Source organism: Amblyomma mixtum, chromosome 2, assembly GCF_055824585.1.
Source record: "Amblyomma mixtum isolate Tamu chromosome 2, ASM5582458v1, whole genome shotgun sequence".
In the NCBI taxonomy this organism is placed as follows: Eukaryota; Metazoa; Arthropoda; class Arachnida; order Ixodida; family Ixodidae; genus Amblyomma; species Amblyomma mixtum.
Window position 1 is genome coordinate 154397928 of NC_143013.1, and position 523664 is coordinate 154921591.

The 523664-nt window shown below is 46.8% G+C and overlaps 5 protein-coding genes, 1 long non-coding RNA gene and 2 pseudogenes across 9 annotated transcripts; 3 read left to right on the top strand and 5 right to left on the bottom strand.

The window, feature by feature from the left end:
• The first annotated feature begins 50359 nt into the window (after positions 1-50359).
• LOC149361327 (uncharacterized) lies at positions 50360-53856 on the top strand. The gene is made up of 3 exons (XM_089569498.1): positions 50360-50537; positions 52344-52517; positions 53407-53856. Exons 1-3 carry the CDS (start codon positions 50477-50479, stop codon positions 53634-53636), a joined length of 465 nt encoding a protein of 154 aa, XP_089425624.1. The 5' UTR covers positions 50360-50476; the 3' UTR covers positions 53637-53856.
• Positions 53857-72397: 18541 nt separating this feature from the next.
• Positions 72398-376757, bottom strand: LOC149361328 (uncharacterized). Of its 4 annotated transcripts, XM_089572663.1 has the most exons (7): positions 376418-376755; positions 375424-375505; positions 374778-374852; positions 370397-370527; positions 364467-364575; positions 75701-75836; positions 72398-73694 (listed from the first exon to the last, which is right to left on the bottom strand). In XM_089572663.1, exons 1-7 carry the CDS (start codon positions 376431-376433, stop codon positions 73653-73655), a joined length of 591 nt encoding a protein of 196 aa, XP_089428789.1. In that variant the 5' UTR covers positions 376434-376755; the 3' UTR covers positions 72398-73652. The 4 variants fall into 4 exon arrangements, with proteins under 4 accessions (XP_089428789.1, XP_089428787.1, XP_089428788.1 ...); XM_089572661.1 differs by lacking the exon at positions 72398-73694 and having other exon boundaries at positions 75343-75836; positions 376418-376757; XM_089572662.1 differs by lacking the exon at positions 72398-73694 and having other exon boundaries at positions 75343-75836; positions 375424-375502; positions 376418-376756.
• LOC149361329 (uncharacterized) lies at positions 117045-119003 on the bottom strand. The gene has a single exon (XM_089569499.1). The coding sequence runs from the start codon at positions 118995-118997 to the stop codon at positions 117435-117437; it is 1563 nt and encodes a 520-aa protein (XP_089425625.1). The 5' UTR covers positions 118998-119003; the 3' UTR covers positions 117045-117434.
• On the top strand, positions 121379-135774 carry LOC149361330 (uncharacterized). The gene is made up of 7 exons (XM_089572660.1): positions 121379-121489; positions 122519-122727; positions 126154-126228; positions 129896-129946; positions 130358-130450; positions 133754-133995; positions 135041-135774. The coding sequence occupies exons 2-7, from the start codon at positions 122520-122522 to the stop codon at positions 135239-135241; spliced, it is 870 nt and encodes a 289-aa protein (XP_089428786.1). The 5' UTR covers positions 121379-121489; position 122519; the 3' UTR covers positions 135242-135774.
• Positions 141175-144828, bottom strand: LOC149361331 (uncharacterized; annotated as a pseudogene).
• LOC149361332 (uncharacterized) lies at positions 265058-265762 on the top strand. Its single transcript, XM_089569500.1, has one exon. The coding sequence runs from the start codon at positions 265159-265161 to the stop codon at positions 265708-265710; it is 552 nt and encodes a 183-aa protein (XP_089425626.1). The 5' UTR covers positions 265058-265158; the 3' UTR covers positions 265711-265762.
• Positions 376758-390920: 14163 nt separating the features above from the next.
• LOC149361333 (uncharacterized) lies at positions 390921-393669 on the bottom strand. Its single transcript, XR_016288949.1, has 2 exons — positions 393297-393669; positions 390921-391269 (listed from the first exon to the last, which is right to left on the bottom strand). It is a non-coding gene; the product is annotated as an uncharacterized LOC149361333 (long non-coding RNA).
• A 33914-nt stretch (positions 393670-427583) lies between these two features.
• LOC149361334 (uncharacterized) lies at positions 427584-468959 on the bottom strand (annotated as a pseudogene).
• Positions 468960-523664: the final 54705 nt, after the last annotated feature.

The following is a 523664-nucleotide window of genomic DNA, read 5'->3' on the forward strand; positions in this document are numbered from 1 at the left end:
GAGTTTCTATACACTTCCTACTGACCCCTTACCGACAATGTCTACCAACACCCTATTAACGGTCTTCCGACAATTGGCCACCGTTATCCAAAAGACTCAAGTACATAGAAAGTCTTTACACTTCTTATCAACCACATACCGACAATGTCTACCAACACCCTATCAACGGTCTTCCGACAATTGGCCACCGTTATTCAAAAGACTTAAGTACGAAGAAAGTATAATTCCTACATCAACTTTTGGAAAAGTGTGTGTTAACTATAGTGGCGACAAGTGACAAAGGACAGGGTCAATTGGAAAGACATGGGAGAGGCCTTTGCCCTGCAATGGGTGTAGTCAGGCTGATGATGATGATGATGTTCGCCTGTCCGGTTTGCCAATACCGAAAGCCACGGCCTCGCCTTCACACCTCACCCATGCTGCCACTCACCTGCACTGAAGACCCATTCGGCCGCGTTGGGGTCGATCTTTGCGGTACCCTTCCACCGACTCCTGACGGCCATCGTAATGTCATCGTCGCCATTGAACCACTCACCCGTCATAAAGAAACCGCGCAGTTGTTGTGCGCCTCCACGATTGATGTTGCCCCTTTCATCTTTCATCGCCTCATCCTTCGACATGGCGCACCCTAAGAACTTAGTGACCGTGGCCGTGTATTTTTTTCGGAAGTCGTCGAGGCAGTAATCAAGGAATGTCAACTTATTCAGCGCACTACTCTGCTTACCATCCCCAAACCAACGGCTTAGTTGAGCGTTTCAATCGTACTCTCAGAGACATGGTCGCTAAGTATGTTAACCGCTACCACTGTGATTCGCAGAAAATCCTTCCCTTCGAAATATACGCGTATAATACCGCGCTGCAAGCTGCCACTGGGTTCTAGCCCTTTGCTTTCCATACTGTCGGGACCCTATGTGCACAATTAACACCATCTTCCTGTATCGCCCTGACGCTTCAGAGTAAACGCCGCTTTCCCAGGCTGCTCAGTACGCCGAAGAGTGCCGCCAGCTTTCCGGTGAATTCACAACAGGAACACAGCAACGCCAGCAACTCAGCGCCCTCCTACCCTCAAGATTCGCTCGTCTAGCTCTGGGTCCCTTTCCCCCTTCCCGTCCTGTGCATCAAACTTTTATCTCGCTAAACAGTCCCTTCCACTTCATTGCACAAACTTCGCCGATCATTTACCGCTTCGAGCAGCTCGCCTGCTCATTGGATCGGTGTCGTCATGGGCGCGAAATTGTCCACGCCGAATGGATAAAGGAGGCAGCGAAAGAAAGGAAGAAAGAGGTGGCGCAATGGAGGTATCGAGGGATAATTTCGGCCACCTGGGGATCACTAACGAGCACTGACATTCGCACAGCACAGGGGCGCCTCTTGCGTGTCGCTTCCATCGAAACGCTTCGGACGCGATCGGATTCACACACGGCTCCGGTTCAGTACACGAACGCCTTAAGCACTGAGCCACCACGGACCTGCATCTCCCGTTAATCGAAACGCAGCCGCCTTGCCGTGATCTCGCGCTTTCTGCTGAACAGCCTAACGCCCTTGCCACTGAGTCACTGCTGCTGCTATTAACCTGGCGTTGCTGCACCGTGGGCAGTCAGGTGCAATTTCGGTTTTAGGGGGTTTATCGTCCAACATCGACGGGCTTTGATGTACCCCGAAGTGGATGGCTGCAAATAATTTGGACAACCTGGGGTTCTATGCACAGGTTTCGCAATCAACACTGGCCTCTAGTATTTCTCCTCCATTGAAACGCGACCGCCGCGCGCCTGATCGCGCCCGCGTCTTTTGGGTCACCAGCCGCGCACCATAAGCACTGAGCCACCGTTCCGGCGCGAAGTGCAAGAGGCGAGAACAGGTTAATTGGTGCAAGACTCGCTGCTCGCTGTTCCCAAATATTATGTACGGCTGAGCAAAAAAAAAATACCTGTGCAATCCATCCTGCGGCTGATTGTTCCGCTGGAAGAATTCATGCGTGCTGACCCATGTTCTGTTGCCATACACAAGGTTCAGTCTATCAGGAAACATTTATTCACGCGTACCGTCTTTGCTGTCGCGCAGCACAGCGAGCAACGGCATGTTTTCAGATGCATTATCAGGCCTATCATGTAGTGCTGCTGCGGAAATCTCGCTTTAATAAAGTTCATTATTATTATTATTAAGTAAAATAAATAGCTATTGCTGGTTACGTCGATTTGTCGTGCAAATATGTATTCAATGCAAATTGCAGCAGTTGCTGCACCGAGTAGTTCGCCCGTGAAAATGGAACCACTGTGATTTCTTATCGTCGTCGTTAAAGTTGGCACAGATTATGAGGGGAGCGTCCGGTGCCTATGTAATGAATTTGGTGATATTCGCGTAGTTTGTAAAAACTATGACGAACTTTTTATGGGCGTTTCGGCTGTGTTTGGCGAAATGTATATACGCGCTGTCACTTCGTCTCGCGCTCATTAGTCCCGAGATACCGGCTTTTCGGCCATCTCGCTAGGGTTACTGTATATGCTACTGTATATGCTATCAAAGGTAGCATAGTTGCGCATAGGTCCGCCATATTGCCTGTCAAGCAACCGAGGTCATGCGGCAAAGCCGCACTCGGTTTCTGCAGGCGACATCCCTTACAAAAAGTTTTAGTAACATTCTTTTGAAAGTCTTTCGACAATTGTTAATAGAACCTATCAACATTGAATAGAAAGTCTTTTAAACGCCTTTGACACATTGTACTAACAACCTATCAACCGTCTTCCGACAATTGGCCACCGATATCCAAAAGACTCAAGTACATAGAAAGTCTTTATACTTCCTATCATCCCCTTATCGAGTTTGTATACACTTCCTACTGACCCCTTACCGACAATGTCTACCAACACCCTATTAACGGTCTTCCGACAATTGGCCACCGTTATCCAAAAGACTCAAGTACATAGAAAGTCTTTATACTTCCTATCATCCCCTTATCGAGTTTGTATACACTTCCTACTGACCCCTTACCGACAATGTCTACCAACACCCTATTAACGGTCTTCCGACAATTGGCCACCGTTATCAAAAAGACTCAAGTACATAGAAAGTCTTTACACTTCTTATCAACCACATACCGACAATGTCTACCAACACCCTATTGACGGTCTTCCGACAATTGGCCACCGTTATCCAAAAGACTCAAGTACATGAAAGTCTTTACACTTCTTATCAACCACATACCGACAATGTCTACCAACACCCTATCAACGGTCTTCCGACAATTGGCCACCGTTATTCAAAAGACTCAAGTACGAAGAAAGTATAATTCCTACATCAACTTTTGGAAAAGTGTATGTTAACTACACAGTACAACACTTTTACCAACATAGTTTTATCACTTCAAAATCATTTTGTGAACACTATCCTGGAGTGCTTAAAGAATAATAGAAGCAAAATGCAAATTATTACATTTATTGTGCACAAGTGTACATACGCGCTACAACACATGCATGATGCATCAAAATATTTTATGGAGAACAATAGAGGAACAGAATATTGCCTTCGGCACGCTTCCCCTCAGTTCCCTCTGAGTAACAATGACTGACACACAGCAATTGAAAAACATAACAGGTTTTAATTCACGATGTTTCGGCTGGAGGACCAGCCTTTTTCGAGTACAGTATAGCATTCGAAACAAAAGCTGTGCGCTTCAAATGCTGTAGTACACTTGAAAACGACTGGCCCTCCAACCAAAACATCGTCAATTAAATCCCGTTAGGTTTTTCTTACATATATACGAGGTGTTTCAGGGAAGACTAAGTAATTTTCAAAAAACAGGTATTTTGAGATGAATGTATGGCTTTTTCAGCATAATATTACCAGTGTTGGCAGGCACCAGAAAACTTGTGAAGAGTCTTACGTAATAAGCTGGTGAGCTAATTTTTATTAATGAACGGCTTAAAGGAATCATACTCTTAGCGGTAAGAACACACACAACACCAAGACACACACACACAGGACACCCGCTAGACTTCAACTATCTTTACTGGACACTTGTACGACATAAATATGTATCACTGAGCACATGCAGGTGCCTCGTCATCGGCATCAGGTCTAACTACGCCCTCCCCTCTCCTCCAAGGCATACGGTTGCGCCGATAAACAATCCCTTTTTCTGCCAATGCCAGGGAGGGAGTGCTTACACACATGTCACCCGCCTCTTGAATACGAAAGGCCTGGGAGCCGAGAAAAAAGAAAGAAAAATTATCGAAGTCTTTCGTATTCAAGAGGCGGGTGACATGTGTAAGCACTTCCTCCCTGGTGTTGGCAGAAAAAGAGATTGTTTATCGGCGCAACCGTATGCCTTGCAGGAGAGGGCAGGGCGTAGTTAGACCTGTTCTGGATGACGAGGCACCTGCGTGTGCTCAGTGATACATATTTATGTTGTACAAGTGTCCAGTAAAGATAGTTGAAGTCTAGCGGGTGTCCTGTGTGTGTGTGTGTGTCTTGGTGTTGTGTGTGTTTCTTACTGCTAAGAATATGATTCCTTCACTATAAGAGTTAGGCGTCTAGTTGCCATTAGATTTGTAGCAGTTACATGCACTGGAGTGGTTTCTTTCCCTGTGTGCTTTCAAAAGCGCATGTATTTTTGCGCGATGCAGCCAAATTTTGTCGAGCCACAGCGGCGAAAGTAATCATGTTTTGTACATTCCAGAAACTGATATGGCTACTACGAACAACTGGCTAAAAGTCTCTAACTGCAACCAGTTGCAAACCTGTGTTAGTTAAAAAGTTAATTATCAGAAATTAGTTAACCAGCTTACTAAATACACCTCACCGGCTTTCTGGTGTCTGCTAACACTGGTAATATAATGCAGCAAAAGCCATATTTTTGAAAACTACTTATTCTTCCCTGAAACACCTGGTGCATATAAATACTGCTCACTTTCCTGTACAACACAGAAACGAAATAATTTCTTCTGTAACATGAAAGTTCCATGAGCCACATAACAAACCCGTGGAAAAAAACTGCATGCATACACACACATCTCTCCAAAACAGCTAAAAAATCCCACACAGTGAAACAATGCTTACACTGTCTTAAGACCAACATTAAAGGCTGCAAACACTAGCGAATTAAAAGTCAAACAAATGCCAAACATATGCTAAATGTCCCCATGGATGTAGATATTAAGCTATGAGCTGATTTTAATAAAAATGCATCAGCACAGAAATGCTTAAGCGACTTTGTTGGTGCACTATCCTGACACTTGTCCTCAATATCAGGTAGCCTGCTTGTTGTTCATCATCATCATCAGCCTGACTATGCCCACTGCAGGGCAAAGGCCTCTCCCATGCCTCTCCAATTAAACCTGTCGTTATTTGTCTGCATCACCAGTGGAAGAGGTAGCGTCCTAGTGATGAGACGTGTGCACGAACAGGTAGCCTCCTCCATGGCAGAATGCAGCAGCAAGAGAACTGCACAAGAAAACATTCAAAGTATACAGTTATAGTAACTTCTAATAGAATCAAACACGGAGCAGCAACAATCAGTTAAATGTGCACTAAAATGCAGCACTCCGAGTGAGTTTGATAAGGCTGCTGAGTAATAGCATAAGCAGCAGTCACAAGACTAGAACTAAATGTAATGCGTCCTTGAACAAGAAAAAGCTATAACATGCTGTTGTGTTCAATTCTGCCCCCACATTCGAAGACTGAATGATATTTACAGGAACTGACATTAACGTGTTACACCTAATTAGGCAGGCTCGAGACAAGGCGGTAGGTGACATGGCATAGGTTCTAGGAACAGTAGGGGAGAGTTATTAGTAGAGTTCGCAGATAGAAATAGTTTACGGATTATGAATACCTTCTTCCGCAAACGAGCAAACAGGAAGTGGACGTGGAAGAGCCCCAATGGTGAGACTAAACATGAAATAGACTTCATACTGTGTGCACACCCTGGCATCGTAGAGGATGTGGAGGTCCTCGGTAAGGTCCGTTGTAGCGACCACAGAATGGTAAGGTCTCGTGTTAGCTTAGATTTGAAGAGGGAACGGAGGAAACTGGTGAAGCGAAAGGCTATTAATGAGTTAGCATTAAGAGGGAAGGTAGAGGAATTCAGACTGTCGCTGCAAAACAGATTTTCCGCTTTAACTGAAGAAGACGACCGCAGTGTTGAAACAATGAATGATAATCTTACAGCTATCGTTACAGAGTGCGCCGCAGAAGTAGGTGGTAGGATGGTTCGACAGGATACCAGCAAGCTATCTCAGGAGACTAAAGATCTGATTAAGAAACGCCAAAGCATGAGGACTTCTAACTCCACAGACAGGATAGAACTAGCAGATCTATCGAAGTTAATAAATAAGCGCAAGGTAGCCGACATAAGAAAGTTTAACGTGGAGAAAATCGAGCATGCTCTAAGGAACGGAGGTAGCCTAAAATCAGTGAGGAGATAACTGGGCATAGGTAAAAACCAGATGTATGCGCTAAAAGACAAACAGGGCAATGCCATCAGCAATATGGATAAGATAGTTGAATTAGCCGAAGAATTCTACACAAATCTATACAGTAGCGAATGTAATCATCAAGTTACTGAGGGAGGCAGTCGAGCACAGCAATGGGACATCCTGCCAGTAACGAAGGAGGAAGTAAAGAAAGCCTTAGGAGCAATGCAAAGAGGGAAAGCAGCTGCTGAGGATCAGGTAACAGCAGATTTGTTGAAATACGGAGGAGAGATTGTGCTACAAAAACTAGCCACCCTGTATACGCAGTGCCTTGTGACCTCGAGAGTACCAGAAGCTTCGAAGAACGCTAACATTATCTTAATTCATAAGAAAGGAGACGTCAAAGACTTCAAGAATTACAGACCAATCAGCTTATTGTCCGTTGCCTACACGGTATTTACTAAGGTAATCGCTAATAGAGTCAGGACAACCTTGGACTTTAGTCAACCAAATGATCAGGCAGGCTTTCGTAAAGGATACTCGACAATAGACCACATTCACACTATCAATCAGGTGATAGAGAAATGCGCAGAATATAACCAACCCCTATATATAGCCTTCATTGATTACGAGAAAGCATTTGACTCAGTGGAAACCTCAGCTGTCATGCAGGCATTGCGGAATCAGGGTGTGGAAGAGTGTAATGCGAAAATATTGGAAGATATAACGATTGCACAGCTACTATAGTTCTCCATAAAGTCAGCAATAAAATTCCAATACGGAAAGGTGTCAGGCAGGGAGACATGATCTCGCCAATGCTCTTGAATGCCTGCTTACAGGAGGTATTCCGGGGACTGGAATGGGAACAGTTAGGGATAAGAGTTAATGGAGAATACCTGAGTAATTTGCGATTCGCTGATGACATTGCCTTGCTAAGCCACTCTGGACAACAACTGCAAAGCATGATCAACCAGTTAGAAAGGCAGAGCAGAACGGTGGGGCTAAGAATTAACATGCAGAAAACCAAAGTAATGTTCAACAGCCTAGCAAGGGAACAGCAGTTCGCAATTGGTAGCGAGGTGCTGGAAGTAGTAAGAGAATATGTCTACTTAGGACAGGTAGTGACCGCAGATCCGGATCATGAGAGGGAAATAACTAGAAGAATAAGAATGGGGTGGAGCGCGTATAGCAGATTCTCTCCGATCATGATTGGTAGCTTACCAATATCCCTGAAGAGAAAAGTATACAACAGCTGTATCCTACCGGTACTCACCTATGGGGCAGAAACGTGAAGGCTAACAAAGAGGGTTCAGCTTAAGTTAAGAACAACGCAGCGAGCTATGGAAAGGAAAATGATAGGTGTAACGTTAAGAGATCGGAAGAGGGCGGAGTGGGTGAGGGAAGAAACGCGGGTTAATGACATCTTAGTTGAAATCAAGAAGAAGAAATGGGCTTGGGCAAGGCATGTTATGCAAGGCAAGATAACCGCTGGTCCTTAAGGGTAACGGAGTGGATTCCAAGAGAAAGCAAACGCAGCAGGGGACGGCAGAAAGTTGGGTGGTCGGATGAGATTAAGAAGTTTGCGGGGATACAGTGGCGGCAAGTGACAAAGGGCAGGGTTAATTGGAGAGACATGGGAGAGGCCTTTGCTCTGCAGTGGGTGTAGTCAGGCTGATGATGATGATGACCAAATTAGGCTACCACGAAGAGATATTTAGCCATTCCAGTCATATGAAGATAACATGCAGGCCATAAAATATAAAAATTATTTTGTGTTTCTGATTTGTCTGCACAAAAATTCAGGCAGCTTTTGTTTTCAAATGTGATGCCACAAAGACATTGCAATATAATGCACATGTTGCTGTAGATAATATATCATTTGGAGCTATACCAGGTGTTAGGGGAAAATGTATGAACAAAGAGTACAAAGGTGAGCAAGTTCGTCAGGGCAAGAGTGGCACACTCTAAAGCAAATGAATCAAAATATTAAGGCACACACTGCGTCAGATACAATACTTGTAAGTAAAGCTGCATAGAACTACAAGCGATAAAAGCCTCAGAAACGTGCCCCTAAGGGAGCAGCTGGACTGGTAGTTTTTATTTGTCCCGCAGCAGATCCCTTTAGTGCTGAGGCCTGCTCATATCTGTTTAAGTTAAGAATACAAGGGATAACAAGCAAACAAGTGTCCAAAGAAGATAAAAATGTGCACTTAGGTTGTTCTTTAGGAAATTACCTGTCACTAATTGCAGCAATAAATACCTAGAGAAAGAAAATAAGTTATTTACACAGCTTATTACAAACCTTGATGGCACGGGAGAAAGGCAACATCAAATGCATCGGTTCAAGTAAAGCCAGGGGTCTTGTTAAGATCACAGCAATATTTGTTGACTTAGGCTCAGCTAGTGTAATGCAATGAGTAACTGAACGTCGGCATGAATAAAAAAAACAATGCACCAATACTCAATTCCAAATGCATTTCAACTGTACAGTGCAGTCAGTTGTGACAAAGGGAGTGTGAAAGAAAACCTCAGCAATGCTCATGACATCGAATAAGCACCTTTCTTCTGTACAGCTAAAATATAAGCTTTGCAGGGTTTCATGTAATGCAAGGATAACCTGGTAAGGTATCAATTATTGATGCTAGAAACAAATATGTTTCTAAAGCAGAGTGCTCCACTTGAACGCCAATATTCAATTATGCATTGCCCGTTAGGCCATGCCTATCACATCACTGGTTCACTTCAAACATGCCATACCTTGTAAGAGGTAGGTACTGCTGAAGTAAACCTATAAAATTTATTTGCTGCTTTTAGACTGCTGTATAAAGGTCATGAAGCAGATAATTGTTTTAATTTGGTCTATACAGTGGTCAAGATTTCCAAGCATGAGAGGCATGAGGGAAAAAACTATAGAAAGCATTTCACACTATAACACAATGCACTTGACTAGGGGAGTGCTTTCATGACACCCGCAATATCTTTTCCCTTTCTCTTGGTCCTCTTTTAAAAGAAAAAAAAAACGAAAGAGAGAGGGAGCCTGGACCAGAAGATTTTTGGCAGGCTAAAAAAGACAAGGAAAATATACCCACTTGTCTACCTATCCTTTTACAATCACAAAATGAACAAGGGAGGGGAAAACCTCAGTTTGCTAGAGCCAACGTTTCGACAAGGGGACTTGTCTTCGTCTGGCCCAGACGAAGACAAGTCCCCTTGTCGAAACGTTGGCTCTAGCAAACTGAGGTTTTCCCCTCCCTTGTTCATTTTGTGATCGCCAAGGACCATCTACCGCACCCTCTCTCTACCATATCCTTTTACAAGTGGCACATGCTTGATATCCAGTGTCAATGGCTGATAGGCTGAACCAGCAGGTCTTGATGTCATTTGCCTCTGGTTGAGGTAGCATTGGCTCGATGACAGATGAAAGCTGGTGCAAAAGTAGCGTGATGGTACCGGTGGAGCAGCTGTACAGGGCTTGACTGCGGGTGCATTTGAAGAAAGGCTGCATTAGAGCCATGCTTTCATAAACATCACAGAAGCCACATCCCATTAAAACCTCTAGCTGTTCAGTCCAATGTGTTCATGAGTGGAGGCTAATTATTAATTACCTATGCCTCCAATAGTTAGCAAAAAAATGGTTTACAAAGCTTGTCATACTTTTCTTAAAGCTATTATTCGCGAATCACGTTATACTTTTATCGCTTCAGACTGAAAATGGGGGAATGACATAAATGTAGTGAACGTAAAAAAATAAAATGACAACAAACCTTCTATTGTGCGATTACCTCAGCTGCACTGCAATGGAATGGTTCTGCTATTTTTAATCGTCGTTTTGTTGACCAGAACTATCAAGAAACACAGCACTTGATGTGACTGCGACGTAGAACGGGCAATGCTCCTTATCCAGTAAACACTAAGGCAGCAGAATCAAAAGACGCACGCCGCTACAAGCACTTTTCGTTCTTATGGTCTCCTTTTCACGCGCTGCTCCTGTTCAGTCGGAATAACGAATCAAGCAGCACCCCATAGTTCTCGGCGTGCAACCAAATTCTATCACATAACTCCTGCGCCGAGGAGCTGACGCAAAGAGCGTGAGGCGGCGGGTTAAAAGTTGCATAGTTGGCAAGCGAGCGTGTCAGAACACCTTCTCTCTGCAAACGATCGCGTGGTGCCCGCATTTTGCACCTCACTGCGAACAAGACGTGAAGACCAACCCAAATGCATTCGCAGCCCTCAATCATACCCCCGACACATCACAGAAGTCATTTTCCAGTTCTGTACTTACATTTGTCAACGTTCACGGCAAGCCGTTTCTTCTATCGGCCATCGGGCGCCGGCCGCTCTCGGCGTGGTTGCGTGCAGTACGTCAGAGCAGTTTTTGAGCACTGCATGCGCGTAAGAACGTCTTCCGCAGCACTGGAGCCATCTGTCACCTTCCGAGTTCAGTCACACTACCACAACACTAACGAGGCCGCACATTTAACACAAACAAACTGAAGAAACGCACCCACATCACAACCGTCGCACCCCGCCAACAAAGAGTCGTTTCAGCGTCCTAAACAAGATAGTGTAGCGCGCGGCCAACATGTAACTCGCAATCCGCCGCCAGCGAACGGAAAGGTGGCGCTAATGTCGCCTAACTTTACACGCGTTAAAAAAAGAATTGATAAAGCCCTTTTTGCCACAAACTTGTTGCATTAAACGACAAAATATTTTGTTTCAATTACAAAGTCAGCAAATTGGAATGACTGCGGTGAAAAAATGCGACTACTCACAACCATCTATTTCTGGCGGCGCTGCGAACGAAAGCTTGGAAAACCGGGCAGCTACAGGCAACGCATCTGTGGCCAGGAAAGCCGCAGCCGCTGCACGGCTGCACTGTCTGCCTAGTTCTAAGGCTATAACTCAGTTCCCCGTAACTGCGTCGCAGAATAAGGAATGATGATGATGTTGCCAAACGCTACTGGTTTCGGTTTTTATTTTCGCATATTGTGTGGCTTAGCGTACTCTACACAGCTTGGCTCATGCGATTTAGTGTACGTGTGTGTACCTAGGGAACACGAGCGTTCGCACGCCGCTCTAGCGTGACGCGCGAAACTTTCAAGGCTGCGCTGCAGCATCGCCTCTGTTTTGTGTGTGTTTATATCACGTCATTGGACACCTTGCACGCTCTTTGCTCGAGCGAGCCCCGCCGACAGTCGCGCTACTGTAGTCTTTTTGTGTGCTTCCTTGATTGCTTTTTGCCTCTGCCTTATGCGGTCCTCGGCTCGGCCTCACGTCGGCTGATGGCAGTAAGAAAAGGCGAAGAATGAACACATGCTTTCGCGCGTCTACTTCGTATGACTACGTTAAAACCCAACACTTTATTCCAGGATTCCTTAGTCATTGCATTACGGGAAGATAGAAAATACAGCTCTCACCACGTTTTCCCTCGCCACAGCTTCGTACCGTGTTTGCGTTGAAGGAGATGCAAGTGAAGATGCGGAAGAGGCACTGCGCCTGTGCTTTAGCGGTGCTCAAAGTGGGGGCTGCTCTCACCCTAGCTTTTTCCATACTGGAAGCTCCTCTGTGGCTCAGTACTACCGAAAAATGTAACAAGTCAAGAATGAGGGCTTATAGTGCTCCAATTGCCGTGCACCTTCCTCATGGAAAGCCCTTGTTACCGCAGTTGAGTACAGCGGGCCGCTGTTACCTGTTTAGTTTCTCTATACTTCTCTTTATAGTATCGGCCGCCTAACATGAATAAATATTAATATTGCCTCGCCTGAAATTTCGCATGTACAGTCGCTGAGGAACGAAGCAACTTGAGTTCTCGAAGCTGTAAGCCTGCACACGTTACACAGAATTTACTCAGAGCGCGAAGCGGTGCGGCCCTTTTCGCGCGGGGTTTTTCAGTCCCGTGCGATCAGCCATTGCTGGTCGCTCGAGGAGGAGGGTAGTGCGAGGGTTTAAATTGGGCGCTCCCACGTGGAGTGGCATAGTGTACCGGGCACTTTTGCATGGCGGGCAGTGTGCAGGGAAAGTGTGCTTGCGGTGCAGGTTCAGGAAGCTGGTGATATAATTTGGGTGCAATTTGGGCTAGCGAGAACGTGTCATTCAATGAGTGTGGAAACACATCGGTGCAATGCTAAACTTGAATTTTTTTGTAGCTCGCAACAATAATCCCTCTGAAACCTCAGAGCGAAACGCTCTTAATGCTAGTGTGTTTTAGCACCGTCGTACGGTACATCACTGTTCAACTGCACGTTAAAATATGACCTATCAAGAATTACAACAATAGCAACACCAACGTGTTTCGAATTGGCAGAGTTGTTGTACAGCTCTGCTGAAATTCTTTGTTAGTTCTGAAATGTTAAATCTGTTTAATGACTGCTTGAGTACAGAATTTAAGGACGAATACGCAGCAGAAAGCATTGTTTTCGTGTAGAATGAGCCATCAGCGAAACTGATTCGCTGTAACGAAGTCATCATTGCGCTTATGTAACACAATATGTCACTAGCTCCTATTTTTTCTTAAAGTTCTTTTAATTTCCTTGAAGTGCGAGGCAATAATACTTGAGTATTCTATGAATTCATTCACTTTGTACCAAAATTATTTCGTTTGCTGGTAACTTTTTTCGTAGACTTTATACAATCAAAAATTGTCACTAAATGTCTTCAATTCAAGGCACGTTTCTGAATTTCGGGATAAATTTTCTGTTATGAACTTTGCCCTTATCCCCGCACTCGAAAATGCGAAAGCAGTAAATCTAGTATTGAGAAAATTGAACTGAAATTTCTAAAAATCCACAGCGTGCTCGGCTATGGGAATGTGATTGCAAATTTTTGTTTCGTCTTCAAGGTTAGTTAAGTTGCCGGTTTGAAGTTGTCGGCTACAGTACTTGATTATTTTAGGCTTTTATTTGTTTATTCGCATCACCAAAATGCTTTCTCGGTTCGTAGTATATTTCTATTGACAGCAGTATATAAGCAGTAAGAAAATTGTATGAACTTTCTATCAACAAATGTTGATAAAATATGCCCTAAGAAAATGTGACTGCAAATGTTTGTTTCGTGTACAAGGTTGCTTTAGTTGGATTGACGTGTTAGGCTAGAGTACTTAATTAATTTAGGCATTTATTCTCATTATAAAACGTTCTGTCGGTGTCTAGTATGTTTCTACTGACAGCAGTACATAGAAAGCAGTAAGGAAATTGTATGAACTTCCTATCAACGAATGTTAATAGAATATGTTCGGCTAAGAGCATGTGAGTGTAATGTTTGTTTCGTGTTCAAGGTTGTTTTAATAGCTTTGAAGTGTTCGCCTACAGTACATGATTTGAGGCATCTATTCGCATGACCAAAAATGTTTTGTCACTTTCTAGAGTATTTCTGCTCACAGCAGTCCGTAAAGAACATAAAGTATTACAATGGAATATATCTTCTGTTTTAAAACGTTTTCCCATATCCTGATTACATTCCAAACGCATTTGCTGCGAATAATGTGTGTCGCTTTTCGATATAGTGAAATTGTTGACTAGCTGGAACAGATTCCACCATGCAATCAGGTAAGATGTCGTCACGATTATGCGAACAAGATAGTGTTAATCACCTCGAACACCATGCAGTTTGTTCATTTACTTCTCTCAACGTGTCAAACTGCACCCAGCTTTTCTAGTAACTTTCTATTGACAGGAGTAAATACAAAGAAGTAACAGTCTACCAACTTTGTATTGACAAAGGTACATAGAATGTAAAAATTATTTTCTAGTAACTTTCTATTGAGAGGAGTACATTCAAAGAAGTAACTTCTATCAACGTTGTATGAACAATTGTTGATAGAATGTAAAAGTTACTACAAGGTTACTAGAGTCAATAGAATGTTAATACAAATTCTAAAGAAAGTTGATATCCATTTTTGTACGGGATGACGCAGTCAGGAGGTTTAGCACCTCCTTTTGTCTTGCCTCGTGGGCAATACCTGTATGTTGCCCGAAGGAGAAATAAACAAACATGCCTAGCACATCACCGATCGACCGTGGGCGCTTTTCTGAGGATTGTCAAAGCTTTTTCACTTGATTATAAAAAAAATGGAACAAGTGACTGCGTAACCGAGTCTTAAAAAATAGTCAAGAAAAAACGCTACTCTTTCTAGTGCCGTGAGCTGCAGTAGCAGCCGATTCCTACAGTCGCTTTCCCCGAACTGTTCACCTGACAACTTAAGGGCAGACTCAGTATGCTAAGTACGCCGTACAAATGCAGCACTCATTCATCTTCGCAGTGACATTTAGTTGCCGTACCTGCGTTAAAAAACCTGTTCATAATTCCCATTATTGATTCCGAAACTCCTGCAAAAAGTTATTAGCCGGAACTAAAGAGCAGTATAAAATCCAGAATGCAGTTTACTCGAAACTGGATAAACGTTAGGATCTGTATAAACAATCAGTTGCCTAAACATGTTTTCCCTCGCTTAAAAATTGTTTGCCATTCAGGTTTTATGCGAACGGGAATAAATACACAACACAGAGCTCTATTTTAGCAACCACGTACAAGCGCAAAAAAAAACACGGACAGAGATGAGACTTGGACAACACGAACGATTTTAGCATTTAAGCAGCGTACGCAATAAAGAGCAGAGCCGCAACTCCAGCCTCTTTTCGGTAAAGAAACCTCAATGCAACTTCTAGCAAAAAAAAAAAAAACACAACGCGAGAGCTAAGCGCATGAACAGTACCAGACGTAAACAATGATTGGATAATGGATGCGCTTCGAGATTGGCCGGCTGTCAATGCAGTTCGCTGCCGCAGCGATGTCGGGTGCTACAAATTTGTCCCGAGCGTCGCTTTCTCCGCAGCACACAGTTGCTTGGACACCACGTGATGGCGTTCTGCCAATGGAGGCGCGAGTGGCGTTTTGAAAACAGACGCGCACCTCTCCTACCTTTGGTAGCATATACACTAATCCTACACATCGCAGAAAAAGGGCGCCATCTTGCGCCATCAACGCCTCTCTTGCTTGAAGAGCTCGGCACCGCGCGGCGGTGGCAATCCGCGCCGGGCGCACGCGCTACTCTCCCAACCTAATAGCCTTGTGCGTTGTGTCATTATTAACGCGAAAGCATATCTTGGCTACGTCGCCGGGGTCGTGTCGCCAAAGCGTGGCACCAAAACGAGTTCGCAGTGATTGCGACGTTATTAGAAGCGGTAGCATGAAACGAACAGTTGTGATTGATAGAGGACGAAGCGAGGATGACGAGCAGAAAAATAATGGCAATTGGCTGCATAAATATTTCTACAAGCCAATAATATAAAAAAAATGGCGAAAAGCGCTGACAGTGATATCGTCAGTGTAAGGGAAAACATACGTGTAGGGGAAAATAGTGGAAGAATAGTCACTGAAAATAAAAATTGAAACGGATTGAAATGTGTTTGATGAGTGATAATTAACAAGACGAAAAGATTGGTTGATTAGATGAATTAGTTAATTAAAACGGATTACACGGTGGAATAGGCTAGACGGCTATATAATAAGTGGGTGGGAAATCAACCGTAGAGGCAAATTTGAAAGCCCAGTATGTGTTTGAGATGAAAAGAGGGTATAATTAATGTAATAAAATTAGAAATTGGAAAAATTATGAAATAAAATCGAGCATCGTAAGTGATACACAACCAATGATTCGAAAATGAATCATTCAGTCGATCAGTGATCAATAAATGAATATTTAATGATAAGTTTCAGGTAACTACAGACTAAGGTAATTGTGCTGATTAATTCATTACAGTAATGAAAAACAACTAAAACAATTGGCTGTGGTTTAGCTCTGGTTAAACCTAGGCAGTACCGATAGCATTCGTCACCAGAGCTGGGCGCTGAGATTCATCATTAGAGGTTAAGCGAGCCTGTCTAGCGGCATCGCTTTCACAGCTTTTGGCCAACCGTTCACCACGCTCCTATTCTCTTCAGTCTCTTCAGCGTGCTGTCTCCTCTTCATTTCTACGGCGATCCCTGGCCTCCTTCAGGCTGGCCGACTTCTCACCGTCCATACTGCGGACTCAACGATGGCTGCGGTGAAGCGAGCTCTCCCCGTCTATATTCGCGGTAATCACAGCTGCGGAGCGCGGGGTGTGACGTCCCGCAGACGGCGCAGCAAGCGCACAACGGCAGGAGCGGTGGCCGTGCGGCGACCGCGACGGGCCGGCTTCCCGGAGTATCATCACCATCATCAAAACGTCTACTTCCACCAAAATTAAACCCCTTTAAGGACCCCCGGCACGCAGCCCTAAGGGAGCCCTACTCAGGAGACTCGGAAACCATGGTCTGGTGAAGATACATTGTCGTTACATGGCCCCAGCCGCCAGGCGGATATCTTGTTGCTGTTGAGCGGGGTCCTCACTCCGCAGCAAGGTCTCCCAGGCTTCTATCTCCTGTTTTTTGTTCGGCGTCCGGCCTGCCAGCACATTCCCATAATACGTGGTGGAGTGTGCCCCTCACCCCGCACGTTATGCGTTATTGGTCTTTCTCCTCTTTCGACATTGTTATGTAAACCTAGAAGAGGCGTATATGTTTTCCCCCTTGTAATCTACCCCACGCAATTGCGTCCACGTTTCCGAAGGAACAATCGGCGGCGGATAGACCGTACTGCTCAGCTTATAATGTTCCGTGATCTCGTATAACATCAAGCTAACTTTCATGTATATGCAATAGGGCTGCTCTTGTTTAATATCAAGCTCATTGTTTACTAGCCGGAGAATCGAGGCCCGTGGTGTGACGTCACACAGAGGGCGCGGCGAGCGCCCAACGGCAGAAGCGGTGACCGCGACGAGCCGAGTTGCTGGAAAATTGGCGGGCGTGGTCTGATGTCACTATGCGGCCACGGCTTAAAGTGCGGCGGTGGCGAAGAGGCGAAAATACGGCCTAGCGTAGCTATCGCTACAAAAGAAATAAGAACGTTAGAGCGAAATGTGAAAATAAGAGAGGCATCGTGAATCAACAAGAGGCAAGGAGAGGCAAAGAGAAAAATGCGGGTGGCCGCATGCGGGTAGCCGGAGTGATTAACGTTTTTTGTAGGTAGGAATCTGCACATACAGTACTGCTTCACATGGCTATATATGAACCAATACTTACAAAAATACACGTTATTTTTTTAAATGTATCTGAGCTTCAATAGGGCACCTAACAATGTCATGTAGCCTTCGTCAGTTGGTAGGCCTCTTCTAGTAACATTGGCATTGATGGACGAAGCCTTGGCGGAAAATGGAAACTTAAAATGCAGTCGCTAAATGCACTCCCGCATAATACGAATATGTTCGATTTGCAAGCTACCCCGGCTTAGTGGAAAACGAAAGCTGATTGGCATTAGTAGGGGAGAGGGCCGGTGCGGTAGGGCCATTTTTACATTTCAGAGGTGACTGCCGGTTCGGCGTTCAGTAGGCCTGTTATGGCGTCTATGTGCTCATGCGCATACTCTTCCGCCTTCCGCCTGCTGTCTTGCGCTCGACCGCGTTCCCGGCGCACATCGCGGACTCCAAGGCCAGCTTACTCGGTGAGAATAGTCAATCAATCAATCAATCAATCAATCAATCAATCAATCAATCAATCAGGTTTATTTTCACATCAAGGATGTGGGGAGCGGGGACAAAAAGCCTATAGAGGCTTGACGGAGGTCCCCGCCCCCTACAGCAACTACATTGTGCACAAAAACTCACAATCACACAACGGTACATTATATGTTATGCCTGTGACATATTTAAAACAAAAGCACATTGTATCGAAAATGAACACGTTGAGGGCATCAAAAAACACATAACCATCAAACATATCACGTAAAGAGGGAAGGCATAAAAGCAGGCTGAGTTAGTACACTAAAGAAAGAAACTATATGCTGTTACTCTTCACTAATGACAGTTTTTCACAAATTGTTTAAAATGGACGGGATATTGTAGGACAGCATTTGTCTGCCGTAGTTAGTTCGCGTTCGCGGTAAATACCAGTTGTCTCCGATGCGCGTATTGTAGTCTTGTTCCCATTGCATGTTCCTATTCAGTCTAAACTCTTTCGAGGGAGCGAACTGTCTCGCTGGCCAAGTGGTCGAAATCGCTATGGGAGGTGGTGGTGGTGCCCTCATATAAATTAAGACACTAAGTAGCCGCGATTAATCCAAGCCACTGCTGTACCCGACAATGTCGTTTCTGTGAATGCAGAAGTTCCACGTCTGTTGCCGAGTTATTGTCCTTCTTGCACCGGCGGTAGGTTACAGTCACTCCGAATAGGAGGCCTACAAATGGGACAGGGGATCACTGAAGGCCTATCTCTCCACCGCCCCGTCTGGAGCCGCCAGTCCGTACGCCTCCGTCAAGCGTCAGATCACCCTCTTCTGCTGGCGGCGAGCTACAATGAAGCTAGACGAGACGCGGACTCGACGCCGAAGAAACGCTGTCTTGTGTTTCGGCCTCCACGGCTTGGTTGAGGTACCCACCAAAGTGAGTTACTAAGACAGTTGCATCCTCCATTGAAACGCGATCAGGATTTGATTCGTGTCGTCAGGTTTAGCAGGGAAATGCCCGTGGAAACCATAAACGATGGCGACGGCGGCTGAAGAATGCACCAGCGAGATGCTTGAGCAAATGAAACGAATGGCTGTCATGCGTATAATATCGTAAAAGGCTTACGTGAGCTCAGTATTTCGCGAATGCGGATGGAGCGCGCGATGAAGGGCACTGGCAGTTATTTTGAAATTATCAATTAGCGGGCGCCTAGACACTCGTTGCCCTTGACTGCGACAGAACAAGGAGCCCGTCGAGACATTTTCCGGTGCTTGCCATTTGTTGACGTCACTTTTGAATGGGGGCTTCCGTTTGCGTGACGTCACTTCTGAGTGGGTAAGTTGAACTTCATGGCATGCTTGTCATAGCCACACATCACGTGGCATGTTCAGGGATCCATCACATCATAGTCACACACAACGTTGCCAGCTCGATGGCTCAGTGCATATTTATAGTGCTCGAGTGCTAGCCCAAAAGAGGGTGGCTTGATCCCTGCCGTGGCGGTCGCATCTTGATGGGGGTGAAAATTAATTAATTTATTTAAAACGCTACACACAACGGCATAAATGGCATTACACTGGGGAGAGGGTAGTATAATGAAAGGGGAAGAAAATTTAATGAACCGTAATGCAAACGAAAAAAAAATGCACAAGAAGAAACTCTGCTAAAACGAACCATAAAAATAGGCTGGAACAATTGCACCCAAAGCACGCGCAAGTGTGTCTGCCAATTACAGAACAGACCATGAACTCTAAAAATATTCATGTTTACAAAACTAGATTGCACAAACAATACAGTAGCAGCGAAAAAATGACGAAAACGCTCAGGCGGCGTATGAGTTTCGAGCGATAGCAATATCGAAGAGTTAGGCGTCATACCCATCTCCGCTATATGCGGTACAAATTTTTCGCTCCATTCCGATATATTTTAATGCCAACAAATAGAATGCAAGAAGACATCGTTTGACACCACTGCGAATGTCCTTCGTCAAATAGTTTGACCCTAATGGATATTTCAAGATTTAAGAAGTCTGAGGAACCAAAGGTCGTCTATGCAAATCCCTATATTACCTACGCTTTGATTTGATTAGTAATGTCATGCTCCGTAACGCGCTGAATTATTTCATAACCCTAAGAAGTCCAAACATTCTACGCCAGTTAGGTGGTTTATAATCTTGTACCAGCGCTACCGCCCCCTAGTCCCCTTTTAATTGGATTGGAATAAACTTTATTTGTGCCTGCAGTTGGACGCTCGCGCGCCCCGACGAGGGCCTACGTCGTCTACGAGGCTGCCGTTACTCGGCGCGGGTCTCCGCTCGCCGTTGCCGGCTCGCTGGATCCCTGCCTTTCGAGCGCCCCGAGGACCTGCTGGACGGCCCATAGCTGTTGGTCATGGTCGTTGCTCTTCGCGGCTGCCTCCAGCCGCGGCGGGATTGTTCCTGATCTTGCTTCCTTTGGATTTTTGATGGCCTTGTGCTTCACACTAACGCGACTTCGAGTAATGCAAGTATTAGAGCCAACGCTCTGAAAAGGAGTCCTTTCCACCGATGGTGGCGACAGCTTTTGGGTAACTGCTTCCAATCCAAAACTGTCCGGGGAAAAATTCCATGTTATGTCTGAGGCTTATACTTCATTTCACTATTTTGGTTGACATGGTCTCGTCGTAAAGAAACAATCAGGAGCAAGAAAGTACAGGCCCGTGTGCTGTGCGATTGTCACTGCACATTAATGAAATCCATGTGCTCTAAATTACCCGAGCTCTTCCACGTGATAACGGACGCCGCCAGACGCACCGACGAACGCTTACACTTTCCAAAATACATTTTTTTTCGGAAGCTGAGGTAATTCTTATCAAATTCACGTTGTAGACAGGAGCAACCTGCCTAGCTCACTTTTTACAGCGGACACTGACACCTTTCTCGAAGCTATTTAGCTTAATCTGGTAGTACGGCTGCCGCTCTCAGCGAATCTAAGTTCTAATCTTCCGTGAGAGAGAGAGAGAGAAAAACTTTATCATGGCAAGTGTGTTTAGACCCCCCTTGGGTCCCTGGACCACCGCACGGTCCCACTCTACGTCGTAACGTTCATGCGGTGTTTGTCCATGACGTCGGCACCCCGAAGCACCGTAGCAAGCTGCGATGGCGGGTCCGGAGACGAGAGCACGACCTCCCAGTCCTCCCAACTTGATAACGCGGGCTGTCCCTGCGGGGGAGGATCAGCAGGGCAGCCGAAAAGGATGTGGGAGAGTGTGGCGTGAGGGTCGCCGCACAGGGTGCATGCAGGGGAGGTGCCACAGTAGAGAGATAGCAGCTGAGGGGATGAGAGAGGGTGGGTCTGGAGGCGTCTCCAGAGGATCTGTTGGGAATGGGTAAGGGAGGGGTGTGGAGGAGGGTAAGTCCGACGGTCCAAGCGGGGCATTTGCATGAGCTCTGCAAAGGTGTGCGCCCGCTCTCTCGAGAAACCTGGACCGAGGCCGTCCTGAGCCCGGCAAATCAAACCTCGGGCCAATTTATCGGCAGCCTCGTTTCCTGGATTCCCAGAGTGAGCCGGCACCCACTGGAGCTCTACCCTGCGTGGTAAGTTTTTGGAGGGGGTGTTCAACAACTTCCAAGCAGGGGCGTGAATCCTGCCACTCGCGAAGTTGAACAGAGCCGTTTTGGAGTCGCTAAAGATGTAATTTGCATTGGAATGTACAAGGGCCAGGGCGATGGCGGTTTCCTCTGCCTCCTCAGACGTACAGCCCGAGGGAAGGCGGTGTGTGAGGGGCTGTGCTAGGGCTGGATTGTAACCAACCGCTACAGCTTCATGAGTTGTGCACGCGGCGTCTACCCAAATGGCGTCCTGGGCTTGTCCCTAATACTTGTGTAGGGCCGTAGCGCGAGCCATGCGGCGAGGGATGTGGTACTGGGGATGAATGTTCCGGGGAAGGGGTTTCACAACGAGGGGGGTATGAATGTGTCGAGGAATGGCTTTAAGGGATGTCTGATTAGCGGGAATGTTGATGCGAAGGGAAGCGAGGATATGCCTGCCAGTTGCGCTCGCAGCAAGTCTTAGATACTGTGTCTGAAGGTGCGCGTCTACTAGTTCCTGAATGGTGTTATGCATGCCTAATTCAAGGAGCTTAGCTGTGCTAGTGCTGCGGGGTAGGTTTAAGGCTGCCTTGGTTGCTAGACGAATCATGGCGTTCACTCGCTCTGTTTCTATGCGGTTCAGCTTAAGATATGGGGTGGCGTATAAAATGCGGCTATGTGTAAAAGCATGCACTACTTTCATGCTATCCGCTTCGTCTAAACCTTTGTGCAGGGAGGATACGCGGCGTAGAAGTTGCAACACGGATTGCGTGGAGGCCTTGAGTGTTTTAAGGGTATGATCATTGCGTCCGGAATCCTGCAAGAAAAGGCCAAGGATACGGAGGGTGGGGGTGACGGGGATAGGGGTTCCTTGTAAAGTGATTTGAATGGGCGAATTAGCTGCAGATTTCGGTCTTATGAGGAGAAGCGCGGATTTAGAGGGGGTAGCATTCGAGCCCAATAGATGACGCATGAGCGGAGATGGTGTCAGCTGCTAATTGAAGAGTTTCCTCAATTTCTCCATCAGATCCGTGAGTGGTCCATGCCGTAATATCATCAGCGTACAAGGTATGCCTTAGGTGTGGGATGAAAGCGAGTTTATGAGCTAGGGGGATGAGAGCAATATTAAATAGAAGGGGGGAGAGGACCGCGCCTTGGGGTGTTCCAAGCTCGCCGAGTGTATAAGGTGGTGTGCTCAGCTCAGCTATGTGCAGGGAGGCAGTGCGGCCCGAGAGAAAGGCGCGAACGTAGTTGTAGGTATTTGAGCCTACCTGTAGTGCCTGTAGTTCTCGCAAAATGGCATCGTGTCGAATCCTGTCAAATGCCTTTGTGAGGTCAACCGCCAGAATAGCTTTAGTGAGGTGGGGGATCGTGTCATCAAGCACGTCATGTGTAATTTGTAGTAGGGCATCCTGTGCTGATAGATGCGCACGAAAGCCCACCATGCTGTGCGGAAAAAGGTGGTTGTCTTCCATGTACGTGGTTAGTCGGGCAAGAATTATGTGTTCGAATGCCTTGCCGAGACAAGATGTCAGAGAAATTGGTCGGATATTCTCTATGTTGATGGGTTTGTGGGGTTTAGGAATAAATATGATTTTTCCATGCTTCCAGGTGGCAGGGAGTGTACCTGACTTCCAGCACTCGTTAAAGTGGGTGACTAGATGAGATATGGAGGCATCGTCAAGGTTTCGGATGGCAGCATTGGTAATTTGATCTTCTCCGGGTGCAGTATTGCGTAATTTCAAAAGGGCTGCCCGAAATTCCGCCTCTGTAATAGGGGCGTCAAGCTGGGGTTGAGGTGGACCCGTGTACTCGGGGTGCTTGCAAGGGTCACCTGGGGTGGTATATGTTGATTTCACCTGAGCGAGGAAGGCGTTCGTGTCCTGCCTGTGGTTATGAGTAAGGCGGCGAATGCTAAGGCGTGTCTGGGTTTTAGATTTCGTGGGGTCTAGCATATGGCGTAAGAGGTGCCAGGCACGGGTTGTGGAGAGATTGCCGCGGAGATTGTCACAAATCTGATTCCAGTTAGCTTTGCAAAGAGTGGTACTGTGGTGTTCTATTTGGGTCTGAAGCTGTGCCAGTTTGAGTTTGTTTCCTATTGTGTTTTTGAGTTTTCCATCTGTGTGTTATGCGTTCTTGAGCTTGAAGGAGGTGCGCGAGCTTACTGTCAATTACGGGGGTGTCTGGGGTAGTGTCTAGCGTTTGGGTATGTTGGCGAATGTCCTCCTGTAACTGGGTAGTCCAGGTGTCTAGGTCGAAGGGTACCTGTGTTGACTGTACATGTTCCTGGCGAAATTTTCGTAGCTGGTCCCAATTAGTTTGTCTAACGGTAAATTTGCGCTGAGGGCGGCGATAGCTTAGTGTTATGCGAATTAGGTGGTGGTCGCTGCCTAGTGTGGTTTGGGTTCTTTCCCACTGCAGGTGGGCCACATTTCTTCCAAGCGTGAGATCTGGGCTGCGTGAGATCTGGGCTGCAGGTGGGCCACATTTCTTCCAAGCGTGAGATCTGGAAGATCTGAGATCTTCCGTGAAGCATAATGCTTCTGGTTTGCGCCTGTACTGGAAGATAATCTGTCGTGTCTGTACCTTGACCAAATGCTGTTCTCTACAGGTGAGAAGAAATTCCCTCTCATCCATAGGCTTATGCGTTGTTGATACCTCTCGGCTAGGAAGAAAACAGAAGCTGTTTATAAACACACCAAATACGCTTTCTAAACAAAACATAACCAATCAATCTGCATTGATCTGAGCGTCGAGGGTGTGACACAGGCGCTGCATGAGCGGCGGTGCGCGAGTTGCAGCGTGATACTCCGGTCGCTGATTGTAGCTCACAGTCGATACGCACATATGGAGGACGATGTTAGGAAAAAGGTAATAAAAGAGCAAGGTCGGGCGCGCATTTACTCTCGCTATTACTTTGGTCTCATTGCTGTTCGCCGACAACCGTACTGTCATTTAAAAAGTTCGATCCGAACATTCACCTTGTACGATAGCGAAAATTTCCATTTTCCTGTTCATCAGAAATGTAATTTTAAGATTTCGCCTATTTGCTGCGTTGAACATTTATGTCAGCAGTCCAACAAGCTGATCACTAAAAGTGCATTCTTAAAAATACTAGCAGATTTTATTCTACAAAGACCATCTATCTTCAGACAATGGCAAAAGCTTGCATCGCTTGAGCCCTGCTGGTGTCAAAATCACACATGTCAAAAATGAGTTCAAGCGCAGCGCTTACGCATTCAAAAATATTTACGTGGGGACGTGAGCTTGGATAGGCATTTCACAAAACATTTAAAATTTGAGCGCAAACTACCAATGGCTAGTGAGATATAAGCCTACAAATTTGCTATACCTCTGCTTCTTCACCCCATGCCTACCATGCAGCTGCTTCCTATTCCTTAGACCGTAGAAGTGAATGGAAATGCGTAAACAGCGATGCCGATAGCAACAAAGATCCCGCAGGAGCTATTGTGTTAAAATTGATAGCATGTTCTTCCGTTACTAAGGCGCGAGTGGAATATTTGTGTTGTGGTGTCAATTGAAACCGTTAGGGTTGAAAGCGCTAGGATGAGTTCTATCGGATATGGACAGCTCCTTGCCAATGTTGAGAGCGGCAGGTGTGTGTGTGTGTGTGTGTGTGTGTGCGTGCGTGCGTGCGTGCGCGCGTGCGTGCGTGCGCGTGCGTTCGTTCGTTCGTTCGTTCGTGCGTGCGTGCGTGCGTGTGTGTGTGTGTGCGCGTGTGTGTGCGTGCGCGCGCGTGTGTGCGTGTGCGTGTGTGTGTGTGTGTGTGTGTGTGTGTGTGTGTGTGTGTGTGTGTGTGTGTGTGTGTGTGTGTGTGTGTGTGTGATGTCGGTTTCCGGTCGACCTGAAAGCAACCCAAACTCGGGAAGGCAAGGTAATAATCGCGGTGCGTCTCCACTCTCCAGATATGCAGCGAGCATGTGCTTGATGTTGCGGCTCACGCTTTGCGTGGGATGGGCCTGGGCCCTGTATGTGCTTCTGAAGCACGTAAACCAAGGCCACACAGGAGTCCACGAAGAGTACAGCAGTGAAGCAGGATGCATTGTCAGTTTACAATTGCCCGGGGTAGCCGAATTGTGTCAATACCTCTACCAGATTCCCTTGATTAGGCATGCAGTCAGCTCTCGTACAGGGAACAGTTCCTCTAATTTGCTTAAATTGACTAACAACAAGCAGAGATTGGTTTCCACTCGGAGTCCCAGGGTAAGATCTCATGACGTCGCAAGCCGCAATTATCCAAGGAACCTCAGCATTTATCGGCTAGAAGAGCCCGGGAGGGGGACCGCCACATGGCTTTATGCTTTGGCAAAACGACGCACGAGCGGGTTTGCGAATCGCATCCTGCTTCATGCCACGCCAGCGAGTGAGGCGGCACAAGTTAAATTAGTCTTAGAGCCACTAGCATTACAATGGCGGCCTGTGGGTTGTGCTGCGGCGTAACGACGACAACATAAAATAACGACAACACATGCGCACACTACCACACCCTACCGTGTGTGCATGTATTCTTTTTTGCGTTGTCATCGTTGCGCCATAGTATATTCAGGAACTTGCATGCCCAGCAATGTACGCGTCATCACATACGTCAGAAAGAAAGCCTGAGCTAGTAAGTATTGCTCGCAGCCTGGATTCGATACGGGAGCCTATGCTAATTATGTTAGCGATCGATATTCGATCGCTGCCTCAACGTCGGCCCATTATGGAAGTCTTTCGTAGACAGCATCCAAAAAATGTTCCTGCAGGCAACATGCTGAAATGCCTGCCACTGATTTGTTTTGTCATTGAGGAGTGTAAAGCGGTTAAAATCATCCTTCCTGTCACAGAAGCTCAGTTACAGGGTTTTCAAGTCGCGGCTTCAGAAATGGGAAGGTAATATCTGTGCTTCTGGATGGATGGACAGGCAGAAAAACGTATTTTGTGGCGAGTTATAGAACCCGCTGGGTCCCTGGCCCACTGCGTAGTCCCGCAGAGCTGCAGATTGGTCATGTCAGGACAGGACGTAGGCATACCTAGTCACCGCACCAAGCTGCGATGTCGGGTCTGCGGACGTGAGCAGGACCTCCCAGTCCTCTCAGTTCGAGATGGCGTGCTGTCCGTGCGGGGCAAGATCAGCAGGGTAGCTGAAAGAGATTTGGGAGATGTACTTACCATGAGGGTGACCACATAGGAAGCATGCAGGGCATGGGCGACAATTGTGGGCTAGCAGCTCACGGGATGACAGAGGGCGGGTCTGGTGGCGTCTTAAGAGGCTCTGTTGGGAGCGCATAAGAAATCCACCCTTTCTTATGCGGGGATATTCTTATGCGGGGTATTTGGCATACAGTGGGCGAAAGGTGCTTGTCTTCCATGCACGTCTTTAGCCGGGCAAGCATCATGTGCTGAAGGCCTTGCTTAGGCCGGTTGTATGAGAAATAGGGCGGATATTCTCTAGGGTGATAGGATTGTGGCGTTTTGGAATAAAGATGATATTTCAATGCTTCCAGAAGTCAGGAAGAGTACCTGCTTCCCAACATTCGTTGAAGCAGTGAATAGGTCTGATGTAAAATCGACAAGATTTCGGATGCCTGCATTGATAATCGGACCGTCTCCGGCTGCGGTGTACAGTAATTTTAATGGTGGGGGGTGGGGGGGGGGGGCTCGAAATTCAGTCTGTAATAAGGCCGTCAAGGTCGGCCTTTGGTCCGCCCCTGTAATCGTGGTGCTTAAAAGCGAGGCCGGGGGTGGAAGAGACATTCCATCTGCGCGAGAAAGGCGTCTGTGTCCTGTCGAAGCCTTCTGAGTCTGGGATTTGAACTACGAGAGTTCCAGCATGCACTGTAGTCGGTCTACACCGACGTATAACTAACAACGTTGATATTTTGCTTCTCCAATCTGACATTCAGCCCGTACTAACGTGGTGGAATACATGGCTCAGGTACTTAAATGTGGAAAAAACATCTCTGCTATCATTCCACTGACGTCATTCACAACTATCTTCAAGATATCTAATCGGGAATGGAGAAGATCTCTGCAGTATCAACTTACAAGTATTTAGGCATCCATTTGATACCTGATATAAATTGGTCTTTTATATCTCTCAGGTTACTAACGAAGGAAATCGCGTCCATGGTTATTTTCAACGAACCCTGCGACTAGTAGCCCCATCACTGAAATCCCTTGCTTATTTAACACTTATTCGCACATTTGGAACATGCATGCGCGATCTGGGACCCTCATCAAATAACCCTTCCACAACTCTCCAATCTGTACAGAATCGCTCAGCTCGTTTCATTTTCTCAGCCTATTGCTATCATGTAAGTGTAACTGAACTAAAACGGAATGTTCATTTCACCACCTTAGTGAACCGCTGAATAATTTCCAGAATGTGTCTGTTTCATAAGTTTTATTATCATCCATTTCTTAACTCCATTATCAGCCCCGCACATCGCATCTTCAGTCGTACAAACCACGGGTAGGCCGTCTGTCCTCCCCCGCCCGCACTTCTGCGCTTCTGTCATCATTTTTCGTTCATACAGCAAGGGACTGGAATGACCTGCCAATCGCCATCGTGGATCAGACGGACTCATCATCATTCAAATCGTCCATCGAAGAAATGGACCGCTGAGTATTTCACCCCCTCATGTGATACCCCTTCAATAGGGCCTTTGGGGTACAAATAAATAAAAAAAATAAAAAACAGGTGCCAAGTACGGGTTGTGGAGAGATTGCCGCGGAGGCCGTCACAAACCTGAGCCCAGTTAGCTTTCCTAATAGAGGCACTGCCGCATCCTATTTGAGATTGAATCTTGGCAAGTTTGAGCTTTATTTTCCTACTGTACTTCTGAGTTTCCATTTCTGCGTTATGTTATCTTGGAGTTGGGCGAGCTGACTGTCAATAACGGAACTGTGTGGGGCACAGTTTAGCGTTTCAGTATGCTGGCGAATGTCTTTCTTGAACTGATTCATCGAAGTGTCTAGGTAGAAGGGTGCCGATGTATGTAATTGAGCTCGTAGCAATTAGTGTGCTAAACGGTAAATTTGCGCTGAGGTGGGCGATTGTTTAGCGTTGTGCGAATTATATTGCCACCTAGTATCGCCAGGTGGCGCATACGACGTAGGGCGACGGCGACGAAGTAGGGCTCGCGCCGTGTGGAATCTGTCGCTTGTGCTGCCCCAGCTTGCCTGGCCTTCCCTTTCGTGCTATTAAAGCCCCCTTCGTCAGCAAGTACGCTACAGTCTGGTGGAGGTGCGGGCTACCCTTGAGCCCATGCAAGAAACCCCTCCACGCAGTCGTCGCGCCAGCCCTGTACCGCTTGAAACCCCGGTACATCGCTTCAGTCGGAGGATCCAGGGACGGCCTTCGGAGGTTGGACCATTAGAGAGCGGCGCCATGGCGACAGCCGCTCCTCCTCCTCTGCAAACCGCTGCTGCCACGCCATCCCACTACACCTTGCAGACTCCGCGGATTCCCAAGACATTCCGTGGGGAACTTTTTGAGGATGTGGAGGACTGGCTCCCTCACTTTGAACGCGTAGCTACGTTTAACCAATGGGACGACGCAGCCAAGCTCCGGAACGTTTACTTCAGCCTCGAGGATGGCGCTCGCACCTGGTTCGAAAACCGAGAGGACGTTTTAGTCTCGTGGCATGAGTTCCGTCGTCGGCTGCTGGAGGCCTACACAAGCGGTGATCGTCGCGAACGAGCTGAGCGTGCGCTACAATCCCGCATCCAGATGCCGAACGAAAGCGTCCAGATGTACGTCGAGGACATGACACGCCTATTTTGAAGAGCTGATCCGGCCATGCCCGAAGAAAAGAAACTCCGGCATTTGATGCATGGCGTCAAAGAACAGCTCTTCGCAGGCCTCGTGTGCAGCCCACCATCGACCGTTGCTGCATTCCTTGCCGAGGCCGCGACGAAGGAAAAGGTTCTTCAACAACGGTCTGCTACTTGCAACCGGCTCGTGCATGCTGCTGCAGTCACCGAATCGTTTGCCACCGCAGGGAGCCACCCTGACGATTTGCACGAACTGATTCGCACCATCGTGCGTGAAGAGGTCCTCAAGTTTTGCAGCGCTTCGCAGTCTGCACTTGGTTCGATTTCCTCTCTTGTTCGCGAGGAGGTGCAACAGGCGTTCAGGGGTCCTACCATCGAAACACCACCTCTGCCGGGAGACTACAGCCGCCCCACCTATGCCGAAGTTGCGAGACGCCCGGCTGCAGCTTCGCCACCGCCGATTCCAGTAACGCCTCCTGCACCGCTGTCCCCAGTTCCACCAGTCCCGTATTTCGACGATCGCCGAGTGTACCTGCGGAAGGCCGATGTCTGGCGCACACCTGACAACCGGCCACTCTGCTTTCACTGCGGAGAACCAGGCCATCTCTACCGCAATTGCTCTTATCGACGCCTCGGTCTGCAGGGCTTTCGAGCCGATTCGTCCAGACCCCGGTATGGCCACCGGCCTCCAGCCATTGAAGACTTCCTCGCGGAACAGCGACTATCAGCCCGTGCGCCGCATCAGCCGCGCTCATCTTCTCCGAGGCGCTCTTACCCGAACCCGCACAGCTCCTCGCGAGCAGCACAGGGTCGCTCGCCCAGCCCTTGCCGGGAAAACTGAGACCAGCGACCTTCGGGGGCGAGGTCGCTGGGAGTCGCTGCGCTGAAGACCTCCCGAAGCCGCCGCTACGCTCCGACCGTGAACAGATAGCACCGTCATCTGACCAAGACAGCTGCGTTTCCTGCGGTCGTGTGGGTCGTGTGGTCGTGTGGTCGTGTGGGCCACCGGTCGTGTGGGCCACCATGAAGCTTCGCCCTTATCTATACGGCCGCCCGTTCAAAGTGTTCACCGATCACCACTGCCTAAGCTGGCTGGCAAATTTGCGAGACCCATCTGGACGCCTGGCACGCTGGAGCTTACGGCTCTAGGAATTTGACATTACTATTGTCTACAAGTCCGGCCGCAGACACGAAGACGCCGACACACTGTCGCGTGCGCCAGTTGATCCTGCCGACGCAGCGCCGGATGACGACAGCGGCTTCCTTGATACTCTCACCGCCTCCGACCTACTGACTCGGCAGAGGGCGGACTCGGACCTTCGCCCTCTCATTGACGCCCTTGAAGGTAGTGATACGGCTATACCTCGCCACTTCTCTCGACGTCTTGGCTCCTTCTGTTTGCGGCAGGGTCTCTTGTACAAGAAGAACTCGAGAGGCAACGGTAGACCTTACCTTCTCGTCATTCCAGCCGACCTCCGATCTGACGTTCTTTTCGCCTGCCACGATGAGCCCACGTCTGGCCACTTGGGCTTTTCACGTACGCTCGCCAGAGTGCGGAACATGTACTACTGGCCTGGACCTTCTGCTGATGTCAAACGCTACGTTAAAAGCTGCCGAGAATGCCAGCGCCGGAAAACGCCACCACTTAAGCTGGTGGGTTTTCTCAAGCCCGTTACTGCCCCTCGCGCTCCGTTCGACCAGATCAGCATGGACCTATTCGGCCCTTTCCCTTTGTCGCAGGGCGGCAATAAGTGGATCATAGTTGCTACCGACTATTTGACTCGCTACGCCGAGACCAAGGCGATCCCTCGTGGCACAGCTTCAGAAGTCGCAGAGTTTTTCATGCACAACATCGTCCTGCGACGTGGCGCCCCTTCGCACGTGATTACAGACAGAGGGACGGCGTTTACAGCGCAGCTAATCGACCACATCTTTCGGCTGAGCTGCACAACGCACCGCAAAACCACGGCCTACCATCCGCAGAGCAATGGCTTGACCGAACGATTGAACAGGACCCTTGCGGACATGTTGTCCATGTACGTAGATGTCCAACACAAAACTTGGGATGAGGTCCTGCCGTATGTCAATTTTGCCTAGAACACCGCCCTGCAGGAAACTACGCGCTTCACCCCGTTTCGCCTTGTGTACGGACGCGAAGTTCACAGCATGCTTGATGCCATGCTCCCGTGCCCAGAGGATGACCAACTCGCCCCACACGCCCAACAGTTTGCCCAACGTGTTGAAGAAGCCCGTCAGCTGGCCCGCGTGCACATCGGGCAATAGCAGAGCGCGGATGCGCGCCGTTACAACCTTCGCCACCGACAGGTTGACTACAAACCCGGTGACCAAGTCTGGGTGTGGACTCCTGTTCGTCGCCAAGGCTTGTGTGAGAAACTGCTCTGCCGCTTTTTTGGCCCTTACAGAGTGGTACGGCGTGTGAGTGAGGCTAACTATGAAGTGGTTCCGGACGGTGCTGCGCAACCGCGACGCCGACAGCCCGACTCTGACATTGTGCACGTTGTGCGGCTTAAGCCGTACTATACACGTTAACGCAACCGTGCTGATGTTTTCGCGCGCTTCAGTTGCGACACTTTGCTCGTTTTTTTTTGTTTCACCCTTACGTCCACAGCGACAGCGCTTTTTTTTTTCTTTTTAAGGGGCGAGTAATGCCACCTAGCATCGCCAGGTGGCGCATACGACGTAGGGCGACGACGACGAAGTAGGGCTCGCGCTGTGTGGAATCTGTGGCTTTTGCTGCCCAAGCTTGCCTGGCCTTCCCTTTCGTGCTATTAAAGCCCCCTTCGTCAGCAAGTACGCTACAATATGGTGACCGCTGCCTTGTGTGGTGTTATTTCCACCACTAGCAAGCGTGAGGTCTGGGCTAGTATCGGCAGTAACACTGCTACCAATCCGCGTAGGCAGGCGAAAGTCATTAAAGACGGTGAGGTGGAGCACCAGGGTTTCATTCAATAAAACTGCCTCTGTGGTTGCATGGTGGGCCGATAAGTCCAGTCTACGTGAGCGCCATTAAAATCGATCTAATGAGTAGGGCGTTCGATCCGGCCAATTGCGTTTTGGATTTGAGGAGTGGATCGAGTGGGTTAATTCGCTGGCGTGGGAGAAGATCGCAGTTAAGGAGCATGGGGGATTTGCAGGGGTGGGCACTAAAATTTCAATAAATATGGTTGTGAGCGATAGGGCAGCTAACTGCGTGCTCCACGCACTGCAAAGGCTTACAAACGTATATGGCCACCCGAGGTAGATAAATTGTCTGAAGGGATAAAAGCGCATCCTCTCAGTTGCCTGTAAACATTGGGATCCTAAATACCGATGATGTCGGTGGGGATGATAACCGGCAATAATTATCAGGAGAAGATTGCGCTTACGCCGTACGCCCCTGCAATTGCATTTAATACTCTGTAAAGATTTATGGCCCGTCGGAGGAGTCTTGTTGTTGGGTGGTGAAGGTAAGGAGTGGTGTGGAGTGCGACTGGGCGAGGAGAGGCTGGTAAGAGTTAAGGAATAAGGAGAGCTAAACGCCCCTCTTACTTGGTCATGATGCTTGGGATGACACTATCCATTAGACTAGTAATGGTAGCTTCAATCATCTGGCACTGTGCAATGACGTGCGCTGTGAAGCGCTCTATGAGCCTGGCTTCCCAGTTTTCGGTGAACTCCTGAAGTTTGTGTTTAAGGTCGTCGAGCTGGACTGCGCTCTAATCAGGCCTGCGTATCTTTCGGGGGAGCTTCGGGGGTTGGGTAGGCTCAGTGGATCGGGTTGTGGATGAGGACATCCAGCAGAGATGGCAGTAGAAAGGGCTGTCCTGAGCTGCTTTATGTGTTCCCGCAGAACTTTCTCGTTCGGGTCTAGGGAGGTCCTAGTGTTTCTTCCGGAAGCCTTGGAGGCCCATGTTGATGTGGACGGGAGGGTTGAGCGGAGCGAAGGAAAGTCCGTCTTATTGGGGAGCATTGTCTTCTGGGATGATGGGCTGCGTGGTTTGGCGGAGGGATTTCTTGCCTTGCACGAGCGAGTGCCCATGAGGTGCCGGCCTCCACAGAGAATGCAGGTCTGGATGCAGGAGGGCACATCTTGCAGATCATGTTTGTCTCCTCACCGCGGAGAAATACCAGTCTTGGGGTGCGGGCACACGTAATACCTGTGGCCCGGCAGGCGGCATTTTTTGCACTCGTCTGGACTTCCCTTCTACAGAGTGCACCTGTAAGCTACTCTTGTAGCCTATGGTATGAGCACTTGTTCGTGCCCAAAAGTTTTCAGAACCGCATGAGCCCTACGCATTCTTTCGGGCTGCGGTGATATAGCGTACGGGTTGCGAGTCTGCAGGTTCCATAGCATCTGCTCCCGTTTTTCCTCCCAGTAGGCTTGCGAGATTACTCCGCGCAGCAGCCGGCGGCTGTGCAATGTACGCTGCCACAGTGTCTCTTGGAGAACCACTTCCTTTAAGCTGGACGAGGTGAAGGGCGATTGTCTCGTGCGGGGTAGCGACTGTTAAGGTGTTATTCACATGGGTGGATCCTGAGCTGAAAATCCCCTAGGTCATGTCCAGCGGTGCTGGTTTGTATGGCTTGCGTGAGTGGCTGCCACTTGGTAGCTTGCATAACGAGGCCTCCTCTTGGTCGGAAAACGACCCATATAGTGCCGTGAGGGACTTAAGCAATTTGTTTACTTCGCAGTGGAACTGCTGCATCACGAGCGGCTGAATGAATTAATGAATAAAACTTTTATTGATCCACCGACAAGGAACTCCCAGATCCCCTCCCGCAGACTCACAATTAGTGAAGCTGCTTCACATCTTCAGGCGCCAGACGGGTGACTTGCTGCTGGATGGCGCCGTCCTCGCTCCGCAGCAAAACTTCCCGGGCTTCTGAACTGTTTGTTTATGCCGGCGCCCGGGGAATTGCCGCATTGCCATATGATGTTATCGAGGGTGCCCCTTTTTGCGCAGTTCTTACTTTTTGCGTCGTTTGCATCCCCCGTCTGTGTCAAGTAGACCCATACCGGGCAAATGTTATTTACGGCTTGTATGCTCCTCCAGATACGCGAATCGTTGTTGGACACTCGCCGGACTCCAAGACATCGGATTCGGCGAGAAAACGTACTACTATACATGAAGTACTTCCTTTCAAACAGGGAAATAGTCATGATATTCAGAGATTTCGAATCCCCCACGACAAAACTAGCGAGCAAGGGCACCCCTAAGAGCTCTTTCCTATCCTCGTTTCTATTTGATTCAGCATTGAGTGCACTCCCCCTTTTCTGAATTTAATTCAAGTCTTATTGTTCAGCGGGGACGCGGGCGATATAAACTTCTGGATAAACAAAGGTAGCGACGCTGAGATGGAACTAAAGCTGCAAGCTGCCGCAGACACAGTAGCCAGGTACGCCGCAGGCGTAGGTCTATCATTATCATACCCCCCGCAAAAATCGGAATTTTTTTGTCTATAGCCCCGGGAAAAAGACGTAAACGTAAAAATCGATGTAGAAAGCAAGGCCGTCCCGACAGTGGATGAAATTAGAATTTAGGAATGTTCATTCACGGAAACAGACAAAACACAAACACCATTAGAAACTTAGAAAACTACACGGCGGAAGTAACGGGTAACAAGCGGGAAGCATAGAGCGGCAGTATCGGAAGTGGTAAATAGAGCCTAAGTTACAACGGCCTAAGTTGCAATGGCGCTCATTTAGCGTCGGTACCCGACCGCATAAAATTCTTAGCGATAGCTAAACAGCCGCATGAAATTTCGCAAAATGTACAATGTCAGAGGAAGCCATGCGCATCTTTAAAATGAACCTAATTAATAGAGAAATAATATGGACGCCTGCGCACGAAACTGTTCCCGGCAACGAGGCTGCGCACGGGCTCGCTAGGGATCTGTAGTACCGAGGGGTACTATAGCAACCCGAATAGAGAAGATTAAAAGATAGATAGCCACATGTAAGGAGTGTACTGAACACTATAATTCGCAGAGGACATTTCAACTCTCCGATCTGCCTCACGCGCAGCTGTTGTTGAGGCCTGTATGTCGGCTTCAAATCGGAGGGGCAGCGGACGTGGTATTCTTAGCTGCAACAGACGCTGCTTGCGGGAATACGGCCGCCGTTTCCGCGTTTGACTCCACCCTTGTACGCACGGAGTCCACTCACTTCGTTGAAGGTCTTCGCCCCTGGGCTTGCATCTCTATGGCTGTTGGGGGTAGGTGTACTGCCCTTGAGTAGATCAGCGTGGCGGTTAGGCTCGCCTTGTTGAGGCGAGGCTTAACTCAGCGGCGTGGCTGGCGGAGACGCTTCCACCGGAGAGTTTACGTAGATCACCGCGCCCTGTTCTTCCCGTGGTAAATGAAATAACGTTTAACCCAACTTCTATGAGAGGAAGGACGGTGGAATACATTTACCAAATTTCCTGCAACGAACATACTTAAAATTTCTCTTCAATAATATGTAAACATAACATACAGTAAAAGCGCACAATTTGTTTTTCATGAAATTAAATTCCATGTTTGGAATCACCTTCCGAAGATACTTGTTGCGTGAAGATTTGTTCCCCTTAATTGACGAAAAAAATCTACATCGAAAGCAGAACTGCGGCGCAGAAAAGAATAAAGGACGGAGTGAAAGAAGAAAGCATGAACGAGGTGCCGTTATTTTGTTGTTGTTAGTGGTTATTCATTAATAAAATTAAAAATGTAAGAAAGATTTTCCTAGCCGCAGCATCTTTCATCGAAACCTGAAGCACCTGGGCTGCGACTATGTATGGCGGGAATAAAAGAACAAGGAGAGGGAAAGAATGGGGAAGCGATAGTAAGAAAGGAATGGGGTTGTGCAACGATATACACTTTGTACAAATACAAGATTTGGGAATCCGCTGCGGAGGGATCCTGAATAGAGCACTGCACGGGCCTGAATCTGAGGCCCAAGTCCGGCCCGGGCCCGCCGCTTCAAGCCTGGGCCCGGCCCAGGCCCGCTAAGTTATAGCTCTAGCGGGCCCGGCCCAGCCCGTGAATCCCGGAGTGAAGCCCAGCCCGGGCCCGGCCCGGCTCGTTTCACAGTAACGCTTGAGGTATATTGCTCACTCTGAGCAAGAAGACTGCTACCAGACCGATAAGAAACTGGCCGACAAAGGTTCTGAAACCACAGTTTGGCTTGCAGAAAGTTGGTTCTCTTTAACCCAGAAGGAAGTGATTAAGGTGGCGGTTCCACTGCCGCCATCTTGCAAGTAGTTCATATTCTGCCACCAAGCTACGAAACTGATCCATCACTGAGAAAGTGTCTACCCGTCTTGCCCCCAGCGACCCGAGACTGGTTTTGGTTGAGATGTTGAGATATGTGTCCGGTCCTTTCTTGACCCGTGTTCGTGAAGGCTTTTCTTTTGCTGCTCCGCCTGCCTTCAGAGGATTACAAACGAGCCATGGCAAACCCGGCTGCTAGTCCCCGCCGTGTGTGGGGGGAGGTGTTGGCTGGGGTGGTTCCGCATGCTTATTTCTCTGCCTGTTCCTTGCCAAAGCCAAAGAGAGTGGGGCTTCCTTTATTCGGTCTATGGTTCCTGAAGGGTGAAAGGAAAAAGTTGGAGAGCCGGGGCAAAGAGGGTACCGTCTTTGTCCAAACGGCGTCAGAGGTGGGGTGATCTTTGTTCCGGATAAGGATGCCCGGCACGGGAAAAGAGGACCGTTTCCTACCCTCTCTTGTTTAGCCTTGGCTGAGTAGCCACAGAAAGCTGTACGGTCGATGTTACTACCTGGAGGGCCTCCTTTGAGGGAATGTGCCGTTTTGTTCTTGAGTTTTGCCCGACTACAGACTTTACTGTTTTCAGTGTCGTGACATATATTAGTGGGAGCAAAGAAAAAGAAGAATAATGCTGCCCAGCCCGCATCGCAAAAGGCACAACGTCGATAGAGTGAAAACTTGGAATAGTTAGTGATAATTGTCGACATAACTGCACAGCGCAAATTACTAAGTAAGCGAAAAGAGAAAGCGCACGCCAAAAATAAGGAAGGTGTCATATAAAGCAAATTATTTATGTTTATGTCCCATGTATATATCTCTAGCGTATTTTTTTTTCAATGAACCTTATAGTTGAAATCGGTGCCTTTCTTGTGTCCTTCCTTCTGCCCTCGTCTTTTGCGCGAGCAATCACTTCGTCACTGTTGATGCATAGTAATATTAGAAGTAGTCGGAACACTCCTAGTCTAGAGTGTAACCTGCAAACCCTAGCGCAGAAAAAATATTTTTTATCAAATGGTATTGCATCTATGAAAAGAAAACTATAACAAAGATAGCTATACAATTTAGTCAACGCTCAGTGGATGCCTGTCTAACCTTATAAACTATGATTGGTAAAGAAAAAAGGCAGAGAGAAGTGGGAAATCGTCAATTTCTGTTTACCCTTGAGATGAATCGACATTGCACAAGAGACGTGAAATTGCGATTGAGAGCGTTAGCACAGCAGGGTGTCGGAATGTGTTTACCTCAGAAGCAAATATTCGTCGTACATGCGGCGGCACCTTGCAACCAATTCCGATCAACTTAGACGGAACTTTCCCAAGGTTCACAAAAATGCAGTATACAGATGCATACCATTCACGAGGCGGACTCGAGACTTTTTTATAGGCATTGTACGAAGAAGTGGGGGGGGGGGGGGGCGAGGTGTGCAGGAACGCTTCCAAAAAAAGGGGGGTCGGCTACAAAGCGATAGTTCTGTAGGCACTTAGGGCGACCCCCTTCCCTTTCTCGTTTGGACCCTCAAATGCGTGCTCCTATTCATTTTAGACGTACGTCCTGCATCCAGTTTGCATCATTAGGTTGCTTATTCCCTCCAGAATTTTCCATCGCGTGCTGAAATGTATATCTTTCTTGCCTTGCGTCGATTTGCCTCGATTTGGTTGGATCAAAGATTGAAAAAGTGCGCCCGCGTATGTGTGTGTGCATGCGTGCGTGTCGACGCGCGCGTACCTGGAAACTGAAGGAACAGCTGCTATTTTCACACCGTCTATTGTCACGCAACTATAGCCTCGTTTACATGAACCCGACTTCGGCGGGTCGAGCCAGGAGATCGAGTTGAGCAAGGTCAGCCCAACTTGACTGCATGTTTACATGAACTCGATTTTAGCGAGTCACGACCGGTTCAACAGCAGCGGCAGCAAGCGTCGAGCGGCGCAGCGGGAAAGGGCAGTGGCAGTCTGGAAGATTTTGGCATGCACGGCTGCCTCGGAGGCGCTACGGCGCAAGCGAATAACAGGTTACATGAACCCAGTAACCGGTTTTCAGCTCAAATCCTCAACTCAACCCGTCTTGTAAACACCGCTTATAACGTGCTTGTAATCATTTTCCGAGAATTCATTTTCCTGCGGCGCTAGTCTACCCCGCCTGCAGGAGGGGCGCACAGCAAGGGGAGGGGGCGGTCCTTTGTGCCAGTTCCCGAAAAGGGGACTTCTCAGCACTATAGTCGGTTACAACTAAAGAACGAAGCGGCACACGCAACTCAGACGGAGCTCTCCAGCCAATCACGTCGATCTATGTGGCTGTGCATGCAGCCAAGCTTGCGAAAGAGAGCGAAGGAGTCGGCGCTTTGTCCCCGTGTCGCCGAGGGTGGAAGTCCTTTGTTCTAGATAAGGCTAAAAGAATAATAACGCAAAAACAAAGGAAAATCTTTTGCTGCCCCGGCATCCACCATCGTCTCTAGGAGCACCTGAGCTGGAGCAGGGGAAAAGACAGGGAGAAATGCGAAGGTGCTAGTAGGTGTGGCGCCCCCGTTTATTGTCTCAGCTGCACTGGGCACTAAAGGGGGAGGGGGGTGGGGGAGAGGGCTGGGGTGCTCACCTTTCGCATATGTCCGCGCGAGAGCGTCTTTTGCGCAAAAGCGCTGAATGTTACAGGTGGGGTCATATTCGGCAACAGACGGTCGTGGCGGCTTCAGTCTCCACCGGTGCTGTCGCGGCGCACCTGTGGTGACTGAACAGAAAACTGTTCGGTCGACGCGCTTGGCTGGGCGGTCTCCTTTGATGGGCATGTGCTGCTTCGTTCTTGAGTTGTAGCCGACTTATATACCACATGGATTCATTTCAGCGGTGGAACGTGGCGCCCTCTGAACCACGGCATTCGTTTGAAAGAAGTGCGAGTCTAGTTCAGGAAAACTACACCTGCTCCATGGTTAGTGTTGAAATAGTGCAGCTGCAGACGCCATGGAAGCAGGTGATGGTTTGCGGGTTGTGATAAACTGCGGAGACTCAAGTAACTTTCACTCGTCGACAAGCTAGAACGCTGCTCGAGTTCTCCAAAGAAACGGATCGAGGCTGGTTCATGGCAACATGTTATTGTGATGTGCTGTTAGCACATTTCTTCATGAGATACGAGATGTTGTTGGCTGCCGCTGATGTAGGCTGTAAACAGCTGGCTGCAATTCATTGGCATCGCAAACGCTAGCGACGACCAGGCCTGCACTCGACCATCCGTTTTGGAAGCACACAGTGCCAAACTGCGCTCAAAGTGCCGGAACTAGCGGTGCACACCCGCCGCACCGCCGCTGCCGCAGAATATTGCCGAACTGGTGCATTGAGTGCAGGCGTATCAAGCGCTCTCCAACTTCCCCTCCACAGCGCTAGCCGGAACAACGAACAACCGGCAGCACGAAGCGAAAGCCTGTCTCTTCCCTTTCCGGTCGGTTTAGCAATGCCAAAGCTGTCCTCGAAAAATAATACGACGCCCAGAATGTGTTTCGTAGCGTCAGGTGAAAAAAATTGGCAGTGGCTTAGCTCTGCTATGCCTGGATATACGCGCTCCGGATATAAGCGCTCCGGTGTTTCGGCCGCACGTTTCGCCTTGGCTGCTCGACGGCGAACTGCCAGGCGACAACCTCGGGATCGGAAGAATTTACATTTTCCAGTCTTCTGCGCCGTTTGGCAGCGGCTCGACTCTCCTTAGGTTACCAGAGCTTACATGTTGAGCGCGACCGTCATTTCTCCGCGCACCCTCCTCGCGCATGCGCAGTAGCGCGCGGCGCAACTGTCGTAAACACGAGCTCACGCGTCGGAGAGGAGCGCACGCCGGCGGCGCCGGCAGCGAGGAGCTCACACCGGCAGTAGCGAGGAGGCGACGCACCTGCAGACCTGCGCCTCTCGTGACGTCACGCGGTTCTCGCGCATGCGCATAACAGACGGCGCACACTCGCGCAAAACTCGGCTCTGACCCGCGTAGTGTTGCTTTTCTAGCATTACTCTACAAAACAATCCAGCAAAGCAATATGGCGGAAATCTGCTTGGAATTTCGACACACACTACGTAGGGAAAAATCGAGGAAAACATGCAAACATCGTAGAGATATCGTTCCCTCTCTTGAACACCTCCTGATTGTAAATGTTTAGCAGCGCCACACTCGTTATTTTTTTGAACTGTGATTATTTAGTACACGTGCATATGTGTAGATGGTGCTACTTACTACATTTATATACATTAAACGCATGTCGCTGCGTTATTGCTATTATTGTTTGTATTTTGTGGACTTTGTTGTTGGCAATTGTTACAAGTTGATTACAAGAATGAGGGACCGACATTTTAAGAGTATATTTGCCAGAAAAAAAGAAGCCGCGGAACGTTTCAAGAGCTTGTGCCCTTCATAAGGAGAACAAAAAGGTAGCTAAAATCAACTAGACATTGCGCATTCCCCAAAAGCCGTAGAGTAAAGGCGATGCTTAGCCGCGTAGAGCGAAGTATTAAGTTTCTTCACGCAAAATCTCAGAACTGCCACGTGCTGGTTACCTGAACAGTATTGCATTCCGTTTTAAACTATTTCGAAAAAACGCTAACTTTGATGAGGCAAAACTTTTAAACTAAACAAGGCAGAATAATGAAATTTTCAGAATGGAAGAGCGATTAGACGGTCTCAAGCTGTCCAAAAAGTCGGCCCAGTGCAATGGATATCCCAAAAGTTATTGCAGATTACATTGTTCTGTTTTCTATGCTTTTCAAACATGCGTGGCTAATAAACTACTCTATACACGTTCTTCTAAATGCTTAAATATGCTCTCTAGCATCAGATCTCAAAGTATCTCGAAAGACATTTCTCTAGGTGCAAGAGGTTTTTCAAAATTTTGCATTTCCTGAGACAAGGACTGCCAGTTTTCAACTTTGCGTTTTCTTTTACAGTTGAAACATATTTGCAGCTACCGTTAAACCAAATGAAACTTTTGAAAGCAGAGAAAACTAGCTTTTTGGAGATATGTGAACCATATTTATGAAGCGAACGAGCGAGGTACAGTCGACGTACAAATATCACCAAAAATGGTTCCCGCTCACCGTCGGAGTGGGACTGCCACCTTAAGAATAGTGCTCGCCAGGCCCGTCTTTTGAACAGTGATCTCGTGTAGGTGCGCAGAGATGAACTCGGAAGTTCCGAGAGCCAAATAAAAAGAGCTGCATACGCGCGTAATAGACTAATTTTCATTCCCCCACGATTTTTCCGCCCGGAAGTATAAACATAAAAGCTGCCTAGCAAGCAGTGGGATAACATTTTTTTAGTGAACGCGATCTCACCGGTTGAATTTTGCTGTTACTGGTGGAGCGGAAGATAACGCGCGACCACGTGATAACTTACAGGGCAAAACACTTGTGATGACAACGAGGCTGAAGAAGCGAGGAGGGATAGATGGGGTTATGAGATCAGATTTACAAACTCTCGCGAGCTTTTGCGGCTATTTCATTTACGAGACGTTCCGGACGGCTGTTCAAAAAGAAAACCAAACGCGCTTTAGTTTGTGAATTTCCTCACATGAGAAAAATATAGCTATAAAATAAAAGCTGTTTTGGGGGCTTAAGCACCCAAGGGGAGTCAGGCTGTGAGAGACACCGAAGTAGAGGGCTCCGGATCATTTCGACCACCTGGGTTTCCTCAACGAGCAATGATATTGCAAAGTACATGGGTGTCATGCTTGCCGCCGGAATAGAAATGCGGCCGCCGAGGCTAGCAGCAAACCCTGGTTCACCAACTCAGTAATCAAGCACCTTGACCACTAAGCCACAGAGGCGAGGAAATAAGGAAATAAATAAGTCAATGAGTAAAGCTTAGTTTTTTTTTTCTCAGCGCGTACTATACCCATTGTTCATCCGTGTCGCTGCTCCCATGCCACAGTTGTGTACTTCACTCTGGAAAAGTGAATGAATAGTCGGACAACAGCCCCTTCTGTACGGACCCAAGCCCGACTCGGGTTCGCAGCTTTAAGCCCGAGCCCGGCCCGGGCCCGCAACTTCAGGCCCGGGCCCGGCCCAGGCCCTTCAAAACAGGTCATGTCCCGTCCCGGGCTTTCGGGCCGGCCCAAGCCCGTGCAGTGCGCTAATCCTGAATGCTGTCGACTAGCTAGGGATCTCTTCACATGCACTGACATCGCTTTACACACGGGGGCTTGAGGAGGAAAGCTGATAGGGGTATCTGTTAAGCGTGGCCCGCATGGAGCGTTTTTCCGGGCGATTCGTCGGCGTCGACGGCACCGGAGCGTTTTTTTTGCCGCCGGAGAGGACGCCTTTGCCAAATCGTCGGGTTCTGTCGAAACAGATCAAAAAGTCGACGCCACGCCGACGCCGGGAGAGGGCAGCGACAGAGGGCCAATGAGAGCCGGAACGGGCGTCACGTGACTCTGGGCGGAGCCACGCCGGCCGAGAGAGACGCGCTTGCGAGCTCTCTCTGGCATTGTAGCTTGACCACCAAAACTGCGTCGTGCTTCCCGGAAAGCATAGTTATTATCCGGAAAGACGGGTGTTTGACACACCGAGGGTACCGAGTTCTAGTTCACTATAGTACCGAGGCTTGGGCTTCGGGTTTCTCGGCCGAAACGGCCGAGCAGCGTGTTGTCTCTCGGAGGAGTCGCTTTTAGCTGGCCGCGCCGTCCATCAGGGGCATGCGCAAACGGTAGCGCCATCTGGTGACAAGACGCCAAAGCACATAAACTCTGTGTTGAAGAATTTTTTTATCCGTAATTACTGATAACGACGATGGGTGCATTGCGAGCCTTTTTTCGTTCCAAGAAGAAAAACTGCTAATAGATGAAAATGTAGCAAGTGACTAAAAGCTAGACAACTGCTTCACCAGGTGTCGTTCTTGCGAGGTAAACACAGGTAGGCCTAAGAGCTTGAAAATCGCGAAATTATCTGAAAAACAAAGGCTAGTTATCGCTTATACCTCTACGCGTGGGCGAGCTGTGCGAAGTAAAAGCGAACCGCTACCATCTGAGCGAGCTATCACGTCGAAAAATCCAGCGGTGACATGTATTTATTCCCAAGTGTGCGAGCAGGGCGCAGCCATCTTGTCAACGTCGCCCGTAGCGAGCGCCGCTCGGCTGCTGACCATGCGGGAGTGAATTCGTCGACGCCGGCGCGGGCTTTGGGCGCGCGACGCGATTTCGCGGGTAAAAAACGCTCCATGCGGGCCAGGCTTTACAGCCGGTGTCGCCGCTTCGAGAACGCGGTTGTTGCGAAGCGCCTTTTTTCTCTTTCGTCTCATGTATTTCAACTCTCCACTACCTGAATGTGGCAGCGGTTGTGGCTGAGCACGCGCCAGTGGGAAGTCCCGTGCTATTTCCTAGTCCTCCTCCTTTCAGTCGCAACAACAAAACATGGCGGCCTTCTTCGTTTCGCCCTCATCGAAACGAGGCCAGCAGGGTACGAATTGCGGCAGCTGCAAAAATATCTGCCTACGAAATATGTTTCTTCTTTTACTCCCACCTTATGTCTCTTCCGTTAAGCCGCCGTTCGGGTGTCTAACGAGTTGTTTGAGAATTACTGCGCCATTTCCCTTTCTTACATTTTTCTCAATTTTACACTTGTCGGTTACCCTGTCCGCTATTAGGTAGGTACATGGGCGCAGGTATAACGAGAAAGAGATGACTTCTTCACAAAAACCAATACATTTTTCATAAATTTCTTCCGAAGCTAGCGCAAAGGTTCATCAACTTCCATCACTGACACTGGGTAGGTCTTCGAAAAACTGCCAGCTTTTGTCATGTTGGATTTGAAGATTTGCATAGAGAAACGGGGTATTTTTAAGGAAAATTAGTTTGTCAGCTGAAATTATCTTTGAGAGGCACTGGCTGTTCAACCTGCCTGCACTGCCTCGCGTGTTTTTCCGTAGCTAGCTTCCCAGTGATGTTACTCCACGCGTATGGGGAATGTTTGTCGGATTATTTCGTAAATGACTTTTACTATTCTATTTACAAAACGGCCTGAAGTTTGAAAATGTTTGTTGCGCAGCTTTCACTGACACATCATGGTTGGTATTCCGGAGGCTGCTAAAATCAATCTTCTATTAATTTATTTTAATATGGCAACTGTTAAAGCTTATACTGTTAACAAATTATTTTTTATTAAGCGAACAACATGCACCATTCACAATTCTCTGTATACTGTTAACGTGTTGTTAGACCTGGGTCAAGCATAATCATCGTTCGCACAGCATTTACCATTTGCACACCCATTTATATGCCGCAGCACTGGCAAATCCAATCTGTTTATCGCTCAGCGCCTTTACAGAGCAGTTTTTGCGTAGCTTACCAATAACAAGGGTTAATGCATTGTGTGTACTTTTATTTTAGAGCACAAATCTGGCTTATCTTTCATAGCTTCACTGGCAGCATGCACCGTTGACGCTGACTGGTAAATCTTCTATTTGCTGTCAACCTCATATATGCTATGCTATTTATCCATTTGGAGTGCGGTTTTCCAGGTGGTCGCAAATATTACGGTGCCATCCATTACAGTGTCTCTCATAGCCCTATGTCGATTTGGAACGCTCGAAGCCACCATACCGTTACACACTGTGCCGTTGCCATGCTAAGGCATTCCCAACATAGCACCGTACAAATCGAATCGAATTCCGGCCCTGGTAGGCGCGTTTAGATGAGGCGAAATGCAAGAACATACCTGTGGTACGCGAGAATCGAACCGAAGCATTACGTCCCTCACACATATTTTCGCGCGGATTCTTCGGCAGCTTCCAAAGGCGTTATTTAGTTGAAATGCTTAATAGGTTGCACTGTTCTATTCTTACAGAACAGCCTCAAGTCTGACAACCATACTGCAAGAAACCGGCACCTTTGGCAGAGCTCCTGGTGTGTATTCGTCAGTGGCGGCGGTGCGCTCATGTGCCGCACTACCGCATTGAGCGCGAAAGCAATACGTCTTTTAAGAGAGAAAAAAATGCAATTTCAAAAAAATGTAAGCCGTACATGTGTTGCTGAATTCTTTTTTTTTTTTGTTTAGAATTGCTGCTATATAACTTAAAACTAAACTGTGCTTACTGTAGTACATATATTGTACTTTTACAGGTATGGGGTCAGCAACTCGTCGCATCAGTCCACGGCCAGGATGAGCTACCAGAATTACAGCATGCTCAAGTTAGGTCATAATCTAATGCCACCTCTATATCTCGCGAGTGATAATGCACGTGGAGGGTTCCCTCCATCGCGACCATGTTAGTCCTTTTCTCGACAGGAAACGTAAGTAAACGCCCTGGACACGAAAAGCGCACTCTATGAAGCTGAGCTGTATGTACTAACTCATTTCTCTCCTGCGCGGGCGCTGCGCGGCTGCTGCATTGCGCCCCCCTCCCTCTCGATTGGCAACCGACAATACATTAACTTCAGAGGGCGCTTCCTCTAAAGTTAACTGTTAAGGATTATTAACTCGCAAAAGCTGATTTCAAGTTAAACAGAAGCTCCGCATCTTGCTGTGGCTCGAAATCTGATTTTACCGAGTTAAGTACCAAAGGCAGAACAGTTTTAGTTGTTAACTTGAAAGCGGGTCCCGCCGGCCCTCTTCAAGTTAAGAAAGACGACGGAGCGTAGACTAGACATACAATACCGGACGCAGCGTGTCGTACGTTTATGCTTTTGTTGGCGCAGTACTGTGTAGCCCAGGCGTGATAATCCATAGCACGCATGACAAAGCGGTTGCGCTATCTTCGCTTCTGGCGCAGAACAAGAAAAGCCAGAAGACAAAAATGGGACTGAAGATCCGACCGTCGCTGCCACAATACCCACCAAGGCCCTCAGTCCAGGTACCTGCACACCTGAATGGAATTTCACAGGTAATATTGCAGGGTGGCTCATGTACAGAGTTGTCTTAAACGACAAGCAATGAGGAGTAAAGGAAACTCTGCTCCGGCGGGCCCTTATCTCTGCAAACAACAGACAGGCGGACTAATAGACCAACCGAACATGCTAACAGCACCGCACGTAGATAGTAAACCAAAAAACCTGCTGGACACTTAAGCTTCGCCTTTAGGAGTGAAACACGACATCGTGTTGCAGCGCTTCCAGGGCGCCCTCAGAACACCAGCGCCCGTTCGGCGCGGCGCCTTGCCTCTTAGAAAAATAAAATTGCTTTTTTTAGGAAAGGAAATGACGCAGTAAGTCACTCATCTTAGTGGGCACCTGAACCGCGCATTATACAGTTCTTGTTCCGCAGCCCGGGATTATAGGTCTCCGCTTCCCTCAAATATAGGTCGCCGGTTCGAATCCCTGTCACGAGCTAGGCTCTAACTAGTACGTTTATGGGGCACGCAACGCGAAATCGTATGACACTATCGTGAACATTCCGCGGCAATTTTTACGCAGTTCCCGATGATTTCCGAAGCGCGGTCCGACTTCTACTACTACGTCGACGGCTTTCGAAAGAACAAACTCTATACTGTATGGCATAAAAAAAAACTAAAGGTACAGCTCATTTAAACCTAGTTATACCAAACGAAAGCAGATAATATCCGCGGGGTGTTCAGATGTCGTTTACTGACAACGTTGCAAAGTCTCCTGCGTAACGTTCCATGATAGCCCAGCTTCGCTCTGATGCCGCGAACTGCGTACGCGAGTGGTGGGCTCCTCTTGAAGTTGCGGACGAGCTCCCGACGAATAACGTGGTCTGACAGCGCGTGAGAGCATGCTCGGCGGCTCCAGCTTCGGCGACGGACAGAGCTCGGGTAGTGACGGCGGAACCACTGCTGCGAGTGACGTGGCTAGTAACATGGTCATGCCAGCGGACCTCCGGAGCGGCTGAAGGTCAAAGCGACGGAGTCGAATGCAGCAGGTCTCCTAGGATTAACGAAATCAAACTGCCCTGGTAAACCTGACACTGGTAGAATGTAAATGGTGAAAACACCGTAACGCCTTTTTGAAAGTTGTCGCCTGAGGATCGCAGATGCGCCCCTTACTCACGCCTTACACTCGTGAAATAAGTACAGACTTTTTGTGACCTATGTGGGGGCTTGCAGTAAACACTTCTTTTTTTCAGAAAGCTTGCAAAAATTACAAAAACAGCATCTTACTATATTTTAAGAAAAGCTCTACTCTTTTACCGCGCATTCAAACACAGCTTTCCTTTTATCAACCGTACCTTGCACATGATGCCCTCAGTTGCTTATGCGCCATAAAATAAAACACACATACGCACAGAAAAATACAGAAACGTGCTGCTCGAAACGGAAAAGGCAAAAGAAGCTTATAGGAACATCGAAATTTCAACTGTCTGCGAAAGTAGTCACTCTCGCAGAACACTCAAAGTCGTCGTCCACTTGCGCCGCATTGATGACAGTTTTCGCACAGCCGGGCGGCCGTGTGCAAGATACGGACACGTGTTTTTGAGTAGAGCTACCGGTACCAGGCTTGCCTGGACATTTTTCCGTAGTGTCTGGCCGGAGCGTAGTCGCAGGGTGCCAAAAAAAGCCACGAAATTTGATACGACTGTACGCGCAGTGACGAAGAATGTGGCCGGCTTCATTGCAGTAATAGCAGAGTAGGCGGGTTTTCAATGAGGGGGGTCCTCCATACCTATAATTCTCTTGGCGTAGATTCACAAAGCATTTCAGGGCTGATGGGCGGCTGATGCCCTCCTAGTGGCACAAAGTCTCCTGGGGTTGGTTTACCGGACACCTTTTGCAGGTACCGGGTTAGCGTAGGTCATGGGCTTGGGTTCTTGGGCAAGAGCCGTCATGCGAGAAGCCTGTCTGCTGTTATTGATGGATAGCATCCTTCAGTGTTATGACATGAGGCACCGCTGCTGTCGGCAGCAGACAGCAGTTATTAGTTGCGTTACTAGCAGATGTTGGCGGGTGGAATGCGGCGTACAAAGTTTGGAGGTTTCATGGGCTTCTCTGAAAATTCAGCGCCTTCTCTGTAGTGCTTGCTTCCCGGAGATGTCCGACGCTCGTCGGGGGATCACGCTGGAGTCTGGCAGAAAGTTGCTCTTTGACACTCTGCATCGGGCGTTTTCAAACACCCCATTCAGGGTCAGAACATGGCCCAAAATATTATGCGCGCTGCATACACCCCCCCCCCCCCCTGACGATTTTATGGTCGCGGAGGTAAAGGGACTACTTTCGATAATGTTCTGCTTTGAGAGGAATTTACAGAAGTCTTATTGATGAATGTTCTGCTGTATCTGCGTTCTCTGTTAATTCTGGGAAGGCTGATGTACGAGGGGGGCTTTATAATCGAAAACGGAAGTTAAGCAGAAATGTCACTTTATTTCGCTATCGCATGACAAGTGGCACTATATTTAATTTTAATTCTCACATCAGCCTGTTTTTCCGCCTTTCGAGTTTTCTCAAATGATCAGGAACTGCATCGAAAATCAAAACTGCTTTTATTTTTTTTAAGCGAATCTGTGGCCCTACACAGGTTCGCATGCATGGGTAGAAGTTTTGGCAAATGCCATTGGTTCGCAGTTGCTGACTTTGTCGTCGACTTTGTATATATTGTGTGAAACGTAGTGCAGATAGCCGAGATTTTTTATACAAGTGTTTTTTTGCGAGAATAAATGTCATTTACGGATCAAGTCCTCCGAGTCAAGTATGCACTCGTATTTTCGTGTAAATATTGCATTTAGCCGCACAACTAGCCCTTCGGCTTTATTAAAGATGAAAAATGACCAATATATTGTTTGCGCGCCGGCTCTTTCTTTTTTAACAACCGGCGTATACCCCCCAAGAAATATTTATGGCTACGCAATTGCCCTGCTTCTTTGCCTATGCTATTTCTGGATGGTCCCGATGAAACGGGCGCCCCATTTCTTCAACGTATGCTCCGACTCCTTCGTTCGGATCTTATTGTTACAGCTAGCGCTTTTCTTGAAGAACAGGCTCCTCAGCGCCATTCCTCAGAATGCCCGAGTCTCATGCCTCAACCTGAGTCCTCGGCCTCAGATTGAGTCCTCAGGAGCTCATTCTTAAATGTGTCTCATCTCGTCAGGAAGATTTCGCAGTTCTCGTAGTACCTACAAGCAACCCCATCAAGTGTAAAGAAAATGTTTTGAAGGCTCATAGCACCGTCCCAGTTGAATACGAAGACCTGCTACTGGCCCGTAGTTTTGCAACGAGCCATTAGCGTTCGGGGACGCTTGAGGATAAGCTGAGCTAACGCCTTTGGCGGGGTCATCACCGAGTGGAGCCTTTTCTTCCGGGTTCGAGTAGGGTCCGGGAGAACGCTGTGTTCAGGTTAAAGCTTTTGAAGATGGCGGCTGCTTAGGAGGCCGTCTTCTGTCTGAGCGGCTTCGGTGGCCATCCCGGTGCTCGCTCCTTGGGGACTGCTTCGGCTGCTTCGGCGCCTCCTATCGGGCGTGAGTGACAAGCGCATTTTTCGGAACTTCCACAAGATGTCACTTATTGGCGACGGCAGTCCAGCAGTGAAAAAGATAGCGAAAAAGGCTTCCAAGAGAATGAATGCTTCATTGGGCGGAGCTGTGTCAGGAGATAACTGAATAACTCGGCTGCGGCTGTATCAAAAAATGTGCGCCGTGGTCACTGAACAGCGAGAAAACTGAGGAGCCGTTTATATAAGGCAATAAATTTATGTAAATTAGCGAATTTTGTTTGAGCGCAGGGTCCTGTGGTGCGCCGGAGAACCGGACGTAGAGACAAGGATTATTCGTTATAAAGTAGTGTGTAAAAAAACTGTTGCCGGTTTCTATGGGATCTAACATTTAATAGAAGTCATTAGTGTACAAGATTTTCGTGAGGTTTTCACACTCACGCGATGTCATTACCGTAAGTGCACGGGGTAGTAGGTCGGATTAAAGTGCAGACAATGTCATGTGTTCACGCAGATATATCAACGTGGAAAGACCTAACTTGCAATCCAGAAAACAAGTGCGGAACGGGCACCTCACAGTCTCCCATACGAGTAGATAGCGGCGTGCGCCTACCTTGGGTATACAACATGACAATGAAAGTCAACCATCACGCGCGTTTGAAATTCAACCTGACCATCGACAAATTCCGTAAGTGCGCACTGGCAGTGTTTGTGTGCATTCCATATTAAAGTGGCTCCCAGGCAGTGAGCCTCTATTTTCTCCACTTCTTGGTGGCGATAATTGCGTTTTACGAGAAATGCGTCATTACCAGGAATTTGGGACTGCAGCAAGCTACTAATTACGCATAGCGGCTAATAGCGCTTCAATGCCAGCCAAAAATGTCATTCTTAAGTCTGAGAGAAGCCAACAGCCACAGAAACCAAGGGGCACAGGGGAGTTTTAATTTATTTATTTACTTTGTGGGGTTGATCAATTTAGAATATTACTGAATATGTTATCGCTTAAAGCTAATTGATTAGAAAAGCAGAAGAAAAAACAACCACATGCCGCCGGTGGGATCCAAACCCACGACCTCCGAATTACGCGTCCGGTGCTCTACCTCTGAGCTACGGCGACGGCTGTGAAACCTTCTGCTTTAGGGGGTATTTATGTTTACAAATAACCTAACATTGAGAGTGTTCATCAGCGCCACCCACGTTCGTAAGCGCGGCGGACGTAGAACGTCCTGAGTTACCGCTAGTGTGACGTAGAACGTCATCGAACGGCGAGGGTGGAAGCTGTGTGAGAACCCTCTTATGCTTCCTTTGGCATCAAGGCTGCCAGAACCGAGGCCCTCGCTAAGCAATTATGCAAACAAGGGTAAGAGAATGAGGGGCTCGTTATAAATATGAGAGAAGCCAACAGCCACAGAAACCAAGGGGCACAGGGGAGTTTTAATTTATTTATTTACTTTGTGGTGTTGATCAATTTAGAATATTACTGAATATGTTATCGCTTAAAGCTAATTGATTAGAAAAGCAGAAGAAAAAACAACCACATGCCGCCGGTGGGATCTGAACCCACGACCTCCGAATTACGCGTCCGGTGCTCTACCTCTGAGCTACGGCGACGGCTGTCAAACCTTCTGCTTTCGGGGGTATTTATGTTTACAAATAACCTAACATTGAGAGTGTTCATCAGCGCCACCCACGTTCGTATGCGCGGCGGACGTAGAACGTCCTGAGTTACCGCTAGTGTGACGTAGAACGTCATCGAACGGCGAGGGTGGAAGCTGTGTGAGAACCCTCTTATGCTTCCTTTGGCATCAAGGCTGCCAGAACCGAGGCCCTCGCTAAGCAATTATGCAAACAAGGGTAAGAGAATGAGGGGCTCGTTATAAATATGAGAGAAGCCAACAGCCACAGAAACCAAGGGGCACAGGGGAGTTTTAATTTATTTATTTACTTTGTGGTGTTGATCAATTTAGAATATTACTGAATATGTTATCGCTTAAAGCTAATTGATTAGAAAAGCAGAAGAAAAAACAACCACATGCCGCCGGTGGGATCCGAACCCACGACCTCCGAATTACGCGTTCGGTGCTCTACCTCTCAGCTACGGCGACGGCTGTCAAACCTTCTGCTTTCGGGGGTATTTATGTTTACAAATAACCTAACACGTCACACTAGCGGTAACTCAGGACGTTCTGCGTCCGCCGCGCTTACGAACGTGGGTGGCGCTGATGAACACTCTCAATGTTAGGTTAATTAGGGAATTTTGTTTGAGCGCAGGGTCCTGTGGTGCGCCGGAGAACCGGACGTAGAGACAAGGATTATTCGTTATAAAGTACTGTGTAAAAAAACTGTTGCCGGTTGCTATGGGATCTAACATTTAATAGAAGTCATTAGTGTACAAGATTTTCGTGAGGTTTTCACACTCACGCGATGTCATTACGGTAAGTGCACGGGGTAGTAGGTCGGATTAAAGTGCAGACAATGTCATGTGTTCACGCAGATATATCAACGTGGAAAGACCTAACTTGCAATCCAGAAAACAAGTGCGGAACGGGCACCTCACAGTCTCCCATACGAGTAGATAGCGGCGTGCGCCTACCTTGGGTATACAACATGACAATGAAAGTCAACTATCACGCGCGTTTGAAATTCAACCTGACCATCGACAAATTCCGTAAGTGCGCACTGGCAGTGTTTGTGTGCATTCCATATTAAAGTGGCTCCCTGGCAGTGAGCCTCTATTTTCTCCACTTCTTGGTGGCGATAATTGCGTTTTACGAGAAATGCGTCATTACCAGGAATTTGGGACTGCAGCAAGCTACTAATTACGCATAGCGGCTAATAGCGCTTCAATGCCAGCCAAAAATGTCATTCTTAAGTGTGGTGCGTCGGCGCACTATTTTCAAATGTTCACAGCCATCCGCCACGTGGTTGTTGACCACCAAAGAAACTAGAGGCGCTTGTCCAGAATTCCCGGTAGTGAGACCTCATTTATGGACACAGCGCTTTTAAATTTCTGCTGTGCTAAAATTTAGTCCTGTAGTTGTAGTGGACTGTGCCGTGGTGCACACAGCCGGAAATATGCTGTCTTTTGGCGCCAGCCTGTGTGAATGGAAGCGAATAAGTTGTAGCGGTACTCGAAGCGCTCTCAGATAAGCAAGCTGTGAGCAGGGCTTCTATTACAGATTCGGTTCGCCGTTTCTTGGGCGGCATATTTCTAATGCTTCCGTATATCTTCTGCGGCCCCAAATCTCCACAATTGGAGGTAACAACAATTCGCTAGTCGCGTTAGCAGCCACTTGTCTTGTTGCACTTGCACAGCTTTTGCACTCAGTCGCTGCTGCATGCGGCTGCTGAGACCGGACCAGGCGGGCTAATAGTGCAACCGCACGATCTAAGTTGACCTTCACATCCTTCATGCGTACCTGTCGGCTTAAGTAGTTGGGGTGCATTTTTTTTTACCGGCCATGCGAACAGCTTTTATTCCCCGCAAAATTTGTGCGCGAAAGTTTGCAGCTTCTTTCAGTAGCATTATTCCATCTTCTCTCGTCTCCGAATTGCAGTGCGAATGACAATTGAAGAACCCACAATGGCAACAATCCAAATCAACAAGATTGAATTCTACGATCCAAAGAAGTACTACCTAAAGGAAGTCCACTTCCGGTTTCAAGAAACAGTCAAGGATGAATGTGGGAGAAAGCACACTGTATATCCTGAGCACACAGTCGGCGGTGATCGTGTAGCCTTGGAGGTGCGTTTGGCTCGCCGGCTTTTGCTGAGGAACGGCAAGTAATCTCACGTGAAGCAGGAATCATTCCTTAACCAGGAATTTTGGACAGCGCCCAGCCCAATGATAATAGAACTGAACCAGTTTTGCAGCTTCCCATACTGGCCAGCGGCTTAAAGTGGCCCCTCTGGAGGTCACGAGGTTAGCGCTGCAAAAGTCTCGCTTCCCGTTGAGTGCTGTCGTCTGCTACTGGCATAGGAAAACGGAGGCACAAGAGGCGAAGTAACCATGCTCGCGTGCATTTTCTTTTATAATTTATAGTTTTTATTTAGCTGACCTTTATTCGATATTGATGCTAAGTCCATAAATCACCGGTATTGGCTCTCAACTCTGGCTGTGACCATAATGTCAGTTTTCATTGTTTATCAATCAGTGTCAAAACGTGTTGGCTGTATGAAACAGGTGCAGAAACAGTGGTCGTGCATCAGTGCTTAGACAAATTGTATTTCTAACTGCATGTATACCGTGAACATACTTAGATCAACCTTCAGACGAGCGTACAGAGGAGCTAATTGAGCCCTGTCTAGCGCTAAACGGTTTTTTGATTTCGCCCGGTAATGCACGCTAAAAGATGCATAGAGCTGGAGTTCGCGTACGTGGACCGTCTGCATGAAACAAGTGCCGCAGTGGTGATTTTAAAGCGTTTTAATGCGTACAGTGCTTTGTGAAATTGTGACAAAAGTGCACAGCTAATGCTTCTTTGTGGAACACGCACCGGATTAGCATTATGGAGAGAAAAACCTCATTAGTCTTTTAAGGATGCAAAAAAAAATTTTACGGATCAATAATAATTTGCCTAGGTTTCACTTAAGTAAACTTATCTTCAGAAATCTTAAGGTCATTACAATAACTAAAAGGTGTCATTACAAACTCCTACGCGAATATAAACTCAGCATCAAGGAAAATCAAAGGCTGTTTTTGGACATATCGATCTTAGAATAAATAGGCAACGCGGCCTATAATACGAGGACAACACACCGTTGGAAAGCGTTAAAATGCCGTACGAACTATGGGTTTCAGTCTTAGGAATAACCTGCCTCGATTACTAAATGAACATATTAAAGCAGGAACAGATACTTTATAACATAAATTTACGGAACCTGAAGGTGTTGTTTTATTAATTTGCATGGCCCTATACACACCACGCATTTCATAAACAAAACAATTTGTAGAGATATTTCTCCACTGTTTCATTATAACTGTCATTATTCCCCGACCGTTACATGATCTTGTCGCCATATCATTCATCAAAATGTCAAGTTATAATTCTGTTTGTTTCTGTATATGTCTGTACATTTTGTTCTCTACATTTGTTTCTGGACTGTGTTGCTTCGTTGCCGTCGATGCCAGGGGGACCAAGATTTTTTTCAAGCCGTAAAGGAACGGCTTTTCTTCTTGGCCCCTTTCCCAATGTGTACGTCATGTTGTGAAGAACAAATAAAATGAATGAAATAAAATGAATGCCCAATTCCGTCATAAGCTCTCAGGGTAACGAGGCAATGGCAGGAGTCTAATAATGGTAATATGTTTCCGAGATAACTTCGGTAATTTGTTTGACCTGTAGAGAAGTTGCGCCGAACCCGTAGACGTAAAAGAAGACGCAGAGTGTAGCCACCCGGCAGACTACGAGGCAACAACTACGAGCCTCGAAATCAGAACATCGGTGCTGCGTTTCTGACGGATACCAGTGCTTTAAATCCCGCCGTACACTTGGTGGAGGTCGCGGGTTCGATCTTCTCTGTCCACCCTGGCGCTCCGCAACCATCGGCTCCACTCCTCGATTACTGCCACCGGCAGCACCAGCTCCGGCCCCGCTTCTCCCCCCCCCCCCCCCTCGACAGCCTCAATGTCATCAGCCCGATCGTTCCTTGCCCGCCTCATCACTACCGGCTGCCTTTACCGCCGCCGTTCACAACGGCCTTTCGCCTAATCAACGCGCCCAGCTCCTCAACTTCCTGCACAGATTCCGCACTTATTTTAACGCCCAGCAACCATCGTTGGGTCGAACCTCAACAGTGGCTCATCGCATCTTCACTGGTGAGGATGCGCCATTACGCCAACATCCCTACAGATAGGTTAGTACAATGTGGTTCGTACCTCGGGATGGTCTCCGAAGTTCTTCTCTCCAGCAACGTGCGGAATAAGATGCAGCCGGTTACTGCCAGACAAGATAGACGATTTTATTTACAAAGCAGGTTATCAGGAGTCTCTCCTCTAGAAGCACACTGAAGCCACGTTTTATACATTTTCAATTCCCCAGGTACCTATCTGGGGAAACTTGGTTGTTCGAACATCGCCAATCACATTTCTTGACGAAACCCGCCCACAAAAGGGCGGAACATCACCCTCTCGCCGACCCTCCCACCGTGACAAAAAGGCGGGACATTCACACTCTCGCCGGTCCTCCCACGCACAGATGGTCGATTTGTGTATTTTGTTCACCCATCGTTCCGTGGAATTAGGAGTCCTTTGGCGGCAATTAAGGTGATATACACATCTCGCTGTCAAGTCGGCGCCGTTCGCACCGTGATGGACTCCCTTTCGTTGTCGGTCCGCTGTCGGTTTTGAGCGAACTTGAGAATCCAAACAGACGCGTTTCCGCCGACAGCCGATTTAGGGGCCTCCGTCCCCTGGTTGCGCCGCCACGCTTTCCCCCCGCCGCAGCCGCCGACAGAGGCTGCCGCAAAGGTTAGCCAGCAGTGTCTCTCGGCCGTGAAGGAGGGGGCGGCGGCCGTTTCTCGACCTCGAAGGAGAGGGTAAGGAGCCACCGGCGGGCGCACGTGTGCGCGACCAAAACAATTCCCAGAACGGGACACCGGAAGCAAACGCGTACACAAATACACACACACACTCAGCGTGCTGAAACCGGCCGTTATTCACGTAGCCCAGTCCCGCTGGCGCCACTTTCGTCGCTGCAGACGGCGCGTCGAGCCCAACACCTACCATGTCTCCGCCTCAGAGCGCCGCATTAATGATGAGCAAGTCAATGACATGCTCCGAAGAGGCGTGATTCAGCCTTCCAACAGCCAATGGGCTTCGCCGGTCGTCTTAGTTTAAAAAAAGACGGATATGTTTCGGTTCAGTGTCGATTACCAACGTTTGAATGCAATCACACTCAAAGCCGTCTACCCCCTGCCACGCATAGATGACTCGCTTGACTGTCTGCATGGCGCCGAATTTTTCTCCTCTCTCGATCTACGGTATGGCTGCTGTCTAGACCCCATGGCGGAGGGTGATCGGGCCAAGACAGCTTTCGTCACTCCGTATGGGTTCTACGAGTTCAACGTAATGCCGTTCGGCCTATATAACGCGCCCGCCACCTTTGAACGCATGGTGGACCCTATCGTTCGGGGTTTGAAGTGGCACACATATCTTTGCTACTTGGATGACATTGTGGTGTTTTCCTCCGACTTCGCTACCCACCTCACTCGCCTTGAGGCGGTCTTGAAGTGCCTGACTGACACCGGTCTGCAGCTCAATCTGAAGAAGTGCCACTTCGCCGCCCGCCCACTCACCATTTTAGGGCATTCCCTGTCAAAAATGGCATCCTTCCTGACCCAGCCAAACTGCGAGCTGTCGCTGCGTTCCCGAAACCGACTTCAATACTCTGCAGCTTTATTGGTTTGTGTTCTTACTTTCGGCGCTTCGTCCGAAACTTTGCGGCCGTCATTGCCCATTGACGCAACTTCTTGGTGGCCACACCGACCTTTCTGTCTGGTCGCCCTCTTGCGATAGTGCGTACATGAAACGGCGCACCATACTTACCTCGCCTCCCATTTTACGCCACTTTGACAAGGCTGCGCCTACCGAAGTTCACGCCGATGCCCGTCATGCCGGGCTCGGCGCTGTTCTGGCCCGACGCAAATCTCGCGCTGAACAATACGTCGTGGCGTACGCCAGTCGGACTCTAACCAAGACCGAGATCAATAATTCCGTCACCGAAAAGGAATGTTTGGCCATCGTCTGGGCACTTCAGGAATTTCGGCCGTACTTGTATGGACCACCATCCTCTGTGCTGGTTATCTTCACCGAAAGACCGCACCGGTCGTCTCGCCCGCTGGTCGCTTCGACTGCAAGAATATGATATCCGCGTCGTCTACCACACTGGGCGTAAGCACACTGATGCCGACGATTTATCCCGCTCTCCGGTGCCCCCCGACGTCCGGTTGCCGTCTACCTCCAGCTCCGTCTCGTCTTCCCTGTCCGTTGACGACATGCCTGCAGACCAACGCAAAAACCCCTGGCCGGCGTCACTCACCGCACTCCTCACCAACTCGTCGCCCTCGTCGGCCCCGCGTGCCCTTCGTCGTCAGGCGCAGCACCTCGCTCTTCGTGACGACGTCTTCAAACGCAATTACATGCCAGACGGCCGTAGGTGGCTGCTTGTCGTACCTCGCCATCTCCGTAGTGCTGTCTGCGCTTGTTACCACAACGACCTCCAGTGTGGCCATGCGGGTGTGTTGAATACTTATGAACGGTTGCGACAGCGCTTCTACTGGCGCGGCATGTATACCTTCGTCGTAAGGCATGTGCGCTCGTGTACCGATTGGCAGCATCGCTAGCCTCCTACCCCACATTCTCATGCTCCCCTCCAGTCTCTTTCTTGCCTAGACCGACCATTTGATCGTCTTGGCATCGATCTGTATGGGCTGCTGCCGCACACGCCAGCGGCGAATCGCTGGATAATCGTGGCCGTCGATCACCTCACTCGATACGCGGAAACTGCAGCACTTCCGGCCGCCACCTCAACTGATGTCGCCTCCTTTCTTCTTCGCCACTTCATTTTGAGGCATGGCGCCCCTCGTGAGCTTCTAAGCGATAGAGGCAAATCGTTCTGATCTGAAGTTGTTGCAGCGCTCCTCCATGAATGTCACCAGTTCACCCGACCACAACCGCGTACCACCCTCAAACCAATGGGCTCACCGAACGCTTCAAACGTACACTGGGCGATATGCTGTCCATGTACATCGCCTCCGATCACTCCAATTGGGACCGGATTGTGCCATTTCTTACCTATGCCTACAACACCGCTGTCCAAGCAACCAACGGATTCTCTCCATTCTTTCTCCTGTAGGGTCGCGAGCCTTCGCCTCCGCTAGACACCATTCTGCCCTACCGACCGGACATTTCGGAGTACACGTCGGTTTCCGAAGCTGCCTGGCACGCTGAAGAGTGCCGCCAGCTGGCCCGTTCCCTGACATCTGAATATCAGTGCCACAAGAAAGCCCGCGTCGACAATAGTCCCTCCGCCCATACCTTTCTTCCTGGTGATCGCGTCTGGCTGTGGGTCCCTTCGGCACCACAGGGCCTGTCCAGCAAGCTGGTTGCGAAATATCAGAGGGCCTAACGTGTCATCATACAGACTTCCAGTGCTAACTACCTCATTGAACCTTTAGCTCACTTCAGCGACCTTCGCAGCCGTGGCCGAGAGATCGTTCACGTCGACCGCTTGAAGCCATACTATGATCCCGCCATCATTTCGTCGCCCTGAGTTGCCAGGATGGCTCTTACCCTTTCCTGAAGGGGGGGGGGGGGGGATTGCAGTAAAGAAGTTGGGCCGAACCCGCAGACATAAAAGAAGACGAGAAGTGTAGCCGCCCTGCAGACTACGAGGCAGCAACTACGAGCTTCGAAACCAGAAATCGGTGCTGCGTTTCTGACGGCTACCAGTGCTTTAAATCCCGCCGTACAGAACAAGCAAATGGGCAGAACAAGCAATTGGTATTTCTCATCGACATTTCCATTCCCAAAATTAGTTAATGCCAGATATTGTATGTCTTGTAGGATGTGCGCGCCTTAGTGTAGCTTCACCTGCATATCTAGGACCCTTCCCACCTGGTACTTTTCCACGCACACATAGCAGCATTTTCGGCACAAGACAAAAGCTATGTTCATACCTTTCGTTCGGAAAAATGCATGAAATGAACAGTAATAATTTTTATTTATTCCGCATGGAAAACAATCCCAATATTGCACTCCATAATTTCGCTCTTCTCATCTTCAAAAGGTGGAAGAAAACTCTTTCTTGATGCTTAACCAGAAAAAAAATCAAAACAAGAGGCCGCCGTGACTAGCTCCCTGCTGTAGTATGTTCTCCACACTGCTCTTGCTGTAATAATTTTTTAACCGGCCCGTTTCTTTGGTGAGCGTCCGTCCCGAAATTAGTGATCTCACGAACTGAAAACTGCTTTGTCAACAATTATAAACGCCCAGTTTTCTCTTCTGTGCCAGGCCTCAGTAGTTTTTCATGGAAAACGACAGGTGTTGGGCGCGAAGCAGAGGACGAGTCATCAAGGAATGGAGGAGAAAAACTTTATTAAAGAGAAGGGGAGTTGTGTCAGCTTATGGGCAGGGTCCTCATTCCAGAGCTCCACTGGCTTGAGCTGCCCTGCGGACCTGTTGTATTAGGGTCCTTTTGTACTCCATACTACCGCTGGGCAGCAGCGGCTCCAACCGCTCAAAAGACGTGTTCTCCGTCTATAGAGTATTGGCTTGGCCTCACATCACCACAAATTGTGGAAGAATGTAGGGCGAGCCTGGTACCAGGGATGCGTGTAGGAGTATAATGTTGGGTGCATAAGATGCGCACAATGGACGCTTTGAAACGAGTTCTTCAATATCTCCTGCCAAGAGAGGGTATCTGGGTGTCTAATTTCCTGTCAGGTGGGAGGAAGTTTTTCCTTTAAAGAGGCTGAAACTCGGGGCGTCGTTCGTTGTACCTGGAAGGTAGATGAGTAAAAGCGGTCACGGTATGTGGCCCCGCTCGGTTGATGATGCCTCGAGCTAGAGCATGTGCCCTCTCGATTACCTCCAGTCCCTCATGCCCTGGGGATAATGTGATGTGGTGGTGCTTGGTGAGGGCTTTAGTGGGCATGACGCGGCTGACGTGCTTGCAAACTCGGCCTCTCAGGAAGTTTCGACACGCATGTTATGTCTGTTATTACATGAGCGCTTTGGCTTTGGGACTCGTAATGCCTAATGGCGGTGTTCTTCGCGGCGGCTGGTGTTTCGGCTCTTACTAAAGCAGTGAACAGTGTATAGAAGTGGTGGTCCACTGCCGCCACTGCGTGCTTGTCGCGGTGCAGGTATGCTGCGGCGTCCAAATATTCCACGTTCGGAGAATTGGCTCTGCGAAGCCGTAGGTAGAACACTGGCGCTCGTCGTGTGCCTGTGTGAACGTCTTTAAGCATGTTTAGATATCGGGGTAATAGCGATATATTTCCTGTGTTGTTTTACTGAGGTTTGAGCATCCAGTGCACGAGTGTCTGCAACTGTGCCTGCTGGGAGTATGATAGCTCGTCTAGCTTCGGTGGTCTGATGTCTTAGTATTTGAGATGCATGGAAGGCTTCTGTTCCGTAAAGATTCCCAGGGAGGTCGGACGCTCCGTCGAGGCGTTTTTTGAAAGGATAAAAGCCGTCTTCTATATCGCCCTTATGATTGAGTCAAGTTGCTCTTCCTGACCCTTTGGTAGCATGTGAAACTGGAGCCTGTATGTGACACGGCTGAGTACCAGTGCTTGCACCAGCCGCAGGGTGTCTTCTCCTCGGATTGTTTGGCGATGTTTGGTATCGCGGCTAATCATGTGAGCTGTTTGGTTTATGCGCTTTTGCGAGTCTGGTGGTGTGGATGTCACGAACGTGGTGTGGATGTCACGAATGACCAAGAATGCGGATTAGGTTAACTTCCCTGATGGCTTGAACCTCGATCGTTAGGCTGAGGGAACCTGGAGAGACGTATCTCGGGCCATGTACTCTTATGGCCTCTGGTTTCTCCGGGGCGCCGAGTAGGCTTCTTTGAGAGGAGAAGTCCTCGACGATCCAGGCTGCTGATGGTAAGGTGGCTTCTTTTTAACCCAGGAAGCCTTTACGGCCCATAGAGTTATATCATTCGGGTACATGGTAAAGCCAAAATTTATAAGTGCTTGTAGTGCACGCAATAGCCTGAGGTGTTGCTTTGTGTGGCACATCTTTGACATCGAAACGGGTTTGACCGATGCCCACTGTGGCCGTGAGGAACGCACGCATATATATTAACTATTCGTCGCAGTTGAGGTCATTTATGGCTTGGAAGGGTCGCCTTGCGGGATGTATTGTCGAAGGCGCCCTTTAAGTATAAGGCCAACGCGAGATGTTCTTGACATCTGGCGATGTTGGTAAGCATTTCGCGCAGGAGCTGGAAGGAGTGTTTGGCCTACAGCCATGGCCTGAACCCGACCATAGTAGGCGGGAAGAGATAATGTCCTGAATATAATTTTGGAGGGGGGTGTGAATGACCTGTTCATAGGATGTTACGAGAGACTGGCCGGAGGGAGTCAAGAGACAGTCGCTTGCCGGGCTTGGCAATGGTGATAACTTCATCTGGTCACTTCTTTTCCCAGAGGTCATCACGGAATAGACAGTGATGGCTTTGGTATGCGGATGACAATGATTACGAATAATAGCGTTTGTGATTTTATCCGCTCCAGTAGCGGTGTTTGGCTGCGATGCACGGGCTGCGGCTTGCACCCCAGATGTTTTTATTGGGGCATCAAGTATGGGTTTGTAAGACCGTTGTAGGTGGTAGAAGAAGTTGGTATTGGAGTGTCGCCAATATAACACGTCTACAGGGCTTCCGTGAGCTCCTTGTCGGACCCATAGAATTGTTGAGCTATTGTTTATAGGGAACGACTAGTGGCCGATCTTGCTGTGTAGGGTTGAGTCTGCAGAGGATGGGCCAGATTTGAGCAGTACTGAGGGCTGCTTTTAAAGCGCCTTCCACTTCTTTTCCTTTCCTTTCACTGAACTGTACCCAATTCTGTTGGGCCAGTTGGCTGGAATACTGGCTAGCTTCCTCTCTGATGAAGCCAATGCGCAGACGCAGTTGTTTATTGAATCTCAGCTGTTTCCAACATCTTTAGAGATTTTTTTCTTCTCCCACAACAGTATAAGAGATGTCGATCGACTTCCGTAGTGGCGGCTGTGCGGAAGCGTTATTATATCGTTTGTTTTGTGTGCACTCTATTATGTTCTTGATCCTTCTTTCGGGTGTGTGTGTATGGGGGGGGGAAGCATTTACGAAACGCTTCCCAATTAGTGATCTTCTTATCCCCCATGCTAAGTTTGAGCTTGGGAGAAGTCGAGATTGCTGCACTCAGAATGCAATGATCACTCCCAAGGGTCTCCCCGAGGTTAATTCATGTGGCTTTGGCAGCGTTCTTCGTAAAACATACATCAGGGGTGGTGTCTGTGCGTATGCTGCTACCGATTCTGGTAGGTGTTGTGAAGTCCCTAGCTAGCCTGAGGTCATCCCTGTCGGATGCTTCAAACAAGAATGTGCCTTTTGTGGTGTCCTTTTTTCCTATACCCTAAGGCCGTATGGGGGACGTTCAGGTAGCCCAACACTAAAAGCAGGTTTTTTTGCCTGCTATTCGAGCACATTCCTGGAGTACGTTTCCCAACTGTTCTTGTACCGCATGAATTGGGCTATATAGGTTTAATAGAAAAGTACTGCGTTTCCCTCGCTTTTGTGGAATGACTTCCGGCAATATGTGGTTAATCCCGGTAAGTGAGGTGGCGTGTGGCACTGAGGCTATAGATTTTGATACATACACAATGACGCATGGTGAATCCGGATTTAAAAGCCTGTAGAAGCCTCTTATCAGAGGCTTCTACAGGCTTCTAATCCGGATTCACCACGCAGGCAGGCAGGCAGATTGCGATTCTATTCCTTGAAGACTGATGATCGCGGGTGGAGTTGGGAAGGTCTGAATGAAGAATTGTAGCGAGGTTTCTTATTTATGGAAGGAGCCGTTGTCCACTGCCATATTTCCAATTGATTTGAGATGTCTGGAAAGGTATCAGTAGTTGCTGCCGTCGAGGCTCCATTCTGCATCACTGCCGTCATTTGTGTTGATGCGCGTGTATACCTTCGCTCTTGGGTTCATGCGTGGGCTGTGTACCAGGACACGCACGCTGCGTTGGAACTCGGTTACGGCTTGCCCTAGCTCTGTACTGGTTCGACAAAAGCATTTGTTGGGCGAGTTGGTGTTTTTGATGATCCATAGCTACAGCGCAAACGACAGGACAGAGATGAAGAAGGGACACCACACAGCGCTGACTCACAACTAAAGTTTATTGGATGCCAGAAGGTATAAATACCTCCCTGGCGGCCAGAAAGAATGCAGTCGACACTTACATGCGTGACTGACATAATAGTGTACCAGTCATATGCCGCCAAGCAAATCACATGCGCGAGAATACAATATAAGCAGTGACAGAATACAATATAATCAGTGAGCAAGCACTTGTCAATATTCGCAATCAAGGTATCTTCTTTCTTTTTCTGACAACGCGACAGATGAAGCACTGATGCATTCTTCCGAGAGCCTACCTATTAAGTGAGCTTCAATGATCTCCCTTGCTAACGAGTCACGGTTCTTTTCTAACACTGCACTTTCCTGATAGTTTGGCGCACAGACGTAGGTGTCATCGTCATCTTCATTGCCTTTGCAGTGCCTGCAATGTTTCGCCACGTGGCCAGAGATAGCGACACGGGAGACATTATACTCATGCTCTCTGAGTCTTTCGTTTAAACATCGGCCGGTTTGGCCGATGTTTAAACGTTGCTAATAGGCTGTTTAAATGTTGCTAATAGGCTGGAATTAACTAGGCTATCAAGTAAGATCGACAGCAGCTCAGGAAAGTGGTTGCAAATGTTTTTCACTGCGAAAACACATAAACTAGAGTGGCCGTTTCGTGTAATTGTCTCGGAAATTGGAACATGGCAGCAGCATGTAGCTAAGTTCCTGCAGAAAAAACTGAATCTTTTATCAATTGACGACCCTTTTAGAGTAAAAAGTTCGAAAGATGTTATCGCGTTCCTAGAAAGTAACTACAGTAAGAAGCTTTGTGGATTTTCCGTCGATGTAAAGGATCTTTATTACACCATTCCTCAAGCAGAAATTTTGTCTTCTGTTAACGATCTGATTGATGAATATGGTGCTGTTGCATTTCAGAATGAGAGCGGAATTTCCACTACTGGGTTCCTTGAATTGTTGTCACTGTATCTTGGCTCAACTTTTGCGGAATGAAATGGCGAAGTTTTTATTCAGAAAGAGGGGATCTGTATTGGTTCATGTCTAGCGCCTTTCCTTAGTGACGTGTTCCTAGCAGCACGAGACAGAAGCATGAAAGAGCGATTTGAAGGTTCCAGAGTTTGTAGCATTTTTAGATTTGTTGATGACTACCTTGTGTTTTTAGAGTGTGACAACCTCGGTTTCGAGCAGCAATTCCCTGACGTCCTTTCGGTGTTCTCAGAATGCCTCACACCATTGGTTTTAACACACGAAGTACCATTGAATGATTTCATTAGGTTTTTAGATCTTTCGCTTCATTTCAGTCCATCTCATGTTTGTTGGGCTTATGAACCCCGTGCTGTTAAGCCCATCTTGCCGTTTTCATCAGCTCACTCCAAGCTGGTGAAGAGAGCAATTGTACATACCGTTTTTAGCAACACAGTCAACAAATCCTGTGAACACAGGTTGAAGCATAGCTTCAGCAACCAAGTAGACCGCCTGGCAAAGGCAGGCTACCCGTCTGAATTATTAGTTTCCGTGGCAGGAAAACTACTGGAAAAGTTAAAATCAAAAGGAAATAGTAAATGTACGAAAGAGATGAAGAAAAGGAAGATTGTTGTGCTGCCATATCTTCACAAAGTGTCGCACAATCTGAAAAGAATCGGAAAACATGCAGGCGTTGATGTCGTCTTTTCGGCGCCCAAACGACTGTCCAGCCTGATTAAGAATGTCAATTCAGAGATTAAAGAATCGCGCAAGTGCCCGATAAAGCACGCAAAACAGTTCGTGCCTTGCCAGGAAGGGGTGATATATTCGCTGCCACTGTCTTGTGGTAAGCGATACATCGGCCAAACCGGCCGATGTTTAAACGAAAGACTCAGAGAGCATGAGTATAATGTCTCCCGTGTCGCTATCTCTGGCCACGTGGCGAAACATTGCAGGCACTGCAAAGGCAATGAAGATGACGATGACACCTACGTCTGTGCGCCAAACTATCAGGAAAGTGCAGTGTTAGAAAAGAACCGTGACTCGTTAGCAAGGGAGATCATTGAAGCTCACTTAATAGGTAGGCTCTCGGAAGAATGCATCAGTGCTTCATCTGTCGCGTTGTCAGAAAAAGAAAGAAGATACCTTGATTGCGAATATTGACAAGTGCTTGCTCACTGATTATATTGTATTCTGTCACTGCTTATATTGTATTCTCGCGCATGTGATTTGCTTGGCGGCATATGACTGGTACACTATTATGTCAGTCACGCATGTAAGTGTCGACTGCATTCTTTCTGGCCGCCAGGGAGGTATTTATACCTTCTGGCATCCAATAAACTTTAGTTGTGAGTCAGCGCTGTGTGGTGTCCCTTCTTCATCTCTGTCCTGTCGTTTGCGCTGTAGTTATGGATCATCTGTACTGGTCTACGTCTTAGCTTGCATCTGGTTGGCAAACTACTGCTACTGGGTGATGAGAGTTCGAATTGCAGCTTGTAAGCTTAGGAAACTAGGAAGTTCTGTAGAGGATGCCATTACTTGCGCAGTGGGTCTTCTCTAGTTTGCGCCCCTTTTGACAGTTGTGCTGTGTGAGTTGTGCTTCTACGCGGTGAAGGCGCCGATTTAGCTCACTGACTTGTTCTCTAAAGTGTGTGTTGTCCTATTGTTGGGAAGATTAGGAGCAGATGTTTGAAGGACGAGAGACGCTCAAAGCTCGCCATACCACCTGGTCGTTGGTGTTGGGTGGTGTCATTTTCGTGGTTATCTTGACGTTCTTCCCAGTAGATGTTGACGGAATGTAGGATCAGTCTTCTGCATGGCGTAGGTCAACCTTGGATCTCGAGTGGGAACGTAATCTCGGCCGCGAGCTCGATGAGGTTTTTGATTAGAGCTGAGCCACCTGAACCTTAGGTTGGATGCATTGTCGGCTCTGCAAAGATGTTCTGGTTTTGGCTGGTTTGCAAGTTGCACGTTTTATTGGATAGGACAGGATGCTTTTAGCGGTGTCGTGTGTCTGGCTTGAGGCGTTTTTGGCAATCCCAGCACCCTGTGTTGCGGGCCTCTCCGCAGGCTGCGTAGCGTGATTATCATGTAAGGAGTTCAGCTGCATCCCTCGTACCACAGAGTCGGCAGATCTTGATTTCTGGTGTTCGGCACATATATGACCAGTGTCCGATGCTCTCTGGCATACCTGGAAGAATTTATGGGCAGGTTTATAGGGTTTATCCCTCGTAGTATTAGACCCAACGGGGAGGAGTCGGCGAGCGCTAAGTGATGACCGCTGTCGTTGATCTACCGAGCATGCGGGCTTGCAGGACTTCCACCTCCTAGGCTGCGAACTCTGAGGTGGGACATGAGCTCGTCCGCAGGTGTGTTGGGTCGCACTACGGGTATGACTCCTCTCAATGCTCCGTCTGGTGCCGCCACGTATGTGTTGAGGTATTTCATGCATTCGAGCGTGATCTGGGAGATTTTCTTTAGTAGTACGGCTACCTCCTGGTGAGGGGTGCTAATTATAATGATGTTAAATCCGGGCCGAAGTCGAAGCAGGAATTTAGAAACTTCGTGCGCATGTAGACGTTTAGCGTTCACTTAAAGCTAGGGTCTTCCGGCGGCATCCGCAGCGCTGGTCCCTCCTCCTTCGAGCTTTGATCGTAAAGCTCCGGTGGAATGTCCTCTACTTCACATTCAATTGAGTCTTCAGTTTTGCGGCAGCAGTAGGCATTGCACAAAATCCGCTGGGGCCTGGCTAGCAAGCAGTGCAGTTTCTATATGGCAAGCAGACGTGACGCGGGGCTTGACGTGCACCGATGGAGTGGCGTTTGACTTGCCGCATTGGCGTCGCCTCTGTCTTCAAAGGCAGCTTTGCAAAATTAGGAGCACTCACGGCCAACGAAGTTCTCTCAGAGGTCCCGGCCTGCACTGAAGATTACGGGACCGCATAAGAGGCGATTCGGCAAAAGGGCAAAGGTTGACGGAGCCCATACAGAGCGTGCCTTCTCCGCTAGGCTTCTCAGGGTTCGTCCCCGAGTCATTAAGCACTGATATATTCTGATGCAAAATTAAATGTTTCCATACGAAGCTATATAAGCGGGCTTTCCCAGGGAACGTGTTTTGGGTAGCACTATCACAAAAATGCGGTAGTAGTACAGCATCAGGAGGTGCGAACAACCGTAAACGCAGCATGCCTTCGAACCCCTCTCGGAAGTTGCTAACTGAAATTGGCAGCTATGGCGTATGTATGGAGGTCTATTTTTCTTTTATTTTCAATAGGAAAGGCATAGCTCATTACAAACAGAATAACGTACTGTGTTTACATATGTCCCCCCCTCTTCAACTCCCAAGGTGAAAGATTTTCATATATTTTCGCGCAGTAGTGGTTTCGAGAGCAACTTAACGACTCCCGGTAAGTCAGCAATGACCGAATATCAAATGCTTTCCCACCAATAATCAATCTTCGCAACTCTTTTGTACTTCAGGGGCCTAGCCGCGGTACTCAGCTGATCTCGAAAGCTTAGCTACAGCACGATGTCCAGGCAAACAAAGCATGAGAGCCAGCACACCTTACAGCCACCCCTGTGGCTGCACTACCTCCTCTTAAATCGCATTTACACACACCCCTACTGCAGTCAAAATATTCGCAACGAAGAAAATATGTCATGCAAATGTTCGCAAGCGCTGGAAAAAAAATGTGCAACAGAAGTCAATGAAGGAAGAAAGTTTAACGTAAGCCTACTAGGATAAATGACTCTGCGCCAATTTATATTTGCAAAACGTCCAAAACAAAGCACATGAGTGTATTTCGCTCTTTCATCCTTCTAACCTTAAACTCTAGTTAAGGAGAAAGGAATTGTCTAACCAGAAAAAAAAAATAATAATCTTTGGCTTCGGCCGTCAGGAAAGCGATCACCTTCAAGTGTTTCGCGAGACAACGCAGACATAAAAGAGGGCACCACAGGACTTACGCGCACTTCTATTGATCTCAGGGCATTGTTATCGTGTCCCGCAACGTGACGAAGCAGATGTGACTTCCCTGCTTTGTTGCGAAGAACAGTTCATTCTACAGACTGCACATAAAGCACATATTCGAACAGCCTCTGCGCTTCACGTGCAGCAGACGGCGCATTGGGCCGGAAAAAGACTCGACTGCAGCGCCGTTATTTGGCGTGGTCGCCAGTGGGGCCACAGTTTTGGTGGAGCTGCGAAACTGGTTGCACTAACGGTGGTCCAGCCAGTCTGTTAAGAGTAGTGGCATGTAGCGCTTCCATGGCAGGCACTCGCTCAATCGCTCGTTTTGTCAATGCGCCGCTTTTTATGTTAAGAGCCATGCACCACGTGGTTGCAGCCAAGGAACTAGAAGCGCTTGTGCTCAGTTCATGCTAATGTTTAGGTCGACACGCTTTATGGCGGCTGGTCTTTGTGGCACTCTCTTGCCTCAGTGCAATCCACTGCAGAACCATCATGGCCTACATTTCGCCGAGGTTAGGGGAGTGAATCTCTTCGCAGTGAATCATTGCAGTTTTTGCGAGTCTGTCACGCTATAAATCTATGTATACCGAGCGGCGTCTGCAGCCGGAGAGTGCTTCTTGCAAACTTGTTTCTTTCTACACTCAGGTCCAATTAATACACGTCAAAAACTACAAGTTGGATATTTTCAGAAACGCTGCACAAGGAGGAGTCTGGGCATATTCCGTGCCATGTACAATCCGACGGGGCCAACTGGTCAGTGGCACCAGCTGTCCTGGCGAGCGCGTTCTACATAGCGCCGCAAATGCGCTAAGCTCGAAGGAAGACCCTTACAGCTTATTTTCGCTTTTTCTAGAGCGATCTAGAATGAAGACTTTATCGGTTAGGGGAACGGGGAATATGCCTACTGGCACCCTGTTATTTCCTGTCCCGCCAACCGGTTGTGTCCCCCTATTCTAAAGCTCTTAAAACACGTTTAAGCTGGAGCACATCTGATGGAGTTTGGAGTAGGGCGCATGAGGCCTGCGGAGAGTGGGCAGTGCGACAGGCGGGTCTGCAATAGGTAAATTGGTTCTTTGGGAAAGGAAATGACGCAGTGTCTGTGTCACATATGTCGGTGGACACCTCAAGCGCGCTGTAAAGAAGCCATAAAGGAACGTGTGAGAGAAGAAAGGGAAGAAGTGCCGTTGTGGAGGGCTTTGGAATAATTTAGACCTCCTGGGGATCTCTAACGTGCGCTGGCATCGCACAGCACACGGGCGCCTTTTGCGTTTCGTCTCCATCGAAACGCTGCCTGCGGGCTCGGGTTCTCAGACTCGGTAGACGAGCGCCCTAACCACTGAGCCATCGCAGCGGGTCGGGACTGATCTGCTCCTGTCAAATTGGATCTCGTATCTTGTAACGCTGCCTTTGAAATTGCCAACCGGAACGGGACAGCTGAGGGATGCTTACGACTGCTTTTCATACCTGCCTTTTGTTCATCCGTACTGCGTTCATAGAGGTGGAGGAAAACCTGCGTTTAACAGCGTTTTAAAATCAATCAGGACACACTTAAGCACTGTTGACATAAAACACCTTTGGGATAAGAGCACTCACTGCTACCTCAGCCAGTGATTGATACCGAATTTCCTAACTGTTATCTGTGCCTCAGCTGGGCAGTGTTTAAAAGCAGCATTTAGTAGCAGTGGGTCACTGACCGCGGTGTCTTGTAATACTCCACTGGGCAATTCCGGAAGTAAACAAAATTGGGTTTTTATTGCTTGACTAGATCGATCACTGCAGAGATGCCAAAATTATAGCGCTTGAAATTTCATTTTATTATTCTTGTTTAGGTACTATCTAATAATCTGCTGACTAATCACAGCTGAGAGCGAAAGCAGGTTTTTAATGTCTGACTATACAAACAAGGGAGAGATAAGGAAATTCTTTCGCTTAAAACTTGCATTATGCGGACCCGACGCATAAAGACAAAAGCATTTTTTAGCCGGAAACACTTTATGGACGCTATATTTGTACGTATATTGTAATATTTTAGTATGACAGTTACTACATCCGCAGACCACGACAATTTTTCATTTTTTCTTGGTATTAACGTTGTTGCTGTTGTCAAAAGCGTGCCCCATTAGTTTCAATGGGAGTTTTAAGAGCTCGATGCGATAGATGGAAACAGGGAAAATAAAGATTTCGGTACACAGCCCAAAGGACCATTACCTTAAAGATTTCCATACCAGTATTGTGCAATTACTCACTATTCAGTATTTTTTTTTTCATGAATCTTAGACATGTGCCTTCGTGCTTAAGCAGTAACAACGCTCTAATTATGTGGCCAGATGTTCACGGCAGAATTACCTGTGTCCGACTATAATTTGTAATGAAATTAATATTGCAAATTTGGTACCTTCCACAGGATCATGACGATGCAGGTCTTGAAAGTCTTCTTAAAGCCATCCTGGCGAGAATAGGACACGAGGAAGAACCGACCAAGGTAATGACAGCCGTTATTTCCACACGCGTGGTGTCGATATACCTTAAATGCACACATCTGCTCACAGTTGTACCGATGCTCTATTCTGCAGAGGGGCAAGCTCACAATCCTCCTCTAACTGCCACTGGTGGTCGATCCACATGGGTGCTTGGTAAAACACCGAACACTCTTGACGCACGAAAGCTGCTCCTACTTCTCGCCTTTCACTTCCCCATATCGCTTCCAATATTTGCTTCACGCCATAACTACTGTGCCCACTCCCTCCGCACAGCAGCTGCTGCTAGGCTTCTTTTATGCAATAAGTGTAACCGTGCAAGTCACCACTGCCACCGCAATTTTGCCCTTTGCTGACGCCTGCGACACCGCTAGAGAATGGAATATGAGATCGACAACCCTCGCTCTGAAGTCTCATTTTGCTCGTTTGTGTACAAACCGCATAACGAGGATTTTTAGCCTATAGGTTACATAAGCCTCTGTCCCGAATTTACTGCGTTTTCCCTCAATTGCCCTCGGCCCGTCGTCTAAATCTAATTGAAGCAGTAGAGCATAAGAAAAAAATCCAGAGGGGGCCTTTTAATGTGATTATTGTAGAGCAGCCACTAGCCTCTTAAGGGGGGACGCTGCGACTAAAATAATTTTCGATGCTTATACACCGACAGCTCAATCCAGGCCGATCAATAATTTTTATGCAGTTTTCAGAATAGCATATTATTTTCAGCCAGCTGGTAAAATTGCTAAGCAATTACAATTAACATTCTTGTAAAGTCAACCCGGTGACGTTGAACAATCAAAACAAACAAAATAGAGGTCATCATTGTATTCCTCAGTGTCAATATTTATGCTTTCATTCTAAAATGCTGCAAGGATGAGTGATCGCAGAAAATTTGAAAGCTGAGAAAATTAAACTTAATATATTTGCATACCACGTTTTACTCGACCAAAAGCAAGATCAAACCCGGCAATAAACGATGCAAGCAGAGATGTCCTTTGTGTTTGCATCGTTTATCGCCTTGTTTGATCTTCCTCTTTCTTCCTCTTGGTCCAAAAAAATTTGGCTGCTGACAAGGGAAGATGGCGGAATGCCCCATTCGCAGGGGCCACTAGTAGCGAGATTCGCTCAATTTTCGACGACCAGACATTGATGAAGTGCATATTTAGTAGTATTTTGCTACGAGTCGGGTGAGGACCCGATTATTGAAAAATTATTTTAAATACAGGACTACCACCTAATGACTTTTAAGTATTGAGCCCCTTCTCATTTCCTACCGTGGGGAAAATATATGTCAGTATTTGAGGTTTTTCTTTTAGTTTCCGGCTAGAAAACCACCACTTCAGGCCCCATTGCTGGGCACGCCATTGGTCCAGTAAGTCAGGCGCCCTCCGCCGAGTAAGTAGGAGGTATAAAACCTGTTAAAATGAGCGTACACTGCAAATGGGACATATAAGATCGCGATACAGCATGCCGTTGGGCTATTTGGTGCATCGTAAAACTGTAACAAGAGGGGAGTCATAGCGCATACAAAGACGCGTGGACAGGCGCTGGCCTTCAAACTGCGCTTTTTTGAAACCTACAGGGGCGGTGAAAAGAAATGCGAACACAGCAGCTTTTTAGCAACCAGCTTAAATCACGATAAATAGAAATAAAAGCGCAGCGCGTAGGCACCGCGTTTTTTGCGCTTCTTTCCATCGCGATATAACAATTACCGCGCGTAATATCGGACGTAAATGTATCCTCGACTACTCCCATGCCACGCGCATTGATGACGCCTTTCATCATTATTACTTACCGTCCATGTAAGCACGCTTCAAAGATTTCTTGCTCTTGAACAACTCCTCAGTTTGCCTTTTTTGAAGCTCCGGCAATAGACGAATGTCTTCGTATAAGTCTTTTCATCCTAGGGAGTTATCCTGCAAACGTGTAACGCAAATGGTTTTCTGTCCTATATACTTTCCCAAGTCAACGGACTGCGATAACTACACCAGCCTCGCACTCGACGAAGGCTTTCACATGTCTTATCTTATAGGCCCCTTTTTATGCCATTGTTTATAAAGTTAGACTTGTAATTCACAGTCGCTGTGTTTAAAGAACAAGGAACGTGCATGCCTGGAGGGTAAATGGTGATCAAAGGTGTCATCAACGCCCGTGTCTTGTGAGTAGTTGAGGATGCGCATGCGCCGTATGTTTAGTTCAAACAACAATTGTTCTAATAAATCACACTGGCAAGTAGAGTGCCCACCCGTCTCTTAACGTCTCGTTTTATTGCGTAGGTGTCTTGTACCCGCGGAGACATCCACTGCGTTAATTTAAACCTGTAACGTCAATATTCCATTCAAAACAGCCGCTCGAACCGGGACCGAATATGAACTAGTCGACGCGCTGCCCCAGATGCTTCTCGGAAATTCCATGAACGAGAGTCGGATGAAGCAGCATCCTAGCAAGTCCAGAAACGCAACTGAGGACGCATCTGAATCACCAGGCTTCCCGCGCATCAACGGCGCGCGCCTCCATGCCGCAGGTGGTCACTCTAAACTTTACGTCCCGCTGTGTTGACGAGCTCTTCGAAAACCGCCGGCCTGCGGAAAACAAAGTGGCAGATTGCACATTATTAGAGAACGGCGAGGGAACGTCTGAAAGTGGCGTTGGCGGTCAAACGACAGTCAATAAGCGCGGCATGAAGGAGGCAAGAGGGTGGAATCTTTCGTTCAGGAAATCTCGAAAAAAATGACCGTCTCGGGTTGGCGACATTAGTTTTCGACATACAGGCGAAATTTGGTGGTTGAGGAATGAGGAATTTTTGAAAAATTATCGTCGCCAGAAAACATTAGAAAACCTCCATTCTATATGCCTTCACATTTCATTACCAGCTGCCATAATGCAGTCTGCTTGGTCTCAGTGAAAGCGCTGTCCTCCGGAGAGAAACCACCCCATAAAAGCTACCTCTCGATTGGCTGGTTTGTGCAACGTGACAAATATGTAAATAAGCAAAATATAAGCAGCATCAGCGAAGATTCGACGTCGGCAATTCACAACATCGGACATCATTCACGATAGTTGGGGAAAGCAAAGCTGCCACTTGAAATCGAAAGGGTAGACGCGGGACACAAGGCTCGAGTCGGCATCCGGCGGTGGCTGCTACATAGTTGTTTTGATAGGCCAAACTTTGAGCGCAGCCGGCTCTGGTGGATTGATGAATATTCCCCAAAGCATCGGACGCTACGGACGCCGTAGGCGCCTTCTCAGCGGCGCCCAACTGCACGGGGAACAAGGAAAGCGATAAACGATGCCCCCTTTTCAGGGATACGGGCCAGTGTGACTCCCGCTAGGACCGTGTACTGTCGGTTTACAGTGCGCCTCTTACTGCGCCCTCCTCAGGACACGTCGGTGATCGGTTTCGACGTTCGCTTTCAGGCTCACCTACTTACAATCCAAGAACCACTGTGGCGACGAGGTGAATGTTTTCCGGCATCGCGTTACTTTATCTGCAACCATGCCTACCTTCGGATCAATTGAGCAAATCCACTGCGGAGGAGGAGCTTGGACGGAGTACTTGGAGCGTGTAAATCTCTTCTTCGATGCCGACCGCGTTCCAGAGGAGAGGAACAGGTCCGTGTTCTTGACCTGCTGCGGCCCAATACCTACTCCTTAAAATGGAGCCTGCTGACGCCTAAAACACCGCATTTCGCCGTGCTCTTGGGCCCCTACACTGCAAAGCCTTCCGTGGAGGCTTGCGGCTTCAAATTCAATAGTCGCTCTCGCCAACCGGAAGATACGTCAGCGACTAATTACATCACTTAAAAAGCTTTCAGCAAACTGAGTGGGTACGGCACCTTCTTTCCTGACATGCTTAGGGACAGACTCCTCTGCGCCTGTAATAACGTGCCAATGCAGCGGCACCGGCCTTAAGAATCAAACCTAACGTTCGAGTCGGAAGTCAAGCTCCTGTTTGCAATGAAAATGGCGAAATAACTTTAGCATACTGATGCAAGCTCGAGTATGGCCGAAGCGCACCCAGTTCACAGTGCCATGCCCAGCGCATATGAAACAGACGATAAGTTGCTATCGCTGTGGAGAGCTGCTCTATGCTGCTCAGGCAGGCCTCTTAGAATGAAGGTGGACACTGGGGCCAGTGTCAGTGCAATTGGGGAGGCCGCATTCCAACAGTGGCTTCCTGAGCTGTTAGTAGACCCCTGAGACGTGATTCTGAAGAGTTATTGCGGAAGAATGACACCCGGTAGGGTAAAGGTAACCGTTCCGGTCCAGGTCAAACGAAGAGGGGCAACCCTGCCTTTATTTTTAGCTTCGGACCAGTCTCCAACCTTTCTCGAACGAAAGTGGATCAGTGCGCTGCAGCTCGAACTCAATGACGTCAGATACATTGAATCACGAGCGTTAAGGAGTTGCTTACTTGCTAGAAAGAAGTATTTTCAGAGGGACTATGAACATTCAAAGGTGTGAAAGCCAAAATTGTCGTCAAGGAAGATCCAGTTCCTAATTTCTTCAAACCGCAAACAATTCCTTTCGCACTGCAAGACAAGGTAGCAGACAAGTTGCAAAGAATAGAACGATAAGGGGTACTTACACCAGTAAGAACATCCGACGGGGCAGCCGCAGTTCCTGTGCTGAAGTAAGACGGCCGCGTGCGCACATGTGGCGACTTCAAGGTCACTGTGGTGACGCAGTGCTCGAAAAATATCCCCTTGCCGCGATTCGAGAACCTACGGGAGAAATTTTGAGGTGGCCGAAAATTTGCGAGGCTGAAGACATTACCAGCAGGTAGAAATTAACACCATGCCACAGAGGCTACTGACCATCAACACGCCTCAAGGCCTCCTTCAGTACACCGGGTGGCCTATCGGAGTAGCTTCAGCGCCAGCCATATTCAAGAGAGAACTAAAACATTTGCTACAGGAGATGCGACACATCACCGTGTACTTTGATAACGTCTTGATAACGGGAATAGACTACGCAGAACACTTGAAGAACGTGGCCAGTGTGCAACAGCGTCTACAGCAAGCAGGCGTCAAGCTCCATTTAGATATACGTTCATTCTAGCAACTGTGGACCATGTCATAAACGAAGATGTCGTGAGGGCAACAGCAAGGAAGATAGAAGCTGTCCTGAATGTCACAAGTCCCAAAGATGTCAGGCATCTTCAACGCGTTTTCCACCTAAGCTTTCGACAGTTGTTCGGCCCTTGAATATGCTACTTACAAAAACTCTGTGGAAGTGGGTAAGTGTAGAGCACCTAGCTTTCAGAGAGTTAAGATGTACTGTCTTCTGCATCGGTACTACATCATTTCGATTCGTAAAAGCAAATCTTTCTCAACTGCAACACTTCGTCATCAGGAATAGAAGCTACTCTAGCGCACAGACAAAACACGGGAACATCCTATTGATTTCGCATTGAGGAGCCCAATTAAAGCAGGAAAAAATTAGTCAGCTATTAACAGAAGCCTTGCCTCAATTTTTTGATTCGTGAAAATCACCCAGGTGTGGAAAAAAAGACAGCAGTCGCACGGAGCCAGATCTGGTGGGAAGCGGTCAACATCAACATTGCACACAAAGTGCGATTTTTAAAATCTTTCGACCCCAGGGAATGGGACGGAAATCATGAATCCGTGGCCGTTTCCGAATAAACCATAGTCTAGACTGTTTGTCAACTTTGGTGGTTCATATCAGACTACTTTTTCAGCCTAGTCAATGCCTACTCTAAATGGGTAGAGATGCTTCCCTTTTATGCACCTTACGCGGACGACATGATTCGATGCCTCCGAAGCATATTTTGCGCACATCGCATACCAGACACCATTGTCTGCGACAACGGCACCGTATTCACCAGGTATAGGTACGCAGACTTCGTCAGCAAAAACGGCATCCGGCGAAACCGGATTCCGCCATTGCACCCAGCATCGAATGGAGCAGCGGAAAGCGTCATGCAGACAATTAAGAAGGCGGCGCCTGGGGATGTCCAAACATCGAGCGGATCCTGCTTTCCTGCAGAACGACGCCACACGCGTTCTCTGGGTCCCCTCCCGCTGAGCTCCTCATGGACTGGCAGCTGCAAGCGCCCACTCAAGGATTGCACCTCGGCCTAAGAACGTATGTGGGCTTTAAGCGATTGAAGCAAAATATGCGCTGCGATAGCAACGTACGCAAAAGATCTTTGCGTTAGTCCGGCAAGCATGTCTTTTTTCGAAACATCTGACCACGCCCAGATTGGAATGCCGGAACGGTTCGCCATCCCACAATATCTTCGTCGCTTCATTTATGAGGAACGCTGTGGACCACGTGCGGCTGCGAAATAGGCCCGCCGTTCTCTCAGACGAGGAGGAGCCTCTTGCTGCACCTGGCGCGACAGCGGACAGAGCTGCCGTCCCCGCCTCATTGTGCGGGCCTCTTTCACCCCCAGCTTCGCCGTCTTCCCGGATCCGAATACTGTTAGATACTCTGGACTATAGAAGGGTCAACATGGCACCGTTCGTGCCCACGTGCCGTGCAGCAGGCTTCATACGAAAGGCAGGGATTTGACGATTTCCCAGAGCAGCGGCTGCCTTCTCAGCGGCACCCAGTTACAGGGGGAAAGAGAAACAATACTAAACGTTCTCCCTTTTACAGGAAGAGGAGCCCTCCTCGGGGCACGTCGGTGACTCGTTTCATCGTTCGCTTTCAGGCTCGCCCACTTAAAATACCATAACAGCAGTCGTGCATAGAAATGCGTCATGGCGGTGAAATTTTACCCTCAGTCCAGTCGACGCTTAGTGGAAATCTCAGCGAAATTAATTGCTACCAATTTCTCGGCTGCAGCCGCCGCGGTGGCTCAGTGGCTATAGTGCTCGGCTGCTGGCCCGAAAGACGCTGGTTCGATCCCGGCTGCGGCGGTTGAATTTCTTTGGAGGAGAAATTCGAGGCCCGTGTACTGTGCGATGTCAGTGCACGTTAATGAACCCCAGGTGGTCCAAAATTTCCGGAGCCCTCCACTACGGCGTCTCTCATAGCCTTAGTCGCTTTGGGACGTTAAACCCCATAAACCAACCAACCAACCAATTTCTCGGCTGCTATGCTACAGATCATGACCCTTTAGTAGCGCCAAATACGAAGCAGCACGAACCCTGTTATTAGAGTTCCTTTGAAACATATACGAGTACATACTGGCTACACGGACTATCGCACCACCATATGAAAGAAAAATAGGCTGCTTGCCTAGTGGTTCTGAGGTAGCGTCTCTTTGCAAGCTTGGAATTCTTTTGCATAATGCTTGCGTGCTTGTTTGGTAGGGCTTGTTTTACAAAAAAACATTATGTGGAATCTGATCAGGTGAATTATTCCTGATATTTCAATCATAACTTAAGTGACAGTTTAGAGTTCAAGATCCTTAATGTTGAAATTTTTTTGAAAAACTGCATGCTTCTTTATTGTAATTAATCTCAACAGCAGCCTCAGCGGTTCTGTAGCCGCATTTCATAGCATCTCGAGAAGCTTCAACTATTTATTTTGCAGCAAGGAGCCTATTGTCATTTGCGTGAAATATTTAGAGAACATTTTCAAATCTTTGGCTGGAAAATTATATTCTAGATACAACTGCTTGGGGGGTTTGGGGTTGTACATTGTACCCAAGAAACGGCACGACAAAAATCCTTCATGCATTTCATTCTTGACTGAATTGAGAAATTTGGACCCTTTTTTTCTGCGTTGTGCCTAAATATGCTCAAAAACTAAATTTAATAATTTTTAAGTCAGCTTGGGTGCCTTGGTGTGGTGCAGGGCGTGTCTCTGGCCGGTTTTTTCGGTACGATGCGCCAGTCGACATGTACTCCTACAAGGGCTCTTTGACTTATCCACCGTGCAGCGAGGGTGTCACGTGGCTGTATAATACACAGTGGAATTTCAAGAAACTATGGTGAGTCGCTTGGATGTTACACCATTATGAACTTACGCCGAGGCTATCTCTGGAAGGGATCACTTTTCTCCTCGGCCGGAGGCGCCGGCCAGGTGTTAAACGTAAACCCAGGTAGCGATGCAACTGCTTTCAGTCCAAGGCCAGTCTTCGCAGTCTGTGCAGATTTCGCGCGCTGAAAATATAAGGCGTGCTGCAGAAAATGTTTAGCCAGTTTTTTCTTAGCACAGTCTAGCTACCACCGATTTCTTCGTTTGTTGTGAAGTGAGCATCCTTAAGCTTGCGCACGTTTTTTTTTTAAATGGAAACTAGCGGTTGTCGCAACGATTCTCTCAAAACAGTGACATTGATTACACAAAAATAGCTTCCTTTCTTCTCAATAGATTTGCAATCGGTGCCAATGTCTATTTTAGGTTTAGGTTCATCATGGCAGTCAAAGTGTGTTCACAAACTAAAAGTGAGCATCTCACGACCTGTTCTCAGTGCCTAATTACTTAAATTCGAGATCTTTAAGCTTTTATCGCAGTGTTCTACCACATATTTCTTCGTTTCATGTGAGGTGAGCATCTGCGCCTTGAAACTGCAGACCCGAACGATGCAGGTTCGATGCCGCCCGCCGCGGACGAATTTTGATGGAGGCGAAACACTAGAGACCCGTGTAATGTGCGCTCTCAGTGCACGATGAAGAACCTCAGGCGGTCGAAATTTCCGGAGCGATTCACTTCGGCATCTCTCATGGCCTGAGTTGCTTTGGAACGTTGAACCTAATAAACCGAACCAACCAAAACGGGGCTTTTATGCACACTTCCAAATGTAGCAAGATCAATTGAACCTTCCATCAACTAAATCAGTGTCAGGTGTATGAAAAGCATAGAAACTCATATGTGAGGAGTGCGGTGGGTATCGGGTTGTGCGGTCGTTTGAAATGGTATACGTCGTTCAAATATCTAGAGACGGCTGAAAGCATAAACTGTCACTGCAGACTAATACGTGCTCTCGCTTACCCGAACAATGAGATGAATATGGTAAAGAGAGATTCCTGAAATAGTGCGCTGTGACAGAGCAAGGAGAGCGCACAAACTGGTCGAGGCTTATGATAACGAAAATCCCTGGTGGATTAGCAGTGGTAACCTTGAAGGATTGTGCGAACCCAGGTTTTTGCAGATGGACAGCAGCGCCAGGTGCTCCAAAGCGCGATTCCTTTCCTATCATGACGCGCACAGATAGAAGTCAAGCCGAAGACTTGCAGTGCACAACACTAGTGTGATCGCCTGTTGCAATAGCTTAGTGCTCATGTGCAGTGGTCAGTGATGCTTATCTGCTCGCCCTGCCGCATGTTTGACGCAAAGTCACATCAATAGTTATTCGATACCTCCACGTTGCCCAAGGAGAACCTCATTCAATGTTATAAGGGTGATGGTTGGAGCTAGCAGGTCGTTCACATGAGGTTCCATGGCGCAAAATGACGGGAAAAGGCAGGACACAGTCGCTAAACTTCAACTAAACGCTGAACTTCCAATAAACGCTTTATTGGCGCTTAAAGGTTTTATAAAGGTTCAAAGCAAGGGCGTGAGGTAGGGGGGGGGGAGAGGGGGGAGGAAGCAGACATCTTAAAAACAAAAATAAACACATTCCAACCGAAGAAAACATAAAAACTAGCTAGCACGTTTTACAAGTAGCATTGTGCACTGCATACAAGAAATAAATGTCTTTTATTGATAGCGCTTAACCGCTTACTGCACGATTCATTTATTTTTCGCTTAAAAAGTTAGTGAGCTCCAGTAATGCGAAGGAACCGATAGCAACCTAAGTTGCAAGTAAAACTATCTTGTTGCTGCGTTTCATCAAAATATTTACGCACATCATGTTGATACGCCATGGAGTGAGGGGGGCTTTTGTGACAATATAACCCCACATTAAATCACAGAAAGCTTATTCATTCAAATAAAAGTATTTTTTTAGATACCCAGCCAATTAAGCCACTAAAATGCATGTGTAACAGTAGTGGTGCCTGTTTTGTTGAAACAACTGGAAGCCGGTGGGGTGTCTTGAGGCAGAATGCCATTGCTCATCCAAGTCAAACCTAATCGCGCGACTACTCAAGGGCGGCGTACAGCGCGCCTACCTAGTTCACTACGCAAATGGCAGGTTTTTCATCCCAAAAGTGGCTTCAAGCCCCAGTGACACCAATAAGGCCATATGGTTGGCTGCTTCGATGAACACTCTGATTTAGTTAAATAGCGCACCTCTCTACGATTCCTGTTCGCCATCACATCTGAATAGGCTCGCGTATATGGTTCGCTTCGTTTGAACGCGGAAATACTCCTCAGAAAATGTGTCACTGTCTAATCTTGTATCGGCTTTGTTGTTGCCGTGCAACAACTATGCCCGTTACATCACTCTTAAATCCAGTTTCTTTGGCATCCCTTTCAATGCTTCTCCGCATTTTATGGGCCCTTTTCCTGCTTTTCATATCTTGCACTTGAAGAAAACTACCACCATTATTCCTTGCTTTCTGTCCGTAAAGATCATTTCCCTCTTCGTCTCTCTTGACTCCCGCGCTTTTGCAGCCTGTACTAGCTGTAGACAGTCTTCTTCCTCACACCACGTGCCGGGAAGATATCAGGAGGAGTAATTAAGAAGGCCGCGTAATTTTCGCGAATACGAAAAAGCATGTAACATCGCTCGATTGTGGTAATTTATTTTTAGAGCTGAATTCATGGAACACCACATAGGTTCAATTATTCATAGCTGCATGCTGCATCAAATACAATCCGGAAGTAAACACCTCTCTTATGGGCAGTTTGACGGATTATCGTGACGACAAATAGCTAATTTATGAACAAATAAATTTTGGGGGATTTCTAGCGCAGTTTCGACGCTGCACTCAGGGCCAACGCAATTCCGCTAGCTCGACCAAAGCTGTGGCCGCGAAGAACCTCACCACCGAGGAATAGCCCGCAAGCAAAACCATTTATTGGGATTTCCCAATTCTGACGGCCTCACTCAGTCGCGCGCAAGCAGCAAGGGCGGCCCGAGAAGGAAGGGTGTTTGAGTGCTGCCGGGCACAGCAAAGTACGAGTATACAGGCGAAGCTGAAGCTGCTTTTCTGCTTTTGAGAGACCTTCACAAGGGCGGGAATAACGGCCATGTCCATATTGATGAAGTAAATGTCTTTGAATGAGTAAGCTGCTGTGAATTCGAGATCCTGAACGTCGGATTCAGAAGGGAATGTCCGGTTAGAAGGCGCGCCTCAAGGCCCATGCGAGCAGGACCCCAAACGATACACCGGTGAGCGGGGTCCCCGGTCTAGAGGCTGTTTTGGAGGAGGTGGTAGTCTAGTTACGGTACCCAGCCCTGCTCGACGCTGTGCCATGCAACAACAGCTTGCCCTAGAGGGTCTCACTTAATACGGCATGCGTGGTATGCTGATGCAGTTTTTTGTTTTCGACGTAAACAAGCCCAGGAAATCGCTCTTCTCGTTAGCTCAGCCGTCGCCACGTACCACGAGGCAGTGAACATTATTCAAAATAACCGCGAATTTCCGATTTTCACTACATCTGATCGATTTTGTTGTCCGTCTGAAATGGTTGGTGCGAGCGCAGAAAGCAAGATTTTTACCGAGGAGAAAGTGTCTGCAGTGATGAGTGTCTCGCCCGAGAGCTTGGGTTTCTCAGAGTAAAACATCCCTACTCAGTTACGCGGTGTTCGCTACTGGTGACAAATAGACGATGTTAGTTGATAAATGTCTAGGTGTTATACAGCTTATTACACCATAGTGATACTCTTGCACTGTGGTCACTACACAATGTAGAAATGATTAAGGGGCTTAACGTCCCAAAGCGGCTCCGGCTATGAGGGACGACGTAGTAGAGAGCTCCAGAAAATTTCGACCGCAAGGGGTTGCGGTCTTGCACTGAGATCGCACAATGGGTCTCCAGCAGTGCGACTGCCACGGCAAAAATTGAACCCGCGTCATTTGGGAACGCAGCCGAGTGGCATAACCACAGTCACCGCGGCGGCATATGTAAATAGGGAGCACCTCTGGAGCAATTTAGTGGTAATGCATGTGTGAAAACTACTTTTAAACCAACCTCAATAAAAAAAAATAATTAAGTGCTGCATTTTTTGTGTAAAATATACGGCAGCGGTTGAGTTAGCTTTAAAGCCGACTTTTCGGTACAAATAAATGCTTTATATATTGAGCGCAGTAGCAGTGAACGTAATTCTCACTAGAGGAAAACGATTATATAGGCACATGTGCATGAAGGTAAATAGGTAATTTTCGGAGGCAAAGGAGAAACTTAGCTTTAAGTTAAGCGCAAAGAATTAAATCACGGTTGGTGGTATGAACCGATACCACTGATCAGGGGCTTGCCTTAGCCCATATAAGGCCGTCTCGGCGTATTCGTAAACCCAGAACAGACGTCTAAGCTGAAAGGGTGGAGATCCAGAGATAATGAAGCACAGATCATAGGACTCCAAGAGGTCTGAACGCATGAGAATCATTTGTAATGGATTATCTGCAGAGCTTAATTTCGTGCCTAGAGGCAGATCTGTCGGGCGTAAACATAGGCCACTTCTGTTGGCAGAACATCATTAGGCGAAATCGCATAGGTCGTACAGGACGTGGGATGGGCATCATGTGATGCACTGGTAGGACACTCAGTGTACAATAGAGGTAATTGTCGATTTCATGCGTTTTAAGCATTTTCCATAACGCCTACGAATGTCTACTTCACAGTTTTCATGCAGCTCGTTCGAGTCTCATTTGCGCCCTTAAGCAAAGGACGCGCACACATCAGGTACCCGCTATCGACGCACAAGCGGAAGTCTATTGCAAAAGACTTACCTAGTGTATCTTTGTAATTGTGTGCCTTTTTATAGTGTTTGCCTCAAGTTACATGCGTTTTTTGCTTTCAGCTCGAGGCGGTGCTCAGCAATGTACCCAACAGCGGCTCGCGGCCAAAGGTTGAGGTATGGTCGGAACATAATCTCCGCACCTATTCGGTATACTAGTTTAAATCTACCTGAGAATAAAACCTCACAGACCTCATGCCAGTGTATCGAGGACACTTGCTGCTCGCCCCACGAGTCATACATCCGTTACGAAAATGCATGTTGACTTTATGTTGAAACTACAGCAACCCCCAACACACCCTGTTGTGTGTGTGTTGAAAACGTGGAGAGTTTTCGCTGATGCAGTGTTGACAGCTTGTTGAGCGCATGTTGAAAACTGGCACATGAGTTTCTCTTGAGTATGCGTTGAATTAACACAAAACAAAATAAAGAAATCCTTTTAATATATTCTCATTGCGCCAGATGGAGTGACTACCGATGCAATTTCCGGCGCTATATTCGCAGTTTTGCTGCCATTTCTCGTTAACGTGACACTGATCTCCCCAGTCGTGTAGTGCTCCACATATACGCACAAACATACGTGTGCATACACATAAAAACACATCCATCAGATAAACAGCATGGAACAGAATTTCACACTAGGCTCTAGCATGAAATAAAAGCTCATAACTTTTCAATCGTAAGCGCAATCTCGGTTCAACCCTTATATAGCCCTGCCCACCGGTGTCCGGATTTGCGCAGGTAGTGCCCTGACGATCAGCAAAGTTATGTGAATTATTACTATTAATATTTATTTTTATGTAGTAGAAGCAATCGAGTTCACATGCATTGATCTGTTAGTTGGAGGCCTTGATTCATTCGTAAACAATAGAAATGAACCACTAAAAAAGCTCTCTTTTTTATGAGCGCACATACGAATCTTTCGATGTGGGCATGCCAGATAGAGCACATTGCACTACAAGCGCTTTTTTCTATGCCAGAGAATGAGTGAGCGGTCCACGAGAATTTTAACAGGTGCTGCATCCGTTCTTGATATGTAAAATGTGATACAGCAGCCGAAGCGTTGTCCACAAATGTATACAGTAGCGAATGTAATCATCAAGTTACTGAGATGCAGTCGAGCACAGCAATGAGACATCCCGGCAGTAACGAAGGAGGAAATAAAGGAAGCCTTAGGAACAATGCTAAGGGCGAAAGCAGCTGGTGAGCTCCAGGTAACAGCAGATTTCTTGAAGTACGGAAGAGAGATTTTGTTAGAAAAACTGCCACCTTGTATACGCAATCAATACCTTGAACCAGAAGCTTGAAAGAACGCTAACATTATCTTAATTCATGTGAATGGAGACGTCAAGGACTTGAAAAATTAGATCGATCAGCTTACTGTCCGTTGCGTACAAAATGTTTACTAATGTAATCGCTAAGAGAGTCAGGACAGCCTTAGAAATCAGTCAACAAAATAATCAGGCAGGCTTTCGTAAAGGATACTTTAGAATAGACCACATTCATGCTATAAGTCAGATGACAAAGAAATGCGCAGAATATAACCAATCCCTATATACAGCCTTCATTCATTACGAGAAAGCATTTGACTCAGTGGAAACCTCAGCTGTCATGCAGGCATTGGGGAATCATGGTTTGGCACAGTGTTATGCGAAAATATTGGAAGATATTTATAACGATTGCACTGCTACTATAGTTCTCCATAAAATCAGTAGTAAAATTCCAATACAGAAAGGTGTCAGGCAGGGAGACACAATCTCGCCAATGCTGTTCACCGTTTGCTTACAGGAGCTATTCCGGGGTCTGAAATGGCAAGAGTTGGGGATAAGAGTTAATGAAGAATACCTGAGTAATTTGCGATTCACCGATGACATTGCCTTTCTAAGCCACTCAGCGTGATTCAACTCGAGGCACTGCTCAACTTCATGTAATACAACTGTGCATTAACACAGGACGAAAGGCTGGTGCTGTGGGCGCAGCTGGCAGCGGAGCTGAATGCTATAGGGCCGGCCACTCGGTCGCCGAAAGAATGGAAGTGTAATAAACAAAATTAATAGCATAATAGAGAAATTTGTATCTTTGCTCATTCATGGACCTCTGCTATAAACATAGAACAGGTGCTACCTAAAGCTGATCTTGGGACTTCAACACTACCCACAAAGCATGCAATCGCGCCAGAACGTATATGAATTCCGAAGCGACCAGTACAGGTAACAGCGAGCAGCGTGGTGCCTATGCACCACTCTGCAGCGCGATTCAACTTGACGCATTGGTCAATTTCTTGTAATAACACTGCGCGTTAACAAATGACGAACGGCAGGTGCTGGGGGGGCAGCTGGCAGCGAAGCTGAATGCTATAGGGCCGACCACTCGCTCGCCACAAGAATGGAAGGGTAATAATGAAAATTAATAACTTAAATTAGAAATTTGCAACTTTGCTCATTCTTGGACCTCTGCTATAACATAGAACAGGAGCTACCTAAAGCTGATCTAGGGACTTCAACATTACCCACAAAGCACTCAATCGCGCCAGCACTTATTTGAATTCCGAAGCGAGCAGTAGAGGCAACAGCAAGCAGCGTGGTGCCTATGCACCACGCTGCAGCGTGATTCAACTTGAGGCGCTGCTCAACTTCATGTAGCCGCCGCGGTGGCTCTGTGGCTATGGTGCTCGGCTGCTGGCCCGAAAGGCGCGGGTTCGATCCCGGCCGCGGCGGTTGAATTTCTTTGGAGGAGAAATTCGAGGCCCGTGTACTGTGCGATGTCAGTGCACGTTAAAGAACCCCAGGTGGTCGAAATTTCAGAAGCCCTCCACTACGACGTCTCTCATAGCCTCAGTCGCTTTGGGACATTGAACCGCATAAAACAGCCAACCAGCCAACTTCATGTAATACAACTGCGCATTAACACAGGACGAAAGACTGGTGCTGTGGGTGCAGCTGGCAGCGGAGCTGAATGCTTTAGGGCCGGCCGCTCGCTCGCTGCAAGAATGGAAATGTAATAAAGAAAATTAATATCTTAAAGGAGAAATTTGTATTTTTCCTCATTCATGGACCTCTGCTATAAACATAGAACAGTTGCTACCTAAAGCTGATCTAGGGACTTCAGCACTACCCACAAAGCACGCAATGGCGTCAGAACTGAAATGGATTCCGAAAGGAGCCGTACAGGCAATAGCGAACAGCGTGTTGCTTACGCACTGCTGTGCAGTGCGATTCAACCTGAGGCACTGCTTAGCTTCATGTAATACCACTGCGGATTAACACAGGACGAAAGGCTCTTGCTGAGGGTGCAGTTGGCAGTGGAGCTGAATGCCATAGGGCCGGCCACTCGCTCTCCACAAGAATGGAAGTGTAATAAAGAAAATCATTGACTTAAATAAGGAATTTCGGCCTTTGCTTATTGATGGACCTCTCCTAAGAACATAGAACTGGTGCCATCGGAAGCTGATCTAGGGACTTCAGCACTACCAAAAAAGCACGCAATCGCGCCAGAACTTATATGAATTCCGAAGCGAGCAGTACAGGCAACAGCGAGCAGCGTGGTGCTTATGCACCACTCTGCAGGGCGATTCAACTTCAGGAAGCGCTCAATTTCTTGAAATACCACTGCGGATTACCACCGGAAGAAAGGTGGGTGCTGTGGATTCAGCTGGCACCGGAGCTGAATGCCATAATGCCGGCCACTCGCTCGCCACAAGAATGGAAGTGTAATAAAGAAAATTATTTACTTAAATGAGGAATTCCTAACCTTTGCTCATTGATGGACCTCTCCTAAGAACATAGAACAGGCGCTACCAGAAGCTGATCTAGGGACTTCAGCACTATCCACAAAGCATGCAATGGTGCAGTAACTGAAATGGATTCCTAAGGGAGCAGTGCAGGCAATAGCGAGCAGCGTGTTGCTTATGCACTGCTCTGCATCGCGATTCATCTTGAGGCACTGGTCACTTTCATGTAATACCACTGCGCATTAACCCAGGACGAAAGGCGGCTGCTGTGAGTACAACTGGCAGCAGAGCTCAATCCCATAGTGCCGGCCATTCGCTCGCCACAAGAATGGAAGTGTAATAAAGAAAATTAATAACTTAAATGAGAAATTTGCACCTTACCTCATTCTTGGACCTCTGCTATGAACATAGAACAGGTGCACCTAAAGCTTTTCTATAGACTTCAGCACAACCCACAAAGCATGCAACGGCGCCATAACTAAAATGGATTTCGAAGAGAGCTGTAGAGGCAACAGCGAGCAGCGTGGTGCCTATGCACCACTCTGCAGCGCGATTCAACTGAGGCACTGCTCAACTTCATGTAAGACCACTGCGCATTAACACAGGACGAAAGCCGGGTGCTGTGGGTGCAGCTGGCAGTGGAGCTGAATGCCATAGGACCGGCCACTCGCTCGCCACAAGAATGGAAGTGTAATAAAGAAAATTACAGCATTCATGGACCTCTGCCATGAACATAGAACAGGAGCTACATAAACCTGATCTAGGGACTTCAGCAATACAAACAAAGCACGCAATCGCGCCAGAACTTATATGAATTCCGAAGCGAGCAGTACCGGCAACAGCGAGCAGCATGGTACCTATGGATCGCTCTACGCCGCGATTCAACTTGAGGCACTGCTCAACTTCATGTAACACCTCTGCGCATTAACACAGGACGAAAGGCGGGTGCTGAGGGTGCAGTTTGCAGTGGAGCTGAATGCAAGTGTAATAAAAAAAATTAACTAAACAAGAAACTTGTATCTTTGCTGACTCATAGATCCGTGCTATAAACATACAACAGGTGCTACCTAAAGCTTATCTAGGGGCTTCACCAAAAACCACAAAGCACGCAATCGCGCCAGATCTCATATGAATTCCGAAGCGAGCAGTACAGGCAACAGCGAGCAGCGTGGTGCCTATGCACCTGAAATGGATTCTGAAATGGAATTAAATGGATTCTGAAGGGAGCAGTACAGGCAATAGCGAGCAGCGTGTTGCTTATGCACTGCTATGCATCGCGATTCAACTTGAGGCACTGGTCAACTTCATGTAATTTCACTGCGCATTAACCCAGGACGAAAGGCGGCTGCTGTGAGTACAACTGGCAGCAGAGCTCAATCCCATGGTGCCGGCCACTCGCTCGGATTAAGAATGGAAGTGCAATAAAGAAAATGAATAACTTAAATGAGAAATTTGCACCTTAGCTCATTCATGGACCTCTGCAATGAACAGAGTAGGTGCTACCTAAAGCTGATCTAGGCACTTCAGCACTATCCACAAAGCATGCAATGGTGCCAGAACTGAAATGGATTCTTAAGGGGGCATTAGAGGCAACAGCGAGCAGCGGGTGCATACGCATCATTCTGCAGCGCGATTGAACTTTAGGCATTACTCAACTTCCTGTAATACCGCTGCGCATTAACTCAGGACGAAAGGCGGCTGCTGTGAGTACAGCTGGCAGCAGAGCTCAATGCCATAGGGCCACCCACTCGCCCGCTACAAGAATGGAAGTGTAATAAAGAAAATTAATAACTTAAATGAGAAATTTGCACCTTAGCTCATTCATGGACCTCTGCAATGAACATAGAGTAGGTGCTACCTAAAGCTGATCTAGGCACTTCAGCACTATCCACAAAGCATGCAATGGTGCCAGAATTTAAATGGATTCTTAAGGGGGCATTAGAGGCAACAGCGAGCAGCGGGTGCATACGCATCATTCTGCAGCGCGATTGAACTTTAGGCATTACTCAACTTCATGTAATACCGCTGCGCATTAACACAGGACGAAAGGCGGCTGCTGTGAGTACAGCTGGCAGCAGAGCTCAATGCCATAGGGCCACCCACTCGCTCGCCACAAGAATGGAAGTGCAATAAAGAAAATTAATAACTTAAATGAGAAATTTGCACCTTAGCTCATTCATGGACCTCTGCAATGAACATAGAGTAGGTGCTACCTAAAGCTGATCTAGGCACTTCAGCACTATCCACAAAACATGCAATGGTGCCAGAATTGAAATGGATTCTTAAGGGGGCATTAGAGGCAACAGCGAGCAGCGGGTGCATACGCATCATTCTGCAGCGCGATTGAACTTTAGGCATTACTCAACTTCATGTAATACCGCTGCGCATTAACAGAGGACGAAAGGCGGCTGCTGTGAGTACAGCTGGCACCCACTCGCTCGCCACAAGAATGGAAGTGTAATAAAGCAAATTAAACACTTAAATGAGAAATGCGCACCTTAGCTCAGTCATGGACGTCTGCTATGAACATAGAATAGGTGCTACCTAAAGCTGATCTAGGCACTTCAGCACTATCCACAAAGCATGCAATGGTGAAGCAACTGAAATGTATTCTTAAGGGGGCATTAGAGGCAACAGCGAGCAGCGGGTGCATACGCATCATTCTGCAGCGCGATTGAACTTTAGGCATTACTCAACTTCATGTAATACCGCTGCGCATTAACACAGGACGAAAGGCGGCTGCTGTGAGTACAGCTGGCAGCAGAGCTCAATGCCATAGGGCCACCCACTCGCTCGCCACAAGAATGGAAGTGTAATAAAGCAAATTAAACACTTAAATGAGAAATGCGCACCTTAGCTCAGTCATGGACGTCTGCTATGAACATAGAATAGGTGCTACCTAAAGCTGATCTAGGCACTTCAGCACTATCCACAAGGCTTGCAATGGTGCCAGAACTGAAACGTATTCTGAAGGGAGCAGTACAGGCAACACCGAGCAGCGGGTGTCTATGCACCATTCTGCAGAGCTATTCAATTTGAGGCATGTAATACCGCTGCGCATTATCACAGGACGAAAGGCGGCTGCTATGAGTACAGCTGGTAGCGGAGCTCAGTGCCATAGGGCCGGCCACTCGCTTCGCACCACAAGAATGGAAGTGTAATAAAGCAAATTAAAAACTTAAGTGAGAAATTTGCACCTTCGCTCAGTCATGGCCCTCTGGTATGAATATAGAATAGGCGCGACCTAAAGCTGATCTAAGGACTTCAGCACTACCCACAAAGCACGCAATTGCGCCAGAACTGACATGGATTCCGAAAGGAGCAGTAGAGACAACAACAAGCAGCATGGTGTCTAATCAACACTCTGCAGCGCGATTCAACTTGAGGAACTGCTCTGCTTCATGTAATACCACTGGGCATTAAAAGAGGACGAAAGGCAAGTTCTGTGTGTGCAGCTGGCAGCGGAGCTCAATGCCATAGCGCCGGCCACTTGCTCGCCACAAGAGTGGAAGTGTAATAAAGCGAATTATAAACAAAATAGAAATTTGCCGCTTAGCTTATTCATGGACCTCTGATATGAACATAAAACAGGCGCTATCTGAAGCTGATCTAGGGACTTGAGCACTACCCACAAATCATGCAATGATGCCCGCACTGAAATGGATTTTGAAGGGAGCAGTACCGGCAGTAGCGAGGAGCGCGGTGCTTATGCACCATTCTGCAGTGCGATGTAACTTGAAGCATTGGTCAATTTTTTTGTAATACCATTGCGAATTAACACAGGACGAAAGGCGGGTGCTCTGTGTGCAGCTGGAAGGTGAGCTGAATGCCACATGTCCGGCCACTCGCTCGCCACAAGAATGAAAGTTTAATAAACAAAATTAATACCTTAAAAGAAAAATTTGCACCTTGCTCATTCATGGAAATCTGATATGAACACAGAACCGGTGCTACCTAGAGCTGATCTAGGGACTTAAGCACTAACCACAAAGCACGCAATCGCGCCAGAACTTATATGAATTCCGAAGCGAGCAGTACAGGCAATAGCGAGCAACGTGGTGCCTATGCACCACTTTGCAGCGCGATTCAACTTGAGGCACTGCTCAACTTCTTGTAATACCATTCTCCATTAACACAGGACGAAAGGCGCTTGCTGTCGGTGCAGCTTGCTGCGGAGCTGATTGCCACAGGTCCGGCCACCCGTCGCCACAAAAATTGGAGTGTAATAAAGGAAATTAATAACTTAAAATAGAAATCTGCACCTTAGCTCATTCATGGAGCTCTGATATGAACATAGAACAGCGCTATCTGAAGCTTAACTAGGGACTTGAGCACTACCCACAAAGCATGCAATGGTGCCAGAACTGAAATGTATTCCGAAGGGAGCAGTACAGGCGGTAGCGAGCAGCGTGGTGCTTATGCACCGCCCTGCAGTGCGATGCAACTTGAGGCACTGGTCAATTTATTGTAACACCATTGCGCATTAACACAGGACGAAAGGCGGAGGCTTAGGATGCAGCTGGCAGCGGAGCTGAATGCCACAGTGCCGGCCACTCGCTCGCCACAAGAATGGAAGTGTAATAAAGAAAATTAATAACTTAAAAGCGAAATTTGCACCTTAGCTAATTCATGGACCTCTGATATGAACATAGAACAGGTGCTGCCTAAAGCTGATATAGGGACTTGAGCACTACCCACAAAGCATGGAATTTTGCCAGAACTGAAATTGATTCTGAAGGGATCAGTACAGGCAGTAGCGAGCAGCGTGGTGTCTATGCACCGTTCTGCAGCACGATTCAACTTGAGGCACTGCTCAACTTCATGTAATACCACTGCGCATTAACAAAGGACGAAAGGCGGGTGCAGTGGGTGCAGCTGGCAGCGGAGCTGAATGCCACAGGCCCGGCCACTTGCTCGCCGCAAGAATGGTGGTGTAATAAAGAAAATTAATAACTTAAATGAGAAATTGCTGCCTTTGTTCTTTCATGGACCTCTCCTAAGAACATAGAACAGGCTCTATCTAAAGCTGATCTAGGGACTTGAGCACTACCCACTAAGCATGCATTGGTGCCAGAACTGAAATGGATTCCGGAGGGAGCAGCAGTACAGGCAGTAGCGAGCTGCGCATGTGATTATGCACCGCCCTGCAGTGCGATGCAACTTGAGCACAGCTCAACTTGTTCTAATACCATTCCGCATTAACACAGGATGAAAGGCGGGTGCTGTCGGTCCAACTCGCAGCGGAGCTGAATGGATTAGGGCCGGCCACTCGCTCGCCACAAAAATGGAAGTGTAATAAAGAAAAAATGATAACTTAAAATAGAAATTTTCACCTTAGCTCATTCATGGAGCTCTGATATGAACACAGAACAGGCTAGTTTACTGCGCGGGCTCGGGCCAGCCCGAAAGCCCGGTCAGTGCCGGGACATGGTTTATTTTGCCGGGCCTGGCCGGGCCGTGGCCTGAAGTTGCGGGCCGGGCCCGTGGTCGGGCTTAAAGTTGCGGGCCGGAGACGGGCTTGGGTCTGTACAGAAACGGCTGGTGCCCGATTTTTTATTCTCTATTGCCGAGTGAAGTGCACAACTGCGGCATTGCAGCAGCCACACGGATAAGGTGAGTTATAGTCTGCACTTTGAAAAAAACTAACCTTTTTTCATCGCCTTATTTAATTCCTTATTTTCACGCCGCGGTGCAGTAAGAGTAAAATTCAACCGACCTTAATGAGGCCATTGCTCGTTCGTCATCCCAAAACATACCTATACACTACTAGAAATGCATTCGCGAAGAACATATCAGTATAGGACGCTTATAGACTTCAAACACATGCAGTGAAATACTCAAGCCTTTTAGCTTTTCGTTTCTGCTTAAAGGCGACCACTTCGGCTATGAGCTCAACCGGTGAAATCGCGTTCACTAAAAAAAATGTCATCCTACTGCTTGCCTGGCAGCTTTAATATTTATACTTCGCTGGCGGCAGAATATAACTGATTGCAATCGTGGGGGAACGCATTGTAGACTACTGCGCGTGTATGCAGCGCTTTTTATTTAGCTCTCGGAACTTCAGAGTTTATGTTTGCCCACCTACGCGAGATCACTGTTCAAAAGACGGGCCCGGCGAGCACTACTCCTCATCACTAACTTCTGGTTAAAAAGAAACAAGAAAGCAAAAGATAAACAAGCCGCCCACGCGCTCTCTAACCAGACATTCCCCTCCGAGCCCGACGATCAGGAACTAAAATTCCCTCCCGCTTACTCCTTCAAATACATTGCTTTACTTTATCAATCTGGCCACGGTCTTTATCCCCGCCCGTGTAAAGGTCTCTCTTTATCCCCTGCTCCTCCAACCCATTCTATCCCCCCTCACACCAACCTAACCCGGGAGGACTGGGAGGCGACCCTGCAAGGCTGTTCTGACCTGCAGGCCCAACGGGCCCTGGTCGCGCGAGTCCGGAGGGCGGCCGACGCCACTGGGGTCCCGAACTAGGGACCTCCTCGTAGTACTTGTGAGGGCTGGCCCCCTCTGCGTCAGCTCATACCTCACCTCCTGAAGTGTGTCTGTACATAAATGCTTTCCACCACCACCATCCACTATACGAACTCAGGTTTTGGAGTCCTTGCTAGGAATGCTTGATCCTGAGCTCAGGGCACCGCCATCCATCTGGCGGAAGAGGCAAAAACCAGTGAAGGACTGCCAGCCAGCCTCTAACCGCGCAACTCCCTGTCACCGAGACATGGGTACCGGGGACAGTATAACCGTCTGTTATTTATTTAATTATTTACTTACCTCTTTAGTTTTCTTGTTTATTATTTATTTATTTAATTATTTCTAAATTACACCCTCATGGCTATTACGGCATTACAGAGGAAAGCGGTTACAAAAAAAATGTAATCAACAAACAGGAGTTAATGAAACAGACACGGTACAAACATGACTTCTGCACATACATTACTAGCTATGGCGTTAAGGAAATAAAGAAAATAAATAAACTAAAACACGGTATAAAATGAATCCTAGTTAGACGATTGAATTATCTGATGGAAATAAACGTTGTTCAATCCAAAGTGGCGTTGTAGCAAGAAACACGAGAGTCTGCTAATAAAAATATCTACTAGCGATACTGGCAAAACAACCAATGTCTTTCAGACTGCGAGGCGAGCACACGGAGAACATGATACAGCGTCTCGGTGGATCGAATTGAATAACAAGTGGACTTAATGAATGCGCTGTGGCTTTTAACTTCGACAAGTGTCTGTGTACTCATGCGTATATTAATAATTTTGAATATGCCAATTACCAAACGGGACTGGATGGTGTATTTCCTATTGAATGTTGCAGAGAAGAAAGTAAAGGCGAATAGCTTGAGCTGCGGTACGACAGGCGCTGTTACTACCATGTTTTGCCGAGTTTGGGTTCATGGAGTTCGTTCTAAAGTAACTGAGGCCATAAGGAATGCCGTACTGGAGGGCTTCGGCCATTCCGGCGACCTGGGGTTCTTTAACATGCACTGACGTCGCACATAGGCTGTGGAATTCCTTTGGAGGATCACGAGACGAAATCTTTGAACACTGCGACGGGTACAAGCACGGAGCCAGTGATAAGACGGTGATTTCGTCCTTGCAGGCAGCAGCGTGGGTGCAACCCTTCGTGACCTCTACGGGCTTCACAAGAGCAGGTAGCGGCGACCGGACCTGCGTGCCTCAGGTTTTTTGCGGGCATCAACTAACTGGGCTGTCGTGGATCTCGTACCTCCCGAGGGCGTGTGCTGTTGTGGTCAGTGAATGCGATGCCAACGAAGATGCAGAGCACTACGGCCTCATTCAGTGTCTTTTCTCTTCTAGAAGAAACTTCCTTCCCTCACGGCACGGATGGGGCATCAACAAATGTGTCAGACAGTTGTTGTGCCTTTCCTTTCATCTAAAATAGCAATCACCGCACAGCACACGGGCAAAAGGCACCCGTGACTGTCTGACACATCTGTTGATGCATCATCCGTGCCGAGAGGGAAGGAAGTTTCTGCTAGAAGAGAGAACACACAGTTCTCAGGCGCGTTAAAGTTTCACACCAACTAGCCCACATGTCTGCTTTGCTAACTTCGTCCACGGACGCGTCATTCCCCCCCCCCCCCCTCCGTGGCCGATATTCAGAATGTGCACACTCAGTCTTGATTGGCGTATTGAGCTCTTGTGGGCTCCGGCTCACTCTGGCAATCCCGGAAATGAGGCCGCCGATAACATAACGCGATTACTTATTTCCCGTGCGAATGGCAACCCCAGCCGTGATTTCTCGAGGGAGCGGGCACACACGTTTTCAATACTGACTCAATAAGCACGCCTCACCCGTCGACTCTACCCCGCTCCGCACCCCCGCCTACCCGACTCCCAACAAATCCTCTGGAGGAGACACCATACCCGAGCTCTTCCTACCCCTCAGCTTCTATCCCAATTCCACCCTGTTGCCGTAGAGTGCGCTCTCTGCTGAGAATCGCACGCCAACCTGGACCCCATCCTCCTAGGCTGCCCTGCTGATCCTCCCACGCATGGACAGCCCGCCATAACAACATGGTAAACCATGGTAAAACATGGTAAACATGGTAAAACGTTAAACATGGTACCATACTGTCTAACTTGAACACCACTAACTGCGGGGCGAAGGTCGTCGCCTATGTCAGCGACTTCCTCTCTGCGCGTCAGGCGTTCCTCCGGATCGAGGACGAGGAATGCGGCCCGTACTCTCTGGGTACACGAGGCACACCACAGGGGGCGGTGTTATCACCGTTCCTTTTCAACATCGCCATTATTCACCTGCCCGGCCGACTGGCTCAGATAGAGGGCATAAAACACGCACTCTGCGCAGACGATATTACAATCTGGACCATCGAGGGGAGCATTGGGGAGATGGAGGACCCCCTTCAGCAGGCCGCCTCCATAGTCGATGCATATGCAGCTGACTGTGGTCTCCAATGTGTTCCCGCCAAATTAGAGCTTCTACACGTCAGGACAAACCACGGGGACAACACGTCTCTACACATATCTCTGCCGGGCAGTCCCATCAGAGAAGTGGCAGAGCTCCGGATCCTGGGTCTGTTCATCAATAACAAACTTAGGCCGGACTCTGCCATTGCAAAACTCAAGCGCATAGGTGAACAGGCAGGGCGCATGATCCGCCCCGTTTCCCACAAGCGGGATGGCCTGCGGGGCAGGGACGCCCTACTGCTCACTCAGGCCTTCGTGACCAGCCGGACCCCCTACGCCGTGCCGTACTTACACACCAGGAAACACCAAGACGAGCGGCTGGTTGCTACCTCCAACGCCAGACTGAAGGCGATGGGAGTGGTAAACTCCTACCAGGATTTGCGGGAGGCCCACATAGTGAACAATAATACGCGGCTATCGTATACGGTTCCTGGGCGCCGCCTGCTAAACCGCTTACACACCAACACTCATGCATACCAGAGGAGACGGAGAACATCCCGGTGCTGTGGCGCCACATGTTCCGTGTCGCTTCGCTCCCGCGTAACATGGACATGGTACGCTTGAGAGGTAATATGGATCTCCATAGGGCGTCTACTACGTGGACATCACAGGGCCGACGCCCGCGGAATTCTACACGGCTGCCGTAGTCCACCGGGGAATGAATGTCGATGGGCTATCTTTTGGAGCCCGAGATTCAACACTAGCGGAGGAAGTTGCAATAGCTCTCGCTGCCGCCTATCAAAAATCGAGAACGGTTACCACACAGCCTCGCCGTGCCTGTGAGCATCATCTTGCAGGGGAAATATCACCTCTTGCCTCCCAAACTATAAAACGCGCTCCCGCCGATCCAACTCGCAAAAAAGTGATCTGGGCACCTGGCCCCCAGGGTCTACACGGCAATCAGGCCGCTGATGCTGCCGCCCGAGTGCTCACACACCAGGCTCTTAATCCTAGCTCTCCTGGCTGAGAAGCTCATAAACCGCTTCTTCGCTTCCCCGAAATCCTAATCCACTATTGCGAGAGCCACCGCCTCTACCCGCCGCCTGCCAAGGGGCTGAGTAAGGCGAAGGAGCGAACTCTGGGGCGCCTGCAGACAGGAACTCTTCTCTGTCCTGGCATAGCAAAACACTTTGATCAGAACACAGATGGGCGCTGTCCACACTGTGGAGAGATCTGCGATATCTTTCATATGTTGTGGGCATCTACTATGAATCGTCGTCTTCCCCTTCCCCCACCTCAACCCGAGAGGCATGAGAGAATGCCCTCCTCAACTGCTCCACGGTGGAGTACCGAAGGGCTCTAGTAAAGCGTGCGCGAGACGGCATTTCGTCGTGCGGTGTGCCGGATTAAGGATACCGACCATGCAGCGGGGTTTGGTGACCCTCAAACTCTAACAAAATTCGTCGCCACCACCACCACCCGCTATCGGAACTTGAAGACCCTCCTTGCGTTGCAGGACCCGGACACGCAACTTAGCTGTGTGCAGCGGGGTGCCAGTGACATGGTCATACGGGGCCTGAACACATGCTCGTAATGTGAGGGCTGTTGGGTTGCCTGAGACATTGCACAGTCCAAACTCGCTTGCATAATAAAGTTTTCCGTCCGTCCGTCCGTCCGTCCGTCCGTCCGCCCATCCGTCCGTCCGTCCGTCCAGTCCAGTCCATCGATCGATCGCTCGATCAATCAATCAATCAATCAATCAATCAATCAATCAATCAATCAATCAATCAATCAATCAATCAATAATAATAATAATAATAATAATAATAATAATAATAATAATAATAATAATAATAATCTTTATTCAGCATAATCTGAACATACAAAGAAACGGAAGCGCCGAAGCCACAAGTGGGCTTGTGCGGCGACAACCGGCAGCCGCGGCAATCTTCGCGCTATATCAGAGCTCCATCAGAGGCAAAAGAAAATTAAAAGACGTAAACATAAAGAACACAAAAATTTTGGCACGGAAAGAATGAAAAAGCACTGATAAGATTTTAGTACATGTTAAAGATTCTCTAACGCTTGAACTGCAACACGCAGTTTTTTGCGGGTGGTTAAAGAAAATAAATCATCCGGTAATTCGTTAAAGATAGCTGGCACGTAATATTTTCTAGTTGCTTTGCCGTAGTGAGTGCGCACTCTCGGTTTATGATAGCGAGGAACATGTCTCAACGGTACCGGTTTCGTATTTATGTGTCTGTATGCGCTATTCCAAAAATATTTCAGTACTACAATTTGTTTAAAAAGGTTGTCAAAAGAAGGCAAACCGGCTGCGGTAAAGACACTGTTGGGCAGATTTTCCTGCGGCAAGTAGAGAACGCTTGTAGCAATGTTTTTCAAAATCCTATTAACACGACATTTGCATGTGAAAGAGCAGTTAAAAAAACAACACATACCGTATCTCAAGACACTATACCCCAGAGCCTGGGCGACTAATTTTCTCACAGAAAATGGCATCATAGTTCGCAACTTAAACAACAAGCATGCAACACTTCTGAGTTTCTTACAAATGTGAGTCATCTGAGTATTCCATGCCAAATCACTGTCTATGTATATACCAAGATACTTAACCGACGGGACGCTAATTATAGGTTGACAAGAACACGAAGAGCAGTATGAGGTGTGTAAATATATGGAACCTGCACTTGGTACATCTTTATGCGGGTTACGAAAACAGACAAGTCTGGATTTGGTGTTATTTATTAGTATTAAATTTGAGGCAAACCAATCACTAACTTTAATAGCGTCCTCCTGAAGGTTAGCCAGGGCATATGAAAAATCAGGGTTGCTTGAGACTAGAAAAGTGTCATCGGCGTAAAGGAATATGGTGGATGATTTCACATGGTCACATATGTCATTCACATATAAGTTAAACAACAAAGGAGATAAAATGGACCCTTGCGGGACACCACACAGCACTTTTACAGCGTCACTGCAGATAGGCCCAAACATGACTGCTTGAGATCGATTGTAAAGATAGTTTTCAATTAAAGACAAAAAAGGACCCCTAAATCCATACGAGTACAGTTTAGAACACAAAATTTGATGATTTACCGTGTTGAAAGCTTTTTTTACGTCCAAAAAAAGTGCGAATGCTACCTCATTGTTCTCCAGGCTTTGATGCAGCAAATCGGAGAGATTTTCCAGTAGCACCTGTGTTCCTGACCCGCTGACAAAACCGTACTGATTCCCACTCATTAGGTCATGTTTAGTAATAAAAGCATTCATTACAGAAAGTACATGTTTTTCCAATATCTGGGATACGCAGGAAAGAATAGATATAGGGCGGTAGTTTGCAATATCATTCTTTTTTCCACTTTTGCACAGAGGAACAACGCGAGCGCTCTTCAGTGATTCTGGCCATGTACCACTCTTAATTATGCCATTTAAGATAAGCAGCAAAACATTTTTCAGAGCTGTCATGTTTCTTATCAGATCACCTATGAAAATGTTGTCAAGTCCGGCAGATTTGTTACGTTTCAGACTAGACAAAATGCTGAAAAGATCAGATTCTGTCACAAGAGGAAGGAAAGCCGATGGCGATACGCTTTTTGTCATTTTCGTCAAGCTCACAGTTTGGACTGCGACCCGTTGCTCAGCCGAAAAAACGTTATTGAACTCATTCGCCAAAATATGCGACACAACACCGAAATTGTGCTCCACTGATTCTTGAATGGAAAAGCGTTGGTTACCACGTAACTGATTAATCAGAGACCAGGTGCTCCTGACATCGCGACGAGTGCTGCGAAACTGCTGTGCAAAACATTTTCTCTTTGATAAGCGAATAAGTGCAGTTACCTTGTTTCTGATGCAACGATATTCCGCTCGAAGTTTGTCATTTTTTGGTGCCCTGCGGCATCGAGACCAGATAGCTTCTTTTTCTTTGATGGCAGCCAGGATTTCAGCAGTCAGCCACTGACAGCCAATTTTACGTTTCTTCACAGTCAAAGTTTTTTTACACATTTCCTTTATTTCGCCTAATACCTTGACGAAACTGTCGTACGCGGTATCACTAGTGTTATGATGAATAAATGAATCCCAATCATATCCAGTAACATGATTATCGATCTTTTTTGGTCTAAAATGGTCACGACACACCTGGTGGAGTCGGTGTGTAGCGTAGAGACCGTTTTCGTAAGGCGACATGCAATGTAATAGTGATCTGCAAGTTTCTGTCTGATCACGGCTCCAGATACTGAGATGTCCGACGCACGGACGTTAGCATGGTCAAAGCAAGTAGTTGTGATGCGATTGTTAAGAAATTCTTCTCTGGTAGGATCGGCGAGCTGTGGTTCAATGCCAAATTCCGCGAGCATGGTTAAGTAATTTTCAGTGCCATAGCGATCGCCCTTCATCAAATCGATATTAATATCCCCTATCATGCACAGATTTTTCCCAACAAAATTGGTTTTGAATATTGTTCGTAATTCTTCAATAAATGCCGACGCATTTAGACTAGGAGGTCGATACATAACAAGAAAGTAAAAGGAAAAAGCGTGAGTGGATATTTCAAAGGGCATGACCTGCACTGTGCCGAAGGAAACACTAACCTCGGAGACCATCAGTGATTCTTTGAAGAATACCGCAATGCCACCACCCCTGCTGTTGCGTGTGAGGAAGTAGGCATGGTAACCGGGAAGCCTAAAGACATCGGTTAGAGTGCCGGTAATGTTAATTTCCGTTAATGCAAACACGTCCACAAAGTCACTGAGAGCACAGGCCGTAACCGCAAATTGATCCCAATATTTCCTGATGCTCCGGATATTAATGTGAAGGATGGTGCAAGAAGAACCTAACGCTGGCTGAAAGGTCTTAACAAAGGAGTCGAAATCTGGAAACGACATACTCTATTCAAGGAAGTACAAACCTTAAACCGCCGCCGCGGTGGCTAAGCGGTTATGGTGCTCGGCTGCTGACCCGAAAGACGCGGGTTCGATCCCGGCCGCGGCGGCTGGAATTTCTTTGGAGGAGAAATTCTAGAGGCCCGTGTACTGTGCGATGTCAGTGCACGTTAAAGAACCCCAGGTGGTCGAAATTTCCGGAGCCCTTCACTACGGCGTCTCTCATAGCCTCAGTCGCTTTGGGACGTTAAACCCCATAAACCAAACCAAACCAAACAAACCTTAAACCATCTTATCAACGTCACTTATTGACGTGATCTTTAGAGCAGTAGCACCCTCTGTCTTCCTCGCAAATATTTTCCCGTTTCGCACCCAGACAAACTTATATCCCTTTGCTTTGCCTTGAACCCTAGTCCTCCAAAAAAGTTCACTGTTCGCACGAGTCAGATTCTCACTGAAGAAAATGTCAAGAATAGTTTTATTTCCAGCCAACGCCCTGAGTCTACCCCTTGCCTGCAGCCATGTGTCCCGCAAGCCTGGCGACGTGAATCTTGCCAATACCACCGGTATCTTTCCCTGGCCTGCTGATAAGCAGTGAACAGAACTTACTTGCTCCGTCGTGTGGTCATTCAAATTAAGCTTTACAGCTAGGTCCGACAAGACTGCCTGCAAGTCCTCATCTGCCGTGACCGGTAATCCGCTTATTTCCAGGTTAGCTGTGCGAGTATACTGTTCAATCAATCAATCAATCAATCAATCAATCAATCAATCAATCAATCGTCCGTCCGTCCGTCCGTCCGCCCGCCCGCCCGCCCGCCGCGTCCGTCCGTCCGTCCGTCCATCCATCCTTCCACCCACCCACTTATCCATCCATCCACCCACCCACCCACCCACCCACCAACCCATCCATCCATCCATCCATCCATCCATCCGTCCATCCGTCCGTCCGTCCGTCCGTCCGTCCATCCGTCCGTCCGTCCATCCGTCCATCCGTCCCTCCGTCCCTCCATCCATCCATCCATCCATCCATCCATCCATCCATCCATCCATCCGTCCATCCGTCCATCCGTCCGTCCGTCCGTCCGTCCGTCCGTCCGTCCGTCCGTCCGTCCATCCGTCCGTCCGTCCATCCGTCCATCCGTCCCTCCGTCCCTCCATCCATCCATCCATCCATCCATCCGTCCATCCGTCCATCCGTCCGTCCGTCCGTCCGTCCGTCCGTCCGTCCGTCGGTCCGTCCGTACGTCCGTCCGTCCGTCCGTCCGTCCATCCATCCATCCATCCATCCATCCATCCATCCATCCATCCATCCATCCGTCCATCCGTCCATCCGTCCGTCCGTCCGTCCATCCGTCCGTCCGTCCATCCGTCCATCCGTCCCTCCGTCCCTCCATCCATCCATCCATCCATCCATCCATCCATCCATCCGTCCATCCGTCCATCCGTCCGTCCGTCCGTCCGTCCGTCCGTCCGTCCGTCCGTCCGTCCGTCCGTACGTCCGTCCGTCCGTCCGTCCGTCCACCCATCCATCCATCCATCCATCCATCCATCCATCCATCCATCCATCCATCCATCCATCCATCCATCCATCCATCCATCCATTACTGCAGCTCTTTTTCTCTTTCTTGTTTCGCTCCAAGTTTCCTCCATTCCCTTACAGCGTGTGTCTGGTGCATGTGAGACAGATACTGCGATATTTCCTTTCCCTAAAAAATTCGTATTGGAGACTTAAGTTGTATTAAGGGGTTTTAATGATATAATAAATAGAAGGAAGAGATTTTTGCTCTCCCCGGCATCTGCTATCTTTGCTGGAAGCACCTGAGCTGGGGCAGCGGAAATAAAGGATAGCAGGCAGGGTGTATAAGTGAAATGAAAGGAGTGAGAGGATAGAAGAAAGGGCAGGGGGAGAGGTACAATGTAATAAGTATTTAAATATTAAGATATGTACAGGTCGCGATAGCGTTATTTTATTAATCCCCATATATGCTGAATTGGCCATTTTCTGAACCTTATGCTTCTGATGCTATGTAGCAGTAAAATGTAGGCGCGCAGCGGCAAATCAGGTAAAAGGGCTGCCAGGCGCCTTGCTGAAACGCGCGTTCTCAAGTTTCACTCGTAGTTCTAGGCAACATCATCCTCGACAAACCCGATGCCGCGAACACTTGCACAGCTTCCGCGCCAAGCGAACTGGCAGCAAGCCGCAAGCTTCTTGGTGAACGCGCCGTGGTTGTGCGCAGCGTTGTTCCCCGCCCACGGCGTGATTCCTTCATTTATTTTATTTATTTATTTAGTAAGGAACCCACAGCGCCGTGGCATTACAGTGGGGGGGGGGGGGGCAATGTACAACAAAGAAGCACACATGACACCTCCGCTCGCAGGCAGAGTTACAAGCATAAAACTTTCACCATGTACATCTCACTTCAAAAGAACACATCACAATCACATCACATCATTAAAGAACGAAAGAACGCATCATTTGATGTCACACTCACAACATCGCTCGGTAGTCTGTTCCATTCTCTAATGGTTTTCGGAAAGAAAGGCCTTTGTAAACAATTCAGTTTTTGCCGCGAATTCGCGGACTTTAAAAACATGGTCAACACGGTTGGATCTATAAAAAGGCTCCTGCACATACCTTTCGCGTTCAACCCGAACAGTTGAATAATAAACAGCATGAAACAGCTTCAGACGCAACTTCTTTCGGCGCGTGTCAAGCAATTCCCAGTTGAGTGCATCCTTCGTACGCGATGCACTGTAACGAGCCCCACGTGTGCCAGACACGAAACGAGAGGCAATGTTCTGCACCCTCTCCAACTTATCTTTATCTCTAGCAGTAGGCGGGTCCCAGACAGTGCACGCGTAGTCCAGAACCGACCTGACATAAGTCTTGAATAAAATGTCACGACATGACAGTGGAAAAGTGCTTGCATTTCGGCGAAGAAATCCCAAGTTTCTGCATGCTTTAGCAGAGATATAATCGACGTGACGGCGCCAGCTCAAATCAGGAGTAAAATAAACGCCTAGATATTTAAATTCGAATACCTGTTCTAACATTGTGTTCCTAATAACATATGAATACACATCAGGGTTTTTCTTTCTTGTAAACTTCATATGGACAGTCTTGGACAAATTTAAATTCATATTCCATTTAACGCACCACTCTGAGATTCTGTTCAAATCTTCTTGGAACATTTCCGCATCTCGATCACTAGTGACAACACTATAAAGAACGCAGTCATCCGCAAATAACCGCATTTTAGATACTCTTCCGTCACCAATGTCATTCACGTAGAGCAGGAACAATAGTGGTCCTAACACGGAGCCCTGGGGAACACCAGACACAACCTGCACTCTTTGAGACTCGGCGCCATTCATAACCACAAACTGCTGCCGTAAACATAGGTAATCTTTTACCCATGATATCACTTGAGGGCTAATATTGTAAAAAGACATTTTTTGAATTAGTAAAGAATGCGTCACGGTATCAAAGGCCTTTTTAAAGTCCAAAAACACGCAGTCCACGCTAAGTCGCCTGTCCAGTGCCTCAGCCAAATCGTGCGCAAATTCAGTCAGCTGCGTAGTACACGATAGGCCCCTTCGAAAACCATGCTGACGAGGATTAAACAATGAATGTGCGTCCATATGTGCTGCTATACTGGTGAACAAAATATGTTCGAGTGTCTTGCACGCAACTGAAGTTAGAGATACCGGTCTATAATTTGATACAGTGTTGCGAGGGCCAGATTTGTAGATTGGCACAACACTTGCAATTTTCCAGTCATCTGGAAGGCAGGATTCTTCAAGCGATTTTTCAAAAATTATCTTTAAGTAGGGTGCAACCGACTCAGCACACAGTTTGTAGAATTTGTTTGGCAAGTCATCAGGACAACCAGCCTTAGCAATCTTCAGATTCTGCAACAGAGACTGTATACCGTTGATGCTGATCACAACATCATCCATAACACTCGCCACTGGCTGGAAACTCGGGGTATTCATATCAGCATGTTCGATTTCAGAGCTGAAAACAGAGCTGAAATATTCATTAAAGAACTCAGCTTTTTGTGCATCATCATCAAGAAAGGTGTCACCAGAAACAAGAGGTGGTATAGTTACAGAGTCTTTTCCATTTCTCTTTACATGTTTCCAAAATTCCTTTGGATTTTCTTTTAATTTCGTCTCCATTGAAATGCCAAACGAATTCTTTGCAGCTGCCACAGCAACTTTCATTCTTCCGGCAATTTCCTGAAGCTTGAACCAATTCTCACGCGTCGGATTTCCTCTAAATTTAACGTAAACACGTTGCCTTTTGCGCGTAATACTGCGTAGCTCCCGAGTAAACCATGGTTTGCTTTTTTTTTTGTAGTGAAGCCCGCACGGCTTCACTACACTAGAACGAGACCATTGTGAACCGCTGCCGTCGAGCACTATCTGTTGGGGCAGTGGCGTACATTACGAGGAGGAAGAGAAGGGATCGGCTTTAAGGCGAAAGCCGTTCCCAGGTAGCACATGACAGAGGGCCAATATTGGAATACTGTTGGCAAAGCATGGCCCTAAGTAGGCCCAGAGTTCCCAATGAGTTTCCAATATTGGTTGTGCCACTTCTTAGCACATCCAACAATGGCCCTGGTTGTCCGTCGCTTTACCAGTATTGGCTGAGCCATCATTAGATCCTGGCTATCATGGGCCAGGTTAGCCAGGATTTTCCCACTGTTTGCCATTGCTGGCTGTGCCATCATCGAAACCTGGCTATCATTGGCCATGTTAGCCAGTGTTGTTCCACTCTTTGCCAGAATTGGCTATGCCATTTCCGGGAGCTGGCTATATTGGCCTAGGATTGCCACCGCTTATCCAGTGTTCAAAGTATACTGGCAAACGTTGGTAAACATTGTGTCATCCATTAAAATGGGTTCAAAATTAATTTTATTGTCGAGTACCATATCGGCAGTTCATAATTTTCGAACGCGCTGAAACATTCTAGTTCAAAGATTTGGTTTTATCTATTATTATATTTTAACCGAACACTTTTGCAGTTTGTGAGCAAATTTGCTACCCATGATTCCGTTGGAAAAGCTGCACTCAGGTTGCGCATTGTGAGCAGCAATAATACGTTTAGGAGAATTGCGATCGAAGTCCTGTATTTCACTATAGCTACCCGTATATATATGCATTTGATCAGAATTAAGCTGTTGAAATATGTGACTTCTGGAAATACAGGTGTGGTTGTTTACGTGTATGCAACGCGCTGTGCGCTGCTGTTGACATTTGAACCTTAATCGAAGGACAGGTATAGGAGGTTCGATTCCCAGTGCGCCTTTTTTTTTAATAATTAAAGCCCGGCACTGTACCTTCGCGTAATCAAAAACTCACTTCTGACGCCAATCGTTCACACAACGAGTTGGTTAAACAACCAGTATTTTTCGATTGCACAGTCGGAGATAGAGGAATATAGTTACGAAAAAAAAAAGCTCTATCAAACCGAAGTCAGCAGATCGCGTCGCCCAGAGGAAGTTCTTGTGCACGAGGAACGTAATTACGTGTCGAGGACGTCGAGGCGTGAAGCGGCTGCTTTAGCCGTGGCAGCATATTCAGGAAAGCCGTGGCCTCCGCGGCTGTGTTTGCAAACGCGCAAGCCTCGATCATGCTAGCTGCGGCATCCGACTGCCATGGGCTTTCATTCGGTTCCTGAGCATCTCCGGCTTGGTAAACATTCCCATAATCTGTGTGTATATGTGCCTGTAAAACAGCTGCGCCGCGAGTATCCTGCATCGACCGCTGAAGCACACCAGCTCGCCCTTACCTGCAGCTGTATGTATACAGGCATCTCGCCTTGCAGTGCGCCCGCACGCAGCCCGCCCGTAGCCCGCTCAAAATGTTATTAGCCCTCCGATACCAAAAGACATATCGTTCTCTTCTTTAAAATTTTACTTCCGTCCGAGCCACGAGAAAAGGAATACATATAACCGAGCGACGAGGCAAGCGACACGGCAAAACACTCCCACGAAGGCGCCGTCGCTCGCCATTCTCGCGCATTCCCGCGAAATATTGTGCATGTACGGCTACGTGGAGTTCAGCCTCACTCAAGGTGTTCGATTTGGTTTGGTTTGTGGGGTTTAACGTCCCGAATCGGCTCAGGCTATGAGGGACGCCGTAGTGAAAGGCTGCAGAAATTTCGCTGCCGGTCGCTGCGCGCAGCGATGTTTTGCATTAACAAGCCTTCATTTCTTGTGCAAAGTAACTTGAAGGATATATAGAGCTCTGATCATCAGTGCTGGCGGGAAACTTTAACAACCTGCCGACCGAGCAGCGCTATATGAAAACATCTAATTCCACACATGGGACGCGTTTCTAGGAGAACACGGCAAGCACACGAAATACCATTTAGCGTAAAAGGCCATAATGACTACCCATCTCCTAAGCTGGTGTCATTCACTCTTGTTCATCACTGACAATGTCTGCCATGCATGACTCCTTGCTTAGGCTATTTCTGGCTGTTACTGAAAGCAGGTACCATTCATTTCATTGATCCATTTGAATTTAATGTAATTTGGAAAAGACAACTGTTTCACTAAGCATGCATGTTGCATATCTGTAATAAATAGCCAGAAGAGAATAAGCATATATGAATGTTTTAATTTGGAATGACAAGTTTCAAACACATGCCTGCAGCCCTTCAGTGCATCAGATAGCTTGCACTTACTCCATCTCACAGCTTGCAGTTGGGTGTTATGAACGTGATGTGATGGCTTCCAGGCCCAAGTGACCTTGCGAGCGCATGAGAATGACACATTCACTGGTAGAGTGGAAACCATCGCCTTGCATGCTGCAATAAGCCGCGATATAAGGTACAGGTGCGTTGAACGTGGCAATGGGCGTGCCACACGACACGTATTATACAAACATGCTGCTAATAAAATTGTGCTTAAAATTTCTACGTATGCCTCAAGTTTACTGCTTATACACTTGCACATCGCTGCACAGACACGCCTGGCTTCCTTAATTCACTCAGCCACCAACAGTATGCGCCGTCATGGAAAAATTTGCAGTATCTACAAAGCATTAAATGTCGCTGAGGGCAGTTGGGGTGACTCTACACTCACCTCTAATGTTGAGCGCATATATATACAGTGCTACGCCAAGTCAGCGGGAGTACACGCCAGATATATGCGATTCCACGGAATAGGATCATCTCAGACAGCGAACCACACATACTGTGCCAAAGGCTGAGGTGTACCATAGGAGGAATAGAGTGCGCTTTTTTTGGTCTTCGCATCCCAACACTCTTCAAGATGATGCACGTAATTGTTGTTCTCTTGCAGCTTCCTCGGATACATCATTAATGCACTATCAGCTGCCCTTGTGGCCTGTTTGCTAACCTGTGATTCAGTATTTTGATAGAAAGCACATTTTGTATCTGCAACCTGTCTTGGAGGGTGGCACAGTTTTTGTAACATCACCTAGGTAATCCAGGCATAGATGTTTGAGTTATATTGATAATGGATATTGATGGTCGTTTGAAACAATATTGAAACTGATACCTCATTACTATATTTGTCCATCCAACCACTGTTAAGAAACAAGTGCTTCATTTCTATTGTACCTTTGTGATCTTGAGGTTTTGTTAGACGTAAGCAAATGTACCTTCTCTCCTTGCCTAATTGCATGAGACATGTCGCATTTGAATATGAAAAATATAGTGTGATGTATCACCAGTGTGCCATAAGGGAGCTCTGAAAGGGGCTCTGATAAAGTTGCAGTATGCCTAGGCTGTTAAAGCATGCCACTTCGTGAATATTGTCCAGCAAGAATTTTTCTCAACGCACTTTGTAGAAGCCGAGTTATCTACAGTCAAAATTTTAATTTAAGTGTCTTCGTGCCTTTCCTTGTTCTCTCATCACTATATGCGTGCTGGAAGGTCGATGCACCTCCTCCGGCCTCACCTCCGGGGCCAGAGCTTCCAGACCTGCTGAAGCTACGCCGCTTATTGGCTGCACTCATGGTGGCTGCCTGTTGTCCGAAAGAATCTAACCAATAGCCACCTGTCAACATGTATACACAGGTGCGAGTGACGGAGGAGGCTGCGAGTATGAAAAAGTAGCTGGGAAGGGCTCGCCAACTTTCGAGCGTGTTTATGGGTTCTCGACTGTGTGCAGAAGTGTATTATTTGGCTCCAGTGTTCATGACAACAAAGTGCAGCAATTGAGAGAGTTGATGTGCTCTCCTCAGAAGGTATTTCAGAGCACCTTTAAGATTTCAACAGCACACTTCTGACGGGATTCAGAAGGCATCCAAGTATAGGTAGCATACGAGTCGCCTTGTGCAGCACCACAAAATTTATCGTGTATGGTCTTTTACAGCACGTACTTGACCCATTGCACAGCATTCTGTATTACAGGTGCACTATGGCTCACTGTGCAGAATAGCAACCTGTAAACTCGGCACGAAATGGTGAACTTTAAGACTGCATGCTTAACTGAGATGCGTACAAAATCACTAAAATACATTTTGCACATGCATTCCTAGCGAGTTCCTCAGTGAGGTAGTGGGATAATGGTGCACAGTTGCAACATATATTCAGATCAAAGCGTACCTTGCCACAAACTGTGGCCCAACAAATTTTGGCCATTTCAACCAATTGCATACAATGGAGAGGTTGCTTTGCCTGCAAGCTTCTCGAAAGCACGTATATTTTGGCATAATGTAGACAGAATTTGTTAATTAAGGAGCCTAACATTAATAGTTAAAAAGATAACTATATTAGTTAACCAGCCTGCTAGTTAGCACGTCTTACCTGCATTCTGATGTCCTACACCGCTGACGATGGTATGCCAAAATAGCACTCTTCTAACTCAAAAAGCCTATTTTAAAAATTGTGTAAAGTCTTAAGTGAAACACCCTATATGTTCATACCTAACTGACACGGCCAGGCTTGCTTGCATATGTGATTATCCAGATCAGAACAGCTGTTGCTGCTGGAGTGAAGCATAGCGAAGTGTGAAGGGTAACAAAACAACCTATTCAGCAGCATTTTTAATTTTTAACCCCTTTTTTCACTCTGCAATACATCATTTTAAGTGTCAGCAATAACCAAAGCCTGCATGTGAAAAATGTGATATGTTTAACAACCACTGACATTCACGAACAGTGCTGTTATAAGGCACCTCTTCCTACAGTCTAATTTACTGCTCAGTAATATATCATCATGAAATTGTGCCATAGAGACCTTGGTGCTGTGGCGCTATCTTGTAGAGGGGCCTAAATTTGGAGTATATGGCGTTTCTTCCGTGCACTAGTCTTTTCGCACTTCAGTATCCATTATGCAGCACCTAAATTTATTGACTGAATAGCCACGAACCTTTGATTTAATTTGTGTTGAATTTACTGCCTCATCAATGGCCAAGGGCAAATACTCTTACAGATCTACCTAGTTTAAGTGTGATATCACAGCAATAATGAAAATAGCACACAATGTTACATACACAGAACAGTAACTGATTTCTCTGCAACCACTGCAGGAGGATGAAAGAAGATTTGATGGAAATGCATTCACTCATTCGAGCTCCGAGAATTGAATCTTGCCTGGTCAGCTATATTGTAGCAGGACAATGTATCGATGAACAGGCTGACTGAACTAAACTTTCTTGGTTACCTTTAGTCTTACTATAAAATACTGTATTTATTCACATCATAAACGAACCCATTACTGTGTTCGTCAAAATATACATTTCTGCTAATAGACCATGCAAGAAATCATAGTGCTTAAATGTTCATTAACTTCTGAAGAACAAGTGCATGAATTGTGTGCCTAAATATAGTAAGCACAAATAAAACATCAACTATTGCCATGCACTAACAATCATCATCATCAGCCTGACTACACCCGCTGCAGGGAAAAAGCCTCTCCCGTGTCTCTCCAATTAACCCTGTCCTTTGTCAGTTGCCGCCACTGTATCCCCGCAAACTTCTTAATCTCATCCGCCCACCTAACCTACTGCCGTCCCCTATTACGTTTGTCTGTTATATAGTTTTCTCTTGAGAGATATTCTTAAATTGCCATTCATGATCTGAGAGAGCCTGTCATATATGCTTCATCCCATTCTTATTTTCCTAGTTATTTTTCTCTCATGATCCGGATCATTGGCCCCTACCTGCCTTAATTACCATTTTCAGCATCTCACTGCCAATTGTGAACTGTTGTTCCCTTGTGAGACATTTGAATATGACTTTGGTTTTCCGTATTTTGATTTTTAGCCCCACCATTCTGCTCTGCTTGTCTAACTCTGATCATGATTTGCAACTCGTGTCCTGAGTTACTTAGCAAGGCAATGTCATCAGCAAATCGTGGATTACTCTTATCCCCAACTCTCTCCATTTAAGGCCCCAAAATACCTCCTGTAAACAGGCGGTGAAGAGCATTGGTGAGATTGTGTCTCCTTGCCCGAGACCTTTTCTTATTGCAATTTTATTGCTGACTTTATGAAGGACTATGGTGGCTGTGCAATTGCTATATCTTCCAACATTTTCACATAACACTCTTCTACACCCTGATTCCGCAATGCCTGCATGACAGCAGAGGTTTCCACTGAGTCGAATGCTTTCTCGTAATCAATGAAGGCTATATATAGGGTTTGGTTATATTCTGCGCTCGTAATCAATGAAGACTATATATAGGGTTTGGTTAAATTCTGTGCATTTCTCTATCACCTGACTGATAGTGTGAATGTGATCTATTGTCGAGTATCCTTTACGAAAGCCTGCCTGATCATTTGGTTGACTGAAGTCTAAGGTTGTCCCGACTCTATTAGTGATTACCTTAATAAATACCTTGTAGGCAACGGACAGTAAGCTGATCGGTCTGTGATTCTTCAAGTCCTTGACGTCTCCTTTCTTATGAATTAAGATAATGTTAGCGTTCTTCCAAGCTTCCGGTACGCTCGAGGTCACAAGGCATTGCGTATACGGGGTGGCTAGTTTTTCTAGCACAATCTCTCCTCCGTCCTTCAACAAATCTGCTGTTACCTGATCCTCAACAGCTGCTTAAATTTCCCCCTTTGCATTGCTCCTAAGGCTTTCTTTACTTCCTCCTTCATTACTGGCGGGATGTCCCATTGCTGTGCTCAAATGCCTCTCTCAGTAATGTTCCGATTGCATTCGCTACTGTATAGATTTGTGTAAAACTGTTCAGCTACTTTAACTGTCTTATCCATATTTCTAATGACATTGCCCTCTTAGTCTTTTAGCGCATACATCTGGTTTTTACCTATACCTAGTTTTGTCTTCTCTGCTTTTAGGCTACCTCCATTCTTTAGAGCATGCTCGATTTTCTCCACGTTGAACTTCCTTATGTCGACTACCTTGCTTATTTATTAACTTCGATAGCTCTGCTAGTTGTCTGTGGAGTTAGATGTCCTCATACTTTGCCGTTTCTTAATCAGATCTTTAGTCTCCCGAGGTAGCTTTCTGGTATCCTGTCGAAGCATCCTACCACCTACTTCTGCAGCGCACTCCGTAACGATAGCTGTGAGACTACCGTTCATTGTTTCAACATTACGGTTGTCTTCTTCATTTAAAGCTGAAAGTCTGTTCTGCAGTGATATTCTGAATTCCTCTACCTTCCCTCTTAATGCTAACTCGTTAATAGCCTTCTGATTCACTAATTTCCTCCGTTCCCTCTTCCAATCAAAGCTAATATGAGACCTCACCATTCTGTGGTCGCTACAACGGACCTTTCCAAGGACCTCCACATCCTCTACGATGCCAGAGTGAGTGCACAGTATGAAGTCTATTTCATTTTTAGTCTCACCATCGGGGCTCTTCCACGTCCGCTTCCTGTTCTCTCGTGCGGAAGAAGGTATTCATGATCCGTAAAATGTTTCTATCTGCAAACTCTACTAATAGCTCTCCCCTGCTATTCCTAGAACCTATGCCATAGTCACCTACCGCCTGGTCTCCAGCCTGCTGTTCAAGACTGAAGCAATATACATCACTACGCCAGCTCCAAGACACATTTTGTCATATGCTTTGTCAGGGGGCATGCAAAATACGTGACTACGGGGCATGGTACGGGGCATGGTGACTACGGGGCATAACAACAGCTGAGTTATCAAGAAGTTTTCAAGTTATCACTCTTTCAGTAGGGGTCTTAAGTCATGAGGCTCTGGCCATGTGCCATGCTAGACTGACCAACCATTGCTGGCCAGTCACCATGTAGTCTGACAGCTGCTACAGAAAATTCAGTTTACAAGCTATAATCGAACCACTCGCTAGCCCTTACAGGCATATCAAGCGGGTTCCTCTATTCATTCAAAATCATGTAATATTTTCTTTCTAGAAAATGGGATGGCACAAGCACCTCTGCTTTGAAGCATAGTGTTCACAAAGTACCAGCACTTTCATATTTCTCGACTGAAAGCTGTCGTTGTACGTTGCAGTCAAACAGTTTTAATCAGGTAAATAGTCTGTTTTATGTCATAAGCAGGGACTTCAATAAACCGCACTATTTACAGGCCTCAATTTCTCTCAACAGCATTCAATGATTATGGCAAGGAGGCAACCAGCCCTGAAGGTATGATTTTCTTTCAGAAGCATTAAATGATTATGATTATGAGGCAATCAGTCCTGAAGCTGTGAAGTATGAGAGGTATGCAGTGAGTTCCGACTTTTATATCTTGCTTGATTAGGTGAATGATTTTAAAGATGTCATATTATAACGAGAGCCTGGAGCAAACACTTTTTCCAAAATTATACTCGCTCAAATAGTCCCTCCTCAAGCTTTGACGCACTTTGCTACCAGTGCATTAATGTCAGCATGTCACCATAGAAGAATGGGAGTGACCTTATACGAGACCAACAGCGCACAGAATTGTTGAAAGAGGTGCAGTGAGAAAAGCGCACACTTTGGATGTTGCCTCTTCTTAAGAAATAGCCATAGCCTAACGACATGAGGGCAGGGCTGCATGGCATACAAACAACTGCCCTTGCTCTACATCAGCAGTGACCTGCACACTGCTGGCAGAAATATATTTTTGCATGTGGGGAGTGCAGGGAACAGTGATGGGTTCCTCACGTAAAAGGACATTAGAAAATTACATCCCGAGGCTTTACTTATAGCACACTACTTCTATCTCATGTTCAAGCTCTACATTAGTCAGTTGTGACTTTTTGCAATAAAGTTCATTTACACATTGCTTTCAAGCAGTTATACCCCATACTAGTCTGCTTTCTGTAGTACACTACTGAGTTGAGATGATTTTCGAGAGGAGCACGTGGTTTTCAGAGGCGCAGCTGCAGCCCTGCCAGCAGATTTTGGGTGGCCCCGAAAAGGGCCGTTATCTTCAGAGATGAAAGCAACGCCAGGCAAGGTTTCTTCAAAGGCTTCAGGGCTGGAGATGTCGATGTAGAAAGGTACATACACACACATTTTGGTGCATGCACCTCAGAAAGGATGACTCCAAAGCTGTGTCATATATCTTCAGTGGCTTATGCCAGCACAACTGCTAGCTGTCTGAATGGTAGTGGTGTTGAGTAATTGGCGGAGTCGCAGCGGAGCACCAGACAGAGACGACCAGCGTGGCAGGCTTCTAGTTCCGGACTGCGCGTGCCGGGCGTGCGCTCCGAGCACGCGCTGTCGTTCTTTATTTTCTTTTGTCGCGGGAACGCCGATCTCAGCGCCTGCGCTTTATAGCGTCGCCGGGCGCTACAGGGCCCCCCGCCTAGACGGAACGTCGGAATGTACGTGCCGACGGGGCAGAGATGGAGTAGCCACGGCAGGCAAGCAGGCAGCTAGAGTAACAGTGTCCCCACGGGGTCGCTACAAGGTCCGGTAAGTTCAGGTCAGAGGCCGGGAAGAGCAGTCGGGTGGAGTGCGCCGGCTCAGGTGGACGAGCCTGGCTGCTGCGCAAGGGGCGAATGATGCAGGGTGCCGAGCTGACAACGGACATGGGAGCAGGGGAGGCCATGGTCGGGCCGTCACCGACTGTAGTGCTGCCCGCGGACACAAGTGTCGTCGGTGTGGGGACGTTGGAGCTGGTGTCGGTGGGAATCCGGCACGCCGAGTACGTCGGCACAAGCGCTGGAGTGGGCGAAACGGCTCCGTGGCCTGACAGCAGCTGTGTTTTGACCATCGACATAGCGGCGACAGCTGTGACGATGCCGGAGCAAGTTGCTGGGCTCAATGCCAGGTGTTTGGGCGAAGCGGGAGTGACAGTCCGGAGCGACTGGCCAGTGCTGATGCGCGTGTGGGCACGGTTGGCTGTAGGTGGCTGCCAGGAGGTTGTGGCAGTGACATGCCGTGGAGCTGAGACTGCTACATCAGACGGCTGGCTGACAGCAACAGGCACAGCTGGTGGTTGGACAGTTGCTGCACTACTCGGTGTGGGTAGCTCGACCATTCGGTGCCGAGGGTGGCTCAAGTCAGGCACCAAAGCAGACGCTTGCTGCAGCGGTGTCGAGCTGCCAGGGTCAGAATCCGAGAAGCAGTTGATCGTACTGAGGGCTTGGGGTGGGGCCTCTTGGGCAGGCGGTGTGGTCGCCAGGGTAGTGGGGCTGGTATGTGGCATATGCTGCGGTGGCGGCGGCACCCTCACAGCAGAGGTCTGCAGAGCTGTTGGCGGTAGTGACGAGGTAGATGGGGACGCCGGAAACCTTGGCACGGCTGCTGCCGCAGAGTCGTCTTTGGCTGCAGGAGGCTCTGGCGACAACGCCACTGAAGCGCAAAGAGGCAGAGCCAGAGACGCGGGTCGGATAGTAGTGGGAGCAGGACGCGAGGCGGAGCTCGTGCGGATCCCACCTGGTGTGGCGTCGAAAGAGACAGCCGGGCTGGAGACGCTGGACGGGAGTGGCGGCGATGCGGCGAGGGGCTGCTGAGGCGGGCCGGGTTCTGATGAAGGCTGCGTGGGCGCGAGCGAGGCCGGTGCAGGGCCAGAGGCTGGCGGCGGCGAAAACGGGTCCGCTGCGTCGTAGAGCGGCGGCGGAACGTAGTAGGCGCCGAAGTACGCCAAGACGGCCGCACGCAGCTCATTGTATGGCCGGCCGCCGAAAGCAGAGTAGGTGAGCCGACGCAGGAGTTCGGCCGGGAGGATGTCACAAAGGACTTCGTGTTTGAACGGCTGGATGGTGATGCCGTTCAGGTACATCGCAGCCTCCAGTTGGGCGAACCACCCGCCGACGCCTGCAGACCGGAACGCCGGGAGCGGCGGGTCGAAACTTGGGTGCTGCCAGTACGCCATGCTGGAACACCGCTGAGATAGAAGGCACGGTTCGCCGGGTCACCACTGTTGAGGTATTAGCGGGGTCGCAGCGGAGCACCAGACAGAGACGACCAGCGTGGCAGGCTTCTAGTTCCGGACTGCGCGTGCCGGGCGTGCGCTCCGAGCACGCGCTGTCGTTCTTTATTTTCTTTTGTCGCGGGAACGCCGATCTCAGCGCCTGCGCTTTATAGCGTCGCCGGGCGCTACAGTGGCATCCTGCTACTAAGCACAAAGCTACAAGTCACATGCAAGCTGTGCTGCATTTCGATAGATGCAAAATACAGAAGCAGTGTGGCTTTGGCATCCCTGTGCTGATCTCAATGACACAAGTTTGATCCTAACAGCAGCAGCCATAGTTCGATGGAGGTTAAATGCAAAAATGCTTGTGTGCCGTGCGATGTCAGTGCACATAAACCAAACCCAGGTAGTCAAGATGAATGATGCATACTTTGAGCTGTTCCCTTCATACGGAACATATTACTTATGGCAAAGGCTTGCCGCGGTGGCTCAGTGGTTACGGCGCTTGGCTGCTGACCCGAAAGACACGGGTTCGATCCTGGCCGCGGCGGTTGAATTTCTTTGGAGGCAAAATTCTAGAGGCCCGTGTGCTGTGCGATGTCAGTGCACGTTAAAGAACCCCAGGTGGTGGAAATTTCCAGAGCCATTCACTACGGCGTCCCTCATAGCCTGAGTTGCTTTGGGACGTTAAACCCCAATAAACCAAACCGAACTTATGACAAAGGTTCTGCCAATACCAATTCTGGCTTTCAGTGCAGGTGAAGCAGTGGCAAAATGACATGCCCTCGCTTATATCTCAACTTCAGGCATTGGACCTTCTCTTTGATGTCTGACAGGGGCCAGGTCATTATCTCATCGCCAAGAGCACGGCAGCGCCAAATGTTCAGCCTTGATGAGGGGAGTGGGGTCTTGTAAAAATCCTTGGCATTGGGCAAAATGCCAGCCTTGACAGTATTTTCATACACATCGATGATGACAACAGGGCGATCTTCTACAAGGTAGCACTCCCCTACCTTCACACTCCTCTCCATTTGCTGCGTGCTATGGTGTGGCAGCAGTCTTTTCTCTGACATTCTTCTGCTTAGCTGCGCTAGAGGCTTGCTGGACGTCCGTAGCAGCTTCTTCATTCTCCCAAGATGGCTTTCGAATGGGAAAGCACTGAAGCTGTCCAGAGGCCCATGGTCCAGGCATTGCTGTGGCAGATGAATAAGCGAATGAACGTTGTAGACAAGTTGCTTGGGTCCATACAGCTTGCCGAACTCCTGCACAAAATACATGAGCAAGTCCCGAGCAAACTCGTTCAGTGCTGCATGATGTTCTGGCGACACGAGTATGCGTACAGCCACATGAAAAATCACAAAGTGCTCGTACTGCTCTTTTGTTAAAATAGAATTCAGCACAACTGGCCCCAGGTAAAGGAGAAATGAACGAAATTCCGTTGCTTTCCATCTGTCCAGTTCTTCAGTTCCCCTCGGCTTCCGCTGAAAGAAGCTGGGGAAGTCTGTGGCTGCTTCTCGTAACCTGTTATTGAGCTCAGCCCTTTGAACTCTGCCCAGCCTTGCTGCGTGTCCTTTGCAGACCCAGTTTCTGAGAAGGCGCCGCATCACGCCCAGGCAGACGAGGTGCATGTATTCCGTTGGGAAACATGCCACCATGTCGATATTTAGAGATGTAAATGGCGAAACGCCAGTGTGGTGCCGCTCGTCTGCCTGGGAACGAAATGATTCATTTGTGCGCTGCGGTGCATGCAGCTCAGGAAACGTGAGCCTGCCTTCAAGGTAGCACCCTTTCTGACTGCAGCGTTCACATGCGTGATAGCCACTATGGCCAGTAATGGCTTTCACGAAGCTCCTAGCAGGGGCATCGCAGATTACAGCAGCGAGAGTAACATTCGCATGACTTCCTTTGATGACCAGTCCATGACAGGTCAGGTGGTCAACTTCCTTGAGGAATGGGGCCAGGTAGTCTGCAAGGCACGGCGGTTTCCCTGCACCACAGTATGCGCTGACCATGAAAGGTGCAGAAGCAGTAATGTTGGTAACACGGCACAAAATAGGCCACAGCGCAGTCTGGGTGCTTTTATGCAATGGCAATCCATCAATGTTCACATGAAGCTGGACATTTTGTGCCACAGGTCCATGCCCAACTGCCTGTGCAATTCCGTCCGCAAGGCCAAAATGCACAAAAGACCCATCGTGCTCCAGGTTGGCTTTTCTTTCGGTTTTCATCAAGGTCCTTGCGTCTTTGGGAAGGCCTGCGATCCCTTGCCGGCGGCAAAACTTGAGGACGTCATTAAGGCATGTGTGAGTCATATTATGCTTGCTTGCAATTAGGGCTAATTCTTGTGCTGGAGAAAGCTCTGCTTCCACAGGCATTTGAAAGAAAGCTTCACTTTGCTGGCTGCCCGCTGGGTTGACTGGGGATGCAGCATCAGCAGGCATTACTTCACTGCTATCGCTGTCATCTGACTCACTGTCATTTGAGTCACTCTCGCTAGAGTCGCTGCACTGGCTGTTCTGCGCTGAACGATCACCCTCATCTGCGCCGCCTTCTAAACGTGATGTGGGCAAGCGTCCTCCTTGAGAGTCTACTTCGTCGGCTAGTCCGCTGCCGCTGGCGCAAGCACCGTCGGCGCCGACTTGCATTTTCAGCCGCTTGCTTGCCCCTGATCCTGAGGGTGACGGGCCTGGAATGCCGCACAAGTCTTCTGAGGGGGCTTCTTCGCAACCTCGTCGCATCGGAGGGAGTGCAGGGGAAGGCTTGGCTGCGACTTCAGGGATGCCGAGTTCCTCCAAGACTTGTTGTTACTGCTTCCTCACGGTGCGGTACTTTTGCCACTTCGATGGCATCGCGAAGCTGAAATAAAGCTGCGCAGTTCCAAGCAGTCCCAAATGTCGAACAAACGATGACCACGAACGAGGACCGACCGCGTGCACGGACAAACGACAAAAGAGGAAAAGAGGAGAGCGCCAGCAATAGCCAAAGCAGCGAGGCAGCCAGCAGTAGCCAAAGCCAGCAGCGTCAGCGACGTTAGCAGCGTAGAGGAAGGTGGAATTCATCAATAAATGATTAATAAATGAATTCATGATCAAAACTCTGTAGAGGTTTTTTGACCGTGGGTGGAGTGCTTAAAAAAGACCCCATTTGATTCTGCCACCTCCTTTATGCTCTTCAGGCCAGTTATCTCTTGCTCTCTCGGTCTGCTGGACAGCACTTTCTCCCAATGTTCAAGTGCTCGGTTGTTACGGCGAAAATATGTTTTAGCAGCTCATATACGCCGGTATATGGTGACGCTGGACATAATCCCGTTGCATGCGCCGTTGGTACGTCCTGTCGTTCCGCGCTTCCTGTGCACCGAATAGCCAAGTGTGAACGTGGGGACGAATGTTGCAATAACCGTCAAAGGCTGCTGTCATGAATTAGGGCAACAGTCATGGCACTGGCAAAGGCGCGTCATCGTGCAGGCCTGCATGTTTTCGCGTCCTTTTGTATAGTGTACTTGCGATGTTAAAGAACCCCAGGTGGATGAAATTTCCGGGGCCCTTGACTACGGCGGCCCTCATAGCCTGAGTCGCTTTGGGATTTTAAACCCCCATAAACCATGAACCAAACCTTTTGTGTAGCAGTGGTAGGTTTATTTCTTGAGACGCCCATGCATGCAACACATAATGGACATTTATTCTGATATCTACTGCGGTGTATCTTGTGCAAGATTCTCCGAAACTCCGCTCGCTCCAAGGACACGTCTGTTCTGTTCAGTGTTCAGTCCTTCTGGGCTTCATTTGCGCGCGCCACCAGCGTGGACCACCACATGTGAACTTTTCTGCTCTACTCCCCCTCCCAATAGGTCACAGATCAAGGAATCGTGATAGCAATAAAAAGATTTAATCAATTTTCTTATGGTAGGTCACGGTGGAAGAAACAGTGTGGTAGGTGCCTCTTATTTACTTTTTAGCTTTTCTCGCTGTCCCTCCTGCGGGACTTTGGATGAAAGCGCTGTAAGTCCTCGGGCAGTGCCGTGCCCACCGTTTTTATCGTGAGCTACTACATATGCCTTATGGGCTCGGGGAATCTGCTGCAAGATTCGAACAACGACTTTCGATATTTGACTGCGTGTAGTTGCTGAGTCATTGCTGTTTCTTCAGCTTCCTTTGGAAGCCTCGTTCGAATTGACGCGCACGCTCTTACTCCTAGCTTATTGTCCACGATTACTCCTGTCATCGCGTCCCTGTCACCGTATTCCGCCGTACGTTATACATTTATTCGCATTTCATTTGGTGTCTCGTAACATTCAGTATACTCCGGGTGCATACTCCTCGGTACGGGGGAAATGCGGAAACTAAATATGCATCTGCTACCTTACTTCCAGTGACCTTTTTGTCCTATCATGACGATCTTTTTCAGAAGTGTACCCTCCAACGAGTTTTACTTGTGACCATACACCTGAGCCCACAGTGTACCTGAACCACCGTGGCGCTAAAACTTCTCATAAAGAACTTGCAAAACAAAAAATTAAAAATTTTTCTGTTTGTCGCCTGTGGCCGCTTCGTTGGGAGGGAAAAAATTGTAAGGCTTTTTACCTACGCATCAGTTTCAATACGCCAAAAATTGAGGGTAGTGGCGCTAGTCAACGGTACGCTTCAATGTGTTTTTTTTTTCAAAAAAGACCTCCATGACGCGTGTTCTTCCTCGATCTCAACGTGCTGTCCGCGCTCCACACGTGCGAGTTCGATTGTCCCGCACGTGTTTTTCAAGCGGAAGATCCCCATTTGAAATCATCGTGCGAGCCGTAAAGTCGATTCGCGTAAGTATACCTGCTGTTCTGTTACGTCGCCTGCTTTGGTTAGGTTAATGCCGTGATTGTGTTCTGTCGAATACCTGTGGTTAGTTGCTCAAAGTTTCACTGAGAAAATTCGCAAGAAAATTGCGCGGGATTGTTGAATAGGTCCTGACAGGGTCCCTATCGCTTCCCCGTGCAGATCAATTAATGAGAGGCGAATTAATAAGAAAAAGAGAAGGTGCTACGCGCTCAGCGCAGCCGTGCGCGCTGGAGCGATAACAGTGAATGCATGCCAAGCCCTTTCTACTGAACTGCTGTGAGCGTTTTCTAGAGACGGCCGAAAAATGCGATTTGTGCTTAATTTTCTCCACTAGCACCAAACGCGAATTTTTGCACGCGACTTGGTTGCCACGTGCAATGGCGTAGCTTGTCACGGTCGTATTTGCTCTCATTGGCGCTGAATTCTTGCTTCAGTTGTGTGATTTAGCGATCTAAAATGCGATTAGGCATGTTTTTTTCCCCTACCTCTTAACACGATTTCCTATACGCGACAGTAATTGCGTAAGATGTAGCGTAGCTTCTCTCTCTAGTATTTTCTTGATGTGTCGCCGAGTTCCTATGTTCAGTGCTGCATTAAGGCATAATTCCGCGGCAGTTCACGTTTCCTTGGCTAATTGATAGGCGAGCCTTGCCGCGGTGGCTCTGTGGTTAGGGCGCTCGACTGCTGAGCCGGAGAACGCGGATTCGATCCCGGCCGTGGCGGCCGCGCTTTGATGGAGGCGAACGCAATGCTCCCGTGTATTGTCCGATGCCAGTGCACGTGTAAGGCCCCTAGATATCGGAAATTACCGGCGCCCTCCATTACGGCGTCCCGCGCCGATGTCGCTTTGGGAACCTCGTGCACCGCCATTGATAGGCGAGTAGTTGGATGTGTTCAGCTACTGACATTGAAGCGTTGCATGCGCAATGTATGGAACGGCATGTCGAATTGCGAGTGTGTGTGAAATTTATGCTTCCCAGCCGTCCTTTTTGAACCCTGTCTTCTCTGTGCAGCATGCCTAAGCGCTTTGCTGTGGTGAGGTTTCCAGAGGAAAACAGTGTGGCAGCTGTCCCCCTGACGTGGCTGTCAGAAGACCACTGTTCATGCCAGTGGCCTGTCACAAGAGGAGTTGACGTCCTCCGCCTGGCAGAGGAGGAGGCTGACCCAGCCTCTGCTGACGGCGAGTGGCAACAGTTTCCTGTGTCTGTTGTCGCCAGGAGCCGTGAGTAATTGCATTATAGACATTATGCAATGAGGGCATAAATGATGAGTCTGCTGTTGTGGAAAGCTCACTGCCTGCCGAGAAGTTTCATTCCCAGCTGCTGCTTTGTCACATATCTGCGAAAGCAAGAGGGTGGATGCATTCTCACCCACTACATGTATAAAGTGTTGTCTTTACTTAATTTGCATTAACTCTACATGGGCAGTATGAATGTTGCATCTCGAAACCAGGGGATGGGAAGCCGCCACTTTTTGAGAACACTTGCTGCTCCCAAGGATCATAGTTTAAGGGTTTAAGACGGCGAGATCTGGTCTGTGGATATGTCTCTGGCTTTACCATGGCTGTTTGAGGTGTTTTGGGCTGCAGAGCAAGAATCCAAAGGTCTGCTGCTAAAGAGAAGGAATAGACATACGGCAAAAAGGCTAGTTTGCCTGCAGTTATCATGAACCAGTGCACAGGAATAAGGCTGTTGTGCATACAGGTCGTCAACAAAAATGCTTTGAAAAATGAATAATCGGAGGAAAGGATATTTTCTAGTTATACCTATGTTTACAACATTTACTGAGGCACTTAAGCCTCTTCTTCCTTCTGCTGTCGAGATTGTTTTGCACAGCAATGTACAGGCAAGATTTTCTCGATAGCTGTGTGCTCAACAGTGCAGTGAATGTTCACATGTCCACTCTCAAGGAGGGACATGCAGATTATAAACTCAAACCTCGACTGGGTACCCTGTTTGATGCCGGGTCATGGACAACTATGTAGGCTACTGCCTCGACATCTTCATATTTCCATTGCTGTAAACACTGACAGTATAGGTCAAATGTTTAGGGGAATACCCCAAGGTGGAGTAAATTTGTAATAAGGGAGTAATTACTCATTGGCATCCACCCAAGCGCAGCCATACGGCTACAAAGGAAAGCTATACAGTTTTCTCAGAAACTTCGTAGTTAAAGAAAAACTACTTTAAATACGAAGTTTCTGAGAAAGCTGTACAGCTTTCCTTTGTAGCTGTATGGCTGCGTGTGGGTGGATGCCAGTGAATAATTACTCCCTTATTACTGACAGTATAGCAAGTGGGATGCTGTTGCAGCGAGCACGCTCCATCCACAGAGCCTGGAACATTGCTTGAGCTGCACTATAGGTTCCAACGCAGTTCAGAGCAGCCCCAGGAAACATTCAGCTTGAGCTTTCATTTGTATAGTTTTGAAAGTTGCCAAAATTTTGCTGATCATATCCTCATTTATGCAGTTCTTTTTCTGAACACTACCTCACTTTTTGCAAGCCCCGTACAGCTGTCGTAAGCAGTGAAACCATAGCACAAAAGAAAACAAAGCAATCATTGTCTTACAGGAACAAAATGAGCATGAATGCAGTGAGTTTGAACGAATACAAAGTTTTACTTCAGTAGCAACATATGAAAAGGCTGTAAATTAACTCACTAAGAATGATGACACGCTTTGATGCAAGCTGCTTTGTTGCTATGCCATTCACCCATCTGCTGGTAAAGTAATTATACATAGTACAAGGACTTGTCATCTGCAAAGTGAAGTGATTTCTCGAGAAGACAAAGCAATTTAGCGATGCGAGTGCATCACATTCAGCGCAGCATTCTGGCAGATGCAGTTTGTAAGGATCGGTGCCATCACACATTTCAATTTGCAGTTGGAAACATAGTAGACTTGGTCTCGTGAGCTTTTCAAGCTACAAAGGACCAAGCACATGCACCTTTTATTTTGTCATACTGCTTAAAGTAAACTGAATTAAGACATCAAGCTGCATCACAGTGGTAAACAGCTATGCATCCAGACTAGGGCGTTCTCAAATATAGCAAGTGCTTGCTTTGCGAGCCTGAACTGTCAACATGTGCGAGTGATGTATAGGCCATTGCCAGTTCCTTCTTGGGTTTTTATTCTTCAAAAAGTGGTTGGAGTTGAGCGTAATAGATGAGCTGAATTCCAAAACAGTGTGTGGCAGATGCTTTGGGCTGGGCTGCACTGTGTTTCGTTTTCAAACAGTGATCAGTCCTTTTTTGGCATTTCATGTTAAGAGTTCCAATGAGGTCTGTTGAGGAAAAAAGTTAAATTTTTCAATCCGGTGTCCTTGTAAATAAGTGAAGTTCTTTGCTCCCGAATAAAAATCAGTTCTAAAATAGGAAACAAACTGGATAGAGTTGTCGCTTTGAGGAGTATTTGTGTAATACTTGAATGCAAAATGGGGAAAGCATGCGGACTACATATAATCTGCAGCGATGTTATTGTTCACCAGCCCAATCATGGATCTCTTTTAGAAAAGCAATGTTAGAAAAGTTGATCATAGATGTGCCGGATTCCTGTGGATAGTTTAACTCATCAATATGTAGTGCACTTTTTCTTTTTTTTGAACTTGAGGTTAGTCACAGGCATCATGCAGCAATAAGTTTCTCTTTCACGCTTTGGTTTAGGGCAAACTCAAAAGCCGTGTGTGTACCATGTGATTTCAGTGCACATTAACGGTGGTGGAAATTATTTCAGAGCCTTCCACTACGCTGTCTTTCACATCTTATGTGCAGCTTTGGGAACGACAATAAAGCCACACATAACTGTTCCTGGTAGCTCCTGGTTTGTGTATTGTAGCTGGAGCAAGCAATGATTGTTTTCGAAACTTTTACCAGCGCTGCAACTGGGGACAGGGAACAAGGAGAGACGGAAGGACGAGCGCTACTAACAACTGGCGCTACTAGCGCATCTCCTTCCATCTCTCCTTGTTCCCTGTCCCCAGTTGCAGCGCTGGTAAAAGTTTTAAATATGACCCAACCAGCTCAAATCTCTGTGAAACAATGATTACAAGAAATACTCTAAGCTTAGGGAGTGGTTTGGAATACGGGCAATTATCTTTCTTCGCTTCTTTCACCCCCTTTATCCCTTCCCTTACGCACGTCGGGTGTCCACTGAGATATGTGAGACAGTTACTGTGCAGTTTCCTTTCCTCAAAAACAATTTTCATTTTTGTTTTGTATGTGGCACTTCATTGCCCATGTGTGTGCGTGCGTGTGTGTGTGTGTACTCTCCCCAGGGCTGTACTGTTCTTTTAAATCACAAACATGCATTCCTCTCAGGCTTTGCACTGGATACCTGAAAGAGCATACCATCTGTGCCAGTGCATTAATGTCTAGAATTTTATAAAATGTTGTAATTTCTTGTTTTATCAGTGTTTGTGAGGCGCTTGGATGCTTTTTGACGTCCAAGTGTAGTCTGACTTTTGCTTGCACTCAGATGTGTCTTAATCAGGGGTTGACCTAGCAAGAGCCCACGCTTTTGCTTTTGTGTTCTGTACGAGTACTGCCTCATGTGAGTACTGCCTCATGTCTGTCGGTGTGTCACTGCCATGTCCTTTGATTTTGTGGAAAATGCCGCTTTCAGCATACCTGAGATTTTCCCTTTTTTTCAGGCACCTACTTGAACGCAGAGAGAAAAGTCAAGCGATACCAATACAACTCTGCAGTAGAGAGCTCTGCAGTTTCTGGTAATTGAAAAGATCTAAATTTATAAATAAATTAATGGAGGAAGAGTATCTCAGAGAAAAAGAATGACCATATTTACTCGCATAATAGGCGCACTTTTTTTTTTTTTTTCAGAAGGTCTGGCTCAAAGTTCAGGGTGCGCCTAACTCGGGGTAAAATTTCAGAAAATTTTTCGTCTCGCATTCTCGCACTTTAAAACTGAACGTACCATATAAACGCACACGTGTAAGGGCCTTACCATGGTCTCCCGAAGGAAAGATTAAATTAAAAAAAAAAGCTTTTTGTGGCTGTCGAAGGCACGGGTACAGCAACTAGAATTCTAGGCACTGTAGCACGGGATCTGTGGTAGCGTGTTAGTTTATTGTAATTGTAGCTTTCGTGTGCCACTGCAGAGCGGTGCGATTTTTCCACAATGGGCAAGCACCTTAATAGGTACACGGCTGGGAGTTTGCTCTCAAACACAGGAAGTGTGCAGCGGTCCTGAAATCGACGTGGCTGAGAAATGCAGCAGTTGCGACTGGGCGTGCCTAAATTTTCTTATGTGACTCCAAGTGCCGTGGTTTTCGTGGGCTGAAGTCGGGAAGGTTTCCAGCTGGAGATGAAGCTTTCCAAACAGACATTTAAAGTGAGCATCCCTGTAAACTGCGTGTGGCTGTTCCATGCGATGTCGTTGTACGTGCTGTGGGTCCGCAGCAGCTGCGACGGCAGTAGCTCCAGTGAGGACTAGTAGTCAGTCCAGCTGTTAAAATAAGCTCGGGTTGTGGAATGTGCACGAGTGTCTTCTTTTTTCTTCACCTGAGATGGGGGAGGCGGGAGGGCGTCGGCTTGCAGTCGTGTAAATACAGTATTGATCAAGTGCAAAGTTCTGGGTGCGCCTATTATGCGAGTAAATACGGTATTTATGAAGTCTCAGTTACGAGATCTTCATGGAACATGTGGTTCTGTGTGCCGATTCCAGTTATGCCATTTAATGCTATGTAAAAGAAGCCCTTGTGCATATGATTACTATGTTGCAAGTTTTTTGTCTGAAGCTTTTAAGATTATTTTACTGCTCCAAACTTGCTTAAATGGATGTCATTAATTTGTCGTGACAGCAAGGAATGTAATAAGGGCAAATTTATCACCTTGCTAATCGCATAACTTGTGGAAATGGAACCAAGAACTTCCTTTCTCATTTCTAAACTGACCACTTGAAAACCTTGACAGAAATTTTATGACAGCCAGCGTGACGTATTACTCGTATTGCATTGTTTACAAGGCAGTGGTATGCATTTTGTAAGTTGCCTGCAGTGAAGATTTCTTTAAAGCCAATGAGAACAACATTGCATTGCATATACTGTAAAAGCTTGTTAATTTGAACCTCAATGGACCAAGAACATAAATAGTTTAAATGTCTAATGACCTTGAAAAAACTTCAGAAGTTCTTCCATGACAATAAACTTGTTTTGTAAGACTGGGTGATGGGTTCCCAGCTTTTCAGATAACAGCTTGGCACTGACTAGTTTTTCATGTTTCCATTAATGATTTATTTTGGGCAAACTGTTGAGAGTGTTTAAGTAGAATTGCTCAAGATCACAAGGGCCTTCCTGGCATACTGTGCGGTTCAACACGGTGCGCTGCACTGCTGCTGTGTCAAACCCCTCACAAGTGGCACCGTCAGCGGTGAGAAGACTTCACTGCACAAACAGCAAATGGCACATGACAAGCGCACAGTTTCAGCTACTCTCGAAAGCTACTCTGCAGCATGGAATTCATCTTGCCATGCCAGTCATACCGGTTCGATATAATATAACAATTCCTTCCTGAATTAGTTCCACTTTTGACTTTCCCATCCTTTGCCATTCACTGGAGTGACACCATGCCCTAGACTTCAACAAATAATCAAGAGTGAATGAGGGGCGTGGCGTCTCTACAACCAAAGAGCAAATGGGGAAATTCAAAAATGGATTGGGATTGGTTTGGGAATCATTATATTATACCACCCCTGTATGTTGCCTTCAGTCAGGGGCCCGTTCAAATAAACCGGGGCAATACCCATAGCATCTGAATTAATCATCGGTATGGCGTCATAGACATACTGTATTTACTCAAATGTAACGCGACCACGATAGTAACACAGTGGTCGACTTTGTGTGCACAAAACAGGAAAAAAAGAGTGTGTGATAGTGATGTGAGAAACGAGGCTGAAGTTCGACAGAGATTTACTAGCAAGTATAAAAAAAAGAAATGGCTTTCCTGTGGCTCATTTTCATAGAAAATTAAGGACGTGCCTGTACAGGAGTTACTACCAGCGTTACCACGGGAAAGTTTTGCGTGCCCCTTTTGTCATGAGAGTAGTGAAAAAGATCAGATAAGACCAATATGATAATCAAGGATTCCCGCCATGCTGTCGCTATGTCAACTTCTTTTCAAAACTGAAACTTCTCGCAGTCTCAACCACGAGGGTGAGCCTTCCGAATGCCAGTGGTCGTCCTTGGCAGCATTTAAAAGAGCTATCATCCAACGCTTCGAGCCGCTGTAAAATTTCGTGAATTTGATGCTAGCGAAAAGTCTGTCAGGAACGGAGAAGAGCAGCGAGGGCACCTTTTCGGGCGCAACAGCAGCATTAAGCTTTCCGTGCTCCGGAATCTGATCACTAGCGTTAGCTTGTGACATCAGTGGTGCTGCAGGTGTTATAGTGTTCACTGAACTTTAAGAGAGTAAAACAATGGCCTTTACAACCTTGTGTGTTGTACTGTGTTTCCTGTGGAAGGTGCATGGAATTTGCGCTCAGTGTGCTAGGGAGCCATCTCTGGTGAATAGGTTCTCGCTGCTTTGCTGCTACTCTGATATGTGAGGTGCCGTGCCGCCGCCTCAGCTAAGTACTTGTGGCTCAGACTTTCTGTTGGTAAGCCAATGCGGTATTCTAACTTCATTCTTGTTCTTTTTTTTTTCGTTTCCTGAACTTTGGGACTAACTTGTCCTGCACCTTCAACAAACATTTGCATAAATTAGGCATAGTGTAAATTTTTCTTTTAATTATACTCGATTATAATGCAAGGGCGGACTTTGTATTTTCACTTCTGGTTAAAAAACTCGATACATTTCAGTAAATACGGTAAAGCACCTTTGGCCAGGACTAAGTAGTAAATAGGTTTTTGAGGAAAGGAAAAGGGTAGTATCTGCCTTATATATCTCACACCTGAACCGTGTGGTAAGGATAGGGAGGAAGGTAGGAGTGAAAGAACAGAGAGAGAAAGAGATGCCGTAGTGGAGGTCTCTGGAATAACTTCGACCATCTGGGGATTTTCGACATGCACCGACATCGCACAGCACACGGGCGCCTCTTGCATTTCAGCTCCATCAAAACGTGGCCGCTGCAGTCGGATTCGAACCTGGGTACTCCGGCTCGGTAGACCTTACCACTGAGCCACCGCGGCGGGTAGTCTAAGTTGGCAGTTTCAATTTTCCGGGTTTCTGAGTTCAGGGGGGTCGAAACAACGAGCTTTTACTGTATTACATAAGGAGGCAGGCTTATTTTTGCATGTAATCAAATGGCATTTTTGGAATCTGCAATAAACATATGTATTCCTTAAGATTTCATAAGTGAATTCATTCACAAATTTTGGTCGAGATCCTCTTTCTTGTAATGTGCAACGTGTATGCTTACCCGCCTTCTGTCTTCTTTAGGGGATGAATTGGCTGCCCGTTTGGAGCCTCCGGTTCAACTGCCATCGCCCCGTAAGCCATCACTAATTTTTGTGTTCAATTGTAGAGTTCAATTCTTTTCACACAGCCTTTTGGCACTCACTTTCTTGTCAGAAGTGTGCTCATGTATTATGTTGGCAAGTGTTGGAGAGAAGTGTGAATTTGAACTAAGGGAGGGAGGAAGGACTCCATGTGCTGACTGCTTTAGCAAGAGGTAGTTAAGCGCCTTCATCAAATTGCAGATGAGGACAAGTTTTCCATCTCAAAAACAGTGGTCAGTGTGCTGACGCTTTCCTCCCGTTTAAGTTTGCACTTATTCCTGGTCAGTTCTGCCAAAGGAAGCTTGGAAAGTTCACCTGCCATTTACCAGTAGCACTGTTGTTAATTGCAGTTTTTCACATTGTTTGCATTGCCACTAATGCTGCATTTCTTGTTTGCCTTCAGCCTCATTCTGCAATGCCCAAAGGGATAAGGAGGGAGAGGAGCACGGGGACATTGCAGAAGCTGAGGCCACCAGCCACCAGGCCGCCGCTGATCGTGAGGCTCTTAACTTTCATTACTCATATATCTGTGTCACCTTTTGGAGTACTAAAGCTTGATTTGCCAGGTTTCAAAATTTGTGCATTATGAATAGTTGCTGCTGGTGCAAACACTCGCTGCAGCATTTTTTTCCCTTTTTTTTGGACTTAGAGTTTGGAACACATAGAGCCGATCACACACAGTTCTGTACTGCAACGAGGGCGGGAGCTGGGAGGGGAACTGACAGCACTGGCATGCTTGGCTTTCCTACAGCATTCACAGTTGTGAGCAAAAGAGGAGAGACCACGCCAGTGATGATGACTGTGATTTTTCTACGTATAAGAGCGTGCCTGGAGGGAGTGTGGGCAGACAAACATATTTGGTCGGGTACCATATCCATATCTTGAAAACAGGTGCTGCACAGTGAGAAAGTGCTGGCACGTAGTTCTGTCTGTTTGCGTGGTCTCTCCACTTCGGTACTGGTGCAGACAGAAGTAAACGGAGCGTGCTGCACAAGAAAAAACTGTATTAGCACTGCCTCACTGAGCCAGACGAAAGCTTAAAATCGCCAGGTGCATGTGCACATCCCTAACCGGTGCGACCCTCCCATTGCTTTGCTTGCCTTGCTTTCGGCCGGTGTCAGTGTTGCACTATTAATAGTATGATCTGATGGTTGGGCCCTTTGTAGTGAGTGAGCATTTTGGAATGTGCAGACTGCTGCCTTGCTTTATCTGGGACAGCTGTAGGCATGTTTCTGCAGCAAATATCCAGTGTGTTTCGAAGTTTTGTTGCCGCTGGAACTCGACCGCGTGTCTCTGTCGACCAAATATGCTCGAAACACTCAACATGTCACCATAGTTTTCGGTTGGTTTGATATAGTTACCATTTATTTTCTGCCTTGTTTTTGCGTGGCGCCAATGCAGCCAGCAATGCATGCTCCCTGTACATCTCTCCTGCAGCACATTGCTCCTGCACTGGAGCGTGCTGTAGTTGCTGAGCTTAAAATAAGGTGAAACTCCTGCTCCTGGCGCCGGTTGTAGTGCATTCCAGCGTCGCCAGGATAGTGCTTGGTTGCAATATGTATACTGTAAAACAGACTGATGTCTGTATATAACCCATCGCAGTTAAGCTCTCTAGCTCGGACAGAGCAGCTACAACTGCTGGCTGGAATCTCTCGTGGTTCATTTCATGATTAGTGGGTGCACATGGGTACGTGGGCCAAATCGTGCTCGGGTGGCACACACCAGTGACGCACCCGAGCTTTGCTCCGCACATGAGAGCATGATATGCAGCCCACTGTCTCGGTGGCGTTAAGGTAAGGCGATAAGAGCAGGTTTCAGTGCAGGAGAGACAGGACGTATGCATTATTGCTGCTTCGGCACCCCGCAGGAGCAAGGCAAATCATCAGTGTGACTATAGTAAATGAATTCGAAACTGTGGCGGTAAATAGAGTGCTTCAAGTGTGTTTGGCGCAATTGAGTGCCCAAACAACAAAAATTCGAAACACGCAGGTTGTTTCCGGCACAAATATGCCTACAGCTGGCTCAGACAAAGCTTCTTAGTGGCAGCGTTGTCCTTGCTGGTTCTGCCATGTCAAGGCAGTGATCAGCGCGTTGTGAAATGCCTGCTCGCTACAAAGGGCGTGACAATCCCATCATAATCATCATTAGCGCAACACTGACGCTGGTCGAATGCGAGGCAAGCTAAGCAATCAGAGGGTCGCACTGGTTGAGGCGTGCATATATACACGTGGCAATTATTAGCACTTAGCATTAGCGTTAGATATCAGCACTTTGAGGGCACAACATATACAATGATCGCAGCATCACTGGCATAAACAGTGAAACCTAATTTAATTGGAAGTCATCAGGACTGCAAAAAATATTCTAATTAACCGGGTTTTCGAATTAACAGACCGCAGCAAAAAAAAAAATGGACGCAGACAAAAATTTTGTTGCAAGAATATGCTACCTTTGTGATTACATTATAATTACCTACGAAAGGTTGACTCTCCAGCTCGTAGCCCTTGCTGGCCCTCCCCCCAAAAAAGGTCATTGCACATCCTAGCCCTGCATGCTTTGTCCCACCGCTGCATTTTGTTTTGTAGTTTCCCACTGGATGGCATCGCGGCGCACGCGAAACTGAAAGCGACAAATGTGTAACTACGCAATTATAAGGACAGCAATCTGAAGCCACTGGAAATAACAAGCAGAAAAGCGGTGTTCCACACTCTCATGTGGCCTCTATGACAAGCAACAAACTAAACTACGATTCTGTAGTTTCATACTGCGGTGCGATGCACACCCTGGATATTAACGGTTGTAAATGTGTCCCTGTACTACCTACCCCTTGTCCAAGGAAGTGATCGCCAGCGCACATGAGCTGGGTAAACAGCGCACAATTTGAATTTTCGTCAGAGGAACTGATTAGCATGCGAATTAGCAGCTTTTTTTATGTAAGGAGCCCCATGCATCCTGCCGGTGAACAGGCACCAGCACGGGGTGAGTACTACCTGCTGCTCGTCCAAACAACCTTAGACACCATTAGATAGATTAACTCTGTGTGCAGGTCGATCCCGAATTTCAGAATGATCCTAATTTGAAGGTTGACCTAACCCTCCTATCATGGCACACTACTCAAAGAAACGGCGCAGGGTGGCATAGCGTGCGAGTCAACCTGTCGCGGGCACATCAGAATGGTCGCATTGTGAAGCACACACTGACGATGTTAGGTGCAGGAGGTGCTTTGATGCCAGCACCTCTTCTAGGTGCTGTCTTGACCACGACCAGGCTGGAGATGAGCAACAAGCATGCGCACCACTGCCTCTAGTTTGGCCATGTCTTGACGAAGCGTTGGGGAGCCTGTCACGTGGAAGCTGGTATTCTCGCCTGCGTTGCAGTATAACATGTCTTTTCCTCTGAAGGCGCATGCTTCAGCGGTCCACAAGTCGTAGCTGATTCGTTTTTTGCTGAGAGTACTGGGACTGGGGTGCTTTGCATATTGAGCATCGGCATTACTAATCGGCAATGCTTTGCAGCGCTGCCTCGCGGCTGGAAGTGGCTGTCACTTCATCAGTTTGTGGCAAAATCAGGATCGGACATCCTCGCATGGCATCTCAGATCATCAAATAACCGGGCTAGTGCATGCCGCTGCTTTGAATTATATGATCAAATTTGCAGTATAAATAATGGGATTGCAGAAATTCTTCAAATTATCCGTGATTTCGAACCAACAGAGTTCGAATTATTGAGGTTATCCTGTATGTGGATGTGTCACTGTCTGATGTGCAGAAGCCTCCTCTGACTTAAATGTTTGTTTCAGCGATCACTCTGCGGGTGTTGCACCTTCTCCTGGAGGTGCGCCAGCAGCTGCGTCACAATTCTCAGCAGAATGAGAAGATTTTGGAGAAGCTGGCGGCGCTGGAGGCAGCGAACGGGGCTCAGGCTCCCGCTTCAGCCCCTTCAGCCCCAAGTGTGGAGCTGCCCACCCTACCTGCCTATACCCTGGAAGAATTGGAGGTAGCGGAAGCAGCAGTTCGGGATTCGGGCGTGGCCGCTGCTGTGGTAATCTCCTGTTTGTTTAGTTTTTTGCAGTGATTGCAGTGACCAGTAACAAATGTATGTCGGTTTTGTGCTTGTTTTTCCTAGTTCTATTAACAAATAAGTCACCCGCCAAGATTAGTTGGATGCAGTGGTTAGTAATGATGCTTTTCTTATCCATAATCCCTACTTAATGTGGCATGTGAATATACATATTAACCTTTTCTGGTCAGGTATACGGTATTGTTCATGTTTATCGTGAAGGCTTCAAAACATTTTTTCGCCTCAACCGCTGGCTCGTTTGGGGTAAAACTGGGCACAGAGCTTGTGTGCTGTGGTAACTTTTGTCCCATAGCATGCTTTGCAATGATACTTACTTGAATCAGCCGCAAATAATGCAACTCTGTAATCGTTTGCACCGAGATCCACGAACTGAAAGCCGCCGCCAACGCCAGATTGCCACGAAGGGCGGCAGTGGTGCCGTCGAGGGACCTGCGCAGCTTGTGATGTTGATCTCGACACACTTTGTGTCGTGGCGCATTCCTCCGTAAACAACAGATGGCGCCACGAACACCATTTTGTCAAAAACCTAGGGTTGCCGGCTTTCAGTTCATCAGTTTCGAACCAAACGATTACGGGTTTGCATCATGTGCGGCTGAACCAGGCAAGTACTGTTGACAAACTTACTACGAGTCAAAAGTTACCTGCAATACCCAAGTTCAGTGCACATTTTCAGTATAAACGAGCCAGCGGTTGGGGCGAGAAAATTTTTTAAAGTCTTCGCAATAAAGGTGTGCAATACTGTTCTTTCCCCACTGACTGCTTCACGAGTCAGCGTTCGTTTAGGTCTTTAGCCTCTCGCAAAGAAAGGGAGTGGCATGTCATGATTTGGTTATAAACACTTACTTGGTTATGAAGCATTTTTTTTTTCAGCTTCGCTGGGGCTTCAGCGGAACTGCGTCTCCTTTCTGTTTTGTTTTCTGTTTGGTGCTGACAGGTAGCTACTACGGTTGAAGATACAGTGTTATGACCAAAAAGAGGTCGTGTCGCATTTCTTATATTTTTGTAGCAGAGGAACCTGGTCCGCTTGGGTGGACGGTCCTTGCGGGAGGTGGGGTCGAATATTATGACAAACATCATGGGTGTGAGGGTGCAGGAGCAGTTTAGCCTTCACGGACGGAAGGGAAAGAAGGCATTCATCAACATGACGCTGTGCAAGGTGGCGACAGGTATATTTCATTTTTATTTTCTATTCTTCTGCTGCCTGTAGACAGTACTACGTGCTGCCACATATTTCAAGAGTATGCAAATATTCCAGCAGTTTGAATAGTGAAATGAGCACCCTCCTATGTGTGGGATTATTCAAATGAATCAAATCTGTTTGTTCAAAATTGTTCATAATGTTAACTGCTGGAATGCTTTCAAATAATTGGCACAATGTTCAAATAAGACCTGCTGCATTTTTCTTCAGCTGTTTCAAAAACGGCGCCTACACCAATGCCATGAGCCATTCTGACGCAATTCATATGCATGGGACGAAGAGTTCAGTGCCACAGCATGGTCCATTTGTGTAGCAGTATACACAGGACTCGTACATGGCCTTGAAATCTGGACGGCACATAGGGGCTCAAGCAAGCTCGGAAAACCATGCTTTGATGGCAGATCTCTGAGGCTATGGCTCATATGTAGCAGGCACCCATGTTTTGTTCACAGGTGCAGCCTCTATTTTATTCTCATTAGTCAAAAATAGCCCGTACATATAACGTTATGCTTATAGATGTAATATGCTGACTTCATGTTACAGCCACTTACAGGAGATTAGGGTTGCATCTTTTATCTGCTGGGAGGTTAGCCTTTAGTATTGTAACACAGCACCGTCACTGATGCTATATTTGGCACGATTCTCATTTTGTACGAATATTAGAACAAGTAGTGAATATTAGTTTGATTCCTCTTCAGTTTGGTTTTTAGCTAAACTATTTGTATTTGATGTTGAGAAAATACTGTCGCATGCCCCTAAATGTTGTATTTAATGTAAACTTGTTTTACACAGGTGCGATTGCTGAGAAGCAGGGGGTTGACCAGGCTGAAGCACTGGGATTTATTCGAAGGTGGCTGCCGGGGTCAGTTGACCGAGGAGGCGGCAGGAAGAGGAGGTATGCCGAGGAGTTTAGGCAACCCCTCCAACCTGCCGTCTCGGCAGCCACCCAGCCCAGCGCTGGCTCTTCCCCCTGCTCGCTCGCCCTGCCCTGCACCCCACCCCAGGCCCTGCCCTGCACCCCACCCCAGGCCCTGCCTGGCACCCTACCCCAAATCGAGCATCCCACCCAAAGTCCTGCCTCCCACCAAGTCCTTGCCCCCACCCAAGCCCTGCCCCGCACACCAGTCCTGCCCCGCACACCAGTCCTGCCCCGCACCCTTGCCCTGCCACGTACCCCACCCCTGCCTCGCACCCAAGCACAGTACCCCACCACTAGCCCTGCCCAGCACCCCACCATGAACCCTGCACAGTACCCTACCGCAAGCCTGGCACCCCACTTCACCACGAGCCCGGCACTCCATCCAAAGTCCTGTCCCCTTCCGAACCCCTAGCCCTCCCTGCCTAGCGCACCTCACGTTTCAAAAAGATTTTCAAAAATAACAGCGCGAAAAACGGGGATGAAGGGTAGAAAAACACAGGGCAAGCACTGTCCTGATCAGTGCTTGTCCTATGTTTTTCTACCCCTCGTCCCCGTTTCTCGCGCTGCTATTTTTGAAATGTATCACCAACTCGCCCGCCTAGCTTTCGTGTTGAAAAAATAAAGATCTTATTTTGTGAATACTTTTGGTTGCCTCATTTCTTGCTTACCTTCCTGTGGGTTGGTAGGTGGAATTGTACCATATTTTCGAAAAGTAACCAGGGTGCATAGTTTGCATCACAGTTGTATAAGGGAATCCTTAATTCCCTAACGATGAGTTCTGGACGGTGAGGAGATCCTAGGGTTCTTACCCTACATATGTTTGTTAATCCATGCAAGAAGCCAGCCACGCAGCCTGGTTACTTTCGAAGACGATCGAAAATGCTGGTCAGTAGCCAGCGGCTGGGTTTGCATGCGCCAGCGTTCAAAAGCTGGATGCCATTATTCGAAAGCTGGAAACCATTATTCGAAAGCTGGATGCCATTATTCGAAAGCTGGATGCCGTTATTCGAAAGCTGGAAACCATTATTCGAAAGCTGGCTACCAATGTTTGAAAGCTGGCTACCAATGTTTGAAAGTTGGATACCAGTATGAGACCTTTGCTGGCCCATGCTGCAGAACGAACATTGGTCTTGCGTTGGCCGCTTGATTGGCTGAACGTTGGCCCAAAACTGGCATGAAAGTAGGGCCAATGTGTGATGTGGTAGCGCTCGGCCCAAATGCCAGTGTAGGACCGATGTTCGTGCCAATTTTTGCCAACAGTTGCCCGACGTTTGACCAATGTTGTTGTGCTGCCTGGGTTAATGCCTCATCATTGTCGAGAGAAGACTGACAGCACAAGCGTGTCAGTAGAGGCATCACGCTTTTGGACCGGTATCGAACGAGTTTTGCGAGACAGTTACTGAGTAATTTCATCAAATAAAATTTTCATTGTTTTTATTATGCCCCCTCTTTCTCTTTCCTCTTTATCTGCCACTTCCTTCCTTCCTATACCAACGGATGATGAGTGTCCAACGAGATATGTGAGACAGTTACTGCGTAATTTCCTTTCCTCAAATACAATTTTCATTTTCTTCATTACGGCCCTTCGTTCTCTTTCTTCCTTCGCTCCCACTTCCTCCCTTCCTGTACGGTGCGGTGCAGGTGTCCGCCGAAGTGACAGAGACTTACTGCGCCATTTCCTTTCCTCAAAAAAGGTGCGTTCAAAAGGCAAGGCATCGGGCAGAACGGGTGGGGGTGTTTCATGGACTAGCTGGCAGCGATGCAACACCCGGTCGCGTTCCACTCCTAAAGGTGAAGTTGAAGTGGCCATAATTAGCGGCTAATTTGTATGTGGTCTTTATGATGTAGGCCTAATTAGGCATTAATTAGTAATTTTTCATTACTTCGTACTTAGTCAATAATTCTGTGCCGTTATCCAGTGGTGACGTCACCAGTGCCGCAGAGGCAGTCAAAGTAATACGGAAAACGCTTTCGCCTCAAGTACTTTACACAGTCTAACTGTCCCCTGAAGTACCGCCTGATGGCGGTACGTGCGCTCGAAGCGCAGAGGAAAAGCAGCGGAAACGTGCTTTGCTACTCATTTAACTGCGACTTCTGTAATTTTTTATTTTATTTTATTTAGTACATACTGCAGACCCATTTCAGGGTCCAAGCAGGACAGGCATATATTCTTAAAACTCAAAAGATACAGAACACAATGAAAAGAAATATACATAAAAATGAGGAGACAAATTTTGCAAACTATTACGATGCCATAACGTGGTTCCAATCGGATATTGTCCGCGGAAAAAACGAATATTTAAAACAGTCAGTTTTCGCAAAATGCGGTGTCAATGAGTGAATGTGATGATGTCGGGTACAACGTGTGGTAAAGGGGATATGTACTGTGAAGGATCCAAAGCAAACTTATGGTTAAGTAAAGAATAAAGAAACTCAAGGCGATATTTTCCTCTTCGCGTTTCAAGTGTTTCAATATTGTTAGCCGCCATGAGGTTAGTGGGAGAGTTGGTGATTTTAAATTTGGAATAGATAAACCTAACAGCTTTTCTTTGAACCCTTTCAAATTTATATATGTTAAGTTTAGTGAATGGGTCCCAAACAACCGAAGCATACTCAAGCTTTGGCCTGATGTAAGCGTTATATGTTAGCAGTTTTACATGAGAAGGTGAATTTCTTAGTTTATGCCTCAGAAAACATAGCTTTTTAAATGCAGAGGAGCAAATTTTATCTATATGTGAGTTCCAGGAAAGACTGCTTGTGATTGTTACACCTAGATATTTGTAGCTATTAACCTGCTTTAGTGTTGATGATCCGAGTGTATACACGTGGTTAATTGGGTTCTTTTTATATGTTATTTGCATCGAAACTGTTTTTTCAGTGTTAAGAACCATGGAAAACTCACTGCACCAATCAAGTACATTTCGAAGACACTGGTCAAGTTCGTTTTGATCGTTAGTACATGTAATTTGACGGAAAACGACACAGTCATCAGCAAACAAGCGAATATGAGTTCCTGGAGTAATCACATTAACAATATCATTTATGTAGATCTGAAAAAGCAAAGGCCCCAAGACGCTTCCTTGGGGCACCCGAGAGGTGACTGGGAGACAACTGGAGCTGCACCCATCGACTGAAACAAATTGCACTCTATTCGTGAGGTAATCTTGCATCCACTATATTAAAATGTCCGGAGGATTAATGTTTTTTAGTTTTTGAATGAGTTTTCCCTGGTGAACTTTATCAAATGCTTTGCTGAAATCCATAAATATGGTGTCTATTTGAGCATTCATATCCAGTGTTTTAGCAAAAGTATGTACTATTGCAACCAATTGTGTTATTGTAGAATAGCGCTTTCTAAACTCATGCTGAAAGTCGCTTAATATGGAGTGTTCTTGAAGAAATTTGTTAATATGTTTAGCAATAATATGTTCGAGCATTTTACAGCATGCGGAAGTTAAAGAAATAGGACGGTAATTTTGTAGTAATGTGCAGTCACCATTTTTAAAGATGGGAATAACTCGAGCAGTCTTCCATTCAACCGGAAGTTTTGATGACAGCAGAGATTTTTTAAACAACACAAAAAGAAACTTCGCAATTATTTCGGCATAGCGTCTCAAAAATACATTTGGTAAATTATCGGGACAAGAAGAAGTTTTAGGTTTCAGTTCTAAAACCAAAGCAAATACACCAGGGAGGCTAACAAAGTCAACCTCCGGTACAGGAAAATATGACGCACTTTGTACAGTTTGTACACCTGCTTCAGAGAATACGCTGTGAAAAAAAGAATTAAAATGGCGTGCAATGTCAATCGGATCAGTCAAAGTATCTCCCTCCGCTGTTATTTTTGAGATATGTTTCTTGCTGTCACTTAGGAAGTTCCAAAATTTACTTGGGTCATTTTTAACAAAACTGGGTAACGTTGTGTTAAAGTACAAGTCTTTTGACTCACGAACCCCACGTTGAAGATTATTTTTAAGCGTTTCAATCTGACTTAACTGGCGGTTTTTTTTCTTAGATCTTTTTAGTTTTCGCTTCAGTTGAATAATCTTCCGCGTCATCCAAGGTGTGCGTTTGTGAATTTTTTTGCGTTTATTTGGAACGAAGGCATTTACACAATATTGACACATTTCGACGAATCGCTCCCACAGCTTGCAGACACCATCTTTATCATCGAAGCTCGATAAACAAGTTTCCATATGTTCAATCACTGCGGCATCATCAGCGCTAGAATAATCCTTGAAACAACGTACGTGACTGGCTTTTTTGTTGTGGTAAGGGGACTTAACTAAATCTATCGATACGCTTACGAGGTGATGGTCTGAAATGGCTGTTTCGACCGATACAGTATGCATAGAATATTGACGGCTAGCAAAAACTAGGTCTAGTATAGAGGAAGATGTACCTTGTACACGAGTAGGTTGATTTACAATTTGAGCTAAATCATGAGCAAGCATGACATCAAACAGAACGTCTGCACTGCTCCCAGATTTAGCACCGCCTTGTAAGCGGTCCCAGCACACATCTGGCAGATTGAAGTCACCTATTAACAGTATTTTCTTATTTTGGAAATGAGACAGGTGATGTTGTAGCTTAATAAGATAGTCGGGTGTGGCATCTGGTGGCCTGTAGCAAGCATACAGGATGAAAGAATGACCCCAGCAAGAAATTTTTATGCAAAGGCATTCAAGGTCATGAACATCATATACAAGGTCGCATTCTACAGAGTCTTTTAAGAGAATGGCTACGCCGCCACCCCTTGAGGTCCTGTCCTTGCGAACGACTTTATAATGAGGAGGAAATACCAGGTCATCTGCTAAGTCGTCATGTAACCAAGTTTCAGTCAGGACTGATATGTGTGGGTCGAACTCCAGCAGTTTAAGCTCAAGCGAGTCTTTCTTGTTTGCAACGCTGCGTGCGTTAATGTTAACTACTCTCAAGGTTTTTATACTAGATTGGCCCGTGTTACTATGGCAAGACAAGCTATCTGTCTTAGTGAAGAAATAAGCTGAGGTAAATGAACCACTCACTTCATTGGTGAGCGGTTTCGCAACTGCGTACAACTTCGCGTCACGGGCCGACTTGCGCCGATCCCGTCGTTTTTTTGAACCCTCACATTATCATTTTTTTCGCAGTCCCAAACGTAAGGAATATTATTGATGTATAACTTATCAAACCCAAGGAAACCCTTTCTTTTTTATCTCGGTTCGGCTTCGCGCTATCCCATAGTTTCTTTCTTAGTTCACGAACGTTCTTTGAAAAGTCTTCGCCAATTGAATAATCTTTTCCCTTTAGTTTCTTTCTGTTCTTGAGTATCACAGTTTTATGCCTACTGTCTGGAAGCTTTAGGATTACAGGACGTGGTTTGTCAATTGCCGGTTTACCTAACCTATGTACCCGCTCAATAGGGATAGGATCTAGCCATAAAATATCATGAAAAATGTCTTTGTTTACGGTTTCTTCAAGCGATTCATTTGTTTCCTCTTCAGTTTCTGGGATGCCATATATGATCAAATTTGACCTCCGACTATAATTTTCAAGCTGCTCAAGCCTTGCTTCAAGCCTTTCAATCGTTATACTCATACAACTAACCTGTTCTTGGCAGGACGTTACTCGGCTCTCAAGCCTGGACAGGGCATCTGATTTGTTCTCTATGTTAAGTAATCTGTTCTCTTTCATGTCTTTTATGTCAACTGCAATATCATTAAGTTGTTGTAAAATTCGGGTCATGTCAGGGCCTGGGTTCGATTCAATGTCACCGGCTAACAATAATAATTTCCTCAGACAGAATGTGAAAACCTGTAGCAAGCAACAAAGCCGAGGGCACGGCAGCACCAACAGGAATAGGTCATTAGAACGAAAACATTTTCCATACTTTTTGCTCACCTGCACAAGGAAGACAAACGGATTAGTGCTCCGCATTCTGTCGATGCTGCCATGCCCAGTGGTTGCAAAAGGAGCGTGAGTCCCATTTATAGCTTGAGTGCACTGTGATGCCCCCTGCAGTCTAGGTTCCTGGAAATCAGCACGTGTTGCCGAAGAATGATGACAGGGATGCCAAGATTCCAATGCTGGTGGGCGTATTTCTTGATCGTGTCTTGATGCGTTGAAAGATGGACATGCGAAGAGAGGTTCAGCACGCTGATGTCCGGACAGCCAACGTTGAAACATCCAAGAAGGCCACATAGCTGCACAAGGAAGACAAACGGATTAGTGCTCCACATTCTGTCGATGCTGCCATGCCCAGTGGTTGCAAAACGAGCGTGAGTCCCATTTATAGCTTGAGTGCACTGTGATGCCCCCTGCAGTCCAGGTTCCTGGCAATCAGCACGTGTTGCAGAAGAATGATGACAGGGATGCCAAGATTCCAATGCTGGTGGGCGTATTTCTTGATCGATGTCGTGATGCGTTGAAAGATGGACATGCGCAGAGAGGTTCAGCACGCTGATGTCCCGACAGCCAACGTTGAAACATCCAAGAAGGCCACATAGCTGCACAAGGAAGACAAACGGATTAGTGCTCCGCATTTTGTCGATGCTGCCATGCCCAGTGGTTGCAAAACGAGCGTGAGTCCCATTTATAGCTTGAGTGCACTGTGACGCCCCCTGCAGTCCGGGTTCCTGGCAATCAGCACGTGTTGCCGAAGAATGATGACAGGGATGCCAAGATTCCAATGCTAGTGGGAGTATTTCTTGATCCATGTCTTGATGCGTTGAAAGATGGACATGCGCAGAGAGGTTCAGCACGCTGATGTCCAGACAGCCAACGTTGCAGCATGCAAGAAGGCCACATAGCTGCACAAGGAATACAAAGGGAAAGTGCTCCGCATTCTGTCGATGCTGCCATGCCCAGTCTGTGCGGAGCACCAGCCTTAATGTGTCGGTGCCACCGTGTTTTTCCGATATCAGTGTAACGTCGAGGTAAGCCTGGACACCTGATATCCCTTGCAAAACATTGTCGATTTTTCGTTGAAAAATTGCAGGCGCGAAAGCTTTACCGAAAGGCAAGCGGTTGTAGCACAACAACCCCCGGTGCGTATTGATAGCGTAAAATTTCTTGGACTGGTCATCGAGAGGGATCTGATTATAGGCGTCACGCAGGTCTAGCGAGCTGAATTGCTCGCCGCCATTCAAAGACGCTAAAATGTCATCAATGACAGGTAGCGTGTATTCCTCCAGCTCACATGCAGGGTTTAGGGTTACTTTGAAATCTGCGCAGATGCGAACGGTGCCATCGTTTTTTAGTACTGGCACGACTGGTGTAACCCACTCTGCGTGTTTTACAGGAGACAACACTCCGATGGTTCCCAGCCTTTCAATCTCTTTGGATACCTTGTCGCGATAAGCAAATGGAAGAGAACGGGCCTTACAGAATTTTGGTATGGCTCCTTCTTTCAGTTTAAGATGCACTGGTGGTCCGTCAATCAGGCCCAATTCTGTGCTGAAGACGTCTTGTACGTCCGAGATCACAACGCCCACGGTTTACGCACAGTTATTCCCGAGGGGCGCCCTGAGCTTCGCCCCCAGCTTTGCCCCGATGTTGAGGACTGAGGACCCTGCGTTGCTGACTTTAGATATCAAGTCGCGTCCGCAGAGGCTTGGTCCTGGGAAACCGATAAAAATTATTGAGCCCTCGACGGCAGTCCCGTTGTAATAGACAGGCATATCCAACTGCACCAGAACTGACAAGGTCCCTAGGTAACAGGAAAGTATTAGGTTGCACGGTGACTATGGTGGCCACTTTTTCTTGTGCTGTTCAAAACGTTGCCTAGGCACAACACACACAGCTGAACCAGTATCGACAATCATCGGCATATTGCTGTCACACCACGTGAATCGGAATCGGAGGTTCCAACTGAGACTTCTGAGACGCAACCAAAGTCCAGCTGTGCATGCTGTCGGCTGCGTCATCTATGCTTCCTCTTTAACATTTAAAGCTTGGCTTGACCTGCTTTGAGCATGGATTTTCTGGCGTTCCTTGCTGACGTCGCTAAGGAATTTTTCGCAAGGTACCCGAACCTGCCGGAGCGGTAGCATCGAGCTTTCACCCAGCTACACGCCTTTCCATTGTGTTTCGTGCTTCCACACAGTCCACACTCTAATACCGGCTCCTCGCAGGTACGTGTCCGCGCGTTCCTCTTCATTACGGCCGTCAAGTCCGAAGAAATCGCGTTAGCGTCCTTTTCTGCTGCCTCAGAACTAAGCGCTATCGCTTCGGCTTCCTTCACGGTAAGGTCTGTTTTCGCCAGCAACTGCTTTTGCAGAGCACTAGACCTGACGCCGTATACTATCTTGTCGCGAAACGTTCTGTCGAGCACGCCTCCGAAGTTGCACCCATCCGCTATTTGGCGAACTTCAACAATGAATGTACGAACAGACACAACTTCCAGCTGACGCCGGTTGAAAAAGCGGAATCTCTCCGTTATTTCGTGGCGTTTTGGATCAAAATACGCACTTAGGACTTCAATTACATCTTCGTACTTCAGCGCATTAGGCTTCTTCGGTGCAACTGTCCCTGAAAGTACTTTTACTGCGCTTGTGCTCAGTGCAGATATGAGCAATGCCCTCTTCCTCATTGAATCTTCTATTCCATTTGCTTCGCAGTAGCCTTCAACTTTCGTCAGATAGGCTCTCCAGTTGTCACAGCGTTCGTCATACTCGGGAAGCTGGTGATGTGCCATGGCCGAGGTGGTTGTGTCCAGCGACTCAGCCTTGACCGACGTTTCAGGTTGGCACTCCTCGTGGGTTCGCTTTGCGCTCGTCGCCCAGCTCTTCTGGCTCGGAGACTAACCATCCGCTGCTGCGATTCAGGGAAATACTAACACATTATAGCGACAACCACCGCCTTTTTTCCGGCTCCTGCAAAAGGGCTGAGTAAGACGGAGGAGCGAACTTTAAGGCGCCTGCAGACAGGTACTCTACTCTGTCCTGCAATAATAAAACATTACGATCCTAACACGGATGGGCGATGCCCACACTGTGGGGAGACCTGTGATATCTTCCACATGGTGTGGGCATGTACTCAAAATCCCCACCTCCCCCCTTCCCCTACCTCTTCCAGAGAGGCACGGGAGACAGGCCTCCTCAACTGCTCCTCGCTTGAGTCCCAAAGGGCTCTGGTGAAACGGGCGAGAGACGGGGCCTCGTCATGCGGTGTCCCGGACTAGGGTCGCCGACCATGTAGCGGGGCCACTCTGTGGCTCCCAAACTCTTTTTCACAAAATAAAAGTTTTCACCACCACCACCCACTGTTACAAGGCTCGTACGCGCATTGCGCGTGCCGTGCTTCCATGGAGCACAAACGGACGCTGGGGATAGAAAGAGCGTTTATTCATGTTGTTGTTGTTGCCACTGAGAGAAGCATGAAATGGAAATTGCGCGGGCCTGCCTACTGGCTGGAACCGTGCCACCACCGCTGCCACATGCAGATAGAGGATAGCTAAAAGATCAGAGGAAAGAGAAAAAGGAAAGAAAAGACGCGCGTCGCAGCAACAACTGCGTCCGCCGGTGCGGACGCTGCTGAAAAAAACAGATAAGCGGCCGAAGCCGCGCTCGCCTAAGCGAGGCGTTTATTCATCCCGATCAGCCACCTTATATAGGTGACCGGGTGAGAGTAAGGAGAGGAAGAAGGGACGAGGGAAAGCGTGAGGAGCGTGCGCTTGGCGCTCGCCGTGGTGCAGACATGGCGTTCGTCGTAGTGAAGACATGGCCTTCGCCCTAGTGAAGACAGAGCGTTCACCCTAGTGACGGCATAGCGTTCACATCATAATTACTAATATACACCACAGTGCATGTCTCTAAAGCACCCTTCTAAGACAAGACCGTATTCTCGAGACGCACCTTCGTTCAATCGAAACCGTCGAGCTGGCGGGTCGGAGTGATTAGCGTGCTCGTCTCGCACAACCAAAGTGGTGATGTAAAACATTTATTTGTACTGTTTACAAAAACACTTTTTGCTTTGAGCGAGTTATAAGGGACTGGTCCACACACTCAGTAGGAGGGATCTCAAGTCTGTCACCGGCGTGGCCTACGCGGCGGCCTAGGCTCTTGTCACCAGGGCTCGTTGGTCCTGGGGAGTTCAGCAGCCGAGCAAGGGAGCCTCCCAGTACTGTCGGGTGACGTGGGGTGGGAAAGCAGGATTGGCAGGCCATGCCCACACCATGTGATATCGGTCCAAAAATACTTCCACACAGTGTGGACACTCGCCCGAAGTGGTCGAATTTTAATATTTAAGCACTGCCCGGCACAGTACCGTGTTGGTGTAGGGGCGAAGACGCCAACGCTCCTTCGCTTTCTTGAGGCCTTTAGAGGGGGGTGGGTATTGGCTGTGAGCGGTTTGATCCACCAGATAGATCTACCGAAAAGTAATAGCCAGATTGAAATAAGGGTTTGGATCAGGCAGTGGGAGACGCTGATGCCCCGTAGTTAAAGGGGCAGGGTAAGCCATAGTTTTCCCATGTAAGTTTGGGCATGTTTTGGTGCACCTTTCACAAGAACCAATTGAGGTAGCGCCTACCTGTTTATATCATATTAAGGCGGAAGCCTTTAATGGTTGGTTGGTTTATGGGGTTTAACGTCCCAAAACGACTAAGGCTATGAGAGACGCCGTAGTGGAGGGCTCCGGAAATTTCGACCACCTGGGGTTCTTTAACGTGCACTGACATCGCACAATACACGGACCTCTAGAATTTCTCCTCCAAAGAAATTCCAGCCGCCGCGGCCGGGATCGAACCCGCGTTTTTTGGGTCAGCAGCCGCGCACCATAACCACTGAGCCACAGCGGCGAAGCCTTTAATGTTTCATACTGTCGTTAGCAGACGCGTCGGCATTAGTGTCGACAGACGCGTCGGCAGGAGTGTCGACAGACACTTCGGCAGACGCGTCCGCAGCCGTGTCGACAGACGCGTCGGCAGCCGTGTCGACAAACGCGTCGGCAGGAGTGTCGAAAGACGCGTCGGCAGCCGTGTCGACAGCCGCGTCGGCCGATTCGTCTGCCTTTCGGTGTCACTGCTTAAAGGCTCAAACGGCCCATCTAGTGAATGCATGGGCTTCATAAATAAAATAAAAGGAGTAAAGTAAAAAAAGAAAATAAAAATAAAATCAAATCAAATCAAATCTTTATTTCCATCGGTGCTACAGATGGAGGGCCACGGAAAAAAAGCTGCCACTTGGCAACTTGACGAGTCCGCAGCCCCAAATATAAGGCAGCGTGTAGACAGCACCAGATAATGAAAAAACAATAAACAAATCAAGACACTTCATCAGTGCAGAACAAAGGAAAAAATCCTGAGCTAGGTAAAACAAACATCAGAATAGATAAAATCAGGTTAGTCAATCGGCAAAGATGTCTCTAAGTTTAAGAGTGGAACAACTAAATAAATCAAAATTCAGTGACTGATAGTAGCTTAACAGGGATGGCAAAGAATAACACAATCGCTCCATACCAGAATTCAAGCGTGGTACAGCAACCTTCCAGTTTTCTCCATGTCTAGTCTGATAACATTTCGCATTTCCTTCTAAATGTGCCAAGGCATCCAGGCTGTGAATATTTTTTTTCACTTCATATTTAAACCGAGCACTCAAACGGTAACGATATAGCTTGTGGGCTGTGATAACATGAGCACTGTGAAAAAATTCTGCAGTAGTTGCATTGTAGCCAGCATTGTACACGTGACGTAGATACCGTTTTTGCATATGGAATATTTTTTGTGTGTTAGAGAATGTAGTTGTGCCCCACACAAGCTGGCAGTAGTTGACGTGTGAACAGAAAAGAGAATTATAGACCAATATTTTTGTTTTAGTAGAAAGCATATATCGGAGACGACCAACTACACCGGTTATTAGAGCAAGTTTCACTAATACAAAATTCACATGAGATTCCCAGGACATATTGGCAGTGAATATCACACCAAGACATTTGAAATGGTCAACAATGTCAACAGGATGAGAGTTTAAAACAATATCAGCATGAGGAGGAACAGGTTTATTTTTCGGCCGGAAGACAACTGCTTTTGTTTTATTTTCGTTAATCTTCATGTAATTAGATGAGGACCATTGCTGCAGTTGGACTAAGGTGTCGTTACAATCAGTGATGAGTTTATCGATGTGATTACCAGAAAAAAATATGCTAGTATCATCTGCATATATGATAAATTTGGCGTTCCGGTTAATGTTAACAATGTCATTAATATACAGGTTAAATAGCAAGGGGCCCAATATGCTGCCCTGTGGGACACCACAAAGCAGTGGCAGGACTGGTGATCGCGAGTTGTTTATTTGGACTACTTGACATCGATGGGATAAATATGATTGTAATAACTGTAATCCACACCCTCGTATACCGTAAAAGTCCAACTTCTGCAGCAGAACATCATGGTTCACCAAATCGAATGCCTTGGAAAAATCGACAAATAGGCCGACTACTATTGCCTTGCTTTCAAACTGCGTTAAAATTTACTCTTTCTGGTGAAGCAGAGCTAATTCAGTAGACATATTCTTCCTAAACCCAAACTGGTGTTTTGTTATTAATTCGCAGTGGTCAGCAAAACTTACAAGCCTACAGTGAATTATTTTTTCAAGAGGCTTAGAAAATATAGGTAAGATAGACACCGGACGGTAATTGCCCAATTCATTTCGGCTTTCCTTTTTAAAAAGCATTACTACTTTTGCAGTTTGCATTTTCACCGGAAATGTCGATGTCGTCAGACATTTATTAAAGATATGCGTTAGAACTGGTGCTATGACATCTGCGACATACTTTACTGGTTTTATTTGAATTTCGTCGATATCCCTACTGGTGCTGTTTTTTAATTTTTTATTGTTGAAATTACTTCCTGTTCGTTCACTGGCTGTTGAAATATTGATTTTTCATTCCGCGTGCTGATATACCGACATGCATTTGAGGAACTGCGTGGAGTACTCATACTTGTAAGAAATTTATTGAAAGCATCAGCCAGTTCCTCCTCATGCAAAACTTTGCCATTAATTGTTAGTTTAGAAATGCAGCTACGTTGGTTATCGCGACGCAGTAGCGTGTTTAATTTGTCCCAAAGCAACTCACTCGGCACATTTTTGTCGTCCAAAAAACGCGAGAAGTACTCTTTACGTGCAGTGCGCAGCTTTTTCGTTAGCTGGTTCCGATACCTTTTAAAGACGGTCAAATCATCAGCGTTGCGGGTGTTTAAAAACTGTCTGTAGAGCTTATCTTTTGCTCTCATTTCTTGGTACAGTTCATGTGTAACCCATGGCTTTCGAATTTTTCTACTCTTTTTGCGTCGCTTAACAGGAAAATGAGCATTGTACAATCTTTTGAAGGTATCTAAAAAAACATTGTAGGCGTTGTTAGCATCATGTATATTCAGAACTTCGCGCCAGTCTATTTGCAGCAGCTCACTTCTAATAAGACAATAAATAAAAATAAAAACAAAATATAAGTAAGATGTGAAAATAAATGTAAGAAACAATAAAATTAAGAGGAAAAAAAGGCAATGATGTAAATATTGGAAACCAACACTGGAGACCTTGGTGGATTATGGTAATGGAAAATATGTTGGAATGACTGGGCATGTTGGAATGACTGGGCGTGTTGGAATGCCTGGGCACGTTGGAATAACTGGGCATGTTGGAATGACTGGGCATGTTGGAATGACTGGGCAGGTTGGAATGACTGGGCAGGTTGGAATGACTGGGCATGTTGGAATGACTGGGAGATGTTGGGGCAGGGGCCATGGGGCAACGTTATGACTGTCGCAATAAGACAGCAAATTTCAAAATAGATGAAGCTCCTACAGCCAGTTTTATTTTGTGTTCATGCTCCTCTTGCTCTTATTTAGCCACTTGTCAATGCAGCTGGGCCCCAAGAAACAGCCTTGTTGATGTACCACCAGTGCATGAGGGCTTGGGAAAACTGGGCGATGCACTCTGCAGAAAAGATTGAAATGAAAGAATTAGGATCGACAAGTTTTTATTGTTGCCAGTATTAGAGTGCTAAAAAAGTAAACTCTGTATTGTGGCCACAGGAATAAAGTGAGCCTAAATCAATATATCATATGCTCGTCATTAAGTACCATCATCAGCAGCATAACTAGCACCACTGCAAGACAAAGGCCTCTCCTATATCCCTAAACATAAGCCTGACGTGTGCCATAATGAGCAAAATAAAAAAGCCACCGTTTTTTGTCCTCTGATAAGGCTTTTAGTGGGGTATTAATAAGAGGGACAATATAAAGGTAACATCAGAAGGGTGACTGCAGTAGCACAGCTGAGATGTCGCAGACGATACACTACGAAAAGAGGCATACAATCCATTGATACATCAGTTGCAAAAAATAAAAACAGCAGCAAAGAAAAGGTAAAACAAACCAGTGTCAATGCTCCAAGCGATATCACTTATTTCCATAATTTTGAGGGACCACATGCAATGAAAATGTGGTGAGGTAGAGTCACAAGCGAAGGCCATTCTGTTCTCGATTTAATTATTACTAACTCTATGCAGCTGAATGCTTTTTCTGGTGTTTTATCTTGTTGTGTTAGTGACCATCTTCCTGTGTTTGCTTGCATTGAGAACGCTAGTACAATAGGAAGTAAGTCCACATCAATCACATACCAAGCTATTACAGAATCATCATTGAAATCCTTTAGGGATGCGCTCATGAAAGTATATTGGAGTAAGATAGCTGAACTTCATGATGCAAATGTTGCCTATAATACGTTTGTTGATTGCTTTAAACAGATATATCACGACTGCTTTCCTCTTGTAACACGTGTGAAAAGTCGCAGAATCCGCAAGCCATGGGTAACGCCAGAGCTTCGCGGAGAAATACAAATGAAAGACAAGCTGTACAGAAAATTTTTGAGCAGCCGGAAGGTTGAGGACCTTGCGGTATTTAAGAAATATAGGAACAAATTGACTAAAAAACTGCGGTCTGCACGAACAGCCTATCACGTGTCACTTCTAGATGTTAAGAATGCTCGAAATGGTGTACTATGGTCGAGATTAAATACACTTCTGCTGCGGGACAGTTCACGCACTGCATTAACACAATTAAATATTGATGGAAAGGAAGTTTCTGGCGTCGAACTGGCTAATGTATTCAATACTTTTTTAAGGAGCTTGGCTACCCGTGCTATAACACGTGCTGCCGGATCTGCCGCTTGCAAATATGTTCGAATTCAGAATGATGAAACAATTTTTCTGCACCCAGTCACGGTAGACGAAGTAGTGTCGGTGATAACAAATCTTAACAATAGCAGTAGCTGTGACATTGATGATATCCAAATACGGCCAGTCAAGCATGTAGTTGACATAATTGCTCCCATACTTGCTCACATCTTTAACATCTGTTTAGAAACTGCAGTTTTTACGGAAAAAATGCAATTAGCAAAAGTTGTTGTTCTTTACAAAAAAGGAGATCGCAACGCCCTCGCCAACTACAGACCAATCTCTATTTTGCCAGTGTTTTCGAAAGCATTTGAGAAAATGCTGCAGCTAAGAATGTCAAATTTCTTCCATAAATTTAACTTGCTAACACCATTTCAGTTTGGCTTCTGCAAAAGCAAATTCACTGAACTTGCATTACTCCAACAAAAGGAATATATAATAAAGCAACTTGAAAACAAATCTATTGTCATTGGTGTATTTGTGGACTTCTCAAAGGCTTTTGACCTGGTAAATCATAAAATCTTAGTAAATAAATTACATTACTGTGGTATCCGAGGAAAAGCGCTCTCATTGTTAAGTTCTTATTTGTCGTTTAGACAGCAAGTGGTGTACATAAATGGTATACATTCTGAACCGAAGCCGCTCTTCTACGGTGTCCCCCAAGGCAGTACGCTAGGGCCTCTACTCTTCAATATTTACCTAAACGATATTGTCAACATTAGCGATAATACAAAGTTTTTCATCTATGCAGACGATACGAGCGTATTTTTTTCGGGTGAAAATGTTCATGAACTTATCAAACAATGTAATGCCACAATGAAAGCTCTTGAGGTCTGGTCTGCAGTTAACCTGATGCAAATAAATGAGAGTAAGACCAAAGCTGTCATATTTAGGCCGAAAAATAAAGTTATCCCACTGCACGATAATATTATATTAAACTCGCGGGCTGTAGAAATTGTTGAGCAGTTTAAATGCCTTGGGGTCATATTTTCTGCCAGTATGTCATGGGATTATCATGTCAATTATATCTTGAAAAAAATAGCTCAAATCACTGGTGTTATAGGCCGTCTAAAATACATACTTCCTACAAAAACTAAGATGCTGGTATACAATTCAATATTCAACTCGCATTTAAACTATTGCCAGTTGGTGTGGGGCACTACAACATTCACTAACCTTGAACGTATTCATTTAATGCAAAAAAGATATCTCCGAAATGCATATAATTTACCGTTCCGACATCCCAGTGCAGCTTTCTTTTGTCATTCCAGAGTTATTAAAGCACATAATCTTTATAAATATCGCCTCAGTGTTACTTTTAAAACAGAAATCAAGAAGAATGTAACAAATCTTAAAAATTTTGCAGAACTAAGGAAAAAAGAATCAGTCTATCCAACAAGACGTGGCGAAGAATGGACAGTGCCAACACCTCGACTAAATCTTGGAAGGGAATGCCTTCAGTACACACTTCCATCTCTTCTAAATAGGTATATCTACATTAACCTCGATTTGTTTCCTTTTTCACGTCATGAACTAGATAATTTTTTTTGCATAACATTGTCTAAGTTTCATTATGTATACATATTGCTGTTTCGTGTATTCTCCGGTGCTTCCTTGATGTGCTTGTTTTTTAAAATTGTATAAACTCTTGTGTTGCCTCCCTGTCAATAATTAGGATTGTAGACTCGTCAAGCTGCCCAAGGGCAGCTTTTTTCTACGATTCCTCCATCTGCAGTGCTAGATGGGAAATAAACTTTGATTTGATTTATTCTTCAATGGGAACAGGAAAAATTTCTTGATTTAGTTGTGATGGCATCCTGGTCTGAAGCGGGGCAGCAACATTTAACATTAAGTTGTGGAAAAGTATTGTAGAGTATATGGAACACACCTAAACGAGCGATTTCCCCTTTTATGCAGTGATGTCTGGTGGTCAAATGAGATGACTGATTACACATATGCTGTACCAAGTGTCGCTGTTGGATTAAAGGGAGTTGGTGGCGTAGCATCACACAGTGTGGTGCAAAATTGAAAGAGCTAGGGCATACTTCAGTTTGGAATCAATAAAATTTTTATGCATAAACTGCGCAGCATGGCAAGAGCACACAGATCATGACATCTGATAAACCCGGGTGCCCTTGTGGTGCCAGCAGCATGTATCGTGACATGCTCCAAGTATGTGGGGCTGCATCTGGTTAAGGTTTCTCCATACCATTAACCCTAGAGGTGGGAAAGGAGGTCAATACGTTGTGACAAAACAATGCAGACAAGACAAGGACAACGAAGGAATAAATATGATGGCATGAGTGCTGACTATCGCCAATGTGTATTGGAAACCACGTCAAAATATATACACTGTGGCCTAAAAAAACAACGAACAAAGGGTACCTTGTGTCAACCACATTGCATGAGTGTAAAACAAAACAAAAACTGACAAAGAAGCATTTAAGAGCATGAACTCTTCCTTAGGAAGCGATAAAGAAGGTGTGCTAACACAGTAATTGCGGTTTTTTTTAAATTTCAGTGGCCTCGATTATCTCACGCACAAACTTTTCTGTGTCTGTCAGGCAAAATGCAGAACATGAATTCCGGTTCACAGCGTTTAGGATCTGGCAAACAATTGCAATTGCGACAGTGAATCATCAAAGTTCTCCCGCAAGCTTTGTTCACATCTTCGTGGTGGTCTTTTAAACCTCTCAGTGACACACTTGCCTGTTTTCCCAATGTAAACATAGCCGCATTTCAAGGCGTTCGAACACATTATGTCTTCTGTGCAGTGCACGAAGAGACTCTGATGGATAATCTCGGTTGACTACAGGTACTGAAACTTCATAGGGTTAGAAAAACAATATCGACGCCAACTCGACTGCCTATTTAACCGGTGCGACCAATTGTGGATGTAGGGAAAGGTACGTACAAACTTCCTTTTGGGAGTTACAGTCTCGACGGGGGCACAAAAGGAATGTTTCAACTTCTGCTTAAAGCAATCGGCTAAAGACACTGACAAAGGTTCTGAATATCCAGTAAAGGACAAACGGCATATGAGCTGGGCAAAACTGGATGTCATGGCAATCAAACAGGATTTCATTAAGGAATTTTTGAAGCAAAGGTTAGTGACACCTCTTGACCAGCTTAGACTGAACCGAAGAAAATAGTAAAAGTAGCTTGTTTTCCCTTGGCTCGTAAGCCCAACAAGTGTAACCACCCAAGATTGAGATCCAATAAATGTGATGACATATTATCCTCTATACTTTCAGTGGTGATTCAAAGTGGACTGAGGCTTTGACTGAACTCCTCTCTCACCTTAGACAATGCTTCGTCAGGATTGGAGATCCTGCAATAAGCCACGTAACAGCGGCGCTAATAGTTTTTTTTTTGCAAAAACAAGCTATTCTGAAATGTAATAAAGGTGGACTGAAGGTATGAGCTTAAAAGTGCGACAAAATTATTCACCAAAACGCCTGAGACGTTTGGAATGCCACTGCTCCATTTAGGTTAATGAATTCTTCAACACATTATTGATCCTGATTGAGGGATGGCATAATATAAATCCTTGATGTCAACATAGCACCCCATGAAACTGGTGCGAGAGTTATTGTGTAGAAACTGCGTTACTTTCTCTGCAGATCTTACACGAGAGGAGTCATCAATGCTCAGCAACTTAATTTTATGTCGCAAAGAGAAGGCGATTTGTTTCTGACAGGTTCCATTCTCTTAAACTACAACCCTCAAGGAGCAGTCACCTTTATGGGTCTTTGCGGTAAAGAAGATAGCTGGACAATTTTTCTTACTGAAGTTGATGGCATTAGCCTGATGGTTAAACTCTAGATTGTTAATGTTTCTTGGCACTGGACTTTGCTTTTAACAAATCAGATAGTAAGTGGCACTCAAATTCAGAATACACTGCATCTGTGGCCTTGGACTGAAAGGCGCCTTTCGATACGACCACAAAACCACCGTTTATCAGCAGTTGAAAGCAAGAGGGCCCACCCTCTTAAATACGACACAGTTCGGCCTGTGGGCAAGTTCCTAAAGAGGGTTCAAACCGTGACACTGCATCAAAACATCCCGAAACACACCTGTCACACTCAGGTCTGTGCGTGGAAAAGGCAACTCGTCAAACCATGGCAAGCATCTCCACAATAGTTCTCTCCGGAGGAACGGAAAATTTTGGTCCATAAGCACTTCAAGGACCAGACGAGGCAGCGACTCCAAGCTGAAGGTGTGCACCTTGTTGTCAAACTCTTGTGCCTGAAAACAAGCCAGGGAGTGGCTGGTTGACGGTGTCACGCACCGTTGACCAGGTGAAAGCCATCTGGAATGCCACTTTGCAGCCACTTTGCGCTCACTAGCCCGGAGCAGAGAAGCCAAGGCACGAGTGTCTGAAAACAAGGTGCACAATGTCGACACTGAGTTGCTGCCTCGTCTGCTGCTTGAAGCATATACGGGCCAAAATTTGCCATTGTTCCTTCGAAGAGGACTATTCTGGAGCTGTTTGCCATACTTTGACGTCTTGCCTTCCTGTGCCTGGACCTGAGCGTGACAGGTGTGTTTCAGGGGGCGTTGGTTGATGGGGTGTCGTGGTTTGAACCATGCCAGGAATTTGCCCGCAGGCTGAACTGTAACGGGTTTAAGACGGTGGGCCCTATCGCATTCAACTGCTGATAAAGAAGGTGGTTTTGTGGTCATGTCTAAAGGCGTCTTTCTGTCCAAGGCAACGGAGGCAGTTAATTCTGAGTTCAAGTGTCACACAACAGCTGACTTGTTAATAGCAATGTCCAGAGCCAAGAAACTATGTAATAATCTAAAGTTGAACCATCTGGCTAATGTATCAACTTCAGCAAGAAACTAGCAGAGGTGCCAATGAGAGGTCAAAAGACCACCGTTACGATGTGAACAAAGCTAGCAGGGGGAATCTTATGTTTCATTGTCGCGACTGCGATCGTTTGCCACATCCTTTATGCTGTGAGGCGTAATTTCTTGTGCTGCATTGTGCTAGACAGACACAGAAAAGTTTGTGCATGAGATGATCGAGGCCACTGAAATTGTAGAAAAAACGCAATCAATGTGTTAACACACCTTCTTTATCGCTCCCTAAGAAAGAGTTCATGCTCTTAAATGCTTCATATTCAACTTTCGTTTTGTTTTTGACAGATCCAAAGTGAATGTTACAAGGCGCCCTTTCTTCATTCTTTTTTTAGGCCACAGTGTATATATTTTGATGTGCTTTCCAATAAACCTTCTTGAAAGTCAGCACTCGCACCGTCGCATTCCTTCCTCATCTTTCTCTTCTTTGCGCTGTTTTGACACGATGAATTACAAACAAGACCATTCATCCGTCTTGCAAAAGTCAATACAGTCAGAGCAGCTGAGATAGTTGGGGCATCCTTCTCAATAATGCAGTCATAAAGACAAGGTTGGGACATAAAGACAAAGACTGTTATTGAATGGCTAATATTAATGTACTTTAGTAATGTGCTTGGTTTGGTTTATGGGGGTTTAACATCCCAAAGTGACTCAGGATGAGGGACGCCTTATGATTTTGCATATTGATATGCTGGGCTTCATAAGAGAAGAAGTACAATAGTTTTTTAAGGCCAGCCGTAGAACAGGAAGCAATGAATCTACACTAATATCAAAGAATGAAGGCTCAAGCATGAGAGTGTGCTAAAAGGTTATAATGACAAACATGAAAAGCTTTGGAGAAATTCAAGTCGATGACACTTGCCTAAAATAAAGAATCTAAATTTGGGTGAAAATCTGTTGTGAATTCAAAAAGTTGGATTGCACATTAGTAAAGAGAATGGGAGCCGTGATGACTGGTATAGAAATATTAGTTTGAATTATGGTGGCAAGTAATATGCGGACTCATTTCGTGCTCTAACAGTTCATGCAAAATGCACATCAATAAAATAGGAGAACAGTTTGGGGATCAGAACGGTTTCCAGCCTTAATTATTGACAGGTCAGCTTGAGGTTGTCAGGGATAGAACCAAGAGGTTTGGATTGGCTAACAATTATTGGTAAAATCTGTCTTCAGATATCCTCAGTAGTTTAAAGTATGTCAGAAGGCTTCTCACACAGCCCTCAGGTACTCGAAAGCTTGTGCTTATCAATGACTTTCGAGACATGATGAGAAGCAATGGTTAATGCAGTGAAATGGGTAACAAATAACTGATTTTTCTCAAGAAAGTGCCCATGGAATATGCTGTCAAACAAATTCTCAAGGATCCTTCAATTAAGCCCAAAATGACAGTTTATGGGTAGCCACTTTGTTATAACCATCACACAAAAAAGAGACACCAGAAGCCCTCCTTATTCACTGAAAACAAGAGAGAATTATGAGACATCATTCCGGCACACAAAATCACACGGATGAAGAGAGTAGACTCCATGGACACCATATTTCAACTGAGGTTTATTCCACAACACAGGCTTTTTATGTGCAAAGGGGTACTAGTGATCCCTGGGGCTGAAAAGTATTTCCGCCACCAGATAACAATTATTCAGGACGGCAAAAACCAAAACACAAAAAAACATAGGGGTAAAGGTATCTTGCCACTCACATTCAACACATCGGCACGCCTATGCATCACCTACCTGGCTGACCCAACAAACATATTTGCCTCCAGATAATCTATTTCTTTTTCTGGAGCGCTGCAGAAGGGCTGCTGACGTAATTCTCTTTTCAGCAGAGATACAAAAGGCTTAAAAAATTTCCCAGCCCTTTCAAGTGCTAAACTTGCACAAGGCATGTGTTTCTTTCAAAAACGCCTTGCATGCTCGCTTGTGCGAGCAAAGGCGAATGTGCTCAGCTAAATGACCTCTGCCACTTAATGAATCAGCTGTCCTGCAATGTTCAAGCAAGCGTTCATTGATGCAAGCCTCGTCTGTCTAATGTAATGTTTGCCACAGGCAAGGAGGATGCTGTACACCATGTCAACCTCATGTTTAACGAGGGGTTTGGTGTGCTTAGTTTTGTAGGCAGGCTTTTTCATAACGTCATTTATCAGGTGGCACATGCATCCCAGCTTTCCCATGCTGAAAATACGACATGTACATCGTGTTTTTCACTGGCCTTCTTGAGGCGGTGTGACACCTGATGGCAATAGGGCACAATGACAGGTCACTGTTGCGAATGTGCGTTGTCTTCCGGCTTGCACTGCCCAGCACACTTCATCTCTCGAACCTGGCTTTCTACCACTAAGGCTACAATTTCTCCTGTGAAAACTGCCTGCTCCAGTCTCCTTACTTGCGCATTGATGCTGTCACAGAGTCGTGACAGCGTCAATGCCGAAGTAAGGCGACTGGAGCAGGCAGGCAGAAAAAGAAATAGATTATCTCAACGCAAATGTGTGCTGGGTCAGCCAGGTAGGCAATGTTTAGTCACGCCAGTGCATTCAACTTGAGTGACAAGCTAACCTTACGCCTATGTTTTTGTTTTTGCAACCTTGAATAATTGTTACCTGGTCGAGGAAACACTTTTCAGCCACAGGGGTCACTAGTACCACTTTGCATGTAAAAAGCTCATGTTGTGGAATCAACCTCAGTTGAAGTATGGGGTCTATGGACTCTACACTCTTCGTTCATGTGTTTTTGTACACTGGAATGATGTGTCATAATTCTACCCAGAACCAATTAGCTCAGCTCTCCATGCTTAGCAAAAACAAGGCAGCAGTAATGAAACCAGTTCTCATGTGTGCACTTTTTCTTTTACATCTGTGACCTGCGATGAGTGGCATAAAAACACATATTTAAGTTAACACACATGCATCATAATGTTAATATTCGTAGTCAAATAGTATCACATAATGCAGCCAAAAACATGCAGACATTTCGCACTTCATGCATAGAATGCAACGGTTAAAAGACGAGCAATATTGAATGTAAAACTTCAAATGGCCTGCAACCGGCCCATTCTGACAGCCAACTAATATTACTCATATAAACATGTAAACATATCAGGCCAGAGCTATCCAAACTGCTCCAAGCAGTAGCATTAAGGAAAAGAGCAATGAAAGTAAGAGAACATTTCATGGCAACCACAAGAACAAAGCACAATGCAGTAACAACTTAGAACACAGCTTTTGACTTCATCTGGTGGCCACAAAATCCATGCCATTGACTCGGACTGGAAGACAGATGTGCCACCTGCGGATACCAATTTCCCATTATCACTATGACAGGAGTACAAAAACAAGCATGCGAACTCGGTCCAACAGTGAATATCACATGAATGTAAAAAGATCAGGAAAAATATACTTGCCCAAGTATACGCCTCAATACAAAGGAAAACTACCCTGTTTAAAATGCATCAGCTCCCCTAGCACTAGTAAAGGAATCTTGCTATGAGCAAAACAAATCTGCGTTCGAAAGCGTAGATAAACATCGTAATAACTGAGACAATTATTGCGTCACTTGTTTTCCTCAGAAACCAATTTTCAAACAGCAGAGTGATCGAAATGCAAGATCCTATACTCTGGGTAGCCAGAAACGCTGTCGGTATCATAAAAAAAAATCTTCACATACTCATTTAAAAATTAGATCCTGACGGCCGGAAATTAACTTTCGTTGGTAACTGCAACCTGAGACAGTGCTTTCTTTATAGTGGGGTTTGAATTCAGATGCGGAAAATGGGCACTGATCGTATTGGAGGGTTCCGGATTAATTTAGACCACCTAGAATTTCTTAACGTGAGCTGACATCGCACAGCACAGGGGCATTCTTTTTTTCATTTCACCTAAATCGAAATGCGGCTACTGCCATCAGGATCGACCCCACGACGTAAGGTTCAACAGTCTAGGGCCAAGCAAAAACCGCGGCGAATAAAAAGTGTTTCAATCCCCCTCAAAGTGCTAACGCTATCTTGAAAGACAATCATACATTTTACGCACAGCCAAAGTGCCGGTCCTTGAAACGTGCGCGGTGGTGTGAGCAAGCATGGGCAGAAACGCGTAGAACGAGGCATATACGAGGACAAATCTGTGCTCAACAAGAAACAAAACGCGCAAACATGCGCATACCAAAATCATGCAAAGCTAGCGCACGCACGGTCGCATCCCCTTTGCCAAAACAAGTACCGACAGCGACAATTCTTGGCAGAGCAACTCACCGCGGCGACAACAAAAGCGCCTTAAACGCTTTTTATAGCATTGAACACGAATACTGCAGCAGTACGACAGGTCACCGTTCCAGCATTACATGCTTCGGATAATGCACGAGTACTGCTTACCTTTTCAGATGATTGCGTAGTCGTGCAGAACGCTGTTTGCCTTCGTGTCACGGGCACTACACCAACCAGTGAGAGTTCAGCACGAGTGCTACGTAGCCGGCACTCTCTACCACGTAGTCACACAGAAGAAAATATTCCGGGCCTTATTTGGAACATTTCCACCGCGACACTGCCCGCGGGTCTTTGTGCCTGGACACCCATCCCGGACTACACAAAGAAGCGCACAGACTGAAAAGTTAGAGAGACCAGAAAAATGACACTTTGCCTCGAATAGGCTACGTCGACAGCACTGCGCGATTGTGCACCCTTGAGCAAGAAGAAACACACGCAAACCACAACACAGTTCACGACGGCTCACAATCCAAGTAGCGAATTGTAGCAAGCGCCGAAGCGCGATGCACGCGACGCAGCACCCGAACAGCCATGAGGGTTATACAGAAAAACAGCTACCGGCAGCCACCTGGCGGTGACAACCAGTTTCTGTTTCGGTTTCGTTTCGGTTTCGGTTTGAAAAGCTTGTATCCTACTTTTTGTTTTATTTTTGGTATTTTTATTGGGTATTCAGCCGTATCGGCATTCACAGAAATTGCAGCGATTGCGAGCAATTACCACTGGTAGAAACGCGCGAATTAACGACCTGTTGCTTGCGCTGCGGTTGAGAAATGCCTGAGTTCTCACGGCAGTATGGCTTGCTGCTTTGCTCATTCAGGAAATTACATGCCGATTTCTGTTTGTATGGGGAAGTTTTTTTTTATATTGATGGGAGATCAGCAAAGCTAACAAAATACCCAACGTAGCAGTCGTAGAGAGTAGGTTGTCGTAAAAACATGGTGACGCTGTTTGATCGGCAGCACGACGTGAGAGGCGGCAGCGTTGAAACGCGCGTCGAGAGAACAACCTCCATGGTATATGCTTTTTTGAGACTACAGTGAAGGTGTGCATTTTTTATAGTGGAGTTCTCTCATCCAACGTGAAAACCAAATCAATTCTTAGTATGCAATATGCTGTGTAATTTATATCCTCATATTGTGTTTATATATATATCTGCATTTCTATTTTGAAAAACAGTGTTGTACTGGTAATTGTGTACCAAGGTGCATGTATAAGAGTGCAGCCTTGTCAAAATATTCTGTGTATATATTTGTATTCGTAACCCTTCTACAAAGAAGCTGTGTGGCCAGCTATGTGGCTAACAATTTGTTAATTGAATTGGTATGGTTTGGTTTATGGGGTTTAACGTCCCAAAGCGACTAAGGCTATGAGAGACGCCGTAGTGAAGGGCTCCGGAAATTTCGACCACCTGGGGTTCTTTAACGTGCACTGACATCGCACAGTACACGGACCTCTAGAATTTCTCCTCCAAAGAAATTCTAGCCGCCGCGGCCGGGATCGAACCCGCGTCTTTCGGGTCAGCAGCCGAGCACCATAGCCACTGAGCCACCGCGGCGGCGTTAATTGAATTAGTATGTCTTGAAATGCACGCTCAATAAAATTTTCTGAATGAAATTGAGTGTTCGGATTCAGGCATGCAGGGCTCTGCAAACCTGCAATTTATTATTTTGTGAACAATGAAGTTAAACTTTTTCTCAAATATTTTGCTAATGATAATCTAAGCCCAAGTATATAAGTCGTTACTTTTTAAAAAAATTTTCTGAAACTGTCAAGTCAACAAATGCACGTGTAAAAAAGAGAAATTTGTCTTGCAGTTTTTATTCTAACAGCATAAAGTGCCAAGTGTACAGTCTTTGTCAAAAGTAACCAGGCTGCATGGTTTGCTTCTAGCTTGTATAGTGGAGCCCTTGTGTTATTCCTAAGGATCAAAACGTGTTGGAAGGTAATAAGACCCTCAGTCCTTACCTTTAGCTACCATTCCAGCTTTAGGGAAGCTGTGAGGGATCCACTGTACGAGCTAGAAGCAAACCATGCAGCCTGGTTACTTTTGACAAAGACTGTACGTTTGATGGATTTGACCCACTGAGATTGTTAGTGCATTGATGAGTTTCATTTTGTCAACCATATAGGCACATGCATGCAGTATCCGCTGCCCAGCATCGGCCATTCAAATACAGCCATGGTTTGTGCCATGCCAAACAAGTAGGTACAGTCGTGGGTAAAAAAGATTAGCGCACATGACGGAACACCATGCAGAGCGCCGGAATGACAACGCCTGGCACTGCGGGTGGCGGAGAGGCTGATAACGGGAGTGCCGGGCCGTTCCCATTCTACAGTATTAAGGGGGTCTGCCACGGACAGTAAAATTACTGCGGACTGCCACGGACAGCAAAACTGCTGACTAAAAGCAGCGCTATCATATATTGTTCCCGCGAGTTCCTTTTGACAAACCATCGCGGACATAAAAAAACAGTAATAAAAAGAAGCCATCTGTGCTCATGATAACCGAGCCAAAATAAATTCCGCAAGCACAGTCACGTAGGGTCGGCACTTCAACGCTCGGGCGGTGCACGCTTGATAAAGCTTACTTCCTGCCGTCCCCCCCCCCCCCCCTAGGCTGCAAACATGGAAACGGCCCGTTAGGCAGTTCTGCCTACCGCAGCGCCGCGTGGTGAGATATACGAATTCTGATCGCCAGTGATCTGTGCTAATATTTTTTGCTCGCGACTGTACACATCCATAGGCTCCCACCGTGGTTTCCACATAGTCCAGTGTTGCCTGCCAGGCCCACCGAGATAATCACGATGGATACCACCAAGCCCATCCCGTCCCATCGTGCTCACTGAAGTGTCCACCGTGGTTTCCATTCAGCCCAATATTGTTTACTGAAAGTGCCAGTGCAGCCACCACAATTTCCACTCAATCCAGGGTGACCCAAAGTCGCCATTAGTGCATCCAGCATCTCTCCCATTCGCTCCACCAGCACCCAGCTTGGAAACCAACACTTCCAATCAGCCCACCGTTTTCTCCAACATGGAAACCAACACTTCCATTCGGCCCACCGTTTTCTCCAACATGACTTTTGCTGGAATTTTCAACACGGGGAGCAAAAAAAATAAAAAAATACGAAAAATAAAAAGAAAATAATAACAAACAGTGGCCAGTAACGCTTTCGCCTTGCAGCACTTTAGAGAGCCAAAGTGCCCCTGAATTTTTTATCGCTGCTTTACGCACCTTAACTGAACGAAAACACAATTTTTTATGATATTTTTCTCTCGAGGACTACATTGACGTCTCTTTTGGTATTATTTCGGCCTATAAAATAAAAAAATTCGGTGTGGCTTACCTCTCTTCAAGCCTGGAGAGACACGATAGCTACGGCTGGCCGAGTGGAACTCGCTGAGTCGAATTGCGAACTCAGTCTTTCGCCACTGCGTTTCGCTGGGCATTCCTTCTTCATCTTCATCCCCGGACATGGATTCACAGTTAGGGCGTAATTTCTTGTCCTCAAATTATTTTATGCATAACGGCTCCTCTTTGTGTAACTTCTTTCACTCCCACTTCCTCCCTTCCTCTACAAACGGCTGACGGGTGGCCAATGAAATATGGGAGACATTTACTGCGTAATTTTCTTCCCTCCACTCCACTCCTACCACTCCGTAAGAATACACAGTCAGAGATTATTCGAATCGGTTGGGACGAAGGTCTGGAATACATTGCCAATAGAAGTAAAGCTTGCCAGAAATTTTAAACTTTCTCGAAGTTGCTTTTTATTTGCGCAATCAAGTAATAATGCGATTTCGCTACTTCCATTTAATGCTTGTATTTTGTTTATGCTTTGTATGTGTTTTGTTGAAATATCAGTTTGCATTTTCCTCATGCATTTGTACAAATGCTTTGTTTTCTATTTTTTGATATAAGACTGGACAACTGCCTTATTTTTGTTAACTGTTTTGCGTCGAAAAAATTATTCGCACATTTCCTATGAGGTTGCCCAAAACATGCTGTTTTGTATTGGACCGGATACAAGCCATGTAAGCTATCGTTCCACATAGTTTGTACAAAGTTTCCTTGAATGAGCAAATAAACAGTCTGATTGATTGATTGATTGATTGATTGATTGATTGATTGATTGATTGATTGATTGATTGTGCGGACCGGTGTGGACGGAACCCGTAAATGGTGTCTGCAAAGTCGTTGCGCGTTTCTGGTAGGTTGAGTCTTTCCCGGGCCATGGTCTCCATCAACTTCCTCACACAAGAAGTGAGAGATATGGGCCAGAGGTTCTCGGGGCTGAGAGCTTTGCCTGGTTTGGGTAGGACTGTGCCTAGAGACATCTTCCAGTCCACCCGGATCTGCATATTTCCCGTCTAGTTGGTATTGAATTTTCGAGCTGGCCCTCAAAGGCTGGTTCGGGGAGATTAGCGAGAGGTTTCAGCGTCACCTTGTCCCTGCCCGGGGCTTTCGCTCGGTGGAATTTGGCCAGGGCCGCTTTAAGGTCGTGAAGCTGGAACGTTCAATCCAGCTCTGCATTTTCAGAACCTGCATACGAGTGGCTCTGCCTCCGCTGAAGGTGTGATTTGCTGGTTGAAGATATTTTTGGGTTTCGGTGTGGGTCTGGGGCGGATCAATCTGGGGGATGAAAGGGTGCCACGTGCTCCGATTGGAGATTTGTAGAGCAGCGGTGTTGCACCGGTCTACCCAGTTCGAATCGGAAAGTATACTCTGCCGCTTGTTGGGTGAGTTCCGCGATGCTGATTTTCAGTTTACGATTAAGCTGCCGCCGGCGCCATCGGCGGACGAGGCTGTGCCGGGCCTCCCATAGGTGAAGGAGGTGGTTCTCCATCGGCGGGTTCTCCTCTGAGAGCTTTACGTGCTGTTCGGTATTTTCGAGTTGGCAGATGAGGTGCTGTGACCAGGTAGTGTAACCTTGATCTGTTATCGGGGTAGCCTTAGTGTAGTTGGATCTGAATTTGGTGCAGTCAGGAAGGGTTTCATTAGGGTGGGGTCTTGTAAAAGGTTTGGTGCGTATTGTGGTCGCAAGAATGCTGTGGTCGCTAATCACGATTTCCTCAGTGTTGTTACGTTACGCATATCGAATTTGGTAAAGGCGATATCTGGCGACGTGTCGCGTGCCACGGAGTTTCCAATGAGAGTGTGTTGTGCGGGGTCCGTGGGAAGAGTAAGGCCGAACGTTGACGCACGTTCCACCAGCTTGCGTCCACCAGATTGGTCACACATAGTAAGCTTAGGAGGTTTTGCAAATGGACTGATAATGGCAGCTACCCCAAGCATCGTTATTACGCGGGGATATCCTCTACTTGTGGCTCATGATTGAAGAAATCACTGGGTCGTTTGAAAAACATGCCCCATTTTGCATTCCGCGAAAATTTTTCACAGCCGCCACTTAACTCCAATGTGTTCAGTCATCGAACGTCACGGTCAAAGAAGACCAAATATTGGTACTTTAGACCTCATACGAGACTATTGTCAAGGCAAACTCATTATTCTTACTCAGCCACCGTGATAGGCGTGCGCACAAGGTTGTGGGCTGCGAGCCGTCCGTAATTGTCTTAGCCCCCAATCGTCAAGTAAATCTGCCCCATAAATTTACTCTGTCGGGCCTGTTCCGTCATTGTTTCAGTGCAGTGCTGTGGCCAAGCACGTTTTTAACGGCCGAAGACCAATAATGTCGCGTTCCAAGAACTGTTTACTTGCCGGGTCGTTTTGAGGCAATCCTTGCGGTTTTTTTTTTTGCGGTGACAGGAACCAAAAACAAATTTTTCGCATTTTCTGGGGTCTAGAGAGAAAGCAAATCACACTGCAAGTGCGATGCTACATGAATGCCTCAGTGACGCAGTGACTGCCTTTGCCTTCCTCTGCAGGCACTCACGTGGTTATCAAAGGAGATGAAAGCCTCAGGGTGCTTGCGAACGTTTCAGCAAGAGGACTTATTTCGTCTGGGTGAAAACAAGACCTCTTGGGTAAACGCTGGCAACCACCCTGAATTTTCCCCTCCCTTGTTCACATTTTGATTATAAAAAAACAAGGCGCTTATCCTCTCTATACCATACATTCCTGTGCCGATGTTGCAGAAAAAAAATAAAACCTACCGCCTAATAGCATATTCTATATTTTTCAGTTCCATCACATGGAAATAAATGTTTTATAATCATTCCTCATCTTTGCACTCTGTTTATGCCCTAGGGGCATAGGTGCAAGGAGGTTGGGGGGGGGGCGGCTGTGCGCTGAAACTTGGCTCATTCTCACGGAGAACCCTACGCACGCCTACGGACACTGTTCAAAAAGGTGTCTAGGCATCTTAGCTGACGCTAAAGAGGCACTCATCGTCTTAGCAGCAAGCGTGGGGGCTGTTGTGCTGGCGCCCATATTCCGCTGGCATCTCTGGAAACCAGACTATGCACCCGTCGTCGCGCAAAGCAAGCCCAGACTCTCATCGGACATGTCGCGGCTGGCAGCGTGAATCATCCCACCTCGCCGGCGCGGACTCTTCCTGCTCCTCCTCCTCCTGCTCACCGTCGGTTCCAACTCCTACGACGCTTCTCCGGCCGCCCTTTCCACTCTGCAAGCCTTTAATGGCCAGGCCCCACTCGACCATTCGTCCAATTTCAACGGTGGCCTGTGCTGTGACCTGATTGGAGGGTTTGAACGGCTGGCTGCCGCAACGGACACCGGCGGCTATAGAGACGGAGCCGCGCTGCGCCCGAGCAGCAGACGGTCAGCAGAAGAGCCATCACGCCGGTGCTACGCTCGCCGCCGGACGATGCCCTTCTTTGTGCTAGCCCGTGGTGCTCTTGGCCCTTGTATCTACCATGCCAAAGCGCTTGTACATGTTGTACATAAACTTCATTTCACACTTCAGCAGGACACATGGGCGCAATTAAAGACACGGACATGGAAGTAGACAGCGACGAGCGCTTCCCACAAGATCCCAGAACTTCCCACAACATCAAGAAAGTGGCCAAGAAGTAAGGAATAGAAGTAGTTTTTTCTGCTCCGCGAAAGCTGTCCGGCCTGTGTGCACGCATAAGAAGAAAAGAAGAACTGCAAGAGTGTGGCGTAAAACACCGTAAGCCCCACGTAACCTTCAAAAAAGGAGTTGTTTATGAGTTCCCGCTCACTTGCGGGAAGGTTTACGTTGGGCAAACAGGACGTTGCCTCAGCCAGCGCCTTCTGGAGCACAAGAACTCTTTAAAGAAAACAGGCACCCATCTCCTGTACCATTGCCAAGTATGGACCAGGAAGAATAAGGTCGCGTGTTATCGGACTGTAAAGTATTGTTGAGAAGCTACGATCAGATTGAGCGGGAACTGGTGTAAGCCTATTACATTAGAAAAAAAGGATATAACTACATCAGAGATTCATCTGTGATACTTCGCGACCTGAAATGGTTTTACTAGATTTCTGTATTCGCCTGCTTTTAGGTTTCATTTGGTGTTATCTGGTACTCACGTGCTTGTGATTCGCACAGTGGCGCTTAGGTAAAGCGAAGGTATATTAAGGGTCTACGTCGAATAATAAAAAAAAGCGCTCGTCCCTGTCTACTTCCATGTCCGTGTCTTTTGTTGCGCCCCTGTGTCCTCCTCAAAAGTTATGAACCAACACGCCCAAATACAAGTACTTCTGAGTCCTTTGACTCACCGTCGCCTCGACCGTTTCTTGGCTCGGAGTCCCACAACCAATGGCGGAGGAAGCGCTGGGATGCCCAAATCCCAACAGTGGTGGCAGCGGTGGGATCGACCGGCGTCAATTACCTCGTCGCGGTGAGTGCCTGATGTTTTCCCCTCAGTTCGCCAGACTGCTCTAGCACACGTGATTGTATTTGGGCTGTGTGTTGCACTGGTGAGAGCTTTGCTGTTTCGAGCCAAATCGGAGTGCTTTGAAACGAAAGCTGGTGCAGAGGGAGTAAACAAGGTGGTTTTGGAAAGAATTACTTGCGCTTGTCATGCTAGTAGCTCTATAGCAGTGAACCGCAAGGGAATTCAAAAAGGGCAAGCTGGAAGAGACTATTGTGCACGATGGAGAACCTTAAAGTGAAGGAACTCGTCGAAATTTGGGAAGAGCTAGGCCTTACCGTAGGCCGTGCGAAACGAAAGCATGCGATTCTCGAGATCGTACGGAAGGAGGGCGTAACGGCTGAAGAAGCCAATGAGACCTTGGCTGAGATCAATGAACGCCGTGAGAGCGAAGACGCAGAGCGAGAGCGACAAGACCGCCTTCAGCGGGAAGAGGCAGAGCGACAGGAACTCTGAGAGATTAGAAAAATAAAAGAGTTGGAGCTGCGGAAAAGCTCGCCGGCGCCAAGCGTAGCATCAATGACAGTGCAGGCTAACGGAAAAAGAATCCGAAACCAACTGCCGCCGTTCGTAATCGGCGATTACATGGCAAAGTATCTCGGAAAATTTGAGCATGTCTGCGAGAGGAATGTCATTAAGCGAGAACTGTGGGCACAGAATTTACTAGCTCTGCTTCCCGGGGAAGCATCTTACGTGATAATGCGTTTGTCGAAGGAGGCTTTCGAGGTCTAAGAAGAGATCAAAGAGGCCCTTTTGAGGAAATATAAGCTGTCACCTGACGCATTCCGGCAAATGTTCCGGTTCGCGAAAAAAGGCAGTGAGTCGCACATTGACTTTGCGTTTAAGCTGAAAGCCGACCTGAAGGGCGAGGAAGTTTATGACGATCGTGATAAGGCGGTAGAGTGCATTGCGCTAGAGCAATTCTACCGCTGTATCCAGGACAATGTAAGGCTCTGGCTGCAGGATAGGCTTACTGAGGTTCAGCTCAACTAGGCAGCGGAGCTGGCTGAGGAATACTACACTCGCCGAAACTAGCACAGCATGGCATTACGCATCAAAAAGGCGGAAACAAAGGATGCTTCTCTAAGGAAGCCTGATCGAAGGAAACCGTTCGCGCGTCGCGATTTTCGAAAAGATGCGTCTGCTTTAAAGGAGGCTGAGGGCGAAGAACAAAAGGTGTTAAGGAAATGTGACGATGCTCCTAGGCAGCGCGCTGATGCCGCACGTGCGTTTGTGTCACGGAGGCCTTTGACATGCTACCACTGTAAAAAGGGAGGGCATATCGCGGCAAACTGTAGACAAAAGACTGTTTTTGCAACGATTCGGGAGACTGACAAAAATATGTGGTTGTTGGAGCCATATATGCAGGAGATTAGTGTGAACGGTAAGAGGTGCAAAGCCCTTCGAGACTCGGCGGCAACTATGGACGTTGTCCACCCGTCTTTAGTTTCTTCGAATGACTTTACAGGAGAATGCGCGTGAATAAAGAAAGTTGCCGAGGAGCAATGTGCTTGCTTACCGATCGCTAAAGTGACCATTGAGGGTCCCTTTGGTCAGCTTAACACCGAGGTGGCCGTGTCTGGCGCCCTCCGTGAGCATTTCCCTTACCTCTTTTCGAACAGCTCAGAGCAGCTTCTGAGGGACAAAGGCAAATCGTTCTTTGCCGCTATGGCATGCATGGCCCTTACGCGATCTCAAGCGCGGAAGCTTTCGCAGAAACTTCATTTTGCACCGGAGAGTGAAACACCGCTTAGGGAAGCAGATGAGCATTGTAGCCTAGATACGGTGTCGGTAGAACCTCAAGTCGAGCACTCTCGGGGAAGCGGAGAACTAGGTGTTAACGAAACTGAAAACAGTTTCAAAACTAGTTGCAACGAGAAGGTAACAGTGGCTCGCTGAGCCATGCGGACTCCACATTGACCCCAGCTTCTTTCAGTTGGCACGAGCTAACTCAGGTTGAAAGAACGACTTCGGGAACAGCAGGAAGATAGCTCGAAAAAAGCTTTGCTGGATAGTGCTAAAGGAGGAACAAAGAAAAAGAATATTTCATTTCACAAGAAAGCCGGCTTGTGGTACCGAAATTACGCTCACTCCCGTGGTCGTAAGTACGAACAGCTTTTGATCCCACAAAAGTATCGCCGTCAGGTATTGAAAATGGCGCACGAAAATGCGTGGGCAGGGCACCTCGGCTTGAAAAAGGACAAATCTAGGCTCGCCCAAGAGTACTGCTGGCCTTCTTGCTGGAAGGACATTGAAGGCTTTGTGCGCTCTTGAGACACTTGCCAGACAGTAGCCAAGTCTACCGACAAGTGGCAGGCGCCTATGAAACTGGTGCCAATCCTAACTGAACCCTTCCGCCGGTTGGTAATTGACATTCTAGGGCCAGTGCCTGAGTCAAAGAACGGTTGTCGGTACACTCTGACTGCTCTGTGTTTCGCGACAAAATTTCCTGGAGCGATACCTCTGAAGGAGCTCAATTTTCCTCAGGTCGTGGACGCCCTTCTCTCAATTTTCGCTTGTGTGGGATTTCCTTCGGAAATTCAATGTTGCAATGGCAGTGTCCTTAGGAGCTGCCGAACCTCTACTTTTTTCGAAAGGTGCTGTATAAAGGTCATACACAGCTCGATCTATCACCCACAGTCCAACCCAGTAGAGCGAATGAACTCGGTGCTCAAAAGAATATTGCGAGCTCTTTGCTTTGAGCGCGAACGCCATTGGGAAGCCTGCGTGCCTGCAGCTATGTTCGCTTTACGATCCGCTCCCCATTAGAGAGGAGGCTTCAGCGCTGCGGAGCTTGTGTACGGCCGGAGCTTAAGAACACCGATGCGCATGGTGCGAGAGTCATGGGAAGGCGATGAAGAAGACCGAAACGTGGTCACGTGCGTCCTTAACCTACTTGAAAAGAACGGAAAAACGAAATATCTTGTCGAGAGACACATGAAGACAGCGCAAGAATTGTGAAAGAGTACTACGACAAGTCAGCAAAGAAGAGTACTTTCGAAGTGGGCAGCCAAGTAACGATACTGCGACCGTCTCAGAAAAATAAGCTTGAGGTCCAGTGGGAGGAGCCAGCCAACGTGGTATCGAAACTTTCTGATACCAACTACGGAGTTAAACTAGGCAGAAGGCCCAACAAAACCCATCATAGTAACCTGATGAAACCGCACACCAAGTGTCACGCTGTCGTAATTGTGATTTTGATTGGTTCGGACGAGAAAATTGCAGAAATCCTGACCTCTGCAGACATGAAGGAATGCGGTTCGGATGCACTGCTAGAACAGGTCAACCTAGAACCACGTCTAAGCGAAGCACAGAAGGAAGACTTGAGAACGATTGTTTCTGAGTTCGAAAAAGTGTATTCGGATCATCCCGGAAAGACGACGCTTACTCAGCACTATATCGAGTAAACGTGTGAAGAACCGATAAGTAGTCAGCCGTATCGCTGTTCGCCCGTACAGCAAGAAATCATTGCAGGTGAGATCAAGGGAATGTGCGACCTGGGAGTCATAGTACCGGGTGATAACGATTACACATCGACCTTGATACTAGTGCAAGTACCGGGAAAAGATCCCATACCGTGCATTGATTACCGGCGACTAAACGCGACAGCCCGGAATCAGACCTATTTATTTATTTATTTATTTATTTATTTGTGTACATACTGCAGACCATGGTTAGGTCCAAGCAGGACGGGCACTGTACAGAATGAGTAAATCAGAAAAATCACATGGCAAAAAAAGTGGCATGGCGAAAAAAAAAAGAAAAAGAAACATGCATACAATTACAAAGCATGGCTGATGTCAAATATGTCAGTGTTGGTCCGTGTGGGGCAGAGAGTTCCAGTCCGCTATTGTGCGCGGAAAAAAAAGAAAATTTGAACAGATTTGTGCGTGCGAAATATGGTGCTAACATGCTGGTGTGATAGTGGCGTGTGCTTCTTGCGGGCTGAAGGAAAAGATATAATGACGGGTCAAGTCCCAACTTACGGTTGAGCAAGAGGGAAAGAAAATCTAAACGAGTACCTTGTCGACGACACTCAAGGCGGGGATTACAATGAAATTGCATTATTTCGGAGGGTGAATCAGATGTGGAAAATTTAGAGAACACAAACCTAACTGCCTTCCTTTGTATTTTTTCAATCTTCTTTATGTTGGATGCCGTATGCGGATCCCAGACTACACACGCGTATTCGAGTTTTGGCCTCATCAAAGAGAGATAACTAAGAAGCTTTACATTGGGAGGGGAATTCCGAAGTTTATGTCTCAGGAAACATAGTTTTCTGAACGCAGATGAACAGATGTTGTTAATGAGGGCGTTCCATGACAGATCATGAGTGATTGTCACACCCAAGTACTTCACCGAAGTGACTTCCTTAAGCGGGGATGAACCAAGAATATGTGCATGTTTTATCGGATTTCTTTTACGAGTAATGCAGAGAGAAACAGTCTTCTCCGGATTTAAAGCCATTCCCCAACGACTGCACCAGTTCACTATATTAGTGAGGCTATTATTCAGGTCTATTTGATGACGAACACTGGAAATTTCGCGAAATAACAAACAGTCATCAGCATATAGTCTAATCTGAATATTGTTAATGTACAATATCGTTAATGTAGAGTAAAAACAGTAAAGGCCCCAGGACGCTTCCTTGGGGCACACCAGATGTGACAGGAGGAGAGCCGGATTGTTGTTCACCAAGAGCAACGTATTGTTTTCGGTTATTCAAATAATCACTTATCCAAGAAAGAAGAATACGCGGGAGGCGAATGGAATGTAGTTTTAATATTAGGCTGCTGTGGGGGACTATGTCAAACGCCTTGCTAAAATCTAGAAAGATTGCATCAATCTGACCATTAATATCTAATACTGAGGCAAAGGAATGAACTACGGATACTAGCTGCGTCACGGTAGAGTAACCTTTCCGGAAACCGTGTTGGTGATTTGTTAGCACCGAATTACACTCTAAAAATTCGTTAATGCGGGTGGCGATAACATGCTCCATCATCTTGCAGCAAGACGAAAGTAGTGATGTAGGACGGTAGTTTCTTAATACGAGCCGGTCACCTTGTTTAAAAATGGGCGCAATTCGGGCTGTCTTCCATTAACTTGGCACTTTCGCTGACAACAAAGAGGTGCGAAACATAATAACAAGAAACTTGGCAACAGATTCGGCATATTTACAGAGAAAAATGTCTGGAATATTGTCGGGGCCGGACGATGTTTTAGTTTTCAAATTTAGCAGCATTGAAAGCACACCTTCATAAGTAATAAAATTCGCTTCAGAGGGGTAGGCAGGTGCAGCATCAAGTGTGTATGGTTGTGACACCGTGAATACGCTGTGGAAGTATTCGTTGAAATGGTGAGCAATGGCCCTTTGATCATTTACCAACGTATCAGCAACTAATACTTCAGAACCCGGTTTCTTTGTGTCACTTATAGATCCCCAGAATTTGCTAGGGTCATTTTCTATGAAGTTTGGGAGAGATTTTTTGAAGTAGTAATCTTTTGATCTGCGTACTGCGCCCGCGAGTGCCTCTTTAAGCTCCGAGATCAGATCAGGTTGCACGTGTTTTTTTTCAGTCGTTTTATTTTGCGCTTCAGGTGAATAATGTCCCGATTCATCCAAGGCGTTTGCTTATGAACATTTTTGCGCTTTGTAGACACAAAATTATATAGACAATAATGGCAGATTTCCTTGAATTTGGTCCAAAGTGCGCATGCGTCCGTTCCATCAAAATCTATAAGGCACGTTTCCAAGTGGTGTATTATGAGGGCATCATCAGCGCGCGTGTAATCTTTGAATGTACCTACTTGTTGCTGTTTGCGTACGCTGCGCGCGTGAAAAGGTATAGCAATGCTCACAAGATGATGGTCAGAAAGCCCTTGCTCAACCGATACAGTACAGTCACTGAGAGCACGAGGTACAAAAGCCAAATCTAATATAGAATCACGACTGCGGGATTCACGAGTCGGCTGGCGTACAATCTGGACCAAGTCACGTGTGAACATAATATTATAGACAGAATTCACAGGTTTCTTAGAGCCGATACATTCAAGGCGGTCCCAGTCAACACCTGGAAGATTCAGATCGCCGATCAGCAGTATTTTATTCTTAGTGTATTTTTACATACCGATTTGTAATTTGACTAGGTAATCATCATTTACGTCGGGGGGCCTATAAAGCGCATAAAAAATGAAACCATGACACCAGCATGACAACTTCAGACACAGGCATTCAAGATCGGGGACGTCTTCGATTAAGGCGGATTCAATTCGGTTTTTGACAATAACAGCTACACCGCCTCCCCTTGAGGGCCGGTCCTTTCTGGATACCTTGTATAAGGGCGGAAAAACAGCGTCATCACCTATATTATTATGTAGCCAAGTTTCTGTTATGACGCATACGTGGGGATCGTATTCGAGCAGTAAAATTTCAAATTCGTCCGCCTTATTTACAAGGCTTCGGGCATTAACATTGATTATTCTCAGCTGTTTCCCGGGCTTTGAAAGCGCCCTACTGTCGTGAATGCGCTTATTTTGTGCAACCAAATAGGTAGGAGAGCGGGCCAGTATGCCATTTGAGCTCAGTGGGGACCGGTTTTCGACTGCGCCCGAAGGCGAGTCCTGGGGCGAAGCGGTTCTTCTTCGCCGTTTTTTTTTTGTGATGGTACCTTCTCGTTTTTATCATCATCCCAGATGTATGCCTGACCATTTATGAATAGCCTGGTGAAGGACAAATATACTTTATCACCTTTATCACGGTTCGGCTTGGAACTGTCCCAGAGCTTTTTTCTAATACCTCTGACTTTGTGTGAAAAATCTTCACCAAGAGAAAGCGAGCTGTTTTTAAGTTTGAAAGCGTTTTTCATAATTTCACCCTTGCGTCGCGAATCCAGAGGCTTAAAGATAACTGGCTTGACTTTGTTCGGTGCTGGCCTTCCTAAGCGGTGAATTCGCTCTATGTCAACGTGGCTGTGTCCGAGCGTTTTTGCAATAATCTTTTCATTAATAGCGCTTTCCAGTGATTCTCTAGTCTCATCTTCCTGTTCTGGGTGGCCGTAAACAATTAGGTTTGACCTCCTGCTACAATTTTCCAAGTCTTCAATCCTGTTCTCCAACACTACAACTAAGCGATTCAATGAAGCAAGCTGGTCATGGCAGGAGGCGACTTTAATTTCTAGCGCTGACAGGTCGTCTATTTTGTCTTCTATGTCGGTAAGTCTTTTTTCTTTTATGTCTTTTATATCTATTGCAATTTCTTTCAGTTGTTTCGCGATTTGGGACAGTTCGGGGCCCTGATTTAGTTCCACATCTCCGGCCAGTAACAGCAGTTCTTTGAGGAACAGAGCCACTTGGCAGCAGACACTTAGGCACGGCAGCACCAATAGGAAGGGGTCATTGGAACGAAAGCATTTTACGTAACATTTCCTCACCTGCGGAGTGAACACGAACGGGTTAGACACTTGCATCCTCATGGTGCCGCCGTGCCCAGTGGCTGTGCTGCTTGTCGGAGGGCAATATATAGAGGGACAGCTCGGGGGCGTTGTCCACGGGTCATGCGCACATCCCATGGATCGTGTAGCCACCAAGTGGAAAATTGGCGCTGTCAGGATTCTGTGAAAGGCAGCCGCATCAGCAACAGGCAGGCTTGCGGGACCGATGAAAGCGCTCAGAAGCACGCCGAGCCACATCTGCGGAGTGAACACGAACGGGTTAGACACTTGCATCCTCATGGTGCCGCTGTGCCCAGTGGCTGTGCTGCTTGTCGGAGGGCAATATATAGAGGGACAGCTCGGGGGCGTTGTCCACGGGGCATGCGCACATCCCACGGATCGTGTAGCCACCAAGTGGAAAATTGGCGCTGTCAGGATTCTGTGAAAGGCAGCCGCATCAGCAACAGGCGGGCTTGCGGGACCGATGAAAGCGCTCAGAAGCACGCCGAGCCACATCTGCGGAGTGAACACTAACGGGTTAGACACTTGCATCCTCATGGTGCCGCCGTGCCCAGTGGCTGTGCTGCTTGTCGGAGGGCAATATATAGAGGGACAGCTCGGGGGCGTTGTCCACGGGTCATGCGCACATCCCATGGATCGTGTAGCCACCAAGTGGAAAATTGGCGCTGTCAGGATTCTGTGAAAGGCAGCCGCATCAGCAACAGGCGGGCTTGCGGGACCGATGAAAGCGCTCAGAAGCACGCCGAGCCACATCTGCGGAGTGAACACGAACGGGTTAGACACTTGCATCCTCATGGTGCCGCCGTGCCCAGTATTCAATATTCAATACCAATAGTATTCAATACCAAACCGCGAAGAAAAGGTGAAGACAGTGTCAAAGTCGAATTACAAATCCATACTAGACCTCGTGCGAGGCCATTGGCAAGTCCCCCTTACAGAGCGCCCAGCCGCTACGCCGCGTTCGTTTCCCCATTTGGAACGTTCCGCCCAGTCATGTTGAGTTTCGAACTCAAAAATGCGCCTATTGCTTCTCCAATCTAATGGACCACGTGCTCCATGGTCTGTCCGAGTACGCGCTCCTGTATCTCTACGATGTCGCCATCTTTTCTAACACATGAGAAGAACATGTAGATGACTTACGAGTCGCGCTAAGCAGAGTGAAAGATGCCGGCCTCACAGTTAAACCTGCTAAATGCCCGCTATGTTGCGCCGAAGTGACTTACCTAGGGCATGTGGTGGGGCTTGGCCGGCGTAGACGGTCAGAAATCAAGGTAGCCGCTGTCGTAAACTACCCCCGACCAACCACTAAGGCCGAGATAAGGGCCTTTTTACTCTAAGCTGGACATTACCAGCATTATGTAAGATTACTCCACGCTTGCCAGTCCTCTCACAGACGCGCTTCGAAAGTCGGAACCCGTGAAGGTGATATGGGACCAAAAAAAAGAGAACGCGTTTGAAATGCTGAAACAAGCCTTGAGCAAGGAGCCAGTTCTAATGGACCCTGATTTTTCAAAAGGCTTCATAATTGAGTGTGATGCCAGTGATCGGGGCATGGGAGCTGTGTTATGCCAAGAGAATGAGGAGGGCAATGAAAGGGCAGTTTTGTACCTGAGCCGTAAGTTGACTTGCCATGAAGCGGCGTAAAGCACTTCTGAAAAAGAATGCGCCTGCCTGGTATGGGCCGTTCAGAAGCTCGTCTGCTACATCGCCGGTTCCAAGTTCGTAGTAGAAGCCGGACGACTGCCCACTAACTTGGTTAAATAATATGTCGTCTAAGAGCGGCCGCTTGCTGAGGTGGAATAGGTCGGCACACTCACTCATGAGTGCACTCATATCGCCTCTCTCACACTCACACTCACGTCTGTGTGTGTGAGCGAGTAGTCGAGAGTGTGAGTGGACGTGGGTGTGAGTGGACGTGAGTGTGAGTGCGAGTGAGTGGATATTATTGTGGGTGGCCATTAGTGTGAGTGCTAGTCAGTGGTCATGGGTGTGAGTGGACGTGACTGTGAGTTCGAGTCAGTGGATGCCAGCATAGGTGGCCATGAGTGTGAGTGTGAGTGAATGGATGAGGGTGTAAGTAGATTAGCGTGATTAGAGGTGAGTGGACATGAGTGGCAATAAGAGGACGTGAGTGGACATGAGTGGCAATGAGTGGCTGTGAGTAGACGTGACTGGCTGTTATTGGGTGTGAGTGGCGGGTGGACACGGCAGCGAAGTCGGTCGCGTATTTTCATGTTGTCGGCAGCTGAGGGAAGCAACACTTCACTACTGAGGGCGTTCGAGGCAGCATAAGGCATCATGCCGGTGTTTTTGGGCAACCGGAACAGAGGATTCCGCTGTCATGGGAGCGTCGATCTTACGTTTGCTTTTCTAGTTCACTGTTGCCACGGGCGCAGGCCCTTCGCGGAAGCAATGAGACGCTATGAGTTCTGTGAGATCCTTTACCGAATTTCGCGTTACCAGTCCTGAAAATATAGACAAATGTATCTTGTCACGCTCCCCGCACGGCTCGATTTTGTATAGACAAGAGTTGCAATGCTTACTGCTTAAACAACTACTGTCTGCTTCTCGGTTATAACTACCGTAAAATGGGATCTCGAGTGCTGCAGTGGACTCAGATTTTTTTCTGTTCCCAGGTCTGCGCATTGCAGAGCACTGCTCTGGCCATAATTTGTTGATTGGGCCAGACCCACACGAAAACCTGACCTACTTGGCCCAGCTCTTGAACTGCATCTCGACTCAAGCCCAGAAACGCTTTTCGGTAACGCCGTGCGCTTTTCGGTAACGCAAGAAAATTCCTGTTTTATCACGTACTTGAAGAAGCCCAGCGTCGCAAATCAAGCATGCGATTTTTATGTTTTGTACGCATACATCACTACCGCAAGATAGTATCTCGAGTGTGTAATGCCTTTGGCGCCCAAAGAGATATCCAAGCTAACATTGCGACAACTGGGGAGAGCTGGTATTTCATTTTTTGCGCTGTAGTAGAAATGCGCTGAGTATAACAAGAACAGCACGAGACAGGACTGGATGAGCGCATCGTCCAGTCCTGTCTCGTGCTGTTCTTTTTATACTCAGCGCATTTCTACTGCAGCTCAAAAAGAGATATCCAAAATAGCATTATTTTATGTTTTAATTTGCGCCAGAAATGATTGTTTCGTGCCGATAGTGATAGTGATGTTCACGGTGCTGTGAACTGTTTAACGATTCGAGGTTCGCGATAGAGGAAAACCAATTGAGTTTATTTTCTCTCTGCCCTGCCCACAACGGCAGAGAAGGGGTCCCCAGTAGCACAAGGTGGCGGGCCCTTGCGGGTCCGATATGGGCAATGAGGGCTGGTGGCTGCCCGCAATAAACCCACATGGGTGCCCCGTGGGTGCGGTGCTGGCTCAAAACGCTTCGGCTGCCCACTTCGTGCCTGAATGGGACCCTCGTCCGCTAAGCATGGGCTTAAACAGACTGGGCAGCCAATTTAGGTCCCACCGCGGATACACGCGGGCAAAAGTCCGGGCTCTATCATAGTGAAGTGTGGGCAGCCCCTTTTAGGGCTGCCCACGCAGCACCCTGACGGATCCGAGGTGGCTGGGTGTGGGCAAACATCCAGTATTCCCGCCTGCAGCCTACAAGGGTCCGGCGTAGGAAATACATGGGCTGCGCATGGGCACATCTGTCGTTCCCACATCTTCCCCACCTCTATCCTACATATCGGATATAGAAGGGCTAAGTGTGGGCTACGCATTGGCAAAACATGCAGTGTGTGCATGGATGACCCGGGCTACATGACGGTGAAGTGTGGGCAACCCCAATAGGGGCTGCCCACGCAGCGCCCTGACGGATCCAAGGTGGCTGGGTGTGGGCAAACACCCAGTATTCCCACCTGCAGCCTACAAGGGTCCTGCGTAGGAAATACATGGGCTGCGCATGGGCACATCTGTCGTTCCCACATCTTCCCCACCTCTATCCTACATATCGGATATAGAAGGGCTAAGTGTGGGCTACGCATTGGCAAAACATGCAGTGTGTGCATGGATGACCCGGGCTACATGACGGTGAAGTGTGGGCAACCCCAATAGGGGCTGCCCACGCAGTGCCCTGACGGATCCAAGGTGGCTGGGTGTGGGCAAACACCCAGTATTCCCACCTGCAGCCTACAAGGGTCCGGCGTAGGAAATACATGGGCTGCGCATGGGCACATCTGTCGCTCCCACATCTTCCCCACCTCTATCCTACATATCGGATATAGAAGGGCTAAGTGTGGGCTACGCATTGGCAAAACATGCAGTGTGCACATGTGCATGAAAGACCCGGGCTACATGACGGTGAAGTGCGGGCAACCCCAATTGGGGCTTCCCGTGCATCACCATTACAATGCTGTGGAAACAGCTAGTATATTTCTGCCTGCAGCCTTCATAAGTCCTGTGTAGATTACTCTGGACTAGGAACAACACATGCAATTTTAGCAATCATTGCCCGGGCGACACCTATCGAAATATATAGTCCCACGTACATTAATTTGCTGTATGCCGGAAGCGTTGACATTATCACATTTAGCCTGGCTGCGTATTCTGCGTCGCATGTAAAAGCTGCGTGGGTGCTAGTGGAGCATGGGCGCATGAAAGATAATGCAAGTCACGCAGTGGAGAAGTGCAGGCTCAGTATACGGGCTGCTCACTTGATCAGCATGTCAATAAAACCAAGACAGTTGTGGGCAAATAGCTAGCATTCCCATGTTCAATCTAAATAGATCTGATATAGAATGAGACTTGTAATTTAAGTTACGTGCACTCCAGAATGAAAAGGAAAGGTAGACGAATTCCGGCTGCCAGCAACAACTGTGCCGGTCCAATAGACCTCTTCCGGCCTGTCATCTGCGCACTGTGTGTCTGGCCCGATGAACAAAAGATGCCGCGCACCAACGGGGCTATATAAGGCTATAATCACAAGAAGAATGGCTCCAACACATAGCGATTGGCATTTCTAATTGGGAAAAGAAAGTGGTCAGGGGAGCGATCGTCCCAAGCAAAACCTGTTCAGAAATAAGCGAAAGTGGACGGTTTTACCCAGTGGGAACGCCCCTTTGATGTCACGTACCAGGGAGAGGTCTATTGCATTAGCTTTACGCAGGGCATGCAGAGTTCGCATTCCATCAAGCCTGCCGTTATCACAATGACTGCACATCAAATGAGCAAATAACAGATGAATAGATGAAGATAGCGTGCTACCTGTGGTGGCACAGAAAATCCCTATCATATCGGTTACCCTCCAAGCCGCTTGCAATGCCTCATGATAGGTGGCAGTTACTTTTAGCAGTTAAAACTTAGAAGATATCGGCCATAAGTGCATTAGGTAGGTCAAGGACATACTTAGTTGCATGGGTTGCAGCACTGTATTATGGTACTTGTACATGCCACATTCGCAAGCCGCAATCAATGGTTTTGAGAGCTAGCATAGATAGCTAGTATCTAAGGGTCTAACAAACTGCTTTTCATTTTCATTTCATTACCCTACCTAACCCTGCCTAAAACAATTTAGTCATGCTCACTTCACTGTAATGGAGTGTTTTTGAATCCGCCAAAAAGTTTGTCGTAAGTTTTGAAATGGGTTAAACCCACAAGGCAACAAAAAATTCTTCCTATTAAGAGACCACACCACAGAACTGAACATTGATATGAAACTAACTGCTTGAGGTGCTTAAAGAATGATGTTGGATGCAGGAACAATGACTACAAATGCATGAATATTGCAACCTCACAGTGGTGAAAGTTCGAGTAGTAATGAACCGAACTGGAGGTGTTGAAACGGCTCATTCCTGCTTGTCTGCTCTTTCACTTCAAGGCGTCCTTGTCTGTAGTTGAGTCAAGCCATGGAATTCATTAAATCTTTGGGAATAATGCTGCAGTTAAATACACTGTAAGCACTGGTTCCAAAAATTCAGCCTGGGAGATCTGCCTTTGTTATGCACACTACAGTCATCGGGCATATATGTGTTGGATAATAAGGCATTAATGGCAGCCATAGACAAGGACAGCAGGCAATTATATGGTGAGCTGGCCATACATTTTCAGGCTTCCAGTGAAACCATCAAAAGCATTCTAGCTCAGCAAGAGGGTACCCCACCCACAGTAGGATGCCAACAGGCAACAACGAGTGATAACTACACCTGTTAGCTGTAATTTTTCTGGCACTGCAGTTCATTGATTGTGGGCTCAATAGTGATGAAAAGTGCTTCCTGTATGAAATTCCGAAGCATGCCTGATAATGACTGTCACCTTGAGATCTCTGTGCTGCACACCTTGTTAAAGATTCTGCGTCAGTAAGGCGCTTCAAAGACATCTTCACGGCATGACGGTGGGGGGTCACCCACTGCGTCCGAGGGAAGGGGCATCAGCTCGCTCCAAGGTCACTTGGGAAGCTCCCCCGACTCCCCCGCCGGAAAGCGGAGTGCGTGTGTGTGGCAGTGGTTTGTGCTTCAGGGCCGACGGGCAGAGGGGACGATTGCTTTGTCGGTGACGGCGAAAGACAGACACTCAGCGACCCCGGAGAAGCGAGCCTCTCGTTTTCGACGCTCTCCAGCCAATGTTCTTTTTTTGGTGTAGTTGCAAATAAATTCTCGTTCGTTGTTGTTAAAGTATTTCAGTCTCCCGTAAGTCATTGGAAAACGAACACAGCTAGAGAATTCTACACTGTCTCAAGAGCTCCATTTCTTTGTCATTGCTTTATCTATGACTGCTGTTAAGGTGCAACGTATATTAGTCATGCCCAACGTTCCTACACACACTGAAAATGCTTATCCAGCTCAGGAGGCAGTTATTTTCATATCAGTGTTAATTTTTTTAATGTGACAGCAAAACATCACTTCTGTTTGCTTACCTTATATATTTCGTGACGTTTACGGGCGCACCATGACTGCATAGAAGCGCAGTAAGAAGTGCCCAAAGCACCAAATTACAAAGGTGCCTTCAGGACCTTCCCAACTACGCATTAGTCTTCGAGGCATACCTTCCAGTGTTAGCCATACTTTACGACACTCGATAAGGCATCTCCGACTCAAAGTGTATACTAAGAAAGCCATTACATGTTCATGTCAGCAAACCTTATTAACAAAGCCGCCCGAAAACACAATACGGCCACTATTATTGCTGTGAAGCATACAAGAGAACATAATAAGTAACATAAAAAATCTATACCCATAACTCACACCACTTCACCATACATTATAGCAGTTCGAGGTAGCAGATGCTGGCGGTTACTTGCATGCCTTGCACATTGCGCTTGAGAACATTTAACATATTACTTAGTTTATTGCAACACATTACATGTACTATCAAGATTACATAACATTAAAAGTTTGAATTGAAAGATAATGCAGTGCTGGCAAAAGCAAGTAACCAAGACCCCACCAGCCTTTCTGCCTTCATCTTTTTTTCCTTGGAACATGTGCTCATGAAGCAGCACATATAGCAAGGAATAGCACAACCCCCAATCTCAACATTAATTAGCAGATAAGCTTATTTGCACATTACTCATCATTAGGACGGTTCCATTCTGCACAGTCATTTTTTCACTCCATCTGCTCATTCGTAAATTACTCATCAAGAGGGTTGCATTTTGCAGTCATTTTTTTTCACTACATTGGTTCATGTGTACTTCATTTTTTTACCAGAATACCAAAGTACCCAATAAGCACTGTGAGCATGTGCAACTGGAGGATTTCAGTTTTTGGAGCCACCTGGTTGTATGTATCTTTCTACAATGCTTGATGTGTACTTTGGGAGCCTCCAGAAAGCGGCGGCTGAGGGAGAGCTGAAGAAGGAGCTTTTAGCATTGGTCATTCAAAAATCCTTGTTGACACAACAACAAAATGATAACAGCTGTTTCCCCCTTTCTTAACGGCTGCTGTCAGTACACAACGTACAGATTATACCTTGCTGCATACATTCCTGACAATGATTTCATTTAGAAATATCTCTCTTTGCTATGGGTAGCCTGGTTCATACCATCGAGATTATGAGTAGAGGGCTGCCAAACTGTATAACTCAGATTATGTTACGACATGCAGGTCATGAGAAGAAAGGAAAGTAAAGAAAGAAAATAGTTATTTCTGGGGTTAATGACCCAAAGCAACACATGGGCTGTGAGGGACGCGGCAGTGGAAGACTCCAGATCAATTTAGGCCATTTCAGGTTTCTTTAACGTGCCACACTGGGACTTAAACCCCACAATTTACAATTTATTTCCTTTTTTTGCCTTCCTTGTTGTCATGGTCTCCGTACCATAGCATACATTAAAAGAAAAGGCCACGTAAAGGTTGCAACAAAAGAAAAGACTTTGTTACCACTGGCTGAGACAAGACGTTGAACTACTGGATGCAATAAAAATAATGCATAATTTCACTCACTGAGCTACATAGCACAGACATATGAGATTGGGCATTAAAAATCAAACCATGGGTGCGAGCACAACAAATGACGGCTGGCGACTGTTCGGAAACCATTGCTTACAACCATCTTTTTTACTGAATGTATACTTTGAAGCAAAGTCACCTGAAGCAAAGGAATGTAGCAAGGGTGTAGGCTAGGTTATATGATCACTTTTCATGTTGTGCATAACTTTCTTTATTTCATTCATTCTTAAACGCATATTACACAAGAGGGGACTACAACTGGTGCAAATCCGTATTTAATATACGCAGGAACAGTGAGCACAGACACTACACACAATGAGATCTAAGAAAAAATTAACACACAAAAAGGCGTCACGAAGCAAGGCAAAAACACAGGAAAAAGTATATGCGGCAGTATACGCAGTTAAAAATCAATGAATGATTCATGGTAAGGCTAATTAAATATCCATGTTTCACAAATTACTTGCGATTGCTTCAAAAAACTATGTCATCTTGTAGGGTTTTTCAGAGGGTTATCACGACTGGGAAAAAAGAAAAGTGTGGCACTTGATGCTGGCTATGGGGTGGCTGTGGCTAAGGTGACGGGATATTCTTATCAGTGGTTCCAGCAGTGGATCTCTCGTAGTTGGCAGTAGAGGAGGCTGTGCAGCAGGCTGAGCCAAGAGATCATGTGACACAACTCTAGTGTGGGGATATTGATGAAGCGCTTAAGTGCAGAGATGCTGATTTCTCTCGAGTGTTCTGAAGTGATAAAACAGGCTGCATGATGTTGGATGGCCTCGAGTTCCGAAATGCAGTATTTGCTTGAAATGAAGACTACAAGATGATGCGAAATCAAGTATGGGAATTATGAACATTTGATAAGCCAGTTTTGCACTTTGGGAGGCACCGATTTGAGGCTTTACTGGAGATAGCCTAAGACTTTAGAGGCATTTGAACATATTGCTTGTTATGTGGGTTATCCAAGACAGAGATGTCTGATGTAACCCAAGATATTGGTACAGTGTGGGAGCAACCGGGACCGAATTAATGTCGTATAAATGCTGAATTACAGTGCGCTTACGGGGGAATGCCAACATTGTGACCAGTTGCTCGTTGAATCTGTGAGTGAATGTGTAACTGCACTATGCAAGCTGGCTTTGAGTTGTACATTGGGACATTGCAAGCAGCAGATGCAGCAACTAAAGGAAGGGCTGCGTCAACAACTATGGCTGCTACAACCATGATGTGGAACCTTATGCTCCAACTACATGTGATGCTGCACGACAGGTTCATGTCTGGCCTACGAAGAGAGAACTTCCCGCAGTGCCTCTTCATTGAGTGTAAGCTGATGCTCTCGAAGGTTTAGGGCTTCATTGCTCATGCAGAGAAGGCTGCATAGCAGCAGCAAGTGATGAGTACTGAGCATGTGGACATTAACAAAGCAATCATTCACCAACACAGGCATTGGACGTGACTGCAATGCTCAGACAAAGCAAAGACAACACTGTTGCTTGGCACTGTGGTGATGCCCACAGCCTCAAGACGGAACATACCATGCCTGCAAGAAGGTCACATTGAGAGTTCTTGTATTTGATTAAATTGGTAGGGTTTCAACATAGTTAAACAGAATAGACTTGCAAAAGCATATGTTCAGCCGATTGGCTGATGGTTTTGCTTAGCTGGATTGCTGGCACATCGGGCAACACTATTAGACTGAAGTTAAGCTCTGATTGAGGTCAACCTTATCTGATCAGTTCCCGCCGCCAATGGAAGTTGGTGAAGACAATGTTTTGCAATGCACAGCACAAGAGTACTCTGCAGTTTAACACGTGGCGTGCTCGGCTGCAGTGATAGCCTAGCTGATCTGTTCACACCGCCACGGGTTCGACTCCCAGTCGTGGATACAGATCTGATTTTTTTTTTACCTAACATGGCATCGCTGTTGCTAGGCAACGGCACAAGATCCAAAGATGACAAGATCCTCGGTCAGTGTTGATGAGCATACAAGTGCTTTCGCACTAATAAGAAAGTGGTCAAAAACAGCTACCTGTGCAACACCAACTTGGAGGCCTCTCGATCAGTGACTACACTTAGTCCTCGCACCAATGAGCATGTCTTACAGCCTCTTCTTGGCATGTTCGCCTTTTATGATAACAACGTGAAGAGAATGTATACAAAAGCAGCAAATTTACAAGAAATAGAGGTGGGAGGTGAAGAGGCAAAAGCTTTTCATGGGTTAAAACAGTTACTTTTGAAGCGTAGTGCTCGCAACACTACAGCGAGACCAAATGACTCCCGACTGCAACTAACACATCATTTTACAGTGTGGGTGCAGTGCTCCTGCAAGAGGACAACTCTGGCCGATAAGCATCTCTTGCTTATGCATTATAGCTTAGGCACAGCAGAGTGCAATTATGCTCGACTTGACCATTAAGGCCTGGCTATCATATTTGCAGCAGATTACTTCACAATTGCATTGAAAGATGCACACTTAGACACAAAAATCAGTGCCACAGATGTTCTCCCCAATTCTAGTGTAACTGTGCTCGAGTCTTTCAGCATATGATGATGATCTGATGCACCAAGTTTGAAAGAACCACCAGAATACAGATGTGTACAATAGGTTGCTCCTGTCAGATAGCAACGAGAAACCTCACATTCACAGAGATATACTAATGTTCGAATTACTTCCACAACCACTTCTGACCGAAGAGATTGTGGCTAGGCTTCTGCAAAAAAATGCAGCACATTCAAGGCCATATCTGACAACCAAAGAAGGTACAGCAGAGCAACCAAACGCAACAGCTTCAGTTCCTGCTGATGGAGAGTGACAGAACTTGCTATTTATTGAGGACACATCACTTGGAACTCGGGAGTAGAAATACTGAAAGCTGCATGAGATCAGGCTGCTTCACTGGTTCATGCAAGCTACCGTTGATTCTCTGCCAATTAAAGGAACACTGAGGAACAATTGAAGTTGGCTTGTATCGACAGAATAACAGCTCCTGATTATAAAAACGCCACTCATACTGACAACAAAGCTCTTGTAACATAGAAATGAGCAAGAACCAAAATACAGGCATCGCCGCCACAGGCCAAACTCGCAAGTACAAGCGTGATGACGTCATAGGACAAACCAGTGTTGCTAGAACCAATTATTCTAGCAACGCTAGGACACGAAAAGCCACGAATCAGTCAGGCGCAGCCAATGCATGCGTAAATCTCCTTGACGTCGCCAGATGGCGATACGTACTCGGCAGCTACGCGCGCGCCTGCAGCATCAGGACCAATCGCCGCCTGCTCACCGGCAGTAGGTGGGCTCCCAGTATTCCGTTAACGGTAACAATCTACACGGTATGCTAAAGGTGTCTGTTTGCGAGAACTTCGCTGACGACTTCTAGAATGGGATCCATTGTAACGCTGGCAAAGTGCCGGTGAAAACGCAAACAAAGTGACGGTAGCGACGGCCGCAATAGCCGATAGATGCCTTCAACGTGCGGCTAGCGGTAGCTTTCTTTTCAGCTGCTGCTAGGCCGCACTGCTGGCCGCCAGAAATCATGGAGTCTGCGTTACGTCATGTGCACGTCATGTTTCACGTCACTTAGCCCGGTGTCGTCATAACAGAATAACAAGTTTGAATCAGAGCGGCGGGAAAAGCTTTTTCAACTTCGAGTCCATATTTCTTAGAAATAAATGCATCTCTCGCTGCCGGCAAAGTGGCAACAAAGCCATGAAATGCCGAACTATCAGATTTTGCTTTTTAAAAAATATTAATAGAGCTCTCCTCTCCTCACTGTCCCTTTAAGACCTGTGCACGAAGCTATTTGGGGTAGCCAGGTACACTTAGGTACGAAGAAGTTTTGCAAATTATGCCAGAGCAAACAGAATTACGCAGAAAAGATTCAAATTTCATTTTAGACTCCGCCATGAGTCGGTCACGGAGCCATGAATTCCATGACATACACTACCAGTACACTAGTTTGCTAGGCTTGTGGAAAGGCATACAGTTGACGCCGATGGATGCTTTTACCAAGTGGCTGCAGGTTCAAAGAGTACTTCAATATGAGCAGCAGTCATTGATGTACTGCGCTCACTATTTACAACCTTGGAATCCTACACAAGGTGGCGTCATACAACAGGGTGGCATTTGTGTCAACTGAGGTAGAGACATCATTCCCGTAGCTTTGCGCCCAAGCCGCCCTCCTGCCAACAGACGAGCTGAACAGAATATAGGCGAGTTGAAGAAAGCTCTAGCATGAGAATAACATGAACCAACAAACATCACAGCGACATGATTCTCGAACTGGCAGCACAGAACAGTCTACCAAACAACAGGAACAAGTGTCAGCCTTGAAAAGGCTACTTTCTTCCATGAAATGCCTTAACACTGCGACCACACATTGCCTCCAATGGCATCACCTGCCGCGGTGGCTCAGTGGTAAGGCGCTCGTCTACCGAGCCGGAGTACCCGGGTTCGAACCCGACCGCGGTGGCCGCGTTTCGATGGAGGCGAAACGCAAGAGGCGCCCGTGTGTTGTGCGATGTCAGTGCACGTTAAAGATCCCCAGGTGGTCGAAATTATTCCGGAGACCTCCACTACGGCATCTCTTTCTTTCTTCTTTCACTCCTACCTTCCTCCCTTCCCTTACGACAACCGTGCCGCCGAGATATGTGAGACAGATACTGCGCCATTTCCTTTCCTCAAAAATCAATTTACCAATTTTATCACCGCTCACAGAAGAAAATCTATGAAAGAGCCACCAGCTAGATGCAAGTGGGAAGGCCAAGGCCCAACAGTTTCTTCCAAGGGCAAAGCACATGTCTGCAACCGTATGTAGCAAGGCCAGTGGGCCAAAATTCATGTTGGTTCAATGTGCTGAGAAGCTCGTGCAGCATTACTTGCATCACATAAGTGCCATCAGAGCTAAGCAGCAAGACAAAGGGCATCGTGAACCCTTGCATGTGATACTGAGCAAGGCAAGCTAATTGATGTGCAAACATGCCGCTGGCACATCACAGGAGCAAGGCATACCAGGGCTGCATGTACTGAAACCAATGAGATACCGAGCCCCTGTTTAAGAGAGGAGGGGAGTCATTTCCAAGATTATGAGAACGTTTTGCAACATTTTGTCTCCACTATCATCAGAGTAGGTCATCAGGAAGGTGCACGCAAGTAGCCATAGTCTTTGAACAGAACCATAAACGTGGGGTTTGCTGCCTCTACCATTTATGATGGAGAGTAATTACAACATTTAAAAATATACAACCATCATAGAGAGAAAATAAGACACTTAAAATTACACTTCTACCAATCATAATGAAGGAGCAAAAATACAACACTCGAAATGCATTCCTACTAACTACATTTCTGCTCGCTATGAAGAAGAGAATATTCATGCACATCTACCATGATATGCTTGTAGCTATCATGGAGAGGGAATAGTCCTCAAAAATAAGCTTTAACTAAGCATGGCAAGCTAACTCAAAAAGGATAACAATGATCCACTTCTACTCATTTTGATGAAAGAGGGGCAATACAACAAATCCAGACTTCCACAGAATTTTCACACATTTGGACTGAAAGCACTCCACAGGCCACATCCTCATATCAGGTGAAGCATTGTCTGCGCGGAAAATCTGTAACTTTTCAGACAAAAGTGGAAGAGAGAAGAAGCTCCTGGAATGAAGGTGCTCATGGCCAAAAATAAATTGTGGAGTCAGCTTTGTCACACTGATAATGTGGCCATTGCTTAATAAACAGCATGAGTCTTTCTCCACACCAGCTTTCAAAGAAGATACATCTGTTGGCAGCACTCTCAATGGCGATTCTCTGGGTGAATTACCCAACTCTGATAGCCTCCGGCTCACCTATTCGAGAGGCTTTCTGTTGCTGCGCAGCAATCTCTTAATTTGCCCCAAGCAGTTTTCGAATGGAAAGGCACTGGCATTGTCCAGTGGTCCATAAATCAGACAGTCATCAGCTATGTGGCACTTGATGTGTACATTGTACACCAGAAACTCTGGTCCATATATCATTCCAGATTGTCGTGCAAAATATTGCAGCAAGTCTGAAGCAAACCTGTTCATTTCTGTGCAGAGGTTGGCACTGAGAAGAATTTGAACAGCCACATGCAGACATAGAAAGTGCTTGTAACGGTCATCTGTTAGCAAATCCCTTAACAGCACAGGACCAGTGTAAAGGAGAAAGGACCGAAATTCCACTGCCTTCCACCGATCCAGTTCATCCAGGGTTCTAGGCTGGCGAGCAAATTCTGATGGCAGGCTAGTTTCCTCAAGTCTTGCACTCAGAATGCTACGCTGCTGTGTACTGAGGCGATAAGGTAGCGGTCCAGACACCCAAGTCTGTAGCAATTTCCGGGTGACTCCCAAACACACCGTATGCATGTAGTCCAACGGAAAGTGCTTGATCATGTCGACACGTAGTTGAAGCAGCGGACTTGTGGCATGGTGATGGCCTGCTTCAGCCTTTCTGCGGAAAGAGTCATCCGTGCGGCTTGCAAAAGCAGCACACACTGGAAATGTTTGTCTCTGCTCAATCCTTTCACCTTTCTGAGTGCAGCGATCGCATCCATAAAAGCCAGTATGTCCCTTTACGCACTTGACATAAGAGCGTGCCGGGGCATCGCATATTACAGCAGCGAGAGAAACACTGTGACGCACGCCCTTGATGACCATGCCAGAGGCCTCCAGGCTTTTCATTTCATCCAGAAATGGCCTCAAAAACTGTTCAACATTGGCTGGCTTCTTTTTCCCACAGTGAATGGTGACAACGAAGGGCCTACTGTCAACTGCATTAGCCACGGCGCAGAGCAGGACCCAGAAGCTCACTGAAGAACTTTTGAATATGGGTAGTCCATCGACGTTGATGTGGAGGTCCACGTTGGCGCCCGCAGGATCCCGAAGACCTTTTCCAACTCTTTCAGCCACTTGACATCCAAGGCCAAAATGCACACTGTTGTTCTGCACATTCACTTTCCGCTCGCTCTTCAGTAAAGTGCGAGCGTCACGAGGCACTGAATGACCTAGTCGGCGCAAAAGCAAGCACAGGTCGTTAATGGCCACATGTGAAAGACAGTGCTTTCGTGCTATGTCCTCTAGCTCTCGAGCCGCATCTATCACCGAGGGGATTGCTTCTGTACTGGTGGTCATCGAATGCCCCTCAAATGCTTGGTGGTCGCGGTCATCTGACTGATCCTCGGATAACGACGAACCCTCAGCAGCGTCCAAGCATTCTTCAGAAGTAGTGGATTCTGAGTCCTCAGAAGTAGTGGATTCTGAGTCCTCATAAAGATTGGGTGGCATATGTGGAGAGCTGAGCCGTCCTGTCGATGCCTCCAAGCATTCCCGAGGCCTCTTGCCTCTCTCTGCACTTTCAGCACTCATAACGCGGCCTTCGCGTGTCGTCGTTGGAGACCCATGACGTTCGTCCTCAACGGCGAAAGAAACTTCCCGGAAAAATTCGTCAACTTCACAGTTGAGCCGTCGATACTTTTGCCACTTACTGGTCATGGCGGGCAACTGAAGAGCGCATTAATTCACTTATGAAGGGCTATCGCTGATGGTTTTCAAGTTCCAAGCAGCCTGAAGAATTCTAGCGCACGTATGATTGCTGCACGTCGCGGCACGGAGGAAGGAAACACTCTGCTACACGGGCGTTTCGACTGCCTTCCAACCGAATGTCATTCGTCTCGACTGCCGAACTAACACTGCTTCACGACGTTTTTCAACGGCATTCGGTTCAGACGACATTCCAGTCGACGGAGCTACGCGGAGACATTCCAGATTTCGGAATGCCTTCGAAACGCGAAGCCAGCCCGAACCGACCAATAGCCGTCGCCGCTGCCGTCGCTTCGACCGCCCAAAGTCGCGCGACTGCTTTCGCTTCTGGGGCTGTTCATTTAGATACCCGCTGCTCTCTTTTTAAGGCGAAAGCCTTTAGTGCCTCATACTGTCGTTAGCAGACGCGTCGGCAGGAGTGTCGACAGACGCGTCGGCAGGAGTGTCGGCAGACGCGTCGGCAGGAGTGCCGGCAGGAGTGTCGACAGACGCGTCGGCAGATTCGTCCGCCTTTCGGTGTCACTGCTTAAAAGGCTCAAGGTTCCAGCATGAATAAAGGCGTATCTAGTGAATGCATGAGATTCGTAAATAAAATAAACGGAGTAAAGTCAAGGAAAGGAAAATAAAAATACGGAAATAAACAAAAATAAAAGCAAAATAAAAATAAGATGTGGAAATAAAAATAAAAAACAATAAAATTAAGAAAAGGAGCAGAAAAAAAAACAAAATATGAAAAACAAAAAGTAAATAAAAACAAACAGTGGCCAGGAAACGCTTTCGCCTTGCAGAATAGAGAGCCAATTGCCCCCTGAATTTTTTTCAACTGTTTGTTTAGCAAATAGCTCGTGTTCTGTCTAAGGGAGTGCTTGAAGATATTACACCAATGAACATTTACCGCGTCAACTTTAAATTTTCCCAGGAGTGCGCCGATGAGAACGACTGCAGTCATTGTTTACATCGCTGCGTACGAACAGCTAGTGCTCGTTTTCGTGACATAAAACGCAATCTACTCTTTAGTTCTATTAAAAAATCTGTTTTCTTTTTTACCTGTTGTACCCGTGCTTGTTTACGCAGTGCGACAATGTGTGGGAAGCGATGATGCGATCGCACGCCTGAGGCGGGTTGTTGACAGCCGGGTTGTTGACATCGCGTAGGATCGGCGCTTCTCTCTTCTTGTCCCGGCTACCTCCGACGTGGCCAGCATTTTATTTTAGACTACTTTCTCCAGAAGTATGTTTGGCGACCGTTCGCTTTAACTGAAAAGGCCTAACTAGTTATCCACAAGCTAGCGACGGCTACGACTGCTGCTGGCCGTAAAGCACGGCTCGGCACTCTTGGTCACACCGGCGTTTCCCGTTCATCATATGCGTGCCCTGCGATGTAAGCAATAGTTTAGTTCAGGTCACTGTTGCCAAAACTACACTCTGTGACCGTTTGTATTCGCTAAAGCTTGTGATTCGCTCTTCACAACCGCCGATTCAGCCCTGCGGACTCGCTAGGCCTAGTCGTCACGGAAGGGAAGGGAGTCGTCGTCGCCTGAAATTAATTTGGCAAGCGCTTATCGCTGGTGAGTTTTCAGATGTGCACATTTCAAATATATAGCCGTTCGTTTCGCTCATTTAGAAGCGCGAACATATTCACATCGTCGCCTCATCACCGTGCTTTCGCTCAGCCGCCGACAAGGCTGACCATCCGCCGAACGGGTTCGTCGGTGTCGTTGGCCTGAAAAACTTGTCCCATTAAATAATATTATAGTAAGCCAGATATTTCACTATTATCACATGCTGCTGTCGAGCGTGATATATAGCGTCGTTGTCGGACTAGTGTGACCGTCGCTTTCGATTCGAATTTGGAAAGTGTCGTGTAGCACCGCGGGAGTCCGTCGAGTCCGAATGTCATTCCAATCCTCGAATGTCATTCGACTCAGATGTTATTCGAACGTTCCCGTGTAGCCCAGGTGCGCAGTTGCGCGAAAGTCGGCGGAAATAGTTGTTGACCTTACAAAAGGTGGCTTTGACTTTCACCTCGACTAAACGCGCGAGAGTGTCCAACACCGGTACGTGGGCTTTAATTCAAGTGAGGCATTAAGTGAAAAGAAACAAAAAATTTGATTTAAAAAAATAAAAAATGATAGCTGAGGCGGCGGGAAGCAGCGGAGGCGCCACGTGTGAGCAAGCTCGTGGCGGCAAGCTTGAATCATGAACCACTTGAACTAGTTTTTAGCGCTGAAAAATGATTTTTAAAAGCGAAACATTTTCATTGTTTTCGTTCATCATCTGGAAATGCTGCAGTCAGTGCACAACAAAACAAGCACCGAGGTGCAAAAATGCTTCTTTGCTTCCTTGCGTCCGTCTGTTTGGTTGTGCCCATTTTTTCATCGAGTGGGGCGCAAATTTTAAGCCAGCTGGCGAATAAGTAAATATATATACTTTGAAGAGTGGATTTGGGGTTATGAACACTAATACACATTTTTGGTCCTGGAAAAAACCAGGGAGAAATAAAACACGTTAACACAGCACCAATCTAACTACCGCCGCCCATTTATACATTCAAGTTATAGATGTGTTGTTGTTTTTATTGACACAAAACTCGAGTTTGCTCCACTCTTATGCAATGCGCTCGGGTCTTTAAGGGAATAATAAATGAAATGAAATTCGTTGTTTACTTCGAGGCGGGGTAAAACGACCGCCTGGCCGTCGCCTCTCTTCTGTGTATGTGCACACCAAGCTATTCGTAGTCGAAAACTCTTTTTTCCCGCGGCCGGGCGAGTCCCGCTGGCAGTCTGGAGTCATTGTATCAATAAACAGTTGTCACTAATTTTCGCATCTGCCTTTCTCGGTGCTCAGCCGGCCCAACTCCCGCCTCATAGAGTACAGCTACAGTGCACTACAGTACAGCTAACTACTTCGCAAGCAACATCACCTCGCAAGCGACACGGCAGACAATGCACTATGCACCGCGGTGGATAGTTTGGTATTATGTCAATGCGGGCTCAACATAGCTAAAATTAACAGCACAGTGGTGCCACTTTGGTTTTTCCTTCCTTGGCTTCTGCGCAAATTCCAGCCATTTTTTCTCGCAATAGTGCATGCATGTTGGAGTTCGGCATCATTTTTTAGTAACGCCAGTCGGTGTACTTATTTTTTTTGTTTTGATCTGAGCGCGGGACCATATCTTTCGCTGTTCAGTTTAAAGTCAGTCCTATGAAACAGTTTTGCGCCAGCAGGCGAGCGAACAATAACGCCGCTGGCATAACTGAGATATCAATAATGAAAATGATTAAGCGATGCTTGCAGCGAAGCAAACACTGTGGGAAACACTGTGACACTGCTTCAAGCAGCTGTGCTTTCTCCCGGCCTATCATTGCTTATTCGTTTTTTTTTCGCATAATAGCTATAGCGGATGCCAGAAGAACTTGGGTCGACAAAGTTTTCAGTGGTTGCCGCTATATCGTGTGTGAGGTGGCACAAATAGTCAAAACATATATATCCCTCCCATGCGGAACCGCGCAGGGGTGCCCCGTCCTGCGACGGCAGAGTTCTCCGATCGCCTCAATCGTATATGTTGGAGGCTGAATTGAAACTGCACTCTCTAGTGTGTAAATCAGGTTTGAATGACGACAAAAAAAAACTGAAAGGCAAGGGCTATTAACATTTTATGGCTTAATGTTTCTATTCTCGTCAGCAGCCTCATCAACTTTGAACAGTATAAACACTATATGGACTCACGAAGCAAGATGACAAGCATAACGTACGGAGCTCAAGTCAATTTGCAGCAATACGGTGCTACGCGGGGGATCAATTAAACCTCAACAAAAATTTCAGGGAAAGCGTAAACATTGCATAGACGCACGCTTGCTCGCGAACATGGTATACCTCATTGCTTATAAGTTATAATTAGTTTCCCAATGTTCCGTTCCTGAGTATTGGGAACTGCAGAAATACATGTATTTATTTATATATGTGTCCTAGATGAAACCAGTGTGCGAGTCTTCATGATTGCATCATTAAGTCGGGGAGATAATTATCTTAGTTACAATTACCTAAGTTATCGTAATTACCCCAAAATTTATCCGATAGCCTAGCTTGTTTACGCACGTAATTGATTTTCCTGCTTGAGTCGCGGCAGTGACTGACAAATCTCCCACATGCCTGGGCTCACGGATGCAAAAGAAATGATTATGAGACAAGGATAAGCTTGGGAGCAGACCGGACGCACGTGCCTCATGATCAACGATCTCCGACGCAATCCCTGACATGCAAAGAAAACCGAATAAATCCGAAAATAGACATCTGAATTGGGATGTCCGTTGAGCTTACGAGGGATATATCCTAGCTTATTCAGATCAATTTTGAAATGCAGCCAGAGTAGTATAATACTTTGTCAGATGGCAGTAAGCAGACACATTTTGTGCCTTCATGGTCGCTGGAGTAGGCAGGGATATGAGGACTAGAGATAACTGCTGAGAGAGGAGTTCTATTAGGAGCTCGAATTAGATCGACGACCTCCAAAGTCTATTTTTCGCACTGTGCAGCACTCAAGTTCACTTCTGAAAAACCCACCCATATATACTGAAAGTTGTCAGAGCTAGCTGTTGCTATCGTAGGAGTATGTAGAGTCGTGCACACACTTTCGGGAGCGCTCGAACGGCGAGCTCTCTTTTGCATTTATTACAGTGGCCGGTGCCTGGCGTGCCTGGTACAGATTTTACAGACACGAGGAGTCAAACACAATCCATGGGAATGTGAATGCATGACAAGCAAGTTTAGAGCTCTAGGCCACTCGTAAATGACACAAATGTACTCGCCGGTGCACCGCTCAAGCGCCCTAGACAGATAATTGGACGACTGTACATGGCGTGATGTCTTCATTGGATTGTTTTGCACATCTGCTTGGCCCTCTCTTCGTATTCGGCACGTACGCAATGCCCTGCCTGTTGAGAACAAGCCTTCGGCCTTCTGTTCGCGTAAGCGGGCCTCGTTGAAGCTTTCCGCAGGAGACAGAGCCCTTCTACAAAAAATCTCTGCGGCCCCCCACGCAACCTTCACCGCGGTGAGGAGAACTCGCCCTGGAATAACTTAAGGCAGTGAGAGTCCGACATACGGCCAAACCACTTGACAGACACACGCATGACATTAGTGAAATAGTGAAACCAGCATGTAGCTTCTCCTTCACATAAAAAACCGAAAGGTGAAGAACACGAAAGGAATTACTGCGTTACTTCCTTTCCTCAACCCCCTCCCCCCCCCCCAAAAAAAAAATGGAAAAAAAAGAATGCCTTCGAAGAGTGGTGAAGAAAAATTCTATTCAGTTTACACTCATACACCTGTGTTTTGTGCGTATTGTTGCTCCTACTTGACAAAAAAAAAAGCCCGGCGTAAAAAAAAAAGGAGCTGTGGGGGGGTATGCTAGCCACTTTTTCTGCAGCAGTGGGTTGACCCGGTTGGGAAGCGCGCGCGCGCTTGACTGCGAGCGCCCTGTACAATTTTCCAACCAAAAACCCTCGTACGCAGACGGTAATCTCGCATTCCGACGGAAAAAAAAAAGAATGGCACCGACCAACAATTCATACATATTTTCTGATTTCAAACATTCTACTATTTTACTTAGCTTTTTCCTGCACTCATACCTCCTTGGCATTCACCACCGTACCTTGGCCAATCCCCCCGCGTGGGTATGTGCCATTTTCATATGGTGAAGAAGAAGAATAAGAAAAAAAGAAAGATGGAATGACGTTTCGGATCCCACACGGGAGCCTTGTTCACAATCTTCCACACTGGAGCCTTGTGATCAAGGCTCCCGTGTGGGAGCCGGAACGTCATTCCATCTTTCTTTTTTGGTCGGTGCCGTTCTTTTTTTTTCGTCATGTCCCATCCCGACCAGACGGGCTTCCGTCAAACTCTTTACTTCAAATCTTGCATTCTTCTTCGAAAAGGAAGAGGAGAGGCGTCCCTTTATAGCTGGTAATGTACGGCGGGGCTTCAGGTTCACGCAGATTTTGGTGCAGCCCCGCACACCTTTTCGAAGAGGGACACAGTGCAGGGCTGCTGACTCATCTCCCCTCGCGCTCAGCAGGGCAGGAAGCGGAAACGTGTCTGTGAACGAGGGTTTTTAGTTGGAAAATATCTTCCTGTAAGTCAGCTTTCCCGCACTTTGCAAGTTGTCCATTCCCGCATCGGCCACTCTACGTGCATCTCTACACGACGATGGAGCGCCACGGAAGAAATGGGTAAGTGTTCATTAAGAGCAGACCTCATGGTACCTTCTGGTTGCTTCCAGCACCTTATGCCTATCTTTCCTCTTTCATTGCAGTGGGAATCTCCATTTTTCCTATAAAACTGTTCATACCTTTAATGATGAATATTTTAGGTACTGTATGAACTAGTACAAAATTTCTGTGTAACTTATGCTATCTTTAATTGCTAATGACATTGACCCTCTTAACCTGTTAATGTACTTTTGATTTTTGCCCATGCCTGACTTCTTCCTTACTGCCTATGCACTTATTGCTAGCGTATTCCTCATGTGGTCTGTATATAAGTCGTATGTCTCATGCTTATTAATTTGGCAGTTCTGCTACTTCTATCACAACTTTGGGACTCGGGACTCAGTGCTGTGGTGTATCGTAATCACAGCCTTTGTTTTCTGGAAGGGTAGTAACGTTGATCCTGCCTGGGTACTTTACCTCCACTTGTCTTGCACACTGTCATTTTACATCAGCAAAGTGTTACACACAGGGTTCGTAGCTGTCCTTGAAACCCTTGAAAACCCTTGATTCCTAAAGTTCCATATTGAAGGCCCTGAAAACCCTTGAATCTTGTAAAGGTGCTGGAAAGTCCTTGATTTTGCGCTGGACTAGGCTTAGCGGATTCGAGTAAACGTCTGGCCACATCTGGGAAGTCCTAATCCAAGTCAATCCAATATCGCGTTAGCCAGCCACTGTAGTCAGAAACATGGAGGAAGGAAGAGAGAAAGATATTGCTGTAGTCGCGTGTATTGCTTGTGTCCGCTCTCTAGCCCAGACCATGCCCTGATTGTGCAGCACGCCGCTCAGCCTCCTGGCGACGTCACTTAGCTAAGTGTTCCTCTCGTTGCTCTGGCGTCTCCGCTGCGCGCTTGGCCCTTAGCCTGTTCGTTCTTCTCTGGTTAACCGCTAACTGCCAGGCTACCACTTCGGGATCCGGCGAATTCAAATTTTCCGCTCTTCTGCGCTGCTCAGCAGCGGCTTTGCTTTCCTTCTCCATGGCTGTAGCCTGGCTGTCGTTCCTCATCATCCTCTCGTCCTTCTTGTCGGCTCCGGCGCACCAGCTGCGCAGCTGTGTTGTCACTCGCTCCTCGCGCATGCGCAGCTTGGCTCATCCACGCTCACGCGAAACTGCTCATCCACGGCCAGTGTAGCTCACGCTACAAAAACTGTTGCGGACTTGTTGGCAGCTGCACGCAGTTGTGCCGTAAAAGCTGAGGCGGCTAATGACATCACATATATTGTTAAATCAAACAGTCTTAGAAAAACTGCAAAAGAAAAGATTCAGGAGGTTCAAGCAATTTATTGCGCAATCGCTGAAACGCTGAAAAAATCGCTGAAGTACATTCTTGTTAATCTTAACCAGTGTGCACTTCAAGGCAGTTTATGTGTTTATTAATGTGTGTTTCAAGGCAGTGTATGCCTGTTTTTTTCTTTTTCAATAGAATGAATGATTTTGTTCTTGAATTTATTTTCTGTCCAAGCAACTAAACATTGCTTTGGGTCCTTGAACTTGCTATGCCAGGGCCTTTAAGTCCTTGAAAACCCTTGAATTTTTTCCTATAAAACTGCTACGAACCCTGTAACGTATCATCTGTATGGTAAAGTCATTTTACTGGTTCGAAGTGAAATATCTTTTCTCGGGTGCAGTGAAAAGGAACATGAACTCGTCTTTTTGCCACGGGAACTCGATTTACACGTTCCGAGCATTCTTAGAAATTTCGACTTATTGCCCTGTGTAGCCAATTTCCTTGATTAAATCGGATTAACGTCCGTCTCCGGCCTTTTTTTTTTAATTCTCCCTGTACCATGGGCGGAGTCGACCAACGCGTGGAGTGCCTTTCAGCCAGCTCCGTGGAGGCTTTGCTTTCGCTTTATTCTGTTTTTTTAGGTTTCCGTGAATAAATAGTTTCATTCACAGATAATATATCCACAAAACAAGCCCGCAGAAATGAAAATACACGTGCACTATTTGCTGTCGCGTACTACTACATATTACTCCGCCGATGGCAGAGCAGCAAGCCTCCACGGAGCTGGCTGAAAGGCAGTCCACGCGTTGGTTGACTCCGCGCATCGTGCGGGGAGAATTAAAGAAATAAAGGCGGGAGCCGGACGTTAATACGATTTAATTAGGGAAATCGGCCACACAGGGCAATAAGTCGAAGTTTCTAAAAATGCTCGGAACGTGTAGATCGAGTTCCCGTGGCAGAAAAACGAGTTCAGATTCCTCTTCACTGCACCCTTAGCTCCTGTATTCTCCGCTGTGCCATTGACTCATATATTTGCGTATTTATTCTCGACTGCCTTTCCCAGCTCCTTTTTCAAACCCAGTGAAATTCTTTTTTATAGCTACCTAGGCAGTGTTTATTAATTACATATTTTAGGGTCTGCATGCTTTTAAATTTGTCTGCATTTTTCTTTTCAGAAAAAGCCGTAAGGAAAAATCGCCCTTCTGTGTAGTCGCTTTTACAGAACAGGAGGTTTCAGTGGCTGCGGTGCCCTCTAAATGGCTCTCAAAGTCCAAAGGTGCCTGCATGTCGCCACCGAAGGGCTTTGGCTCCTCCACAGTGAAGCAGCTGGCACGCAGGCTTGCTAAGCCAACCCCCGAGTGGAGGGTCTGCCCTTGCAGGGTATTGGTGTATGCAGGTAAGGAAAACACTGATAGTCACTACGTGTTATTGTTTTTAATTAATGTGACGGCTTTATACTTCACAATCAATTTCAAAAGAGCTACCTATCAGTTATAAATTCACTCTGTCTGCTTGAGATTAAAATTGTAAGCATAGGGTGAATGCATACTGAGGCATGTTGATTTGCCCATTCTAAACTTCATTGACAGGTTTTGCCATCTGATAAGGCCTGATGATTTGAGTTGTTTCGAATAAAGAAGCAGCGTGAACTTTGAATTGAGTGAAGATATGAACCTAATAACACTTAGAGTGTCTTCAGCGTCTTTGTTTGTATGCCTAACTCTTTCATTTCGGTCCTACTTATTAGATACATATGGGGATGCTCGCCGAAAAGCGGCGATTGCCGAACAGACTTCCCACCTCGAATCGTCCGAGGAAAGTGAAGACGAGGCACTAGAAGGTAAAGGTGGGAGAACAGTTCTGTTTGAATGCAGTCCCTTCTGTACAAGCCAGATAAGACATCTTGGTGATATTTCAGAATCATGCAATGCTTAACAGGCACTGCATTGCTGACACTGCATGAATTATGAGAAATCAGTCAAAAAATGAGCGAATGAGCAGTAGGTATTCACAGGTGACATGTGGCACAATACCATGCTCATTTTGGGGAACCCTGTTTTTTGGGGTACTGGCAATTTAGATGGGGTAGCGTAAAAAAGGGGGAGCACTGGCGAGAAGCCAGAAATGTTGACTGCCGATGGACAGTGGCGTAGAGTAATGGTGTTGTTGTAGAGCGGTGTGAAGTGTGACATGTAATGCTGAAATTGCTGTGTATTCTTCTTTCTGAGAAAGTTCACTGAAGACCTTCGTACGAAATCAAATTGTGCAGTTGGCTTTTTTGCATTGAGAAACCATTCTTCATGACCACGGCTTGCCTGTTTGCAAGCTGCAAACAACCTGTAAGATTTTCTACGTCTTAGTCATATCTCTAGTGGCAGCAGCGGTGTGGTGTCATCTGCTTGTCTGCTCAGTCATAGCACACCAGCGCCATTAATTCTATCACAGTGTCCCTGCCAACAGTCAGCTCTCCTGGCAGCATGCTGCCTACGTACAGCTGCTCCCGCTTTTTCTCACTGCCCTTGCTTCTAGCTCACTATATTGCCTCACCAGAAATTATATAGTTTGCTGCCCTTTTAAGCTTCAAAGGGTCAGAGACATCAAATGTTTTGTATGTATTTTCACTTTGAAACGATGCCAAAGGCATCGGTAAACAATTCACTACTTAAAAATTACTTGTGCTTGACAATTGATTCATAACCAGTTTTTTTTCATACAATTCGGGTTTTGATTTCAGCAGTTTAATGGCGATTCTGATGTCAGACAAGGATGAGGTTTTGTGATGCAAACAAAGACTGCAGTATCATAGCTCTTCGTTCACTTGCGGTCATTCTAGCTTCTGGTGCTAGCATAAGAGTTGGCGCAAAGTGGAAAAGCAGTGATTATATTGTGGTTTTTGTATGCCTTGTGTGACACCTACTCGTTATGAGCAACCACTGTTTGGCTACTAAGGCCACAACCTAAACTATGCAGAACAAATTGAACCATAATTTTTGCTGTGCACAGAACAATTCAACTTGGTGTTCCGTGTTTACGATGTGTTATATGTCATTCGAAAGCAAAGGTACATTATGAAACATTTTGTCAGCACGCAACAGTTTGCTAAGCTCGGCAGGTTCAAGGAATTGCACACTCACGGGTGATTCCTCGATGCGATATCTTAATAAAAACTGAATATTTACACTGGTAGCTGTTTGCTAAATTCCTTCCATCTCATCAAAATAGTGAAGTTTTGGCATTTTTGAAACTGAGCATACACCTTTCGTTGCTACAGTGTTCCAGAACTTGTCAGTTTTAGGAGGAACTTAATTTTGGAGCCATTCATTCCAGGCGAGCAGTGGTCTTTCAATGCACCAGCTTCTAACCGGACATTAAGGACAAATTTAAGTTTGCCTGCATCGATAGATTACTGTGTTCTAATGACAGAAACAACTTTCTATGAATTGAAGTTTCTATAAGTTAAAAAAAGGGGAAAAGAAATGAATGAAATACAGCTGATGCCAAAATGGGGCACCTCTGTAAAACTGCTGTATGCCAAAACAGTTGTTCATGCACTGAACGCTCAGGCTAGATCAAACTACTGTTCACTCCCAGACAATAATCACTAAGCTCTTTTTGCGATTGGTGTTATGAGTAGCTTGACAACTTATAAATCTAGTTTTCTTGCCTGCAAATGCTTTGTGGCCAGGTAAATATCAGCATATCAGGAATGAGCTACATAATCGATGTTTACTTAGCGCAAATTTTGAACAGGGTTGTCCTCAATGTCTCAGCAGCTACAGAATTTTTCCAGGCAAAACAGCTATCCTTATTCAAAAGACAGTTTACGTGCACTTATGCCATAGTGATCTCAATGATGTTGAACTCAAGTGCTGAATTCTTAATTTTTTGCATGAAAGTGAGGTACGCTTTAAACTTGAAACTTGGGAAAAAACCCACCTAGGCGCAAATGATTTCACGACACAAAAGGAGACGAGGAGACAACCGACAGGCGACTGTCCGTTGTCTCCTCGTCTCTTTTTGTGTCGTGAAATCATTTGCGCCTAGGAGGGTTTTTTCCCAAGTTTCAAGTTGAGCTACGCTGGTGCTGTAAATTAGTTTAGTATTTCTGTTATCAGGAAGAAGGGAAGTCAGCGAGACATTATAAGAGGAATTAAAAAAGTGCGCAAGAAGGACGGGACAAGAGAGAAGCGTATGGGACAAGCGCAGACCCCCTGCCATGTACCCGTGTGCGTCTTCTCTCTTGTCCCGTCCCTTTTGCGCAGTTTTTTTATTGCTCTTATAACGTTGTACCAACTAGCCCTTCACCGCACCCTTCTAGAAGTCAGGGAGCTAGAATATGGACAGGTGCAATCACTTCACCTGGATGTTTTGTAAAAGGGAACAGAAACCGGGTGATGTACACAGGGAAGAACCAAGCCAACAGAACAGGCACTCTGTGTCTGGTCTTTATAAAACTAAAAATGCTTTTCAGCATTAACCTGTGTTATATTCTGTGCGTGCAGAAATTGAATTACAAACATGAAACAAGCATGGGTGTGGCATATTAAGACAATTAATTTGAATTACTTTTTCAGTAATCAAACAAGAACTCAATTCGCAGACTCTGACATATAAATTTTGGCATGCATGGCAAACCTGTAATACGTTTGCCAGAGGTGTTTTGCACATAAGGTTGTATGTTGTGGTGTCAAAGGCCTTAGTCACTGAACAACTGAGATTTTAAGTCGACTGAGCAGTGCAATGCCCTTCCACTTATCTTCTGTTGCAGGTGTTGTGCTTGCAATGTCTACACATCCTACTGGTAAGCATACGGACTACCATCATCTCGACTCGGGTGAATGTGCCAGACTCATCTCATGCCCAAATAACAAAGTGCTGTAAATATTCAGTGCAGGACCAAAGTACCTTTTTCAAATTTGCCTTCACATCAGCTATAAGTGTGAAGTTATAACAAATCCAATATGAGGTCATCAGACAAACTCTGGCTGTCATAAGGCACTGAAGGAGCTCTGGCAAAATTTTTGCAAGGGAGATAGCACCCGTTGTCGCATTGCAACATTTTCTCGGAATTTTTTCTCCCCATGACAGTTTATGTTGCATGCGAAGTGGCTGAATGGTGTTCTATGCTGCAACCGAACATTCGCTTACTTGGGCCCCAGGTTCTCTATTTCGTGCACTTTTTCCCGTGCATCAGTTTGGAAATCCTCTGGGTATTTCCTGCATTGCTTTCTAATTTGTTCATTAACCCTTGCTGTTTACTGGAATTAATGAAGGCTAAAGGGCAGGAATTTGCCGTGTACCACCTTTTCTACATTTCGCTTTTGTTTCCGCCTCCCCACCTTGTATTCCACTTTGAGAGGTGACCCGTGAGAAAAGTTCGCCACCTTAATCACAGATGGATGCAGTGTTGGTTCAATGCATTTAGGGAAAACCCTCGGGCAGTACGCGGCGGTCGCATTTCGATGGAGGCCAAATGCAAGATCCACATGTACTGTGCGATGTCTGTGCATTAATTAACCCCAGGTGGTCGAAATGACCTGCAGCCCTCCACTACAATATTCCTTATATAGCCTGAGTCACTTTTGGATGTTGAAGCTCTTATACCGACCAACCAGGGTCGAATAGATTTTATTTTATTTTTCTGCAGGCAGCCAAGTGGCTGTATTGAGGTGGGTGGTAATCAGTAAAACTCCTCGTTTGAAGTATAGGCTAAACGAAATTTGTTGGGAACTGATTTTATGCTCTCTTTGGTCAGATTCTATTTCTTAATGGCAACAATAGAAACAAGCATGTGAGGGGTTCCTGTGCAGTTGATTGACTTAAGGACCCTTATCTGTGTACTTTACATGTTGTATTTATAATGTAACGAATCAATTTTGATTTCTAAAAAAAAGTGACTAGCACAAACTTTTACCTTACATGCATAAATTGGGCTATTGTCAGTTCAGCGTAACTACCATATATTTATGCTGCTAAATTCTTCAACTGGTCGGACAGTTTTTTTTTTTGTGGCCGCCGCGGTGGCTCAGTGGTTATGGCGCTTGGCTGCTGACCCGAAAGACGCTGGTTCTATCCCGGCTACGGCGGCCGAATTTCGATGGAGGCGAAATTCTAGAGGCCCGTCTGCTGTGCGATGTCAGTGCACGTTAAGGAACCCCAGGTGGTCGAAATTTCTGGAGCCTTTCACTACGGCGTCCTGAGTCGCTTTGAGATGGTTTAAACCAAACCAGTTTTGTTTTGTGTTTTTGAGACAAGGAAATGGCGCAGTAGCTCTCTCACATGCCTCGGTGGATACCTGAACTGCACCGTAAGGGAAGGTGTAAAGGAGGGGGTGAAAGAGGTGCTGTAGTGGAGGTCTCCAGAATAATTTCGACCACCCGCACATCTTCAACGTGCACTGACATTGCACAGCACATGGGTGCCTTTTGCGCTTAGCCTCCATCGAAATGAGGCTGCCACGACCAGGTTCGAACTTGGGAAACCTAGCTCAGTACAAGTCAACACACAAACTTCAGTGACTAAAAAAATAAAAAATAAAAACGCAGCACATGCAAAACAGTCCACCATACGAAATTGATAGCTTATGAGGTGGCCCCGAAAGGGCTGAGTGATGGCTAAATGTTGCTATGCGTTAGCATTTGCCAGGTATGCAAAATGGTAGTAAAACTTTCTCACGATGTTAGTGTGGTAGCATACAGTATCATTTCATAATAAACCGAGACGTCTCCAACGAAAACCACTTTAATCTAATTTAAACCTGTTGTTTCGAAGCCAGCTCTGCTCCTTCTTCATGAGTGACTGGGGGCGGTGGCTAGCGTTTTTAAGTATTCATGGAGGCGAGCAGGAGGCTGGAAGAACAAAAGCGTTGATGTCAAAGGTGCGTGGGTTGGCGGGGGGCGGGGGTGTGGCTAGGGGGGTGGGGGTGGAGGGTAGATGGGAGGACGCTGACACTAAGGGTTAAGGCTGTTAGTGACATTGCCGGCTGACCACACTATCAACTTCAACAAAACCAGCGTTCTCGGAACCGAAACAAATTTTCCAAAAAGGCTCTTTGCTCGAATCCTGGTAGTTTCAAAAACCCTGAACAACATCAAGTGCACAAAGGGAAACCTCCCCCAGTATACGTGCAGGGACTTCGCTCTGAAGCCGTAAGAAGAAAAGTCGTCACTGCACAGCTTGGCAGTATGAGTAACAGTCTTAACACCTGTGGCAGATGTCTCCCCCCTAGCCACCCCCTCCCCCGCCCCCCCCCCCCAGCACCTTTCGCATCACCGCTTTTCTTTTTTCGCCTTCTGTTCCCTTCCATGCATACCTAACGACGCTAGCCATCATCCCCAGTCACCCCTGAAGAAGGAGCCGAGCCGGTTTCGAAACGTTTGATTTTAAATTAAATGGAAAATTTTCTGGTTGGAGATGTGTCATTTATTATTAAAAGTTGTGTCAGCACCAACCAGGCAAGCAGATCTGTTTTCAGTACCATTGCAACTGTTTGTCACTATGGCACTCATGTTGCATTTCTTTGCATATTGCATTAGCAGCTTGCCACAGGGAAAGAGGACCTTCCCCACGTGACACTGTGGGCTACAATGCTGCTCTTGATTCGGCCGGCTCCAGCTCTTGGATGGACTCAAGTGGGCTGGTAGGTGAATGGAATGGTTAATGTACGCCTTAGAGCACCATGGGAGTATGGACTGTTGTTGGGCTTCTGTGCTGACTTGCAGCATTTCTTGAAATACAATGCAAATTCTATGCAAAGAAAGTATGTTTACTCAGAATCTTGAGAATCTGTTCCTAGAAAAGTATCAGTTGCATACGATCTGTATTGATGTTCCCGGAGCTTGCCAATATCATGCTCGGCTAGTGTGGAATGAGAAAACGTTCTGGTTTTGTACGTAATAAAAAAAAGGTAAAGCTTATTTCTAAATGCTTTGCACTGTGTCCGAGTAGGCCAGGCTGAAACTGGAATGAAGCCATGAATGCAAATGATGTGTACACTAATTAGAAAACATTTAAAATTCTTTGGCTCTTTAAAATCATGAAAGCACACCGGAGTGTGCAAGGATTACAAAGGAAACCTTGTTAGTCAGGCGTTGCTGCCTTTCCACAGCTGGGTTACATGTGGATGGAGAAATAATTTGAAATGGAGATATTACGCTAAAAAAATGACTACATTGAATATAATGGCGTGTGTGTGCCATGGGCTGAGTTGCCAGTCTTTGCTGGATGGCCTTCTAAAATTGCACAGCATTGTAAGGAAGCCAGCCACTGGAGAGCTAGTGTGCAAAAGCGGCAGAGGTACAGCAGTATATGGCAGATGCATCTGCTACCTGAAGTAGGAGGTAGAGCCTTGAAAATTCATTTCATGATGTCCTAGAAAAAATTTTATAACTGGCTGTGCCATGCATCCTTGGTAGGCTTCAAGATGCAGTATGTATGTATGTATGTATGTATGTATGTATGTATGTGTGTGTGTGTGTGTGTGTGTGTGTGTGTGTGTGTGTGTGTGTGCGTGTGTGTGCACATTGTACAGGGTGTTCCGTATTTATCCGTCTGGGTTGAATTCTCGTGCGCAAACAACAGCTCTGGTCCTGCTCAAGCACAGACCACAAGGTAGCTTATGGTAGTCTCCATTTTTTTATAAATAATTTAACATCGGGACTTGCATGGACTACCCGGAATCGGTGAAAAACTGGAGTCATCTTCGTGCTGAATTTTCATCAAGGCTAGTGGGATAGCCAATTTGAGAGGCTGTGCCATCTGGCGAACTGTGAGGCAACCAACATCGCTGCTTGGAGCTGGGGTAGGTCTCCAGATGGCGCAGCCTGTCAAAACTGCTGCTTCACTCGCTCAGACGAAAATTCTCTGTGCAGATGACTGCAGTTTTTCGCCGATTCTGGACAATTCAGGAAAGTTCCGATGTTTAAATTCTTATTGAAAAATGCACACTGTAAGCTACTGTGTGGCCTGTGCTTGATTTGAAATAGACTAGTGGTTTGCACAGGATAATTTTCTACAACCTGGAGAGATAAATAAGCAAAACCCTGTATATGTTACTTCTCAACATGCTACAGTGTCTCATATTTTCACACGTCCGTGCAGCTTCCCGCCACCATCCAGAGCATGCTTCAGATGCCCTTTGCACTCTGGATACTGAAGCTGAGATGGGAGCTTCTGGCTCTCTGTCTTCACTTCAAGCCTGTGTTGCCGGAGGTCAGTGCAGTAGATGGGGTAATGTTTTTATTATTTTTGAACGAATATTTGTGATTAATGGCCATAATTGCAGTGGACCCTCATTAATGTAACCTTGTTTAATTCGAAATGCTCATTTATTCAATTTGATGCTTTAATTATACCTGTCAAGATGAAATGTATAAAAAGCTTCTGATTTTGTAGAACTCTGCACAACTGGCTAAATGTGTTTCCTTGCCAAGATTCAACTGCATAAGGTTTTTTTTCTAACTTGGAGCCTTTCTTAAACTTACTTAGCAAAGCATGATTGTCTGTGCCCAGCAGGCCTCATGATTGCATGTCTTGATGAATGTTACAAATGGCATGAAAATAATCTGGGTTTGCTGTTGACATTCTTGTGTAGTGCGGGATAAGCGAATGAAGTGAATCCGCTTCTCATGGCATCTTACCACCATCACATGAAAAGTATTCCACTCTATGCGAATGAGCCAGTGGCACAGGGCAACTACTGTTGTTCACTGGCATGTTTCAGAACCCCTGTTTTAAGGGTATAACGTCGCAGCATTAATTGCTCCCGTCTGCAGCTCCCCTTTTGTGTACATGCTTTTTGCTGCTTGTTTAATCACTAATACAGAGTCACTAATTAAAGTGACTCTGTTATGTCACACATACTCAGCATATAGTTATAAGCTAGCACATTATGTGAAAGACTATGCGACATAGGTATAAAGCCCTGATTCAACCAAACTGTACAAATCTCTACGAACATGCCTATGTTGCCTAAAGGTAGCATGTCTGACTCGGGATCCAAGGTTCCCGGGTTCTGTTCTCATCTCAATGGGACTGCTCGAAATGGCAGCTCCTGCCAGCTCTGCATGCAGTGGTCTCTCGACATCTTGCAGCCTGCTGACCAATCAGTGCCCGGCCATATCATCTGCTAACTACCTGGCAGAGGCATGGTCATGATTTTTCGCTCGATGGCAACAATATCAGTCCCGGGTTGTCTGCTGAATGGAGGCCTTAATGCTGTCGCTCTAAAATGGGTAGTTTTTTTTAGTGGTGTACCTCACAAAAATGCGCGACTATGACTGATCTTTTGTTGTCAAGTCTAATAGTGTACTGCGTCGAAAGGTACTTGTAAGGCTTCACGGGGAGTTACCACTTTGCTCTTCACCCGGCTCATCGTCATGGTCCATTTGGTATTTCTCATGGGCCTGCTGCCCATCATTAATTAACCCCACAATGTTCTCGTTGTAAGCTCTAGGCTATACCCCTGTCAGGCACTGAAAATAAAGTGTACTTAGAAGAGTGTCACTTGGTAAAAGTAAACTCTAGCACAGGTGTAACATAAGTGCACTGGTCGAAGATCGAACTCTTATTCGAGTGTGTTTACAGAGCATACTTTGAAGGCTACATAGTTTTACTTGCTGTAACGCTGTTTTTTTTAAAATAAAATTTCTTCGTTATAGCCACAAGCGAAGCAACAGAACGAAGTAAAGAGATCAAATGCAACTCCGCTGTATGCCGCCTTCTTGTTTTTGTCGAAATTGTGGATTGTCTTGGCGGGTCTTGGTTTTTCTGCAATTTATATTTTGTTTCATTGTTTAAACTGTAAGCCTGTTTTAATTGCACCGTCATGCCAAACAATCAGTTTTTACAAGTCCTTTTTTCTTTTCATCGACCTCTTTAAAAAATTTAAAATTTTTTTACTGCAAGTAAAGTTTGCTTTCCCGTTCAGCCCCGCATAGCCTAAATCATCACTCCAGGTGCCAAAGGGCACCCTCCATAAGTGCACTTAACTTGCACGCTTGACAGGGGTGTTACAAATGCGTCATTAACTGAGATGTGCTGGTCAATGGTTGCACACCTGATGTTTTGCTAGCACATGCATTTGTGTCGAGTGGTCCTTGAAGCTGGGTCATTCCACTCCAGACGTCCCAAACGTTGTGCTTGACCATCTCTGCAGTTTCGGTGGAGGTGAAATGCTGGAGGCCCGTGTACTGTGCGATGTCAGTGCGTGCTAATTAATGAACTCCAGGTGGTCGAAATTATCCAGAGCCCTCCACTATGGCATACCTCATAGTCTGAGTTGCCTTGGGACGTTAAACCCTAATAAATCAATAAATCAACCAGAAATTTGAGTTTCTGGCATAATGCGAGGCAAGGTAATTTGCCTACTGTGAATGAACAGTTGGTTTATGGGGTTGTAACGTCCCAAAGTGACTCAGGCTATGAGGGATGCCATAGTGAAGGGCTACAGAAATTTCGACCACCTGGGGTTCTTTAATGTGCACTGACAGAGCACAGTACATGGGCCTCTAGAATTTCACCTCCATCGAAATTCGACTGCCACGGCCAGAATCGAACTCACATTTTTCTGGTCAGCAGCAGAGCGTCATAACCACTGAGCCACTGCGGCGGCCCTTGTGAATAAACAGAAGTGTTTAATAATTATCTATATTTCAGGTGCAGGCCAGGAAGGCATTTCACCCGAGCAGCAACGTGAGTAGACCAATTTATATTTCAATGACTGTTATTTATGGGTGACAAATTGTTTTTAACAGAGCTATAGTAACACAGCAGTGGCCTGTGTATACAGTCAGCCTTTTTTCTTTTAGTCATGGTCAGTGTATACGCAGTGCGCATCATTACTGTAGCTCTGAGAAGCCAAAAATTTTGCAAAGTTTTGTAAAGCCAAAGAACATGCTATAAATGACTAAGGGATGATATTCTGCTGACAAAAATGAAATTATTACAGTGACCAGTACTAGCTTTGAAACTAGTTTTTAAGTCCTAAGCTTGTTGTATTTAAGTTACAAAGATGCACTTTAGAAATTGTGGCCTCTAATGAAAGCCGTTGCTTAGTTACTTGTTTACTGACACCTTTGACTAGAGAATAAACTAATTTTTGCCACATGGCAGTGTAGTCCTAAGGTGGGACTGCTTTGCTGCTTATGATAACTGACTTCAAGATGAAATTTTCTGGAAGCACTGCTTTTTCCAGCACCAGCACCTCAATGCAAATGACCTCTCCTCACAAGGAGGGTAGTTTCAAGATTAGTTTGTCTTAACAATGGTTACTCCACTTCAAGGTCATCTGTATAAATGTAGTGCGGGTGGGCTGACAAAAGCAATAACCCCGTCATGTTTTTACACGTAAAATGAGAGCATCAAAAGCTCACTGAAAGCATTTAGTATTTGCTCTGCAGTTGGTGCTTCAGTGGTGGTGGTCATCAGGTGTAGCCTTCATGGAGTCCCTCATCAATGATATCTTTTGAGAGAAACTCATCTTCAGCATCATTCCGGTATCCCACATTTGTTGGAAGCACAACCTATGGACTCCTTGGGAATGCTGACCCAAGTGTCTGCTGTCCAGCAACAGTAACAACAGGCTTTCTCTACCTCATCCAGTCTATGCAGCAGCGTGTCAAATGGAACCTATACTTTCAGCACCTACAATTTCTTTCTATTTAAAAGGAGCCTAGTACTGCTTTTGCTATCCCGACACGGTGCTAGATGCGGTAGTCTTGTTTTAATAAGGTGGGCGTCGCGAGGTCAGCTTGATGAATTGGAATCTATCTTATCCAGACCATGTAGCAGTGCTTGACGGGGTACCTTTGCTTGTGGCAGCTGAAGTTATTTTTGTTTTAAAAGCAGCTTTGTACAGCTTTCATGATCCAGACATCATGCAAGATGCAATCTTGCTTCCAGTGACATGGTGAAAAGTCATCCAAATAGAAACGTCTAAACTTGGTAGAAGCTGCATATTGAAAGTACTGCTAGGTAATGATTCCTTTCATTGGAAGTCCGATGATGATAGCACTGAATAATAGGAAACTGGGACTACAATTTTGAGGTGAAAATCGCTTGGATCTGCATTTAATATGAGCTGGAAGTTTAACATGCTACAATGTGGAAAGAAGTCTCATATTGTATGCGGGCGTTTACTATAGCTGTCAGCCTCACTTGGGCACCGTGCTTGATTTCACTAATTTGACTAACAAGGCATTTAAAAACAGCTTATTGGTCATGCAGAATGCATCACATGTAGGAGCTAAGTGAATAGCTGTTCAAAAGAAAACAAAGATTCTATTGACAGCTTAGGCATTACAATGATGACGCCAAAAGGAGGCAAGAAGTAGCGGTCGCCACCTGAAAAGTTTTCTGCGCTACATAGCCAAGCACTTAGTTCAGACCCTGATGAGGAGGATGTTTCATGACAGTGCAACGTGTGTTGCACCGCTTAAATAGGGACCCTCTGCAGTTTATTTTATTTTTATGAAGAGCGATATGCCACAGAGGCCAGTCATGCGTGCAATAGGATTTTTTTTTCATTTCCATCATAATCTCATAACATATTTTGGTCAGTTGTTGGTCCCTTTAATAATTTGAAGGCAACTGAATTCCTGTTCTAAGTTTTGCAGAGTTTGAATTATGACCATTGCATTTGTTGATGGGAACAAAGGTTCTGTTTGAGTGAGCCAAAAATTTGTATTAAGAAAGGTTGAATTAGATGAGTTAAAATTAATGTCATCTGTATATGCACGTTTGTTATGTTTGCTCTGTCCAGCTATACTTTCAGATGCATTCATGCTTTCTTATTTAGGAAAGTGTTTTTTTTAGGCATTAATCAACGCATCGTAAAGTTGCTTCTAGAAATAAGATCGGATATCAAAGAACTGAAAGGCAACCATTCTGCGATACTAGAGGAGACGGCGGGAAGTGACGCAGTAATGGTTGCCTCCTCATTGGAAAGCCTTGCCGACATAGAAGAGGCTCTATCCGATAAAGATCACAGGGCTTTTCTGGCAAGAAAACCTTTGCTGTCTTGCCATCTTTTGTCTTCTCAAGTGATGTTAGAAATATATGGGAGCAATTCCTGAAGTAGTTCTAGTAAAATCTCGTTAGTTTGTAGGTCATTATTATGAACATTTTGATAATTTTAACTGTACTACTTGTTGCGGCTAAGCTCTATAGAAGCATATATGTAATAATAAAGCTTGTTAATTCGAACGTGAATCGATTCTGCCATGGTTAATTCTAACTATGCCCTGCCACGCCCCGATTGCCTGGTGGCTGGCTCAGGGCCGGAGAAATGTCCTCACGATATGGTGGCCTATTCAGTCATATCACGAGGCTACATTGCCACAAAAATGCAGAGAGAAGGTAAAACCGAGAAACTGTGTGACAAAATCAGTGCCATGACTGGCATGGCAGCCATGGGTGCCAGAGGGCAGGGACAGAGGGGGCACCAGCTGCCTGCTTTGTTCCGTGTCACATCTGAGCCTTATAACTAAAGCCTGGTTAATTCAACCTCCGTTAATTCATAAATCCGAAACATTTGAGCTGCTGGCACGGTCCTCGCCAACGGCCATGGTTCGTAAGCCCACCAATTTGGATGCTATGCGTCTCGCACCAATTAATTGGAACGGGCTCTTAAAGGCTAGATGCAGCCAGGTATTATCAGCACGGAAAGCAATCATCAAGGTAGCCCTCCCCGAATCTGAACTGCATGCTGCAGAGATGAGCATGCACATCTGACGTGCACGCAGCTGCAGGCATGACGAAAAAACGAATGGCCTCACCTCCGAGAATAGGCTGACCACTTAGTTTTGGTTTTGCTTTTATGAGCTTCATGCTACCCCGTGGCGACAGCGGCTATCGGACGTGCATCAGCCAGCTAACCAAGCTCAGCTCAGGGCTGTTTTGAATGCGCATTGGTGGCACTGCACGTTTCCTTCGCTTCCATCTACGTGGTTCTTTTATTCTTCCATACTGTGCACTCAAGTGGCATTTCATGCATTGTGCGGTGAAACCTGCTCCTACGAGACGCTGCCATGACGCACCGCTACGGCGGCATTGCACCGTGAAAGATTCCAGGGAGACCCTTACCAATCAGATGCTCTGCTTTGACACTGGTGGCAGTGCGCATAAAACAAAGCATTCATGGAAATGCGAAAAATAGTCATTTTTGTGTTGTTCTTATCCGAAATACATGGGACTGTTGCCCATTCTTTCACTATATATATTTACTGTGGTGCAAGTGGTTCTTGTCAGTGTTTCAGGTTATTATGGTAATTTGAATTTTTTTCCTGTCCCTTGAAGTTCAAATTAGTGACCTTTTGCAGTAATACACATTTTGTTGAAAGCTACATTAGAAGCTTTGAGATTAACTTTTTTTTTTTTTTAATTTTTTAGGTTAAGTAAAGCAGACTTGTTCTGCAGATCATATCTTAGTAGCATAAGCCGAATTGCGGTCTAGAAGAAACTCGGTGCTATGCTAAAAAATATGCTGTGAAAGCGCATTAGTTCGGACTAAAGGCCAGAAAGAAAAGACAAAAGCTAAGGAAACGATTTCTAAAGTTGTTCTACAAGGAGCTGAAACATCGTTGCCTGCTTTTGGCATAGAAAACTGCGCAGCAATGATTTTCCAGGGCTCTGTCAAGTGCTTCGTTGTGTGCAAGCATTTAGAAGCTTCCGAACAAAATTCTTCCACAGTGGAAAGGTTCTCAGTGGACTTTTTATTAGTGTGGCACAATACCGGTGGCAGCTTCGCATGCGAGGAGACCCCACTGCGCTAGCTATGAAGAGCAGCATGTAGTGCTTGCACGGATACGGCACACTAGGAGAATGACGAAACCATGCGGATGGAAGCGAGAGTAACATGCAGGTGATGATAGAGCTAAGTGCCTCAAAAAAAAAAGTAAACGAGTGACTTGCCATTCAGTGTTGAAACTGTGTGGATCACAGCTGTGGTTGCAGCAGGTGGACGTGTAGCTTAGAAATTCCAGGCAGAAACTGTGCGGCTGGATTGTCTGTTTTGGTGACAGAGTCTACAGTTGTCATCGCACCCGCATGTTAAAGTTGGGTGGTCAGCACGGCATCATGGTTCATGTTTAAAGGGGGCTATTCGGTCACTCACTTGTTGTGCTGGTCGTACTTTGACATGCGCACTGTTGGGAAGCCATTCAGATTAACCTGCGTGAGTGCTGTTGTTTGAATTCAACAGCTTTCGATGTCATAGGTTTATGTTGGCATTGTCTTGTGCCATGCGGGCATTCCGAATTATTCAAGTTTCTGAATAAATGGCAATTGAATTAATTACACCTCATTCTTTTCAGCAACAACATATTGAACTTGAAAAATTGTTATTCTCTTATTGGCATCATAAGCATAGCATAGTTGCCTGAGTTAATATTTGCCTTAGTATTGCATTTCCTTCAATTGCGCTTATGAACTACAGGCAACATAATGATTCCTTTTTATGAAATTTTGATGCGTAGGATTGAGCTGGGAAATTGCCTTTTGTTGCATTTGTCTTTCTGGAGTTGAAAGCTTCATTTTATACAAGTGCAGTTGAATGAGGATTTGCTGCAGTTCATATCTAGCGTACTACAAAACATTAGCGCAAGTATTAGCCTTGCTGTGGATAATGGCAGCTGACAATTATGCACTTACATCACTCATGTAGCTCCAGATTAGAACTCGTCCTCGTTCAAGGTGGCCTTAAAGTGATGGCGTCACTTTTTTCCCCTCATCTTATTGTTAGGGAAGCATATGCCATTGAGTCGTTCATGAAAGGAAGTTAATGTGATCTTGCAAAGACGGGTGTATATAAGAAGAGGGAATTCTGATATCGGCAAGCTGAGTCAAACCACTGCGATCATAGGTGTGTTTGAGTCATTTGTATACCCTGTTCTCCATGTTTCTGATTTTATCTAGCCTTCCAGATGGCTCCCCAAAGAGGCAGTTTTCTGAAAGATTCATAGTATAGTTTTCAGGGCATATTCGCTTTATGTAATCTGCATAATCCATTTCAGATAAAACAACTTGCACTAATTGGCGGTGACACCGCTGTCGAGGCCACCAAACTTATAATGAAGTTGGTGGTAAAAACCCCTGTGGCCCTGAGGTATACATTGGAGGGGCGGGGCGAGAAGCAGGCTTTCAAGACTCTACGGCTATACAGCGCAATTGTTGGTGAGTACATGTGAATCTTATGAGGATTATAGACATTTTGTGAACACACCATCTAACTGTAGGAAAAAGCTATTTTCAATCCATCATCTTGTGGGGTTTTCAGCACTTCTGCTATCAATTAAGTGTAGGCATCCAAATTTAATGGCTCATGGACCTTTTGGTTATGCTTCACTGTTTGCTGGATATTAATAGCGAAAGCAATTTGCTGATATTTCAAGCATTGCGCATTGAAGCATTGCATATGGTTATGAAGTATTTCCTGAAAGACGTGATTGTGATACTGTGCAACGTGATTTTTACCCTCCCCACCGAATATCAATTTGATATGTATGTTTATTTGTTCAGTTTTACAGCTGCTGTACAGCGCAGGGTCCCCACAGCCACTGTCAAAACCATAAACAACCGAGTGGCTGCATTTCTTCGGGGCGCAACAGACAGGGATTGCGGCCGAAGGGCTCGAATGAAGGAGGGCCATCTTTCATCCCTGTAACTGGGGCATAAGAACGCCCAAAATTGAGTTTGGAACTCTCCGGAATAATTTGGACCATCTGGGAATCTTTAACGTCCGTGCACTTTAAAGATCCCCAGGTGGTTCAAGTTATTCCGGAGACATCCACTACGGCAGCTCTTTCTTCCTTTTTTCTTTCACTTCCTCCTTCCTCCCTTCCCATAAGGTGCAGTTCGGGTGTCCACCCAGATATGTGCGACAGTTGCTCCGTCATTTCCTTTTTTCTAAACGAATTTTCAAAACACCTTGAAAAAACAATAAATCAATAAGAAGCATTCTTACCTGCATTGTTTATGGTTTATGGGGGTTCAACGTCCCAAAGCGACTCATGCTATGAGGGACGCCGGAGTGAATGAAGGGCTCTGGAAATTTCAACCACCTGGGGTTGCATTGTGATGTCAGATATGTGGAATGTATTTCCAGCAGTAACAGGCACACAAAAAGTACTGATCAAGTGAACAAAGCCTCTCTGAGTTGGCAAGCTAAGCCTAAAATGCCTAAATCGGCGGGCCCAAAGGCATACAGCTATGGGTTAATGTGGGTAACCCTTGTTGACTTCCCACTTGTGTCCCCTAAGAAGCCCACAGGGCTGTTTGGTAGACCCTGTGGAGACGGCGTAGGTGAACCATGCACAGGAAGCCGAAGTGGGCCCGAGGCGGGCTAGCCCAAGTGGGCCCGAGGCGGGCTAGCTCAAGTGGGCCCGAGGTGGGCTAGTCCAAGTGGTCCCGAGGCGGGCTAGCCCAAGTGGGCCCGAGGCGGGCTAGCCCAAGTGGGCCCGAGGCGGGCATGCCCAAGTGGGCCCAGGGCAGTCTAGCCCAAGAGGGCCCCATGTGGGCCTGACATGGGTTAGCCCATGTGGGCTCCCCCTGCACTGCCACCTTAGCCTCCCTGCAGGTCCCCTCTGAGTAGCCCATTACTGCCCCTGTGGGTCCCACAAGGGACCGACGAAAGCCCCCTTTACCGTTTTAGACCATAGGGGTCCCCTGCTGGTCCTATGTAGCAAGCCCACGGGGCTGCCCCTATGGGTCCCGCACGATGTCGAGTTGCAAATCCTGCAAATATCCCACGTCGGGCCCCCATGGGCAGCCCGTGCTGGGCCCACAGGGGCCCGCAATTCAGAGCCCCGTTTGTGCTACTGGGGGTGAGTCAAACTCGCTGCCTAGCGGGATAAGGGGCGCTGTACAGCACAGGATTCCGAGAACACGGGAAAGGTCAAACTCGCTGTGAGAAATTATACGTCACGTCGCATCCCACTGTGCCCGCTCTTGCGCCAAGGCGGATCCGCGTCGCATGGCTTTTGTCCCATGTCTATGGCGGGGCGCGTTGACAGCTTGAGGCGCGGTAGACGGGTTATTGCCATGCTAGCTCCAGGCATAAAGACAGTTTAGAAGTGACGGTAGTGAACAGATGGGCCTTGATGTGGCTTTCTTGGAACCCGGGTTAACCAGAGGTTGAAATAACCTGCACCGTGGGAAAGCGAGAATGTTTGTGAAGCTCGAGGGAGGAAGGGAGAATGCTCCGAAATCTTTATGTGGAAAGTATTGCACACTGTTTGTCGAGATTACCTATCTTCTTTTCAAAATCATTGGTTGGCTGTGTTGTCCTTTCCTAATTGTTGATTGGTGAGGTTTTCGTTTCCCCAATGATTTGTCGGGTGAATGCTTGTAGCGTTAACTGATTGGTTACTGTCCCCGTTGTAGGCGGGGACAGAGGGTTTAAAACCAGCGGTTTTGGCGGAACAGATGGCTGGTTTCGTCACGTAAAACTACGAGTCAGTGAAATGTAAATAAGTTTTCTCCTTGCTTGTATCTTTCTGTTTTTCATTAATTGTTAACAAAAACTTAACCTCCCCAGAAGGGTCCTCTAGTAATGTGTTTGAGCAACATCGAATCTGCAAGACGTCAAGAATCCTTCAATAATCATCACCAATGCAATTTCCCTCTAAAAGATTCAGAGGAAAACGTAACTGTGATTATACGTTGCGGCGATTTTCGGCAGTGGATAAGAGGTCGCAACCAAACTGGCTGCTCCATTTTGAGTGCAGTTCGAAGTTAATTATTATGTTCGGGAAAGGGTTAGAAAATAGAATGTTTTTGAGTATTGTCACCGTTTCGCTCAAGAAAAAACTACAAAAGAAAAGCAGTACAAGCAAATCAAAGCTAATATGAATCAAGCTAGGGCGACAATCTTCATTTCGCCTAAAATTATCGTGCAAGGGAGTGCTGCAGTTCAAACTGCCAATACCAGGAAAGCAGTGACGAAAAAAAACGTCCGACGGACGTCACAGCCAAAACTGTGACCAGAAAAAGACAGTAAACTGTTTGCGGCGGGCGGAAGGGGGGACAGGAGTTTTTCGTGAAAGGTCGAAGTGTGCCGCCGCGTTCGACACTGGACTGTGCTCGTAGAACAGGAAATAGCTGAAAATTAAGCCCCCCCACACTCTCCCCGAAGTCCAAAAAAAAACTTTTTTTTGCGTGGTCATGAAATGGCTCATGTAAGCGTCATGAAAGCGAAACTCCGTCGCCGGCAATTTGAGCGGCTGGCGGCTGCCCTACGGCAAGTCAACAAGCACATACAAGCTTCCGCTTCATGTGTGCAAGGCGTGGTTCTGATTTATGGAGCGTAATCTTTGGCACTAGGCAAGTGAAATCGAAATGAGCTTGTGAAATGTGATTTTGCTTATTTTTCGTGTTTTCAGTACAGTAAGTGCCTTAACTTCTGTATGCACGCACCGATTTCAGGAACCCAACCCGCACTGATATCTGCACAGCATGAGATATCCTCTGAACCGAATACTCAATTTCCTCTGAGAACTTCTGGGTAGAACTTTTCCAGAGTAAAGTCGTATCCTCTCAGAAGGGCATGCGCTACAACATGGCTCACAAATTAGTTTCATCCACATTCTTTCTCGAACGACATTGGAGAATAATCTGGGGCTATGCACTCTTAGAAAAAAGGGGCTAACAGGGGGCAAGTGGTTAGACTTTTTGGGGACTAGCTCACCTGCCACTGGCAATCTTCCTTTTCGGGACTAACGGCAAGTGTGTAACTGTTGGTCCCCTTGGACAGGGTGCAACAGTTAGTCCCCGGGAGCAGACATTTAATGAAAAAAATGCAAACGACGCGTGATTTCCAGCGTAATTAAGAGGGGGACATTTTCCGGGGGATAGTTTCCGGTAACGGTAAAGGAAACAGACATAAGCATACATGAAAACACCAGGATTCGAACTGACAACCTTCGGACTATGAGCCGAGCGCAAATACGACTACGCCACCACAGCGGACGGCGTACGGCAGAAAATAAAAACCTTATATGCGAAACACACGCATTGTCTGCCTGTACCGCTCAAACATATTGCTGTTTAGAGCACAGTACGGTGATTTTGGTGTCATATGATTCTTAAACAACCTGTGGTAAGCTTTAAAGCGCACGCACAACGGTCGAAATCGCGTTTTGGACAGAAAAAGTGGTGCTGAACTGTGTATACGCGTACATTATGGCCGGTACTTCACAGCCACAACAGTTGTTTTGTTTTGTTTTTGTTTCTTTTTTTTGCATATAAAGTGGTCTTATTTCTTGCAACTGTAAGCTGCACATTACAGCCTGTTGAAAACATAGAAGGCGATGGTTCACTTCGTTTTTTGTTACTGGCGGACGGCTGTGACAAGGAACTGACTGCTGCCAATCACCGATTCGATAAGTGTCGCCGATACTTACACAGCCTCACATAAGCTTGTAAATGACGGCAACGATGACTGATAATGGCAACTACCCCAAGCATTGTTATTACGCGTGGAAATCCTCTACGTGCGGCCTATCCTTAAAGAAATCACTGGATCGATTTAAAAACAGGCTCCATTTTCCACTCTGCGACAATTATTCACAGCCGCCACTTGACTCTAATGTGCTCATGCAGTCATCGAACGTCACGGTCAAAGAAGAACAAATATTCGTGCTTTAGACCTCATACGAGACTATTGTCAGGGCAAACTCATTATTGTTACTTAGACACCGTCATAGGCGTGCGCAAAAGGTTGTGGGCTGCGACCCGCCCGCAATTGTCTTAGACCCCGAATCGTCAAGTAAATCTGCCCCATAAATTTACTCTGTCGGGCCAGTTCCGTAATTGTTTCAGCGCAGTGGTGTGGCCAAGCAGGTTTCTAACGGCCAAATACCCATGATCTCGCGTTTCAAGAGCTGTTTACATGCCGGGTCGTTTTGAGGCAATCTTTGCAGGTTCCTTTTGCAGCGACAGTAACCAAAAACAAAGTTGTCACATTTTCTGGGGTCTAGAGAGTATGGAAATCACTCTGGAAGCGCGATGCTACATGAGTGACTCAGCGACCGAGTGATTGCCTTTGCCTTCATCTGCCGGCACTCAAGTGGTGAATAAGGCTGGGGAAAGCCTCAGGGCGCTTTCGAACGTTTCAGCAAGAGGACTGCCTTCGTCTGGGTGAAAACAAGACCTCTTGAGGAAACGCTGGCAAGCACCTTGAAGCTTTCCCCTCCCTTGATAACATTTTGTTTGTAAAAAAAAAACAGGCGCTTATCCTCTCTATACCATATATTCTTGTGCCGATGTTTCAGACTTAAATAAAAACTACCGCCGAATAATATTGCCACGTATAATTGCAGTGTCCGTTCGTTCGCGCAAGGCTGCAGAAAAGGGGTGTTATCATTTTTGTTCGCGACGCGATAAGCGACCGGACTAATCTCGATTGATCACAGCCATGAAGAGCTGCATCTACGTGTTTCCAGATTACTCTGGATGATCTCGACCTGTTATCTCGAAGTTTCCTTGCCAGCTTTAAATTTAACGATGCCGCGGGCAGCGGCCATTCGTAGTTCAACGACTGACGAGCACGTTTGTTGCTTACGCTGCCGCCGAGTGATTCAGTTCTTTTGCGGGCGCAAGTCAGCCCAAATAAAGAGCTTTGTTTCCAAGTCTTGTTGGTGTCCTGCTGACCGCTGGACTGCCGTCACTACAACGTGACATCTGAAGGAGGTGCTGGGTAGGCTCCCATGTTCCGGACACCCCCTACAAGTCGTGACGCCAGCCCTCTGAGTCATTTACCGCAGGACCTGAGTCCAGTCCACCGCGCAAGCCGACGTCTGCTAGGAGACGCACCTGAGTTCGGTATACTGCCGGACCCTACCCGGAAGCGAAAGCCGGTAGAAACGTCCACCATGAGCTTGTCCCAGACGACGACTCCAATCATTCTTCACCAGCCCCGGATACCACCAACCTTCGACGCTTCTCCTGGCGCCGATCACAAAGAATGGTTCCAACAGTTCGACCGTATGGCTGTTGTTCAACAACTGGGATGATGCTACGAAACGTAGGTACGTTTTCATCGCCTTGGAGGGACCAGCAAGAATCTGGTTTGAGAATGAGGAAGCTAGCCTCACGAACTGGGAAACCTTCAAGGAGCAGCTTCTGAAGATCTTCACGAACGCCGTGCGAAAGGAGAGAGCCCAGCAGCTGCTACTGTCTCGCATACAACATCCAAACGAGACCATTGGAATGTAAACTGAGGAGATGAAGCGTCTCTTCCGGCGTGCCGACTGGAGCACGAAGGAAGATGAAAAGGTTAAGCTGCTTATGCGAGGAGTCAAAGAGCAGCTCTTTGCGGACCTCGTACGGAACCCACCGAAAACCGTCACGGAATTCGTCGAAGAGGCATCCACGATGGAAAAAGCTCTTGATGCCAGAGCTCGGCACTATGACCGCCAGCAGCGTTTTTTGTCAGCGAGCTCCATGGACACCGCAAACAACGATAACCTGCGGGAGGTTAGTCGTGAAATTGTGCGAGAACTCGGACGATTGCTGCCAACAGGAACGCAGCCGCAGCTCACTTGGCTCACCGACGTCATCCGGGACGAGGTCCAACAGGCCTTGGGTGTGACACGTACGACCACGCAGCCTCTGGAGCCTCCAGCCATGACTTACGCCGCAGCTGTGCGCCGTCTTGCACCTCGACGACGGGACCCAAGCCCCTCTCGCCCCAACCCGCCCGTCCTACTTGCGTCGCACACAGCCGAGGAAATGCGACGAGTGGAGAACTCTCGACCAGCGCCGGCCACTATGCTTCCACTGTGGCGAAGTCGGTCACGTCCTCCGGCACTGCCCATACAGAAGAATGGGCATCGGAGGGTTCTCTTACGACGCTCCACGACCCCGACCCGGCCAGCGACCAGCCGAAATCGAGGATTTTTTGCGTCGGGAACGATGCTCATCGCCGAGCCGCCTATCACGTTCCCCGTCGCCATCTTCACCGCGCTTTGTATCTCCTAGCCGAGGCTACGAGATGCGTGGACGCTCCCGCAGCCCCCGAAGGTTAAACTGAATAAAGCAGCCTCTGGAGGTGAGGTTGCTTCTGAGCGCAAGATCAAAGATCCTCCATCGACGAAAACGCAAGACCATGCCTCAACTACAGCGACAACACCGGCGACGACGACGCGGCCAGGCTTGAACCTTATGCCACCGCACAGAGAATTAACGTCGGTGTACACCCACCGCAGTCTCACTACCCGACAAAGCCGAGATCGTACACCGAAGACAACGCGCAATACGAAAACACGAACAAGTGACATTGAAGTTATGATCGACGGTCACACGGTTATTGCCTTGGTGGACACCGGAGCTGACTACTCCGTCATGAGTGGGCCACTCGCTGTCCGACTCAGGAAAGTAACAACTTGGAATGGCCCGCGGATCCGCACCGCAGGTGGTAACCTGATTACGCCGTCAGGAAGCTGCACCGCGAGAGTTACTGTAAATGGGAGAACCTATGCTACAACCTTCCTGGTCCTACACCGTTGCTCGCGAGACGTGATTTTGGGAATGGACTTCTTGAATGAACATCGGGCGATCATCGACCTTCGATCTAAGTCGATCAAGCTTTCCACGGAGAAAGCCATACCTGCTGCGATGAGCGCAACTCATCACGTTGCCTTAAACGTCATCGACGAAGTATTGCGCGTGCCGCCCCGATCGAGTGTCCTCGCCTGCATAGGTACTGGAGACATCGAAACTGCCGAAGGCGTCATCGAGGGGAACACCCAGCTACTCCTGGATCGAGGACTGGCCCACCGCAAGGGGAGTCGCCCTAATCCTAAATGGCCAAGCCCAGGTGTTGCTAACCAACTTCGCCGAAGAATAGCGGCATCTAAACAAAGGTACGACGATCGCTTTCCTCGACGAACTGGCAGACATCAAAGATATATTTGCCCTACCCGACCAACCCGCAAAACCATCTGCCCAACGCCATCAACCACCGTTTGATATCAACCTAGCATTACCACGGAGCAGACAAGACGAAATACGCAGTCTTTTTCAAAAGTACAACGATTGCTTCTCATCAGCATCGGATGTGCGACAAACCCGGCTTGCCAAGCAGCGCATTGTAACAGACGAACACGCCCGACCACTGCGACAGAGCCCCTATCGGGTATCGCCGCTAGAGCGCCAAGCTATCCGCAAGCAAGTTGAGGAAATGCTTCGTCACGACGTCATCCAGCCATCGAGGACCCGCTGCGCAGCACCAGTCGTTCTAGTGAATAAGAAAGACGGCACCCTTCGCTTCTGCGTCGATTACCGCCGCCTGAACAGCATTGCGAAGAAGGCTGTCTACCCCCTCCTCCGCAACGACGATACATTGGACCGGCTGTGCAACGCTAAGTACTTCTCATCGATGGACCTAAAGAGCGTCTACTGGCAAATTGAAGTCGATGAAAGAGACCGCTAGAAGACTGCGTTCATCACGACTGACGGACTCTTCGAGTTCAAGGTGATTGCATTCGGCCTCTGCTCTGCCCCAGCGACGTTCCAGCGAGTAATGGATACGGTGCTCGCAGCCTTGAAGTGGCAAATTTGTGTAGTCTACTTAGATGACGTTGTTGTCTTCTCCTCAAGCTTTGAATACCATCTAAGAAGGCTCCAGACAGTGCCGGAAACAATCAATTCTTCAGGCCTGAGACTGAAACCAGAGAAGTGCCACTTGACCTGCGAGGAGCTGCTGTTCCTTGGTCACGTCGTAAGCAAGAATGGAGTTCGCCCCAACCCCAGAAGACGGCTGCGATCGCAGAGTTCCCACAGCCTAATGACAAGAAAGCTATACGCAGATTCCTTGGATTGTGCGCTTATTACCGGCGATTCGTGAATAACTTTTCGCGCATCGCTCAACCTTTGACCCAACTTACCAAGGCTGACGTGCCTTTTAAATCGAAAAGGCCGCAAGAGGAAGATTTCAAAGAGCTGAAGCGCCGCTTACAGTCCCCTCCTGTGCTCGGACAGTTTGATGAAAATGCCGAAACCGAAATTCATACAGATGCAAGCAGTGTGGGCTTAGGAGTGGTGCTCGTTCAGAAAAATGGTGGAGAGGAAAAAGTTATCGCGTACGCTAGCCGTTCACTGTCGAAAGCCGAACACAACCATTCGACGACCGAAAAAGAATGTCTCGCCACTATTTGGGATACGTCGAAATTTCGACTCTACCTGTACGGACGACCATTCAAGGTCGTGAGCGATCACCATGCTCTGTGCTGGCTAGCCAATTTGAAAGATCCCTCCGGCCGCCTTGCTCGTTGAAGCCTGCGTCTTCAAGAATTAGTCATAACTGTAGTCTACAAATCTGGCCGGAAGCATTCCGACGCAGACTGCTTGTGGCGAGCCCCCGTCGACGCAGGAAGCGAAGAAGACGACGACGACGCTTTCTTAGGACCGGTAAGCGCCAGCAGTTTCGCGCACCAGCAGCGCTTGGATCCTGAGTTGCAAATCATAGTTGATTACCTGGAAGGCAAGACCGCATCGTCTCTTCAAGTGTTCTAGCGCCAACCGTCATCCTTCGTCCTTCACACTAATGGCCTCCTGAAGAAGAACTTCGCGCCCAACAGGACAGTGCATCTTCTTGTCGTGCCCAAAAATCTCAGGCAAGGAATTATGCAGGCATGTCATGATGAGCCGACATCAGGACATCTCAGGATTTGTCGCACGTTGCACCGCATCCAGGAGAAGTACAAGTGGCCACGGCTAGCTACCGACGTTTCCCACTACGTGAAAACGTGCCATGAGTGTCAGGGACACAAAACGCCTCCGACTAGACCAGCCGGACTCCTGAACCCCATACCACCGCCAACTAAGCCCTTTCAGCAAATAGGGATGGACCTCCTCGGCCCCTTCCCAACTTCATCATCAGGTAACAAGTAGAGCATCGTGGCCACCGACTACATGACCCGCTACGCCGAAGCAAAAGCGTTGCCTTGTGGTACCGCAACAGAAGTCGCAAAATTTTTTGTCGAACAAATTCCACTGCTGCACGGCGACCCCGAAGTGCTCATCACAGACAGAGGAACGGCATTTACAGCGGAGCTGACGCAAGCCATTTCAAGATACAGCCAGACAAGCCATCGGAGGACACCTGCCTATCATCCGCAAACCAACGGACTCACGGAGCGTCTGAACAAGACCATCGCAGACATGCTCTCCATGTACATCGACCCCGAACACAAGACGTGGGACTCTATTCTGCCCTACGTGATCTTCAGCTATAATACTGCCCTCAAGGAGACAACCGGGTTTACTCCATTCCAGCTGGTATACGGCAGGAAGCCCACGACAACGCTCGAAGCAATGCTCCCGCACGTTTCCGACGAAGACAACCTAGACGTCGCCGCCTACCTTCATCGCGCCGAGGAAGCCCGAAGACTTGCGCGGCTTCGCATTCAAGACCAACAGCACACCGCCGCCCGACGCTACAATCTGCGCCGACGAGACACGCATTACAAGCCAGGTGATCGGGTTTGGATATGGACGCCAGTAGGCCGCCGTGGATTGAGCGAAAAGTTTCTGCGACGATACTTTGGCACGTACAGTGTTCTCCGTCGCATCGGTGACCTCGACTATGAAGTTATCCCCGACGGCACGACAGCATCTCAGCGACGCCGCACACGCCCGGAAGTCGTACATGTCGTGCGCCTGAAGCCATATTATGAACGATAAAGGACTCGAAGTTTGCATTCTCCATGTTTATTTTCTATTTTAAAGCATCGGGACGATGTTTCTTTGGGAGGGGTGTAATGCCACGTATCATTGGAGTGTCCATTCGTTCGCGCAAGGGCGCAGAAAACGGGTGTTATCATTTTTGTTCGCGACGCGAGAAGCGACCGGACTAATCTCGATTGATCACAGCCATGAAGAGCTGCATCTACGTGTTTCCAGATTACTCTAGATGATCTCGACCTGTTATCACGAAGTTTCCTTGGGGGCTTTAAATTGAACGATGCCGCGAGCAGCGGGCATTCGTAGTTCGACGACTGACGAGCACGTTTGTTGCTTACGCCGCCGCCGAGTGATTCAGTTCTTGTGCAGGCGCAAGTCAGGCCAAATAAAGAGCTTTCTTTCCAAGTTTTGTTGCTGTCCTATTGACCGCTGGACTGCCGTCACTAAAACGTGACAATATATTGTATATTTTGCAGTTCCATCACATGGAATTATTGTTTTATAATCATTCGTCATTTTTGCGCTCCGTTTTGGCCGTAGGCGTCTAGGTGAGAGGAGGTTGCGGGGGGGGGGGGGGCTCTGCGCTGATACTTGGCTCACTCTCATGGAGAACCCCGCGCACGCCCACAGACACCGTTCAAAAACGTGTCTAGGCATCTTAGCTGACGCTAAACAGGCACTCATAATCTTAGCAGCAAGCGTGGGGGCACACATGAGTAGCATTCGGTTCACAGAGTATGCGTGATGAGAGACCACTGTCTTAGAAATTGTGAAATTTGGCCAACTAGCCCGACAACGCCTGGGCAACTCACCACCACATCTTTGCGACTCAGGCCATGCTAGCGGAGCCACGAGGGCCGTCGCTCATCCGCGGAGGAAGTCGCAATAGCTCTCGCTGCCGCCGATCCAAAATCGAAAAAGGTTATCACAGACTCTCGCCGGGCCTGTGAACATTATCTTGCAGGCGAAATATCACCTCTTGCCTCGGAAATTTTAAGACGCGCTCTCGCCGATCCAACTCGCACAAAAGTGATCTGGGCTCCTGGCCACCAGGGTCTACGAGGCAATGAGGCCGCTGATGCGGCCGCCCGAGCGCTCACACACCGGGCTCCTCATCCTAGCTCTCCTGGCTCAGAAGCTCATAAACCGCTTCTGCGGTTCCGCGAAATCATAAATCATTTTTGCGACAGCCACCGTCTCTACCCGGCACCTGCCAAGGGGCTGAGTAAGGCGGAGGAGCGAACTCTGCGGCGCCTGCAGACAGCAACCCTTCTATGTCCTGCCATAGCAAAACACTTCGATCCGAACACAGATGGGCGCTGCCCACACTGTGGAGAGATATCCGATATCTTTCACATGGTGTGGGCATGTACTCAGAATCCTCACCTTCCCCCACCCCCACCCGAGAGGCGTGGGAGACTGCCCCTCTCAACTGCTCCACGCTGGAGTCCCAAAGGGCTCTGGTCAAGCGAGCGCGAGACGGGGCCTCGTCGTGCGGTGTCCCGGACTAAGGATACCGACCATGCAGCAGGATTTTTAGCCCTCAAGCTCTCTTTGAATAAAAGTTTTTCACCACCACCACCTCCGTTGTCAGCAAACAAGAAAAAAATGAGTGAACGTGAATAAGAGTGAGTGGACAAGAGGTTGAGCGAATGGTTGTGAACGCGAAAGGGACGCTGTGAGAGCGAGTGGCCATGAGTGTGAGTGAGTTGTTGTGAGTTTGCATGGACATGAGTGGGAGTCAGTGGTTGGGAATATGGTTGCGCATGAGTGTGGGTGGTTGTGAGTGTGAGTGGTAATGAGTGTGAGTGAGTGGTTGTGAGTGCGAGTGGTAATGAGTGCGATTGTGAGTGAGCGCTTGTGAGTGTGAGCGGACACGAGTGCGAGTGTGAGTGTCAGTGAGTGTGAGTGCGAGTGGACACAAGTGGGAGTGAGTGGTTGTGAGTGTGAGTTGACATAAGTACGAGTGTGAGTGAGTGGTTGTGAGTGCGAGTGGTCATGAGTGTGAGCGTGAATGAGCGGTTGTGAGTGCGAGTGGTCATGAGAGTGAGTACGAATGAGTGGTTTTGAGTGCGACTGTTCTTGAGTGTGAGTGTGAATGAGTGGTTCTAAGTGCGAGTGATCATGAGTATGAGGGTGAGTAAGTGGTTGTGAGTGTGAGTGGACATGAGAGTGAGTGTGAATGAGTGGATGTGAGTGCGAGAGGCCGTGAGTGTGAGTGTGATTGATTCACCTCTTATGGTGCCGAGCTATGAGTATGATACTCCAGCAGCACAATCTTGTCGTTCGTTATAAGAAAGGCAAGTTAAACGCGAACGCTGACGCACTAAGCCGTGCGCTCTGAGCAAGGCTACCTTCGACCTCCTCGTGATTTACATTTTGTCACTTCGGGAACGGTTGTCGAGTACGCTCGTAAATCGTGGCAAAATTGATGTCCCCATTTGCGGCCTCAGCCGAGTGTTTTCCTGCCCATGTGATCTCGAGGGGCCCAATTTACATTCATTTCATTCCATGTGTTGCATGCGTTTGACACTTTGTTCGAGTTCTGATTTTAAAAGTTCTGGTATCCCACATATGTCTCTTCTTGAAGAGGGAGCGAAAAGGGGACAGAACTATTGCTAGCGGAGTTTTTATGACCTTTAAGTCTCGTCTTTTGACGGGTGACGGAAGGCACTTGCTCGTGTTGGGTGTTGACTGTTGTCGGTCGTTTCTTGCCAACATGCAGGACAAGTAAGCTCTTCCGAAGGACCGAGCGAAGCTGGTCCAGTCACCTGGGCGACAAGGCGGCGGAGCAGTGATCCTGTCCTGACGAGCTAGGCCTGTTCACGGAAAGGAGCCTGGAGTTACCTCCGGCTGAACACCGGACGAGAACTTAGAGGAGCCTGGCGTATGAGCGCGCCCCGCAACCGAGCCACGCGGAAGTAGCTCGTCTTCGTGGCGCATTGTCTCGCGGCGGTGGTGGTGTTGTGCTGGCGCCTACATTCCGCTGGCCTCTCTGGAAACCAGCACCCTGCGCCCGTCGTCGCGCAAGGCAAGCCGAGACTCTCATCGGACTTTCGCGGCTTGCAGCGTGAATCATCCCGCCTCGCCGGCGCAGGCCCTTCCTCCTCCTCTTCCTCCTCACCGTCGCTTCGAACTCCTACGACGCTTCGCCGGCCGCCCTTTCAAGTCTGCAAGCCTTCAACGGCCAGGCCCCACTCGATAATTCGTCTAAATTTAACGGTGGCCAGTGCCGTGACCTGATTGGACTGTTTGAACGGCTGGCTGCCGCAACGGACACAGGCGGCTGTAAAAACAGAGCCGCGCTGCGCCCGAGCAGCTGACGGTCAGCAGAAGAGCCATCACGCCGAAGGTACGCTCGCCGCCGGTCGCCGCTCTTCATCTTTGTGCTAGCCCGTGGTGCTCTTGGCCCTTGTATCTGCCGTATAAAAGCCCTTGTACATATTGTACATAAACGTCCTTTGACTCACCGTCGCCTAGACTGTTTTTTGGCACGGAGTCCCAGACCCAACAGTGGTGGCAGCGGTGGGATGCCCAAATCCCAACAGGGCACACGTGCGTCGCATTCGGTCCATAGAATATGCGTGATGAGAGACCGCTGTCTTCGAAACTGAAAATTGGCCAAATAGCCTGACAAAGCCTGGGTTGCTAGACACCCCATCTTTGCGACTCAGGCTATGCTAGGGGAGCCACGTAGGCAGTCACTCATCCCCTCCGTTGTCAGCAAACAAGGAAAGAATGAGTGAAGGTAAATGAGAGTGAGTGGACAAGAGGGTGAGTGAATGGTAGTGGACGCGAGTGAGACGCTGCAAGAGCGAGTGGTCATGAGTGTGAGAGTGCGTGGACGTGAGTGCGAGTGAGTGGTTGTGAGCGCGAGTAGTAATGAGTGTAACTCAGTGATTGCGAGTGCGAGTGGTAATGGGTGCGATTGTGAGGGAGCGGTTGTGAGTGTGAGTGGACACGAGTGCGAGTGTGAGTCAGTGATTGTGAGTGTGAGTGGATACGAGTGCGAGTAGAAAGGGGGGTTGTGAGTGTGAGTTGACATGAGTGTGAGTCAGTGAGTGGTTGTGAAGGTGAGTGGTCATGTGCATGAGTGTGAATCAGTGGTTGTGAGTGCAAGTGATCTTGAGTATGCGTGTGAGTGAGTGGTTGTGAGTGTGAGTCGACATGAGTGTGAGTGTGAATGAGTGTTTGTGAGCGCGAGTGATCATGAGCATGAGTGTGAGTGAGTGGTTGTGAGTGTGAGTGGACATGAGTGTGAGTGTGAATGAGTGGTTGTGAGTGCAAGTGATCATGAGTATGAGTGTGAGTGAGTGGTTGTGAGTGTGAGTGGACATGAGTGTCAGTGTGAATGGGTGGTTGTGAGTGCGAGTGATTATGAGTATGAGTGTGAGTTAGTGGTTGCGAGTGTGAGTGGACAGGAGTGTGAATGAGTGAATGTGATTGCGACAGGCCGTGAGCGTGAGTGTGATTGAGGCACCTCTCATGGTGCCGAGGTATGGGTAGACCACAGGAAAACTCTTGGTGCGATACAAGAGGCGTGAGCTTAGGGACAATGCATTATCGAAACAAAACCTCTCACTTTCATGAACGTCCATAGTACATGTATGTTTTTCAAAGCAGTGCACGCAGTTGCGCTTTGTCGCTGACAGGTTACTTTTGCAGCGGCTAAACAATGGTGCCAGTTATGCTCCCCGCATGATATAACTCCACATTTTTCTTCAGTCTACACGCTGGGCTCAAAACAACAAGGTGAATAAGAGGCGATTGGTTTGGCTGAGGGGAGTGTCAAGGCTGCCACTTCTTGCCACAGCTAAAATTACTTCCGGAAGCAGAATTGTGTGGCCATTCACATGTATGACATGGCCACATTTTTCTGTGAACTCTGCTGCTCATATAGTCTACACCATGCATTTTCCCAATTGTGTATGCATACTTTATAAAGCTTTATCTAGCTGCAGATGTAATTGCACAGATAGACAGGCCGAGAATTTTGAACTCAGTTGAGGTGTTAATAAAGTGGTCCAAATCATAATCTTTCTTGCTGTAGCTATTTTAACCAGCAGTTTTCTTGTAACTTGCTCCACATTTATGGTAATATTTTGGGGCACCGGATTTACAGAAGTGGTCTGCGTGAATATGAGTGATATTTAAAATCTCTGCATGGGCCCTAACTGGAATTCACAAATTCTTAAAAAGTGCTTCTGGTGACCACTGGTGACACCTCACCACGCTTTTCGTACCCCCTTACAGTTGACGTCAGCTGGGATTTCTGTGTCCACCCTCACTGGGTGCTTTCAAGAAACACATGCCAGGTGAGGTGGGGCATGTCACAACCTGTTTTCTTTAGCTTTTCTTGCACACTGCGGTCCTCTGAGTTGAGGGGACCGGATCATCTTTTTTGATTGTCAATATCTTCGGTGGTAGTGAAGCTAGCCTAAACATTCTTGCTTTGCTGAGTGAACTGATGGAATAGCAATTGTGTGCATTTTATAGCTTTAGTAAATTGTTTTTCATGTTCCCTTTAACATGCTTTCACAGTTTATTTTCATTGTTTGGTAAGCTTATTGGAGCTGAAAATGCCCTTCGAATCTGTGGTGTGTAATAGAAGCTGCAGTCACTTGCCTTCTATTTATAGTCATCTATGATGCCACTTAGCAGGTGCAAGGTGGTCGATTTCAACGAGAAATCAGTGTAATGAATTGAGGCCCCTCTAGTGATTCTTTATCTCATTGTTTAGTTGTGTCCAGGTTTTTTATGTTGCCTTGATTACGAGGCGTGTAATATTGTATCTGTTTACTATATCTTTTACCTGATGTCCTGGCTCAGGTGCTTAGCTACTGATTCCAAGTGAGGGATCAAACACCATCCATAGTGGCTGCACTGCTCTGGAGGCTATATGGAAAGAAGCACGTGTGCTAAGCGATGTCGGTACATCTTAAATTAAGAACTCCAGGTGGCCAAAACTATTCTGGAGCCCTTCAGTACAGCATTGTTCTATGGCCATGTCATAGAATTTATTTTCTACTATTTTCTAAAATGATGGACATGATTTTTGTGTGCCTGGAAGTAATGTTAATTTTCTTTGTTCAGTTTTTCTGTGGGGATGCCGTTTGCGAAAAACTGCACGTTGATGCATCAGAGGTAGAAGGTTTTATTCGCGGGTGGCTGCCCGGTTCATGGGTTAAAGGGGGTGGAAGGAAGAGGCGCATTGCCAAAGACTTCTCCCCCCTCCAACCAAGCACGCCACTTGAGAGTGCGGGGACAGCCCCCTGCACTGTGCCCGCAAGTGTGCCTCCCAATCCCCTGGCCTCTTCCACTTCCCGAGAGCCCTCCCTCCCTACAGCCCCTGCCACCACTCACCCCACAGCCCCTGCCACCAGCCATCCCACAGTCAGTGCAACGACCCTTCCCGACGACTAACGATAAACTCTATTTGTACTTTTTTCGTAAAATAAATGTTCTCTTCATGAATACTTTGGTTGTCTAGTTTTATGGATATTTGCATGGTTGTTTACGAGTAAACAGTTGCGTTAATGTTGTCCACTTAAAATGAAAATTAACATAGGCTTTACTGGCGAGTAGTAAATAGAAAAGACTAGTGGCGTGCCAATCTGTAAGCCACTGATGTGAAACATTGTATGCGCTGTCATGAATGTATGTATGCGCTGACATGCGCTGTCATGTCTGTGCTTAATCTGCATTGACAGTGCCAAATGGTTGAACATATCTATCCCAGGCAGCACAAACCGTTGGCCCAATATTGGGAGTCTGTTGGCTATGTGTGGCCCTATACAGGGCCAATGTTGCCTTCATTGTCCCCATATTGGCACTGCCACAATGTTCCATTTCCATCTTTGGCCCTACTTGTCCGATGTTTTCCCCATATTGGCAATGCCGCTTAGTTACACCTCCAACGATGGCCCTACTTGTCCGATGGTTTCCCCATATTGGCAATGCCACTTGTTACACCTCCAACGATGGCCCTAAATGTCCGCCGTCGTCCCCATATTGGCAGTGCCGCCTCATTACACCCGCAACGATGGCCCTACTTGTCCGCTGTTTTCCCTGTATTGGCAGTGCCGCTCCACGACACACCAAAGGATGTCCCTGTGATTATCTGTGGTTATTTCTCTCAATCCGTTTTTTTGTCAATATTCGGACTTGTGTATTTTTTTATTTTTTATGACCAACAACAGCGCTAGCGTCGAACTCTGACGCGAAATTACAATAAAAAGCGCGATGTAATTGATCGCGCGAAAGTGAGCAGAGGTCATATTCATTCACGAAGGTATACGAATTTTGAAGAGCGGCGTCTTTTGTAATTATGGTAAGAAAAGAAAAAAAGAAAGAGAGAAAGAGGTGCCACAATCAAGAAAATGAAATTTCGATTCGAGGAATGGTATAACAACGCACTAATTAACGTACTGCCTCGCATATCTCTCTCATACCTCGCATACCACAGCCCCCGATTATAGGTTGTCGGTTCAAATTCGTGTCTCAAGATATAGGCTCAAATTAACTAATAAGTTTTTGCTGCACGAAACGCTGAATCGTATGACACAATCCGGAACATAATGCCTCACCCACAGGACGCTCACCCTAGAAAAAAACAAATAAATCGCTTTTTCCGCTACTACAATTTAACTAGGTCACAAATTATTGCGTGGCGCACTTGGAGAGAAGAAACGATCTGAGTAAAACGGGATTTTGGTTTTATCGCAAATAAACAGTTGACGTGAACAACTTGCTGCACATTTACTGCGTGAAGAAGCAGCAGACGGGAAAGAAAATGTAGATGTATGTTAAATTTAAAAAAAAATAAGCGAACAAACGGCTCTGCTTCCTGAAGCCGCGAAGCTAAGTTGGCTAGGTTTTTTTAATGTCGCAAATTGTTTTGTTATTCTGCTGTGATTTTCGGGTATTCTATAACGACGGCTCTAGCATACCTTTTTGCTTTAAATTGTCACGTTTATCAAATTAAAGATCGGAACTTTTTCCCGGTTACATTTCCACTAGTTTTTTTTTTGCCTTATCTTTGCGCGTATCCTTAATACCAATGAGCCATAACAGGTGCATTGCTGAGTAGCGCGCCGCGTCCTTTCGAGCTAGCGCAGACACGCACGGGTGGGCCGCATGACTATGGCTTAGACCGACCTGCCTACACTGGTGTGTATAAAATGTAGGGTATTCGTCGCTCTAGAAGCGAATCATGGGATTATATTGATGAATGGTGTTGCTTGGACGTATGTCATCCTACTTTGTCCGCCACAAGTATCATATATGAAACACTCAAAGAACACGCATTGTTCCCGCTAATTTTATTTATTGTTTTATATTTCCGGTATTTTCATAGTAACACATTTATCTCAGCTGCAACCAAAGAGGCACACGACCGCAGAGATTACGCTAATGTTTGGAGCCGTTTTGACGAAATTCATGCCCAATCTCCACGTTTCCACTTCCAACATCTCCGTATTGTCGTTTCCTTGCCGCTTTTCACGTGCTCAACTGCCTATGGCGCATCCTCCGGACATTCCGGAATTCTTTCACTCATTTCACCCCCCCCCCCCCTCTCCACCCCCTCTTTGAAGTCCCATACAGCCGCCTTTTGTCGGGCCGAGCCTCTTTGTTGGAAGAGCGCTGGCCCTCAACATGCTAGGAGTTATTTTTTCTTTGTGATTTTAGGTACACTGATCTTCTCTAACCTGTTTTCCCCTCGCGCCCAACTAAGCGCACCGCCGCTCATCCACCCTCCCTACATTTTCTTCTACCCCTTTTCCAGCTGCCGTTTCTCTTGCTGCAGCAAATTCTCCGAAAAATATAAAAAACCTGTCCCATCGTCGTCTCCTCCTTTCCGCAACACTCGCCCAACGAGTATCGCCTGTAGCTAGCAAGGCGGCGAAAAGCCACACAACCAGCGTGCCGACGAAGCATGCGCCCTCAAGCTGGCGCCGTTCGTTGCCGAGAATCCACACCCGATACGATTTGACAATTATGACGGAATTCAGTAGCCTGGCCTGCAAGATTCTATTCGTGAGTACCACCATACTTTTATATTGAAATGTGTTCTGAAATGAATATGGTTCTTGGCGTAATTGCCGCTTTGAATCAGCGCCGACCTTTTTTTTCTCCGGCAGGAAAAGAGAAAGTGACAAAGCACTGGCGCCAACTTCTGAATGCCAACTTTCAAAGCGAAATGTCTAGCGCAAAGGCATGCACAGAATGGTGAGAACTTTATTTTTCAGCTTTGATAAAATGGATTTACCGAACGTTGACTATCTCTTCAATCACCGTGGCGGAGTGTTGTGTGGTCCGACTCATGTTGCGTTCATTACGACATTGGTCGTCTATCGTTTGTGCAAGATGAGTACCAGAAGCGCTTATTCTTCCACTGCAGCAGTTTTCTGGCCGCGTGTAATATTCCCGTGCCGGGTGCCTTTGTCTTGGCCAGTTGCAGGCGTACGAGAAAAAGCGGAATTCCTGGTCCCAGCGAACTTTAACCATGTTGTCTCAGAATTAATCACCCATGGACTATCGGAAGAGTGATTTCGTGTGGTTTTCAAGTAAGATTTCCGTCTGCCCCATTACATGCATGCCAAGCGGCATCGATAATCTGCTTACTTTAAAAAAGTGTATTCGGTCTCCTGCGTTCAGCGCATTTCGCAAAACTGTGCAAGCCGTCTTTGCGTGGAATATTATATTTCATAGCGAAAAAAAAATTGCTCACAGCTGTTCAATGGAGAGGAGCTGCTACCACCTGTGCCATACTTTGCTGGAACAAAAAGGCAAACAACCAGCTCGCAATCGACATGTAATTTTGATAGGAAATATAAAAATAGATTGATTTGTATTAAACACTATATTTATCTCTTTTTGTGACTTTTAATATGCATTTGAGGGCGTGACACGGCAAATTGGGATAATAATTTAGCAATACGGTGGGAAAAAATTGTTAAATTCTGTTCAGCATTTTGCTATTAGTGTGGGAATTTATATTAAGAGTCATTTAGAAATTATACTTTCAACACATGTTGCGAGTACCTTCTCGCACACTGCGCGCCACTAAGATCAATTTGTTATTTTATTTCTTGTCTTTTTTCTGCGATGGTTGTACTTACACTCATGATCACATCATGCACCTCTTTGCAGCTGCGATGTACAGCCAGGTCATCGTGCAAGAGCTTGGCGAGGAATTTGTTTCAAGGCACTGCAAAAGTTCTCTTACAAGAGGAGTGCAACGATTAGTGCCGATATGACTCATCGATTCAGCGGCTCCGGCACAGTGCATTTCACGATGTACTGGCACCGTAGATGCAATAAATTTCGTTCTTTGAATCCGTTCTTTCTTTTTTGTATGTCTGCTGACTGCTTATATGTAAAATGTTACACATACAAGCTCCGGCTTGTGGAAAACAAGCGGTATATGTCTGTATTGTTGCTGGCCAGCAAGAGGTGTACAAAACTAGGTGGGACCCCCGATCGCATACAATTTCCCACTGGCCTTGCAATTGATATGCCACCTATAAAAGTTAGATCAAGGGTGGAAAAGTGGGCACAAGTCGGAGCGAACCTGGGGCTATTATTGATACTGGCGGAATCCTCTCCGGAGTTTCTTCGTGCTCCTTGCCTCAAATTTTTTAGAAGGGTGTCGCAGACAGCAGTCAACAATGAGCAGTGGAACCCAGCCGCCGAAAGCCGGCTCACCTGATTCTTCAAGCTAGCCTGCAACCGATGCGGGTACGACTTTTTCAAAGAAGATTCTAAGCAATGCGACGCTATTGCTCTTTTCGCCGTCTTTGAGTGCATAGAATCATAAGGCAAAAGATCATTTTTCGCGCGCGGGTAATAGCCCCAGCAAACATGTCTCTCAAGAAAGGTTAGCTTTAGATCTACAAATAGTAAGACGTTAGTGTCAGGAAGTTCATGGGTGAACGTGAGCCCAAGTCCATGTTTGTAAAAGCATTTAAAGCTTCACCTACTGTAAAGGGTAAGCGAAGGAAGTCTGCTTTTCTAAAAACACTGAAAAATCGTCCACGTACCTAAAAACCTTTAACCCCCCCCCCCCCCCATTAAAACTATGTCTAAAGACTGGTCAACTTTCGCTAAGAAAATATCGCAAAGGGTGGGGGCCACACAGGAACATATGCACACACCCTTGCGCTGCAAAAAAAGGCAGGTTGTCAAAACTTATAAAAGTGGAACTAAGATAAAACTGCAATAATGCGATAAAGTTGTGAACCGACAAACCTGAAGAATTTTGAAAAGACACGTCACCGTTTGCTTTTATGCATTCCTTTACTGCCGCCATTATCCAAAAGACTGAAGTACCACAAAAGTATAATTCCTACCATCAACTTCTTAATGTTTGGAAACATGTGTGTTAACTAGACTGTATGATACTTTAATCAGCATTGTTGTATCACTTCAAAATAATTTTGTGAACACTGTATCCTAAACTGCTTAAAGAACGATAGAAGCAAAATGCAAATTATTACATTCATTTATTGCACACAAGCATACCTCAGCGTTACAAGAGCGCACGACAAATCAAAATATTTTTTTCGAAGAACAATAGAGGAACAGAGTATTACCTTGGGCACAGAAGACCTTGCCCCCTCAGTTCCCTCTTTGTAGGAATGGTTGAACACAGAAATAAAAAAAACATAACAGGTATTAATTCATGACGATTCAGCTGGGAGACCAGCTTTTTTCTAGTACACTGCTGGATTCGAAACAAAAGCTGTGTGTTTCAAATGCTGTAGTACACTTGAAAACAGCTGTCCCTCGATCCAAAATATCGACAATGAAATTTCATTAGGTTTTTCTTATATATATTGCTGCGAATGTTTTTAATGTTTGTTCATTGATAAAAATGCTGAAACACCGCTTTATCGCTTTGTTTGTGACGCAAGACGCGCCTAGGTTTGTCTCCATTGATCGAATCCAGGCGAGCCGATTCTACGTTGTACCAGACTGTTCTACTAACTTTACAAGCTTTATCTCGAAAGTTCACTACCAGCTTTAAAAAGAGCATGGCCGAGAGCGGCCGGCATTCTGTTCGACGACCACCGAGCCCGCTTGTTGCTACGCCGCCACCGAGTGATTCAGTTCTTTGCGGGCGCAAGTCAACCAAAATAAGGAGATTCGTTTCGAAGCCATTCTCGCTGTTTTTCTGTTCGCCAGACTGCAGTCACCACTACATTACATCTGATGGAGGCGCTGACCTGCCACCCAGCTGTGCCCCTCACGACAGAACCTGGCGCACAGCCAACGCCCGTCGTGCTTCGCCAGATTAGTGAGCCACCGAATTTGTGAGCAGAACCACACGAAGATATAGAGAACTGGATAGACAAGTACGACCGTGTGGTAGCGCTGAACGCCTCGGACGACAGCGCTAAGCTGTGAAACGTTTATTTTGCATTGGACGGCCCTGCCAGAACGTGGGTTGAAAACCACAAATCTTCCCTCGCGACCTGGGCGACCTTCAAGAAGCAGCCACTGGATACGTTCACTAGCGTCGTAGGTAAGCAAAGAGCGGAGGTCCTCCTGCAGTCAAGAATTCAACGCTCAAACGAGACCGTGACTGCGTATGTCGAAGATACGAAACGCCTTTTCAGGCGCACCAGCCCTGATATAAATGAAGAAAAGAAGCTCCACTTTCTGATGCTTGGCGTGAAGGAGCAACTCGCCGGCCTGATCCGGGATCCTCCATCAACCATTGCCGAGTTTGTAGCTGAAGCTTGAACAATCGAAAATGCCCTTGATGCCCGGGCCCGTCACTACAACCGGCCACTTGAAGTGCCGACGGCAAGCTTTCATTGAAGATACCCAAGCAAGGGGAGATAACCTTCGAGATATAATACGCGAAATTGCTCGCGAAGAACTTCGCCGACTGTTGACGTCCCCAACAAAGCCGGAACAAGAGACTCAGGTGGCGTCACTCACGGACATTATCCGCGATGAAGTACTTCATGCACTTGGCTCCTCTTCACCGGCGACGCCAGAGGAAGCTACAGCCAGGACCTACGCTGCAGCACTACGCAGTCCTCCGACTCGACGACACTATTCAAGCCCACTTCGACGGGCACCAGCTCTACAATTGCGACGGCCCCTAGCTCCCGCAAGCACACATTACGAGTGGCGCAACAACTTTAGAAAATGCGACGAGCCGCGGACTCCCGTCAACCAGCCACTGTGTTTCTATTGTGGCCACGCCAGGGACATACTTCGCCACTGCCCGTACAAACGCATCGGCCTGCGAGGTTTCGCCACCGACGCCCCACGCCCGCTCTCCGGCGAGGGACCAAGGGACCAGTTTTTATTTCATCATGAACCAACTCGCCCAAACTAGAGTTTTACTTGACCAAGGGAAATTGACGACTACCTGCGTAGAGGGGAGTACCTGTCATCAGGCCGTCTTTCCCGCTCCCCGTCGCCGTCCACCGCACGTTTTGAATCACCGGGCCGCACCTACGCCACAGCTGTCCGAGGAAGGTCCCCTAGCCCTCGTAGGGGAAACTAAAAAAAACAACGTAGGGAGGTCAGGTTGCTTCCCGAAGAGACGATAAAGATCCTCAAGTGACCACGCCGTATGAAGGCACCGCACCCATTACGCCGACGCCACATACAACGACAACCTCGACCACGACGCGAACCACCTCCACAACTACGACGCCATCAAGAAAAGCTCCGAACACACGCCCGACCCACGATTCACATACCCGACGAAGCCGTGACCCGACGCTGAGGACAAACGTGCAACACACGAGCCAGCACATCCGACTTAGAAGTGGGTATTGACGGCCGGAAAGGCACCGCTCTAGTTGACACAGAAGCCGATTATTCGGTGATGAACGGACCATTAGCTGCGCAGCTGAGGAAAGTAGCGACCGCTTGGGACGGCCCGCAAATTCGCAACGCAGATGGCCACCTCATTACGCAATCAGGATGATGCACAGCGCGAGTGAATCTCAATGGATATACCTAACCCTTGACCTTCGTAGAGCAACAGCAATGTTCGAGCGAAGTGATCTTGGGCATGATCACCATCAGCCTGACTACACCCACTGCACGGCAAAGGCCTCTCCCATGTCTCTCCAATTAACCCTGTCCTTTGTCAGTTGCCGCCACTGTATCCCCGCAAACTTCTTAATCTCATCCGCCCACCTAACTTTCTGCCGTCCCCTGCTACGTTTGCTTTCTCTTGGAATCCGCTCCGTTACCCTTAAGAACCAGCGGTTATCTTGCCTTCGCATTACATGCCCAGCCCAAGCCCATTTCTTCCTCTTGATTTCAACTAAGATGTCATTAACCCACTCTTGTTCCCTCACCCACTCCGCCCTCTTCCGATCTCTTAACGTTACACCTTAACGAGTTAGCATTAAGAGGGAAGGTAGAGGAATTCAGAATGTCGCTGCAAAACAGATTTTCCGCTTTAACTGAAGAAGACGACCGTAGTGTTGAAAAATGAATGATAATCTTACAGCTATCTTTAGAGAGTGCGCCACAGAAGTAGGTGGTAGGATGGTTCGACAGGATACTAGCAAGCTATCTCAGGACACTAAAGATCTTCTTGGTGGGAACAGCCGAAATAATATAACGCAGAAACAGAAAGAAACACATAGAACGTAGACGAAGCTGACCTTGACTCTTCTTTTAGCTTCCTTCAGTTCTTTCTTCTCGACCTTGCGGAAATTTTTGTTGATGGCTTCTAATGCTCTTGTGTTGTAGCTGCCTGAATCGAGCACTACAAAGCTGCCCTCTTTATTTGAAAGACATAACTTAAAGTTATTCTCCTTAAGCTCCTTTACAGTCTTTTCAAAACTATGCTTACAATGTCCGCGTTCCTTTTAACGGGTCAAGACGTCAACACCTTCAGCCACAACCCGGCTAAAGTCCTCTTCATTCGCTCTTGTTGCGGCACGTCTGATAATGGCGAGCTTCTTTGCGGCGTGAAGTTTTGGGGGTAAGGCAAATTTTGGACCAAGTTCCAGTACTTCTTTTGAAGGACGTGAAAGCTGCACAGCTCCTATTGTAACTACTGGGTTCTTGCTTGTCGTAGCATGCTTCTTCCGGCCTTGCATACATATTTTCAAACTCGGTAGGAACCAAACATTCCACATGTGCTCCGTGCTAAACCTAGCGTTGGCCAAATGAAAACGATGAGATTTTTCGTCACAACACCTCACCTTGAGGAAGCTGGTGAATAAGCGGATCTGTCGCCACAACTCAGCTCTGATGATCTTCATAACTCTCCTTGCGTGTCCTTCGGAGGGCGAAAATTCTCCAAATAGTGGCCTCAAGTCTTCACAAAGTAAGTTCTTCTTGATGCAACGTGAATAGAAGCGGGCACGACATGTGAAGGAAGCGATGTGATGGCACAATTGTTGCGGATCCAAAAGATGCGGGTAACATAAAGAAAGGCTCAGACTGCTATTATACTTTTAGACTACTACTACAGAGCTAGAATACTACTACAGAGTGCTACTCTTTTAACTAAAGATCTGATTAAGAAACGCCAAAGCATGATGACGTCAAACTCCACAGACAGGACAGAACTAGCAGAGCTATCGAAGTTAATAAATAAGCGCAAGGTAGCCGACATAAGATAGTTTAACATGGAGAAAATCGAGCATGCTCTAAGGAACGGAGGTAGCCTAAAATCAGTGAGCAGAACACTGGGCATAGGTAAAAATCAGATGTATGCGCTAAAAGACAAACAGAGCAATGTCGTCAGCAATATGGATAAGATAGTTGAATTGGCCGAAGAGTTCTACACAAATCTATACAGTAATATACGGAATGTAATAAAGTTACTGAGGGAGGCAGTCGAGCAGAGCAATGGGACATCGTGCCAGTAACGAAGGAGGAAGTAACGAAAGCCTTAGGAGCAATGCAAAGAGGGAAAGTAGCTGGCGAGGATCAGGTAACAGCAGATTTGATGAAGGACGGAGGAGAAATTGCGCTACAAAAACTAGCCACCCTGTATACGCAATGCCTTGTGACCTCGAGAGTGCCAGAAGCTTGGAAGAACGCTAACATTATCTTAATTCATAAGAAAGGAGACGTGAAGGACTTGAAGAATTACAGACCAATCAGCTTAATCTCCGTTGCCTACAAGGTATTTACTAGGGTAATCGCTAATATAATCAGGACAACCTTGGACTTTAGTCAACCAAATGATCAGGCAGGCTTTTGTAAAGGACACTCGACAATAGATCACATTCACGCTATCAAGCAGGTGATAGAGAAATGCGCAGAATATAACCAACCCCATTATATAGCATTCATTGGTTACGAGAAAGCATTTGACTCAGTGCAAACCTCAGCTGTCATGCAGGCATTGCGGAATCAGGGTGTAGAAGAGTGTTATGTCAAAATATTGGAAGATATATATATAACGACTGCACAGCTACTATAGTTCTCCACAAAGTCACCAATAAAATTCCAATGCGGAAAGGTGTCAGGCAGGGAGACACGATCTCGCCAATGCTCTTCACTGCCTGCTTACAGGAGGTATTCCGGGGACTGGAATGGGAACAGTTGGGGATAAGAGTTAATGGAGAATACCTGAGTAATTTGCGATTTGCCGATGACTTCGTCTTGCTAAGCCACTGAGGACAAGAACTGCAAAGCATGATCAATCAGTTAGACAGGCAGAGCAGAACGGTGGGGCTAAGAATTAACATGCAGAAAACCAAAGTAATGTTCAATAGCCTAGCAAGGGAACAGCAGTTCGCAATTCGTAGCGAGGTGCTGGAAGTAGTAAGAGAATATGTCTACTTAGGGCAGGTAGTGACCGCAGATCCTGATCATGAGATGGAAATAACTAGAAGAATAAGAATGGGGTGGAGCGCGTATGGCAGGTTCTCCCAAATCATGAATTGTAGCTTACCAATATCCCTGAAGAGAAAAGTATACAACAGCTGTATCCTACCGGTACTCACCTATGGGGCAGAAACGTGGAGGCTAACAAAGAGGGTTCCCCTTAAGTTAAGAACAACGGCGCGAGCTATGGAAATGAAAATTATCTTGGGCATGGCTTTCCTTAATAAGCATCAGGCGATCATCGACCTGCGATCCAAGATGATCTCACTATCCACGGACGAGGCCACCCGTGGATAAGAACTCCGGAACATCACGTTGCTCTTAGTGTCCTGGAGGAACAAGTCAATGTCCCACTCCGCCCAAGCGTCATTATCACCGTAGGTGCCACGGAAGCGAATAACACTGAAGCCATTATCGAGGGGAACATGCAGTTGCGTCTCGACCGATAAATCGGCACCGCAAGAGGCATCGCAAATTCGCGGAAAGGACAAGCAGAAGTACTGCTGACAAACTTCAGCGAAGAATACAATCACGTTAAGAGAGGAACGACGATTGCATTCCTCGGCAAAATATCCGACGTACGAAACCTTCGCCCTCTCCGACCCATCCGCAGAAGATTCGCCTTACCAAGAGAACTCGCCCACTTTCGACATAAACCCAGCCCTGCCCAGAAAGAGACAAGACCAAATCCGCCATCTCAATCGGAGCTACAGCAAGTTCTTCTCGTAATCGACGAAGTTCCGACAAACGCCGATTGAAAAGCCTCGCATTATAACCGACCAGCATGCCCGACCACTCCGCCAAAGCCTCTACCGAGTGTCGGCGCGAAAACGACAAGCAATCCGGGACCAAGTGGAAGAAATGCTGCGCGACAACGTTATTCAGCTTTCAAAGATCCCCTGGGACGCACCTGTTGTTCTAGTGAGAAAGAAAGACGGTGCACTTCGATTCTGCGTTGAATACCGGCGCTTGAACAACATCACAGAGAAGGACGACTACCGCCTCCCCTGCATCGCCGACACACTGGACCGCCTCTGCAACGCCAAGTATTTCTCACTGACCGACCTCAAGTGATGCTACTGGTAAATTGAGGTCGATGAAAGAGATCGCAAGAAGACCGCATTCGTCACTTCAGATCGGCTCTTCTGATATCACATTGTCTCTGTTCCGCACCAGCGACATTTCAGCGACTAATGGATACAGTGTTGGCAGGCCTGATGTGGCAGATTTGTCTGGTATATTTAGATGACGTTGTTGTCTTCCCCTCGAACTTTGAGGAGCACCTAGAAAGGTTTCTAACAGTACTAGACGCAATCAAATCGTCCGGACTAAATTTGAAACCACAGAAGTACCACTTCGCCTATGAAGAGCTGCTGTTTCTCGGCGACATCGTTAGCAAGGAGAGAGTACTGCCAGACCCACAGAAAACATCTGCTATCGCAATGTTTCCGCCTCCGTCCGATAAGAAAGCTGTGTGCGTATTCCTGCATTAAGGCCAAACCAGCCACCGGAGGACACCTGCATACCATCCGCAGACCAACGGACTGACCGAGCGCCTGACAAAACCATCGCCGATATGCTCGCCATGTATGTCGGTGCCGAATATAAGACCCGCGACGTTTTCCTGCCTTACAACGTCTTTGCATACAACACCGCGTTGCAGGAGACCACACAGATGACGCCTTTTAGTCTCCTCCATGGCCGGGAGGCCACCACCACGCTACACGTCATGGTGGCCAATGTTGCCGAAAAAGATAACGTTGACGTCGCCGCCTACCTTCAACGCGCAGAAGAAGCCCGAAGATTTGCCAGATTTCGGATCGAGAACCAGCAGCGCCCCGACGCCGGACACTACAACCTACGAAGACGCAAAAAAGACTACAAGCCAGGAGTCCGCGTCTGGGTTTAGACGCGCATTCGCCGCCACGGATTGAGTGAAAAACTATTGCAACACTATTTCGGCCCGTACAAGGTTCTTCGTCGGCTAGGTGAACTGGACTATGAAGTCGTCCCTGAAGAAATGGCTGCGTCCCAGCGACGCCGCGTACGACGATAAGTTGTCCATGTCGTCCGGATAAAGCCTTATTATGTGCGCTAAAGGACGTTGTGTTTACACTCTTGGTGTTTGTTTTCGCGCATTCCGTTTTAGCTTTTTGTGGCCGCATTATGTACTAAACATCGGGTCGATGCCCCTTTGAGAGGGGAGTAAAGCCGCGAATGTTGGTAGTGTTTGTTCATTCTTCAAAGCTCCCGGAACACCGCTTGATCGCTTTGTTTGTGATGCAAGACACGCCTAGACTTATCTCGATTTATCGCATCCAGGCGAATACAATTCTACGTAGTGCCATACTATTCTAGTAACTTTCCAAGCTTTATCTCGAAAGTTCGCTATCAGCTTTAAAAAGAGCATGGCCGAGAGCGACCGGCATTCTGTTCGACGACGGCTGATCAGGCTTGTTTCTACGCCGCCGCCGAGTGATTCAATGTTTTGCGGGCGCAAGCCGGCTCAAATAAACAGTTTCGTTTGGAAACCATTCTTGTGGTTTTCCTGTTCGCCGGACTGAAGCCACCACCAAGTGGCAATATACATTTATACAAGGTGTTTCATGGAAGACTATGTAATTTTCGAAAAATAGCTTTTCGGGTCAAAATATGGGTTTTTCAGCATAGCGTTACCAGTGTTGGCGGGCACCAGAAAATTAGTCAATCGTCTTGAGTAGTACGCTGCTTAACTAAGTTTTATTAATAAACCTTTCAACTACGAGAGCTAGCCGTCTAGCTGCAATTAAGAGATTTGTAGCAGTTAGATGGATTGGGGGAGTCGCTTTGCCTGTATGCTTTCAAATACGCATGTATTTTCGCACGATGCCACCATATTTTCTTGAACGAAAGCGGTGAGGGTAATCGTGTTTTGTAAATACCAAAAATTGATATGGCTACTCCTAACGACCGGGTACAAATCTTAATTGCAACCAGTTTCTCAGCTGCGTTAGTTAAAAGTTAATTATAAGAAGTTAGTTAACCAGTTTACTAAATACAAGGCACCAGCTTTCTGGTATTTGCTAAAACTAGTAAAACTATGACGCAGAAATCTTATTTCTGAAAACTTCTTTGTCTTCCCAGAAACACCTGGTGTATATAAATACTAGTCCCTTCCCTGAAGAACACAGAAGTGAATTAATTGATTGTGTAACATGAAGGTTCAATGAGCCACGTAACAAACCTGTGGAAAACGCTATGCATGCATACACAGACGCCTCTCTAAAACGGCCAAAAAATCCCACAGATTGAAACAATGCTTACTCAATTTTAAGAACATTAAAAGATGAAACACTAGTGAATTAAAACTCGAACAGGATTCTAAAGGTATGTTAACAGTCCACATCGATGTAGGGATCAAGCTTTGAGCTGATTTTAGTAGACATGCATAAGCACAGGAATACTTAAGTGACCTTGCTGGTTTGGTATTTGGCGTGCCATCCTGACACTTGTCTCTGATATCAGGCAGCCTGCTTTATGTTACTTGTCTGCATCACCAGCAGGAAGAGGTAGCGTCCTATGGATAAGATATGTGCATCAACAGCACCAACAGGTAGCCACCTCCATGGCGGAATGCAGCGGCAAGAAAACTGCATAAGAAACGATTCCAGGTATACAGCTATAGTAACTTCTTTTAGAAAATAAAGAGGTAAATATGCTCTACAACGCAGCACCCTGATTCAGTTTGATAAGGTTGCCGAATAACAGCATAAGCAGCAGTCACAAGGCTAGAACCTAATATAACGCTTCTTTGAACAAGAAAAAGCTATAACATGCTCTTGTGTTCAATTCTGCTGCCATATTCGAAGGCCGACTGATATTTACATTAACTGACATTACCATGCTGTGTGAAATACGGCTACCAAGAGGAGATATTCATGTGAACGTAACATGCAGGCCATCAAATATGAAAATTATTTCCCGCGTTTTTTGACTGGTCTGTACAAAAATTCAGGCAGCTTTTGTTCTAAAAAGCAGTAGCAAAAACACACCGCAATATGACTTGAGCACGTTTCTTTCTCTTAAAGCAGCTAGGGGAAAGTAACTTAACTTCTCTTCCTGTTCATTTTATTTACCTGCATGTAGATAATATAGCACCATTTGGAGCTATATGAGCTGTTGGGGCAAAATGTGTGAACAAGACTATACAGGCGAGCAACTTTGTCGGGCAACCAGAGTTGCACTCTCTAAAGCAAATGAATCACCATATTAAGGCACACACTGCGTCAGAAACAATGCTTGCGAGTAAAGCCGCATAAATATACTAGCGATAAAAGCCTCAGCAACGTGCCCGTAAGGGAGCAGCTGAACACGTAGTTTTTTGTTCGTCCCGCAGCGCATCTCTCCAGCACTGAGGCCTGCCCATATTTATTTAAGTTAAGAATTCAAGGAACACAAGTAAACAAGTGTACCAATGAAGATAAAAGTGAGTACTCAGGTTATTCTTAAGGCAATTACCTGTCACCAACTGCAACATTAAATGCGCCGTGAAAGTAACTGAAGTGATTTGCACAGCATATTGCAAACCTTGATGGCTCGGCAGAGAGGCAAAATCAAATGCGTCGGTTCAAGTAAAGCAAGAAGTCTGGTTAAGGTCACGACAATATTTATTGACGTAGGCTCAGCTTGTGTAATGCAACCAGCAACTGAATGTCGGAATCAATAAAAACAGGAATGAATAAATGTTCGAATGGTTCCAAATGAATTTCAACTGTACAGTAAGTCAATTGCAAGTGACAAAGGGAGTGTAAAAGAAAAATTACCTCAGCAATGCTCATGACATATCGAATAAACGATTTTCTTCTGTAAAGCTTCAATAATAAGCTTTACAGGGATTCCTGTAATGCAAGGATAATCTGGTAAGATAGGAGTTATTGATGCTAGCCGCAAATGTGCTTTTAAGACAGAGTGCTCCACTTGAACGCTAATATTAAAATATGTATTGCCCATTCGGCTATGTCTGCCATAGAGTTATTACACCAATGGTTCACTTCGAACATGCCATACCTTGTAAGAGGCAGGTACTAGTGACGTAAACCAATAAAACTTAATTGCTGCTTTTATGCAACTATATTATTGTCAGGAAGCGCATATTCGTTTTATTTGATATATACTGCGGCCAAGGTTCCCAAGCATGAGATGCATAGGTGAAAAAACTAAAGAACTTTACACAATATAACAGAATGCACTTGACTAGAGCAGTGCTTTCATGACAGCCGCTACATATATTTCCTTTTTTCTGCTTCCACTCTTTCAAAAGATGAAAAATAAACAAATGAAAGATAGGGATCTTTGGACCACAATACTTTTGTGCCATCCTTTTACAGGTGGCATGCATGATATCCAGTATTAGTGGCTCATAGGCTGCACCAGCAGGTCTTGGTGCCATTTTCCTCAGGTAAAGGTAGCATTGGCTCGATGATGGATGAAAGCTGGTGCAATAGCACCGTGATGATACCACTGGAGCAGCTGTACAGAGCTTGACAGCGGGCGCATTTGAAAAAAAGGCTACATTAGAGCCATGCTTTCGTAAGCATCATCACAGAAGCCACATCCCATTACAACATAGAGCTGTTCAGCCCAATCTAATCGTAAATGGATGCTAATGATTAACTACCCATGGCTCGAACAGTTCGCTTAAAAATGGTTTACAAAGTCAGTCATACTTTCTTTAGGGCAATTATTCGCGAATTACGTTATACTTTTATCGCTTGAGACAAAAAATTGGGGAATGACTTAAGTGTACTGAATGCAATTCAAATAAAATGAGAACAAAACTTCCATTATGTGATTATCTCAGCTGCAATGCAATGGAATGGTTCTGCTATTTTTAATCGCCGTTTCGTTGACCACATGTACTAAGTACCACAGCACTTGATGTGAGTTTGGCGTAGAACGGGCAATTCTGCATATCCTGTGAGCACTGAGGCAGCAGAATCAAAAGACGCACGCCGCTACAAGCATTTTTCGTCCTAATGGTGTACTTTTCACGTGCTGCTCCTTTTCAGTCGGAATAACAAACCAAGACGCACCCCATAGTTCTCAGCGCGCAACGAAATTCTATCACATAACGATCACATATCACATTCTATCACATAAGCGAGCGCGTCAGAACACCTTCTGTATGCAAACGATCGCGTGGTGGTTGCATTTTGCAGCTCATTGCGCGTCACGGATCCCCCGAGAACACTCGGGCCGAAAGAATGGACCAGGTGACAGGTGTACCCACACACAGGCACATTTAATACACTCTACGCGACACAAACACCAGCTCACAAAACTAACAAAACTAACACAAAACCCAATGCACACGGCCCGGGAACATCCAGTCTACTATCGTTCGGCGTTCGTGTTCACTGTTCGGTGCTGATGAAGCGTTGCCTGGGCCCAGTCAGTGGGATCTAGGTAACCGGCGTCGAAGTGGCGTCCTGAGTATTCAGGCTGGTGTCGCTGGCGGCGTCGTTGGCGGCGTCGCACGAACCCCCGGCCCAGGAGCCCGTGGAGGCGATGCTGGCGATGTTGGCGTGGATGGCGCCTGGATGGCAACAGGGCTTGAGGCACCCCTGGCCGTAGGAGGTGGTTGCAACAGCCGTTGAATCCGCGGAACGGGCTCAGAAATGGCAGAAAGTCTACGGTGCGACGCCGTAGAACTCGAGATTACCGTGAAGTAGCCGGCGTTGCTCTCTTCGAGTTGAGGAGTTTTTTCGTTTCGAAACCTCCGTTTCTCTGTTCTCACCGCCCCTCCCCCTCCCCCTCGGACTGTTGTTGTGGCGACTGAGAGAAGGATAAAAAGGAAATTGCACGGGCTTGTCAACTGGCTCCAGCCGAACCGCCGCCGCTGCCACGTGCAGATAGAGGAGAGTTAAAAGATGAGAGGAAAAAGAAAAGACTTACGTCGCAGACACAAACGCGCCTGCCGAAGCGGACGCTGGCTGAAAAACAAAAAACAGATAAGCGGCCGTAGCCGCGCTTCGTGAACACCTCCCCTTTGGCTACACTATCCCTCGTTCTTTTATAACCTTGGCTTTGGTGTACGTCATCCTTATCGTACTGGCCATCATCTTCTCCCACCTCACCGAATACTTCTTTATCTTCTCTATTCTTGGGTTAATACAAGTCATGCTTATGGTCATCCTCGTAGCCTTTTCCAAACTTCTTTAGTTCCTACGTCTATTTCAAACTTTCTACTATAGGTAACACTGCTACCAAGACGTAAAGACCAAACATAAATTCATTGCCAGCCCTCATTCATCACTCCGACACATCGCAGAAGTCATTTTCCAGTTCTGCACTTACATTCGTTAGAAATCACGGCAAGCCGTTTTCGCTATCGGCATAGGGCGCCGACCTCTCCGGCGTGACTTTAGGTACAGTGTGTGCCAGCAGTTTTCGAGAACTTCATGCGCGCAAGAACGTCTTCCTTAGCGCAGGAGCCATCTGTCGCTTTCCGAATTCAGTCACGCAACCGCAACACTAACGGGGCCGTACACACAAGCAACCGTCGGAACTCGTTTACAATGAGCCGTTTCAGCGTGCTAAAAAAGGTAGTGTAGCGCGCGGCGAATATTATGCATGAGGCGCCCAATCCGCCACCATTGACAGGAAACGGGGCGCCAATGTCGCCTAACGTTAAATGGTCTAAAAAATAATTGGTAAAGCTCTTTTTGCCGTACAATTGCTGCATTAAAGGACGAAATGTTTTGTTTCAATTTCGTAGTCAGCAAGGCGACAATGACTTAGCTGAAAAGGTGCGACTACTCACAACCATCTGTTTCTGGCGGCGCTGCGAAAGAAAGCTTTGGAAAGCGGGCAGTTACAAGCCACGCAGCTGGGGTCATGCAGAGCGCCACGGCCGCTGCACCGTTCCACTTTCTACCGAGTTCGGAGGCTATAGCCAAGCTCCTCGTAACTGCGTCGCAGAATCAGAAATGATGATGACGTTGTCGAACGCTACGGTTTCGGTTGTTATTTTCGCACATTGTGTGGTTTTGTGTAATCTGCACAGCTTACCCCATGTCGCTTATTACACGTGCGTGTACCTTGGGAACGCGAGCGTTCGCACGCCGCAACAAAGTGACATGCGAAATTTGCAAGCCCGCGCTGCACCATCGCCTCTCTTTTCAGTGCATTTTAATCCAACCATTAGACACCTTGCACGCTCTTTGCGCGAGTGATTCCTGCTGGCAGTCTCGCTACCGTAGTATTTTGTGTGCTACATTGATGTTTGCCTCTGCCTTTCGCTGTCCTCCGCTCTGCCTCACGTCGACGTTTTCCCTCGCTACAGCTTCGTACCGTGTTTTGCGTGGAAGGGGATGCAACTGGAGATGCGGAAGAGGCACTGCGCTGGTGCTTTAGCGGTGCTCATAGCGGGGGTTGCTCACAACATAGCTTTGTCTATACTGGAACCTCCCCTGTTGCTCAGTTATAGTGAAAAATGTAACAACTGAAGAATGAGGGCTTAAAATGCTCTAATTGCCATGCAGCGCCCTCCTGCAAAACCTCCGTTATCCATGTTCAGTACAGAGGGCCGCTGTTACCAGTTATCTCTCTACTCGGCTTTGTAGAATCGGCCTCAGAAAATCAACTACACCCATCCGTAAGTTATAAGAAAACACTTTAACCAACCTCGATTCTATTACCCGCGTCCCTGCTCCACTCTTGTGCTTCATTCCCGATGTATATTCGTATTATGATGGCAGCGACCCCCCCCCCCCCAAATTAACAAAAATAAAAATTAATATTGCCTTCTACGGCCGCTCAGGAACGAAGCGACTTGAGTTTACGAAGCTGTAAGCCTGCACACGTTGCTCAGAATTACCTCAGAGCGCGAAGCGGTAGAGCCGTTTGCGGGCAGGGTTTTCAGTGCCGTGCGATCAGCCGTTCCTGGTCGCTAGGGGAGGAAGGTATCGAGGGAGTTTAAATTAGGCACTCCCACGTGGAGTGGCACCAAGCGGACTGGGCGTTTTCACATATCGGGAAGTGCGAAGGGTAGTGTGAGGGGAAGAGAGTGTGCTTGTGGGGTAGGTTCCAAAAGGAGTTCTCCTGAAGCTAGAGGTATATTTTGGGCGCCTTTTGAATGGGCGAGAACGTGTCATTAAATAGCGTATAAGCACATCGACGGGCTGCTCAACTTCAATTGTTTTTCCAGCTCGCAACAACAATCTCTGAAATCCCAGAGCGAAGCGCTATTAACACTGGAGAGTTTTTGTGCCCTCGTAGTCTAAATTAATGCAACTACGACTGCATGTTAAAATACGACCCATCAAGAATTGCATCAGTAGCAACACCGACGTCTTACCGAACTGGCAGAGCGGTTGTACAGCTATGCTAAAACTCTCTGTTAGTTTTGAAATGTTACATCTGTTTAATTACTGCCTCAGTATAGAATTTAAGGCCGAATACACGGCAGAAAGCACTGTGTTCGTGTAGAATGAGCCATCACGCAAAGTAATTTGCTATAGCGAACTCATCATGTTGCATAAGTAGCACAATATAACGCTAACTCCTAATTTTGCATAGAAAGTAATATTAATTTGCATGAAGTGCGAGGCAATAACACTTGATTATTTTATCAACTTAATCACTTTGTACCCAAATTATTTCATTTGCTGGGAACGTTTTTCGAACAATACTTCATGCACTAAAGTGCCACTAAATGTTTTCAATTCAAGGCACATTTCTGATTTCCCGAGTAAATGTTCTGTTATGAACTTTACCTTTTTTTTTCTCGCTCTCTAAAATACGAAAGCAGTAAGGCTGGCATTGACAAAAGTGAGCTGCAATTTCTGAAATACCACAATTTGTGCTCGGCTATGAGAATGTGATTGCTCATTTTAGTTTTGTCTTGAAGGTTCGCTTAGTTGCCGCATTGAAGTTGACGGCTACAGTACTTGATTTTTTGAGGCATTTATTCGCATGACCAAAAATGCTAATTTAGTTTCTAGTACATTTCTATTGACAACAGTATACAAAGTAGTACAAAATTGTAGGAACGTCCTGTCAACAAAGCTTAATAGAATATGTGCGACTCAGAAATTGTGACCGCTAATGTTTGTTTCGCGGGTCAAGGTTGCATTAGTTGCATTGACACAATAGGCTAGAGAACTTAATTATTTAGACTCTGATTTGCATGATAAAGCGTCCTGTAGGATTGTAGCATATTTTTACTGACAGGAGTACACAGAAAGCAGTAAGGAAATCGTATTACGTTCCTATCAGCAAATGTTAAAAGATTATACTCGGCTAAGAGAATTTGACTGCTAAAGTATGCTTACTGTTCAAGGTTGCTTAAATAGCTTTGAAGCGTTCGCCTACAGAGATTATTTTAGGCATTTATTCGCATTACCAAATGTTTCTGTGTTTCAGTGTATTTCTACTTACAACAGTAAATAAAGATATTAGGTACAGAAAGTACGTAATTTATTAAAATGGACTATATCTTCACTTTGAAACGTTTTCGCATAGACTAATTCCATTTCAAATGCATTTGATACAATTAATGCTGGTCGTTTTTAGATAGAACAAGTCGTTCACCATGAAAGTCTTTGCCTACGAATAAACTACAATGGACACTCATTTATATTATTTGCAGTATACCGTCCGCCCTCTGCGTCCATAGACTTCCTGAACAAAATGCATATCCACCTTATTAAATATTGCAAAAGTAAAAGTTGCATACTAATAGCCGGAGATTTCAACCTACCTGACATTGCTTGGCCCGACATATCATCGAATTCTCTCCATGAAAGTATCCTCTCAGATATCATGCTTGCTTGTGACCTTACCCAAGCGGTTAATATTCCAACCAGAGTGCAGGGAACATCATCATCTGTTTTAGACCTTATCTTTCATACCAGATCTCTCGATGATGTTAGTGTTGCAGTTGAAGACGGAATATCAGATCATAAGCTTGTAGTTTTCACATACAGAATACACGCATGGAATAACTCGTCTACTCGAAACAGGAGCACAGTTAAAGACTTTAGTGGGGCTAACGATGAGTCAGTTCTTGATTGCCTCGAAATGGCCTTAGAAAAATTCACGGGAAATGATGTCAATAATCTACGGAAGAAGTTAAAATCTGCTTGCCATTTCTGTATTCACCACTTCATTCCGTGCAAAACTAAGAATGTGCGTCGTAAAAACCCATGGATCAGCCGCGAAATAATTCATTTATTACGCAGAGTAAAAAGGCTCAGAAAGCACACGAAGAACAACCCTGCGCTTTTAAACTTAAGATCTTTACTTGCAGAAAAACTTCGCTCTAGTAAGCAGTTTTATTTTTCTTCCACATTACCGCAGTTCATCAAGAGCGATCCTGCCAAATTCTGGCGCCACCTTACCTCTGATACACGCAAATCCATCGATCACATCAAGACCGGCCAAAAAACCTTCCGCGACAAGCCTCAGATAGCCACAGAATTTAATCTTTTCTTTCAGTCAGTTTTTTCAGATTCCCGCCCCCGACCCTCTAGTTTTAACGGCACGAGCAGTGTCAGCCCAGAATATATATCCTGTGAGGGCATCTTCTCTATGCTCCTAAATCTGAATCCTAAATCATCGTGCGGCCCTGATGGTATTCCAAACGCCTTCTTGCGCCGTTGCGCTTAATCGCTTGCCCGGTGTCTTGTTGCCATTTTTCGTTTGTCTTTTTCTAATGCCGATGTTCCATCTGACTGGAGGCTCGCACGTGTCGTGCCTGTATTTAACAAAGGTGACCGCTCTCAGTTAACCAACTACCGACCGATATCTCTCATCAGCACTTCATGCAAACTCATTGAACATATCATTTCCAACTACATCACTGATTTCCTCGATAGTAAAAACATACTCTCTCCTTATCAGCACGGTTTCCGCAAAGGCCTGTCGACAACCACACAACTAGTTTCCACAATTCATTCGTTTTCCTCCGTTCTCGATAGTTCCAGTCATATTGACGTTATATTCAGCAAGGCATTCGATAAGGTTACTCATTCCGGTCTGTTATTCAAACTTGACGAGCTGGGTTTGCCACGAACTGTAGTTGACTGGGTATCGTCATATCTTGATAAGCGCCAGCAATTTGTTGATTTCGAAGGGCACCGTTCCGACGTCCTCTCTGTCAATTCTGGTGTCCCGCAGGGCAGCGTCCTAGGCCCTCTTCTTTTCTTAATTTATGTAAACGACTTAACCTCCGTCATACATGAAAGCGTCAGTATTAAATTATTTGCGGATGACTGCTTGCTCCTCAAGGCTGTTAAAAATAGCAATGATCAGGCTGTGCTTAACGAAACTCTTAATGCTGTTTTCTGTTGGTGTGATCGCTGGGATATGAAACTGAATCCTGATAAAACTGTTTTCATGCGTATCACAAGCAAAAAGCCTCCTCTTGCTCACCAGTACACTATCAAGTAGATTCCCATAACTCAAACTGACTGTTTTAAATATTTGGGTGTAACGATTACAGAACATTTAAGCTGGTCCGCTCAAGTTGACAATATCTGCCCCTCGGCGCGCCGCAAACTCGGCCAGTTAAGACACAGACTCAAATACAGCCCCACCCATGTAAAGCTTCTGGCCTACAACACACTGATCAAATCTAAACTGCAGTACGCATGCGAGGCTTGGGACCCTTTCACTAAAAAAGACATTCGCAAACTTGAACGGATTCAAAGATCAGCAGTTCGCTTCATATATAAACGGTACCGACGACATGACTCCCCATCTGAATTAATGACAATCAACAACATCAAACCCTTAGAGTACTGGAGAAAGCTAGCAAGAATTGAATTCCTCTTTAAACTCTACCATTCTCAGTTCCGTCTTGTCCTTTCATTGTTTGTGAAGCCTCCAACAACTAGAGTAACAAGGCATTGCCACCCGCATAAATTATCTCCTTTGTTTGCCCGCACCAATAACTTTAAATATTCTTTCTTTCCTCGAACTCTAGCAGAATGGAACAACCTACCCCCTAATGTGTTTGTATCCGAAAATGTGCTTTCCGCCATTGAACAAGTACTTGACCGGTAACTATTGTCTGTTGTTTGTTTCAATTTGTTTTATTTTCATGCTCCGTATCGCTTCTACTGAATTCTGCTGTTGGCGTCGTCTTCTGCTCGTCGGAGTTCTCTGTATGTTTATCCCATTCCTGCTTGGGCCTCAACGGCCTGCAGTGTTGTATAAATAAATAAAAATATTGCCACGTATCATGGTAGTGTCCGTTCGTTCGCGCAAGGCCGCAGGAAAGGGGTGTTGTCATTTTTGTTCGTGACGCGAGAAGCTACCGGACTAATCTCGATTGATCACAGCCATGAAGAGCTGCATCTACGTGTTTCCAGATAACTCTAGATCTCGACCTGTTATCTCGAAGTTTCCTTGCCGGCTTTAAAATGAACAATACCGCGAGCAGCGGGCATTCGTAGTTCGACGACTGACGAGCACGTTCGTTGCTTACGCCGCCGCCGAGTGATTCAGTTTTTTTGCGGGCGCTAGTCAGCCCAAATAAAGAGCTTCGTTTGCTAGTTTTTTTGCTGTCTTCCAGACTGCTGGATTGCCGTCACTACAGCGTGACATCTGGTGGAGGTGCGGGGTAGCCTTCCATGTACCGGACACCCCCAGCAAGTCGCGACGCCAGCCCTTTAGTCATTCACCGGACGACTTGACTCCTGTCCACCGCACAAGCCGCCATCTGCAAGGGGACGCTCCTGAGTTCGGGATTCTTTGCTTGCCAACCACGGACTTTTAACCCGTCGCCTTGCGCGTTTTGCGTCTACTCCTAGGCGAAGAAGTTATGTGATAGAGTTTCGTTGCACGCTGAGAACTATGGGGTGCGTCTTGGTTTGTTATTCTGACAGAAAAGGAGCAGCCCGTGAAAAGTAGACCATTAGGACGAAAAATGCTTGTAGCGGCGTGCGTCTTTTGATTCTGCTGCCTGAGTGCTCACTAGATATGAAGAATTGCCCGTTCTATGCCGAAGTCACATCAAGTGCTGTGGTACTTAGTACCTGTGGTCAACGAAACGGCGACTAAGTATAGCAGAACCATTCCATTGCAGTGCAGCTGAGATATTCACATAATGGAAGGTTTGTTCTCATTTTATTTGAATTGCATTCAGTACATTTATATCATTCCTAAATTTTTACTCTCAGGCGATATAAGTATAACGTGATTCGCCAATAATCGCCCTAAAGAAAGCATGACTGACTTTGTAAACCATTTTTTTGCGAACTATTCGAGCCATGGGTAGTTAATCATTAGCATCGACTTATGATTAGGTTCGGCTGAACAGCTATATGTTGCAATGGGATGTGGCTTCTGTGATGATGCTTACGAAAGCATGGCTGTAATGCAGTCTTTCTTCAAATGCGCCCGCAGTCAAGCTCTGTACAGCTGCTCCAGCGGTATCATCACGGTGCTATTGCACCAGCTTTCATCCATCATCGAGCAAACGCTACCTTAACCAGAGGAAAATGGCACCAAGACCTGCCGGTACAGCCTATGAGCCACTAACACTGGATATCATGCATGCCACCTGTAAAAGGATGGCACAAACGTCTTCTGGTGCAAAGATCTCTGTCTCTTTCATTTGTTTCTTTTTCACCTTTTGAAAGAGGAGCAGCAGAAAAAAGAAAAAATATATAGCGGCCGTCATGAAAGCACTGCTCTAGTAAAGTGCTTTCTGTTATATTGTGTAAGGCTTCTTAGTTTTTTCACTTGTGCATCTCATGCTTGGGAACCTGGGCCACAGTATATATTAAACAAAACTAATATGCATTGCCTCACATGCCGCCGGTGGGATCCGAACCCACGACCTCCGATTTACGCGTCCGGTGCTCTGCCGCTGAGCTACGGCGACGGCTGTCAAATCATCTGCTTTCGGGGGTATTTATGTTTACAAATAACCTAACCTTGAGAGTGTTCATCAGCGCCACCCACGTTCTTAAGCGGCGCACGTAGCACGTCCTGAGTTGCCGCTGATGTGATGTAGAACGTCATCGAACGGCGCGGGTAGAAGCTGTGTGAGAACCCTCCTATGCTTCCTGTGGCGTCAGGGCTGGCAGAACCAAGGCCCTCACTACGTTACAAGTATGAGAGAAGCCAACAGCCACAGAAACCAAGGGACACAGGAGATTTTTAATTTATTTATTGATTTTGTGCTTTTGTTCGATTTAGAATATTACTGAATATGTTGTCGCTTAAAGCTAATTGATTGGAAAAGCAGAACAAAAAACAACCACATGCCGCCGGTGGGATATGAGGGCCTCGGTTCTCGCAGCCTTGATGTCATAGGAAGCATAAGAGGGTTCTCACACAGCTTCCACCTTTCTCTGTTCGATGACGTTTTCCGTAACATCGGCGGTAACTCAGGACGTGCTACGTCCGCCGCTTAAGAACGTGGGTGGCGCTGATGAACACTCTCAAGTTTAGGTTATTTGTAAACATATATACCCCCGAAACTAGAAGATTTGACAGCCGTCGCCGTAGCTCAGATGTAATAAAGAAAAAAAAAGTCGCCGTAGCTCAGCGGTAGAGCACCGGACGCGTAATTCGGAGGTCGTGGGTTCGGATGCCACCGGTGGCATGTGGTTGTTTTTTATTCTGCTTTTCTAATCAATTAGCTTTAAGCGACAACATATTCAGTAATATTCTAAATCGAACAAAAGCATCAAATCAATAAATAAATTAAAAATCACCGGTGTTCCTTGATTTCTATCGCTGTTGGCTTCTCTCTTACAAGGTATGACATGTTTGAAGTGAACTATTGGTGTGATAACTCTATGGCAGACATAGCCGAATGGGCAATACATATTTGAATATTAGCGTTCAAGTGGAGAACTCCGTCTTAGAAGCACAGTTGTGGCTAGCATCAATAACTCCTATCTTATCAGATTTTTCTTGCATTACACGAAACCCTGTAAAACTTATTATTGAACTTTACAGAAGAAAATCGTTTGTTCGATATGCCATGAGCATTGCTGAGGTTATTTTTCTTTTACACTCCCTTGGTCACTTGCAACTGACTTACAGCATAGTTGAAATTCATTTGGAACCGTTCGAATATTTAAGCATTTTCGTTTGTATTCATTCCGACGTTCAGTTGCTGGTTGCATTACATTAGCTGAGCCTACGTCAAAAAATATTTTCGTGACCTTAACCAGACCCCTTGCTTTACTTCAACCGACGCATTTATTTATTTGTTTATTTAGAACATACTACATGCAGGCCTACAGTAGGCCCAAGCAGGAGGGGCGAATACATAATATATGCAAACAAGAACAGGTTTAGCAAAATTGAAGAATGTTAAATAGAAGTTGTAACACAAAATACAGCAATAAATACAAGGCTCAGATGCAAAATACAAAAAGTAAACGTAGAAATAAATGGCTCTCAGATTGAATGCTGTGAAGAAAACATTGAGTCAAAAGAATCAGCTCTGGTTAAAAGATCTGGCGGACACCTGTTCCACTCCTCAATGGTGCGTGGAAAAAATGAGTATTTCAAGGCGTTAATCCTAGCACTGTAAGGGGTTAATGATTGTGTATGATGATTTCGTGTTTGGCGCGTACTGTTAGGTTTAAGGAAGGGGTCGGCATTCATAGACAGTTTATGGTTTTTTAGTAAGAAAAGTAGTTTCAATCTTTGAATTTTCCGGTTTCCGGTTTCAGTTTCAGTCTTTGATTTTGCCTCTCTCCCGAGCCATCAAGGTTTGCAATAAGCTGTGGAAATCACTTCAGTTACTTCCACGGCGAATTTAATGTTGCAGTTGGTGACGGGTAATTGCCTTAAGAATAACCTGAGTACTCATTTTTATCTTCATTGGTACACTTGTTCACTTGTTTCCCTTGAATTCTTAACTTAAATAAATATGGGCAGGCGTCAGTACTGGAGAGATGCGCTGCGGGACAAATAAAAAACTACGTGTTCAGCTGCTCCCTTATGGGCACGTTGCTGAGGCTTTTATCGCTAGTAGATTTATGCGGCTTTACTTACAAGCATTGTTTCTCACGCAGTGTGTGCCTTAATATGGTGATTCATTTGCTTTAGAGAGTGCAACTCTGGTTGTCCGACAAACTTGCTCGCCTCTACAGTCTTAATTCAAACATTTTGCCCCAACAGCTCATATAGCTACAAATCGTGCTAGATTACCTAGAAGCAAGGAAATAAAATGAACAGGAAGAACAGTTAAGTTACTTTCGCCTAGCTGCTCTAAGAAAAAGAAACATGCTCAAGTCGTATTGCAGTGTGTTTATGCCACGGCTTTTGAGAACAACAGCTGCATGAATTTTTCTACAGACCAGTCAAAAAACGCGGGAAATAATTTTCATCTTTGATGGCCTGCATGTTACCTTCACATTACTGGAATGGCTAAATATCTCCTCTTGATATCCTAATTTCGCACAACATGGTAATTTCAGTTAATGTCAATATCATTCGGCCTTCGAATGTGCCTGCAGAATTGAACACAACAGCATGTTATAGCTTTTTCTTGTTCAAAGATGCGTTATACTAGGTTCTAGCCTTGTGACTGCTGCTTATGCTGGTATTCGGCAACCTTATCAAACTAAGTCAGAGTGATGCGTTGTAGAGCACATTTACCTGTTTATTTTCGAAAATAAGTTACTATAGCTGTATACCTGGAATCGTTTTCTGATGCTGTTCTCTTGCCGCTGCATACCGCCATGGAGGTGGCTACCTGTTGGTGCTGTTTATGCACACATTTCATCCATAGGACGCTACCTCTTCCTGATGGTGATGCAGACAAGTAACGTAAAGCAGGCTGCCTGATATCAGAGATAAGTCTCAGGATGGCACGCCAAATGTCACTTTCGTATTCCTGTGCTAATGCATGTTTACTAAAATCAGCTCAAAGCTTGATATCTACATCGATGTGGACTGTTAACATGCGTTTAGTACCCTGTTCGACTTTTATTTCACTAGTGTTGCAGCCTTTATTGTTCTTAAAATTGAGTAAGCATTGTTTCACTCTGCGGGATTTTTAGCCGTTTTAGAGAGGCGTGTGTTTACGCATGCATAGTGTTTTCCACAGGTTTGTTATGTGGCTCATTGAACCTTCATGTTACAGAATCAATTATTTCACTTCTGCTTTGTACAGGAAAGGGACCGGTATTTATATACACCAGGTGTTTTTGGGAACACAAAAAAGTTTTTAAAAATATGACTTCTGCGGCATAGTATTACCAGTGTTAGCAACTCAATTCCTATAATTAAATTTTAAGTAACGCAGCTGTGCAACTGGTTGCATTAAGATTCGTACCCAGTCGTTAGTAGTAGCCATATGAGTTTTTAGAATTTACAAAACATGGTTACCCTCACCTCTTCGGTTCAAGAAAATATGGCTGCATCGTGCCAAAATACATGCGCTTTTGAAAGCATACAGGCAAAGCAACTCCTGCAATGCATCTAACTGCTTCAAATCTCTTAATTGCAGCTAGACGCCTAACACTTATAGTTAAAAGGTTTATTAATAAAAATTAGTTAACCAGCTTACTACTCAAGACGAGAAGCTGAAATTGAGGACCTAAAAAGGGAACTAAAAAATGAAAAGGAAAAGAACGCCAAGTTGGAGCAAGTAACCAACGAATTGAGCGTGGCGTGTGCTGCTCTGGAAAAGCAGACAAAGGAGCTTGAGAGAAAGCTTAATCATGCGGAACAGTATTCACGAAGGTCGAACATTGAAATTAAAGGTGTCCTGAAGCAAGACGAGGAAAATGTTCTTAATCTTGTTACAAACCTTGGAGATGCTATTCATGAACCTATCACTGAGTCGGACGTAGCGTGTTGCCACCGAGTGCCCACTCGTGACCCTAATAATTCAAACATTCTTGTTCAATTTAAATCCCGTGTAAAAAGGGACGCAGTGCTGGAAAAGGCGAAAAAAGTACGTCTGACAAATGAGGACATCAGTGTAGATTGCTCTTTGCCAACTTCACCACCGATTTATGTCAATGAACACTTGACACCAGACAACAAAAGGCTTCTAGGCGCTGCGATTGCGAGAAAGAAGGAGGTCTCGTGGAAACATGTGTGGACGAGGAACGGCACTATTCTAGCCCGCCAAACTGACGATTCTTCGGTGGTTCACATTTACTCACAAGCAGACTTATCGAAGATGAATTAGGGACGCCGTAAAGCAGCACACGTGGAAATGGCTCTTCTAACATTGCCAATGGAGGAATCGCCACTTTTCACACCTTCACAGCTCAACGCATATTTTTCCCAAAACAAAGACAAATGCTGCCAAATCATACATTTGAATATGCAATCGGCCGTAAATAAAGCTGAACAACTAACATACTTTTTATGCAGCTTAACCTGTCCCTTCGATGTCATTCTATTGACAGAAACATGGTATCGCTCAGACGTTGACGTCATCCATCTTCCCGGGTACAGATCATTTTTTCTTAATCGTACTACGAAGCGGGGCGGAGGCGTAGCAATGTTGATCAAAGAAAACTATTCCTGTGACATTTTATCTGATCACTGCTTAAGTAACGATGACATAGAAATGCTGACAGTTAGGTGTGGCGGTCAAGCTTTTTGCGTTGTTTATCGTCCCCCACATGGCAATACAGCCAATTTTTTTGGCAGCTTCGAACACGAGTTATCTTTTCTTTCTGAAAACTTCTTGGCGTGCATCGGGGGCGATTTCAACATAGATATGAGCACAAGCAGTTCAGTGCAAGAGCGCATGTTAGTCACCATACAAACAGCTGGCTTCCAAAATGAAATCCGCGGACCTACACGTGTTACCTCACATTCTTCTTCTTCTTTGGATTTACTAATCACCAATCGCGAGGATGCGTCATTTGCCGGTCGTATTGCGATAGACATTAGCGACCATCTTCCTATCTTCGTCCGTCTTCAAAAAGAACCTTCCGCAAAGACAGCCTTGAAAGTCCGTCGACAGCTACTTTCCCAAAGCCGCCTTGACCATTTCAGGAACAGTATTTCACTTGTGAACTGGAATCCTGTTTTCCAGCACACAACACCCGATGAATCATACAGTGAGCTCCTTCAGCTCTTTCTCCCAATTTATAATGAGTGTTTCCCTATCGTTGAGATAAAACCTTCAAAAAAAGCACGAAAGCCATGGATGACTGCTCGCTTGGTATGACTGGTAAAAAAGAAACACAAGCTCTTCGCGACTTTCATAAAAAGTAGAGCCCCCGCAGTGTTAGCCACTTATAAGTCGCTAAGGAACCGCTTAAACAGCGAAATTAAATCATCTAGGACTGCCTACTATAATAACTTGTTTAATGCGCATCTCTCAGACCGCCCGAAAGAAAAGTGGAGACGCCTAAATATTCTGCTAAATCGAAATAACCAACATCAGGACCTCGCGAGCCTAGTTATGCATGGCAAGGAAATCGCTGGGCCGTCCCTTGCAAATGCCTTCAACCAATATTTCACTGAAGTTGGATGCAGTCAGTACAATCCAGGTATGTCTAGATTTTTGGGCAACAGGCTAAACGAATCGATGTTTCTTGAACCAACCGACGAAGCTGAGGTTTACTCGGTGTGCAAAAGTTTAAAGAACACGACAAGTCTTGACCCAAGTAATATTCAAAGTTTACCTGTAAAATACGTACTACCTTTGATCGTGCCATGCCTTACACATATTTACAATACCGCGCTTCGCACAGGACGTTTTCCTGCTGCCATGCAGGTGGCCAAAGTTGTGGTTATTTATAAAAAAGGTGATAAAAACGTTCTAGGAAATTACAGGCCAATATCTGTACTACCTTTTTTCTCGAAGGGGCTAGAGCGAATAATGCATCGACGTTACTACAATTTCCTACAGAAGCACTGTGTACTAGCCAACTGTCAGTATGGATTCACAAAGCATAGATCAACTGAGCATGCTCTGCTTGATCAAAAAGAATACATATTAAATAACTTCGAAGCTCAACACCTCACCTTAGGCGTCTTTGTAGACTTTAGCAAAGCATTCGATACACTGAATCACGAAACTCTGTTTAAAAAACTCGACCACTACGGTATACGTGGCCACGCTCTCTGTCTCATTCAATCGTATTTCAGTGCTCGTCGCCAGTATGTTGCTTTAAATCACTGCTCTTCGGACTTGTTAGCAATCACAAACGGCGTGCCCCAGCCTTCTGGGCAGCCTTCTGGGGCCGCTCCTATTCAACATATATATTAATGACGTATGCAACATCAGTAACTTAGTTAAATACATCATATATGCTGACGACACCAGTCTATTTTTGTCCTCACCTGACATCAAAGAACTAACTAGCACCGCAAATACAGTTTTGTCATCATTATCTGAGTGGTCATCTTTGAACTCATTAAAAATAAACAAGCTAAAAACTAAAGCTTTATTGTTCCATCCGAAGGGGCAGCATATAGGCAGTGTGCCACCACTCTATTTCGACAACGCCCCCATTGAGTACGTGGAAACCTTCACATTACTCGGAGTGGTATTTACTGCTACTATGTCGTGGGACGCTCATGTAAGCAAAGTGTGCCTATCCCTTTCCAGATATATTGGGATAATTTCGCGGAATAAACATATTTTACCCGCCAAAACTAAGTTGAATCTGTACTATGCGTTCTTTTATTCTTATGTATCGTATTGCTTCCTTTTATGGGGACAAACCACAGCATCTAACATCCAGAAGCTTCTAGTACTGCAAAAAAGAATACTTCGCGTAATTGCTAATGTACCGTATGATGCTCCGACACGTCCTATCTACCAGCAATACAGAATGATACCCGTAACAAGAATGTTCGATTACAGGTTTGCATCCTTCTATAAAAAAATAATAGCCGAAGACGACACATTTCTTTCTAGCATTGTGACACTTACACCACATCAGACACCGTATATGACACGACAGCGTATCATCTATTCATTACCACGATGCAGAACAAACTATGGTTTTTCCACACTAAAATACATTCTTCCCAAATACTTGAACACGCCCTTTTATGACATGTTGCTCAGCATGTCTGTCTCGGCTATTCGAAATGTGTTTGCAAGCTAGGTCCCACAGTATGCGTACCCATGTATAGAATTCTATTGCATTGAACCGTAAATGTTGTGTAAAACGTTTATTATGTTGTGCGGAATTACTACTTGTCCATTCAATTCAAAATGAAAACAAAGTTTCCTTTCATGCATGTATTTAAAAAAAAAAGTTTCTTTTTATGCACGTATTTAAAAAAAAAATGTTTCCTTTTATGCATATATTTACATGCCTTGTCTTTCCGTGTACCTTGCGTTGTTACCAGTGTATGAAGTAACCATCATAGTCGCTACCAAACTGCCTCTTTGTAGGGGTGGCGAGGCTTGTCAAGCGGTCGTAATGACTGCTTTTTTCTTGCCGCCCTCAGTTTTTGTAAAAAAAAGCTGAAATAAAGTGATTGATTGATAAAGTGATTGACTTGTTTTCTGGTGCCCGCCAACGCTGGTAACGCTATGCTGAAAAACCCACATTTTGAACTCAAAACCTATTTTTGAAAATTACGTAGTCTTCCATTAAACACCTGGTATATATTTATATTGTCACGTAGTGGGGACTTCAGTCCGGCGAACAAGAATACCACAAGAATGCCTTCCAAACGAAACTCTTTATTTGCGCCGGCTTGCGACCGCAAAACACTGAATCACTCGGCGACGGCGTAGAAACAAGCGTGATCAGCGGTCGTCGAACAAAATGCCGGTCGCTCTCGGCCATGCTCTTTTTAAAGCTGATAGCGAACTTCCCAGATAAAGCTTGGAAAGTTACTAGAATAGCCTGGCACTACGTAGAATTGTCTCCGCCTGGATGCGATCAGTCGAGATAAATCTAGGCATGTGTTGCACCACAAACAAAGCGATCAAGCGGTGTGCCGGCAGCTTTGAAGAATGAACAAACAAACACTACAAACATTCGCGGCATTACTCCCCTCTCAAAGGAGCATCGTCCCGATGTTTATTACATAATGCGGCCACAAAGAAACTAAAACGGAGTGCGCGAAAATAAACACCAAGGGTGTAAACAAAACGTGCTTTAGCGCACATAATAAGGCTTTACACGGACGACATGGACAACTTATGGTCGTACGCGGCGCCGCTGGGACGCCGTCATTTCGACAGGGGCGACTTCATAGTCCAGTTCATCTAGCCGACGAAGAACCTTGTACGGGCCGAAATAGTGGCGCAGTAGTTTTTCACTCAATCCGCGGCGGCGAATGGGCGTCTAAACCCAGACGCGGACTCCTGGCTTGTATTCCCCGTTGCGCCTTCGTAGGTTGTACCGTGCGGCGTCGGTGCGCTGCTCTTTCTAGATCCGAAATCTGGCAAATATTCGGGCTTCTTCTGCGCGTTGAAGGTAGGCGGTGACGTCGACGTTATCTGTTTCGGTAACATTGGGCACGGAACCATGACGTCTAGCGTGGTCGTGGCCTCCCTGCCATGGACGAGCCTAAAAGGCGTCATTTGGCTGGTCTCCTGCACCGCGGTGTTGTATGCGAAGACGATATGAGGCAGGATTACGTCGCGGGTCTTGTGTTCGGCATCGACATACATGGCGAGCGTATCGGGGATGGTTTTGTTCAGGTGCTCGGACATTGCGTTGGTCTGCGGATGGTATGCAGGTGTCCTCCGGTGGCTGGTTTGGCTGTAATGCAGGCTGGTTTGCGTCAGTTCCGCTGTGAATGCGGTTCCTCTGTCCGTGATGAGCATATCGGGGGCGCCGTGACGCAGAAGAATGCACTCCACGAAAAGTTTGGCGACTTCTGCTTGTGCTCCGTAAGGTAGACCTTTGCCTCGCGTAGCGGGTCAGCTAGTCAGTCGCTATAATGATCCACTTATTTCCGGATGTTGACTTCAGGAAAGGGCCAAGCAAGTTCCCGCCGATCTGCTGAAAGGGCATTGATGGGAGTTCAATGGGATTCAGAAATCCTGCTGGTCGGGTTGGAGGGGTCTTTGGTCGTTGACAATCTCGGCAGGTTTTCACATAATGTGTGACATCGGCAGACAGTTGGGGCAAGTATTATTATTTATTTTATTTATTTATTACATGCTGTTGGCCTCTCTTTGAGGCCGTAACAGGATTGGGTGCACATATGCATGAAAAAGTACACAATAAAAGAGTGCAGAGAAGGAACTTTTCACTCTCATAGAAAGAAACATGGTAAATGACACATGGTGACAATGTTAACCGTTTTGAAAGTGGTTTGCTACCTTCGACACGAATGCTTCAGGAGTGAGCTGGCTTACAATTTCAGATGGCAACATATTCCATTCACGAATTACATGCGGGAATCCTTGTTTTGAATGCGGCGGAGGGTGCGAGAAGACCAGAGATGTCCAGCTGTCCTCTCGTCGTGTGAAGCCTGAAGAACGTGCTGGCACAACAAGGAGGTAGGCTGTTTCGTTGGCTGCAAAGTCCTTCACGAGGACATCATTCTACAAACAGAAGGAAGACACTGCTCTCTTGAAAGAGGCCGGTGTTGAATGAACCTTGGCTTCCAAGTACTCGGTGAGGCATGTGAGGTCAAGGTCCGAGCGTTGCTGTTGTGCAAAAGAACTGGAGCTGACAAGTCCCAGGAAGGCATCCTCATCGTCGTCCGGCTGTGCTGCATTTACAGCGGCTCGTGACAGGCAGTCGGCGTGAGAGTGCTTGCGTCCGGACTTGTAAACGATGGTGAAGTCAAACTCCTCGAGGCCCAAGCTCCATCGACGAGGCGGCCGGAGGGTGACTTCAAACTTGCATGCCAGCACAGCGTGTGGTGATCGCTGACCACCTTGAATGGTCATCCGTACAGATAGGGGCGGAATTTCGACGTAGCCCAGATGATAACAAGGCACTCCTTCTCGGTTGTCGAATAATTAGCCTCGGCTTTGGACAGGGAACGGCTAGCGTATGCGATGACCTCTGCTCCGTCAGGTTTCTGAACGAGGACAGAGCCTATGCTCACAGTACTTGCGTCGTTATGAATTTCAGTCTCGGCGTTTTCATCGAAGTGCGCGGGGATCGGTGGGGACTGTAAACGATGCTGAAGTTCCTTGAAAGCATCCACTTGGGGCGCTTCCCATTGAAAGGGCACGTCTGCCTTTGGCAGTTTGGTCAATGGCTTGGCGATGGGCGAAAAGTGCTTCACAAATCGTGGGTAATATGTGCGCAGTTCGATGAATCTGCGCAGAGCTTTCTTATCGGCCGATGGCGGAAACATTACGATAGCAGCTGTTTTCTGCGGGTCTGGCAGTAATCTCTCCTTGCTAAAGATGTCGCCTAGAAACAGCAGCTCTTCATAGTCAAAGTGGCACTTCTGTGGTTTCAAATTTAGTCCGGACGGTTCGATTGCGTCTAGTACCGTTAGAAGCCTTTTTAGGTGCCCCTAAAACTTCGAGGCGAAGACAACAACGTCATCTAAATATACCAGACAAATCTGCCACATCAGGCGTGCCAACACTGCATCCATTATTCGCTTAAATGTCGCTGGTGCGGAACAGAGACCAAGTGATATCACCTTGAACTCGAAGAGCCGATCTGAAGTGGTGAATGCGGTCTTCTTGCGATCTCTTTCATCGACCTCAATTTACCAGTAGCCGCACTTGAGGTCGGTCAATGAGAAATACTTGGGCGTAGCAGAGGCGGTCCAGTGTGTCGCCGGTGCAGGGGAGGCGGTAGGCGTCCTTCTCTGCGATGTTGTTCAAGGGCCGGTATTCAACGCAAAATCGAAGTGCAGTCTTTCTTTCTCACCAGAACAACAGGTGCGTCCCAGGGGCTCTTTGAAGGTTGAATAACGATGTCGCGCAGCAATTCTTCCACTTGGTCCCGGATGGCTTGTCGTTTTCGCGCCGACACTCGTTAGGGGCTTTGGCGGAGTGGTCGGGCATGCTGGTCGGTTATAATGCGATGGTTGGGAATCGGCGTTTGTCGGACCTTCGGCGATGACGAGAAGCACTTGCTGTAGCTTGGAATGAGATTCCGGATTTGGTCTTGTCTGTTTCGGGGCTGGGCTGGCTTTATGTCGAAAGTGGGCGAGTTCTCTTGGTAAAGCGAAGCTTCTGCTGTGGATGGGTCGGAGAGGGTGAAGAAGTCTCGTACGTCGGATATTTCGTAGAGGAATGCGATCGTAGTTTCACTGTTAACGTGCCGGTATTCTTGGCTGAAGTTTGTGAGCAGTACTTCTGCTTGTCCTTTGCGCAAATTTGCGATGTCTCTTGCGGTGTCGATTCCTCGGTCGAGACGCAACTGCATGTTCCCCTCGATAATGGCTTCAGTGTTATTCGCTTCCGTGGCACCTACGGTGATAATGACGCTTAAGCGGGGTCGGACACTGACTTCTTCCTCCAGGACACTAAGCGCAACGTGATGTTCCGGAGTTCTCATCGACGGGATGGCCTCGTCCGTGGATAGTGAGATCATCTTGGACCGCAGGTCGATGATCGCCTGATGGTCATTAAGGAAAGCCGTGCCGAAGATCACTTCGCGGGAACATTGCCGTTGCACTACGAAGGTCACGGGTTAGGTATATCCCAAGCGGTCGCTACTTTCCTCAGCTGCGCAGCTAATGGTCCATTCATCACCGAATAATCGGCTCCTGTGTGGTCTAGAGTGGTGACTTTCCGGCCTTCAATAACCACTTCTAAGTCGGATGTGCTGGCTCATGTGTTGCACGTTTGTCCTCAGGGTCGGGTCACGGCTTCGTCAGGTATGTGAATCGCGGGTGGGGCAAGTGGTCGCAGCTTTTCTTGATGGCATCGTCGTTGTGAAGGTGGTTCGCGTCGTGTTCGAGGTTGTCGTTGTATGCGGCGTCGGCGTACTGGGTGCGGCGTCTTCACACCGCATGGTCACTGTAGGATCTTCAATGTTTCCTCGGCAAGCAACCTGACCTTCATACTGGTGAAAAGCGCAAAAAAGGCGGGACAACGACAAGACAAGCGCTGACTATAAGCTGAGTTTATTGAAGGACGGAAGGGTATATATACGAAAACATAACACAAAGAAGTAAAATGAAAGTGTGTAAGGGCCGTGAAAATCACCGACTCAGTTAATTGGCAGCGCTTGTCTTGTCGTTGTCCCGCCTTTTTTGCGCTGTTCGCCAGTATTTATGCATACCAACTCGCTCAGATCTCATCCTTACCAAACCTGACCTTCCTAGGTTGTTTTTTTAGTTCCCCTTACGGGGGCTAGGTGACCTTCCTCGGACAGACGTGGCGTAGGTGCGGCCCCGTGGTTCAAAACGAGCGGTGGACGGCGACGGGGAGCTGGAAAGACGGCTTGACGACACGTACTCCCCGCTGCGCAGCTGGTCGCCAATTTCCCGTGGTCACTCGCCGCAGAGTGGTCGTGGGGCGTCGGTGGCGAAACCTCGCAGGCCGAGGTGTCTGTACGGGCAGTGGCGAAGTATGTCCCCGGCGTGGCCACAATGGAAACACAGTGGGTGCTTGTCGGGAGTCCACGGCTCGTCGCATTTCCTAAAGTTGTTGCGTCACTCGTAATGTGAGCTTGCAGGAGATAGGGACAGTCGCTATTGTAGAGCTCGTGCCCGTCGAAGTGGGCTTGGGGGGTGTCGTCGAGCCGGAGGACTGCGTAGTGCTGCAGCGTAGGTCATGGCTGTAGCTTCCTCTGCTGTTACCGGTGAAGAGGAGCCAAGTGTATGATGTTGGGGATGGCAGCAGTCGGCGAAGTTGTTCGCGAGTAATTTCGTGTATTATATCTCGAAGGTTATCTCCCCTTGCATGGGTATCTTCTATGGGGGCTTGCCGGCAGCACTTGAAGTGGTCGGTTGTAGTGAAGGATCCGGGCATCAAGGGTATTTTTTATTGTTCAAGCTTCAGCTACAAGCTCGGCAATGGTTGATGGAGGATCCCGGATCAGGCCGGCGAATTGCTCCTTCACGCCACGCATCAGGAAGGGAGCTTCTTTTCTTCATTTATATCAGGGCTGGTGCGCCTGAAAACGCGTTTCGTGTCTTACACATACGCAGTCAGGGTCTCATTTGAGCACTGAGTTCTTGACTGCAGAAGGACCTCTGCTCTTTCCTTACCTACGACGCTAGTGAACGTATCCAGTGGCTGCGTCTTGAACGTCGCGCAGGTCGGGAAGGAAGATTCATGGTTTTCAACCCATGTTCTGGCAGGGCCGTCAAATGCAAAATGAACGTTTCAAAGCTTAGCTCTGTCCTCCGAGGCGTTCAGTGCTACCACACGGTCGTACATGTCTAGCCAGTCCTCTACATCTTCGTGTGGTTCTGCACAGAAAGTCGGTGGCTCACTGGTCTGGCGAAGCACGACGGGCTTTGGCTGTGCGCCAGGTTCTATCGTGAGGGGCATAGCTCGATGGCAGGTCAGCGCCTCCATCAGATGTAAAGTAGTTGTGTACTGCAGTCCGGCGAACAGAAAAACTGCGAGAATGGCTTCCAAACGAAACTCGTCATTTGGGCTCAATTGCGCCCGCAAAGAACTGAACCACTCGGAGGTGGCGTAGCAACAAGCGGGCTCGTTGGTCATCGAACAGAATGCCGGCAGCTCTCGGCCATGCTCTTTTTAAAGCTGATAGTGAACTTTCGAGATAAAGCTTGTAAAGTTAATAGAACAGTCTGGATCAACGTAGAATCTGCTCGCCTGGATTCGATCAATCGAGATAAACCTAGGCGTGTCTTGCATCGCGAACAAAGCGATAAAGCGGTGTGCAAGCATTTTTGAACAATAAACAAACAGTAAAAACATTCGCAGCAATATATATAAGAAAAACGTAATGACATTTAATTGACGATGGTTTGGATCGAGGGACAGCCGTTTTCAAGTGGACTACAGAATTTGAAGCATGCAGCTTTTGTTTCGAATGCAGTAGTGTACTAGAAAAAAGCTGGTCTTCCAGCCGAATCGTCATGAATTAATACCTGTTATGTTTTTTTTCGATTTCTCTGTGCCAACCATTCCTACCAAGAGGGAACTGAGGGGCTAGGCCTTCGGTGCCGAAGGTAATATTCTGTTGCTCTATTGTACTCCGAAAAAAATATTTTGATTTGTCGTGCACTCTTGTAACCCTGATGTATGCTTGTGTGCAATAAATGAATGTTATAATTTGCATTTTGCTACTATCCTTCTTTAAGCAGTTTAGGATACACTGCTCACAAAATGATTTTGAAGTGATGCAACAATGTTGATTAAAGTGTCATACAGTGTAATTAACACATGTTTCCAAACATTCAGAAGTTGATGGTCGGAATTATACTTTTTCGTCTTCAGACTTTTGGGTAATGGTGGTCAATAGTCGAAGACTGTTTGTAGGGTGCTGGTAGACATTGCTGGTATGTGGTTGATATGAAAGGTAACGACTTTCTATGTACTTGCGTCTTTTCAATAACGGTCGCCAATTGTCGGAAGACCGTTGATAGGGTGTTGGTACGTATTCTGTCTAAGTGGTCGATAGAAAGTATATAGGAACTGTCGACAAGGGGATCACAGAAAGTATAAAAACTTCGCCTGGTTAACCTCCCTGCCTTTCCGTCCTTTTCTCTCTCTCCACGTAGTTGACCCTTTTCGATTACGGTGGCCAATTGTTCAAGGAGGGTTGATCAGTTGTTACAGCAAAGTATAACGGCATTTTAAAGACTTTCTATTCAGTGTTGATGCGTTCTAGTAACATTCGCCTAAGGACTTTCTAATGAATCCTACTAAACATTTTTGTGCGGTGAGTTCATCCCAGTAGGCCATCAGAACCGATGAAGCAGCTTCGACGCAGGCGCTTTGGCGGCGAGCCAAAGTGCTGGCTCTGCTCGACGGGTGCAAGACACACAAACAGGATTCCACAGAAAGACCAACCTTAAAAGAGGTCATGCTAAACGAATGGGAGAAATTGCTAACTCACGCGTTCCGCGGTACTGAGATCACCGAAGGGCAAATCGAAAACAAATTGAAAAGATTGGAGACAAGTTTCAAGAAACGCAAGATCATAATAACGGGTCAGCCAACTGCGTCCAACATGCGCCTTTAAAGAGGAAGTTTCGGCGGTGATTCAGGAGCGCCGCACGATTAATGTATTGCGCAATTTTTTGCACGGCAGTGCATTGCATTTTTTCGAGAAAAAATGGTTCAGCTGAGGCGTGAATTCAGTACTAATGGATAATATTACAGCTGACCTGAATATTTTGGCACATGTTTGAAACAGGTATTCACGCAAATATATATATATATATATATATATATATATATATATATATATATATATGAGGGTTCTCACACAGCTTCCACCCTCACCGTTCGATGACGTTCTACGTCACATCAGCGGCATGCTACGTCCGCCACTTAAGAGCGTGGGTGGCGCTGGTGAACACTCCAGGTTAGGTTATTTGTAAACATAAATACCCCGAAAGCAGAAGGTTTCACAGCAGTCGCCGTAGCTCAGCGGTAGAGCACCGGACGCGTAATTCGGAGGTCGTGGGTTCGGATCCCACCGGCGGCATGTGGTTGTTTTTTCTTCTGCTTTTCTAATCAATTACCTTTAAGCCATAACATATTCAGTAATATTCTAAATCGAACAGCAGCCCAAAATAAATAAATAAATTAAAAAATCCCCGTGCCCTTTGGTTTCTGTGGCTGTTGGCTTCTCTCATATTTATAACGAGCCCCTCATTCCCCTTTCCTTGTCTGCTTAATTGCTTAACGAGAGCCTCGGTTCTGGCAGCCTTGATGCCTTAGGAAGCAAAAGAGTGTTCTCACACAGCTTTCACCCTCGCCGTTCGATTACATACTACGTCACATCAGCGGTAACTCAGGACGTGCTACGTCCGCCGCTTAAGAACGTGGGTGGCGCTAGTGAACACTCCAGGTTACGTTGTTTGTAAACATCAATACCCCCGAAAGCAGAAAGTTTGACAGCCGTCGCCGTAGCTCAGCGATAGAGCACCGCACGCGCAATTCGGAGGTTGTGGATTCGGATCTCACCGGCGGCATGTGGTTGTTTTTTCTTCTGCATTTCTAATCAATTCCCTTTAAGCGATAACATATTCAGTAATATTCTAAATCGAACAAGAGCACAAAATAAATAAATTAATTAAAAAATCCTCGCGCGCCCCTTGGTTTCTGTGGCTGATGGCTTCTCGCCCTCATATATATATATATATATATATATATATATATATATATATATGTAGAAGAAGGGGTCACAACCTTGCAATTATCTTAATTTAATACCGACAGTTTCGGACGGAGGACCGTCCTTCCTCAGGGTATACACCTTGTGTATACCCTGTGTATACCCTCATTCTTGTGTATATCCTTGTGTATACCCTTGTGTAGGGTATACACCTTGTGTATACCCTGTGTATACCCTCATTCTTGTGTATACCCTGAGGAAGGACGGTCCTCCGTCCGAAACTGTCGGTATTAAATTAAGATAATTGCAAGGTTGTGACCCCTTCTTCTACAAGTCTTCCTGGCCCATTGAACGACAAGACCTCCTGCAACTATATATATATATATATATATATATATATATATATATATATATATATATATATATAAAGCACTAAACGAGAAACGTATTTGGTTGCTAGACGTAAAATGCAAAATTGAGAAACGCTTCATTTAAGTAAACATTTATTGGGAGTCGACGTTTCGGACTAGGCCTGTCCTTTTTCAAGACTGAAGTTGCATGGTTCTTGCTTCACTTCTTAAAGGGTCTCCATCTGTACAGGTGTTCGACACATGAGTCAAAACAAGCAGACGATGCAGGAGGGAGAACGGCTAAAGGAAGTGAAAAAAAGAAAAAATTATCAAAAAATACACAAACGGAACAGGGAGGGGGGAGGATAAATCTCGTTCCCCGCCACCCACATATGCGGTCGCGGGGAGAAAAGATGAAAAAAAAGAGAAGAGGAAAAAAAGAAAAAAATTGGAGGGGAGAATGGACGGCGAACCGGAGTCCCAACTCAGCGGGCAGCTAGTAAAGTGTATGGAGACAGACAATGGCCGAAGCACAGCATAGATTTGAGATGCACTCAAATGTTGTCCACTTCAACGAGTAAACAAAATACAACGAAGCAAAATGGGCGGGGGGAGAACTTCTGCCATGTGCAACTTTTTTGCAGGAAGAGTCAAGGCGGCCAGAGTGGTATTTAACTAGACACACGTGGGGTGTAGATGCGCTCACATGTACACACCCGCAGAAGCAACAACAAAAATCAATGAAAAGGAAAGACCGGAAACGGAGGCGACTTTGGGGAAGAATTGGGGCCACTATGAATGGCGGGAGTGCTTAAGTTTCCTTGATTGCGCCACTATCGTCAAGATGGTCGAACGGGGGAAGGTAATAACGCGCTGTTCGATGAAGACGTCGGTGTAAGCGTATGGGGAAATACCTGCGCAGGAGAAGGAATGGCCGAGGCTTGTCAAGGCGGCACTCCAAGGTCAGTACTGGATTTGCAAGGGGCGTATTGAAGACAAAGCGCCCAGGTTTTCATTAATGCCTTGGGCAATTGTTTCAAACTTTTACAAAAAGTACGACTAGCGTTGCTCCCGTTTCCGGGTGTTCTTGAACCCACCCTGTAAGACTGTTTATTTAAGTGCTTCGAATGGGTGTTTTGTGTTCATTAATGTGTTTTGACAAGGGGAGGTTAGGTAGAGATAGGGCATGAGCGCGGTGGTTGTTACAACGAACTCATAGTGGGTTAACCGTCTGCCCAATGTACTCCATACTGCACACACCGCATTCTAGGAGGTAGATAATGTTGGAGGAGTCACAATTAAAGCCGCCATTGATTTTCTATTTAAAGCCTGAGACTGTGCTTATTGCACAGATTGTCGTTTGCATATGTTCGCAGACCTGGCATCTCCTTTTGGTGCAGGGTCGGCAACTCAACCCCATTTGGTTATGTGTTTTTGAGTGTACGAGAATGTTTTCTATGTTTTTCAGTCGTCTGTAGACTACATGGGGGGCAGTAGGGAACATTTTGGCGTGGCGCTCGCTTTGTTCGAGAATGTTGAATTCTTTCTTTAAGGATTTTGTTTACGTTGGGGGGGATTGCTTGTGAAGGTGAGTACCAAGTTTTCCCGGTGATCTGTTTCTTCACTGCGTCGACGTCCATCTAGTATTTCCTTTCTGTTGAGTTTAGATGCCCTTTGGATTGCATCGTCAACAATGGCGGGGGGATATCTTTGCTTGGTTAGGACTTCTCGCATGCGATTGGGATTCCTCACGAAGTCTTGATCTTATGAACAGATTCTTTTAAATCGACGTGCCTGAGAGTATGGGATATTTGTTTTGGAGTGACAAAGATGACAACTTTGAAAGTGTAAGTATTGTTGACGGACCGTCGGTTTTCTCTATAGGCTGGTGTTAAGTGAGCCTTCCTTTACCGTTATCTCGACATCTAGAAAGTTAATTGTTGTGTGGAAATACGTCTGAGTGAACGAAATGTTGGGGTGGACAAGGTTGAATTGTTCAATAAAGTGTAGGAGTTCTTCTGTGTCAATCAAAATTAAAAAAATGTCATCCAAGTTGCGTTTCTATAGGATAGGCTTGATGAGAGAATCTTGGGAAAATATAGATTCAATACCATGCATGAAGGTGTTGGCGTAGGTGGGGTCCATCTTTGTACCCACAGCTGTGCCATTAATTTGTAAGTAGTGTTGATCGTTGAATTCAAAGTTGTTGTATTCGAGTGCGATTTTCGCAAGTATTTCTAGAACAAGAGGGGCAGGGGACTTATCTTTTCTATCTTTCTTGTACGCTTCGGTCAGACATCTGATGCCATCGGAATGAGGACTGTTAGTGTAGAGTGAGATTACATCTAATATTGCCAGAAAGGCTCCATCCGGAAGTTTAAGGCCACCTATTTCGCGAAAGAAATGGTTTGTGTCTCGTATGTAGGATGGGTGTGTTGTTGTAATATGCCTGATTAATGCCTGAATATGCCTGATGAATATACCTGAACAAGAACTCCTACACTTTATTTAAAAAATTCAACCTTGTCCACCCCAACATATCGTTCACTCACGTGTACTTCCACACCACAATTAACTTTCTAGATGGCGAGATAACAGTAAAGGAAGGCTCACTTAACACCAGCCTATAGAGAAAACCGACGGCCCGTCAACAATACTTACACTTTCAAAGTTGTCATCCTCGTCACTCCAAAACAAGTATCTCATACTCTTAGGCACATCGATATAAAAGAATCTGTTCACAAGGTCAAGACTTCGTGAGGAATTCCAATCGCATACGAGAAGTCCTCACCAAGCAAAGATATCCCCCCGCCATTGTCGACGATGCAATTCAAAGGGCATCTGAACTCAACCAAGAGGAAATACTAGATGGACGTCGACGCAGTGAAGAAACAGATCACCGGGCAATCTTGGTACTCACCTTCACAAGCAATCCCCCAACGTAAACAAAATCCTTAAAAAACATTTCAACATTCTCTAACAAATCGAGCGCCTCGCCAAATTTTCACTACTCCCCCTCACGTAGTCTACAGACGACCGAAAAACATTCAAAACATTCTCGTACACTCAAAATCACATAACCACCTGGGGTTGGGTTCCCGACGCTGCGCCAATAGTAGATGCCAGGTCTGCAAACATATGTAAACAACAAGCTGTGCAAAAAGCACAGCCTGAGGCTTTAAATGGAACATCAATGGCGACTTTAATTGTGACTCCTCCAACGTTATCAACTTCCTAGAATGCGTTGTGTGCAGTATTCAGTACATTGGGCAGACGGTTAACCCTCCACGAATTCACTTTAATAACCACCGCGCTCATACCCTATCACTACCTATCCTCCCATTGTCAAAACACATTAATTACAAAAAACACCCATTTGAAGCATTTAAATTAAGTCTTACAGGGCGGGTTCAACAACACCCGGGACGGGAGCGACGCGAGTCGTACTTTATTTGTGAGTTTGGAACAATTGCCCAAGGCATTAATTAGAGCCTGGGCGCTTTGTCTTCAATACGACCCTTGCAAATCCAGTACTGACCTTGGAGTGCCGGCTTGACAAGCCTCGGCCGTTCCTTCTCATTCGCAAGCTTTCCCCCATACGCTTACACCGATGTGTTCATCGCACATCGCGCTCTTAACTTCCCCCGTTCGACCATCTTGACAACAGCGGCGCAATCAAAGCACCTTAAGCACTACCGCCATTCACAGTGGCCCCACGCGACAATTCTTCCCCAAAGTCGCCGTCGTTTCCGGTCTTATCTTTTCCTTTTTTTTTCTTGCTTCTTCTGTGTGTGTACATGTGAGCGCATCTACACCCCACGTGTGTCTAGTTAAATCCCACTCTGCCCGCTATGACTCATCCTGCCAAAGGAGTTGCACATGGCGGAAGTTGTCCCCCTCCCCTTTTGCTTCTTTGCATTTTGTTTACTGGACAAGTGGACAACATTTGAGTGCCCCTCAAATCTATGCTGTGCTTCGGCCACTGTCTGTCTCCATACATTTTACTAGCTGCCCGCTGTGTTAGGACTCAGGTTCGCCGTCCATTCTCCCCTCCTGATTTTTTCTTTGTTTCCTCTTCTATTTTTTTTTTCATCTTTTCTCCCCGCGACCGCATACGTGGTAGGCGGGGGACGAGATTTATCCTCCCCCCTCTCTGTTCCGTTTGTGTATTTTTTTTAATTTTTTTCTTTTTTTCACTTCCTAGAGCCGTTCTCCCTCCTGCATCGTCTGCTTGTTTTGACTCATTTGTCGAACACCTGTACAGATGGGGACCCTTTCAGGTGAGAAGCAAGAACCATTTAACTTCAGTCTTGAAACCGGACAGGCTCTGTCCGAAACGTCGACTCCCAATAAATATACTGGACTGGAGCACTTGCGTCTTATACTGACTTTGCGTCCCTTTCCTCTAACGAAAGAGAGAGTGGTTACACCTCTCCCTTTGCTTACGGTGCCTAGAAAATGAGAAATTGTGTTCATTCGTGTGTATACCCTGATGAAGGGCGGTCCTCCTTTCGAAACTGTCGGTATTAAATGAAGATCATTGCAAAGTTGTGACCCCTTCTTCTACAAGTATTCCTGGTACATTGAAGGACAAGACCTGCTGCAACTATCTATATATGTATGTATATATATATATATATATATATATATATATATATATATATATATATATATATATAGCACAATAAGATAAACGTACTTGGTTGCTAGTTTAAATAAGATGCGAAATTGAGAAACGCTTCTTTTAAGCAAACGTTTATTGGGAGTCGACGTTTCGGACAGAGCCTGTCCTTTTTCAAGACTGAATTTACATGGTTCTTGCTTCTCTTCTTAAAGGGTCTTCATCTGTACAGGTGTTCGACACATGAGCCACAACAAGCTGACGATGCAGAAGGGAGAACGGCTCAGGGAAGAGAAAAAAGAAAAAATAACAAAAATACACAAACGGGACAGGGAGCGGGGAGGGTAAATGCCGTCGCCCGCCACCCACGTATGCGGTCGCGGGGAGAAAAGAAAGAAAAAGGAAAAAAAAATTAGGAGTCACTTTGGCGACTAAAGTGGTGCAAGGCGAAAGCCTTAGTACAACATTCTGTCACGAATGTGGTTGTGAATGATGATTCAAGTGCTGCCAGCGAATGACGCGTCCATTGGCTGTCTGCGTGTGTTACTGATGTCTGGTTAACATGTTAAGCTTCGCCTGTAAGAGTGGAACGCGACAGCGTCTTGCAACGCTGCCAGGGAGTCCACAGAACGCCATCGCCAATTAGGCTGTACGCCTTGCTGGACGGTAAATTTATTTTTTGAGGAAAGGAAATGTATCTATCTCGCATATCTGGGTGGACACCTGCACCTCGCCGTAAGCGAAAGGGGGAAGATGGGAGTGAACGAAGACGCCGTATTAGCTAGACGCGCCTTTGTTCATTCCAAACCATTCAGCTGGCATTACGGAGTGGCTAGCGTGCTCGTATCGCACTCCGGAGACCCTGGTTCGATTCCCCAACTCGACCAATTTCGTTCTCGGTTTTATTGATTTATGCGTTCTAACGAGAAAGGTTAATTAGGCTATTTCATATTTATATTATTGTATTTCTATTTATCGTGTTCTGTCATTCACCTGTCAATTGTTGGAACTGTCTAGGATGTTCGACACAACGTATATGAAACGAGCAACGTCGAACTGAGTGGGGAAGTGCGTGGTGGTGGAGCGAACGCGGTATCGTACTTATCTGTTTTTTTCAGCAGCGTCTTCTTCCGCGGACGCTGTTGTCGCTGCGGCGCGCGTCTTTTCTTTTCCCCTTTCTTCTGACCTCTTCATTCTCCTATATCTTAATTAGGCTAATTGATTAATTAAGCAATTAACTAAACTCAGTCCAACTTAGTTGGAGCATCACTATACGATCCCTTTGATTGGTTGCATGGCTACTAGCCAAAGTACAATTGGCCCCATTTGAAATTCGCGCACTGTGACGTCACGAGCATTTCGACCAATTGAAAAGCGTGACATTTTCTGTCGACAACTCCTGCTTACAACGATGAGGCATTAAAGGCTTCCGCCTTAAAAGGGGAAAAAAAAGGCAGAGCGGGAGGCGACAATGGACAGAGACCAGCGTCCTAACACAGCGGACAGCTAGCAAAGTGTATGGAGACAAACAGTGGCCGACGCACAGCATAGATTTGAGATGCACTCAAATGTTGTCCACTTAAACGAATAAACAAGATACAATTGAGCAAAAGGGCGGGGAAAAACTTCCGCCATGTGCAACTTCTTTGGCAGGATGAGTCAAGGCGGGCAGAGTGGAATTTAACGAGACACGCGTGGAGTGTAGATGAGCTCACCTGCACACACTCACAGCAGCAACAAAAAAAGAAAAAAAAGGACAAGAAAAGGCCGGAAACCGAGTTAACCGTCTGCTCAATGTACTGCATACTGCACACACCACATTCTAGGAGGTAGATAACGTTGGAGGAGTCACAATTAAAGTCGCCATTGATTTTCCATTTAAAGCCTGAGGCTGTGCTTATCGCACAGCTGGTTGTTTGCATATGTTTGCAGACGTGGCATCTACTTTTGGCGCAGGGTCGGCAACCCAGCCCGAGGTGGTTATGTGTTTTTCAGTGTACGAGAATGTTTTGAATGTTTTTCGGTCGTCTGTAGACTACGTGAGGGGGAGTAGTGAAAATTTTTGCGAGGCGCTCGCTTTGTTCGAGAATGTTGAAATGTTTTTTAAGGATTTTGTTTACGTTGGGGGGATTATTTTGTAGGTTAGTACCAAGTTTGCCCTGTGATCTGTTTGTTCACTGCGTCGACGTCCATCTAGCATTTCATCTCGGTTGAGTTTAGATGCCCTTTCAATTGCATCGTCGACAATGGCGGGGGGGGGTATCTTTGCTTGGTGAGGACTTCTCGCATGCGATTGGAATTTTTCTCGAAGTCTTGATCTTGTGAACAGATTCTTTTAAATCGGTGTGCCTGGGAGTATGGGATACTTGTTTTGGAGTGGCGAGGATGACAACTTTGAAAGTGTAAGTATTGTTGGCGGGCCGTCGGTTTTCTATAAACGCTGGTGTTAAGTGAGCCTTCCTTTACCGAAATCCAGACATCTAGGAAGTTAATTAAGGTGTGGGAGTACGCGTGAGTGAACGATATGTAGGCGTGGACAAGGTTGAATTGTTCAATAAAATTTAGGAGTTCTTTCTCTGTGTCAGCCCAAATTAGAACAATGTCATCCAAATAGCGTTTGTATAGGACGGGATTGATGAGAGAATCTTGCAAGAATTTAGATTCAATACTATGCATGAAGATGTTGGCGTAGGCGGGGGCCATCCTTGTACCCATGGCTGTGCCATTAATTTGTAAGTAGTGTTGATTGTTGAATTCAAAGTTCTTGTCTGACCGAAGTTGTTGTCTGATTGTTGAAATCAAAGTTGTCTATCTTGTCTGACCGAAGCGTACAGACAAGATAGAAAAGAGGAGTCTCTTGCCACACGTGTTCTAGAAATAATTGCGAAAATCGTACTCGAATACAACAACTTTGAATTCAACAATCAACACCACTTACAAATTAATGGCACAGCCATGGGTACAAGGATGGCCCCCGCCTACGCCAACATCTTCATGCATAGCATTGAATCTAAATTCTTGCAAGATTCTCTCATCAAGCCCATACTATACAAACGCTATTTGGATGACATTTTTCTAATTTGGACTGACACAGAGCAAGAACTCCCAAATTTTATTGAACAATTCAACCTTGTCCATCCCAACATATCGTTCCCTCACGCGTACTCCCACACCTCAATTAACTTCCTAAATGTCGAGATTTCTGTAAAGGAGGGCTCACTGGACACCAGCGTTTATAGAACACCGACGGCCCGCCAACAATACTTACACTTTCAAAGTTGTCATCCTCGCCACTCCAAAACAAGTATCCCATACTCTCAGGCACACCGATTTAAAAGAATCTGTTCACAAGATCAAGACTTCGAGAGAAATTCCAATCGAATGTGAGAAGTCCTCACCAAGCAAAGATATCCCCCCGCCATTGTCGACGATGCAATTGAAAGGGAATCTAAACTCAACGGAGATGAAATGCTAGATGGACGTCGACGCAGTGAAGAAACAGATCAGCGGGCAAACTTGGTACTAACCTACACAAGTAATCCCCCCAACGTAAACAAAATCCTTAAAAAACATTTCAACATTCTCGAACAAAGCGAGCGCCTCGCAAAAATTTTCACTACTCCCCCTCACGTAGTCTACAGACGACCGAAAAACATTGAAAACATTCTCGTACACTCAAAAACACATAACCACCTTGGGCTGGGTTGCCGACCCTGCGCCAAAAGAAGATGCCACGTCTGCAAACATATGCAAACAACCAGCTGTGCGATAAGCACAGCCTCAGGCTTTAAATGGAAAATCAATGGCGACTTTAATTGTGACTCCTCCAACGTTATCTACCTCCTAAAATATGGTGTGTGCAGTATGCCGTACATTGAGCAGACGGTTAACCCTCTACGAATTCGCTTTAATAACCACCGCGCTCATGCCCTATCCATACCTAACCTCCCCTTGTCAAAACACATTAATGACAAAAACATCCATTTGATGCACTTAAATTAACAGTCTTACAGGTAGGGTTCAACAAAACCCGGGAACGGGAACAACGCGAGTCGTACTTTATTTATAAGTTTGGAACAATTGCCCAAGGCATTAATGAGAACCTGGTCGCTTTGTCTTCAATGCGCCCCCTGCAAATCCAGTACTGACCTTTAGTGCCGGCCTGACAGGCCTCGCAAGCTTTCTCCCATGCGCTTACACCGATGTCCTCATCGCACACCGCGTTCTTACCTTCCCCCGTTCGACCATCTTGACGAGAGCGGCGCCGTCAAAGAACCTAAGCACTCCCGCCATTCATAGTGGCCCCACGCGACGATTCTTCCCCAAAGTCGCCTCAGTTTCCGGCCTTTTCTTGTCCTTTTATTTTTCTTTTTTTTTGTTGCTTCTGTGGGTGTGTGCAGGTGAGCTAATCTACACTCCACGTGTGTCTCGTTAAATTCCACTCTGCCCACCATGACTCATCCTTCCAAAGATGTTGCACATGGCGGAAGTTTTTCCCCGCCCTTTTGCTCAATTGTATCTTGTTTACTCGTTTAAGTGGACAACATGTGAGTGCATCTCAAATCTATGCTGTGCGTCGGCCACTGTTTGTCTCCATACACTTTGCTAGCTGTCCGCTCTGTTAGGACGCTGGTCTCTGTCCATTGTCGCCTCCCGCTCTGCCTTTTTTTTCTCCCCTTTTTTCCTTTTTCTTTCTTTACCCCCGCGACCGCATACGTGGGTGGCGGGCGACGACATTTACCCTGCCCGGTCCCTGTCCCGTTTGCGTATTTTTGTTATTTTTTTCTTTTTTCGCTTCCCTGAGCCGTTCTCCCTTCTGCATCGTCGGCTTGTTTTGGCTCATGTGTCGAACACCTGTACAGATGAAGACCCTTTAAGAAGAGAAGCAAGAACCATGTAACTTCAGTCTTGAAAAAGGACAGGCTCTGTCTGAAACGTCGACTCCAAATAAACGTTTGCTTAAAAGAAGCGTTTCTCAATTTCGCATCTTAATTAAACTAGCAACCAAGTACGTTTATCTTATTGTGCTACATCTCCTCGATGGCTGCTAGCAACGCTTCTAATACAGTTTTTTGGAAATATCCCCTTCATCCGCCAACATGGGCAGTAATTGGAGACTCCCAGACTAAACACCTCTTTAACCACTTCGACCCCTCGAATCGGTGCTCCCCGGCATTCATCACTCAGCCCGGTGCGAAGATCAACGACATTCGGAACCTGCTGGACTTTGTGCCTCAATCGGTGAGCGGATTTATACTACATTTGGGGACTAATGACCTAATCAGCGACAACATCCGGACTGCGATTGAGCGGTACGCCGAGGCCTTTAACATCATCCACACGGAACGGCCTCAAGTGCAAGTCATCTACGCAACATTAGTTCTGCCACGCACCCCAAACAACCGGCGACGCTCTAGCAACTGGCGGTCAGTGGACAAAATCAATCGCCGGGCTGAGAGCTTCAATCGCCAACTGGTTGAACTTTGTCATCGAGAACACAATGTGTTTTTTCTTAACCACTCTCTGGAGGTATTTCCCCCAATCAGTGTACTCGCTGCAGATGGAGTGCATCCAAGTTTCCGTTGGGTTTCGGTGTTGGCGTGCCAGATTTACAACCTGCTCCTCGACTACCATCGGCATCGCCTGACAGAGTGGCAGGACCATCTAATGACAACAGATGAGTATACCCACCCCACCATGGAGCATCCCACTCGAGCGGCTCCTAGCTACTCGGAGGTCCTCACCAGCCGCCCGAAAAAGGACAGACAAGGTGAAAACTCCCCAACCACACCTCAGATGCATCGACAGATGGAGGAGCATCGAACACCTGGGTGTCGGGCCAAGATGCCACAACAGCACCCAAGGCTTTCGCGCGATGGAGACAGTACGGCATCATCCGTGACCCACCGCCGAGCCCTACTTCCAACACCAACGCGGCCACCTTTTCCCAATGTGCATAGCAATACGATACCCGCTACCTCCTCCAGGGAAGCTACACGAAACAGAACCACCGAGAGACCCGAGTTAACAAGAGTCATACGCACTGGACCCCACCAACAGCAACCTCCATCCAAGGCTAACCACCAAGATACGCCAACCTCCCGAAGCACAGCACAGAAACCCACCGAAAACAGCAGGAGGACTCCAGCAAGCCCCGGCGCAGCCTCAGGCCATCCCGAACAGGCACAGGGACAAACGCCTTCCACGGTAGAAGGCCACATGGGTGCCACCACCAGCTCGAGACCGGATCTCCCAAGCACCCCTCTGTCTCGCTACGATCTCCGAAAGCGCTGTGGTTCCGCACAACGCGTTCATCAACACTGACAATCAGGCCGCGTGAGTACGCCCACTCTCTCTTTCTCACCCTACCGACAGCCCTCCTCAAATAATTCCAAATTTTTAAAGCTGAGAAAAATCGTGGATAAACGAATAAGGCACGAACTCTATATCCATAGCCTAAAGATCTATATGGAATCCAAAATCGCACCAAAATGTTTACAAATTTCACTAACACCATCAATGGGTAACCTGTGTGATGAGGAAAAGGATAATTGGAATCGTGTACTAGAATTTGCCTCTTTGGATTTGCTTGGAGTTACGATTGGCCATTTTGAGAGGGTCTTGGGGGCTCTGAAAAAAGAAAAAAAAAAGAACAGAGTCGTGCTCGTCAACACATTCCCCTAACCGCGCCTGAGGCCACCGAACTTACGCTCTTTGAGGAAAAGAGAACCCGCGAGGTAAGCGAGATAAAACGCAAAAAATTCATTAGGGACGGGATTCCACACCTCGCGTGGACAAACCCAGCTGAACGCGAAGAATCCGAAACGGAGGTAGATACTAATAATCACCCCATTGTTACGGCAAGCGCCAACAACAAATTCAGCGCAACGACACAGACGACATTAATACCGACAACACAAGCAGAACGCTATGGAACGGGAGCAGCCACTAATGATAAACCCGTTGCTACAAGCTCTTGGTCTAGTTTCCAGGATAGCATTGTTAATCTATCATCCAGCGCCCTAACAATTGACGAGAAATCAGTTCTTTCTCGAGGTCTTACGTTCTGCCCCACCACAAGTAAATACAATGAATTCTCAGTTTTAAAAGGTTTGGACAATTTTGCACGAATGTTGCGACTGAAAGAATACTTTTGTGATAGGCCCCAACTTAGTGCAGACAGCAGAGAATTCTGCTTTACAAACCAACAATGGACTCCTACCATGGGAAGAGACAAACACTTGGACATGTATATTAATGCGGTCCAGAACGACATAATTCGCGCTTACAAAAGCCACACTGCAGGGAGACCGAACCTGTCCAAAAAAGAACGGCACGCATTGAAGGCTCTCAGCAGACGGACAGATGTAACCATAAAGCCAGCAGATAAAGGAGACGGTATAGTAGTAATGGATAGTGAAGCATACATTCAGGAAGGCTTGAGACAACTCTCTAACACTTGCTTCCACCAGCTTCTTGAAAAAGACCCAACTCCACAATACAAACAATATATAGCAGAGACTCTGGATCAGCTTGAGCAAAAAGGGGACATAACCCTAAGGTTATCTAAAGCCCTCATCGCACCACACCCGTCGCCAGGTCGATTTTACTTACTACCGAAAATCCGCGAAAAGGATAATCCTGGCCGCCCTATAGTATCTGGCATTGGCACGATTACAGAACCAATTTCCAGTTACATTGACACATTAATCAGGCATATTCCAACACACCCATCCTACATACCAGACACAAACCATTTCCTGCGCGAAATAGCGGGCCTTAAACTTCCGGAAGGTGCCTTTCTGGTAACATTAGATGTAATCTCACTCTACACTAATATTCCTCATTCCGATGGCATCAGATCTCTGACCGAAGCGAACAGACAAGATAGAAAAGAGGAGTCTCTTGCCACACGTGTTCTAGAAATACTTGCGAAAATCGTACTCGAATACAACAACTTTGAATTCAACAGTCAACACTACTTACAAATTAATGGCACAGCCATGGGTACAAGGATGGCCCCCGCCTACGCCAACATCTTCATGCATAGTATTGAATCTAAATTCTTGCAAGATTCCCTCATCAATCCCGTCCTATACAAACGCTATTTGGATGACATTGTTCTAATTTGGGCTGACACAGAGAAAGAACTCCTAAATTTTATTGAACAATTCAACCTTGTCCACGCCTACATATCGTTCACTCACGCGTACTCCCACACCTCAATTAACTTCCTAGATGTCTGGATTTCGGTAAAGGACGGCTCACTTAACACCAGCGTTTATAGAAAACCGACGGCCCGCCAACAATACTTACACTTTCAAAGTTGTCATCCTCGCCACTCCAAAACAAGTATTCCATACTCCCAGGCACACCGATTTAAAAGAATCTGTTCACAAGATCAAGACTTCGAGAAAAATTCCAATCGCATGCGAGAAGTCCTCACCAAGCAAAGATACCCCCCCCGCCATTGTCGACGATGCAATTGAAAGGGCATCTAAACTCAACCGAGATGAAACGCTAGATGGACGTCGACGCAGTGAACAAACAGATCACAGGGCAAACTTGGTACTAACCTACAAAATAATCCCCCCAACGTAAACAAAATCCTTAAAAAACATTTCAACATTCTCGAACAAAGCGAGCGCCTCGCAAAAATTTTCACTACTCCCCCTCACGTAGTCTACAGACGACCGAAAAACATTGAAAACATTCTCGTACACTCAAAAACACATAACCACCTTGGGCTGGGTTGCCGACCCTGCGCCAAAAGAAGATGCCACGTCTGCAAACATATGCAAACAACCAGCTGTGCGATAAGCACAGCCTCAGGCTTTAAATGGAAAATCAATGGCGACTTTAATTGTGACTCCTCCAACGTTATCTACCTCCTAAAATATGGTGTGTGCAGTATGCCGTACATTGAGCAGACGGTTAACCCTCTACGAATTCGCTTTAATAACCACCGCGCTCATGCCCTATCCATACCTAACCTCCCCTTGTCAAAACACATTAATGACAAAAACATCCATTTGATGCACTTAAATTAACAGTCTTACAGGTAGGGTTCAACAAAACCCGGGAACGGGAACAACGCGAGTCGTACTTTATTTATAAGTTTGGAACAATTGCCCAAGGCATTAATGAGAACCTGGTCGCTTTGTCTTCAATGCGCCCCCTGCAAATCCAGTACTGACCTTTAGTGCCGGCCTGACAGGCCTCGCAAGCTTTCTCCCATGCGCTTACACCGATGTCCTCATCGCACACCGCGTTCTTACCTTCCCCCGTTCGACCATCTTGACGAGAGCGGCGCCGTCAAAGAACCTAAGCACTCCCGCCATTCATAGTGGCCCCACGCGACGATTCTTCCCCAAAGTCGCCTCAGTTTCCGGCCTTTTCTTGTCCTTTTATTTTTCTTTTTTTTTGTTGCTTCTGTGGGTGTGTGCAGGTGAGCTAATCTACACTCCACGTGTGTCTCGTTAAATTCCACTCTGCCCACCATGACTCATCCTTCCAAAGATGTTGCACATGGCGGAAGTTTTTCCCCGCCCTTTTGCTCAATTGTATCTTGTTTACTCGTTTAAGTGGACAACATGTGAGTGCATCTCAAATCTATGCTGTGCGTCGGCCACTGTTTGTCTCCATACACTTTGCTAGCTGTCCGCTCTGTTAAGACGCTGGTCTCTGTCCATTGTCGCCTCCCGCTCTGCCTTTTTTTTCTCCCCTTTTTTCCTTTTTCTTTCTTTACCCCCGCGACCGCATACGTGGGTGGCGGGCGACGACATTTACCCTGCCCGGTCCCTGTCCCGTTTGCGTATTTTTGTTATTTTTTTCTTTTTTCGCTTCCCTGAGCCGTTCTCCCTTCTGCATCGTCGGCTTGTTTTGGCTCATGTGTCGAACACCTGTACAGATGAAGACCCTTTAAGAAGAGAAGCAAGAACCATGTAACTTCAGTCTTGAAAAAGGACAGGCTCTGTCTGAAACGTCGACTCCAAATAAACGTTTGCTTAAAAGAAGCGTTTCTCAATTTCGCATCTTAATTAAACTAGCAACCAAGTACGTTTATCTTATTGTGCTACATCTCCTCGATGGCTGCTAGCAACGCTTCTAATACAGTTTTTTGGAAATATCCCCTTCATCCGCCAACATGGGCAGTAATTGGAGACTCCCAGACTAAACACCTCTTTAACCACTTCGACCCCTCGAATCGGTGCTCCCCGGCATTCATCACTCAGCCCGGTGCGAAGATCAACGACATTCGGAACCTGCTGGACTTTGTGCCTCAATCGGTGAGCGGATTTATACTACATTTGGGGACTAATGACCTAATCAGCGACAACATCCGGACTGCGATTGAGCGGTACGCCGAGGCCTTTAACATCATCCACACGGAACGGCCTCAAGTGCAAGTCATCTACGCAACATTAGTTCTGCCACGCACCCCAAACAACCGGCGACGCTCTAGCAACTGGCGGTCAGTGGACAAAATCAATCGCCGGGCTGAGAGCTTCAATCGCCAACTGGTTGAACTTTGTCATCGAGAACACAATGTGTTTTTTCTTAACCACTCTCTGGAGGTATTTCCCCCAATCAGTGTACTCGCTGCAGATGGAGTGCATCCAAGTTTCCGTTGGGTTTCGGTGTTGGCGTGCCAGATTTACAACCTGCTCCTCGACTACCATCGGCATCGCCTGACAGAGTGGCAGGACCATCTAATGACAACAGATGAGTATACCCACCCCACCATGGAGCATCCCACTCGAGCGGCTCCTAGCTACTCGGAGGTCCTCACCAGCCGCCCGAAAAAGGACAGACAAGGTGAAAACTCCCCAACCACACCTCAGATGCATCGACAGATGGAGGAGCATCGAACACCTGGGTGTCGGGCCAAGATGCCACAACAGCACCCAAGGCTTTCGCGCGATGGAGACAGTACGGCATCATCCGTGACCCACCGCCGAGCCCTACTTCCAACACCAACGCGGCCACCTTTTCCCAATGTGCATAGCAATACGATACCCGCTACCTCCTCCAGGGAAGCTACACGAAACAGAACCACCGAGAGACCCGAGTTAACAAGAGTCATACGCACTGGACCCCACCAACAGCAACCTCCATCCAAGGCTAACCACCAAGATACGCCAACCTCCCGAAGCACAGCACAGAAACCCACCGAAAACAGCAGGAGGACTCCAGCAAGCCCCGGCGCAGCCTCAGGCCATCCCGAACAGGCACAGGGACAAACGCCTTCCACGGTAGAAGGCCACATGGGTGCCACCACCAGCTCGAGACCGGATCTCCCAAGCACCCCTCTGTCTCGCTACGATCTCCGAAAGCGCTGTGGTTCCGCACAACGCGTTCATCAACACTGACAATCAGGCCGCGTGAGTACGCCCACTCTCTCTTTCTCACCCTACCGACAGCCCTCCTCAAATAATTCCAAATTTTTAAAGCTGAGAAAAATCGTGGATAAACGAATAAGGCACGAACTCTATATCCATAGCCTAAAGATCTATATGGAATCCAAAATCGCACCAAAATGTTTACAAATTTCACTAACACCATCAATGGGTAACCTGTGTGATGAGGAAAAGGATAATTGGAATCGTGTACTAGAATTTGCCTCTTTGGATTTGCTTGGAGTTACGATTGGCCATTTTGAGAGGGTCTTGGGGGCTCTGAAAAAAGAAAAAAAAAAGAACAGAGTCGTGCTCGTCAACACATTCCCCTAACCGCGCCTGAGGCCACCGAACTTACGCTCTTTGAGGAAAAGAGAACCCGCGAGGTAAGCGAGATAAAACGCAAAAAATTCATTAGGGACGGGATTCCACACCTCGCGTGGACAAACCCAGCTGAACGCGAAGAATCCGAAACGGAGGTAGATACTAATAATCACCCCATTGTTACGGCAAGCGCCAACAACAAATTCAGCGCAACGACACAGACGACATTAATACCGACAACACAAGCAGAACGCTATGGAACGGGAGCAGCCACTAATGATAAACCCGTTGCTACAAGCTCTTGGTCTAGTTTCCAGGATAGCATTGTTAATCTATCATCCAGCGCCCTAACAATTGACGAGAAATCAGTTCTTTCTCGAGGTCTTACGTTCTGCCCCACCACAAGTAAATACAATGAATTCTCAGTTTTAAAAGGTTTGGACAATTTTGCACGAATGTTGCGACTGAAAGAATACTTTTGTGATAGGCCCCAACTTAGTGCAGACAGCAGAGAATTCTGCTTTACAAACCAACAATGGACTCCTACCATGGGAAGAGACAAACACTTGGACATGTATATTAATGCGGTCCAGAACGACATAATTCGCGCTTACAAAAGCCACACTGCAGGGAGACCGAACCTGTCCAAAAAAGAACGGCACGCATTGAAGGCTCTCAGCAGACGGACAGATGTAACCATAAAGCCAGCAGATAAAGGAGACGGTATAGTAGTAATGGATAGTGAAGCATACATTCAGGAAGGCTTGAGACAACTCTCTAACACTTGCTTCCACCAGCTTCTTGAAAAAGACCCAACTCCACAATACAAACAATATATAGCAGAGACTCTGGATCAGCTTGAGCAAAAAGGGGACATAACCCTAAGGTTATCTAAAGCCCTCATCGCACCACACCCGTCGCCAGGTCGATTTTACTTACTACCGAAAATCCGCGAAAAGGATAATCCTGGCCGCCCTATAGTATCTGGCATTGGCACGATTACAGAACCAATTTCCAGTTACATTGACACATTAATCAGGCATATTCCAACACACCCATCCTACATACCAGACACAAACCATTTCCTGCGCGAAATAGCGGGCCTTAAACTTCCGGAAGGTGCCTTTCTGGTAACATTAGATGTAATCTCACTCTACACTAATATTCCTCATTCCGATGGCATCAGATCTCTGACCGAAGCGAACAGACAAGATAGAAAAGAGGAGTCTCTTGCCACACGTGTTCTAGAAATACTTGCGAAAATCGTACTCGAATACAACAACTTTGAATTCAACAGTCAACACTACTTACAAATTAATGGCACAGCCATGGGTACAAGGATGGCCCCCGCCTACGCCAACATCTTCATGCATAGTATTGAATCTAAATTCTTGCAAGATTCCCTCATCAATCCCGTCCTATACAAACGCTATTTGGATGACATTGTTCTAATTTGGGCTGACACAGAGAAAGAACTCCTAAATTTTATTGAACAATTCAACCTTGTCCACGCCTACATATCGTTCACTCACGCGTACTCCCACACCTCAATTAACTTCCTAGATGTCTGGATTTCGGTAAAGGACGGCTCACTTAACACCAGCGTTTATAGAAAACCGACGGCCCGCCAACAATACTTACACTTTCAAAGTTGTCATCCTCGCCACTCCAAAACAAGTATTCCATACTCCCAGGCACACCGATTTAAAAGAATCTGTTCACAAGATCAAGACTTCGAGAAAAATTCCAATCGCATGCGAGAAGTCCTCACCAAGCAAAGATACCCCCCCCGCCATTGTCGACGATGCAATTGAAAGGGCATCTAAACTCAACCGAGATGAAACGCTAGATGGACGTCGACGCAGTGAACAAACAGATCACAGGGCAAACTTGGTACTAACCTACAAAATAATCCCCCCAACGTAAACAAAATCCTTAAAAAACATTTCAACATTCTCGAACAAAGCGAGCGCCTCGCCAAATTTTCACTACTCCCCCTCACATAGTCTTCAGACGACCGAAAAACATTCAAAACATTCTCGTACACTCAAAATCACATAACCACCTGGGGTTGGGTTCCCGACGCTGCGCCAATAGTAGATGCCAGGTCTGCAAACATACGCAAACAACAAGCTGTGCAAAAAGCAAAGCCTGAGGCTTTAAATGGAACATCAATGGCGACTTTAATTGTGACTCCTCCAACGTTATCAACTTCCTAGAATGCGTTGTGTGCAGTATGCAGTACATTGGACAGACGGTTAACCCTCAACGAATTCACTTTAATAACCACCGCGCTTATACCCTATCACTACCTATCCTCCCCTTGTCAAAACACATTCATTAGAAAAAACACCCATTTGAAGCATTTAAATTAAGTCTTACAGGGCGGGTTCAACAACACCCGGGACGGGAGCGACGCGAGTCGTACTTTATTTGTGAGTTTGGAACAATTGCCCAAGGCATTAATTAGAACCTGGGCGCTTTGTTTTCAATACGACCCTTGCAAATCCAGTACTGACCTTGGAGTGCCGGCTTGACAAGCCTCGGCCGTTCCTTCTCATTCGCAAGCTTTCCCCCATAAGATTACACCGATGTGTTCATCGCACATCGCGCTCTTAACTTCCCCCGTTCGACCATCTTGACAACAGCGGCGCAATCAAAGCACCTTAAGCACTACCGCCATTCACAGTGGCCCCACGCGACAATTCTTCCCCAAAGTCGCCGTCGTTTCCGGTCTTATCTTTTCCTTTTTTTTTCTTGCTTCTTCTGTGTGTGTACATGTGAGCGCATCTACACCCCACGTATGTCTAGTTAAATCCCACTCTGCCCGCTATGACTCATCCTGCCAAAGGAGTTGCACATAGCGGAAGTTGTCCCCCTCCCCTTTTGCTTCTTTGCATTTTGTTTACTGGACAAGTGGACAACATTTGAGTGCCCCTCAAATCTATGCTGTGCTTCGGCCACTGTCTGTCTCCATACATTTTACAAGCTCCCCGCTGTGTTAGGACTCAGGTTCGCCGTCCATTCTCCCCTCCTGATTTTTTCTTTGTTTCCTCTTCTATTTTTTTTTCATCTTTTCTCCCCGCGACCGCATACGTGGGTGGCGGGGGACGAGATTTATCCTCCCCCCTCTCTGTTCCGTTTGTGTATTTTTTTAATTTTTTTTCTTTTTTTCACTTCCTAGAGCCGTTCTCCCTCCTGCATCGTCTGCTTGTTTTGACTCATGTGTCGAACACCTGTACAGATGGGGACCCTTTCAGGTGAGAAGCAAGAACCATTTAACTTCAGTCTTGAAAACGGACAGGCTCTGTCCGAAACGTCGACTCCCAATAAATATACTGGACTGGAGCACTTGCGTCTTATACTGACTTTGCGTCCCTTTCCTCTAACGAAAGAGAGAGTGGTTACACCTCTCCCTTTGCTTACGGTGCCTAGAAAATGAGAAATTGTGTTCATTCGTGTGTATACCCTGATGAAGGGCGGTCCTCCTTTCGAAACTGTCGGTATTAAATGAAGATCATTGCAAAGTTGTGACCCCTTCTTCTACAAGTATTCCTGGTCCATTGAACGACAAGACCTGATGCAACTATCTATATATGTATGTATATATATATATATATAGCACAATAAGATAAACGTACTTGGTTGCTAGTTTAAATAAGATGCGAAATTGAGAAACGCTTCTTTCAAGCAAACGTTTATTGGGAGTCGACGTTTCGGACAGAGCCTGTCCTTTTTCAACACTGAAGTTACATGGTTCTTGCTTCTCTTCTTAAAGGGTCTTCATCTGTACAGGTGTTCGACACATGAGCCACAACAAGCTGACGATGCAGAAGGGAGAACGGCTCAGGGAAGAGAAAAAAGAAAAAATAACAAAAATACACAAACGGGACAGGGAGCGGCGAGGGTAAATGTCGTCGCCCGCCACCCACGTATGCGGTCGCGGGGAGAAAAGAAAGAAAAAGGAAAAAAGGGGAGAAAAAAAAGGCAGAGCGGGAGGCGACAATGGACAGAGAACAGGGTCCTAACACAGTGGACAGCTAGCAAAGTGTATGGAGACAAACAGTGGCCGACGCACAGCATAGATTTGAGATGCACTCAAATGTTGTCCACTTAAACGAATAAACAAGATACAATTGAGCAAAAGGGCGGGGAAAAACTTCCGCCATGTGCAACTTCTTTGGCAGGATGAGTCAAGGCGGGCAGAGTGGAATTTAACGAGACACGCGTGGAGTGTAGATGAGCTCACCTGCACACACTCACAGCAGCAACAAAAAAGAAAAAAAAGGACAAGAAAAGGCCGGAAACGGAGTCAACCGTCTGCTCAATGTACTGCATACTGCACACACCACATTCTAGGAGGTAGATAACGTTGGAGGAGTCACAATTAAAGTCGCCATTGATTTTCCATTTAAAGCCTGAGGCTGTGCTTATCGCACAGCTGGTTGTTTGCATATGTTTGCAGACGTGGCATCTACTTTGGCGCAGGGTCGGCAACCCAGCCCGAGGTGGTTATGTGTTTTTGAGCGTACGAGAATGTTTTGAATGTTTTTCGGTCGTCTGTAGACTACGTGAGGGGGAGTAGTGAAAATTTTTGCGAGGCGCCCGCTTTGTTCGACAATGTTGAAATGTTTTTTAAGGATTTTGTTTATGTTGGGGGGATTACTTGTGTAGGTTAGTACCAAGTTTGCCCGCTAATCTGTTTCTTCACTGCGTCGACGTCCATCTAGCATTTCATCTCGGTTGAGTTTAGATGCCCTTTCAATTGCATCGTCGACAATGGCGGGGGGATATCTTTGCTTGGTGAGGACTTCTCGCATGCGATTGGAATTTCTCTCGAAGTCTTGATCTTGTGAACAGATTCTTTTAAATCGGTGTTCCTGAGAGTATGGGATACTTGTTTTGGAGTGGCGAGGATGACAACTTTGAAAGTGTAAGTATTGTTGGCGGGCCGTCGGTTTTCTATAAACGCTGGTGTTAAGTGAGCTTTCCTTTACCGAAATCCAGACATCTAGGAAGTTAATTGAGGTGTGGGAGTACGCGTGAGTGAACGGTATGTTGGGGTGGACAAGGTTGAATTGTTCAATAAAATTTAGGAGTTCTTGCTCTGTGTCAGTCCAAATTAGAAAAATGTCATCCAAATAGCGTTTGTATAGGATGGGCTTGATGAGGGAATCTTGCAAGAATTTAGATTCAATACTATGCATGAAGATGTTGGCGTAGGCGGGGGCCATCCTTGTACCCATGGCTGTGCCATTAATTTGTAAGTAGTGTTGATTGTTGAATTCAAAGTTGTTGTATTCGAGTACGATTTTCGCAAGTATTTCTAGAACACGTGTGGCAAGAGACTCCTCTTTTCTATCTTGTCTGTTCGCTTCGGTCAGAGATCTGATGCCATCGGAATGAGGAATATTAGTGTAGAGTGAGATTACATCTAATGTTACCAGAAAGGCACCTTCCGGAAGTTTAAGGCCCGCTATTTCGCGCAGGAAATGGTTTGTGTCTGGTATGTAGGATGGGTGTGTTGGAATATGCCTGATTAATGTGTCAATGTAACTGGAAATTGGTTCTGTAATCGTGCCAATGCCAGATACTATAGGGCGGCCAGGATTATCCTTTTCGCGGATTTTCGGTAGTAAGTAAAATCGACCTGGCGACGGGTGTGGTGCGATGAGGGCTTTAGATAACCTTAGGGTTATGTCCCCTTTTTGCGCAAGCTGATCCAGAGTCTCTGCTATATATTGTTTGTATTGTGGAGTTGGGTCTTTTTCAAGAAGCTGGTGGAAGCAAGTGTTAGAGAGTTGTCTCAAGCCTTCCTGAATGTATGCTTCACTATCCATTACTACTATACCGTCTCCTTTATCTGCTGGCTTTATGGTTACATCTGTCCGTCTGCTGAGAGCCTTCAATGCGTGCCGTTCTTTTTTGGACAGGTTCGGTCTCCCTGCAGTGTGGCTTTTGTAAGCGCGAATTATGTCGTTCTGGACCGCATTAATATACATGTCCAAGTGTTTGTCTCTTCCCATGGTAGGAGTCCATTGTTGGTTTGTAAAGCAGAATTCTCTGCTGTCTGCACTAAGTTGGGGCCTATCACAAAAGTATTCTTTCAGTCGCAACATTCGTGCAAAATTGTCCAAACCTTTTAAAACTGAGAATTCATTGTATTTACTTGTGGTGGGGCAGAACGTAAGACCTCGAGAAAGAACTGATTTCTCGTCAATTGTTAGGGCGCTGGATGATAGATTAACAATGCTATCCTGGAAACTAGACCCAGAGCTTGTAGCAACGGGTTTATCATTAGTGGCTGCTCCCGTTCCATAGCGTTCTGCTTGTGTTGTCGGTATTAATGTCGTCTGTGTCGTTGCGCTGAATTTGTTGTTGGCGCTTGCCGTAACAATGGGGTGATTATTAGTATCTACCTCCGTTTCGGATTCTTCGCGTTCAGCTGGGTTTGTCCACGCGAGGTGTGGAATCCCGTCCCTAATGAATTTTTTGCGTTTTATCTCGCTTACCTCGCGGGTTCTCTTTTCCTCAAAGAGCGTAAGTTCGGTGGCCTCAGGCGCGGTTAGGAGAATGTGTTGACGAGCACGACTCTGTTCTTTTTTTTTTTTCTTTTTTCAGAGCCCCCAAGACCCTCTCAAAATGGCCAATCGTAACTCCAAGCAAATCCAAAGAGGCAAATTCTAGTACACGATTCCAATTATCCTTTTCCTCATCACACAGGTTACCCATTGATGGTGTTAGTGAAATTTGTAAACATTTTGGTGCGATTTTGGATTGCATATAGATCTTTAGGCTATGGATATAGAGTTCGTGCCTTATTCGTTTATCCACGATTTTTCTCAGCTTTAAAAATTTGGAATTATTTGAGGAGGGCTGTCGGTAGGGTGAGAAAGAGAGAGTGGGCGTACTCACGCGGCCTGATTGTCAGTGTTGATGAACGCGTTGTGCGGAACCACAGCGCTTTCGGAGATCGTAGCGAGACAGAGGGGTGCTTGGGAGATCCGGTATCGAGCTGGTGGTGGCACCCATGTGGCCTTCTACCGTGGAAGGCGTTTGTCCCTGTGCCTGTTCGGGATGGCCTGAGGCTGCGCCGGGGCTTGCTGGAGTCCTCCTGCTGTTTTCGGTGGGTTTCTGTGCTGTGCTTCGGGAGGTTGGCGTATCTTGGTGGTTAGCCTTGGATGGAGGTTGCTGTTGGTGGGGTCCAGTGCGTATGACTCTTGTTAACTCGGGTCTCTCGGTGGTTCTGTTTCGTGTAGCTTCCCTGGAGGAGGTAGCGGGTATCGTATTGCTATGCACATTGGGAAAAGGTGGCCGCGTTGGTGTTGGAAGTAGGGCTCGGCGGTGGGTCACGGATGATGCCGTACTGTCTCCATCGCGCGAAAGCCTTGGGTGCTGTTGTGGCATCTTGGCCCGACACCCAGGTGTTCGATGCTCCTCCATCTGTCGATGCATCTGAGGTGTGGTTGGGGAGTTTTCACCTTGTCTGTCCTTTTTCGGGCGGCTGGTGAGGACCTCCGAGTAGCTAGGAGCCGCTCGAGTGGGATGCTCCATGGTGGGGTGGGTATACTCATCTGTTGTCATTAGATGGTCCTGCCACTCTGTCAGGCGATGCCGATGGTAGTCGAGGAGCAGGTTGTAAATCTGGCACGCCAACACCGAAACCCAACGGAAACTTGGATGCACTCCATCTGCAGCGAGTACACTGATTGGGGGAAATACCTCCAGACAGTGGTTAAGAAAAAACACATTGTGTTCTCGATGACAAAGTTCAACCAGTTGGCGATTGAAGCTCTCAGCCCGGCGATTGATTTTGTCCACTGACCGCCAGTTGCTAGAGCGTCGCCGGTTGTTTGGGGTGCGTGGCAGAACTAATGTTGCGTAGATGACTTGCACTTGAGGCCGTTCCGTGTGGATGATGTTAAAGGCCTCGGCGTACCGCTCAATCGCAGTCCGGATGTTGTCGCTGATTAGGTCATTAGTCCCCAAATGTAGTATAAATCCGCTCACCGATTGAGGCACAAAGTCCAGCAGGTTCCGAATGTCGTTGATCTTCGCACCGGGCTGAGTGATGAATGCCGGGGAGCACCGATTCGAGGGGTCGAAGTGGTTAAAGAGGTGTTTAGTCTGGGAGTCTCCAATTACTGCCCATGTTGGCGGATGAAGGGGATATTTCCAAAAAACTGTATTAGAAGCGTTGCTAGCAGCCATCGAGGAGATGTAGCACAATAAGATAAACGTACTTGGTTGCTAGTTTAATTAAGATGCGAAATTGAGAAACGCTTCTTTTAAGCAAACGTTTATTTGGAGTCGACGTTTCAGACAGAGCCTGTCCTTTTTCAAGACTGAAGTTACATGGTTCTTGCTTCTCTTCTTAAAGGGTCTTCATCTGTACAGGTGTTCGACACATGAGCCAAAACAAGCCGACGATGCAGAAGGGAGAACGGCTCAGGGAAGCGAAAAAAGAAAAAAATAACAAAAATACGCAAACGGGACAGGGACCGGGCAGGGTAAATGTCGTCGCCCGCCACCCACGTATGCGGTCGCGGGGGTAAAGAAAGAAAAAGGAAAAAAGGGGAGAAAAAAAAGGCAGAGCGGGAGGCGACAATGGACAGAGACCAGCGTCCTAACACAGCGGACAGCTAGCAAAGTGTATGGAGACAAACAGTGGCCGACGCACAGCATAGATTTGAGATGCACTCACATGTTGTCCACTTAAACGAGTAAACAAGATACAATTGAGCAAAAGGGCGGGGAAAAACTTCCGCCATGTGCAACATCTTTGGAAGGATGAGTCATGGTGGGCAGAGTGGAATTTAACGAGACACACGTGGAGTGTAGATTAGCTCACCTGCACACACCCACAGAAGCAACAAAAAAAAAGAAAAATAAAAGGACAAGAAAAGGCCGGAAACTGAGGCGACTTTGGGGAAGAATCGTCGCGTGGGGCCACTATGAATGGCGGGAGTGCTTAGGTTCTTTGACGGCGCCGCTCTCGTCAAGATGGTCGAACGGGGGAAGGTAAGAACGCGGTGTGCGATGAGGACATCGGTGTAAGCGCATGGGAGAAAGCTTGCGAGGCCTGTCAGGCCGGCACTAAAGGTCAGTACTGGATTTGCAGGGGGCGCATTGAAGACAAAGCGACCAGGTTCTCATTAATGCCTTGGGCAATTGTTCCAAACTTATAAATAAAGTACGACTCGCGTTGTTCCCGTTCCCGGGTTTTGTTGAACCCTACCTGTAAGACTGTTAATTTAAGTGCATCAAATGGATGTTTTTGTCATTAATGTGTTTTGACAAGGGGAGGTTAGGTATGGATAGGGCATGAGCGCGGTGGTTATTAAAGCGAATTCGTAGAGGGTTAACCGTCTGCTCAATGTACGGCATACTGCACACACCATATTTTAGGAGGTAGATAACGTTGGAGGAGTCACAATTAAAGTCGCCATTGATTTTCCATTTAAAGCCTGAGGCTGTGCTTATCGCACAGCTGGTTGTTTGCATATGTTTGCAGACGTGGCATCTTCTTTTGGCGCAGGGTCGGCAACCCAGCCCAAGGTGGTTATGTGTTTTTGAGTGTACGAGAATGTTTTCAATGTTTTTCGGTCGTCTGTAGACTACGTGAGGGGGAGTAGTGAAAATTTTTGCGAGGCGCTCGCTTTGTTCGAGAATGTTGAAATGTTTTTTAAGGATTTTGTTTACGTTGGGGGGATTACTTGTGTAGGTTAGTACCAAGTTTGCCCGCTGATCTGTTTCTTCACTGCGTCGACGTCCATCTAGCATTTCATCTCCGTTGAGTTTAGATTCCCTTTCAATTGCATCGTCGACAATGGCGGGGGGATATCTTTGCTTGGTGAGGACTTCTCACATTCGATTGGAATTTCTCTCGAAGTCTTGATCTTGTGAACAGATTCTTTTAAATCGGTGTGCCTGAGAGTATGGGATACTTGTTTTGGAGTGGCGAGGATGACAACTTTGAAAGTGTAAGTATTGTTGGCGGGCCGTCGGTGTTCTATAAACGCTGGTGTCCAGTGAGCCCTCCTTTACAGAAATCTCGACATTTAGGAAGTTAATTGAGGTGTGGGAGTACGCGTGAGGGAACGATATGTTGGGATGGACAAGGTTGAATTGTTCAATAAAATTTGGGAGTTCTTGCTCTGTGTCAGTCCAAATTAGAAAAATGTCATCCAAATAGCGTTTGTATAGTATGGGCTTGATGAGAGAATCTTGCAAGAATTTAGATTCAATGCTATGCATGAAGATGTTGGCGTAGGCGGGGGCCATCCTTGTACCCATGGCTGTGCCATTAATTTGTAAGTGGTGTTGATTGTTGAATTCAAAGTTGTTGTATTCGAGTACGATTTTCGCAATTATTTCTAGAACACGTGTGGCAAGAGACTCCTCTTTTCTATCTTGTCTGTACGCTTCGGTCAGACAAGATAGACAACTTTGATTTCAACAATCAGACAACAACTTCGGTCAGACAAGAACTTTGAATTCAACAATCAACACTACTTACAAATTAATGGCACAGCCATGGGTACAAGGATGGCCCCCGCCTACGCCAACATCTTCATGCATAGTATTGAATCTAAATTCTTGCAAGATTCTCTCATCAATCCCGTCCTATACAAACGCTATTTGGATGACATTGTTCTAATTTGGGCTGACACAGAGAAAGAACTCCTAAATTTTATTGAACAATTCAACCTTGTCCACGCCTACATATCGTTCACTCACGCGTACTCCCACACCTTAATTAACTTCCTAGATGTCTGGATTTCGGTAAAGGAAGGCTCACTTAACACCAGCGTTTATAGAAAACCGACGGCCCGCCAACAATACTTACACTTTCAAAGTTGTCATCCTCGCCACTCCAAAACAAGTATCCCATACTCCCAGGCACACCGATTTAAAAGAATCTGTTCACAAGATCAAGACTTCGAGAAAAATTCCAATCGCATGCGAGAAGTCCTCACCAAGCAAAGATACCCCCCCCCGCCATTGTCGACGATGCAATTGAAAGGGCATCTAAACTCAACCGAGATGAAATGCTAGATGGACGTCGACGCAGTGAACAAACAGATCACAGGGCAAACTTGGTACTAACCTACAAAATAATCCCCCCAACGTAAACAAAATCCTTAAAAAACATTTCAACATTCTCGAACAAAGCGAGCGCCTCGCAAAAATTTTCACTACTCCCCCTCACGTAGTCTACAGACGACCGAAAAACATTCAAAACATTCTCGTACACTGAAAAACACATAACCACCTCGGGCTGGGTTGCCGACCCTGCGCCAAAAGTAGATGCCACGTCTGCAAACATATGCAAACAACCAGCTGTGCGATAAGCACAGCCTCAGGCTTTAAATGGAAAATCAATGGCGACTTTAATTGTGACTCCTCCAACGTTATCTACCTCCTAGAATGTGGTGTGTGCAGTATGCAGTACATTGAGCAGACGGTTAACTCGGTTTCCGGCCTTTTCTTGTCCTTTTTTTTCTTTTTTTGTTGCTGCTGTGAGTGTGTGCAGGTGAGCTCATCTACACTCCACGCGTGTCTCGTTAAATTCCACTCTGCCCGCCTTGACTCATCCTGCCAAAGAAGTTGCACATGGCGGAAGTTTTTCCCCGCCCTTTTGCTCAATTGTATCTTGTTTATTCGTTTAAGTGGACAACATTTGAGTGCATCTCAAATCTATGCTGTGCGTCGGCCACTGTTTGTCTCCATACACTTTGCTAGCTGTCCGCTGTGTTAGGACGCTGGTCTCTGTCCATTGTCGCCTCCCGCTCTGCCTTTTTTTTCCCCTTTTAAGGCGGAAGCCTTTAATGCCTCATCGTTGTAAGCAGGAGTTGTCGACAGAAAATGTCACGCTTTTCAATTGGTCGAAATGCTCGTGACGTCACAGTGCGCGAATTTCAAATGGGGCCAATTGTACTTTGGCTAGTAACCATGCAACCAATCAAAGGGATCGTATAGTGATGCTCCAACTAAGTTGGACTGAGTTTAGTTAATTGCTTAATTAATCAATTAGCCTAATTAAGATATAGGAGAATGAAGAGGTCAGAAGAAAGGGGAAAAGAAAAGACGCGCGCCGCAGCGACAACAGCGTCCGCGGAAGAAGACGCTGCTGAAAAAAACAGATAAGTACGATACCGCGTTCGCTCCACCACCACGCACTTCCCCACTCAGTTCGACGTTGCTCGTTTCATATACGTTGTGTCGAACATCCTAGACAGTTCCAACAATTGACAGGTGAATGACAGAACACGATAAATAGAAATACAATAATATAAATATGAAATAGCCTAATTAACCTTTCTCGTTAGAACGCATAAATCAATAAAACCGAGAACGAAATTGGTCGAGTTGGGGAATCGAACCAGGGTCTCCGGAGTGCGATACGAGCACGCTAGCCACTCCGTAATGCCAGCTGAATGGTTTGGAATGAACAAAGGCGCGTCTAGCTAATACGGCGTCTTCGTTCACTCCCATCTTCCCCCTTTCGCTTACGGCGAGGTGCAGGTGTCCACCCAGATATGCGAGATAGATACATTTCCTTTCCTCAAAAAATAAATTTACCGTCCAGCAAGGCGTACAGCCTAATTGGCGATGGCGTTCTGTGGACTCCCTGGCAGCGTTGCAAGACGCTGTCGCGTTCCACTCTTACAGGCGAAGCTTAACATGTTAACCAGACATCAGTAACACACGCAGACAGCCAATGGACGCGTCATTCGCTGGCAGCACTTGAATCATCATTCACAACCACATTCGTGACAGAATGCTGTACTAAGGCTTTCGCCTTGCACCACTTTAGTCGCCAAAGTGACTCCTAATTTTTTTTTCCTTTTTCTTTCTTTTCTCCCCGCGACCGCATACGTGGGTGGCGGGCGACGGCATTTACCCTCCCCGCTCCCTGTCCCGTTTGTGTATTTTTGTTATTTTTTCTTTTTTCTCTTCCCTGAGCCGTTCTCCCTTCTGCATCGTCAGCTTGTTGTGGCTCATGTGTCGAACACCTGTACAGATGAAGACCCTTTAAGAAGAGAAGCAAGAACCATGTAAATTCAGTCTTGAAAAAGGACAGGCTCTGTCCGAAACGTCGACTCCCAATAAACGTTTGCTTAAAAGAAGCGTTTCTCAATTTCGCATCTTATTTAAACTAGCAACCAAGTACGTTTATCTTATTGTGCTATATATATATATATATATATATATATATATATATATATATATATGTATATACATACATATATAGATAGTTGCAGCAGGTCTTGTCCTTCAATGTACCAGGAATACTTGTAGAAGAAGGGGTCACAACTTTGCAATGATCTTCATTTAATACCGACAGTTTCGAAAGGAGGACCGCCCTTCATCAGGGTATACACACGAATGAACACAATTTCTCATTTTCTAGGCACCGTAAGCAAAGGGAGAGGTGTAACCACTCTCTCTTTCGTTAGAGGAAAGGGACGCAAAGTCAGTATAAGACGCAAGTGCTCCAGTCCAGTATATTTATTGGGAGTCGACGTTTCGGACAGAGCCTGTCCGGTTTCAAGACTGAAGTTAAATGGTTCTTGCTTCTCACCTGAAAGGGTCCCCATCTGTACAGGTGTTCGACAAATGAGTCAAAACAAGCAGACGATGCAGGAGGGAGAACGGCTCTAGGAAGTGAAAAAAAGAAAAAAATTAAAAAAATACACAAACGGAACAGAGAGGGGGGAGGATAAATCTCGTCCCCCGCCTACCACGTATGCGGTCGCGGGGAGAAAAGATGAAAAAAAAATAGAAGAGGAAACAAAGAAAAAATCAGGAGGGGAGAATGGACGGCGAACCTGAGTCCTAACACAGCGGGCAGCTAGTAAAATGTATGGAGACAGACAGTGGCCGAAGCACAGCATAGATTTGAGGGGCACTCAAATGTTGTCCACTTGTCCAGTAAACAAAATGCAAAGAAGCAAAAGGGGAGGGGGACAACTTCCGCCATGTGCAACTCCTTTGGCAGGATGAGTCATAGCGGGCAGAGTGGGATTTAACTAGACACACGTGGGGTGTAGATGCGCTCACATGTACACACACAGAAGAAGCAAGAAAAAAAAAGGAAAAGATAAGACCGGAAACGACGGCGACTTTGGGGAAGAATTGTCGCGTGGGGCCACTGTGAATGGCGGTAGTGCTTAAGGTGCTTTGATTGCGCCGCTGTTGTCAAGATGGTCGAACGGGGGAAGTTAAGAGCGCGATGTGCGATGAACACATCGGTGTAAGCGTATGGGGGAAAGCTTGCGAATGAGAAGGAACGGCCGAGGCTTGTCAAGCCGGCACTCCAAGGTCAGTACTGGATTTGCAAGGGTCGTATTGAAGACAAAGCGCCCAGGCTCTAATTAATGCCTTGGGCAATTGTTCCAAACTCACAAATAAAGTACGACTCGCGTCGCTCCCGTCCCGGGTGTTGTTGAACCCGCCCTGTAAGACTTAATTTAAATGCTTCAAATGGGTGTTTTTTGTAATTAATGTGTTTTGACAATGGGAGGATAGGTAGTGATAGGGTATGAGCGCGGTGGTTATTAAAGTGAATTCGTGGAGGGTTAACCGTCTGCCCAATGTACTGAATACTGCACACAACGCATTCTAGGAAGTTGATAACGTTGGAGGAGTCACAATTAAAGTCGCCATTGATGTTCCATTTAAAGCCTCAGGCTGTGCTTTTTGCACAGCTTGTTGTTTACATATGTTTGCAGACCTGGCATCTACTATTGGCGCAGCGTCGGGAACCCAACCCCAGGTGGTTATGTGATTTTGAGTGTACGAGAATGTTTTGAATGTTTTTCGGTCGTCTGTAGACTACGTGAGGGGGAGTAGTGAAAATTTGGCGAGGCGCTCGATTTGTTAGAGAATGTTGAAATGTTTTTTAAGGATTTTGTTTACGTTGGGGGATTGCTTGTGAAGGTGAGTACCAAGATTGCCCGGTGATCTGTTTCTTCACTGCGTCGACGTCCATCTAGTATTTCCTCTTGGTTGAGTTCAGATGCCCTTTGAATTGCATCGTCGACAATGGCGGGGGGATATCTTTGCTTGGTGAGGACTTCTCGTATGCGATTGGAATTCCTCACGAAGTCTTGACCTTGTGAACAGATTCTTTTATATCGATGTGCCTAAGAGTATGAGATACTTGTTTTGGAGTGACGAGGATGACAACTTTGAAAGTGTAAGTATTGTTGACGGGCCGTCGGTTTTCTCTATAGGCTGGTGTTAAGTGAGCCTTCCTTTACTGTTATCTCGCCATCTAGAAAGTTAATTGTGGTGTGGAAGTACACGTGAGTGAACGATATGTTGGGGTGGACAAGGTTGAATTTTTTAAATAAAGTGTAGGAGTTCTTGTTCAGGTATATTCATCAGGCATATTCAGGCATTAATCAGGCATATTACAACAACACACCCATCCTACATACGAGACACAAACCATTTCTTTCGCGAAATAGGTGGCCTTAAACTTCCGGATGGAGCCTTTCTGGCAATATTAGATGTAATCTCACTCTACACTAACAGTCCTCATTCCGATGGCATCAGATGTCTGACCGAAGCGTACAAGAAAGATAGAAAAGATAAGTCCCCTGCCCCTCTTGTTCTAGAAATACTTGCGAAAATCGCACTCGAATACAACAACTTTGAATTCAACGATCAACACTACTTACAAATTAATGGCACAGCTGTGGGTACAAAGATGGACCCCGCCTACGCCAACACCTTCATGCATGGTATTGAATCTATATTTTCCCAAGATTCTCTCATCAAGCCTATCCTATAGAAACGCAACTTGGATGACATTTTTTTAATTTTGATTGACACAGAAGAACTCCTACACTTTATTGAACAATTCAACCTTGTCCACCCCAACATTTCGTTCACTCAGACGTATTTCCACACAACAATTAACTTTCTAGATGTCGAGATAACGGTAAAGGAAGGCTCACTTAACACCAGCCTATAGAGAAAACCGACGGTCCGTCAACAATACTTACACTTTCAAAGTTGTCATCTTTGTCACTCCAAAACAAATATCCCATACTCTCAGGCACGTCGATTTAAAAGAATCTGTTCATAAGATCAAGACTTCGTGAGGAATCCCAATCGCATGCGAGAAGTCCTAACCAAGCAAAGATATCCCCCCGCCATTGTTGACGATGCAATCCAAAGGGCATCTAAACTCAACAGAGAGGAAATACTAGATGGACGTCGACGCAGTGAAGAAACAGATCACCGGGAAAACTTGGTACTCACCTTCACAAGCAATCCCCCCCAACGTAAACAAAATCCTTAAAGAAAGAATTCAACATTCTCGAACAAAGCGAGCGCCACGCCAAAATGTTCCCTACTCCCCCCCATGTAGTCTACAGACGACTGAAAAACATAGAAAACATTCTCGTACACTCAAAAACACATAACCAAATGGGGTTGAGTTGCCGACCCTGCACCAAAAGGAGATGCCAGGTCTGCGAACATATGCAAACGACAATCTGTGCAATAAGCACAGTCTCAGACTTTAAATAGAAAATCAATGGCGGCTTTAATTGTGACTCCTCCAACATTATCTACCTCCTAGAATGCGGTGTGTGCAGTATGGAGTACATTGGGCAGACGGTTAACCCACTATGAGTTCGTTGTAACAACCACCGCGCTCATGCCCTATCTCTACCTAACCTCCCCTTGTCAAAACACATTAATGAACACAAAACACCCATTCGAAGCACTTAAATAAACAGTCTTACAGGGTGGGTTCAAGAACACCCGGAAACGGGAGCAACGCTAGTCGTACTTTTTGTAAAAGTTTGAAACAATTGCCCAAGGCATTAATGAAAACCTGGGCGCTTTGTCTTCAATACGCCCCTTGCAAATCCAGTACTGACCTTGGAGTGCCGCCTTGACAAGCCTCGGCCATTCGTTCTCCTGCGCAGGCTTTTCCCCATACGCTTACACCGACGTCTTCATCGAACAGCGCGTTATTACCTTCCCCCGTTCGACCATCTTGACGATAGTGGCGCAATCAAGGAAACTTAAGCACTCCCGCCATTCATAGTTGCCCCAAGCCATTCATAGTGGCCCCAATTCTTCCCCAAAGTCGCCTCCGTTTCCGGTCTTTCCTTTTCATTGATTTTTGTTGTTGCTTCTGCGGGTGTGTACATGTGAGCGCATCTACACCCCACGTGTGTCTAGTTAAATACCACTCTGGCCGCCTTGACTCTTCCTGCAAAAAAGTTGCACATGGCAGAAGTTCTCCCCCCGCCCATTTTGCTTCGTTGTATTTTGTTTACTCGTTGAAGTGGACAACATTTGAGTGCATCTCAAATCTATGCTGTGCTTCGGCCATTGTCTGTCTCCATACACTTTACTAGCTGCCCGCTGAGTTGGGACTCCGGTTCGCCGTCCATTCTCCCCTCCAATTTTTTTCTTTTTTTCCTCTTCTCTTTTTTTTCATCTTTTCTCCCCGCGACCGCATATGTGGGTGGCGGGGAACGAGATTTATCCTCCCCCCTCCCTGTTCCGTTTGTGTATTTTTTGATAATTTTTTCTTTTTTTCACTTCCTTGAGCCGTTCTCCCTCCTGCATCGTCTGCTTGTTTTGACTCATGTGTCGAACACCTGTACAGATGGAGACCCTTTAAGAAGTGAAGCAAGAACCATGCAACTTCAGTCTTGAAAAAGGACAGGCCTAGTCCGAAACGTCGACTCCCAATAAATGTTTACTTAAATGAAGCGTTTCTCAATTTTGCATTTTACGTCTAGCAACCAAATACGTTTCTCGTTTAGTGCTTTATATATATATATATATATATATATATATATAGTTGCAGGAGGTCTTGTCGTTCAATGGGCCAGGAAGACTTGTAGAAGAAGGGGTCACAACCTTGCAATTATCTTAATTTAATACCGACAGTTTCGGACGGAGGACCGTCCTTCCTCAGGGTATACACAAGAATGAGGGTATACACAGGGTATACACAAGGTGTATACCCTACACAAGGGTATACACAAGGATATACACAAGAATGAGGGTATACACAGGGTATACACAAGGTGTATACCCTGAGGAAGGACGGTCCTCCGTCCGAAACTGTCGGTATTAAATTAAGATAATTGCAAGGTTGTGACCCCTTCTTCTACATATATATATATATATATATATATATATATATATATATATATATATATATATATATATATATATATATATATATATATATATATATGAGGGCGAGAAGCCATCAGCCACAGAAACCAAGGGGCGCGCGAGGATTTTTTAATTAATTTATTTATTTTGTGCTCTTGTTCGATTTAGAATATTACTGAATATGTTATCGCTTAAAGGGAATTGATTAGAAATGCAGAAGAAAAAACAACCACATGCCGCCGGTGAGATCCGAATCCACAACCTCCGAATTGCGCGTGCGGTGCTCTATCGCTGAGCTACGGCGACGGCTGTCAAACTTTCTGCTTTCGGGGGTATTGATGTTTACAAACAACGTAACCTGGAGTGTTCACTAGCGCCACCCACGTTCTTAAGCGGCGGACGTAGCACGTCCTGAGTTACCGCTGATGTGACGTAGTATGTAATCGAACGGCGAGGGTGAAAGCTGTGTGAGAACACTCTTTTGCTTCCTAAGGCATCAAGGCTGCCAGAACCGAGGCTCTCGTTAAGCAATTAAGCAGACAAGGAAAGGGGAATGAGGGGCTCGTTATAAATATGAGAGAAGCCAACAGCCACAGAAACCAAAGGGCACGGGGATTTTTTAATTTATTTATTTATTTTGGGCTGCTGTTCGATTTAGAATATTACTGAATATGTTATGGCTTAAAGGTAATTGATTAGAAAAGCAGAAGAAAAAACAACCACATGCCGCCGGTGGGATCCGAACCCACGACCTCCGAATTACGCGTCCGGTGCTCTACCGCTGAGCTACGGCGACTGCTGTGAAACCTTCTGCTTTCGGGGTATTTATGTTTACAAATAACCTAACCTGGAGTGTTCACCAGCGCCACCCACGCTCTTAAGTGGCGGACGTAGCATGCCGCTGATGTGACGTAGAACGTCATCGAACGGTGAGGGTGGAAGCTGTGTGAGAACCCTCATATATATATATATATATATATATATATATATATATATATATATATATATATATTTATTTGCGTGAATACCTGTTTCAAACATGTGCCAAAATATTCAGGTCAGCTGTAATAGTATCCATTAGTACTGAATTCACGCCTCAGCTGAACCATTTTTTCTCGAAAAAATGCAATGCACTGCCGTGCAAAAAATTGCGCAATACATTAATCGTGCGGCGCTCCTGAATCACCGCCGAAACTTCCTCTTTAAAGGCGCATGTTGGACGCAGTTGGCTGACCCGTTATTATGATCTTGCGTTTCTTGAAACTTGTCTCCAATCTTTTCAATTTGTTTTCGATTTGCCCTTCGGTGATCTCAGTACCGCGGAACGCGTGAGTTAGCAATTTCTCCCATTCGTTTAGCATGACCTCTTTTAAGGTTGGTCTTTCTGTGGAATCCTGTTTGTGTGTCTTGCACCCGTCGAGCAGAGCCAGCACTTTGGCTCGCCGCCAAAGCGCCTGCGTCGAAGCTGCTTCATCGGTTCTGATGGCCTACTGGGATGAACTCACCGCACAAAAATGTTTAGTAGGATTCATTAGAAAGTCCTTAGGCGAATGTTACTAGAACGCATCAACACTGAATAGAAAGTCTTTAAAATGCCGTTATACTTTGCTGTAACAACTGATCAACCCTCCTTGAACAATTGGCCACCGTAATCGAAAAGGGTCAACTACGTGGAGAGAGAGAAAAGGACGGAAAGGCAGGGAGGTTAACCAGGCGAAGTTTTTATACTTTCTGTGATCCCCTTGTCGACAGTTCCTATATACTTTCTATCGACCACTTAGACAGAATACGTACCAACACCCTATCAACGGTCTTCCGACAATTGGCGACCGTTATTGAAAAGACGCAAGTACATAGAAAGTCGTTACCTTTCATATCAACCACATACCAGCAATGTCTACCAGCACCCTACAAACAGTCTTCGACTATTGACCACCATTACCCAAAAGTCTGAAGACGAAAAAGTATAATTCCGACCATCAACTTCTGAATGTTTGGAAACATGTGTTAATTACACTGTATGACACTTTAATCAACATTGTTGCATCACTTCAAAATCATTTTGTGAGCAGTGTATCCTAAACTGCTTAAAGAAGGATAGTAGCAAAATGCAAATTATAACATTCATTTATTGCACACAAGCATACATCAGGGTTACAAGAGTGCACGACAAATCAAAATATTTTTTTCGGAGTACAATAGAGCAACAGAATATTACCTTCGGCACCGAAGGCCTAGCCCCTCAGTTCCCTCTTGGTAGGAATGGTTGGCACAGAGAAATCGAAAAAAAACATAACAGGTATTAATTCATGACGATTCGGCTGGAAGACCAGCTTTTTTCTAGTACACTACTGCATTCGAAACAAAAGCTGCATGCTTCAAATTCTGTAGTCCACTTGAAAACGGCTGTCCCTCGATCCAAACCATCGTCAATTAAATGTCATTACGTTTTTCTTATATATATTGCTGCGAATGTTTTTACTGTTTGTTTATTGTTCAAAAATGCTTGCACACCGCTTTATCGCTTTGTTCGCGATGCAAGACACGCCTAGGTTTATCTCGATTGATCGAATCCAGGCGAGCAGATTCTACGTTGATCCAGACTGTTCTATTAACTTTACAAGCTTTATCTCGAAAGTTCACTATCAGCTTTAAAAAGAGCATGGCCGAGAGCTGCCGGCATTCTGTTCGATGACCAACGAGCCCGCTTGTTGCTACGCCACCTCCGAGTGGTTCAGTTCTTTGCGGGCGCAATTGAGCCCAAATGACGAGTTTCGTTTGGAAGCCATTCTCGCAGTTTTTCTGTTCGCCGGACTGCAGTACACAACTACTTTACATCTGATGGAGGCGCTGACCTGCCATCGAGCTATGCCCCTCACGATAGAACCTGGCGCACAGCCAAAGCCCGTCGTGCTTCGCCAGACCAGTGAGCCACCGACTTTCTGTGCAGAACCACACGAAGATGTAGAGGACTGGCTAGACATGTACGACCGTGTGGTAGCACTGAACGCCTCGGAGGACAGAGCTAAGCTTTGAAACGTTCATTTTGCATTTGACGGCCCTGCCAGAACATGGGTTGAAAACCATGAATCTTCCTTCCCGACCTGCGCGACGTTCAAGACGCAGCCACTGGATACGTTCACTAGCGTCGTAGGTAAGGAAAGAGCAGAGGTCCTTCTGCAGTCAAGAACTCAGTGCTCAAATGAGACCCTGACTGCGTATGTGTAAGACACGAAACGCGTTTTCAGGCGCACCAGCCCTGATATAAATGAAGAAAAGAAGCTCCCTTCCTGATGCGTGGCGTGAAGGAGCAATTCGCCGGCCTGATCCGGGATCCTCCATCAACCATTGCCGAGCTTGTAGCTGAAGCTTGAACAATAAAAAATACCCTTGATGCCCGGATCCTTCACTACAACCGACCACTTCAAGTGCTGCCGGCAAGCCCCCATAGAAGATACCCATGCAAGGGGAGATAACCTTCGAGATATAATACACGAAATTACTCGCGAACAACTTCGCCGACTGCTGCCATCCCCAACATCATACACTTGGCTCCTCTTCACCGGTAACAGCAGAGGAAGCTACAGCCATGACCTACGCTGCAGCACTACGCAGTCCTCCGGCTCGACGACACCCCCCAAGCCCACTTCGACGGGCACGAGCTCTACAATAGCGACTGTCCCTATCTCCTGCAAGCTCACATTACGAGTGACGCAACAACTTTAGGAAATGCGACGAGCCGTGGACTCCCGACAAGCACCCACTGTGTTTCCATTGTGGCCACGCCGGGGACATACTTCGCCACTGCCCGTACAGACACCTCGGCCTGCGAGGTTTCGCCACCGACGCCCCACGACCACTCTGCGGCGAGTGACCACGGGAAATTGGCGACCAGCTGCGCAGCGGGGAGTACGTGTCGTCAAGCCGTCTTTCCAGCTCCCCGTCGCCGTCCACCGCTCGTTTTGAACCACGGGGCCGCACCTACGCCACGTCTGTCCGAGGAAGGTCACCTAGCCCCCGTAAGGGGAACTAAAAAAACAACCTAGGAAGGTCAGGTTTGGTAAGGATGAGATCTGAGCGAGTTGGTATGCATAAATACTGGCGAACAGCGCAAAAAAGGCGGGACAACGACAAGACAAGCGCTGCCAATTAACTGAGTCGGTGATTTTCACGGCCCTTACACACTTTCATTTTACTTCTTTGTGTTATGTTTTCGTATATATACCCTTCCGTCCTTCAATAAACTCAGCTTATAGTCAGCGCTTGTCTTGTCGTTGTCCCGCCTTTTTTGCGCTTTTCACCAGTATGAAGGTCAGGTTGCTTGCCGAGGAAACATTGAAGATCCTACAGTGACCATGCGGTGTGAAGACGCCGCACCCAGTACGCCGACGCCGCATACAACGACAACCTCGAACACGACGCGAACCACCTTCACAACGACGATGCCATCAAGAAAAGCTGCGACCACTTGCCCCACCCGCGATTCACATACCTGACGAAGCCGTGACCCGACCCTGAGGACAAACGTGCAACACATGAGCCAGCACATCCGACTTAGAAGTGGTTATTGAAGGCCGGAAAGTCACCACTCTAGACCACACAGGAGCCGATTATTCGGTGATGAATGGACCATTAGCTGCGCAGCTGAGGAAAGTAGCGACCGCTTGGGATATACCTAACCCGTGACCTTCGTAGTGCAACGGCAATGTTCCCGCGAAGTGATCTTCGGCACGGCTTTCCTTAATGACCATCAGGCGATCATCGACCTGCGGTCCAAGATGATCTCACTATCCACGGACGAGGCCATCCCGTCGATGAGAACTCCGGTACATCACGTTGCGCTTAGTGTCCTGGAGGAAGAAGTCAGTGTCCGACCCCGCTTAAGCGTCATTATCACCGTAGGTGCCACGGAAGCGAATAACACTGAAGCCATTATCGAGGGGAACATGCAGTTGCGTCTCGACCGAGGAATCGACACCGCAAGAGACATCGCAAATTTGCGCAAAGGACAAGCAGAAGTACTGCTCACAAACTTCAGCCAAGAATACCGGCACGTTAACAGTGAAACTACGATCGCATTCCTCTACGAAATATCCGACGTACGAGACTTCTTCACCCTCTCCGACCCATCCACAGCAGAAGCTTCGCTTTACCAAGAGAACTCGCCCACTTTCGACATAAAACCAGCCCAGCCCCGAAACAGACAAGACCAAATCCGGAATCTCATTCCAAGCTACAGCAAGTGCTTCTCGTCATCGCCGAAGGTCCGACAAACGCCGATTCCCAACCATCGCATTATAACCGACCAGCATGCCCGACCACTCCGCCAAAGCCCCTAACGAGTGTCGGCGCGAAAACGACAAGCCATCCGGGACCAAGTGGAAGAATTGCTGCGCGACATCGTTATTCAACCTTCAAAGAGCCCCTGGGACGCACCTGTTGTTCTGGTGAGAAAGAAAGACTGCACTTCGATTTTGCGTTGAATACCGGCCCTTGAACAACATCGCAGAGAAGGACGCCTACCGCCTCCCCTGCACCGGCGACACACTGGACCGCCTCTGCTACGCCCAAGTATTTCTCATTGACCGACCTCAAGTGCGGCTACTGGTAAATTGAGGTCGATGAAAGAGATCGCAAGAAGACCGCATTCACCACTTCAGATCGGCTCTTCGAGTTCAAGGTGATATCACTTGGTCTCTGTTCCGCACCAGCGACATTTAAGCGAATAATGGATGCAGTGTTGGCACGCCTGATGTGGCAGATTTGTCTGGTATATTTAGATGACGTTGTTGTCTTCGCCTCGAAGTTTTAGGGGCACCTAAAAAGGCTTCTAACGGTACTAGACGCAATCGAACCGTCCGGACTAAATTTGAAACCACAGAAGTGCCACTTTGACTATGAAGAGCTGCTGTTTCTAGGCGACATCTTTAGCAAGGAGAGATTACTGCCAGACCCGCAGAAAACAGCTGCTATCGTAATGTTTCCGCCATCGGCCGATAAGAAAGCTCTGCGCAGATTCATCGAACTGCGCACATATTACCCACGATTTGTGAAGCACTTTTCGCCCATCGCCAAGCCATTGACCAAACTGCCAAAGGCAGACGTGCCCTTTCAATGGGAAGCGCCCCAAGTGGATGCTTTCAAGGAACTTCAGCATCGTTTACAGTCCCCACCGATCCCCGCGCACTTCGATGAAAACGCCGAGACTGAAATTCATAACGACGCAAGTACTGTGAGCATAGGCTCTGTCCTCGTTCAGAAACCTGACGGAGCAGAGGTCATCGCATACGCTAGCCGTTCCCTGTCCAAAGCCGAGGCTAATTATTCGACAACCGAGAAGGAGTGCCTTGTTATCATCTGGGCTACGTCGAAATTCCGCCCCTACCTGTACGGATGACCATTCAAGGTGGTCAGCGATCACCACACGCTGTGCTGGCATGCAAGTTTGAAGTCACCCTCCGGCCGCCTCGTCGATGGAGCTTGGGCCTCGAGGAGTTTGACTTCACCATCGTTTACAAGTCCGGACGCAAGCACTCTCACGCCGACTGCCTGTCACGAGCCGCTGTAAATGCAGCACAGCCGGACGACGATGAGGATGCCTTCCTGGGACTTGTCAGCTCCAGTTCTTTTGCACAACAGCAACGCTCGGACCTTGACCTCACATGCCTCACCGAGTACTTGGAAGCCAAGGTTCATTCAACACCGGCCTCTTTCAAGAGAGCAGTGTCTTCCTTCTGTTTGTAGAATGATGTCCTCGTGAAGGACTTTGCAGCCAACGAAACAGCCTACCTCCTTGTTGTGCCAGCACGTTCTTCAGGCTTCACACGACGATAGGACAGCTGGACATCTCTGGTCTTCTCGCACCCTCCGCCGCATTCAAAACAAGGATTCCCGCATGTAATTCGTGAATGGAATATGTTGCCATCTGAAATTGTAAGCCAGCTCACTCCTGAAGCATTCGTGTCGAAGGTAGCAAACCACTTTCAAAACGGTTAACATTGTCACCATGTGTCATTTACCATGTTTCTTTCTATGAGAGTGAAAAGTTCCTTCTCTGCACTCTTTTATTGTGTACTTTTTCATGCATATGTGCACCCAATCCTGTTACGGCCTCAAAGAGAGGCCAACAGCATGTAATAAATAAATAAAATAAATAATAATACTTGCCCCAACTGTCTGCCGATGTCACACATTATGTGAAAACCTGCCGAGATTGTCAACGACCAAAGACCCCTCCAACCCGACCAGCAGGATTTCTGAATCCCATTGAACTCCCATCAATGCCCTTTCAGCAGATCGGCGGGAACTTGCTTGGCCCTTTCCTGAAGTCAACATCCGGAAATAAGTGGATCATTATAGCGACTGACTAGCTGACCCGCTACGCGAGGCAAAGGTCTACCTTACGGAGCACAAGCAGAAGTCGCCAAACTTTTCGTGGAGTGCATTCTTCTGCGTCACGGCGCCCCCGATATGCTCATCACGGACAGAGGAACCGCATTCACAGCGGAACTGACGCAAACCAGCCTGCATTACAGCCAAACCAGCCACCGGAGGACACCTGCATACCATCCGCAGACCAACGCAATGTCCGAGCACCTGAACAAAACCATCCCCGATACGCTCGCCATGTATGTCGATGCCGAACACAAGACCCGCGACGTAATCCTGCCTCATATCGTCTTCGCATACAACACCGCGGTGCAGGAGACCAGCCAAATGACGCCTTTTAGGCTCGTCCATGGCAGGGAGGCCACGACCACGCTAGACGTCATGGTTCCGTGCCCAATGTTACCGAAACAGATAACGTCGACGTCACCGCCTACCTTCAACGCGCAGAAGAAGCCCGAATATTTGCCAGATTTCGGATCTAGAAAGAGCAGCGCACCGACGCCGCACGGTACAACCTACGAAGGCGCAACGGGGAATACAAGCCAGGAGTCCGCGTCTGGGTTTAGACGCCCATTCGCCGCCGCGGATTGAGTGAAAAACTACTGCGCCACTATTTCGGCCCGTACAAGGTTCTTCGTCGGCTAGATGAACTGGACTATGAAGTCGCCCCTGTCGAAATGACGGCGTCCCAGCGGCGCCGCGTACGACCATAAGTTGTCCATGTCGTCCGTGTAAAGCCTTATTATGTGCGCTAAAGCACGTTTTGTTTACACCCTTGGTGTTTATTTTCGCGCACTCCGTTTTAGTTTCTTTGTGGCCGCATTATGTAATAAACATCGGGACGATGCTCCTTTGAGAGGGGAGTAATGCCGCGAATGTTTGTAGTGTTTGTTTGTTCATTCTTCAAAGCTGCCGGCACACCGCTTGATCGCTTTGTTTGTGGTGCAACACATGCCTAGATTTATCTCGACTGATCGCATCCAGGCGGAGACAATTCTACGTAGTGCCAGGCTATTCTAGTAACTTTCCAAGCTTTATCTGGGAAGTTCGCTATCAGCTTTAAAAAGAGCATGGCCGAGAGCGACCGGCATTTTGTTCGACGACCGCTGATCACGCTTGTTTCTACGCCGTCGCCGAGTGATTCAGTGTTTTGCGGTCGCAAGCCGGCGCAAATAAAGAGTTTCGTTTGGAAGGCATTCTTGTGGTATTCTTGTTCGCCGGACTGAAGTCCCCACTACGTGACAATATAAATATATACCAGGTGTTTAATGGAAGACTACGTAATTTTCAAAAATAGGTTTTGAGTTCAAAATGTGGGTTTTTCAGCATAGCGTTACCAGCGTTCGCGGGCACCAGAAAACAAGTCAATCGTCTTGAGTAGTAAGATGGTTAACTAATTTTTATTAATAAACCTTTTAACTATAAGTGTTAGGCGTCTAGCTGCAATTAAGAGATTTGAAGCAGTTAGATGCATTGCAGGAGTTGCTTTGCCTGTATGCTTTCAAAAGCGCATGTATTTTGTCACGATGCAGCCATATTTTCTTGAACCGAAGAGGTGAGGGTAACCATGTTTTGTAAATTCTAAAAACTCATATGGCTACTACTAACGACTGGGTACGAATCTTAATGCAACCAGTTGCACAGCTGCGTTACTTAAAATTTAATTATAGGAATTGAGTTGCTAACACTGGTAATACTATGCCGCAGAAGTCATATTTTTAAAAACTTTTTTGTGTTCCCGAAAACACCTGGTGTATATAAATACCGGTCCCTTTCCTGTACAACGCAGAAGTGAAATAATTGATTCTGTAACATGACGGTTCAATGAGCCACATAACAAACCTGTGGAAAACACTATGCATGCGTAAACACACGCCTCTCTAAAACGGCTAAAAATCCCGCAGAGTGAAACAATGCTTACTCAATTTTAAGAACAATAAAGGCTGCAACACTAGTGAAATAAAAGTCGAACAGGGTACTAAACGCATGTTAACAGTCCACATCGATGTAGATATCAAGCTTTGAGCTGATTTTAGTAAACATGCATTAACACAGGAATACGTAAGTGACATTTGGTGTGCCATCCTGAGACTTATCTCTGATATCAGGCAGCCTGCTTTACGTTACTTGTCTGCATCACCATCAGGAAGAGGTAGCGTCCTATGGATGAAATGTGTGCATAAACAGCACCAACTGGTAGCCACCTTCATGGCGGTATGCAGCGGCAAGAGAACAGCATCAGAAAACGATTCCAGGTATACAGCTATAGTAACTTATTTTCGAAAATAAACAGGTAAATGTGCTCTACAACGCATCACTCTGACTTAGTTTGATAAGGTTGCCGAATACCAGCATAAGCAGCAGTCACAAGGCTAGAACCTAGTATAACGCATCTTTGAACAAGAAAAAGCTATAACATGCTGTTGTGTTCAATTCTGCAGGCACATTCGAAGGCCGAATGATATTGACATTAACTGAAATTACCATGTTGTGCGAAATTAGGATATCAAGAGGAGATATTTAGCCATTCCAGTAATGTGAAGGTAACATGCAGGCCATCAAAGATGAAAATTATTTCCCGCGTTTTTTGACTGGTCTGTAGAAAAATTCATGCAGCTGTTGTTCTCAAAAGCCGTGGCATAAACACACTGCAATACGACTTGAGCATGTTTCTTTTTCTTAGAGCAGCTAGGCGAAAGTAACTTAACTTTTCTTCCTGTTCATTTTATTTCCCTGCTTCTAGATAATCTAGCACGATTTGTAGCTATATGAGCTGTTGGGGCAAAATGTTTGAATTAAGACTGTAGAGGCGAGCAAGTTTGTCGGGCAACCAGAGTTGCACTCTCTAAAGCAAATGAATCACCATATTAAGGCACACACTGCGTGAGAAACAATGCTTGTAAGTAAAGCCGCATAAATCTACTAGCGATAAAAGCCTCAGCAACGTGCCCATAAGGGAGCAGCTGAACACGTAGTTTTTTATTTGTCCCGCAGCGCATCTCTCCAGTACTGAGGCCTGCCCATATTTATTTAAGTTAAGAATTCAAGGGAAACAAGTGAACAAGTGTACCAATGAAGATAAAAATGAGTACTCAGGTTATTCTTAAGGCAATTACCCGTCACCAACTGCAACATTAAATTCGCTGTGGAAGTAACTGAAGTGATTTCCACAGCTTATTGCAAACCTTGATGGCTCGGGAGAGAGGCAAAATCAAAGACTGAAACTGAAACCGGAAACCGGAAAATTCAAAGATTGAAACTACTTTTCTTACTAAAAAACCATAAACTGTCTATGAATGCCGACCCCTTCCTTAAACCTAACAGTACGCGCCAAACACGAAATCATCATACACAATCATTAACCCCTTACAGTGCTAGGATTAACGCCTTGAAATACTCATTTTTTCCACGCACCATTGAGGAGTGGAACAGGTGTCCGCCAGATCTTTTAACCAGAGCTGATTCTTTTGACTCAATGTTTTCTTCACAGCATTCAATCTGAGAGCCATTTATTTCTACGTTTACTTTTTGTATTTTGCATCTGAGCCTTGTATTTATTGCTGTATTATGTGTTACAACTTCTATTTAACATTCTTCAATTTTGCTAAACCTGTTCTTGTTTGCATATATTATGTATTCGCCCCTCCTGCTTGGGCCTACTGTAGGCCTGCATGTAGTATGTTCTAAATAAACAAATAAATAAATGCGTCGGTTGAAGTAAAGCAAGGGGTCTGGTTAAGGTCACGGAAATATTTTTTGACGTAGGCTCAGCTAATGTAATGCAACCAGCAACTGAACGTCGGAATGAATACAAACGAAAATGCTTAAATATTCGAACGGTTCCAAATGAATTTCAACTATGCTGTAAGTCAGTTGCAAGTGACCAAGGGAGTGTAAAAGAAAAATAACCTCAGCAATGCTCATGGCATATCGAACAAACGATTTTCTTCTGTAAAGTTCAATAATAAGTTTTACAGGGTTTCGTGTAATGCAAGAATAATCTGATAAGATAGGAGTTATTGATGCTAGCCACAACTGTGCTTCTAAGACGGAGTTCTCCACTTGAACGCTAATATTCAAATATGTATTGCCCATTCGGCTATGTCTGCCATAGAGTTATCACACCAATAGTTCACTTCAAACATGTCATACCTTGTAAGAGAGAAGCCAACAGCGATAGAAATCAAGGAACACCGGTGATTTTTAATTTATTTATTGATTTGATGCTTTTGTTCGATTTAGAATATTACTGAATATGTTGTCGCTTAAAGCTAATTGATTAGAAAAGCAGAATAAAAAACAACCACATGCCGCCGGTGGCATCCGAACCCACGACCTCCGAATTACGCGTCCGGTGCTCTACCGCTGAGCTACGGCGACTTTTTTTTCTTTATTACATCTGAGCTACGGCGACGGCTGTCAAATCTTCTAGTTTCGGGGGTATTTATGTTTACAAATAACCTAAACTTGAGAGTGTTCATCAGCGCCACCCACTTTCTTAAGCGGCGGACGTAGCACGTCCTGAGTTACCGCCGATGTTACGGAGAACGTCATCGAACGGCGAAGGTGGAAGCTGTGTGAGAACCCTTAATGCTTCCTATGACATCAAGGCTGCGAGAACCGAGGCCCTCATATCCCACCGGCGGCCTGTGGTTGTTTTTCTTCTGCTTTTCCAATCAATTAGCTTTAAGCGACAACATATTCAGTAATATTCTAAATCGAACAAAAGCACAAAATCAATAAATAAATTAAAAATCCCCTGTGTCCCTTGGTTTCTGTGGCTGTTGGCTTCTCTCATACTTGTAACGTAGTGAGGGCCTTGGTTCTGCCAGCCTTGACGCCACAGGAAGCATAGGAGGGTTCTCACACAGCTTCTACCCGCGCCGTTCGATGACGTTCTACATCACATCAGCGGCAACTCAGGACGTGCTACGTGCGCCGCTTAAGAACGTGGGTGGCGCTGATGAACACTCTCAAGGTTAGGTTATTTGTAAACATAAATACCCCCGAAAGCAGATGATTTGACAGCCGTCGCCGTAGCTCAGCGGCAGAGCACCGGACGCGTAAATCGGAGGTCGTGGGTTCGGATCCCACCGGCGGCATGTGAGGCAATGCATATTAGTTTTGTTTAATATATACTGTGGCCCAGGTTCCCAAGCATGAGATGCACAAGTGAAAAAACTAAGAAGCCTTACACAATATAACAGAAAGCACTTGACTAGAGCAGTGCTTTCATGACGGCCGCTATATATTTTTCTTTTTTCTGCTGCTCCTCTTTCAAAAGGTGAAAAAGAAACAAATGAAAAAGACAGAGATCTTTGCACCAGAAGACGTTTGTGCCATCCTTTTACAAGTGGCATGCATGATATCCAGTGTTAGTGGCTCATAGGCTGTACCGGCAGGTCTTGGTGCCATTTTCCTCTGGTTAAGGTAGCGTTTGCTCGACGATGGATGAAAGCTGGTGCAATAGCACCGTGATGATACGGCTGGAGCAGCTGTACAGAGCTTGACTGCGGGCGCATTTGAAGAAAGACTGCATTAAAGCCATGCTTTCGTAAGCATCATCACAGAAGCCACATCCCATTGCAACATATAGCTGTTCAGCCGAACCTAATCATAAGCCGATGCTAATGATTAACTACCCATGGCTCGAATAGTTCGCAAAAAAATGGTTTACAAAGTCAGTCATGCTTTCTTTAGGGCGATTATTGGCGAATCACGTTATACTTATATCGCCTGAGAGTAAAAATTTAGGAATGATATAAATGTACTGAATGCAATTCAAATAAAATGAGAACAAACCTTCCATTATGTGAATATCTCAGCTGCACTGCAATGGAATGGTTCTGCTATACTTAGTCGCCGTTTCGTTGACCACAGGTACTAAGTACCACAGCACTTGATGTGACTTCGGCATAGAACGGGCAATTCTTCATATCTAGTGAGCACTCAGGCAGCAGAATCAAAAGACGAACGCCGCTACAAGCATTTTTCGTCCTAATGGTCTACTTTTCACGGGCTGCTCCTTTTCTGTGAGAAAAACAAACCAAGACACACCCCATAGTTCTCAGCGTGCAACGAAACTCTATCACATAACTTCTTCGCCTAGGAGTAGACGCAAAACGCGCAAGGCGACGGGTTAAAAGTCCGTGGTTGGCAAGCAAAGAATCCCGAACTCAGGAGCGTCCCCTTGCAGATGACGGCTTGTGCGGTGGACAGGAGTCAAGTCGTCCGATGAATGACTTGCTGGGGGTGTCCGGTACATAGAAGGCTACCCCGCACCTCCACCAGATGTCACGCTGTAGTGACGGCAATCCAGCAGTCTGGAAGACAGCAAAAAAACTAGCAAACGAAGCTCTTTATTTGGGCTGACTTGCGCCCGCAAAAAAACTGAATCACTCGGCGGCGGCGTTAGCAACGAACGTGCTCGTCAGTCGTCGAACTACGAATGCCCGCTGCTCGCGGTATCGTTCATTTTAAAGCCGGCAAGGAAACTTCGAGATAACAGGTCGAGATCTAGAGTTATCTGGAAACACGTAGATTCAGCTCTTCATGGCTGTGATCAATCGAGATTAGTCCGGTAGCTTCTCGCGTCACGAACAAAAATGACAACACCCCTTTCCTGCGGCCTTGCGCGAACGAACGGACACTACCATGATACGTGGCAATATTTTTATTTATTTATACAACACTGCAGGCCGTTGAGGCCCAAGCAGGAATGGGATAAACATACAGAGAACTCCGACGAGCAGAAGACGACGCCAACAGCAGAATTCAGTAGAAGCGATACGGAGCATGAAAATAAAACAAATTGAAACAAACAACAGACAATAGTTACCGGTCAAGTACTTGTTCAATGGCGGAAAGCACATTTTCGGATACAAACACATGAGGGGGCAGGTTGTTCCATTCTGCTAGAGTTCGAGGAAAGAAAGAATATTTAAAGTTATTGGTGCGGGCAAACAAAGGAGATAATTTATGCGGGTGGCAATGCCTTGTTACTCTAGTTGGTGGAGGCTTCAGAAACAATGAAAGGACAAGACGGCACTGAGAATGGTAGAGTTTAAAGAGGAATTCAATTCTTGCTAGCTTTCTCCAGTACTCTAAGGGTTTTATGTTGTTGATTGTCATTAATTCAGATGGGGAGTCATGTCGTCGGTACCGTTTATATATGAAGCGAACTGCTGATCTTTGAATCCGTTCAAGTTTGCGAATGTCTTTTTTAGTGAAAGGGTCCCAAACCTCGCATGCGTACTGAAGTTTAGATTTGATCAGTGTGTTGTAGGCCAGAAGCTTTACATGGGAGGGGCTGTATTTGAGTCTGTGTCTTAACTGGCCGAGTTTGCGGCGCGCCGAGGAGCAGATATTGTCAACTTGAGCGGACCAGCTTAAATGTTCTGTAATCGTTACACCCAAATATTTAAAACAGCAGGATTGAGTTATGGGAATCTGCTTGATAGTGTACTGGTGAGCAAGAGGAGGCTTTTTGCTTGTGATACGCATGAAAACAGTTTTATCAGGATTCAGTTTCATATCCCAGCGATCACACCAACTGGAAACACCATTAAGAGTTTCGTTAAGCAGAGCCTGATCATTGCTATTTTTAACAGCCTTGAGGAGCAAGCAGTCATCCGCAAATAATTTAATACTGACGCTTTCATGTATGACGGAGGTTAAGTCGTTTACATAAATTAAGAAAAGAAGAGGGCCTAGGACGCTGCCCTGCGGGACACCAGAATTGACAGAGAGGACGTCGGAACGGTGCCCTTCGAAATCAACAAATTGCTGGCGCTTATCAAGATATGACGATACCCAGTCAACTACAGTTCGTGGCAAACCCAGCTCGTCAAGTTTGAATAACAGACCGGAATGAGTAACCTTATCGAATGCCTTGCTGAATATAACGTCAATCTGACTGGAACTATCGAGAACGGAGGAAAACGAATGAATTGTGGAAACTAGTTGTGTGGTTGTCGACAGGCCTTTGCGGAAACCGTGCTGATAAGGAGAGAGTATGTTTTTACTATCGAGGAAATCAGTGATGTAGTTGGAAATGATATGTTCAATGAGTTTGCATGAAGTGCTGATGAGAGATATCGGTCGGTAGTTGGTTAACTGAGAGCGGTCACCTTTGTTAAATACAGGCACGACACGTGCGAGCCTCCAGTCAGATGGAACATCGGCACTAGAAAAAGACAAACGAAAAAGGGCAACAAGACACCGGGCAAGCGATTCAGCGCAACGGCGCAAGAAGGCGTTTGGAATACCATCAGGGCCGCACGATGATTTAGGATTCAGATTTAGGAGCATAGAGAAGATGCCCTCACAGGATATATATTCTAGGCTGACACTGCTCGTGCCGTTAAAACTAGAGGGTCGGGGGCGGGAATCTGAAAAAACTGACTGAAAGAAAAGATTAAATTCTGTGGCTATCTGAGGCTTGTCGCGGAAGGTTTTTTGGCCGGTCTTGATGTGATCGATGGATTTGCGTGTATCAGAGGTAAGGTGGCGCCAGAATTTGGCAGGATCGCTCTTGATGAACTGCGGTAATGTGGAAGAAAAATAAAACTGCTTACTAGAGCGAAGTTTTTCTGCAAGTAAAGATCTTAAGTTTAAAAGAGCAGGGTTGTTCTTCGTGTGCTTTCTGAGCCTTTTTACTCTGCGTAATAAATGAATTATTTCGCGGCTGATCCATGGGTTTTTACGACGCACATTCTTAGTTTTGCTCGGAATGAAGTGGTGAATACAGAAATGGCAAGCAGATTTTAACTTATTCCATAGATTATTGACATCATTTCCCGTGAATTTTTCTAAGGCCATTTCGAGGCAATCAAGAACTGACTCATCGTTAGCCCCACTAAAGTCTTTAACTGTGCTCCTGTTTCGAGTAGACGAGTTATTCCATGCGTGTATTCTGTATGTGAAAACTACAAGCTTATGATCTGATATTCCGTCTTCAACTGCAACACTTACATCATCGAGAGATCTGGTATGAAAGATAAGGTCTAAAACAGATGATGATGTTCCCTGCACTCTGGTTGGAATATTAACCGCTTGGGTAAGGTCACAAGCAAGCATGATATCTGAGAGGATACTTTCATGGAGAGAATTCGATGATATGTCGGGCCAAGCAATGTCAGGTAGGTTGAAGTCTCCGGCTATTAGTATGCAACTTTTACTTTTGCAATATTTAATAAGGTGGATATGCATTTTGTTCAGGAAGTCTATGGACGCAGAGGGCGGACGGTATACTGCAAATAATATAAATGAGTGTCCATTGTAGTTTATTCGTAGGCGAAGACTTTCATGGTGAACGACTTGTTCTATCTAAAAACGACCAGCATTAATTGTATCAAATGCATTTGAAATGGAATTAGTCTATGCGAAAACGTTTCAAAGTGCAGATATAGTCCATTTTAATAAATTACGTACTTTCTGTACCTAATATCTTTATTTACTGTTGTAAGTAGAAATACACTGAAACGCAGAAACATTTGGTAATGCGAATAAATGCCTAAAATAATCTCTGTAGGCGAACGCTTCAAAGCTATTTAAGCAACCTTGAACAATAAGCATACATTAGCAGTCAAATTCTCTTAGCCGAGTATAATCTTTTAACATTTGCTGATAGGAACGTAATACGATTTCCTTACTGCTTTCTGTGTACTCCTGTCAGTAAAAATATGCTACAATCCTACAGGACGCTTTATCATGCAAATCAGAGTCTAAATAATTAAGTTCTCTAGCCTATTGTGTCAATGCAACTAATGCAACCTTGACCCGCAAAACAAACATTAGCGGTCACAATTTCTGAGTCGCACATATTCTATTAAGCTTTGTTGAGAGGAAGTTCCTACAATTTTGTACTACTTTGTATACTGTTGTCAATAGAAATGTACTAGAAACTAAATTAGCATTTTTGGTCATGCGAATAAATGCCTCAAAAAATCAAGTACTGTAGCCGTCAACTTCAATGCGGCAACTAAGCGAACCTTCAAGACAAAACTAAAATGAGCAATCACATTCTCATAGCCGAGCACAAATTGTGGTATTTCAGAAATTGCAGCTCACTTTTGTCAATGCCAGCCTTACTGCTTTCGTAATTTAGAGAGCGAGAAAAAAAAAAGGTAAAGTTCATAACAGAACATTTACTCGGGAAATCAGAAATGTGCCTTGAATTGAAAACATTTAGTGGCACTTTAGTGCATGAAGTATTGTTCGAAAAACGTTCCCAGCAAATGAAATAATTTGGGTACAAAGTGATTAAGTTGATAAAATAATCAAGTGTTATTGCCTCGCACTTCATGGAAATTAATATTACTTTCTATGCAAAATTAGGAGTTAGCGTTATATTGTGCTACTTATGCAACATGATGAGTTCGCTATAGCAAATTACTTTGCGTGATGGCTCATTCTACACGAACACAGTGCTTTCTGCCGTGTATTCGGCCTTAAATTCTATACTGAGGCAGTAATTAAACAGATGTAACATTTCAAAACTAACAGAGAGTTTTAGCATAGCTGTAGAACCGCTCTGCCAGTTCGGTAAGACGTCGGTGTTGCTACTGATGCAATTCTTGATGGGTCGTATTTTAACATGCAGTCGTAGTTGCATTAATTTAGACTACGAGGGCACAAAAACTCTCCAGTGTTAATAGCGCTTCGCTCTGGGATTTCAGAGATTGTTGTTGCGAGCTGGAAAAACAATTGAAGTTGAGCAGCCCGTCGATGTGCTTATACGCTATTTAATGACACGTTTTCGCCCATTCAAAAGGCGCCCAAAATATACCTCTAGCTTCAGGAGAACTCCTTTTGGAACCTACCCCACAAGCACACTCTCTTCACCTCACACTACCCTTCGCACTTCCCGATATGTGAAAACGCCCAGTCCGTTTGGTGCCACTCCACGTGGGAGTGCCTAATTTAAACTCCCTCGATACCTTCCTCCCCTAGCGACCAGAAACGGCTGATCGCGCGGCACTGAAAACCCTGCCCGCAAACGGCTCTACCGCTTCGCGCTCTGAGGTAATTCTGAGCAACGTGTGCAGGCTTACAGCTTCGTAAACTCAAGTCGCTTCGTTCCTGAGCGGCCGTAGAAGGCAATATTAATTTTTATTTTTGTTAATTTGGGGGGGGGGGGGGTCGCTGCCACCATAATACGAATATACATCGGGAAAGAAGCACAAGAGTGGAGCAGGGACGCGGGTAATAGAATCGAGGTTGGTTAAAGTGTTTTCTTATAACTTACGGATGGGTGTAGTTGATTTTCTGAGGCCGATTCTACAAAGCCGAGTAGAGAGATAACTGGTAACAGCGGCCCTCTGTACTGAACATGGATAACAGAGGTTTTGCAGGAGGGCGCTGCATGGCAATTAGAGCATTTTAAGCCCTCATTCTTCAGTTGTTACATTTTTCACTATAACTGAGCAACAGAGGAGGTTCCAGTATAGAAAAAGCTATGTTGTGAGCAACCCCCGCTATGAGCACCGCTAAAGCACCAGCGCAGTGCCTCTTCCGCATCTCCAGTTGCATCCCCTTCCACGCAAAACACGGTACGAAGCTGTAGCGAGGGAAAACGTCGACGTGAGGCAGAGCGGAGGACAGCGAAAGGCAGAGGCAAACATCAATGTAGCACACAAAATACTACGGTAGCCAGACTGCCAGCAGGAATCACTCGCGCAAAGAGCGTGCAAGGTGTCTAATGGTTGGATTAAAATGCACTGAAAATAGAGGCGATGGTGAAGCGCGGGCTTGCAAATTTCGCATGTCACTTTGTTGCGGCGTGCGAGCGCTCGCGTTCCCAAGGTACACGCACGTGCAATAAGTGACATGGGGTAAGCTGTGCAGATTACACAAAACCACACAATGTGCGAAAATAACAACCGAAACCGTAGCGTTCGCCAACATCATCATCATTTCTGATTCTGCGACGCAGTTACGAGGAGCTTGGCTATAGCCTCCGAACTCGGTAGAAAGTGGAACGGTGCAGCAGCCGTGGCGCTCTGCATGACCCCAGCTGCGTGGCTTGTAACTGCCCGCTTTCCAAAGCTTTCTTTCGCAGCGCCGCCAGAAACAGATGGTTGTGAGTAGTCGCACCTTTTCAGCTAAGTCATTGTCGCCTTGCTGACTACGAAATTGAAACAAAACATTTCGTCCTTTAATGCAGCAATTATGCGGCAAAAAGAGCTTTACCAATTATTTTTTAGACCATTTAACGTTAGGCGACATTGGCGCCCCGTTTCCTGTCGATGGTGGCGGATTGGGCGCCTCATGCATAATATTCGCCGCGCGCTACACTACCTTTTTTAGCACGCTGAAACGGCTCATTGTAAACGAGTTCCGACGGTTGCTAGTGTGTACGGCCCCGTTAGTGTTGCGGTTGCGTGACTGAATTCGGAAAGCGACAGATGGCTCCTGCGCTAAGGAAGACGTTCTTGCCCGCATGAAGTTCTCGAAAACTGCTGGCACACACTGTACCTAAAGTCACGCCGGAGAGGTCGGCGCCCTATGCCGATAGCGAAAACGGCTTGCCGTGATTTCTAACGAATGTAAGTGCAGAACTGGAAAATGACTTCTGCGATATGTCGGAGTGATGAATGAGGGCTGGCAATGAATTTATGTTTGGTCTTTACGTCTTGTTAGCAGTGTTACCTATAGTAGAAAGTTTGATATAGACGTACGAACTACAGAAGTTTCGAAAGGCTACGAGGATGACCATAAGCATGACTTGTATTAACCCATGAATAGAGAAGATAAAGAAGTATTCGGTGAGGTGGGAGAAGATGATGACGAGTACGATAAGGATGACGTACACCAAAGCCATAAAAGAACGAGGGATAGTGTAGCCAAAGGGGAGGTATTCACGAAGCGCGGCTACGGCCGCTTATCTGTTTTTTGTTTTTCAGCCAGCGTCCGCTTCGGCAGGCGCGTTTGTGTCTGCGACGTAAGTCTTTTCTTTTTCCTCTCATCTTTTAACTCTCCTCTATCTGCACGTGGCAGCGGCGGCGGTTCGGCTGGAGCCAGTTGACAAGCCCGTGCAATTTCCTTTTTATCCTTCTCTCAGTCGCCACAACAACAGTACGAGGGGGAGGGGCGGTGAGAACAGAGAAACGGAGGTTTCCAAACTAAAAAACTCCTCAACTCGAAGAGAGCAACGCCGGCTACTTCACGGTAATCTCGAGTTCTACGGCGTCGCACCGTAGACTTTCTGCCATTTCTGAGCCCGTTCCGCGGATTCAACGGCTGTTGCAACCACCTCCTACGGCCAGGGGTGCCTCAAGCCCTGTTGCCATCCATGCGCCATCCACGCCAACATCGCCAGCATCGCCTCCACGGGCTCCTGGGCCGGGGGTTCGTGCGACGCCGCCAACGACGCCGCCAGCGACACCAGCCTGAGTACTCAGGACGCCACTTCGACGCCGGTTACCTAGATCCCACTGACTGGGCCCAGGCAACGCTTCATCAGCACCGAACAGTGAACACGAACGCCGAACGATAGTAGACTGGATGTTCCCGGGCCGTGTGCATTGGGTTTTGTGTTAGTTTTGTTAGTTTAGTGAGCTGGTGTTTGTGTCGCGTAGAGTGTATTAAATGTGCCTGTGTGTGGGTACACCTGTCACCTGGTCCATTCTTTCGGCCCGAGTGTTCTCGGGGGATCCGTGACGCGCAATGAGCTGCAAAATGCGACCACCACGCGATCGTTTGCATACAGAAGGTGTTCTGACGCGCTCGCTTATGTGATAGAATGTGATATGTGATCGTTATGTGATAGAATTTCGTTGCGCGCTGAGAACTATGGGGTGCGTCTTGGTTTGTTATTCCGACTGAAAAGGAGCAGCCCGTGAAAAGTACACCATTAGGACGAAAAATGCTTGTAGCGGCGTGCGTCTTTTGATTCTGCTGCCTCAGTGCTCACTGGATATGCAGAATTGCCCGTTCTGCGCCAAAGTCACATCAAGTGATGTGGTACTTAGTACATGTGGTCAACGGAACGGCTATTAAAAATAGCAGAACCATTCCATTGCAGTGCAGCTGAGATAATCACATAATGGAAGTTTTGTTCTCATTTTATTTGAATTGCATTCAGTACACTTAAGTCATTCCCCAATTTTTTGTCTCAAGCGATAAAAGTATAACGTAATTCGCGAATAATTGCCCTAAAGAAAGTATGACTGACTTTGTAAACCATTTTTAAGCGAAATGTTCGAGCCATGGGTAGTTAATCATTAGCATCCATTTACGATTAGATTGGGCTGAACAGATCTATGTTGTAATGGGATGTGGCTTCTGTGATGATGCTTACGAAAGCATGGCTCTAATGTAGCCTTTTTTTCAAATGCGCCCGCTGTCAAGCTCTGTACAGCTGCTCCAGTGGTATCATCACGGTGCAATTGCACCAGCTTTCATCCATCATCGAGCCAATGCTACCTTTACCTGAGGAAAATGGCACCAAGACCTGCTGGTGCAGCCTATGAGCCACTAATACTGGATATCATGCATGCCACCTGTAAAAGGATGGCACAAAAGCATTGTGGTCCAAAGATCCCTATCTTTCATTTGTTTATTTTTCATCTTTTGAAAGAGTGGCAGCAGAAAAAAGGAAATATATGTAGCGGCTGTCATGAAAGCACTGCTCTAGTCAAGCGCATTCTGTTATATTGTGTAATGCTTTTTAGTTTTTTCACCTATGCATCTCATGCTTGGGAACCTTGGCCGCAGTATATATAAAAAAAAACGAATATGCGCTTCCTGACAATAATATAGTTGCATAAAAGCAGCAATTAAGTTTTATTGGTTTACGTCACTAGTACCTGCCTCTTACAAGGTATGGCATGTTCGAAGTGAACCATTGGTGTAATAACTCTATGGCAGACATAGCCGAATGGGCAATACATATTTTAATATTAGCGTTCAAGTGGAGCACTCTGTCTTAGAAGCACATTTGCGGCTAGCATCAATAACTCCTATCTTACCAGATTATCCTTGCATTACAGGAATCCCTGTAAAGCTTATTATTGAAGCTTTACAGAAGAAAATCGTTTATTCGATATGTCATGAGCATTGCTGAGGTAATTTTTCTTTTACACTCCCTTTGTCACTTGCAATTGACTTACTGTACAGTTGAAATTCATTTGGAACCATTCGAATATTTATTCAATCCTGTTTTTATTGATTCCGACATTCAGTTGCTGGTTGCATTACACAAGCTGAGCCTACGTCAATAAATATTGTCGTGACCTTAACCATACTTCTTGCTTTACTTGAACCGACGCATTTGATTTTGCCTCTCTGCCGAGCCATCAAGGTTTGCAATATGCTGTGCAAATCACTTCAGTTACTTTCACGGCGCATTTAATGTTGCAGTTGGTGACAGGTAATTGCCTTAAGAATAACCTGAGTACTCACTTTTATCTTCATTGGTACACTTGTTTACTTGTGTTCCTTGAATTCTTAACTTAAATAAATATGGGCAGGCCTCAGTGCTGGAGAGATGCGCTGCGGGACGAACAAAAAACTACGTGTTCAGCTGCTCCCTTACGGGCACGTTGCTGAGGCTTTTATCGCTAGTATATTTATGCGGCTTTACTCGCAAGCATTGTTTCTGACGCAGTGTGTGCCTTAATATGGTGATTCATTTGCTTTAGAGAGTGCAACTCTGGTTGCCCGACAAAGTTGCTCGCCTGTATAGTCTTGTTCACACATTTTGCCCCAACAGCTCATATAGCTCCAAATGGTGCTATATTATCTACATGCAGGTAAATAAAATGATCAGGAAGAGAAGTTAAGTTACTTTCCCCTAGCTGCTTTAAGAGAAAGAAACGTGCTCAAGTCATATTGCAGTGTGTTTATGCTACTGCTTTTTAGAACAAAAGCTGCCTGAATTTTTGTACAGACCAGTCAAAAAACGCGGGAAATAATTTTCATATTTGATGGCCTGCATGCTACGTTCACATGAATATCTCCTCTTGGTAGCCGTATTTCACACAACATGGTAATGTCAGTTAATGTAAATATCAGTCGGCCTTCGAATATGGCAGCAGAATTGAACACAAGAGCATGTTATAGCTTTTTCTTGTTCAAAGAAGCGTTATATTAGGTTCTAGCCTTGTGACTGCTGCTTATGCTGTTATTCGGCAACCTTATCAAACTGAATCAGGGTGCTGCGTTGTAGAGCATATTTACCTCTTTATTTTCGAAAAGAAGTTACTATAGCTGTATACCTGGAATCGTTTTCTGATGCTGTTCTCTTTCCGCTGCATTCCGCCATGGAGGTGGCTACCTGTTGGTGCTGTTGATGCACATATCTTATCCATAGGACGCTACCTCTTCCTGCTGGTGATGCAGACAAGTAACATAAAGCAGGCTGCCTGATATCAGAGACAAGTGTCAGGATGGCACGCCAAATACCAAACCAGCAAGGTCACTTAAGTATTCCTGTGCTTATGCATGTCTACTAAAATCAGCTCAAAGCTTGATCCCTACATCGATGTGGACAGTTAACATACCTTTAGCACCCTGTTCGAGTTTTAATTCACTAGTGTTTCAGCTTTTAATGTTCTTACAATTGAGTAAGCATTGTTTCAATCTGTGGGATTTTTTGGCCGTTTTAGAGAGGCGTCTGTGTATGCATGCATAGCGTTTTCCACAGGTTTGTTATGTGGCTCATTGAACCTTCATGTAACACAATCAATTAATTCACTTCTGTGTTCTTCAGGGAAGGGACTAGTATTTATATACACCAGGTGTTTCTGGGAAGACAAAGAAGTTTTCAAAAATAAGATTTCTGCGGCACAGTTTTACTAGTGTTAGCAAATACCAGAAAGCTGGTGCCTTGTATTTAGTAAACTGGTTAAATAACTTCTTATAATTAACTTTTAACTAACGCAGCTGAGAAACTGGTTGCAATTAAGATTTGTACCCAGTCGTTAGTAGTAGCCATATCAATTTTTGGTATTTACAAAACACGATTACCCTCACCGCTTTCGTACAAGAAAATATGGTGGCATCGTGCGAAAATACATGCGTATTTGAAAGCATACAGGCAAAGCTACTCCCCCAATCCATCTAACTGCTACAAATCTCTTAATTGCAGCTAGACGGCTAGCTCTTGTAGTTGAAAGGTTTATTAATAAAACTTAGTTAAGCAGCGTACTACTCAAGACGTTTGACTAATTTTCTGGTGCCCGCCAACACTGGTAACGCTATGCTGAAAAACCCATATTTTGACCCGAAAAGCTATTTTTCGAAAATTACATAGTCTTCCATGAAACACCTGGTATAAATGTATATTGCCACTTGGTGGTGGCTTCAGTCCGGCGAACAGGAAAACCACAAGAATGGTTTCCAAACGAAACTCTTTATTTGCGCCGGCTTGCGCCCGCAAAACATTGAATCACTCGGCGGCGGCGTAGAAACAAGCCTGATCAGCCGTCGGCGAACAGAATGCCGGTCGCTCTCGGCCATGCTCTTTTTAAAGCTGATAGCGAACTTTCGAGATAAAGCTTGGAAAGTTACTAGAATAGTTTGGCACTACGTAGAATTGTATTCGCCTGGATGCGATAAATCTAGATAAGTCTAGGCGTGTCTTGCATCACAAACAAAGCGATCAAGCGGTGTGCCGGGAGCTTTGAAGAATGAACAAACACTACCAACATTCGCGGCTTTACTCCCCTCTCAAAGGGGCATCGACCCGATGTTTAGTACATAATGCAGCCACAAAAAGCTAAAACGGAATGCGCGAAAACAAACACCAAGAGTGTAAACACAACGTGCTTTAGCGCACATAATAAGGCTTTATCCGGACGACATGGACAACTTATCGTCGTACGCGGCGTCGCTGGGACGCAGTCATTTCTTCAGGGACGACTTCATAGTCCAGTTCACCTAGCCGACGAAGAGCCTTGTACGGGCCGAAATAGTGTTGCAATAGTTTTTCACTCAATCCGTGGCGGCGAATGGGCGTCTAAACCCAGACGCGGACTCCTGGCTTGTATTCTTTTTTGCGTCTTCGTAGGTTGTAGTGTCCGGCGTCGGGGCGCTGCTGGTTCTCGATCCGAAATCTGGCAAATATTCAGGCTTCTTCTGCGCGTTGAAGGTAGGCGGCGACGTCGACGTTATCTTTTTCGGCAACATCGGCCACCATGACGTGTAGCGTGGTGGTGGCCTCCCGGCCTTGGAGGAGACTAAAAGGCGTCATCTGTGTGGTCTCCTGCAACGCGGTGTTGTATGCAAAGACGATGTAAGGCAGGAAAACGTCGCGGGCCTTGTATTCGGCACCGACATACATGGCGAGCATAACGGCGATGGTTTTGTCAGGCGCTCGGTCAGTCCGTTGGTCTGCGGATGGTCTCGTTAAATTCCACTCTGCCCACCTTGACTCATCCTTCCAAAGAAGTTGCACATGGCGGAAGTTTTTCCCCGCCGTTTTGCTCAATTGTATCTTGTTTACTCGTTTAAGTGGACAACATGTGAGTGCATCTCAAATCTATGCTGTGCGCCGGCCACTGTTTGTCTCCATACACTTTGCTAGCTGTCCGCTGTGTTAGGACGCTGTTCTCTGTCCATTGTCGCCTCCCGCTCTGCCTTTTTTTTTCTCCCCTTTTTTCCTTTTTCTTTCTTTTCTCCCCGCGACCGCATACGTGGTGGCGGGCGATGACATTTACCCTCCCCGGTCCCTGTCTCGTTTGTGTATTTTTGTTATTTTTTTTTCTTTTTTCGCTTCCGTGAGCCGTTCTCCCTTCTGCATCGTCGGCTTGTTTTGGCTCATGTGTCGAACACCTGTACAGATGAAGACCCTTTAAGAAGAGAAGCAAGAACCATGTAACTTCAGTCTTGAAAAAGGACAGGCTCTGTCTGAAACGTCGACTCCAAATAAACGTTTGCTTAAAAGAAGCGTTTCTCAATTTCGCATCTTAATTAAACTAGCAACCAAGTACGTTTATCTTATTGTGCTACATCTCCTCGATGGCTGCTAGCAACGCTTCTAATACAGTTTCTTGGAAATATCCCCTTCATCCGCCAACATGGGCAGTAATTGGAGACTCCCAGACTAAACACCTCTTTAACCACTTCGACCCCTCGAATCGGTGCTCCCCGGCATTCATCACTCAGCCCGGTGCGAAGATCAACGACATTCGGACCCTGCTGGACTTTGTGCCTCAATCGGTGAGCGATTTATACTACATTTGGGGACTAATGACCTAATCAGCGACAACATCCGGACTGCGATTGAGCGGTACGCCGAGGCCTTTAACATCATCCACACGGAACGGCCTCAAGTGCAAGTCATCTACGCAACATTAGTTCTGCCACGCACCCCAAACCGCCGGCGACGCTCTAGCAACTGGCGGTCAGTGGACAAATTCAATCGCCGGGCTGAGAGCTTCAATCGCCAACTGGTTCGACTTTGTCATCGAGAACACAATGTGTTTTTTCTTAACCACTCTCTGGAGGTATTTCCCCCAATCAGTGTACTCGCTGCAGATGGAAGCATCCAACTTTCCGTGGGGTTTCGGTGTTGGCGTGGCAGATTTACAACCTGCTCCTCGACTACCATCGGCATCGCCTGACAGAGTGGCAGGACCATCTAATGAAAACAGATGACTATACCCACCCCACTATGGAGCATCCCACTCGAGCAGCTCCTAGCTACTCGGAGGTCCTCACCAGCCGCCCGAAAAAGGACAGACAAGGTGAAAACTCCCCAACCACACCTCAGCTGCATCGACAGGTGGAGGAGCATCGAACACCTGGGTGTCGGGCCAAGATGCCACCACAGCACCCAAGGCTTTCGCGCGATGGAGACAGTACGACATTAAGACGGTGAGGTGGAGCACCAGGGTTTCATTCAATAAAACTGCCTCTGTGGTTGCATGGTGGGCCGATAAGTCCAGTCTGCGTGAGCGCCATTAAAATCGATCTAATGAGTAGGGCGTTCGATCCGGCCAATTGCGTTTTGGATTTCAGGAGTGGATCGAGTGGGTTAATTCGCTGGCGTGGGAGAAGATCGCAGTTAAGGAGCATGGGGGATTTGCAGGGGTGGGCACTAAAATTTCAATAAATATGGTTGTGAGCGATAGGGCAGCTAACTGCGTGCTCCACGCACTGCAAAGGCTTACAAACGTATATGGCCACCCGAGGTAGATAAATTGTCTGAAGGGATAAAAGCGCATCCTCTCAGTTGCCTGTAAACACCGATGATGTCGGTGGGGATGATAACCGGCAATAATTATCAGGAGAAGATTGCGCTTACGCCGAACGCCCCTGCAATTGCATTTAATACTCTGTAAAGATTTATGGCCCGTCGGAGGAGTCTTGTTGTTGGGTGGTGAGGGTAAGGAGTGGTGTGGAGTGCGACTGGGCGAGGAGAGGCTGGTAAGAGTTAAGGAATAAGGTGAGCTAAACGCCCCTCTTACTTGGTCATGATGCTTGGGATGACACTATCCATTAGACTAGTAATGGTAGCTTCAATCATCTGGCACTGTGCAATGACCTGCGCTGTGAAGCGCTCTATGAGCCTGGCTTCCCAGTTTTCGGTGAACTCCTGAAGTTTGTGTTTAAGGTCGTCGAGCTGGACTGCGCTCTAATCAGGCCTGCGTATCTTTCGGGGGAGCTTCGGGGGTTGGGTAGGCTCAGTGGATCGGGTTGTGGATGAGGACATCCAGCAGAGATGGCAGTAGAAAGGGCTGTCCTGAGCTGCTTTATGTGTTCCCGCAGAACTTTCTCGTTCGGGTCTAGGGAGGTCCTAGTGTTTCTTCCGGAAGCCTTGGAGGCCCATGTTGATGTGGACGGGAGGGTTGAGCGGAGCGAAGGAAAGTCCGTCTTATTGGGGAGCATTGTCTTCTGGGATGATGGGCTGCGTGGTTTGGCGGAGGGGTTTCTTGCCTTGCACGAGCGAGTGCCCATGAGGTGCCGGCCTCCACAGAGAATGCAGGTCGGGATGCAGGAGGGCACATCTTGCAGATCATGTTTGTCTCCTCACCGCGGAGAAATACCAGTCTTGGGGTGCGGGCACACGTAATACCTGTGGCCTGGCCGGCGGCATTCTTTGCACTCGTCTGGACTTCCCTTCTACAGAGTGCACCTGTAAGCTACACTCTTGTAGCCTATGGTATGAGCACTGGTTCGTGCCCAAAAGTTTTCAGAACCGCATGAGCCCTACGCATTCTTTCGGGCTGCGGTGATATAGCGTACGGGTTGCGAGTCTGCAGGTTCCATAGCATCTGCTCCGGTTTTTCCTCCCAGTAGGCTTGCGAGAATACTCCGCGCAGCAGCCGGCGGCTGTGCAATGCACGCTGCCACAATGTCTCTTGGAGAACCACTTCCTTTAAGCTGGACGAGGTGAAGGGCGATTGTCTCGTGCGGGGTAGCGACTGTTAAGGTGTTATTCACATGGGTGGATCCTGAGCTGAAAATCCCCTAGGTCATGTCCAGCGGTGCTGGTTTGTATGGCTTGCGTGAGTGGCTGCCACTTGGTAGCTTGCATAACGAGGCCTCCTCTTGGTCGGAAAACGACCCATATAGTGCCGTGAGGGACTTAAGCAATTTGTTTACTTCGCAGTGGAACTGCGTGCATCACGAGCGGCTGAATGAATTAATGAATAAAACTTTTATTGATCCACCGACAAGGAACTCCCAGATCCCCTCCCGCAGACTCAGAACTAGTGAAGCTGCTTCACAGCTTCAGCCGCCAGACGGGTGACTTGCTGCTGGATGGCGCCGTCCTCGCTCCGCAGCAAAACTTCCCGGGCTTCTGAACTGTTTGTTTATGCCGGCGCCCGGGGAATTGCCGCATTGCCATATGATGTTATCGAGGGTGCCCCTTTTTGCGCAGTTCTTACTTTTTGCGTCGTTTGCATCCCCCGTCTGTGTCAAGTAGACCCATACCGGGCAAATGTTATTTACGGCTTGTATCCTCCTCCAGATACGCTCCTCGTTGTTGGAGACTCGCCGGACTCCAAGACATCGGATTCGGCGAGAAAACGTACTACTATACATGAAGTACTTCCTTTCAAACAGGGAAATAGTCATGATATTCAGAGATTTCGAATCCCCCACGACAAAACTAGCGAGCAAGGGCACCCCTATGAGCTCTTTCCAATCCTCGTTTCTATTTGATTCAGCATTGAGTGCACTCCCCCTTTTCTGAATTTAATTCGTCTTATTGTTCAGCGGGGACGCGGGCGATAAAAACTTCTGGATAAACAAAGGTAGCGACGCTGAGATGGAACTAAAGCTGCAAGCTGCCGCAGACACAGTATCCAGGTACGCCGCAGGCATAGGTCTATCATTATCATACCCGCCGCAAAAATCGGAACTTTTTTGTCTATAGCCCCGGGAAAAAGACGTAAACGTAAAAATCGATGTAGAAAGCAAGGCCGTCCCGACAGTGGATGAAATTAGAATTTAGGAATGTTCATTCACGGAAACAGACAAAACACAAACACCATTAGAAACTTAGAAAACTACACGGCGGAAGTAACGGGTAACAAGCGGGAAGCATAGAGCGGCAGTATCGGCAGTGGTAAATAGAGCCTAAGTTGCAACGGCCTAAGTTGCAATGGCGCTCGTTCAGCGTCGGTACCCGACCGCATAAAATTCTTAGCGATAGCTAAACAGCCACATGAAATTTCGCAAAATGTACAATTTCAGAGGAAGCCATGCGCATCTTTAAAATGAACCTAATTAATAGAGAAATAATATGGACGCCTGCGCCCGAAACTGTTCCCGGCAACGAGGCTGCGCACGGGCTCGCTAGGGATCTGTAGTACCGAGGGGTACTATAGCAACCCGAATAGAGAAGATTAAAAGATAGATAGCCACATGTAAGGAGTGTACTGAAGACTATAATTCGCAGAGGACATTTCAACTCTGCGATCTGCCTCACACGCAGCTGTTGTTGAGGCCTGTATGTCGGCTTCAAATCGGAGGGGCAGCGGACGTGGTATTCTTAGCTGCAACAGACGCTGCTTGCGGGAATACGGCCGCCGTTTCCGCGTTTGACTCCACCCTTGTACGCACGGAGTCCACTCACTTCGTTGAAGGTCTTCGCCCCTGGGCTTGCATCTCTATGGCTGTTGGGGGTAGGTGTACTGCCCTTGAGTAGATCAGCGTGGCGGTTAGGCTCGCCTTGTTGAGGCGAGGCTTAACTCAGCGGCGTGGCTGGCGGAGACGCTTCCACCGGAGAGTTAACGTAGATCACCGCGCCCTGTTCTTCCAGTGGTAAATTAAATAATGTTTAACCCAACTTCTATGAGAGGAAGGACGGTGGAATACATTTACCAAATTTCCTGCAACGAACATACTTAAAATTTCTCTTCAATAATATGTAAACATAACATACAGTAAAAGCGCACAATTTGTTTTTCATGAAATTAAATTCCATGTTTGGAATCACCTTCCGAAGATACTTGTTGCGTGAAGATTTGTTCCCCTTAATTGACGAAAAAAATCTACATTGAAAGCAGAACTGCGGCGCAGAAAAGAATAAAGGACGGAGTGAAAGAAGAAAGCATGAACGAGGTGCCGTTATTTTGTTGTTGTTAGTGGTTATTCATTATTAAAATTAAAAATGTAAGAAAGATTTTCCTAGCCGCAGCATCTTTCATCGAAACCTGAAGCACCTGGGCTGCGACTATGTATGGCGGGAATAAAAGAACAAGGAGAGGGAAAGAATGGGGAAGCGATAGTAAGAAAGGAATGGGGTTGTGCAACGATATACACTTTGTACAAATACAAGATTTGGGAATCCGCTGCGGAGGGATCCTGAATAGAGCACTGCACGGGCCTGAATCTGAGGCCCAAGTCCGGCCCGGGCCCGCCGCTTCAAGCCTGGGCCCGGCCCAGGCCCGCTAAGTTATAGCTCTAGCGGGCCCGGCCCAGCCCGTGAATCCCGGAGTGAAGCCCAGCCCGGGCCCGGCCCGGCTCGTTTCACAGTAACGCTTGAGGTATATTGCTCACTCTGAGCAAGTAGACTGCTACTAGACCGATAAGAAACTGGCCGACAAAGGTTCTGAAACCACAGTTTGGCTTGCAGAAAGTTGGTTCTTTTTAACCCAGAAGGAAGTGATTAAGGTGGCGGTTCCACTGCCGCCATCTTGCAAGTAGTTCATATTCTGCCACCAGGCTACGACACTGATCCATCACTGAGAAAGTGTCTACCCGTATTGCCCCCAGCGACCCGAGACTGGTTTTGGTTGAGATGTTGAGATATGTGTCCGGTCCTTTCTTGACCGGTGTTCGTGAAGGCTTTTCTTTTGCTGCTCCGCCTGCCTTCAGAGGATTACAAACGAGCCATGGCAAACCCGGCTGCTAGTCCCCGCCGTGCGTGGGGGGAGGTGTTGGCTGGGGTGGTTCCGCATGCTTATTTCTCTGCCTGTTCCTTGCCAAAGCCAAAGAGAGTGGGGCTTCCTTTATTCGGTCTATGGTTCCGGAAGGGTGAAAGGAAAAAGTTGGAGAGCCGGGGTAAGAGGGTACCGTCTTTGTCCAAACGGCGTCAGAGGTGGGGTGATCTTTGTTCCGGATAAGGATGCCCAGCACGGGAAAAGAGGACCGTTTCCTACCCTCTCTTGTTTAGCCTTGGCTGAGTAGCCACAGAAAGCTGTATGGTCGATGTTACTACCTGGAGGGCCTCCTTTGAGGGAATGTGCCGTTTCGTTCTTGAGTTTTGCCCGACTACAGACTTTACTGTTTTCAGTGTCGTGACATATATTAGTGGGAGCAAAGAAAAAAAAGAATAATGCTGCCCAGCCCGCATCGCAAAAGGCACAACGTCGATAGAGTGAAAACTTGGAAGAGTTAGTGATAATTGTCGACATAACTGCACAGCGCAAATTACTAAGTATGCGAAAAGAGAAAGCGGACGCCAAAAATAAGGAAGGTGTGATATAAAGAAAATTATTTATGTTTATGTCCCATGTATATATCTCTAGCGTATTTTTTTTTCAATGAACCTTATAGTTGAAATCGGTGCCTTTCTTGTGTCCTTCCTTCTGCCCTCGTCTTTTGCGCGTGCTATCACTTCGTCACTGTTGATGCATAGTAATAATAGAAGTAGTCGGAACACTCCTGGTCTAGAGTATAACCTGCAAACCCTAGCGCAGAAAAAAAATATATTTTTTTTATCAAATGGTATTGCATCTATGAAAAGAAAACTATAACAAAGATAGCTATACAATTTAGTCAACGCTCAGCGGATGCCTGTCCAACCTTATAAACTATGGTTGGTAAAGAAAAAAGGCAGAGAGAAGCGGGCAATCGTCAATTTCCGTTTACTCTTGAGATGAATCGACATTGCACAAGAGACGTGAAATTGCGATTGAGAGCGTTAGCACAGCAGGGTGTCGGAATGTGTTTACCTCAGAAGCAAATATTCGTCGTACATGCGGCGGCACCTTGCAACCAATTCCGATCAACTTAGACGCAACTTTCCCAAGGTTCACAAAAATGCAGTATACAGATGCATACCATTCACGAGGCGGACTCGAGACTTTTTTATAGACATTGTACGAAGAAGTGGGGGGGGGGGGGGGGGGGCGAGGTGTGCAGGAACGCTGCCAAAAAAAAAGGGGGTCGGCTACAAAGCGATAGTTCTGTAGGCACTTAGGGCGACCCCCTTCCCTTTCTCGTTTGGACCCTCAAATGCGTGCTCCTATTCATTTTAGACGTACGTCCTGCATCCAGTTTGCATCATTAGGTTGCTTATTCCCCCCACAAATTTCCATAGCGTGCTGAAATGTATATCTTTCTTGCCTTGCGTCGATTTGCCTCGATTTGGTTGGATCAAAGATTGAAAAAGTGCGCCCGCGTATGTGTGTGTGTATGCGTGCGTGTCGACGCGCGCGTACCTGGAAACTGAAGGAACAGCCGCTATTTTCACACCATCTATTGTCAGGCAACTATTGCCTCGTTTGCATGAACCCGACTTCGGCGGGTCGAGCCAGGAGATCGAGTTGAGCAAGGTCAGCCCAACTTGACTGCATGTTTACATGAACTCGATTTTAGCGAGTCGCGACCGGTTCAACAGCAGCGGCAGCAAGCGTCGAGCGGCGCAGCGGGAAAGGGCAGTGGCAGTCTGGAAGATTTTGGCATGCACGGCTGCCTCGGAGGCGCTACGGCGCAAGCGAATAACAGGTTACACGAACCCAGTAACCGGTTTTCATCTCAAATCCTCAACTCAACCCGTCTTGTAAACACCGCTTATAACGTGCTTGTAATCATTTTCCGAGAATTCCTTTTCCTGCGGCGCTAGTCTACCCCGCCTGCAGGAGGAGCGCACAGCAAGGGGAGGGGGCGGTTCTTTGTGCCAGTTCCCGAAAAGGGGACTTCTCAGCACTATAGTCAGTTACAACTAAAGAACGAAGCGGCACACGCAACTCAGAGGGAGCTCTCCAGCCAATCACGTCGATCTATGTGGCTGTGCATGCAGCCAAGCTTGCGAAAGAGAGCGAAGGAGTCGGCGCTTTGTCCCAGTGTCGCCGAGGGTGGATGTCCTTTTTTCGAGATAAGGCTAAAAGAATAATAACGCAAAAACAAAGGAAAATCTTTTGCTGCCCCTGCATCCACCATCGTCTCTAGGAGCACCTGAGCTGGAGCAGGGGAAAAGACAGGGAGAAATGCGAAGGTGCTAGTAGGTGTGGCGCCCCCGTTTATTGTCTCAGCTGCACTGGACACTAAAGGGGGAGGGGGGTGGGGGAGAGGGCTGGGGTGCTCACCTTTCGCATACGTCCGCGCGAGAGCGTCTTTTGCGCAAAAGCGCTGAATGTTACAGGTGGGGTCATATTCGGCAACAGACGGTCGTGGCGGCTTCAGTCTCCACCGGTGCTGTCGCGGTGCACCTGTGGTGACTGAACAGAAAACTGTTCGGTCGACGCGCTTGGCTGGGCGGTCTCCTTTGATGGGCATGTGCTGCTTCGTTCTTGAGTTGTACCCGACTTATATACCACATGGATTCATTTCAGCGGTGGAACGTGGCGCCCTCTGAACCACGGCATTCGTTTGAAAGGAGTGCGAGTCTAGTTCAGGAAAACTACGCCTGCTCCATGGTTAGTGTTGAAATAGTGCAGCTGCAGCCGCCATGGAAGCAGATGATGATTTGCGGGTTGTGACAAACGGCGGAGACTCAAGTAACTTTCACTCGTCGACAAGCTAGAACGCTGCTCGAGTTCTCCAAAGAAACGGATCGAGGCTGGTTCATGGCAACATGTTATTGTGATGTGCTGTTAGCACATTTCTTCATGAGATACGAGATGTTAGCTGCCGCTGATGTAGGCTGTAAACAGCTGGCTGCAATTCATTGGCATCGCAAAGGCTAGCGACGACCAGGCCTGCACTCGACCATCCGTTTTGGAAGCAGACAGTGCCAAACTGCGCTCAAAGTGCCGGAACAAGCGCTGCACACCCGCCGCACCGCCGCTGCCGCAGAATATTGCCGAACTGGTGCATTGAGTGCAGGCGAATCGAACGCTCTCCAACTTCCCCTCCAAAGCGCTAGCCGGAACAACGAACAACCGGCAGCACGAAGCGAAAGCCTGTCTCTTCCCTTTCCTGTCGCTTTAGCAATGCCAAAGCTGTCCTCGAAAAATAATACGACGCCCAGAATGCGTTTCGTAGCGTCAGGTGAAAAAAATTGGCAGTGGCTTAGCTCTGCTATGCCTGGATATACGCGTTCCGGATGTAAGCGCTCCGGTGTTTCGGCCGCACGTTTCGCCTTGGCTGCTCGACGGCGAACTGCCAGGCGATAACCTCGGGATCGGAAGAATTTACATTTTCCAGTCTTCTGCGCCGTTTGGCAGCGGCTCGACTCTCCTTAGCTTACCAGAGCTTACATGTTGAGCGCGACCGTCATTTCTCCGCGCACCCTCCTCGCGCATGCGCAGTAGCGCGCGGCACAACTTTCGTAAACACGAGCTCACGCGTCGGACAGGAGCGCACGCCGGCGGCGCCGGCAGCGAGGAGCTCACACCGGCAGTAGCGAGGAGGCGACGCACCTGCGGACCTGCGCCTCTCGTGACGTCACGCGGTTCTCGCGCATGCGCATAACAGACGGCGCACACTCGCGCAAAACTCGGCTCTGACCCGCGTAGTGTGGCTTTACTAGCATTACTCTACAAAACAATGCAGCAAAGCAATGTGGCGGAAATCTGCTTGGAAGTTCGACACACACTACGTAGGAAGAAATCGAGGAAAACGTGCAAACATCGTAGAGATATCGTTCCCTCTCTTGAACACCTCCTGATTGTAAATGTTAGCAGCGCCACACTCGTTATTTTTTTGAACTGTGATTATTTAGTACACGTGCATATGTGTAGATGACGCTACTTACTACATTTATATACATTAATCGCATGTCGCTGCGTTATTGCTATTATTGTTTGTATTTTGTAGACTTTGTTGTTGGCAATTGTTACAAGTTGATTACAAGAATGAGAGACCGACATTTTAAGAGTATATTTGCCAGAAAAAAAGAAGCCGCGGAATGTGTCAAGAGCTTGTGCCCTTCATAAGGAGAACAAAAAAGGTAGCTAAAATCAACTAGACATTGCGCATTCCCCAAAAGCCGTAGAGTAAAGGCGATGCTTAGCCGCGTAGAGCGAAGTATTAAGTTTCTTCACGCAAAATCTCAGAACTTCCACGTGCTGGTTACCTGAACAGTATTGCATTCCGTTTTAAACTATTTCGAAAAAACGCTATCTTTGATGAGGCATAACTTTTAAACTAAACAAGGCCGATTAATGAAATTTTCAGAATGGAAGAGCGATTAGACGGTCTCAAACTGTCCAAAAAGTCGCCGCAGTGCAATGGATATCCCAAAAGTTATTGCAGATTACATTGTTCTGTTTTCTATGCTTTTCAAACATGCGTGGCTAATAAACTACTCTATACACGTTCTTCTAAATGCTTAAATATGCTCACTAGCATCAGATCTCAAAGTATCTCGAAGGACATTTCTCTAGGTGCAAGAGGGTTTTCAAAATTTTGCATTTCCTGAGACAAGGTGAGCTCAACTGCCAGTTTTCAACTTTGCGTTTTCCTTACAGTTGAAACAAATCTGCAGCTACCGTTAAACCAAATGCATCTTTTGAAAGCAGAGAACTCTAGCTTTTTGGAGATATGTGAAGCATATTTATGAATCGAACGAGCGAGGTACAGTCGACGTACAAATATCACCAAAAATGGTTCCCGCTCACCGTCGGAGTGGGACCGCCACCTTAAGAATAGTGCTCGCCAGGCCCGTCTTTTGAACAGTGATCTCGTGTAGGTGCGCAGAGATGAACTCGGAAGTTCCGAGAGCCAAATAAAAAGAGCTGCATACGCGCGTAATAGACTAATTTTCATTCCCCCATGATTTTGCCGCCCGGAAGTATAAACATAAAAGCTGCCTAGCAAGCAGTGGGATAACATTTTTTTAGTGAACGCGATCTCACCGGTTCAATTTTGCTGTTACTGGTGGAGCGTAAGATAACGCGCGACCACGTGATAACTTACAGGGCAAAACACTTGTGATGACAACGAGGCTGAAGAAGCGACGAGGGATAGATGTGGTTATGAGATCAGATTTACAAACTCTCGCGAGCTTTTGCGGCTATTTCATTTACGAGACGTTCCGGACGGCTGTTCAAAAAGAAAACCAAACGCGCTTTAGTTTGTGAATTTTCTCACATGAGAAAAATATAGCTATAAAATAAAAGCTGTTTTGGGGGCTTAAGCACCCAAGGGGAGTCAGGCTGTGAGAGACACCGAAGTAGAGGGTTCCGGATCATTTCGACCGCCTGGGTTTCCTCAACGAGCAATGATACTGCAAAGTACATGGGTGTCATGCTTGCCGCCGGAACAGAAATGCGGCCGCCGAGGCTAGCAGCAAACCCTGGTTCACCAAATCAGTAATCAAGCACCTTGACCACTAAGCCACAGCGGCGAGGAAATAAGGAAATAAATAAGTCAATGAGTAAAGCTTAGTTTTTTTTTCTCAGCGCGTACTATACCCATTGTTCATCCGTGTCGCTGCTCCCATGCCGCAGTTGTGTACTTCACTCTGGGAAAGTGAATGAATAGTCGAACAACAGCCGCTTCTGTACGGACCCAAGCCCGACTCGGGTTCGCAGCTTTAAGCCCGAGCCCGGCCCGGGCCCGCAACTTCAGGCCCGGGCCTGGCCCAGGCCCTTCAAAACAGATCATGTCCCGGCCTGGGCTTTCGGGCCGGCCCAAGCCCGTGCAGTGCGCTAATCCTGAATGCTGTCGACTAGCTAGGGATCTCTTCACATGCACTGACATCGCTTTACACACGGGGGCTTGAGGAGGAAAGCTGATAGGGGTATCTGTTAAGCGTGGCCCGCATGGAGCGTTTTTCCGGGCGATTCGTCCGCGTCGACGGCACCGGAGCGTTTTCTTGCCGCCGGAGAGGACGTTTTTGCCAAATCGTCGGGTTCTGTCGAAACAGATAAAAACGTCGACGCCGCACCGACGCCGGGAGAGGGCAGCGACAGAGGGCGAATGAGAGCCGGAACGGGCGTCACGTGACTCTGGGCGGAGCCACGCCGGCCGAGAGAGACGCGCTTGCGAGCTCTCTCTGGCATTGTAGCTTGACCACCAAAACTGCGTCGTGCTTCCCGGAAAGCATAGTTATTATCCGGAAAGACGGGTGTTTGACACACCGAGGGTACCGAGTTCTAGTTCACTATAGTACCGAGGCTTGGGCTTCGGGTTTCTCGGCCGAAACGGCCGAGCAGCGTGTTGTCTCTCGGAGGAGTCGCTTTTAGCTGGCCGCGCCGTCCATCAGGAGCACGCGTAAACGGTAGCGCCATCTAGTGACAAGACGCCAAAGCACATAAACGCTGTGTTGAAGAATTTTTTTATCCGTAATTACTGATAACTACGATGGGTGCATTGCGAGCCATTTTTCGTTCCAAGTAAAAAAACTGCTAATAGATGAAAATGTAGCAAGTGACTAAAAGCTAGACAACTGCTTCACCAGGTGTCGTTCTTGCGAGGTAAACACAGTTAGGCCTAAGAGCTTGAAAATCGCGAAATTATCTGAAAAACAAAGGCTAGTTATCACTTATACCTATACACGTGGGCGAGGTGTGCGAAGTAAAAGCGAACCGCTACCATCTGAGCGAGCTATCACGTCGAAGAATCCAGCGGTGACACGTATTTATTCCGAAGTGGGCGAGCAGGGCGCAGCCATCTTGTCAACGTCGCCCGTAGCGAGCGCCGCTCGGCTGCTGACCATGCGGGAGTGAATTCGTCGACGCCGGCGCGGGCTTTGGGCGCGCGACGCGATTTCGCGGGTAAAAAACGCTTCATGCGGGCCAGGCTTTACAGCCGGTGTCGCCGCTTCGAGAACGCGGTTGTTGCGAAGCGCCTTTTTTCTCTTTCCTCTCATGTATTTCAACTCTCCACTACCTGCATGTGGCAGCGGTTGTGGCTGAGCACGCGCCAGTGGGAAGTCCCGTGCTATTTCCTAGTCCTCCTCCTTTCAGTCGCAACAACAAAACATGGCCGCCTTCTTCGTTTCGCCCTCATCGAAACGAGGCCAGCAGGGTACGAATTGCGGCAGCTGCAAAAATATCTGCCTACGACATATGTTTCTTCTTTTACTCCCACCTTTTATCTCTTCCGTTAAGGCGCCGTTCGGGTGTCTAACGAGTTGTTTGAGAATTACTGCGCCATTTCCCTTTCTTACATATTTCTCAATTTTACACTTGTCGGTTACCCTGTCCGCTATTAGGTAGGTACATGGGCGCAGGTATAACTAGAAAGAGATGACTTCTTCACGAAAACCAATACATTTTTCTTAAATTTCTTCCCAAGCTAGCGCAAAGGTTCATCAACTTTCATCACTGACACTGGGTAGGTCTTCGAAAAACTGCCAGCTTTTGTCATGTTGGATTTGGAGATTTGCATAGAGAAACGGGGTATCTTTAAGGAAAATTAGTTTGTCAGCTGAAATTATCTTTGAGAGGCACTGGCTGTTCAACCTGCCTGCACTGCCTCGCGTGTTTTTCCGTAGCTAGCTTCCCGGTGATGTTACTCGACGCGTATGGGAAATGTTTGTCGGATTATTTCGTAAATGACTTTTACTATTCTATTTACAGAACGGCCTGAAGTTTGAAAATGTTTGTTGCGCAGCTTTCACTGACACATCATAGTTGGTATTCCGGCGGCTGCTAAAATCAATCTTCTATTAATTTATTTTAATATGGCAACTGTTTAAGCTTATACTGTTAACAAATTATTTTTTATTAAGCGAACAACATGCACCATTCACAATTCTCTGTATACTCTTAACGTGTTGTTAGACCTGGGTCAAGCATAATCATCGGTCGCACAGCATTTACCATTTGCACACCCATGTATATGCCGCAGCACTGGCAAATCCAATCTGTTTATCGCTCAGCGCCTTTACAGAGCAGTTTTTGCGTAGCTTACCAATAACAAGGGTTAATGCATTGTGTGTACTTTTATTTTAGAGCACAAATCTGGCTTATCTTTCATAGCTTCACTGGCAGCATGCACCGTTGACGCTGACTGGTAAATCTTCTATTTGCTGTCAACCTCATATATGCTATGCTATTTATGCATTTGGAGTGCGGTTTTCCAGGAGGTCGCAAATATTACGGTGCCACCATACCGTTACACACTGTGCCGTTGCCATGCTAAGGCATTCCCAACATAGCACCCTACGAATCGAATCGAATTCCGGCCCTGGTAGGCGCGTTTAGATGAGGCGAAATGCAAAAACATACCTGTGGTACGCGAGAATCAAACCGAAGCATTACGTCCCTCACACACATTTTCGCGCGGATTCTTCGGCAGCTTCCAAAGGCGTTATTTAGTTGAAATGCTAAATAGATTGCACTGTTCTATTCTTACAGAACGGCCTCAAGTCTGACAACCATACTGCAAGAAACCGGCACCTTTGACAGAGCTCCTGGTGGGTATTCGTCAGTGGCGGCGGTGCGCTCATGTGCCGCACTACCGCATTGAGCGCGAAAGCAATACGTCTTTTAAGAGAGAAAAAAATGCAATTTCACAAAGATGTAAGCCGTACATGTGTTGCTGATTTCTTTTTTTTTGTTTAGAATTGCTGCTTTATAACTTAAAACTAAACTGTGCTTACTGTAGTACATATATTGTACTTTTACAGGTATGGGGTCAGCAACTCGTCGCATCAGTCCACGGCCAGGATGAGCTACCAGAATTACAGCATGCTCAAGTTAGGTCATAATCTAATGCCACCTCTATATCTCGCGAGTGATAATGCACGTGGAGGGTTCCCTCCATCGCGACCATGTTAGTCCTTTTCTCGACAGGAAACGTAAGTAAACGCCCTGGACACGAAAAGCGCACTCTATGAAGCTGAGCTGTATGTACTAACTCATTTCTCTCCTGCGCGGGCGCTGCGCGGCTGCTGCATTGCGCCCCCCTCCCTCTCGATTGGCAACCGACAATACATTAACTTCAGAGGGCGCTTCCTCTAAAGTTAACTGTTAAGGATTATTAACTCGCAAAAGCTGATTTCAAGTTAAACAGAGGCTCCGCATTTTGCTGTGGCTCGAAATCTGCTTTTACCGAGTTAAGTACCAAAGGCAGAACAGTTTTAGTTGTTAACTTGAAAGCGGGTCCCGCCGGCCCTCTTCAAGTTAAGAAAAACGACGGAGCGTAGACTAGACATACAATACCGGACGCAGCATGTCGTACGTTTATGCTTTTGTTGGCGCAGTACTGTGTAGCCCAGGCGTGATAATCCATAGCACGCATGACAAAGCGGTTGCGCTATCTTCGCTTCTGGCGCAGAACAAGAAAAGCCAGAAGACAAAAATGGGACTGAAGAGCCGACCGTCGCTGCCACAATACCCACCAAGGCCCTCAGTCCAGGTACCTGCACACCTGAATGGAATTTCACAGGTAATATTGCAGGGTGGCTCATGTACAGAGTTGTCTTAAACGACAAGCAATGAGGAGTACAGGAAATTCTGCTCCGGCGGGCCCTTATCTCTGCAAACAACAGACAGGCGGACTAATAGAACAACCGAACATGCTAACAGCACCGCACGTAGATAGTAAACCAAAAAACCTGCTGGACACTTAAGCTTCGCCTTTAGGAGTGAAACACGACATCGTGTTGCAGCGCTTCCAGGGCGACCTCAGAACACCAGCGCCCGTTCGGCCCGGCGCCTTGCCTCTTAGAAAAATAAAATTGCTTTTTTTAGGAAAGGAAATGACGCAGTAAGTCACTCATCTTAGTTGGCACCTGAACCGCGCATTATACAGTTCTTGCTCCGCAGCCCGGGATTATAGGTCTCCGGTTCCCTCAAATATAGGTCGCCGGTTCGAATCCCTGTCACGAGCTAGGCTCTAACTAGTACGTTTATGGGGCACGCAACGCGGAATCGTATGACACTATCGTGAACATTCCGCGGCAATTTTTACGCAGCTCCCGATGATTTCCGAAGCGCGGTCCGACTTCTACTATTACGTCGACCGCTTTCGAAAGAACAAACTCTATACTGTATCGCATAAAAAAAACTAAAGGTACAGCTCATTTAAACCTAGTTATACCAAACGAAAGCAGATAATATCCGCGGGGTGTTCAGATGTCGTTTACTGACAACGTTGCAAAGTCTCCTGCGTAACGTTCCATGATAGCCCAGCTTCGCTCTGATGCCGCGAACTGCGTACGCGAGTGGTGGGCTCCTCTTGAAGTTGCGGACGAGCTCCCGACGAATAACGTGGTCTGACAGCGCGTGAGAGCATGCGCGGCGGCTACAGCTTCGGCGACGGACAGAGCTCGGGTGGTGACGGCGGAACCACTGCGGCGAGTGACGTGGCTAGTCACATGGTCATGCCAGCGGACCTCCGGAGCGGCTGAAGGTCAAAGCGACGGAGTCGAATGCAGCAGGTCTCCTAGGATTAACAAAATCAACCTGCCCCTGGTAAACCTGACACTGTTAGAATGTAAATGGCGAAAACACCCTAACGCCTTTTTGAAAGTTGTCGCCTGAGGATCGCAGATGCGCCCCTTACTCACGCCTTACTCTCGTGACATAAGTAGAGACTTTTTGTGACCTATGTGGGTGCTTACAGTAAACACCTCTTTTCTTGCAGAAAGCTTGTAAAAATTACGAAAACAGCATCTCACTATATTTTAAGAAACGCTCCTTTACCGCACATTCAAACACACAGAGAGAGAGAGAGAGAGAGGGAAAGGCAGGGATCTTAAGCAGAAAGGATTCCGGTTGGCTACCCTGCACAGGGGAAGGGAATGAGGGGAATTAAAGAGGAAAGAGAGAAGTAAAGGGAAATAATCACAGTCTGTCAATTAAGGCAGTCGCTCTCAAAAAGCGAAAGAGTGCCTTGTAAGCCTTGATGGCAGTTGACTGTTGTGGCCACGGACCGAGGATCTTGGCCTCTGTGAAAGGGCGAGGGTCCAGGCTGTCCAAAGCACATCGCAGCTTATGTCTTTCGGCTACAAAGGCAGGGCACTCACACAAGATATGGGTGATTGTCTCATCACAGGCGCAGTTCACACAAGAAGGGCTGTCGGCCATCGCGATCCGGAAAGCATACTTATTCGTGAAGGCAACACCGAGCCATAGACGACACAGTAGTGTTGCTTCACGACGCGCTACATTACACGGAAGACGGAGGCGCAGTCCAGGGTCCAAAGTCCTGAGGCGACGGTTGCACAACTCACCAGAGTTCCACGCTGAAAGTGTGAGCTCCAGCCTCAAAGAACGAAACCCATACGCTGCGTCAGCTCTCGTTACGGGGATATTAACGGGGATTCCATCATTGTGGGCAGAACGGGCAGCTTCGTCAGCCTGGTGATTGCCATGAATGCCGCAGTGGCCCGGCAGCCACTGGAAAATTATGTTATGTCCTTTCAATGTGGCGTCATGGTAGAGCTTGCGGATTTCGGCAACGAGTTGTTCGTGTGACCCACGGCGTAGTGCAGTTTGCAGGCCTTGAAGGAACACAGCTTTCCTTTTATCAACCGTACCTTGCACATGATGCCCTCAGTTGCTTATGCGCCATGAAATAAAACACACATACGCACAGAAAAATACAGAAACGTGCGGTTCGAAACGGAAAAGGCAAAAGAAGCTTATAGGAACATCGAAATTTCAACTGTCTGCGAAAGTAATCACTCTCGCAGAACACTCTAAGTCGTCGTCCATTTGCGCCGCATTGATGACAGTTTTCGCACAGCCGGGCAGCCGTGTGCAAGATACGGACACGTGTTTGTGAGTAGAGCTACCGGTACCAGGCTTGCCTGGACATTTTTCCGTAGTGTCTGGCCGGAGCGTAGTCGCAGGGTGCCAAAAAAAGCCACGAAATTTGATACGACTGTACGGGCAGTGACGAAGAATGTGGCCGGCTTCATTGCAGTAATAGCAGAGGAGGCGGGTTTTCAATAAGGGGGGGGGGGTCCTCGATACCTATAATTCTCTTGGCGTAGATTCACAAAGCATTTCAGGGCTGATTGGCGGCTGATGCCCTCCTAGTGGCACAAAGTCTCCTGGGGTTGGTTTACCGGACACCTTTTGCAGGTACCGGGTTAGCGTAGGTCATGGGCTTGGGTTCTTGGGCAAGAGCCGTCATGCGAGAAGCCTGTCTGCTGTTATTGATGGATAGCATCCTTCAGTGTTATGACGTTAGGCACCGCTGCTGTCGGCAGCAGACAGCAGTTATTAGTTGCAGTTACTAGCAGATGTTGGCGGGTGGAATGCGGCGTACAAAGTTTGGAGGTTTCATGGGCTTCTCTGAAAATTCAGCGCCTTCTCTATAGTACTTGCTTCCCGGAGATGTCCGACGCTCGTCGGGGGATCACGCTCAAGTCTGGCAGAAAGTTGCTCTTTGACACCCTGAATCGGCCGTTTTCAAACACCCCATTCAGGGTCAGAACATGGCCCAAAATATTATGCGTGCTGCATACACCCCCCCCCCCCCCCTGACGATTTTATGGTCGCGGAGGTAAAGGGACTACTTTCGATAATGTTCTGCTTTGAGAGGAATTTACAGAAGTCTTATTGATGAATGTTCTGCTGTATCTGCGTTCTCTGTTAATTCTGGGAAGGCTGATGTACGTAGGGGGGCTTTATAATCGAAAACGGAAGTTAAGCAGAAAAGTCACTTTATTTCGCTATCGCATGACAAGTGGCACTGTATTTAATTTTAATTCTCACATCAGCCTATCTTTCCGTTATTCGAGTTTTCTCAAATGATCAGGAACTGCATCGAAAATCAAAACTGCTTTTATTTTTTTAAGCGAATTTGTGGCCCTGCACAGGTTCGCATGCATGGGTAGAAGTTTTGGCAAATGCCATTGGTTCGCAGTTGCTGACTTTGTTGTCGACTTTGTATATATTGTGTGAAACGTAGTGCAGATAGCCGAGATTTTTTATACAAGTGTTTTTTTGCGAGAATAAATGTCATTTACGGATCAAGTCCTCCGAGTCAAGTATGCACTCGTATTTTCGTGTAAATATTGCATTTAGCCGCACAACTAGCCCTTCGGCTTTATTAAAGATGAAAAATGACCAATATATTGTTTGCGCGCCGGCTCTTTCTTTTTTAACAACCGGCGTATACCCCCCAAGAAATATTTATGGCTACGCAATTGCCCTGCTTCTTTGCCTATGTTATTTCTGGATGGTCCCGATGAAACGGGCGCCCCATTTCTTCAACGTATGCTCCGACTTCTTCGTTCGGATCTTATTGTTACAGCTAGCGCTTTTCTTGAAGAACAGGCTCCTCAGCGCCATTCCTCAGAATGCCCGAGTCTCATGCCTCAACCTGAGTCCTCGGCCTCATATTGAGTCCTCAGGAGCTCATTCTTAAATGTGTCTCATCTCGTCAGGAAGATTTCGCAGTTCTCGTGGTACCTACGAGCAACCCCATCAAGTGTAAAGAAAATGTTTTGAAGGTTCATAGCACCGTCCCAGTTGAATACGAAGACCTGCTACTGGCCCGTAGTTTTGCAACGAGCCATTAGCGTTCGGGGACGCTTGAGGATAAGCTGAGCTAACGCCTTTGGCGGGGTCATTGAACACGATTGAATTCTACGATCCAAAGTACTACCTAAAGGAAGTCCACTTCCGGTTTCAAGAAACAGTCAAGGATGAACATGGGAGAAAGCACACTGTATATCCTGAGCACACAGTCGGCGGTGATCGTGTAGCCTTGGAGGTGCGTTTGGCTCGCCGGCTTTTGCTGAGGAACGGCAAGTAATATCACGTGAAGCAGGAATCATTCCTTAACCAGGAATTTTGGACAGCGCCCAGCCCAATGATAATAGAACTGAACCAGTTTTGCAGCTTCCCATCCTGGCCAGCGGCTTAAAGTAGCCCCTCTGGAGGTCACGAGGTTAGCGCTGCAAAAGTCTCGCTTCCCGTTGAGTGCTGTCGTCTGCTACTGGGATAGGAAAACGGAGGAACAAGAGGCGAAGTAACCATGCTCGCGTGCGTTTTCTTTTATAGTTTATAGTTTTTATTTAGCTGACCTTTATTCGATATTGATGCTAAGTCCATAAATCGCCGGTATTGGCTCTCAACTCTGGCTGTGACCATAATGTCAGTTTTCATTGTTTATCAATCAGTGTCAAAACGTGTTGCCTGTATGAAACAGGTGCAGAAACAGTGGTCGTGCATCAGTGCTTAGACAAATTGTATTTCTAACTGCATGTATACCGTGAACATACTTAGATCAACCTTCAGACGAGCGTACAGAGGAGCTAATTGAGCCCTGTCTAGCGCTAAACGGTTTTTTGATTTCGCCCGGTAATGCACGCTAAAAGATGCATAGAGCTGGAGTTCGCGTACGTGGACCGTCTGCATGAAACAAGTGCCGCAGTGGTGATTTTAAAGCGTTTTAATGCGTACAGTGCTTTGTGAAATTGTGACAAAAGTGCACAGCTAATGCTTCTTTGTGGAACACGCACCGGATTAGCATTATGGAGAGAAAATCCTCATTAGTCTTTTAAGGATGCAAAAAAAGATTTTACGGATCAATAATAATTTGCCTAGCTTTCACTTAAGTAAACTTATCTTCAGAAATCTTAAGGTCATTCCAATAACTAAAAGGTGTCATTACAAACTCCTACGCGAATATAAGCTCAGCATCAAGGAAAATCAGAGGCTGTTTTTGGACATATCGAACTTAGAATAAATAGGCAACGCGGCCTATAATACGAGGACAACACACCGTTGGAAAGCGTTAAAATGCCGTACGAACTATGGGTTTCAGTCTTAGGAATAACCTGCCTCGATTACTAAATGAGCATATTAAAGCAGGAACAGATACTTTATAACATAAATTTACGGAACCTGAAGGCGTTGTTTTATTAATTTGCATGGCCCTATACACACCACGCATTTCATAAACAAAACAATTTGTAGAGATATTTCTTTACTGTTTCATTATAACTGTCATTATTCCCCGACCGTTACATGATCTTGTCGCCATATCATTCATCAAAATGTCAAGTTATAATTCTGTTTGTTTCTGTATATGTCTGTACATTTTGTTCTCTGCATTTGTTTCTGGACTGTGTTGCTTCGTTGCCGTCGATGTAGGGGACCAAGATTTTTTTCAAGCCGTAAAGGAACGGCTTTTCTTCTTGGCCCCTTTCCCAATGTGTACGTCATGTTGTGAAAAACAAATAAAATGAATGAAATAAAATGAATGCCCAATTCCGTCATAAGCTCTCAGGGTAACGAGGCAATGGCAGGAGTCTAATAATGGTAATATGTTTCCGAGATAACTTCGGTAATTTGTTTGACCTGTAGAGAAGTTGCGCCGAACCCGTAGACGTAAAAGAAGACGCGGAGTGTAGCCACCCGGCAGACTACGAGGCAACAACTACGAGCCTCGAAATCAGAACATCGGTGCTGCGTTTCTGACGGATACCAGTGCTTTAAATCCCGCCGTACACTTGGTGGAGGTCGCGGGTTCGATCTTCTCTGTCCACCCTGGCGCTCCGCAACCATCGGCTCCACACCTCGATTACTGCCACCGGCAGCACCAGCTCCGGCCCCGCTTCTCCCCCCCCCCCCCCCCTCGACAGCCTCAATGCCATCAGCCCGATCGTTCCTTGCCTGCCTCATCACTACCGGCTGCCTTTACCGCCGCCGTTCACAACGGCCTTTCGCCTAATCAACGCGCCCAGCTCCTCGACTTCCTGCACAGATTCCGCACTTATTTTAACGCCCAGCAACCATCGTTGGGCCGAACCTCAACAGTGGCTCATCGCATCTTCACTGGTGAGGATGCGCCATTACGCCAACATCCCTACCATGTCTCCGCCTCAGAGCACCGCATTAATGATGAGCAAGTCAATGACATGCTCCGAAGAGGCGTGATTCAGCCTTCCAACAGCCAACGGGCTTCGCCGGTCGTCTTAGTTTAAAAAAAGACGGATATGTTTCGGTTCTGTGTCGATTACCAACGTTTGAATGCAATCACACTCGAAGACGTCTACCCCCTGCCACGCATAGATGACTCGCTTGACTGTCTGCATGGCGCCGAATTTTTCTCCTCTCTCGATCTACGGTCTGGCTGCTGGCAAGACCCCATGGCGGAGGGTGATCGGGCCAAGACAGCTTTCGTCACTCCGTATGGGTTCTACAAGTTCAACGTAATGCCGTTCGGCCTATGTAACGCGCCCGCCACCTTTGAACGCATGGTGGACCCTATCGCTCGGGGTTTGAAGTGGCACACATATCTTTGCTACTTGGATGACATTGTGGTGTTTTCCTCCGACTTCGCTACCCACCTCACTCGCCTTGAGGCGGTCTTGAAGTGCCTGACTGACACCGGTCTGCAGCTCAATCTGAAGAAGTGCCATTTGGCCGCCCGCCCACTCACCATTTTAGGGCATTCCGTGTCAAAAGATGGCATCCTTCCTGACCCAGCCAAACTCCGAGCTGTCGCTGCGTTCCCGAAACCGACTTCAATACTCTGCAGCTTTATTGGTTTGTGTTCTTACTTTCGGCGCATCGTCCGAAACTTTGCGGCCGCCATTGCCCATTGACGCAACTTCTTGGTGGCCACACCGACCTTTCTGTCTGGTCGCCCTCTTGCGATAGTGCGTTCATGAAACGGCGCACCATACTTACCTCGCCTCCCATTTTACGCCACTTTGACCCGGCTGCGCCTACCGAAGTTCACGCCGACGCCCGTCATGCCGGGCTCGGCGCTGTTCTGGCCCGACGCAAATCTCGCGCTGAACAATACGTCGTGGCGTACGCCAGTCGGACTCTAACCAAGACCGAGATCAATAATTCCGTCACCGAAAAGGAATGTTTGGCCATCGTCTGGGCACTTCAGGAATTTCGGCCGTACTTGTATGGACCACCATCCTCTGTGCTGGTTATCTTCACTGAAAGACCGCACCGGTCGTCTCGCCCGATGGTCGCTTCGACTGCAAGAATATGATATCCGCGTCGTCTACCACACTGGGCGTAAGCACACTGATGCCGACGATTTATCCCGCTCTCCGGTGCCCCCCGACGTCCGGTTGCCGTCTACCTCCAGCTCCGTCTCGTCTTCCCTGTCCGTTGACGACATGCCTGCAGACCAACGCAAAAACCCCTGGCCGGCGTCACTCACCGCACTCCTCACCAACTCGTCGCCCTCGCTCTTCGTGACGACGTCTTCAAACTCAATTACATGCCAGACGGCCGTAGGTGGCTGCTTGTCGTACCTCGCCATCTCCGTAGTGCTGTCTGCGCTTGTTACCACAACGACCTCCAGTGTGGCCATGCGGGTGTGTTGAATACTTATGAACGGTTGCGACAGCGCTTCTACTGGCGCGGCATGTATACCTTCGTCGTAAGGCATGTGCGCTCGTGTACCGATTGCCAGCATCGCTAGCCTCCTACCCCACATTCTCATGCTCCCCTCCAGTCTCTTTCTTGCCTAGACCGACCATTTGATCGTCTTGGCATTGATCTGTATGGGCTGCTGCCGCACACGCCAGCGGCGAATCGCTGGATAATCGTGGCCGTCGATCACCTCACTCGATACGCGGAAACTGCAGCACTTCCGGCCGCCACCTCAACTGATGTCGCCTCCTTTCTTCTTCGCCACTTCATTTTGAGGCATGGCGCCCCTCGTGAGCTTATAAGCGATTGAGGCAAATCGTTCTGATCTGAAGTTGTTGCAGCGCTCCTCCATGAATGTCACCAGTTCACCCGACCACAACCGCTTACCACCCTCAAACCAATGGGCTCACCGAACGCTTCAATCGTACACTGGGCGATATGCTGTCCATGTACATCGCCTCCGATCACTCCAATTGGGACCGGATTGTGCCATTTCTTACCTATGCCTACAACACCGCTGTCCAAGCAACCAACGGATTCTCTCCATTCTTTCTCCTGTAGGGTCGCGAGCCTTCGCCTCCGCTAGACACCATTCTGCCCTACCGACCGGACATTTCGGAGTACACGTCGGTTTCCGAAGCTGCCTGGCACGCTGAAGAGTGCCGCCAGCTGGCCCGTTCCCTGACATCTGAATATCAGTGCCACAAGAAAGCCCGCGTCGACAATAGTGACAATAGTCCCTCCGCCCATACCTTTCTTCCTGGTGATCGCGTCTGGCTGTGGGTCCCTTCGGCACCACAGGGCCTGTCCAGCAAGCTGGTTGCGAAATATCAGAGGGCCTAACGTGTCATCATACAGACTTCCAGTGCTAACTACCTCATTGAACCTTTAGCTCACTCCAGCGACCTTCGCAGCCGTGGCCGTGAGATCGTTCACGTCGACCGCTTGAAGCCATACTATGATCCCGCCATCATTTCGTCGCCCTGAGTTGCCAGGATGGCTTACCCTTTCCTGAAGGGGGGGTGGGGGGGGGATTGCAGTAAAGAAGTTGGGCCGAACCCGCAGACATAAAAGAAGACGAGAAGTGTAGCCGCCCGGCAGACTACGAGGCAGCAACTACGAGCTTCGAAACCAGAAATCGGTGCTACGTTTCTGACGGCTACCAGTGCTTTAAATCCCGCCGTACAGAACAAGCAAATGGGCAGAACAAGCAATTGGTATTTCTCATCGACATTTCCATTCCCAAAATTAGTTAATGCCAGATATTGTATGTCTTGTAGGATGTGCGCGCCTTAGTGTAGCTTCACCTGCGTATCTAGGACCCTTCCCACCTGGTACTTTTCCACGCACACATAGCAGCATTTTTCGCACAAGACAAAAGCTATTTTCATATCTTTCGTTCGGAAAAATGCATGAAATGAACAGTAATAATTTTTATTTATTCCGCATGGAAAACAATCCCAATATTGCACTACATAATTTCGCTCTTCTCATCTTCAAAAGGTGGAAGAAAACTCTTTCTTGATGCTTAACCAGAAAAAAAATCGAAACAAGAGGCCGCCGTGACTAGCTCCCTGCTGTAGTATGTTCTCCACACTGCTCTTGCTGTAATAATTTTTTAACCGGCCTGTTTCTTTGGTGAGCGTCCGTCCCGGAATTAGTGATCTCACGAACTGAAAACTGCTTTGTCAACAATTATAAACACCCAGTTTTCTCTTCTGTGCCAGGCCTCAGTATTTTTTGATGGAAAACGACAGGTGTTGGGCGCGAAGCAGAGGACGAGTCATCAAGGAATGGAGGAGAAAAACTTTATTAAAGAGAAGGGGAGTTGTGTCAGCTTATGGGCAGGGTCCTCATTCCAGAGCTCCACTGGCTTGAGCTGCCCTGCGGACCTGTTGTATTAGGGTCCTTTTGTACTCCATACTACCGCTGGTCAGCATTTTAGGTATGTAGACGATTTCTTAATTTTCTTGAAACTAACTTCCCGTGACAGTGTCGAAGCGGCCGCAAATGACATTTTGACCTTCTTTACCGATACCTGTCCTGACTTGAGTTTTACTCATGAAGTACCGTATTTACCCAATTCCAACGCGCCCCCGATTCCAACGCGCACCCAAATTTACGCCACCAAAAAAAAAAAATTTTCAAGCCCCGATTCTAACGCGCGCCCGATATTGGTAATGAAAAAAAAAAAACTACAAGCCCCGCTTCTAACGTGCATGTGACTTCCACGAATGAAAATAATTTGCAACCGTTTTTATATTTTAAGGGGAGATGCGGGTGAAAAAACCGCGATTTTTTTCGATAAAGTCGATTTTGTATTTTCTTGCGTCTTGTATTCCCCCAAGCCTCTTCTTTTATGTGTAAAAAAATCAAAGCCGATAATCAATGGGAAGTTAGTAAAAAAATACTATTAAAGCACTCGCGGTGGCTCGCGAAAGTGCGAATTTGACCGAATTTCGGGAACGCGGCATTTCGCTCCACGGCGTCGCCCGCTCTTGAATATTCGCGGGGAAGTAGGCCTACCCATCGTCTACGAGAAGCCACTTCGGCAGCGGCGCATTCTTGATAAAAATACGAAAAAAAAGATCGTTTCCCGCCCGAGTCGAGCGTCGCGACTGGCCCTTCAAATCACGTGGTACGATCGGAGCCGTTCCATTGGCTACGAGCATTCCACCGCACGGTCGGGCGCAGACGCTCTTTCTTCGTTCTGCCGCCACCGAGACGTGAACCAACGCTTCTGCCCGGGTTTTTCTCCTATCTCCGCTATGGATGTGACTGAGAAACGAGATTTTCGCTCATGCAATTTCCTGACAAAGCATCAGTATAAAGGAAGACGCCCCAAGCGCAAGCGGAGAGCTCCGGTTACGGGAGGTTCGTCTGCTGCTAGGCGTAACTGCGGCAACGGCGATGCTTCTTGCGGAGCATCCATGACTTCGTCAGTGCGTCTGAGCGAAAGATAAAGATCTTCGACTGTAAAAACGGGCGCGGGAGCGCTGTTATCTGTGAGATCGGCATGATGCACGACCTCGTCAGCGGCGCGGCGTGCCCCGCCTGCGGACGATGTAATCTCTGTCAGAGAGTCGGCCGCAAAACAGAAAGGAGTCTCATCGTTTTTGGAACTTTACCGCCGAAATGACGCGTTCCCGACAACCGTTGTTTCATCAACATATTCTTCGATCCGCGTATCTTGATCGTGCAACGGCAGTGATGAGGCGTCCGCCCGCGGCAGTGCACGGGATACCGTCGTCGTGAACGCGGTCCGTGGTCGCTGAGCACGCGACCAATGACAAGCGCCACACCGGTTGAAAACGGCTCCTGCGACGCAGAAAACGACGAGCAAACGTGCTCCCATGTTTCCAGCAGTTAGTGAGCTCCCACATCGTATAATGGCGATGACGATGGGCAGCTATGGGGCAGTTTCGGTTTGCACTCGAATCCAACGCGCATGCGATTTTGAGACGTATTTTCCCCGAAAAAAGGTGCGCGTTGGAATTGGGTAAATACGGTACCCCTTGATGACTCAATTAGGTTTTTAGATTTGACTCTCACCTTCTCTGATGAAAGCCATGCTTGCTGGAGCTACTCTCCTCGGACCAAGAAAAGCCTGCTGCCCTACTCCTCCTCACATTCCAAACTTGTGAAGAGAGGCATTGCCAACCTTTGCCTCGGTAATGCTCTGCGCAGGTCTTGTGCACACAGCATGCAAAAGAGTTTCTTAGTGCAACTTGACCGCTTGAGGTCAGCGGGCTACCCTGAGGACGTCCTCATTTCTATTGCTTAGACCTTGACCAGTAAATTTAAGTCACAGTACAAAAGAGATGAAACGCCTAGTGAAGAATCCAGACTTGCTGTAATGCCATACCTGCATAAAGTCTCACATAACGTTAAAAAGGTAGCCATGAAATACGATGTTAAGGTAGTCTATTCTGCGCCCACCAAACTCGTCGCTTTGTTCACGTATCTCAAAAATTAGCACGGAAAAGAAATTTAATGTCAAAAACCAGAGCATGTTCACCAGATGCACAACCAATGTTGTTTACTCGCTCCCACTGTCCTGTGGTAAGGCCTACATAGGTCAAACGGGTCAATGCATCAACGACCGTATGAGGCAGCACCGCACTTCGCTGCAGCCAGGCAACACAGCAAATCTTCCAAGACACTGCAACCACTGCACCCCTCTGTTCCATAATGTCAAAATCATCGGCCGCGGCAAAACACAGATAAAACGAGAAATCTTAGAAGCTTTTAAAATCAAGCAGTTAGGGACTGATTGCGTCAGCGACAGCTCTGTCAAGTTCACGGCAAAAGAGTACACTTTCATGAATGGGACATAGATTGCCACATGTTTCTTCGCTCGCTTAATCAGTTTTGAGTTTTGATAGCATTTGTGGTGCTCTCGCGCATGTGCGGCCTGTTCTGATGTTGGGGAAGTAAAGAATTTTCAGTTGTGTTTCCAGCGTTGTCCTGTGTACTTCTCCTCCTTGTGAATGCGTCCTTTTCGCTGGTTTTCTACATACCATGCACCAACTGGCCCAACAAGCTACGCTTCTTCAATACTATGCACACGCCGCTTCATACGATGGCTGGCGGGAACCGTCCGGAATGGGAGAGACATTGGCATGCAGGGCACTTTACTGACAGAAGTGACGTCAACCAAGCTGTTTCCAGATAGAAATCAAGATGCAGACGTGCATGCAACGTGTGACCAAGTGCATCATGGCCTGTAATGACGGTTCTGCCAACGGCTCAGAATGAGTCCGTGCATGCAACCCGCATCTATCAGTGCGAGGCGGTCCGCCTGGCCCGTTTTTCCGCGCGCTTCACTTACGAAGACGTTGCGGGAATAAAAACTGCACGTTCATACCACCATAAAGTTATTGTAGAGGCGGTAAACAGAGTAGACATTTCTGTGATCGCTGGTGGCTAGTTCAAAAGCGCTTCTCGCTACACCTTGAGTAAAGCACATGTTAGGCCTACAACACCAAGCAAGCGGTGTACTGTCAGTCGGCAGAACGCACATCACTGCAGAAATCGTGCCAAAGGTGGACATTGCGCTTTCTTTTTTCCTTTAAGATACAAATTCTTAGTACAGATACTGCTACCTGCTTCTGCGAAGTGACAGCGGTTTTAGAGAAAGTTTGAACAGAAAGACATGTCGCTGGCATGGCCGTATACTGTGCACTGCACATCTCCGAAGGGTTGTAGTAGTCATATTCCTGGCGCGTCGTTCATATTTTTTCGAGATTCATCCGACATCTACTTAATGTGCAGGAACAGAGCGCTCGCCTGCCTTGTCTAAAGCCGCCTCTTCCACGCTGAAAAGCCTGGCTGCGTGCGGTCTCAGAACAGTCTGCTAATGTGGTCCAGAAGTGCTGTTAACAGTCTGGTTCATAAATATAATCTTCTGTGCGTCACCTGAGTAGCAGACTATCCTTAAGCAGAACTTGGGTAAAGCAGTATCTCACTATAGTAGGCAAATTCCAGTGAGATTTGCAGGTTATTCCAGTGCCTAAGTGTACCATACAGACAGTTAGGAAATACAGTCAAGTTACGAGTTTTGTAAGCACATGAGCTTACCCAATCTATTCATGCATATAACAAGAGACTATTGGCTTGAACAGATATTTACCGCCGCAGGCCACAGCACTTCTGTGCCAGGTAGCGCGTCACCTTCTTGTGGCGCTTTTGGAGATCCTCAGCCGAGCAACCCTTCAGCTTCAAATAGTGCCAGAAGAAATCTGCACAGATGGGGTAATAAGTAATGTTAGTGTGGTTGAATATAAAAAAATGAGCAGATCGAATAATGAGCATTAATACACCTAACATAGGTTGTCAGTTCGAATCCGTGCTGCAAGAAAGGCTCTAATTAACTAGTAAGTTTATGCTGCACGACAGGCTGAATCGTATGACACCATCTGGTACATTCATGCAAAACAGTTCACCCACAAATTTTAGAGGAATGTCGTGACTAAGCAGCCAGACTTTAATGCCTGCCAGACAGATATACATATACTGATCGATATAGTTTAGTTTCGAGCTGTGGTGCTCGAGCATCACACTGCCACCTGCTATTTTATTCCATTATCTAACCACCTCGGCTCCCATGGCAACTACTGGGATACACTGCTGCATTGGAGGCTGCCAACTTGGGTTCTATCCGTGGAATCAGCACAACTCAGGCTCAAAACGCAACCAGGCTGAGAACGCAACGCAATGCTCTAAAATTACTACCTCGGGCTAATAGCTCTGGGAGCAAAGCTTCACACACTGGTGCATAATATTATACTTCAGATACACCCAGCAAAGCAGTAGAGAGAAAAGCCCTTTGATGAATAACAAAATTTAGCTGGAGTTTAAAAAACCACTTGCACTCTGCGTAGGTTTGGGACTTGGGGGAAAAAGAGAGGTGCAGGAAATTGCAAAGGTTTTCAAGCAATTTCAACAAAATTTCAAAAATTATACAGCCCCTGAATTAGGGATGGCATACATCAAAGTGGTGACAAATGGAGTGACAAAGTTCTTTACACAGTGTGTGCACTGATGAGGAATGAGGAGGATTTAGTGTTTAACTGGAAGATTAACAGCAAATAAAGTTTATTGCGCATATCTGCTGCCTATGAAAGGCTAACCGCCGAATTCAGAAGTGCGCCTCAACTCGATACTCCGTCTCCACTCTGTGGAGTGGAGAAAACAACTGCTCTTCCATTTGATGAGCAGTTAGGATTGAAGAATGCCACTCGGCATTACTTCAGACAAGGAGCTGCTCTAGAGACCTTCTTCCAACTGCCATCCCTCGAGGAAGCATGAAAGGCAAATGATGATGAGAATAAGGCGAAAAATTGCCTTTGGCTACAAAAAAGCATGGCATGGCTATTAAGTGTCTGTTTTATAACGCTGCACCACCTTAAGAACACAAAGAACCTCACCGTTTATTAGCCTAGTAAAACATCTTTTGCAAGCTGCCTGACGAAAGCAACAGAGAAAAACTACCGGAAACGCTTGCACATCTGGCAACCTTTGCCACCAATGATGTAGCGTCTATGTAGGCATTTACGAATGGTGTAAAAACTGCCGTTCGTCAACTTGTGGGAGGTTTCGCTGGCCTGCAGAGGCCAGCGGCGAAGCTGAGAAATACCAAAATGGGTTTGGATTTATGGGGTTTAATGTCCCAAGTGACTCAGGCTATGAGGGATCTCATAGTGAAGGGCTCTGATAATTTCATCCACATGGGGTTCTTTCACGTGCACTGACATCGCACAGTACACAAGCTTCCAGCATTTTGTCTCCATCAGAATGCGACTGCCGCGGCCAGGATCGATCCTGTGTCTTTGAAGTCAACAGCTGAGCACCGCAACCCCTGAGACTTCTCCATCATCAAATTATGCATTACAAAAATGACACTGCATCACAGAAAAGGACTAACAGTCATGGCCAAACTGTAGTTACAGCCAATAGTTGGCACCGTGAACCTGCTCCCCACATCCAAAAGCTTAGACAGCTTCAGCCAACACACAGGAATCAGATTGTCTCCCAAACCCCATGCCACTGCCTCCCAAAGAAGGTGGCAGCCAATAAGTGGGCAACAAAAAAGTAAACTGTTTGGTTTGGTTTATGGGGTTTAACGTCCCAAAGCGACTAAGGCTATGAGAGACGCCGTTGTGGAGGGCTCCGGAAATTTCGACCACCTGGGGTTCTTTAACGTGCACTGACATCGCACAGTACACGGGCCTCGAATTTCTCCTCCAAAGAAATTCAGCCGCCGCGGCCGGGATCGAACCCACGTCTTTCGGGCCAGCAGCCGAGCACCATAGCCACTGAGCCACCGCGGCTGTGGGTAACAACTTGAACGTCTTGCATCACGCTACAAGGTGATGTGAAATTTGAGGAAAGGCCCCAAAAAGCACATAATTTTTTTATTTTCAGAGCACTCTTAGCCCTTTAAATGCCAAATGTTTTTGTAAAAAACAAGCCAGAAATTTTAAGCAATCAATTTTTTTGTGCACATTATTCTTGAAGCCACTTCATTGCATACACATGGGTAGCTGCAGAGCAGTCAGCTCAATGCACCGATTGTGGTTGACAGCACTCAGACATACAGACAAGGGACAGAAACAAAAAAGATGATGGCACAGGCACTGAACTTAAAACTTTTCCCAGAACTGCCGACATACTGCATAAATACCCACACCACAGGCACCAACACGCAGCGATTTATGCACTCGTGGTAACAAGAAGTGGTATGAGAAGTAGTGGAAAAACAACAAAAGCTAGAAGCAAAAACCAGAGGACACAGCACAGGATAAAACCAGAACAAGGTGAGAGAAAAATTTATAAGCAAGTCATTTTTAAAAGACTGCCAACAGTGGATAGGTTTGACCAAAAGAATATTTAAGAACTGCTCTGATAAAATGGAACTAAAAAACCTTATACACAAACACAGACCAAGCGCAGTGAAAAAAAAATGAAGGAGAAATGCCAAGAAAAAACACGCAATAGAAGCAAAATGGCGATTGGGTAAGCAAACGAGAATTGAGCAACAAGCGAAGGTGAAGTGTGCTAAAAATTAAAAGGATAAAAAGGGAATAAAAACGCGCATGAGCCACAAAGGTGAAGCCAACAATTAAGATGGTTAAAAGTGGAAGATGACGTACAGTGAAGCCGAGAGATAAAATATAAAAAAGTGAAATTCAAAATCAAGGAAAAGTGAAAAAATCAAGGAAAAACACTAAAAGAGGGAAGTTGGCGGAAGAGGCAAGGCATGTAACACACATGTAGAACCAGGGCTAGATCAAGTACATCCACAAAGAAAGGCAATCCTCCGAGTGAAACCAAGCGTGTTCTTTACATTCACCCCGGAGCCTGAAAATCTCTGCGGCTTCCACCATTGCATTGCGTCAGCTTATTACGGGGCTCTATTAACACAGTGGCTTTCTCGAACTTTGGGCAGCATGGCTTTTTTGCGTCCCATTATCAGCAGTGGACTTGCAGGTACCTAAGAGATGTACCCGATAAATCAGTGTAATGCTCTCTTAGCCTTCCATTGATGCCAATGTATACCTTGCAGCAAGAAAAAGGGATTGAGAAAGCACTTCTTGTGCATGCCACTAAGGGTTTCTGTGCAATGCAGTGCAGCCTGTTTCTTTTTTCTTTTTCATTGACGATCCTAGAGAGGTGTGATAGGTGATGGGGGGGGGGGGCGGCAGCAAAAAAGCATCTACTCTACTCTCGAATTTTCTAAAGGTAAATTTCACAGAACCTTAAGAAAATCGGAGAGAAAGCAGGAGTAGACAATGCCTTTTCTGACCCCCTAGCACCTATTGCAGTTGCGGAATCCTAAATAAAAAAAAAAGACGCTGCACCACGTAGCACAGAAAACCCTTAGCGCCATGCGCGGAGGGCATTTAATCAATCCTTTTGTCTTGCGGCAAGGTATACATTGGCATCAATGAAAGGATAAGGGAGCATAAGATTGATTTATCGGGTACATTTCTCGGGAATCTGCCAGTCGGAATGAGCAAAACCACAAAACTATCACACAGAGGCAGGTGACAACACAAGGCCGTACTGACAACTGAAAATTTATTGAACAGCAGTGCTTATATAGACAAGTCACATGTGTAATCTGCAAACAATCGTAAAGAGGCAAAAAAATTCAATGGCAACCATAGAGCTGAGCAAATATGACAATCACCTGCTCAAAAACGAAACAAAAACAACCGGGGAAAACACAGACAGAAACGCTAATTTTCCTGAAAAATGAACACCGTAGGCGTGCTGACACACTTATCTGGCTCTGACATCAAGATGGCAACAGCCTCGACAATTTCTCTTTCCAACTGCTCCTTTCTTCATCCAATAATCTGTGTGCAGTTCAGTTTGGGATAGCAGTCTACAATGAGACAGTGAGTGGGACGGCAAATGCCTTCGGGTCTACTCAAGAAACACGCATACTCTTGCAAACAAATGTGTAAACATCTACCACTTTCGACGATATAAAACTGGGCACAGCTGAGGGGAATCTCGTACAACATGCCCGTTGGCGGTACTTTTTGAATGCCTCATGCCATGTGCAACGGGGGTGGTGTACACGATTCCTCTCAGCGGTGGTCGATTTTATACCGGCCAAATTGGTAGATGGTGAAACACTCCCTTGCAAGAGTATTAGCATTCCTTGGGTAGGCCCGGACAACCTTGCCTGCCTGTCCACTGTCCCAGTTGTAAAGACTGTTAACCTAAACTGAACTGCACATTATTATTGGATGAATAAAGGGCCAGTTGGAAAGAAATTCTCAAGGCTGTTGCCATCCTGAGGTCGAAGCCAGATAGGTGGGATAGCATGCCTTCTGTGTCCATTTTTCAGAAAGTATTAGAATTTGTTTCCCTCCCTAGGTTGTTTTTGCAATGATTGTTTGCAGATTACATGCGCAACTGATCCATATGAGCACTCATTTCTTCAATAAATGTTCAGTTGTCGTACCGCCTTGTGTTTTGCCTGCCTTTGTCCCATCCTGTTTTGCGGTTTTTCTAACGATTTCCAACCAACTGGCCTACAAGCACGTCCTAAATCTGCAAGTCCATTGCCAAAACTGTGACCGAAAAAACCCATGCCACCCATGTTCGAAAAAGTGCCATTGTGTTAAAAAAGCACCAGAATAAGCCGACAAGACGAACTGGTGGGAGCCGCCGGGATTTTGAGGCTCGAGGATTAATGGGCAAGAACACCCTCAGAAAAAAAGATTGCCTTTCTTCAGGATGTTTGACCTAGCCCTGGTTTTAAAAACATCTTGCATGCCTTGACTTTTCTGCCAACTCCTCTATTTTCGAATTTTTGTTTGCTTTTATCTTTAATCCTAATTGAATTTCATATTGATATTTTATCTCTCTCGTTTTTTCAGTAGCTCATCTTCCTCCTGTAGCCATGTTAATTGTTGGCTTCACCTTTGTTGCTAATGTGCATTTATTCCCCTTTTATTCGTTCAGTTTTTTAGCTCACTTCACCTTTGTAGACCAATTCTTGTTTGCTTGCCCAATCACCATTTTCTTTTCACCGCATGTTTTTTCTTGCCATTTTACTTTTATTTCACTGCCCTTGATCTGTGTTTGCGTGTAGTGTCTTAGTTCCATGTTATCAGACCAGTACTTGAAAATTTTGGTCAAACCGTTCCACTGTTTCACGTGCTGGTGGTCTTAAAAATGACTTGCTTAAAACTATTCCTTTAACCTTATTATGGTTTCATCCTTCCCTGCTCTAAGTCTTGGTTTCTGTTTCTAGTTTGTGTTGTTTTCCCACTATTGGCCATATCACTTATTGTTGCCACGAGTGCATAAAATTGCCACCTGTTGGCGCCTGTGTTTTGGTTATATATGCAGTGTTTCGGTGATTCTGGAATAAATCTGTAGTCAGCACCTGTGCCCTCATATTTTTTCTTTCTGACCCCAGTCTGTGTTTCTAAGCTCTGTCAACCACAAAGGATCAGACCAACTAGACCGACAGCTTGTCCTATTCAAGCTCAATGCGTACTTTTCAAAGAAATGCTATGGCGAAAACACTGTACTTACAGTAAAGCCTGCTTGACTGAACGAATACCACTGGCAATTCGCAAATTCCCAGCCTGCTCCTGGTTGCTGGCTCAAGCCGCACACAACTTTGTGGCTTGCACGACTTCCACGCAAATCTTGGTCCCTTGAAACTGAAACATAGAGGGATGAGTGAGAGATATCAGATTTGATATGCTTGTATTGCTGCAATGACTAAGAAAAAACGATATTTTCCATAAGAACAATTATTATTTCACACTAGCTTCGCAGAGTAAACCTCGTTTATCACGACCTCATTAACACTGACATACTGCACAGTCCCAGCCTGACTGCATCTAGTTTTATGGTGTCATATGCTTGTTAGCTATGAGCCCTTGGCCTTGCACCGCTTAATACAGACAACCACGGAACGGGCAATCAGCTCCGAGCTTTTGAGTCATAGATACTCACAAGCTCAGTGGTCCCAGGGGTTCTAGAAATATTGGCAGGGCGACACAGTAACAAGCATTCCGCACCACTTGCTCTCGCTTCATTGCAAAAAACCTCTCACAGCAGACCTGTCCTCCATTTTGCAGTGTGAAAATAATCAAATTCAAAGCATGCACACAAAATGTGGACCTCTCTTCGAAGAGAGCTTCAGAAATACGGGTATAATTATTGTAATTAAACCTACCTGCAGTTTTCAATTTATCCTAAAATTTTATGCAACTCGACGAGCAATAAGCATTAAAAAGGAATTAAAATAGCCAGCACTGTTTAAACAATATAGCTACGAAGAAATACGAGACGTATCCACTACTCTCCAGTGGTTCTTTAGCTTCATGCATTATCAATCTTCTACACTTTCTTACAGGCACATTTGCACGCGAAACTTGGGTTTAACCCAATCTTGATGAATCTTTCTGGAATGCAACAATCAGGAGAAACCAGTTTTACTCAAAAACAAAGGGCCCTATACAATGCATCACAAGGCCAGCTAGGCACACTCAAGACTACAGCCCCTTCCACAAGTCTCCAATTTGCCTGTCCTCTACAAGTTGCAGGATCCCTGTCCACTGCTTGTCGAATTTAGCTATCCCGCCTTGCTAGTTCTCCCACTGCCCTTCTCAAACTCTTGGAATTCTGTTGCTCTAGCAGATCATCAGCTATTGTATTATTTTTTGTTTTAGCACTACACACTCCATGCCAACAATGCTGGATAATGTACTTTAAATAGGTTTGTAGAGCGTGCAAGTGGCTTGCAGCTTGACGAATAGGTGAGAAAAAAACGCGGAGCCTGACAAATAGGTTTGAAAAAAACGTGGGTTATTTGGAAGAAATGGGCTTGGGCAGGAGATGTAATGCAAAGGCAAGATAACCAGTGGTCCTTAAGAGTGATAGAGTGGATTCCAAGAGAAGGCAAACGTAGCAGGGGGCAGCAGAAAGTTAGGCGGGCGGATGAGATTAAGAAGTTTGTGGGGACACGGTGGCCACAACTGGCGAAGGACAGGGTTAATTGGAGAGACATGGGAGAGGCCTCTGCCCTGCATTGGGTGTTAGACTGATGATGATGACAACCTGGTGAATTTGCCTCGCAACAACCGCTGCAGCCTGATATTTTGTAGAGCAGCACAATGGCCTTCATTTTTTGAGTGGCGAAGTATTCAGCATTTTGTTTCAACCATGAGTGTAAAGGGAAGACATTTTATGTTGCACAAAATGAAGGAATTACATGCATACTGGGCTTTGGAAGAATGCCCTGTGGACATTACAAAACACTGCTATCCTTGCTTTATCTCTGCCAGGTAACAAAATTCATTATTCTCCAAATACTTTGGACAAAGACAAGCTGCCGTGCACTCATTCGAGCACAGAGGACTTTCCCTCAAACCAATCTTCAGTAAATAATATCGGGATTAGGCAAAAGTAACTGTAGTGTATTTCAGTGAGTCAGTGCCTTTTACAGAAAGTTTTGGAAACAGAAAAGTTTATGAGCTTTGTGAGCACATGATTGCCCAATCTATTTACATAGTCAAATGGGAAATTTGCCTTCCTATTCAATTTATGCACATTCAAACGATATTTACCGCTGTAGGCCACATCAGTTCTGTACCAGGTAGCACATGCCAAAAAAAAAGCCTTGATAGCGTAATAAGTAATGTGTGGTTGACTATAGAACTTAAAATCTAGGCCATATCTCTTGGATCTAATCTTGACATATTTCTGCATAATACTATACTGCAGATACAAAAAGCAAAGCAATAGAGAGAGACAGAGAAACTTTGCTAATGAAATGAACAAAATATTTACTTAAAATCACTGACCTGTTACTCAGCATGAGGGAGGAAATAAGAGGGAAAGACGAAGGAAAACAGGTGCAGAAAATTGTTAACGTTTAGAAAATAATAAATTTAAACAATTTTTGGAAATGATGTATCCATTACTTTACTTGGTCTTAAAGGGTTTAATGCCACAAAGCGGCGCAGGCTATACAGGGCGCTATTGTAGAGGACTGGAAAATTCTTTAGGTGTGCTGACATCACACGGTACCTGGGCCTCTAGCATTTCGTCTCCATTGAAATGAGACTAGTACAGCTGGAATCAAAACTGGCTGGAATCGAACCTGCCTCTTCCGGGTCAGCAGCCAAGCACAATAACCACTCAGCCACCATGACGGCTCCCATTTGGGGTGACATGCATCAATGTGGTGACTGACGGGGCTGACAAAGTTCACTTCAGAGAGGGTGTGCATTGATGAGGTTATGTAGTTCAATTCTCCCTATGCCACATAATTAGACAGGTAAAAATTTATTATGAGCATATGCTGCCTATGGCAGGCCAAGAGATGTAAGACACAAAGCATATGTCCATAAAATGAAAGCAAGAAGAGCACAATTTCCTGCTGTGAGTAACCGCTCCACTATCCAAAAGGATAGCCAGCTTCTTTAAAAAATGTATGTCCTGCCTATGTCCATTTATGATTCCCGCTCAGATTTTAATTCGCATTTATTTCCAACCAACTCAGTTCTCTCCCAATCTCTTATCATTAACCCTATGATTTTCCTGAGTGGTTCACCGCACTGTTCTCAATTTTAAGCCCTTTATAAAGTACCCCACTTTTCCCGACAGCTTAGCAAAGGCAAAGCAGTTTAAAATTTCTTTTTGAGCATACTACTAGGTGCTGCTCGTAACTTCTGAGTGCATGCCTAAGGCAATAAACCCCTTTCTTATTCTCCCAACCATTTCTTTCAAATGCTCTATACCTGCGCATGACCTGGCCGAGGTGTATTCTGTTTCGACTTCCAGTACCTTACTGCATTTCATAAAAAGGCCTCTTTCCTGATTATTAAGTATTGATTTAGCTCTCATTTTCACACTGAGTATTGGTGTCCTCAATCATTTGCAAGAATTCATCACTTATACTACAACTCACCATTAATACTATAATAACATGAAATCAAATATAACTGAGCGGTTCTCCATGAGTCTTCGCATTTCCTGAACCAACCTGCTGCTATGCAGAGAGGGTCACCTCGTCTAGCATCATCACATCTTGTTCAGGGTATGTGGGCTGTGCAAAGAAAACAACCGTTGATTTCAGGTCACTGCAGTAAAAACTACAAAGTAGCTGGTGCAATGAAATGTTAGTTCTATGAAGGTCTGCTCGTTTTTTTTTTATGCGGGCCCAAGTGAACACAGGCTAAACTGCGTGCTGTTTGATGTCAGTGCAGGACAAAGATCCCCAGGTGGCCAAAATTATTCTGCAGCCCTCTGCTACGGCGCCTCTTTTCTTCTTTAACTCCCTCCTTTATCCCTTCCCTTGCATCATGGTTCAGGTGCCTATCAAGATGCGAGACAGTTACTCTGTCACCTCCTTTCCTCAAAAACCAATTTAAAATTTTTCAAGGATACTTTCAAGAACGTAGAGGTACAAACTGTACAGTATAACCACATGCCACAGCAATAAACCAGCAATACATCTGCGCTGACAGGAGCTTGCCAAGTACGCTGCAAGGATGCTATGCCACGCAAGATTTGGTGTCATCATACAATGTTACTTTACTGACTGACATTTCAGTGTACAAGCAAGAAATACCATTAAAGTATTATTGTACAGCACAACGTTTTTAAAAGATAAACGAACATTTTGGCCCTTTTAGAGGACACACATGCATAAAAGGCAACAGGTGTGGAATAGTCACTGCACCTGAAGCAGGCTCAACTTTATAATAACAGCGCAGTGTCAAGAGCTACATGAGCGGCTATATTTCGTACAAATTTGATGTTCATGTAATAAGCTGAGGTACTGCTGTAAAGTGCATGTAGAGTTCTGCATGCATTTTTAAACACAGCAGTGAGCCTATGTTGAAAATATTTTTCAAAACAGGCAGGTAAGTTATGCGTAACTGAAAAATATAATTACCATGAATGGCTTGGAGGGATGGCACAGCTGAAGGCAGGAAGCACGCATGGCCCAGCAGATGCTGGCAGCTGGCAACTGCAGATAAATACGTCCCGACCAACAGCTGTCAGTGCCAGTGACAATGTCATGAATGACAACAAAACAAACTGTCGACTGCTTCAGAAACTAAAATGAGGTATTAATATAGGAACACAAAAAGCAATGAGGTGGCCCATGACAAAATAAATAAGGAGATTGTACGTGAAACACCCATACACATTCTTTGAGTACATTTACATGACTGTCATAACCACATTGAAAGATGAGCTGGCTGGAATACCGCTTTATTTTTATGCATGATGAAAAGAGCCCAACTATTCGAATATAGCATGCGCAGGCTTTAGTTAATTACTATTAGGGTTCCTTGCACCAGCGTCTAATGTATTCTTAAATTGAACATAGCACCCAGTCGACCAGTTTACCTTGCATAAATGAGAAGAGAGAATGCAAAAGACATGCATTCAATACCAAGGAGCCCGATATCTCACGTCACAACTGAGCATGATACGAAAATTAATAGTGCATTTAACAAATTGCACACAAATAAAAACAGCAAAACATTTGTCGAGTGGTAATGCAAGTAGGGGCAAGAGCAAAAAAAAAATATCGAAGAACACTGGTGAGTGAGGTGCAGGGAGGTCTGTGGGTAGGGTTCCGTGCCTGGGAACAGTTCCGAGAGCGGAGAACTGCTGCCGGCAGTCAACCAAGAATAAATAAGAGAAAGTGAAAATGAATAACAAACCATCACCAATTGCGAACGACCTGAGAGCGGGCCGCATAAGCGAGGCATACAGCAAAAAGCTTGAAATCCCAAATAAGTGTGCAGTTGCATCCCCAACAGTTCAGTGCCCTGAAGGAGAGGAAGCATGGACGCCTACAGTTCAGGGAAGACACAAGAACGACCTAACTGACATAATATTGCCAAATTCTGTTCCAATGGGGAAGCACAGATAAAAAGTTTAAAAATGACTAGTACATATCCGCCAGCCTTCCACATGCGATCACTGTCTTCAAAAAAATTTGCATGACGAATATTAAGAAGTAAGCACTGATCCGATGAGCACAAACACCGAGCAAAACCATCCGTCGTCTGTTCGCAGTTCGCCTAGCGCGAGTGCTTCATCGCGCAGCACTGCCGCTCATAATAATCTTCTAAATAGCACAAATCCATCCGATGGGTACCAGCCGCGAGCAAAATCGCCCGTTGTCAGTTCCCTTGCCTGTTCTCAGCTGTCCACGCAAAAGCGCTGTCACCCGCGGCACTGATCGTCGTCTTCTACGCAGTACAAATCCATGCCAGTTGAATGTAGTAAACGTTGTCTGTAGTTTTTCGCAGCGCTAGCAAGCGACCGCATAACTCTGTTGTGATCTCTGGTGGCATTTTTATTTACCACGGCACCTGAGTACTAAACGCAGACATAGACTATGAAGCAAGACTTGTCACGCAGGCTATACGTCCGTTCTTTTCTGGCAACGCATTATAGCTGAGGCAACCGCACGCAGACTGCCTCCACTGCCATCCCTCCGCACACTAATATAGCCGCACACTAATAACGCGTGTGAATACAGATCAGTAATAGAGAAGCGGTGACGGTACTCACCAATCATGCAGCTCATCCAGGCTTAGTAAAACCGCGCCGTCGTCTTCATTGCCTTTCCAGATGATAAGACGTCGTAGCGCTGCCTTTCTTCATGGCTTTGCCCGTCCAAACTCACCGATGTTGACTGGGCGTAATACTCGTCGTTGGCTTCCAAAACACACTTCTGTTCTTCACACATGTCCGCCGCACAAGCACTCAAACAATGCCATGAAAAGCCAAATAACACAAAACGTGAGGCAACGCACGCACTGACATGGCGCCGGCGCCAGCGGCTTTGCCCTTGTTTTTGCGTCGTTCAAAAACTGCAACTCAAATGCGCTTTTTTACTACTAATATTTAAATTATGTTCAGAAGAAAAATATAAAAATTTTTGTAAATTTATTTTTTTATTAAGTTCGAACACTAAAGCGCTTTTAAATACTTTTGTAGAAGCTGCGATCCTGTGATCCCATCACCCAGGGTGCCCCGGATGTTCTAGCAGACGACGGAGCAGACGACGGCGCAGACGACGCTGTTGACGGAATGAAATTTCGTTTGCTGCCAGCTAAAATCTCTTAATTGCGACAAAACGGGCAAAGAAATGCACCGTACCTCAAGCTGGTGCATATCAAGGATATGTTGGACGTGAGCGGTAGGATTGAGAGCAGCTGCGATGCATTACTTTGACTGACGCGGGCATGCTCGACGAAGATTTACACGAAACTGAGAGCTTAACTGTGACCCGTACAAGCGGATAACTTTGATATCAACTGCTTTGCGAATCTACGCCGATAGTTGCGTCACACTTTAGCTGATATGCAACAGCGGCTCGCACTCGCCGCATCTTGTTCGCGTGTACTTTCACAATTGAGCAAGAGCCCACATGGAAGCCGATAGAAGCAACTGTGTTTTCGAGTTCAGATTGTTCCGCGAAATACGAGCAGCTTGTTTTAGCACGCACTCGAATTGTAGTTCTCAGCCAGTGCGTCACGAGCGGTGACGATGGCCTCGATGACGAGCGTAAGAATCACCTTAAGGTGGCCGCAACGAAGCCGGTATCCCAAGCGTATATGTGCGCTAAAAGTTGTTTACCTGTGCTGCAAACGTGGGCTCAGTCGCAGTCCAGCCGCTAGCTGCTCAGTTTTCCAGCCTTGCGAGCCCAAGTCGCTAGCTGCTGAGCATTGAGGGAGCCGAGCTTCCAGAAATGACACTGCCCGCGAGCGCGCCGGGCGACAAGTTTGCACTGCTCCCTGGATGTCGTATTCGTCGATAAGCCTGGCAGGTTTCATATCGATGCCAGAGCTGAGAGTGCTTTCGAACTGGCTAGCGCTGAGGTGCTACTCTCTTCACTGTACGTTGTACTGTGAACCATGTCTCGTAGTGAAATAAAGATATGCGCGGTTTCCGCGCTAACGGTGACGTCGAGGACGAGCTTAATAAACGCTGTAAGGCAGCAGATATTCGATGCATATATGTGTGCTAAATTTGTTCACCTATGCTGCATGCAAACGTGAGAATAAAGTCTCGCTCAGTCGCAGGAGAGACGCTCGCTGCTCGATTTTCCAGCCTTGCCTGCTCAGTTCGCGAGCTACTGAGCCAATCATTGAGCGAGCCGAGCTTTCGGCAACGACGCCGCCCGCGGGCGCGCCGGCCGACGAACTGCGCGCTGCTCTCTAGCTACCCTTGTCGTCGCTAAGCTTAGCCGATTGCACATCGACGCCTAAGCTGAGTGCGATTCGGAACTGGCTAGCACTGAGGTGCTACCCTCGCCACCGTTTTACTGTCAGCCCCGCGTCATAGTGAAATAAGCTCGGTTTCCGCGACCCCTTCAGGAGCAGAGCTAGCAGAAGCCAGGCGAGCTGCAATGGGCAGCAGAAGCGGCTGTGGGAGAAAATTTGTTTTGCTGTTATCGCTTCTACCAACAACTCGATATTGGCTAACGATACTCTATCCCAGAGCTTAGTAAATGGACGTGAACAAACAATACCAGTGAATTTTTCTGACGCCGGCTTCCAGGCTGGCAGGCCGGTCCCGAGAAGAGCGCCCTTACGCTTGCATGGCAGTGGCGCACGTCAAAACCGCCCCGACATTCTACTCTTCGCTCAGGTTGTCGTAGCACACTGTTAATAGCGAGGGACCAGAACACTTTAGTGGACCGAGTGTGAGGGACCCGAACACTCTAGAGGACGAGGCGCGAGGGCTCAGGAGACTGAACCAAAGCGCGCGATCGACTGACGTCAGTCCCAAGACTTCTCATTTCACGTGAGAATCAAACCAGCAGGCGAGCTGCAGGTCACTCTTGTAGGTGTGAGGAAGTGTCGTGGAGCTGCTGCCCGATCGCAAGCGACTGCTGGCCGCATGGCCTTTGCTATTGCGAGTGTGAATGGACATTAAACACACGTTTACAGTAGGGAGTCACAGAGTTCGCGCGAGTTAATTAAGCCCCTTGGTCACGGAGGGGGAGCCCCGAACTAATACATCCTCATGGGGAAGTCACTCACTGACCGAATTCTTGCGGCGCGACTTCATGTCGCAGATCTCGCCACCCAATCCTTGGCGTCGCGGGGTAACGCCACGTCGACTGACAAATATTCGGGTTCTTGCTCCTCCGGGAAATTACAGCGAAGGCGCGACGCAACGGTCCACGCGCGCGCCCTTTCTAGGCGTCCGTGTTCAAACACGCTCAAGGCTGTACTGGGCCTTAGGATTCGTACGCTGTTTTCTACATTTAGCGAGATGGTTGTGTCACTGTCATGAAATTTTCAATGGAAGCAATGAACGAAGTCGTAAGAATATATATATATATTTTTCATATTTTATGATGATCTTGCAGCATGCGCGGCTAAAAACTGAAACGTGGAAACTTGATATGGGAGTCGCCTTGATCATTTATACAGGCAACAGGTCATGCGTGCGTAACATACATGCTGCCTTTGTGATAGCAGGACGATTACTGCGAGTAATATCTTCCAGCTTTTTCGCCATCAGGTTACTCCCATTACGTGACGTTAAGCGACGCGTATATGTGACCTTAGCCTTTTCTCCGCATGTGGTAGTGGGTACAGTATGTTGCGAGACGCACAGGTCACAGCAGCCACGAGTACACTGACCTTCAGTAGCGCTATTCGTCATGCTCGCGCCGGATGGAATGAAGACGCTCCCGTGGCTCGCAGCATGCCACTACCGCAAGCACTGCCTCATTCACAGGCACCGCTAGCATTCTCGCTGGTGCATATGCTTTCTCTTGAGCATGGTCTTCTTTCGCTCACACTGTCATGTGCGAACTGAAGGGAAGATTGATTGCGAGCGGCGCCTCTCATCCCCGCCAATTTTCGTGCGGCCGGTACCTAGGTAGGGAAGCGAGTTGCAAACTCGAGTCGCGTTTGTGAATTAACACTTCATTTAATTCCCTCGATGATCGTCGCCAATCGATCAAAGCAAGTCGCATCGTCTTCGTGGCATCGCCAAAGTGCAAGCGATTTAACACGAAATTGGTGAATGTCCGCCTATCACTATCCCATGATGGCGCTACAGAAATTCGAGATTTCTGTAGAAAACCACAATTACCATCGACTGCAACCTCTAACACGACACTTGCCTCGACAGATATTTGTCCCAAGACAGAACCCACGACAGATATTTGTCCCAAGACAGAACCCACGACAGGTATCTGTCGCAAGACAGACCCACGACAGGTATCTGTCGCAAGACAGATACCTCGACAGGCTGTAGTGTCGCGCGACTGAACCCGCGACAGGCAACTCTGTCGAGGCACGCAGGCCCTGTCGCGCGGCACGACTCTCCCTGTCGCACGACAGCACCTACGACAAAAACCTGTCGCGCGACAAATCCTGCGACAGGTACCTTCTGCACACTACAAAATACAGGAATGATGACTGTCGTGCGACAGAACCCACTACAAACACTTTTGTCGCGAGAAAGAACCCACGACACGAGCCCCTGTCGCACGACACAATGCACTACAAGACAGCTTGTCGCGCGACACAAAATTTTGTCGCGCGACAGATACGCGACAAAAAATTCTGTCGTGCGTTTTGATCGGGTCATGCCCTGGGGATAATGTGATGTGGTGGTGCTTGGTGAGGGCTTTAGTGGGCATGAGGCGGCTGACGTGCTTGCAAATTCGGCCTCTCAGGAAGTTTCGACACGCATGTTATGTCTGTTATTACATGAGCGCTTTGGCTTTGGGACTCGTAATGCCTAATGGCGGTGTTCTTCGCGGCGGCTGGTGTTTCGGCTCTTACTAAAGCAGTGAACAGTGTATAGAAGTGGTGGTCCACTGCCGCCACTGCGTACTTGTCGCGGTGCAGGTATGCTGCGGCGTCCAAATATTCCACGTTCGGCGAATTGGCTCTGCGAAGCCGTAGGTAGAACACTGGCGCTCGTCGTGTGCCTGTGTGAACGTCTTTAAGCATAGGCTTTAAGAGTAGGCTTCTTTAAGCATGTTTAGATATCGGGGTAATAGCGATATATTTCCTGTGTTGTTTTACTGAGGTTTGAGCATCCAGTGCACGAGTGTCTGCAACTGTGCCTGCTGGGAGTATGATAGCTCGTCTAGCTTCGGTGGTCTGATGTCTTAGTATTTGAGATGCATGGAAGGCTTCTGTTCCGTAAAGATTCCCAGGGAGGTCGGACGCTCCGTCGAGGCGTTTTTTGAAAGGATAAAAGCCGTCTTCTATATCGCCCTTTTGATTGAGTCAAGTTGCTCTTCCTGACCCTTTGGTAGCATGTGAAACTGGAGCCTGTATGTGACACGGCTGAGTACCAGTGCTTGCACCAGCCGCAGGGTGTCTTCTCCTCGGATTGTTTGGCGATGTTTGGTATCGCGGCTGATCATGTGAGCTGTTTGGTTTGATGCGCTTTTGCGAGTCTGGTGGTGTGGATGTCACGAACGTGGTGTGGATGTCACGAATGACCAAGAATGCGGATTAGGTTAACTTCCCTGATGGCTTGAACCTCGATCGTGAGGCTGATGGAACCTGGAGAGACGTATCTCGGGCCATGTACTCTTATGGCCTCTGGTTTCTCCGGGGCGCCGAGTAGGCTTCTTTGAGAGGAGAAGTCCTCGACGATCCAGGCTGCTGATGGTAAGGTGGCTTCTTTTTAACCCAGGAAGCCTTTATGGCCCATAGAGTTATATCATTCGGGTACATGGTAAAGACAAAATTTATAAGTGCTTGTAGTGCACGCAATAGCCTGAGGTGTTGCTATGTGTGGCACATCTTTGACATCGAAACGGGTTTGACCGATGCCCACTGTGGCCGTGAGGAACGCACGCATATATATTAACTATTCGTCGCAGTTGAGGTCATTTATGGCTTGGAAGGGTCGCCTTGCGGGATGTATTGTCGAAGGCGCCCTTTAAGTATAAGGCCAAGGCGAGATGTTCTTCAACTCTGGCGATGTTGGTAAGCATTTCGCGCAGGAGCTGGAAGGAGTGTTTGGCCTACAGCCATGGCCGTAACCCGACCATAGTAGGCGGGAAGAGATAATGTCCTGAATATAATTTTGGAGGGGGGTGTGAATGACCTGTTCATAGGATGTTACGAGAGACTGGCCAGAGGGAGTCAAGAGACAGTCGCTTGCCGGGCTTGGCAATGGTGATAACTTCATCTGGTCACTTCTTTTCCCAGAGGTCATCACTGAATAGACAGTGATGGCTTTGGTATGCGGATGACAATGATTACGAATAATAGCGTTTGTGATTTTATCCGCTCCAGTAGCGGTGTTTGGCTGCGAAGCACGGGCTGCGGCTTGCACCCCAGATGTTTTTATTGGGGCATCAAGTATGGGTTTGTAAGACCGTTGTAAGTGGTAGAAGAAGTTGGTATTGGAGTGTCGCCAATATAACACGTCTACAGGGCTTCCGTGAGCTCCTTGTCGGACCCATAGAATTGTTGAGCTATTGTTTACAGGGAACGACTAGCGGCCGATCTTGCTGTGTAGGGTTGAGTCTGCAGAGGATGGGCCAGATTTGAGCAGTACTGAGGGCTGCTTTTAAAGCGCCTTCCACTTCTTTTCCTTTCCTTTCACTGAACTGTACCCAGTTCTGTTGGGCCAGTTGGCTGGAATACTGGCGAGCTTCCTCTCTGATGAAGCCAATGCGCAGACGCAGTTGTTTATTGAATCTCAGCTGTTTCCAACATCTTTAGAGATTTTTTTCTTCTCCCACAACAGTATAAGAGATGTCGATCGACTTCCGTAGTGGCGGCTGTGCGGAAGCGTTATTATATCGTTTGTTTTGTGTCCACTCTCCTATGTTCTTGATCCTTCTTTCGGGTGTGTGTGTGTGTGGGGGAAGCATTTACGAAACGCTTCCCAATTAGTGATCTTCTTATCCCCTATGCTAAGTTTGAGCTTGGGAGAAGTCGAGATTGCTGCACTCAGAATGCAATGATCACTCCCAAGGGTCTCCCCGAGGTTAATTCATGTGGCTTTGGCAGCGTTCTTCGTAAAACATACATCAGGGGTGGTGTCTGTGCGTATGCTGCTACCGATTCTGGTAGGTGTTGTGAAGTCCCTAGCTAGCCTGAGGTCATCCCTGTCCGATGCTTCAAACAAGAAGGTGCCTTTTCTGGTGTCCTTTTTTCCTATACCCTAAGGCCCTATGGGGGACGTTCAGGTAGCCCAACACTAAAAGCAGGTTTTTTTGCCTGCTATTCGAGCACATTCCTGGAGTACGTTTCCCAACTGTTCTTGTACCGCATGAATTGGGCTATATAGGTTTAATAGAAAAGTACTGCGTTTCCCTCGCTTTTGTGGAAGGACTTCCAGCAATATGTGGTTAATCCCGGTAAGTGAGGTGGCGTGTGGAACTGAGGCTATAGATTTTGATACATACACAATGACGCATGGTGAATCCGGATTTAAAAGCCTGTAGAAGCCTCTGATAAGAGGCTTCTACAGGCTTCTAATCCGGATTCACCACGCGGGCAGGCAGGCAGATTGCGATTCTATTCCTTGAAGACTGATGATCGCGGGTGGAGTTGGGAAGGTCTGAATGAAGAATTGTAGCGAGGTTTCTTATTTATGGAAGGAGCCATTATCCACTGCCATATTTCCAATTGATTTGAGATGTCTGGAAAGGTATCAGTAGTTGCTGCCGTCGAGGCTCCATTCTGCATCACTGCCGTCATTTGTGTTGATGCGCGTGTATACCTTCGCTCTTGGGTTCATGCGTGGGCTGTGTACCAGGACACGCACGCTGCGTTGGAACTCGGTTACGGCTTGCCCTAGCTCTGCACTGGTCTACGTCTTAGCTTGCATCTGGTTGGCAAACTACTGCTACTGGGTGATGAGAGTTCGAATTGCAGCTTGTAAGCTTAGGAAACTAGGAAGTTCTGTAGAGGATGCCTTTACTTGCGCAGTGGGTCTTCTCTAGTTTGCGCCCCTTTTGACAGTTGTGCTGTGTGAGTTGTGCTTCTACGCGCTGAAGGCGCCGATTTAGCTCACTGACTTGTTCTCTAAAGTGTGTGTTGTCCTTTTGTTGGGAAGATTAGGAGCAGATGTTTGAAGGACGAGAGACGCTCAAAGCTCGCCATACCACCTGGTCGTTGGTGTTGGGTGGTGTCATTTTCGTGGTTATCTTGACGTTCTTCCCAGTAGATGTTGACGGAATGTAGGATCAGTCTTCTGCATGGCGTAGGTCAACCTAGGATCTCGAGTGGGAACGTAATCTCGGCCGCGAGCTCGATGAGGTTTTTGATTAGAGCTGAGCCACCTGAACCTTAGGTTGGATGCATTGTCGGATCTGCAAAGATGTTCTGGTTTTGGCTGGTTCGCAAGTTGCACGTTTTATTGGATAGGACAGGATGCTTTTAGCGGTGTCGTGTGTCGGGCTTAAGGCGTTTTTGGCAATCCCAGCACCCTGTGTTGCGGGCCTCTCCGCAGGCTGCGTAGCGTGATTATCATGTAAGGAGTTCAGCTGCATCCCTCGTACCACAGAGTCGGCAGATCTTGATTTCTGGTGTTCGGCACATATATGACCAGTGTCCGATGCTCTCTGGCATACCTGGAAGAATTTATGGGCAGGTTTATAGGGTTTATCCCTCGTAGTATTAGACCCAACTGGGAGGAGTCGGCGAGCGCTAAGTGATGACCGCTGTCGTTGATCTACCGAGCATGAGGGCTTGCAGGACTTCCACCTCCTAGGCTGCGAACTCTGAGGTGGGACATGAGCTCGTCCGCAGGTGTGTTGGGTCCCACTACGGGTATGACTCCTCTCAATGCTCCGTCTGGTGCCGCCACGTATGTGTTGAGGTATTTCATGCATTCGAGCGTGATCTGGGAGATTTTCTTTGGTAGTACGGCTACCTCCTGGTGAGGGGTGCTAATTATAATGATGTTAAATCCGGGCCGAAGTCGAAGCAGGAATTTAGAAACTTCGTGCGCATGTAGACGTTTAGCGTTCACTTAAAGCTAGGGTCTTCCGGCGGCATCCGCAGCGCTGGTCCCTCCTCCTTCGAGCTTTGATCGTAAAGCTCCGGTGGAATGTCCTCTACTTCACATTCAATTGAGTCTTCAGTTTTTGCGGCAGCAGTAGGCATTGCACAAAATCCGCTGGGGCCTGGCTAGCAAGCAGTGCAGTTTCTATATGGCAAGCAGACGTGACGCGGGGCTTGACGTGCACCGATGGAGTGGCGTTTGACTTGCCGCATTGGCGTCGCCTCTGTCTTCAAGGGCAGCTTTGCAAAAATAAGGAGCACTCACGGCCAACGAAGTTCTCTCAGAGGTCCCGGCCTGAACTGAAGATTTCGGGACCGCATAAGAGGCGATTCGGCAAAAGGGCAAAGGTTGACGGAGCCCATACAGAGCGTGTCTTCTCCGCTAGGCTCCTCAGGGTTCGTCCCCGAGTCATTAAGCACTGATATATTCTGATGCAAAATTAAATGTTTCCATACGAAGCTATATAAGCGGGCTTTCCCAGGGAACGTGTTTTGGGTAGCACTATCACAAAAACGCGGTAGTAGTACAGCATCAGGAGGTGCGAACAAGCGTAAACACAGCATGCCTTCGAACCCCTCTCGGAAGTTGCTAACTACAATTGGCAGCTATGGCGTATGTATGGAGGTCTATTTTTCTTTTATTTTCAATAGGAAAGGCATAGCTACATTACAAACGGAATAACGTACTGTGTTTACATATGTACCCCCCCTCTTCAACTCCCAAGGCGAAAGATTTTCATATATTTTCACGCAGTAGTGGTTTCGAGAGCAACTTAACGACTCCCGGTAAGTCAGCAATGACCGAATATCAAATGCTTTCCCACCAATAATCAATCTTCGCAACTCTTTTGTACTTCAGGGGCATAGCCGCGGTACTCAGCTGATCTCTAAAGCTTAGCTACAGCGCGATGTCCAGGCAAACAAAGCATGAGAGCCAGCACACCTTAGAGCCACCCCTGTGGCTGCACTACCTCCTCTTAAATCGCATTTACACACACCCCTACTGCAGTCAAAATATTCGCAACGAAGAAAATGTGTCATGCAAATGTTCGCAAGCGCTGTAAAAAAAAATGTGCAACAGAAGTCAATGAAGGAAGTAAGTTTAACGTAAGCCTACTAGGATAAATGACTCTGCGGCAATTTATATTTGCAAAACGTCCAAAACAAAGCACATGAGTGTATTTCGCTCTTTCATCCTTCTACCCTTAAACTCTAGTTAAGGAGAAAGAGGAATTGTCTAACCAGAAAAAAAAAGTAATAATCATTTGCTTCGGCCGTCAGGAAAGCGATCACCTTCAAGTGTTTCGCGAGACAACGCAGACATAAAAGAGGGCACCACAGGACTTACGCGTACTTCTATTGATCTCAGGGCATTGTTATCGTGTCCCGCAACGTGGCGAAGCAGATGTGACTTCCCTGCTTTGTTGCGAAGAACAGTTCATTCTACAGACTGCACATAAAGCACATATTCGAACAGCCTCTGCGCTTCACGTGCAGCAGACGGCGCATTGGGCCGGAAAAAGACTCGACTGCAGCGCCGTTATTTGGCGTGGCCGCCAGTGGGGCCACAGTTTTGGTGGAGCTGCGAAACTGGTTGCACTAACGGTGGTCCAGCCAGTCTGTTAAGAGTAGTGGCATGTAGCGCTTCCATGGCAGGCACTCGCTCAATCGCTCGTTTTGTCAATGCGCCGCTTTTTATGTTAAGAGCCATGCACCACGTGGTTGCAGCCAAGGAACTAGAAGCGCTTGTGCTCAGTTCATGCTAATGTTTAGGTCGACACGCTTTATGGCGGCTGGTCTTTGTGGCACTCTCTTGCCTCAGTGCAATCCACTGCACAACCATCATGGCCTACATTTCGCCGAGGGAAGGGGAGGGAATCTCTTCGCAGTGAATCATTGCAGTTTTTGCGAGTCTATCACGCTATAAATCTATGTATACCGAGCGACGTCTGCAGCCGGAGAGTGCTTCTTGCAAACTTGTTTCTTTCTACACCCAGGTCCAATTAATACACGTCAAAAACTACAAGTTGGATATTTTCAGAAACGCTGCACAAGGAGGAGTCTTGGCATATTCCGTGCCATGTACAGTCCGACGGGGCCAACTGGTCAGTGGCACCAGCTGTCCTGGCGAGCGCGTTCTACATAGCGCCGCAAATGCGCTAAGCTCGAAGGAAGACCCTTACAGCTTATTTTCGCTTTTTCTAGAGCGAGTTCTAGAATGAAGACTTTTTCGGTTAGGGGAACGGGGAATATGCCTACTGGCACCCTGTTATTTCCTGTCCCGCCAACCGGTTGTGTCCCCCTATTCTAAAGCTCTTAAAACACGTTTAAGCTGGAGCACATCTGATGGAGTTTGGAGTAGGGCGCATGAGGCCTGCGGAGAGTGGGCAGTGCGACAGGCGGGTCTGCAATAGGTAAATTGGTTCTTTGGGAAAGGAAATGGCGCAGTGTCTGCGTCACATATGTCGGTGGACACCTCAAGCGCGCTGTAAAGAAGCCGTAAAGGAGCGTGTGAGAGAAGAAAGGGAAGAAGTGCCGTTGTGGAGGGCTTTGGAATAATTTAGACCTCCTGGGGATCTCTAACGTGCGCTGGCATCGCACAGCACACGGGCGCCTTTTGCGTTTCGTCTCGATCGAAACGCTGCCTGCGGGCACGGGTTCTCAGACTCGGTAGACGAGCGCCCTAACCACTGAGCCATCGCAGCGGGTCGGGACTGATCTGCTCCTGTCAAATTGGATCTCGTATCTTGTAACGCTGCCTTTGAAATTGCCAACCGGAACGGGACAGCTGAGGGATGCTTACGACTGCTTTTCATACCTGCCTTTTGTTCATCCGTACTGCGTTCATAGAGGTGGAGCAAAACCTGCGTTTAACAGCGTTTTAAAATCAATCAGGACACACTTAAGCACTGTTGACATAAAACACCTTTGGGATAACAGCACTCACTGCTACCTCAGCCAGTGATTGATACCGAATTTCCTAACTGTTATCTGTGCCTCAGCTGGGCAGTGTTTAAAAGCAGCATTTAGTAGCAGTGGGTCACTGCCCGCGGTGTCTTGTAATACTCCACTGGGCAATTCCGGCAGTAAACAAAATTGGGTTTTTATTGCTTGACTAGATCGATCACTGCAGAGATGCCAAAATTATAGCGTTTGAAATTTCATTTTATTATTCTTGTTTAGGTATTATCTAATAATCTGCTGACTAATCACAGCTGAGAGCGAAAGCAGGTTTTTAATGTCTGACTATACAAACAAGGGAGAGATAAGGAAATTCTTTCACTTAAAACTTGCATTATGCGGACCCGACGCATAAAGACAAAAGCATTTTTTAGCCGGAAACACTTTATGGACGCTATATTTGTACGTATATTGTAATATTTTAGTATGACAGTTACTACATCCGCAGACCACGACAATTTTTCATTTTTTCTTCGTATTAACGTTGTTGCTGTTGTCAAAAGCGTGCCCCATTAGTTTCAATGGGAGTTTTAAGAGCTCGATGCGATAGATGGAAACAGTGAAAATAAAGATTTCGGTACACAGCCCAAAGGACCATTACTTTAAAGATTTCCATACCAGTATTGTGCAATTACTCACTATTCAGTATTTTTTTTCAAGAATCTTAGACATATGCCTTCGTGCTTAAGCAGTAACAACGCTCTAATTATGTGGCCAGATGTTCACGGCAGAATTACCTGTGTCCGACTATAATTTGTAATGAAATTAATATTGCAAATTTGGTACCTTCCACAGGATCATGACGATGCAGGTCTTGAAAGTCTTCTTAAAGCCATCCTGGCGAGAATAGGACACGAGGAAGAACCGACCAAGGTAATGACAGCCGTTATTTCCACACGAGTGGTGTCGATATACCTTAAATGCACACATCTGCTCACAGATGTACCGATGCTCTATTCTGCAGAGGGGCAAGCTCACAATCCTCCTCTAACTGCCACTGGTGGTCGATCCACATGGGTGCTTGGTAAAACACCGAACACTCTTGACGCACGAAAGCTGCTCCTACTTCTCGCCTTTCACTTCCCCATATCGCTTCCAATATTTGCTTCACGCCATAACTACTGTGCCCTCTCCCTCCGCACAGCAGCTGCTGCTAGGCTTCTTTTATGCAATAAGTGTAACCGTGCAAGTCACCACTGCCACCGCAATGTTGCCCTTTGCTGACGCCTGCGACACCGCTAGAGAATGGAATATGAGATCGACAACCCTCGCTCTGAAGTCTTATTTTGCTCGTTTGTGTACAAACCGCATAACGAGAATTTTTAGCCTATAGGTTACATAAGCCTCTGTCCCGAATTTACTGCGTTTTCCCTCAATTGCCCTCGGCCCGTCGTCTAAATCTAATTGAAGCAGTAGAGCATAAGAAAAAAATCCAGAGGGGGCCTTTTAATGTGATTATTGTAGAGCAGGCACTAGCCTCTTAAGGGGGGACGCTGCGACTAAAATAATTTTCGATCCTTATACACCGACAGCTCAATCCAGGCCGATCAATAATTTTTATGCAGTTTTCAGAATATCATATTATTTTCAGCCAGCTGGTAAAATTGCTAAGCAATTACAATTAACATTCTTGTAAAGTCAACCCGGTGACGTTGAACAATCAAAACAAACAAAATAGAGGTCATCATTGTATTCCTCAGTGTCAATATTTATGCTTTCATTCTAAAATGCTGTAAGGATGAGTGATCGCAGAAAATTTGAAAGCTGAGAAAATTAAACTTAATATATTTGCATACCACGTTTTACTCGACCAAAAGCAAGATCAAACCCGGCAATAAACGATGCAAGCAGAGATGTCCTTTGTGTTTGCATCGTTTATCGCCTTGTTTGATCTTCCTCTTTCTTCCTCTTGGTCCAAAAAAATTTGGCTGCTGACAAGCGAAGATGGCGGAATGCCCCATTCGCAGGGGCCACCAGTAGCGAGATTCGCTCAATTGTCGACGACCAGACATTTATGAAGTGCATATTTAGTAGTATTTTGCTACGAGTCGGGTGAAGACCCGATTATTGAAAAATTATTTTAAATACAGGACTACCACCTAATGACTTTTAATTATTGAGCCCCTTCTCATTTCCTACCGCGGGGAAAATATATGTCAGTATTTGAGGTTTTTCTTTTAGTTTCCGGCTAGAAAACCACCACTTCAGGCCCCATTGCTGGGCACGCCATTGGTCCAGTAAGTCAGGCGCCCTCCGCCGAGTAAGTAGGAGGTATAAAACCTGTTAAAATGAGCGTACACTGCAAATGGGACATATAAGATCGCGATACAGCATGCCGTTGGGCTATTTGGTGCATCGTAAAACTGTAACAAGAGGGGAGTCATAGCGCATACAAAGACGCGTGGACAGGCGCTGGCCTTCAAACTGCGCTTTTTTGAAACCTACAGGGGCGGTGAAAAGAAATGCGAACACAGCAGCTTTTTAGCAACCAGCTTAAATCACGATAAATAGAAATAAAAGCGCAGCGCGTAGGCACCGCGTTTTTTGCGCTTCTTTCCATCGCGATATAACAATTACCGCGCGTAATATCCAACGTAAATGTATCCTCGACTACTCCCATGCCACGCGCATTGATGACGCCTTTCATCATTATTACCTACCGTCCATGTAAGCACGCTTCAAAGATTTCTTGCTCTTGAACAACTCCCCAGTTTGCCTTTTTTGAAGCTCCGGCAATAGACGAATGTCTTCGTATAAGTCTTTTCATCCTAGGGAGTTATCCTGCAAACGTGTAACGCAAATGGTTTTCTGTCCTATATACTTTCCCAAGTCAACGGACTGCGATAACTACACCAGCCTCGCACTCGACGAAGGCTTTCACATGTCTTATCTTATAGGCCCCTTTTTATGCCATTGTTTATAAAGTTAGACTTGTAATTCACAGTCGCTGTGTTTAAAGAACAAGGAACGTGCATGCCTGGAGGGTAAATGGTGATCAAAGGTGTCATCAACGCCCGTGTCTTGTGAGTAGTTGAGGATGCGCATGCGCCGTATGTTTAGTTCAAACAACAATTGTTCTAATAAATCACACTGGCAAGTAGAGTGCCCACCCGTCTCTTAACGTCTCGTTTTATTGCGTAGGTGTCTTGTACCCGCGGAGACATCCACTGCGTTAATTTAAACCTGTAACGTCAATATTCCATTCAAAACAGCCGCTCGAACCGGGACCGAATATGAACTAGTCGACGCGCTGCCCCAGATGCTTCTCGGAAATTCCATGAACGAGAGTCGGATGAAGCAGCATCCTAGCAAGTCTAGAAACGCAACTGAGGACGCATCTGAATCACCAGGCTTCCCGCGCATCAACGGCGCGCGCCTCCATGCCGCAGGTGGTCACTCTAAACTTTACGTCCCGCTGTGTTGACGAGCTCTTCGAAAACCGCCACCCTGCGGAAAACAAAGTGGCAGATTGCACATTATTAGAGAACGGCGAGGGAACGTCTGAAAGTGGCGTTGGCGGTCAAACGACAGTCAATAAGCGCGGCATGAAGGAGGCAAGAGGGTGGAATCTTTCGTTCAGGAAATCTCGAAAAAAATGACCGTCTCGGGTTGGCGACATTAGTTTTCGACATACAGGCGAAATTTGGTGGTTGAGGAATGAGGAATTTTTGAAAAATTATCGTCGGCAGAAAACATCAGATAACCTCCATTCTATATGCCTTCACATTTCATTACCAGCTGCCATAATGCAGTCTGCTTGGTCTCAGTGAAAGCGCTGTCCTCCGGAGAGAAACCACCCCATAAAAGCTACCTCTCGATTGGCTGGTTTGTGCAACGTGACAAATATGTAAATAAGCAAAATATAAGCAGCATCACCGAAGATTCGACGTCGGCAATTCACAACATCGGACATCATTCACGATAGTTGGGGAAAGCAAAGCTGCCACTTGAAATCGAAAGGGTAGACGCGGGACACAAGGCTCGAGTCGGCATCCGGCGGTGGCTGCTACATAGTTGTTTTGATAGGCCAAACTTTGAGCGCAGCCGGCTCTGGTGGATTGATGAATATTCCCCAAAGCATCGGACGCTACGGACGCCGTAGGCGCCTTCTCAGCGGCGCCCAACTGCACGGGGAACAGGGAAAGCGATAAACGATGCCCCCTTTTCAGGGATATGGGCCAGTGTGACTCCCGCTAGGACCGTGTACTGTCGGTTTACAGTGCGCCTCTTACTGCGCCCTCCTCAGGACACGTCGGTGATCGGTTTCGACGTTCGCTTTCAGGCTCGCCTACTTACAATCCTAGAACCACTGTGGCGACGAGGTGAATGTTTTCCTGCATCGCGTTACTTTATCTGCAACCATGCCTACCTTCGGATCAATTGAGCAAATCCACTGCGGAGGAGGAGCTTGGACGGAGTACTTGGAGCGTGTAAATCTCTTCTTCGATGCCGACCGCGTTCCAGAGGAGAGGAACAGGTCCGTGTTCTTGACCTGCTGCGGCCCAATACCTACTCCTTAAAATGGAGCCTGCTGACGCCTAAAACACCGCATCAAGTCTCCATCGACGAAATGTTCACCGTGCTCTCGGGCCCCTACACTGCAAAGCCTTCCGTGGGGGCTTGCGGCTTCAAATTCAATAGTCGCTCTCGCCAACCGGGAGATACGTCAGCGACTAATAACATCACTTAAAAAGCTTTCAGCAAACTGAGTGGGTACGGCACCTTCTTTCCTGACATGCTTAGGGACAGACTCCTCTGCGCCTGCAATAACGTGCCAATGCAGCGGCACCGGCCTTAAGAATCAAACCTAACGTTCGAGTCGGAAGTCAAGCTCCTGTTTGCAATGAAGATGGCGAAATAACTTTAGCATACTGATGCAAGCTCGAGTATGGCCGAAGCGCACCCAGTTCACAGTGCCATGCCCAGCGCATATGAAACAGACGATAAGTTGCTATCGCTGTGGAGAGCTGCTCTATGCTGCTCAGGCAGGCCTCTTAGAATGAAGGTGGACACTGGGGCCAGTGTCAGTGCAATTGGGGAGGCCGCATTCCAACAGTGGCTTCCTGAGCTGTCAGTAGACCCTTCAGACGTGATTCTGAAGAGATATTGCGGAAGAATGACACCCGGTAGGGTAAAGGTAACCGTTCCGGTCCAGGTCAAACGAAGAGGGGCAACCCTGCCTTTATTTTTAGCTTCGGACCAGTCTCCAACCTTTCTCGAACGAAAGTGGATCAGTGCGCTGCAGCTCGAACTCAATGACGTCAGATACATTGAATCACGAGCGTTAAGGAGTTGCTGACTTGCTAGAAAGAAGTATTTTCAGAGGGACTATGAACATTCAAAGGTTTGAAAGCCAAAATTGTCGTCAAGGAAGATCCAGTTCCTAATTTCTTCAAACCGCAAACAATTCCTTTCGCACTGCAAGACAAGGTAGCAGACAAGTTGCAAAGAATAGAACGATAAGGGGTACTTACACCAGTAAGAACATCCGACGGGGCAGCCGCAGTTCCTGTGCTGAAGTAAGACGGCCGCGTGCGCACATGTGGCGACTTCAAGGTCACAGTGGTGACGCAGTGCTCGAAAAATATCCCCTTGCCGCGATTTGAGAACCTACGGGAGAAATTTTGAGGTGGCCGAAAATTTGCGAGGCTGAAGACATTACCAGCAGGTAGAAATTAACACCATGCCACGGAGGCTACTGACCATCAACACGCCTCAAGGCCTCCTTCAGTACACCGGGTGGCCTATCGGAGTAGCTTCAGCGCCAGCCATATTCAAGAGAGAACTAAAACATTTGCTACAGGAGATGCGACACATCACCGTGTACTTTGATAACGTCTTGGTAACGGGAATAGACTACGCAGAACACTTGAAGAACGTGGCCAGTGTGCAACAGCGTCTACAGCAAGCAGGCGTCAAGCTCCATTTAGATATACGTTCATTCTAGCAACTGTGGACCATGTCATAAACGAAGATGCCGTGAGGCCAACAGCAAGGAAGATAGAAGCTGTCCTGAATGTCACAAGTCCCAAAGATGTTAGGCATCTTCAACGCGTTTTCCACCTAAGCTTTCGACAGTTGTCCGGCCCTTGAATCTGCTACTTACAAAACTCTGTGGAAGTGGGTAAGTAAGTGTAGAGCACCTAGCTTTCAGAGAAAGTTAAGATGTACTGTCTTCTGCATCGGTACTACATCATTTCGATTCGTAAAAGGAAATATTTCTCAACTGCAACACTTCGTCATCAGGAATAGAAGCTACTCTAGCGCACAGACAAAACACGGGAACATCCTATTGATTTCGCATTGAGGAGCCCAATTAAAGCAGGAAAAAATTAGTCAGCTATAAACAGAAGCCTTGCCTCAATTTTCTGATTCGTCAAAAACACCCAGGTGTGGAAAAAAAGACAGCAGTCGCACGGAGCCAGATCTGGTGTGAAGGGGTCAACATCAACATTGCACACAAAGTGCGATTTTTAAAATCTTTCGACCCCAGGGAATGGGACGGAAATCATGAATCCGTGGCCGTTTCCGAATAAACCATGGTCTAGACTGTTTGTCAACTTTGGTGGTTCATATCAGACTACTTTTTCAGCCTAGTCAATGCCTACTCTAAATGGGTAGAGGTGCTTCCCTTTTATGCACCTTACGCGGACGACATGATTCGATGCCTCCGAAGCATATTTTGCGCACATCGCATACCAGACACCATTGTCTGCGACAACGGCACCGCATTCACCAGCGATAAGTACGCAGACTTCGTCAGCAAAAACGGCATCCGGCGAAACCGGATTCCGCCATTGCACCCAGCATCGAATGGAGCAGCGGAAAGCGTCATGCAGACAATTAAGAAGGCGGCGCCTGGGGATGTCCAAACATCGAGCGGATCCTGCTTTCCTGCAGAACGACGCCACACGCGTTCTCTGGATCCCCTCCCGCTGAGCTCCTCATGGACAGGCAGCTGCAAGCGCCCACTCAAGGATTGCACCTCGGCCTAAGAACGTATGTGGGCTTTAAGGGCACAGGGTAAGCCCTATACTTCCCATGCATTTTAGACCACGTTGAGGTACATCTTTCTCGCCAACTAATAGGTGAACCCTGGTAATATATATATCATTTTGTTCCAAATCTTGCGCTCTGTTTACTGAACTAGAATAATTGAAATGTGTTGAAAATTTTATTTTTATTGAAATTTCTAACTGTAGTACATAAATTTCGGCTTTCTTTTCACATTTGAAAATTCATAACGGAAAAACTACTGAGGGAAATTGCTTAATTCTAGTTCAGGATTTGCCAACGCTTATGTAGATGGTTGCAAAAGAAAATCAGCTGTCTGTCTTGAAATACATTGGAAATAATGGTACCTTTGTAAGAAAAAACACTGTTTCGAGATAATTGAGCCTAAAGTGAAAAAAGATGTGAAAAACAATTTTTTATTCGAACAAACACATTCATAGCCATTAGTTTAATAGCCCCCTATTTCGTAGTCACTGTCGCAGTCAATGTTTAGCGTTTGGGCTTGTAATTTTGCTTGTCGGGCCTCTTTTGTCAGCTGTCGTGTTGCTCGGTCCGCAAAGTACATACACTTGTGGTCAGCTTCCCTTAGCCACTCGATTGCGCTGCGCCCTGGGTTCAATCCACACGCCTTCAAAACGCTGGCCCGTGCGATGCTACCATCATTAAATGAAATAACAGCGTCCAGTGCTTTGAAGCCTAACAAACACGCGCTTTGTCAGAATTTCGGTGAGCTCTACCCTTCCACCGCACTGTCTACATACACAACTCTGTGTAATTGCGGCACAAATGCCGTCCATGTTCATCAAGGCATATTCGCTGCTGCTCTGTAGCACATCCTTTTCCTGGAAGCACACAGAAAATCTTGAAAGCTTCGATGTCAAGAAGCTGGCGCGTTTGGCGTTCGGCGTCTCATTAGGGCGTGGACATCCTTTTGATTTTGCACGATGAGTGTAACGATTGTCGTGAAATTCGCGCCTGCCGAAGGCCTTCTTTGCTCTGGGCATCTCATCTTATCAACAACAACCAACACCGGCACAAAGTACAATACTCTTCGCAGGGAAAGCACTCGTACGCAGCTGCATGAAAGTTGCAGAAACGTGGAAAAAACGTGCGCAGCGTCTCAGGATTATCTTGGCTAAAAAAGAGAGCTGAACAATTGTCGGCAAACAATTTTTTATATGTAGCTGATTTCAGACAAGCTTTCAAATCAGGTGGTGGACTTTTTGGTTGTAAAAATTGGCGATTAACGCGGAGGGTATCCGGAAAGGGGGCGTGGCCGCTGACTACTTGGTTTCGGAAAAAGCGTTTTTTAGCCCGAAATATGGCTTTCTGAGGAAAGTGCGATCATGGAACATGTGTAGAAAGAATGGAACTTCTCAAATTGCAAAAGAAAAAAAAAACTATTTTTTTCTAATTTTACCTTACCCTGTGCCCTTAAGCGATTGAAGCAAAATATGCGCTGCGATAGTAACGTACGCAAAAGATCTTTGCGTTCGTCCGGCAAGCACGTCTTTTTTCGAAACATCCGACCACGCCCAGCTTGGAATGCCGGAACGGTTCGCCATCCCACAATATCTTCGTCGCTTCATTTACGAGGAACGCTGTGGACCACGTGCGGCCGCGAAATAGGCCCGCCGTTCTCTCAGACGAGGAGAAGCCTCTTGCTGCACCTGGCGCGACAGCGGACAGAGCTGCCGTCCCCGCCTCATTGTGCGGGCCTCTTTCACCCCCAGCTTCGCCGGTCTTCCCGGATCCGAATACTGTTAGCTACTCTGGACTATAGAAGGGCCAACATGGCACCGTTCGTGCCCACGTGCCGTGCAGCAGGCTTCATACGAAAGGCAGGGATTTGACGATTTCCCAGAGCAGCGCCTGCCTTCTCAGCGGCACCCAGTTACAGGGGGAAAGAGAAACAATACTAAACGTTCTCCCTTTTACAGGAAGAGGAGCCCTCCTCGGGGCACGTCGGTGACTCGTTTCATCGTTCGCTTTCAGGTTCGCCCACTTAAAATACCATAACAGCAGTCGTGCATAGAAATGCGTCATGGCGGTGAAATTTTACCCTCAGTCCAGTCGACGCTTAGTGGAAATCTCAGCGAAATTAATTGCTTCCAATTTCTCGGCTGCAGCCGCCGCGGTGGCTCAGTGGCTATAGTGCTCGGCTGCTGGCCCGAAAGACGCTGGTTCGATCCCGGCTGCGGCGGTTGAATTTCTTTGGAGGAGAAATTCGAGGCCCGTGTACTGTGCGATGTCAGTGCACGTTAAAGAACCCCAGGTGGTCGAAATTTCCGGAGCCCTCCACTACGGCGTCTCTCATAGCCTTAGTCGCTTTGGGACGTTAAACCCCATAAACCAACCAACCAACCAACCAATTTCTCGGCTGCTATGCTACAGATCATGACCCTTTAGTAGCGCCAAATATGAAGCAGCACAAACCCTGTTATTAGAGTTCCTTTGAAACATATACGAGTACATACTGGCTACACGGACTATCGCACCACCATATGAAAGAAAAATAGGCTGCTTGCCTAGTGGTTCTGAGGTAGCGTCTCTTTGCAAGCTTGGAATTCTTTTGCATAATGCTTGCGTGCTAGTTTGGTAGGGCTTGTTTTACAAAAAAAACATTATCTGGAATCTGATCTGGTGAATTATTCCTGATATTTCAATCATAACTTAAGTGACGGTTTAGAGTTCAAGATCCTTAATGTTGAAATTTTTTTGAAAAACTGCATGCTTCTTTATTGTAATTAATCTCAACAGCAGCCTCAGCGGTTCTGTAGCCGCATTTCATAGCATCTCGAGAAGCTTCAACTATTTATTTTGCAGCAAGGAGCCTATTGTCATTTGCGTGAAATATTTAGAGCACATTTTCAAATCTTTGGCTGGAAAATTATATTCTAGATACGACTGCTTGGGGGGTTTGGGGTTGTACATTGTACCCAACAAACGGCACGACAAAAATCCTTCATGCATTTCATTCTTGACTGAATTGAGAAATTTGGACCCTTTTTTTCTGCGTTGTGCCTAAATATGATCAAAAACTTAATTTCATAATTTTTTAAGTCAGCTTGGGCGCCTTGGTGTGGTGCAGGGCTTGTCTCTGGCCGGTTTTTTTCGGTACGATGCGCCAGTCGACATGTACTCCTACAAGGGCTCTTTGACTTATCCACCGTGCAGCGAGGGTGTCACGTGGCTGTATAATACACAGTTAGTGGAATTTCAAGAAACTATGGTGAGTCGCTTGCATGTTACACCATTATGAACTTACGCCGAGGCTATCTCTGGAAGGGATCACTTTTCTCCTCGGCCGGAGGCGCCGGCCAGGTGTTAAACGTAAACCCAGGTAGCGATGCAACTGCTTTCAGTCCAAGGCCAGTCTTCGCAGTCTGTGCAGATTTCGCGCGCTGAAAATATAAGGCGTGCAGCAGAAAATGTTTAGCCAGTTTTTTCATAGCACAGTCTAGCTACCACCGATTTCTTCGGTTGTTGTGAAGTGAGCATCCTTAAGCTTGTGCACGTTTTTTTTTAAATGGAAACTAGCGGTCGTCGCAACGATTCTCTCAAAACAGTGACATTGATTACACAAAAATAGCTTCCTTTCTTCTCAATAGATTTGCAATCGGTGCCAATGTCTATTTTAGGTTTAGGTTCATCATGGCAGTCAAAGTATGTTCACAAACTAAAAGTGAGCATCTCACGACCAGTTCTCAGTGCCTAATCACTTAAATTCGAGATCTTTAAGCTTTTCTCGCAGTGTTCTACCACATATTTCTTCGTTTCATGTGAGGTGAGCATCTGCGCCTTGAAACTGCAGACCCGAACGATGCAGGTTCGATGCCCCCCGCCGCGGACGAATTTTGATGGAGGCGAAACACTAGAGACCCGTGTAATGTGCGCTCTCAGTGCACGATGAAGAACCTCAGGCGGTCGAAATTTCCGGAGCGATTCACTTCGGCATCTCTCATGGCCTGAGTTGCTTTGGAACGTTGAAGCTAATAAACCGAACCAACCAAAACGGGGCTTTTATGCAAACTTCCAAATGTAGCAAGATCAATTGAACCTTCCATCAACTAAATCAGTGTCAGGTGTATGAAAAGCATAGAAACTCATATGTGAGGAGTGCGGTGGGTATCGGGTTGTGCGGTCGTTTGAAATGGTATACATCGTTCAAATATCTAGAGACGGCTGAAAGCATAAACTGTCACTGCAGACTAATACGTGCTCTCGCTTACCCGAACACTGAGATGAATATGGTAAAGAGAGATTCCTGAAGTAGTGCGCTGTGACAGAGCAAGGAGAGCGCACAAACTGTTCGAGGCATATGATAACGAAAATCTCTGGTGGATTAGCAGTGGTAACCTTGAAGGATTGTGCGAACCCAGATTTTTGCAGACGGACAGCAGCGCCAGGTGCTCCAAAGCGCGATTCCTTTCCTATCATGACGCGCACAGATAGAAGTCAAGCCGAAGACTTGCAGTGCACAACACGAATGGGATCGCCTGTTGCAATAGCTTAGTGCTCATGTGCAGTGGCCAGTGATGCTTATCTGCTCGCCCTGCCGCATGTTTGACGCAAAGTCACAGCAATAGTTATTCCATACCTCCACGTTGCCCAAGGAGAACCTCATTCAATGTTATAAGGGTGATGGTTGGAGCTAGCAGGTCGTTCACATGAGGTTCCATGGCGCAAAATGACGGGAAAAGGCAGGACAGTCGCTAAACTTCAACTAAACGCTGAACTTCCAATAAACGCTTTATTGGCGCTTAAAGGGTTTATAAAGGTTCAAAGCAAGGGCGTGAGGTAGGGGGGGGGGAGAGGGGGGAGGAAGCAGACCTCTTAAAAACAAAAATAAACACATTGTAACCGAAGAAAACATAAAAACTAGCTAGCACGTTTTACAAGTAGCATTGTGCACTGCATACAAGAAATAAATGTCTTTATTGATAGCGCTTAACCGCTTACTGCACGATTCATTTATTTTTCGCTTAAAAAGTTAGTGAGCTCCAGTAATGCGAAGGAACCGATAGCAACCTAAGTTCTAAGGGAGTAATTACTCATTGGCATCCACCCAAGCGCAGCCATACGGCTACAAAGGAAAGCTATACAGCTTTCTCAGAATTTTCGTAGTTAAAGAAAAATTCGTCCTGGTCCGGGGTTCGAACCCGGGACCACCGCTACACCGGAGCAGTCGCTCTACCAACTGAGCTAACCGGGACGGCAAGCTTATGGTAGGGCGAGAGCGAATTGATCAATAACTCGAAGTGGCAACAGTGTTGGTCAAATGTTTAGGGGAATCCCCCAAGGTGGAGTAAGTTTGTAATAAGGGAGTAATTACTCATTGGCATCCACCCAAGCGCAGCCATACGGCTACAAAGGAAAGCTTTTACAAAGGAAAGGAAAGCTGTATAGCTTTCCTTTGTAGCCGTATGGCTGCGCTTGGGTGGATGCCAATGAGTAATTACTCCCTTATTACAAACTTACTCCACCTTGGGGGATTCCCCTAAACATTTGACCAACACTGTTCCCACTTCGAGTTATTGATCAATTCGCTCTCGCCCTACCATAAGCTTGCCGTCCCGGTTAGCTCAGTTGGTAGAGCGACTGCTCCGGTGTAGCGGTGGTCCCGGGTTCGAACCCCGGACCAGGACGAATTTTTCTTTAACTACGAAGTTTCTGAGAAAGCTGTATAGCTTTCCTTTGTAGCCGTATGGCTGCGCTTGGGTGGATGCCAATGAGTAATTACTCCCTTATTACAAACTTACTCCACCTTGGGGGATTCCCCTAAACATTTGACCAACACTGTTCCCACTTCGAGTTATTGATCAATTCGCTCTCGCCCTACCATAAGCTTGCCGTCCCGGTTAGCTCAGTTGGTAGAGCGATTGCTCCGGTGTAGCGGTGGTCCCGGGTTCGAACCCCGGACCAGGACGAATTTTTCTTTAACTACGAAGTTTCTGAGAAAGCTGTATAGCTTTCCTTTGTAGCCGTATGGCTGCGCTTGGGTGGATGCCAATGAGTAATTACTCCCTTATTACAAACTTACTCCACCTTGGGGGATTCCCCTAAACATTTGACCAACACTGTTCCCACTTCGAGTTATTGATCAATTCGCTCTCGCCCTACCATAAGCTTGCCGTCCCGGTTAGCTCAGTTGGTAGAGCGACTGCTCCGGTGTAGCGGTGGTCCCGGGTTCGAACCCCGGACCAGGACGAATTTTTCTTTAACTACGAAGTTTCTGAGAAAGCTGTATAGCTTTCCTTTGTAGCCGTATGGCTGCGCTTGGGTGGATGCCAATGAGTAATTACTCCCTTATTACAAACTTACTCCACCTTGGGGGATTCCCCTAAACATTTGACCAACACTGTTCCCACTTCGAGTTATTGATCAATTCGCTCTCGCCCTACCATAAGCTTGCCGTCCCGGTTAGCTCAGTTGGTAGAGCGACTGCTCCGGTGTAGCGGTGGTCCCGGGTTCGAACGCCGGACCAGGACGAATTTTTCTTTAACTACGAAGTTTCTGAGAAAGCTGTATAGCTTTCCTTTGTAGCCGTATGGCTGCGCTTGGGTGGATGCCAATGAGTAATTACTCCCTTATTACAAACTTACTCCACCTTGGGGGATTCCCCTAAACATTTGACCAACCTAAGTTCTAAGTAAAACTATCTTGTTGCTGCGTTTCATGAAAATATTTACGCACATCATGTTGATACGCCATGGAGTGAGGGGGGCTTTTGTGACAATATAACCCCACATTAAATCACAGAAAGCTTATTCATTCAAAGAAAAGTATTTTTTTAGATACCCAGCCAATTAAGCCACTAAAATGCATGTGTAACAGTAGTGGTGCCTGTTTTGTTGAAACCCCTGGAAGCCGGTGGGGTGTCTTGAGGCAGAATGCCATTGCTCATCCAAGTCAAACCTAATCGCGCGACTACTCAAGGGCGGCGTACAGCGCGCCTAGTTCACTACGCAAATGGCAGGTTTTTCATCCCAAAAGTGGCTTGAAGCCCCAGTGACACCAATAAGGCCATATGGTTGGCTGCTTCGATGAACACTCTGATTTAGTTAAATAGCGCACCTCTCTACGATTCCTGTTCGCCATCACATCTGAATAGGCTCGCGTATATGGTTCGCTTCGTTTGAACGCGGAAATACTCCTCAGAAAATGTGTCACTGTCTAATCTTGTATCGGCTTTGTTGTTGCCGTGCAACAACTATGCCCGTTACATCACTCTTAAATCCAGTTTCTTTGGCATCCCTTTCAATGCTTCTCCGCATTTTATGGGCCCTTTTCCTGCTTTTAATATCTTGCACTTGAAGAAAACTACCACCATTATTCCTTGCTTTCTGTCCGTAAAGATCATTTCCCTCTTCGTCTCTCTTGACTCCCGCGCTTTTGCAGCCTGTACTAGCTGTAGACAGTCTTCTTCATCACACCACGTGCCGGGAAGATATCAGGAGGAGTAATTAAGAAGGCCGCGTAATTTTCCCGAATACGAAAAAGCATGTAACATCGCTCGATTGTGGTAATTTATTTTTAGAGCTGAATTCATGGAACACCACATAGGTTCAATTATTCATAGCTGCATGCTGCATCAAATACAATCCGGAAGTAAACACCTCTATTATGGGCAGTTTGACGGATTATCGTGACGACAAATAGCTAATTTATGAACAAATAAATTTTGGGGGATTTCTAGCGCAGTTTCGACGCTGCACTCAGGGCCAACGCAATTCCGCTAGCTCGACCAAAGCTGTGGCCGCGAAGAACCTCACCACCGAGGAATAGCCCGCAAGCAAAACCATTTATTGGGATTTCCCAATTCTGACGGCCTCACTCAGTCGCGCGCAAGCAGCAAGGGCGGCCCGAGAAGGAAGGGTGTTTGAGTGCTGCCGGGCACAGCAAAGTACGGGTATACAGGCGAAGCAGAAGCTGCTTTTCTGCTTTTGAGAGACCTTCACAAGGGCGGGAATAACGGCCATGGCCATATTGATGAAGTAAATGTCTTTGAATGAGTAAGCTGCTGTGAATTCGAGATCCTGAACGTCGGATTCAGAAGGGAATGTCCGGTTAGAAGGCGCGCCTCAAGGCCCATGCGAGCAGGACCCCAAACGATACACCGGTGAGCGGGGTCCCCGGTCTAGAGGCTGTTTTGGAGGAGGTGGTAGTCTAGTTACGGTACCCAGCCCTGCTCGACGCTGTGCCATGCAACAACAGCTTGCTCTAGAGGGTCTCACTTAATACGGCATGCGTGGTATGCTGATGCAGTTTTTTGTTGTCGACGTAAACAAGCCCAGGAAATCGCTCTTCTCGTTAGCTCAGCCGTCGCCACGTACCACGAGGCAGTGAACATTATTCAAAATAACCGCGAATTTCCGATTTTCACTACATCTGATCGATTTTGTTGTCCGTCTGAAATGGTTGGTGCGAGCGCAGAAAGCAAGATTTTTACCGAGGAGAAAGTGTCTGCAGTGATGAGTGTCTCGCCCGAGAGCTTGGGTTTCTCAGAGTAAAACATCCCTACTCAGTTACGCGGTGTTCGCTACTGGTGACAAATAGACGATGTTAGTTGATAAATGTCCAGGTGTTATACAGCTTATTACACCATAGTGATACTCTTGCACTGTGGTCACTACACAATGTAGAAATGATTAAGGGGCTTAACGTCCCAAAGAGGCTCCGGCTATGAGGGACGACGTAGTAGAGAGCTCCAGAAAATTTCGACCGCAAGGGGTTGCGGTCTTGCACTGAGATCGCACAATGGGTCTCCAGCAGTGCGACTGCCACGGCAAAAATTGAACCCGCGTCATTTGGGAACGCAGCCGAGTGGCATAACCACAGTCACCGCGGCGGCATATGTAAATAGGGAGCACCTCTGGAGCAATTTAGTGGTAATGCATGTGTGAAAACTACTTTTAAACCAACCTCAATAAAAAAATAATAATTAAGTGCTGCATTTTTTGTGTAAAATATACGGCAGCGGTTGAGTTAGCTTTAAAGCCGACTTTTCGGTACAAATAAATGCTTTATATATTGAGCGCAGTAGCAGTGAACGTAATTCTCACTAGAGGAAAACGATTATATAGGCACATGTGCATGAAGGTAAATAGGTAATTTTCGGAGGCAAAGGAGAAACTTAGCTTCAAGTTAAGCGCAAAGAATTAAATCACGGTTAGTGGTATGAACCGATACCACTGATCAGGGGCTTGCCTTAGCCCATATAAGGCCGTCTCGGCGTATTCGTAAACCCAGAACAGACGTCTAAGCTGAAAGGGTGGAGATCCAGAGATAATGAAGCACAGATCATAGGACTCCAAGAGGTCTGAACGCATGAGAATCATTTGTAATGGATTATCTGCAGAGCTTAATTTCGTGCCTAGAGGCAGATCTGTCGGGCGTAAACATAGGCCACTTCTGTTGGCAGAACATCATTAGGCGAAATCGCATAGGTCGTACAGGACGTGGGATGGGCATCATGTGATGCGCTGGTAGGACACTCAGTGTACAATAGAGGTAATTGTCGATTTCATACGTTTTAAGCATTTTCCATAACGCCTACGAATGTCTACTTCACAGTTTTCATGCAGCTCGTTCGAGTCTCATTTGCGCCCTTAAGCAAAGGACGCGCACACATCAGGTACCCGCTATCGACGCACAAGCGGAAGTCTATTGCAAAAGACTTACCTAGTGTATCTTTGTAGTTGTGTGCCTTTTTATAGTGTTTGCCTCAAGTTACATGCGGTTTTTGCTTTCAGCTCGAGGCGGTGCTCAGCAATGTACCCAACAGCGGCTCGCGGCCAAAGGTTGAGGTATGGTCGGAACATAATCTCCGCACCTATTCGGTATACTAGTTTAAATCTACCTGAGAATAAAACCTCACAGACCTCATGCCAGTGTATCGAGGACACTTGCTGCTCGCCCCACGAATCATACTTCCGTTACGAAAATGCATGTTGACTTTATGTTGAAACTACAGCAACCCCCAACACACCCTGTTGTGTGTGTGTTGAAAACGTGGAGAGTTTTCGGTGATGCAGTGTTGACAGCTTGTTGAGCGCATGTTGAAAACTGGCACATGAGTTTCTCTTGAGTATGCGTTGAATTAACACAAAACAAAATAAAGAAATCCTTTTAATATATTCTCATTGCGCCAGATGGAGTGACTACCGATGCAATTTCCGGCGCTATATTCGCAGTTTTGCTGCCATTTCTCGTTAACGTGACACTGATCTCCCCAGTCGTGTAGTGCTCCACATATACGCACAAACATACGTGTGCATACACATAAAAACACATCCATCAGATAAACAGCATGGAACAGAATTTCACACTAGGCTCTAGCATGAAATAAAAGCTCATAACTTTTCAATCGTAAGCGCAATCTCGGTTCAACCCTTATATAGCCCTGCCCACCGGTGTCCGGATTTGCGCAGGTAGTGCCCTGACGATCAGCAAAGTTATGTGAATTATTACTATTAATATTTATTTTTATGTAGTAGAAGCAATCGAGTTCACATGCATTGATCTGTTAGTTGGAGGCCTTGATTCATTCGTAAACAATAGAAATGAACCACTAAAAAAGCTCTCATTTTTATGAGCGCACATACGAATCTTTCGATGTGGGCATGCCAGATAGAGCACATTGCACTACAAGCGCTTTTTTCTACGCCAGAGAATGAGTGAGCGGTTCACGAGAATTTTAACAGGTGCTGCATCCGTTCTTGATATGTAAAATGTGATACAGCAGCCGAAGCGTTGTCCACAAATGTATACAGTAGCGAATGTAATCATCAAGTTACTGAGATGCAGTCGAGCACAGCAATGAGACATCCCGGCAGTAACGAAGGAGGAAATAAAGGAAGCCTTAGGAACAATGCTAAGGGCGAAAGCAGCTGGTGAGGTTCAGGTAACAGCAGATTTCTTGAAGTACGGAAGAGAGATTTTGTTAGAAAAACTTGCCACCTTGTATACGCAATCAATACCTTGTACCAGAAGCTTGAAAGAACGCTAACATTATCTTAATTCATGTGAATGGAGACGTCAAGGACTTGAAAAATTAGATCGATCAGCTTACTGTCCGTTGCGTACAAAATGTTTACTAATGTAATCGCTAAGAGAGTCAGGACAGCCTTAGAAATCAGTCAACAAAATAATCAGGCAGGCTTTCGTTAAGGATACTTTAGAATAGACCACATTCATGCTATAAGTCAGATGACAAAGAAATGCGCAGAATATAACCAATCCCTATATACAGCCTTCATTCATTACGAGAAAGCATTTGACTCAGTGGAAACCTCAGCTGTCATGCAGGCATTGGGGAATCATGGTTTGGCACAGTGTTATGCGAAAATATTGGAAGATATTTATAACGATTGCACTGCTACTATAGTTCTCCATAAAATCAGTAGTAAAATTCCAATACAGAAAGGTGTCAGGCAGGGAGACACAATCTCGCCAATGCTGTTCACCGTTTGCTTACAGGAGCTATTCCGGGGTCTGAAATGGCAAGAGTTGGGGATAAGAGTTAATGAAGAATACCTGAGTAATTTGCGATTCACCGATGACATTGCCTTTCTAAGCCACTCAGCGTGATTCAACTCGAGGCACTGCTGAACTTCATGTAATACAACTGTGCATTAACACAGGACGAAAGGCTGGTGCTGTGGGCGCAGCTGGCAGCGGAGCTGAATGCTATAGGGCCGGCCACTCGGTCGCCGAAAGAATGGAAGTGTAATAAACAAAATTAATAGCATAAAAGAGAAATTTGTATCTTTGCTCATTCATGGACCTCTGCTATAAACATAGAACAGGTGCTACCTAAAGCTGATCTTGGGACTTCAACACTACCCACAAAGCATGCAATCGCGCCAGAACGTATATGAATTCCGAAGCGACCAGTACAGGTAACAGCGAGCAGCGTGGTGCCTATGCACCACTCTGCAGCGCGATTCAACTTGACGCATTGGTCAATTTCTTGTAATAACACTGCGCGTTAACAAATGACGAAGGGCAGGTGCTGGGGGGGGGGGGCAGCTGGCAGCGAAGCTGAATGCTATAGGGCCGACCACTCGCTCGCCACAAGAATGGAAGGGTAATAATGAAAATTAATAACTTAAATTAGAAATTTGCAACTTTGCTCATTCTTGGACCTCTGCTATAACATAGAACAGGAGCTACCTAAAGCTGATCTAGGGACTTCAACATTACCCACAAAGCACTCAATCGCGCCAGCACTTATTTGAATTCGGAAGCGAGCAGTAGAGGCAACAGCAAGCAGCGTGGTGCCTATGCACCACGCTGCAGCGTGATTCAACTTGAGGCGCTGCTCAACTTCATGTAGCCGCCGCGGTGGCTCTGTGGCTATGGTGCTCGGCTGCTGGCCCGAAAGGCGCGGGTTCGATCCCGGCCGCGGCGGTTGAATTTCTTTGGAGGAGAAATTCGAGGCCCGTGTACTGTGCGATGTCAGTGCACGTTAAAGAACCCCAGGTGGTCGAAATTTCAGAAGCCCTCCACTACGACGTCTCTCATAGCCTCAGTCGCTTTGGGACATTAAACCGCATAAAACAGCCAACCAGCCAACTTCATGTAATACAACTGCGCATTAACACAGGACGAAAGACTGGTGCTGTGGGTGCAGCTGGCAGCGGAGCTGAATGCTTTAGGGCCGGCCGCTCGCTCGCTGCAAGAATGGAAATGTAATAAAGAAAATTAATATCTTAAAGGAGAAATTTGTATTTTTCCTCATTCATGGACCTCTGCTATAAACATAGAACAGTTGCTACCTAAAGCTGATCTAGGGACTTCAGCACTACCCACAAAGCACGCAATGGCGTCAGAACTGAAATGGATTCCGAAAGGAGCCGTACAGGCAATAGCGAACAGCGTGTTGCTTATGTACTGCTGTGCAGTGCGATTCAACCTGAGGCACTGCTTAGCTTCATGTAATACCACTGCGGATTAACACAGGACGAAAGGCTCTTGCTGAGGGTGCAGTTGGCAGTGGAGCTGAATGCCATAGGGCCGGCCACTCGCTCTCCACAAGAATGGAAGTGTAATAAAGAAAATTATTGACTTAAATAAGGAATTTCGGCCTTTGCTTATTGATGGACCTCTCCTAAGAACATAGAACTGGTGCCATCGGAAGCTGATCTAGGGACTTCAGCACTACCAAAAAAGCACGCAATCGCGCCAGAACTTATATGAATTCCGAAGCGAGCAGTACAGGCAACAGCGAGCAGCGTGGTGCTTATGCACCACTCTGCAGGGCGATTCAACTTCAGGAAGCGCTCAATTTCTTGAAATACCACTGCGGATTACCACCGGAAGAAAGGTGGGTGCTGTGGATTCAGCTGGCACCGGAGCTGAATGCCATAATGCCGGCCACTCGCTCGCCACAAGAATGGAAGTGTAATAAAGAAAATTATTTACTTAAATGAGGAATTCCTAACCTTTGCTCATTGATGGACCTCTCCTAAGAACATAGAACAGGCGCTACCAGAAGCTGATCTAGGGACTTCAGCACTATCCACAAAGCATGCAATGGTGCAGTAACTGAAATGGATTCTTAAGGGAGCAGTGCAGGCAATAGCGAGCAGCGTGTTGCTTATGCACTGCTCTGCATCGCGATTCATCTTGAGGCACTGCTCACCTTCATGTAATACCACTGCGCATTAACCCAGGACGAAAGGCGGCTGCTGTGAGTACAACTGGCAGCAGAGCTCAATCCCATAGTGCCGGCCATTCGCTCGCCACAAGAATGGAAGTGTAATAAAGAAAATTAATAACTTAAATGAGAAACTTGCACCTTACCTCATTCTTGGACCTCTGCTATGAACATAGAACAGGTGCACCTAAAGCTTTTCTATAGACTTCAGCACAACCCACAAAGCATGCAACGGCGCCATAACTAAAATGGATTTCGAAGAGAGCGGTAGAGGCAACAGCGAGCAGCGTGGTGCCTATGCACCACTCTGCAGCGCGATTCAACTGAGGCACTGCTCAACTTCATGTAAGACCACTGCGCATTAACACAGGACGAAAGCCGGGTGCTGTGGGTGCAGCTGGCAGTGGAGCTGAATGCCATAGGACCGGCCACTCGCTCGCCACAAGAATGGAAGTGTAATAAAGAAAATTACAGCATTCATGGACCTCTGCCATGAACATAGAACAGGAGCTACATAAACCTGATCTAGGGACTTCAGCAATACAAACAAAGCACGCAATCGCGCCAGAACTTATATGAATTCCGAAGCGAGCAGTACCGGCAACAGCGAGCAGCATGGTACCTATGGATCGCTCTACGCCGCGATTCAACTTGAGGCACTGCTCAACTTCATGTAACACCTCTGCGCATTAACACAGGACGAAAGGCGGGTGCTGAGGGTGCAGTTTGCAGTGGAGCTGAATGCAAGTGTAATAAAAAAAATTAACTAAACAAGAAACTTGTATCTTTGCTCACTCATAGATCTGTGCTATAAACATACAACAGGTGCTACCTAAAGCTTATCTAGGGACTTCACCAAAAACCACAAAGCACGCAATCGCGCCAGATCTCATATGAATTCCGAAGCGAGCAGTACAGGCAACAGCGAGCAGCGTGGTGCCTATGCACCTGAAATGGATTCTGAAATGGAATTAAATGGATTCTGAAGGGAACAGTACAGGCAATAGCGAGCAGCGTGTTGCTTATGCACTGCTATGCATCGCGATTCAACTTGAGGCGCTGGTCAACTTCATGTAATTCCACTGCGCATTAACCCAGGACGAAAGGCGGCTGCTGTGAGTACAACTGGCAGCAGAGCTCAATCCCATGGTGCCGGCCACTCGCTCGGATTAAGAATGGAAGTGCAATAAAGAAAATTAATAACTTAAATGAGAAATTTGCACCTTAGCTCATTCATGGACCTCTGCAATGAACAGAGTAGGTGCTACCTAAAGCTGATCTAGGCACTTCAGCACTATCCACAAAGCATGCAATGATGCCAGAACTGAAATGGATTCTTAAGGGGGCATTAGAGGCAACAGCGAGCAGCGGGTGCATACGCATCATTCTGCAGCGCGATTGAACTTTAGGCATTACTCAACTTCATGTAATACCGCTGCGCATTAACACAGGACGAAAGGCGGCTGCTGTGAGTACAGCTGGCAGCAGAGCTCAATGCCATAGGGCCACCCACTCGCCCGCCACAAGAATGGAAGTGTAATAAAGAAAATTAATAACTTAAACGAGAAATTTGCACCTTAGCTCATTCATGGACCTCTGCAATGAACATAGAGTAGGTGCTACCTAAAGCTGATCTAGGCACTTCAGCACTATCCACAAAGCATGCAATGGTGCCAGAATTTAAATGGATTCTTAAGGGGGCATTAGAGGCAACAGCGAGCAGCGGGTGCATACGCATCATTCTGCAGCGCGATTGAACTTTAGGCATTACTCAACTTCATGTAATACCGCTGCGCATTAACACAGGACGAAAGGCGGCTGCTGTGAGTACAGCTGGCAGCAGAGCTCCATGCCATAGGGCCACCCACTCGCTCGCCACAAGAATGGAAGTGTAATAAAGCAAATTAAACACTTAAATGAGAAATGCGCACCTTAGCTCAGTCATGGACGTCTGCTATGAACATAGAATAGGTGCTACCTAAAGCTGATCTAGGCACTTCAGCACTATCCACAAAGCATGCAATGGTGCCAGAACTGAAATGTATTCTTAAGGGGGAATTAGAGGCAACAGCGAGCAGCGGGTGCATACGCATCATTCTGCAGCGCGATTGAACTTTAGGCATTACTCAACTTCATGTAATACCGCTGCGCATTAACACAGGACGAAAGGCGGCTGCTGTGAGTACAGCTGGCAGCAGAGCTCAATGCCATAGGGCCACCCACTCGCTCGCCACAAGAATGGAAGTGTAATAAAGCAAATTAAACACTTAAATGAGAAATGCGCACCTTAGCTCAGTCATGGACGTCTGCTATGAACATAGAATAGGTGCTACCTAAAGCTGATCTAGGCACTTCAGCACTATCCACAAAGCTTGCAATGGTGCCAGAACTGAAACGGATTCTGAAGGGAGCAGTACAGGCAACACCGAGCAGCGGGTGTCTATGCACCATTCTGCAGAGCTATTCAATTTGAGGCATGTAATACCGCTGCGCATTATCACAGGACGAAAGGCGGCTGCTGTGAGTACAGCTGGTAGCGGAGCTCAGTGCCATAGGGCCGGCCACTCGCTTCGCACCACAAGAATGGAAGTGTAATAAAGCAAATTAAAAACTTAAGTGAGAAATTTGCACCTTCGCTCAGTCATGGCCCTCTGGTATGAATATAGAATAGGCGCGACCTAAAGCTGATCTAAGGACTTCAGCACTACCCACAAAGCACGCAATTGCGCCAGTACTGACATGGATTCCGAAAGGAGCAGTACAGACAACAACAAGCAGCATGGTGTCTAATCAACACTCTGCAGCGCGATTCAACTTGAGGAACTGCTCTGCTTCATGTAATACCACTGGGCATTAAAAGAGGACGAAAGGCAAGTTCTGTGTGTGCAGCTGGCAGCGGAGCTCAATGCCATAGCGCCGGCCACTTGCTCGCCACAAGAGTGGAAGTGTAATAAAGCGAATTATAAACAAAATAGAAATTTGCCGCTTAGCTTATTCATGGGCCTCTGATATGAACATAAAACAGGCGCTATCTGAAGCTGATCTAGGGACTTGAGCACTACCCACAAATCATGCAATGATGCCAGCACTGAAATGGATTTTGAAGGGAGCAGTACCGGCAGTAGCGAGGAGCGCGGTGCTTATGCACCATTCTGCAGTGCGATGTAACTTGAAGCATTGGTCAATTTTTTTGTAATACCATTGCGAATTAACACAGGACGAAAGGCGGGTGCTCTGTGTGCAGCTGGAAGGTGAGCTGAATGCCACATGTCCGGCCACTCGCTCGCCACAAGAATGAAAGTTTAATAAACAAAATTAATACCTTAAAAGAAAAATTTGCACCTTGCTCATTCATGGAAATCTGATATGAACACAGAACCGGTGCTACCTAGAGCTGATCTAGGGACTTAAGCACTAACCACAAAGCACGCAATCGCGCCAGAACTTATATGAATTCCGAAGCGAGCAGTACAGGCAATAGCGAGCAACGTGGTGCCTATGCACCACTTTGCAGCGCGATTCAACTTGAGGCACTGCTCAACTTCTTATAATACCATTCTCCATTAACACAGGACGAAAGGCGCTTGCTGTCGGTGCAGCTTGCTGCGGAGCTGATTGCCACAGGTCCGGCCACCCGTCGCCACAAAAATTGGAGTGTAATAAAGGAAATTAATAACTTAAAATAGAAATCTGCACCTTAGCTCATTCATGGAGCTCTGATATGAACATAGAACAGCGCTATCTGAAGCTTAACTAGGGACTTGAGCACTACCCACAAAGCATGCAATGGTGCCAGAACTGAAATGTATTCCGAAGGGAGCAGTACAGGCGGTAGCGAGCAGCGTGGTTCTTATGCACCGCTCTGCAGTGCGATGTAACTTGAGGCACTGGTCAATTTATTGTAACACCATTGCGCATTAACACAGGACGAAAGGCGGAGGCTTAGGATGCAGCTGGCAGCGGAGCTGAATGCCACAGTGCCGGCCACTCGCTCGCCACAAGAATGGAAGTGTAATAAAGAAAATTAATAACTTAAAAGCGAAATTTGCACCTCAGCTAATTCATGGACCTCTGATATGAACATAGAACAGGTGCTGCCTAAAGCTGATATAGGGACTTGAGCACTACCCACAAAGCATGGAATTTTGCCAGAACTGAAATTGATTCTGAAGGGATCAGTACAGGCAGTAGCGAGCAGCGTGGTGTCTATGCACCGTTCTGCAGCACGATTCAACTTGAGGCACTGCTCAACTTCATGTAATACCACTGCGCATTAACAAAGGACGAAAGGCGGGTGCAGTGGGTGCAGCTGGCAGCGGAGCTGAATGCCACAGGCCCGGCCACTTGCTCGCCGCAAGAATGGTGGTGTAATAAAGAAAATTAATAACTTAAATGAGAAATTGCTGCCTTTGTTCTTTCATGGACCTCTCCTAAGAACATAGAACAGGCTCTATCTAAAGCTGATCTAGGGACTTGAGCACTACCCACTAAGCATGCATTGGTGCCAGAACTGAAATGGATTCCGGAGGGAGCAGCAGTACAGGCAGTAGCGAGCTGCGCATGTGATTATGCACCGCCCTGCAGTGCGATGCAACTTGAGCACAGCTCAACTTGTTCTAATACCATTCCGCATTAACACAGGATGAAAGGCGGGTGCTGTCGGTCCAACTCGCAGCGGAGCTGAATGGATTAGGGCCGGCCACTCGCTCGCCACAAAAATGGAAGTGTAATAAAGAAAAAATGATAACTTAAAATAGAAATTTTCACCTTAGCTCATTCATGGAGCTCTGATATGAACACAGAACAGGCTAGTTTACTGCGCGGGCTCGGGCCAGCCCGAAAGCCCGGTCAGTGCCGGGACATGGTTTATTTTGCCGGGCCTGGCCGGGCCGTGGCCTGAAGTTGCGGGCCGGGCCCGTGGTCGGGCTTAAAGTTGCGGGCCGGAGACGGGCTTGGGTCTGTACAGAAACGGCTGGTGCCCGATTTTTTATTCTCTATTGCCGAGTGAAGTGCACAACTGCGGCATTGCAGCAGCCACACGGATAAGGTGAGTTATAGTCTGCACTTTGAAAAAAACTAACCTTTTTTCATCGCCTTATTTAATTCCTTATTTTCACGCCGCGGTGCAGTAAGAGTAAAATTCAACCGACCTTAATGAGGCCATTGCTCGTTCGTCATCCCAAAACATACCTATACACTACTAGAAATGCATTCGTGAAGAACATATCAGTATAGGACGCTTATAGACTTCAAACACATGCAGTGAAATACTCAAGCCTTTTAGCTTTTCGTTTCTGCTTAAAGGCGACCACTTCGGCTATGAGCTCAACCGGTGAAATCGCGTTCACTAAAAAAAATGTCATCCTACTGCTTGCCTGGCAGCTTTAATATTTATACTTCGCTGGCGGCAGAATATAACTGATTGCAATCGTGGGGGAACGCATTGTAGACTACTGCGCGTGTATGCAGCGCTTTTTATTTAGCTCTCGGAACTTCAGAGTTTATGTTTGCCCACCTACGCGAGATCACTGTTCAAAAGACGGGCCCGGCGAGCACTACTCCTCATCACTAACTTCTGGTTAAAAAGAAACAAGAAAGCAAAAGATAAACAAGCCGCCCACGCGCTCTCTAACCAGACATTCCCCTCCGAGCCCGACGATCAGGAACTAAAATTCCCTCCCGCTTACTCCTTCAAATACATTGCTTTACTTTATCAATCTGGCCACGGTCTTTATCCCCGCCCGTGTAAAGGTCTCTCTTTATCCCCTGCTCCTCCAACCCATTCTATCCCCCCTCACACCAACCTAACCCGGGAGGACTGGGAGGCGACCCTGCAAGGCTGTTCTGACCTGCAGGCCCAACGGGCCCTGGTCGCGCGAGTCCGGAGGGCGGCCGACGCCACTGGGGTGCCGAACTAGGGACCTCCTCGTAGTACTTGTGAGGGCTGGCCCCCTCTGCGTCAGCTCATACCTCACCTCCTGAAGTGTGTCTGTACATAAATGCTTTCCACCACCACCATCCACTATACGAACTCAGGTTTTGGAGTCCTTGCTAGGAATCCTTGATCCTGAGCTCAGGGCACCGCCATCCATCTGGCGGAAGAGGCAAAAACCAGTGAAGGACTGCCAGCCAGCCTCTAACCGCGCAACTCCCTGTCACCGAGACATGGGTACCGGGGACAGTATAACCGTCTGTTATTTATTTAATTATTTACTTACCTCTTTAGTTTTCTTGTTTATTATTTATTTATTTAATTATTTCTAAATTAGACCCTCATGGCTATTACGGCATTACAGAGGAAAGCGGTTACAAAAAAAAATGTAATCAACAAACAGGAGTTAATGAAACAGACACGGTACAAACATGACTTCTGCACATACATTACTAGCTAAGGCGTTAAGGAAATAAAGAAAATAAATAAAATAAAACACGGTATAAAATGAATCCTAGTTAGACGATTGAATTATCTGATGGAAATAAACGTTGTTCAATCCAAAGTGGCGTTGTAGCAAGAAACACGAGAGTCTGCTAATAAAAATATCTACTAGCGATACTGGCAAAACAACCAATGTCTTTCAGACTGCGAGGCGAGCACACGGAGAACATGATACAGCGTCTCGGTGGATCTGATTGAATAACAAGTGGACTTAATGAATGCGCTGTGGCTTTTAACTTCGACAAGTGTCTGTGTACTCATGCGTATATTAATAATTTTGAATATGCCAATTACCAAACGGGACTGGATGGTGTATTTCCTATTGAATGTTGCAGAGAAGAAAGTAAAGGCGAATAGCTTGAGCTGCGGTACGACAGGCGCTGTTACTACCATGTTTTGCCGAGTTTGGGTTCATGGAGTTCGTTCTAAAGTAACTGAGGCCATAAAGAATGCCGTACTGGAGGGCTTCGGCCATTCCGGCGACCTGGGGTTCTTTAACATGCACTGACGTCGCACATAGGCTGTGGAATTCCTTTGGAGGATCACGAGACGAAATCTTTGAACACTGCGACGGGTACAAGCACGGAGCCAGTGATAAGACGGTGATTTCGTCCTTGCAGGCAGCAGCGTGGGTGCAACCCTTCGTGACCTCTACGGGCTTCACAAGAGCAGGTAGCGGCGACCGGACCTGCGTGCCTCAGGTTTTTTGCGGGCATCAACTAACTGGGCTGTCGTGGATCTCGTACCTCCCGAGGGCGTGTGCTGTTGTGGTCAGTGAATGCGACGCCAACGAAGATGCAGAGCACTACGGCCTCATTCAGTGTCTTTTCTCTTCTAGAAGAAACTTCCTTCCCTCACGGCACGGATGGGGCATCAACAAATGTGTCAGACAGTTGTTGTGCCTTTCCTTTCATCTAAAATAGCAATCACCGCACAGCACACGGGCAAAAGGCACCCGTGACTGTCTGACACATCTGTTGATGCATCATCCGTGCCGAGAGGGAAGGAAGTTTCTGCTAGAAGAGAGAACACACAGTTCTCAGGCGCGTTAAAGTTTCACACCAACTAGCCCACATGTCTGCTTTGCTAACTTCGTCCACGGACGCGTCATTCCCCCCCCCCCCCCCCCTCCCCCCCTTCGTGGCCGATATTCAGAATGTGCACACTCAGTCTTGATTGGCGTATTGAGCTCTTGTGGGCTCCGGCTCACTCTGGCAATCCCGGAAATGAGGCCGCCGATAACATAGCGCGATTACTTATTTCCCGTGCGAATGGCAACCCCAGCCGTGATTTCTCGAGGGAGCGGGCACACACGTTCTCAATACTGACTCAATAAGCACGCCTCACCCGTCGACTCTACCCCGCTCCGCACCCCCGCCTACCCGACTCCCAACAAATCCTCTGGAGGAGACACCATACCCGAGCTCTTCCTACCCCTCAGCTTCTATCCCAATTCCACCCTGTTGCCGTAGAGTGCGCTCTCTGCTGAGAATCGCACGCCAACCTGGACCCCATCCTCCTAGGCTGCCCTGCTGATCCTCCCACGCATGGACAGCCCGCCATAACAACATGGTAAACCATGGTAAAACATGGTAAACATGGTAAAACGTTAAACATGGTACCATACTGTCTAACTTGAACAACACTAACTGCGGGGCGAAGGTCGTCGCCTATGTCAGCGACTTCCTCTCTGCGCGTCAGGCGTTCCTCCGGATCGAGGACGAGGAATGCGGCCCGTACTCTCTGGGTACACGAGGCACACCACAGGGGGCGGTGTTATCACCGTTCCTTTTCAACATCGCCATTATTCACCTGCCCGGCCGACTGGCTCAGATAGAAGGCATAAAACACGCACTCTGCGCAGACGATATTACAATCTGGACCATCGAGGGGAGCATTGGGGAGATGGAGGACCCCCTTCAGCAGGCCGCCTCCATAGTCGATGCATATGCAGCTGACTGTGGTCTCCAATGTGTTCCCGCCAAATTAGAGCTTCTACACGTCAGGACAAACCACGGGGACAACACGTCTCTACACATATCTCTGCCGGGCAGTCCCATCAGAGAAGTGGCAGAGCTCCGGATCCTGGGTCTGCTCATCAATAACAAACTTAGGCCGGACTCTGCCATTGCAAAACTCAAGCGCATAGGTGAACAGGCAGGGCGCATGATCCGCCCCGTTTCCCACAAGCAGGATGGCCTGCGGGGCAGGGACGCCCTACTGCTCACTCAGGCCTTCGTGACCAGCCGGACCCCCTACGCCGTGCCGTACTTACACACCACGAAACACGAAGACGAGCGGCTGGTTGCTACCTCCAACGCCAGACTGAAGGCGATGGGAGTGGTAAACTCCTACCAGGATTTGCGGGAGGCCCACATAGTGAACAATAATACGCGGCTATCGTATACGGTTCCTGGGCGCCGCCTGCTAAACCGCTTACACACCAACACTCATGCATACCAGAGGAGACGGAGAACATCCCGGTGCTGTGGCGCCACATGTTCCGTGTCGCTTCGCTCCCGCGTAACATGGACATGGTACGCTTGAGAGGTAATATGGATCTCCATAGGGCGTCTACTACGTGGACATCACAGGGCCGACGCCCGCGGAATTCTACACGGCTGCCGTAGTCCACCGGGGAATGAATGTCGATGGGCTATCTTTTGGAGCCCGAGATTCAACACTAGCGGAGGAAGTTGCAATAGCTCTCGCTGCCGCCTATCAAAAATCGAGAACGGTTACCACACAGCCTCGCCGGGCCTGTGAGCATCATCTTGCAGGGGAAATATCACCTCTTGCCTCCCAAACTCTAAAACGCGCTCCCGCCGATCCAACTCGCAAAAACGTGATCTGGGCACCTGGCCCCCAGGGTCTACACGGCAATCAGGCCGCTGATGCTGCCGCCCGAGTGCTCACACACCAGGCTCTTAATCCTAGCTCTCCTGGCTGAGAAGCTCATAAACCGCTTCTTCGCTTCCCCGAAATCCTAATCCACTATTGCGAGAGCCACCGCCTCTACCCGCCGCCTGCCAACGGGCTGAGTAAGGCGAAGGAGCGAACTCTGGGGCGCCTGCAGACAGGAACTCTTCTCTGTCCTGGCATAGCAAAACACTTTGATCAGAACACAGATGGGCGCTGTCCACACTGTGGAGAGATCTGCGATATCTTTCACATGTTGTGGGCATCTACTATGAATCTTCGTCTTCCCCTTCCCCCACCTCAACCCGAGAGGCATGAGAGAATGCCCTCCTCAACTGCTCCACGGTGGAGTACCGAAGGGCTCTAGTAAAGCGTGCGCGAGACGGCATTTCGTCGTGCGGTGTGCCGGATTAAGGATACCGACCATGCAGCGGGGTTTGGTGACCCTCAAACTCTAACAAAATTCTTCGCCACCACCACCACCCGCTATCGAAACTTGAAGACCCTCCTTGCGTTGCAGGACCCGGACACGCAACTTAGCTGTGTGCAGCGGGGTGCCAGTGACATGGTCATACGGGGCCTGAACACATGCTCGTAATGTGAGGGCTGTTGGGTTGCCTGAGACATTGCACAGTCCAGACTCCCTTGCATAATAAAGTTTTCCGTCCGTCCGTCCGTACGTCCGTCCGTCCGTCCGTCCGTCCGTCCGTCCGTCCGCCCATCCGTCCGTCCGTCCAGTCCAGTCCATCAATAAATCAATCAATCAATCAATCCATCAATCCGTCCGTCCGTCCGTCCAGTCCAGTCCATCGATCGATCGCTCGATCGCTCGATCGATCGATCGATCGATCGATCAATCAATCAATCAATCAATCAATCAATCAATCAATCAATCAATCAATCAATCAATCAATCAATCAATCAATCAATAATAATAATAATAATAATAATAATCTTTATTCAGCATAATCTGAACATACAAAGAAACGGAAGCGCCGAAGCCACAAGTGGGCTTGTGCGGCGACAACCGGCAGCCGCGGCAATCTTCGCGCTACATCAGAGCTCCATCAGAGGCAAAAGAAAATTAAAAGACGTAAACATAAAGAACACAAAAATTTTGGCACGGAAAGAATGAAAAAGCACTGATAAGATTTTAGTACATGTTAAAGATTCTCTAACGCTTGAACTGCAACACGCAGTTTTTTGCGGGTGGTTAAAGAAAATAAATCATCCGGTAATTCGTTAAAGATAGCTGGCACGTAATATTTTCTAGTTGCTTTGCCGTAGTGAGTGCGCACTCTCGGTTTATGATAGCGAGGAACATGTCTCAACGGTACCGGTTTCGTATTTATGTGTCTGTATGCGCTATTCCAAAAATATTTCAGTACTACAATTTGTTTAAAAAGGTTGTCAAAAGAAGGCAAACCGGCTGCGGTAAAGACACTGTTGGGCAGATTTTCCTGCGGCAAGTAGAGAACGCTTGTAGCAATGTTTTTCAAAATCCTATTAACACGACATTTGCATGTGAAAGAGCAGTTAAAAAAACAACACATACCGTATCTCAAGACACTATACCCCAGAGCCTGGGCGACTAATTTTCTCACAGAAAATGGCATCATAGTTCGCAACTTAAACAACAAGCATGCAACACTTCTGAGTTTCTTACAAATGTGAGTCATCTGAGTATTCCATGCCAAATCACTGTCTATGTATATACCAAGATACTTAACCGACGGGACGCTAATTATAGGTTGACAAGAACACGAAGAGCAGTATGAGGTGTGTAAATATATGGAACCTGCACTTGGTACATCTTTATGCGGGTTACGAAAACAGACAAGTCTGGATTTGGTGTTATTTATTAGTATTAAATTTGAGGCAAACCAATCACTAACTTTAATAGCGTCCTCCTGAAGGTTAGCCAGGGCATATGAAAAATCAGGGTTGCTTGAGACTAGAAAAGTGTCATCGGCGTAAAGGAATATGGTGGATGATTTCACATGGTCACATATGTCATTCACATATAAGTTAAACAACAAAGGAGATAAAATGGACCCTTGCGGGACACCACACAGCACTTTTACAGCGTCACTGCAGATAGGCCCAAACATGACTGCTTGAGATCGATTGTAAAGATAGTTTTCAATTAAAGACAAAAAAGGACCCCTAAATCCATACGAGTACAGTTTAGAACACAAAATTTGATGATTTACCGTGTTGAAAGCTTTTTTTACGTCCAAAAAAAGTGCGAATGCTACCTCATTGTTCTCCAGGCTTTGATGCAGCAAATCGGAGAGATTTTCCAGTAGCACCTGTGTTCCTGACCCGCTGACAAAACCGTACTGATTCCCACTCATTAGGTCATGTTTAGTAATAAAAGCATTCATTACAGAAAGTACATGTTTTTCCAATATCTGGGATACGCAGGAAAGAATAGATATAGGGCGGTAGTTTGCAATATCATTCTTTTTTCCACTTTTGCACAGAGGAACAACGCGAGCGCTCTTCAGTGATTCTGGCCATGTACCACTCTTAATTATGCCATTTAAGATAAGCAGCAAAACATTTTTCAGAGCTGTAATGTTTCTTATCAGATCACCTATGAAAATGTTGTCAAGTCCGGCAGATTTGTTACGTTTCAGACTAGACAAAATGCTGAAAAGATCAGATTCTGTCATAAGAGGAAGGAAAGCCGATGGCGATACGCTTTTTGTCATTTTCGTCCAGCTCACAGTTTGGACTGCGACCCGTTGCTCAGCGGAAAAAACGTTATTAAACTCATTCGCCAAAATATGCGACACAACACCGAAATTGTGCTCCACTGATTCTTGAATAGAAAAGCGTTGGTTACCACGTAACTGATTAATCAGAGACCAGGTGCTCCTGACATCGCGACGAGTGCTGCGAAACTGCTGTGCAAAAAATTTTCTCTTTGATAAGCGAATAAGTGCAGTTACCTTGTTTCTGATGCAACAATATTCCGCTCGAAGTTTGTCATTTTTTGGTGCCCTGCGGCATCGAGACCAGATAGCTTCTTTTTCTTTGATGGCAGCCAGGATTTCAGCAGTCAGCCACTGACAGCCAATTTTACGTTTCTTCACAGTCAAAGTTTTTTTACACATTTCCTTTATTTCGCCTAATACCTTGACGAAACTGTCGTACGCGGTATCACTAGTGTTATGATGAATAAATGAATCCCAATCATATCCAGTAACATGATTATCGATCTTTTTTGGTCTAAAATGGTCACGACACACCTGGTGGAGTCGGTGTGTAGCGTAGAGACTGTTTTCGTAAGGCGACATGCAATGTAATAGTGATCTGCAAGTTTCTGTCTGATCACGGCTCCGGATACTGAGATGTCCGACGCACGGACGTTAGCATGGTCAAAGCAAGTAGTTGTGATGCGATTGTTAAGAAATTCTTCTCTGGTAGGATCGGCGAGCTGTGGTTCAATGCCAAATTCCGCGAGCATGGTTAAGTAATTTTCAGTGCCATAGCGATCGCCCTTCATCAAATCGATATTAATATCCCCTATCATGCACAGATTTTTCCCAACAAAATTGGTTTTGAATATTGTTCGTAATTCTTCAATAAATGCCGACGCATTTAGACTAGGAGGTCGATACATAACAAGAAAGTAAAAGTAAAAAGCGTGAGTGGATATTTCAAAGGGCATGACCTGCACTGTGCCGAAGGAAACACTAACCTCGGAGACCATCAGTGATTCTTTGAAGAATACCGCAATGCCACCACCCCTGCTGTTGCGTGTGAGGAAGTAGGCATGGTAATCGGGAAGCCTAAAGACATCGGTTAGAGTGCCGGTAATGTTAATTTCCGTTAATGCAAACACGTCCACAAAGTCACTGAGAGCACAGGCCGTAACCGCAAATTGATCCCAATATTTCCTGATGCTCCGGATATTAATGTGAAGGATGGTGCAAGAACAACCTAACGCTGGCTGAAAGGTCTTAACAAAGGAGTCGAAATCTGGAAACGACATACTCTATTCAAGGAAGTACAAACCTTAAACCATCTTATCAACGTCACTTATTGACGTGATCTTTAGAGCAGTAGCACCCTCTGTCTTCCTCGCAAATATTTTCCCGTTTCGCACCCAGACAAACTTATATCCCTTTGCTTTGCCTTGAACCCTAGTCCTCCAAAAAAGTTCACTGTTCGCACGAGTCAGATTCTCACTGAAGAAAATGTCAAGAATAGTTTTATTTCCAGCCAACGCCCTGAGTCTACCCCTTGCCTGCAGCCATGTGTCCCGCAAGCCTGGCGACGTGAATCTTGCCAATACCACCGGTATCTTTCTCTGGCCTGCTGATAAGCAGTGAACAGAACTTACTTGCTCCGTCGTGTGGTCATTCAAATTAAGCTTTACAGCTAGGTCCGACAAGACTGCCTGCAAGTCCTCATCTGCCGTGACCGGTAATCCGCTTATTTCCAGGTTAGCTCGGCGAGTATACTGTTCAATCAATCAATCAATCAATCAATCAATCAATCAATCAATCAATCAATCAATCAATCAATCAATCAATCAATCAATCAATCAATCAATCAATTAATCAATCAATCAATCAATCAATCAATCGATCAATCGATCAATCGATCAATCGATCGATCAATCGATCGATCAATCGATCGATCAATCAATCAATCGATCGATCAATCGATCGATCGATCGATCAATCAATCAATCAATCAATCAATCAATCAATCAATCAATCAATCGTCCGTCCGTCCGTCCGCCCGCCCGCCCGCCGCGTCCGTCCGTCCGTCCGTCCATCCATCCTTCCACCCACCCACTTATCCATCCATCCATCCATCCATCCATCCATCCATCCATCCATCCATCCATCCATCCATCCATCCATCCATCCGTCCATCCGTCCGTCCATCCGTCCATCCGTCCATCCGTCCATCCATCCGTCCGTCCGTCCGTCCGTCCGTCCCTCCGTCCGTCCGTCCGTCCGTCCCTCCCTCCCTCCCTCCCTCCCTCCCTCCCTCCCTCCCTCCGTCCCTCCCTCCCTCCCTCCCTCCGTCCGTCCGTCCGTCCGTCCGTCCGTCCGTCCGTCCGTCCATCCATCCATCCATCCATCCATCCATCCATCCATCCATCCATCCATCCATCCATCCATCCATCCATCCATCCATCCATCCATCCATCCATCCATCCATCCATCCATCCATCCATCCATCCATCCATCCATCCATCCATCCATCCATCCATCCATCCATCCATCCATCCGTCCGTCCATCCATCCATCCGTCCGTCCGTCCGTCCGTCCGTCCGTCCGTCCGTCCGTCCGTCCGTCCGTCCGTCCATCCATTACTGCAGCTCTTTTTCTCTTTCTTGTTTCGCTCCAAGTTTCCTCCATTCCCTTACAGCGTGTGTCTGGTGCATGTGAGACAGATACTGCGATATTTCCTTTCCCTAAAAAATTCGTATTGGAGACTTAAGTTGTATTAAGGGGTTTTAATGATATAATAAATAGAAGGAAGAGATTTTTGCTCTCCCCAGCATCTGCTATCTTTGCTGGAAGCACCTGAGCTGGGGCAGCGGAAATAAAGGATAGCAGGCAGGGTGTATAAGTGAAATGAAAGGAGTGAGAGGATAGAAGAAAGGGCAGGGGGAGAGGTACAATGTAATAAGTATTTAAATATTAAGATATGTACAGGTCGCGATAGCGTTATTTTATTAATCCCCATATATGCTGAATTGGCCATTTTCTGAACCTTATGCTTCTGATGCTATGTAGCAGTAAAATGTAGGCGCGCAGCGGCAAATCAGGTAAAAGGGCTGCCAGGCGCCTTGCTGAAACGCGCGTTCTCAAGTTTCACTCGTAGTTCTAGGCAACATCATCCTCGACAAACCCGATGCCGCGAACACTTGCACAGCTTCCGCGCCAAGCGAACGGGCAGCAAGCCGCAAGCTTCTTGGTGAACGCGCCGTGGTTGTGCGCAGCGTTGTTCCCCGCCCACGGCGTGATTCCTTCATACCCGCACGGCTTCACTACACTAGAACGAGACCATTGTGAATCGCTGCCGTCGAGCACTATCTGTTGGGGCAGTGGCGTACATTACGAGGAGGAAGAGGAGGGATCGGCTTTAAGGCGAAAGCCGTTAATGCCTCATCATTGTCGAGAGAAGACTGACAGCACAAGCGTGTCAGTAGAGGCATCACGCTTTTGGACCGGTATCGAACGAGTTTTGCGAGACAGTTACTGAGTAATTTCATCAAATAAAATTTTCATTGTTTTTATTATGCCCCCTCTTTCTCTTTCCTCTTTATCTGCCACTTCCTTCCTTCCTATACCAACGGATGATGAGTGTCCAACGAGATATGTGAGACAGTTACTGCGTAATTTCCTTTCCTCAAATAATTTTCATTTTCTTCATTACGGCCCCTCGTTCTCTTTCTTCCTTCGCTCCCACTTCCTCCCTTCCTGTACGGTGCGGTGCAGGTGTCCGCCGAAGTGACAGAGACTTACTGCGCCATTTCCTTTCCTCAAAAAAGGTGCGTTCAAAAGGCAAGGCATCGGGCAGAACGGGTGGGGGTGTTTCATGGACTAGCTGGCAGCGCTGCAACACCCGGTCGCGTTCCACTCCTAAAGGTGAAGTTGAAGTGGCCATAATTAGCGGCTAATTTGTATGTGGTCTTTATGATGTAGGCCTAATTAGGCATTAATTAGTAATTTTTCATTACTTCGTACTTAGTCAATAATTCTGTGCCGTTATCCAGTGGTGACGTCACCAGTGCCGCAGAGGCAGTCAAAGTAATACGGAAAACGCTTTCGCCTCAAGTACTTTACACAGTCTAACTGTCCCCTGAAGTACCGCCTGATGGCGGTACATGCGCTCGAAGCGCAGAGGAAAAGCAGCGGAAACGTGCTTTGCTACTCATTTAACTGCGACTTCTGTAATTTTTTATTTTATTTTATTTAGTACATACTGCAGACCCTTTTCAGGGTCCAAGCAGGACAGGCATATATTCTTAAAACTCAAAAGATACAGAACACAATGAAAAGAAATATACATAAAAATGAGGTGACAAATTTTGCAAACTATTACGATGCCATAACGTGGTTCCAATCGGATATTGTCCGCGGAAAAAACGAATATTTAAAACAGTCAGTTTTCGCAAAATACGGTGTCAATGAGTGAATGTGATGATGTCGGGTACAACGTGTGGTAAAGGGGATATGTACTGTGAAGGATCCAAAGCAAACTTATGGTTAAGTAAAGAATAAAGAAACTCAAGGCGATATTTTCCTCTTCGCGTTTCAAGTGTTTCAAATTGTTAGCCGCCATGAGTTTAGTGGGGGAGTTGGTGATTTTAAATTTGGAATAGATAAACCTAACAGCTTTTCTTTGAACCCTTTCAAATTTATATATGTTAAGTTTAGTGAATGGGTCCCAAACAACCGAAGCATACTCAAGCTTTGGCCTGATGTAAGCGTTATACGTTAACAGTTTTACATGAGAAGGTGAATTTCTTAGTTTATGCCTCAGAAAACATAGCTTTTTAAATGCAGAGGAGCAAATTTTATCTATATGTGAGTTCCAGGAAAGACTGCTTGTGATTGTTACACCTAGATATTTGTAGCTATTAACCTGCTTTAGTGTTGATGATCCGAGTGTATACACGTGGTTAATTGGGTTCTTTTTATGTGTTATTTGCATCGAAACTGTTTTTTCAGTGTTAAGAACCATGGAAAACTCACTGCACCAATCAAGTACATTTCGAAGACACTGGTCAAGTTCGTTTTGATCGTTAGTACATGTAATTTGACGGAAAACGACACAGTCATCAGCAAACAAGCGAATATGAGTTCCTGGAGTAATCACATTAACAATATCATTTATGTAGATCTGAAAAAGCAAAGGCCCCAAGACGCTTCCTTGGGGCACCCGAGAGGTGACTGGGAGACAACTGGAGCTGCACTCATCGACTGAAACAAATTGCACTCTATTCGTGAGGTAATCTTGCATCCACTATATTAAAATGTCCGGAGGATTAATGTTTTTTAGTTTTTGAATGAGTTTTCCCTGGTGAACTTTATCAAATGCTTTGCTGAAATCCGTAAATATGGTGTCTATTTGAGCATTCATATCCAGTGTTTTAGCAAAAGTATGTACTATTGCAACCAATTGTGTTATTGTAGAATAGCGCTTTCTAAACCCATGCTGAAAGTCGCTTAATATGGAGTGTTCTTGAAGAAATTTGTTAATATGTTTAGCAATAATATGTTCGAGCATTTTACAGCATGCGGAAGTTAAAGAAATAGGACGGTAATTTTGTAGTAATGTGCAGTCACCATTTTTAAAGATGGGAATAACTCGAGCAGTCTTCCATTCAACCGGAAGTTTTGATGACAGCAGAGATTTTTTAAACAACACAAAAAGAAACTTCGCAATTATTTCGGCATAGCGTCTCAAAAATACATTTGGTAAATTATCGGGACAAGAAGAAGTTTTAGGTTTCAGTTCTAAAAGCAAAGCAAATACACCAGGGAGGCTAACAAAGTCAACCTCCGGTACAGGAAAATATGACGCACTTTGTACAGTTTGTACACCTGCTTCAGAGAATACGCTGTGAAAAAAAGAATTAAAATGGCGTGCAATGTCAATCGGGTCAGTCAAAGTATCTCCCTCCGCTGTTATTTTTGAGATATGTTTCTTGCTGTCACTCAGGAAGTTCCAAAATTTACTTGGGTCATTTTTAACAAAACTGGGTAACGTTGTGTTAAAGTACAAGTCTTTTGACTCACGAACCCCACGTTGAAGATTACTTTTAAGCGTTTCAACCTGACTTAACTGGCGGTTTTTTTTCTTAGATCTTTTTAGTTTTCGCTTCAGTTCAATAATCTTCCGCGTCATCCAAGGTGTGCGTTTGTGAATTTTTTTTGCGTTTATTTGGAACGAAGGCATTTACACAATATTGACACATTTCGACGAATCGCTCCCACAGCTTGCAGACACCATCTTTATCATCGAAGCTCGATAAACAAGTTTCCATATGTTCAATCACTGCGGCATCATCAGCGCTAGAATAATCCTTGAAACAACGTACGTGACTGGCTTTTTTGTTGTGGTAAGGGGACTTAACTAAATCTATCGATACGCTTACGAGGTGATGGTCTGAAATGGCTGTTTCGACCGATACAGTATGCATAGAATATTGACGGCTAGCAAAAACTAGGTCTAGTATAGAGGAAATGTACCTTGTACACGAGTAGGTTGATTTACAATTTGAGCTAAATCATGAGCAAGCATGACATCAAACAGAACGTCTGCACTGCTCCCAGATTTAGCACCGCCTTGTAAGCGGTCCCAGCACACATCTGGCAGATTGAAGTCACCTATTAACAGTATTTTCTTATTTTGGAAATGAGACAGGTGATGTTGTAGCTTAATAAGATAGTCGGGTGTGGCATCTGGTGGCCTGTAGCAAGCATACAGGATGAAAGAATGACCCCAGCAAGAAATTTTTATGCAAAGGCATTCAAGGTCATGAACATCATATACAAGGTCGCATTCTACAGAGTCTTTTCAGAGAATGGCTACGCCGCCACCCCTTGAGGTCCTGTCCTTGCGAACGACTTTATAATGAGGAGGAAATACCAGGTCATCTGCTAAGTCGTCATGTAACCAAGTTTCAGTCAGGACTGATATGTGTGGGTCGAACTCCAGCAGTTTAAGTTCAAGCGAGTGTTTCTTGTTTGCAACGCTGCGTGCGTTAATGTTAACTGCTCTCAAGCTTTTTATACTAGATTGGCCCGTGTTACTATGGCAAGACAAGCTATCTGTCTTAGTGAAGAAATAAGCTGAGGTAAATGAACCACTCACTTCATTGGTGAGAGGTTTCGCAACTGCGTACAACTTCGCGTCACGGGCCGACTTGCGCCGATCCCGTCGTTTTTTTGAACCCTCACATTATCATTTTTTTCGCAGTCCCAAACGTAAGGAATATTATTGATGTATAACTTATCAAACCCAAGGAAACCCTTTCTTTTTTATCTCGGTTCGGCTTCGCGCTATCCCATAGTTTCTTTCTTAGTTCACGAACGTTCTTTGAAAAGTCTTCGCCAATTGAATAATCTTTTCCCTTTAGTTTCTTTCTGTTCTTGACTATCACAGTTTTATGCCTACTGTCTGGAAGCTTTAGGATTACAGGACGTGTTTTGTCAATTGCCGGTTTACCTAACCTATGTACCCGCTCAATAGGGATAGGATCTAGCCATAAAATATCATGAAAAATGTCTTTGTTTACGGTTTCTTCAAGCGATTCATTTGTTTCCTCTTCAGTTTCTGGGATGCCATATATGATCAAATTTGACCTCCGACTATAATTTTCAAGCTGCTCAAGCCTTGCTTCAAGCCTTTCAATCGTTGTACTCATACAACTAACCTGTTCTTGGCAGGACGTTACTCGGCTCTCAAGCCTGGACAGGGCATCTGATTTGTTCTCTATGTTAAGTAATCTGTTCTCTTTCATGTCTTTTATGTCAACTGCAATATCATTAAGTTGTTGTAAAATTCGGGTCATGTCAGGGCCTGGGTTCGATTCAATGTCACCGGCTAACAATAATAATTTCCTCAGACAGAATGTGAAAACCTGTAGCAAGCAACAAAGCCGAGGGCACGGCAGCACCAACAGGAATAGGTCATTAGAACGAAAACATTTTCCATACTTTTTGCTCACCTGCACAAGGAAGACAAACGGATTAGTGCTCCGCATTCTGTCGATGCTGCCATGCCCAGTGGTTGCAAAAGGAGCGTGAGTCCCATTTATAGCTTGAGTGCACTGTGATGCCCCCTGCAGTCTAGGTTCCTGGAAATCAGCACGTGTTGCCGAAGAATGATGACAGGGATGCCAAGATTCCAATGCTGGTGGGCGTATTTCTTGATCGTGTCTTGATGCGTTGAAAGATGGACATGCGAAGAGAGGTTCAGCACGCTGATGTCCGGACAGCCAACGTTGAAACATCCAAGAAGGCCACATAGCTGCACAAGGAATACAAACGGATTAGTGCTCCACATTCTGTCGATGCTGCCATGCCCAGTGGTTGCAAAACGAGCGTGAGTCCCATTTATAGCTTGAGAGCACTGTGATGCCCCCTGCAGTCCAGGTTCCTGGCAATCAGCACGTGTTGCAGAAGAATGATGACAGGGATGCCAAGATTCCAATGCTAGTGGGAGTATTTCTTGATCCATGTCTTGATGCGTTGAAAGATGGACATGCGCAGAGAGGTTCAGCACGCTGATGTCCAGACAGCCAACGTTGCAGCATGCAAGAAGGCCACATAGCTGCACAAGGAAGACAAAGGGAAAGTGCTCCGCATTCTGTCGATGCTGCCATGCCCAGTCTGTGCGGAGCACCAGCCTTAATGTGTCGGTGCCACCGTGTTTTTCCGATATCAGTGTATCGTCGAGGTAAGCCTGGACACCTGATATCCCTTGCAAAACATTGTCGATTTTTCGTTGAAAAATTGCAGGCGCGAAAGCTTTACCGAAAGGCAAGCGGTTGTAGCACAACAACCCCCGGTGCGTATTGATAGCGTAAAATTTCTTGGACTGGTCATCGAGAGGGATCTGATTATAGGCGTCACGCAGGTCTAGCGAGCTGAATTGCTCGCCGCCATTCAAAGACGCAAAAATGTCATCAATGACAGGTAGCGTGTATTCCTCCAGCTCACATGCAGGGTTTAGGGTTACTTTGAAATCTGCGCAGATGCGAACGGTGCCATCGTTTTTTAGTACTGGCACGACTGGTGTAACCCACTCTGCGTGCTTTACAGGAGACAACACTCCGATGGTTCCCAGCCTTTCAATCTCTTTGGATACCTTGTCGCGATAAGCAAATGGAAGAGAACGGGCCTTACAGAATTTTGGTATGGCTCCTTCTTTCAGTTTAAGATGCACTGGTTGTCCGTCAATCAGGCCCAATTCTGTGCTGAAGACGTCTTGTACGTCCGAGATCACAACGCCCACGGTTTATGCACAGTTATTCCCGAGGGGCGCCCTGAGCTTCGCCCCCAGCTTTGCCCCGATGTTGAGGACTGAGGACCCTGCGTTGCTGACTTTAGATATCAAGTCGCGTCCGCAGAGGCTTGGTCCTGGGAAACCGATAAAAATTATTGAGCCCTCGACGGCAGTCCCGTTGTAATAGACAGGCATATCCAACTGCCCCAGAACTGACAAGGTCCCTAGGTAACAGGAAAGTATTAGGTTGCACGGTGACTATGGTGGCCACTTTTTCTTGTGCTGTTCAAAACGTTGCCTAGGCACAACACACACAGCTGAACCAGTATCGACAATCATCGGCATATTGCTGTCACACCACGTGAATCGGAATCGGAAGTTCCAACTGAGACTTCTGAGACGCAACCAAAGTCCAGCTGTGCATGCTGTCGGCTGCGTCATCCAATGCTTCCTCTTTAACATTTCAAGCTTGGCTTGACCTGCTTTGAGCATGGATTTTCTGGCGTTCCTTGCTGACGTCGCTAAGGAATTTTTCGCAAGGTGCCCGAACCTGCCGCAGCGGTAGCATCGAGCTTTCACCCAGCTACACGCCTTTCCATTGTGTTTCGTGCTTCCACACAGTCCACACTCTAATACCGGCTCCTCGCACGTACGTGTCCGCGCGTTCCTCTTCATTACGGCCGTCAAGTCCGAAGAAATCGCGTTAGCGTCCTTTTCTGCTGCCTCAGAACTAAGCGCTATCGCTTCGGCTTCCTTCACGGTAAGGTCTGTTTTCGCCAGCAACTGCTTTTGCAGAGCACTAGACCTGACGCCGTATACTATCTTGTCGCGAAACATTCTGTCGAGCACGCCTCCGAAGTTGCACCCATCCGCTATTTGGCGAACTTCAACAATGAATGTACGAACAGACACAACTTCCAGCTGACGCCGGTTGAAAAAGCGGAATCTCTCCGTTATTTCGTGGCGTTTTGGATCAAAATACGCACTTAGGACTTCAATTACATCTTCGTACTTCAGCGCATTAGGCTTCTTCGGTGCAACTGTCCCTGAAACTACTTTTACTGTGCTTGTGCTCAGTGCAGATATGAGCAATGCCCTCTTCCTCATTGAATCTTCTATTCCATTTGCTTCGCAGTAGCCTTCAACTTTCGTCAGATAGGCTCTCCAGTTGTCACAGCGTTCGTCATACTCGGGAAGCTGGTGATGTGCCATGGCCGAGGTGGTTGTGTCCAGCGACTCAGCCTTGACCGACGTTTCAGGTTGGCACTCCTCGTGGGTTCGCTTTGCGCTCGTCGCCCAGCTCTTCTGGCTCGGAGACTAACCATCCGCTGCTGCGATTCAGGGAAATACTAACACATTATAGCGACAACCACCGCCTTTTTTCCGGCTCCTGCAAAAGGGCTGAGTAAGACGGAGGAGCGAACTTTAAGGCGCCTGCAGACAGGTACTCTACTCTGTCCTGCAATAATAAAACATTACGATCCTAACACGGATGGGCGATGCCCACACTGTGGGGAGACCTGTGATATCTTCCACATGGTGTGGGCATGTACGCAAAATCCCCACCTCCCCCCTTCCCCTACCTCTTCCAGAGAGGCACGGGAGACAGGCCTCCTCAACTGCTCCTCGCTTGAGTCCCAAAGGGCTCTGGTGAAACGGGCGAGAGACGGGGCCTCGTCATGCGGTGTCCCGGACTAGGGTCGCCGACCATGTAGCGGGGCCACTCTGTGGCTCCCAAACTCTTTTTCACAAAATAAAAGTTTTCACCACCACCACCCACTGTTACAAGGCTCGTACGCGCATTGCGCGTGCCGTGCTTCCATGGAGCACAAACGGACGCTGGGGATAGAAAGAGCGTTTATTCATGTTGTTGTTGTTGCCACTGAGAGAAGCATGAAATGGAAATTGCACGGGCCTGCCTACTGGCTCGAACCGTGCCACCACCGCTGCCACATGCAGATAGAGGATAGCTAAAAGATCAGAGGAAAGAGAAAAAGGAAAGAAAAGACGCGCGTCGCAGCAACAACTGCGTCCGCCGGAGCGGACGCTGCTGAAAAAACAGATAAGCGGCCGAAGCCGCGCTCGCCTAAGCGAGGCGTTTATTCATCCCGATCAGCCACCTTATATAGGTGACCGGGTGAGAGTAAGAAGAGGAGGAAGGGACGAGGGAAAGCGTGAGGAGCGTGCGCTTGGCGCTCGCCGTGGTGCAGACATGGCGTTCGTCGTAGTGAAGACATGGCCTTCGCCCTAGTGAAGACAGAGCGTTCACCCTAGTGACGGCATAGCGTTCACATCATAATTACTAATATACACCACAGTACATGTCTCTAAAGCACCCTTCTAAGACAAGACCGTATTCTCGAGACGCACCTTCGTTCAATCGAAACCGTCGAGCTGATGGGTCGGAGTGATTAGCGTGCTCGTCTCGCACAACCAAAGTGGTGATGTAAAACATTTATTTGTACTGTTTACAAAAACACTTTTTGCTTTGAGCGAGTTATAAGGGACTGGTCCACACACTCAGTAGGAGGGATCTCAAGTCTGTCACCGGCGTGGCCTACGCGGCGGCCTAGGATCTTGTCACCAGGGCTCGTTGGTCCTGGGGAGTTCAGCAGCCGAGCAAGGGAGCCTCCCAGTACTGTCGGGTGACGTGGGGTGGGAAAGCAGGATTGGCAGGCCATGCCCACACCATGTGATATCGGTCCAAAAATACTTCCACACAGTGTGGACACTCACCCGAAGTGGTCGAATTTTAATATTTAAGCACAGCCCGGCACAGTACCGTGTTGGTGTAGGGGCGAAGACGCCAACGCTCCTTCGCTTTCTTGAGGCCTTTAGAGGGGGGTGGGTATTGGCTGTGAGCGGTTTGATCCACCAGATAGATCTACCGAAAAGTAATAGCCAGATTGAAATAAGGGTTTGGATCAGGCAGTGGGAGACGCTGATGCCCCGTAGTTAAAGGGGCAGGGTAAGCCATAGTTTTCCCATGTAAGTTTGGGCATGTTTTGGTGCACCTTTCACAAGAACCAATTGAGGTAGCGCCTACCTGTTTATATCATATTAAGGCGGAAGCCTTTAATGGTTGGTTGGTTTATGGGGTTTAACGTCCCAAAACGACTAAGGCTATGAGAGACGCCGTAGTGGAGGGCTCCGGAAATTTCGACCACCTGGGGTTCTTTAACGTGCACTGACATCGCACAATACACGGGCCTCTAAAATTTCTCCTCCAAAGAAATTCCAGCCGCCGCGGCCGGGATCGAACCCGCGTTTTTTGGGTCAGCAGCCGCGCACCATAACCACTGAGCCACAGCGGCGAAGCCTTTAATGTTTCATACTGTCGTTAGCAGACGCGTCGGCAGGAGTGTCGACAGACACGTCGGCAGACGCGTCTGCAGCCGTGTCGACAGACGCGTCGGCAGCCGTGTCGACAAACGCGTCGGCAGGAGTGTCGAAAGACGCGTCGGCAGCCGTGTCGACAGCCGCGTCGGCCGATTCGTCTGCCTTTCGGTGTCACTGCTTAAAGGCTCAGACGGCCCATCTAGTGAATGCATGGGCTTCATAAATAAAATAAAAGGAGTAAAGTAAAAAAGAAAATAAAAATAAAATAAAATCAAATCAAATCTTTATTTCCATCGGTGCTACAGATGGAGGGCCACGGAAAAAAAGCTGCCACTTGGCAACTTGACGAGTCCGCAGCCCCAAATATAAGGCAGCGTGTAGACAGCACCAGATAATGAAAAAACAATAAACAAATCAAGACACTTCATCAGTGCAGAACAAAGGAAAAAAGTCCTGAGCTAGGTAAAACAAACATCAGAATAGATAAAATCAGGTTAGTCAATCGGCAAACATGTCTCTAAGTTTAAGAGTGGAACAACTAAATAAATCAAAATTCAGTGACTGATAGTAGTTTAACAGAGATGGCAAAGAATAACACAATCGCTCCATACCAGAATTCAAGCGTGGTACAGCAACCTTCCAGTTTTCTCCATGTCTAGTCTGATAACATTTCGCATTTCCTTCTAAATGTGCCAAGGCATCCAGGCTGTGAATATTTTTTTCACTTCATATTTAAACCGAGCACTCAAACGGTAACGATATAGCTTGTGGGCTGTGATAACATGAGCACTGTGAAAAAATTCTGCAGTAGTTGCATTGTAGCCAGCATTGTACACGTGACGTAGATACCGTTTTTGCATATCGAATATTTTTTGTGTGTTAGAGAATGTAGTTGTGCCCCACACAAGCTGGCAGTAGTTGACGTGTGAACAGAAAAGAGAATTATAGACCAATATTTTTGTTTTAGTAGAAAGCATATATCGAAGACGACCAACTACACCGGTTATTCGAGCAAGTTTCACTAATACAAAATTCACATGAGATTCCCAGGACATATTGGCAGTGAATATCACACCAAGACATTTGAAATGGTCAACAATGTCAACAGGATGAGAGTTTAAAACAATATCAGCATGAGGAGGAACAGGTTTATTTTTCGGCCGGAAGACAACTGCTTTTGTTTTATTTTCGTTAATCTTCATGTAATTGGATGAGGACCATTGCTGCAGTTGGACTAAGGTGTCGTTACAATCAGTGATGAGTTTATCGATGTGATTACCAGAAAAAAATATGCTAGTATCATCTGCATATATGATAAATTTGGCGTTCCGGTTAATGTTAACAATGTCATTAATATACAGGTTAAATAGCAAGGGGCCCAATATGCTGCCCTGTGGGACACCACAAAGCAGTGGCAGGACTGGTGATCGCGAGTTGTTTATTTGGACTACTTGACATCGATGGGATAAATATGATTGTAATAACTGTAATCCAGACCCTCGTATACCGTAAAAGTCCAACTTCTGCAGCAGAACATCATGGTTCACCAAATCGAATGCCTTGGAAAAATCGACAAATAGGCCGACTACTATTGCCTTGCTTTCAAACTGCGTTAAAATTTACTCTTTCTGGTGAAGCAGAGCTAATTCAGTAGACATATTCTTCCTAAACCCAAACTGGTGTTTTGTTATTAATTCGCAGTGGTCAGCAAAACTTACAAGCCTACAGTGAATTATTTTTTCAAGAGGCTTAGAAAATATAGGTAAGATAGACACCGGACGGTAATTGCCCAATTCATTTCGGCTTCCCTTTTTAAAAAGCATTACTACTTTTGCAGTTTGCATTTTCACCGGAAATGTCGATGTCGTCAGACATTTATTAAAGATATGCGTTAGAACTGGTGCTATGACATCTGCGACATACTTTACTGGTTTTATTTGAATTTCGTCGATATCCCTACTGGTGCTGTTTTTTAAATTTTTTATTGTTGAAATTACTTCCTGTTCGTTCACTGGCTGTTGAAATATTGATTTTTCATTCCGCGTGCTGATATACCGACATGCATTTGAGGAACTGCGTGGAGTACTCATACTTGTAAGAAATTTATTGAAAGCATCAGCCAGTTCCTCCTCATGCAAAACTTTGCCATTAATTGTTAGTTTAGAAATGCAGCTACGTTGGTTATCGCGACGCAGTAGCGTGTTTAATTTGTCCCAAAGCAACTCACTCGGCACATTTTTGTCGTCCAAAAAACGCGAGAAGTACTCTTTACGTGCAGTGCGCAGCTTTTTCGTTAGCTGGTTCCGATACCTTTTAAAGACGGTCAAATCATCAGCGTTGCGGGTGTTTAAAAACTGTCTGTACCCAGGCAGCACAAACCGTTGGCCCAATATTGGGAGTCTGTTGTCTATTTGTGGCCCTATACAGGACCAATGTTGCCTTCATTGTCCCCATATTGGCACTGCCACAATGTGCCATTTCCAACATTGGCCCTACTTGTCCGATGTTTTCCCCATATTGGCAATGCCGCTTAGTTACACCTCCAACGATGGCCCTACTTGTCCGATGTTTTCCCCATATTGGCAATGCCACTTAGTTACACCTCCAACGATGGACCTAAATGTCCGCTGTCGTCCCCATATTGGCAGTGCCGCCTCATTACACATACAACGATGGCCCTACTTGTCCGCTGTTTTCCCTGTATTGGCAGTGCCGCTCCACGACACACCAAAGGATGTCCCTGTGATTATATGTGGTTATTTCTCTCAATCCGTGTTTTTAATATTCGGACTTGTTTATTTATTTATTTTTTATGACCAACAACAGCGCTAGCGTCGAACTCTGACGCGAAATTACAATAAAAAGCGCGATGTAATTGATTGAGCGAAAGTGAGCAGAGGTCAGATTCATTCACGAAGGTATACGAATTTTGAAAAGCGGCGTCTTTTGTAATTATGGTATGCAAAGAAAAAAAGAAAGAGAGAAAGAGGTGCCACAATCAAGAAAATGAAATTTCGATTTGAGGAATGGTATAATAACGCACTAATTAACGTGCTGCCTCGCATATCTCTCGCATACCTCGGATACCACAGCCCCCGATTATAGGTTGCCGGTTCAAATTCGTGTCTCAAGATATAGGCTCAACTTAACTAATAAGTTTATGGTGCACGAAACGCTGAATCGTATTACACAATCCGGAACACAATGCCTCGATCACCCACAGGATGCTCACCCTAGAAAAAAAACAAATAAATCGCTTTTTCCGCTACTACAATTTAACTAGGTCACCAATTATTGCGTGGCGCATTTGGAGAGAAGAAACGATGTGAGTAAAACGGGTTTTTGGTTTTATCGCAAATAAAAAGTTGACGTGAACAACTTGCTGCGCATTTACTGCGTGAAGAAGCAGCAGACGGGAAAGAAAATGTAGATGTATGTTAAATTAAAAAAATAATAATAAGCGAACAAACGGCTCTGCTTCCTGAAGCCGCGAAGCTAAGGTGGCTAGGTTTTTTTGATGTCGCAAATTGTTTTGTTATTCTGCTGTGCTTTGTGGGTATTCTATAACGACGGCTCTAGCATACGTTTTTGCTTTAAATTATCACGTTTATCAAATTAAAGATCGGAACTTTTTCCCGGTCGCATTTCACTAGTTTTTTTTTGCCTTTTCTTTGCGCGTATCCTTAATACCAATGAGCCATAACAGGTGCATTGCTGAGTAGCGCGCCGCGTCATTTCGAGCTAGCGCAGACACGCACGGGTGGGCCGCATAACTATGGCTTAGACCGACCTGCCTACACTGGTGTGTATAAAATGTAGGGTATTCGTCGCTCTAGAAGAGAATCATTGGATTATATTGATGAATGGTGTTGCTTGGACGTATGTCATCCTACTTTGTCCGCCACAAGTATCATATATGAAACACTCAAAGAACACGCATTGTTCCCGCTAATTTTATTTATTGTTTTATATTTCCGGTATTTTCATAGTAACACATTTATCTCAGCTTCAACCAAAGAGGCACACGACCGCAGAGATTACGCTAATGTTTGGAGACGTTTTGACGAAATTCATGCCCAAGCTCCACGTTTCCACTTCCAACATCTCCGCATTGTCGTTTCCTTGCCACTTTCTACGTGCTCAACTGCATATGGCGCATCCTCCGGACATTCCGGAATTCTTTCACTCATTTCACCCCCCCCCCCCCTCTCCACCCCCTTTTTGAAGTCCCATACAGCCGCCTTTTGCCGGGCCGAGCCTCTTTGTTGGAAGAGCGCTGGCCCTCACCATGCTAGGAGTTTTTTTTTCTTTGTGATTTTAGGTACACTGACCTTCTCTAACCTGTTTTCCCCTCGCGCCCAACTAAGCTCAACGCCGCTCATCCACCCTCCCTAGATTTTCTTCTACCCCTTTTCCAGCTGCCGTTTCTCTTGCTGCAGCAAATTCTCCGAAAAATATAAGAAACCTGTCCCATCGTCGTCTCCTCCTTTCCCGAACACTCGCCCAGCGAATATCGCCTGTAGCTAGCAAGGCGGCGAAAAGCCACACAACCAACGTGCCGACGAAGCATGCGCGCTCAAGCTGACGCCGTTCGTTGTCGAGAATCCGCACCCGATACGATTTGACAATTATGACGGAATTCAGTAGCCTGGCCTGCAAGATTCTATTTGTGAGTACCACCATACTTTTATATTGAAATGTGTTCGGAAATGAATATGGTTCTTGGCGTAATTGCGGCTTTGAAACAACGCCGACCTTTTTTTTCTCCGGCAGGAAAAGAGAAAGCGACAAAGCACTGGCGCCAACTTCTGAATGCCAACTTTCACAGCGAAATGTCTAGCGCAAAGGCATGCACAGAATGGTGAGAACTTTATTTTTCAGCTTTGAAAAAATGGATTTACCGAACGTTGACTATCTCTTCAATCACCGTGGCGGAGTGTTGTGTGGCCCGACTCATGTTGCGTTCATTACGACATTGGTCGTCTATCGTTTGTGCAAGATGAGTATCAGAAGCGCTTATTCTTCCACTGCAGCAGTTTTCTGGCCGCATGTAATATTCCCGTGCCGGGTGCCTTGGTCTTGGCCAGTTGCAGGCGTACGAGAAAAAGGGGAATTCCTGGTCCGAGCGAACTTTATCCATGTTGTCTCGGAATTAATCACCCATGGACTATCGGAAGAGTGATTTCGTGTGGTTTTCAAGTAAGATTTCCGTCTGCCCCATTACATGCATGCCAAGCGGCATCGGTAATCTGCTTACTTAAAAAAAAGTGTATTCGGTCTCCTGCGTTCAGCGCATTTCGCAAAACTGTGCAAGCCGTCTTTGCATGGAATATTATATTTCATAGCGAAAAAAAAAATTGCTCACAGCTGTTCAATGGGGAGGAGCTGCTACCACCTGTGCCATACTTTGCTGGAACAAAAAGGCAAACAACCAGCTCGCAATTGACATATAATTTTGATAGGAAATATAAAAATAGATTGATTTGTATTAAACACTATATTTATCTCTTTTTGTGACTTTTAATATGCATTTGAGGGCGTGACACGGCAAATTGTGATAATAATTTAGCAATACGGTGGGAAAAAATTGTTAAATTCAATTCAACATTTTGCTATTAGTGTGGGGATTTATATTAAGAGTCATTTAGAAATTACACTTTCAACATATGTTGCGAGTACCTTCTCGCACACTGCGCGCCTCTAAGATCAATGTGTTATTTTATTTCTTGCCTTTTTTCTGCGATGGTTGTACTTACACTCAAGATCACATCATGCACCTCTTTGCAGCTGCGATGTACAGCCAGGTCATCGTGCAAGAGCTTGGCAAAGAATTTGTTTCAAGGCACTGCAAAAGTTCTCTTACAAGAGGAGTGCAACGATTAGTGCCGATATGACTCATCGATTCAGCGGCTCCGGCAGTGTGCATTTCACGATGTACTGGCACCGTAGATGCAATAAATTTCGTTCTTTGAATCCGTTTTCTTTTTTGTACGTCTGCTGACTGCTTATATGTAAAATGTTACACATGCAAGCTCCGGCTGGTGGAAAACAAGCGGTATATGTCTGCATTGTTGCTGGCCAGCAAGAGGTGTGGGACAAAACTAGGTGGGACCCCCGATCGCATACAACTTCCCACTGGCCTTGCAATTGATATGCCACCTATAAAAGTTAGATCAAGGGTGGAAAAGTGGGCACAAGTCGGAGTGAACCTGGGGCTATTATTGATACTGGCGGAATGTGGGCATACTATTGGCGCGAATTTCGGGCCATTATTGACAGATCGACTAATGTGGGCACACTATTGGCGTGAGATTGGCTGAATATGGGCATAGTATTGGCACGAATGTCGGGCCATAATTAATAGATTGGCTGAACATGGGCATAGTATTGGCACGAATGTCGGGCCATAATTCATAGATTGGCTGAACATGGGCATTGTCTTGGCACGAACGTTGGTCATTTGTGGATAGACTGGCTGAATGTTGGGTCAATGCTGGTAGCTAGACTGGCTGAGTATAGGCACATCCTTGGCATGAATGAAGGGCCATTGTTGGAAAAAGTCTCGGATTGCTCAAATGCCACTGTAGGACCAATATTCATGCCAATTTCCGCCATTCTTTTGCCACTGTTGGACCAATCAATTTGTGCTGCTTGGGTAGAGCTTATCTTTTGCTCTCATTTCTTGGTACAGTTCATGTGTAACCCATGGCTTTCGAATTTTTCTACTCTTTTTGCGTCGCTTAACAGGAAAATGAGCATTGTACAATCTTTTGTACAATTGTACAAAAACATTGTAGGCGTTGTTAGCATCATGTATATTCAGAACTTCGCGCCAGTCTATTTGCAGCAGCTCACTTCTAATAAGACAATAAATAAAAATAAAAACAAAATATAAGTAAGATGTGAAAATAAATGTAAGAAACAATAAAATTAAGAAAAGGAGCAATAAAAATAAAAAAATACGAAAAATAAAAAGTAAATAAAAACAAACAGTGGCCAGTAACGCTTTCGCCTTGCAGCACTTTAGAGAGCCAAAGTGCCCCTGAATTTTTTATCGCTGCTTTACGCACCTTAACTGAACGAAAACACAATTTTTTTATGATATTTTTCTCTCGAGGACTACATTGACGTCTCTTTTGGTATTATTTCGGCCTATAAAATAAAAAAATTCGGTGTGGCTTACCTCTCTTCAAGCCTGGAGAGACACGATAGCTACGGCTGGCCGAGTGGAACTCGCTGAGTCGAATTGCGAACTCAGTCTTTCGCCACTGCGTTTCGCTGGCATTCCTTCTTCATCTTCATCCCCGGACATGGATTCACAGTTAGGGCGTAATTTCTTGTCCTCAAATTATTTTATTCATAACGGCTCCTCTTTGTGTAACTTCTTTCACTCACACTTCCTCCCTTCCTCTACAAACGGCTGACGGGTGGCCAATGAAATATGGGAGACATTTACTGCGTAATTTTCTTCCCTCCACTCCACTCCTACCACTCCGTAAGAATACACAGTCAGAGATCATTCGAATCGGTTGGGACGAAGGTCTGGAATACATTGCCAATAGAAGTAAAGCTTGCCAGAAATTTTAAACTTTCTCGAAGTTGTTTTTTATTTGCGCAATCAAGTAATAATGCGATTTCGCTACTTCCATTTAATGCTTGTATTTTGTTTATGCTTTGTATGCGTTTTGTTGAAATATCAGTTTGCATTTTCCTCATGCATTTGTACAAATGCTTTGTTTTCTATTTTTTGATATAAGACTGGACAACTGCCTTATTTTTGTTAACTGTTTTGCGTCGAAAAAATTATTCGCACATTTCCTATGAGGTTGCCCAAAACATGCTGTTTTGTATTGGACCGGATACAAGCCATGTAAGCTATCGTTCCACATAGTTTGTACAAAGTTTCCTTGAATGAGCAAATAAACAGTCTGATTGATTGATTGATTGATTGATTGATTGTGCGGACCGGTGTGGACGGAACCCGTAAATGGTGTCTGCAAAGTCGTTGCGCGTTTCTGGTAGGTTGAGTCTTTCCCGGGCCATGGTCTCCATCAACTTCCTCACACAAGAAGTGAGAGATATGGGCCAGAGGTTCTCGGGGCTGAGAGCTTTGCCTGGTTTCGGTAGGACTGTGCCTAGAGACATCTTCCAGTCCACCCGGATCTGCATATTTCCCGTCTAGTTGGTATTGAAATTTTCGAGCTGGCCCTCAAAGGCTGGTTCGGGGAGATTAGCGAGAGGTTTCAGTGTCACCTTGTCCCTGCCCGGGGCTTTCGCTCGGTGGAATTTGGCCAGGGCCGCTTTAAGGTCGTGAAGCTGGAACGTTCAATCCAGCTCTGCATTTTCAGAACCTGCATACGAGTGGCTCTGCCTCCGCTGAAGGTGTGATTTGCTGGTTGAAGATATTTTTGGGTTTCGGTGTGGGTCTGGGTCGGATCAATCTGGGGGACGAAAGGGTGCCACGTGCTCCGATTGGAGATTTGTAGAGCAGCGGTGTTGCACCGGTCTACCCAGTTCGAATCGGAAAGTATACTCTGCCGCTTGTTGGGTGAGTTCCGCGATGCTGATTTTCAGTTTACGATTAAGCTGCCGCCGGCGCCATCGGCGGACGAGGGTGTGCCGGGCCTCCCATAGGTGAAGGAGGTGGTTCTCCATCGGCGGGTTCTCCTCTGAGAGCTTTACGTGCTGTTCGGTATTTTCGAGTTGGCAGATGAGGTGCTGTGACCAGGTAGTGTAACCTTGATCTGTTATCGGGGTAGCCTTAGTGTAGTTGGATCTGAATTTGGTGCAGTGAGGAAGGGTTTCATTAGGGTGGGGTCTTGTAAAAGGTTTGGTGCGTATTGTGGTCGCAAGAATGCTGTGGTCGCTAATCACGATTTCCTCAGTGTTGTTACGTTACGCATATCGAATTTGGTAAAGGCGATATCTGGCGACGTGTCGCGTGCCACGGAGTTTCCAATGAGAGTGTGTTGTGCGGGGTCCGTGGGAAGAGTAAGGCCGAACGTTGACGCACGTTCCACCAGCTTGCGTCCACCAGATTGGTCACACATAGTAAGCTTAGGAGGTTTTGCAAATGGACTGATAATGGCAGCTACCCCAAGCATCGTTATTACGCGGGGATATCCTCTACTTGTGGCTCATGATTGAAGAAATCACTGGGTCGTTTGAAAAACATGCCCCATTTTGCATTCCGCGAAAATTTTTCACAGCCGCCACTTAACTCCAATGTGTTCAGTCATCGAACGTCACGGTCAAAGAAGACCAAATATTGGTACTTTAGACCTCATACGAGACTATTGTCAAGGCAAACTCATTATTCTTACTCAGCCACCGTGATAGGCGTGCGCACAAGGTTGTGGGCTGCGAGCCGTCCGTAATTGTCTTAGCCCCCAATCGTCAAGTAAATCTGCCCCATAAATTTACTCTGTCGGGCCTGTTCCGTCATTGTTTCAGTGCAGTGCTGTGGCCAAGCACGTTTTTAACGGCCGAAGACCAATAATGTCGCGTTCCAAGAACTGTTTACTTGCCGGGTCATTTTGAGGCAATCCTTGCGGTTTTTTTTTGCAGTGACAGGAACCAAAAACAAATTTTTCGCATTTTCTGGGGTCTAGAGAGAAAGCAAATCACACTGCAAGTGCGATGCTACATGAATGCCTCAGTGACGCAGTGACTGCCTTTGCCTTCCTCTGCAGGCACTCACGTGGTTATCAAAGGAGATGAAAGCCTCAGGGTGCTTGCGAACGTTTCAGCAAGAGGACTTCTTTCGTCTGGGTGAAAACAAGACCTCTTGGGTAAACGCTGGCAAGCACCCTGAATTTTCCCCTCCCTTGTTCACATTTTGATTATAAAAAAACAAGGCGCTTATCCTCTCTATACCATACATTCCTGTGCCGATGTTTCAGAAAAAAAATAAAACCTACCGCCTAATAACATATTCTATATTTTTCAGTTCCATCACATGGAAATAAATGTTTTATAATCATTCCTCATCTTTGCACTCTGTTTATGCCCTAGGGGCATAGGTGCAAGGAGGTTGGGGGGGGGGGGCGGCTGTGCGCTGAAACTTGGCTCATTCTCACGGAGAACCCTACGCACGCCTACGGACACTGTTCAAAAAGGTGTCTAGGCATCTTAGCTGACGCTAAAGAGGCACTCATCGTCTTAGCAGCAAGCGTGGGGGCTGTTGTGCTGGCGCCCATATTCCGCTGGCATCTCTGGAAACCAGACTATGCACCCGTCGTCGCGCAAAGCAAGCCCAGACTCTCATCGGACATGTCGCGGCTGGCAGCGTGAATCATCCCACCTCGCCGGCGCGGACCCTTCCTGCTCCTCCTCCTCCTGCTCACCGTCGGTTCCAACTCCTACGACGCTTCTCCGGCCGCCCTTTCCAGTCTGCAAGCCTTTAATGGCCAGGCCCCACTCGACCATTCGTCCAATTTCAACGGTGGCCTGTGCCGTGACCTGATTGGAGGGTTTGAACGGCTGGCTGCCGCAACGGACACCGGCGGCTATAGAGACGGAGCCGCGCTGCGCCCGAGCAGCAGACGGTCAGCAGAAGAGCCATCACGCCGGTGCTACGCTCGCCGCCGGACGATGCCCTTCTTTGTGCTAGCCCGTGGTGCTCTTGGCCCTTGTATCTACCATGCCAAAGCGCTTGTACATGTTGTACATAAACTTCATTTCACACTTCAGCAGGACACATGGGCGCAATTAAAGACACGGACATGGAAGTAGACAGCGACGAGCGCTTCCCACAAGATCCCAGAACTTCCCACAACATCAAGAAAGTGGCCAAGAAGTAAGGAATAGAAGTAGTTTTTTCTGCTCCGCGAAAGCTGTCCGGCCTGTGTGCACGCATAAGAAGAAAAGAAGAACTGCAAGAGTGTGGCGTAAAACACCGTAAGCCCCACGTAACCTGCAAAAAAGGAGTTGTTTATGAGTTCCCGCTCACTTGCGGGAAGGTTTACGTTGGGCAAACAGGACGTTGCCTCAGCCAGCGCCTTCTGGAGCACAAGAACTCTTTAAAGAAAACAGGCACCCATCTCCTGTACCATTGCCAAGTATGGACCAGGAAGAATAAGGTCGCGTGTTATCGGACTGTAAAGTATTGTTGAGAAGCTACGATCAGATTGAGCGGGAACTGGTGTAAGCCTATTACATTAGAAAAAAAGGATATAACTACATCAGAGATTCATCTGTGATACTTCGCGACCTGAAATGGTTTTCTTAGATTTCTGTATTCGCCTGCTTTTAGGTTTCATTTGGTGTTATCTGGTACTCACGTGCTTGTGATTCGCACAGTGGCGCTTAGGTAAAGCGAAGGTATATTAAGGGTCTACGTCGAATAAAAAAAAAGCGCTCGTCCCTGTCTACTTCCATGTCCGTGTCTTTTGTTGCGCCCCTGTGTCCTCCTCAAAAGTTATGAACCAACACGCCCAAATACAAGTACTTCTGAGTCCTTTGACTCACCGTCGCCTCGACCGTTTCTTGGCTCGGAGTCCCACAACCAATGGCGGAGGAAGCGCTGGGATGCCCAAATCCCAACAGTGGTGGCAGCGGTGGGATCGACCGGCGTCAATTACCTCGGCGCGGTGAGTGCCTGATGTTTTCCCCTAAGTTCGCCAGACTGCTCTAGCACACGTGATTGTATCTGGGCTGTGTGTTGCACTGGTGAGAGATTTGCTGTTTCGAGCCAAGTCGGAGTGCTTTGAAACGAAAGCTGGTGCAGAGGGAGTAAACAAGGTGGTTTTGGAAAGAATTACTTGCGCTTGTCATGCTAGTAGCTCTATAGCAGTGAACCGCAAGGGAATTCAAAAAGGGCAAGCTGGAAGAGACTATTGTGCACGATGGAGAACCTTAAAGTGAAGGAACTCGTCGAAATTTGGGAAGAGCTAGGCCTTACCGTAGGCCGTGCGAAACGAAAGCATGCGATTCTCGAGATCGTACGGAAGGAGGGCGTAACGGCTGAAGAAGCCAATGAGACCTTGGCTGAGATCAATGAACGCCGTGAGAGCGAAGACGCAGAGCGAGAGCGACAAGACCGCCTTCAGCGGGAAGAGGCAGAGCGACAGGAACTCCGAGAGATTGGAAAAATAAAAGAGTTGGAGCTGCGGAAAAGTTCGCCGGCGCCAAGCGTAGCATCAATGACAGTGCAGGCTAACGGAAAAAGAATCCGAAACCAACTGCCGCCGTTCGTAATCGGCGATTACATGGCAAAGTATCTCGGAAAATTTGAGCATGTCTGCGAGAGGAATGTCATTAAGCGAGAACTGTGGGCACAGAATTTACTAGCTCTGCTTCGCGGGGAAGCATCTTACGTGATAATGCGTTTGTCGAAGAAGGCTTTCGAGGTCTAAGAAGAGATCAAAGAGGCCCTGTTGAGGAAATATAAGCTGTCACCTGACGCATTCCGGCAAAGGTTCCGGTTCGCGAAAAAAGGCAGTGAGTCGCACATTGACTTTGCGTTTAAGCTGAAAGCCGACCTGAAGGGCGAGGAAGTTTATGACGATCGTGATAAGGCGGTAGAGTGCATTGCGCTAGAGCAATTCTACCGCTGTATCCAGGACAATGTAAGGCTCTGGCTGCTGGATAGGCTTACTGAGGTTCAGCTCAACTAGGCAGCGGAGCTGGCTGAGGGATACTACACTCGCCGAAACTAGCACAGCATGGCATTACGCATCAAAAAGGCGGAAACAAAGGATGCTTCTCTAAGGAAGCCTGATCGAAGGAAACCGTTCGCGCGTCGCGATTTTCGAAAAGATGCGTCTGCTTTAAAGGAGGCTGAGGGCGAAGAACAAAAGGTGTTAAGGAAATGTGACGATGCTCCTAGGCAGCGCGCTGATGCCGCACGTGCGTTTGTGTCACGGAGGCCTTTGACATGCTACCACTGTAAAAAGGGAGGGCATATCGCGGCAAACTGTAGACAAAAGATTGTTTTTGCAACGATTCGGGAGACAGACAAAAATATGTGGTTGTTGGAGCCATATATGCAGGAGATTAGTGTGAACGGTAAGAGGTGCAAAGCCCTTCGAGACTCGGCGGCAACTATGGACGTTGTCCACCCGTCTTTAGTTTCTTCGAATGACTTTACAGGAGAATGCGCGTGAATAAAGAAAGTTGCCGAGGAGCAATGTGCTTGCTTACCGATCGCTAAAGTGACCATTGAGGGTCCCTTTGGTCAGCTTAACACCGAGGTGGCCATGTCTGGCGCCCTCCGTGAGCATTTCCCTTACCTCTTTTCGAACAGCTCAGAGCAGCTTCTGAGGGACAAAGGCAAATCGTTCTTTGCCGCTATGGCATGCATGGCCCTTACGCGATCTCAAGCGCGGAAGCTTTCGCAGAAACTTCACTTTGCACCGGAGAGTGAAACACCGCTTAGGGAAGCAGATGAGCATTGTAGCCTAGATACGGTGTCGGTAGAACCTCAAGTCGAGCACTCTCGGGGAAGCGGAGAACTAGGTGTTAACGAAACTGAAAACAGTTTCAAAACTAGTTGCAACGAGAAGGTAACAGTGGCTCGCTGAGCCATGCGGACTCCAAATTGACCCCAGCTTCTTTCAGTTGGCACGAGCTAACTCAGGTTGAAAGAACGACTTCGGGAACAGCAGGAAGATAGCTCGAAAAAAGCTTTGCTGGATAGTGCTAAAGGAGGAACAAAGAAAAAGAATATTTCATTTCACAAGAAAGCCGGCTTGTGGTACCGAAATTACGCTCACTCCCGTGGTCGTAAGTACGAACAGCTTTTGATCCCACAAAAGTATCGCCGTCAGGTATTGAAAATGGCGCACGAAAATGCGTGGGCAGGGCACCTCGGCTTGAAAAAGGACAAATCTAGGCTCGCCCAAGAGTACTGCTGGCCTTCTTGCTGGAAGGACATTGAAGGCTTTGTGCGCTCTTGAGACACTTGCCAGAGAGTAGGCAAGTCTACCGACAAGTGGCAGGCGCCTATGAAACTGGTGCCAATCCTAACTGAACCCTTCCGCCGGTTGGTAATTGACATTCTAGGGCCAGTGCCTGAGTCAAAGAACGGTTGTCGGTACACTCTGACTGCTCTGTGTTTCGCGACAAAATTTCCTGGAGCGATACCTCTGAAGGAGCTCAATTTTCCTCAGGTCGTGGACGCCCTTCTCTCAATTTTCGCTTGTGTGGGATTTCCTTCGGAAATTCAATGTTGCAATGGCAGTGTCCTTAGGAGCTGCCGAACCTCTACTTTTTTCGAAAGGTGCTGTATAAAGGTCATACACAGCTCGATCTATCACCCACAGTCCAACCCAGTAGAGCGAATGAACTCGGTGCTCAAAAGAATATTGCGAGCTCTTTGCTTTGAGCGCGAACGCCATTGGGAAGCCTGCGTGCCTGCAGCTATGTTCGCTTTACGATCCGCTCCGCACTAGAGAGGAGGCTTCAGCGCTGCGGAGCTTGTGTACGGCCGGAGCTTAAGAACACCGATGCGCATGGTGCGAGAGTCATGGGAAGGCGATGAAGAAGACCGAAACGTGGTCACGTGCGTCCTTAACCTACTTGAAAAGAACGGAAAAACGAAATATCTTGTCGAGAGACACATGAAGACAGCGCAAGAATTGTGAAAGAGTACTACGACAAGTCAGCAAAGAAGAGTACTTTCGAAGTGGGCAGCCAAGTAACGATACTGCGACCGTCTCAGAAAAATAAGCTTGAGGTCCAGTGGGAGGAGCCAGCCAACGTGGTATCGAAACTTTCTGATACCAACTACGGAGTTAAACTAGGCAGAAGGCCCAACAAAACCCATCATAGTAACCTGATGAAACCGCACACCAAGTGTCACGCTGTCGTAATTGTGATTTTGATTGGTTCGGACGAGAAAATTGCAGAAATCCTGACCTCTGCAGACATGAAGGAATGCGGTTCGGATGCACTGCTAGAACAGGTCAACCTAGAACCACGTCTAAGCGAAGCACAGAAGGAAGACTTGAGAACGATTGTTTCTGAGTTCGAAAAAGTGTATTCGGATCATCCCGGAAAGACGACGCTTACTCAGCACTATATCGAGTAAACGTGTGAAGAACCGATAAGTAGTCAGCCGTATCGCTGTTCGCCCGTACAGCAAGAAATCATTGCAGGTGAGATCAAGGGAATGTGCGACCTGGGAGTCATAGTACCGGGTGATAACGATTACACATCGACCTTGATACTAGTGCAAGTACCGGGAAAAGATCCCATACCGTGCATTGATTACCGGCGACTAAACGCGACAGCCCGGAATCAGACCTATTTATTTATTTATTTATTTATGTACATACTGCAGACCATGGTTAGGTCCAAGCAGGACGGGCACTGTACAGAATGAGTAAATCAGAAAAATCACATGGCAACAAAAAGTGGCATGGCGAAAAAAAAAAGAAAAAGAAACATGCATACAATTACAAAGCATGGCTGATGTCAAATATGTCAGTGTTGGTCCGTGTGGGGCAGAGAGTTCCAGTCCGCTATTGTGCGCGGAAAAAAAAGAAAATTTGAACAGATTTGTGCGTGCGAAATATGGTGCTAACATGCTGGTGTGATAGTGGCGTGTGCTTCTTGCGGGCTGAAGGAAAAGATATAATGACGGGTCAAGTCCCAACTTACGGTTGAGCAAGAGGGAAAGAAAATCTAAACGAGTACCTTGTCGACGACACTCAAGGCGGGGATTACAATGAAATTGCATTATTTCGGAGGGTGAATCAGATGTGGAAAATTTAGAGAACACAAACCTAACTGCCTTCCTTTGTATTTTTTCAATCTTCTTTATGTTGGATGCCGTATGCGGATCCCAGACTACACACGCGTATTCGAGTTTTGGCCTCATCAAAGAGAGATAACTAAGAAGCTTTACATTGGGAGGGGAATTCCGAAGTTTATGTCTCAGGAAACATAGTTTTCTGAACGCAGATGAACAGATGTTGTTAATGAGGGCGTTCCATGACAGATCATGAGTGATTGTCACACCCAGGTACTTCACCGAAGGGACTTCCTTAAGCGGGGATGAACCAAGAATATGTGCATGTTTTATCGGATTTCTTTTACGAGTAATGCAGAGAGAAACAGTCTTCTCCGGATTTAAAGCCATTCCCCAACGACTGCACCAGTTCACTATATTAGTGAGGCTATTATTCAGGTCTATTTGATGACGAACACTGGAAATTTCGCGAAATAACAAACAGTCATCAGCATATAGTCTAATCTGAATATCGTTAATGTACAATATCGTTAATGTACAGTAGAAACAGTGAAGGCCCCAGGACGCTTTTTTGGGGCACACCAGATGTGACAGGAGGAGAGCCGGATTGTTGTTCACCAAGAGCAACGTATTGTTTTCGGTTATTCAAATAATCACTTATCCAAGAAAGAAGAATACGCGGGAGGCGAATGGAATGTAGTTTTAATATTAGGCTGCTGTGGGGGACTATGTCAAACGCCTTGCTAAAATCTAGAAAGATTGCATCAATCTGACCATTAATATCTAATACTGAGGCAAAGGAATGAACTACGGACACTAGCTGCGTCACGGTAGAGTAACCTTTCCGGAAACCGTGTTGGTGATTTGTTAGCACCGAATTACACTCTAAAAATTCGTTAATGCGGGTGGCGATAACATGCTCCATCATCTTGCAGCAAGACGAAAGTAGTGATGTAGGACGGTAGTTTCTTAATACGAGCCGGTCACCTTGTTTAAAAATGGGCACAATTCGGGCTGTCTTCCATTCACTTGGCACTTTCGCTGACAACAAAGAGGTGCGAAACATAATAACAAGAAACTTGGCAACAGATTCGGCATATTTACAGAGAAAAATGTGTGGAATATTGTCGGGGCCGGACGATGTTTCAGTTCTCAAATTTAGAAGCATTGAAAGCACACCTTCATAAGTAATAAAATTCGCTTCAGAGGGGTAGGCAGGTGCAGCATCAAGTGTGTATGGTTGTGACACCGTGAATACGCTGTGGAAGTATTCGTTGAAATGGTGAGCAATGGCCCTTTGATCATTTACCAACGTATCAGCAACTAATACTTCAGAACCCGGTTTCTTTGTGTCACTTATAGATCCCCAGAATTTGCTAGGGTCATTTTCTATGAAGTTTGGGAGAGATTTTTTGAAGTAGTAATCTTTTGATCTGCGTACTGCGCCCGCGAGTGCCTCTTTAAGCTCCGAGATCAGATCAGGTTGCACGTGTTTTTTTTCAGTCGTTTTATTTTGCGCTTCAGGTGAATAATGTCCCGATTCATCCAAGGCGTTTGCTTATGAACATTTTTGCGCTTTGTAGGCACAAAATTATATAGACAATAATGGCAGATTTCCTTGAATTTGGTCCAAAGTGCGCATGCGTCCGTTCCATCAAAATCTATAAGGCACGTTTCCAAGTGGTGTATTATGAGGGCATCATCAGCGCGCGTGTAATCTTTGAATGTACCTACTTGTTGCTGTTTGCGTACGCTGCGCGCGTGAAAAGGTATAGCAATGCTCACAAGATGATGGTCAGAAAGCCCTTGCTCAACCGATACAGTACAGTCACTGAGAGCACGAGGTACAAAAGCCAAATCTAATATAGAATCACGACTGCGGGATTCACGAGTCGGCTGGCGTACAATCTGGACCAAGTCACGTGTGAACATAATATTATAGACAGAATTCACAGGTTTCTTAGAGCCGATACATTCAAGGCGGTCCCAGTCAACACCTGGAAGATTCAGATCGCCGATCAGCAGTATTTTATTCTTAGTGTATTTTTACATACCGATTTGTAATTTGACTAGGTAATCATCATTTACGTCGGGGGGCCTATAAAGCGCATAAAAAAATGAAACCATGACCCCAGCATGACAACTTCAGACACAGGCATTCAAGATCGGGGACGTCTTCGATTAAGGCGGATTCAATTTGGTTTTTGACAATAACAGCTACACCGCCTCCCCTTGAGGGCCGGTCCTTTCTGAATACCTTGTATAAGGGCGGAAAAACGGCGTCATCACCTATATTATTATGTAGCCAAGTTTCTGTTATGACGCATACGTGGGGATCGTATTCGAGCAGTAAAATTTCAAATTCGTCCGCCTTATTTACAAGGCTTCGGGCATTAACATTGATTATTCTCAGCTGTTTCCCGGGCTTTGAAAGGGCCCTACTGTCGTGAATGCGCTTATTTTGTGCAACCAAATAGGTAGGAGAGCGGGCCAGTATGCCATTTGAGCTCAGTGGGGACCGGTTTTCGACTGCGCCCGAAGGCGAGTCCTGGGGCGAAGCGGTTCTTCTTCGCCGTTTTTTTTTTGTGATGGTACCTTCTCGTTTTTATCATCATCCCAGATGTATGCCTGACCATTTATGAATAGCCTGGTGAAGGACAAATATACTTTATCACCTTTATCACGGTTCGGCTTGGAACTGTCCCAGAGCTTTTTTCTAATACCTCTGACTTTGTGTGAAAAATCTTCACCAAGAGAAAGCGAGCTGTTTTTAAGTTTGAAAGCGTTTTTCATAATTTCACCCTTGCGTCGCGAATCCAGAGGCTTAAAGATAACTGGCTTGACTTTGTTCGGTGCTGGCCTTCCTAAGCGGTGAATTCGCTCTATGTCAACGTGGCTGTGTCCGAGCGTTTTTGCAATAATCGTTTCATTAATAGCGCTTTCCAGTGATTCTCTAGTCTCATCTTCCTGTTCTGGGAGGCCGTAAACAATTAGATTTGACCTCCTGCTACGATTTTCCAAGTCTTCAATCCTGTTCTCCAACACTACAACTAAGCGATTCAATGAAGCAAGCTGGTCATGGCAGGAGGCGACTTTAATTTCTAGCGCTGACAGGTCGTCTATTTTGTCTTCTATGTCGGTAAGTCTTTTTTCTTTTATGTCTTTTATATCTATTGCAATTTCTTTCAGTTGTTTCGCGATTTGGGACAGTTCGGGGCCCTGATTTAGTTCCACATCTCCGGCCAGTAACAGCAGTTCTTTGAGGAACAGAGCCACTTGGCAGCAGACACTTAGGCACGGCAGCACCAATAGGAAGGGGTCATTGGAACGAAAGCATTTTACGTAACATTTCCTCACCTGCGGAGTGAACACGAACGGGTTAGACACTTGCATCCTCATGGTGCCACCGTGCCCAGTGGCTGTGCTGCTTGTCGGAGGGCAATATATAGAGGGACAGCTCGGGGGCGTTGTCCACGGGTCATGCGCACATCCCACGGATCGTGTAGCCACCAAGTGGAAAATTGGCGCTGTCAGGATTCTGTGAAAGGCAGCCGCATCAGCAACAGGTGGGCTTGCGGGACCGATGAAAGCGCTCAGAAGCACGCCGAGCCACATCTGCGGAGTGAACACGAACGGGTTAGACACTTGCATCCTCATGGTGCCGCTGTGCCCAGTGGCTGTGCTGCTTGTCGGAGGGCAATATATAGAGGGACAGCTCGGGGGCGTTGTCCACGGGGCATGCGCACATCCCACGGATCGTGTAGCCACCAAGTGGAAAATTGGCGCTGTCAGGATTCTGTGAAAGGCAGCCGCATCAGCAACAGGCGGGCTTGCGGGACCGATGAAAGCGCTCAGAAGCACGCCGAGCCACATCTGCGGAGTGAACACGAACGGGTTAGACACTTGCATCCTCATGGTGCCGCTGTGCCCAGTGGCTGTGCTGCTTGTCGGAGGGCAATATATAGAGGGACAGCTCGGGGGCGTTGTCCACGGGGCATGCGCACATCCCACGGATCGTGTAGCCACCAAGTGGAAAATTGGCGCTGTCAGGATTCTGTGAAAGGCAGCCGCATCAGCAACAGGCGGGCTTGCGGGACCGATGAAAGCGCTCAGAAGCACGCCGAGCCACATCTGCGGAGTGAGCACGAACGGGTTAGACACTTGCATCCTCATGGTGCCGCTGTGCCCAGTGGCTGTGCTGCTTGTCGGAGGGCAATATATAGAGGGACAGCTCGGGGGCGTTGTCCACGGGGCATGCGCACATCCCACGGATCGTGTAGCCACCAAGTGGAAAATTGGCGCTGTCAGGATTCTGTGAAAGGCAGCCGCATCAGCAACAGGCGGGCTTGCGGGACCGATGAAAGCGCTCAGAAGCACGCCGAGCCACATCTGCGGAGTGAACACGAACGGGTTAGACACTTGCATCCTCATGGTGCCGCTGTGCCCAGTGGCTGTGCTGCTTGTCGGAGGGCAATATATAGAGGGACAGCTCGGGGGCGTTGTCCACGGGGCATGCGCACATCCCACGGATCGTGTAGCCACCAAGTGGAAAATTGGCGCGGTCAGGATTCTGTGAAAGGCAGCCGCATCAGCAACAGGCGGGCTTGCGGGACCGATGAAAGCGCTCAGAAGCACGCCGAGCCACATCTGCGGAGTGAACACGAACGGGTTAGACACTTGCATCCTCATGGTGCCGCTGTGCCCAGTGGCTGTGCTGCTTGTCGGAGGGCAATATATAGAGGGACAGCTCGGGGGCGTTGTCCACGGGGCATGCGCACATCCCACGGATCGTGTAGCCACCAAGTGGAAAATTGGCGCTGTCAGGATTCTGTGAAAGGCAGCCGCATCAGCAACAGGCGGGCTTGCGGGACCGATGAAAGCGCTCAGAAGCACGCCGAGCCACATCTGCGGAGTGAACACGAACGGGTTAGACACTTGCATCCTCATGGTGCCGCCGTGCCCAGTATTCAATATTCAATACCAATAGTATTCAATACCAAACCGCGAAGAAAAGGTGAAGACAGTGTCAAAGTCGAATTACAAATCCATACTAGACCTCGTGCGAGGCCATTGGCAAGTCCCCCTTACAGAGCGCCCAGCCGCTACGCCGCGTTCGTTTCCCCATTTGGAACGTTCCGCCCAGTCATGTTGAGTTTCGAACTCAAAAATGCGCCTATTGCTTCTCCAATCTAATGGACCACGTGCTCCATTGTCTGTCCGAGTACGCGCTCCTGTATCTCTACGATGTCGCCATCTTTTCTAACACATGAGAAGAACATGTAGATGACTTACGAGTCGCGCTAAGCAGAGTGAAAGATGCCGGCCTCACAGTTAAACCTGCTAAATGCCCGCTATGTTGCGCCGAAGTGACTTACCTAGGGCATGTGGTGGGGCTTGGCCGGCGTAGACGGTCAGAAATCAAGGTAGCCGCTGTCGTAAACTACCCCCGACCAACCACTAAGGCCGAGATAAGGGCCTTTTTACTCTTAGCTGGACATTACCAGCATTATGTAAGATTACTCCACGCTTGCCAGTCCTCTCACAGACGCGCTTCGAAAGTCGGAACCCGTGAAGGTGATATGGGACCAAAAAAAAGAGAACGCGTTTGAAATGCTGAAACAAGCCTTGAGCAAGGAGCCAGTTCTAAAGGACCCTGATTTTTCAAAAGGCTTCATAATTGAGTGTGATGCCAGTGATCGGGGCATGGGAGCTGTGTTATGCCAAGAGGATGAGGAGGGCAATGAAAGGGCAGTTTTGTACCTGAGCCGTAAGTTGACTTGCCATGAAGCGGCGTAAAGCACTTCTGAAAAAGAATGCGCCTGCCTGGTATGGGCCGTTCAGAAGCTCGTCTGCTACATCGCCGGTTCCAAGTTCGTAGTAGAAGCCGGACCACTGCCCACTAACTTGGTTAAATAATATGTCGTCTAAGAGCGGCCGCTTGCTGAGGTGGAATAGGTCGGCACACTCACTCATGAGTGCACTCATATCGCCTCGCTCACACTCACACTCACACTCACGTCTGTGTGTGTGAGCGAGTAGTCGTGAGTGTGAGTGGACGTGGGTGTGAGTGGACGTGAGTGTGAGTGCGAGTGAGTGGATATTATTGTGGGTGGCCATTAGTGTGAGTGCTAGTCAGTGGTCATGGGTGTGAGTGGACGTGACTGTGAGTTCGAGTCAGTGGATGCCAGCATAGGTGGCCATGAGTGTGAGTGTGAGTGAAAGGATGAGGGTGTAAGTAGATTAGCGTGATTAGAGGTGAGTGGACATGAGTGGCAATAAGAGGACGTGAGTGGACATGAGTGGCAATGAGTGGCTGTGAGTAGACGTGAGTGGCTGTTATTGGGTGTGAGTGGCGGGTGGTCACGGCAGCGAAGTCGGTCGCGTATTTTCATGTTGTCGGCAGCTGAGGGAAGCAACACTTCACTACTGAGGGCGTTCGAGGCAGCATAAGGCATCATGCCGGTGTTTTTTGGGCAACCGGAACAGAGGATTCCGCTGTCATGGGAGCGTCGATCTTACGTTTGCTTTTCTAGTTCACTGTTGTCACGGGCGCAGGCCCTTCGCGGAAGCAATGAGCCGCTATGAGTTCTGTGAGATCCTTTACCGAATTTCGCGTTACCAGTCCTGAAAATATAGACAAATGTATCTTGTCACGCTCCCCGCACGGCTCGATTTTATATAGACAAGAGTTGCAATGCTTACTGCTTAAACAACTACTGTCCGCTTCTCGGTTATAACTACCGTAAAATGGGATCTCGAGTGCTGCAGTGGACTCAGATTTTTTTCTGTTCCCAGGTGTGCGCATTGCAGAGCACTGCTCTGGCCATAATTTGTTGATTGGGCCAGACCCACACGAAAACCTGACCTACTTGGCCCAGCTCTTGAACTGCATCTCGACTCAAGCCCAGAAACGCTTTTCGGTAACGCCGTGCGCTTTTCGGTAACGCCAGAAAATTCCTGTTTTATCACGTACTTGAAGAAGCTCAGCGTCGCAAATCAAGCATGCGATTTTTATGTTTTGTACGCATACATCACTACCGCAAGATAGTATCTCGAGTGTGTAATGCCTTTGACGCCCAAAGAGATATCCAAGCTAACATTGCGACAACTGGGGAGAGCTGGTATTTCATTTTTTGCGCTGTAGTAGAAATGCGCTGAGTATAACAAGAACAGCACGAGACAGGACTGGATGAGCGCATCGTCCAGTCCTGTCTCGTGCTGTTCTTTTTATACTCAGCGCATTTCTACTGCAGCTCAAAAAGAGATATCCAAAATAGCATTATTTTATGTTTTAATTTGCGCCAGAAATGATTGTTTCGTGCCGATAGTGATAGTGATGTTCACGGTGCTGTGAACTGTTTAACGATTCGAGGTTCGCGATAGAGGAAAACCAATTGAGTTTATTTTCTCTCTGCCCTGCCCACAACGGCAGAGAAGGGGTCCCCAGTAGCACAAGATGGCGGGCCCTTGCGGGTCCGATATGGGCAATGAGGGCTGGCGGCTGCCCGCAATAAACCCACATGGGTCCCCCGTGGGTGCGGTGCTGGCTCAAAACGCTTCGGCTGCCCACTTCGTGCCTGAATGGGACCCTCGTCCGCTAAGCATGGGCTTAAACAGACTGGGCAGCCAATTTAGGTCCCACCGCGGATAAACGCGGGCAAAAGTCCGGGCTCTATCATAGTGAAGTGTGGGCAGCCCCTTTTAGGGCTGCCCACGCAGCACCCTGACGGATCCAAGGTGGCTGGGTGTGGGCAAACATCCAGTATTCCCGCCTGCAGCCTACAAGGGTCCGGCGTAGGAAATACATGGGCTGCGCATGGGCACATCTGTCGTTCCCACATCTCCCCCACCTCTATCCTACATATCGGATATAGAAGGGCTAAGAGTGGGCTACGCATTGGCAAAACATGCAGTGTGTGCATGGATGACCCGGGCTACATGACGGTGAAGTGTGGGCAACCCCAATAGGGGCTGCCCACGCAGCGCCCTGACGGATCCAAGGTGGCTGGGTGTGGGCAAACACCCAGTATTCCCACCTGCAGCCTACAAGGGTCCGGCGTAGGAAATACATGGGCTGCGCATGGGCACATCTGTCGTTCCCACATCTTCCCCACCTCTATCCTACATATCGGATATAGAAGGGCTAAGTGTGGGCTACGCATTGGCAAAACATGCAGTGTGTGCATGGATGACCCGGGCTACATGACGGTGAAGTGTGGGCAACCCCAATAGGGGCTGCCCACGCAGTGCCCTGACGGATCCAAGGTGGCTGGGTGTGGGCAAACACCCAGTATTCCCACCTGCAGCCTACAAGGGTCCGGCGTAGGAAATACATGGGCTGCGCATGGGCACATCTGTCGCTCCCACATCTTCCCCACCTCTATCCTACATATCGGATATAGAAGGGCTAAGTGTGGGCTACGCATTGGCAAAACATGCAGTGTGCACATGTGCATGAAAGACCCGGGCTACATGACGGTGAAGTGCGGGTAACCCCAATTGGGGCTTCCCGTGCATCACCATTACAATGCTGTGGAAACAGCTAGTATATTTCTGCCTGCAGCCTTCATAAGTCCTGTGTAGATTACTCTGGACTAGGAACATCACATGCAATTTTAGCAATCATTGCCCGGGCGACACCTATCGAAATATATAGTCCCACGTACATTAATTTGCTGTATGCCGGAAGCGTTGACATTATCACATTTAGCCTGGCTGCGTATTCTGCGTCGCATGTAAAAGCTGCGTGGGTGCTAGTGGAGCATGGGCGCATGAAAGATAATGCAAGTCACGCAGTGGAGAAGTGCAGGCTCAGTATACGGGCTGCTCACTTGATCAGCATGTCAATAAAACCAAGACAGTTGTGGGCAAATAGCTAGCATTCCCATGTTCAATCTAAATAGATCTGATATAGAATGAAACTTGTAATTTAAGTTACGTGCACTCCAGAATGAAAAGGAAAGGTAGACGAATTCCGGCTGCCAGCAACAACTGCGCCGGTCCAATAGACCTCTTCCGGCCTGTCATCTGCGCACTGTGTGTCTGGCCCGATGAACAAAAGATGCCGCGCACCAACGGGGCTATATAAGGCTATAATCACAAGAAGAATGGCTCCAACACATAGCGATTGGCATTTCTAATTGGGAAAAGAAAGTGGTCAGGGGAGCGATCGTCCCAAGCAAAACCTGTTCAGAATTAAGCGAAAGTGGATGGTTTTACCCAGTGGGAACGCCCCTTTGATGTCACGTACGAGGGAGAGGTCTATTGCATTAGCTTTACGCAGGGCATGCAGAGTTCACATTCCATCAAGCCTGCCGTTATCACAATCACTGCACATCAAATGAGCAAATAACAGATGAATAGATGAAGATAGCGTGCTACCTGTCGTGGCACAGAAAATCCCTATCATATAGGTTACCCTCCAAGCCGCTAGCAATGCCTCATGATAGGTGGCAGTTACTTTTAGCAGTTAAAACTTAGAAGATATCGGCCATAAGTGCATTAGGTAGGTCAAGGACATACTTAGTTGCATGGGTTGCAGCACTGTATTATGGTACTTGTACATGCCACATTCGCAAGCCGCAATCAATGGTTTTGAGGGCTAGCATAGATAGCTAGTATCTAAGGGTCTAACAAACTGCTTTTCATTTTCATTTCATTACCCTACCTAACCCTGCCTAAAACAATTTAGTCATGCTCACTTCACTGTAATGGAGTGTTTTTGAATCCGCCAAAAAGTTTGTCGTAAGTTTTGAAATGGGTTAAACCCACAAGGCAACAAAAAAATTCTTCCTATTAAGAGACCACACCACAGAACTGAACATTGATATGAAACTAACTGCTTGAGGTGCTTAAAGAATGATGTTGGATGCAGGAACAATGACTACAAATGCATGAATATTGCAACCTCACAGTGGTGAAAGTTCGAGTAGTAATGAACCGAACTGGAGGTGTTGAAACGGCTCATTCCTGCTTGTCTGCTCTTTCACTTCAAGGCGTCCTTGTCTGTAGTTGAGTAAAGCCATGGAATTCATTAAATATTTGGGAATAATGCTGCAGTTAAATACACTGTAAGCACTGGTTCCAAAAATTCAGCCTGGGAGATCTGCCTTTGTTATGCACACTACAGTCATCGGGCATATATGTGTTGGATAATAAGGCATTAATGGCAGCCATAGACAAGGACAGCAGGCAATTATATGGTGAGCTGGCCATACATTTTCAGGCTTCCAGTGAAACCATCAAAAGCATTCTAGCTCAGCAAGAGGGTACCCCACCCACAGTAGGATGCCAACAGGCAACAACGAGTGATAACTACACCTGTTAGCTGTAATTTTTCTGGCACTGCAGTTCATTGATTGTGGGCTCAATAGTGATGAAAAGTGCTTCCTGTATGAAATTCCGAAGCATGCCTGATAATGACTGTCACCTTGAGATCTCTGTGCTGTACACCTTGTTAAAGATTCTGCGTCAGTAAGGCACTTCAAAGACATCTTCACGGCACGACGGTGGGGGGTCACCCACTGCGTCCGAGGGAAGGGGCATCAGCTCGCTCCAAGGTCACTTGGGAAGCTCCCCCGACTCCCCCGCCGGAAAGCGGAGTGCGTGTGTGTGGCAGTGGTTTGTGCTTCAGGGCCGACGGGCAGAGGGGACGATTGCTTTGTCGGTGACGGCGAAAGACAGACACTCAGCGACCCCGGAGAAGCGAGCCTCTCGTTTTCGACGCTCTCCAGCCAGTGTTCTTTTTTTGGTGTAGTTGCAAATAAATTCTCGTTCGTTGTTGTTAAAGTATTTCAGTCTTCCGTAAGTCATTGGAAAACGAACACAGCTAGAGAATTCTACACTGTCTCAAGAGCTCCATTTCTTTGTCATTGCTTTATCTATGACTGCTGTTAAGGTGCAACATATATTAGTCATGCCCAACGTTCCTACACACACTGAAAATGCTTATCCAGCTCAGGAGGCAGTTATTTTCATATCAGTGTTAATTTTTTTAATGTGACAGCAAAACATCACTTCTGTTTGCTTACCTTATATATTTCGTGACGTTTACGGGCGCACCATGACTGCATAGAAGCGCAGTAAGAAGTGCCCAAAGCACCAAATTACAAAGGTGCCTTCAGGACCTTCCCAACTACGCATTAGTCTTCGAGGCATACCTTCCAGTGTTAGCCATACTTTACGACACTCGATAAGGCATCTCCGACTCAAAGTGTATACTAAGAAAGCCATTACATGTTCATGTCAGCAAACCTTATTAACAAAGCCGCCCGAAAACACAATACGGCCACTATTATTGCTGTGAAGCATACAAGAGAACATAATAAGTAACATAAAAAATCTATACCCATAACTCACACCACTTCACCATACATTATAGCAGTTCGAGGTAGCAGATGCTGGCAGTTACTTGCATGCCTTGCACATTGCGCTTGAGAACATTTAACATATTACTTAGTTTATTGCAACACATTACATGTACTATCAAGATTACATAACATTAAAAGTTTGAATTGAAAGATAATGCAGTGCTGGCAAAAGCAAGTAACCAAGACCCCACCAGCCTTTCTGCCTTCATCTTTTTTTCCTTGGAACATGTGCTCATGAAGCAGCACATATAGCAAGGAATAGCACAACCCCCAATCTCAACATTAATTAGCAGATAAGCCTATTTGCACATTACTCATCATTAGGACGGTTCCATTCTGCACAGTCATTTTTTCACTCCATCTGCTCATTCGTAAATTACTCATCAAGAGGGTTGCATTTTGCAGTCATTTTTTTTCACTACATTGGTTCATGTGTACTTCATTTTTTTACCAGAATACCAAAGTACCCAATAAGCACTGTGAGCATGTGCAACTGGAGGATTTCAGTTTTTGGAGCCACCTGGTTGTATGTATCTTTCTACAATGCTTGATGTGTACTTTGGGAGCCTCCAGAAAGCGGCGGCTGAGGGAGAGCTGAAGAAGGAGCTTTTAGCATTGGTCATTCAGAAATCCTTGTTGACAAAACAACAAAATGATAACAGCTGTTTCCCCCTTTCTTAACGGCTGCTGTCAGTACACAACGTACAGATTATACCTTGCTGCATACTTTCCTGACAATGATTTCATTTAGAAATATCTGTCTTTGCTATGGGTAGCCTGGTTCATACCATCGAGATTATGAGTAGAGGGCTGCCAAACTGTATAACTCAGATTATGTTACGACATGCAGGTCATGAGAAGAAAGGAAAGTAAAGAAAGAAAATAGTTATTTCTGGGGTTAATGACCCAAAGCAACACATGGGCTGTGAGGGACGCGGCAGTGGAAGACTCCAGATCAATTTAGGCCATTTCAGGTTTCTTTAACGTGCCACACTGGGACTTAAACCCCACTATTTACAATTTATTTCCTTTTTTTGCCTTCCTTGTTGTCATGGTCTCCGTACCATAGCATACATTAAAAGAAAAGGCCACGTAAAGGTTGCAACAAAAGAAAAGACTTTGTTACCACTGGCTGAGACAAGACGTTGAACTACTGGATGCAATAAAAATAATGCATAATTTCACTCACTGAGCTACATAGCACAGACATATGAGATTGGGCATTAAAAATCAAACCATGGGTGCGAGCACAACAAATGACGGCTGGCGACTGTTCGGAAACCATTGCTTACAACCATCTTTTTTACTGAATGTATACTTTGAAGCAAAGTCACATGAAGCAAAGGAATGTAGCAAGGGTGTAGGCTAGGTTATATGATCACTTTTCATGTTGTGCATAACTTTCTTTATTTCATTCATTCTTAAACGCATATTACACAAGAGGGGACTACAACTGGTGCAAATCCGTATTTAATATACGCAGGAACAGTGAGCACAGACACTACACACAATGAGATCTAAGAAAAAATTAACACACAAAAAGGCGTCACGAAGCAAGGCGAAAACACAGGAAAAAGTATATGCGGCAGTATACGCAGTTAAAAATCAATGAATGATTCATGGTAAGGCTAATGAAATATCCATGTTTCACAAATTACTTGCGATTGCTTCAAAAAACTATGTCATCTTGTAGGATTTTTCAGAGGGTTATCACGACTGGGAAAAAAGAAAAGTGTGGCACTTGATGCTGGCTATGGGGTGGCTGTGGCTAAGGTGACGGGATATTCTTATCAGTGGTTCCAGCAGTGGATCTCTCGTAGTTGGCAGTAGAGGAGGCTGTGCAGCAGGCTGAGCCAAGAGATCATGTGACACAACTCTAGTGTGGGGATATTGATGAAGCGCTTAAGTGCAGAGATGCTGATTTCTCTCGAGTGTTCTGAAGTGATAAAACAGGCTGCATGATGTTGGATGGCCTCGAGTTCCGAAATGCAGTATTTGCTTGAAATGAAGACTACAAGATGATGCGAAATCAAGTATGGGAATTATGAACATTTGATAAGCCAGTTTTGCACTTTGGGAGGCACCGATTTGAGGCTTTACTGGAGATAGCCTAAGACTTTAGAGGCATTTGAACATATTGCTTGTTATGTGGGTTATCCAAGACAGAGATGTCTGATGTAAATCAAGATATTGGTACAGTGTGGGAGCAACCGGGACCGAATTAATGTCGTATAAATGCTGAATTACAGTGCGCTTACGGGGGAATGCCAACATTGTGACCAGTTGCTCGTTGAATCTGTGAGTGAATGTGTAACTGCACTATGCAAGCTGGCTTTGAGTTGTACATTGGGACATTGCAAGCAGCAGATGCAGCAACTAAAGGAAGGGCTGCGTCAACAACTATGGCTGCTACAACCATGATGTGGAACCTTATGCTCCAACTACATGTGATGCTGCACGACAGGTTCATGTCTGGCCTACGAAGAGAGAACTTCCCGCAGTGCCTCTTCATTGAGTGTAAGCTGATGCTCTCGAAGGCTTAGGGCTTCATTGCTCATGCAGAGAAGGCTGCATAGCAGCAGCAAGTGATGAGTACTGAGCATGTGGACATTAACAAAGCAATCATTCACCAACACAGGCATTGGACGTGACTGCAATGCTCAGACAAAGCAAAGACAACACTGTTGCTTGGCACTGTGGTGATGCCCACAGCCTCAAGACGGAACATACCATGCCTGCAAGAAGGTCACATTGAGAGTTCCTGTATTTGAGAAAATTGGTAGGGTTTCAACATAGTTAAACAGAATAGACTTGCAAAAGCATATGTTCAGCCGATTGGCTGATGGTTTTGCTTAGCTGGATTGCTGGCACATCGGGCAACACTATTAGACTCAAGTTAAGCTCTGATTGAGGTCAACCTTATCTGATCAGTTCCCGCCGCCAATGGAAGTTGGTGAAGACAATGTTTTGCAATGCACAGCACAAGAGTACTCTGCAGTTTAACACGTGGCGTGCTCGGCTGCAGTGATAGCCTAGCTGATCTGTTCACACCGCCACGGGTTCGACTCCCAGTCGTGGATACAGATCTGATTTTTTTTTAACCTAACATGGCATCGCTGTTGCTAGGCAACGGCACAAGATCCAAAGATGACAAGATCCTCGGTCAGTGTTGATGAGCATACAAGTGCTTTCGCACTAATAAGAAAGTGGTCAAAAACAGCTACCTGTGCAACACCAACTTGGAGGCCTCTCGATCAGTGACTACACTTAGTCCCCGCACCAATGAGCATGTCCTACAGCCTCTTCTTGGCATGTTCGCCTTTTATGATAACAACGTGAAGAGAATGTATACAAAAGCAGCAAATTTACAAGAAATAGAGGTGGGAGGTGAAGAGGCAAAAGCTTTTCATGGGTTAAAACAGTTACTTTTGAAGCGTAGTGCTCGCAACACTACAGCGAGACCAAATGACTCCCGACTGCAACTAACACATCATTTTACAGTGTGGGTGCAGTGCTCCTGCAAGAGGACAACTCTGGCCGATAAGCATCTCTTGCTTATGCATTATAGCTTAGGCACAGCAGAGTGCAATTATGCTCGAGTTGACCATTAAGGCCTGGCTATCATATTTGCAGCAGATTACTTCACAGTTGCATTGAAAGATGCACACTTAGACACAAAAATCAGTGCCACAGATGTTCTCCCCAATTCTAGTGTAACTGTGCTCGAGTCTTTCAGCATATGATGATGATCTGATGCACCAAGTTTGAAAGAACCACCAGAATACAGATGTGTACAATAGGTTGCTCCTGTCAGATAGCAACGAGAAACCTCACATTCACAGAGAGATACTAATGTTCGAATTACTTCCACAACCACTTCTGACCGCAGATATTGTGGCTAGGCTTCTGCAAAAAAATGCAGCACATTCAAGGCCATATCTGACAACCAAAGAAGGTACAGCAGAGCAACCAAACGCAACAGCTTCAGTTCCTGCTGATGGAGAGTGACAGAACTTGCTATTTATTGAGGACACATCACTTGGAACTCGGGAGTAGAAATACTGAAAGCTGCATGAGATCAGGCTGCTTCACAGGTTCATGCAAGCTACCGTTGATTCTCTGCCAATTAAAGGAACACTGAGGAACAATTGAAGTTGGCTTGTATCGACAGAATAACAGCTCCTGATTATAAAAACGCCACTCATACTGACAACAAAGCTCTTGTAACATAGAAATGAGCAAGAACCAAAATACAGGCATCGCCGCCACAGGCCAAACTCGCAAGTACAAGCGTGATGACGTCATAGGACAAACCAGTGTTGCTAGAACCAATTATTCTAGCAACGCTAGGACACGAAAAGCCACGAATCAGTCAGGCGCAGCCAATGCATGCGTAAATCTCCTTGACGTCGCCAGATGGCGATACGTACTCGGCAGCTACGCGCGCGCCTGCAGCATCAGGACCAATCGCCGCCTGCTCACCGGCAGTAGGTGGGCTCCCAGTATTCCGTTAACGGTAACAATCTACACGGTATGCTAAAGGTGTCTGTTTGCGAGAACTTCGTTGACGACTTCTAGAATGGGATCCGTTGTAACGCTGGCAAAGTGCCGGTGAAAACGCAAACAAAGTGACGGTAGCGACGGCCGCAATAGCCAATAGATGCCTTCAACGTGCGGCTAGCGGTAGCTTTCTTTTCAGCTGCTGCTAGGCCGCACTGCTGGCCGCCAGAAATCATGGAGTCTGCGTTACGTCATGTGCACGTCATGTTTCACGTCACTTAGCCCGGTGTCGTCATAACAGAATCCCAAGTTTGAATCAGAGCGGCGGGAAAAGCTTTTTCAACTTCGAATCCATATTTCTTAGAAATAAATGCATCTCTCGCTGCCGGCCAAGTGGCAACAAAGCCATGAAATGCCGAACTATCGGATTTTGCTTTTTTAAAAAAATATTAATAGAGCTCTCCTCTCCTCACTGTCCCTTTAAGACCTGTGCACGAAGCTATTTGGGGTAGCAAGGTACACTTAGGTACGAAGAAGTTTTGCAAATTATGCCAGAGCAAACAGAATTACGCAGAAAAGATTCAAATTTCATTTTAGACTCCGCCATGAGTCGGTCACGGAGCCATGAATTCCATGACATACACTACCAGTACACTAGTTTGCTAGGCTTGTGGAAAGGCATACAGTTGACGCCGATGGATGCTTTTACCAAGTGGCTGCAGGTTCAAAGAGTACTTCAATATGAGCAGCAGTCATTGATGTACTGCGCTCACTATTTACAACCTTGGAATTCTACACAAGGTGGCGTCATACAACAGGGTGGCATTTGTGTCAACTGAGGTAGAGACATCATTCCCGTAGCTTTGCGCCCAAGCCGCCCTCCTGCCAACAGACGAGCTGAACAGAATATAGGCGAGTTGAAGAAAGCTCTAGCATGAGAATAACATGAACCAACAAACATCACAGCGACATGATTCTCGAACTGGCAGCACAAAACAGTCTACCAAACAACAGGAGCAAGTGTCAGCCTTGAAAAGGCTACTTTCTTCCATGAAATGCCTTAACACTGCGACCACACATTGCCTCCAATGGCATCACCTGCCGCGGTGGCTCAGTGGTAAGGCGCTCGTCTACCGAGCCGGAGTACCCGGGTTCGAACGCGACCGCGGTGGCCGCGTTTCGATGGAGGCGAAACGCAAGAGGCGCCCGTGTGTTGTGCGATGTCAGTGCACGTTAAAGATCCCCAGGTGGTCGAAATTATTCCGGAGACCTCCACTACGGCATCTCTTTCTTTCTTCTTTCACTCCTACCTTCCTCCCTTCCCTTACGACAACCGTGCCGCCGAGATATGTGAGACAGATACTGCGCCATTTCCTTTCCTCAAAAATCAATTTACCAATTTTATCACCGCTCACAGAAGAAAATCTATGAAAGAGCCACCAGCTAGATGCAAGTGGGAAGGCCAAGGCCCAACAGTTTCTTCCAAGGGCAAAGCACATGTCTGCAACCGTATGTAGCAAGGCCAGTGGGCCAAAATTCATGTTGGTTCAATGTGCTGAGAAGCTCGTGCAGCATTACTTGCATCACATAAATGCCATCAGAGCTAAGCAGCAAGACAAAGGGCATCGTGAACCCTTGCATGTGATACTGAGCAAGGCAAGCTAATTGATGTGCAAACATGCCGCTGGCACATCACAGGAGCAAGGCATACCAGGGCTGCATGTACTGAAACCAATGAGATACCGAGCCCCTGTTTAAGAGAGGAGGGGAGTCATTTCCAAGATTATGAGAACGTTTTGCAACATTTTGTCTCCACTATCATCAGAGTAGGTCATCAGGAAGGTGCACGCAAGTAGCCATAGTCTTTGAACAGAACCATAAACGTGGGGTTTGCTGCCTCTACCATTTATGATGGAGAGTAATTACAACATTTAAAAATATACAACCATCATAGAGAGAAAATAAGACACTTAAAATTACACTTCTACCAATCATAATGAAGGAGCAAAAATACAACACTCGAAATGCATTCCTACTAACTACATTTCTGCTCGCTATGAAGAAGAGAATATTCATGCACATCTACCGTGATATGCTTGTAGCTATCATGGAGAGGGAATAGTCCTCAAAAATAAGCTTTAACTAAGCATGGCAAGCTAACTCAAAAAGGATAACAATGATCCACTTCTACTCATTTTGATGAAAGAGGGGCAATACAACAAATCCAGACTTCCACAGAATTTTCACACATTTGGACTGAAAGCACTCCACAGGCCACATCCTCATATGAGGTGAAGCATTGTCTGTGCGGAAAATCTGTAACTTTTCAGACAAAAGTGGAAGAGAGAAGAAGCTCCTGGAATGAAGGTGCTCATGGCCAAAAATAAATTGTGGAGTCAGCTTTGTCACACTGATAATGTGGCCATTGCTTAATAAACAGCATGAGTCTTTCTCCACACCAGCTTTCAAAGAAGATACATCTGTTGGCAGCACTCTCAATGGCGATTCTCTGGGTGAATTACCCAACTCTGATAGCCTCCGGCTCACCTATTCGAGAGGCTTTCTGTTGCTGCGCAGCAATCTCTTAATTTGCCCCAAGCAGTTTTCGAATGGAAAGGCACTGGCATTGTCCAGTGGTCCATAAATCAGACAGTCATCAGCAATGTGGCACTTGATGTGTACATTGTACACCAGAAACTCTGGTCCATATATCTTTCCAGATTGTCGTGCAAAATATTGCAGCAAGTCTGAAGCAAACCTGTTCATTTCTGTGCAAAGGTTGGCACTGAGAAGAATTTGAACAGCCACATGCAGACATAGAAAGTGCTTGTAACGGTCATCTGTTAGCAAATCCCTTAACAGCACAGGACCAGTGTAAAGGAGAAAGGACCGAAATTCCACTGCCTTCCACCGATCCAGTTCATCCAGGGTTCTAGGCTGGCGAGCAAATTCTGATGGCAGGCTAGTTTCCTCAAGTCTTGCACTCAGAATGCTACGCTGCTGTGCACTGAGGCGATAAGGTAGCGGTCCAGACACCCAAGTCTGTAGCAATTTCCGGGTGACTCCCAAACACACCGTATGCATGTAGTCCAACGGAAAGTGCTTGATCATGTCGACACGTAGTTGAAGCAGCGGACTTGTGGCATGGTGATGGCCTGCTTCAGCCTTTCTGCGGAAAGAGTCATCCGTGCGGCTTGCAAAAGCAGCACACACTGGAAATGTTTGTCTCCGCTCAATCCTTTCACCTTTCTGAGTGCAGCGATCGCATCCATAAAAGCCAGTATGTCCCTTTACGCACTTGACATAAGAGCGTGCCGGGGCATCGCATATTACAGCAGCGAGAGAAACACTGTGACGCACGCCCTTGATGACCATGCCAGAGGCCTCCAGGCTTTTCATTTCATCCAGAAATGGCCTAAAAAACTGTTCAACATTGGCTGGCTTCTTTTTCCCACAGTGAATGGTGACAACGAAGGGCCTACTGTCAACTGCATTAGCCACGGCGCAGAGCAGGACCCAGAAGCTCACTGAAGAACTTTTGAATATGGGTAGTCCATCGACGTTGATGTGGAGGTCCACGTTGGCGCCCGCAGGATCCCGAACACCTTTTCCAACTCTTTCAGCCACTTGACATCCAAGGCCAAAATGCACACTGTTGTTCTGCACATTCACTTTCCGCTCGCTCTTCAGTAAAGTGCGAGCGTCACGAGGCACTGAATGACCTAGTCGGCGCAAAAGCAAGCACAGGTCGTTAATGGCCACATGTGAAAGACAGTGCTTTCGTGCTATGTCCTCTAGCTCTCGAGCCGCATCTATCACCGAGGGCATTGCTTCTGTACTGGTGGTCATCGAATGCCCCTCAAATGCTTGGTGGTCGCGGTCATCTGACTGATCCTCGGATAACGACGAACCCTCAGCAGCGTCCAAGCATTCTTCAGAAGTAGTGGATTCTGAGTCCTCAGAAGTAGTGGATTCTGAGTCCTCATAAAGATTGGGTGGCATATGTGGAGAGCTGAGCCGTCCTGTCGATGCCTCCAAGCATTCCCGAGGCCTCTTGCCTCTCTCTGCACTTTCAGCACTCATAACGCGGCCTTCGCGTGTCGTCGTTGGAGACCCATGACGTTCGTCCTCAACGGCGAAAGAAACTTCCCGGAAAAATTCGTCAACTTCACAGTTGAGCCGTCGATACTTTTGCCACTTACTGGTCATGGCGGGCAACTGAAGAGCGCATTAATTCACTTATGAAGGGCTATCGCTAATGGTTTTCAAGTTCCAAGCAGCCTGAAGAATTCTAGCGCACGTATGATTGCTGCACTTCGCGGCACGGAGGAAGGAAACACTCTGCTACACGGGCGTTTTGACTGCCTTCCAACCGAATGTCATTCGTCTCGACTGCCGAACTAACACTGCTTCACGACGTTTTTCAACGGCATTCGGTTCAGACGACATTCCAGTCGACGGAGCTACGCGGAGACATTCCAGATTTCGGAATGCCTTCGAAACGCGAAGCCAGCCCGAACCGACCAATAGCCGTCGCCGCTGCCGTCGCTTCGACCGCCCAAAGTCGCGCGACTGCTTTCGCTTCCGGGGCTGTTCATTTAGATACCCGCTGCTCTCTTTTTAAGGCGAAAGCCTTTAGTGCCTCATACTGTCGTTAGCAGACGCGTCGGCAGGAGTGTCGACAGACGCGTCGGCAGGAGTGTCGGCAGACGCGTCGGCAGGAGTGCCGGCAGGAGTGTCGACAGACGCGTCGGCAGATTCGTCCGCCTTTCGGTGTCACTGCTTAAAAGGCTCAAGGTTCCAGCATGAATAAAGGCGTATCTAGTGAATGCATGAGATTCGTAAATAAAATAAACGGAGTAAAGTCAAGGAAAGGAAAATAAAAATACGGAAATAAACAAAAATAAAAGCAAAATAAAAATAAGATGTGGAAATAAAAATAAAAAAAAAACAATAAAATTAAGAAAAGGAGCAGAAAATAAAAAAAAATAAAATATGAAAAACAAAAAGTAAATAAAAACAAACAGTGGCCAGGAAACGCTTTCGCCTTGCAGCATAGAGAGCCAATTGCCCCCTGAATTTTTTTCAACTGTTTGTTTAGCAAATAGCTCGTGTTCTGTCTAAGGGAGTGCTTGAAGATATTACACCAATGAACATTTACCGCGTCAACTTTAAATTTCCCCAGGAGTGCGCCGATGAGAACGACTGCAGTCATTGTTTACATCGCTGCGTACGAACAGCTAGTGCTCGTTTTCGTGACATAAAACGCAATCTACTCTTTAGTTCTATTAAAAAATCTGTTTTCTTTTTTACCTGTTGTACCCGTGCTTGTTTACGCAGTGCGACAATGTGTGGGAAGCGATGATGCGATCGCACGCCTGAGGCGGGTTGTTGACAGCCGGGTTGTTGACATCGCGTAGGATCGGCGCTTCTCTCTTCTTGTCCCGGCTACCTCCGACGTGGCCAGCATTTTATTTTAGACTACTTTCTCCAGAAGTATGTTTGGCGACCGTTCGCTTTAACTGAAAAGGCCTAACTTGTTATCCACAAGCTAGCGACGGCTACGACTGCTGCTGGCCGTAAAGCACGGCTCGGCACTCTTGGTCACACCGGCGTTTCCCGTTCATCATATGCGTGCCCTGCGATGTAAGCAATAGTTTAGTTCAGGTCACTGTTGCCAAAACTACACTCGGTGACCGTTTGTATTCGCTAAAGCTTGTGATTCGCTCTTCACAACCGCCGATTCAGCCCTGCGGACTCGCTAGGCCTAGTCGTCACGGAAGGGAAGGGAGTCGTCGTCGTCTGAAATTAATTTGGCAAGCGCTTATCGCTGGTGAGTTTTCAGATGTGCACATTTCAAATATATAGCCGTTCGTTTCGCTCATTTAGAAGCGCGAACATATTCACATCGTCGCCTCATCACCGTGCTTTCGCTCAGCCGCCGACAAGGCTGACCATCCGCCGAACGGGTTCGTCGGTGTCGTTGGCCTGAAAAACTTGTCCCATTAAATAATATTATAGTAAGCCAGATATTTCACTATTATCACATGCTGCTGTCGAGCGTGATATATAGCGTCGTTGTCGGACTAGTGTGACCGTCGCTTTCGATTCGAATTTGGAAAGTGTCGTGTAGCACCGCGGGAGTCCGTCGGGTCCGAATGTCATTCCAATCCTCGAATGTCATTCGACTCAGATGTTATTCGAACGTTCCCGTGTAGCCCAGGTGCGCAGTTGCGCGAAAGTCGGCGGAAATAGTTGTTGACCTTACAAAAGGTGGCTTTGACTTTCACCTCGACTAAACGCGCGAGAGTGTCCAACACCGGTACGTGGGCTTTAATTCAAGTGAGGCATTAAGTGAAAAGAAACAAAAAATTTGATTTAAAAAAATAAAAAATGATAGCTGAGGCGGCGGGAAGCAGCGGAGGCGCCACGTGTGAGCAAGCTCGTGGCGGCAAGCTTGAATCATGAACCACTTGAACTAGTTTTTAGCGCTGAAAAATGATTTTTAAAAGCGAGACATTTTGATTGTTTTCATTCATCATCAGGAAATGCTGCAGTCAGTGCACAACAAAACAAGCACCGAGGTGCAAAAATGCTTCTTTGCTTCCTTGCGCCCGTCTGTTTGGTTGTGCGCATTTTTTCATCGAGTGGGGCGCAAATTTTAAGCCAGCTGGCGAATAAGTAAATATATATACTTTGAAGAGTGGATTTGGGGTTATGAACACTAATACACATTTTTGGTCCTGGAAAAAACCCGGGAGAAATAATTCGTGTATTCGTGCCTTTCTTTTGTCCCGTCTTCTTCGCGCAGTTTTGTTTCCCTCTAACCATGAACCGACTAGCCCAACATCATGTCTTACTATAGATGTGTTGTTGTTTTTATTGACACAAAACTCGAGTTTGCTCCACTCTTATGCAATGCGCTCGGGCCTTTAAGGGAATAATAAATGAAATGAAATTCGTTGTTTACTTCGAGGCGGGGTAAAACGACCGCCTGGCCGTCGCCTCTCTTCTGTGTATGTGCACACCAAGCTATTCGTAGTCGAAAACTCTATTTTCCCGCGGCCGGGCGAGTCCCGCTGGCAGTCTGGAGTCATTGTATCAATAAACAGTTGTCACTAATTTTCGCATCTGCCTTTCTCGGTGCTCAGCCAGCCCAACTCCCGCCTCATAGTGTACAGCTACAGTGCATTAGAGTACAGCTAACTACCTCGCAAGCAACATCACCTCGCAAGAGACACGGCAGACAATGCACTATGCACCGCGGTGGATAGTTTGGTATTTTGTCAATGCGAGCTCAACAAGCAAAAATTAACAGCACAGTGGTGCCACTTTGGTTTTTCCTTCCTTGGCTTCTGCGCAAATTCCAGCCATTTTTTCTCGCAATAGTGCATGCATGTTGGAGTTCGGCATCATTTTTTAGTAACGCCAGTCGGTGTATTTATTTTTTTGTTTTGATCTGAGCGCGGGACCATATGTTTCGCTGTTCAGTTTAAAGTCAGTCCTATGAAACAGTTTTGCGCCAGCAGGCGAGCGAACAATAACGCCGCTGGCATAACTGAGATATCAATAATGAAAATGATTAAGCGATGCTTGCAGCGAAGCAAACACTGTGGGAAACACTGTGACACTGCTTCAAGCAGCTGTGCTTTCTCCCGGCCTATCATTGCTTATTCGTTTTTTTCGCATAATAGCTATAGCGGATGCCAGAAGAACTTGGGTCGACAAAGTTTTCAGTGGTTGCCGCTATATCGTGTGTGAGGTGGCACAAATAGTCATAACATATATATCCCTCCCATGCGGAATCGCGCAGGTGTGCCCCGTCCTGCGACGGCAGAGTTCTCCGATCGCCTCAATCGTATATGTTGGAGGCTGAATTGAAACTGCACTCTCTTGTGTGTAAATCAGGTTTGAATGACGACAAAAAAAAAAAAAACTGAAAGGCAAGGGCTATTAACATTTTATGGCTTAATGTTTCTATTCTCGTCAGCAGCCTCATCAACTTTGAACAGTATAAACACTATATGGACTCACGAAGCAAGATGACAAGCATAACGTACGGAGCTCAAGTCAATTTGCAGCAATACGGTGCTACGCGGGGGATCAATTAAACCTCAACAAAAATTTCAGGGAAAGCATAAACATTGCATAGACACACGCTTGCTCGCGAGCATGGTATACCTCATTGCTTATAAGTTATAATTAGTTTCCCAATGTTCCGTTCTTGAGTATTGAGAACTGCAGAAAAACATGTATTTATTTATATATGTGTCCTAGATGAAACCAGTGTGCGAGTCTTCATGATTGCATCATTAAGTCGGGGAGATAATTATCTTAGTTACAATTACCTAAGTTATCGTAATTACCCCAAAATTTATCCGATAGCCTAGCTTGTTTACGTACGTAATTGATCTCCCTGCTTGAGTCGCGGCAGTGACTGACAAATCTCCAACATGCCTGTGCTCACGGATGCAAAAGAAATGATTATGAGACAAGGATAAGCTTGGGAGCAGACCGGACGCACGTGCCTCATGATCAACGATCTCCGACGCAATCCCTGACATGCAAAGAAAACCGAATAAATCCGAAAATAGACATCTGAATTGGGATGTCCGTTGAGCTTACGAGGGATATATCCTAGCTTATTCAGATCAATTTTGAAATGCAGCCAGAGTAGTATAATACTTTGTCAGACGGCAGTAAGCAGACACATTTCGTGCCTTCATGGTCGCTGGAGGAGGCAGGGATATGAGGACTAGAGATAACTGCTGAGAGAGGAGTTCTATTAGGAGCTCGAATTAGATCGACGACCTCCAAAGTCTATTTTTCGCACTGTGCAGCACTCAAGTTCACTTCTGAAAAACCCACCCATATATACTGCAAGTTGTCAGAGCTAGCTGTTGCTATCATAGGAGTATGTAGAGTCGTGTACACACTTTCGGGAGCGCTCGAACGGCGAGCTCTCTTTTGCATTTATTACAGTGGCCGGTGCCTGGCGTGCCTGGTACAGATTTTACAGACACGAGGAGTCAAACACAATCTATGGGAATGTGAATGCATGACAAGCAAGTTTAGAGCTCTAGGCCACTCGTAAATGACACAAATGTACTCGCCGGTGCACCGCTCAAGCGCCCTAGACAGATAATTGGACGACTGTACATGGCGTGATGTCTTCATTGGATTGTTTTGCACATCTGCTTGGCCCTCTCTTCGTATTCGGCACGTACGCAATGCCCTGCCTGTTGAGAACAAGCCTTCGGCCTTCTGTTCGCGTAAGCGGGCCTCGTTGAAGCTTTCCGCAGGAGACAGAGCCCTTCTACAAAAAATTTCTGCGGCCCCCCCACGCAACCTTCACCGCGGTGAGGAGAACTCGCCCTGGAATAACTTAAGGCAGTGAGAGTCCGACATACGGCCAAACCACTTGACAGACACACGCATGACATTAGTGAACTAGTGAAACCAGCATGTAGCTTCTCCTTCACATAAAAAACCGAACGGTGAAGAACACGAAAGGAATTACTGCGTTACTTCCTTTCCTCAACCCCCTCCCCCCCCCAAAAAAAAATGGAAAAAAAAGAATGCCTTCGAAGAGTGGTGAAGAAAAATTCTATTCACTTTACACTCATACACCTGTGTTTTGTGCGTATTGTTGCTCCTACTTGACAAAAAAAAAGCCCGGTGTAAAAAAAAAAGGAGCTGTGGGGGGTATGCTAGCCACTTTTTCTACAGCAGTGCGTTGACCCGGTTGGGAAGCGCGCGCGCGCTTGACTGCGAGCGCCCTGTACAATTTTCCAACCGAAAACCCTCGTACGCAGACGGTAATCTCGTTCCGACGAAAAAAAAAAGAATGGCACCGACCAACAATTCATACATATTTTCTGATTTCAAACATTCTACTATTTTACTTAGCTTTTTCCCGCACTCATACCTCCTTGGCATTCACCACCGTACCTTGGCCAATCCCCCCGCGTGGGTATGTGCCATTTTCATATGGTGAAGAAGAAAAATAAGAAAAAAAGAAAGCTGGAATGACGTTTCGGATCCCACACGGGAGCCTTGTTCACAATCTTCCACACTGGAGCCTTGTGAACAAGGCTCCCGTGTGGGAGCCGGAACGTCATTCCATCTTTCTTTTTTGGTCGGTGCCGTTCTTTTTTTTTCGTCATGTCCCATCCCGACCAGACGGGCTTCCGTCAAACTCTTTACTTCAAATCTCGCATTCTTCTTCGAAAAGGAAGAGGAGGGGCGTCCCTTTATAGCTGGTAATGTACGGCGGGGCTTCAGGTTCACGCAGATTTTGGTGCAGCCCCGCACACCTTTTCGAAGAGGGACACAGTGCAGGGCTGCTGACTCATCTCCCCTCGCGCTCAGCAGGGCAGGAAGCGGAAACGTGTCTGTGAACGAGGGTTTTTAGTTGGAAAACATCTTCCTGTAAGTCAGCTTTCCCGCACTTTGAAAGTTGTCCATTCCCGCATCGGTCACTCTACGTGCATCTCTACACGACGATGGAGCGCCACGGAAGAAATGGATAAGTGTTCATTAAGAGCAGACCTCATGGTACCTTCTGGTTGCTTCCAGCACCTTATGCCTCTCTTTCCTCTTTCATTGCAGTGGGAATCTCCATTTTTCCTATAAAACTGTTCATACCTTTAATGATGAATATTTTAGGTGCTGTATGAACTAGTACAAAATTTCTGTGTAACTTATGCTATCTTTAATTGCTAATGACATTGACCCTCTTAACCTGTTAATGTACTTTTGATTTTTGCCCATGCCTGACTTCTTCCTTACTGCCTATGCACTTATTGCTAGCGTATTCCTCATGTGGTCTGTATATAAGTCGTATGTCTCATGCTTATTAATTTGGCAGTTCTGCTACTTCTATCACAACTTTGGGACTCGGGACTCAGTGCTGTGGTGTATCGTAATCACAGCCTTTGTTTTCTGGAAGGGTAGTAACGTTGATCCTGCCTGGGTACTTTACCTCTACTTATCTTGCACACTGTCATTTTACATCAGCAAAGTGTTACACACAGGGTTCGTAGCGGTCCTTGAAACCCTTGAAAACCCTTTATTTCTAAAGTTCCATATTCAACACCCTGAAATTTGGGCTGGACTAGGCTTAGCGGATTCGAGTAAACGTCTGGGCACATCTGGCAAGTCCTAATCCAAGCCAATCCAATGTCGCGTTAGCCACTGTAGTCAGAAACATGGAGGAAGGAAGAGAGGAAGATATTGCTGTAGTCGCATGTATTGCTTGTGTCCGCTCTCTAGCCCAGACCATGCCCTGATTGTGCACCACGCCTCTCAGCCTCCTGGCGACGTCACTTAGCTAAGTGTTCCTCTCGTTGCTCTGGCGTCTCCGCTGTGCGCTTGGCCCTTAGCCTGTTCGTTCTTCCTCTGGTTAACCCCTAACTGCCAGGCTACCACTTCGGGATCCGGCGAATTCAGCTTCACCGCTCTTCTGCGCTGCTCAGCAGCGGCTTTGCTTTCCTTCTCCATGGCTGTAGCCTGGCTGTCGTTCCTCATCATCCTCTCGTCCTTCTTGTCGGCTCCGGCGCACCAGCTGCGCAGCTGTGTTGTCACTCGCTCCTCGCGCATGCGCAGCTTGGCTCATCCACGCTCACGCGAAACTGCTCATCCACGGCCAGTGTAGCTCACGCTACAAAAACTGTTGCGGACTTGTTGGCAGCTGCACGCAGTTGTGCCGTAAAAGCTGAGGCGGCTAATGACATCACATATATTGTTAAATCAAAGAGTCTTAGAAAAACTGCAAAAGAAAAGATTCAGGAGGTTCAAGCAATTTATTGCGCAATCGCTGAAACGCTGAAAAAATCGCTGAAGTACATTCTTGTTAATCTTAACCAGTGTGCACTTCAAGGCAGTTTATGTGTTTATTAATGTGTGTTTCAAGGCAGTGTATGCCTGTTTTTTTCTTTTTCAATAGAATGAATGATTTTGTTCTTGAATTTATTTTCTGTCCAAGCAACTAAACATTGCTTTGGGTCCTTGAACTTGCTATGCCAGGGCCTTTAAGTCCTTGAAAACCCTTGAATTTTTTCCTATAAAACTGCTACGAACCCTGTAACGTATCATCTGTATGGTAAAGTCATTTTACTGGTTCGAAGTGAAATATCTTTTCTCGGGTGCAGTGAAAAGGAACATGAACTCGTCTTTTTGCCACGGGAACTCGATTTACACGTTCCGAGCATTCTTAGAAATTTCGACTTATTGCCCTGTGTAGCCAATTTTCTTGATTAAATCGGATTAACGTCCGTCTCCGGCCTTTTTTTTTTAATTCTCCCTGTACCATGGGCGGAGTCGACCAACGCGTGGAGTGCCTTTCAGCCAGCTCCGTGGAGGCTTTGCTTTCGCTTTATTCTGTTTTTTTAGGTTTCCGTGAATAAATAGTTTCATTCACAGATAATATATCCACAAAACAAGCCCGCAGAAATGAAAATACACGTGCACTATTTGCTGTCGCGTACTACTACATATTACTCCGCCGATGGCAGAGCAGCAAGCCTCCACGGAGCTGGCTGAAAGGCAGTCCACGCGTTGGTTGACTCCGCGCATCGTGCGGGGAGAATTAAAGAAATAAAGGCGGGAGCCGGACGTTATTACGATTTAATTAGGGAAATCGGCCACACAGGGCAATAAGTCGAAGTTTCTAAAAATGCTCCGAACGTGTAGATCGAGTTCCCGTGGCAGAAAAACGAGTTCAGATTCCTCTTCACTGCACCCTTAGCTCCTGTATTCTCCGCTGTGCCATTGACTCATATATTTGCGTATTTATTCTCGACTGCCTTTCCCAGCTCCTTTTTCAAACCCAGTGAAATTCTTTTTTATAGCTACCTAGGCAGTGTTTATTAATTACATATTTTAGGGTCTGCATGCTTTTAAATTTGTCTGCATTTTTCTTTTCAGAAAAAGCCGTAAGGAAAAATCGCCCTTCTGTGTAGTCGCTTTTACAGAACAGGAGGTTTCAGTGGCTGCGGTGCCCTCTAAATGGCTCTCAAAGTCCAAAGGTGCCTGCATGTGGCCACCGAAGGGCTTTGGCTCCTCCACAGTGAAGCAGCTGGCACGCAGGCTTGCTAAGCCAACCCCCGAGTGGAGGGTCTGCCCTTGCAGGGTATTGGTGTATGCAGGTAAGGAAAACACTGATAGTCACTACGTGTTATTGTTTTTAATTAATGTGACGGCTTTATACTTCACAATCAATTTCAAATGAGCTACCTATCAGTTATAAATTCACTCTGTCTGCTTGAGATTAAAATTGTAAGCATAGGGTGAATGCATACTGAGGCATGTTGATTTGCCCATTCTAAACTTCATTGACAGGTTTTGCCATCTGATAAGGCCTGATGATTTGAGTTGTTTCGAATAAAGAAGCAGCGTGAACTGTGAATTGAGTGAAGATATGAACCTAATAACACTTAGAGTGTCTTCAGCGTCTTTGTTTGTATGCCCAACTCTTTCATTTCGGTCCTACTTATTAGATACATATGGGGATGCCCGCCGAAAAGCGGCGATTGCCGAACAGACTTCCCACCTCGAATCGTCCGAGGAAAGTGAAGACGAGACACTAGAAGGTAAAGGTGGGAGAACAGTTCTGTTTGAATGCAGTCCCTTCTGTACAAGCCAGATTAGACATCTTGGTGATATTTCAGAATCATGCAATGCTTAACAGGCACTGCATTGCTGACACTGCATGAATTATGAGAAATCAGTCAAAAAATGAGCGAATGAGCAGTAGGTATTCACAGGTGACATGTGGCACAATACCATGCTCATTTTGGGGAACCCTGTTTTTTGGGGTACTGGCAATTTAGATGGGGTAGCGTAAAAAAGGGGGAGCACTGGCGAGAAGCCAGAAATGTTGACTGCCGATGGACAGTGGCGTAGAGTAATGGTGTTGTTGTAGAGCGGTGTGAAGTGTGACATGTAATGCTGAAATTGCTGTGTATTCTTCTTTCTGAGAAAGTTCACTGAAGACCTTCGTACGAAATCAAATTGTGCAGTTGGCTTTTTTGCATTGAGAAACCATTCTTCATGACCACGGCTTGCCTGTTTGCAAGCTGCAAACAACCTGTAAGATTTTCTACGTCTTAGTCATATCTCTAGTGGCAGCAGCGGTGTGGTGTCATCTGCTTGTCTGCTCAGTCATAGCACACCAGCGCCATTAATTCTATCACAGTGTCCCTGCCAACAGTCAGCTCTCCTGGCAGCATGCTGCCTACGTACAGCTGCTCCCGCTTTTTCTCACTGCCCTTGCTTCTAGCTCACTATATTGCCTCACCAGAAATTATATAGTTTGCTGCCCTTTTAAGCTTCAAAGGGTCAGAGACATCAAATTTTTTGTATGTATTTTCACTTTGAAACGATGCCAAAGGCATCGGTAAACAATTCACTACTTAAAAATTACTTGTGCTTGACAATTAATTCATAACCAGTTTTTTTTCATACAATTCGGGTTTTGATTTCAGCAGTTTAATGGCGATTCTGATGTCAGACAAGGATGAGGTTTTGTGATGCAAACAAAGACTGCAGTATCATAGCTCTTCGTTCACTTGCGGTCATTCTAGCTTCTGGTGCTAGCATAAGAGTTGGCGCAAAGTGGAAAAGCAGTGATTATATTGTGGTTTTTGTATGCCTTGTGTGACACCTACTCGTTATGAGCAACCACTGTTTGGCTACTAAGGCCACAACCTAAACTATGCAGAACAAATTGAACTATAATTTTTGCTGTGCACAGAACAATTCAGCTTGGTGTTCCGTGTTTACGATGTGTTATATGTCATTCGAAAGCAAAGGTACATTATGAAACATTTTGTCAGCACGCAACAGTTTGCTAAGCTCGGCAGGTTCAAGGAATTGCACACTCACGGGTGATTCCTCGATGCGATATCTTAATAAAAACTGAATATTTACACTGGTAGCTGTTTGCTAAATTCCTTCCATCTCATCAAAATAGTGAAGTTTAGGCATTTTTGAAACTGAGCATGCACCTTTCGTTGCTACAGTGTTCCAGAACTTGTCAGTTTTAGGAGGAACTTAATTTTGGAGCCATTCATTCCAGGCGAGCAGTGGTCTTTCAATGCACCAGCTTCTAACCGGACATTAAGGACAAATTTAAGTTTGCCTGCATCGATAGATTACTGTGTTCTAATGACAGAAACAACTTTCTATGAATTGAAGTTTCTATAAGTTAAAAAAAGGGGAAAAGAAATGAATGAAATACAGCTGATGCCAAAATGGGGCACCTCTGTAAAACTGCTGTATGCCAAAACAGTTGTTCATGCACTGAACGCTCAGGCTAGATCAAACTACTGTTCACTCCCAGACAATAATCACTAAGCTCTTTTTGCGATTGGTGTTATGAGTAGCTTGACAACTTATAAATCTAGTTTTCTTGCCTGCAAATCCTTTGTGGCCAGGTAAATATCAGCATATCAGGAATGAGCTACATAATCGATGTTTACTTAGCGCAAATTTTGAACAGGGTTGTCCTCAATGTCTCAGCAGCTACAGAATTTTTCCAGGCAAAACAGCTATCCTTATTCAAAAGACAGTTTACGTGCACTTATGCCATAGTGATCTCAATGATGTTGAACTCAAGTGCTGAATTCTTAATTTTTTGCATGAAAGTGAGGTACGCTTTAAACTTGAAACTTGGGAAAAAACCCACCTAGGCGCAAATGATTTCACGACACAAAAGGAGACGAGGAGACAACCGACAGGCGACTGTCCGTTGTCTCCTCGTCTCTTTTTGTGTCGTGAAATCATTTGCGCCTAGGAGGGTTTTTTCCCAAGTTTCAAGTTGAGCTACGCTGGTGCTGTAAATTAGTTTAGTATTTCTGTTATCAGGAAGAAGGGAAGTCAGCGAGACATTATAAGAGGAATTAAAAAAGTGCGCAAGAAGGACGGGACAAGAGAGAAGCGTATGGGACAAGCGCAGACCCCCTGCCATGTACCCGTGTGCGTCTTCTCTCTTGTCCCGTCCTTTTTGCGCAGTTTTTTTATTGCTCTTATAACGTTGTACCAACTAGCCCTTCACCGCACCCTTCTAGAAGTCAGGGAGCTAGAATATGGACAGGTGCAATCACTTCACCTGGATGTTTTGTAAAAGGGAACAGAAACCGGGTGATGTACACAGGGAAGAACCAAGCCAACAGAACAGGCACTCTGTGTCTGGTCTTTATAAAACTAAAAATGATTTTCAGCATTAACCTGTGTTATATTCTGTGCGTGCAGAAATTGAATTACAAACATGAAACAAGCATGGGTGTGGCATATTAAGACAATTAATTTGAATGACTTTTTCAGTAATCAAACAAGAACTCAATTCGCAGACTCTGACATATAAATTTTGGCATGCATGGCAAACCTGTAATACGTTTGCCAGAGGTGTTTTGCACATAAGGTTGTATGTTGTGGTGTCAAAGGCCTTAGTCACTGAACAACTGAGATTTTAAGTCGACTGAGCAGTGCAATGCCCTTCCACTTATCTTCTGTTGCAGGTGTTGTGCTTGCAATGTCTACACTTCCTACTGGTAAGCATACGGACTACCATCATCTCGACTCGGGTGAATGTGCCAGACTCATCTCATGCCCAAATAACAAAGTGCTGTAAATATTCAGTGCAGGACCAAAGTACCTTTTTCAAATTTGCCTTCACATCAGCTATAAGTGTGAAGTTATAACAAATCCAATATGAGGTCATCAGACAAACTCTGGCTGTCATAAGGCACTGAAGGAGCTCTGGCAAAATTTTTGCAAGGGAGATAGCACCCGTTGTCGCATTGCAACATTTTCCCGGAATTTTTTCTCCCCATGACAGTTTATGTTGCATGCGAAGTGGCTGAATGGTGTTCTATGCTGCAACCGAACATTCGCTTACTTGGGCCCCAGGTTCTCTATTTCGTGCACTTTTTCCCGTGCATCAGTTTGGAAATCCTCTGGGTATTTCCTGCATTGCTTTCTAATTTGTTCATTAACCCTTGCTGTTTACTGGAATTAATGAAGGCTAAAGGGCAGGAATTTGCCGTGTACCACCTTTTCTACATTTCGCTTTTGTTTCCGCCTCCCCACCTTGTATTCCACTGTGAGAGGTGACCCGTGAGAAAAGTTCGCCACCTTAATCACAGATGGATGCAGTGTTGGTTCAATGCATTTAGGGAAAACCCTCGGGCAGTACGCGGCGGTCGCATTTCGATGGAGGCCAAATGCAAGATCCACATGTACTGTGCGATGTCTGTGCATTAATTAACCCCAGGTGGTCGAAATGACCTGCAGCCCTCCACTACAATATTCCTTATATAGCCTGAGTCACTTTTGGATGTTGAAGCTCTTATACCGACCAACCAGGGTCGAATAGATTTTATTTTATTTTTCTGCAGGCAGCCAAGTGGATGTATTGAGGTGGGTGGTAATCAGTAAAACTCCTCGATTGAAGTATAGGCTGAACGAAATTTGTTGGGAACTGATTTTAAGCTCTCTTTGATCAGATTCTTTTTCTTAATGGCAACAATGGAAACAAGCATGTGAGGGGTTCCTGTGCAGTTATTTGACTTGAGGACCCTGATCTGTGTACTTTACATGTTGTATTTATAATGTAACGAATCAATTTTGATTTCTAAAAAAAAGTGACTAGCACAAACTTTTACCTTACATGCATAAATTGGGCTATTGTCAGTTCAGCGTAACTACCATATATTTATGCTGCTAAATTCTTCAACTGGTCGGACAGTTTTTTTTTTGTGGCCGCCGCGGTGGCTCAGTGGTTATGGCGCTTGGCTGCTGACCCGAAAGACGCTGGTTCTATCCCGGCTACGGCGGCCGAATTTCGATGGAGGCGAAATTCTAGAGGCCCGTCTGCTGTGCGATGTCAGTGCACGTTAAGGAACCCCAGGTGGTCGAAATTTCTGGAGCCTTTCACTACGGCGTCCTGAGTCGCTTTGAGATGGTTTAAACCAAACCAGTTTTGTTTTGTGTTTTTGAGACAAGGAAATGGCGCAGTAGCTCTCTCACATGCCTCGGTGGATACCTGAACTGCACCGTAAGGGAAGGTGTAAAGGAGGGGGTGAAAGAGGTGCTCTAGTGGAGGTCTCCAGAATAATTTCGACCACCCGCACATCTTCAACGTGCACTGACATTGCACAGCACATGGGTGCCTTTTGCGCTTAGCCTCCATCGAAATGTGGCTGCCACGACCAGGTTCGAACTTGGGAAACCTAGCTCAGTACAAGTCAACACACAAACTTCAGTGACTAAAAAAAATAAAAAATAAAAACGCAGCACATGCAAAACAGTCCACCATACGAAATTGATAGCTTATGAGGTGGCCCCGAAAGGGCTGAGTGATGGCTAAATGTTGCTATGCGTTAGCATTTGCCAGGTATGCAAAATGGTAGTAAAACTTTCTCACGATGTTAGTGTGGTAGCATACAGTATCATTTCATAATAAACCGAGACGTCTCCAACGAAAACCACTTTAATCTAATTTAAACCTGTTGTTTCGAAGCCAGCTCTGCTCCTTCTTCATGAGTGACTGGGGGCGGTGGCTAGCGTTTTTAAGTATTCATGGAGGCGAGCAGGAGGCTGGAAGAACAAAAGCGTTGATGTCAAAGGTGCGTGGGTTGGCGGGGGGCGGGGGTGTGGCTAGGGGGGTGGGGGTGGAGGGTAGATGGGAGGACGCTGACACTAAGGGTTAAGGCTGTTAGTGACATTGCCGGCTGACCACACTATCAACTTCAACAAAACGAGCGTTCTCGGAAGCGAAACAAATTGTCCAAAAAGGCTCTTTGCTCGAATCCTGGTAGTTTCAAAAACCCTGAACAACATCAAGTGCACAAAGGGAAACCTCCCCCAGTATACGTGCAGGGACTTCGCTCTGAAGCCGTAAGAAGAAAAGTCGTCACTGCACAGCTTGGCAGTAGGAGTAACAGTCTTAACACCTGTGGCAGATGTCTCCCCTCTAGCCACCCCCTCCCCCGCCCCCCCCCCCCCCCCCCCAGCACCTTTCGCATCACCGCTTTTCTTTTTTCGCCTTCTGTTCCCTTCGATGCATACCTTACGACGCTAGCCATCATCCCCAGTCACCCCTGAAGAAGGAGCCGAGCCGATTTCGAAACGTTTGATTTTAAATTAAATGGAAAATTTTCTGGTTGGAGATGTGTCATTTATTATTAAAAGTTGTGTCAGCACCAACCAGGCAAGCAGATCTGTTTTCAGTACCATTGCAACTGTTTGTCACTATGGCACTCATGTTGCATTTCTTTGCATATTGCATTAGCAGCTTGCCACAGGGAAAGAGGACCTTCCCCACGTGACACTGTGGGCTACAATGCTGCTCTTGATTCGGCCGGCTCCAGCTCTTGGATGGACTCAAGTGGGCTGGTAGGTGAATGGAATGGTTAATGTACGCCTTAGAGCACCATGGGAGTATGGACTGTTGTTGGGCTTCTGTGCTGACTTGCAGCATTTCTTGAAATACAATGCAAATTCTATGCAAAGAAAGTATGTTTACTCAGAATCTTGAGAATCTGTTCCTAGAAAAGTATCAGTTGCATACGATCTGTATTGATGTTCCCGGAGCTTGCCAATATCATGCTCGGCTAGTGTGGAATGAGAAAACGTTCTGGTTTTGTACGTAATAAAAAAAAGGTAAAGCTTATTTCTAAATGCTTTGCACTGTGTCCGAGTAGGCCAGGCTGAAACTGGAATGAAGCCATGAATGCAAATGATGTGTACACTAATTAGAAAACATTTAAAATTCTTTGGCTCTTTAAAATCATGAAAGCACACCGGAGTGTGCAAGGATTACAAAGGAAACCTTGTTAGTCAGGCGTTGCTGCCTTTCCACAGCTGGGTTACATGTGGATGGAGAAATAATTTGAAATGGAGATATTACGCTAAAAAAATGACTACATTGAATATAATGGCGTGTGTGTGCCATGGGCTGAGTTGCCAGTCTTTGCTGGATGGCCTTCTAAAATTGCACAGCATTGTAAGGAAGCCAGCCACTGGAGAGCTAGTGTGCAAAAGCGGCAGAGGTACAGCAGTATATGGCAGATGCATCTGCTACCTGAAGTAGGAGGTAGAGCCTTGAAAATTCATTTCATGATGTCCTAGAAAAAATTTTATAACTGGCTGTGCCATGCATCCTTGGTAGGCTTCAAGATGCAGTATGTATGTGTGTGTGTGTGTGTGTGTGTGTGTGTGTGTGTGTGTGCGCGTGTGTGTGCACATTATACAGGGTGTTCTGTATTTATCCGTCTGGGTTGAATTCTCGTGCGCAAACAACAGCTCTGGTCTTGCTCAAGCACAGACCACAAGGTAGCTTATGGTAGTCTGCATTTTTTGATAAATAATTTAACATCGGGACTTGCATGGACTACCCGGAATCGGTGAAAAACTGGAGTCATCTTCGTGCTGAATTTTCATCAAGGCTAGTGGGATAGCCAATTTGAGAGGCTGTGCCATCTGGCGAACTGTGAGGCAACCAACATCGCTGCTTGGAGCTGGGGTAGGTCTCCAGATGGCGCAGCCTGTCAAAACTGCTGCTTCACTCGCTCAGACGAAAATTCTCTGTGCAGATGACTGCAGTTTTTCGCCGATTCTGGACAATTCAGGAAAGTTCCGATGTTTAAATTCTTATTGAAAAATGCACACTGTAAGCTACTGTGTGGTCTGTGCTTGATTTGAAATAGACTAGTGGTTTGCACAGGATAATTTTCTACAACCTGGAGAGATAAATAAGCAAAACCCTGTATATGTTACTTCTCAACATGCTACAGTGTCTCATATTTTCACACGTCCGTGCAGCTTCCCGCCACCATCCAGAGCATGCTTCAGATGCCCTTTGCACTCTGGATACTGAAGCTGAGATGGGAGCTTCTGGCTCTCTGTCTTCACTTCAAGCCTGTGTTGCCGGAGGTCAGTGCAGTAGATGGGGTAATGTTTTTATTATTTTTGAACGAATATTTGTGATTAATGGCCATAATTGCAGTGGACCCTCATTAATGTAACCTTGTTTAATTCGAAATGCTCATTTATTCAATTTGATGCTTTAATTATACCTGTCAAGATGAAATGTATAAAAAGCTTCTGATTTTGTAGAACTCTGCACAACTGGCTAAATGTGTTTCCTTGCCAAGATTCAACTGCATAAGGTTTTTTTTCTAACTTGGAGCCTTTCTTAAACTTACTTAGCAAAGCATGATTGTCTGTGCCCAGCAGGCCTCATGATTGCATGTCTTGATGAATGTTACAAATGGCATGAAAATAATCTGGGTTTGCTGTTGACATTCTTGTGTAGTGCGGGATAAGCGAATGAAGTGAATCCGCTTCTCATGGCATCTTACCACCATCACATGAAAAGTATTCCACTCTATGCGAATGAGCCAGTGGCACAGGGCAACTACTGTTGTTCACTGGCATGTTTCAGAACCCCTGTTTTAAGGGTATAACGTCGCAGCATTAATTGCTCCCGTCTGCAGCTCCCCTTTTGTGTACATGCTTTTTGCTGCTTGTTTAATCACTCATACAGAGTCACTAATTAAAGTGACTCTGTTATGTCACACATACTCAGCATATAGTTATAAGCTAGCACATTATGTGAAAGACTATGCGACATAGGTATAAAGCCCTGATTCAACCAAACTGTACAAATCTCTACGAACATGCCTATGTTGCCTAAAGGTAGCATGTCTGACTCGGGATCCAAGGTTCCCGGGTTCTGTTCTCATCTCAATGGGACTGCTCGAAATGGCAGCTCCTGCCAGCTCAGCATGCACTGGTCTCTCGACATCTTGCAGCCTGCTGACCAATCAGTGCCCGGCCATATCATCTGCTAACTACCTGGCAGAGGCATGGTCATGATTTTTCGCTCGATGGCAACAATATCAGTCCCGGGTTGTCTGCTGAATGGAAGCCTTAATGCTGTTGCTCTAAAATGGGTAGTTTTTTTAGTGGTGTACCTCACAAAAATGCGCGACTATGACTGATCTTTTGTTGTCAAGTCTAATAGTGTACTGCGTCGAAAGGTACTTGTAAGGCTTCACGGGGAGTTACCACTTTGCTCTTCACCCGGCTCATCGTCATGGTCCATTTGGTGTTTCTCATGGGCCTGCTGCCCATCATTAATTAACCCCACAATGTTCTCGTTGTAAGCTCTAGGCTATACCCCTGTCAGGCACTGAAAATAAAGTGTACTTAGAAGAGTGTCACTTGGTAAAAGTAAACTCTAGCACAGGTGTAACATAAGTGCACTGGTCGAAGATCGAACTCTTATTCGAGTGTGTTTACAGAGCATACTTTGAAGGCTACATAGTTTTACTTGCTGTAACGCTGTTTTTTTAAAATAAAATTTCTTCGTTATAGCCACAAGCGAAGCAACAGAACGAAGTAAAGAGATCAAATGCAACTCCGCTGTATGCCGCCTTCTTGTTTTTGTCGAAATTGTGGATTGTCTTGGCGGGTCTTGGTTTTTCTGCAATTTATATTTTGTTTCATTGTTTAAACTGTAAGCCTGTTTTAATTGCACCGTCATGCCAAACAATCAGTTTTTACAAGTCCTTTTTTCTTTTCATCGACCTCTTTAAAAAATTTAAAATTTTTTTACTGCAAGTAAAGTTTGCTTTCCCGTTCAGCCCCGCATAGCCTAAATCATCACTCCAGGTGCCAAAGGGCACCCTCCATAAGTGCACTCAACTTGCACGCTTGACAGGGGTGTTACAAATGCGTCATTAACTGAGATGTGCTGGTCAATGGTTGCACACCTGATGTTTTGCTAGCACATGCATTTGTGTCGAGTGGTCCTTGAAGGTGGGTCATTCCACTCCAGATGTCCCAAACGTTGTGCTCGACCATCTCTGCAGTTTTGGTGGAGGTGAAATGCTAGAGGCCCGTGTACTGTGCGATGTCAGTGCGTGCTAATTAATGAACTCCAGGTGGTCGAAATTATCCAGAGCCCTCCACTATGGCATACCTCATAGTCTGAGTTGCCTTGGGACGTTAAACCCTAATAAATCAATAAATCAACCAGAAATTTGAGTTTCTGGCATAATGCGAGGCAAGGTAATTTGCCTACTGTGAATGAACAGTTGGTTTATGGAGTTGTAACGTCCCAAAGTGACTCAGGCTATGAGGGATGCCATAGTGAAGGGCTACAGAAATTTCGACCACCTGGGGTTCTTTAATGCGCACTGACAGAGCACAGTACATGGGCCTCTAGAATTTCACCTCCATCGAAATTCGACTGCCACGGCCAGAATCGAACTAACATTTTTCGGGTCAGCAGCAGAGCGTCATAACCACTGAGCCACTGCGGCGGCCCTTGTGAATAAACAGAAGTGTTTAATAATTATCTATATTTCAGGTGCTGGCCAGGAAGGCATTTCACCCGAGCAGCAACGTGAGTAGACCAATTTATATTTCAATGACTGTTATTTATGGGTGACAAATTGTTTTTAACAGAGCTATAGTAACACAGCAGTGGCCTGTGTATACAGTCAGCCTTTTTTCTTTTAGTCATGGTCAGTGTATACGCAGTGCGCATCATTACTGTAGCTCTGAGAAGCCAAAAGTTTTGCAAAGTTTTGTAAAGCCAAAGAACATGCTATAAATGACTAAGGGAGGATATTCTGCTGACAAAAATGAAATTATTACAGTGACCAGTACTAGCTTTGAAACTAGTTTCTAAGTCCTAAGCCTGTTGTATTTAAGTTACAAAGATGCACTTTAGAAATTGTGGCCTCTAATGAAAGCCGTTGCTTAGTTACTTGTTTACTGACACCTTTGACTAGAGAATAAACTAATTTTTGCCACATGGCAGTGTAGTCCTAAGGTGGGACTGCTTTGCTGCTTATGATAACTGACTTCAAGATGAAATTTTCTGGAAGCACTGCTTTTTCCAGCACCAGCACCTCAATGCAAATGATCTCTCCTCACAAGGAGGGTAGTTTCAAGATTAGTTTGTCTTAACAATGGTTACTCCACTTCAAGGTCATCTGTATAAATGTAGTGCGGGTGGGCTGACAAAAGCAATAACCCCGTCATGTTTTTACACGTAAAATGAGAGCATCAAAAGCTCACTGAAAGCATTTAGTATTTGCTCTGCAGTTGGTGCTTCAGTGGTGGTGGTCATCAGGTGTAGCCTTCATGGAGTCCCTCATCAATGATATCTTTTGAGAGAAACTCATCTTCAGCATCATTCCGGTATCCCACATTTGTTGGAAGCACAACCTATGGACTCCTTGGGAATGCTGACCCAAGTGTCTGCTGTCCAGCAACAGTAACAACAGGCTTTCTCTACCTCATCCAGTCTATGCAGCAGCGTGTCAAATGGAACCTATACTTTCAGCACCTACAATTTCTTTCTATTTAAAAGGAGCCTAGTACTGCTTTTGCTATCCCGACACGGTGCTAGATGCGGTAGTCTTGTTTTAATAAGGTGGGCGTCGCGAGGTCAGCTTGATGAATTGGAATCTATCTTATCCAGACCATGTAGCAGTGCTTGACGGGGTACCTTTGCTTGTGGCAGCTGAAGTTATTTTTGTTTTAAAAGCAGCTTTGTACAGCTTTCATGATCCAGACATCATGCAAGATGCAATCTTGCTTCCAGTGACATGGTGAAAAGTCATCCAAATAGAAACGTCTAAACTTGGTAGAAGCTGCATATTGAAAGTACTGCTAGGTAATGATTCCTTTCATTGGAAGTCCGATGATGATAGCACTGAATAATAGGAAACTGGGACTACAATTTTGAGGTGAAAATCGCTTGGATCTGCATTTAATATGAGCTGGAAGTTTAACATGCTACAATGTGGAAAGAAGTCTCATATTGTATGCGGGCGTTTACTATAGCTGTCAGCCTCACTTGGGCACCGTGCTTGATTTCACTAATTTGACTAACAAGGCATTTAAAAACAGCTTATTGGTCATGCAGAATGCATCACATGTAGGAGCTAAGTGAATAGCTGTTCAAAAGAAAACAAAGATTCTATTGACAGCTTAGGCATTACAATGATGACGCCAAAAGGAGGCAAGAAGTAGCGGTCGCCACCTGAAAAGTTTTCTGCGCTACATAGCCAAGCACTTAGTTCAGACCCTGATGAGGAGGATGTTTCATGACAGTGCAACGTGTGTTGCACCGCTTAAATAGGGACCCTCTGCAGTTTATTTTATTTTTATGAAGAGCGATATGCCACAGAGGCCAGTCATGCGTGCAATAGGATTTTTTTTTCATTTCCATCATAATCTCATAACATATTTTGGTCAGTTGTTGGTCCCTTTAATAATTTGAAGGCAACTGAATTCCTGTTCTAAGTTTTGCAGAGTTTGAATTATGACCATTGCATTTGTTGATGGGAACAAAGGTTCTGTTTGAGTGAGCCAAAAATTTGTATTAAGAAAGGTTGAATTAGATGAGTTAAAATTAATGTCATCTGTATATGCACGTTTGTTATGTTTGCTCTGTCCAGCTATACTTTCAGATGCATTCATGCTTTCTTATTTAGGAAAGTGTTTTTTTTAGGCATTAATCAACGCATCGTAAAGTTGCTTCTAGAAATAAGATCGGATATCAAAGAACTGAAAGGCAACCATTCTGCGATACTAGAGGAGACGGCGGGAAGTGACGCAGTAATGGTTGCCTCCTCATTGGAAAGCCTTGCCGACATTGAAGAGGCTCTATCCGATAAAGATCACAGGGCTTTTCTGGCAAGAAAACATTTGCTGTCTTGCCATCTTTTGTCTTCTCAAGTGATGTTAGAAATATATGGGAGCAATTTCTGAAGTAGTTCTAGTAAAATCTTGTTAGTTTGTAGGTCATTATTATGAAAATTTTGATAATTTTAACTGTACTACTTGTTGCGGCTAAGCTCTATAGAAGCATATATGTAATAATAAAGCTTGTTAATTCGAACGTGAATCGATTCTGCCATGGTTAATTCTAACTATGCTCTGCCACGCCCCGATTGCCTGGTGGCTGGCTCAGGGCCGGAGAAATGTCCTCACGATATGGTGGCCTATTCAGTCATATCACGAGGCTACATTGCCACAAAAATGCAGAGAGAAGGTAAAGCCGTGAAACTGTGTGACAAAATCAGTGCCATGACTGGCATGGCAGCCATGGGTGCCAGAGGGCAGGGACAGAGGGGGCACCAGCTGCCTGCTTTGTTCCGTGTCACATCTGAGCCTTATAACTAAAGCCTGGTTAATTCAACCTCCGTTAATTCATAAATCCGAAACATTTGAGCTGCTGGCACGGTCCTCGCCAACGGCCATGGTTCGTAAGCCCACCAATTTGGATGCTATGCGTCTCGCACCAATTAATTGGAACGGGCTATTAAAGGCTAGATGCAGCCAGGTATGATCAGCACGGAAAGCAATCATCAAGGTAGCCCTCCCCGAACCTGAACTGCATGCTGCAGAGATGAGCATGCACATCTGACGTGCACGCAGCTGCAGGCATGACGAAAAAACGAATGGCCTCACCTCCGAGAATAGGCTGACCACTTAGTTTTGGTTTTGCTTTTATGAGCTTCATGCTACCCCGTGGCGACAGCGGCTATCGGACGTGCATCAGCCAGCTAACCAAGCTCAGCTCAGGGCTGTTTTGAATGCTCATTGGTGGCACTGCACGTTTCCTTCGCTTCCATCTACGTGGTTCTTTTATTCTTCCATACTGTGCACTCAAGTGGCATTTCATGCATTGTGCGGTGAAACCTGCTCCTACGAGACGCTGCCATGACGCACCGCTACGGCGGCATTGCACCGTGAAAGATTCCAGGGAGACCCTTACCAATCAGATGCTCTGCTTTGACACTGGTGGCAGTGCGCATAAAACAAAGCATTCATGGAAATGCGAAAAATAGTCATTTTTGTGTTGTTCTTATCCGAAATACATGGGACTGTTGCCCATTCTTTCACTATATATATTTACTGTGGTGCAAGTGGTTCTTGTCAGTGTTTCAGGTTATTATGGTAATTTGAATTTTTTTCCTGTCCCTTGAAGTTCAAATTAGTGACCTTTTGCAGTAATACACATTTTGTTGAAAGCTACATTAGAAGCTTTGAGATTAACTTTTATTTTTTTTTAATTTTTTAGGTTAAGTAAAGCAGACTTGTTCTGCAGATCATATCTTAGTAGCATAAGCCGAATTGCGGTCTAGAAGAAACTCGGTGCTATGCTAAAAAATATGCTGTGAAAGCGCATTAGTTCGGACTAAAGGCCAGAAAGAAAAGACAAAAGCTAAGGAAACGATTTCTAAAGTTGTTCTACAAGGAGCTGAAACATCGTTGCCTGCTTTTGGCATAGAAAACTGCGCAGCAATGATTTTCCAGGGCTCTGTCAAGTGCTTCGTTGTGTGCAAGCATTTAGAAGCTTCCGAACAAAATTCTTCCACAGTGGAAAGGTTCTCAGTGGACTTTTTATTAGTGTGGCACAATACCGGTGGCAGCTTAGCATGCGAGGAGACCCCACTGCGCTAGCTATGAAGAGCAGCATGTGGTGCTTGCACGGATACGGCACACTAGGAGAATGACGAAACCATGCGGATGGAAGCGAGAGTAACATGCAGGTGATGATAGAGCTAAGTGCCTCAAAAAAAAAATAAACGAGTGACTTGCCATTCAGTGTTGAAACTGTGTGGATCACAGCTGTGGTTGCAGCAGGTGGACGTGTAGCTTAGAAATGCCCGGCAGAAACTGTGCGGCTGGATTGTCTGTTTTGGTGACAGAGTCTACAGTTGTCATCGCACCCGCATGTTAAAGTGTGGTGGTCAGCACGGCATCATGGTTCATGTTTAAAGGGGGCTATTCGGTCACTCACTTGTTGTGCTGGTCGTACTTTGACATGCGCACTGTTGGGAAGCCATTCAGATTAACCTGCGTGAGTGCTGTTGTTTGAATGCAACAGCTTTCGATGTCATAGGTTTATGTTGGCATTGTCTTGTGCCATGCGGGCATTCCGAATTATTCAAGTTTCTGAATAAATGGCAATTGAATTAATTACACCTCATTCTTTTCAGCAACAATATATTGAACTTGAAAAATTGTTATTCTCTTATTGGCATCATAAGCATAGCATAGTTGCCTGAGTTAATATTTGCCTTAGTATTGCATTTCCTTCAATTGCGCTTATGAACTACAGGCAACATGATTCCTTTTTATGAAATTTTGATGCGTAGGATTGAGCTGGGAAATTGCCTTTTGTTGCATTTGTCTTTCTGGAGTTGAAAGCTTCATTTTATACAAGTGCAGTTGAATGAGGATTTGCTGCAGTTCATATCTAGCGTACTACAAAAAATTAGCGCAAGTATTAGCCTTGCTGTGGATAATGGCAGCTGACAATTATGCACTTACATCACTCATGTAGCTCCAGATTAGAACTCGTCCTCGTTCAAGGTGGCCTTAAAGTGATGGCGTCACTTTTTTCCTCTCATCTTATTGTTAGGGAAGCATATGCCATTGAGTCGTTCATGAAAGGAAGTTAATGTGATCTTGCAAAGACGGGTGTATATAAGAAGAGGGAATTCTGATATCGGCAAGCTGAGTCAAACCACTGCGATCATAGGTGTGTTTGAGTCATTTGTATACCCTGTTCTCCATGTTTCTGGTTTTATCTAGCCTTCCAGATGGCTCCCCAAAGAGGCAGTTTTCTGAAAGATTCATAGTATAGTTTTCAGGGCATATTCGCTTTATGTAATCTGCATAATCCATTTCAGATAAAACAACTTGCACTAATTGGCGGTGACACCGCTGTCGAGGCCACCAAACTTATAATGAAGTTGGTGGTAAAAACCCCTGTGGCCCTGAGGTATACATTGGAGGGGCGGGGCGAGAAGCAGGCTTTCAAGACTCTACGGCTATACAGCGCAATTGTTGGTGAGTACATGTGAATCTTATGAGGATTATAGACATTTTGTGAACACACCATCTAACTGTAGGAAAAAGCTATTTTCAATCCATCATCTTGTGGGGTTTTCTGCACTTCTGCTATCAATTAAGTGTAGGCATCCAAATTTAATGGCTCATGGACCTTTTGGTTATGCTTCACTGTTTGCTGGATATTAATAGCGAAAGCAATTTGCTGATATTTCAAGCATTGCGCATTGAAGCATTGCATATGGTTATGAAGTATTTCCTGAAAGACGTGATTGTGATACTGTGCAACGTGATTTTTACCCTCCCCACCGAATATCAATTTGATATGTATGTTTATTTGTTCAGTTTTACAGCTGCTGTACAGCGCAGGGTCCCCACAGCCACTGTCAAAACCATAAACAACCGAGTGGCTGCATTTCTTCGGGGCGCAAGAGACAGGGATTGCGGCCGAAGGGCTCGAATGAAGGAGGGCCATCTCATCCCTGTAACTGGGGCATAAGAACGCCCAAAATTGAGTTTGGAACTCTCCGGAATAATTTGGACCATCTGGGAATCTTTAACGTCCGTGCACTTTAAAGATCCCCAGGTGGTTCAAGTTATTCCGGAGACATCCACTACGGCAGCTCTTTCTTCCTTTTTTCTTTCACTTCCTCCTTCCTCCCTTCCCATAAGGTGCAGTTCGGGTGTCCACCCAGATATGTGCGACAGTTGCTCCGTAATTTCCTTTTTTCTAAACGAATTTTCAAAACACCTTGAAAAAACAATAAATCAATAAGAAGCATTCTTACCTGCATTGTTTATGGTTTATGGGGGTTCAACGTCCCAAAGCGACTCATGCTATGAGGGACGCCGGAGTGAATGAAGGGCTCTGGAAATTTCAACCACCTGGGGTTGCATTGTGATGTCAGATATGTGGAATGTATTTCCAGCAGTAACAGGCACACAAAAAGTACTGATCAAGTGAACAAAGCCTCTCTGAGTTGGCAAGCTAAGCCTAAAATGCCTAAATCGGCGGGCCCAAAGGCATACAGCTATGGGTTAATGTGGGTAACCCTTGTTGACTTCCCACTTGTGTCCCCTAAGAAGCCCACAGGGCTGTTTGGTAGACCCTGTGGAGACGGCGTAGGTGAACCATGCACAGGAAGCCGAAGTGGGCCCGAGGCGGGCTAGCCCAAGTGGGCCCGAGGCGGGCTAGCTCAAGTGGGCCCGAGGTGGGCTAGTCCAAGTGGTCCCGAGGCGGGCTAGCCCAAGTGGGCCCGAGGCGGGCTAGCCCAAGTGGGCCCGAGGCGGGCATGCCCAAGTGGGCCCAGGGCAGTCTAGCCCAAGAGGGCCCCATGTGGGCCTAACATGGGTTAGCCCATGTGGGCTCCCCCTGCACTGCCACATTAGCCTCCCTGCAGGTCCCCTCTGAGTAGCCCATTACTGCCCCTGTGGGTCCCACAAGGGACCGACGAAAGCCCCCTTTACCGTTTTAGACCATAGGGGTCCCCTGCTGGTCCTATGTAGCAAGCCCACGGGGCTGCCCCTATGGGTCCCGCACGATGTCGAGTTGCAAATCCTGCAAATATCCCACGTCGGGCCCCCATGGGCAGCCCGTGCTGGGCCCACAGGGGCCCGCAATTCAGAGCCCCGTTTGTGCTACTGGGGGTGAGTCAAACTCGCTGCCTAGCGGGATAAGGGGCGCTGGACAGCACAGGATTCCGAGAACACGGGAAAGGTCAAACTCGCTGTGAGAAATTATACGTCACGTCGCATCCCACTGTGCCCGCTCTTGCGCCAAGGCGGATCCGCGTCGCATGGCTTTTGTCCCATGTCTATGGCGGGGCGCGTTGACAGCTTGAGGCGCGGTAGACGGGTTATTGCCATGCTAGCTCCAGGCACAAAGACAGTTTAGAAGTGACGGTAGTGAACAGATGGGCCTTGATGTGGCTTTCTTGGAACCCGGGTTAACCAGAGGTTGAAATAACCTGCACCGTGGGAAAGCGAGAATGTTTGTGAAGCTCGAGGGAGGAAGGGAGAATGCTCCGAAATCTTTATGTGGAAAGTATTGCACACTGTTTGTCGAGATTACCTATCTTCTTTTCAAAATCATTGGTTGGCTGTGTTGTCCTTTCCTAATTGTTGATTGGTGAGGTTTTCGTTTCCCCAATGATTTGTCGGGTGAATGCTTGTAGCGTTAACTGATTGGTTACTGTCCCCGTTGTAGGCGGGGACAGAGGGTTTAAAACCAGCGGTTTTGGCGGAACAGATGGCTGGTTTCGTCACGTAAAACTACGAGTCAGTGAAATGTAAATAAGTTTTCTCCTTGCTTGTATCTTTCTGTTTTTCATTAATTGTTAACAAAAACTTAACCTCCCCAGAAGGGTCCTCTAGTAATGTGTTTGAGCAACATCGAATCTGCAAGACGTCAGTCAAGAATCCTTCAATAATCATCACCAATGCAATTTCCCTCTAAAAGATTCAGAGGAAAACGTAACTGTGATTATACGTTGCGGCGATTTTCGGCAGTGGATAAGAGGTCGCAACCAAACTGGCTGCACCATTTTGAGTGCAGTTCGAAGTTAATTATTATGTACTCGGGAAAGGGTTAGAAAATAGAATGTTTTTGAGTATTGTCACCGTTTCGCTCAAGAAAAAACTACAAAAGAAAAGCAGTACAAGCAAATCAAAGCTAATATGAATCAAGCTAGGGCGACAATCTTCATTTCGCCTAAAATTATCGTGCAAGGGAGTGCTGCAGTTCAAACTGCCAATACCAGGAAAGCAGTGACGAAAAAAAACGTCCGACGGACGTCACAGCCAAAACTGTGACCAGAAAAAGACAGTAAACTGTTTGCGGCGGGCGGAAGGGGGGACAGGAGTTTTTCGTGAAAGGTCGAAGTGTGCCGCCGCGTTCGACACTGGACTGTGCTCGTAGAACAGGAAATAGTTGAAAATTAAGCCCCCCCACACTCTCCCCGAAGTCCAAAAAAAAACTTTTTTTTGCGTGGTCATGAAATGGCTCATGTAAGCGTCATGAAAGCGAAACTCCGTCGCCGGCAATTTGAGCGGCTGGCGGCTGCCCTACGGCAAGTCAACAAGCACATACAAGCTTCCGCTTTATGTGTGCAAGGCGTGGTTCTGATTTATGGAGCGTAATCTTTGGCACTAGGCAAGTGAAATCGAAATGAGCTTGTGAAATGTGATTTTGCTTATTTTTCGTGTTTTCAGTACAGTAAGTGCCTTAACTTCTGTATGCACGCACCGATTTCAGGAACCCAACCCGCACTGATATCTGCACAGCATGAGATATCCTCTGAACCGAATACTCAATTTCCTCTGAGAACTTCTGGGTAGAACTTTTCCAGAGTAAAGTCGTATCCTCTCAGAAGGGCATGCGCTACAACATGGCTCACAAATTAGTTTCATCCACATTCTTTCTCGAACGACATTGGAGAATAATCTGGGGCTATGCACTCTTAGAAAAAAGGGGCTAACAGGGGGCAAGTGGTTAGACTTTTTGGGGACTAGCTCACCTGCCACTGGCAATCTTCCTTTTCGGGACTAACGGCAAGTGTGTAACTGTTGGTCCCCTTGGACAGGGTGCAACAGTTAGTCCCCGGGAGCAGACATTTAATGAAAAAATGCAAACGACGCGTGATTTCCAGCGTAATTAAGAGGGGGACATTTTCCGGGGGATAGTTTCCGGTAACGGTAAAGGAAACAGAAATAAGCATACATGAAAACACCAGGATTCGAACTGACAACCTTCGGACTATGAGCCGAGCGCAAATACGACTACGCCACCACAGCGGACGGCGTACGGCAGAAAATAAAAACCTTATATGCGAAACACACGCATTGTCTGCCTGTACCGCTCAAACATATTGCTGTTTAGAGCACAGTACGGTGATTTTGGTGTCATATGATTCTTAAACAACCTGTGGTAAGCTTTAAAGCGCACGCACAACGGTCGAAATCGCGTTTTGGACAGAAAAAGTGGTGCTGAACTGTGTATACGCGTACATTATGGCCGGTACTTCACAGCCACAACAGTTGTTTTGTTTTGTTTTTGTTTCTTTTTTTTGCATATAAAGTGGTCTTATTTCTTGCAACTGAAAGCTGCACATTACAGCCTGTTGAAAACATAGAAGGCGATGGTTCACTTCGTTTTTTGTTACTGGCGGACGGCTGTGACAAGGAACTGACTGCTGCCAATCACCGATTCGATAAGTGTCGCCGATACTTACACAGCCTCACATAAGCTTGTAAATGACGGCAACGATGACTGATAATGGCAACTACCCCAAGCATTGTTATTACGCGTGGAAATCCTCTACGTGCGGCCTATCTTTAAAGAAATCACTGGATCGATTTAAAAACAGGCTCCATTTTCCACTCTGCGACAATTATTCACAGCCGCCACTTGACTCTAATGTGCTCATGCAGTCATCGAACGTCACGGTCAAAGAAGAACAAATATTCGTGCTTTAGACCTCATACGAGACTATTGTCAGGGCAAACTCATTATTGTTACTTAGACACCGTCATAGGCGTGCGCAAAAGGTTGTGGGCTGCGACCCGCCCGCAATTGTCTTAGACCCCGAATCGTCAAGTAAATCTGCCCCATAAATTTACTTTGTCGGGCCAGTTCCGTAATTGTTTCAGCGCAGTGGTGTGGCCAAGCAGGTTTCTAACGGCCAAATACCCATGATCTCGCGTTTCAAGAGCTGTTTACATGCCGGGTCGTTTTGAGGCAATCTTTGCAGGTTCCTTTTGCAGCGACAGTAACCAAAAACAAAGTTGTCACATTTTCTGGGGTCTAGAGAGTATGGAAATCACTCTGGAAGCGCGATGCTACATGAGTGACTCAGCGACCGAGTGATTGCCTTTGCCTTCATCTGCCGGCACTCAAGTGGTGAATAAGGCTGGGGAAAGCCTCAGGTCGCTTTCTGTCGTGTCCGGTCGCTGTGTTGAATGCAGCGAAAGACGCACACGGTACTTTAAGACTTCGTTTATTTTAAGCCGATGAGGGTGCGACCAGCGTCGACCGAGGCAGGAGCCGAACTGGCCGCCCGAAGAAAGGAGGGAGTGGAGAAGCGTCCACGGGAGGGAGTGGCTTCCCAGAACAGGAGGAGGGTGCGGGGGCGCACCGTGGGGGGGCATCCGGCGACAGCGTGCGACGAGGGGCAACTGTCGTGGTCGTTAGGAGGAGGATTGAGTGGTCGTTAGGAGGAGGGTGCGGGGGCGCACACACAAAGGCAATAAGGGGACACAACACTTCCTTCCCCCTTAGAAAGTTGCCTGGTATCGTGCAGGGGGTCGGCGCTCACGCGTGGAGGCGCGCTGGCTTTGTGCGCTCGGGGGAGAAACACTTGTAGGCTGGCTGTTGTTCGCTGTGTCTCCTGGGTCTGTCCTGGGCGAAGTCTCTTCTTCCGGGAAGAGGTGCCAGGCTATGTGGGAAAATGACTGTCGTGTCCTCTCCGCTGGCGGACAGCTCTCAGACGGCGTCGTAAATCTACGCAGCTGGTTGAGATGTCGGCGTGCTACTGTGCCATGTATGTTGACGAGCCAAGAGCGCAGGCCTATGCGTCTGACAATTGTAGCTTCCTCCCAGCGTGGCTTTTTCAGAAACTGTCGGGCGAGGACGCGCTGCCCCTCATTAAGCGTGCCGCAGCGCGGAATTGCTTTTTCTTCCCGGAACGTCTCTGCCTTTGGCTCGGGGAGGATGGCTGTGAGCTGGGTTCGCATTTCACGCTCGAACATCATTTTCGAGGGGGTCTCGCCTGTTGTGCTCTGAACCGTCGTGTGCTGCTTGAAGAGAAAGCGCGCAAGGCGGCGCTGCAGCGAGCCTGTCTGATCTCTTTCAAGGGCGCGTTTTAGCTCGGCTACGTAGCGCTCGGCTTGTCCGTTTGTCGCTGGGTGGTAGGGGGCCGATGTAACTGATGAGATCCCGTTGTCGCGATAAAACTTGAGGATCTCCGCAGACACAAACGGTGTTCCGTTGTCCGACACTACCTTGCGCGGCAGGCCGAACGTTGCAAATAGTGATCGGAGGTTGTCAATGACTGCTGCCGAAGTCGTCTGTCCCATTTGCCTTATCTCAAGCCACTTTGTGTAGGCATCTACGACCACAAGGAGAGTGCAGCCCTCAATTGGTCCTGCAAAATCAATGTGCAGTGTGTGCCATGGTGTGTCTGGCTTTTCCCATTCTGGGACAGGAGCTTTCGGCGGGGCGCTCCGGCTGCTCTGGCAAGGCTTGCATTCTCGCACCACTGTTTCGATGTCGTTGTCAATGCCAGGCCACCACATGTAGCTTCTGGCACACTTTTTAATTGCAACGATGCCCCGATGTCCGGCGTGGATGAGAGACATAGCTTGTGCGCGTAGTTCTCTCGGCATCACAACTCGGGACCCAAATATGATGCAGCCGCGATGGGTGCTCAACTCTGTAGCTCGCCTGCGGTAAGCGTCGAAGTTGTCCCCTTTGAGTTTATGCACGTTGCCTTGTTGAACAGCTGTGTAAACTAGCCGGAGAGCTGCGCACTTCTGCGTAGATGCTGCAACTGTGCCTGCTGTAAGCGGAGGTTCTGGCAGTGCTTCGAACATCAGAACGTCTCCTGGTGGAAATGGTTCGTCAACAGTTGCGTCTAGTGGCAGACGGCTTAGCGCATCGGCGTTTTGATGTTTACCAACCATGTTCTGGCTCGGCGTCTGGTGTATGCCGCATATCATCACGCCTAGTGGAGAAAACCAGTTTCTCCCTAGAAGGCTTGATCCTGTGCCCTTCACAACAAGCAGAGGTAGCGTAGGGGTCTGGCCGTTGTAGTTAACCTGCACGTTGGCAGAGCCCAATAGTGGCAGATTCTGTCCTGACCACGTTCGCAGGTGCGTGTCGTCTTGTTGCAGGGCGGGTGCGTCTGATGGCCATGAAGTTCGGAACGTGTCCTCACTGATCAGAGTACAGGCTGCGCCGGAGTCCACCTCGAACTTAATCAGCTGGTGATGTACGCTTACTTCTGTAAAAATCTTCGGTCGCGTGCCGAGATTCATGGTGTTCAGGTCGTACAGCACAGATGGTGTTGCTGATGTTGTTCCATGCAGATCAGATAGCGGCGTATTCTCTGAGGCGTTGACGCTGTGATTAGGCTGGGAAGGTGACTTTATCTTGGCAAGTCTCCGTTTCGTAATGCATGCTCTTTCGATATGCCCTCGCTTGTGGCAAAAATTACACGTGGCTGACTGGAATCGACATCCCTGGGGGTTGTGTTGGTCGTCACACCGCCAGCAGCGTTGTGCCTTTTTGACCGATTTTACAACAACAGAAGGCTTGCGCACCTGGTTGCTTGTCTGGTGTACCGGCTCGGTGTTCCGGCGAATCCCTCTCTGCTGGTGACCGGCGCTCTCCGCTCGAACGGCGATGTCGTAAGCTTTGCTGAATGTGAGGTCCTTCTCAGCGAACAGGCGCTGCTGCAGTGACTCGTCACTCAGTCCGCACACAAATCTGTCGCGTAACATCACGTCCAAGGGAAGCATGGTGGTGTTAGCAGAAGAAGCTGCGTCTCCCTCCTGCCCGGTAGCTGTTGTCGACAGCGTTCCAAAATTGCAGTCGGCAGCGAGCTTCTTGAGCGCGGCTACGTAGGCGCTCACAGTTTCTCCTTCCAGTTGATCTCGTCGTTGGAAGCGAGCCCGGCTGTAGACCTCGGATGGCCTTGGGTCGTAGTGCTTTTGCAGCGCTTTTACGATGTCGTCGTAAGACACTGCCGCTGGTGTGCTTGGCTGAATAAGGGCGCAGACAGTATCGTAGGTCTGCTCCCCGCACAGCGTCAGCAGGTTGGCCCTCTTCAAGGCTGGGTCTGTGATGTTGTTAGCTTCAAAGTAGAACTGAAGGCGTCCAACCCACGATGACCACGATGAGCCGTTGAATTCTGGAAACCCTCGCGTAGCCATGGCTTGTCAATAGCGTTGCGTAGCGCGGGTCGAATCCACTTTCTCGTCGCCACTGTCGTGTCCGGTCGCTGTGTTGAATGCAGCGAAAGACGCACACGGTACTTTAAGACTTCGTTTATTTTAAGCCGATGAGGGTGCGACCAGCGTCGACCGAGGCAGGAGCCGAACTGGCCGCCCGAAGAAAGGAGGGAGTGGAGAAGCGTCCACGGGAGGGAGTGGCTTCCCAGAACAGGAGGAGGGTGCGGGGGCGCACCGTGGGGGGGCATCCGGCGACAGCGTGCGACGAGGGGCAACTGTCGTGGTCGTTAGGAGGAGGATTGAGTGGTCGTTAGGAGAAGGGTGCGGGGGCGCACACACAAAGGCAATAAGGGGACACAACACTTTCGAACGTTTCAGCAAGAGGACTGCCTTCGTCTGGGTGAAAACAAGACCTCTTGAGGAAACGCTGGCAAGCACCTTGAAGCTTTCCCCTCCCTTGATAACATTTTGTTTGTCAAAAAAAAACAGGCGCTTATCCTCTCTATACCATATATTCTTGTGCCGATGTTTCAGACTGAAATAAAAACTACCGCCGAATAATATTGCCACGTATAATTGCAGTGTCCGTTCGTTCGCGCAAGGCTGCAGAAAAGGGGTGTTATCATTTTTGTTCGCGACGCGATAAGCGACCGGACTAATCTCGATTGATCACAGCCATGAAGAGCTGCATCTACGTGTTTCCAGATTACTCTGGATGATCTCGACCTGTTATCTCGAAGTTTCCTTGCCAGCTTTAAATTTAACGATGCCGCGGGCAGCGGCCATTCGTAGTTCAACGACTGACGAGCACGGTTGTTGCTTACGCTGCCGCCGAGTGATTCAGTTCTTTTGCGGGCGCAAGTCAGCCCAAATAAAGAGCTTTGTTTCCAAGTCTTGTTGGTGTCCTGCTGACCGCTGGACTGCCGTCACTACAACGTGACATCTGAAGGAGGTGCTGGGTAGGCTCCCATGTTCCGGACACCCCCTACAAGTCGTGACGCCAGCCCTCTGAGTCATTTACCGCAGGACCTGAGTCCAGTCCACCGCGCAAGCCGACGTCTGCTAGGAGACGCACCTGAGTTCGGTATACTGCCGGACCCTACCCGGAAGCGAAAGCCGGTAGAAACGTCCACCATGAGCTTGTCCCAGACGACGACTCCAACCATTCTTCACCAGCCCCGGATACCACCAACCTTCGACGCTTCTCCTGGCGCCGATCACAAAGAATGGTTGCAACAGTTCGACCGTATGGCTGTTGTTCAACAACTGGGATGATGCTACGAAACGTAGGTACGTTTTCATCGCCTTGGAGGGACCAGCAAGAATCTGGTTTGAGAATGAGGAAGCTAGCCTCACGAACTGGGAAACCTTCAAGGAGCAGCTTCTGAAGATCTTCACGAACGCCGTGCGAAAGGAGAGAGCCCAGCAGCTGCTACTGTCTCGCATACAACATCCAAACGAGACCATTGGAATGTAAACTGAGGAGATGAAGCGTCTCTTCCGGTGTGCCGACTGGAGCACGAAGGAAGATGAAAAGGTTAAGCTGCTTATGCGAGGAGTCAAAGAGCAGCTCTTTGCGGACCTCGTACGGAACCCACCGAAAACCGTCACGGAATTCGTCGAAGAGGCATCCACGATGGAAAAAGCTCTTGATGCCAGAGCTCGGCACTATGACCGCCAGCAGCGTTTTTTGTCAGCGAGCTCCATGGACACCGCAAACAACGATAACCTGCGGGAGGTTAGTCGTGAAATTGTGCGAGAACTCGGACGATTGCTGCCAACAGGAACGCAGCCGCAGCTCACTTGGCTCACCGACGTCATCCGGGACGAGGTCCAACAGGCCTTGGGTGTGACACGTACGACCACGCAGCCTCTGGAGCCTCCAGCCATGACTTACGCCGCAGCTGTGCGCCGTCTTGCACCTCGACGACGGGACCCAAGCCCCTCTCGCCCCAACCCGCCCGTCCTACTTGCGTCGCACACAGCCGAGGAAATGCGACGAGTGGAGAACTCTCGACCAGCGCCGGCCACTATGCTTCCACTGTGGCGAAGTCGGTCACGTCCTCCGGCACTGCCCATACAGAAGAATGGGCATCGGAGGGTTCTCTTACGACGCTCCACGACCCCGACCCGGCCAGCGACCAGCCGAAATCGAGGATTTTTTGCGTCGGGAACGATGCTCATCGCCGAGCCGCCTATCACGTTCCCCGTCGCCATCTTCACCGCGCTTTGTATCTCCTAGCCGAGGCTACGAGATGCGTGGACGCTCCCGCAGCCCCCGAAGGTTAAACTGAATAAAGCAGCCTCTGGAGGTGAGGTTGCTTCTGAGCGCAAGATCAAAGATCCTCCATCGACGAAAACGCAAGACCATGCCTCAACTACAGCGACAACACCGGCGACGACGACGCGGCCAGGCTTGAACCTTATGCCACCGCACAGAGAATTAACGTCGGTGTACACCCACCGCAGTCTCACTACCCGACAAAGCCGAGATCGTACACCGAAGACAACGCGCAATACGAAAAAACGAACAAGTGACATTGAAGTTACGGTCGACGGTCACACGGTTATTGCCTTGGTGGACACCGGAGCTGACTACTCCGTCATGAGTGGGCCACTCGCTGTCCGACTCAGGAAAGTAACAACTTGGAATGGCCCGCGGATCCGCACCGCAGGTGGTAACCTGATTACGCCGTCAGGAAGCTGCACCGCGAGAGTTACTGTAAATGGGAGAACCTATGCTACAATCTTCCTGGTCCTACACCGTTGCTCGCGAGACGTGATTTTGGGAATGGACTTCTTGAATGAACATCGGGCGATCATCGACCTTCGATCTAAGTCGATCAAGCTTTCCACGGAGAAAGCCATACCTGCTGCGATGAGCGCAACTCATCACGTTGCCTTAAACGTCATCGACCAAGTATTGCGCGTGCCGCCCCGATCGAGTGTCCTCGCCTGCATAGGTACTGGAGACATCGAAACTGCCGAAGGCGTCATCGAGGGGAACACCCAGCTACTCCTGGATCGAGGACTGGCCCACCGCAAGGGGAGTCGCCCTAATCCTAAATGGCCAAGCCCAGGTGTTGCTAACCAACTTCGCCGAAGAATAGCGGCATCTAAACAAAGGTACGACGATCGCTTTCCTCGACGAACTGGCAAACATCAAAGATATATTTGCCCTACCCGACCAACCCGCAAAACCATCTGCCCAACGCCATCAACCACCGTTTGATATCAACCTAGCATTACCATGGAGCAGACAAGACGAAATACGCAGTCTTTTTCAAAAGTACAACGATTGCTTCTCATCAGCATCGGATGTGCGACAAACCCGGCTTGCCAAGCACCGCATTGTAACAGACGAACACGCCCGACCACTGCGACAGAGCCCCTATCGGGTATCGCCGCTAGAGCGCCAAGCTATCCGCAAGCAAGTTGAGGAAATGCTTCGTCACGACGTCATCCAGCCATCGAGGACCCGCTGCGCAGCACCAGTCGTTCTAGTGAATAAGACGGCACCCTTCGCGTCTGCGTCGATTACCGCCGCCTGAACAGCATTGCGAAGAAGGATGTCTACCCCCTCCTCCGCAACGACGATACATTGGACCGGCTGTGCAACGCTAAGTACTTCTCATCGATGGACCTGAAGAGCGTCTACTGGCAAATTGAAGTCGATGAAAGAGACCGCTAGAAGACTGCGTTCATCACGACTGACGGACTCTTCGAGTTCAAGGTGATTGCATTCGGCCTCTGCTCTGCCCCAGCGACGTTCCAGCGAGTAATGGATACGGTGCTCGCAGCCTTGAAGTGGCAAATTTGTGTAGTCTACTTAGATGACGTTGTTGTCTTCTCCCCAAGCTTTGAATACCATCTAAGAAGGCTCCAGACAGTGCCGGAAACAATCAATTCTTCAGGCCTGAGACTGAAACCAGAGAAGTGCCACTTGACCTGCGAGGAGCTGCTGTTCCTTGGTCACGTCGTAAGCAAGAATGGAGTTCGCCCCAACCCCAGAAGACGGCTGCGATCGCAGAGTTCCCACAGCCTAATGACAAGAAAGCTATACGCAGATTCCTTGGATTGTGCGCTTATTACCGGCGATTCGTCAATAACTTTTCGCGCATCGCTCAACCTTTGACCCAACTTACCAAGGCTGACGTGCCTTTTAAATCGAAAAGGCCGCAAGAGGAAGATTTCAAAGAGCTGAAGCGCCGCTTACAGTCCCCTCCTGTGCTCGGACAGTTTGATGAAAATGCCGAAACCGAAATTCATACAGATGCAAGCAGTGTGGGCTTAGGAGTGGTGCTCGTTCAGAAAAATGGTGGAGAGGAAAAAGTTATCGCGTACGCTAGCCGTTCACTGTCGAAAGCCGAACACAACCATTCGACGACCGAAAAAGAATGTCTCGCCACTATTTGGGATACGTCGAAATTTCGACTCTACCTGTACGGACGACCATTCAAGGTCGTGAGCGATCACCATGCTCTGTGCTGGCTAGCCAATTTGAAAGATCCCTCCGGCCGCCTTGCTCGTTGAAGCCTGCGTCTTCAAGAATTAGTCATAACTGTAGTCTACAAATCTGGCCGGAAGCATTCCGACGCAGACTGCTTGTGGCGAGCCCCCGTCGACGCAGGAAGCGAAGAAGACGACGACGACGCTTTCTTAGGACCGGTAAGCGCCAGCAGTTTCGCGCACCAGCAGCGCTTGGATCCTGAGTTGCAAAGCATAGTTGATTACCTGGAAGGCAAGACCGCATCGTCTCTTCGAGGGTTCTAGCGCCAACTGTCATCCTTCGTCCTTCACACTAATGGCCTCCTGAAGAAGAACTTCGCGCCCAACAGGACAGTGCATCTTCTTGTCGTGCCCAAAAATCTCTGGCAAGGAATTATGCAGGTATGTCATGATGAGCCGACATCAGGACATCTCAGGATTTGTCGCACGTTGCACCGCATCCAGGAGAAGTACAAGTGGCCACGGCTAGCTACCGACGTTTCCCACTACGCGAAAACGTGCATGAGTGTCAGGGACACAAAACGCCTCCGACTAGACCAGCCGGACTCCTGAACCCCATACCACCGCCAACTAAGCCCTTTCAGCAAATAGGGATGGACCTCCTCGGCCCCTTCCCAACTTCATCATCAGGTAACAAGTAGAGCATCGTGGCCACCGACTACATGACCCGCTACGCCGAAGCAAAAGCGTTGCCTTGTGGTACCGCAACAGAAGTCGCAAAATTTTTTGTCGAACAAATTCCACTGCTGCACGGCGACCCCGAAGTGCTCATCACAGACAGAGGAACGGCATTTACAGCGGAGCTGACGCAAGCCATTTCAAGATACAGCCAGACAAGCCATCGGAGGACACCTGCCTATCATCCGCAAACCAACGGACTCACGGAGCGTCTGAACAAGACCATCGCAGACATGCTCTCCATGTACATCGACCCCGAACACAAGACGTGGGACTCTATTCTGCCCTACGTGATCTTCAGCTATAATACTGCCCTCAAGGAGACAACCGGGTTTACTCCATTCCAGCTGGTATACGGCAGGAAGCCCACGACAACGCTCGAAGCAATGCTCCCGCACGTTTCCGACGAAGACAACCTAGACGTCGCCGCCTACCTTCATCGCGCCGAGGAAGCCCGAAGACTTGCGCGGCTTCGCATTCAAGACCAACAGCACACCGCCGCCCGACGCTACAATCTGCGCCGACGAGACACGCATTACAAGCCAGGTGATCGGGTTTGGATATGGACGCCAGTAGGCCGCCGTGGATTGAGCGAAAAGTTTCTGCGACGATATTTTGGCACGTACAGTGTTCTCCGTCGCATCGGTGACCTCGACTATGAAGTTATCCCCGACGGCACGACAGCATCTCAGCGACGCCGCACACGCCCGGAAGTCGTACATGTCGTGCGCCTGAAGCCATATTATGAACGATAAAGGACTCGAAGTTTGCATTCTCCATGTTTATTTTCTATTTTAAAGCATCGGGACGATGTTTCTTTGGGAGGGGTGTAATGCCACGTATCATTGGAGTGTCCATTCGTTCGCGCAAGGGCGCAGAAAAGGGGTGTTATCATTTTTGTTCGCGACGCGAGAAGCGACCGGACTAATCTCGATTGATCACAGCCATGAAGAGCTGCATCTACGTGTTTCCAGATTACTCTAGATGATCTCGACCTGTTATCACGAAGTTTCCTTGGGGGCTTTAAATTGAACGATGCCGCGAGCAGCGGGCATTCGTAGTTCGACGACTGACGAGCACGTTTGTTGCTTACGCCGCCGCCGAGTGATTCAGTTCTTGTGCAGGCGCAAGTCAGGCCAAATAAAGAGCTTTCTTTCCAAGTTTTGTTGCTGTCCTATTGACCGCTGGACTGCCGTCACTAAAACGTGACAATATATTGTATATTTTGCAGTTCCATCACATGGAATTATTGTTTTATAATCATTCGTCATTTTTGCGCTCCGTTTTGGCCGTAGGCGTCTAGGTGAGAGGAGGTTGCGGGGGGGGGGGGCTCTGCGCTGATACTTGGCTCACTCTCATGGAGAACCCCGCGCACGCCCACAGACACCGTTCAAAAACGTGTCTAGGCATCTTAGCTGACGCTAAACAGGCACTCATAATCTTAGCAGCAAGCGTGGGGGCACACATGAGTAGCATTCGGTTCACAGAGTATGCGTGATGAGAGACCACTGTCTTAGAAATTGTGAAATTTGGCCAACTAGCCCGACAACGCCTGGGCAACTCACCACCACATCTTTGCGACTCAGGCCATGCTAGCGGAGCCACGAGGGCCGTCGCTCATCCGCGGAGGAAGTCGCAATAGCTCTCGCTGCCGCCGATCCAAAATCGAAAAAGGTTATCACAGACTCTCGCCGGGCCTGTGAACATTATCTTGCAGGCGAAATATCACCTCTTGCCTCGGAAATTTTAAGACGCGCTCTCGCCGATCCAACTCGCACAAAAGTGATCTGGGCTCCTGGCCACCAGGGTCTACGAGGCAATGAGGCCGCTGATGCGGCCGCCCGAGCGCTCACACACCGGGCTCCTCATCCTAGCTCTCCTGGCTCAGAAGCTCATAAACCGCTTCTGCGGTTCCGCGAAATCATTAATCATTTTTGCGACAGCCACCGTCTCTACCCGGCACCTGCCAAGGGGATGAGTAAGGCGGAGGAGCGAACTCTGCGGCGCCTGCAGACAGCAACCCTTCTATGTCCTGCCATAGCAAAACACTTCGATCCGAACACAGATGGGCGCTGCCCACACTGTGGAGAGATCTCCGATATCTTTCACATGGTGTGGGCATGTACTCAGAATCCTCACCTTCCCCCACCCCCACCCGAGAGGCGTGGGAGACTGCCCCTCTCAACTGCTCCACGCTGGAGTCCCAAAGGGCTCTGGTCAAGCGAGCGCGAGACGGGGCCTCGTCGTGCGGTGTCCCGGACTAAGGATACCGACCATGCAGCAGGATTTTTAGCCCTCAAGCTCTCTTTGAATAAAAGTTTTTCACCACCACCACCTCCGTTGTCAGCAAACAAGAAAAAAATGAGTGAACGTGAATAAGAGTGAGTGGACAAGAGGTTGAGCGAATGGTTGTGAACGCGAAAGGGACGCTGTGAGAGCGAGTGGCCATGAGTGTGAGTGAGTTGTTGTGAGTTTGCATGGACATGAGTGGGAGTCAATGGTTGGGAATATGGTTGCGCATGAGTGTGGGTGGTTGTGAGTGTGAGTGGTAATGAGTGTGAGTGAGTGGTTGTGAGTGCGAGTGGTAATGAGTGCGATTGTGAGTGAGCGCTTGTGAGTGTGAGCGGACACGAGTGCGAGTGTGAGTGTCAGTGAGTGTGAGTGCGAGTGGACACAAGTGGGAGTGAGTGGTTGTGAGTGTGAGTTGACATAAGTACGAGTGTGAGTGAGTGGTTGTGAGTGCGAGTGGTCATGAGTGTGAGCGTGAATGAGCGGTTGTGAGTGCGAGTGGTCATGAGAGTGAGTACGAATGAGTGGTTTTGAGTGCGACTGTTCTTGAGTGTGAGTGTGAATGAGTGGTTCTAAGTGCGAGTGATCATGAGTATGAGGGTGAGTAAGTGGTTGTGAGTGTGAGTGGACATGAGAGTGAGTGTGAATGAGTGGATGTGAGTGCGAGAGGCCGTGAGTGTGAGTGTGATTGATTCACCTCTTATGGTGCCGAGCTATGAGTATGATACTCCAGCAGCACAATCTTGTCGTTCGTTATAAGAAAGGCAAGTTAAACGCGAACGCTGACGCACTAAGCCGTGCGCTCTGAGCAAGGCTACCTTCGACCTCCTCGTGATTTACATTTTGTCACTTCGGGAACGGTTGTCGAGTACGCTCGTAAATCGTGGCAAAATTGATGTCCCCATTTGCGGCCTCAGCCGAGTGTTTTCCTGCCCATGTGATCTCGAGGGGCCCCATTTACATTCATTTCATTCCATGTGTTGCATGCGTTTGACACTTTGTTCGAGTTCTGATTTTAAAAGTTCTGGTATCCCACATATGTCTCTTCTTGAAGAGGGAGCGAAAAGGGGACAGAACTATTGCTAGCGGAGTTTTTATGACCTTTAAGTCTCGTCTTTTGACGGGTGACGGAAGGCACTTGCTCGTGTTGGGTGTTGACTGTTGTCGGTCGTTTCTTGCCAACATGCAGGACAAGTAAGCTCTTCCGAAGGACCGAGCGAAGCTGGTCCAGTCACCTGGGCGACAAGGCGGCGGAGCAGTGATCCTGTCCTGACGAGCTAGGCCTGTTCACGGAAAGGAGCCTGGAGTTACCTCCGGCTGAACACCGGACGAGAACTTAGAGGAGCCTGGCGTATGAGCGCGCCCCGCAACCGAGCCACGCGGAAGTAGCTCGTCTTCGTGGCGCATTGTCTCGCGGCGGTGGTGGTGTTGTGCTGGCGCCTACATTCCGCTGGCCTCTCTGGAAACCAGCACCCTGCGCCCGTCGTCGCGCAAGGCAAGCCGAGACTCTCATCGGACTTTCGCGGCTTGCAGCGTGAATCATCCCGCCTCGCCGGCGCAGGCCCTTCCTCCTCCTCTTCCTCCTCACCGTCGCTTCGAACTCCTATGACGCTTCGCCGGCCGCCCTTTCAAGTCTGCAAGCCTTCAACGGCCAGGCCCCACTCGATAATTCGTCTAAATTTAACGGTGGCCAGTGCCGTGACCTGATTGGACTGTTTGAACGGCTGGCTGCCGCAACGGACACCGGCGGCTGTAAAAACAGAGCCGCGCTGCGCCCGAGCAGCTGACGGTCAGCAGAAGAGCCATCACGCCGGAGGTACGCTCGCCGCCGGTCGCCGCTCTTCATCTTTGTGCTAGCCCGTGGTGCTCTTGGCCCTTGTATCTGCCGTATAAAAGCCCTTGTACATATTGTACATAAACGTCCTTTGACTCACCGTCGCCTAGACTGTTTTTTGGCACGGAGTCCCAGACCCAACAGTGGTGGCAGCGGTGGGATGCCCAAATCCCAACAGGGCACACGTGCGTCGCATTCGGTCCATAGAATATGCGTGATGAGAGACCGCTGTCTTCGAAACTGAAAATTGGCCAAATAGCCTGACAAAGCCTGGGTTGCTAGACACCCCATCTTTGCGACTCAGGCTATGCTAGGGGAGCCACGTAGGCAGTCACTCATCCCCTCCGTTGTCAGCAAACAAGGAAAGAATGAGTGAAGGTAAATGAGAGTGAGTGGACAAGAGGCTGAGTGAATGGTAGTGGACGCGAGTGAGACGCTGCGAGAGCGAGTGGTCATGAGTGTGAGAGTGCGTGGACGTGAGTGCGAGTGAGTGGTTGTGAGCGCGAGTAGTAATGAGTGTAACTCAGTGATTGCGAGTGCGAGTGGTAATGGGTGCGATTGTGAGGGAGCGGTTGTGAGTGTGAGTGGACACGAGTGCGAGTGTGAGTCAGTGATTGTGAGTGTGAGTGGATACGAGTGCGAGTAGAAAGGGGGGTTGTGAGTGTGAGTTGACATGAGTGTGAGTCAGTGAGTGGTTGTGAAGGTGAGTGGTCATGTGCATGAGTGTGAATCAGTGGTTGTGAGTGCAAGTGATCTTGAGTATGCGTGTGAGTGAGTGGTTGTGAGTGTGAGTCGACATGAGTGTGAGTGTGAATGAGTGTTTGTGAGCGCGAGTGATCATGAGCATGAGTGTGAGTGAGTGGTTGTGAGTGTGAGTGGACATGAGTGTGAGTGTGAATGAGTGGTTGTGAGTGCAAGTGATCATGAGTATGAGTGTGAGTGAGTGGTTGTGAGTGTGAGTGGACATGAGTGTCAGTGTGAATGGGTGGTTGTGAGTGCGAGTGATTATGAGTATGAGTGTGAGTTAGTGGTTGCGAGTGTGAGTGGACAGGAGTGTGAATGAGTGAATGTGATTGCGACAGGCCGTGAGTGTGAGTGTGATTGAGGCACCTCTCATGGTGCCGAGGTATGGGTAGACCACAGGAAAACACTTGGTGCGATACAAGAGGCGTGAGCTTAGGGACAATGCATTATCGAAACAAAACCTCTCACTTTCATGAACGTCCATAGTACATGTATGTTTTTCAAAGCAGTGCACGCAGTTGCGCTTTGTCGCTGACAGGTTACTTTTGCAGCGGCTAAACAATGGTGCCAGTTATGCTCCCCGCATGATATAACTCCACATTTTTCTTCAGTCTACATGCTGGGCTCAAAACAACAAGGTGAATAAGAGGCGATTGGTTTGGCTGAGGGGAGTGTCAAGGCTGCCACTTCTTGCCACAGCTAAAATTACTTCCGGAAGCAGAATTGTGTGGTCATTCACATGTATGACATGGCCACATTTTTCTGTGAACTCTGCTGCTCATATAGTCTATACCATGCATTTTCCCAATTGTGTATGCATACTTTATAAAGCTTTATCTAGCTGCAGATGTAATTGCACAGATAGACAGGCCGAGAATTTTGAACTCAGTTGAGGTGTTAATAAAGTGGTCCAAATCATAATCTTTCTTGCTGTAGCTATTTTAACCAGCAGTTTTCTTGTAACTTGCTCCACATTTATGGTAATATTTTGGGGCACCGGATTTACAGAAGTGGTCTGCGTGAATATGAGTGATATTTAAAATCTCTGCATGGGCCCTAACTGGAATTCACAAATTCTTAAAAAGTGCTTCTGGTGACCACTGGTGACACCTCACCACGCTTTTCGTACCCCCTTACAGTTGACGTCAGCTGGGATTTCTGTGTCCACCCTCACTGGGTGCTTTCAAGAAACACATGCCAGGTGAGGTGGGGCATGTCACAACCTGTTTTCTTTAGCTTTTCTTGCACACTGCGGTCCTCTGAGTTGAGGGGACCGGATCATCTTTTTTGATTGTCAATATCTTCGGTGGTAGTGAAGCTAGCCTAAACATTCTTGCTTTGCTGAGTGAACTGATGGAATAGCAATTGTGTGCATTTTATAGCTTTAGTAAATTGTTTTTCATGTTCCCTTTAACATGCTTTCACAGTTTATTTTCATTGTTTGGTAAGCTTATTGGAGCTGAAAATGCCCTTCGAATCTGTGGTGTGTAATAGAAGCTGCAGTCATTTGCCTTCTATTTATAGTCATCAATGATGCCACTTAGCAGGTGCAAGGTGGTCGATTTCAACGAGAAATCAGTGTAATGAATTGAGGCCCCTCTAGTGATTCTTTATCTCATTGTTTAGTTGTGTCCAGGTTTTTTATGTTGCCTTGATTACGAGGCGTGTAATATTGTATCTGTTTACTATATCTTTTACCTGATGTCCTGGCTCAGGTGCTTAGCTACTGATTCCAAGTGAGGGATCAAACACCATCCATAGTGGCTGCACTGCTCTGGAGGCTATATGGAAAGAAGCACGTGTGCTAAGCGATGTCGGTGCATCTTAAATTAAGAACTCCAGGTGGCCAAAACTATTCTGGAGCCCTTCAGTACAGCATTGTTCTATGGCCATGTCATAGAATTTATTTTCTACTATTTTCTAAAATGATGGACATGATTTTTGTGTGCCTGGAAGTAATGTTAATTTTCTTTGTTCAGTTTTTCTGTGGGGATGCCGTTTGCGAAAAACTGCACGTTGATGCATCAGAGGTAGAAGGTTTTATTCGCGGGTGGCTGCCCGGTTCATGGGTTAAAGGGGGTGGAAGGAAGAGGCGCATTGCCAAAGACTTCTCCCCCCTCCAACCAAGCACGCCACTTGAGAGTGCGGGGACAGCCCCCTGCACTGTGCCCGCAAGTGTGCCTCCCAATCCCCTGGCCTCTTCCACTTCCCGAGAGCCCTCCCTCCCTACAGCCCCTGCCACCACTCACCCCACAGCCCCTGCCACCAGCCATCCCACAGTCAGTGCAACGACCCTTCCCGACGACTAACGATAAACTCTATTTGTACTTTTTTCGTAAAATAAATGTTCTCTTCATGAATACTTTGGTTGTCTAGTTTTATGGATATTTGCATGGTTGTTTACGAGTAAACAGTTGCGTTAATGTTGTCCACTTAAAATGAAAATTAACATAGGCTTTACTGGCGAGTAGTAAATAGAAAAGACTAGTGGCGTGCCAATCTGTAAGCCACTGATGTGAAACATTGTATGCGCTGTCATGAATGTATGTATGCGCTGACATGCGCTGTCATGTCTGTGCTTAATCTGCATTGACAGTGCCAAATGGTTGAACATATCTATCCCAGGCAGCACAAACCGTTGGCCCAATATTGGGAGTCTGTTGGCTATGTGTGGCCCTATACAGGGCCAATGTTGCCTTCATTGTCCCCATATTGGCACTGCCACAATGTTCCATTTCCATCTTTGGCCCTACTTGTCCGATGTTTTCCCCATATTGGCAATGCCGCTTAGTTACACCTCCAACGATGGCCCTACTTGTCCGATGGTTTCCCCATATTGGCAATGCCACTTGTTACACCTCCAACGATGGCTCTAAATGTCCGCCGTCGTCCCCATATTGGCAGTGCCGCCTCATTACACCCGCAATGATGGCCCTACTTGTCCGCTGTTTTCCCTGTATTGGCAGTGCCGCTCCACGACACACCAAAGGATGTCCCTGTGATTATCTGTGGTTATTTCTCTCAATCCGTTTTTTTGTCAATATTCGGACTTGTTTATTTTTTTATTTTTTATGACCAACAACAGCGCTAGCGTCGAACTCTGACGCGAAATTACAATAAAAAGCGCGATGTAATTGATCGCGTGAAAGTGAGCAGAGGTCATATTCATTCACGAAGGTATACGAATTTTGAAGAGCGGCGTCTTTTGTAATTATGGTAAGAAAAGAAAAAAAGAAAGAGAGAAAGAGGTGCCACAATCAAGAAAATGAAATTTCGATTCGAGGAATGGTATAACAACGCACTAATTAACGTACTGCCTCGCATATCTCTCTCATACCTCGCATACCACAGCCCCCGATTATAGGTTGTCGGTTCAAATTCGTGTCTCAAGATATAGGCTCAAATTAACTAATAAGTTTTTGCTGCACGAAACGCTGAATCGTATGACACAATCCGGAACATAATGCCTCACCCACAGGACGCTCACCCTAGAAAAAAACAAATAAATCGCTTTTTCCGCTACTACAATTTAACTAGGTCACAAATTATTGCGTGGCGCACTTGGAGAGAAGAAACGATCTGAGTAAAACGGGATTTTGGTTTTATCGCAAATAAACAGTTGACGTGAACAACTTGCTGCACATTTACTGCGTGAAGAAGCAGCAGACGGGAAAGAAAATGTAGATGTATGTTAAATTTAAAAAAAATAAGCGAACAAACGGCTCTGCTTCCTGAAGCCGCGAAGCTAAGGTGGCTAGGTTTTTTTAATGTCGCAAATTGTTTTGTTATTCTGCTGTGATTTTTGGGTATTCTATAACGACGGCTCTAGCATACCTTTTTGCTTTAAATTGTCACGTTTATCAAATTAAAGATCGGAACTTTTTCCCGGTCGCATTTCCACTAGTTTTTTTTTTGCCTTTTCTTTGCGCGTATCCTTAATACCAATGAGCCATAACAGGTGCATTGCTGAGTAGCGCGCCGCGTCCTTTCGAGCTAGCGCAGACACGCACGGGTGGGCCGCATGACTATGGCTTAGACCGACCTGCCTACACTGGTGTGTATAAAATGTAGGGTATTCGTCGCTCTAGAAGCGAATCATTGGATTATATTGATGAATGGTGTTGCTTGGACGTATGTCATCCTACTTTGTCCGCCACAAGTATCATATATGAAACACTCAAAGAACACGCATTGTTCCCGCTAATTTTATTTATTGTTTTATATTTCCGGTATTTTCATAGTAACACATTTATCTCAGCTGCAACCAAAGAGGCACACGACCGCAGAGATTACGCTAATGTTTGGAGCCGTTCTGACGAAATTCATGCCCAATCTCCACGTTTCCACTTCCAACATCTCCGTATTGTCGTTTCCTTGCCGCTTTTCACGTGCTCAACTGCCTATGGCGCATCCTCCGGACATTCCGGAATTCTTTCACTCATTTCACCCCCCCCCTCTCCACCCCCTCTTTGAAGTCCCATACAGCCGCCTTTTGTCGGGCCGAGCCTCTTTGTTGGAAGAGCGCTGGCCCTCAACATGCTAGGAGTTATTTTTTCTTTGTGATTTTAGGTACACTGATCTTCTCTAACCTGTTTTCCCCTCGCGCCCAACTAAGCGCACCGCCGCTCATCCACCCTCCCTACATTTTCTTCTACCCCTTTTCCAGCTGCCGTTTCTCTTGCTGCAGCAAATTCTCCGAAAAATATAAAAAACCTGTCCCATCGTCGTCTCCTCCTTTCCGCACCACTCGCCCAACGAGTATCGCCTGTAGCTAGCAAGGCGGCGAAAAGCCACACAACCAGCGTGCCGACGAAGCATGCGCCCTCAAGCTGGCGCCGTTCGTTGTCGAGAATCCACACCCGATACGATTTGACAATTATGACGGAATTCAGTAGCCTGGCCTGCAAGATTCTATTCGTGAGTACCACCATACTTTTATATTGAAATGTGTTCTGAAATGAATATGGTTCTTGGCGTAATTGCCGCTTTGAATCAGCGCCGACCTTTTTTTTCTCCGGCAGGAAAAGAGAAAGTGACAAAGCACTGGCGCCAACTTCTGAATGCCAACTTTCAAAGCGAAATGTCTAGCGCAAAGGCATGCACAGAATGGTGAGAACTTTATTTTTCAGCTTTGATAAAATGGATTTACCGAACGTTGACTATCTCTTCAATCACCGTGGCGGAGTGTTGTGTGGTCCGACTCATGTTGCGTTCATTACGACATTGGTCGTCTATCGTTTGTGCAAGATGAGTACCAGAAGCGCTTATTCTTCCACTGCAGCAGTTTTCTGGCCGCGTGTAATATTCCCGTGCCGGGTGCCTTTGTCTTGGCCAGTTGCAGGCGTACGAGAAAAAGCGGAACTCCTGGTCCCAGCGAACTTTAACCATGTTGTCTCAGAATTAATCACCCATGGACTATCGGAAGAGTGATTTCGTGTGGTTTTCAAGTAAGATTTCCGTCTGCCCCATTACATGCATGCCAAGCGGCATCGATAATCTGCTTATTTAAAAAAGTGTATTCGGTCTCCTGCGTTCAGCGCATTTCGCAAAACTGTGCAAGCCGTCTTTGCGTGGAATATTATATTTCATAGCGAAAAAAAAAAATTGCTCACAGCTGTTCAATGGAGAGGAGCTGCTACCACCTGTGCCATACTTTGCTGGAACAAAAAGGCAAACAACCAGCTCGCAATCGACATGTAATTTTGATAGGAAATATAGAAATAGATTGATTTGTATTAAACACTATATTTATCTCTTTTTGTGACTTTTAATATGTATTTCAGGGTGTGACACGGCAAATTGGGATTAGAAATTAGCAATACGGTGGGAAAAATTGTTAAATTCTGTTCAACATTTTGCTATTAGTGTGGGAATTTATATTAAGAGTCATTTAGAAATTATACTTTCAACACATGTTGCGAGTACCTTCTCGCACACTGCGCGCCACTAAGATCAATGTGTTATTTTATTTCTTGTCTTTTTTCTGGGATGGTTGTACTTACACTCATGATCACATCATGCACCTCTTTGCAGCTGCGATGTACAGCCAGGTCATCGTGCAAGAGCTTGGCGAGGAATTTGTTTCAAGGCACTGCAAAAGTTCTCTTACAAGAGGAGTGCAACGATTAGTGCCGATATGACTCATCGATTCAGCGGCTCCGGCACAGTGCATTTCACGATGTACTGGCACCGTAGATGCAATAAATTTCGTTCTTTGAATCCGTTCTTTCTTTTTTGTATGTCTGCTGACTGCTTATATGTAAAATGTTACACATACAAGCTCCGGCTTGTGGAAAACAAGCGGTATATGTCTGCTTTGTTGCTGGCCAGCAAGAGGTGTGGTACAAAACTAGGTGGGACCCCCGATCGCATACAATTTCCCACTGGCCTTGCAATTGATATGCCACCTATAAAAGTTAGATCAAGGGTGGAAAAGTGGGCACAAGTCGGAGCGAACCTGGGGCTATTATTGATACTGGCGGAATCCTCTCCGGAGTTTCTTCGTGCTCCTTGCCTCAAATTTTTTAGAAGGGTGTCGCAGACAGCAGTCAACAATGAGCAGTGGAACCCAGCCGCCGAAAGCCGGCTCACCTGATTCTTCAAGCTAGCCTGCAACCGATGCGGGTACGACTTTTTCAAAGAAGATTCTAAGCAATGCGACGCTATTGCTCTTTTCGCCGTCTTTGAGTGCATAGAATCATAAGGCAAAAGATTTTTTTTCGCGCGCGGGTAATAGCCCCAGCAAACATGTCTCTCAAGAAAGGTTAGTTTTAGATCTACAAATAGTAAGACGTTAGTGTCAGGAAGTTCATGGGTGAACGTGAGCCCAAGTCCATGTTTGTAAAAGCATTTAAAGCTTCACCTACAGTAAAGGGTAAGCGAAGGAAGTCTGCTTTTCTAAAAACACTAAAAAATCGTCCACGTACCTAAAAACCTTTAAACCCCCCCCCCATTAAAAACTATGTCTAAAGACTGGTCAACTTTCGCTAAGAAAATATCGCAAAGGATGGGGGCCAAACAGGAACATATGCACACACCCTTGCGCTGCAAAAAAAGGAAGGTTGTCAAAACTTATAAAAGTGGAACTAAGATAAAACTGCAATAATGCGATAAAGTTGTCAACCGACAAACCTGAAGAATTTTGAAAAGACACGTCACCGTTTGCTTTTATGCATTCCTTTACTGCCGCCATTATCCAAAAGACTGAAGTACCACAAAAGTATAATTCCTACCATCAACTTCTTAATGTTTGGAAACATGTGTGTTAACTAGACTGTATGATACTTTAATCAGCATTGTTGTATCACTTCAAAATAATTTTGTGAACACTGTATCCTAAACTGCTTAAAGAACGATTGAAGCAAAATGCAAATTATTACATTCATTTATTGCACACAAGCATACCTCAGCGTTACAAGAGCGCACGACAAATCAAAATATTTTTTTCGAAGAACAATTGAGGAACAGAGTATTACCTTGGGCACAGAAGACCTTGCCCCCTCAGTTCCCTCTTTGTAGGAATGGTTGAACACAGAAATAAAAAAACATAACAGGTATTAATTCATGACGATTCAGCTGGGAGACCAGCTTTTTGCTAGTACACTGCTGGATTCGAAACAAAAGCTGTGTGTTTCAAATGCTGTAGTACACTTGAAAACAGCTGTCCCTCGATCCAAAATATCGACAATAAAATTTCATTAGGTTTTTCTTATATATATTGCTGCGAATGTTTTTAATGTTTGTTCATTGATAAAAATGCTGAAACACCGCTTTATCGCTTTGTTTGTGATGCAAGACGCGCCTAGGTTTATCTCCATTGATCGAATCCAGGCGAGCCGATTCTACGTTGTACCAGACTGTTCTACTAACTTTACAAGCTTTATCTCGAAAGTTCACTGCCAGCTTTAAAAAGAGCATGGCCGAGAGCGGCCGGCATTCTGTTCGACGACCACCGAGCCCGTTTGTTGCTACGCCGCCACCGAGTGATTCAGTTCTTTGCGGGCGCAAGTCAGCCAAAATAAGGAGATTCGTTTCGAAGCCATTCTCGCTGTTTTTCTGTTCGCCAGACTGCAGTCACCACTACATTACATCTGATGGAGGCGCTGACCTGCCACCCAGCTGTGCCCCTCACGACAGAACCTGGCGCACAGCCAACGCCCGTCGTGCTTCGCCAGATTAGTGAGCCACCGAATTTGTGAGCAGAACCACACGAAGATATAGAGGACTGGATAGACAAGTACGACCGTGTGGTAGCGCTGAACGCCTCGGACGACAGCGCTAAGCTGTGAAACGTCTATTTTGCATTGGACGGCCCTGCCAGAACGTGGGTTGAAAACCACAAATCTTCCCTCGCGACCTGGGCGACCTTCAAGAAGCAGCCACTGGATACGTTCACTAGCGTCGTAGGTAAGCAAAGAGCGGAGGTCCTCCTGCAGTCAAGAATTCAACGCTCAAACGAGACCGTGACTGCGTATGTCGAAGATACTGTTGCGGGAAAGAATATATTTACAGATATTTACAAATAGACAAGAACAGCTGCGAGCGGCACCGAGAACACAGTCCGAACTTCGTTGTCGTCTTCTACTCTTCCCACTCGTGCAATCGCTGTTTGTCGTCGTCGTCTACCCGCTTCAGGACCCCCGGCTGCTGAAACGCCGTCTCGGCGTTAGGGCTGCGGCGTATGAGCGTTGTGATAAGGTTTCAGGCGACAGACGTGGACGATGTCGGTGGTGGCGCCAGAGGACGATGGCGAGGTTTCAAGGGGAGCAATTTCATAGTTCACGTCGGTAACACGGCGCACGACACGGTAAGGGCCACGGTAGTGCGAAAGGAGCCTCGCGGAGAGACCGACGCTGCGAGAGGGCGTCCAGAGAAGGACGAGTGATCCTGGGGTAAATTCGACGGCCTGGTGACGGCGGTCGTAGGCTGACTTCCGGGAAACTTGAGAGGCTTGAAGCCTACTACGTGCTATTTGGCGCGCCAGCGTGGCCTGGGAGATGGCGTCCCGAGCGTAAGCAGTGGCGGGGGCTGAAGAAGGCGGCAAGAGTGTGTCCAAAGGCAAGGTGGGATGCCTACCAAACAAAAGGTAGAAAGGAGAATAGCCTGTTCTGTCATGAAGAGAAGAGTTATATGCAAATGTCACATAAGGCAAGGCTGCGTCCCAATCTCGGTGGTCTGGCGATACGTACATAGCTAACATGTCGGTGAGCGTGCGGTTGAACCTTTCCGTAAGCCCATTGGTTTGTGGGTGGTAAGCTGTCGCGAGCTGGTGCTGCGTGTCACACGAACGAAGAATGTCGTGAACTACTCTGGATAGAAAATAACGACCGCGGTCGGTGAGCAGTTGACGAGGGGCGCCGTGGTGAAGGATGACGTCTTGCAGTAGAAAATCGGCAACATCGGTAGCGCAGCTGGACGGCAAAGCACGCGTGATGGCGTACCGAGTCGTATAATCAGTTGCGACAGCGATCCACTTGTTGCCGGAGAGGGACGTCGGAAAAGGGCCAAGAAGGTCGAGTCCAACACGGTGAAAAGGTTCCGGAGGGATGTCGATGGGTTGCAGAAGACCGGCAGGCAAAGTGGAGGGCCTTTTCCGACGTTGACACAGGTCGCAAGCGGCCACGTAACGTTTGACGGAACGATAGAGACCAGGCCAAAAGAAGCGATGCCGCACCCGAGCGTACGTGCGGGACACGCCAAGGTGACCGGCTGTCGGCAGATCGTGCAGTTCTTCAAGGACAGAAGAGCGTAGACGTTGGGGTATCACGAGCAGGAGCGGAGGGCCATCGGAGCGTAGGTTTCGGCGATACAAAATGCCGTTCTGGAGCACGTAAAGGTTCAGAGACGAAGATCGGTTTGCAGAACGGATGCCATCAAAGATAGGACGTAAAGATGAGTCGTGGCGCTGTTCGTTGGCAATATCGGCAAGATCGGAGATAGCGAAGAGGCAGGGCAGGGTCTCAGCGTCCTCTAGGTCAGGTGGTTCTACAGGGTATCGGGATAAACAGTCAGCGTCCTGGTGATGGCGCCCTGACTTGTACACGACGGAGTTTGAGTATTCTTGGAGGCGCAATGCCCAGCGACCAAGGCGACCGGTGGGATCTTTTAGTGAAGACAGCCAACAGAGAGCGTGGTGATCAGTGACAACAGCGAATGAACGGCCGAACAGGTAGGGTCTGAATTTAGCCACTGCCCAGACAAGGGCAAGACACTCACGCTCAGTAATGGTGTAATTTTGCTCTGCGGCTGAAAGTAGGCGGCTGGCATAAGCGATGACTCGATCTTGACCCTGTTGACGTTGGGCTAGGACGGCGCCGATGCCATATCCGGAGGCGTCCGTGCGAACCTCTGTGGGAGACGACGGGTCAAAATGTGCTAAGATGGGCGGAGTGGTCAGCAAATGAACGAGGGTTGAAAATGAGTTCTCTTGAGCAGGGCCCCAAGTAAAGGGGGTGTCGTTCTTCAGAAGATCGGTGAGGGGACGAGCGATGCCGGCGAAATCTTTGATAAAACGGCGAAAATACGAGCACAAGCCGACAAAGCTGCGCACATCTTTCGACGACCTTGGAAGAGGAAAGTCCTTCACAGCTTGAATTTTGATGGCATCTGGGCGTACACCAGAAGCGTCAACGAGGTGTCCGAGAATAGTGAGTTGGCGACGACCGAACTTGCATTTCGATGAGTTCAGCTGAAGTCCGGCGTTACGAAATACTGTCAGAATATTGGAGAGGCGCTCGAGGTGCGTGGAAAAAGTAGGCGAGAAAACCACAACATCGTCTAGGTAACAGAGGCAAGTGGGCCATTTAAAGCCACGAAGAAGGGAGTCCATCATTCGTTCGAAGGTAGCCGGGGCGTTACAGAGGCCGAACGGCATGACTTTAAACTGGTATAAGCCATCAGGCGTCACGAAGGCGGTCTTCTCGCGGTCCTTTTCATCAACGGCAATTTGCCAGTACCCCGATCGAAGATCAATTGAAGAGAAATATTTGGCGCCGTGGAGGCAGTCTAATGCATCATCGATCCTTGGGAGTGGATATACGTCTTTTTTTGTGATGCGGTTGAGGTGCCGATAATCAACGCAGAAGCGCCAGCTGCCGTCCTTCTTTTTCACCAGGACGACTGGTGAAGCCCAAGGACTTGACGAGGGCTCGATGATGTCTTTTGCGAGCATCTTGTCCACCTCTTGATTTATGACGGTGCGTTCGGCGCTGGACACTCGGTACGGACGTCTGCGGAGAGGAGCGGAATCACCGGTGTTTATGTGATGCGTCACCACAGAGGTGCGTGCCAAAACACGGCTATCAAAGTCGAAGATGTCGCGGAAAGATGATAAGAGGCACCTAAGATCGCGATCTTGCAGCGGCGGTAGGTCAGAAGCGATCATGTCGGCGTAGACGTCCGTTGGGTTCACTGTTGATGGGGCCGCAGGCAGCCGGCATTGCTGAGTGGAAGGTAAGCAGCTGTCCACCACTGATATCACACATTCGGCAGCAGGGCACAGCGTGGCGAGTGAGATGCCTTGCGGGAGCGGTTGGGTGGATGAACCAAAGTTCAGGACCGGAAGGTACGCTCGGTTGGCCGACATTGTAAATACAGTGTGTGGAAGCGCAATGCTGCGCGTCAGGGCGACGTCAAGTTCCGGAGTGACTACGTAGTGACCATCAGGTACAGGGGGAACAGATGAGAAAGAAATGTAAGTTGCGGCTTGAGGCGGTAGACGGACAAAGTCGACAGCACAAAGACGGTGTATAACTGGGGACGGCGACTCAGCAGAAAGAGGAAGGTCAAGCTGAACACATTAGTGGCGCAGTAAATGAGGGCTGAATGCTCAGACAGGAAGTCGAGGCCAAGAATGACTTCATGAGGGCACTGGTCCAGAACAGAGAACAGAACGGATGTATGGCGGCCGGATATGGTCACACGGGCTGTGCATAGTCCAACAACATGAGGCGTTCCGCCGTCGGCAACGCGGAGAACGGCTTTGGGTGCAGGGGTCAGTACTTTTCGGAGGCGGCATCGTAGGG

Coding starts and splice junctions, on each gene's coding strand:
- LOC149361327 (XM_089569498.1), top strand. CDS start 50,477: ATGACAATGAAAGTCAACCATCACGCGCGTTTGAAATTCAACCTGACC. Junction 50,538..52,343: donor CCTGACCATCGACAAATTCC/GTAAGTGCGCAC, acceptor GTGTTCACGCAG/ATATATCAACGTGGAAAGAC. Junction 52,518..53,406: donor CCTGACCATCGACAAATTCC/GTAAGTGCGCAC, acceptor TCCGAATTGCAG/TGCGAATGACAATTGAAGAA.
- LOC149361329 (XM_089569499.1), bottom strand. CDS start 118,997: ATGACTCACACATGCCTTAATGACGTCCTCAAGTTTTGCCGCCGGCAA.
- LOC149361330 (XM_089572660.1), top strand. CDS start 122,520: ATGCCTAAGCGCTTTGCTGTGGTGAGGTTTCCAGAGGAAAACAGTGTG. Junction 122,728..126,153: donor GTCTGTTGTCGCCAGGAGCC/GTGAGTAATTGC, acceptor CCTTTTTTTCAG/GCACCTACTTGAACGCAGAG. Junction 126,229..129,895: donor AGAGAGCTCTGCAGTTTCTG/GTAATTGAAAAG, acceptor TGTCTTCTTTAG/GGGATGAATTGGCTGCCCGT.
- LOC149361332 (XM_089569500.1), top strand. CDS start 265,159: ATGTCGTGGGACGCTCATGTAAGCAAAGTGTGCCTATCCCTTTCCAGA.
- LOC149361328 (XM_089572661.1), bottom strand. Junction 374,853..375,423: donor TCACTCACCAGTGTTCTTCG/ATATTTTTTTTT, acceptor ATTTATCTGCAG/TTGCCAGCTGCCAGCATCTG. Junction 75,837..364,466: donor AAGTGCTGTGGCCTGCGGCG/GTAAATATCTGT, acceptor TTTCTCCCGTAG/GTTCTCGAATCGCGGCAAGG.